This window comes from Lonchura striata, chromosome 1 (assembly GCF_046129695.1).
Source record: "Lonchura striata isolate bLonStr1 chromosome 1, bLonStr1.mat, whole genome shotgun sequence".
Lineage (NCBI taxonomy): Eukaryota > Metazoa > Chordata > Aves > Passeriformes > Estrildidae > Lonchura > Lonchura striata.
The window spans coordinates 65,562,184-66,138,899 of NC_134603.1; the positions used below are offsets into that span (position 1 = coordinate 65,562,184).

The 576,716-nt window shown below is 39.6% G+C and overlaps 3 protein-coding genes and 2 long non-coding RNA genes across 11 annotated transcripts; 3 read left to right on the plus strand and 2 right to left on the minus strand.

Moving 5' to 3' along the window:
- The first annotated feature begins 71,826 nt into the window (after nt 1-71,826).
- Nucleotides 71,827-279,324, plus strand: EPB41L4B (erythrocyte membrane protein band 4.1 like 4B). Of its 5 annotated transcripts, none has more exons than XM_077784982.1 (27): nt 71,827-71,917; nt 161,509-161,613; nt 172,300-172,342; nt 174,525-174,603; nt 177,980-178,024; nt 178,728-178,780; nt 182,750-182,870; nt 183,482-183,569; nt 184,120-184,208; nt 185,157-185,226; nt 185,399-185,568; nt 185,666-185,775; nt 187,815-187,845; nt 188,312-188,345; nt 189,320-189,387; nt 191,515-191,625; nt 192,380-192,445; nt 207,121-207,302; nt 212,505-212,620; nt 221,865-221,990; nt 232,918-232,985; nt 245,818-245,922; nt 248,809-248,947; nt 249,390-249,467; nt 268,773-268,841; nt 272,706-272,869; nt 274,464-279,324. In XM_077784982.1, exons 2-27 carry the CDS (start codon nt 161,593-161,595, stop codon nt 274,531-274,533), a joined length of 2,316 nt encoding a protein of 771 aa, XP_077641108.1. In that variant the 5' UTR covers nt 71,827-71,917; nt 161,509-161,592; the 3' UTR covers nt 274,534-279,324. The 5 variants fall into 5 exon arrangements, with proteins under 5 accessions (XP_077641108.1, XP_077641093.1, XP_077641096.1 ...); XM_077784967.1 differs by lacking the exon at nt 71,827-71,917 and adding an exon at nt 112,027-112,341; XM_077784970.1 differs by lacking the exon at nt 71,827-71,917 and adding an exon at nt 112,027-112,341 and having other exon boundaries at nt 221,865-221,978.
- LOC110469727 (uncharacterized) lies at nt 106,200-111,478 on the minus strand. Of its 2 annotated transcripts, XR_002465304.2 has the most exons (3): nt 111,294-111,478; nt 107,057-107,485; nt 106,200-106,828 (listed from the first exon to the last, which is right to left on the minus strand). It is a non-coding gene; the product is annotated as an uncharacterized LOC110469727 (long non-coding RNA). The 2 variants fall into 2 exon arrangements; XR_013340364.1 differs by lacking the exon at nt 107,057-107,485.
- On the minus strand, nt 266,027-301,061 carry LOC116183237 (uncharacterized). The gene is made up of 3 exons (XR_004147810.2): nt 300,610-301,061; nt 270,190-270,260; nt 266,027-266,105 (listed from the first exon to the last, which is right to left on the minus strand). It is a non-coding gene; the product is annotated as an uncharacterized LOC116183237 (long non-coding RNA).
- Nucleotides 301,062-301,285: 224 nt separating this feature from the next.
- On the plus strand, nt 301,286-319,283 carry FRRS1L (ferric chelate reductase 1 like). The gene is made up of 5 exons (XM_021528769.2): nt 301,286-301,496; nt 304,144-304,228; nt 304,668-304,806; nt 308,122-308,368; nt 308,849-319,283. Exons 1-5 carry the CDS (start codon nt 301,286-301,288, stop codon nt 309,019-309,021), a joined length of 855 nt encoding a protein of 284 aa, XP_021384444.1. The 3' UTR covers nt 309,022-319,283.
- Nucleotides 319,284-320,943: 1,660 nt separating this feature from the next.
- Nucleotides 320,944-398,766, plus strand: TMEM245 (transmembrane protein 245). 2 transcript variants are annotated; one of them, XM_021528770.2, is made up of 18 exons: nt 320,944-321,564; nt 331,730-331,847; nt 333,450-333,551; nt 334,457-334,564; nt 339,416-339,640; nt 343,489-343,658; nt 348,430-348,453; nt 353,818-353,922; nt 355,213-355,295; nt 357,376-357,466; nt 358,271-358,369; nt 360,204-360,335; nt 367,092-367,214; nt 371,023-371,168; nt 387,032-387,132; nt 388,426-388,600; nt 390,747-390,941; nt 391,965-398,766. In XM_021528770.2, the coding sequence occupies exons 1-18, from the start codon at nt 320,944-320,946 to the stop codon at nt 392,008-392,010; spliced, it is 2,664 nt and encodes an 887-aa protein (XP_021384445.2). In that variant the 3' UTR covers nt 392,011-398,766. The 2 variants fall into 2 exon arrangements, with proteins under 2 accessions (XP_021384445.2, XP_021384446.2); XM_021528771.2 differs by lacking the exon at nt 348,430-348,453.
- The last annotated feature ends 177,950 nt before the right edge of the window (nt 398,767-576,716 follow it).

Consider the following 576,716-nt stretch of genomic DNA (forward strand, 5'->3'; position numbering starts at 1 on the left):
GTTCAGAAGTGAAATATGAAAAGCTTTTCTTTCACAAGTCACAGAGTAATTGCAGAGGAAAGAAACATCCTGTCAGCCTTAAGCAGGTGGGAAGATGTTCAGGCCTTGGCTGCCATCCCCCTGCTACCACATCCAGCGAACAGCCCCATCTGGAATCCAGTCAGAGGGAAAGGGCCTGAAAGGGCTTGAAAATGTGTTTGTTTGGCAAAGAGACCCAGCTCCAGCAGTCACTGCAAGTGCTGCTCACCTGCAGGAATCACACCCCTTTTGCTTCCTCCTCTCATTACAAGGTCATGCCCAGAATATATCTCAACCAAAGTTTTGATTTTTTCAGGTAAAAATTAACAGGTTTTAATTTGTACTTTTATCTCTTCCCTTTTGGACTTTACCTGAAATGCTTTCACATGTTGCTTTTACAACACAGATATACAAAGATAAAACAGAATAGGAATAAAAAAATTAGCAGGTCAAAATCACCTTTGTGGAAGTAAATAACTAGATCAACAGTATTGCACACAGCAGTAAAAGATATTAGATGGTTGAATTTGATGGAAAATTGTTTTCATTCAGCCATTCAGCAGAGTGATTCCAATGTCAATAAAAACAGTAATTCAGAAAATAATTTCTCTCACTATATTTGGAAGCTGATATGCACACTCATATAAATGTGTGTGTGTGCTGACTCTATGTGTATGCCTCATACACCACTACTTGATTTTATTACTGCCTTTCAGCTGCATATTAGCTCTTTGCTTAATTTTCTAATTAATCAGCATCTATAAACATCATGAACATGTTATTAATCTTTTTTAATCACCCATGTAGATGTTAAATGGAACCTATCCTGAAGGGGGGTCCTCCCTGAAAGACTTTGCCATATCCCTGATGACCTAACGACTTTGACTTTACCAGGCAGATGGCTGAACCTTCCCTCTGGCCATTACCTTTGTGCGTGACAGATGACAAAGTAAATCCCTCTCTAAAAGCACATTTCCCACATCTCTTTTTGAGGCAGCATTGATGCTTTATATTTCTCTGAAATGTAGGGTGCATTTCATTGCTTTGCTGGGTGGGGGTGTAAAGTTGCAACTTTACATGCTGCAACTAGTCATGTAATCTGATTTATTTAAAAATCCTATGTTGTGTGCTGACAACCAGCACACTGAAGCAAGGCTATTCTTTTATATGGTCAGCACATAAAGCCACATGTCCTGGAGTAGTCTATTTAAAAAGGTGATTTATATAAGCCCAACCTCTTATGGAATTCACACACTTGTCATATGATACCTTCAACTTCTACCTTTGTTATATTGCTCAAAAAAATATAAACAGTATTTGAATGATTAGCTAGATACTAGCTCACTTGTCTGATGAGGTAGTTGAAAGCCTTTCTATCTTCTGTAACATTTTGTTTCCTTTTAGATTTTTTTTTGTTGTTTTGTTTTTGGTGTGGTTTTGGTTTTGTTTTGATTTTTGGGGTTCTTTTTGCCACTGGCAGTTTGTCCAGAGATTGGTACTAAATTCTTTATTAAAATATAGTGTTATCTCTTCTGAATTGATGTACTCAATTCAGTACCTAGTATAATTTGGAAGCATCTCAAACTGCATGCCTTTAATGTGACAATATTTTGTCTAGTTTTCCACCTTTCTCCAGTTTCCTGTGGAATGCACCCAAAAAAGCTCAGTGTCATCAGGAAATCTTGGAAATGGAGCTCAATTTCAAATAGTGGAGAAATGTTTATGGAGCTCGATGTGCTCCTGCCTGGTTTTATTTTAAGCACTCATGTAATGTTTAATTGAGACTAATACAGCTTCATTTTAAAGCCAGTGTTTAGGTACTAATGCCAAACTGAAGGCCACACACAGCTCTGTTATCCTCTGTATCATTGAACCCTGGTCCCACCCAAAAGACACGAGTATTTCTTGAGTGGACACCATCTCCTGTGCTGCTGGACAGGCTGCTGGCACTGCCTTGTTCCTGGAGCCTGGGCTTCCTGTTGCAGATTTCAAAACCAGTTTAAGAAATATTTCAGTTTTTTTCCTAATCCTTAAACCGGCATCCTGGAGCTTTGCTTAGATTGCAAATATCAAAGAGCTGATTGAAACGCTCTGGACTCTCCTGACCTCAGAAGGAAAGCTCTGTAATCCTTTTGTTATGCAGGCATTAGTTTCTCCTGAGCTAAGATGATTTATAGACAGGAGAGGACAGTTTTGTGTGTGAAAAGCAGTAGAGTTTCTTTTAGGAGGCAGAAGTTCCTTTGGGCCTTATCATGTGGGTGATGACTGGGTTTGTCTCTTGCAGCTCTGCAGCAGTGCAGCTCCTCATGGGCTGCAGTGGGTCTCACTGCTGTACATGCACCCAGCCTCCTGCAGTGATTGCAAGGTTCCTGACTGCTTCTCGAGGGGGCTGCACTTCCCAAATACACACGCACTAGGTGTGGGTGGTGCAGCCAGAAAAGCTGCTGTTTATGCACAGGTAAGTCCCCAGCCAGGTGCAAGACTCTGTGAAGTAACAAGGGTGGTGGTAGCCTCCGTTCACGCTCTGTTTTCAGGAACAGGCTGGAGCACAGCAGCTTTAGCCACTTGTCCCCTGGTTGGTCTGGACTGGGGCAGGGACAGAGCAGCATGTGCTCAGAAGTGATAGTCAGGAAGTGCCAACATTTTCATTGTCCTGCTGTCCCCTTCCATAGGCATCACGTGTTGCATGTTGAGCATCCCTAGCCTAACGTAGAAATATCCCCACATCAGCACATTGTGGTGATAGCAAAAAACAGCAACAACATCAACAACAACAACAACAACAACAACAACAAAGGAAAAAAGCAGTTGAGACCTGTGTGAAAATGCCAAGTAAATTAAGACCCCTTATCACAAACAAAGCAGTGTTGATTTAATTCAATTCAATTCACTTTCGATTAAACGAAACTTTTAATATCTATTTTGGCTATTGAGGGGAAAAATAAGGGGCTGATCAATAAAACAAACCCTGAAGGAAATGTCTTTCTTCCCCTTTCCCCATCCTGATCCAACAGTTCTCCTCCACCTTTCCTTGTCCCTACCTCCCTGCATGTTACTCTCAATCCCTCCCTGTCCCTTTGTGTGAGGTGACAGGTGACCCATGAGGTTGGGCTGGTGCATAGCAGAGTTTTTTTTCTGCTGGTCCATGGGCTGCAGTCCCTCCAGGGCCCTCCTCAGCAAAGAGATCCACCACACAGGTGTGTGTCTCCTGCCCTACCCCCTGCTGCTTGCCTCCCCTGTGTAATTTCCCCAAATTTTGGAAGTCACAGCAGTAAAGTGTTGTTGTCCCTCTGCTGTCCAAATTCATTCTCTTCTTGACACATGAAACCTTTTCTTCAAATAAGGTTTTGTCTCTTTTCATTGAGCCACTGCAGTTTGTCCACACTGGCTTGGAGGGCTTTTTTCCCACATTATTGGTGGTCTTCAAGTTTCTTTTAGTGTTTCTTTTTCCAGGTGGAAATGCTAAACTTGTAAGATTTAAGGTTTCACTTTGAAAATTCCTGGCTGAATAGTTCATATTTTGACACACATCAGAACCTCTCCTTTTCAAGTATTCAAAGTACATTTTAGGTGTATGACTCTTAAATATCTTCTCTCAGGTTTATGTGAGAAATTTGTAGTGCATGTGCTCAACTGAAGGAGCACTTCTCTGGAGTTTAATGTTGAATTGAAAAGGTGTGGATGTTCTTTGGAAAATACAAACTACTCAGCACGTAGAGCAATACCCCTGAGTCACTGTGATGCAAAAATAGCTGCTATCTCTTTTCTTCCGTTCCTCTTAATGGACTCAAGACACAGCAGTGTGTTTATATTGATTAATTAGTAACTGTGCAGCTTACTACAGTTTTTGAACTAGCTGTGAATGCTTAATCAAACATGGCAAAGGACTGTAGCAGAGATATCTGCAAGATAGTCATGTAATGCAAGGAATTATTTTTTTGGTAATGAGTTCACTGACAGAACCATGCTTTCTATCTACATTTAGAAATGGATAAGGAAAAATATTCTTGGCCATTTAATAATGTAGGGAAGATACTGGCAACATGTCTATACATTCAGGTCAAAATTCCCCAGCTCTGTTGTTTGTGTTTGTATACAGGTATAAAAATGCTCCTTTTTGGTGGGAGAAGAAGTCTTTGCAGATGGAAAACACTCCGGTCTATGACCTCCACTCCTCTGATCCAGAAATATACTTTTGTTATTCTTCGGATATTGTGTCTTTGAGAAGAGACATATCAGCTTTATCTCCATGTTCCCAGATCCCTTTCACTGCAGGTATGTTGGTCCTGTACAAGTTATTGTTACAAAGCTGTATGGTATAAAGCAAATACCCTTCCTGACTGAAGCCAAATGTACGTGCATGCTCAATGAATGCATGTTGTTCTGAACTAGTGGCCATCCTCACAATCGTTCTGCTGTGGCATGGAGGAGTGAGGAGCTTGACACAAGCTACCACTTTTACAGATGGGTTCTTCAGAGCTTGCTCCCACATGTTGGATAGCACTGCAGGCAAAGTCATCCTTGCTGCAGAATCATGTGTGAAATCCCTTTCCAAGCACACATAGTTGCTCACAGTTGGCCTGGTGGAAATTATCTGTGTCCCTTTCTGATCCTCAGAGGGCTCAAAACAGGCAGAAAACAGTGGGCAGTCTGCCCATTCTATGCCTTGAACATGAGGACCTGGGCACAGGGCACTTACACTGCAGATGCCCTGAAGAAACCCCCAACAAGTGCCCTCTGGATATTGCAGCTTCCCTGGGGTTTGGGGGATCACTGCAAGCTGCCTGCCAGAGGCTGGCAGGAGGAAGACATTGCTCACCCACCATCATTGCACCCCTAAAAGCCCCTGCTGTCCTCGGGCTGTTCAACAGGGCTGCTTAGGGGCAGCTCTGGCACCCACCAGTGCCAGCTGCCTCCTCGGCTGGTTTCTGTTGTGGTGTGGGCACAGCTGCACCATGGCTTCAGCAAGGGCTCAGCCCCTGAGTCTCTGATTTTTTCTTCTTCAGCTATCAAGAGCTGGGCATTTGCTTATCCAATCTGAGGCTTGTTTTCTGAAACTTACCTCTGTTGAAACATGGCTTTTCTCTGAAGTTCTTTGATCTGCATTGTGCTGCTTTGGGAAAGACTGGGTCAGTCCCCTGCTCCTCTGTGTTACTTCAGTGCAGTGCTGGTTGTTGTACTCCGATTTTTATGGATGGGCCAGGAAAAGATGGTGGCAGGTCTTATAAAGTCTAAATATTAAATATTATTTTGCTGCCCCTCATGAGGATTAAATCACAGGGAAAAAAAGTACTTGTAGCAGGAGCCCAACCAGTGTTATGTGTCTGCAAAGACACATTCACAAATCCTTTTCCAGCTAAATCCCAAGTATAAAGTAAGCTTAAGGAAAAAAACTAAACAACAGCAAAAAACCCAAAACCAATCCAAAACCCAAAATCCACAAAACCAAAAAAAACAAAACCAAAACCAAACAAAAAACCCAAAACAGAACCACCCACAAACAAACAAAAAAACCCAAAGAAACAACCAAAAAAAAAGCACAAAAGGAAAAGAAAACCCCAGCTTATCTCTGCTGTATATTAATATCTGAGCTGTTTTCTTACATGTGCAATTGCTTAGGACCTGACTGTTCTGCAGTCATTGAGCTTCATCTTACAGATGAAATGAAAGTTGTTTTCATGAAAATTTTCTCTGACCCATCTACAAGCAAAGTCACTTGGCTTTTTTATCTTGTCTTCACATCCTGCTGAGATAGCAGTGCTGAAGCCAGAAGCTGCTGAAATGAAAGATTTTGCTGTCTGTTTTGTCACAGTAAAGGGTTGTAGAAAGGAAACATTTGAGGGTGGTGACTCCAAGAAGTCATCCCAGCATTAGTTTCTGTTGCAGGAGTGCCAGACATGTCTTAAAATCAGTTTGAAGGTGATATTCATGGCAGACAGATCCAACTTCAACTTCTATGTGCTTTACTAGCAGTTAAGAGGCTTATTTCCTGAAAAGTTTTGTCTGTTTGGAATATGTTTGCAGGGAGAAAACAACTAGCAAACATTTAATATACAACAAATTGAGCTGGATGTAGCTATTTGCTGCTGGTTCTGTTCTTTCGGCTGCACTAGCTATGGGAATAAATCAAACCTGTTTCAAAGAGGAACGCACTCCTAGTCCTTAGATGTAGAAAAGCTTTTTAAATTCAAAGTGTACCTTGAGAATTACTGGAGAGCCTGTAGCAAAAATTTGTGCAGACCTGTGCAAAACATCTCATTCCTTGCACCCGAGGAAAGCAAGTGATGCAACCTTACTTAGCATTACAAGTGACAAGACACTGACAGCTGAAGATAAAATAAAATTTTCACCTACCAGCGGAATATCTGAGATCTTTGAACATGATGTATATTGACTTCTTAGGAGTCACCTCTATCTGTTGAACATTTTAAAGAATGGAGCTTCTTCATAAAGAAGTGGGAGGACATATCTATTCTTCCTCCCCTGCAGCTGTGTTGTGTCATCCATTACACATGAGAGGCCAGTTTTGCAAATAGTGCAAATGATTGTTAACTCTATATTGGTGAAAATAAAAAGATCATTCTGATTTATACCAGCAGACTTTTATTTCATCCATTTCTGCCATTAACAGATGAGTTTAAGGACCTTAACTTTTAGGGATTTTCATGGCACGAGCATGTCAGCAAGCTATACCCTCATGGGTACCCCACTGCTGTATTCCAGCCCTTGCCACACAAACTGCTTTGGGCCATGGAAATACCACAGCAGAACCAGCAGGGTCTTTGCCCAGGCACCAGTGATTTACCAGTTATTATCCCATGCCAAGAACAGGAGCCAGCTGAAGTGCTCTCCACTGTGGGAGGAGACTGAGCCAAGCCTGCTGCACAGTCAAGGATATGAAACTGGGGAGAAATTGGTACAAATTGGTCAAACTTTCCCCCCAAACCTGACGCCACTGAGGATGCGAAAGGCGGATTTCCTAAAATGTGAAAGGAATTACTTGTTCCACCATCATTAGTGGTTGAAGGCAAGCACTCATGATTGAATTAACAAAACTACTGCCTTTATAATGCCGTGGTTGAAGGTTCTCCAGGGAAGACACTGACTCATAGGACTACTCTTGCTCATCATTTTCAGCCTGAGCAGGGGAAGGATGTATGCAAAGGTGTGACACATTTGAATCTCAAGCAAGTGGGAGAGGCACCCTTCTTTCACATCCAAACTTCAATGTCAGGAATAAATTGATATGCTGGTCAATTCCAGGATTCTAAATATGAATGTTTGTGTTAGTAAATTAGGTAGCCTTATTTTGCATGAATTTTCAAGTTCTCTTCTTATTTCTCCCTTTGTTTTAAAAATAAAAGGTCAATAATAGAGCTGAGCAAGGAATTTGTGTGGGAAGGGGGATGAAATTGATATCTAAAAATTTGGAGGGAGAAATAATTCTCTTTCATTTTCTTTTTGTTTTGTCAGGGTTTTTTACTTTAAAATGAAGGAGGGAAAAAAGCTCACCAATTTGACTCCATAGAAGGCCTTTTGTATGAAACCTGCTCCGTGATGTTTGGAGATTATTTCATTACTTTTTGGATGCATTTTCACAATTTATGTTTAAAAATTTTATGCATAGGTGATAATATGAAAGGACTATTATATTCTTATTGAGAAAGCCAAAACAAACTGGCCCCCTAATGTCTTTGTTTTTTGGCAAAAGGCACTAATTTGATTTACTTTGTGTTTCTGGTCTCTTAATAGAGATTTGTGTTTCTGGTCAACTTTGTTATAAGTCTACATCAATGCAGGCAGTGTGTAGTAATAAAAAAAAAGAGAAAAATAAGGATCTATTTTCATAACTCTCAGAAGAATTTTATAAAAACTTGTCTTTCTGCTTTCTAGTTAATTGAAATTTTCTTCCCTTGATGCACTACTTTCAAGGACAAAACCAAAGGGCATTTTCTGAGCTCAGTTCCCAAGAAGAACTGTGCATGTTTGTCATTGCCCACTGCCTGCAAATGTATCTTCTGAAGATCTCTCCTGGCTTTTGTCAAATATGTTTGTTTTGTTTTGGTTTTTTTTAATCAGCTGTTTTCTCAGTTGTTTTACGTATGCAGTTTAACATGTACACAAAGAGCTGTATGTTAACTATAACTTGAAATTACCACATAGCCAAATCTCTCTTAATGCACTAAAGTAAGTGTATCCTTTCTTCTTCTCTTAAGCCTGCCCAAAAAATCCCAAAACCAAGAGAAAATCAAACAAAAACCCAAACCAAACCCAAAAAACCCAACATCAAAAAAACCCCCAAAAAAACCCACAAACCAAAAAAAAAAAAAAACCCCCAATGAAGTCTAATCAAAATTAAAAAAAAAAAAAAAAAAAGTTAGCTTAGTAATGTGCAATAAAAAATTGAAGCTCTTCTTGTTCTCTTCCACTAGAGGAAGACCTTGTTCCCCAAGGCAACCAGATCAGATAAAGGACCTTTGTTAAAAACCTACTTAGCATTATTGCTTGGAAATGTGCTGAAATTGCAGTAACATGTCCTGTGATAAATTTACAAGCAGTTGTGCCATTGCTTCTCACTGTGTATCTACACAGACTCTTGAGGTGTGAAAACAGATAAATCCTGGGTAAAGAAATCAAATTTTTTGCTGTCTTAACCCTAATAAATGGCTTAGAAAAAGATGAGGCATGCAAAAGTGTCTCTGTGTAGGGGAGATACTTATCTGCAGTTATGTTTTAATTACTGACACACATGGATTTGTTAGAAGAACTTTATGCCTCAGAGTGTGGGTGGAAAGCCCAATGACAAGAGTACTTGCATATTCTCCCAACTGATCTTCCATGTGATGGAATAAAGGCAAAATCTAGGTACATATACTCTGGAAACATACATACATCACAGAATTTGAAGGATTATAAGGAGAAAGGAAAGATCAGAGCAGATCAGAGTGTATTTTAGTGTCATGCCAGAATCCCATGTAGAACCCTTACAAACTTACTGACTAAATTACACCTGCTTTGAAACAAGGGTGTCAGTCAAGAACTCTGCTGTAGCATGCCCTTCTTAGTAATTTGTTGACATTTGAAATTTTTATCTTTTTATGTTTTTGTACATCCACATTCTCTGAACTAAAATGTATTAACTTAAAGTTCTGGAGTTCCATTTTTGACTCACCTTTGTGCTTGATTCTGGAAAAAGGTCCCTAGTTCAGTCAGGTCTACTATAAATCAGATACAATTTTTAAACTAACATAAAATGTTCTTATTCAGAGGAAAATACTTAGATTAAAATACAATGGATGTAACATCCCCCTCCCCTCTATTCCCCTCACATTTTCCATGGATGCCTCCCACTGAAGAGGAATGCACTATTATGTATGTTTCTTGCTGGGATTCTGTTTCTGGGGGACATTCTTTGGTTTAAATACTTCTTTGGTAATCCATATTTAGCTGTATTTTTACCATGAACCTGATACCAAGAAAATGCAAGTCCACAGCTATTGAAAGTCTCCTTTGGCCTCTGCTTTTGAGAGAAACCGAAGGAAGTACAAAACAAATAATACACTTTCTTTCCTGTTTAACGTAGACATTGTGCCATACTTCACATGGTTTTTCTTTGAACATTCCCTTAAAACTAAAAATAACTTCATAATCAGAGAGGACATTGCAATTTTTACTTCTGCGTACATCTCCCCACAGCCTAATGAGATGCTATCTATATCCATATAAAAACCCAGGGCATCCCTCGACCTAGGGCAATGCGGATGCGAGAACTTGCAATGGAAATGTCCCCATTGCCTGTGCTGCTGCACAAGGAATGTCCCTGCAGAGAGCTGAGAGGCAGCACTGGTGATGAGCTAATCTCACACGCTCTACTTGGTGAGGGGCTCTGCTTTGCTTTCTTTAACAATAATAAAAAAATACCAGGAAATATTTGCTTGGTGTTTCACTTTTTATTACAGCCTTTATAATACTTTGTGTTGCAAATTTGTGTTAAGAGCGTTCTGCAAATGAACATTGCCTTAATGTGAGCTCCTAAATTTTTCCCCAGGGGAAAGTAATGTGTTTTCTAAGATATGTTGTAGTCCTTTCCTCCATGTTTTTCTCTCATGGAATCCAATATAACCGTTCTTTATTTTCTGGATTGCCAATTCTCTTTGCTACTGCCCTCTTTGGAGAACAAAAAAAAACCTCAGGAAATAGATTGAGATATGGGTGAGGAGAAATAAAGTAGAAAGTCTCTCCCAGGCATAAGTTACACTTTTTGAAATTGATACATCTGGGAACATCCAAAAAGGAAATATTACAGTATGTGATTTCCCACATCCCTGCTTCTGACAGTCTCTAATAATGAGTATTCAAAAGCATTTTAAATTCAACCTATAGAGTATCAGAAAAAGATAATTATCATTCTGAGGTTTTAAATTGCTTGCCAGTAAGAGCCAAGGGGGAATTCCAGGTGGATTGTTCTTGTCTTTTCTCGGGTGAGTGAAGGACAACAACTGGATTTTGAATCTTGCTGTGTTCAGCTGGTTTTGAATTAGGATGTATTTTAAAAAACCTGAACTATAGCAGGAGTGGTGGGAAGATGTTTCTCTTCTGTGTGGTATGGGTCAAATGCAAATTTTGGCCCTGGATTGCTGCCATTTAGGAAGTTTAGAGACTTGAGCTTAGGTATCTCCTTTAGGCTTTCCTTTAAGAACTTTTCATCATGATGGCACATTGAATGTCAGCAGGTTTGGATGGTTCTTTAGATTATGGGGACAAGTTTTAAAGTTTTGCTAACTCCAACTGGATTTATTCAAGTGTGTGTATTAAATAGCTGCAAAAGGATTTTATTCACAAAGATCTTGTGTGGACTTAGAGACAGCAAGATAAGCAATGTGCATTTCTGTATTTTATATATCTTTGTGTGTGTGTATGTGTGTAAAATAAGGCATAGGAATACTGGCAATTCTCTGTGTTCACTCATAGATGGCACTAGAAATTCTTGTAATTCCTGTCTTTGGAAAGTAAGTAAAATAATTTTTACTTTTCTACCAATAGATGGAAGTAGTAGTGTCTTTGCTACTTATGGACTGACTCAAGGAGCATTGCTTTCCTCTTCCTACCTCCATTTAGTTAAAAAGTAAAATGCAAGCAAATAATCCCCCAAATCCAAATTTTTCCATCAAGACCTTTCAAAGAGCAACCCCCTCCCCTAAAACAACAGTAGTGAGTTTATTTCAATACACAGACAGAGCAGGCTAGCAGAAATAAAATAGTGTAATTTTGAAGGGAGGATACTGGCATTCACCTGTTCCCAAACAAGCTGGAGAGCCAGATAGCCTGGCCTCTGTCCCTCAGTTTTATAACTCTATCTTTCCAATATCTGAAATCAAACTTGTGTTGTAGCACAGTGACCATGCTGCCTGCCAGCTGCTCTCAGGTGTTCATTCTACCCTCATCAGTATTCTTGAGATAATGCAAAATGCATGAAAATTAGGGCAAATGGTCTAATTTCATCACATTTAAATTAGGTTACATTCACCTCTGATAGCTAAACTTAGAAATTGTCCTCCTTAGTCTCCCAGCATTTTTTCCTCCTATACAATGCAGATCTTACTATTTTAATTGAAAATTATCAAGTATGCAGGGCTGATGGCCTCCTAGATTGATGTTACTGGAAAGAAGCACTTCAGGAGAAGGTGAATGAGGCACTGTCCAAAATGAAAGGATGTACTGAGAGCCCCTGAAAGGGTGAATACATCTCTTATTAATGTACAGCAAGGGCACCAGGATGAATGGGGCTGTGTGTGTATCTCCTCGCTTTTTGATGAGCTGAATGAATTAGGCTGTCTCAAAGGTTTATCAGTTCCCTTTCTTGGCTGAGTGAGTTTTTCCTTTGACAGAATAAGGGAAGAGACCCAAAAGTTATCAGCTGTATTTTTCTCACCTCACGTTCCTTGGTTGCCTTTCAATGATGATATGTACATCTGTGTGTTCATGAGGAAAGAAGAGCCCAAAATCTGCACACATGGGAAAATAATTCCTGTTTGTAAGAACTAGCTGAGAAACTCAGCAAGCCAGCATTCTCTCAGATACTCTGTAGTACTGAAAACAACCTCTCCTCCAGCTCTGTTCCCACCATCCAACTTATCGCTGCTTAAACACTGCACACAGGAACCCTATGAACCAGAAAATTTGTGGATTGCACACCATTCCCTGCTGCATAATATTTTCTGTCTCCCAAGGGTCATGAATGGTACCAATAGCAAGGATTTGTTTTTGTATCTGTCTGCCTTGCTCTGTAGGTATTCCTCAGGTTACTCTCTGGTTAGGGAAACATTGCAAACCCCTAAATTTCTCACTTTTGTCCGTCTTGGCAAGCCCTTCTCCAGTATTTAATTTTCAGTAGGGCACCCATCATACAGATTTTCAAGAAGAAGAAAGTAAAAAAAACCAAAAAAAACAGTTTTCAATATAACTTTGTCAAAAAGAAAAGTTTTCATTTTATTTTTCAATACTCATCTTCCCTTTCCTAAGAACGATTTTTCTTGACAGGTCTTTTAAATTGTTCATACTCTGTATTACCTTGACTTTTAACACTATCCCTGTACCTGACGATGGCAATACTTATTTATCCATTTTTATTGCCTATAGTATAAAGAAGAAAATGAGTAAAAAGCAAATAATATTGAGAAATAACTAGGATTTTGCTTGTTTCCAAGGACAGTAAAGTAGGTTGGTCAAAACAGGTCAATATACCAAACAAAAGGATAAGCTCTCTGGTACTAAGGGTTATGGTTTGTTAACTTTTTTGGTAGCCCAGCATTTGTTTGACTGAGCTTTTTTTTGGTCATTTACTAAGCTTTTCTCTAGTCTGAGTAGCTCTGCAGAGCTGCTCCACAATTTTGCCTTTTTAATAGTTAGAAATCTTTAGTTTCCATAATGTTCATTTATGGCTACTTTACTATTATTATAACTACTTTTACCTGGCTCTCTCCTTTTGGAGTCTGTTTACTTTTCAGTGTGGAGCGCAGAGCTGTTGATGTCTATTTGCACTCTGAAGACACCTATGATTAAAAAGTGCCATATTGTCTTCCATATTACCTTTTAAAAGCTACTATTTTCAAACAGAGAGAAAAAATAAGAAGCTTGTTCAGAGACTGGTGAGAAGGTGCATCCTCGGGCAGCACATCTGCACATCCCAGCATGAGTTTGTTTGGTCTACTGGACACTCTAATATTTGTGCTCCTAGGCTGGTATATCAGTCTTGGGCTGTGTTGGTCACAGTCATATTAGCAATGGAGTATGTTTCCTTATCACCTGAAAAGCAGTTTTCTGATGTAGAGACTGGGCAAAAAAAGGCTACCTCATCCCATGATAAAAAGTTATATTAGTTTCAAGATATTTCCTGTTCTACCTGTCGAGAAACTTAAAAATCTAGCTCTAAAAAGTGAAAATATTTCTTAGCCATCTCCCCAGTGGTTAGAAAACTCATCAAAGAGGAAAATACCCAGCTTCAACTCTCTACTCTGTCCTGCTGCAGTGCCACACTTAGACCCAAGTTACTCATTTATTGTCAGTCAGTGAATAGCTTCTTAGTCGTTTAAGTAGCAGCCAGTGGGTGCACTACTTGTGTTCAGAAATCTCACCCAGAGCATGAATAACTTTGCTGTGAAATTTGTTTCCATTTGGGGGAATCATCATGAATAGCTGTGTTGTCAAAACAATCTCTGCTGGCACCTGACGAGCGACCAAGGAGCTCTCACACAAATGCTTGCAGGAGTGTGCGCGGTAGGGACAGCGTCAAGTGCTGGTAAACATATCCTCTTGGAAACCGTGCAGAAAGCTGATGAACTCCCTGAACCTACATGGAGTGCCCTCCGTTTCCTCCAAAGTCAAGGATAAATGGGAGATGCCTCTGCTGGGGGGACACCAGTCTGTGACTACTTATCTGTGCTCCTTGTAAATGCAAAAAAAGCTGTAGGACAGTAGCTGTGGGAAAGCCAGCTGAAGGTTAAGGAGTGCCTGTGGCCACACCGACCTTCAGCCAGATCCACATTCAGCCACAAGCTGAATCCACCTGAAACTATAAGAATGCTTCCTGAGCAATACTCAAGAGCAAGATCCTGTCCCAGCTACTCAGTATTATTGTCTCCACAGTGACAATTATTTTTCCCCATTGAAACAACATAGTCAACAGAAACACCAAGGAGAAAAAGCACTCCTGAATGCGGCAAGGGTAAATTACTGGACTTCAAAATTTCATTTCTTGTCCATTGAACTGGAATCCAAAAGCAAAAATCAATCTGGGGTGGAGAGCATTTGTATTGTTAGCTGTTGTGCAAAGTGGGTTTTGACATCCATTCATTAGTACTCACATGGAAATGTAAGTCTCTCCTTGCAATGCTTTAGAGGCACATGGCTTAAAATCACAGGTCTACTAGGTACTTTTTATTTGAAAAAAAATATTACTGCAAATAGTACATATCTTAAATATATCAAAAGGAAAACCCCACACTTTCACTTTCCCAGATTGAGCATTTAATTCTGTTTTGCATGAAATTTTTAATCTGCATCTCCCATCAATAGAGGAGAAAAAGGTGTTTTAGGAATGGCAACATGAAATTTTTAATCTGCATCTCCCATCAATAGAGGAGAAAAAGGTGTTTTAGGAATGGCAAAGCCCAACTGGACAAAGAGAAGTGACAGACACTTCCCAAACTTGTTTCTCAGATTTTAAGTTACTGTACCCTTAAGAGGAACAAAAATTCCTTGGTTCCTGCACTAATGCTGCTCAATAGCTACAATGCAACTAGAAAAGATATGTAAACCCATTTGCTGTCTTGTATGCTTAAAAGAAACCCTGAACTTAGAGAGTCCAAAGTCAAGCCAAGATATTGTCCTGAGTGTAGGTATTGCTGCCTTGGTAAACAGAAACTGAGTCTTTGATAGCCAGGAATATTACTAAAGTAATAAAAGTTCATGGAAGTTGCAACCAGAGAGAATTGAGATATAGAATAATTAACCATGAAATTATGATCTCAGCCAAAAAGAAAGTGCTAAGATTCATTCAACTAATTTCAGAGGCTTTTTTTCATGGTCATTATAAAGACAGATAAGAGAAAAATGATCTTATCCTTCATTTCTCCTCCCACTGTTCAAGAGAATGACTACCATTATTTTTAAGTTGATTTTTCTGAAATTACATTCACTGATAAAAAGATAAGACAGTTTAGGGTTTAAAAATGAAATAACAAGCCTAATTCGTGGATGTCAGCTGTTTGCAGCAATATCACAGGGATTTGTGCACAAATACCAAAGACTGGAAAGTCCCATCAGCTGTTGGCAGGGACACAGGTATAGCATGACATCCTTGTGACAGTGCTTATGTCATGGTCAAGCCTGACTCAACTTCTGGAAATTTTCAGGGCTCTGAATCGACCTTGATTTTTAAATTTTTGGGGGTTATTTTTCCATCTATGTTGTTCTGAAAATCACTGTGAAAAGGACTCTGTGATTAGACCTGTGGAAGTTGAACATGTGTGTGGGTGCTCCAAACTATTCACAGTGGCTGTGGGCTGGAATACAAGAGTGGGTGAAGTTTTTGCAGCAGAGGAAAAAGCATTTTAAAAATGGCAAATAACTTAAATAGAGACCATACCATCTTTGAATGTTTTTTTTGTTTCCTGAGAAATGCATTTCAGCTTTCTATTCTGTGAAATATCTATCTTATAGATTATACTCTAAAATTCTTTTTCATGGCTGAATCATATAAAGTTAGAATTAAATATGATAACAGAGAAATTTTAAAGGGGGGCCAGGTTGAAGATCTAGGGAGGTACCAAACCACTGTGCAGTTGCTAAGAGTTAGCTAAAAAAAAAGACCTGTTGACCCAAAATTGACATGTCCAAGTGCAAGAGCAGAGGCAAAGCCTGCTTTAGAAGAAAAAAAAAAGAAGGTAAAGTCAGAGTCTGAGCTATAGCTACTCCATGAAGAGGTTGTGGATAGTATTAGGATATGAAGCCTAAAATAAGGGTAGAAGCATTTAAGACAGAGAGCAACATGCAGTTATTTCTTGTGGAGGGCAGAAGATACAAGTATGGATAGACTTAAAATTTTTGCTGATATAGAACTTCGGGATTTTTACAAAAGCATGACAAATTATGCTTAATAAACTCTGTCTCATTTGCAGTTACATTCAGTCTCCAACTTGAAAGAAAATAGTGTGTCTTTCACAGAATCATCAAGGGTAGAAGAAACCTTCAAGATCATCTTGTCCAGCTGTCAACGCAACACCACCAGAATCGTGTCTAAACCGTATCTCCAAGTGCCACATCCAGACGCCTCCTCTGTTCCACAGACAGTAACTCCACCATCTCCCCAGTCAAGTTATTCCAATGCCTGACTGCTCTTTCAGTGAATATTTTTTTCTTAATATCTAATCTGAACCTTCCCTGACACAACTGAAGGCCATTTTCCCTCAACCTTCCACTTGAGACATGACAGAAGAGCCTGAGCCCCACCTCACTGCAGCCTCCTTTCAGGTGATTATAGAGGGCAATGCAGTTTCCCCTGAGCCTCCTTTTCTCTGGGATAAACAACCCCAGCTCCCTCAGAGGACTTGTGCTCCAGACACTTCACCAGCTTCATTGCCCTTCTTTGGACACACTCCAGCATCCCTATGTCTTTTTTGCAGTGAGGGGCCCAAAGAACACAAACTCAATGTGGGACTTCACCAGCTGTTAGTGAATTTCTAAACAGAAGAAGGAAGAAAACTGCCTGCAGCTTCTGAGTGCTGTGTACCTTCATGAAGCTCTGACACATTTTGCTTTCAATAAGTGACATGGAACACAAATAACAGAACATTTGAAAAGCATAGCTTTACTGTGACCAGAGCATTTTCCCACTGTTTATAATTCAAGGAAAAAGACAAAATTAAGCTGTTTTGAGGAAAAAAGTATTTACCATGTGGAATTAGTATAGGATTACACACAAGAAGCCTTGGTTCATCCGGCCCTGGATAACACACCTGACTGGCTGGAGGCCTGGTGTTGGGAAGAGCTTTTCTAATATGCAGCATGTGTTGGACAAGCTTTGAGCTTGGTGTTCAATGGACAAAGTCCTGTACAAGGCTGGGAAGCTCCAGGCTGAGCTCCTCTGGACACTCATTTTGTCATGCACTAGAGTGAAGATGGCTAGCCCAAAAACCTGTAAGATGCCTTGTGGGCTGGGAACTGTGCATTCCTCAGGGCAGGGAGCCAACAGCAAAGTGTGCCCACCAGGCAAGATGTCATCAGGACAAACCCACACGTCTTCTGCCACAGATTTACAAAATGGGTGTGGGGCCCTTCCCACAGCCCTCACAGCCAGCAGGAGCTCTGCCAACACATCACAGTGCTCCTGCAACCTGGAAGGGTCAGTGCCTGCAGGACACTGCTGTTGCAAGCAACACCTGAGTGCTACCTTCAGAAAAGAAAGGCCATGGGGAAAAAAAGGAATAAAATATTAAATTGTATTTGATCAATTTTTTAATATGATGAGACCAATGAGTTGAAGGCCAAATCTACTTTCATTAGAAAATGGAATTAGAGTATTTTGTAAAATGCAACAAAGCTGGGATTTTGAAGAGTAGGGATTTTTTTCTGAGCTCTACTCCAGCAGCAATACTGTGAGTCACTCATTTCAGTGAATAATAGCCCTGTGTTCCACTCCTTGGTGCTTTCACATAATTTACATTAATTTGTGAACGCAGGTCTCTTGTACTGGATAAGCTGCTTTTCAAGGTGACATACAGCCATTGTGGCTCCTCACAGAATCTGTGACAATTAGGAGATTTTCTATTTTATCCACTTTCATTCTGGGAACACTAAATATGGCAAATCAAGATAAAATATTGACCTGTCTGTGAAAAGAAATGTGATTCAGTTTGAAGAATAGGGTGTTTTTCACACATGAAGAACATTACATCCCCTTTTTTAAATAGTGTTTTGCAGGCCTAGGGTTAAATATGCAGTCTGAATTTGTCCCTGCTGGCAAAGCGTTTGTCAATGTACAATTTATTTTCCTTCAGATCCAGGAGAAATTAATATATTCTCCTTGAAAATGTAAGGCATATGTTGGAATAAGTAAGTGATGGTTTTAGGAAGAGAGAAGATAGTAAATGGGAAGGACTGATGCTCTAGCTGCAACTTTTTTATTATTATTGGGTTATTTCTACTTGATTAGCTAGAATCACACAAGTTGGACAAACAGATTAAATCAGAATTTATAATTTCTATTGCATGCCAGCTGCAAGACAGAGTCCTTATTTATCTCACTCTTATAAGTAATACTATTTAAAACATCTATGTTAAAAAAGAAAAAAGAACAAAACCAACAACAAAGCACCATGAAAACTTTTGCTTAGCTTAGACATCTGTATTCTAAAACCAGGCAAAAGGTTTTGATTATGCAGACGTTATAGAAAGCACCAAGGCACATACACAGACTTTCATATTGAGAAGAAAGAACAGAGACCAGTCTGAATTTTCCAACATACAATGTTTCTTTTTCCAAACACCAAAAGATAGTGTTTAGCTTTTTAACAAAATCAGTAGGAACCTTACCCTCTAAATATGCTTCAGTTTTCTTTAAATCTACAAAGCGTAAATGGGGCATCCAGAAATTAAGTTAGATGGGAGCTGCATGGTAGCAATGAAGGGACGTGGGTGCAAACCTTCACAAGTAGATTAGAGCAACAGGTCACGAAGTTTCCACAAGCCTGTGGCTGTCAGGCATGATTGCTCACTCTTTGTCTTATTCTGCACTAATGAACTTCCTACTTTATTTCATCTTTTAATTTCAACTAGAAATAATCATATGCAGAATTGTGTGTGCATATGCCTGATGTCTCAGAGTCTGCCAAGCAAGCTGCTGCTGATATATTCCCTGAAAATGGCAGGGGCCCTCCAGCTGCCTGCTCCATCCCCCTGTCCTCCCCTCCCTGCCCCTAAGGCTGCATGCCCTTGGCCAGTAGCTGCTGCTGAGCTAGGGCAGTGGCTGGAAAAGCTGGGCCACAGGTTTGGAATGTGGTTTTTTATAGCTTTTAAATCTTGTATAATTTTTTGATGTCAGTGGTAGTGGAGAGAGGGACATTCAAGACTACCACCAAAATACACTCAGGATTGTCTGTGGTTTGTGATTTTATGTTTTGTGCTTTCCCAAGCTGCTGGTCATTTGTGTTTCCCTTTGAGTGTTGCCTTTTGATGGGCTTCATTCAGGGTCTTGTGCTGGCTGTCTTGTTTATTCATTTATCACCAAAATGTTTGCTGCAGTGGAGACTTCTGGCTGCTGAGACTCCACTGACCCACTTCAGCTCTGAGCAGCTCTGAGCAGCACTACCTGTGGCACTTGGCATTTTTCTAAAGGTAATCTTTGATTCTACAGTTTTTCCAGCTAACTGGTGTACTTGGTAGTTTAAATGTACTGCTCATCCAAGAGGCATAGAGATCTTTGAAAATGGAAAATACACAGATTTTTTCTTAGACTACTGATTTATTTTGATTTCAATTGGAACTTTGGTTCTGAAGTAGCACTAACATTGAATTGGTAAATTCTCGCTGGCTTTAAACTTCCTTTCCCTGATGTTTTGAAGCTCTGCTGCAGCCAGCAGCAGGGTCAGACCTAAAATATGGAGGAGCTGCTGAGTGCATTTACAGACCCTCAGGGCTCTTGTCTGCTTAAGCCTCTAGGGTACCTATACCAAGCTGAGCACCCACCCAGTCACTTTACAGCAGGAGTTGAAAGTATTGCCAGTCCACTCTTGAGGACCTGAGCAGACTCAGCAACTGGCTCCTTATGCATCTGTTCTGGGCATTGTCCCTGCTCTTTTCCCCTCTTGGCCTTCTAGGCAGGGCTTGAAAGCTGCCTGAGAGCAAGACTTACCTTAATATTTCAGGACAGTATCTGTTCTTCCCTCACTACCCAGAGGATGAAATTACCTCTGTTCCCTCAGGGAAATTCCCTGCCACCAACAAGTCTGCATGTGTTGCCCTGTGCCTATGTGGGTAGGGGGACCTGACCCAGAGCACCCAAGAAAAGATTATGGCTCCCCATGCAGTTTGCTATCAGGATACTACAGATTTCCACTTGATATTTTTCAGAAATGTATGAATAAATTCCCTACATTTATTCCTTACCTTGATTTCTTTTCTCACTCAGGCAGTGTGTGGTTTAACTTTTATATCCCAGTTGGCAAATGTTTTGTTTGATGTTGTTGTTAATTTTGCTGGATTGGAAAGTGCTCCTGTGAAGGACGCTGTCTGAATGAGCAGTGCTGTTATTTATTAGTGCTCACATATTTGCACACCAATCATGAAGGACAAGATGATTTCTGTTGAAGTCAGGAAAAGACAGCATGGGTATCATTTGTTTAGGCAGAGACTAACCTTGAAAGTGCCAGCAGAAAATGGAGCTGCCTCACTAGATGGGGAATGGTAAGGAAATTTGCTGTATTGAGCAAGAGTGAGCAGGAATGAGTGAATTAATAGAGAGGGGAATAAATTTCTATCTTAAGGGCATGTTGTGGTTGTATAATATCTCTGCTTTCAAGGTTTTGTCCTCTCCTAGTAGGAGTCAGCATATATATTCTGCTTTTACATAAATACAGCCAGTATAACTTATGTAAAAATTTTGGTCTAGGACTTATTCAACAATTATAAATATGGGTATTCAGTATTTATAGTATTCTATATTTGTTACATACATATTATTGTAACTATGTATAGAATACATTATTGCAATTTTACAAAATATTTTTGCTATAAAACCACAATATAATCAGGATGTAGTAGTTTATATTTTAACAGGTAAATTCTCATTATTAGGAGTAGAATAAATCTCCTCCCATTAACTGTAAGGCAGTAGTTAAGCACAGCTGCAGAGGCAGGACATTTTGTTATTTTGCATCTCTTTGTAGTGTCAAAACTTTTATAAAAACACTTTTTTTTCCTCATTTCAAAAGGTGCTGATTCAGCTCAACTAAAACCCCTTGGTTAAATTGAAACATTTTGTTTTCATGCAGTTGATAGGGGTTTTATTTTGACCTCGTAGAAATATAGAGCGTTTGATTAAATTGGAATGGATTATGTCAACTTTATATTTCCTGTATAATGACACTATTATGTTAGTGTTAGGTTCCATCCTATTCATTTAATCAGATTTAAGTAGGGTTTTATTCTGTCTCATGGGAATACCTGTGTGTCTGGTTTTCTGTGCTGGTTCTAGCCAAGTAAACAGAACCTGGAAGTATCAAAATTTCCTAATGGTGCCAGAATTGATTTTCACTGACCTTAATTCTCTTATACTGAGGTTCAATTTTATGAAAAATGGATAATAATTCTCTTAATTTCTGTGGGGTTTGCATTCAGTATAGTGAGTGCCACACCCCCATCAATGTTCTTTGACATGAAATGAATGCAGAATGAGACTGGCTGAGCAAGGCAGTAGGAGATGTGAGCAACACTTCAGGGTACAAAAGATACTCTCAGAATCACAAATTAGTTTTTCTGTACTGGATCAAAATGCTACAATTGAGGAGTTTTTGCTCCTTCCTCTTTTCTCAGGCCTCAAGGCTGGGGAGAGGTATTTTGGCAGCCATCTGTACAGGTAGGGGAAAGAGAAGCAATAGCTAGCAGCTATTATAGCAGAGAGTCACTTGTAAAACAGAAATATAAAAGAGCTTGCCTGGATTTTTTCCTCCTCCTAATTAGGTGATTTGTGACTATATTCTTATCAGTGACCTTGTTAACGCATCTGTAACCATTCTCATTAGCTTCTGAGTTATCCTTGGGATTTGCCTAATGAGAGTATGCACTATCAGGACGTCAGATGCATTACATAGTGGTCCTCACTGGCAGTATAATTTCCAGAGAGAACAGTCTATGTGGGACTGACTAGGAGAGAAGAAATAGGCTATGTGAAATAGATGCATTAATTGTTCCCCATAACGTATTTTGCATTTTTCTAATTCATCAATAAAACTAAATGGTGACAAGGCAGGGTATTTTGGTACCCTTCATGCTGAAAAAAGGTGATCCTGGCAGTGCTGGGGGTAATCATGCAGACCAAGCAGGAGAGATGGCCTAGAGTTGGGAGATACTTGCCACACACTGCAAATGATATTATTACAGCAGTTACTTTAGGACTTATGTTTTGGTGTACCCACCATTTAAAGGTGTCAGGTTCAACAATTACAAAAAAACCCTATCCAAAACAAATCCCTATTTTCATTACAGCAAGTGGTTGGAAAATGAGCCACACAGTATCATGTGCCATGAAGTATTTATTTTTATTCCTTAAAATGGAACAGAAATTAGAATTCTAAAGGCTATTTGATGAGAATGAGAACAACCTGAGAAAAACTGGATCACATATGAGAAAGTGATTCTTCTTTGACTTGCTCTGATCTCTGCTGCAGTCCTGAGTACTCACACAAATGATGTGTAAAATCCTACCAGATCAGAAAGATCCATTTTATACGCATGGAAAAGATTACAGAATCATAGAATATACTTTGTTGGAAGGGACTCATCAGGATCATGAGTCCAGCTCCTGGCCTTGCAAAGGACCACTCCAAGAGTGACACCATATGCCTAGGAGCATTGTCCAACACTTTCTGAACTCTGTCAGGTTGGTGCTGTGACCACTTCCCCGTGTTGCCTGTTCCAGTGCCTGAACACCCTCTGAGTGAAGACCCTGTCCCTGATATCAAACCTAAACCTCCCCCGACACAACTTCAGGCCATTTCCTCAGGCCCTGTCACTGGTCACCACAGGGAAGAGATCAAAGTCTGCACCTCCTCTTCCCCTCATGAGGAATTTGTAACTGCGGTGAGGTCTCCCCTTCTTCTCCAGGCTACACAGACCAAATGATCCCAGCCGCTTGTCTTTCAGCTTCCGCTCAAAACTCTTCACCACCTTTGTAGTATCCCTTGGGTGCTCTCAAACAATATAATATCTTATATGGTGGCACCCAAAACTGTCCTCAGCACTCCAGGCAAGACCAGCCCAGCACAGAGCAGAGCAGGACAATCCCTTCCCTTGCCTGGCTGCTGTGCCTGATGGCCCCCAGGATGTGCTTGGCCCTCCTGGCTGCCAGGGCACTGCTGGCTCATACTCAACTTACCATCAACACATGGGGTAGGTGGACCTGTGGAGAATTATCCATTTGCATCAATTTACATGCTTGCAGCCCCAGCTGGAATTGAAATTTGCAATTTGATCTAATGTAGGTCTGAATAGTATCTTGTGGGCATAAGGGCCTATTACCACATACAAAGGCACTGCGCTGGGGTGAGCTCTTGCTGATGTCCTTACCGAGTACCACAGCAACACACCCTTGGCTGTGCCATGTGCTGTGCTTGGCTCTCAAGCTCATCTTGGAGGTGTCTCACCCAGGTGTGTTATCCTGGTCACCGACCGTCTTCTCCAAGCCTCCCTTGTGGTGTCATCTTGGGAAAATGGGGAGCAGCAATGCCAGCAACCAGGCAGTGACAATGACACTGTTGGAGACCAAACACACTGTCTTTTCCTGGGCACCATCCTCAAAATGCTAAACTGTTTGATTTGTCACACTGCTCACTCTGCAGACAGCATGATGACCTTTCCACTAATGACAGCTTTGTCTGTTTGCTTTAAAGTTGTCAAAGCTGCTGTTCTCCATGAGTTCTATATTGGCAGTGTTACTAATATACCTAGGCCATTTCCACTCCATTGTGCTTATTGAACATGGACTCTAGTTTTATGAATACTCCCTGGTGCCAAGGAGCAGGTCTTTGTGCCATGCAGGGTATGTGGGAAGGGGGAAATTATTCTGTGTCAGAGGACAAGGTTAGAATGATGGCAAGGCAGCTCAGTCATGAATTAATGCAAGTGAACTTGATTGTTTGATCTGTGGCCAAGTTACTCTCAGCCTGGAGCAAAAGTGAGGCCTGGAATGAGCACGTTACTGAAGGAAGTCCATTTGCAAGCTGAGGACTGTAAATGGGAAAAAAAAAAATATACCCCTGAATATATCTGTCTTTGAAATTGGCAACTTCCAATGGAAACAGTACACCACTTTTCAGCCAGAGCCCTGAAAGTGTATGACACACTACTGTACACTTAGCTGTTCCCCTTCTTACTATGCAAATTGCCTTCTTTCTTTTGCTTTGGGTAGTTTCATCTTCATTTTGTCCTAGGAGAGACAGCTAAGCCTTGTATTATGAATATATTAGCTGTAGCTTCTACCTCTTTGTGTCAGTTTTGTCTCTTCATCATCAGATTCCACAACTCCATTCCAGAATACTTTCACTTATTATTTAAAAAAATCTCATTCTGCAAGTGCTGAGGCTATTCTCCCTCCATATGTAGTTCCAGAAAAGATGTGCTCCAAGGGCTGGACTATTTTCAAAGTGATACATCCCCATTCTGGGACAGAGGGTTGCAGGAAGAAGCACTCCAACCTGCCTTGTAGGAATGGCTTGCCTTTAGACCTTGCATTCAGCCATCAGAAGGCAAGAAGAAAAACTCTTCTAGCTGCATTTCCCCTGGACTGGAGCACAGGGAGCAGAACCAAAAAGCAGATTACATCATATATGAACAAACAAGGGTCAGGATCACACCATGCATCCCAGAGGTACAGTCAGTTCCTTATATACAGTCTTCTTGTTCAGGGTTTGTGGCCAAGCCAAGGTGCAGCCAGCAAGTTTGGTGTTGGCAGCCTTGTATGGTACCTCCAGAGGGTAATCTGGGGCCCTAAATGTACTGCCAGGCTATTACAAATGCTAGTTATTAGAGTGTTAACTATGTGACCACAATTCATTCAGCTTCTCCTTTGTCTTGAGCAGGCAGTTTACCAGCTAAGCTACCCTTGATGCCACTGTGAATTGGTTGCTTGTTGAGACTTCACATGGAGACAAGGAAACAAACTCCAAAATGCTCCAGGACTTGTATTCTGTGTCATGCTTGTGTTGGATTTTGGTAGCTCTGTGCCTGTGCAGCCTGGATTAGAGGCATTTGCAGTTGTACATCTCTGCTACAGTCCTTGTGCTGTAGGGAGAGGAGAAGGAGGAGGGAAAGGATGAGCAGTGAAACTGAAGCAGCACTAAGGAGCACAGCAATGTCAGTGCCAGCAGGCAGAGAGGGGCTGACATGCAGAGAGACCAATTTAGCCATGCTGAGCCAAGGGCTCACTTCAGCTGAACAAAGCCAGACACAAACTTTGCTTCCCAATAAATGCCTTTGCCTTATGTTTTCATCCTGCTACATAATGGTACTCTGGCAGAACCATTAAAGCCAGGGAGGTTTATAACTTTCAGCAGGATCAAACACAGCTTTGACTCAAAATATATCCTTTGGCTATGATCTTAAAACCAATTGTATACACTATTCTGTCTTTTTTTTGAAAAAAAAAACCTGAAATTGATAAACAGAGGCACTCAGGCAGCTTTGGGGCTAAATCCCCTCGTAAGAAGTGGAACATGGTACTCAGATAAACGGCTTATACAAAGAACTGCCATTATCTTGCCCGTAAGGTGTTAATAAGGATTCTCTACATCATTTCAAACTGTAAGGGTTATGTATGGTGCCAGTAAAATACTGACTGTAGTCAAAAGAAGATGTGGCTATGAACACTGATTCAAAGTGAGCCAGTACTGCAGTAGACATGCTCTTTAAAATAGGACTGCACTTGCTTTAGCAGGTGCAGCAGTAATGGAGCCATGAGAGTTCTGCTTGCTTGATTTGTTCTACATGTTTTTCTATTGGAAAAGAGAGTCAGGACCTACAGTATTGTTGTGATTTATTGTTATTTGACAAAATAGCTCAGACATCATTCTGCTCACTGAGTCCTGTTCTTTTGGCAGAGTTTGTATATGGCAACCAACTGGAATTTCACATGAGCTATGTGTGCATGTCTTGTTTTTTCCATTGCCCTCATCAAACTATCTGTGTTTGACCAGTGGAAGCAATATTCCTCATGCAAGGCAAAGCCATATGCCAAAGCAATATACTCATGATATTGAGTCTGGGGATCCTTCCATCAAATATGTAACATTGCCATGAATTTGCAAAGACAATAGTCTTTACCAAAAATACAGAATTTCAACCCAATGCTTTCATGTCCTTTTAGGAATTCTGAGACAACAACATGCATTTGGGATTTCTTCTGTAATTGTTGTAATTTTATTTCTCAGAAAAAGGAATTATACTTTTTCTGGACATACTATATTTCTTATTTACGGGACAAAAGTATTTCATTTATTCACTCTTCTGTCTTCTAAAAAAACTTTATTAATACTTATCTCTCTGCATTTCCTCTGAAACAACTGGGTTATAGAATGTTTAATAAGTTTATCTTCTTTAGCTAATTCCCTGTGATTTAGATAATTCCCAGTCTGACAGTGCCTTGAACTTTTTTAAGCACTCCTTATTGGAGGATCTGAGTTCTTTAGCAGCAAGTCTAAATACAACTTTACATTATGTTGAGTAAAAAAAGAGAAAGTAGGAAAAATTTGCATGTGGGAGGAAACAAGTGACAAAAGCTGAGGAAAAGCTGAGGTACATTATGCCTTTTTTGCCTCCATCTCCAATAGTAAGGCCATTGTTCTCTGGATATGTAGCCTCCTGAGCTGGGAGATGAATGGAGAGCAGAACAAATCCAAGGAGAAATGATCAGTTACCTGTCATGAGACTTAGACACGCACAAGTCTATGGGGCCAGATGAGGTCCACCTGATGGTATGGAGGGAGCTGACAGATGTGCTCACTGAATCACTTTCCATCATTTACCAGCAGTCCTGGTTATTAGCTCCCTGTTGACAGGATGGGAGAAAATGTGACAGCCTTCCACAAAAAGCTTCAAAGCAGAATTCAGGGAACTCCAAGCCTATCATCTGGGGAAGGTCATGGAGCAGATAATCCTGGGTGCCACCGTGTGACACATGCAAGGCAGCCAGGGGATGAGGTCCAGCCCACAAGGATTTTTGAAAGGCAGGTCCTGCTTGACCAAGCTGGTCTCCTTCTATGATAAGGTGATCTACCTTGTGAATGATGGAAAGGTTATGGATGCTTTTTACCTGGACTTTATTAAACCCTTTGACACCCTTTCCCACTGTATTATGCGTTGGTGGTTTTTCATGAACAGAACGAGACTGCTGGGGTATGTTCCTTGAGCTTTTATTGCAGCATCAGCCTCATTACATGGCTGAGACAATAGGAAGATGTCAAAGCTCACACCCTGCCAGCAGCAGCCAAAGATTTCTTTGTTACAAAGCATTTAAAAAACTTTCTAGCCAATAGCATATTGCTAAAGTTTATCGATAATTGTTTTAGCCAATCACTAAAAGTACATATACATCTGCTTCACACAATGCTTGCTTGTCTTCTTTCTACTAACAGAACACAATGCTCCATTATTAAGCTTAAAACCTTCTACTATCTTGCTAAGCATATTTTCCTGCAGACTTAAGGTGTTAAGGCCCAGATGGCCAAGAAGGTCAATGGCATCCTGGCCTTTATCAAAAACAGTGTGGCAAGCAGGACCAGGGCACTTATGCCCCTGTACTCAGTAGTGTACTCAGAGGCTGCACTGGGAATCCTGTGATCAGTTTTGGGTTAGTGTCTCCAGAGAAGGGCAATGAAGCTGGAGAAGGGTCTGGAGCAGAAGTCCAATGAGGAGCACCTGAGGAGCTGGGATTGTTTAATCTGGAGAAAAGGAAGCTCAGGAGGGCTCTCTACAAATATGTGAAAGAAGGTTGTAGGGACGTGGGGTTTGGTCTCTTCTCCCAGGTTCCAAGTGACAGGAGGAGAGAAAATGGCCTTATATTGTGACAGGAGATGTTTAAATTGGATATTAGGGAAACATTTCTACACTGAAAGAGTTTTCAGGCTTTGGCACAGTCTGCCCAGGGAAGAGATTGAGTCAACATCCCTGGAGGTATGTAAAAGACATGTAGATATGGCACTGAGAGACACGGTTTAGAGTCATGTGCTTGAATTGTGGCTGAGCTCACTCATTTTAAATGTTGTTTCCAATCTAAGTGATCATATGATTCTATGAAAAATTGTATCTGTCCCAGATCAGGAAGCAAGGGGCTTGTTCAGTTCTGTTCTAAAGACTTCAGCCACTCAAATATACAAAGGGATGTTCTCTTCTCATGAGTACATTATCTTCTTTCTTTGCTTCCATTAATGGTATTTTTCAACCTATTCAGTCCATCTTTTGAGATAAAGCAGGCTTTAGAGAGCTTCTAACATGCACCTGCCTCTGCAGTTTAATTAAACAGGCTTTGAGATTTTGAGTGAGAAGTTATGCAGTGCAAGCTTCTGCTACATGGAGCTGGTAACCAAACTGTCCATCTCCTGCAATCTCTTGCAGAAAAGACTCACAGCAGTTTGGGGTTTTCTTCACAAAATTTGCTAGTTTGGTAGATTAGCTGGTTACATAGGGGGGTAAAACAGCAAATCTTAAGGAGATGTATTCACATGAATCTATCATAATAATTAGCCAAAAAGAGGAATCAGATCAGAAGCAGGTGTGGATTTTCTGTACCTATTAGTTAAAAACTCATTAACCAAAAATCTCTGAACACTGTGCTATATGTGCATCTCTGAGTCTCAGACCTGAGCCTAAGCCTCTCATCAGGTGTGATGGCCCTTCTGACCAGCACAGATCTTGAAACATTACTTAGGGACATGCAAGTTACAGGCTGTGGAAATTTCCATTTTCTGAAGTATGAGGCTCTGTAGGCCACCAGCAATTATGCTTGACTCTGCTGGACATTGAGACACATCCTCAACAGGAAGGGAAATGGGAAGTTTGGTGATGCCAGCTCACTGCAGCAGGGCAGTAGTGGTTCTTCTCCCAAGTTCACTGATAAAGCATTTGTAAATTAAATTGAAGTCTAAAGCACAAACATACTTTAAATTGAAACTGGCTTTTGAGTTGGAGACCAGTGCACTGGGATGCAACATGACACACAAGTTAAATCCAAGTCAAATTGCTTGTCCAGGGTTGCTGATGGCCCAATCTAGAGTCCAAGCAGTATAACTGGATAATAATCCCTGCTTCCCTGATTCCAAATCAAGCCATTATTGGAAAGAGTGAAACAAGAGCACATAGTAATATCCAGGAGTCCATATTTATTGGGCAAAACTAGGAACAAGCCTGAAGATGCCAAGATATTTGTGTTGGTGAGCCGAGGCAGTTCAGTATCAAAAAAGTTGTGAAAGCTGATTTACTTGTCAAGTAAAACTCTGTTGGATATTGGACTGTAGTCTCTGCCTAGTTTCATAGCTGTGCCCTCTTTAATTAGCAGTATGCAGTGAATTAACATTTTGGGAATTCACAGAGGAATAATTAATATGCTAATGTTGTTGGTAATAATCTACATAAAAGCTTTATAACAAGTTTGGTGGTTTAGGCAGGCCAGAAAAATTAAAATTACTCATGTAAACAGTCCCTTTTCTTCAGAAAAATATATTTCTAATATCAGTGCTATGGAAAATGAGTCTTTATAACCACCAGCTATAAAGCAAGGAAGGACATCAAATTAGTAAAGTTTCAGTTGAAGGGCAGCTATGGGTTTTTTAACAGCCATCTTCATTGGAGAGAATTGCAAGAAGAGGAGAGGTAGCACAGTGTGAATGATAGAAAGTGTACCTTTCTGAAGGCAGGAGATGGTCTTTCTGCAAGGACCATTGCCTGAAAGCTAGAGAATATCTGCAGTCAGGCCTGGAGGTGATGCTTTCTCTGCATTGCCTTCACAGGGTGGATTTAGCCTGAATCAGGAGTTGTCATCTCTGGAAGTGAGATCCTCTCTCCCATGTTGCAGTGTTCGATTACAACTCAGAGCTATAGCACCAGAAGGACAGAGGAAACTCACAGTGCATAGGGTACACAGACTTCTAAAGTCTACAAACCAGGAGAAGTTCTGAACATGGGCTGCGGAGAAGGATGTACCTGGAACGGAAAAAAACTGAAAACATATTTCACTAGCATTAAGTAACATTGTCCCAGGAGCTCACCCAAAAGTAAGAATATGTACATGTTATAAAGAAACAGAATATATTTCCCCACTCTAAATGCTCACCTTGCAACATCCAATGTAATGTATTTACCCCCTACGCAGAAAGGGGGATGTTAAAAGCAGTGACAAGCTGCTGTTCACTCCTCCAGAGACAGATGAATATTTCCAACCTAGTTTTGTAAGTCAAAATCATCCAGGCATAGTCCTAACTATATTTGCCCATGTGTCTCAATGGTAATCCAGCCAAGCCTCCAACCTCCTTCAGGTTTACATAGGGGAAGATCCCCAGCGATAACCTATAGGGACTGCAAATGAAACAGGCTTAAAATCCTTAGAGGGAAAGCTTAGCAACAATGCAAACCTATTCATAATGATAGGTGTTGCTTTCCTACTCAATACGTGTTTATTTAAAACATTTACATAGTCAGAGGCTGTAAATATAAATCACTGTTTCAGTACTCATTTAATAAAAAATAAACCAGTGCAGATATTCCACTGAGGATACTAGGGTATGTTTTTCAAGATCCCTAAAGCCAAGAAATTCTCATCTGCTTCATTTAAGAAGTAATAGTTATTTGTATTTGCTCTTGGAGGCAGAGGCACCAAATCAGAAGGGATTTAGGAGGGCTCCATCTTCTAGGACTCAGGGGGATTCTGCATATGTTGCACATAATAAACTCAAATTCAACACTTTGTACATGTTGTTTTGTGTTGTTTTCTGGCTTAATCCTGCCTTGACTGAGACACAGCTATCTTTGCAAATGGCACTTTGGTTTCTGTGCCAGGGAACAGTAATGGTAATGACAGGTCTCATTGCAAAAGCATGGTAAGGTTAATCAAAATGCAGATGACGAGTTCCTAAACTCTTTTTAAGCTGAATTGTGTGTATGAGGCCACTAAGTGGCTGTTTTGCATTATGGGTGTTAATGACAGTGAAGGTCAGCAAGGGAGAATAAACTGATATTCTCCATAAAGAGAGAATACTGTGTTAGAGCTATGCAATACAATGCTCTTCCTCTTTCCACTTAAGCTGGGTTTCAACAATTGGCAACAGTAAGTAAAACCAATGGCAGCATGTATTGGGTGTAGGTGGCAAGGCGTTAGCAGCACAGATAGACTTATAAACTGTTGAAAACCTTCTTGAAAACACAGTAAGGACCAGCCAGTGACTGCTCTGTGCTGGACACAGCCATGTCTGCACTGAGCACACACGCAGCTGATCCTGTCAGCCAGTGATGGGCTCATCATGGACAGCTTTGCACTGCTTGGGGTGGGCAATGTGGAAACAGGTATGAAGGAGGAAGCTGAGTCTAGGAAAAAAGCAGGGTGTGAGTAGGGAGAAAAGCTTGATTTAATTTTTTTTCTTAGTTTCTCACTACCCAAATCTACTTTAATTGGCAATAAATTAGCTTTATTATACCCAGGTTTCTTTGCCTGAGATGGCAGCTGGCAAGCAATCTCCTTGTCTTTACCTCAGCCTCCCATAATTTTCATCATGTTTTCTCCCCTGACCCTGCTGAGAAGGAGGAATAACAGAGTCTCTGGCTGGATACCTGGCTGCTGGCCAAGGTTAGTGTAAGTAAATATCCAGGTGGTTTATTTACTGGGTCCCTTCTCATTCCAGTCTTATACCTGACGCTGCTTGCCTCTCTAGTCCATTCTTCATGTTCTGCTCTTGTCTCACTGCCAGCTTTTCAGCACCGCTGCCTCGGAGCTAGGAGGAATCAGATTTCTCAGAACTGTGTGGGGAGGTGGAATAATCTGGTCTGCTAGTGGCAAGGGTGGGATTTAGGAAGGAGCTGAAGAAAGCTGACACATGAAACATAGTGGGGTGGGGAGAAAATGATAGAGTATACACATCAGCTAGGGGAGATGTTTTCTACGTGTCTGGCACAAAGGCTTCAGTTCCACATCCCTGTTTACTTGGTAGCATAGTGGATGTACAGTCAAGTCTTATTGGGACAGTGTCATATCTTGTGTGTAAATATTATTATAAGAGGGAAGATTTTATGTGTTTAAAAAGTACATGGGAAGGATGATAATTTTGACGCAGCTGCTTATCTGCTTGGTATTGCTATCAAATATAATTGGTATCACCAAAAATTGTTTTTAGAAATCACACAGAACACATTGCTTTAATACAGACTTATCCAGTTTTTATGCTTGGTATTTCTGGGTATGTTGTTGTATCGATTACACATTACAATGCATTTGCACATGGTACACAGATTCTTTTTTTTCCCTGAAAGGTCTCCATTATTAACAATAGCTTCCTGTAAAGCATCATGTTTCTGTGTGCTAGTTCTTCAAGTGCCTTTGGCCATACAGTATTTTTCAAGATGGCAAATCAAGACATACTCTGGGATAATTATATTAAGTAAATGGCAGATTCATTGTTTTGAGTGGACCTTTTTGGAAAGAGTTTACTGCTGGAAATTTAGAAAAAGGTATTAATGTATAAGCTGCTGTTGGCTGCTTTGCATCTCCTCCCATTTAGTTACTTTGACATACATCCTAGAATTCCTGCTGCAGAGAAAAGTGAGAACCAGATTCTGTGTCCAGGTGGAAGTTTGTAGTTGTGTAGATAGTCACTCCTTGAGTGCTAATTGCTTGCCAGAATCAGTTCCTAACCATCAGCATTTAAGTATGGAGTCTTTTTAAGAAGACTTACCTCAGAAATAAATTACTGCATAGGGTAAATCTATGACACAATAAGGGTAATATTAGGATGTACTTATCTAGGAAGTGAAGAGGAATAGGCCAAAGCTTTGGTAAATAATTACCCCAGGAAATTATTACTTTTATTATTAGTGAGGCGGGTTAGAGAAGGATTAGCATATTGAGTTTTTATCTACTAAATCCAAAAATGGCTGCGACACATCTATTGGTATTAGTATTAGTATTAGTATTAGTATTAGTATTAGCATTAGCATTAGTATTAGTAGGCACCAGGGTATTTTCTTCTCTTCCTTTACAGCCTAGCACAGAAGTTGTGTGATTATAAATCAGTGACATACAAATTACCAAGCTGACCAGATGGTTCAACTAGGAAAGTAACTAAGTGATTGAGCAATATTCAGTGTTGTATCCTGCTGAATTCGCTTGATAGGTACTATAAAAATGCTCTCTCTTACAAATAATCTGGCATTGTGAAGTGCTTCTGCCTTTGACTGAGTTGTGCAGGCTTACTTGTCTACCTATATCTGTGGAGCTACTGAGTGAATGGTGTTTCATCCGCCACAGAGTCTTTCCCACTCTTTTTGGGAATACTCTGTTTTACATTAGATCTCCCTGTCCATAGCTAGGGGTTTCTGCTGTGGAGCTAGAGTCTGCAGAAGTGTAGCACAAGTTATGTGCTGCCTTTTTGTACAGGTGATTTTTCACAGACAGATGAATGCCTCTTTGTTACATATGCTGTCTTTCCTCCTACTACCTACTGCAAATGCAAGCATCTGGATCACTAAAATTGAAAGCAGACTAATATGAAGAAAAAAAGAAGAGGGTTAGATAAAAATATAAATTACAATATACTTATTGGACTGACCCAAAGCCTTAATCACACTTATGGGCCAAAGTAATTTCTGTGGGTAATTCTTATACTGTACTGCATAGGTGTGAATTTTATCCATCGCATGGAATGGTATATATTTAGCAAATGACTTTTAGTATTTTATTTGAAAAATGGTGCATTATGAATTATCATGCCATCTTAATTCCTTGTTATTCTTATTTCAGCAATGATTATTTGGAATGTTTACTTGGGACATTTTTATTTACTGTCTTTCTCTGAGAAATACCTAGCAGACCAACAACTATCAGTGGTGCTTTATCATCTTTTGTCCTAGCTTAAAGATGGGCTGAAAAGCATTCTGAGACTCCTACAGGCATTGAAGATCTGTGTCAGGATCATAACTTGTGGCAGAAGAGTTCCTTGTAGGCCAGATCTATTCACAAGTGGAAAATCCAAATTCTTCAAGTGAAATGCGTAAACAATCAAGGGTAGCATAAGGCATCTCACCACACTGGAATGCCAGGCACCACTTTCAGAGCTGATGAGGACTCCAGCTGATTCCCACAGCTTCTCACAATATAGGGAGGCTGAGACTTTAAATATTCATCCAGATGGCACCTATATGTGAGCTGAGACACTTTGCCCAGCTGGATGTGCCCCCCCAGTCCTGCAACAAACAGATGCAACACTTATCAATTCGAATTTAACTGTGAACCTGAGCCCTGTGTCTCTTCTCAAAGTAACCCATGTTGTTCAGGATCTTCTCACAATTTCACCTTCTCTACTGGTAAATAAAAAAAAAAACATGGCAGCCTAAAGGTTGCCCAACACTCCATATATATTTGTCACCTTCTGATTGTCTGGAAAACCTTAAAATTCATAAGAAGCTTGCTATAATGACCATTTTAAATAAACAGCCATTATTGTTACTCACTAAAAGTAATTTGCACCTCAAGAAATAAAAAGTAAACTTTCAGTTTATGGAGGAGTTTTTTAATTTAAGCATTTCATATCATTCCAGGAATCCAAGATCCATTTTCTTTTCCTCATTCAAGGTCTAATCAACACTTGCAGAGACAGAATTACGTTATTTGTGTTTGTATAGATGTGAGTGCATCTTCCTTAACTAATGGACTGGAAGGTTTTATATTGTTGTATTTAAATTTGCTATTAGTGGCTATCATGAAGTCAGCAAGGCAAAGAACTCTGGACTTTCCCAAAGTATAAAGAGAGGGATTGATTGCCTTTGATGACTGAGACTTCTGTTGCCACTTGTGGAAACACCAGGATTCAGAATAAAAGTGCAGCACAGAAGGGTTTATTTGTAATATTTGTCTTATTCAAACTGGAAGATACGTCTAATTTAAATTTTTGAACTTCCTGAAATGAGAGTTTAGTCTAACCAAATTATCTCTCCTACAGTTGGTGGTAGTTTCAATTAATAATTCTTCCTTCTGGTCTCAAGCTGGATGGTGACTGTCTTTGTGGACCACAGTGAAGATATATGAACTATAAGGATCAGGACAGGTAACTTAGGGTCAGGTGCTGATATTTCAAATATCTGTAAGTCCAAGTGGGAAGCCCAAAATGACAGACAGGCTTCTGAAACAAAATTATGAGAAACATACTTTGGGTAACACAGAAAGCATTGCCTACTTCTTACATTGGAATAAACTTCTAGAAGGAGAGAAATAAGTAGCTGAGTACAGTGCAGACTACAAGGCTTGGCCCCATTCTCCACACAGATCCTGCATCATTTCAGGTATTAAAAACTACCTGGTCCTCAGCTGTTTCCCCAGGCATGTGGGGGTCTCCTGTGAAGCTTGAGTCATGTCCTGCTAGTACTTGACAGATGGATAGTCCCATCTCTATCCAGGATGATCTGTACCATCTAAAAAGGCAATAGAATCCCATGTTTAAGCAATAGAAATGCCTCTGCTGTATATTCGGTCAGCAAATACCCCTTTTCCAATAACTGCTGTTCTGGGAGTCTGCAGTGTAGAATAGGAGAAGATACACCAACTGTGTTTGAAACACAGACCCAGATGAGGCTTACAAATGACAGGCCATGAAGTATTTTGAAAGCTTCTATTATTCCAGCTCTTCAGGGAAGATGCAAACCCTTGCTTTTTTTGAAACACAGGGAGCTTCTCTATAGTTTCTGTGTCAACAGGAGATTTCTCCACAATAGTAATTGAAATCCCAGATATAGCTGCACTTTGTATTCATGTTTAGTAAGGAATTTAGGCTGTGAAGTGGAACTCTACTTAACAGTGTCTGTGCATCATCCAGAAAAAGCCAGATTGCAGCAGGATGCTAAAAATGTGATACAGTGAACAAAAAAAATATGGGAAACCACATACCTCCATAACCCTTTGTAACACTATCCTTCTTGATCAGTGATAGTCTGAAACCTGCAAAAGCATAAAAGAAGCGACAGGTGGTATCATCCTTTGAAGAAATTGAAAATAGACTCTGTTTTTCTCTCTTAAATGCAAGAAAAAAAAGTGGTGGTTTCTTTTTCCAGGTTGTGCCTTTTGTAGCTTGTCTTTTCTGAGACCAAACTTGCTTAGATTATTTTATAGGTAAGATCTGCCTATGAGCTTACCTATAAGGGTAAGCTCAGAGGGTCATGATCAGCAAAGCAGAATCCAGCTGGAGGTGTGTAGTCAGTGGTGTTTTCCAGGGATCAGTACTGGCTCCAGTCTTATTCAAGTGGTTTATCAACGACCTGGACAAAGCAATAGAATGTACCCTGAGCATGTTTGCTGATGGTACAAAACTGGGGGGAATGGCAGATACACATGAAGCCTGAGCTGCCATTCAGGACCTTGAGAGGCTGAAGAATTGGGTGAAGAAAAACCTGATGAGGTTCAAAAAGGGCCAGTGTAAAGTTCTGCACCTGGGGAGAAAAAACCCCACGTCCCAGCACAGGCTGGAGTGTGACCCACTGGAGAGCAGCTCTGCAGAGAAGGACCTGGGACCTTGCTGGATGACAAGTTGGCCATGAGCTAGCACAGCCCTTGTGGCCAGGAGGGCCAGTGGGATCCAGAGGTGCTTTGGGAAGAGTGTGGCCAGCAGGTCAAGAGAGGTGATCCTGTTCCTCTACTTGGCCCTCGTGAGGCACATCTGGAGTGCTGCGTCCAGTTCTGGGCTCAGCACAAGAAAGACAAGGACAAGGTAATGGGCCACAAAGATGATTTGGCATCTGAATTTGGGGTCAGTCTCTCCTCTCTGGAGGAGAGACTGGGGATGTTTAGTCTAGACAAGAAGATTGAGTGAGGATCTCATTAATATATATCAATATCTCAAAGGTGGGTATCAAGAGGATGGTACCAGACATTTTTGGTGGTTTCTAGTGACAGGATGAGGAGCAATGGCCATAAAATAAAACACAGTCTCAACATGAGGAAAAACTTCTGTATGTTGAGGGTGGCAGAGCACTGGAACAGGCTGCACAGGGAAGTCATATAGTCTCCCTCTTTGAAGACATTCAAAAGTCACCTGGACACATTCCTGTGTAACCTGCTCTGGGTGACCATGCCTTAACAGGGGTGTTGGATGGGATGATCTCCAGAGGTCACTTCAAACCCTACCAATTCTCTGATACTGTAATTTCAAAAAAGAAGAGAAGCTCACATTAAGTGACATGGGGAATTGAGAGAAGGATAAAAGGAAAACAAGAGTTATGAGACAGATGAAATTGGAGAAAGAAGTAGCTCTGGAAGTTCACACCTGAAGTTTACATGTACAGATACAGGTTCCTGGTCTGATGAGATGAGACGTCAGCAGCAGAGGCAAACAGAAAACTTCAGAGACTTTCTAGCAAAACCACAGGCATTGTAAAAAAAAAGAAAACAAAACCAGACCTGCTATTTATAACATTTATCAAAAAGTGCAAGGCCATACAGGCTTGTCTTATAAAGATTGCCCTAAAATTAAAAAAGTTTCTGAAATAGGAACAGCATACTAGGTGTCACTACTGGTCCATTGTCTATACCAGTAAGAACCACGTGGTTTTTCCTTATCCATCAGTTTTGCAAAGGCTTCTTCTCCAGGGTCTCCATCTGCCTTCTTCCTGCGTGTCATTCACAACCAACACCAATGGAGACGCGGAGATGACACTGCAGAGGTATCTGTGGCCTCCTGATTATGCACGGTAACTTATGTCACAGTGCCAATGAATGTCATGGCTGCCTGTGAGGAGCACACTGCAGATCTCCTGCCCTGCAGCTGAGGTGCTCTTTAGGGCTAAGCAGCAAGAGTCTGCAGTTCCTCATACCAGTCACGTGGGAGCACACGCACACATAAACACAAAAACGTGCTTAATCTGTTGGGTTGCTGGTGATTCCAGTGTGTATTAGCTGGATGCCTTCAACAGGGGAAGGAAGATGAATTTTGCATTTCTGAAAGGAGCAAACCAAACCAGAGATTCACTCAACCCACAGCTATAAAGGATTTGGGGTCTAGACACAGATTAGTGCTTAACAACTTGCCAATTTCTAACCACTCTCCAATATCTTCTCACTGTTTTGGTTTTTTTTTTCTTTTGTTTTCATTTAACCATGTGTCAAAGTACTGAAACAGCTTGTTGCTCTGCTATGATTGCCAGCTGCTCAAGAATATATGGCACAAAAGCAGTTTTGGTGCTTGGATAGGAAAATATTGTTGGCTGTATTGGATACCAGCAGATGGCAATTTCCCTCTTTCTGTCATCACATAACACATTTTCAGTGAGTTGTTTCAGCCAAAAAATGAAAATCAGTCATGTGCTTTAAGTAACCTGAGTTTGTTTTGAGTAAACTTGACTCTCTTTTCCTGTTCTCCTTAGCCATCCTTACATCATTTCAGTTCCCACAGAACTGGATGTGGCTTCAGTCCCACTAGTCCCACTAGGCACAGGTTATCTGGGGACAAAATTGACAGCCACCTGGCAAGACCATGGTCATGTGTAGGTTCCCTGCGAATTTGCACTGTTTTTCTGTGCTTGTTTCCATTTCTCTTTCAGTTTGGTGAAAAAAAACCTTACATTATTTATTCCTTCAGCAAGGCACATTGTCTGCACATCCTGTGCTGAGTCAGAAAACAGCAATATATAAGGTGACTGCACACGGCAAGCAGTGCTTAAGGGCCATGGTGCTCGCCAAGTAGAGAACTACAATGGTAGAAAGAGAGGGGCTGTCATCCCCCCGTGAACATAATAAAACCTTTTGTTGCATGACCACAGTTTTATTCCCAGGAAACTGTGTCTGGCGCACAAAGCAGATAGTGCCTAGTTTATGGGTAAACATAATTTTTTGTTGTTCTTTTATTGTTTCATGGGAAATTTATCAAGTGCTGTACGTGAAATGAGGTATTCTGTTTTGTGGGCTTTTATGTGGGACTTGACAAACACTTTCATTTGCCACACTCCTTCAATCAGAGAGGGACCATCCTGACGGATGCACTTTGGCAGCAGCAACTCCACAGCTCATGGCCATTAAAAAAGAGCTTGGCTTGTCTTCTTCAGCAGAGGTAGGGAGAGACACCAGCCCTTGAAAAGTTCATTCAGGAACTGTGGCCTTGAGATGTACTGAGACAGAGGGGACTGTTCTCCCTGCTGCATGGCTTGCTTTGCTGGTTTCTCACAAACAGTTTTTTATCACAAATTAAAAGTTGTATTTTAAAAGCAGCACAGATCTACAGACTGGTCCATCCTGGAACAGAGTTCTTTGAAAAACACACAAGATGCAATAGAGACAAATCAGCAATCTGGTATATAGAAGTCAGGTAAGTAAGTGGAATACTTTTAAATTTCCTTGGTGATTTCAGTATTAGCACAGGTAAATTTGGCTTTTGACTTTAAAAACTTTTTTTTTTTTAATGTATAGATTAGTTCTATCCTTTTATTTATTACCTAATTCTAGAAGGTTTATTATATCATGGCGTAGGTTTTCAAAATATGAATGAGAAAATGCGAAGCTGCTTCTCTTCCCCCTCACCACTGCTGAGGGATAAAACAAGGTCCTACTCACATACATGAGTCATTCAAATCCATGTGCCACAGCACTGGGCCTTAAACACAATGACTTTGGTCTAAGTTACTGAAGCCAAGGAAATGCCTCACTGGGAAGGTGTAGAGCCATTACAGCTTTTCAAGTAGGTCATTTTGGACTAGGTCAGCAATAGGGTAGGACACACAGCAGTGAGGCAGCAGCATGGAAGCACCTGATTCCCAGCTGGATACCTGTGAATTTCACTGCACAGGGCCTGCCCATGCTGGTCTCTGAAGTGAGTGAAATCCTACAGACTAGGAGCTGTGAGATCTGAGGAGTGGCCCCACTGATAAGTCACTCAAAAATTTCATTAAATGTTATTTTCCCTCATTTTCTTCATTCAAGTAATTTTCTTTTCTCTCTCATTTAAGGTTTTCTGGAATAAAGAAAATTATTCTGTAAACATTTTGTCATGTCAGACTTCAGCTTTTGCCCTAAATTTTAATTCTAGTTTTTTTCTTGCATGATTGGTCCAGTATTTTCTTCTGTAAAACTGATTTTTTTTCTTCAGAAAAAGTTTTGTCATTTTTCTTCTCTTTTATCCCTCTCTATGCACAGCGCTTTTCCAGTCACCCTGACAACGGCAAGGCTAAATACTGAGTATCAAAAGGCAGCCTTTTCATACTGCACTGTGAAAAGTCCTCTCATGTACCCAGAATGATTACTGTCAGGCTGATTATTGCCTGATGACCATATTGTTCTGTGTCTGAAAAAAATACAAGTGTTCTTCTATGGGCTTTCCCCTTTATGACTCCACTCAGGACACAGTTGTCATTGATGATGTTGTGTTAGCACTGAAGAGATCTGACTTGTCAAGATTTATACTTTGAAATGACTCGATTTTCCTGAGGTTTTAGCTAGATTAATATTTTTTCACTTTTTGGCATGTGGTACTTAATTATCCCTTTCTTTCCCTTTTTTCCATATGCTATGGATACATGTGGCAACTTAAGGCAAGAAAACTTCTGTTGACAATCCATGCTGTATTTCCCATAAGTAATAAATGTCAATCCAGACCTAGAAGAACTGAACCCATCTGTTTGATGCATGATCAGGTCATTTTTTTTAATCTATGACAGAACATCCACCCAAACATGAGTAAAATATAAATTAGGCAGTTGGATTTCTATAAATAGAACTATCTACAGTAATGGTAAATATTCAACATCACTGTATTGCTATTTTATGTCTGTATATGCTTAAAATAACATAGCTCTCAAAAATCTAGACATTATACAACACCAGCAACATACACAGAATTTTGGGAAGTTTCCTTGCTGCATGTGACAAGTAGCATGAGAAAAAGAGAGAAATAATTTCCTATTTAATTTCATTTATTTATTTAATTCATTTGTTTATGTCACAAAAAATAGATGTTATCAATGTACAGGAATGTGGCCAAACATGCATTTAATTGCCAAAGAAGAAATGATTGCCTGTTTCTAGGGGAACATTATAAATGTTTGCATGAGATAAAATAATGGGTTTTGAACATCTGTTTTACATTATATGTGTGCAAGCACACACCCTCCTCTATTGCTTTTCACAACCTTTCTAAAAGGTATGTGAGTATTCACCAGTATAATAAGGAGGTTTCTAGAGAAAGGCCACTTCTTTAGAAAACAGTCCCATTGGATTTCCAGAGATTTGGGTGCTCATCCCCCTGGTCTCTGAAGCATCATCCTGATTCTCCTGGGTAGCAGAGGTGCCACCTGTGAGTCATTTAAGGTGGTGGGCACAATGTGCTCTGCCCTGCTGGGGCGGAGGTGCACCCTGTCATGCCAGACAGCACAACACAAAGGTTTCACAGGACCCCAGATCCTGGGACACCAGCCTGTTCCTGGACAAAGAATGACACCTTCTTCACCCCTGATGGCACACCCAAATCTATGACCCTGTCCTGCCACCAGGACACCCTGTGGCGCAGGCAGGAGAAAGGATGGTGGCAATTAAGAACAAGCATGCCCTGTGAAGCTGTGGACTATCATCTCCTGGAGCCTCCTGAGGGCCTGGCCACCTCTCCACTGCAGCAGAACTCTGTATTCAGGGCCACAGTCTTTTTAATGCTGTTGTGTGGGGAGGGACAGACGTCTGCCCTGTCCCTCTCTGACTAACCCCAGGCTGCTGACGTGGGTTTGGCAATGGAGGAGCGGCGGCTGACTCACCGTGATGCTGGGAGCACTGGGGGAAACATGCCAGAGACAGCTCAGGGTGATGGATTTTGGACCCAGCAGCTTCTCCCTGTACCTCTGACAGTAAACCTCAGCAGCACGTCCCAGCCAGCCAGAGTGGTTTATTACTGGTACTTATATTTTTAGAGTTTGTTCCATGACAAAGCACCAAGGCCTAACAACCCCCACAAACAATGCATCCCAGGCAGGGCAGACTGCTATAAAATTACTACATTTTCAGCTTGAAGATCCCAATTTAGTGAGTGAAGTACCTGCCACTGAGATCTGTGGTATTCCCATCTGGACTGAGGCAGGATAACAGAATCACAGAGTATTTATTCTGAGTTGGAAGATAACCACAAGGATCATCAAATTCAATTTGTGAGTGAATGGCCTGTATGGGGATCAAACCCACAACACTGGCATTATTAGCACCATGCTCTAACCAACCAAGCTAAGCAGCAAAAAACTCCTGAGAGAGAAAATAAAAGTTGAGGAACTTTGATAAGAATTAATCAACTAAATGGAAAAACAACTGGAAAGCAGGTTTTTATGACGCAACACACTTGCACACCAGCTTTTTCCACTATTCTCTCAGGGTCCCGATGTAACTGCTGATACAGCTACACACAAAATTAAGCAAGACCAGAGTTTTGTACATATCCTAGAACAGAGATCTGATCAAGCATTAAGTTTCATTTTATTTAAAATACAACCCATTTCTTTAGCCCCCCACCCTTGGTATTTCAGTCTCTTAGACAAAACAGATAGCTGCTGTTTGATTTGTAAAACCCAGGCAGTTTCCTCTGTGTTTCTTGTAAAATTTGGCAGGAGTGCACGACCTTAGTACAGGCTGGGTTAGGGCAGAGGGTTATGTGTGTTTCCTTGGGGCTATGGAACACAAGTGTCTTATAGGGGACCAAAACAGATGTTCATATATCCTTTTAATATAAACATATTATGACGATTTTTGTAGCTGAGCAACAGAATGAGAAGTGTGGCTTCTCAAGGACCTAGAACTCTTCATGTTCCCTCAAAAAACTTAAGCTGAAACTTCACCTGGGAAAATGAGATTGAAGGTGAACTGAGTAAGATGACTTTCTGATTCCACAAAGAAAATCTTACATGTATTATACATTCCCCAAGCACCAAATGTGGATATTTGACAGTTTCCTGTTATAATTTTAGTTCAGTTCCTCCACTTTATATTATAATGGTGAGGGTACCTTCATTTATTTATTTAAATAATCACTGAAACGTGTACCAAGCAAAATATAAATGTCTATGTTCACATTCTGTTGTAGCAATTCTCTTTCTTGTCTGTGAAAACTGTAAACAAAAGCTGACACAGCATTAATAAGTTACTGTCAGTGTAATTAATATGAAGAAGAGACATGTTTCCCAAAGGAATGCCTAATCCTTCTAATTTTTATTTATCTAATTTCTATTTATCACAGCAGCTTATTAGTAAACAAACCTGTGTTTATTTTACTTCATGTAGCCTATTCACTGTTATTTCCAAAACAGGGCTTACTCCAGCAAAGTCTTGCTACCATAGCTACCAGGCTACCTATACTTGTCGCAAGGGCTGTGTCCACTTCTTGTTTGCTTCTGCAGGAGGGAGTTAATCTGTGTGAGCACAAAGGAGCAAAGCCTCTACATGACAGAAAGAATAAACATTTTTTTAATGTGGCAGATTTCTTAAAGAAATGAGAATACTATCAACATGTTTTATGATATTATTAGTAATAGCATATAAGTTTGAAACAGGAATGTCTAACCACAGCAGTGTGGTTATACCTGGACATCACCATCCTGGTGTAGGCCACAGATTTTTCTGCATTTAAATAACAACTGTGCTGTTGGGAAAAAGTTTTTCTACAACCTGAGGAGTTTCATGCTGTTGCAAGAATTCTGGAGTCAGTAACAGATGTCAGTCAAACCCAGCTTTTGCCCCAGTAGAGTAAGGAAGCTTAAGCAGCAAGGCTGGGAGGAGCCCTTCAGGCACCCATGGGTGCAAGGGTGGGTAATCAGTGCTTATGTGACTTGATACTCAGCTGCAGCCTCTGCTAGCAACCTCTGAATCAGATGTGCCTGACATTTCCCTCAATTCAAGGGGCTAAGGATGAGAAAATTTAATGGAAAATGAAGTGTGCTTATCTGGTCATGGAATAATGGTGTTAGTTATAAACACTGAAGCAGACACAGAAAGTTTAACAGCAATATATATAGAAAAACTTAAATGCAGACTGTTTAGACAGATTTTTTTTTAAATATAGAAAAGTGACTTTTATCAAAAAAATTGATCTGTCTGCCAGTTATTCTAGATATATTCAAAATGCAATTGTAAATATATTAGATTGAGATAGTGTCTGGTATTTCCAAAAAGCAATATGTGGCACAGAGCCAGTAAATAGCAGGGTTTTTATGAGGATGCAGTGCCTGTAACTAATGGATGGTCAAAGCTATTGAAGTGCTGTTCTACCCAGAGGAGAATCACTCTCAGCCTGACTGAGGCAGGCTGTTTCATCTCAAGTAATTTCATACCACAATCATCGTGGTTACAAACAGGTGATGGTCTTCATTCATGCCTTTCATTTAGATTCTGCTATGCTGACATTACTGATGTTAAAATTATACACATTAATTAGTAGTGCTCCATTATGTCCCATTCCAAAAGCCTGAAAGTAACAGTGATGTAATGGTTACTCATTGACTTGATTCTGCATCTGCTAAAACTCTCAAGAATCAGTAATGCCCTGGCAGTACTGGCAGTAGGCAGAGGAAACCAGTGCCTGTGGCAGGATGAGCAAGCACTGTGTGTCTTCATATCGCTGCCCACTGCAACCTCAACTCATCCCATGGCCATCAATCTACCAACAAAACAGACAGAAACTGGAATACTACAAAACAGCTTAGTTAGGTGACTATTTTTTTATCTTACCAACCTGACACACATTGTCCATGTTTATTTCTAATACTTGCTCTATCCACTGTCCCAAACATGATTCATTAAGGTTAAGGATTCTTCTGTCTTCATGCATCAGTCATTCTAAGCTGCATTAGTTCAACTCCATTGTATTTAAGGACTTATCATTAATTAAATACAGCTTGTACTAAGATTTGTAAATGTAAAGTACTATCTAAAGGCTAACTATTAATAATTATCAGATTCTTCTTAAAATTATACCAGTATATCCATATTTTGCCCCATCTGCCATCCTTGCTGGGAATACAATTTCTCTATCAAATTTCATCTGTAGAGAGATGGATGTGGGTCCTCCAGAGAAATTTGTTTCAGACACCTGTGTTCAGTTCAAGCTCTGTGTTGCACCACATAATCCCCTTCTCTTCCTGATGCCCCCTTTCTGTGTGCATCATCTCAGGAGCTAAGGTTTTGTCTTCAGCTTCCTGGAAACACACAGTTTCCTTTATCAAGGACTCAATGTTTTCTGTACTGTAATTGTGGCTTCAGATGTGATTTTGCCACATCTTGCAGGGTAACATCACATCTGAAGGGGCAATGTGAGGCAATTCTTCTGCTTCTTCTGCAGTCCATTTGCAAATACTCTGTCTGTCCAAATATCACATCTTGCTTAGAATGGACTTCATTTGCCTGCTAGTGAAAAAGAGGAAAGATAACTGTGCAACAGAGAACTCCCTCAGGGAAGAAGTAGTGGTGGAGAGGAGCCCAGACCAAAAGCTTATTTTCTAGATCATTTCCATACTTCAGCCACAAGATCTGCTCTTGAAGATTTACTGAGATGAGACACACACACCTTTGGCTTTAATGATATTTGTGGAGGAGCAATGCACTGTCTTTCAAAGCCTTTAAGAGCTCTGTAGAGCTCTTTTTTTTCAGCGAATATTGTTGCAAGTTGAAGGAGCCAGTGTAGGGCGAGTCAGAGCTGGAGAATTTCACATATGACTTTGACAGAAGGTAAGATTTCATTATTTCTTGTCAAAAAATGCAACACAGAAAAAATTCAGATCTTCAAGAAGAATGCTTCATCCAGAGAATACTTGATCTTGCTGTGGGCTGGCAGGGCATGCCTTATTTCCACTCCTTTTCCTGCTCAGATTGTCCACTCGAGTAGGTAACACTTTCAGCAGACTTATTCCAGGGCAGACACTTCCACATACAAGACCTTAATGGAAGATAAGTTTGCAAAGGACTAACCAGCACTAAAAACTAGGGAAAAAAAGATGTTTTCATGTTTCGTTTTTCTGTTCCAAATCTTATTCCACCACATGTTGATGATTTGTTCTGAGAGTTGATGACCAGATAAGAGTGGTAAAGTTTCCTTCTCACTTGAGGAGAGTTTGCTGGAACTTTGCTTATTCAGTATCAAAATCTCTCAAGTATCAGACTACTGATCTCTGTCAGCCAGTAAAGGTTGACCCAAATTATATCTACCAATCTGCAGTAGAATGGTAGACACCATTCCATCATCAACTAGTCTTGAAGTAAACCTCCAGTGTTGGATATCAGATAAAAATGTAATGAGTGATAAATTGATTCCATTTACAGGATAAAATCAGTTTGATCATAGGATTATTAAATATTAAACTGTGGTATTTACCACTCTTGCACATTTTAGGTATATGCACCTATTTCAATCAGGAATAGGCAGATTCACTTAAGTAGGAAAAAAAATTCTCCTTCTTTTCCTGTGTATGGCATAAACCATAAAATATATTTGATTCTATTTCCTGCACTGCTAGAACCTGAACAAGAACTTTTGATTTGTTGTTCAATTCAAGAATAAGTATCTTTTCTGTTTGTTTGTTTATAGACATCCTATTCTTTACTTAATTCGATAAAAGCTATAGACTTTCTGCAACTGTTAAAAAGAAGGTAAATAGTCATTTTGAGTAACTCATTTCAAATCCAATCTTAATGAGCCAATACTGTTAGCAGACTTATACCGATTTTTAGTTATTTGAATTTTATTCTCACACTGCTGAAATAATTCTCATACTGCTGAAATAGTACATATATTCAGTAGAACAAATAAACTTTTAATGAAATCTAAAGCCTCCATAGATCATGTGAAACAATATTCAAGCACATTTAGCTTTATATTGCCACAGTGAAAACTTATACCTGAATGGGAGCAGGTGATGAGACAACAGAAAAATACAATTGCTGCCACTGAGAAAATGTTTAAGCTACAAATACTGTAAGTGAAATAGTTTTGACAGATAAGAAAAATGAAATGTGGATCTACCATCAGGAAAGATAAAATATACAGTGAACAAAATTTTGAGAATACTGAAATGGAATAAGCAAGTTTTAATATGGTCTATTTGCACATTTTTCACCTTCTTTTTTTTTTTTTTTAAATTTTATTACAGACACAGTTATGACTTAGCTTCCCGGCTATTCCAGACAAACCACTTCACAGTATTTTATAATAAATATTCCTGGGAAAAGTCTTCTATGAACAAGTCAGTTTAAAAATATTCTTCAGTGTGTATATTTGTTTTGGTGGTTGTTACTCATCACTTCTTAAAGCACTGGGGAATTAATTAACACTTTTTTAGCTAGTACTTTTTATCTTTCAGCAGTTCATTTCTTTGTGACATAGGTACATGTGTTTGTGGGAGTGTGCAGAGGATAAATTCTATGCACCAAAATACCTTAAAAAGACAAAAAGAAAAGTTAATCAACCCAAACGTTAAATAGAAATGAAAAATTAATCCCACCCTTCCTGAAAATGTGCAAGGAAAACGAAATAAATTTGCATGTAGAGATATGTTTTTCTCGCTTTTCTTGCTTTACCACCAGCACTTTATAACACTTCTTCCTTCAGACCTATCTACAGAAATCTTTTTCAAGTCCCATTTTTTGTTTTTATCCACATATTTGCTCAGTGAACCTCATTCAATCTTCATCTGATCTCCATGCTCTACCCCACTCTTGTCTTGGTTCAGGACCATCAGTCCTCATCTCCTGTCTGTTTCCTATTGCTCCTGGTCAACAGTAAATATCTCTCCTATATCTGTCATTGTTTCTGTCCTAAGATTTTATCCCTCCAGATTATTTCTCATTATATCCTTCCTGCTTGTCAAAACATTATCCAGTGGCTCCTGATGCTCCTGCCCCATCCATTTCAGCTTCTTCTTCCACTTCTGTCACCAGGTGGCTCCTCAGTTGTAGTACTTTGACTTCTTCTGCAAGTCTATCACTTGTCCTGTCTTAACCTAAATCATTTTTTTTTCCACCAGAATTGTCCAGGATGCATGGAGAGCTTGGAGCTTGCCTGGAGCAGACATGTGGGACATAATAGAAAGAAAGATTTTACAGTTGGTCTTGTGGAACAGGACCAGGAAACGGGGCAAAATTTGTAACAGGAAATGGGGCAGAATTTTTATATTTATAAATTTAATTTTTATAAATATTTTACCATAAAGTTTTGATAACCAGTGTTTTTTGCTGCTTGGAATAACACCAAACAACTGTATGTGTGCTCACTGGTTAAAAAATAAGTGGATGTTTTTGAAGGGATTTGAAATGCAGGTTGAGCACATAGGTATGTACACACAAATATGGTCATGTGCTTAAGTTAATTCTGATTTATTATCTTAAAGAAGAATTCAGTGATTTAGTTGTAAGTTTTTATGATTCATTCACTGGCCCTTTTATTTATTGATGTAGTTTTATCCTTAAGCTATCATAGATATTTTATATGACAGTTCTTAATTGTGTTCATCCACCAGAAATGCTGATTGAAAATTAAAATGTTCCTGCTCATTTATTTCTGGGGATATGCACATTGAAGATTAATAGATTAATTTTCATTACGTACATGAAAGAAACAGGACTTGTTAAGATGGCGAAATCCTTAAACTGATAGTTTCATAACTAGAAAGCCTACCTGAAGCAGTTAGTTTGGGCATTAATAGGTGTTCCACTTTAGCCATGATCAGCTCATTAGCAGTCCTAGTACTTGAGCTTTATCTTCATTATCAGCTTAATAAACTGAAAAAAAGAGGAGCATATAAACCTTCCATGAAAGTATGCTGAAACTCATTACAAGTAAAGTAAATTCATTAAGCAAGGGGTAAACTGCCTTTCATGGCAGATGAGGTCCATTCCTGCATTTTCCTGGGAAAGGTAGAATGGACGAGCAATGAGGGATCTCACAACATAGTTCATTGGAAGAGTAGATGAAAGGTGTTTTCATTTCAGCACATCCCACTGCAATATGTTGGTGCCTATCGAGTGAACTGAACAGATGGCCAGGCTGTCCTTGGTCCTTTTTCTCCTGTCCTCAAGGCTGGCCTCAAGGAGTGGTGGGAGCAGTCTCTTTCTTATTGCCTATCCCCTGCATCTCCTCTTTGGAGAGGTGATGTTTACAGACCTTTCCTTGCAGAAGTGGGCCAGGGGGTTTGAGCCAGTGCTGAAGCCCCTCAAGAAGAAAAGTCCTTTCAGGGTATGAGTGCCCTACTCTTGACCTGAGCTACCTGATAGCAAGCACTTCCCCGCTGCTGTCATCCTTCCTGAGGTAAAAAAGGGAGGAGAAAAATTAGACTATGCCTGAGGTCCATAGACCTCCCTGGTTTTTCCTGGTTGAGGGAGATCACATCCCATTTTCAGTCTCAAAGAGAAAGATTCATCCACTTTTCTTTCTCTGCTGAAGCTCAAGGGGACGAGCTATGATTGGGAAGGAAGACTAGAGAGGTGCTGCCTATAAGGCAAGTATACCAGAGAAATATGATCTAAATTGACAACTTACTGAATATCTGGGGTCCTCCTGTGCACCTGGATGTGGCATTTCCATTTTGGGCTTTAACCCACCCTGTTCCTCATAGTCTTATAAGACTGTGTTGAGGGAAAGGAGAGAAGTATTTGGTATAGTTAAACACTTAGGCCCAAGGACAGCATGCCTTTGACTTTGAAAGACAACAGCAGATTTTTTGATTTTTGAAAGAGGCCTCTCCTAGATGGGAAATGAATGTTGGGTAGCTTCAGCTGTTAATGAATACATTTCTGCCTGAAATAAAATAAAAAGGAGGTAGTGACCAGTTTTTCTGGGCAGATGCCAGTCCAAAGTCTGGCTTCAGCATGTTGGGTGTGGAATAAATGCCTGTGAAGCACTCCAGAGATAAATTTGCTCCCAGACATCATGTGTTTCCAAGTATTTACTTCTTTGAATACCTCACATCCTGTGACATAGTCAGGTACCATCTTCTTGTGCCAAATCAGAAATATTGGTAGATAAATAGAAAGGATCATGTTTTTTTTGATTTATTTAGCCCAGTTGCATAATATTAGTCATTACAGTCTTACATTAAGAGATTTTTCAGAAATACACTCTTTGTACTTGAGATTAGGTTAATATGTATGAAATGTCTATTTTTGCTGCAATATCTTCTCCTTCTGGCCAAAGCAAAGAAAATTAGGAAGAGGAAATCCTCTTCTGACTTATAGGATTGAAATAGAGAAAAATGTGGAAAATTGAATATGTTTCTAGATTTTATGGTTTGCCGCCAGCTCCAGCACTGGGACTAGCAGACCTGCACAACAAAGAAGTGAAAGCAGGTAAAATATCCTGAGTACAAGATGGAAGTGGGTTTGGTGGTTTCATTTGGAATTGCACCCAACTACACAGAGTGAGCATGACACCTATGTGCAAATGTTAAATGGTTTGTAATTCAATGTATTTATCTTCTCTCTAAACACATGCATCACAGCCATGAAAAAGTGATGTTAGTCATAAGTTCAAGCCTTGTGCCAAACATTTCCCAACTGGTAAGTCTTTAAATACATTAGCATTCACATTTGCTTGCTCCCATGTTCCTAAAATGAAAATTAATTTTCATCATGTGAAAGTTCTGAATGTCACAGGATTTCTGTAGTCATCATTCACAATACGTGCCAGGAAGTAATAGTGAAAGCAATTCCAGCTGTTGGTATGGAAGTCTGGAGGTTGATGAGAACTAATTACACAATCATTTGAGAAGAAATATGTAGTGCTAACCCACTTCTTGATATGTATAACTTTGTTAATGCTTTGCTTAAATTTTGAAGTAGCAATGTGATTTCTACAAGCTGGAATGCATGCTTTGTTCCTAGTTAGTGTCTACAGGCAGTAGAATTTCTGGGGACATAGTAGTAAGTAGATAAGGTAAGTTGCTATAAATTGAAAAAATAATTGAAAGTTCTGAGTTATGAGTAAGAATTATGCTCTGTGCTATAATTTGGGTGGAGGGGCATTCATGATTTATATTAGCAATAAAGAAAAGGACTTCTAATAATATAGCTGTTTTATTAATGTAGTTATTAATTTATTCTTTATTATGCATGTGAAGAGAGACAAATTATCTCATAAACATCCTTTCCTAAAGACTCTGTACTAAATGAATGGTAAACAAGGCTGTGGTTGCAGCAGCAGGTAGGAATAGGAAAAATGTTGTTGTTCAGAGTAAGATAATGAATGCCTTGGATTGAGAACCAACATCAGAGATTCTGAATTGCTGTTATGGCTTTCAACCTTTTTATTGAATTGCAGCAGCTATCCTGATTCTCCTTGTTTCTGGTAGAAGATGTATTAGAGCAAAGCTTAGCAAGCTCCTGAATCTGAAGTGACAGCAGAAGAGCAAGACAGGTAACAGAAAGCTTAACAACTTCTACAACAGCTCCACATATTGATGCACAAAGAGCATCTGAGATGCTGATTTCAGGCTTCTCCCCTAGTGAAATCCTTCTGGAATATGAGTAAATGGTTTTTTTGGTTTTGTTTTGTTTTGTTTTGTTTTAATTTAAATTATTGTTGTTGGTTTTTGCCATTAAGGAAGTGTCTAAATTCTGTTGTGATGTCTTAAACACCCAATTTTCCCATGAGGAGAGGCCATGTTCTGCTAAGGCTTGGATGTGCTCTCAGCTGCTCCAAAGCAAGTCTTAGGGAGATAGAGACTGTCCCTGTGGTTTTATGAAATCTTAGGTAGCCCAGGCAGCCTTCACCCCACTGAACTACTCCATCCCATGAAACTCCTCTGCACTGGCTTTTGTCCTGAGCCGACAGGAAGGCAGCTCAGCTGCTAAATTACCTTGCCCAGATGTGCTCCATATGAAGAGAAAGGTGCTGGAGGCCATTCTTATGAGGGTGATTAGACATGTTAACTTGGACCCTTGTGAGGGGTATGTCATGGCCCCTGTGCTTGTTCTGAGTGAGTCTTTGCCAGGACTAAACTGCCTCTCACAAGTCCTTCATCCTGGGGGGTGGGTTCTGGGCAGAGATACAACACAAGGAAGTTGGAAAGCAGCACACTGAGGAATTGGAAAGACATAGCTCTGAAGTTGTGCAGTAGAAGGACAGAAATTGAATGTGCTTGTGGATCAGCACTTGGGAAGGTGATAGCTTAATTTCTTTTAAATACAATAATTTAACATCACATTTCCTAAGTGTAACTGGGAGTTTACCTATTGTTTTTCCCCACACTGAAAATTTCAAAGGCAAAACCACAACAAGATAGCTGATTTTGAGACATCAAGCTTAACCAAAAGTTGAAAGTTGAATTCAGTGCTAACGTGCTGCTGTTACACTTTTGTTGCTCTGCCATGACAACTTCTGTCTTTGCAGCAGACTCCCTCTAGACAAAGCAGGAATGCTCACTGCAGAAAGGAGATTTGTGCTACTCCTGCAGTGCTTCACCTACTTTGTGCTATTAGCAGTTAGAAAGATTTCAGTATGAATCTTCTCCGTGTATTTTACCAGACAGCAGGGGCTGTCCTTTCAGCTGGCAGCCTGGCTATTGCTCTGCACCAAGCAAGCCCCAGTCAGAAGGTGTCCATCCTCCTCCTCATGTTTTACTGCCCTTCTACTTGCATTACTACAAGTCAGGCAGAAGGGCCTGAAATCACAAGTTGGAAGAGGGAATGGGACATCAATTTCAGCAGCAATGCAGTCCTATATCAGATTGAACTGATATAGAAATGGCACTCTCCAGAGCTATACAAGGTTATTCCCAGACACTTAGCAGAATTGGTCCATTGAAGTCTGACCTTTTTTCAATTTTTTTATCTTCCCATTTGTGGAAACAAGCTCGTTTATGACTGATTCATCAACTATATTTCATCAAGTATGTTCTGCTCATGCCTAACCAAAGTACCCAGTATTTGACTGCTCCCACAGTACTGCAGTCCCTGTTACTCTCAGGTGCTGCTGAACAGGTTGATATGAATAGAGTCCCACCTGAAATTCAACAATTCCCATGCTCAGAGGGAGTGTTAGGCCTGTCCTGACCAGAGCTGGCTATCAAAGGCCTGCTGGACAAGATTACTCTGTTTTGGAAGCAATCCCAGCTGCTGGCTGAGGAGCACTCTGTGCTGCTTGCAAAGAGGAGGGCAGATATATATTTTCATAGGGCAAATATATATTTTGAGCATGTGGACAAAACAGAGGGGGAGATTATATGAGGGACATGACAAAATCATTTACTTGTTAATCAAGAAGTAAGTGATTACTTACAAGAAGAGCAATCAAACCATTTTAGGAGCATTTGTTTTCAAATTGCTTGTATCTGGCAATCAAGAATAATAGATCTGTGTGGGGGCATGACTGACAGACTGACTTGCATTACAGCTTGCTGGAATAGCATAAATGTTCAATCTAGGCTTAGTTTACCTATGTTAAAACTGTAAAATAGGTGCTGATTTTGTGGAATCAGTGGCAAGCACTACATACTGGTTGGACACAATCTCTCTGTACCTCAGGAGATGCACTGAGCCTGAAACCAAAACGGGTACCATTTTCCCCCATGGAAAGGCAACAGTATACTTGAGAGAGATCTGCCCAGGCTCTCTTACAGTTTCTCAGAAATGCACTTATCTCATCCCTGGAGAGTGTTTTACGGAAATATATTTACTTAAAATGTATGCAAAGGATTTCCAAAATGCAGATAAGTTATGAAATGCTCAGTAATACAAACTGCGAGATAAGGTTGCAGTATCTTTTGTATATTTTCTAAGACATTTGTGATTCAAATACATACCTGGTGAGGTCTGCAGAGGTGTCACAGTGAGCTGAAACCTGCAGAAATAAATTACAATCTATTTAGATATTTCAGTAAGCCCTCCTAAATGCAAAGTCATTTTATTTAGGAACCCAGTGCTTCCAGAAATCTTCTCCGCTTCTCATATCTGCAAATGCCTATACAATGCAGGACACAGCTCCAAGGGAAAGGAATTTACTGTAAACCAAGTCCTTCTCGTAAGTGATTTGGATGAGCAGAGTGAGATTTAGAATTTGAACCACTGCTGGTAAATAATTGAGCTCCAGACTTCAGGACAATGAAGTGCTTTTGAAATCTTCCAGCCCATCCCTGTTCCCAAGAACATTTAAAAAACATATTCTTGTATTAAAAAAAAAATTATCACTACATTTTTTCCTTTGCAAAAGGATCAATATTACAATAATTGCATAAATGAGACCTTAATGGTAAATGCAAATATAAAGCCATTTAAAGTGATTTTTGCTCCACTTGATTGTATTGGTTTGTTAAATTCATTACTGGTTTGCAATATTTTGGCTTCATTTCTCACTCTTCAGTTACTGTGGCATCAAAATGTTCCCCTCCCCTACCATTACACCATTAGCATTCTCCTAAAAATTCCAGTGTACAGTCTCTACCCCAAAATTAATGTCTAGTGACAGATAATAGCAAAGAGTAGTTAGTTACAATCCTTATAAGTGTGGCTTGGAACACTGACTGCTGAGCCACGCCATGTGGCCTGAAGCTACAGAGATACAGATTTCTTTGCCTCTAACAGCAGGTGAGCACTGAGCAAGACAACTACTGAAAGGATCTTCTTCTGAAAGATTTCTTGCTTGTTATGCTGTGAAGTTGTCAGAAAGGTCTGCAGAATCACAGAATGGTTTAGGTTGGAAGGACCTCAAAGATGTTCAGGTTCCAACCCTCTGCCATAAACGGGTATGCCACCCACTGGAGCAGGGTGCTCGAAGCCTCATTCCGCCTGGCCTTGAACGCTGCCAGGGATGGGACATCCAAAACTTCTCTGGGCAACCTGTTCCAGTGCCCCAGTGTCAAAGGCTTTGCACAACTCCAAGTGCATGTCATCTGGTTTAGTAGATTAACTAATTATAATAAGGAATAAAACCCTGGATTTCTCCTGATTTTGGTCTTTGCTGATGATCCAGGACGGCTCTGAAGTTGAAGGTGGCATTGGGCTGACTCTCTTAGTAAGTGTCAGATCTAGGAGGATCCTGCCTGCATGAGCTAATTTGGTGAGGCCCTTTCTGCTCAGCCACCAGCCAAAGTCAAAAATCCTTAAGGGAGATGAACAGCAGAGGCAGATGGTATATTGTCTGAGTTAAAGGGAGAACTTTAGATAGTGTGACTCTGACACTGGGACTGTGCTGCTCCTAACCTAAACTACAAATTAGCCGAAGCACAGCAGAAACTGGGAAAAAATGGGCTACAAGGCACTTCTACATTGCATGTTCACCCTAATTGGAGGAGAGACAAGTCTATAGGCCTTTCTTGCTTGTTAGACTTTTTGTCATCAAGGGCTCCTCCTACCAGTCAGGTCCTCACTCTGAAGACCTAAAATAATTCTACAAATAATTATTTTAGCCTTGTCTGACAGTAAATATAAGGATGAGATGTTTTTCATACTGCAGGGTTGCCTCAGACTAATATGTTTGTATTTAGTGGTTTGAAGAATTAGCTGACACAAATTGGCCATTTCTAAAAGCAAGACAGAAATTTTGGAAACTTTCTCTAAAAACCTCCATCATGTTAGTGCTTGTGGACTAGCTTAGTCCTGTTCACAGCATGTGAGGGGCTTCTTAATGCCTAACCTGCACAGGACCAGAGAAAAGCCTCATTTGATAGGATGCTGATGTGGAGGACCACACCACCTGGATGGGACATACTAGCAATGGTGTCACATAAGGCTTTCATCTAGAAGGTGACTTTGTGCTGCTCAGCATGACTTCACTTCTTGGCCAACTCTCCAGTTTTGCTTTGCTCTTTGATTAATACTAAGCCATAATGACTGGTGTCTGGCTTTTTCCTCTTACAGTCTCGCTTTTGCTGACCAAATTTCCAGAAGAAGAAGTTTCCTTCTTACTTCACCTTGCTACATTATACTTGGCCAGGTGTCCAGGTTTCAGCTGAGGTAGAATTAATTTTCTTACTAGCAGCTGGTACAGAGCTGTGTTTTGGATTTAGCATGAGAATAATGTTGGTAGCACACTGATGACTTGGTTGTTGCTCAGCAGTGTTTACCCCAAGTCAAGCACTTCCAGCATCCTGTGGTCTGCCAGTGAGGAGGTGCTGGGAGGAGGTAGCATGGCAGGGACAGCTGACCCAACCTGTCCAAGGGGATATTCCATAGCACAGGATGTCATGCCCAGTATATAAACTGGGGGGGTTACGGAGAGGGGCTGATCACTACTTAGGAACAGGGTCTGGCATCAGTCAGCATGTGGTGAGCAACTGTATCGTGTATCAATTGTGTTTCTTGGGTTTTATTCCTCTCTCGTTTTGTTACCTCCCTTTTCATTACCTGATGATGAGGAGGAGGAGGAGGAGGAGAATGATGGTTTTTTTCATATATTAAACTGGGTTCTTATCTCAACTCCCATTTTATCCTTTTTTTTTTTTTCAAATTCTCTGCCCCATCTGACCAGGTGAAGGGCGGTGGTGGTGAGTGAGATAGCAGCTCCCTGGTTTTTAGTTGTCAGCTGGGGCTAAACTATTTAAAGTCTGATATCAGCTCAATACCTTTCCTAGAAGCCACAGGAGTGCCACTCAAGAGAGAACTGGTGGGTAAGGGTCTACTGATACCCCATTCAAAAGTGTTGTAGACAGAGCATCTCATAGTGAGATGCCTTTGCAGTCTTTGTGCAATATGGGTAAGTTACTCCTCTGCCTGCCTAGGTAATAGCAGCTTTTAAGTAATACAGACCTCTCAAGGGAGGCAGAAGTTTGTTTCGCTTATTTTAGTACAAATATCCAATGTAAGTATGTTTTGTTCAGTGTAAAGTTTAACTTTCTTTTAAGAAAAGAGTCTGACACATCTTCACACCATTAAGACTATATCTGAATTTTGTGGTGCCGAGGCTTCATGGAACTGAAGTGTATTATCTGATTGCTGAAGATAAAAACCTGATGAAAAAGGCAGCCTGTACTGTAGGAAGGACAAGGAAATGGAGAGTAAGATTTGGAAAGTTACACAGTGAAGGACTTTAATTCCAAAATCTCACCTGACCTCATGGAGTGATACCATACTGTACTGCTTAAAAATAGTCTGCACAGAACAGAGGAGAAAATTTAATGCAAAATTCATTGTCACTAAAGGGTTACCCTCAAAACTGCATTTTAAACTTGATTTCTGAGATAATTGCAAAACTAAAAGTGTCTATTTTTAATATAATACCTCCTACCAAAGAAATCCCTAAAGAATGGGAATTAGTACCTGTTTATAGGCAAAATTGGTGCTTATTGCAGTTATGCTACTTGCAAAAACTGCTACATAAAACTTGTTCAAGTCTCACAATTTGATAGCTATTTGCAAAGCAGTGGCCTCTGAAGGTCTCCAAAGTGACACATAGCATTATAGCAGAATTTCCAAAGTGTCCTCAAATTTCTTGGTATGAGAGAGAGAAGAATATTAAATTATTCTCCACTATGTCTGACTTTTAACATATCAGACAATAGTGCATGATTTTTGTTATGAAGTGTTGATTGTGAACCAATCAAGCTGTATTATGCTGTACTGGGCCACTGGCATGCATAAGAAACTGCAGAAAATATTCAGGATAAAGGAATGCAAATAGACATGCAAAAGCAAAAGAGAAAGAGCAGTGGGGCACAGAGAAACAAGACATGAACAGCAGCAATTTCTAGGAATCTGCTGGTCTTACAGAGTTTGTTAGAGAACATCTTGCCACCTGTGTGGCCTGAGCCAGTGCATGTCTCTGGGTCACACAGAAAGCTGTGGGGTTAAAAAGCAGGCACTAGATGCTTCTGTTCTTTCCATTAAAATGTAATTTTGTCAATTGAAAAAACAAGCTGACGTGATTTTTCTGGTCACCTGCTGTTTTCATGGCCAGTGGTATCCTGGCCTGTATCAGAAGTAGCGTGGCCAGCAGGACCAGGGAAGTGACTCTTCCCCTGTACTCAGCACTCAAATCCTGTGTTCAGTTTTGGGCCCTTCCCTACAAGAAAGACACTATGGTGCTGGGGCATGTCCAGGGGAAGGCAGCAGGGATGCTGAAGAAGCACAAGTCTGCTGAGGGATGGCTGAGGGAGCTGGGGTTGTTCAGCCTGGAGAAGAGGAAGCTCAAGGAGACTTTATTGCTCTATAATTGCCTAAAAGAGGGTTGTGGTCAGGTGGAGGTTCAGTCTCTTCTTCCATATCTCAAGTGACAAGACGAGAGGAAGTGGCTCCAGGTCGTGGCAGAGGAGGTCTAGGTTAAATATTAGGGAAAAATTCTTCACAGAAGGGTTTGTAAAGCATTGGCACAGGCTGCCTAAGGAAGAGGTTGAGTCACCATCCCTGGAGGTGTTTAAAAGAGATGTAGATGTGGCACCAAGGAACATGGTTTAGTGACATGGACTTGGCAGAACTGGGTTAATGGTTGGACTTGATGACTTTAGAAATCTCTTCCAAACTCAACAATTCTATTATTCCACTGCACCAGGATTCATGTTGGAGGGAAATTTAAGATGAAATGATGCCCAGACACCTCCCAGAAGCTACTGCTACTAAGGTAGCAGAACAGTGAGCACCTCTGCTCCTCATCCACAGCAGTTTGTTGCTAAAAATACATTAACAAGCTGAAATCAGCAGTGGTGTGGGGTTTTGAGCTGCTGGAGTTCTGGAAAAGTGGCACTACCTCTGTCACTGGGACAGTAATGTCTGGTGGAAGTACTGGCATGGATACCAATGCAGCATTAAATCATAATGACCAGAAGGTAGAATCTTAATTCTCATGTGTTATACAACACAGGCACTGGCCTGAGACCCACAGAGATCATTAGGAGTGACCAAGTTGGGGGTCAGGGTATGAGAAAAACATCCCAAAGTATTTTAATTAGGTTGGAAGGCAAATACCCCAGGGCAGGAACACACTGGCATACACATATATTCTCCTTGCATGCTATGTGGATGTGCTGGCTTTGCCAATGAACTCTGGACAGCAATCCTATACCCAGGGAAAACAAGCAGAAATCAGATTATCTGGCTGAGTGGCAAGTGCTACGCTGCTCCTGAAAGTGTCCTGCAGTCCCCCAGCAACTTATGTTCATTTTATTAATTTATTTTGTATTATTGTATTAAAGCAGCGATTACCACACAGATAACCTCTGACTGAGGCTGGCATAGCAACAGAGCAGGATACTGCTACAGCTGCATCAGACTGGGGAGGCAGAAGAGAAGGAACCGTGCTGAAATCTTGGTTTCTTCACCATTAGGTGCTCTAGGCTGTCACAACACTCACAGCAAGTCTGGCTGTGCTGCTTGCCCTATATTTCTCCAAAACCACAAGCTGATTTTAAAGCCAGTGCTTGGGAAACAACTTGTGGTCATGTGAGATTAAAAGAAGCAGTAGTTTGTGCATTCATGAATACCAGCAGCAGAGGAAATGGTGTATGCATGCTCTGAACTGTTTCTTTTTCTTACAGTAGCACATATTAATAGCTCCCTACTTGGGAAAACAAAAGAGCAAACTCTCCCAAATTGCAAAGCATGGCAGTTCTATAAGAATAGTGTCTTCATAGATGGTCCTGGAACAATCCCTGGAGATGCACCTGAGAGAGGGAGTTCTTGCAGTATCTGAGGATGCCCCCTTGATCTTGATGTGCAAAGTCTCCTGAGGCTTCAGACCCTTCAGACCAGTGGGGTGCTCACAAATGCACAGGCTGCATACCTGTGGAGCTGTTCTGTCTCTTGGGCAGAAGCACTGAAATGCTGCTTCTGCATTCAGCTTCAAAGTGAGATTAGCAATCTGATATATATTGTAGCAAGGCGCTTTAGCACAGATTCCTTGTTTCTGTCTTCTGAAGAGAAGAGCTGAGTGGAGTTAGTTCATGGCATATTTTTCTGAGCCAAGGATTACCTTTAGTTTTGTAACTTTGACATTGAGTCCTTCTCTTGTGTAACACATTTTCCAGCAACAAACAGCCAAGTGCTCCCTATACATGAAGAAGGTACGACAATGTTCCTTCCAGCTACAAGTCCAAATGATTTTCATTTAATGATTCTAGGCAGACCTTCAACAAGGAAAATTTTAGATGCAAAAATCAGTGTACAACTGCTATTATGCAGACAGGCAAATCTCTAGCTAAATTATTTTCACCTCCACAGAACATAAAAATTTCTTGCAGCATCATACCTCCATTAAGGAAGAGGACGGAGGGCAGCTCAGCTTAACCAGGCTGTCTTTTCCCTGGAAGCAATAAAATGGTGATAGTTCATCTCCAGCTGTTGTGCTAGAAACAAAGAGTCCTTTCATAATCTGCAGAGTTTTGCACATGTATCTTCTGCATATGCCTGACTCTCCTTTAGAGACGGGTTTCTTTATATTGCTGCAAATTGCTTGCAGAGAACTTAAATTTCACTTTTCAGGTAGTACTGAGCTGCCAGAGAGTCCCCAGAGACTGGTAGCAACAGGACCAAAAGATATATGTAACCTTTGCAGCACCTAATTTATGAGAACTTCTCTGCCTCCAAGGAGACGCTTGCCCATTCTCCCTATCCTGTTGAGTTACCAGCACTAGTTATTAGCCTGACTGGGGAGCTGCAAGTCACCTGCAATCAGCCAAATTTGCATCCTGCTGCAGCAGTAGAGTCAGGCGATGCCTTAGGCACTTATCAAGGGCTACAGGGCAGAAGCTCCATCTGCCATCTAGAACATTATCATGGGGGAAGATGGCACCTTATATCCATGTCTTGTTAGGGAAAAAAAAAAAAAACAAAACCCAGAGCAGAGTAGGAGTTTCTTACTGGTAGGGTTTTGTTTGGTTTGGTACATTTGTTTATTTTTGCAGCTTCTGCATAAAATCCATTGGCAGTCTTGAGAGTCCTCATGAATCAAAGACTCAAATCTCAGCTGAATGCTCCTTTGACACTGCATTGACACAGGCATTTGCATCCTCCCTGTCTGATTAAACTCTTTTCCAGCAAGGTGGTACAGTTTCCACAGGGAGATGCAGCCTGCTGATTTCTTGTTGGAAACTGAATCCCTGAGAGCAGTTGTCCCACTGCTAAGAAAACAATGCACCTTGGAAGGGTCCAGGGACATGGAAACTGAGATTGCAACAGTTGCCATCACTGTTCTGAATGTCAACAGCTCGATTTTGTTCTGTGCCCCGTCCTTTCAGTCCAGAAGGCTCAGACAATGATTACTGGAGGCAGCTCACCCCTTTCCATGGAAGCATCCTCATCTCCTGAATTGTACTATTTTAGCAGAAACAAAGTGCACGATCATTTAGCCCAGCTGGGAGAGGAGCACCTTATGGCATGCGATGATGCCCAATGCATGTGCAGGTTTTCAGTCAGACACAGTGGACCTAGGAACCTTCAAGGCAGTGACAGTCAAGCTGTGAGAGATATCCTTTTGACTGTTACTGAATTTTTGCTGAAGCCTAAGTCCATTTTTATTTGTTGGATAAACTGCAAACCTATCCCTGTTCCATTTCGGATAAGCAGGTATTTGCTTCTCTATTTTACTTGCACTGTCTTGCAAGTAGTTGGAATTTTATGTGAAATGTCTTCACAAAGTATGAGTGAGTGGCAAGCTGCATGCCTTTGTACCAAAGCAGTGGAAGTGCCCTGTAGGCATAGCTTAAAAAGATCTACACCACCCCCTCCTCCTCAGTAATTGCTGAATGCACATAATCAGGTATTCTTCATTTTCTGTTACAAGATTTCCCTGGTTTAATTTTCTCCTTGTTGTTGAAACCTATTAAAAGAAAATGATGGAGCAAGCAACTAGAACTTATAGGTGTAATGTTCAGTTGTTTCCATAATCACAAGAAAATAAAGTCCAATGGATCATGTAGTAGAAAAATGAAGGAAATCTGAGCACCATCTCAAGCAGGTTTTGCTTAATGAATATAAGACAGCGTTGATAACAGTATTTCTTGTTGGTGGTACTTTATCATGTGATGGGGACTGCATTATGCAGCTCTAATTATGGTATGTGTTTTTTAATATACTTTTAATGAAGAAAAGTAGATGTCACAGCACTTAATGAGTGCACTTTTCACTCGTAGGTAGAAGGAAGGGGAATGAAATAGCTTTGGGAAAAAGGGAAAAAGAAACATCTTCTATCAGAATAGGAAGACAATAAGGGGCTCTTTCATGGAATGGTACATTTGGACCTTCTATGTATTTTGCCACCAGACACACAGATCTTTGTGTAACCAACCCAGTTTCACAAGATAATCGCTTCCAGTCTTGAAATCTAGTTTCAAATACTTATTAGCGAGAACACATTCAGGAACTGTTGCTTTTTAAAAGGCACTCTTACAGATATTTTTACAACTGTTTCATCTTTTGGTAATATTCCTGCAGACCTAGGGCTCTCATGTGAATGTAGATGCCCAAGGACATTTACATGCATAAGGTATGCATGTAAGCATAAGCTTCTAATTTATGCCTTTGGGCTGATATAAGTGAGAAACTGAAGCAAAAATCTTTGCTTGAATTTCCTAATAAGTTTCAGAGGGATTTTATTTATAAATGGTATTGTGAATACAAAACAAAAAAAACAAAAGTTGTTCTTTTTGAGTAGCTTCTTTGTCATTGGTATGAACTTTACCACAGGGGGTAGATACGCAGAAGTGGAAAATTCATAGTCCATTGCCCTCTCTGCTGGAACTATTGTTTTTCATTATATAAATAAGTGAAGTGAACTGTTGAAAGATTGGATGAGTAGAGAACGATATCTTTTTCTTTTAATGTAATCCTTTTTTCTTTAGTTCCTGTTACACGTCAAAACTATGTAGGTTAAAATACTTTCTGAATCTCTTCCCAGAAACATCAATGAGAATTTGCTTTTAAGTGCCTTGGCCACCCCAGCTGTGGAATAAAGCAGAAGTTTGCTGCAATTCATATGCTCTAACATCTTATGATAATTAATCCCAACCCCAAACAAAGCTAAGGGTAGAGAGAGGGGGAGAAGCAATGAGATAATAAAACTAATGCTTATGCAATTAGGAAAGAAGATTCCTCAGTGGCTAAGAGGGTGAACATACCGCTCATTTTTATCTCCTCTGTATGTCCCTTTTTGCTTCTCTAGTTTATCTATCTTCTTATTTCTTCCAATAATCCTAGATGGAGGAACAAAGCACAAGGCAAACCCTATGCTCCTATAGGAATACTTCATTATGCCATGGTATGGGATGATACACACCTAGCTCAGGCAGGAAACTCTTAGCTAGAAAGTTGTTTTGATACAAAAAAATATGTGAATGATCAAACCCCGCCATATCTGTGAGTCTTCCTTGAAAAGGAAAAATGAAATGCCTGTATTTACTGTTTTTTTTCACTTTTACAGACCCAAGTGACTCTGAAGGTGGAATTACAAAAGTTAATATTGTAGTAGACAGCACAAGCCTAGGAGATCAAATTAATGTTACCATACCTCAGGGAGACTCCTCAACACCCTGTCTTCATGGTAATCCCATCCTGATCTCCTTCCTTCCTCCACCCTTTATGTAGGGATTTAAGGGTGTTTAAGTAGCTTATGAACACTCAGGCAATAAAATATAACTGTAAAAGCTTTCTATACTAAGATTGTTACAGTTCTTTCTTATTGCAAACCTATCCAGGGCACCATATCTGCAGCCTTGTGTAATATATCTTGCCTGGTTAAAAAACATGGTGGTACCCTGTGTGAATGAAGGGCCACTTGTTTTAAGGATGGAGGAAATCTGGATACCAGAATTTTCAATAAATCATAGTAGAAGTATGCAACAATTTGAATTCTGAGTATTTCCTTTTGAATCAGACAATCTAAGAAAGAAATCCAGTCAGGCTTTCTTGGAACTGTGTAGCCAGGATACACTCTAATTGGAAAGTTCCTACCCTAAAAACCCTGATGCAGACCCAGTGTCCTTGGCCTGTGAGAGTGGTGTCTGGAGCATGGGGTCCTCACCACAGCTGCTGGAACTGCAGCTTAGCACTTAAAAACCACTTGGAGCAGGTCTCTTCTGCATAGCTCTGCTCAGTCCTTATGTGCCACCCCCATCACAGTGGATGGAAACAAGAACTAATGCTGAAATGAGGAAGCAAGTGGACAGAAGAGATTTTTGCTGTGGAATTTTTGGGAACACAGCACCTTATTTCGCCTATCTTGCAAGGAACAGACAAGACATTTTCAAATATAGTGGACTTCAAATGTAAGGTGCCATCAAGGGTGAGACTGTGAATGCAAATGAACTGTTTTGATAAGTGCAATCTAAATACCAAAATCAAATTACATCTTCCGTGTCATGGTAGTTCTGCCGTGTGAGGTGAAAGCAGCACAAAATCCTGGGATGTGAGCAGAGGATGTGCATTTGCTCACTGCACTTGGGCACAGGCACCCCTTGAGACCCGAGGGGGAAAAGGGGTGCCATTAGGTGTGGTTAACCAAGAAATGAGGGAAAGCTGTCATAAAAGTGCAGGGCAGATGAACTGGAAACAAACAAAAAACTAAGCAACTTCCTGATGTTTTCTTTAATTACTGCTTCTGTCTTCCATCTGAAGGATAGACAGGTGGTCCCAAATCCTACAAGAGGAGGTCTGCTACAGAAGCAAGCTATCTGATGCTTCACATCCCATCTATTCGCTGTCTGTTTCTTTTGGGTATCACTGAATTACTCAAGTTGTGATCTGAAGACCTGCCTTCTACTGATTTGAAATTACTAGGAGTTTATTTTAACTTGGAAATCTTTCATGAGAGCTGAGATGAAGATATTTGAATTACTCAACCACTCTGTGCAAATAATAACTAATTTTTGCAATGCCCTGGTGAGGTAGGTAATTATGTTATCCCTTCTGACAGGCAGAAACATTAAGTCTGAATTGGCCCTAGACCAGAGGAGATTTTTGAACTCAGTTTTCCTATGCTGAGGTGAAATTTTGAAAAAAGCTCTAGTTTGATCGGTTGCAGGTTTTCATTTTCCATTTTTGTCTCATCAAGAAACCAGGCTTGGAAGAATATCCCTTGGCTGAGTTGCCTGAATATGTTCATAAATGATTCACTTGAACCTTTTGCAGTCAAAAATGACACTGAGAGTACCATGGAAATAAATTTTTGAGGGTAGATGAGTCACCTGGGTTTCATTGCAAGTAATGACAAAAGCTGATACTGTTACTCACATGAGTTTTATCTTCATTCCCTAAAATGCTTTTGCTATATAGTGATCTGGCTGGGTTGCTCCACCTACCTTTCCAGTTTAGGGTCTTGTCATAGATGAGGGAGCGTGATTTGGCTGTGCTAAAACTATGTAAACCTGAAGTGAACAGCATCCATGTTAGGTGTAGGCCCTCAGTAGTCCAAAATTGGCTTGTGGTCTGAAGCAGGTTTTGTATCTCTTCCAGAATCTGCCACCTACAACAGCTCAATTATCTTACCAATGACTCACTGAGTTCTTGTGGCAGTGAGCTCCTGTCCTAATTAAGGGAACAAGCACCTGAGCTCTTTCCTTACACAGCTTTCCTGTTCCCCTTTTATCTTCTCTCTGCCATTCCATAGCATACTTCGCTGTGACCCGTCCCCACCTGTTTGTGCCCATGCCTACCTTCCCCACTCATCACATTTACATGCTCAACATCACTCTGAACCCCTGCTGCATAATTTTAGGTGACCAGAAGGGTTCACAGATCCCCAGGGGCGGCAACAACATGGGGGTTACAGGGCAGCAGCAGCACTAAGAAAAAAGAACCATTTCTTCTCCATAATTACAACTTGCTCAGCTGCTGATCTTTAGGTCACAGGTGGGCTCTCACTGAGATGTCAGACTGTACTGCTGGTGAAGGCCATCAGCCATGCTATTTGATCTCTGAGTACCCTGGGATAGCCACAGTGTTCATCCCTGAGCACATCCTCCTCTGACATTCAATTACCACCACCACCATCCTTTTTAGCTTCAAGGCAAAGCCATACGGAAATATGGAAATTTCTGTAACTTGTCCTGCACAGCACAATATCTGGGTCCTGTAAAGTACCCCTAGCCCTCTCCTCACAACAAATCCAGCCTTGAAATATTTCTGAAAAAAGTATTTATGTTTCTTGATGGAAATTACAGCTTTTGCATATTTTGAATGCACATTTTTTAAAAACCAGTATTTTATAATGAAGTGATGTACAGATTGACAGCAAATCTTTGCTTCACTCTATAAGAAATCTATCTATCCTGATATTTTGGCGAAGAATATGAGGCACAGCAGGATGAAGTTACTTGATGAAAATCACTCAAGTCTGCTATGATAAATGAGAACTTTAACAAGAACTGTGATATCCTGTTTTTCTGATATGCTGTTCATTAAATCACTCAGTAGTCATGCTATAGTTCTATTTACTTATTTTAAATACAGTGTTTTGAAATCAGAAGCTAACTTCTCTATTTATGCGTGTACAAGTAGACATGTATTTCCTTAGACTTTAGTTCCATGTTAGTGCATGTAGACAGCTTCCACCACCTGCTATCTAGCCAGGCATGGAAATTATTTTTGTTACAATACAGTTAATGTACAGTTAATACAGACAATGTACAGTTAGACATGCTCTTGCTTTAGCATCTTTCATCCTAGATCTTTAAAACAGAATATAGAGACTTCCACTACAGTGTAGCATGGTTTTTCCCCCTATTGTAAAAATGCAAACCCAAATACAGATTCAGATGATCGCCTTATAAAGCAGATCTAAGCCATTCTTTTTTTTGTTGTTTTCATTCCCATCACCAAGATGGGATCCAGGATCTCTCTGAGATGCAACTACTAACAAGTCAATGCAGTTAAATATTAATTTTCCAATTCAATAGTTCATGTGTGCCATTATAATAATCCAGGACTTTAGAGGCATATTGAAGAAAAGATCTTGAGAGAGGCACCACACAGGACAACAGAACTCATTTATCTGGTTTTGCTGCAACCACCTCAACACAAATGATGATTTAATGAACACTCATGGCTCCTGCTGGCTGGATTCAGTGCTCACCACAGGTGCTATTTACCTCTGAAATGCATGATGACTACCAATCAGGCTTAGGGAGAGGCACATTTTTCAATAATAGATCGGTGTCTGAACATGTCAGCAACTCATGCCATATCTAAGTCTGGTAAAGCTAACACTGAAAACAAAGGTCCAGTTCATAAGTTCAGAGGGCTTAGCTAAGACAAGCAGGAGCACATCAACCAAATGCATCACTGCCACATTAGACAAGGGATCATTAACTCCTGGAAGGTGTTTTTCCCCAGTACTGCAGGTTATTTCCATTAATGTGTTTACTCATTTTGTTTTCAAATTCATTCCCACACTGCTAACACCTGGGCATCCCTGTGACTGTGCACTTTCTACAAGAGCTCTCTCTGGACATAGGTCCCAGGGCCACATGTGATACTGGAAGCATCAGAGGTGGGAAAGGATTACAAAGCCCTGATTCTCATTGTCAGCAGCTTTCATCCTGGCCAGATGACAAATGGAAAACTGTAAACAAAATTGCTGTGAGTAATGAGAAGCAGCAAAAGGTGAGATAACTGAAGTATTATGGAAGAGACAGATATCCATTTCAAGCACATCTATAAAAGATAGTTACAATATTTAGGTTTGATAGGTCCAGGCTTATACAGGGGTACATCAGCAGAATGTGGTATTTGTGTGGCTTTAGCCATTTACACAGATCTAACATGGCTTGGGGCAGAAAACTGAGGAGGTTTGCTTTTTGTTTAAAAAATTGGGAGTCTGACATTTTCATTCTGAACAGTGTGAAGAAAACCACCTTGCTTAGAAAAGAGAACATAGACAAGAAAGTCCAAACAATAACCTGAAATTTCTCCGTGGACAGAAATTGGCTGAATGTGGTGGTCACAGGAGTAAGTCTGCCTGTGTTTACCATGATTCAAGCAGCTTCTTGGACAGACAGATTTATAAAGAAATAGCTTTACCTCCCAAATCAAGCAATCATGTTTTATATATTTAGCCAAATAATTACCAGCCTAAAATGAGAGGTAAGAATTTTGGTTTGTGCCTCATGCATCTCAGAAGAATGCTTTTATCATTTAGTACTGGTTGGTGTGACTCTGACATTTTCACCTACTAGAATCAATCCTGGGCTTAGTAAGCCTTCGGGATCAATATACCAAGTTAATTGAACCCAAGTTAATTGAAATTTTCATGGAAAAGTTCTGTTTCACCTTACTAACATTTTCTCTTAGGAAAGACAAAATAGCTCCATATCAGTATCACTTCAAATATTGTGTCTGAAAATGCCATCTACTTTAGCAGCCTATTATAGTAGAGATATTTGGGTAGAACACAGTATTTTTTTTTCCAATTGCTTTTTCTGATTTTTCATAGATGCTCTACACAAGGGGTGGCTGAGAAATTATTTTTGCTATAGTTCTCCTCTAGAGAGATTTGTTTTTTCCAACTCTGAGCTGCTGCTGAATTCAGATGAGCATCAAAGCCTAGAAAACACTGAAATTTTTCCCTAAAAGAGAAAGATCACCTACTAAAGAAACCCAGCCTGAAATATAACAAAATCTCTCAAAATAACTATGAAGTGTCCTGATGAGTGCATCTGACTTGGCATGGAATTGGAAAATGATAAGCAGGAACAGACAGTGTCATCACTGTCATAAGTGATCCTACTGTATTATGAGCTCTGTTTAGAGTGGTTTTGTTACATCAACCAAACACCACACTGGATGCTTTCTAACACACAAACAAAAGTAAGATCAACATAAATGTGATGGCTATCTTGAGGTGGTGTTCATCAATAATATGTAGGAAGCCCAAAAATATTACTTCCACATACCACCACAAATACAAAGTTTTCCCTTCTATTTATGATTTTAATTGTGGTCCCCAGGAGGCAGCTCCATGATCTAAAAGAGACTTGGGTATAATGGGAATAATAGCTGGTAGGTGCAGGTTATAAGAGACATGGGAAAGAAGAAAGGAAAGTAACTATGGAAAATAGTAGAACTTTTTGAGCAGTCAAAGTGCAAGTAGCCCTGGAAGAATAGCAAAGTATTTAATAAAGAACTGCAGAAATACAGAGATGTAGGCTTTGGAGTAAGCTCTAAAATCCTCTTTGTCTAAAGCAGATAAAGTGCTTGAAGACAGTATTTCACAATATCTTTGCAGCTCTTGGTCTCAGATCTCAGGACCAGAAGGAAGACATTTATTCACATATAAAATAGATTCAGCTGAAGGGAACATAGTAAATAAGGAGCAGCCACTCAGCCATGTGGAGGGACTGCTAGTCAGGCACCAAAAAAATAAAATAGACTGTTCACCACCTATGCAAAAATAGAAGTTAGGATTACTTTTTACATAGAAGTCAAGGCTCAGATATTTCAACTCTGCAGCTGTGGCAAATGATGCGGAATTAGAATGTGCTTGTAGAAAAACTATTAACAATTACCAACCACATCAAAGCTTTCTCTCTCCCCTTCTCTTTCATGAATTGTTCTTAATTAGACTACATTTCAAATGTGGTTACTATTTAATAAGAATCTTCAAAGGAAAACAGAGCTAAATTTACAAAGATTATAAAAAAGTGTCTAATTTCTTTGGGTTTAATCCTTTGTGCCAAATAAACTGATGTTTTCCAAACTCCATAACTTATTTTAGAAAAGTTAATTGTCTGAGAATGACTATCTACAGACAAACAAGAAGACAAAGTTAGGTATAAATGCACCCATGCCCAGTCAAGCTCTCATTCTCAGCCCCTCAGAGAGGGTACATTAGTGCAGGAAAATCAGCAAATCCTATGGTAGCCAGTCCATTACAGAGCTGTATTTATCACATGTCCCTTTATGCAGACTCTTCCAACAATGCAAGTGCAGAGCTACCTTCTAACCTTGCATTTGCCAGTCTATATTTCTATGGAAAAAAATTATCTTTAGCGTGCTCTTGCTGCTTATATATGAATTACTTAAATTTCTTCAAGCAGGTGAGGATTGGAGCTTTACTGATTAAAGTTCACAGAACAGTGAAGAGAAACCATTTCCCCTGGAGATACTTTAATCAAAGGAGGCCTATGACATATAATGCTGAGGGTCACAGAGAGGGACAGCTCCTGTCACAGGAATATACCCTAAGGCAAGTGGATTTACGAGAATCAGAAAAAGACAAGAAGGGGAAAAAGGCAAGGTACATGACAGGAGTTCATTTTAGCTGCCAATGTAAGGAGTGGCAGGGAAGAGCAGGACATCTGTGAAAAGTCAGGAAAGCCCAGAACAAACATAGTGAACTGGCAAGGTTAGAGAAGAAGACAAGCACAGAAAGTTAATGGGATGCTCTGAAGTTATACTGGATGTTAGATAGAGAAAGGGAAACTAGTTTGTGGGCCTAAAATTACCCAAAAGTGGAATGGAAAAATCAGTGATAAGAAAGGAAATAAATCCTTGATGCAGCTCAAATATCTAAGGGATAAAGAAGGGAATTCAGTAGAAAAGGCCGCAGGTTCCAAAAATGCATGTTCACCCATGTTTCTTTGGGTATACATTTTTTTTTTTTCTTCTTTCTAAAAAATCTGAATGGGGAAGGCTGTTACTCATTCACAGTTCATTTCTAGACTCCACCTGCTTGGCCAAAGGTGCCAGGATCCTCCAGATTCCTGACACTGCTGAGAGCCCCACTGGTGGCACCACACAAGAAGTTGATGTTTGCACCCTTGCTATCAAAACCTTGTCACATAAACCCACCAGTTGCTTGCTTGGCTACTGTGCACCAGTGCAGCTGATGCAACACTTCCAGAAAACCAGAACTGGAGTCCAGCAAGCAGCAGCTCCACAGAACATGTGCTGTATTAGGTCCTAAGAGTAGTCAAGGGGGGAAATAGGATTGCTTTGATCCCAAGTAAAGCAGAAGAAAAGGAGGAAGTAGGTACTGCCTCGTGTATTTGCAGCACAGGTATTGCCTCATCTGTATTTGCAGCATACCAACCAGTACTTGCTTATATAATAATTGGAGTAAAACCCAAAAACATCACAGAGTGCATGTGTCTCACTATCCGCCCCAAGTGGTGGGGAACAGTAATTAGGATTCTTTGAGGAACTCAAGATTTTGACTTGTTAACTTGGCTTGCAGGGGTAGGCAGTAGAGTATAAGAGAAATTATGATGGCAAAATACAGGAAGGGAAAAATATACATTAGTCATAAGGTAAGACAAATTATGTCTGTCAACTTGATACTTTTATTTCTTACATATATATATATGTATACACAGATATATAAGTAACCTCTGAAATGCTTAGTTATAATTCAGCAATTTATAAAAAAGTTTCTTCCCTGGTACTTTGAATGTTTTATTCCCAAGACAAGAGAAAAGAGGTGGAAACAAAACTGTTCTCAATACAAATCTGATCAGCCCCTTCAGTTTCTTTGTCATGATAATTGGTAATTACAGAGGGAAAAAAAAATCTTAATTTAACATGAAGATTGCTTCAAATGCCTTCCCTACACATGATCTATCACAGCCCACCTATGGATGACATCTGTACTGAAGGTTAGACCAGGTCACACGAATTCTCTGAGCAGCTACCAGCCACTGCTCTCTGCTCCCCCCCATTCCCCAGCACCTAGGGAAGCAGCTAGGGCAGTACCAAGATCTGGATGTTTGAAATGGGCTCCAACATGAGGCAGCTGTTTGAGATACTACATTTCCCTCCCTGTTTAGCCCAGTTACATGGTGCCAGTGAAGCCATCAGGAAAGCTTTGGGCCAGAATCAGAAGCTTAAAGAGGATTAACCCCATTCTGAGAAGAGTACTGGCTAGTCATCCTCTGATTGGGCCAGACAGATCCTTGCTCCCTGAGGATGACTGTGGCTACAGGCATCTGCTGCTGGGTCACTGCACTCCTACCCTCATGAACTGAACCTTTCCAGCAAAAACCTATCCAGCTTTGTGCCCATCTGCTGCACTACACCAGGATGCTTCCTGAGTGATGATAGGTGAGTCTATCCTTCAAAGTCAGCTTCTGTGCTTGTCACAGAATCACAGAATAGTCTGAGTTGGAAGGGACCCTCAAGGATAATAGATTGCAATGCTTAAGTGAATGGCCAGTACAGGGATCAAACCCATGAGCTTGGTGTTATTAGCACCCCTAAAAGGCACTCATTTTCCAAGGACCAGTTTTTGACCAGCATTAGGTTGTGGTGCTCACACCAACCACCAAATTCAGACTTGGATTTCATAACCGGTTTCTGTTTACATCCTGGCTTGAGCGCTTGGTCTGAGTTATGAGGTTCACTGTGGGCTTCCTGTCACAGGTCCTGACATTCCCCAGCCTGGAGGTGAGTTTTCCTGGCAGTATGTGGTAGATAAGCTTTGGTCCCAGCAATGTGGGGGAACTGCTCTGGCGAGTCCCCAGAGGCTCTGGTGGCAGTGGGGAGGGTGATGGGAAATGGCAAAGCTCTGACTAAGGACAGTCAGACCTATTTCCCCACTGCTTGATTATCCAGTTGCCTTCCTTGCCTACACACAAGCACACATGCAGACCTGCACACACACACACGCACAAGATAATCCTTTCCAAGTTCAGAGTTCTGCTATGTGCAGCTTGCATTTTTCTTCCCCCCCTGGAGTAAACATGTGACATCTGTGATGGGGATATTAGATTTGTATATATTAGATGCAGTAGCAGGCAATTTTCAGAGTGGAACTAAACATTTTTAACTGGTCCTGGAAAAGGGGAAAATATTCATATTTCAGAAGAGTATTTGCTAACACTGCTGAAAGGGGTTGCAGTTGGATTCAAGGGTAGCCTTGTCTCTTTGTTTGCTTCTGAATGCTTTTGGGAGCTTGCTTTCTAATCTTGACTAGATACATGTGCTTATGTATGCCCATTTCATACTGCTGCGCTCTTGTGGATTTTTCTGAAGTATGATAGAAAACAGGAAACAGAAAAACCCATTGATGTGAAAGAAATTTGCAGCTGAAACTAGGTTCTTGACAGTATGTACAGGTGTGCTAAAAAAAATACACAGCCTCTCAGAAAATCTAAAACAGGCATTCATGCACAGTCTGTGGTACACTGTAAACAAATCTGCCAACAGGTAATGAGTGAAAAATGTTGGTGACTACTGAACCTCAAACAAATATATTGCACTGTTACCTAGGGAATGTGTGAACTCAAATGTAGTCACAGATTGTACAATATAATTTTATGGGACATTGTCTTTATGAATAACACCTTTAAATGTAAAGGTAGAAGGAACTGACTGTGTACTCAGGGAAAAAAATACCTAGCAATCATGCCACACCAACAGGAGATACCATTGTTTGGAACAAAGCAAAATCAGCTTCAAACCTTGTTTCCATTAAGAAACTGAGCAGTATTGTATATAGATAATGTGAGAAAAGCTGACAAAATCTGTTGTTGTCTGGGCTTTCTGGCTTGCAGCAAGCACTTCTTTGTCATTTATTGGTAATTTCTCAGTGTAATGGAGTTAAACTGGAATTACATTGGTATTATCACTAACGATTTTCAATCTGGTTTGCTTTATGAGACTTTTAGAGAGTTGTTTTGGTGTTCCTATTACTTCTTTCCTTTATTGTAAAGCCAGTTGCAGGATTGCCCTCTCTCACTATAGATTTTGTATATGCTGTGTTTGTATAATATATTTCAGCAGAACAAAGTAATGACTTGTGGTAAAGGAACTCATATGGGAACTTCTTGAAATGTGCACTGCCCATGAAAATATACCCTCTACGTTAACAGTAGTGTTTATCCCACATAACCACAGCAGTTTTAAACTCTGAGTCACATGTTCCCCATTTTTTCTTGCTTTTGGCCATTTGAGCCGCAGATCAGAGAAACCCCCACCTGTAAACCCAAGAACTGACTCCCTTGGAACTGAACTGCCAAGGTTTTTGCTGGAGCCAAGGCATCCACTGTGAATGGGGAGCTCCCAAGAAGGACATCAGCATTTTTCACAGAAATAAACCTTAAATCTTTCAGCTGCAGTTAGGAAATCAGGAGGAGTGTGCAAGTAATCTCCAACCAGGAGCTTTCCTTGGGAACCTGATTTCCATGTGGGTGTCTCCTTCCTCTGTCCAGGGTTGTAGCTGATACCCTGTCATTCCTGTATTTTTCAGAAATACCAAGAGCTCAGCCCAGCCTGAAGGGTTCAGGCAGCTGCTGCTGCACCCTGCCTGCAGAGGTGCTGGGCAGGCACCCTCTGCCTGTGCCAACCAGCTCACAGGAATGCTGGCAGCAGCTCTGGGGCATTTCGAATGCAATGTGTGCCCTCATGCTTCCCCCAAGAATTCTCTGCTGGCCTTACAGCAGTCCCATTTCTGTGCCTTTGTTCCCTGGATTTGCATCAATCCCCGTGGGCTTGGCTGTGTTATCTGTGCAAAGGGTTATGATGTTTTTAAGGTATAAACAAATGTCATGCATTAAATCATTACTTTCATAGACTCATTTAGTGCAAAATCACACTCACACTTCATTTATCAGATCCCAAAGCTCCAGAGAAATCAGGATCGTTTGTTCCTAACCAGGCGGATATAACTGAGAACGGCAGTGGAGGACAGCTCCAAGGGGTTATCCAAGTGTATCTTAAAGCCAGTTTACAGGTCAATAAATACAGGTGTGTTCATTATAGCTGTATCCAGAGGCTGCACAGAGATGAGTTCATGACTGCAGATCATAAAGCTTTCTAATGTTATTCAAGAAGGATAACGCTGAAATCGATGCTTCTGCCTGCTGTGAAGATGTGGTGTAATGAATGACAGAAGAAAGCCACTGCCTTTGCTCAGAGACAACGCACACTTTCTATGTGGCTTCTGAACAGGTGAAGTAAACCAGCTCATGCCAATGAGAGCACAGTTAATACAGATAACAATATTCATTTAGCTCGGGAGACCAGAACTGGAGGTGAACAAAGCAACAGCAGAGTTTGCTGGGAACCTGAATGTCTTTTACAAGGACAATCCTGCTATTTTATGCAAGGGGAAAAAATTTTCCCCTTGGAAAAACTGGAACCAAGATATAAGAAAATTAAAATTTTTCATTACCCACAATTTCTGGGAAATGTTGACTTGATACTTAATATTTTATCACAAGTCCCATGTGAGCAATTTATTTCAACATGATAAAGACATTTCTCTTTACATTTGTGGTTAGTTTCACTTACAGCTATGCCATATGAAATGTAATGTAAATTCCCATAAATCATTCAGTGAGAATCTCTTCTGCCTTGACATTGTGACTTGTTGCAAACAGTGTCTACTTAAGAAATCATCACATTCCCAAAGGCTGTATAGCAAGAGTTACACTTGGGGCTTTCTCTGTAATTTATAGTCAGGAAGGAATCCTGCACTTGTTAGATTGCAGTTTGGAGGGTCAGATTATTTCTTTGTTGGAGCACACCTTGGAAGAGATAGGAAAGACTTATTGGAATACCCTCTGTCCTCTTCATTTTCATCAGCATTAATTTGCAGCTTCCTTGGTCCCTCTTGCTTCCATATTTCCTCTTCAATGAGCATGGGGAGAGCTGGTCTGATATGAAATACCAGTAAGCTACTGGTAAGTATATAAATATGGATAGGTTTAAGCAAGACAGCAAAAAAAGCTCAAGTTCTACTCCCACTCTTACCATACCTTAAAATCATAAGAAATTTGACAGCACTTTCACTGGAATTAAAAAGTAATTTTAACTAAAAGTTACTAAAAAGTTACTTTTTAGTAACTTCTGTGAGATGAAGTAGGCCAGGCTGGACATAGGGCTGGCATATTCCAATACATTAAAAATGGCCAAAAAGACCAAGAAAATCATTCCTGCCACACAGCTTACAAAATTTGTGTCTCTGCTGGAAGGGCAGCACTAGTGAGGTACACCAGAAAACATCTCAGCAGATGTGTTTGCTATGCAGAATTCACTGTATTTCCCATTCAATTGATTTAAAGTGTCTCACAAGGGATGATAGTACATTATAAAAATACATTTTATTTTTATTACTTTATACAAATATATTTTTGTGTCAGTGTTTATAGAAACTAAATTTAGAGTTTTGACAATAATTCACTGCATTTTTGCCTTTCGTCACTTTAATCTTAGATCCATGTATCTCTTGGGATTTCTCCGAGTTTACCTTGAGTTAGTTGCCTAACATGGGGCTGAGATGCTGTTTGAGATGTTCTGTGCTCTCCTGCCTGGCCTCCAGTGGCTTCCCCAGGGACCTGCCAGTGCCCTACAAATTCTTCTGCAACCTGAGGGTGCCCAAAATGGCACTGCACACCTAAAGACCTGAATCCTAGTTTGCAACCCTTTCACTAAGGGAAATAATAGAGGGAGAGAAGCCAGAGATGCTGACATGGAAATTCATGTTTCTAACTGCTGCTGCCTACATTTCTGCTCTTGCAGCCTGGCAGCTTCTTTTTAAGAGCTGCTGCAGGATGGATTCACTTTTTCCCTCTGGTTACACTGCTGTTAGAGCTGCCTGGCAGGAGCTGCAGCCCTTCTGTTTCCTTACTGAGCGTGTTTGTGTGGGGTTGGATTAAGTGAAGCTCCCTGTGGGAATGGCTTCTATGTGTTCTTGGTTCCTTTCCCAGCCTGGTTTCTCTCCGTGCTGCAGACACTGAGATCCAGGTGCTGAGGGGTGGAATTACATGCAGTGCATCCCTGCAATCTATGCAGAGCAGGATTTGGGATGTTAAATGGGGGCAAAGAGCCTCGTCTCTCCAGCTCACCAGCTGCAGTATTGCTTGGGTAGGAAATATTCTGGTTGCCCAGAGCCCACCACTCAGGATGACTCCCCAGTCTTAACCCATCTCCAACATCTTGCTTTTTTCACTTGTCTCTCTTCCCATTTGCTGCTCAGGAGGAAGTTGTATTTTGTTCAGCTAATTTGAGAAAGCCTAATGCTTTGGAAACATTTGTGTGCCAGAATGACGTGGCCTTTTCTGTTTACTTACATGAGGTAATTAGCACTGGCTCAGGCAGAAAGGACCTCCCAAACATTTTGGGGACAGAAGTGGAGGTGTATGAACCATAGGACTTGTCAAGCTGGTTATAACCTCTGCTCCCACTTCTGCCATTTCCTGAGTCCAGTGATGTGGCATCCCAGTGATGCCAGTGCTCCTTTCCAAACAAGAAAATGCATCTTAGCCTCCTCAGAAGGGGATTATTTTCTGCGCTGAAACATGAAACCTTAATTCCTCCTACAACCACGTTTCATTTCTGTGAACAGTTGAGCCTTCTTTGATATTTTTTGAACCTGGAAAAAAAGGAGAATTATTAGAAGTAAAATATGTTATTAAATGAGAGCTGACATGTGTCAGGCTTATTGATGGGAACTTGCATAAAATGTGATATTACTTCATTCCTACCTAATTGAAGATATTTTCAGCCTAAGTGATGTGTAACTGCTCAGTGATTTAGCTCTCTTTTATGAATAATTATATTACATGTATTCTCTCTGGGTGTTTCCATTGATACATAGGATAAGTGTCTCTCAGAATAGCCTGTAAAGGGGTCAGGCAGATCTCACTTCATTGAATCCCTTTGAAAATAGCATATTTTGCTTTCTTAACAGTTAAATTAATAAACACAATGAAAATCCTTTCAAATGAGGGGAATATTCCCTCTGCTTATGATCTAATTCCCTGGACACCCACTTACTAAAGATTTGACAGGAGTAACATAAAGCTACAGTATTCACTATGTGGTTCATTTTTTATCAAACAAGACAGAAAGAATGAAGCCTTGTCTGTGTTTGAAAGCTGTATCATGTTTCTGCCATTTCTTTAGGCATTCTTACAGAAACCTTTCAGTTCTCCCCTTCTCTTCTTCTGCAGGCTATTGTATTAACAACATCTTTTCAGTAATTAACAAAATAATGGTGATTTTTGCAGGAAGCATAGGAAGATCCTCATTCTTACCTGCGTACTCATGTAATAACCAATTTCAAACTGTGATGAAAACAGAAATAATTATAAACACTTCAGAAAATAAAGAAATCTTCAAGAGTAATATTTAATATTAAACACCACACAGAAAATTTCCCAGGCAACAGGCCAAGCTGAGATTAACTGCATCTTTTTTAACAGGTGTTTGTAATGTAAATTTAAAACCAAATAATAAAAAATACTTTGACAAACATTTACATCATCACCATAATCTGCACCTAGACCCAATGAAATAGTAGACAGGAAAGCTGCCAGCATCCAAGCCAGGAGTATGCAAATGCATATTCTGCAGCTCACTGATAGCAGCTGGAGAGCTGAATCTAACTGCACCACTTCAAAGCTTTCCTAGGAAGTAATTGAACACTTAATGATTTTAAAGTTCCAAGATAGTTCTAATGCCAAGTTGTTGTTTAAATTAATTTACCTAGCAAATTATCAACATATGTTTCTGGAAGATGCTTACCTCTGTGTGTGTTTGCAGCCCTGCTACTGTGATGAGTAGAACAAGAAATGCAGTGGAGCATGGATCTTGTCCCAGGACACTGGGTAAGCTGGATAGGTAGTTGGTTCAGGGTGAAGTGAAAAATCCATCTTTCAGACCAAGCATTCCTTTGATATAATTTATTTGCTGCCAATTTGGTATAGTAAACAGGTTTCTGACTGGTGGGAAGAATGATGTGCAGAACTCCAATGATTTCAGAAGGTGAATTAATTATTTTCTTATAATATATTATAACGATATTACACTAACAAGAACTATCACTAACTAGGAAAACTTGTGACTCTCTGTTTGAGAGTCCCGACACACACGTGCATCCAACTGGTCAATGAATCCAAACCACCATTGCCAGAATCCAATCAAGCAATCACCTTGGGTAAACAATCTCCATGCCACATTCCACATGGACACAAACACAGGAGCAGCGAACGAGATAAGAATTGTTTTTATTCTCTTTTCTATGCTTCTCTCATGGCTTCTCTCAGGAGAAGTCCTGAGAAAGTCCTAAGTCTCTCTCTGTTCAGAGGGTAGGTGAATACCACAACTGGGTCTTCTTCCAAGGCAGACTTTGGAGGACATCTTGCTTCAAATGCCACAGAAGACTCAGACTTGCCTGTGACAAAGAAGCAATGGCTTTTGTTAAAATGGCTTTTGTTTTGTGTGATGGTGTTTCAGTACCAGCTAAGCTGGCTTCTGTCAGCTTGAAGCAGAGAAGAGAGGGAGGTCAACTAGCAAAGCCATGACAGGACAAGTACAGGAACTTCCTTCTCTGTCCCATTTCTCAGAGTGCTCAGAGACACCCCTTGAAATGACGAGGCAGCCCACTTTAAACACAAAAAGCAATGCTGTTCCACACCACTTTAATTGAGATGTGGCCTTCATCACCATGGTATGTGCACCTGCATCACCTGAGGCCAAGGTTGTTATGCGCTCCCCTTGTTTCTGCTCCCTTGCCACATCCCAGGCAAGCTTCATTTGCACCACCTCTAGGTGTCTGCACTACATTTGGCAAGATTCTCCAACTTTGCTCTTCATCTCTTTTGGTCCCAAGACTTGCTCTAACCTTGTCTGCCCTTCTATGGGTCAAGCTCAAAGTATGCTGAAAGCTTACTGCAAAGCTGTTCATAGGGCCAAGGGCAAAATAGAACTTGCCTTGTGGATAAATAGGAATTTTCAGCCCTCAGGTTTCTGAATTAAAATATGTGGCCTCAAAAGACTGTAAGATAAGTTCGAGAAAAGTGCTGTGTGGAAAAATGTTTAAGAGCCTTACAGCATGAAAAGGGGAAAGAGAAACTCCAACCAGCCTGGTCTTGCAAAGGATTTTAATCCTTCTTTATAAATTAGCCTCTTTGTACAGATGAAACATGTTTGATCAGATTCCAAATCATGGTAGTGATTTGTGCCAGCTGGGAAGCTGAAGAGTAGAGGAATGTTGGATATTTAAATATTTTACCAGCCCTTCATCCGGGTTAATATTTTATTAGCAGCAAATATGCCTTTCTACTAAGGAATCTACAACTACTGCTCACCATGCTGAGGTGTGGGCACCTTTGCCTTGCACAAAGGCAGTATGAAAGACAAGAGTTGAGGGAACAATTAATGCCACTCATTTCTCATTCCTAAGGGTGCACCAAATGCATCCCTATTGACGAGTGTTTGCGTTCTCTGTGCCTTGATTTGCAATCCTGAGTCTTAGAGTTCAGTTTTTTTCCCACTCGCATTGTTTTCTGCAGTACATACACTGTGCAGCTGCATCATCCAAGCCATGCCAGATCTCTGGGTCTGTGTCTGACCAGGGTGGCAGCTAGGAGGTCAGTAGGACAGAGAGGATTGCAAGACTGTCTACAAAATCTGCTCAAACCTCTGATGAAGTGGTTGCCAGTGGGACAGGCCTGCCCATGGCCTGTCATCCTGTACTCACCAGCAAATGTTTCATGCTTGGGTTATTGGTCTCTCCTTCTGCAGTCAGCTGTGGCAAGAACACCACCAGATCTCTGACAAGGGCAGGGCTGGGTCTTGTCATGCCACCAGATGTAGGATCTCAGAAGATGGTTAGCTCAGTGCTCAGAGTGCAACAGCTGGAGCAGGAAGCAGGTGCAGAATCTGTTTCGTGCTGCCACCTGATCTGGCCATGAGCAGTCATGTTCAGTATGGAAATCTATGTAAATTATTATTAGAAAAAAAAAAGACAGATTTTCTGAGCAGCTGCCTATGGAAAGGGTATCAGTCAAGTGGCAGTATAGAGCTGAACTGGTAGTCTGGGAGCATGGGGAAGCTGCAGTGATAATTCAAACATCCAGATGAAAAACTGATATGTTAAAGTACTGATATATTAGAGTAAACTTTGTGGAAATTTACTGATTGTGTAATGCTACCAAGACTTGGAAACTTTTTTTTTTTTTTTTTTTTTTTTTTTTTTTTTTTTTGTATATCTAGCTAAAAAATCACACCCAGTCTTGCTGGTTGGCCAACTTATAGTAGACTATTTATTCTACCAAAAATATATTTTCTTCCAGTATTTTGGTTGAGTTATTGTACCGAGGGATACCTGGGATTCACATTAAATTTAGTATTTGTGGAGATGATTGTAGTGACTAGGACCACCCTGCTTTGTATTCTTCTTCCATTCTTTCATACTACATGTCCTACTAAATTAATTAAAAAATTGGGGAGCCCTCCAGTGGCTAAAATTTTAGAGCCTAAATTACCAGTGTATTGAAGAGGTATTGAAACATTTGATGGTGTCATCCAACTTTGCAAAAATCCATACAATTTTAATATAGAACTTTACAAAGTATTATCTTTCTATTGAAGACACAATTTTTGAAAGGTCAATCCACTTAATTAGCTGTGGAGATACTTGAGGAAAAAATTATTTTAATGTTTTTTTAGAAAATACCCGCAAATGCAACATATAAAATATCAACTTCAAGCTCTTAGAGTTTTCCTTTTAAAGGTAAAAGCCAGGAATTTAAGGATGTTCTGCATTTGGTAATACAATTGTTCTACTCTTCAGACTCTTACTTGGTATTCTACTTTTCATTAAAAAGAAACCCAAAACAAGCCAACCATCCTCTGTGTGTGTGGGAAATCACAACTCTTGACTCTTTGACAATCTCTATATTGATTCCCTAAAAGTCTGTATATTGCAGGTTTATCCAGAAAATGTGCCAATATGGTGTTCTGTTAAAAGAAGAGAGATAAGTAACCCAGATTTGCAGCCCAGCTGAGGTAAACAAAAAGTGCTGAGGGATTCTGCTCTGGATCTTCCTTGATTTCACTTCTAAAATACTCATTGATTCTCTTGAGAAGAGATTTGGACTAAAACTCTGTGGGGAGATGGGAAAGAAAATACAATTTCTTTGTCCTTAAGGCAGTAACTATCTCCTACTACATGCTTCAGATTTCTGTTAGATCATGGAACTAAGCACAGAGGGAACTTAAGACTTATAAATGAGAAAATTTGGGACAATTTCATATGTGTCTCGTTGCAACCAACTGGAAACCCAATGCAAAGCCCATTTTAGTCAATAGCTTTTGGCTTGGGCTTTTAGAGAAGGATAAATGGATCAAACTAAGAGATGTCCCTTTGAGCCAGGAGGCAATCTTTGCACGGGAAGTGACTGCCGAACTGGCTGCTGGCTTTGCCATTGAGTGGGGTGGTGACACCCAGCCCAAAGCCTCAGGTCCCAGTCATCTATGGCTTGTTGTCAGCTGCACGGCAGCCATGAAGCAGAGCCAGTCTGGTCACTAGCCCACAAAGAGACTCCTGCCCTCTAATTAGCTGTGAAATGACGTTGCTGACTTTGAAAGACTTCACAGTTTGGTTTTTTCCCCTTCCTCTCAAATATTACATCAGGTCTCTCTCACGTTGCATACTGCTCCACAGCCGACAGGTGATTGCAGCGCTTTGTAGGCAACGTGAGACAATAGCCCAGAGCCTGCACAGTGGGACGGGTGTCACAGGAGGACAGTTCCATCACACAGGTTTATCTCAGGGTACACTCACTGACCTTGGCAGTGTTGGGCTGCAGGGAATGTCAGCCACTGCGAGAAAGGCAGAGCATCAGCTTCAGCCTGAGGGAAACACCCTGCTTCCCAAGGATGAGGATGGCCACATTCTGCACTACACTGTGACCAGTGTCCTGGACGCATTGGCTGCTGCTGTTGGTGAAAGGCAATACCAAAGCCCCCTCCTGACTGCCACAGCACAAGTCCAAGAGAAGAAGGTGCAGAGCACATCCATCATCTGCAGAAGCATAAAAATAGCATGGGGTGCCTACAAATTGAAAACGGTCTGTGTCAAGAGCTGTCAAAAGCTGTGGTTGCCACAGGGATAATTGGTTTGTGCCAGCTGTAGTTGATGGGTACCAAGCTGATGAAAGGAGACAGGATAATATGCCTTCTGTTGTTTAATTAAGCATTTTCTAAATCTGTATAAACTGAAAGCTCTGGATGTTGAAAACCACCCAAATGCACCCCAATATTTGTAGCAATGGCAGAATGCTGGGGAAACAGGATTCCTCCTGGAAAGTGCATGCACTCAAAAAATGCAATCCCTGTGCAGGAACAGGCCATTTGGCAATGTTCTTGCCTTGTATTTCCCCCTGAACTGCTCCCTTCAGATTAATGCTTTTCAGAATCTTCCCTTATCACAGGGGCTGCAATCTTTACTTAATACCCTGAGGGAGGGACATCTTGGGTTATTTTGCACAGTGCAAGTGATTGAAATAAGACAGCAAACAGTTAACATCATCCCAAAACTGCTGGCTCCTGGCCCAGTATCTTTTCTACAGTCATTTCAAAGAAGGTGATTAATAGCATGTCAGAAAGCTGCTCTGTATACCAAACACTACTTGAAGGACTGTAAATAGATAAAACTGAACAATCAACTACTGTAAACTAAAATAAGGCCAGGTACCCAAAGGGTTCTGGGAATCTCAGTTGTGATGTCTACTTTTATTGTTGTTAATGGTACGTATCAAGAGGAGATGAATAGCTCTCAAATTAAATTTGCAGCTAATCTCATAGTAGGTGGCAAAAACTCTATCACAGAGGCAGCAGCCTTATCTGGAGGATAAAGTAATAAAATCCAACCTGAACAACACCAGCTAATACACCCAGAAGAAATGAAGAAACACATGTAGCTGTTTGATAGGGCTGGAGGTGCTTATAAAGTAGCAATGCTGGGTGAGATGATGTGCAGCAAAGCCATGAAACTGGCTGTAAGCTCTCAGCGTGGCACAGCAATTAGGCTGGGCAGCCTGTAAAAAAAAAAAAAGCTCATTGTTGTGAGTCTGGGCAACATGAAAAGGATGACATTCATTTCACAGGACTGGCGTGCTGGGGGGAAAAAGATTACTGTTTTGCCATCAAGTATTAAACTTGTGAGGAAAAGGCTGGTGGTCTCAGAAGTGTTTATCCTTCCAGAACCTCCCTCTCTGAATTCTCTCCGTGTCCCCAGCTTGGCCAGTTTTGCAGGGATCTGCTCCTGCAATCAAATCTGAACCAGGAAGAGCAGGGGTGGCACAACTGTCCCCTCCTGCCAAAATCACTGCTGGGGGCTGGTGAGTGCCCAATAGCCCAGCTGTGCTCTGGCTCTCAGCTGTGGAGCTGGTGGGCATCTTCAGAAGAGTGATTAGTATTGGATGGAAGACTGGTCTCAGCAACAGAGCTAGTGCTGGTACCTCACAAATGTGGTATTTCTCCATAAAGGGCACATATGTCCTCATCCCAAAAATAAGAGGATGGGAAAAGTTTCAGAGATTCAGAATATTCAGAAGTGTGGAATGGCTTTTACACCAGGAGCAGCCAGAACTCTGCAGCCCAGGAAAGGACATTACATGAAAGGACTGAAGTGTTCTAGGTCCAAGCATCCTGGAAGGATGGGTAGGGAGTGACTGTCAGCTGTCCTATGTGAGTTTGATGTCCCACCAGGATGCAGTGACACCAGAGAGTGGCTAGGGCAGAACTGGCAAAAGGAAACAATTTTTCATGGAGTCAGGGTAAAATATCCACACTGGACCAAAAACATCTGAGTAAATTCACAAACATCCACTACAGCTTCTAAATACCAGAATAACTCTTCTGAACGAGGAGCTGCAAATTTTCAAAGGCTGGGAGGTTATTCTGGGAAAACAGACCTAACCTGTTCTTGCACTCTTGCTTGCATATCCACTTGACTGTGGTCAGAGACTCAATACTGGGTCAAATTGGCAAATAATCTGACTCAGTATGGCCACTCTGATGTCTATGATGATGTGTACATGCCCTAGATTTCCTTGTGTATTTCCTCTTGCCACAGCACAAGAGCTGCACCAGGCCGACCATGATGTTTAACTTCTCTCTGCATTTATTGTGGCAGTGGATATATGATCAAGCTACACATCTCTGTGCCTTCAGTAACCATCTCTTTCAGTCACTATCTTCTCCAGGGCAGGACAGGTAATAACAGAGAGCAGCATCTAAACTGGAGAAGAGGGCTTTTCAAAATCTTCCTGAAAAGTGACTTTTAGGCTTCTACACTGAAGTCACTTTTACCACTTTCAGGTCTGGATGCTGGTACATTTGGCTGTAGTTCCCACAGTCCCAGGTTTTGCCAAGGCAAAGCAAGCTACAGCTGGATCAGTCTACAACTTCCAGATGATGAGTTGCTTCAGGTCCTAGACACTCATCCTTGTCTTAAAGAAATGTCTCTTGCAGCAGCTCATCTTGTACCAACCCCAAAAACACCCATCCCCAAAACAAGCATACACTGAATGCACACTGCTACCCTGATTAGGGTATCATGTTATGACCACTTGCATCTCCCAGGTCCACTGGACTTGGATCAACCCCCTGTTACCTTACAGGTAGAATTGGCAGCTCTCTGGAGTATGCACTGCACACTCAGCTTCTCCATTTCTACCCTGAAATACAATCTGGCTGCTTCTGAAGATTGTAAAAGAAATCAATAATAGGTTAAACGGCACATTTTCTCCAGGCACTGGATCTGCTTACATGTAATAAGTGTTTATGAACTGAGAAAAGCATCCCAAATTTACAGAAATTCTTTGGTAATCCTGAAGCTAGATTTTTTTTGTGGGGGGGCTTTTTTGGTGGGTTTTTTGTTGTTTTTTTTTGTGCCTGTATGCTCTATGATACCAATTTTATTATGCTTAGAGGATAATTTTTACTCACTAGCACAGGTTTGGATGGGTTTGCTTTTATCACATTTAAAAACAGGAGGCTAGTCCATCCCCCCCCTCCCCCCACTTCTTACACTATTATTTCTTAATGATGCACTTTTGTCAGTGAAGATGAGTTGGTAAAGACATGAGGATTACATTCAAATTCAGCTGTATTTGTAGTTCAAACATGCGGGAAATGAGATGAGGGGAGGAAGAGCTTATGTTAATCCAGACAAATGGAAGAGGTTGTTTTCACATGGTTTATTTGAAGTCACATTAAATTCTGTTTGTAACCAGATGCATCTGCAAAACTGGGGCTGCCAAAATTTATTTGCTTACCTGTTGTTATACAACTGCTCTAGGGCTTTTAATGAATTGCCATGGGGATGCTTAAATCATGCGCTGAATATGCAAAGCACAATATAATGTATTAGACAACTCATCAACAAAGCCCATTTTTTTAATTAATTCAGGTGGGCAAATAAAGGTAGAAAGACAGAAATGACCAGCTTATGGCCCCACAAAAAAGCTGCCCAGGGCTGGGACAACAGTATGGGAATCTGGCATTACCCTCTCAAGCCCTAACTCCTCCCAAGGCTGTGGTGAGCCTGTGACACCTTGGTGTCCCAAATGAGTGATTAAGCAGCATGAGCAGCTCCAAAGGAGAGACTGCTTAACAGAGGAAAGCAATGCTTCCTGGGCAGCTAATTAATCATGCCTCTCATCTTTGAAAGGCAGTGTTGGCCCTTCACACCACTGAAAATCTGCCCATGTGTCCCTTTAGCTGGGCTATTCCTGGGAGGTGGTGCTGGCTCCCTATGGCAACTGCTGCATCAGCCTTAGTCATAGTTCATAACAGGTGAATGGGATAGTTGGTCTTGGAGCCATCAAGGAGATGAAAGACACAGAGCCCCTCCACCCTGAGCCAAAGATTTGACTGTTCTAGTGGTGAGGCTGGCAAGAGCAGTTTTTCTGCAAGTGGAATCGACTGGTTTAAGCAAATTTCATCCCTCATGCACAAGGTAGGAGAAAACAGATAGAATAGAGGTACTAGAAGGAACTACCCTGCCAGGGTTTGGTGGGGTGTCACTCTTTAAAAGGTGAGCTGCTTTCAGTCAAACTCCACAGATGCTGCCCAGCTCTACAGAAAGAGGACACAGCCTGTATCAACCTTTCCAGTTGGTCTAACAAACATTTCTGTGAAGAATCAGAGGGCAGCTCACCAGATTGCTTATGGATAGTTTCCACTGCTCCTTCAAAAGTCACCCTAACACAAGACACCAGAATGATACTATGCATGTGTCCCTCACACATGCAGCCATTCAAACTGTGCCTGCCAAGTCCTTTTTGTGAACAGAAAGTGTATCACCCTCTCCATCAACATGTGTGTTAAACTCAGTGCTTCCCTAAGAAATAAAGACACATTTTGGATTTATGGGAACTTCTTATCCACTTTTGTTTCTATTCCTCCCCCTTACTCCTTTAAAGCAGGCCTCTTGGCCTACATTTGCTTTGCTGAAGAAGGTGTTACGATATTCCCAATGTTCAATATTTTTGTTGAAACCATGTTGAGAAAATAATTTTTAATTAAACACATTTACTATTTCTCATCTCTGTGTGATCTGTCTGATTTCCTAACTCCTCAAAATGACAAAAAGTATTTGTCTGTTCATAGATGCTGGCCCAAAGCCCATCACACCCACAGGCTGTAGTTTTATGATATGAAATGTTTGCCTAATTCTATGTACCGTGGAATTATAACCTTAGTTTAAGGAAGGAAAAAAAAAATCTGTTACATAAGCAATCCCACCAGTACATGGAATTAAAGGACAAATTCCAATCTAGTCAACTCAGAGGAGTGGACATGTATTTACTCTCTGAGATTACCTTTTAGCGTTTGCTAAGATACCACAGTGAGAGGTGCTGTTATAAAAAGAAAACACAGATTGCTGGAGCTAAAGCTCAACCTCTCCAGAGAATACCAGAAAATACCTCTGCCTCTGCTTTCTAGCACTTGCTCTTTAGCAGGTACCCTGCACAGCAAAGGGATCAAAAAAAAAAACCAAAAAAAAACAAAAAAAAAAAAAAAAAAGCCTCACAGTACCTTATTTTGCAAGATGCAAAATGTTTCATGTAGATGTTAAATGACCCCAGTCCTTGCTTTCAGTGAAAACTAAATGTGCTTTGCTAAGCCACCAGGCAAGGCAGGAGAAGGAGGAGGATGTGCTCAGTACTTTCATCAAGAAGCTCTACACATGCCAGCTTTCTTCTCCTACGGATGGGATGAGACACAGGCAGTATTTCTTGGTGAGTTGTGCATATTTCTGCAAATCACTTTCATCACGTTGCAGCAATTCCAACAGATAACATGACATTTTTCTCCCCTTTTGCATGACACCTTTCTCCCCTTTCTTTTATGAAGCTCTCATTTGTGCCTTGTAGGTTTAGGAATATAATCATCACCCAGTCACATGGCTCAGTACAACATTATGTTTCTTACATCTAATCTAATAATGTTCAAACACTTCTTGGTATCACTGCATCTACTTTGTATTTGCTGATATCACAAATTGCTCACAAACAATAGATGAATTGTTTCTGTAGCTTTCCTTTCCCCCAAAATTGACACAGCAACTTCATTTTGAATGCATCAGTATTTCCCGAACTTGCATTTTTTGGGGTTGTCACATTCTGCTTCTCAGCATGCCCTGACATGCTCCTGCCTTGATGATGCTGAGCAGCACAAGGCCAGTCCCTTATCACACATCTCCCTCCCCTGGGGAGTCACAGGCCAGGTGCTCCTCTGCCTGTCCCGCCAGCAGAGACTGATCCAAGGGCAATGCCACAAGAGCTGGATGTCTGCAGCTGCTGTTCTCCAGGAAGGCACAGGGTCCTATTTATGCTGTTCCCCTTTGCATGGGATAAATAAATGTTCACTGAGGGCGAGAAAGAGCAAAAGATTGAATTTGCCTCTGTACAGCCACGGTTACCGGTGGTGATCTTGCACACAGAGAGGCGGGATCTGAGATGTGTGCTCAAGAGGAAGGGCATGGAGCACATTTCCCTCTCCCCAGGAAAATGCTGAGACCAAAGTGGCCTTGGGCTACCTGTCATCTCTTCTGTCTTCCAGCTGGTGCTTAGCAATGCCATGGAAAGATGGACAACTCCTCCAAGGGAAGCATGAGTGCCCCACCTTCCATCTCTCCATGTGCTACAGCCTGTGGAGGTGGGAGACATTGGCCTAAGTTGTCTTGAGGTGGGAGCAGTCTTTTGTCACCTGTATGGTGAGCTGGCTACTGACATAAAATGCCAAAATACTTCAAAAATACCAACGGGAGGAAAACACAAGAATTTTAGGCATCAGTCTCCAGGTGACAGTAAAGACTTGCACATTTTTAGAGAGAAGTGGCTCCTGGTACTCTGCCCTGAGATGGACATGCTTAATGGACAGCCTACCCTCTGTTTTCTTTGGGCTGCCTGCAAGCTCCCATGTTGGCTTGAGGACTCCTCTGACACCCTGCAGCTCCACCACAGGTCACCAAATCAACCTGGCCACTACCCTGCCTGGAGCTTGGCCCTTTTTAAAATGTGAATGACCACAGCTGCCATTCAGAGAGGATCCTAAAGTACAGAAGAGCAGCTGACCACATAGTGACAAGCACTGGTCATGGATCCTGAGTCCATGGGGGTGGCAGCCAACACAGACAGGATGCTGCCTGGCTTTGGGCCACTTGTGCTGCCTGTTTTCCAGCCTGTGGTGAGCACAGCTGTGAGTGGGTGGCCCTGCCAGCAGCAGCAGCAAGGCATTACACAGAAAGAGCTCCTGAGCTCCAGTACTGCTGAAGGAGGAGACATCACTGTCCCAGGACTTTTCACCTTAGCCAGCCAGTCAGTGGTGGCTGCTTGGCCAGCAAGAAGCCAGGAAGGTGCTGCTTTCTGGGAGAAGGGGAAGGCCAGGCATGCAGCCAGCCTGGAGTGAAGACCTGCCCTTGGCAAAGGTGCGCAGGCTAATGAGAAGCAGATGCAATTTAGCAGGTCTAGTGTCTGCCACCGAGCGTGCACTGCAAGATCAGGCTCCTGTGTGCTGCCCACTGCAGCAGCTGACCCAAGGGCTCCTCTCTGCTGAGCTGCTGCTGGTGCTCCTCTTCGCTCGTGCGTGGCTTCCTTCACAAACCCTACCAAGAACATACACAGCTTATGCAGCTGGTAATAAAAACTAATTCCTGAGGACATGTGAATCAGCTTTTAGAAATGGCAGCAACATCTTTCACTTGTTTCATTTATCTGTTGGAGTAGCTGAAAAAAAAAATAGCTATGCTGCTGCCTTAAGTCACTGATTAACTTCAAGAGAGTCCATGTTTTTGTCATCTGAGGCTTGCAGGCAAAAGTAATATTGCTAGTTAGATCAACCAGTACAATTTGAAAAGTAGCCAAAGTTTGGGGCTTATGGTTTCTTTTTTAGGTCTGGAGTGGAAGGACCAGGACTAATGCATTTCTTTGAAATACAAGTGAATCAAAGCAGTTTCTTCTCTTGTTTTGACAAAACTTCATTATTTTTTGCACCTGATTTTCACACCAAATAAATATCAGAAAAAAAAACAACCCACAATGCTTTCAGTTTTCATTAGAAATGGAATAAACATAGTCAAAAGAAACATACGCAACTACAACTCATTTTGCAATGACGATTATGTACTTGTGACAGAAAAAGTTAATGTTTTAGACTGGAATCTATTAATGAAAAAATTCATTGTTCATTCCTTGTTCAAAGAACATGCACTCATACACTCATAACCATATTAAGGCCTATAGAACTATTAAAATCTATTGGACTATTGAAATCAGAAGTTATGAGTGAGTAAGATCCAAATGACCTTTGAATGTCTCCCTTTTAAAAACAAAAGAAAAACTGGGCCTGTCATGGTGAAGTTCCCCCTTTCCTAGCTTGATTAACAATAAAGATTGCAAACTCAACTTCTTTGCATACATTCTTCATTGGGTCTTGCAAGGAGCAAAGTAAAAAAGACCAAGAATACTAACCCTGCATCCCAAAAGTTCAGGAGATGTGTTACTGGGTACTCCAGGCTGAACTGTAAGGGCTCCAAGCAGCTCTGGAAGAGGGATCAGAAATGCAATTGATTCTCACCCACTGCTGTAAATTCATTGTTTCTCTTCTGTCAGTCACTGTCAGAGGTAGTGTAGGAGAATGACTGAGAAGCAGATGGCTCCATCTAATAAATTTTGCAGGCTCATTTTTAAACAAGTGAGGCAGTCAGCACTGACAGTGCTTCACAGAAACCCTTCTGCCTGTCCCAGTGTCAGCAGCAGCACTGAAAATGGGCTGCATGTCCCTGCTGGTTAGTAGGCTGGTCCTGCTGGGACTGGCAATAGCCTGTTTCTCAGCTCTCTCAGCGGTGGCACCAGCCTCTCTCTCACTAGCAGACATCTCCTGGGGGTGGGGAGCTGAGTAGAAACCTGGTGGATTGAAAGTAAGAATATATTCTTATATAAGGAGGACATTTTTTAAAATTATGGTGGTGAAACACTGGAACAGGTTGCCCAGAGAGGTGGTAGATAGCCCATCCCTGGAAACATTTCAGGCCAGGTTGTACCAGGCTCTGAGCAACCTAATTTGAAAGTGTCCTTGCTCATTGAAGGGGAATTGGACTAGGGGACTTTTGAAAGTCTGTTCCAACCCAAACTATTCCCTATTCTATGATGCTACAATTCTCTGGCTCTTCAAAGAATCAGCTTGCACTTTGATGTTCACTGATACAATGGTGTGTAGGATTGTCTTCAGTATGCATAAGCAAGGGGGACTAATTGGTAGATGTTGCTGCTGGTGGTTTTGCTATTCTCAGTGGGACTCTTTTTCACTTCCTCACATCTTCAGCAGCTATTCTCAGCACTAGGTCAGCTTGGTCCAAGCTAAACGCTGAATATGCCTCAAGTAGCTTTTCCAAGCAATGGTGCTTTAGCATGCGTGTGCACTCACATATGCATTATTTGTGTAGGCAAGAATATTAGGCAGACCCCTTTTTGCAGCTTCTGGTAGCTTTGTAGCCAAGCACCTTTTCTCTGAGGAGAGTGCAGCAAATCAATTTCTGTTGTCAGTAGAATCCAGGAGGAAAAAAAATCGGTTTTCATGGATTCCTGTAAGAGAAATATTTAACATATTCTAAGCCATAAGTTAGTTTTCTCACATTTCTCCCATTTTGTGAAGAAAGTAGTAGTGCATGCATATTCATGAGTATATGAAATTGATGGAGAATAATTATGCTATTCCGGGTAGTAGTAAAAATGGTTACATTTTAGTCAGTTTTAGCCTGAGAATCTCTGTGGAAATAGTTGCTCAAATAAAATCTATTTAGAAAATAGATTCCTAAAGAATAGAGGATTCCTGAAGTTTTTGTGTATCACAATAGTCTCCCATTTAAGGTCAGCAGAAAGTGGACTCAATTGTCTATTTATGTTTTATTTTATATAGAAACTATCATTTACTCTCAATATTATAGACAGTATGTTTAATTATATAAAACATCTTCCATACATATAATAGTTTGTATTTTCTGACAAAACGTGCAGTGAAGAAGGTAAATGGTTATTCCATTTGTTTTATCTCAGGTCAGAGAGGCCCAAGTAGTTCTGTGTTTTGGGCTACTGCAGATGTGTTGCAGTACACTTGCCAGAATAACAAGGCAGCTGTCTTGCAGGACTTCACAGTTATTCATGAGGAAAAGGAAACATTTCAAAGAACTGCTAACCAATAAAATTTCCGCAGAGAAAAATCTCTTCAAGATTTCTTCTTCAGTTCACATTGCAATTATATGAAAATTTTGATTGATATTTAAGCAATAGCTTCCTGACTAAATCTAAAATTTTCTTGGTTTGGTCTCTGTGTGTATTCTTGTATAAAAGCAAACCATTTGGCTGAACATTCTTAAAATGCTATTTTTGGTATGTATAACTAACCACAACTTGCAAATCTTACATATAAAAATGCACCTCAGCATTGCAAACATCATTTGAATACCATCAAACATATAATCACCTCCAGGTTGCAGAATGATCTCATGCAATGCTAAAGGCTTTAAACAGAGAAACTTTGCTGTGAAAAACATGGCTATTGGACACCTGATCAAAAAGCTCTCTGCTCAAAGACAGAAAGTCCAATCCACTGGCAGACAAAACAATACTTTTGATACAAATTTAGCATCTCTCATTTGCTTAGAGAAACCTAGGCTGGTGTCGGATGTAATAGCTATAGACATAAATAATGCAAATTATGCACTGCTCTTGGAAGACAGAGTTTCTAGACCATGTGTTCATTGCTGACCTCTGCTTCTTCATGCTGCACCTATTTGGGGTAATATTAAGTATCTGTTATAAACTTCCTTTATACCAGGTCATTTGTTGCTCAGTTTTCCTGTTAAAGATCAAAGGCAGATGATACCTGTCACCTTCAAACAGAGATGAAATAGATGGTAATTTTGGGACATGGAAAGGGAAGAGGCAGAAATTACCTTTCTCAGACTTCATCTTTTGGAACCTATTACAGTGGACTGGGCACTATTATAGTGTCACAGAGCTTGTTTTGTGGTAGATACTTCCACTGATAACTGACTCCCAATGCACTTTTTCCAACCTGAGGAAGATAATCTATAACTTCAATGACCAAAATGGCATCCTACATGCTCCAGAACTCAGGAGTTACAGGTATAAGCACTTTTTTACATAAGTCTTCTTTCCTAACTGAAAACATTTCACCACAGATATGAAAATAATGTATAACCAAAACAATAATTTTAATAAAATACCAGTGGGATTCAAACCATTCTGTGTTCTCCTATAACACTAAAAAATGCCTCCATTTTTGTGGAGAGACAATTAAGATATGCCACTGTATAATTTCAATATACATCTTATGGACTAAGAGTTCACTTCACTACTGGTTATGGAACAAGCCTCTGGGAACTGAAAGATTTCTAGCCTTACCCCAAGCAGAAGGTGCAGGGGTTTTCTGTTTCTTTTGAGTATTTTTCCTACCGCAGTATTTGGTCTGTGAAAATAGGGCAGGGCATGAAAGCAGGCATGTGGGCCTTCTTCCAGATTCAAGAAATTGTGAATATTCTTGTGATTTCAGCACATGCAGAATATTCAGTTATACTCACAAAAATGCAGGTACTCAGTCCTGGCTCCAGCAGAAATATGCTTCAAGGTCCTGAGTCAATTTATGGATGTGGGCAATTTTAAACTTGCAGGTGATTCTATTGAAATAAGGGAAAGTTCTCTGCTGATGCAGTTTCTAGCAGCTGGAGATGTGCTTTTCAGATTTGGGCCCTTGAATATTATTTGAAACATGTTGTGATGCACTGACTTGTGGTGGGTTACACATTACTCTGCGTGGACTCCTACTGCCTTCAAGGAGTCAGCTCACAGTGCAGGACCCACTCAGAAGTCAAAACCTGGCCTTAAGCACAACATATATTAACTCATCAAAAATTCATTTTTAGCTCTGTTTGGGTGCACCTCAGTGGATGACAGCCATCAGTGTGTTTGGTGCTGCTTTCTTGCTATCCTTGATTCAGGAAAGAGAAAATTCATCTACTCTTCCTCTAAGGCGACATGATCCACCGAGAGCTGTGGCACAGCATTTCTCACAAGTCACTATGTTTACTGCTCCCACCTCTCAGGGCTGCGGACTTTGGGGTTCCCATCAGTGTGTCACCCTGCCCTTTTATGAGCTTTAGTGAAGTAATTTCTGTGCTTTCAGTTCAGTTTGGGCTCCGGAACAAGATGCCAGGGACAGCAGGATGAACCTTCAAGCACAAATAAGATCCTCACAGCTAAATTTAGGGGAAACTCCACAATACTCTATTGATTTTTTTTCTTCTCAGTACTTAATAAAATTTCACTTCACTCTAGAAGTGTACCAAAGGATTTACCAGGATGTCATTCCTAAACATCAAAGGCCTGCTTTTAAAAGGACACAGGTTACCCTTGACCATTTTGTACAAAGAAGGTATATGCACAAAACCAGGTAAGAATTTCTGTATTGAATTTCAGTGAAATACTAGTGGTTATATGGCTGGTTCCCTGCAGAACTTTGAACACTAAGCAATGATGTTGTGTTTACAAATGCAGGAATTTCATCCTACTGAGTTATTTGTCAATTTCTGTCAAAGTATAGACAGGTATTTTTCACATCAGACACTTTCACAATGAAATCATGTGAGTGTTCAAAACAAGGATAGCAGAAACCAATCAAAATTTTTCTGTTGGTGAGGCAGGAGAGAAAAAAGAGCACGAGAATACGACACTCATTGCATCTTGCTCATCTTGGTGAGAAATAAGAGTGCAATCTCATGGCTAAGACTGAGTTATAAATAATTGTCGTTTTTGGCCTTGAGTAAAACAGACCATATGTCTACACTGCAGCCAACTCAGGTCGCATGAATAAACCTGAGTTAGGCTTGAGCTCTGTCCCAGGCCTGCCTTGGCAGCAGGGAGATCAGGGCACATTCACCTCTCTGATCAGCCAGCTCCTTTGGCAGCATCACTGAGGCCCCTGTGGTCCGAGCAGTGCCTAAGCCAGCTCACGGCTTTGACTCTCTGACCCCCAACAGGTGTAGAAACAGTGACAACAGGAAGAAAAAAGATCAGGGTAGGGGAAAGGAACAGTGAAATTACAAAAGTCAGTATTCTCCGGAACAGGTCATGACAGCTGCTCTGCATTAACCCTTGAGCCACAGGTGAGGAGTACGACTCCCTTTGCTTCTCAGGGATCTCAGTGGGATCAGCCTTCCCTGCTCCATGGCAGAGCTGGCTGCCGTGTGCTGCCCTCCTGCTCCTGCAGAGCGGCTGACACCTGAGAGGGAGAGGAAAGACAGCGACAGCATCAAGGAACTCATGGGGGAGGGCTGAGCAGAGCAAGCTCCTGCATGACTCACAGTGGGGTTTCAGTGCTCACCAGGAAATGTGGCCACTGATTGCCACACTTGCATCTGCAGTCTGAGGTGTAGGAGACATGGCCCTCAATATGCATGAGCAAATGGCACCGAGGGCTGAACCACTACAGCTTTAGCATAGTATCCCTCTGTATTTCATTCCATGGGAAGGATCCTTTCATTAACTTCCCACCAGAAGATACCAGTGGCAGAATAACTTGGCATCACTTTTGGCACACCTCCTTATCAGTTACATCTAACTCCTCACTCTCTTGTCCATCGATCTCGATCTCTGGGAGACTCCATGCTACATTTCTGTTGGTTGTCAGACCAAGGAGTACTCCATATCCATGGAGTAAGTCTGTCTGGGAGGTAGGTGCAGTAACTCCAGCCCACTGAACAAAGCAAACACATCAGAATATTTCACAGCTATGCCACACCCAGTTACAGGCACAACCAGATAAATGTTAGGCTTATTCCAACACAGGATTATGGTGGAGTTTGTCACAACAAAGCCCAATGAGATCAATATTGCCTCCCCCATTTGCATGGCACGCACAATTCCTGGCTTTGGTGTATGTATAATTATTGAGAAGTGATTCAGAGAGGTTTAGATCCTGAACTACACATTTTGCTCCCCCCTGCCCCCAAGTCAGGGAAGTAAATATAGAAATAACTTCACAAAAAAAATTGAGTATTATGTTTCTATAAAAGAATTTCAAAAAAGTAACAGGTGACTAATATTACTGATGTAACAAGAATATAATAGGCAAATTTCAGCAGTAAATCTCAATCATGTTACTTATGCCTTAGGACACTAAGACATGATGCAGACTTGAGAGCTTTAGAGACTTCTGATCTGTGTTCCATTACATGGACATGAAAGCACTGTCTCATATAAACAATTGGGGAAAATGAAATAACACTGGAGTTTTAAAAAAGTCGGTGTATTCTGTCAAATTAAAAAGAAAGACATATTCTTATTATATTTCTGATGTAATCATGAGCCTTCAGCTTGAGATCTTGACAGAGTGCTACTGTACTGAAATCCATACTGAAAAGTTTCCATGATCTCTTTTTCTTAATTTAATTTTATTTTTTTTAAGCAGAGCTTTAAACAAAGAAAAAAATTCTGGAAGTAGCCACAGGTGAAACAACACACTACTTTCTAGGACACCAGTCCAACTGGCTCCAACTGGATATAAGGAAAAACAAATCATCAGGAGAAAATTTAGGCATTAGAGCAGGTTGCCCAGGGTCATTGTGCAATCTCCATCCTTGGAATTTTTTAAGATATGACTGGATAAAACACTGAGTACCCTGGTCTGATTTCAGAACTGACCCTGCTTTGAGCAGGAAGTGGGACTAGAGACATCCTGACATGCCTTTTGACCCAAATGTTTTATGCTCAGCTGAGTAGCAGGTAATAATTCTAATTTGTAGTGAAGCAATTTTTAACATGTAGAATGGGGGCATTCCTTTCTTATAAGGAAAATAAACCCTTCTGAATATTTACATGAAAGTGGAAGGTGTAGGAGGGACAGCTGCACACATCTGAGCCTTCTGGCTAGGGTGGTGGCTCAAAAGATGGGAGACCCAGCTTCACATCTCTGCTGTGTGACTCAGAGTAGAAGTTTTCCCCTGCACCACTCCAGATGGTTGCCAATGTCACACCATTGGGATCCGTGTTTGTCTCAGCTTGCTCGTAGATGTCCTTGACATGTTTGTGGTCACCATTAGGTTTTTGGCTCAGCAAGGCAGCATGGCTTGGGGATTAAGTCCTGAGCCCTCTGGAATCCTGCAGCGGTCAAAGGTGGTACAGTGCCCGCTGTGGCTTGGCCCAGCCTCAGACTGCTCTAAATTGTTTGTGGCCTCACTTTGTTCACAGAGCAGCTCTCTGAGACTCCACAATAGCTCAAGAAAGGTCATGTTGCTGATTTTCTTTCTCCTTAGCACATGCCTGTCACAGCCTAGCTTTTCAAGATATGTATGGGATAACAAATGCCAGCACCCAGATCCCAGACCAGTCTCCTTTGTCACCTTATGGCCAGTACACAGAGATTCTAAAGGAGCCCTAGGGGGAACACAGTATTTTCAGCATCTCTGAGAGCCCATTCAGTGCTCTTGGAGGTTGGCTATGCTGCACAGAGCCAAAAGTTCCCAATGGCTAATCCTGCCCCTAAAACTACCTCCTTCTGTGCCCTCAAGCACAGCATTTCACCTCTCTGTTGCAATTTTTTCATCTGTAAAATTGGGATAATGACATTTTGCTAACTCACAGGACTGCTGTGAACTTTAATTAAGGTCGGTTTTGTAAAATGCTGTAATGAGGGAAAGCACTAAGAACAAGTAGGTTATTTAGTTAAGCTGGCTGGTGTGGTGCTGCCAAACTTGCCTGAATAACTCAGGATCTGTACGTACACACCGGAGATTGCTATTCTGTACACCTTCAAAGATAAGCATTCCAGGGCTTGAGTCCTGGGCAGGCAGGATTCATTTTAAGAGTGCCTCTTCCTAAGAAAACTGGTGTGCAGCACTTGCTGAGAGTGAAAGAATGGGTCAGGCTGAAGGGACCACAGTGGTCATCTGGTCCAACCTCCCTGCTCCAGCAGGGTCATCCCAGAGCACAAGGCACAGGAATGTTCAGATGGTTTTTCAAAATATTCCGTGACAGAGACTCTACAGCCTCTCTGGAGAATCTGTTCCAGTGCTTGGTCACCCACAAATGAAAGAGGTTCCTCATGTTCAGGTGGAACTTCCTCTGTTCCAGTTTTTGCCTGTTGCCTCTTCTCAGGACCATTGAGAAGAGCCTGGATCCATCCCTATTACACTCTTCATTCAAATAATCAGAGACGTTGATGAAATCCCCTCTTACATTCTCTTCCCACCTTCTTTTTCTTTATTCTGCAGATAGAAAACAACTTTGATTTACGAAGATCCATCTTAAAATTGAGTACAAATCCAGATGGTAGGATAGTCTGTGATACCAAGGACTGAATGCACAATATCCTTTCTAATCCCCTCTTTCTGTGTACAGGGAAAGCCACAGGTATATACAGATTAAAGGTAGGAAACCAAAGAATTTTTGTACTGCAGTGGAAGGACAGCATTGCATCCAAATGCCTTTTCCTTAGTGTGTGAACAGGAGTCTTGTGATGGAGTTGCTCTGTTTTGCTGCCACCACACAGCCACAGACCCTCCTCTGCCGTGGGCTATAACTTGCATAAGGTGGCTGAGGCAGAGTTTCTTGCAGGGAAGCAAGTGGTGTGTCCACAGTGTGCTGCAGGGGGATAGAAGGGATTGCCCTGCCTGCTGTATCCAACTCTTCAAATGCACTCGGACTTCATGTCACTATTTTCTCTATGCTGGATAGCGGGACAGCAAAGCTTTGGTCACCTGGCAGAGGGGTGATAATCATGTAAGTCCATGCAAACACAGTGTCTCACAGGTATGTGTCCATCTGGACACTGTCCTTCATTTTGCACCTTACAGCACGTAGCAGGTGATGACTGTCATCCTCACATCCTTCTTTCAGTTCTTTGCTACTTCATAGCCAGGAAAGAATCAACTGCTGTGAGCTACACTGAACAATTGAGCAAGTGAATGGAGAAAGGCAGCCCCAAGACAGGGAGGACTGGGACCCAGGCTGTGTCTCTGGTGCCTCAGAGAGCAGGAGTCAGGCAGTCAAAGGGACAATGCAGGGATATTGTGCCTCTCTGTGGGGATCTTTCACTGTCCTTCTTCTGCACCTGTAGAGGTGGGGGTCACCACAGCCTTGGCCAAGGAACTGGCCCTGCTCTGCTCCCTCCCTACTTACATGCTGCCTGGTTTCATCCCTTGCATGAGAAAAGGCTAGTCTCTCCAGTCAATTCATCTGGAACAGTGGTGAGGTCTGGAACTCCATACTCTTCTCTGAGGAAGACAATCTGTCTGGCTTTTAATACCACCCTGTTGCTTTTTGAGCAAAAATTATTTAAGCTATTATTGAAATATTGTGCTCAGACTTCTATTATGTCTGGTATTCACAGAAACAATGCTCCTCACTAGCTGAGCAAATAATGTTGAGCTGTTTGTTTTAGACAGAATTCCACATATTCACTTTATGTTAATTTCACACTGCTGGTCACGGACAATGACACTTGTCCGGGGCTACAAATAACTACTGGGAATCATATTTCAGCGACACTTCCAGCAAGCTTCTACAGTGAAAATTCATTTGCAGCATGTCCAGTTCCTAGACATTTCTTTAAGTATCTAAATGTCTATCAGATTTGCTTTGGGTTTTGTATTCTGATGAATGCTAGACTTCCTCACTGTGTTTCTGTTCTTTACATTTTAAACATGTTTGTAAAATGTCAAACATCTAAATCAGTTTGTCTTCTGTCAGATATGGAAAATTATTATCTGTAATGATCAGCAGCCACTAACCAGGCTCAATCCATGCTGTTTGTTTGCTAGTTCTACTATGGACACCTTGGCTCCCAGGTATTCTCAATCTTGAGCATTAGCACAGTATCTTTTTTATTGCAAGATTGTTTAGAGTAGCAAATACAGAGTCAGAGAAATGACTATGGACCAAGACAAAACGATGTTTGGTGCTGCTGATCAGTTTAGATATCTGACATGGCATATATGGACATATATTTTCAAAGCAGAGTTACTTAGCCCAACCTGAAAAGTCAAGCTGCTAATGTGAGCTATAGATCAGGCTTATGAAATTAAAGGATGCTATTGACAATCCTGAAACTTTGCAAAAAAAGTTCCTGTTAAGTTTGTTGTTGTTGTTGTTTTTGTTTCAATTTGGTTTGGGTTTTTTTTCAAGTGCTCCTGAGAACCACAGAATCATCATAGAATCAGAGGATGGTTTGGGTTGGAAGGGACCTTAAAGATCATCTAGAACAATCTCCCTGACATAGCAGGGACACCTTCCACTGCAGCAGGTGGTGGCTTAAAGCCCCATCCAAGCTGGCCTTGAACACTTTCAGAGATGGGACAACCTGCTCCTTTGTTTGTTTGTTCGTTTTTATTAAAGATTTCATTAAGTTGTTTCCAAGATATATTTTGGATCAATTAGTGCACTTCGACTACTGCCCTACTAAGCAGAGAGAATTTGCATTGTTGAGATTCATCATGCATTTGAAAACTGTTGTATAGCAAGTCTAATAATCCAAATTATTGTTTGCTAATCCAATTAGGTATTTTAATTAAACTGTGCAAAGTTCAGTGCTGCTGTGAGGTTTTATATCTGCCTCTTGGTTAATTTTATTTTATAATTTTTAGGTGTTATCAGATGACAGAGCTCTAGCTCAGAAAAACAAAGGTGAGGTGTCTGCATATTGGCATACTGAGTGGGTAGTTCTCAAACACTCCCATCACTCTTTCCTGAACAGTCAAGTCAGATAAAATTGCAGATTCTATCATTAGCAAGGGCATCCAGTCCACTCCTCTACCACTGGCTCACTCCTATCTGTATATTTACTTCTGTATATTTCTGTATATATATATATATATATATATATATATATATATATATATATATATATATATATATATATATGTGTGTGTGTGTGTGTGTGTATATATATATATATATACAGAAAAAAAATATATATACTGGCTGTATATTTCCTTGTGACTGTCACCCAGACTTCACATCTGCTCAGAATACTCTTATGGCATCTGGGCCCAAACTGATGTAAAAGATTTGTTACATAAACTAGCAAAGCCCAGAAATAGACTGAGGGAGTGCACATGAACTCTGTTAATTCCACCTAAAAAAGGCAAACTGAAGTACACCTGAGCTGCAGTTGCTTTGTTCTTGACAAAAGAGCCCTACTGTTTAAGCACACCCTTCACTCCACAACATGTCTTGTTACATCTACTCTCATTCTTCTGAAACAGAAGGAAGAGGAGAATCATAACTCATCTATGGGAACCCTTTCCCTTCATATGAGAAAGAGTGACCCACACAATACTCTCTTCTTCCTAAACAAAGCTGGTGGGAGGCAGAAAACCAGCCTTCCCAAGTGGAGAGGTCTGATGAGCTGTAACATCCCAGTGTGCTGCTTTCAGCATGAGCTTTAAGCCAGCAACCAGCACTACTCCGAGACTGCAACCTTTTCTTTCTCCTATGGACACATAGTGCTGATTCTGATCCAACAAAAAGTGACTGACCATCCTTTTAGACAAGCAAAACAACCACGGCTACTTCTCCTCTGCTTGCAGATGGGATATCAGATCTTGCCTCCACTGGGAGGATGGAAACAAAAGCAGTACAACCCACTAGCATAGCAGTAGCACAGGCACTCAACTTTCCTGACACTTCTCAGGAGAAACTAGCAGAGCTTTAACTCTGCTTCACGCTTCTTCAACAATTCCAGTTGGACAAGAAAAAGAATAGAAAATCAGCCCTATATTTTAAAATTTTATTATATGGAGCTTTACTCTTTTCTTTGCCAAGTTTATATTGTCGGAATAGTTTATTTTATTTTTAATTATTTTCAACATCAGTTCTTTTTTTTTGAGGTTTTTTTTTTTTCATTTTGAATGATCTTATACCTACAAAAGTCTCCTCCAAATCTATTTCAGGAAGACTAGAAAGGGCTGTTTTTCTGCTGCAATGTGGGATGTTAGGCAACCCTGCTGCTTGATCGGTGAAGAGCCAGGTGTCATGCTGGCAATGGGCTTCTCATCAATTGCTGATTAAGATTTGTAAAATTATATATTAGCTGATAGCCAAAATCTGTAGCTGTGCTATTAACTATGACTGCCAAAGGAGGCAGCAGGAAGAATCCAGCCAGCAGGCCACTCTTGTTAGCATGATCACTAGCTCTGCCCTGCATCAGCATTTAGGATGTGCTTTACCTGGGACTGGACTTCAAGGCCACTCCTTGCCACCAGCAGCCCAGCTGCACATCTGTCACGATGTATTCCTGCTGTGGAAAGCTTGGTGTTGTTGTAGCACAGGTTGCAGTGTCTGCTTAGTCAGTGACTTCACTTCATACTAAAGGCTGCTTAAGATCTGATGGCTATCTCCCTGCTGATCCTTTTACCCACCTCCAGCAGAAGCAGCCAGGGAGCTCTTCTCACTCTTTCTGATGCATCCTCTGTATCTCAGAACTGGAGGCACTGCCCCTGCACAGCTCCCAGCTCTTCCCGCTGGCTGGGCAGAACTCCAGTTTGGAATTCAGTTTGGGATTACAGCCAGGTTTATTTTACCTGCAGAGGTTTTTGCCTGAAACCAGGCCTGAAGGGTTTTCAGTCCTCAAAAATTAGAGGGATTTTTTTTGTCTGACTTTTTACCAGAGGAGGCTATACCCCTCTGGGTTTCATTCTTTCTAGGTAAACAACTCTCTAGTCTGTGTAGATGTGCCCCCAGGCAGGCATAGATACATTTTAGGAACTGAATAAATAACCTCAGCTATACATTTGATCTTGGCAAGCAGTGAGTTATTTCACTATGCAGGATGAAGATGGCCCTTGTAACATATGTAGATAAGACATAACTTTCCAAAGACACACCTCTGTTCTAATTTATTAATGGCAGTGTGTTCTTTCCTGGGCTATCTGAAGCCTCTAAAGTAATTTCTTTCTATCCAATGTGCTTTAAAGATTCAGTTTTCACCTTTACAATAAAACCAAAATTTTCATGATTGGGTCAGAGAAAGAATAAAATGCATGCTTAGTTTCTGACTTTGGGGGAAGGGTGATAAGTATGACAGTCAGAGAGAGCACATGGTGACACTAGGCATGGCTAGGTACAGCTGTTTCTTCTGTTGCGCTTGGAAAATAAAATGGGATTACCTTTCTCCCCATGCGTAAGTGGGTGTTTCACAGAAAATGTCTGACCAACTGAGGGGGCCAGCCACATTCACCCAAAAAAAAATTTTCTGAGAAGCTGGTCTTTGAAAGGACATGTGCATCAACAAGTAAACACTTTCTCCATCCTATTTTTTTTATTTTTTATTTTTTAACCTGAGAGGTGAGTCCTTCTCCCACAGTGAAAGAACCCTTGGTAAACTCCAGCTTGAGAGCTCAGCCACTCCTAACATTAGCTTGCACCATTATGCAAATGCAGCCCTGGTATTCCCACAGTCTGGAGAGGGACCCAATCCCAACTTCCCACAGCATCCAAGAGCTGCCTACAGCCTGGGCTCTGCCACCATTGAAAACTGCAGCATTTGTCTGCACTTAGTTCTGACCTGGGTTTTGCCAGCTCCTGTCACTGGATGTACTTGTTGCAGCTCTGTGCTTGAGAGTCTCCCTCTGCTCTAGTTTTCAAATATAATAAAACATTAATTGCTGAGAATACGCAACTTCAGCTGCTAACATTTAAGAAAGATGGTGAAAGCAAGATTTCAATCATAATGCTTTATCTCAATGCCTACATGTAAACCTAATCCAGTAACTTTCTGTTTACCTTTTCTGGATAACTGTATAAACCTGCTCAGCAATTTCAAAAGACACTGAAAAACCACAAAACCCTATGTTTGTTGTTTTCTTTTTTTTTTTTTTTAATTTTTAAATTTAATCTTGCAGCAAAGCCTGAGAAAACATTAGACCTCCTAACAAAAATAAGCAGTACATTTCTCTCACTCAAGAGCTATTCCAGTAGTGCACTGAAACTCCTCTTCACTCAGGTCAAACAAATTATATTGACTCAATTTCTCCCCTAAATAGGATCCTAGCATGGACACAATGGAACTCTACTGCTACAGGGTTCCAAGCTGATAGCTGCAAGTGTTTGGCTCAATGTTTCTGGGATAAGTTTTGGGCCATGGCAACATGTTGGTATGCCCCTGTGGAGAACCAGGTCCAGAAGAGTTGAAATCTCTTTTCTTCCCACCTCTCTTCAAAAGGCCCCCATACCTCCCTGGAGCACAGGATGGGAGCAGTCAGTACCCCTCACCCTATCACTAATCCTCTTGCATCATCATGCAAGGCAACCTCAATGAAGAACTGTTTACAGGCCAGTCTATTCTCCCATTTAATTTTGCTCATCTATGATAGTGAGACTACTTAAATATCCAAACAGAGAATACTTATGGTTGCCTGCCTGTTAGAACAATTTTTTTATGCCTGCCTCTAAAACTGTAAACATGGGAATCAAACATCTGTTGTGCTTTCAGGAGGAAAAGAGATTACAGTGAGGTACAACTACTAACATTCTTTATTTCTGCCTCAGATTTTTTTTTTTTTTTATTGCTAAGAGTTTTAATGATCTTATACACAATATAAAATAACTTACATTTAAATAGGCTTACAATTATTTTCACTACATCTTAATAATTTGAATGACACATGCCTTACTCTTTCATGAGCTGCCAGGGTAAAAAAATCCCATCCAGCCCAGCAAAATTCTCTCTGCATGGCTTCACACCAGTGAGCAGGAAAGGAACACTCCATAAATCTCCAGTCTTCACCTAAAGTTGCCCAGTGATTTTCAGGTCTGCAAATGCTCCTATTGTCAGGGCGTAAGACAGATATTTTCTGTGCTGCAAATGTTAGAATAGTTCATAAATTCAAACTTGTAAAGGAGTCAGGATCATGCTATTGCTTTTTGAAAGCAATACATCCAGTCAACTGAGTTCATGTGTGGCTGAAGGCACACCAACTATTTTGGAGAAAATAACATTTTTGTTCATATAAAAATGATGCTATGTAAATTTATTTGTTCATTTCAGGCAGAACTGTCTGTATAAGGTTTGTTTTTTTTTTTATAATGACTTGATTTTTAGACAGATTTCTACCGCACTGTAACTTGGACTACACTTAAGGGAACTTGAGCTAAACAAAGAAATAATTGTTTCCATCTCTTCAGCAATGTATTGTAATATTTCAAAAGTTATCAAACTTTCTTATAAAAATAGAAAATAATTAAGTCATAGGATGCATAAAAAGAAACTTATATTAATAATTTATATATGTTTAAACTTTTCTGGCTCAAGATGTAATAGCCAGCACTTTGCTGTGGCTTATTATGCAGCCCTGTCTTCTGAGCAGAAGTAGCCCTTCATGTTTGTATTTTAGAGGAAACATATCTTTATGTATCACTGACTTTAGAAAGATGAGAAAAATAAATTTATTTCTCTGCATGCTTGGGATTCACTGTGTTTGCTCCTGATAAATTCAAAGGATACAAATTTCCTCCCAGTGATATAAGGAGGATCTTTCTGATCTTTCTGCATACTCTAGCCAGTCTACATGACTTAATTTTGTTTTTGGGAAAGGGCTTCTGAAAACCTGCCAGAGGTTTTTCCCAGCGATTCCAACTGTTAAATTCCATGGGCATGGGAATATCTCAAGACAAAGCTTATATGATCCACCTTTTCTACCCTTTGGCAGCATCACAACCCTTTCTGTGGTCTGTCTCTCCACCTTATACTGCCATCATCTGACAGAGGATCCAGAGAGACTAAAAATATTGTAAAATAAAAACTCATTTATGTGAAAAGAGGAAGAAAATAGACTCAGAAGAATGTTAAGAGTGTTCTGATGTCACCACTGCAAGATGGCATAGGACAATGTGTGTACAGCACAATGTCTGGCAATAAAAAGAGGAAAATGCTGGGCAAGAAGGAGCCTCTGTTGACAGTACATGTACATTATTAATATTTGATGGAGGAAGGAAAGGAGAGGAGAAGTATTTAGAATAGATTTCCTTCAGCTGGTGCTGTACTTCTTATGAAATGAAAAGCCCACAAATTCAGTAGGAACATAGCATGTCAGGAAACTTTAATGATCAAGTAGATGTTAAGTCACAAAATCTCTCAAAGATTTTCCCCTCCAAGTCACATATTATGAAGAGATATTGCTTTTCAATCCTGTAATAGATTTTGGTTTTTTGGTTGTTGTTTTGGTTTTTTTTACTAGGATAAATTTGCATTTGTGACTGACAATCTGCTAGGAAGCTGAAGTCCATACACACACAAGAGAGTTCATTAGGAAGTAGATGGTTTTGTTTCATTCTATACTCAGGCTATCAGTCAGATATAGATAACATTTTAATGAACATTTATTTTACATCCTAATATGAGCTGTTTGCTGTTCAGGAAAATGCAGTTTCTATAAAACAAGGACTACAGAACATTTCTACTTTATGAAACAACTTCATTGTATGTCAACAACATAGTATGACCTCCTGCCTGGGGAGGTGGTGGAGTCACCTTCCCTGAATGTGTTTAAAAGAACACTGGATGTGGCACTTGGTGCCATGGTTTAGTTGAGGTGTTGGGGCATGGGTTGGACTCGATGATCTTGAAAGTCTCTTCCAACCTGGTGATTCTGTGCTTCTGTAATAAACTGGGTCCACATCCCTCAGGTTTCAGCAAAACCTGTGATAGATACTGTAATATTAGAAATGAAAATCAATTTTTTTAAAAAAAAATATTTTTAGTTAAACTACTGGCATTAATAGTTCAGTCTTTCAGTTTGGATTTTTCCTTCTGTTTTCCTGTGACTGGTAGGCACAGGACAAATAAACTGACTCAGCAGCCTTGTCAGTGGCATAATCTTTTTCCTTTTTGTTGCTTTTCCATTTTTGTTCCCTCAGAAATACTTACTTTTATTGACTCATCTCTTCATTTGTTGACTAGTTTGCCTCCAACAAGTTCCTCCTCTGGACGTACAGAGCCCTGGCTGCCTCCTGTCCCTTGTTCTCTCAAACAGTTCAACAGGAAAAGAGCTGAAGTGTCCAAATGAGGAAGGGATATCCTTTCTGCCACCAGCATTACATCCAGGCAGCGGAGTACCCAGAGTACTTAAACTTCTTTTAGTTAATCAAATCTGATGCTTGTTCATTAGAACTTTCACCTTTGTTTTATTGCTCAGTTGATTGTTTTATGCACACTGAAGGTTTCCAGCAGTTCTCATAAGCGGTTAGTTGCCCATCAGACAAGGTATCATTCAGCGTTGCAGTGTCAGTCAAAGGTATTGTTATTGCAAATTTTAGACCTTATTAATTCATGCACAGCACAGGAAGCCATGGATATCTATTTTCAGTGGAGATATAATTAAAAGATGCATAATTATGGTTAGAAAATATTCTTAGAAAACTTTATTCTTTCAGCATGTGATGATTGCTTATAGGCAACATTCTGAGCAGTTTTCTAGGCTCACCAAAGATTAACATCAAAAGAGTTCACCAGTGGAAAAATGCCTCAATTTTTCAGGTGAGCACCTGTTATCTTTGCAATTTAAAAAAGCATTGAAAACTTTTTTTATTAATACTTTAAACCTAATCATAAGTTTGAATATAAATAATATTCAATATTATTTCTATGCATTGAAGTCAATACAAAACTGATAAAATTCTCACTAAAGGAAAGAACATATGATTAAGTCATATTGTACCTGCTTATGAGATGGACAGGAGGTATTGTAAAGTGTTCACTCATCAAGAAACATTTTCTTTCTGTATATTTTCTAGTGGAAAGATTTTTGTTCTTACATGTTTATGAACAAACCTCTCTGGATATACAAAACCAACTCTTTAAGTGGACATATTTATTCTTAAGTAAGCTACTATTTTATTTATTCTGACAAAATAAAAGGATTTTTTTTCTGTCTATATGGATTAACATGAACAGCAATAGCTGCCACAATTCATGCCTACAGAAAACCTGATATTCTAAATGGAGAAGTATTTTTTTTTTTTTCTTAATGGAGGACTTTTGAAACACTTGGAGTAGAACATGATAAAGGAAAGTCCTCACTATGGTACCTTTTGCAGGAATTAATCAACATGGCCCTATGATTTGGGTAACTTTCTGCCTATTCAAACCCGTATTTCCATTACAATTGTATGAGAGAGACTCAGTATTTTTCCTTGCTGTTAAACAGCTGTTGCCTTTCAGTGTTGGTAATATAGTTCTACATATAATTTTCTTTTTTTGAAATTAAAGTGTTTTGGGATATCTCTAGATCAAAGATGGACTAGAAATGCAAATTATCCTTAGCCACATAACTCAGAATTACCTTTTTATTTTGTTCTAAATCTATATCTGAATATATAAAATCCTGAAAACCAGTGACGTTAGACCTGCTCATATAACTGACATGCTTTTGAGGAAAACAAACAGATAGAACTGCCAGCTGCTGCATGAATGTTGTAATGGAATGAGTGCTAATGCTGAAAAGTATCTCCTTTAATAAAATTTTTAATAAAAAACTTAATTTGATTTCTGTGTTTCGAGAAACAGCCTCAGAAAATTAATATCGAAAAGCTTGAGTGAATTTATGTCATAACTTCTCAAGTTTATTTTTCCCCTCAGTTTTATTAACATAGACATTTGGGTTTGCACCAATACTTGCTCCTTGAATCCGTGTATGTAAGTTTCCTCCAAGTAATGACTGTAACAAAACAAACCCTGGCAGAAACTTGCAAAAATATAAGCCTGTTTAAGTTACTCAGTAAAGATAACATTTCTCCAAAAATGCAGGAAAAGAAACTCTAGCTGCATGTAAATTAAATTTAGAACTCTCCTTTGCACACAGTGAAAGTCTGGCAGGCCAGGAAAAATCCATAAATGTGATTGCAGTGATAGAAAGTAAAATAGAAAGAGGTCTGTGATGTCCAGGCAGCACATGCATGTCCCCTGCAGGAGAAGTCTCTTCACAGAACTGTCAGTGGTTTTGCTCCCCCATCCCCATGACATGGCTGCCTCAATTTCCAAGTTTTCCAAATGCTTCCAGACAAGATTTGAACAAAACCAAAACAATGCATGAAAGAGCAAGAATAAAGTGCCTATCAAATTTTTATGCAGTTATTTAGCTACAAGCAGCATCAGGGGCTCCAATAGTTAGAGATTCCCCATCTTACTGCTGGGGAATGTCAGGAAGGATTTTGGTAAATGCTCTCCCATTTACACACTGCTCAGCACCATGGCAAAGCCATGGATAAGACTGGTTATTTGCAGGGATTCCTACCAGAACTTCAAGATGGGTTAGGAAAAATGGTTTGCCTAGGTCACCACCTTTCCTGAGGAAGTAATCAAATCGTGGCTTCCAGCGGAGACTGGAGTACTCCATGGGAGGTTGATGTTGCAGTGGAAGGCTATTTTGATAAAGATTTAAAGGCAATGCCCTTGACTACAGTAAAGATGAGGACCATAGCAGTTTCGGCTTGTGTCTCTCATTGGAAAGCAAGCAAGTAGCAGGCACTCTGAGGAGGGACTGCAGGACAGGGGCCAGCAAACCAAACCCCTTTCAGGGCCTGTCCATCCAAAAATGGAGAGAGGATATAGATGGGTGAAACATGTATGTAGAAATCTGAATATAAATGCTAGTTTAAATACTTCTCAAGGCATCCTCAGTACCACTGTTGCTCAAGGTTTTTGTTTCACGGCTAAAGATAGCTCTGCTGGTAACATGAGACAAAATAACAGTGGAATTGTTTTACTCCAAGAGAGGCTGGGTACTAAGGAACCAGCTTTATTTCCTCCCACCACCAGCTCTTTCTAAAAGATGCTTTACTGTGAGCATTATCTTGCATTTCTTAACATGAGCCTTAATGGAACTTCAGCATCCCTATGGCAGTTTCATAAATGCAGCACTGCCTCTGGGGTATGGCCATTGACCTGTATCAGGTGTGCTGCTAATGTAAGTAAAGCAAGCCTACGTTTACACATTTTAAAATACCAGACTCCTGTTTCCATGACAGAACTTGAAGAGACAAAGGGCTGAAGTCTCACAGCTTCAGAGTAAAAAGATTTTTAGCACAGCAAAAAATTTGCTCAGTTTTCCGCCAGTCCAGTCCCAAATGATGCAAGACCTCTCTTCCACCCCACTTTCCTTTGCACCAGAATTGCTGTAGCTCCCTCAAGAGACAAGAGTATTTCTGCTGAATTTCCAACTCCTAAGATAATTTGTGCTGCTTGTGGTATGCAAACGAGCTTTATGGGACTGGGATATCTTCACAGGGTTCAAAGCGGTGAAAGAACCCCAAGGTATGTTGCACCATTCAGGATCTGAAAGAAAATTTAAATTCTGCTCCTAATTCAAGGTAAAAAAAATGGAGCAAAACCCCATAATCTGTATAAGTGCCTACTTTGGATTGTGAACATTAGCAGGCAGAGATTAGCACCTTTCCACTCTGTTTCTATAAAAGCTCTTTTATGCAGCCATAAAGTGCAGAAGGGCTGCAGGTAGATCTCTGCCAAAGATCATGCAGTTTAGTGACGGTCTTGGCTGATGAGACACTTCAAGACCTGATCCAGGGCATTGAAGGAACATGGAAAAGGATGCAGAAGCAGCAGGCAGTTACCTAATACTATCAAGTCTCAATAAAAAATGACAAGCTGAGACATTTTGGCAGGCTTTCTGAATACCTAATAGGACAATGCTTGTGTAAATGGGCCTGGAAGTGAGGTGCAGAGAAATAAATTCACAGCAGAAAAAAAACCCCAAACCCACACTTTAAAAGCAGCAAATTATTTCACTTCAAAGCTCTTCAGATCACATCTGACCATAGGGTAACAGAATTAGCCTCACTGACTGTTTCTGCAAGACATGATTCACGTCCAGTACTTTATACGTAGCAATTCAGCAAAAAAGCTCCCACCCGAGCCAGAATACATAAATACTTAAATTTTTGGCAGAGCGACCGTGAGAGTATTTGTACCTATGGATTTGCTGTGACAGATAAACAAACCCGTACTCCTTACAGCAGCGAAAGGGAGTAAAACCCCGGGACGGTCGGGAGGGTCTGGTTTTTGCACGGGGCCAAGTTCTCACAGCGGTTTCCTTAATCCACCAGACCGCGCTGATCGCAAAGGCAAATGCGGGGGCATTCCCACGCACCGGGCAGACGTGTCTGTGCACGGGGGATGTAGGCGGCGGCGGGAGAGGCGGTGCGATGCCCTCCTCCTCCTCCAGGTGAGATCCGCCGCTTCGGCCACTTCCAACACAGGCGAGACCCGTCCTTCCGCCTGCGCTCAGTTCTCCATCCCCCCCTTGGCTTTTTTTATTTCCAAATAACTTCCCCCGTCCCCTCTCCCGCCCGCCCAAAGGGGCGGAAGCGGGAGACGGGCGCGGGAGGGACGCGGGGCGGGGGCAGCGCGGAGAGCTCGGCGCGCAGCAGGGGCCGCCCGGCGAGCCCGGCGGGGAAAGAGGCTCCGCGCCCCCGCCGCTTCTCTCCCCTCCCCGGCCCGGGGGCGGCGGCGAGGGGCTGCCGTGGCGCAGACAGCGCCCTAGCGCCCGAGGAGCCGGGGCTGTTTCTGCAGGAGAGGAGCGGCGCGGCTCTCGTCCCGCTGAGCCGCGGGGGCTCGCCCGGCCTCCCCCGCAGGTGGCCGCCGCCTCAGCGGCTCCCCCTGCCCGCCCGCCGGCCGCACGGCCCGGAGCGCGGCGGCGGGCGGGGCCGCGGCCCGCCCCGCCCCGCCGAGCCGCTGCCGGGCGGCGCTGCAGAGGGCGGAGCGGGCGGCGCGGCCGGCGCCCGGCGCGGGCTGGCTCCCGGCGGGCGGCGCTGCTGCGTTGCTCTGGGAGGCGCCGCGGGGCCGGGCGCGGAGCTGCGGGCTCGGGGGTGTGAGCGGCCGGGCAGGGCGCCCCCAGGATGCTGCGGTTCCTGCGCAGGACCTTTGGCCGGCGGTCGATGCAGCGCTACGGGCGAGGAGCCGGGCGCGGAGCCGGGCGAGGTGGGCTCGGCGGCGAGGGGGACGAGCGGGACGGGGGGCTGCGAGGAGCGGCCGCCGCCGCCGTCGGCTCGGGAGCCTTCCCCTCCTCGCCGCTCCCCGGAGGGGTCGTGCACTGCGCCGGAGCGCCCGTCCACATCCCGGCGGCCGGCGGCAGCAAGCCGGTGCTGCAGTGCCGCGTCCTTCTCCTGGACGGGACCGAAGTCAACGTGGAGCTGCCGGTGAGTAGTGCGCGCTTACCTCCGCCGCCCGCAAAACGGTGCCTGCAGCTACCCTCTCCCCTCCTCCGCATCGTTCCCCCCTTCCCGGCGACACGCACCTGCGAGTGCCCCCCCCCGGCCGCACAACAGGCGCCGTTCGCCGGGAAAGCCTGGCTAGTTTCGTCCTTCCCTCCGCGGGCGCCCTCGCCGCCGTCTCCGCCTGCATGCACCTGCTGCCAGGTGCGCGGCGCGCCTCCCCGCCATGACCGCCGCCCGCCCCCGTCCTGCCGGCGGCGGCCGTCTGCGCCCCGCTTCCCTCTCCCCGGGGCCGGCGGGGAGGTGGGCACCCGCTCTCCTCCTCCTCTGCGCAGCCGAAAGCAGCCCCTTGCAGCGCTGCCTTTGGCGGCGCCTCTCCCGCCGGGAGGGGCCGTCCCCGCGGTGCGGGCGCTACCTGTGCCTTTCCCCGGCTGGCGCGGGGGGCTGCCCGCCGAGCCCGCTCCACGGCACCGCCGGCTCGAGGGGGCATCCCGGTGTGCCGGGCGGGGGAGAATGGAGCCTCTGCGGGGCGGCGGTGCCTTTGGCCTCGCTGCCCTGCGGCTTGCAGCCCCCAGCCCCGCAGCACCTGTGGCGCCGCGGGGAGAGCCAGGCGCGGCCGCGGTGGGGTCTCCGGGGGGTCGCCGCCTCCTTCTTAATTCTTTTTCCCCGCCGTCCCCGTTGCCGGGGCCGGGTGAAGGGTTCTCCGGGATGCCCGAGGCGCTGTCCCCGTCCCGTGGCGCCCGGGTGCGGGGCCGTGGTCAGGGGTGAGCCCGGCCCGGCCCGCGGGTGCGTGGACGGTGCCGGCGCTGAACTTTCTCCCCTGCCGCTGCTGTGCAGGAGGAATGAGGAAGGGACGGTGCTGGCCTGCGGGGCCGTGCGTGTGTTGTTTGTGCCTGTTCGCTGAGGTTGGGCCGTGTTTGTAGGTGTTTCAGTGTCCCCAAAACCCGTTGTCTGTCCTCTTATCTCTCTCAAACGCAGCTGCACGGTGTGCATCGGAAATTTGCAGTTTTGGTTTTTGCATTTCTCACAGCTGCTAAGTACTCACCACCCATCCTTTTTTTGCTGACCTTTTCCCTAGCTCTTGAAACCCAAGTTTCCCATGAAATAGTATGGAAGTTTGTTTGAAAAACATTTAATGTTCTTTCAATTTCAGCCTAAATAGTCACTAGCAATTAAGCTTGGTCTCCCAAAACAGGTGGGAGAACTTAGTAATAGTGAGTGTAACAACCTGAGAAATTGTGCACTGCTTTAATCTCCAGCAATATAAAAGAAAGGGTTTTTTCTTGTTAGGTGCCTTTCATATTAGCTGTCATCTGTATATATTGGCATCATTTCACTAAAACATGGAATTTTGCAACCCTATTGTTTCTACTTGAAAGAAACAGAAGAGATTGAGTAAGAGTCTTACAAGTGAAGTATGTGAACGGAGCCACCTAGAGATACTTGCTGCAAGCATTATCAGGCCTCCCTTGCCTACAGACTACATCACACATTTCTAGATATTTGAAATGCTAATATATTTCCTCTCCTCACATCTCCTTCTCAACTTGCTGCACTCCTCCTAGCATCTCAGCACAAATTTCTATAAAGTAGAGTTGATGATTGTTATCAGCATGCTAAGGGTTTGCTTATAGAGGTCTATGTCAATAAGCTTGGTAAATATTTTGTTTAAGGTTATACTCTAATTTGTCAAAGGTCAGATTTTGCTGTAGAGCCCGTTTAATATGGTCTGAGGATTCATAGGATCAGAAAATGAGGTAATGACACTCACGGTCCTTGAGTGCTGAAAACATATGGACATATCTGCTTGGCCAGGTGTGAAGCTGTGGAGCATTCTTGCTTGAACTGACCTCCAAATGAAGCTTAGACTTGCCAGTGTTCTCAGAATGTGAGCTGCACATGTAGTGGTTGTAGCTCAGCTGTCCAAAGACAAGAGTAAGAAGCTGGCCTCTTTTTTTTTCACCCAAATCCCTAGACTGATGGAGGACTTTGGAGCATGTAATAGCTGTCAGTGTTTTGAGGATTAAAACCTGTTCTGTTGAATTACATATCTGTTCCTGTTTTTTCCTTTCTTTAACTGAAAGTGACACCCACACTGAGAGTTAGAAAAACTGAAAAAAGCATTGCACTGTTTATAGAATTTGATCAGTAAAGTTTCTCTGAGCTTTGCAGGTCTAGATTTTATAGGAGTAGGGCGTGAAACAGAACATGCTTTAATACTCAGAAGCTGAGGTATGGGACTGGTTAAGCTAAATTAATTGAATAGCATCTCTTAAAAAAAAGTGTATGGTGCTTTCTTTCATTTCAGCTCAAATTTTTTCAAAAGGAGGGGAGAAAGTGTGGGCTTCATCACCAATGAGCAGCGTACTCATAAAATCAAGTAGAGAGACGATTGCAGAGGATTTCACTGTGCTGCTGATTGTGTTTGCAAGCACTTACTTCAGGAGATACTGGCATCTATAAAATGTGCTCTTCATGCTGACATTGCACCCCTCTTGCCTTTCTCGTTGAAAAAGGAACTTGTTGATATTAGAGTACAATACTCATGCAACTACAACTTTTTAGGCTATCTCTAAAACTTTGTTTAGAAGTAATTGAAAGGTTTATTGGATTTCAGGGTTTATTTGCTTGTGTGGAGGAATGACAAAAAAGACACAGCTGGAGGAAAGTTAGCTATGTACGCAGAAAAAAATTCTTTTTTTTTTTTCATTTTCATTATTGCTGTTTCATTTTCATTATTGTATGAAACAGTTATTTTTTTCACTTTTAAATATTCCAATTAAACTGAAACCCTGAAACTTTTGTCCAAGGTAAAAGTATCATGTTCTGCTGCAGTATTTTCTTATAGGTGGGAGCTGTTGGAAAAATAAATCCTGCATCAGTAAATTGATAACTGTCTTTGTGGTTATAATTTGTGTGATACTCTCTGTATCAGAAAGTACATGTCTTGCAAACTTCTGTTTGTTCATGGTGGCAACAGAAGCAGAGATCTGCCCTGATCTCCAAGTTCTTCCTTGGCTTGTTTTTCTCTAGGCTGTATAGCAGTAGTGAACTGGAGTAATCTTCTTCCTTTATCAGTGCTCCCACACCCTCTTTCTACTGAAGCATTTGCACTTTATTCTTTTTACTGCATGTGCTCTGCCCTTGGACTACCCCATCTGCAAGCCTGCCCTTCTACGTGCTGTGTACTCTTCCATTTGTAGGTGTTCTCTGCCTTTCACAAACTTGTTTCGTACTCAGCTGCCCCCACACAAATGTCAACATAAGATTATTCTGAGCACTGCAGATACCCCTGGATAATGGATTCTATACTCAGCTTCTTGCATGAAATTTCAAGGATTGCTTAATGATGCTGGCTTTTTTCTTCACTCTTAAGGCAAGAATCATGTACTTCAAAAGTATTCTTTCTAAACAGAATAATGCACTGGATGGCTTTTTAAACCCACGAGCTCCTCAGGGCCCTGTATTGAATGCGAGATGCTATTAAGGTTGGATCTGTTATACAGGAATGAGTGGCAGTTGACCAGTTCTGTTGCTGTGGGGTGATTGCCTATGGGAAGGGGAACATAAATGGTGTCATTACTTCTTCTTGACCTGACACCATGTGCCTGCACATCTGAAATCCAGTGATGAGAACTGATGCAAGGAGAAAAAGGAAAACGCTTCCATTAGAAACCATCCCTCCTACCTCACACATAGCTGTCTGTGTATTTCTTTTTACCATTGGGAACCTGTTTAGTATCTTTTGTGTTCCACTCTCACTTAACCTGGAGGCTATTAGCTGGTCAGAGTTTGCAATTTGGTCATAGGTAGATGGAAGGCCACTTGCTCATTGTTGCCAAAACAATCCTGCCTCTGTTTTTCTGGAGGACTTGTGATTTGAATGAAAGAAAAACTGGTTGTAGGTGATGCTGTGTTCTTACAGAAAGAATTAAAGGAGAGAGCATTGGCATTTGGGCAGCAGTCATGGTGCCTGCTAGTTAATATATAGATGGCTCTCAGATAAAGCCAAAAAGCCAAATTTTTCTTACCTCTAAGGCACGATAGCTGACATTTCTAAAAACTGAGCCTTTGATTTTTAATTAGGTGCATCTTATGAAAGCTTAAAGGGCAGATATGAAAGATGGCTATTCAGAGGAACTGTCAAGAAAAGCAGGAGTTAATGTTGCTTAATGCTGTTGAAAACAGTATTTTCTGATAAATTGTGGGAGAGCAGGAGGAGAATGTGTAGAGTGTTCTTGGCTTTCTGTAGTCTTAAGTGGGATAAAAGAAGAAGCAAATGGTAAGCTTCCTCCACTAAGTAAATCCTCATCCTGCAAAGGAAATCTGAGATACCTTATATTTTCTGTGATGTGAATCCACAGCAGTCAACATGTTGTCTGTTATAAATACTTCTTTCTAAAAATCTTCTTGCTCTGATAAATTCCTCTGCTGCTGTGAAGATCACTACAAAGACTTGTGTGATGTATTAGAAAGTATGTAATGTTTAAGTATTAAATTAATCAACAGCTCAAATATAACTGTTCAAATCTGTGAATTATTTTCAGATGAATGGCTTTTATATTATTTCGTTGCCATCCTTTTGGTGTATCTGTTTTAATAATTGTTTTGGCTGCTATGGAAACACTTCAGGATAGGAATAGTAAGTGCTCTTCAATACTGTTTTCTAATCTCTGATCTGGATGTGTTGTATTCTTATTGGGATAACATGAACATAGCAAAAATTGCTGTCTGGCCTCTATGCTTACATCAGATATAAATGTTAAATTAACTCTTAAGCAGTTATCTCAGTTTTATTGATTAGTGTATTTGACTTGATGAAGTCATAAACATCAGGAGAGAAGTGCAACTAATTTTTCTTTCTTTCATATCACATATGACTTCCAAATAATGTTTCATTAATATTAGCTCTAGAAACATGCTCTGATATGCATGTAGATACTTGGGTTCAGGTCCTGCTCTGGAGTTTCCTAGCTGAGGAGTTACACACACATATGCCCCCCTCTGACAGATATATTACATCACATGGGTAATGGGATTTTTAAAATAAATTCTTTAAAGCTTTTATCAGTTATAAAATTTGTAATATGCCGTCTTCATGCAGAAATTACCTTTCAACAGCATAAAATTAGAGTACTTACTGGAAAATGTTAAAAGCATATTTGCAGCACTGGGAAGCAAAAGGCCTCTCCCGTTCATGAGCTCCTGTGAGCACCAGTACCAGTAATTTCCTTCATAAACTGATCAGACTCTGTTGATAGAAGAGCTTGGATATTTTTGCTTCTTCAGTTCACGTTGAAATGCCTTTTGAGTGCCTTACAGCTCTGATTAAGCAGCTGTATCTAGATAGAACTCGGTGTGTTGTCTGCTGGTAATAACCTTTAATTATGTTATCCCTGTTCCGTATGCCTTGATGCCTTGCTGCAGTGTGTACTGAAGCTGTGTGAAAGGCATTCATAGTAAATCCCAAACAGAATCAGGAACATGCACAGCCCCAGAGAAAAATGAGATAGGGTGTGTACACATGACTGCAGCCATGCTTCAGAAATGCATGAGAGAGAGGCTCTCTCATTAGGCTTTTGAGAGAGAAGAGGGAAGTTTTGGCCCTTGATGGGCCAATAAATCTATGGCATATAAAAGAAACATAGTAGAAAAGGGAGTACATAGTAGAAAAAGGAGACAAAAAGCAGTATTTTGTTTTGGCATATGTAAGAGAAATTCTGCTTGTGAATTCCATTAATTCTTAATGAAAACCAATACAATTTTTCAGTGTAATACAGATAGACAGGATGACAGGAGTGCTGCTGCAAAGAGTTGACAACCAGGAACGGGAGAAAGCCAGTGATGAGAGCAGTGTAATGCAAAAGCAAGAGCACCTGGTACTAATTCTCTGATGGAGAGCTTATGTGTTTGGAGAGATGGGGAGAAGATAAGGCTGTTGTATGCGTTTGTTCAGAAGCCTTTTTGCAGTGGACTAGAAGGCAGCTATGCTGAGGAGAGTAATCATGCAAAATGTCAGTGTGGCTTTCATTTATTAGCCCAAAAATGATTTTGTAGCAAATGTTTGCAATGAGCTTACCTATCTGATAGCGAGCATTGGAGAAACTTTGAAGACCACCCTGGATTTGAAGGGAGAGGGTCTATACGAAGGAAACTTACAGAACAGGTTAACAATACAGAACTTCTTTATCAACAGAGTACTAATATGTTCTAGTGATTCTTTTCTGTAGTGCTGGGTGGCAAGTCTGTAGCTTCAGGCTCTTTGTAGGAGTCCTGAAGAGGAAAAAGGACATCTGGGCATGTAAAAAGAACATATGGAATACGTAAAAAGTTCCTATGTGTTAAGAAATAGGAGCAAAGAGACATTGGAAGTTCCGTACATGTGTAAGAGCAGCTAGAGGACTAGTTTTGTTTGGATTGCAGTCGATGGTACCGGAAGAAAAAAGCTGAAGAGACTATATAAATAACAGTATAACTACATGTAAAGTATAGGATGTATTGTTCATCTGTTTTTGTCTTTTTTCTGAAACAAAAGGGATGGCTATCTCTACTACTGCTTCTCTGCACATGCTTTGTCTTCATGCACTTCCTTGTGCTCCTGTTTGTAGTGCCTCTGTAAATACCTTTCTTATGTAACTTTTTCTGAGAGGCCTTGTTTAGTGTCTCACCGTCTTCAAGCTAGGTCCATTTTGCAATTCAGGGCTTCTGTTATTAAATTCCCAACCATTTCAACTCTCCCTTTTCATTTGCAATCTTCTTGAGCAATTATCTATACTTTTTCTGTGTGGATATCATTGATACCTAATGAATTTTCTTCTTAATAAGAGCAGATTTCTTTTAGTTCTGTGGGTTTTCCTTTACTTGACTCTGTTTTCCCAGTCTGTAAAAGTGGTTTTATTTTCCTCCCAGGAGCAGCTAGCTACACAAGCTGTGAGGGATCTCTTCTGGAAGGCACTTTAAAGAGCATTAGAGGACTGCTTCCTTCTGGTTTGGGGCTTGAGTATAGCTCTCTGTCCTAGTTCTCCTGTTTCTAGTTTAGAAAATTTCTGTGTTTTCCTGCAGTTGTCAGAAATTTGAAACACTCCTCAGTCCTGTTCCTTCCCCAGGAAAATTCAATTTCCCTGCTGTGGCCATGAGTCTGTGGCTGGCTCTGCAGCTCATTCTGCCAGCTTGACTCACCTAAGTGCCGTGTCTGGCAGGGCACAAATGGTGCAGGTGGAGGACAGCTTGTTGTGAACATTTGTAGAGCTGACATTAGGGAAACACTGGTAGCTATCTGTGAAATTATTCATTTAAATATTAAACATCCATACTTTAAAAATGTATGGTTTCCCATGGGATAGCAAAAATGGATCTGAAAAGTTAAATAATGTGGACAGGAGGTGGAAAGAAGGGAGAACATACATATCATTGAGTTTATAGGCTCTTTGCAAAGTAAATGGAAGGATAAGAATAAGTACAAATAATTTATTTTTTTTTTTGCTAGAAGGATGAACTCAACAGCTGCTAGCATTATGTACAGTGTTTCTGGGTTAGTATTTTAAATACTTGAAAAACAGGGGGCTTTTAGTATTTGTTTTCCAATGTATACTGTAGTATATGTTCTTTTACTTTTTCTGCATTAGAAGTGAAAGGGTAATGAAGTGTTTAGAGTGACCATCTGCTCTTCATTTGAATTACTATTTCCATTTATTTCTATGCATCAATTTAAATGTGTCCTGGACCATTAGCTATATTGTGATGAGATTATTTTGAAATATTTGTTGAAGTTACAGACTCAGACTCCTGCTATGAAGCATGAAAAATATTAAGAGTTAATTTATGTTGGCTGTTTGGTTTTGATCTGTACAGATTCAGATTGTTTCCCTTCCTTGTTGTTATGGAACCGCAGATAGTTTATCCAAACAAATACCAAATGGTGTCTTTTTGTTTTCCCTTCCCTTCTTTTCTTTAAGTATGCTAACAAACACATTGAGTTTATTCTGTATTTCATTATTTTAATATTTGTGGTACAGTTTGTATGATAAGAGACTGGAAATCCTAATAGAAGAACCAGTTTAATGTTTGTGAAATATTACAAATAACTCTATATAAATACATAGAGAATGATGGTACTTTCTTTTGAAGAACTTCACTTTATATGAACATAGCAGTATCAAATATACAGCTAGAAAAGCAGTGTTACTGTTTATGAATTGTGACCTGTAATTAAATTGTTCTAGACTGTAGCATTACTTCGAAGGATAACTTATTTGAGGATTAATTCTTTTGTGTCTGAAAAGAATGCTTTCCTCAGTAGTTCTTTGTAGCACTAGTAATTGATTCTATGTATTATTTTCATTTGTATGTTATGTATACATCTAAAATAAATGTAGACTTCAGAGGATTTCTGTAATTTAGCAGTCTTGACTGAGAAAACACTTGTTTTCCTTTTTGTCCTCAGCTGAGACTGAACAAGGATACTGTTTCCCATTTTTAAGTTTAAAGTTTCCTATTGTGTGCCTTTCGCTATGTGAGGTCTTTCAGATTATGTATTGGCTGATAAACAATTTCAGTTGTCTTTGTTAAGCTTTAAAATTATCCCAAGTTCTGAACAAATTCTTACTTTAATTTTGATAAATAATATTAACGGGCTAACATCTCAATGGTATGAGGCCCAATTGTTACTTGCTTTAACTGTGTAAGTGAATATTTTCCAAGTTTTCTGAGAAAAGAAACAGTGCTATGAAATTTTTTCCTTCTTCTCCCTTGTTTCCATGCAGAATTGGTCAAGGCTGCTTTCTGTCATTTAAACAAATTTCTTTCATACCACAGATAGTGGTTCCTGGATCTGTGAAGATGGTATGGTTTTAAATTAAGAGCTTAAATTTATGTAAAAAGACCAAACTCAAGAACTTCCATTCTCATAAGCAGGTCTGAACACACCAGTGTTCAGTGCAATCATTGTGTTGCAATAAAGATCACTATTCAGTAGAGATGCTGATCCCCAGTGTGGAGGTTTTATATTCAAGCTACTTACTGAGTAGAAATTCTTCCCGAATAATGAACCTTCCATGAGTGCTTTGCTTTGAGAAATGATGAATGATGAGTCTGTTATCTCTTTGAATTAAGCAAATAAGTGAAGAGTGGTGGTATTCTTCAAAGTAGGTCGTATTGCTAGGAAGGGCAGCATTCTGCAAGTGCAAAGTCCAGCAAGCAGTATCCTTTTCTCTCATTTTTTGGTCTTTGGATGCCAATGGAAATTGATGTGAATTAAGACATCCTGCTGTAGCTCTGGGGAGGAAGGAGCTGGTTTAATAGTGTAACACTATAACTTTGGTGTGCAAAAGACTTAATTTCTTTTCCTCCCTCTTCCTGCTGTTTCATGTTACTGGGTTTGATTTAGTTTCTTTCCCTGCTGTTCAGCAATGAAGAGAGGGTGGCAGGAAATGTTCTTCTTTGTGGCTGGCACCCCCTTTCCCTGAGGAGGAGCATTTCCAACCCCGCTCCCACTGTCTGGAGTCGGCCCACGAGTCTCATCTGCCAAGGGCACGCCGTGAGCTGGGAACACGCAGCTGCAGGGCGGCTCCAGTGCGCCCAGCATCTCCCTGGCACTGCTAACTCTGCATGCAGCTCTCGGCAGCACGCTGCAGTGTTGTTCTTGACTTTCAGCTAATTGGATGATGGGTTTTCTTTTTAATGGGGGAACTTGCTTACTAAGACAGCAGAGACCCTTGATTCCTTTTACAGAGGCCAGTGAAGCCATTAAATGGTGGCTGTAGCACTTTTCCCTTTCTTCTTTAAGCCGATTGTTTAAGCTGTTACCAGCCTGGGTGTGTGCTCTGTCTCCCTTCATTCCCTTCTTTGCATTCAATGATATTTCACATTTGGCTTTTCTCTGTTCAATGAACTGTTTCAAAATTTATAAAATCAAACCCCCTGTTTTTAGGTGTGAAAGTTGGTGAGCCTTTGGGGCATCAAAACTCAAACTGTTGCATACAGTAGGCACTTGGAGGGGAATTTTTCTTTTAATTAAAGGAGTTTAGTTCATGAAGGGTGTATAATATATTTTGGGAGGTCAAAGTATAAAGAAATAATCTCAACAGCAAATGTTTTATACAGTATTCTTAAAGTTACAGTGGAAAACAAGATGAGGTTATTTACCCACTGCCTTCATGTTTTCCCTTGAATTCTCTGAGCCATCTCCTCCTTTGTTGTTATTACATATAATTGTTTTTTTCTTCCTGTGTAGCATGTTGATGCATTATATGCATTAAAATTTATCCTACAGTAAAACTTTTTTGATGTGTCATTTCTGGTTTTAGAAAATAAAGATGTTTACTTTAAAGATGGAAAAAATGAGGAAGGAGTTGGAGCATTTGTCTCTATATTAGCAAAAAAATAGGCCTAAGCTGATGACTGCATTTCTCAGAAGGGAGTGGGAATAGAAAAATTCAGTGCTGTGAAACAAAAACAAGTGGGTTTTGTTTGCTGCTATTGAAATTTGCCAGTGGATATTCTCATTTTACAGCTCATGTGCTTTGATTTTTGATGTATTCTCACATTAAACACAGAGCATATTTTGGTCTGTGATTTGATCATAAAATATATTTTGTAAAAAAAAAAGTTAATCTGTTTCAGCAAACGTGCTTTAACAACATTGTTATGCTCAGGAAAGTCGACCATGATTTCATCCTCCTACATGCTCTTGTATTAGCTACTGATAGAATGGTTTCTTCTTGAAGAATTTAATCTCACTTCGACAGAGCAAAACAGATCATCTGACAGCATTTCTAGTATGATCAGAATCTTGAAAAATTGTCAAAAAAAGCAGAAAGATATGTTATTTTTGTAAACAGAAAATACTGTTCATTCAAATTCTGTTTCAGAAAGCAGATTTTTCCATGTAAAAGCTGCCAGTTTCTCAGCATTTGTGTAATGCCAGGAGGGGAGAACTTCCCCAGCTGTCTCAGTAAGCTGCATGCTGGAAGCTTTCTAGGAAGAGAAAACAGTCCGAAGAACCTGTGTGTGACACCTCTGTGTGAGCTTGCTGTGGCTTTTGCATTCTGTAAGGCACCTTACTGTTTACTGAAATCAAAAATTCTTAATTTAAGGCAGATAGAGCTTTAACATAATACCAAAATCTTCAGTAAGGTGTTTGGAAAAGTTGTTTCTTGCAAACTACAGGGCAAACAACTGGTTAGGTTGTGAGAGAGATAGGGAAACATTTAAAGAATATGAATTCCTCTTCAATGCATATGCACTAACCTCATTAACAAGATAAGGCTGTCAAGACTGGGGCAGCATTAAATGACTTGTGGGAGCTAGCAAACACAGATCCTGTGAAAAGCCTCAGGCCTGAGGAGCTCTCCCTACAGACAGCAGCTCTCTGAGAAGCACTGCCTGCTTTTCTTGCACAAGTTTTGGATTAGACTCCAAGGCCCTGTATATGGGAAGGAAGCTTTTTCCCCAGTTTTCCTTTTGAGTCTTAGATAACTACATATATTTTTGTGTTGGTTTCTTGAATGGTGCAGTCGTCTGTCTGCATTGCAGAGCTGATACAGGTGAGGTGGAGGATGAAGTTCTTTTCTTTCTGTCTTGTGCATGATCTGAAAGTGCTTACTGGAAACAGCAGATAGTTGACTGACCTGTTGATCTAACTCCAGTTTGTGGTGCTGAAAAAATGTCTCTGAAAGCAAAACATGAATTCAGTGCAGTTCTGCAGGGACAAAATGTGACCGCTTCCTCTGCTTCCGAGTCTGTTGTCTGCTTGGCTTGGAAAATATCTTCTCTGAAATGCCAAACTTGGGGAATCTCTGCCTCTGCACAGATGGTAGTGGAAGTTCCCTGAGAGGCAGACTGGGGTGTGGGAGGCTGGGTGTAGGGCTGATGTTCTGGGAGATTCAGGGGGGACCTTACTGCTCTGCAGCTGCCTGAAAGGACGGTGTGGACAGGTGGGGGTCAGTCTCTTCTTCCAGGTGACAAGTGACAGGACAAGAGGAAATGGCCTCCAGTTGTGCCAGGAGATGTTTAGATGTTAGGGAAATTTTTTTCACTGAAAGGGTTGTCGAGCATTGTAATGGGTTGCCTGGGGAGGTGGTGGAATCACCATCCCAGGAAGTATTAAAAAAATGTGTACATGTCATGCTTAGATATGTGTTTTAGTGGTGGACCTGACAGTGTTAGGTTAGTGTTTGGACTTGATCTCAGAGGTCTTTTCCAGCCTTAATGACCCTGTGGTTCTACAATGAGAATATATGCTTTGGGGTATATGTCTCTTTCTGTTTTGTACATGGACATAATCCATAGTACTAATAAACTTGGGGTGATTTTACTGGTAAAGAATGGGTTATAAATACAGAAATGGCACCATAGACAAGCCTGCAGCTTTGGTTTCAGATCTAAATGAATTTATGGTGTTCCTTAAAGTGCCTTTTGTATCTCAAAAGCCATTGTGAGGCTGCTGGTTCCTGTAGCAGTAAGAAATTGAATTTGTTTGAGGTAGCTAGGATTTATGATGTACGTTTTCCTTTTGTGCTGGAATAGGGAGGGAGACAGTGTTCTTAAGAACTGACTAAATGAATACAAACTTACACATACTAACAGAACTTCTTGTTTTTACAAATAATTATTTTTCAAAGGGAATTATCAGAATGAAATATACGCAAAAAATCACTGATAATTCTTACCTGCCTTTATTTCTACCCCACTCACCCCAAATAACCTGTCTACTTCATCACCACTTCCAACCAAGCTACTGCATTTGCTAAAAAAATGTACTTTTTGTTAGTGGTTAGCAGGTGTTCCAGATGTCTCGGTTCCCATTTTTCCCTCCTTTGAACATCTTTTGTTGAGGTTGTTAGGATGATGTTAAATGGAAGTCAACTGACCATTCTCCTAGACATAATTTCTTCTATCACTCTATATTAGAGAGAGTCATATAGATGGTTTGTAAATAAATAGGATTTGAACTGTAGATTTGTTTCAGGTCAGAAAGGATCATTGTGAACACTTAAGCTGTTCCCCTTCACTGGTCAGTCTCTAGAACTTCTTCCAAGAATGTTTTAAGCCTGTCACTTTTTTTACCATCAGTGCTCTCCTTGGATCACATTAGTTTATCTGTCTTCAAGGTTCTTTAATGAGAAGTAGTTACTTATTCATGTTGCTTGTGGACTTTTCGCCATAATAATTGGTCTTCTATTGTATCTGATATTTTTATGGTCCCTGTTATCCTGTCTTGGTACTTGAGCAGGAGGCAACAAAAAGTCATGGAGCTACAGGAAAAAATATTCTCCACACGCAGGTATGTGTAATTCATACACACGCCACCTATTAGTCTTGTCTATGTCTAAGTAGATAAAACCAAAATTTATTTACAGATGCTTTTCAGGCTCAGAAATATTGTTTATAGCTTTTTTCTGACTTCGTGAATAATGTGCAGACATTTGAGCTGAGCACAGCAATGTTGTGTTATAATGGTTTGCTGAGTGTTACATGAAGTGGCATTGCTTCTTAGCTAACATTCCCTTGTTTGTTTTCTTGGCTGTAACGTTACACTAAGAGGTCACAGTCCATTGTTTTTCTGTTGTTACACCAAGGTTCTTGCAGTGCTGCTGAAAGTCAGGGTGCTGTCTTTGACCTAGTGAGTGCGAGGGAAATTCCCATTCCTCTCTGTGTGACTTTTGGTTTCACTGAATTCAGCTACAGTATGTTAATGCAGTTCTGCATCCCCAGGATTTGCAAATCACTATGTACAACCAACAAGATCCATCACCCCCTGTTACTATGCCAGTTTTGTTCAGCAGGAGTAATTTTATTAGTTCCCTCCCAGGAGAAACTGGTGACTGTGAGCAGAGCACTTTAGGATTGCACTGACAGTACTTCTTGCTGGCTGCTTTCCTCCTTTCCCTTAGTGATTAATTTTTTTAAAAAATCTGCCTCTTGGGAACTACACACATCTATTTTAGGAATGCTTCTGCTTGCTTGTGTCAAACTCAGCACCTGTGTTTTGAGAGTATGGGTGTTTTGTGGTCAGTTTAATTTGAAACAGCTATTGGCTTCTCATGCCACCATGGTGCTGTAGACAAACACCTGCCCTTTCAGCTGTTTGTGAAAAAAACAAAACAAAACAAAACATGTTTGCAGCATTGAATGTCAGAAATTTGTTAAAAGTATGGCATAAGGAAAGGGCTAAGCAATAGCCAGAGGGCACAGAAGCTCTTTAAAGTGAAAGTTCTGGAGCAGCCTGTGTTGTTGAGTTGGGCTGTGAGGCTCTAAGCACTTTAGGCATGGATTGATTCATGTACTTGGTGCTCTCATAGCTTCGTCATGTGAGTGCTTCTGGTCTGTCCCACCAAAGGAAGACAGGTTAGTGTGAAGCGGAGAAGAAATAAGTGCTTGGTTTCTGCAGTCATGTCATTCAGTGACAGAAATTGTGGCAAATATCTCAAGCTAGATCTGCAAGAACTCATCTGGTCTGAAGTCAAGCAATCATGCTGAAATTCATCTTAGGTTTCTTATTGCTGTAATCAAGTAACAGTGTAGTTTTATGGAGGAAGAAGTTAGACTTGTGAGATAATTTTCTTGAGACCATGATGAGTGGTATAATTTATGCTGCTGCTATCTAATCCATTGCTGACTGGACCCAGCTGTCTGTAGTTTTTATTTTCAGAATCTAGAATTAACTCTCAGCTAGAGTTGATAAGACTAACAAAGCTGATATTGAACTTAGAAAGACACTAGGAATTTTAGAGAAAGTCATCTTTTGTCTAGAGTTCACCAGTGGAGTTTCAAATGGAAGCAGAACTGAAAAGGTGGTCTTATGGTCATTACTTGATCTGGATATCCTGTGGTGAAGTGCATCCCTTATCCCTTAAAGACTGGTTGCAGGTGAGGTGGAAGGAAACTATGTTCAGGGAAAATGACTGCTGCATTGAGCAGAGCCTGGATTCCTAATCTATCAGGGGATCCATAAAATTCAAGTGGTCTGAGTTTAATTGTAGATCTCTTTGTAGATATTCCAGAAGTGGGTCTTGCTACTACAAATTCAGTAATTCTTGATTGTGAATAAATGTCAATTAAATTTTATCTTGCTATTTCTAATACCACAATTATTTTTAGTTTAGTCTCTATGAAAGTAGAAAGTAGACTATGGATGAATTTGACTTCATGTTACATTTTCCAAATTAACCTTTTAAGGTTTACTATTAAATTACTGCATTTATGGAAGGAAGCATTGTATAAGAGAATGATCTAAATCAATGGTTTTTAAGAAGCAGGTGGAAGATGATTTGTCTTGAAAGAACAAATGGATGACTCTGAATCATGCTCAAAGTGTTCCAGTGGAAAATATGCTTTTACTTCCAAGTACGCAAGTTACATTAGAATGACAGGTTTCTACTAGAATGACAACTATTTAAAACATTTGAATAAACATACCTTTTTTTTTTTTTTTGAGGGAAAAACCAGAAAAGAAGTTTTGCTTCAGGATTTTCTTTCTTATGACTAAGTAGTTGTGTTCTTTTGATGGCTTGTGGCATAAATCCTGTTTTCAAAATGCTAAAGAAAACAGAGTTCCCAGGCCATCTGGTGCTTCTTTGTGTACATGCATGCCTGCATCCATTTACAGTCAGGGCCCTTGTGCTGCAGCTTCAGGGTGAGGGAGATCAACTTGGATCTGGGAAACTTAAAGGATGATGCCAACCAGAGCTGGGAAGTGTTGGTTTTAATGTTCATGGGTAAAGATTTCCAATTTAATATCTGATTTTTTAAAAAATTATTAGGCATTTGCTACTTCTCTTGTGATTCTCCCAAAGCATCTTTGGAGGTATTACAATGTCTGGGTAGTGAGGTGACAATGTCTGTTATCCCCATCTGGACAGGAGGCTTGAGGCTCTGATAAAATGCTGCATAAAAGATTACCGGGGATTGCCTAAGACGCTATTGCCTTTAGCTGTCTCACTCTGTGGCTAAACTGACAGAAGGGTCTGCTGGATAAACCAGGTATGAGTTTAAACCATGAGAGACACTGAGCTGCAGTGGCTGAGATAAAGGTGTGTGCATGCTGTTGTGCAGGGAATGATGATCTCTAGCAGAGTCATGGGAGTATGTGGATTTGGTAGAGTACCAGTGAATTCAACAGCTTCAGTAAGGCTGCCCTGTCAGGCTTCTTGGTATGGGTCTGGATTGTTCTTTCTGCATCCACAGTATTCCTCTGTGGAGGTTTTTGTCTGGAAAGCCCCTGCAAACTATTGCCATTGTATTTTGGGAGTAAATGTTTGAGTTCTATACTGGCCAAAAGAGGATCTGAAACACTGCTGGAGGGAGAAATTAGATTGTTGAAGTCTGGATACTTAAGACATATTCTGCAGATGCAAAGCCCCTTGACTATGTGAGACTGAGAAAACAAGTTTAGCTGTAGTGCCTCTCTATCTGGACTTTGTTCTGGAAGTAGAATTTCACCTTACACAAATACTGGGAGCTGACTAAAGGTATTGCTGTGTTACAGTACAAAGTTCTTTTTGCATTGACATGTTTTATTGAATTGAGGTGACTGTCTTGTGATAATCTTGTAGGATAGAAGATATGAATTTTACTTGTGGAACACCCAATAAGCCTAAATTAAAAGCACCTCTTTTTGCATGAAACTGGCAGCGTAGAATTTCTTTATAAAGCATAGACAAAGCTGATAATTTGCTAAAATACAAATCTGCCTGTGCTACAGCTAATCTAGACAGATTACAGGTATTATAATTATTTATTAGGGACTTGTTACACACTTGAAATCACAGAAAAAACAAATATTTGTCATTAACTTCTCAAATTGCTGGATAAAGTTTGTTTTGAAGTTCCCCCAGCCCAAGTACTTTAGATTAACAGGGTGGAAGAGGGAGGTTGGGGAGGCAGTTTCAAATGTATTAAGACCTCTGATTTCTTTGAGACTTTTATTAAACATGTCTGCTGATTCTGAGAGTGAGAGAGAACCAATTTGCCTGTTAAAAATGCATCAGGATAGAACTTGAGACTTTGAACATGTTACCTGTTAGACTTCTTTTCTTTTCTGATATGAGTTTGACTTGTCTAAACACACAAATTGCTAGTTCACTGTCAGTGTAAAACAAATCAAAACCAGCTAAGTTTAAATACGATACTCTTATGTTGTGCATCATCTAAAATGCTCTAATACACTTTCTCTACAATTTTGCCAGTCACAGTGAAATATGTAAGTGCTTGTAAATTGGCAGACTTCTGTTAAATTAAGTGCTAGATTCATGTCTTTCTTAGTGTTGTCTCTAGTTTGTTTTTTTCCCCCACATGTTCCTGATCAGTACTTAAAAAATGTGGATGTTCTCTTTTGATATGTAAATACCTAAAAATCTCCCTGGGGATGATTGCAGATTTCATGATGCTTCATTCTCTAAACTTCATGCTGATGATACCAAATCTATTTTATTGTGATAATCCTTTCCTATCTGATTCAACTGCTTTGACCAATGTATCAAAAATAATACATTAATGTGTCTTATGCTGTAGATGAATTTTTGGGTTATTATGCCTTTAGTGGGAACAACCTGTCTCTCTCAATGATTGTCCTTCTCAGGCTGTTTCTGTGCACTTGTTTTAATTCTCTGAATCTGAAATATTCTGTTCTGGTGTGCCAGGCTCATAGCATATTTTTCACCAGCCTGGTGGACAGCACGTGTACATGCATAAGTGCTGTGGGTCATGAGTTAGTCAAGAGGTGGTTATCTTCTCACATCTCCAGGAGCCTATTCTTTTCTCTTGATGTTTTATCTCAAACTGTATCTTTTGTTAGAAATATTTCAAGGCTAGAACTTGTTTATTATAACATGAAGTGTTGTTTTGGTACTTGATGACAGTGTGTTGAGGTCTTTACTACTTGTGTCTTAATTTTATCAAGATTTTGAGGAATCTGTTTCCTTCAAAATATAAACCAGTGGTAGAAATCTCATTTTTAGTAAAGCATACCTGGTGGCTATCATCTGTAAAAGTGTCTCTTAAGAATAAGGCAGGAGAGTAATGCTCCCAATCTCAGACTGCTAATGTAATTTTAGACAATAAGCAAAGTAGGACTACTGTATTTGTTTTGATTAGGTGAGGAGTAATGTTGTAACTTGGCTTTTATGGAGACTTTGCAAGGGAAGTATTCCTCAGACAGACAAGTAGTAGGGACCTTTGTGATGCTCTGGAGTTTGCTCCTTCAGTGGGACGAATTTCTTTAACCTATGGGAAAGGATTTGACAAGTTGTTCTGCTTAGGCCTTGAATAAGACCTTGTCTTGTAGCCCAGTAAAAAATAACAGTCAAAAGATGGGTTAAACTGGTTTTTATAACCTTAGTGATATTTGTATTTAGTTAAATGGAATGTTAAGTATTAACACATGAAAAGATTAATGGCAAAACACTGAAGTTAGAAACTGAAGAGCTTATAGCAATCCATTCAAAGTGCATTTTTCTAAACAATGATGAAGTCTTATATTTTTGTGTTAAAGGAGAAATTGCATTAACTGTTGCAAGCCTGTCTAATTCATCATAATTTGTTTATGACAGGAAAAGAATGTAACAAACGGTGCAACTCAGCATAATCTTTCTTCTTTTTGACTTGCTGAATTTGCATGCTAACATAACAGTTTTGACAAAAATAATGTGTCTTCAGTTTGCTGCATGTTTTTAAGAAAAAAAAAAATCAACCTGAGACTGTCAAGCATGGGGTTTTCCCCACCTTTAAGAAATTGAAAGTGTTTGCAAACTTGCATAGAAATAGGTGCAACCGTGAGATGATGCGAGTTGAGAAGGGGCTGGGTTCTTTAAATACATGAACATGTGGTATATTTGAATAAAATCTACTGCATTCCTCAGTGATCTTATGCTCATAGAATGTAGTAACTTGGTGCTTTTGCTCTAATAATGCTAAAGTGCACCTGGTTGTTCAAGAAAACTTCATTGTGTATTCTTTGTGACTGTAATGATCTTTGTTTTGAGTAACTGTGACTCATCAAGGGATGGGCTGTGGTGACAAACCAAACTCATGACACTTAACGATTTTTGGATTTTGCTTCCTGAAGCTGTTGTGCTCTTCACATTAATTTTTGATTGTTGCCTGACTTCCTATCTTAGTTGTATGTTGGTTCACTCTGCACTTGCTTTGGGCAAAGGAAACTCAAAGTACAGCTCTGGGACCCAAAGATCTACCGAGTGATAAAATCTTATAAATCAGCAGGTAAATTTAACTGGCAACAGTACTTGGCACAGTGTTGGGAAAACTGCTATCTTGATGTGAAAGCAAAGCTGAACTTGGGAAGATAAATAATAAGTTTATCAAGAAAATAAAAAATTACCTGTTGCCTTTGTTTTTCCAGCATTGAGGAGGTACTTGTTTAGTCTGAGGAGCAAAGTGGAGAAAAAAGAAGATAGAGGTTTGTGGGTAAAGTCAGACTTGTATTCCTGAAGGAAATTATTGTTTGATAGAATAGGGGAAAACTTGTCTGTTGTCATTAGGATAATCTTCTATGTTTTAGTAGTAGTCAAATGATTTCTGGTTATTACAGTTTCTGTTGTAGAGAGCCAAAGCATCTTTTCTTTGTATAAATTAGGTTGAACTAGGTCAGGCTTACATTTTCCAGTGTTAGATTTATTTTTTTTCCTTAAAATTTTCATGCTTACATAGTTTTTTTTAAAAGCAGGGTTAATGTAGGGTTTCTGGAAAATAATGAGACTGAAGCCTCTGCTGTGGAAGGTGTGGTGTAAAGGTTGAGAACCTTGTGTTAATTTAAAAGATCACGTGAATAAAAGAGCAGTAGAACTGAGAGGAAGGGCAAAGGCAGTAAGAATGTGACTTTGTTGCTGGCTGCGTCATGTGCACACCTTGAGCTGCTCCAGATCACAAGCTCTCTTTGTTGGTAATCATCACCTCTACATGTCTGCCAGTGTCACAGAATGGAGAAGGACTCTTGCTTCCTGATTAAACACACAATGTGCATGCATTTTGCTAATAACAAATGTAGGTACATCTGTAACATACTCCAAACCTAATTCTTCTTGTGTCCTCCCTTCTGCACTTTGTTATTTATAGTAATAAATGTTTTACAAGCCCTTTGTGCAATTTCAATGCCTAGCAAAGATAAAGTGCAGATTATGATGCTATATTGTTGAGAAACTGAGATGACTGTGCCATCTTTCTTCTGAAATTAAGAATTCTGGCAGCCCGAAATGAGCAAGAAGTATTCAGTAGGGTGCAATATCTGAAGAAGTTCATTACTTAAAAAATACGGTTCTCGTAGAGTAATATGAAAAGCAGAGGAGCTTATCCAGCAAACACCAATCACTAAATGCTGTTATTTATGTTGTCCATTTAGCATGAGTGCCAATATTCAGATAAAGGAAGTTAAAGGGAACAGATTCAGGTCAACGGAGTTGGTATTATTCCTGATGTTTAAGGGATTATGTTCTTTTAGTTCATGTTATTAGAAGCTTTTTGCCAGGAAAATGCATGAAAGATTAAATGAATCAACAGTATGAACTCTAATCAGTAGGTAAAACATCCTTGGCCACAATATTTATGTATTAAAGTTGAATGCATGTCTACTTTGCACAGGTCTTCCAAAGTAATTAACATGTATATATTGCTACACAGTAATTTAAACAACAGTCATTTAAAAGGCTTCATTAAACCGAAAAAATGCCAGGCTTGAAGAAGCCATGTGTATGTGTGGTTGCTGGAGTGATTTGTCATTTGACTTGAGAATGAAGCCCCTATTGAAAGCAAATGAACTAGGAAAGAACTGATCCAGCTGTATTGTAAATGAGCCTTAGAAATGAGTATAAGGCCAGTGTTCATTCATAGTGAAAAATGTAAGCCTGTGACACTGGAAGGATGCTTAACTGTTGCAGCATGATTTTATTTTTCCTATGGGTGTGATGAAGATGATGGGTGGTGGGGGGCAGGGTGGAGGGAGCAGAGAGAAAAACACTGAAGGAAAAGTTGTAGTGTGTCCCCTTAATTAAGGGCTCTAAGCAAGCTGATATGGTGACATACTATCAGTCTTGGTACTAAAGGTGAACTTAGTACTTATTTAAATAGGGACTTGTGCTGAAAGTATGTCACTGTTCATGTCAGTGAATTGTATTAATTTGCAGCTGGGTGTTTTTACCTGCATGGATCAATTTTTTAATGATGTACACTTTGGGAATACTGAGAGTGTATCCTTTTTGTCCAGTAGCATCACACAGATAGCCTATATAGCCTTGTATTTCCCTCCTTGAGGCCATGTTTCAGGTCCTATTTCGTTCTAGATCTTTGCCCAGAGAGCCATTTGATGGCACAACACTGAACTCGAAACTCAGGCAGGCACAACTGCAGCTTTTTGGAAAGAACCAGAGTAAGATGAGTATTTCTCAGTTTATTGTAGTGCCAACAAGCTGGGACCTGCTTATTCCAGTGCTCCACCCTTGTCAGGAGACAAGTATGCAGTGCAAACAGTGCTATCTCAATAGGCCTTTCACCTGCCCAGAACAAACACTGCTCTGGTAGACTCTCTAGGCAGAAGATACGTAGCCAGCCATGAATTAATCTATCACAGTTCAGATTTGGTGTAGATCTGTTTTTCTGTACAGAAAATATCATACTTTGAAGCAGGTGTCAAGCTTCAGACTGCCTTTTTTCCTCTGTATTCTCTATCTTGCTCCTAAGTATGGTTTGCAGGATGGGGATTTGAGAAAGCAGAGGGTCAGTGCAAAACCAGAATTTAGATGCCACTCAGATTCGCTGTCTTCCATTTAAGAAACTGGTTTTTTAAAGAAAATAGGACTGGTCCATGATGCACCAGAAACCTTTTGCAAGACTGCAATATTGATAAAAGTAGGTGGTTTTCACCCGAGCGCATCTCTTACATTTCATTATTAAAAAAATTCTAGTGGTGTGTTCTATGTTAGCCCTAGCTCCTGTGTCTTCAGCAATTTTGCCTTTTAGTGTTACAGCCTATATCATAAGCCGTTTTTGAGCCCCGCTAATGTACTGTCTTCAGATGCTGATTCTTAAAGCTTACCCCCTGAACAATTCAGTCTCAATACCTAGCTAAGCCGAGCTCTGTCTGCTTTAGTGAACTTGAGCTAAGGTGCTGCTGTGGTCCTCCTACCTACTTTTCCTACTCAAGTTGCTTAGCATATTGGGGTATTTTCAGTTATGCCAGAATATTCTACTGGCTTTTTCCAGTCACTTTTACACCTGGAAGATGTTTAGGTCCATTAGTTTTGCTGGTGGGGAAAAAATGAGGACTTCGTTCCTGGTTTGCCCAAGGAGACCTCTAGCTAACAGAGATGCTCTTTTCCACTTCAAAAAGAAGTCCTGGCAGCTTCTGTCTCTGTGAAAAAGTGAATGTGTATTGGATGTCTGTAGGGCTGCTGCTTCATCCTGGGTATTCGTTTCCCTGAAATAGTTCAGCAGGAGCCCAGTTCTTTTGTTCTTATTTAGGTGGCTAAAGGTAGCTAAGACTCAGATTCTTATCTTGCAGACTTTGAGTATTTACTTTTTTTGTTGCCACAAATGGGATGAGAGCAGGCAGAATGTGCGGGAATGAGGGAGCAGATCTTACACAACCTGTGGTTGTTCGGACTCTGTTCGAGTCTTACTTGACTTGCATTCCTCCTCAGCTCCTGCAGCTGATGAGGAGATGAGGCATTACCAGGAAAGTGGGACAGCAGAGCCTAAGCTGACTTTCTGTAGAAACTGCTCACATCTGGGGTTGTTGGGAAGTTCTAGACACTATGCTCTGCACAGGTGAGCAGTCTACCTGCACTGTGCCAGTTGGATACACTCTGAAAAGTCTGAGATACTTGCCTGGGAGATCTGGAATCCACAGGGATATGTTTTCTCTATAGAGACACAGTTACTGAATCACAGAACCACTTAGGTTTGAAAAGAGCTTTAAAGAGAAGTAATGCTGCAGAGCTTTTTCCTTTGTGCAAACTGGGACCATATTCTGGCCTTCCCAAAAGTGAGAGAGGGCAGAGCAGGAACTTAGAACAGAAGAATGTTCCTGGGCACTGAAATGAAAACAAGGGTTTCATTCCCTTGTCTCCTGCCTGCCTTCTGATAAACATAGAAATTGCAGCTAAGTTTCTCTGGTATATGCCTTTTCCTGTCGTATTGTAATCTGCTATTGTATGATAATTAGCCATCCAGAAGATAATAGAAGCACATAATGATTTTTATGCTAATTCTCCTGTAGACTTAATTTTATTTTCTGGTTAATTTATAGTTGCAGTACCTGTATAACATCCCATGAATAATATCTCCTAGGAAGAGGAAATGAAGAAAATCAGCAGCACTATCCACACAAACTGATATGTTGATTGCAGATGTCTTTACAGCCCTGCCTGGTCATACAAAAGACCTTTGACAAGAACTTTTATAATTTGTCCAGTTACCATGCTTTCCTGTGATAGTGAGATAGGGTTTCAGAGCCTACATGTGCACTTCAGGGAAGATTCTGCTCTTTTTCAAGCTAAGGCACAGATTTCTAGTGGTGTTCTACTTCTATTGTACTCTGACAAAGCTCCTGTATGTTTGCTGTACAACCTTCTTAAAGGAGCTAATAGTACAAACACTTCTGTCTCTTTTTAATCTTTTGACATATAAAAAAAATTTTACTGAAAGCATCCAAAAATGTTTTTGTTTCCTTTGTGAGTGCATGCCTCAATCTTGTTGTGTATTACAGGTATGTATGTCTTGTTGTTCAGTTGCTGATTGAAAAGGTAGAAAAATTAACATTCACTTGGAGCGATAATCAGTTTTCTTGGAACAATTGCTTAAATAAATGAGAGATTGTGTCTTACCCCTTCTTCCCCTCAAAAAAAACCTTAATTAGCAGATGTTTTTGAAGAAGCCTTTAGGTATTCTGAAACTTAATTTAAACATGAATGAGGCTGGAATGTTGTTTGTTCTTGTGTATGTGTGTGCAATTTGAAAAAGATATTTATGCTACAGCTTTTACCAGTGACATCTATTTTGATTGTTCTCTTCTTCTAGTCTTAAATTACATACATGCCAAGAGGAATTGGTTATTGTTTTTACATAAGTTTGAAGAAAACTTAAATTTTATTAATTTCTTCTTGTGCTTCTCCTCCAAGATGTTAAGGAGTTACACCCTTAAAGGACCCTTTATCCTATTCCACAGAAACCTTTACATGTCAGTTGATTTTCTGACTATAGTAAATATTGTCCTGAAAGCTGATAACATTTTAAAAAAGTAAAATAAAACCCAGTTTTTTAATTTTTTTTCCTTTCATACATGAGAAAGGTTTAGTGAGACAATTAGAGCTGTAGGAACAATGAAATTAAATATGTTTTTTTCCAAAAAACAAACTGTGAAGGCACGGAACACTTTTCTGCCAGTAAAGATGTGAAAATCCCAGATAGCAGAGAATTACGTAGTTTCAGTAAAAGCATTTTGAGTATGCAGAAACCAGCCTAATTGCTTGCAATAAAGCCAGCAGTGCTTCAGGTGAAAGCTGAGCCTGCGTTCCTAGATTATCTGATGTGCATTATCAAGAATTGTTCCTCATATGTTGGAGGAAATATGAACTCAGTGCTATTAAATAGCCTGGAATAAAGCAAGCTCCTACCAGTCATAGCTTGCTTGTTTCAAAGTGTAATACAGAGGAGAAACTTATGTAGAAAGAATCATTAAAAACCATCTCTCCATCTGAGTTTTGGGTGTTGAAACAGCTAACTGGTAACTGAGAGTTTTCTTCTGTACTTGGAAGCAGAAAGAAATGCACAATGACCCCAAGTAAAGAATACTCTTGCCAACAATATTACTGGGAACAAATTCAGCTTTTTATAAACTATGTTTCCAGTGAAATTACTTGGACTTTGTGCAGGCTTAATTTAAAGCAATATCATCCTCTGTGCATTGTTTACATCTCAGAACTTCACAGACAGCTGTTTAATAAATTGAAAAAACAAGGGACTGAAGCAATAACAAAACCTAGGGAAGTCTGCCTCCCAGCGCTGAGTTATTTCTGTTGGTTACTGCCTTGATTGTTGTTGTTGTTTTTTTTTAATTTATTTGTTCTTTATTTGAACCTGAAGTATAGCTGAGGGTTATGTGCCTTGGAGGGTGGTGCTGTGTGCCTGAATTTCACTTCATTTTAGTTGGGTGCACACTCCTTTGGGCTGCTTTGTAAACACAAACCTCTGTGTATGTGTGTTTCTTCTTAATCTTGATGGCATTTGTTTTGTTCCGTCTGATCTTGGCATGCATATATATTAGCCCCTGGTAGAGATGAGTCACATCTGAGACATGGCACATGTGCAGTGTTGTTTATCACGCAGTAATTTCAGACTTGATTTAAATATATTTCGTTTAGCTTGAAGGTGTGTGCGCCTTGAAGAACAGGCTTGACAAGATCTTGAAGCGTAAGTAGTAGCAAGGCAAATGTGATCTGTAAGGCATTTATAGCTCTGAACAGTTGTTGAAATGTTGCAGGGAATAGAAGAAAGATTTGGTAGAAGATGGAAAAATATGGAAGAATATAAAGAATAGAGTGAGTGTAATATAAGACAGTTGGGAAACAGCTTGAATCAGTCTTGAAAGGAAGGATATAAAGTCTTGCTTTTCCATTCCTGTCCCTGAGCTAAGGCCAGTGCCAAGTGCTGCACCGAAGGAGGAGCAAACCCAGTCATCAGCAGACGCTGGGTTGGAGGCAAGCTGCTGGCAGCAGCTTTGCACAAACAGGCCCTGGGGGTCCTGGTGGACAGCAAGTGGAGCCTGAGCCAGCAGTGTGCCCTTGGCACAAAGGAGGCGAGCAGCATCCTGGACCACGCTGGATGGAATGTTGCAGAACGCTGAGGGTGCTGATCCTTCCCTGCTGCTCTGCACTGAGGATGCCTCACCTGGAGTGCTGGGCCCAGTTCTGAGCTCCTCAGTACAAGAGAGACGTGGAGAGAGCTCAGTGAAGGGCTGCTAAAGTGATCGAGTGACTGGAGCACTTCATAGGAGGAAAGGCTGAGAGAGCTGGGACTGTTTAGCCTGTGCAAGAGAAGCCTCATGGGCTGGGTGGGGAGACACACGGATGGCACACAGCTTACCAGTGTGTTTAAATACCTGAAAGGTGGGTGTAGAGATGGAGACAGGCTTTCTTCAGTGACACCCCCTGACAGGACCAGATGTGATGGGTGCACACTGAAACGCAGGAGGCTCCATCTGAACATCAGGAAAAGTGTTTTTACTGTAAGAATCACCCAGCACTGGAATAGGTTGTTCAGAAAGGTCATGGAGTCTCTATCCATGGATAGAGAAGCAGTTTGGACACAGTCCAGGACAGAGTTCTGTAGTTGGCCCTGTTTGAGCAGGGTAGCTGGACTAGACTTTCAGAGGTCACTTCCAACCTCGACCATTCTGATTTCCATTTCTAACATGGGCAGTTGTTAAGTTGTTATAAATTTACTCTGAAGATATCGTGGACCTAGCACTGCAAGTGATACTGTTCATTTGCCCAGGATACTGGTGTGGCATCAAGACTCCGGGGTATTTGTCAGTCTAGTTCTTGCAAATCGTCAAAGGCAAGCAATCTCAAAATATCCTTGGGTATCTCGCTCCTTTGTTTTAGTGTTCTAACTATTAAAACTTTTTCTAGTCCAAATAAGCTCAGCTGCAAGTTCAAACTTTCCTGTTCCATATAGAACGTAATTGATTGCTGTCCTCTTCATAAAGCACTGGGGTGTATTGAAGGAGTGAATATGGAGACTGTTGTGATTGGGCTGTGTTCTGAGATGGTAGCATTTTTGAGACAAACATCCAAGCAGCCTTGTTTTGTTTTGTTCTGTATAAGCCACGTTTGCTAAAACTATTGTTCTTGCAGTTCTGTCTTGGGTGCTTTCTCTTTTTCTGTCAGCAATTTTAAACTGAGTATGGGATTTGAGTGGTGATTTGTTATTAGCACCAAGGAATTGTAATTGCTTTCCAGAGACTTCACTGATAACCCTCCTAGGAGGGTAACATTCCTGCTGGAAATCAGACCTGCATCTTTGGGCAACAGTCTAGTATTGACTACATGGAATTTTTAATTCATTGTGAGCACCCCATTCTCTCTGCTCTACCTTCTTGATTTTATCATCTTTGTATGGTATCTTATGTCTAATGGCTTTTTTTTTTTCATGTTGAAACCTCTTTTGGTTGATGCTTTCTTTACTAGTGCTGCTTTGATTTTCTGGGTTTAATCTTTAAAAAATAAATCTTGGTAGAGATCTTGGACACTTTCACCTAAGTTATTTGACCTATGTCTTGATAACATCTATAAATTTTAAAAGCATACCTGTTCTGTCATTCAAGCCAACAATTACAACTGTTGGAAAGAATAACATCCAGGAAATAACATAAAATGTCCATCTCCTGGTTATTTAGCTGCTGTCTTGTAAGTACAGCTGAACAAAGATATAAGTCCCCACATAATTGTACTTTAGATTACATTTCTCTAACTTGGTTAGGAGTGTATTTAGGAAGACTTATGTTTTGAAAATGCATTAAAATAGGCTTATACTTCACCTGTAGTTTTCTTTTCAATCTCTGGGTTAATTGCTCTGCTGTAATAGAAGGGGGAAGGTTTGCCATTACATAATGTGTGTCTTAGTCCTCTCAGATACATCTTCTGTACTTTGACTTTTAAGTGAGAGACCTAGATCCCTATGGAAACCTTGAGAGTAATATGTCCTGTGAAAATACTTGAAATGTCCTTGTCAGAGGGAAAGGGAAAAAAACAACAAAAGTAGTGCAACATCTTATATGAACTTCTGGGAAGAGAAGCCAAATATTTCACATTGAAACCTGAAATACTGAGAATTTGCAAAAACAGTTTGTTCTGACTGTAGAAAGAGAGCAGTCCTTTCCTCTTCTGATAAAGACCACAAGCTGGATAAAGTAGCACAAGAGTACTTAGCTTTTTATTTAAGTAGTAGGATTGAAGAAATAGTATATAAATAGGGTCCTAGCTTGTAAATGCATTTGACTTCATAATATTTGCTATACCATTTTCTGAAGAAATCAACCACCCTCTAAGGTATACTGAGAAAAAATACATAAATTTTAAAAATATTTCTCCAGGACCTTTGTTGTAAGCGAATGTGGTACCTGATTTGTGTATCAGATGGATTTTTTAATTTGAATTTTTTAATGTGTATTTGCCTGCTAGTTATTAGTAGAGATAGAATCCAATACTGTGGAAGAGCTTACTTAAACTGCTTTCTTGGAGTGGACTGCTTTGTATTTTGGGAGTTTTTCCCTTTGTATTTATCTCACTGAGGCACCACTGTGTTATGAGGATTTATTTTGGATATTGCTCTTTTCCACTTCAGTGGTAACTTTTTTCATATAATGATTGGTTATGAAAGCAGCTTTGCTTTTCTGGTATTATATGTTGACAAAAGAAAATAAATAGATGACTTTTCCATTTTAAAAGTAAAAGTTTAGGAAAAATAAAAAAGGCACATGGAAAATTGGTTGGCATCAGCAGTGCAAATCTTCTTTCTGACTGCAGCCTGCTTGACAGTGGGGTTGTGCAAGTTCAGGTTCCAGACCGATCTGCAACTCTGCGAGGAGAAAGCCAGCTGGCATTTTTGAGGCTTGTGTTGCTGAGGTATAGTTATACCTACATATAGTGTGTAGATCCCTCCATTTGTAAGAGAGCAGAAAGATTCCTGCCCTGGCCCCTTCAGGACAAAAGTATAGATACAGTAAAACAGATGCTTCATGGCCTGTCTGCAAATCAAGATACCCCATGAGTTGTTCATTGTTATTTTGAAATCAGTTATTCCAGCCTTCTCAGAAAAGGCAGTTTCTTCTTTCCACCAGAAAATGCCATCTACCACAGAGATCTCTGTGCATTGTTCTATTTACTGCTGGCCAGTGCAGTATTTTTATCAGCCTTTCTACTCTTGTCAGAAAGGATCAGGAATTGAAAGAGTGCTCCCCCCTCTCTTAAGGGTGGAGAGATACTGTGGTCTGTGTTCTCATGTGTATTTTGTTGCAACATACTGACTTGCTCCTGTACTTTTCAATACAGAAATACTTTTAAAATGTTGGAAATACCTTCAGGTGCCTTCTTCTATCAGTGAATATAGGTATTAATTCTGATTTTTTCACAGAAAAACCTTGAAGTATCTTAATGTTGAGAGGTGTTTTCTTTCCCTCTTCGAATTCAGTTTATTTTCTTTGGTGTCATGTTGCATTTAGAGGCCATAATGAATTGTCATAAAGTGATACTTTGTAAGCTACTGAACTGTAAAAGCCTGAAGTTATAAAGCCAATTGGATTTCTCCAGTGGAAGAAAAGATGATGTGGTATATAAAGACAGAAAGTTGCTGTCTCAAGTTTGTGTCTTCATAGGAACTTGAACACAAAAATGCCTAGAACTAGAGGATATTCTTGTTGTTAGAGACCTTTCTAGATGCTTTCAGTTGGTAGTAATGTGGGTTGTTCCAAGCTCCTAGTCAAAGCAGAGTCAAAACTGAATTCAGACTGAGGGTATTGTCTCATCTTGAAAGCAGTGATGAACATGCTGCAACTTCTTTGGGCAACCCTAAGGGAAAAGGTTTTTAAGACATCTAATTGCGACCTTTTCTCTGTCAGTTTGTCTTGTTCTCCTACCATGCATCTCAGAGGAGACCCTGGCTCTGTTTTTGTAGTTATTTCTGCTTAGCTCTCAGATTGCTCTTCTGTTTTCCAAATCTTCTTTTCTCTGGGCCAAACAATCCCAGCTGCATCAGCCATAATTCATGGGGAAGATGCTGCCCTTTGCAGAGCCCCCTCCAGTTATTAATGTCTTTCTTGTAACTTGTCCTAAAACTGGCTGCCTTCTCCCAGTTGTGATCTAAGAAGCATCAAGCAAAGAGGAACAGTGAGTTCACCCTGTGCTCCTGTTGCTACAGTCCAGTGTGTTTGCTGCCATCCTTGTTGCCAGGGCATGCTCCTGGATTGCCTGAGTGTCAGACCCTTTCCAGCTGAGCTGCTCCTAGCTAATCAGACCCCAGCCTGTACCACTGCAGGGGGTTAGTCTGTCCCAAGAGCAGAACTTTGCATTTGCCCATGTTTGAATTTCATGAGACCTGTTCCTCTTGGCCCATTCTGCCAGCCTGTCTGGGTCACTTTGAGGGGCTGCCCTGCACTTCAGTGTGACTAGACCCCTCAGCTCACTGTGTGCCCAAATCTCAGTGAGGATGCATTCTGGTTGAGGAACTCTACTTGTAACTTGCCCTTTAGGTTTAGTATAGACTGATAACTACTGCCTTTTGAGCCATATGATCCAGTGTTTCATCCACCTAGAGTTAACTATCAATGCACCAACCTGGATTCAAGGGTGCTGTCAGATATGATGCTGAAAGTTCTTTAGTCAAAGTGAGCAACTTTGCTCCCTTCTTGTTCACAGATTTAGTCACTTCATCAAAGTGGTCAGTTGTGCTGATCAAACAGATTTATCCTTGGTAAATACATGCTACTGTTTTTCTCCATCATCTGATTTATGTACCCTATAATATTGTGGTTAATACTTTCTGAAAATAACTAGAGGTCTCCTGCCCGTTGTCATCACAGAGGCTTTCAGCTATCCAGACATCTGCTAAGAAGGCCTCAAAACTTGGGGCAGATGATGCTGAAGGTCCCTAGAAGTTGTAGCTAATGAATTCCTAGCTGATGGGTCTAATGCTCTGTTTGTCCTATTATAGAACAAAGATGAAAGAGTCTGGTTGATCTTCAGCGATCATGAGATGGCTGAGTTCAGGATTTGGAGAAAGCTGGAAAGCTGGGCAGTAAAATTAGGCCTGTGGACTGGACTGCTACTTGTGAGACTTTGTTAAATTAGAATCCCTGGGGGAGGTGTTTGATAAAGGATTTAGAAAAGGAAATTTGAAAATCTGAGCTGTTAGAGAGCTCAAGAAAACACCATCTCAGTTTCCAGATATGTCAGGACTTTGAACCAAAAAGCCCACTGGACTGAACAAGAGACTTATTTATGAACAAAACAAAAATCTTTATGAAAAAGAAGGTAAAAGAAGTGAAAACATGGACCAGCAACAAGAGTATGAAAGCATTACTCAGGTATTTAAGGATCAAAAATGAAAGGCCAAAGCCCAGCAGAGATAGGGCTAATGAAGATTAACAGGAAGGGTTTCTACATGTTTAGTTGTAGATAAGGGAAAAATTATGGGAAAAGGCTAATTGTATGCTTATCTGCAAAAAAACTAAGGCAAAACTCTGAAAGTAATAGGCTAGTCAGCCTTATTTCCATCCCTGGAAGGATCATTAATTGTTTCCACATTAAGTTTGTAAATACATGGTCAAGAATTTATTCCTTAATAGTGTGCATTTAACAAAAGTGTGCTTACTCAATTTCATTGCCTTCTGTGGCAGAATGGCTCTCTATGAATGACAGAAGTGTCACCTTCTGAGGTTACCAAGGTTTTGAATAATGCCACCAAGTGCATTCACATTTAGAGATCTAAGGAAATACGGGCTGGATTAATAAGCTGCTTAATGGGTTGAAAATCAGCTGGATTATTATCAGTTGCTCAGCATCCAGCTGGCAGCTGACTGAGTGCAGTATGCCAAGGGTTGACTCTGGGGTCCATATTTTCCAATATGTAGTGATTTGGAGGATGACATATATTTGCAAATTACACTAAATTGGTGGGAGTGGCTGACATGACATATGGCAAAACATAAATCCCAAGGGATCCTGAGAGACTTAATGCTTGGGCTATCAAAAGCTTCATGAAGTAGAACACAAAGTGCAAAGTGGTGCACCCGATGCTGAACAATACCATGAATCAGTACAGCTGGGAGTGGGCTAAGTGGCAGCTCTGCTCAAAAGAACTGGGAATTATGGTTGAAAGTAAGTTAAATATTAATCAGTAGCATGCCATCATTGTCAATATATCTGGTGCTGTTCTACATTAGGAGTATAGTCAGCAGATGATGGGAAATCACTGTTGCTTGGTCCTTGGCAGTGAGGATCCTCTACTAAGAACTTTTCTTTTTGGCCCACTAGAAAAGTAAATGTCAGGAAACTGCAGATGTTTCAGTGGATGGTTATCAGGGTGGTCTGCATGACCTGCGAGGGGAGGCTGAGGGGAGTGAGCATTGTCTGGTGTAAAGTAAGCTAATAACAATTTGCAGCTATTTGAAGAGCAGTTACAAAGATGATGGAGTCAAGCTTGTCTCAGTAGTGACAGCTGATGTAACAAGACCAAAGATGTGTTTTTCAGCTTGCGTGGTTTACAGTGAACATTATGGAAACTTTATCCTGTAGCACTAGTGCAGATTATCCAGAGAAGCCATGAGATCTCTCCCTGTAAAAGTTTTCAGGAGCTGGGTGGATGGATATCCATCCATCTATCCTTATTGTGTTTAAATATGCAAGGGAGGAATATGTTGAAGCCTCCTGCCCTTTGATAGTTTTACATTATCTAATTTTGTTTTTCTTTTCTTTTTCTTGGGAGTATGTATGTATAGATGTGAAATCTCTCTGAATTCAGTGGAGATGCTTTAACATGCCCTAGCAGCAAGTTTTGCAGTTAATGAACATTCCTACAGTGTGTAGGGAAAGAGATGGGAAAAGAAAGAACCACAGTTGTGTTACTTTAAACAAGAATGCTTCGTTCATCATTAGCAGCAGTAGTCTCTTGGGCTTTCCTCTAGGGAAACGTGGTAATACTTCAGACTTCAAGATTGTAGTCTGGCTTTTCTTCCTATTGAGGGAGTGGAAGTCTAGGCAGAGTTATACTAGGCAATCTTTGTTGGGTTTTATTTTTATCCTTTCCATAATGATGAAACATTTCCTCCTAGTAATGAAATTCTAATAGAGCTTTTGGGGAGCCCTTAGTATCCTTGTAGGCTTTGTGGTTTCCCATCAGCCTCTTGACTGAAATGGGGCTGAGAAAAGGATCTTAAGTGTGCCTGGGTATCTTTGTATGTGCACCCATGCACACATTTGACTGCTTTGCGGAGCCAGGAGTTTCTTGGAAGCAGTTTGCTCTTGAGCTCCTTGTACTTCACTAAATCAACATCTCTTTCACAAGGGCTTTCTCTGTCACTGATGGATGGCAATTCAAGTTCAGCATAGCAGGAAACAAGAAACTGGAAAGCAGTAGAGAGCTTGAGAATTCTTGGATATATTTAGCAATTCCTGTATGTGACTTCAAGAGTTAGTCAAGACTAGGTGTATTCACACCAAAAGGCTGAGTTTACTCTGTGAGAATATACATCAGCTTGCTGCAGCAATGTAGTCTAAGTCTGTGCTTAATATGTTTAATGTGAAATAATCCTCTATTCTCACTAGGACAACACTGATTATTCCCCTACCTTCATCATGGTTGCTGCTTAATTATTACCTTTCAGAACTAGGGTGCCATAGCTCTACACTTGATACTGTTGTCTGGAACTGACAGTAATTTAAAAATAATATTTAAGTCTAGCTCTTCTGTAGTGGGCAGATGTGGTGAACTGGAAGCATAATATCTGAGTGAGTTGCTCATGAGTTTGTGTTCGAAAGCTGTAGCATGGTAGTGGGTTGTGTGAGAGCTGTGTTTCTCCTAATTTGAGGCAGTGGCACTTCAGAGTGTGTTGCACAATTTCTGGAGCTGTTTGTCTGGGCAACGTGTTGCTTGGGCAATCCTAGGCTGTTAATGCAGGGCCTTCTGCCAACTAATTGCCCAACTCTTTTCCCTCCTGTACCTTGATTCTTGCATTGCAGTCAGTTCTCCAGTACAATTATTTACACATGCAATAATTTTGTTGGTTTTGGAAAAATTGTTTGTAAATATCTTTTCTGCTTAACTTCTCTAATGCCATCCACTTCCCCCCTCTGGGCCCTCCAGTTTCAATATTTACATTTGTTTTTGTAATTGAAGAAGTTCTTAAGTAGCTTGAACTTAAAAATAGCTGTGTTGTACAAAAAGTAAACAGAATGTCTCCTTACAAGTCTTGTAGCTGTGCAAGTCCTAAAGATGAGCATCTAGATCTTGTTAATGGTGCCCTACCAGGCATAATTAAGGCAGGGTTGTGCTGGGCATTGCAGGATCATGCATAGAAATAAATTTATGACCTTAAACTGTTCTTGTAAGGGTCAGTATGTATGTATACCATCTGAAAGAGAATGGTGTTTGTTGTTGTATTAATGATGGAAATCTCTATGGGTTCCAGGCTAGTAGATGATCACCAGCTGGTCTCTTGTCTTCTTCCACATTGCCTCTTCTCAAGGTTGAATTTTTCAATTGTACCTCATACATTTCAAAATTTACATCTGCTACTGTGGTTCTTGTTCCCTTCTTTTCTATTTTATTGCTGTCTTTTCTTGACCCTTCAGCTCTACACATAGTTGCAGCCTTCATTTTTTTCAGTCCAAGTCTTTCTCCTCTGCTCTGCTGCAATGACTTTGATTCTTTGGTTTCTGCATCAGTAGCCTACAAGATGTTAGATGTGCACTCCTGGTATTGCATGCTTTCTCTGTCAGCTAACTGATCTTACTACCATGTTCAATACAGAAAAAAACACTGCTTTTGTATTAATATTGTGATATAATATGAAGAAAATATTCCTTGACTTCACTAACCCCTACCCTGTCTGAAAACATCAAAATAAGATTTCATTTGTTTATAGAGATGCTGCAAAAAGAATACAGGATCTATAGCTGGGTTGCTATGAAGTACAAAAATACAGGTTCTATCTAAAGCTGTTGAGAAAAATTAAGATGTGATTTTAGTGCACGATAAAAGTATGGTATGTGATGTCTGTTCCATTATGTAGTGTTACATGTGCAGCAGCTTGTTCTGACATGTAAATAAAGCAGTTCTGGTTTCCTTGTGAAGCTCTGTAAATAGTGCAGCATACCTGCTGATATCTTCCAAAGGGAGGAAGATGTTTGCAATTTTTGTAAATCCTCATGTCCAAGGATGAAGAAAATAATGAGTGAAAAACACCGCTAAGTACATACTACTCTGAGTTCTTACTCATCTTGATGGAATATGTTCAGAACTACTTGTAGTTGTTTGGGTGTTTTTCTTTTTTTATTTCAAGCGATGTCTTTGGTTTGCCTTTTAAGCCCTTTTTAGTCCTTGCTGAGTCAGACTCACTCTGCAGTTGAAAATTATATGTGTTTAACCTAGTTTTTAGTATTAAGACTTAGCACCATAAGAAACTCAGCCATAGTAGTTCTAGCAGAGTTTTTCTGCTGTGGTTACCTTGCAGACATCTTATTCTGAAATGGGTGCTGAGCTTACTGAAGTGCAGAAGTTACTCCAGAACAAATTGCTTGTGGCACAACCTCTTCATGAGGGAAGTGGAGTGTCAAGTTACCTTACTGAGCACAAAAGCATCTGCCTGTTTGCAGATGGTAAACAAGCTGTAACTCATTTCTTCATCTGTGTATGCCTTCCAAGGTCTTGAAGACAACTGGTGACTCTCTGGAAGATGACGTTTTAAGCATTGACTGTGGTGGTTTAAAGCAAATGGGTTAGACATGTATATTTCTGAAAATTGTTGTTTGGTCTTGTGTCCTGGGAACCAGATGTATTATGCCAGTGGATTTTTTTAAAATTCTTGTTTTGAGTAGTTAGGTTTCCATTTTTCATGCAGTTATACTTAACTGAGTTCTTCAGAGGAGAATAACAAAGATAATTGAGTTTGCTGTCTATCCTTACCCTTGTGCTTCAAGCCAGTCTTACAATTTAATACTAACCCTAGATCATGGTTTATTCTGAAAATTCAAAACAACCATCAGATTTAACAGTGATGAAAACTAGAAGATAACTGGAACATAACTTGAGAAAATGCTTTGCTTCTAAATGCTGCATGTAAACAAAATGGCATTAATTCAGTACGAATTACACACCACGTCAGGAAAGGCTTGTTACCAACAAACTGTCAATCTTATGTCTGTGCATTTGCAGGAAGCTTAAATTGGGGGGGAAGTGGGAACATTTATGACTTACATGGATTTGGAGATAATAAATCTAAACCTGTGTTTACATTTAAAATAACATAAGGCTTTGAAAATGTTTCAAACTGTTAAATATTTGTCATATTGTAGTTTGTAAATTTTGTGTCTTCATGATTCACTGGGGAAAATGAATTCACTGGGAGTGAGAGAATAGCTCAGGCTGAAGGACGGTTTCCAACACATGAGATTTCACAGCCCCTGGATGTTGTGAAAATGAAGCTGGAAAGCATTTGGTGTTGCTTGTAGGCAGGTGTTCGCTCCTGGCTGACTCCCTGTGGCCCATAGAGTCTTGGCATGTCCCTTTGCATGGAATGTCTGAGCAGAAAGAGAGAGTGCTCTCACATCTAAATAAGCTGTATTTTGTTGGTCGACTGTGTTTGTATCAGCAAATATATTACTTCTGTTAAAAGGCGGGCTTTTAATTCAGTGTTATTAATTCAGAGTTATTAAATAACAAGTGTGGAATCATTTCTCCCTCTGAAAGTTAGGAGTGGGGAGGGAAGATGAGAGAGACAGACAAAGAAACCAGCCTCATTCTCAGAGACTGAAAGAGTTTTTATGCCTTGTTGAGGACCTGAGTTCAGTGATATTGTTAGTAGAGAGAGTATTGCCTTTCAGTAATGATGTGTATGGCAGATCTAAGATAACCTTGTCTTGAGTTAGTACAGCAAGCCTCTACCCTCACCCTGGAACCCTGGCTATTTTGAATTTCATACTGATGGCCCAGTAATCTGTATGTGATGTATGAGAAGTGTGAATACCAAGGTCAAGACAGTGAAGTCTGCAAAACGGTGTAAATATATGTGTTGGATTTGTGTAGCAGGGAGGCTGCAGAGATTGCTCCTGTGAGAAGATTCAGGAGCTAGTCTCATTGTCAGATGGAACCAGTTCCAGCAAGTTTCAAGATGAAGTTGCCACTCTCTAGATCCAAGTCCATCAGCAATGCTGGACCCCCTCTGTGATAACATATTTTAGAGGGTGAAAAAAGCCCTGCACAGCAGTTGTGAGAAAAGTGAGAGAACTGTAAAATAAACAGCACTGCAGACACCAAGGTCACTGGAGGAGGAGGGACAGGAGGTGCTTCAGGCACCAAAGCACAAATTCCCCTGCAGCCTGTGGTGAAGAGCAGGTTGAGGCAGGCCCATGGCCCTCTTGCAGCCCATGGAGGCCCACAGGGGAGCAAGGTCCTACCTTTATCCACAGAGCACCCAAAGCAGGAGCAGATGGATGTCCAAAGGAGACTGTGCCCCTATGGAGAAAGGAGCCCATGCTGGAGCAGGCTGTTCCTGAAAGACTCTGCTCTATGGAATGATCCCATGCTGGAGCCAGTCCTGAAGAGCTGTAGACTGTGAGAAAATTGCATTCTGGAGAAGTTGGTAAAGGACTCTATCCCATGGGATTGGATCTTATCCTGAAACAGAGGAAGGAAGGAGCAATGGAAGAGGAAGAAGCAGCAGTGAAGAGACACCCATTTTCCCGAGTGCCACTTAGTGAAGAGGTAGAAGAGTCTGGGGTGAAGCTGAGCCTGGGAAGAAAGTGGGGGGGGGAAAGTTTGTTTACTTCTGGTTTTATGTCTCACTATCTTGCTGTTATTAATTGGCAATGAGCCGAGTTAATCTTCTTCAAGCTGAATTTGTTTTTCATATCACAGTCGTGATCTTTCTGTGCTTCTGTCAACCCGATAGGATACTTGACCTGGCCTTGTAGCACTGTTGTAGCTCTCCCCTGATCTCTGGCTTGGCAGTGTCCCTGTCTACTGCCTTCACATGGGTCACCTGCACACCCCAGCTTGGTGTCTTCTGAAAAGTGATGTGTTCCATCTCTTCCTTCATATGCTAGACAGGATAGGTTCCAGGATAGATGCCTAAGGGAATTCCCATTACAACATGTCTCCAGGTAGTGTTGAAACCACTACCCACTTCCTTTTGAGACCAGCGCTCTAGACATCAATAATCAACCTATCTAGACTGTAGTGCCCCAGTGTGGATGTGGGGATGTTGTGAGAGACCTTGCTGAAAACCCAACAATCGAGATAAACAACTTTTGTTGGTTTCATCCAAGGTGATGAAAAGGCATAATTTAAGATCTTCAGTGTGTGTGATTGGTGAGTGAGCATTCAGCTTATCACTCTCTTCATCTAAATGGTTTGTTTTCCCCCAACATATGGTATTTTCAATACAGGGAGATGAAAGACTAGTCTCTCTTATTCTACAGACTCTCTGGCTGTATCAACAGTCATATGTTCTTTGTTGCTCAGCCTGAATAAACTTTGCGACATGCTGTCTCTTTCAGAATTAGCACAGCTGAACAAGTGAGTTGACACTTGTTCTTCCTGCATCATCAGTTTGGTGTTGTGTTTGGTTAAAGGCTCTGCTGGCTACATACATATGACTTTGAAATCATCTGAATTGCTGGTATCATCTAAAAGCTGTCAGGCAGCGAAGTTGTCCCTACAGCCAGAGTTTGGCTTGCAAAACTTTGGTCCAACAGAAAGAAGAACCTGAGTTTGGTCTTGACTCTGCCCAAGTCTGTAAGTCTGGTAATCAGAAACATTGTTCATATTAATAATGTCTCCAGGACAGTGATGGATTCCCCAACATCGGACACTTGTAAGATTGGCCTGGACAGGGTACTGGGCCATCTTGTCTAGAATGTGCTTTTGCCAAGGAAGGTTGGACCAGGTGACCCTTGAGGTCTCTTCCAACCTGGTAAGCTATGATTCTATGACTAGTGGCAGAAAACAAGATTAGGGCAGCAAAATACAATGCTCCAGTGACTTAGTGACTTTTCAGACCATCAGAATGTTTGGTATTAATGCTGATTAAGTTCTGTTGGATATTTAACTGAAGTACTGCAAGTTTGTGGGAGTTCTCTGCTCTTGCATTCACTTTCATTGTGAAATAAATTTCTTCTGAGACAAAGGGACTTACCAATTGTGTTTGCTTTATAAATGAAGGTTTTTGTTATTGTCTGCAAAGAACTGAGGGTACAGTCTTTGCTGGAGCCATCAAAGAGTGGCTTCATTTTTAAGTAGTTCATTATCCCTCCAACTAAAACCTGTTCTGTGAAGTGGCTTTGTGTTGCAGTGACTTTTGGATATGGACTTTGATGTATTCATACTATAAGGCCTTAGTGACATTTTTTCCCCTGAAATAAAAAAAAAAAAAATTAAAAGTTTCACTTAAAAATCAAATTGTTATTTTAAAGAACTGAGGTGGTAGCAGTTCAGCCATGTGTGACTGGCCAATTTGGAGTGGTTGTTAATAATGAGAGCTTTTATCTTTTCAGCCTCCTACCTAATACAATTGGATGATTATTGGTTGGCATGAAATATTAACAAATCATTTTTGGCTAAAACCCAGTGTTTCTGCTCCTCATATTAGCACTCAGAACTTCTAAGTTTATTCTGTTAAAAAACTCATATCTGAGTCCTTGTTCATCTTTTACAATGAAGATAAACAGAACGTTGTGCTGCCATGCCTATTTCAGTACAATAAGATGTTCACTTTTCCTTCAGGTCTGAATATTTATAAGAGAGCAAGAAGTTAAATACTATAGCATGATGAGAATTTATCTTGTCATGGAATTTCTTAGCAGCAGTGAGAATATTAGAGTGCAAGACTTTGATATAATAAACCCAGGTGTGCCATTGGTGTAAACTAAGCAGTAGCAGTAACTGAGTGAGAGGTGTTTTCTGTTAACTTGAACTGCTGTTTATTCTTTTATATAATTGTTCTAATGAAGTTTTTTGAATAAGAACCACATGGCTTTTCATCTTGCATATTCTGTCCTTCTTGAAAGTAAGTGTAATTTGTAGTGATTGTCTTTAATTGCAGGTACTTGTCTAATTATGTTTGTGTTTAAAAATAATTGTCTTTCTGGCTGTCCACTAAATGAAATATTTTTGCTGGCAAACTTCCCTGGTCTTCCTATGTTTTTAAATCTGCTGATTATAAACCTGCAATTTAATAGGTTTACTGATTTTTCTGAATCTCTGGATTTCTAGGTCTCTTCAGAGAGAAGCAAATAATTGGAGTTGATTCTTTGGAGAAGGATATGACTTAGTGTATGAAAGAACAAAGAGTGTAGAGTACTGAAGTCAGTTGGCTGTCTGAATAAACAATTTTTAAAAGGGTTTCTTTGCATTTTTAAATCCATAGAGCTTCTGAGGAAAAGACCACATTAGAGCTTCATCCTCTAGTTCCAAACTCTCTTTTTGGTCACTGCTTCTGTTTCACATCTTTGAACTTCTTTTACTGGCTGTAACTGTCAGGGTGATTAATAATAAATATGATTTATGTGGAAGGTTTAGCACATTATAGGGTAATTAATATAGGTAGTTAATTCTAATGTTAGCATGCATGTGGAATTAATTTTGTGCTATGAAAAGTTCCACAAATAGTATATGTTATTTATAAGTTTAAAAAAAAGACATAGAGATAATTGATAGTGAATTGTGTGAGCATTAACAGTGTGCAAGTTCATGCTGGAGGAGAGGAGTGGTTCTATGGAACTTTTTGTTTTATCCAGACATAAAAGTAAATTCATGCAGTGTACATGATGTGGTACTATGAAACAAATCTGCATCTTATTGCTTTTACAGGTCAGCAGGTGGTGGGGGGGATTCAGTTCTGTGCACCCAAAAGTGGCAATATCTAAGGCATTGTGTAAGATACCAGTTCCTAGAGTAGCTGTCCTAGGTTTTGCCTTCCAGCCTTCCACAGCTTTGTGGCCTCTCCCTTGCCTGGATACCAGTGTTGGGAAGCAGCTTTTGGCATACCCGGCCCACGCCGGGCTGTGTTGTGTAGTCGTTTGTGTGGGGAGGGGGTTTGAAAGCACTGACAGCTTGAATTAGTAGTGATGTTTAACTGGTGTAACTTGCCCCTGTAGCTAGTTCTTTACAAGGAATTCAGATGCCCTGAAAAACCTCTTGAGTAGGAGTCAGGAACAGAACCTGTGACTTGTCTGGCTGGGAAAGTGGGAGCCCTGCAGCCTTAATTTATGTCAAGTACAACTATTTGTGTTGCTTATGTGTCTGACTGGCCATTACTGCTGGTCTGAACTACATTTATGCTGAAGCAAGGTAGAGCTTTATAGCAAACTGCTTTATTGTAGAGGGTCATAAATGTGTCCTATTTAAAAACAAGTTAAAAGAATTAGAAGAAAGCAAAGATGTCATTTGAAACTTTGGTACTGCATTAGCAGAAGGAAGTGCAGAGTCTTTGCTAAACTCTCCTGGGAGTCTCTTCTGATAGCACTTGCCTATTTCTCCTTGTTCTTCTTAATGTCATCTCATGCCAGTTCCATTTGATTTCACAAATATGATTTAAATTCATGACCTAGAATTTTCTCTAGCTCTCCAGAAAAATGGCACCTCAATTCCATCATGGTTTGTGCAGGAGGGCAATGGGAAAGGGAAGCCTAAAGCATAATATTGTGTTGTGTTTGATGCTATTGCCTCAAAGAGTTGGCTTCGATTTCAATGACCATAGCTTAGCTTTATCCAGTAATATCTCTTCCTCTGAGAATGCAGAACTGTAAATTTTATTTTGAGTGAAATCATGTCAGTTAAGAAGTCTCAGCATATGATTTGTTCTCCTTATCCTAGCTACTTAGTGTTTCCTCTGCTTTGTGTTTTAGTGGCATGTAATATTTCAAGTGAGTCAGGAGAGGGAGCTGGCATTCTAGGGGTGAAAAAGAATCTTCTTTACATACAAGTAACCCTTTTCTTAATTGGATTAAGAATATAGATATCCTCTGAATATATAGTTGTGACGGGGTAACCTGTCTGTTCCTGAAATAACAGGAGTCCAGACTGATTTCCAGAACATAAAGTTGCAAGTAAGGATTTTTTTTTTTTTTACTGCTTTGTTCTGTGGCTTATGGTTGCTTTTATCTGTTGCCTGAGGTTCCCATTTAGAAGTGCTGACAATGCTTTTCTCTTGGGAGGAGGCCTGTGTTGCCAGGAGTACATGTAGGTGATAGGGACAATGAGCAGAACCTCACCCTCATCTGAGTCCAATAAAATAAAAATGTCACTGCTGGTCATAATGTTGACAATAGTAATTACATGTACACCATTGTAGTACCTACCTGCCCTTCATGTGACTTTTGGAGAGATTAAAGGCTTTTCAAAGGCAGCATGCCCTTTAGGTGAGTGATGGAAATGTGAAATTGCCCTGCATAAGGGTTTCCCCACTGCAGTGAGTTAGCCTCAGCCATCAGCCAGGCTCCTACCCAGCCCCTCATTCAGTCTGGAGGATGAGGGTAGAAAATACAGAGAAAAAATGGGAATTAAAAGCTCATGGGTCAAGATAAAGCTTACTCTTTCCCTAACTCAAATCCACTCCTTCACAAATCCACGCCTAACTTGTGTACCCCTCCCCACCAGTGGTCAGTGGGTCTGCTGTGGAGATGACTGACACCAGCTGTGTCCAGCCTAGGACAGCCCCATCTTCTCTGAAAAAAAACTCAGGAAATGGTGAAATTATCCCTTCTAGATAATATAGGTCTAGAGACATGGTAGTTTCTTGCTCCATTTTTCAGCAACAAAGCAGGCTTCTGAGCCTCTGGATATACTACTGTAATTAATTTTTTAACAGCTGTACTGTAAAATTCAGCTAGCAAAAGTGCCTATTTCAAAAGCAACTGTGCAAAAACAGCTTTCAGAAGAAGTTAGCATTGTTCAAATAATTTTATAAGTTTGGTTCACTTGTCCAATTGAGGAAGAGACAGAATGTGATTGAGAGGTGAGGAAGCAAGTGACTGGAAGCAGGGATGTGTGAAGTGGCAAAGGAAACCCTATACTCTCCTTTTAAATCTCACCTGACTTTCCTGGATCTGCTTTATGTTTGTGTTACTGTACATAGTAAGCTCTCTAGTGAGAAATTCCTGGCATGGCTTTGGACTCTTTAGAGACTGTTTGCATCTAAGGTAATTCCCTTTCTGCTCTGTTGTCTATATGTTCTCTATGATGCTGTCCTGCCAGTTCAATCTTTGAGTCATCTTAATGAGTTAGTGCTTTGTGAATAATGAAAAATAATTTATTTCCTTCTATTGCAGAGCTTGAAAATAACGTATTATCCTTCTCCACCCTTAGTTCTTAGTAGTCTGGGTTTCTTGGTTTTGTTTGCTGTATTTGTTTTTATAGTTACTTTTTTGTTCTTGGGCCATTTTTTATTTGTTTATTTTTTTTTTATTGACAAGTGACTGCCCTTAGTAACAGGTAGAAAGCATAAGCCAGTGCAAAAGACTTTTCCAATGCAGGAACCCAGCTCGCTTTCACTGTTGGCCAATCTGCCCACAGAGAGAATGTTATTAAGTGGTTGTGTGCTTATCTGAGGTTCCCTCTACCCCCTTGATGGGATGTGACTTGTGACAGTCCTAGCTTTTGAGACTTTTATCATAGGCTTAGATAGTAATTTGAAGGAAGCAGTTTGGTTTGTTGGTTTGGTTTATTATGTGTGGGAGTTTGGGGTTCTTTTTGCTTTGGTGTTTTGTCATTTTTCAAGGGGTTCTTTAACTTTGCTTCTAAGCCACTTCTGCTCAGGAAATAGCAATTTTTTTTAGTTTGGGGCCTTGACTGGGAAATGACTGGGAGCAAAATGTTTGTTCTTTCATGGTTATAATAAGTAAATATCATTAATGGAATGTTTTTGTATGCTGATGAAGAACTGAGGGCTTAGTGGTGTGTCTATGCATTTGGCGTTTTTTGTTGGTTTAAGTTTTTTCTGCAGTGGGAAGTTAAGGGATTTTGACTCTTATTTTCAGCTAATTTCTCAAAGAAACTAAAATGAATTTTGTTCTCCTGATGAAAGTTCACACATGTCATCACTTGCATTTTCTTCTGGGCACATTCAGCAAAGCTGCTTGTTTCTGTGGTCTGTACTACATTTAAACATCATTTGCATGCAGTAGCAGGCTCTGAAGCAGTACTGGTGTTATTGCCATGACAGGGTGAGAGGCTTAATGATTATTTGAACAGTGTCACATTTTCAAGTGAGCTTGTAGCCAGAATTGAAAATTTAAGTCAATGGTTGGCTGGTAATAAAATAACCTGACATCTTCATTGCAGCTTGAGCAAGTTCGCCAGCCTCATGGAAGTATGATGTGTTAGTAAATAATTTGCTTTTCTTCAGTTAGCACTGCTTTTATGAAAATAAAGTAGTATTTGCATGATTTCGAGCACAAAAAATGCAACTCTTCCCCCACTTTTCTGAATGTGCTCATTAGGCCACCAGAGGAGGATGGGACAGGCACCAAGGTCATGGCTGGTTTGCAGCGTGCCCTTTCCCAGAGTGTCCTCTCTGGATGGCAGCGTGCACACTGGAATTTGAAAACAAGCGACTGACTTTGACAATACTGCCTGCAGCAGCAGTACTGGGATGGATATCGTGATTTTCAATGCAGCTTTTGCAAGCCCAGCCATGGCCTCCAACATGTACTTGGAAGAAGCTGTTAAATACCCTGGATTTATAAGAATGTAGAACAGTTGCATTTCTCTGCTTAAAATTATGGAACTACTGCTGGCTTTCAGTACAGCTGAGTGGGTTTGTGCAACTGAGGGGTTGACTATCCAGAAGAAAGCAAGTTAAAGGACAGATGATAACTGAGCACCAGGAGTCAAGGCTAATTAGGAGCACAGATGGCTTTTATGCATGTTTAGCCTGTCTGAAACACTTGGAGACAGCACTGCCAATGACTGCTAAAAGGCAAAGCAAATTCTCACTGCTAAGCAGTATGGCCAGCAGATAAAGCCGTACGTTTGAAAATGAGCTTTAGGTTTGAAAATTGAGTTAATAACAGTTCAGGTGTAAGAGGACTGAGCAGAACATATTGAGCTACTCTTGTTTTCAGGAGGTGCCAGGGAGAGGCAATGCTGGTGCCATCAGAGCAGGGCACTATCAGGCCTGTGGAGGTGAGACTTGCTAGCTACAAAGGTTCTTAAAGAGAATTTACTAGAAGCTCAGACCTGGAGTGAGTGACCATCAGCCCATAGCAGCCAACTCTGCAAAAATATTGAATGCATTGCAGAATACACAATCTTGTGCTTTCTTTCAAAACAGAAACTAAGCCTGCCCTACCTACCCATTGCTGTTGCTACTCACTATTCAGTTTGAGGTGCATTGGCTTTGATGGGAAAGCTAATTGGCTTTGACTTTTCTCTTGACAATAACTTATTTTCCTTAATTTTGGTTGTCATTTTGTCAGCTAGCAGACTATTTCAGATACCCCTTGGCCTATTTGACAGGTTTTTTTTCCCAAGCAGTGCTTCAACTATTTCTGAAATCTGTTAATGGTTTGTTTGTAGCCCTGCAGTCTCTGAGCTCTATATAATATGACTCAAGAATTTCAGCCTCTCCACTTGGGTTTGGGGAAAACATGGGCAGAAGCTCTGTAACTTGGCTTGTATGTGCTCTGAGAGTGATCAATGGCATCCTTGCACTGTATCTGCACTAAAATTGGACTTTTCTGGGATGTATATCCACTTTTCATGCCCTTTGGCAAAAAATCTTTCAGAGAGCTCTGGAACAGCTAAATCAACACTAATCATCTTGTTGAGACAGGGCCAGTTGGTGTAAAATGTCCCTGGCTGATAAATTTTCTCTTTTGTTCATGTCTACCAGAAGCACATTAAAATCTCCTGTCTATTTCCATGTCAAGTCTGGAAGAGTTTCTAATTAGAGAAGTTAATCTTTGTTTTGTCATGTTTTAGCTGACAAGAATTTCGATAGATTCCCTGAGACTGGGGAACTCTCTGGCAGGCAAAACTGTAGCCTACTTGAAATGTGGGCCATGCAGCTGTCACTGTTGTTGTGCAAGGTGCTTTATCCCAATTGGAGTCCTTGTAGGATTTGCAGTGAGTCCTCATTTAACGTAAGAATTCTCTTTGAATGTGGTTCATGGTCCCAGGGAAGATGATAGGGGGGTTTATTTGAGAATGGCTTTAATGAAACAGTGGACAAAACTCGCATAATTGTTAGGTGGAACAGGGGCAACTGACATGAGAAACTTTTCCCCCCCTTTCTCTCAGTGATTGCTCATTATCAGGGAGGTTCCCAGTCTGCAAGTGTAATTCAGTCTTTGTGTTTCATCAAGTGCCTGCCTCATGCTAATTCAGTTTTGCCTTAGGTTGCCGCTATAGTTTTGTTTGTAAGCTGAACATTTCATGCCCACCCTCCCAGTGCTTGCCTGTGAGGTTTCATGGTGCTCACCAGATTTCTCCTGAGTTCCAAGGAACTCTCCACCAGAAACTGGCAATGCTTTAAGTGATGTTTCAAAACAAAACAAGAAACCCAAACAAAAACTCACAAACCAAAGAGAAAATTCTACCAAAATAGAAAGCAAAGACAAAAAAAAAAAAAAAAAAACCAAACAAACAAAAAAAAAACCAACAGGAACAAAAACCCAGCAGAAACAAACAAAAAAACCCAAGTCAACACAAGGTTTTGCAACATTCTTACATTATTTGTCCCAATTATAGTAACTTCCATACCAACAAAATAGTAATTCTATATAATACTATATGCATACTGTTTGTTGCCATGTACTTAATTTTGTGATATATAAGTTCTGCAAGCCATTTACATCTGATACTTCTGAACCTTCTGTCTAGCAAGGTATCACTGCAAAATATTTTTAGTTTATGGTTGGAGGTTTTTAGCTGTATTTTCAGAAAATAAGCACAAGTCAAAGGTCTGTAGAGAGAGTATGATTTATTAAATTCCAGATGATTAGATCTACTATGAAAATTTTACTGTACAAATAATTTTCTTATCTTTGTGGCACCAGATCTTGAAAGGAGAAACATTTTTTAGCTACTGTTTTACCTAGGAGGAGGAGAGAAGAGACAGTGAAAATCAAAATTTTATTGTAATACAGACATTTTTTGCTTTAGAGACCACCATCATGCATTTGTGATGCCCAAGGAAAAAGTCTTCTATTTTGACTATTCCACCCATTTCATTCAATGCACATTAATGTATCAGTCCACAATCTGACCTGCTGGATTGTCAGCCAGTGATGAGGCAGAATAAAGAACAGGTAATCCTTTACTGTTAGTAGAGGAAAGGAGTCAGTTGCTTTTATCTCCCCCTGTAGTGCAACATCTCAAAGAAAGTTTTGGGTCAGCAGTTTGCTGGCTTCAGCAGCTTTATCATATAAGGGGTACAGGTTGCTGGGAAAGCTCATTTAGTGACAAGTTAAATGTTACGATCTCCTGTAAGCTGTGTATGTAATACTGCATTTTATGGTCTAGCTGTGCAGTGCAGAGCTATTCTGCGTGTAACACATGTTAAACATTAACTACTGCTTGGGTACAGAAGGTGGAGTGTGCTCTCTGTGGTTTCTATTGGGTGTGTGGCAGTGGAAGATAAACATATACTGGCATTTAATGCCATAAAGCAAGCAACCATGAGCAGAGTAGGGCATCAAGTGCATTTTTCCTACAATTAGAATTTTTCATGTTCTACTGTTTCTTTTTATTGCTTTTGAGGATTTTCTCCTCCTTCACTTAAGCAAAATCTGTTTAAATTTTGTTGCGCTTTGATTTGGCTTCTTTTAACAAGTGCTGATTTTATTTCATATGAGAAAATATGTTCTGGATACTTTTTGTTCCGTTTATAACAATTACTCTACAAGTAAAGATGATGACTTCTTAGCAATGTACTGTTTTAAGAAGCCATTGTATTCTCATTTGCCTTTAATAGGATGTTGAACTTTGGTTAATAATGTCTATTATCCACCTCTTGCCCCCCTCAAAATAAAGAAACAATACCTTACAATGAGAGTTTAATGTTGGTATTAAGCTTTAATTTTGCTCTTGAAATTTGATACTATCCAATTTCTGTGCTTCTGTTTTGTTAGTTAAAACAATCCTAAAATATAAAACTTAAATAAAATTTGCTACCTATACCTGAGGTTGGTTGACTTTCTTGGAAAAACAGAGGTGTAACTCGTCATCTTGTCTGTTGCTGAAGAAAACTGACTTCAGAGAGCCTAGAATCCTGAACAGGAGTTCTGCATGTTGTGATTGATAGTGCCTTCATGCAGAAGATCAAACTAAAGGAACTGAATGCTTAACTATGAATTTTGCTACATTTTGGGGTAAAGGGGAAATGCCTAATAGGTTAGTTTTTAAAAATAAAAATTGGGGGGAAAAAAATCCTTAAAGTTTTAAGAGGGACAGCAGTCACAAAAGTGGATCCTGCTCAGTACTTCCCTGTATAAAGTACAGCTGTAGCTTTAGTCTCTTACTCAGATTTATGATCATCTCATGTATTTTTGGCCAAGGGGTGTTTTTGCTCAAGAGCTTGAAAATTTCTTCCTCAAGTTACTCAACAGGATTTGCATGAAAAAATGGTTTGTTATTTCCTTCTGCCCACCTGTAATCTTCAAGTTTTGGTTTTCTAGTGTTGAAGATTTAGTATCTAAATTCTTGCCTTAACCTCAAAACAAGTACTCAGTCCAATGCAGCCTAGCTTTAAGATCTGCTAAGTTTTCTACCCTTACCTGTAGGCCATAGTTGGGGTTTTAGCAGTTAACTTTTATTTCCATGCCTGCATGTTTCAGATGGCATGCCAAGTAAGATTTACAGCTTTTTTGGCCCTTGTTTGTTTCTTCATTTAAAGGCTGTAAATATGATGGCAGTTGGCAACATAAATGAAATCTTATCAAATCTCATTAATTTTCTTCACAGTGCTCTTTGAGTATTCAGGCTGTCCAGAATTTATTTTGCAGCTTCAGTGGTGGTGTGGCACTGCATGACTGCAGTTGCTGTTGATAGCCAGCAGATTTCAGGCAGTGTGTTAAGCAAGCTTTTCCTGGAGAACAAAATGGGGTACAAAATGATGGCTCTGTGACTTAGGACACTTGTAGGGCATAAGCCTTCCCTTTTTCTTGTACATTTTTAATTAGGATGAACTTTGAAAGCTTTCTTTGACAGTGAAATCTGATGCTGTTGGACTAGCTTCAGACAAGAATGGCATGTCACTCTCCTAATGAAAATACAAATAAGTGTCCATGCAATTCTCCAGAATAAATATAATTGCTCTTTTGATATTATTTTCTTTTGTGTATCTCTTCTCAGACGTTTGAATTTGAAAAGAAACACACCCAAACAACCCCACACTGACCAGTTTGAAAAAAAATGTTTTCTTTTCTGTTACAGAAAAATGCAAAGGGACAGGAGTTGTTTGACCAGATTGTGTATCATTTGGACCTTGTAGAAACGGATTACTTTGGCCTGCAATTCATGGATGCTTCCCAAATTACAGTGAGTATAACTTGAGTTGATTTTTATATTTTGCAGTAGTTTGTGTTGCCTATTAAAACTGCATTGCTGGTGCAGTCCCATGAAGAGATCTCAGCACTGGGGGCTGAAACAAGTGATGCCATGTTTGGTTCTTGCACATAAAGCTACATCCTCTGAATGAGTCCTGTGGCATCTTATTTGACACGCATGTGACTTGATTGCCCACAAGTTAAAACAACAATGAATTTTGGTAAAGAAAAGTGTGCTTTATGGTTAGCAGACTCAAGGTATTCAAAATGTTTTGCGAACAAGGATTTCTTGTACATTTTCTGTCTCTGCTGTTCTGTGGACACATTGTGTTGCTTTGTAGATTTAGGTTCATTTGCAAGAGCAAAACATTTTAGCTGAAAGTTCTCCTCTTCCTTATATAAGGACTTCCAGTATCTACAGGTGAAATCGAAAAAAAATATTTATAGATTTAAATAGATATGTTAATAGGATAGGATTAAAAGACTACAGCATCATGGTTACACTGTATTGACATATCTTGAATATTGTCCTTTGTCTGTTCACTCTGTGTGAACAGGAAATTTGACAAAAACCTACACCGTGGTAGAAAATGTGCATATTTGGAAAATAAGTGTTTCTTTTAGTGCTCTCTGGTCAGTTTGTAAATGTTTTTTCCATGAAGCAACATGTGAGCTCTTCTCTGGATAATATAATAAAATAATGGGAAAATGTAGCTGCAGTATTGACATCCTGTGAAGGATAGGTTCTAAGTTTATCATCCCAGAATTCTCAGCTTTATTCTCTAACAAGCTTAGGTCAAAGGATGGATCAGGATTTAAACAGCTGCATTATCACCTGTGTTTTACCAGTCACTCAGTCACTGCAAACAAGAAATAAGAAATCTATCCAGGTACTGTACTGACTTGATACTGGAAGAAGAGAATCTGTGGGTTTAGGGAGAAGCAGTATTAATATATTTAAACATTGTCCTGATGTCTAAATTAATTTAGGTTAATATCACTGAAAATTGATATTTTGAATTAAGTGTGTCCATAATGGGTTTGGGATTTTTAGGTGGTTTAGTGTGTGTGCTTCTAATAAAATTTCTAAATACATAAATTGTGTGAAATTTTATGATGGATCTGATTATAAGGACACAGCTAATAGAGCAGAGCCTGCTTATAATGGGAAAACCACATTATATTGTCACTGATTGTTAAATCATCCAACTGGGAATTTGATAGTTAGTAATAGTTATCTAGCAAGGAGTTCCATAATGTTTTGAAAGAAGGGAAGCAGAAAGGGAGAGTGAAATATCATTTCTCATCAAGAAGAGGGCAGATCAGCCAAAAGCCAGGCTGAGGAAGCTGGGAAGACTCATTTTCTTGTATGTTTGCAAAACTGAAGAGCTCTCTTGACTGCTAAGAAAGATGCAGATGTGAGTAGCTATGTCTTCTGTATGTAGCTCTCTCGCTGGAGTTGAGGGCAAAATGTGCCTATACATGGAGGTGTTTTAACTTTGTGTGCTATTTTTTGTTCTGTTAAGAAGGGAAGTACATGATGCATCTACAGTTGCAAGAGGGATGAGGGCTGTGAACAGCTGCTAGAGGGGTCTGAAAAAAGCCAACTCTAGTTGCAAGGCTTTGGTGGTAGGGCTGTAGTTTCTTGAATTAAGAGGAGTGTTGAGGGCAAAGTTCTTTACTTTCCCTGAAGTGCAAGGCCAAAAACTCTTACTTGGCTCTTGTGATTTTTTGTCTGGCTCAAGCTGGGCAGAGAGTAGATCTTAGAGAACTTCAAGGCACAGAAGTACCCTGTGCCTTTTATCTTGCCTAACACCCTGTGCCGAAAGGTTCCATGCTTTAACAGCCTTCCTTCTGTTTTGAACCTGTGACCTGCTCTTTTCATTTGCACAGCAATTAATGCATATCCTCGGTGGGCTTCTGCTTAGTGCCAGCCCAGACACACAATGGCAAGTGGGGGCCTGCGAGATTAAAATGGTGTAAACCTCTTTGTGGCTCTAAGCCTTTGTCTTTAGTATGTATTGTTAAGGGCTAAACATCTTTAAGCCACCATTACAATTAAGAAAGCACAAAATAGTCTTTGAATAGTGGAGATTGCTTCTGTGTGCTCCAAGGCCAGCAGCTTTGAGTGGACTGTTTCCTGCAGTCCTGTAACTTTGCCAAAGAGTTGGGAGAAGCAGTGTGTTGATAGCTGTGATTTAAAAAACAAAACTGTGATTATAGTTTATCTGCTTTGAAAGAGAAAAAAATTTAATTGTTTGAATAGCTTGTTTTTAATACAACCCCTCATAAAGCTGCAAAAAGCAAGATGTCAGCAGCAATGTAAAAAATACTGTAATGCTTATTCCGTGAACTCTGCATTAGTTTGTATCTTGTGCTCTATGAAGATATCCATCAGAAGGATAGAAGGATATAGATAATCATCTATTAGTTTATTCTAAAACAAATCTTAGTTTACTGTTGTATTTTGAGTTACTTGCTATTAACTCTAGAAGTAGAAATACTCTGATGCAAGAAAACAATTTCTTATTCTAGCTTTTACAGAACTTCAATGGAGATGTAGTGCTTGGGGTGATTGCAGGGTGTAGGAGGTCTCTGCAGTGGTTCAAAGAAAATGCAAAGCTTATTGGGTTTTTAGTTACTTTTACTACAGTGTGTGTTTTCTAGCGAAGCAAGAGGCCTTGAAAACTTTGGGTGAGTTTGGGAATAGCAGTAATAAAATCTTGGGAGACTGTACTATGGAAGCTCAGTTGCCATGAGGAAGTATTTCATTGATCTTTGTAGGAACTGGTTGCCTGCAATGTATTCAATGGTTGCTTTGAGGTTTTGATACTTATTTTTGTCTCTTGGTAGCTCATGCTTATTCATTTTCTGTCTAGGAGTGTCCTTTATTTCTCTTATTCTAAATCATCTTAATAAAAATAAAAATACTTTCTGTGGTTAACAGCTCCTTGTGAGCTCTATATTTTATAGGGTTTCTCAAGATTTAGATATCTCCATTTCTATAGTTGCATTCTTTGTTCCAATTTTCTGTCCTGTGATACCAAAATATGGATACCCTCCTAGCCCCTCCTGTGTTTTACAAGAATTTATAACTGAAGGATTGCCCATGTTTATTAGCTTGGAACTTGCTTGCTTCCATCATAATTTTGTTTCTGTTCACAAGAAAAATTGCTGAGTAATTAAAAGGGAAGGATTTTTAAGATAAATCTTTGAATTCTCTGGTTTTTTTTTTTTAGTTTGTGCAAATGAGTTGCTGTCATCCCTGGGAATGGATGGAAGCAAAAGAATTAAAAGGCCCCTTTTCTCACATGTGTCTCTTTCAGTGATTCTCTGTCATTTAAGTCCTTTATGTCTGATATATCACAAAGACCCCTTAGCCTAAAGAAGGTCCATATAGAACAGCCTTTCCCAGCTTTGCTCTGCAGCCAGTTGAACCCTTTTGAGGGTGTGTGGTTGCACCCAGTGTATCTGGCATGTTGGATTTACACCGTGTGTACAGCAAGACTGATGTGTGAGGACATCCTGTGCCTCCTGCAGATGCTGCCCATGGCTATGGTAGGGACCAGAGTTCCCTGGGAAGATGAGTGCCAGGACCAACCTGCAGTGAATTGTCCTGGTAAACCATGTTTGCATCTGAACTTCTCAGTATTAACCAATTTTTAAATTGGGTTTTGATGCAAAAGGTGAGAAGACAATGGAAGGAGGATAAGGAGAAGATTGTGTAGAAGTGAAATAGGCTTTCATGAAAGCAATTGCTCCAAGTTAAAAAAAAAAAAAAAAAAAAGGGAAAAAACATGGCCAGAACTGTGTTGCCCAGAGTGGGCCTGACCAGCAGCAGTGTGTCAGGATGCACTGAGATCCTTACCTCTATGAAAGGCAGCCTTCTGGGCAGGTTTTTCTGAGAGACTCAGGACCCTGTATGACTCACGACAAAGGATTTCAACAGTGCTGGGGGCAGGTAGGAAGCAAGCTGGACAACAAATAATGTAAGAACCTTTGTTTCCTCTACACATCAAGAACTAGATTCCTGGGTGTTTCAGCAGTTACTGGGTCAGGGGACTTGTAGGGCCTTGGTTCTTTATGCCTGCCTCTGCTGTATCTATCTGAGTTTTCTTTTAAGGGCTCATTGATCAGCTTTTTTCGGCTGCTGCTTTTGATATTACTGCCATGACTTCTTAAGATGTGAGGGATGGGGAAAAATGAGCAGTTCAAAACAGTCAATTAGCCTCATAGTGTGATATCTGGGAGCCTTTTTCTTTTGTACACCTTAATACTTTAACAAGTGTTCATGAAGCAGAAGAAAATAGGGACAAGCCTTATTTTCAATATACAGGATGTGGGAAAGAAGGGAGGCTGGTAAATATGTTGATGATGCTAAGTGTTTCATTTTCTGCTACTGTTAGAAACATACTGTTTTCCCCATGAATAAGCTGTGACATTCCTCTGTGACTCAGTTTCCCCTCCCTGAATCTCTCTCATTCCTTTGGATAATGAGCACTTTGGGACTGTGGTTGTTGCAGGATGCGTGGATTGTAGCCAAGGGCAAAAAATACCAGTCACAGATGGAGAGTCCCAAAAGCTGTAGAACATCCTGTAGCACTCTGTGCTTCAGTTTCTAATAGTGGCAGTGATAGGAATGCCAGTTCAGTAAGTGGACAAAGGCAGTATGGCTGACTCCACAGCAATGCAGAACATCTGATGAATCTGATGTGGAGCATTTCCAGCTGTGGCTGTCCAAGTCTCTGTTGTGGTTTGTGAACACTTGGTGGAAGACTCTAAAACACTAATAAATTCCAATCCTTAGTCTTCCAGTAGCATCTGCTGTTTTGGGAGGACATTTTTCTGACACAGACTTCAGAAGCAGGTGTACAGGGCAGGTGGCTGTTGTGCTGTCTGTCAGTGATGCTTCTGCACCTCTCTCCTGAGTGTAAAGAATTCTCTCTGGGACAACAAACAGTCTGTGCTGATTTGTTTTGTTTTTGTGTGTGGTTGGAGCATAAGCTGAAGTGATTTCTCAGTTTTCTTCCACTGATACAGTCAAGTTTGTTGCCTACTGGTTAAAAATCCCTTCAGTTTATTTTTGAGTATGTGGGCATAGGCATCAAAATAAAAACGAAATTGCTAGAATTGATCTGGAGTGGTATCTGCTTTCATTGTCTGTAAAATAAATCTAATGATAAAGATACTAGACCAGGCAAGTTTTTTATATAAATTTATATGTTCTATGTTTTACTTCTTTCAAGTCTGCAAAGCAAAGTATTATTTAGTTATCACATGGATATGAATATATATATCCATATTCATAATATATATTAATGGATCTGAATTAGGAAAGGCTAATGGCCTTGAAGGATGTCTTTACATCTCTCTTTTATTCTTGGTTAGTTCATCTGGTCTGCATCTGGTTCATCTGGTATGCAGTGTTCATAACCATCCACTTATGAGGATGCTTCTGAGATGGCCCTGTACTGACTCAGGCCAGGCTTCCATGAATGCCACACAATATGTGGAGGTCTCAGGGCTGGTAAAGCTCCATTAAGGCCAACCAGTGCCCTCATGGCTCTGGAGTTAGCATCTGTGGCCTTGTGCTTCCCGAGATCACAATCTGGAGCTGTATCACAGCTCCATGTGCCCCTCTGCTGCTGGACCCTGCATTGCCTGCAGTGTCTCACTGTGTCTGGTTGTGGAAGGTGGCAGCCCTTCATAGGGCAGGAGAGAGCTTGGCATGGGAGCTGCAGAATGGTGTCAGTAGGAGGGGCTGCTGGAGGCAACTGCTCTGCCTTGTTCAGACCAGGGACAATGAGAAAACTGAGAAAACTTTGCTCCTGGATCAGGCTGGTCTTCCAGCAGTGTTGATGTGTTTCTGTACCACTGTGCCGGGGCCCTGTTCAACAAACTGCTGACTGCAGTGTGCAAAGAGGGTCTAAATCAAAACTGGCCACCTGAGACTGAAACTTGTAAAATCCTGCCACTATTCCTTGAAAAGTTGGTCTCATCTGAGCCCAAATGAAAACTGTTCACCTCATTAATCCCATTAATTATAATGTGAATGCTACTTGAGTAGAATTCCCTTCTTTCTTTTCTTTCAAGTTGGGTCAGTGAGATTATAGAGCAGCATCCTGAAAAATGCCTGCAGGTCTTGTCTGTTGAAATGGGTGTCTCTATCCAAGCTCCTCATTGCAGCTTCAGTTGTATCTGGTTTCTTGGGGCTGCGTTCAGTCATGTTTGATGCCCTCAAGGACATTGGCTCCACGGGCCCTCTGGGCACCTGTGCTTTGTCTGAACAGCCTCATGGTGACAATCTTTCTGTCTAGCTGGGATTTCTCCTGATTCTGGTGCCACTCATCCTTCTGCCATGGAATACCTCTGAGAAGTGTCAATCATCTTCTCTACAGCCTTTCAGTAGGTAGTTGAAGGCACCAGTCTGGTGAGCCTTCCTTTTTAAGAGGAGCATAACTTCCTAGGAGGGATTTAGAGAAACATGAGAATAATACATAATTGTTTTATCCTGTTCCTAAGTATATGTTTGTGTACTCCCTGAGTTTCTACATGACCCCAGTTCTCACTTGGTTTTCTGTTACTATCATAATAATGTTGAAAAGGGACCTGCAAAAGAAGAGAGGGCTTTTGCTCCTTTGCTGCCTTTTAAATCTGTACATGTAGAGAAATCCCCAAACCATGGTTTGCTGGGTAGAATTTTTATTGGCTTGATTTTTCTGGTGTTTCCTTCCTCCATGTGATACATACATTTTTAACTTCTTTAGAAGATTGTTTGAGTAATGGCAGGCAGCCTGGTAGGATTCAGGTGCCTTGGAAACCAGAAAGCAAGAAGACAGTTGAAGGGATAATTGACTTCTGGTTTTAAAGGTGCCAGCTTTTGTTTAGCACACCTTCTTTTCTGAACTTGATCACTGAGAATGAGTCTTTCTCTTGTATCTCTAGGCATGACTTGAGAAAGCTTTCAACTGATATTTTTCATAGGACAAATAAAAATATCAGTAAAAATGGGCTTCCTCTTACTGATAGTTAAATATATAAATAAGTATAAGGGAGAACAGTCTATTCAAGATGTTCTTCATGCATTTTAAACTAGCAAAGAAAGCCAACCAAAAAGGGTTAAATGCAATTTTTTTCCTTTTCAGGTCACCTTTGAGGGCAGTATAAATCAAGACAAGTAATTTTAATTCTTTTAGGAAGCAAGTAGAGAGGTGGTGGAATTTGCAAAGCTCAGGTGTGTGATGAGATTGTGTCAGCCTGTGGAAATCCTCCTTTCAGTCCTCATTTGGCACTCATGGTCATCATAAGCTGGCTGCTTTAGCAGCTGTAGTTTCTCTGTTGTATCTTGACACAAATATATCCTTCCCATGCTGTATATCTATTTTGAGAAAATATTGGCTACAGCCATTAGGAAATGCTGAGCTACTTATTTTTTCCTCTTCACTTCGATAAAGTTGTAATCAACAGGAGACTATGCTGAGATAAATACATGCTTCCAGAATTTTAAGAAATTATTTTTTTTATATGGTGCTTCTTTCATGTGGAATTGATTGGTGCTTGTTGTCAACACATGAATCCCAGTCAATGGCTACTGTGTTGTCAGTTAATACCATAGGAAGCATAATTGATTTGGTAGAGCAAAGAAATTTTGCTGAGATTAAAGAGGACTAAATGGAAGTTAATCTAGCATTTGACCTTCCAGTTTACCTGACAAAATTAAAGGAGGGAGCACAGTGGTCTCTGCAGGTGATGATGGGAAGTGGAGAGGAAGGTGCTGAGCTCTCCTCCCTGGTATCCAGCAAAAGGATGCATGGGAATGGTTCAAAACTGGATCATGGGAGGTTCAGAGTGGACATTAGGAAGCATTTCTTTACCAGGAGGGTTGTCAAACACTGGAACAGACTTCTAGAGTAACTGATGTCCCAAGCCTGTCAGTCTTAAGAGATTTAAGTGAAGTGGTCAGACAGTGGCGCTCAATGGTCATTGTAGGTCCCTTCCAGCTGAACTACTTGTTCTGTTCTAGCATAATCATAGAATTCTGATTACCTGCAGTTTGATCAGGTTTGAGTTTTTCTTCCCTTAAAAGAAGAAAAACAGCTTAGACACTGTCTTCCTATCATAACACAGTCCTAAAGTAATTTATCTCTTTCCTTCTCCTTGTTCTGCACTGATATTTCCATGTCTGAACAGGATATGGGGATTATGATGGGTGTGATTGAAATTACTCAGGTCAGTCTTGGTCCTACACTGTGAGATCCATAGTTAAGTTTCTTTGGTGAGTGCAGATCCTGAAATTATGTATGATCATTTAGCCAGAGCACAGGATAGGCAAGATACCGTCTTAGACACTGAGAGCAAGGCTCCTCTGGTTTTATTCAGCTTCCTAGAGAGACTTCAGAATTCATGCTTTCACTTCCCTCTAATTGAGTCAGCAAGCAGTATGTAGCCAAGCCCAAACCTATTTTAGGCTTTAGCTAGAATGCTTTGATTATTTTTTCAGCTCAGAGGGACATTTGGAAGGCTGGTGCAGTACACAGTGTGAAGAAGCCTTCTGACATTATCTGAAGCAAAGGAGTGTTAAAATTCAGCCTGATTTTCACAGAAATTGCACAAAATATCTGATTCTGAAACTGGAGTTGGTTCATAAATCTGCGTGAAAACTTCCAGGCTTGGGAGATCTGAGCCAATAATACTGTCAGTCCATACCTTACCTTAGTCTTTGTGTTTATGATCAGTGTGGTGGCACATCACACACTTGATGTGTAGTGCAGGATGGGGGTAAAACAGCAGCTCACTGTTGCTTGTGAAGAGAGGTGACTTTAATGCTTGCTTTGCTTTATGTCCTGGAGCCGCCTGCTTCTGGCTGCTTAGGTACAGAGAGTGATGATAGTTCCTATATAAGCCATTATCTAAGTTAATGGTCTGCACAAGCAGTTCCTGGAGTCTTGTTAGGTATTTTTTAGCCATTATTTGAAGTATTTGCACTTGCAAATAATCAGTTTGAAAGTTACTCTTATTTGAGCTTTAATGTACCTTAAAGACCACATGCCATGAAAAGGGACTATCAACTGTTTTTTTAATTGGGAATTATTATAGTTCAGGTTGTGCAGTGCTTGTTCCAGAACATGGTACTAACAGGAGTTTTTGGCATGTATTATAGATGTTTTTTACATGAAGCTAAATTTTTCTTTTAATGCATTAATTATATTTGTCTTTAAGAGGCTTTTCTTTAGCCAAGATAAATATTGAATGGAAAGACATTTTCATAGCTAGGTCTTTGAAGAATAAAAAATTTATCTGCCCTGGAGCTGTGAAAGTGGCGGATTTATATAATTTCAGTAAAAAAAAAGGCAAAGTTTCAATGCTGATTTTTTTTTTTCTTATAAAAAATTTGAGATTTCACAAAACTGTAATTTTTTATAAGAGAGCAAAATGGAGACAAAGTAAATTCCTTGCAATTCTTAAGGAATGTATTTATATGAGCTGGTGTAATGTTTTATTTCCATTCTGGTAGAGATTTCTACCAGATTAGGGATTATAAGGATTGATTTCTTGGCAGCCTCACCTAAGGGAGTCTTGCAAGTCTCCTGCAAATAAAATCACCTTCAGAATCATTGTTCCATTTCTCTTTCTCCCTCTTGTGAGATTTATATACGTTAAGGGTCGTAAGCTGTCAGACTTTTGATCTGTACACATCTATACTTGTGATAAATTTTTGCCTTGGTTTTGAACATAGTAAATAAATACCAGTATTACTAGACAACAAATACTTTTGCACATTTATTCAGCCATAGTAGCGTGGTGGTGTAACAATAAGCAGTCATTGAGGGATTATCCTTTTTCTGAAAATATTGATGCTTCAATAGGAAAGAAGGAAGAGAATTTTTTCATAAGATTTTGTTTCATAGTAGCTAGTTTATAATTTTAATATATATCTAAAGATAGAAAAACACTTATTTCAAAGAAATCCAGAGCTCTCTCACCACTTCGTATGACAGAAGCATTTACATGGAGTTGCTTCAAATAAGATTGCAGCTTTCTGTAGGACATTGAGCAGAGACTGTTAAAGATTTAAACTAAATTTATACCAGATTGTGTTTATTGCTGCCTTTCTGTAGATGCAACTTACACTGACAAGAGAGTGTGTAAACTTTGCTGGGAATCATATGTTATTGTCATCATTGTTGCACTATTCCAGATCTCCTGCCTTAGTTTAAAAAGGAAGGGGTGAGTTATACATCAGTGCTTCCCAAATGCTTTTAATGGGGTTAAGCTTCCATCCTTACCTTGAAAAAACTTGGCTATGGAGCAGTGGAATGCAGGATAGTACAGGCTCTGGAGGGTCTCCATCAAACAGAGGTTTAAAGGAGGCTGAAACTCAGGGGTTTGGGGCAAAAGGGTGCCTTCTTTACTTTGTGGCCTTGAATTTTGAGTTTCTTCTCTGGAAGAGTGGCTTGCTTGGCAGTACTGATGAATTTAAAAATCAAGCTTTCCCACGTGGGAAGTTACTAAATGTGCCAATAAACATTTTCACCAATATGCAGAAGTTTAGAAAATAAATATGGCAATATTTCCTTATAAGAGATTTTTATCTGTTAAATTTTATTCTAATCACTTTATGGAGTCAACAAAATCTTGAAATGGAATTGCTTCTAAGTGTGGATTTTCTTTTTTATAGCACTGGTTGGACCATTCAAAATTCATTAAGAAGCAAATAAAAAGTAAGTACTATGTCTTTGCCTGTTTATTTTATTACTTCCTAAAGTATTTGAACTTAGTGTATTAGAACATGATAAAGAATGTTTAAATTTGGCCTTTAATAGAATAAATATTCCTTAGAAAATAGTTTTAATTTAATAGGTATTTGGCTGACTATGTTATGAATAAAGGTAGGAACCTTATTAAGCAGTATCCAGCCTTCAGAAGCCCTTGTTAAACCTGTGCTGTTTGTCTAAGTTAGAGAAGGTTGCCAGGTAATTTCAGTCAGATCTGTGAAACTAGGTTGCCTGGACACAGATTGCAGTTCCTGTCACTGCTTCTGATCCAGAACAGATATCCTGCAATTTCTTTCAGAGTGTGAATGGAAAAATACTTCATTGTGTAATGATTAATTTTTAATTTTTTTCCCAGATTATTATTTTAGAAGTTAAACTAGCAGAAATACCTGCTGTTTTGTCAAATGTAGTTTTGAAATAGCTGCTGTTTCATCAAAGGTAGTTTTGGATGGAGGGGTTGGTGAGACTGTGTTTTCTGTGAAAATTGTCTAAGGCAGGGAAGTAGCTCCTGGATTTTTGGTAATCTGGTTGCAGGCTTGGGTACAGTACAGCATTGGCATTAACATGTGTTATTACAGTACTGCAGTTGGCAACAGTCATGGGCCATGAAGGCATGGCTTCAGTGAGATTAAAATGCGTTTTTCAAGAAAATTGTTGACCAACTCGCAGGACCTGACAGAGATAGGTTGTGATTGCATCAGTGGTGCTCTCCCTTTCTTTCTGACAAGTCCCCAAGTATCTAGATGATTTTTGTAAAGAATGGAGTTCTTCAAAAACCTTTAGAATAGTTTGCTGTCACCCCATGGTGTGTGGGTGTCAGCCTGCTGCAATCCATGGTGAAGATAGCTGCTATGGGTAAGGTTTATCCTGTTTGGTTTTCTCTCCTCTTTTCATCACATCACAGACTGCTTTACCTTAAGTGACTAGCTGATTTGCAGCTGCACTTTCTCTAATAGCTTTGTCCTGGAAGATCAGTGATTCTGTAACACCTTCAGCCAGGTGTTTTTGTTATTTTTAATGTGTAAAGGGCCTGTTTTTAAAATAATTTGGCCAGTCCTGGCTCTGAGGAATGCTGAAGAGGGAAGCAGTTTGTTGGGTGTTGTAAAGGTCTGTTTCACAACAGGTTACTTTCCTTTACCTTGAATTCAGCAGATGCTTTGTGGAGAGTTCCTCTTTCATGATGGATGTTGCTGACTGCTGTCTTTGCCGAGTCCTTCTCTCACCTATGCAGACCTCACCAGTGGTGCCAAGCTATGAGCTCAGGGTCCTATAACCTGACTTATGGGAGCTGTAATGGAGACAGAATCAAAGCTCTAATTATTTGACTTCTGGCTGCATATAATTTAGTAGAAGGATTATTAATAGGCACATTTGCTTGTTGATGTGGTGTTACAGAAGACCTTAGAAAAGGGAGGAAAAGTAATTTTTCCATCAGTTAATACATCAGCAGGCAGTTGGTCGGATGATGAGGGTTAGGCAGATAAGGATGCATTGGTCACAGTTTCATGGTAGCTGGATAACTTCCTTCCTATTTTCTGTGTTACACGGGAAGTCATGTAGCATTCACCTTCTGACATTAGAAAACACAATTCTTGCAATCCCATGGAATTTTCTGTGTTCGTAGATGCCTTTCAGAGTCTTCCCCAGCACTTTTCAGTCTATTTATCTTACCTTTTCAAATTGATGTATTTCAATCAAAAGCTGATCTGTTGGGTAGGGTTTTTTTTTTTTTTTTGAGTAGTGTTTGTGCCTGGTAAGAAGGAGCACCACCCTCTCCTTCCCTCTTCCTTCCATTTTCCCCTGGGCCCAGCAACAGGGAATGTACTTGGAAAGTGCTGTCATTCACGATGTGCTGTGAGGCATCCCTCTTTGGACAAAAAATGTGTTTGCTAAATGGAAGATTACCTTGATAAATTTGCATTAATGAATATCAAAAAATATGGTAATCATATTTTTTTGCTTATTGCATGCATTTTTAAATTAAAAAAATATTTTCTTTGATGTATTTGAAAAATGTAATTAATTTTGGGTCTCTTGGGTTGTGGCATGGTGTGGGGACTGTTCTGCCTTAAGAGGACTGCAACGAGTATAAACCTTTTTTCCCCATTTAAAATCTCTGCATGTGCAGTTGGACCTCCATACACGTTGCATTTTCGAATTAAGTACTACTCGTCAGAACCAAACAACCTTCATGAAGAGTTTACAAGGTAGGAACTATGTCATGAAGAGTTTACAAGGTAGGAACTATGTGTGGCTCATGGGGGATTTAAGACATCTAAGGCACGTGCAAGCAGGTGATTTGAGCTTTCTTATTAAGAGTGCTCATTTTGTCTGCTTTCTTAGGTGTTTTCCTACTGTCAGAGAAACATCATGGTTTTTATTTGCTGCCAGAAAGCATTCATGGGCCTCTCCAATGCTGTGGAGATGCTGTGTTCTGGTGCTTGGAAGCTGGCAAAGAAAGACAGTGTTGGGTAGGGAAAGCTACAGACACCTGCTCTTGAAATCCTGCCATCCTCTGAGAGGGGTTTCCATTATGTCCTGCTAAAATGCCAGTGCCCTGCTTTGTTCCTCCTGGCCTGAGACTTGGGGGTGATTTAATAATGGCACCAAGGGTAAAGAATTGTGGGAATAGCCAGCTTGAGCTCTGGGTTGAGAGTTGATTGAATCACTTCTGCTTCCCCTGGTTCTCTGTAAAGCAAAAGGCTGCATTGCATAACGTCACTCTACAAATATCTGGAAGCTTTAGTTTCAATCTTCTGGGCTGTTTTTTGTAGATCCTTGCTAGATTTGTAGCACCTTGGTTCAGAGGATATTCTGAAAGCTGGGAAAGGAGCAGCTGTTGCAAAGGATGTACTTATCTGTATCTGCTTACTTTGTGTCTTCTCTGTGTAGTAGTATCTATCTTAATGTTACTTTATCTTTTCTTTTGTTCTGCTTCTCACCGTAGGGCTCTTTCTGTGTCTTCTAATTTGCTTGGCAATAACCAGTGTACTCCTAATCAGCCTAAGGTGTTTAAAGATGGTTGATTGTCGAAGTTCATGTGCATGTGATGTTTACATTAAACTTATGCCTGCAGGCAAATGATTACTGTCTCCCTTGCTGTCTCCTGTGCCGACCATGGGGTTTTTTCACTGCCTGAGACAAGATTAAAGGGCTAATTGTCACCACCTCATGATATAGACATAGAGTCTTCAATATTCATTATCAATTTAGTCCAGCAGTGATAATTCAATAAAAGGGCATATCCCTATAGATTGTATAATTAGCTTAAAGAAATCCCTGCCACTTATATAGCTGAGTATAAGATCTTAAGAGAATCCAAAAATCAGGATGATTTATGGACATCTCTAATGAGAAGATGCAGTTAAATTAGTAGAAATATTATGTGTTTTCTGGAAATTGATCTAAGTCTTCATACATCAGTGTGCATGTCTGAGAAGTATTACATTTCCCCTGTGGTCAAATTATGGCATTACTGTCTACCACAAGATTTCTTGCTTAGTGCTCTGAAGCATATGATCCTAGTGCCAGTGAGATTGGGTTTTGGAGCTATGTGATCATTGCTGTGATCAAGTAAGACATTTTGTCTGAAAGTATGAACCTCTGATGCCTTGTGATCTAATTATTGCTGAAATGTGACATTTTAGAAGACAATTTTAATTAGAAAAACACTTTAGTCAGCTAAATATTCAGTGTTGTGAACAATTTCCTGTAATTATAAGTTTGACAGAAGACCACTGTGAAACTGAAAGAAAAATTTGGGCTCCTTTTTTTTTTTTTTTTTGGGGGGGGAAGTAATTTTGAATTGAAGCATTATATAATTCTTAAATTTTTAATTATTTTAATTTGTGGAGGTTTAAGTCTTTATGCTAGTTGTATCATATTTTCCATGTAGCATGTTGAGTGAAAAGTGAAGATTAATAACTGTATACTCAAAATCATTCCAAGTGGAAGAAAAATCATCCTTAACAGTAACTGTGAACTTTCCAGGTAGAGGGTGTTTAGAATTCCTTCTGGAGGTCTGCTTTCTAGTAGACTTCAATTTCTAGTAAAGCTACAAAGATCATTTTCTCTTAATTAACACAGTATTGGGAAGCATCAAAACCCTTCACCTGTTCTATCATTTTTTCAGTATAAAAACACAGTTTAAATACAGTGCATTTTGGAAGACAGCTTCTGTCACTTGTGTGCAACCTGATTATTTAGTTTAGTTAGAAGGACAACAGAGGAACGAGTCTGTACTTGTGTGTTGTGGACAATTTTCTAGGGTATCTTGCTGATTTGGGGTAGCAACAATTGAGACGCCAGTGTGTGTCAGCCTGCACACAGAAAACATACCAACCAGAGCGGGGCTGCAGCACTGCACAAACCCCCTGAAACTCATAGGTACACTGCCCAGAGTCTTCTTGCAAATTTGGAAGAGTTCGTGAATCATCTGGACTATCAATAAGGGTGGGATGTATACTTGTTTACCTTTAATCTACACATGCAAATAGCCAGATTTGGTTGGCAGTCAGGTATTAGCCAAGTATGTGAATGTACCAAAGAGCTAACATGGATAAATCTGATTCTGCTCCAGTGTTATCATGAGAAATCTTAATCTTCCTTTTCATTTCTGTTTTCCCTGTCTGATTCCAACTATTTTTCCTTTGCCACATTCACTCCATAGTCTCTGTGATGAAAAAAAACCCTCTTTGTCTTTCCAGCATCCTTTGTAAAGACAGGAGAGGTTTGTGTTTACTGTGTTTGTGTTTACTTGTGTTTGTGTTTACTGTGCTCTCAGGAGTGCTTCATGCTTCCTTCTTGAGTCACTCATCTTTGCAAGCCTCACCCCACAGTGTCCAGAGCAATGCAGAGCCTCCCTCTGCCTTCCTGTCCTCCATACAGCCCTTGCATGACCAGGGCACTTGTGCATGCCTCAGAGCCCAGCTCTGAGTGGCATCAGTGAAGTGTGCCTAGAACTAAAGATTAGCAAAGCAACAACTTAAAATACTACGACAGTTTGAAGGCTGTAAATTCCTACTTGACATATTAAATAAATGTGTGAACTCTATGGAGATTTTATTTGGAACTTCTCTGCTATTTTTAAGTGACGTTCTGGTATGAACCTTTCCTTTTGCCCAATGTGGACTTTTTCCATGTTTTGTGTTTGAGAAGGCAGCCCTGAAGCCTACATGCCTTTATCTGTGTTTTGTTTCTAGATACTGTAGTTCGATTCCTGCCTGAATTAGGTAAGACCCAAGTTCAGGAGAACACTGGAGTGTTAGCAACATTTAGATTGCTGTGGTGTATGCTCAGACAGAGCACATCCTAAACAGCAAGACTTTGGACAATATCCTGAAACAACCAGTGTACAAAAAATATTCTTCTGTTTGATTCTAGTGAAAGCTGTGGGAGCTTTGAAGCTTGCAAGGTGTATCTGTGTGATCCCAAAGGCTTTTTTTTTTTTTTTTGTAAAGAACAAGTTACTCAAATTGCTGTTACTACTCAATGAATTGGGATAATCTTTCATTCTTTCAGCCAGTTGAACTAGAAGGATGCCACTGTAATTACTTTTGACTTTCTGAATTTTTTATTTCTCAGGTACCTGTTTGTATTACAGCTCCGGCAGGACATTCTTTCAGGGAAGTAAGTACCTTTTTACACTTGCAGCTGTAATTTAAAGAATTTATAATAGTTAATCTCCTAGTGAATTTTGGTTTTCTTTAGAATACAGACATATAGGCCTTTGTGAATATCATGCATATATTACTGACAAATAGAATGAGTAAAGATTTTGATGGATTGATAAGGTGATGGAAATGTTTAAAGAAAGTGAAAACAGTCCTGGGTTTTATGACTTGAAAATGTTAACATGGGCTTGCCACATTTTTTCAGTATGATGGGTGAAATAGAGGATGAGAAAGTTGAAGTACAACACTTTTTGTTCAGGTCAACTCTGAAAAAATACTTTGTGTTTTTATAGTCTTACCCAGACCGATATTCATTCACACCTGTACTATTTTTTTTTAATTACAGAAACAAAAAACTTCAAAGCCATATATTCTAAAATACAGTGTTAAAGTAAAAATGGTCCCCTAGTTGATTTAGTGTTTTCTCTGCTAGTTCTTGTTTTATGGTGAAGTGTATCATGTTTAATGCTAATCAGAATGTACCAACTTAGGAAATAATAATATACAAGTAACAATTGTAGATGTTTCATAGCATTAGTAGTTTGTGGAAGTTAATGTTTCCAATTTTCGTGTCAGGCTTCTTTTTAGCTTTATTGCAAGAGGAATTCACTGGCAAGAGACATGATTTTTATAGTTTCGTTTTTTGTTTTGTTTTTAAGACTGAAATGCCCATATGAAACTGCTGTTGAACTAGCAGCTCTGTGTCTTCAAGGTATGCAATCTTTTGAAAGTGGTTTGTCCTAATTTATTAAAAAACTCACCTACTGGTTTATTTTCTTTTGTTACTAATGCATTCTTACTGATCATATATAAATGCCATTCTTTTACCCAAGGAGAAGAATTTTAGGGAGATCCATTTCTTGACTTGCATTCGTAACTTCTGAACTATATTAGCCAATATCAGCACACCTGATATGGGGAGGGAGACTCAAAGCATGGCTAGACAAAAGTTTCCTGGAAACCCAGGGCTGATCAGGGAAGAAGGACCCAAAATAGCTCCCTACTGAGGGAGAAGCTGTGGTGTGTGCACAAGTACTACCACTTGAGGCTGAAGAGCCAGCTGGCCCTTCACACAGTTTGTGGGAGGTGGGTGCCTGTGAATTTGGGCTTCCTTCCTGCTGCCTGAACAGTGCCTTTGAGAGGCAGCCTCCACAGTGGGTGACTCAGGAGATGGTTGCAGGGCAGGAGGGAAGGAGTGGCAGGTACTAGAGAGGAGAAAATTATATGGGAGGGTAAGAACTAAGATCACTTCTGTGGCAGGAGCATGGATTTCACCATGTAAAAGCAACTCCAGTACACTGGATTTCATTACATTATTGTGCAACAGCGTGGGTTTTTTGTTGCTGCAAGCATGTTAATACAAATATTTGTTCCATTTTGAGAAATTTGCTTTGCAGATGGGGAGAAAAATTTTATAATGAAGCTCAAATCAAGTTCATTTTTCTCTAAAAGAAAGTGCAGTGAGCTGGACCATTCTAAGCAAATCAGCAGCAACATTAATTGAAATGGAAAAATTCTCTTCCTGTTTCATTGGTGGTTGGGCCATGGCACACAGAGCTTAGGCAGAGTTTCTTAGTTTAATCCAGCATTGGAAGTAACTCAGTGATTCTAGATGGGTTTGACAGGCAAAACTGGTGTAAATCTTAAGGCATTGCTTTACTGCACCAGTTGTCGCAACTGTGATTGTCAGGTATGCAAAGAACTGCTGCAGGCAGACTCCATTTGTCTTTTTGAGATGGAGGAAATGCAGAGCCCAGATTTAATTTGTTTCTTACATTTCCACAGAAAAAAACTGTGGTAGCCTCACATCTGGTCCAAGCAAGGAGGACCAAGCAAAGAATGATACGTTTATGCCTCAACATTTTGGGTAACAGCTGACACCTGTGATTACTGTGTAAATGCAAAACAATAGCTGTCCATCATGGTTATGATGTGTCCAGCTATCTACCAAAATTAATACTCTTTGATGCTGTCTGTGGGAACATGCTTTTATACTTTTTTGCTGTCTTTTTTTTTTCCTGTTTCAGTTTTCCACTGTTTTGACATCATTTCAATAAGCTTGTCCAGAATTATTTTATTATTGCAACTCATTCATTCTCTTTGCTGACATACATAATAATAAGCATTTTTGGTGTAAAGTTTGCTATGTTTTATTGACATTGGAAACATAATTAAGCAGCAAAGTATAAAGAAATTTCAATTTTTTCCTCCTCAGTGAGTTGCATTTTCTTTGTAAAATGCAGTCTTGCTCCTTAGTCTGGCTTTCCTAAGAGTGAGGAAAAAGCAATGAATTGCTATTTAGGCATCATTCTTTGAAAGAAAAGTCTTTTCACGGATAAGCTTTAATTTTCATACATGTGTTTTTATCAAGGGACTTTTCTGTTAAAATAATTCTTGGTTTCCAGTAGCAAGGTTGATTTTTTTGGGTTTTTTTGGTGAATCATCTTTCTAAGTGTTGATTTGCTGCCAGTGCCATGAAGGAAATGCTGTAGCAAGTAACATTGGTTTGTAGTATGGGGTAACATATGAAGCAGATAGGTAATATTAGGCTTCACTTAGGGGCTATCTGTGGAAAAATGTTATCATCAAATTTGAGTTCTCACTGTTACAGTTAGTTTTTAACTGCATCATTAGTGTTATATGGTCTTAGTGTTTAACCAGATATATTTTTGAAGCTGCTAATTATATTGAAAAGGAAAACATTTTCTCACATCTCCAGTTTTCAGTTCTAATCATAAGACATTTTCACAGAATATTGCAAACTTTTTTTCCCTCTGTATAAAAGAATGAGATATTTATTTTAAAATCTTTTTGGAGTTTTCAAAAACTTTCTAGGAAACCTCCTTTTGAAAATGTCCCCCAGGTTATTTTTGAAGAACACTGACAATGTATATACATGTGTTATGTAACACCTGCCCCAGCTTCCACCCTCCCCCCAAAAAAGTGTCAAAAAGGGGCATGCCAAAGCATGTCATGAAGGCAGAAATGAAGAGATGGGTGTTGTGCTGTGCCCTTGCATCTCAAAATATTAGTGCTGCTGAGCATCTCTGTGTGTCTTCTGTCCGACAAGCTCATTACTCTTCTCATCCCTATACCTCTTCTTTATAGCAGTCAGCCTATGTTGCCTGCTTTCTCTCTCAGTTAAGTAGTAGAGAAATCTCCCATGTTTTTCCTGGATGGTTGGCGACACATCAAACTTCAGATCCATACCTTTTTCTATCGCCTTGAATTCCTCCTTGCTAATGTGTTTGCTGTAGCTCCCTCTTATATACTGGAGACTGGACTGCCAGTAATTCTTAATATCTGGTTAAATAGGCTTCCAGCTTTGATGAAACAGCCACAGAGCTGAGATATCTGTATGTCCTTTTCTTCAACAGAGATAAGAATACTGTAACTCACTCTGTTGAGAGTAAAATGTGTGTGTGAGACAGTTATTAAAAATGAAGACAAATGAACACAATCTCTGTAATATCCTCAGGACTGCTAAATGTTTCAGCAAAGCTCAAGTTCTCAAAACCACCTAGTAGGTGTTATCAGCCAACAGATTGGATTTTGAATGTAACTTCCTATCTACTGATGGATCCTGTTAAATATTTTTGAAGTCTGGCTGTGACTGAAATTTTTGCAGCTGTTAAGTGTAAAAGCGCCCTGAAGGAATAAAACTGTTTTCTTCAAGGGATTTTGTTTCCCTCAATGCTTTTTCATTTTTATTTTTCTTTTGGTAGTAGTAGTAAAAATAGTAAACAGTTAAGAAACGCTGACTGACAAAGGCCTGGTTGGGAATCACATCATATGTCAGGTGACACATGGTATTTCTGAAGAGTGTATTTTCCACTGATGCTTTCCACACAGTCCTGCGGCAGTGACGCTGCAGCCTCTAAGGACAGCTGAGAGGCTCCAGGAGCAAAGCTGTCACAGACACAAGGCAGTCAGTGGTGTCAGTTGCCGAGATGCTCAGCACTTGCGGCTCCTGTTGAGCTCAGTGGAGTTGGAAAGTGCTCTGCTCCTAGAAAAGAAAACACCAGAGCCTAAGCATATAAGTAGAAAGTGACACCTTAATGGTGTTCATGTTTCAGCGATTTTCCTTAAAAATTATTAATCTGAATATTACACTACCACTGTGATTTTAAAAACCACACAGCTTTATCACTGGTTTAATGAGATTAGGTATTCCCTTCATGTTTTTACATGAACAGAAACATAACTCCTAAATTTGTCCTAAACCAGGAAAAATAACAACACATGCAATAGAATGGGAAGTGTTAGGGAGTGAAAAGTATGTAACGAGAGGAAGTTTCAAAGTAACCACTTCTAAAACAGCAGATGCATTGATGATTGTTTTTAATAGAAACTTTATTTCCTATAAGTGCTTTAAAATGCAGAGAATCAGATTTAGTTGAACTGGTTCAGTTATAACATTCTGGAAGGTCAGAATTCTGTACCACAACCTTACTCTGCTCCTGCAAATGGATTTATCTGACTTCTGCTGTAAAGTCTGGTTTGAATTTACTGGGGCCAGGAGTGAGGGACTGGGATGTTAACTTAAAGCATTGACACAAGTGCGTTCTGCAACATGCTTAGGAATTTGCAAACTATCCTTGTCTTTGTAGGGGTAATGGAATTAAATATTTCTGGTCATCCCAAGATCTTTGTTTTTAATTTCTCAATTGATTGATTTCAGCTGAGTTGGGAGAGTGTGAGCACCCTGAGCACACACCAGAGCTCGTGTCCGAATTCAGGTTTGCACCAAACCAGACTGAAGCAATGGAATTTGACATTTTTCAGAAATGGAAAGAGTGCAGGTAGAGTACCTGTGTGGGAGTGGGGTCTCTAGCAACAGGTTTTCTTCTCTTCTAAAGTCAAATCCTTTCAACAGGCATGAAATGGGAATTATGTTTGTCAGTGGAGAAGTATTGTAAAAAGGCTTTGAGCCCTCGCCTTCCCTAGAAATGGCAGGCAGTAATTTAGGGAAGGTTAGTGGGGTGAGTTTTAATTTTTTAATGGTTTTTCTTTAGATTATTTTGTAATAATTTAAGGAGGCGGGTTTTTTTCCTGTTTATGTTGGAATAAATCTCTTTCTCTCCCTTTCTACCCTTCTTTCATGCAAACATAAATTTTTTCAGGGTGTTAGCAAACTCATTTTCCTGTCTTTTGTTAATAAATATGTTATATTTTAGTGATGCTTTGTTACCTGAACTTACATCCTTACTGGCAATTATAGACCTTTTTGCATTTTCAGCCCTTTGTTTTATTTTCGTTTGGAAGGGAAGAGGGTAAAAACATAAGCCAAGCTTGAAATACCATTTAGTCATTAAGATTCGGGACACAAAGAAGAGGGTTAGGGGAATGAATCTGAAAGCATTTAAAGAGGACAAAAATTTTTGACCATAGAGTATGAATTTTATGTTCACAGGGGTAAGAGCCCAGCGCAGGCTGAATTGTGCTACTTGAACAAGGCTAAATGGCTAGAAATGTATGGTGTAGATATGCATGTAGTTAAGGTAAGATCCATGTGATGTTGTGTTTTATCAGTGTCAGGTCCCTGCCCTGGTGTGGGTCAGTCCCTGAGGAGTGTCCTTGTTATGGTCTGGGTTGTCCCATGGTCCCTCAGAAGTCATTCCCACCTGCAGTACTCCTCCTAAGGGTGCTGCTCTGTGCTCCCACAGCATCCCTTTCCACATGCCTTTTCCTGTGTCCCTCAGTTTCTTCCTGTTGTGTCTCCTTCCCCTGGCAGGAACTGCCTGCTCTTAAACAGGTGAGGTGAGGTATGGGCTGCCCTGGATACAGTGTTGGCGTGGGTCCATCTCCATGGGTCTCGGAGCCACTTTGAGCAGCACATGGCCTCCTCCCACAAAGGGCAACTTGCAGCCTCCTGTTGCCAAAATATGCCACTTTGCACTCAATACAGATACATATTCTTCTGCTCTGTAATGTTAAAAAAGTATGGCAACTTTATTGTTTAGTTTAAGACCTATGGATTTTGCAATACTACTGTATTAAGGTTTACACTGTTCATGGAAGATTGATTATTTATTCTGTACTTGCTTGCAGGGAAGAGATGGTTGTGAATATGCTCTTGGACTGACACCAACAGGCATATTGATCTTTGAAGGAGCCAACAAAATAGGCTTATTCTTTTGGTAATCTGCTTTTGTGTTATATTCCTTTTAGTTAAAATGTTGAAATCGTTCTCTTTGCATAATGGGATCTTGGCTTGTAATTTATCATTGAATCTACAAAGTTTAAAATCTGAAGGTTAAATCTGAAGGTAGATTAGCCTGGTTAGAAGTACCGCTCTTAAATGTGAAATAGTTGTAGAAATTGTGGGAACTCAAAATGTCTCTCATACATTTTTAGAGGTTCCAGGCCTTGGTCAGAAGCATTTTATATCACAGCAGGCAGCTGGAAACAGCTGTGATTTTGAGTTTGAGCCATGGAATGAATTACCAACTTTGAAGGTGGAACAAGCAGTCACAAAGGGTTAGATAGTATAGTAAAAGTAGCTACAAAGCAGAGGGGAATTTTTTTTCGTATTGTACAGGGGAGTTTTAGCACCTGTACAGGGGGGTTGTTATCTTGTACATGGGAGTCAGAAGTTCTAAGATGGAGGAAAGTGGGCTGATCCTGTTCTTCCTCCTTCTTCTTCCTTGCCTCCATGCTCTTGGTGATGTTGGCATTCACAGATTGGTTTAGAGTAGAAAAGCACCTTGTAATATAGGTAGTAGGTATTGGGGGAAAACTACAAACATGTTATACGTAATATATCATATAAAAGATAGCAGCAGCCCTGGGCGGGGGGAGAGGAGAAGAAGAAGACACCAGACAGAGAGGATGTCAGGGTGTGTGTGTGCCTCTACCCAGGCCGCTGACCAAAGGGCCGCAGCCCGCAAAGACAATCTTTTAGATAACCAACAATAAACTGCCTTGAGACCGAACATCAAAAGGCTGCGGAGTTTTTCTTTGGACACACAGGCTGGAGGAGAGACTTTACCACCACACGAGACCCCAAACTAAACCCAGGGTTCTCACAAGAAATAAAATTATTTTAATATTATTTTAATTCTCTTCTTTTTGACTCTTGTGTTTAGGCCTAAAATCACAAAAATGGACTTTAAAAAGAGCAAACTAACACTCGTGGTTGTAGAAGATGATGAACAGGTAACTTCTTTCTCTTACTTGGGCCTGATCCAACAAAGTGTGGTGTGTGCTCATGCTGGTAAGAACACAAGGGAGGCTCAGCACACTGTTGGCCCAGGCTGTGTTTCTCCTACCAAGGACAATAACTAATATCATGCATGCCAACTTCCAAAGCTTTTGTTTCTGCATTTAGGGCAGAGAGCAAGAGCACACATTTGTTTTCCGGTTAGACAGTGCCAAAACGTGCAAACATTTGTGGAAGTGTGCGGTGGAGCACCATGCTTTCTTCAGATTGCGAGCCCCAGCAAATAGTAAATCTAGTAGATCCGACTTCATAAGGCTGGGATCACGCTTCAGATTCAGGTATTTAGTGAAGTATCAGCAATATATTTATACAAAGGAGCAGGTACAGCTTCCAGCAGAAGGCAGCAGTTTACTTTGTTTATTTCTGTGTTTTAAGTGGGAGGACAGAATATCAAGCAACACACGGGACGAGATTACGCAGAACTAGTACATTTGAAAGGAGGCCCAGCAAGAGATACCCTTCTCGGAGGCATTCCACTTACAAGGGTAAGTGCAGGCATCTGTGCACTGAACTGGTCATGCAGGTGTCCCGTTAAATCCTAGAAATGTCGCATCACAATCATTACATCTGTACCACCGTATAAAAAGAGGAGTATGTCAGATCACCTAAAAAACCAGAATGTGCATGAAGCTTTTTTTGCCAGAGTTCGTCATTTCCCTCTTCTGTTTTTAATCTCTATGTACAATTAATTCTTCCACCCCCTTCTATGGAGGAAGTACCTATGTTTTCTTTTGTTGCTCTACTGAGGAGGAAAGAAAAGTTGCATAAAACCCACCAAGGCAAAACATGTAATGTTTTTTTGAAGAATTGCTTTTGAAGAATTGTGTCATGTGGGGTGGAGTAGTATCTAAAAGCCTTGCTGACTTTCTTATCTAGCCAGACAATTTCTTAGGGTTATTGGGCAGTCTCATTATGCAGTTGTGGCTTTCGTGACTGTAATGACATGTTATTCACCTGTTCAGGCTCTGACCTTAACTAGCTTGCCCTGGGAATTGAGATGTGGTGAATTGAAATGGAATGACAAGGAATTCATTTCCCTTTTGGTTTTGTAATTTGTCCTTAAAAACTTGAGCTTTTTGTTCCATGTAGAAAAAGCTTGAGCTTTTTGTTCTTCCTAGGAAGGAGCACTGCAGGATAACCCTCTCCAAATTCTGTATTACTTGAGCCTGCAGGTATGGCTGCCATATACAGTAGAGTGAGATGACATTCCCTTAGAATGTCTTTGCACTCATTTGCATTCCCAGAATACAACCCACAGTTCCATGAGCAGCCCTTGTGGTATTATGGGGACATTTTTGTCTCATTTACAGGTGGGGGGGGGAAAGGGTGACAAGCATGCATGCTTTTTAGAGGCTGTAACTCTTCCCCCTGCTTCCTTCTGTAGTACATGGAAGGAGTTTGTTTAACTGAAATGCAAATTTAATAAATATGTGAGATGCTGTTATGTGAGACAGGAGAGTCAACTATATAGTGTGGGTTATTTTGTAACTGGAAGAATGAATTCTTTAAATTTAATTCTTGCCATAACAGGATCTAGTAAAACTGCAGGTTTTGCCTTGAGTCTCAATGCTTCTGTACTTTTGTCTGTGAGATAGAGGCAGAAGAGAAAGTGTGTCTTATGCTTAATTATGTCCACTGCAGCCAGTCAAAGCTTCTTTCACACCCAAGTGATCGCCTTCTAGAGAGCTGAATAGCATGTTTTTAAGTTAATGCAAAAGCTCCCTGTAGGTTGTTGTCTTTCATGCATCTTTTGGCCATTAAGCCCTATACCTAAATGCAGCCCACGAGGGTTGGATTCTCTCCTAGTCCCTTTTGAGACTTCTACAGTCTGTCATTAACTTCCTGCATTCAGCAGTCAGTTGGATTTTCACTTTCTCTCTGAGAAGTTTTTCAGTTCTCCTGAAACACACACAGTCATGAAAAAGAGATGATACACCCCAGTTACTCAGCTGCCACCTTCACCATTCTTTCCAGCCTGTCCAAAGCAGAGGCCAAGACCTTATTCCTCAAGATTACTCTATGCCTCCCAGGATTCCCAACTGATGGGCTATTTTGGCTACCATTGTTCCCTGCAGTAAGACACAGGCTATTACCAGCTTTGTGAATACTCTGGTTTCTGAAAGATAGTGAAAATTTCTGCAAGGGGTAGTTTCTGATTTTCAATGGAGTTGATGATATTGGTATGGTACTACAGTAAGATGAGAAAAAAACCGTTCTGGTTGTGCAGAACGTACTCTGCCAAAAGTCCTGTTGTGGCATTTGCAAAGAATATGCTTTGCTGCTGTCATCTCTAAAGGGCTTTCACTCTTGCAGGACCAGAGGGAGATTTGTGTCTGCCTCATACTTTATGATGTTGCACAGAATTACTAGAATGCACAGGGCTGCACTTGAAATTCAGGCACTTCTGTGCAAATGTGTTTGTATGAGGATCCACTTTAGCCATAGTATAGCAGCTCAACAACAAGAGCTGCAAAATGGCTGATATTTCACTTATCTTAACATTTTGTGTTTGTTTCTTTTTAAGCAAACAATCCTGTGAAAGCAGCACAACTGTGGTAAGTGACTGCTCAGCTTCTCTCTACCTTTGAGTTGCTGTTCTCGGGCTAAAAGGATTTTGAAGACAATATCTGCTTTAGGATTTATAGAAACAGATTCTCTGGTGTGGGATGAATTGTTTTGGTATGTCTCATTATGCATCTTCAGATTCTTCTGCTTCAACTGTTTAATCTATTTCCTTTATTATTTTTATGTATGAAATCAGACTAAAGTAAAACGTACTTCCTTTTTGCTCACTGCTCTTATGCTAGTTTATCAAGCATAATTCGTTCATGTTTTTAAATCTAAAGCAAAGAAAAAAAAGCTTACACCCCTCTTTCACATGTTAACTGCTGTGGTGTATATTTTGAATAAAATAATGATGCCCTTAAGAATATGCATTTTCTCTGTAGTACTTCCCTGAACTAAAGAACATTGTGATGTAGATGTATTGATTACATAAGAGCATTTTTTTTTCTCTCTTAGTGCTAAAAGTACTCCTGAAGTCCATAACTACCAGGTAAGAGCATACCAGAGGAATATGTGGTAATTTCTATATTTTATGGTAAATATTTTTACTCTTTATAGTTTGTACAACTGTTTTACTCCCCTTTCCTTACTCTGGGGTAAGATTTTCTGATGGGTCAGAAATAAACAGCACCATTTTGGGGTTAAGGAGTTTTCTCTTTTTTCCCCTGTGTTCTTGGATGCTCTGCAAGCTGAGTACACTTCATTTGCCATCTTTTTTCCCTTCCGTTTCTTTCTGTGAATGTGGAAGTCTTTTGGACTGTGAATGTGATGGGCCCCAGGAGACTTCTGTAAGAGCAAGCTTTTGTCTAGAGGAGTCTCTCACAGTAGGTGATCGTGACAATTTCAAAGTTGCAATTACCTCCCTCATCACAACACTTAGAGAGTTCCCTGCTGGTCAAATGCTTGTTGGGATTTTTTTATACACTCCAGGGAAAACATTACCTGGTTTTCATCTGTGCTACTGACAGTCAGTGGGTACAGAGGAAAAACAAGCTTCCGAACTCTGTACGTACATGAGAACTTAGTCTTAACTCTTTTTATTAAAACTCTCAGCATTGACTTTGTTTTACTCTTTCTCCTTAAGATCTTATGGATATGAGAAGGAAGTCCTGTCACCAAAGACAGGAGACCTTCTGAAGCCTGCTCTTTATAACCTTTCTTACTCTCCACTTTTGATCAAAGGTGACATTTTTTTATGTGCTTTCTCTTAGAAGCACTAGATGTGCCAGGTTGTCTGTCAAACAGGAGAGCAATTTTCTTTGCATTGTCCCATGAGTGTGTCCTAATGAGCAGGGTCATCACCAAGAGGCTTCAAGTATGTGCTCAGTGACACGGGAGAAGGTTGGAAGCAGTAGGGTTTCTAAGGTTCACCAGGAACATATTCCTCATGACCCCAGGAAAATAAAAGTTAATAGGGAGCTTTAATATGATTTTATTAACCAGGTTCAATGTTTCCATTTGCAGCCCCAGTATCATCCTAATATACATCCTGCTCAGCCACACTGGCATCCACACACACCTGTGAATGTAAGGTAAGCAATCTTCCCTTTGTGAAGAAAAGATGATGACTTTATGTTACTCAGTATGAAGCTTTGGTGGCCCTGTTGGGCAGTTCTCTTCACATGAAAAGTTAACAAGTTAGAAGTATGGGATATAGAGAAAGTATTAAATAACTTCTAAGTTTTGCTTTGGAATATTAATTTTTTTTACTAGTTTATTTCTAATTCAAAATGGAATGTTAGTGATCTCCTGTAGGGAGTATGTTGGATAGGGAGCTGCTCTGTAGCTTATTTGCAAATTGATCAGTATTTGTTTGTATTTAATTTCCTAAGACAGAGAAGAAACTCATTTTAGTGTAAAGTTAAGTTTTATTAATAGTTATATTCTTGCAGTAGAGCACTGTTTTCATCTTTTGCAGAAATGTATATGAAAAAATGACAAGTACATGGAACAATTTATCAGGAACATTACAGATAATGAGTAAAATTATAGCACTGAGTTTTTGAGAACTGTTTCACAAAAGCATTCCTGCATGTGCTCTTGTGCTATCTTTTCGCATACCTTTTTGTTTGTAGTTAGTAATGAGAGACATTGAGTGAAAAGAAATTTTTGGAAGAAATTCAGTCCAATTAAAACCCACTTGGTGGAATGCATGGTGAAGGCATGCACCTGCTGGTGGATATGTGTCTATACATGTACACATGATAAAAACCAGCTACTATTTTTTCCTAATAAAAAGTAACCTTTCTAGATGACTCAGTTTTTTAGACAAATAATTACTGTCTTCAGTGAAAAATACCAATACCCTAATCTTTGTTTCTCCTTATCTAACATTTATATTATTACATCACAGTAGGCAGACTTTGGTTTTAGTGTGGGCAGGCTCTGGGGATGAGGCTAAGTTTAAAGTGGATGAAAAGACAATTTGGTATTAGTTTGGGTCTGAGAATGCAAAGGGAAAGGGCAAATACAGTATTAGAAATACTAGGCAGAGAAGCAGACAGGCATTGTCATCTCAAAATTCCCAGTGCACAGCAGTAAAGCAGATACTAAATATGTGTTAGAAACAGGAGGCTTGAAGATGTGTAATGAACTTTGCCTGTATTTCAGGCTCAGGAGTCTTCCTGGTTTTCGGGTTTCTTTATGCAGTTTATTATGAGCACTTTAAAATGTACAATTCCACATTATGAAAGAGTGGCTGCCAAGAGAGCCTAATGATTTTATAAATCATTTGAGGTTTTGCTGAAATTTTTCTAAAGATTTCATCACTTACAATACCAGTCCGTGACATTTTAAAGCCAAACAGTTCACCCTGGAGCAGAGTGATATTGAAATAAGCACAATAATGTATTGTAGTGTGTGTAGACAACCTCCCCCTTCAGCCCCTCCACTGCCTGGGCAAAGACTAAGGTCAGTGAAATATGAACAATGGCTTTTTTATACAGAGGCTTGTATGGCTGAAAAAACAAAACCCATACTTAAAAGCTCAGCATAGAAGCTTGGTAGAAAAGGTGCTCAGAATTTTTGTCCCATTCAGGTAGAAGCACTTAAATGTGTAGTTAAAGTGGAAGTTTCAAGTTATTCTAAGTTGGAGTCAAAGTGAAATAACTGGATATTTAAGATCTTGGACAGCTTGATTTGAAAAATCTTATTGCATTTGATTGCGAACTTGAGATCACAACTTACAGATGTATAAAATTCTTTCTGCTGTGCATGAAAGTCTGGAATAGGCATGGGCTGAAATGAAATGACCTGTGTAATACATGTTAAATATGGAGCTTTTGTTGAATAATTTGTGAAATAGTATGTGGAATTGTGTCTCCGTTTTCTTAGTAAAATTCTAAAATTCTTTCACTGAAATTGTTTGCAGATTCTTTCAGTGAAATTGTTTGCAGTTAGCTTAATATTTAACCTTCAGAAAAGAGAATTCCAATTAACAGCTGTCATTATATAACTTTAGAATATATCTAAAAAAGGTAAAATCTAAACCTTGCCTGTGTTTCTGCTACTATAAAAAAAATTATCAGAATCATAGAATGTCTTGGGTTGGAAGAGACCTTAAAGATCATCTGGTTCCAACCCCCTGCCTTGGCCAGGGACACCTTCCACTAGACCAGGTGGCCCAAAGCCCCATCCAACCTGGCTTTGAACACTTCCAGGAATGGAGCATCCACAGCTTCTCTGTGCAACCTGTTTCAGTGCCTCACCACCCTCACAGAAAAGAATTTCTTCCGTATATATAATAATTGCAGCTTCAATTTGGTAATAAGGTAATGTTAAATGTTGTGGTTTCCTACATAGTGTTCAAAATTGTTGTTTTATTTATTCCCCACTCCGCTGCAATGATTCAGGGACACTGTAGGAATGGTTGAAGTTAGTATCTCTAAACAGCAATAAGTAATGTACAAGTAAGGAAAAAGATATTTTCCTTGTAGTACTTTTGCAAGTCTCAGAGCATTACCTGTACTAACTGTAGACTGGGGGTGTTCTTAAGAAAATGCAACTCTGTAAATTACAGGTTGCTTTAGTGTTAATTAACTGCACCAGTGCCAAAGGAATGGCAGCAACTACAGAGGAGCAATTTTCATTCATAATAGGATTGCCTTTCTTAACCCTTTGCACTTTAAGGATGTACTTTCATGAGCTCAGCGTTTTGCATGATATGCTTTATTTTAACTGTTTGTTGTACAAATTTAGTTCTCCCGTAGACTCCTCCTCCTTCCCCACCTCCCCCCTCCCAGTTTGGAATTCCGTAGCATTGATGCACTATGCTTGTCTGTAACATTGCAATGAGAGAGGGTTTTCAATGATTGAGCTCTGGTTGAAAGCCTTTTGAAATCAGCTAGAAGATTCCCAGTTGCTTCAGCAGCTTCAGCATCAGACTGTTTGGTCTGTCCCCATTTCCTTGCCGTGCTGTAGCTCCATGTGCATGCTTAGCACTTGCAGGACGAGCTCGTGTTAGTGTGTAGCACTCCTAAGTTGACTTCCATTCCTCACTAACCAATAACTGTGCAAATGGTACAGGCCACCCTATCATGATGACAGGCCCTATTGGAAACCCCCCACAAGTGGAGAGGACAGCATTTTACGGTATATCCAGGAGCAGAACCAGAAGAATTTAGGAGGAGTCCAAAGCATGGTGTACCAAGATAAACTCATGACGACTCTCTGAAAAAGAGCCATCTTCATTTCACCTGCCATCTTAGACATCATTGCATTCCATGGTCCTTGTCTGTCTGCAGTATGTTCAAAGTGTATTGTGCATAAAGTGTGTGTCTTTGTATGTACATCCATCCTTGTTTAATGTTTGTGGACATTCTTGGGAAAAGTGTTTTCCATATCTTCGTTTAAAAAAAAATCTTTAAAAACCTTTTTTGAATTCTGATAAGAATTTTCAGTGTCCTGAGACCAGAAATATTTCTGGACGTTTTCAATCTACCCTAATTTCAAATCTGTGACCCTCTGCCTGCTGTTGAAGATCAGACATTTGTGCCTTAGTTATTTTTATTACCTTGTTTCTTTTGAGTCAAATTAATAGACTGAGAACTTTGGTTTTTAGTGGCATGCAAAGAGGAGCTTGGAGGGAGGAAAAAACAGAGTTCATACTGGCAATCAAATTGGCTTGTGGGCCACCAACAAAGGGAGCCTATTGAGGCAGTCATACATTTGGATGTCATTTGTTTCTAGTTTTGTGTTCTGCAGAAGAAAATAGAGGTGCTTACCTAACTTTGAAGACAAGTATAGGGAAAGAACACTGTAATAAATTTCACAGAGTATGTATATCTTTTTTACTTCTTATATTGATAGCATTCCCCAAAACCATACTTGCTGCTATAAAGGCAAGAATGTTAAAAATTAATCCTTGCTAAAAGGGTGCTGCTGTAATCTTATTTTTAATGTGATTATGGAAGTGAGCGTTATAATTACATGAAACTACCTACTGGTAACTTTTCTCTGAGTGGGCTCAAAAACACAACATATAATCAGTGCATTAAAAATGAGGACATTCCAGTGGAATAGCTCTATTTTTTTAAAGTTAGACATTTGTGAAGTTGAATGTATATTTTGCAGATCTAGGACTTTGAATTGGAATGGCTGGGATTTTGATCACTTGCAGACTTTTTTTGTTATCTTCAAACCAAAAATCACAGTGCCATCTTTACTCGTGTATTTGTTTTAGTTAGACCTTACATCTGTGGTCTCTCTGAACTTGTTGGAATGGATGAATCTTCATTTGGGATGTTTTCAAGATGAAGTAGTTTTTAACTTGATTTTGATAAATACACATTTATAAATGGCTATAGTGAATTTTTTCAGAGCAAATTTGATAGTTTGACTTTTTGTGAAATACATTTGTTTACAAATGCTATCTTTTATTATTTGCTTTGATCTTTCCTGTATGTGCTAAGTACAAATAAAAAATGTCAATCTTGTTGATCTGGTTATGATGCATTATTTATTTTTGAAAGATTTTGGGGGAGGGTGGGTAGATATGCTTGTACCTGATTTCCCCTGTAGTTACTAATGCTGTGGTGGATCAATGTTTCTAGTACAATCTGTAGAGAGGGGAAGACAATAAAGCAACTGTGCACTGAGATGTGAAAATGCCAGAGTAAGCCTAAAATGTGTAATCACAGAGGCTGGCTTTGGTTTCTCCAGACTAGTCTTCCTCTATTTCGGCAGCATTTTATTTAAGAAAGGAAAAAAGAGAAACTTTGTTGGATCCACTGAAACAAAAGTCTAGTTTAGCTGCTGTTCTGAAAGCATTCTGGAGGATGGTTCTTTGAATAGTCACATTGAAGTGTGGGGCAATGGCACTTTATTATTTACACACCTACATTCATAATACAGTATCATTCTTGTCATGCAATCTTGTCAGCTTCCATGTGCTTTGTTGCCAGTGTTCCACCTCATCCTGTGTCGCTATGTGTGGTTTGGTTTGTTGCTGAAGGTGCACGGAACAAGGGATCCATTCCCTGACAGACTGCAAGAAAAGACAGCTGGGGCCCAGCTGGTCCTGTAAGTGTTAAAAAGCCTCAGGCACATTGGTGAGGAACAACCTGTGGGCCTCGTGTACTCTGCACTTTGTGTGTGTTGCCTCAAGGGAAGCACTTGTCATTCTGCTCCTCTGGAGAAGGAGCCCACACATTCTGCACTCGCTTTTCACTTGTTCATCCCTCATCCTCCCTGCTGCCTGCAGAAATCCGAACCAGCCAAGTCACAGAGCAATCAGCTAGGTAAGAAGAAATCAGTGTCTCTATCCCTTTAGACATAGTTGGCTTCCTGTAGCAAATGGGCTGGGATGCAGTTGGAAAGAGGGAGCGTATCTGCCTGATTCCTCTCTGACCCCAGTACTGCTCTTACCTGTGCAGCTTACACCACCCAAACAAAGGTGGATATGGGTGGACAAGGTAGTATAAAATAGTTGCTTTAAATATTAATAAGCACATTGTTAACTTTTTCCTAAAATTAGCACAGTCGTAACTCACAACAGATTGTTTTTAACAAGTCATAGAGGTCTTGTGATGCTAAGATTACAATTTTTTGTTTGAAGCAACATGAAACACTGCAGCTGAAACCAGATTACATGTAGAGAAGGGAGAAAGAAGAAAAATGGAAAATGTTTGTTTAAGTCTGTTGTTAAATGCAGCAGCAATTTTTATTTGAAATATTGGGAAAGTTCTGTCAAAAAAATCAATACTGCATCTTAATTTTGTGCTGCTTCAGGAATCTTCTGGTAGTTTATAGGCACAAACTCAATATAGAAGCTTGATGGTCCTGGTATGTGAGTGTTTATACACTGAATGACTGAATTACTTTACCTAGGAGTTCCTCATGAGGAAATGCTTCACAGTTTTTGCCAAAAAGCATGCTACACAGTTATTCTAAGTCAATGCATTTTAAGTGTGTTCGAAATATACACAGGGAAGTTTGGGTGGCTTTTTTTTTTTAAAGTTTTGAAGATTGCTAAAAGGAGGTAACACCACTTAAATCCAAATGAAACGTGTTCTCAGGTGTACCTATTGAACTGCATGTGCAAACTTTCTCCACCCTATTTTGAAGTGTGTTTGCTATCTGAAACCTTCTTTTTACAAGTCCAGCATACACTTAGAAACTTCTGTAATTTGATTACAGGTGATAAACACTATCCTTGGATCAACTTGGGTTGCGGGGATGGAGGGAAGGTCTGAGTATAGCAATAGGTCTTGCAGAAATTACACTGATCTGAAATCCAACATGGAATTGCTTCTTCCATGTGCTGGAGAATCAATTGATACAACCTGGCTGAGGGTATCTTCTGATCATCTCTCTGCACACCTTCCTCCTGTGCTTAATAAAGCTGGAAACCAGGTCTTCCCTAGCAGAGCTTAGGCCTGGCTCTATGCTCTGTATATTTGGATTTGCAGAGGGATTATCTTGGCCTTGTAATAACCATAATCCTCTGTCTTCTCCCCCAGGAACTGCTGGGGGAATTGAAAAGCTGGTGACTCTGAGCCACCACATCTGTAACACAAGCTGAAATATAACGCTTTTCACCCTCAGCCAGGCCCTGGCATGCAAACTAATGACTAATATTGAATACTGAAATATGATACCTGAAATGCAATACTGAAACTGTTGTCACTTTGAATATATTGTTTTAGTGTGGGCTTTTTCATCAAACTTTCATTTTCAGCTATTTTTTTCTAGTTGATATGAGTCACAGGCATAGGGAACAAAGAGATCAGGTTTTATAATGCATTTCTAAAGCTGGCAGTCAGGGGCTTGTATACTTAAAGGAAAGAATTAAGTCTTTCTGGGCCCTTTTGTCATTGAACCCATGTACAAACTGACCAAGAGGAGGATTGATTTCTCACATTGTGAATGGCAACAAGACATACATTATGGCCCGGTGATGTAAAATGTGATTTTCTATTCTTCTGAATGAGCACTGCAGAAGATGTCTTTTCAGCTTGCAAGAGAAAGAGTGGCAGAGCTTGCAAGTAATTTTGAAAATGCAGCTTCAGGTGCAGGCAAGGAATGAGCTGGGGAACATCAAAGGCAGCAGGAGAAAAATTAAACCAATTCTGTCACCTGCTTCTCAGGCCTCAAAGTTGGCGAGATGGGGCTCTCTGAGAGGAGACAGTTCAGCACTGCAATCATCTCTTTAGAGAGGAGAAATCTTTTCAGTTTGTGTATCAAGCAGGCAGGCTTCTACCTACCTCAAAGGAGAGAAGTTTTGATGCACATCCATCTAATCTGACACTGCAGTTCTCTGTTGGCAATTGGAGGTTTTCCTATTACTCTGCAACAGGGAACCAAGGAAAACAGACTTGTAGAGCCAATGCTATCATTGCAGCATTGCTAATGGCAACTAGAGACTGCTAGTCCAGAGCTGCTACAGACCAGCATTAATGGACATAAATTAGAAAATGTAATTTTTTAAATTGACCTCAGACTGTGTATTGTGCTTTGAAGGGGATCCACTAGGACCCTGGCTTTTGTTAAGACATAAGTTTCATGTGAACCTTGAGAGGCAGCTTGAACTAACAGTCTACACCCTAACCAAACTTTTGCTCTTTTGTTACATTGTGAGGATGTAGATTTTGAACTGTTTCATAATAAATACCTTTTTCCTATGTTACAGTCAAACTGCACATGGTTTGAAAATCACAGTGCTCTTATGCTGCTCCCAAATTTTAGTGTTGAAGAGCCTGCAGGAAAATCAGTCCTCCTTCTCAGCAGGCACATAGAAGAATGCATATTTTGGGAAAAAAAACAATCCTAGTCAAATCAGATCAGAAAAAAGCATGTAAAGAGGTGGGCCATACTTTTCTGTCTACCTCCTGCAGTACATAGCAAAGCAGAGTGTGATAGTCATGAAAGCATTGTTCGACTTTCCTTGTTTTCTACCTCCTGTTGTACCTTGAAGTGGCTGGCTGAAGAGTTTCCCTTCCTCAGGACATGTGCTGTTGCCTTTGTTGCCACTGCATCACCAAAAGAAATCACAATAAACAAACAAACAAAAAAAAAAAAAAAAAAAAAAAAAAAACCAAAAAAACCCCAAAAGAAACCCAGATAATTCAGTTGGAGTTCTTCCATTGGTATGAATCATTTCCTGTAATAAAGCTCCAGAGTAAATGCTGTTCTCAAGCACTTACTAATGACTGTTTCATGACTGTGCTGTAAAGCAAAACAACTTACTTTCACAGAGCTGACTTCGTAAGTGTTAATCTGAATTTAATTGTAAAGTTCACGTGTCAGGCCTCCCTGTGTGCTGTCCCCTGCAGATATGAGTATCTTGCTATGGAAAGTACAAGCATGTCTGTAATAACTTGCATACTGAATTTAATTTATGCATGTAATATACTTTCAGTTTTGGACGGTAAGAAGAGATTTAAAAACCACCAGAAACCTTTCTCTTCCATCCAGTTTTTCTGAAGATGATTTTTTTCCCCTTCAGTTAGAATCTTGTCAGACTTGGCACACAGATTGGTGGAGATAAGAATTTCCACCAGCCGGACACAATGTTACTTCTTTGTTTTGTTGTTTTTGCATAATAGCTTCCTAATGGCTGTGGGATACTCCTTTGGGTTTGGTGGCTTATCTTCTATGATCTGTTGCCTGTATCTCTTCAGAAGCAATCCAGTTTGTCACTAGCAGAAGCAGTTCTGATGACTGCCTTAATCATCACGCCCTCTCAGAACTGAGGGATCTGCCAATTTAAAATTAAGATAAACGTTGAGCTGTGGCTATGGGAACCAGTGGAAATGCCCCTAGGGTTCTGTTTTCAGATTGCCACCACAATTATATTTCCACCATGAACGTACTATCTTTGTAATATGCTTGATTATTTTTCTTTTCCATTTTCATCTTGCTCTTTCTTTTCCTCTTCCCTTTCCTCTTAATTTTCCTTTCATAGCACTAGTAGTAAGACCTTTATCTTTAAAACTATCAAACAGCAAAATCTGCAGCTCATTACATGAAAGATGTTTTTTTGGATTACACAAGAACAAATGTTTCGTACAAGAATAGTTTGGAAAACCTCTAGTTCCTGGTTTACCAATGTCTTATGCTGATGAATTATAAAAATTGCTATTTCTTTTTTTTAACTGAGGCAATGAAAAACATCATCTACTTTCCAAGTCACAACAAAAATGAAAGAATTAGCCACACCTAATTAGAAGTAGGAAGTACTGATCTAATGCAATTAAACTCCGGATAAGAAGCTAATTATTTTTAAGTTACTTTTTCCTCCCTAAACCTATAACAATCTGTGCTGGAGTTATAATCACAGTAGCTTACCTGCCATTACCAATTTCTGCAATTTTGTCTTCCTTAGAGAAGTAGAAATACAAATCATTAATGAGTCTCCAGTGCTCTCTAAATTGTGTAATCGCACTGTAATGAACTCAGTAGCAAAACAGATGTCAGAGTGGCTGCTTCGTTTCATCTCCAGGGGCAAGGCCCTGAATATTGAGGCCTTGCTGGCAAGCAGCAGAGCCAACATCACGGTGCCTCCAAGCAGAGTCTTTCTCATGAATAGGAATATAGCAGTCAAACAGGAAGGAAGAGCTCAGGAAAAAAATGGGTCAGGCAAACAAAAAACTCATGTAAAGGGTTTAGGCGAAGCAGAATTTTACAGTGTTATGTGCAAAAGAAAGGAACTAGAAAATGAAAAGCAATGGATTCTCCTAGAAACTTAGAATGGAGAAGAGGAATGAAAGCAGCAAGGGAGCTTTGTGATTTCAGCATCTGTGTCTTGAGTACCTGGGGCTTTCTCAATCAGTAGCAATGCGGATTTGAAGCAAACTTCAAGGAACTTGAATGTAAAATTGGATGCTGCTTCTGTATCAAAATTTCGAGCCCAGGAGGCCTTTGTTTGTTATTACTCATTTTTAGTTTCAATTGCTGCATTTAATGTTTGTGTCTCATTCTCTATATCTGAATTAAAAAAAAAAAAAAAACAACTGTGAAAATGGCTTTAAAGATGAAATGAACAGTTTCCTGCTGTAAGTCAAAGTCAGATGAGTTGCCCAAGTATTGAAGTGAGAACCTGCCAGAGATAGGGCAGAGGTTGCAAGTATGTAATTAAGAGAGGTCTTGCTGTGCTGAGTGATTGATTTTGTACTTTTACCTGTTAATACTGTGTTTTAAAAAGGGCAAAATATACAACCTTAAAAGAAGTCATTTGTGTGGCAGTGGAGTTGGTTTTGGGCTGGACTTTAAAGTTATGGCAAATTACTGAAAATCCACAAGACAGCATATTTTTTGTAAAGCATTAGCAGAATTCAGAATCAGAATGATTTAGAAGCATGAAAATTACACAGTTTGGTTAATTTCTTTTAAAACAAGTTTTTTTCCGAAGGAATTTCAGCTTAGTGAGGATGGAGACAGAAAGGAGATTTTGTAAGATGGGAGCATATTGTTAAGGGAAGATAAATCCAGTGGATTGGCTTCAAGGCTAAGGGGATTACACCTTTATAATCTGCCAGATGCAAGGCTGCTGTAGTTCCTGGCTTCACAGCCCAGGATGAGATGCTGAGCATTCATTCCAGAGATGCAAATGTTCACTGAGCACCCACTCAGCCGCCTTGCCAGAGAGCAGAGGAGAAGGGCAATACCTTGAGCAGTACCTGCATACACAAACAGTGGCTGACAAATCTGGAGCTGCACAGAAAGCTCCATCCTTCTTGCAAACACCTCCACAGAAAATAGGACTACAGCTGAGAAGATGCCCTGGACTGTGGTGATCACAGCTTGACCTGCCAAGCTGACCAGCAGCTTGCTTACATGGGGCTGGTCACTTTTCTCACCTTTCTCATGTGCATCCTGAATTAAATTCATCCTGCACATGAATTCACCTCTTTCCTTTCTCTTGTCTCCTCACAGGTACCCCTGCTTTTTCCTTGCATTGCTTCAGGTTTTGCTAAGTCCATACTCAAAGGTCCCAAGGCTACCAGCATAGTTTGGACCTTACACAGAGTTACTGATATAGTTTCTTAGCCAGTGTTGGCCTTGCAGGGTTGTTCTCACCCAAGAGACCCTGATACTCCTCCTTCAGAGCTCTGTGATGTTTGGCCATTGCTCATGTATCCCTACCATAAGTACTTGTGAATTCCAGCAATCCTTCTGGGCATGCTCTATAGTATTTTTTAGCTGCTTTTGCCTTTATCTTTTATGTCCAGCAATTTCTATCACATCCTGTGATTTCTTGTGTTCTCCTCTCTTAGCTAAGCCTCAGGCCTGTGCCTGCTTCTCTGCATCCTTTGGCAGCAACCAGTGAGCACAGTGGAGATGAGACAGGGATGTGCTTAGCTGACAGGGCCTGAGTTATTTAATGAGTTAAGTGATGGGAAAAGCTGCACCATGGCTAGCAATCTGAGATTGGCTGCAGGCTACCTCAGAGACCACGGATCCTTGCTTGGCTTTGCTCCTGATTTAACCTGAGCTAACTTGCTTGGATTACCCACCTCAAGTTCTATTTCCTAAGGACAAGGACATTTCCCTTTGCCTCTCTGAAAGGGGAAGGCAGCAGACTTGTGGGAGAATCTTGTTTGTCTTAGAAATTTTTATGTCTACTTTTCAGAGTTTTCTCATCTACAAGGACATCTGGGACAATGATTTTTTTTTTTTGACAGGTGATTAAATATCATTAGCTATTGTTAGTGTTAATTAAAAGCATTTGTAAATTAAGAAAAGCATGCTTAGTTCCCCAGTGGGCATATTTTGCATGACAGTTTTGCAAGAAAGTATTTTTTTAATGATCTTTATGCAGATAAGGTGAAATCTATGAGGACAACATATTTATTGAGTCAAGATTTGTTCCTTGGTATTTTATACCATGTGCATGCTTTGCTGCAGGCTTTATTCTGGTGAAGAATTCCAGATTAGTTTTGCTTCAAAAGTTAGTTCAGCATCTTGTGTCCTACAGCAGGCTTCCATCACCATTTATTAATATATTTTTTTCCCTATTATAATTTTCACTTTAATTTCAAGGTGTTTGGGAGAAGATTGCTGGCTGCCTACTCTGCTTTCTGAGGTGTCCCTAGGATTGGATGGGAACTGCAGATCATCCCTGGCAGCAGGGAAAGAAATTTGCAACACAATTTTCCATGCCTTCCCCTGAAGGAAGCAAATGGGCTAGCTGTGATGTTCTGGTGTCAGAGCAAAACATGGATGTGTAACCACAATGTTAGCTTTAGTTACACTTCACACAGCCAGGAAGCCAATTCTGGCCAGCAAAGACATCTTGGTTACATGGTGCTGGAAGAAAACATGACATTGGTTTGGTTTTAGTGATCCCAGTTTTCCTTTACTTATGAATACTCATTGCTTCTATATGTCCCAGTCCTTGGCTGCAAAATGAAAGCTCACCCTCTCTCCTGTCATTGCAGTCATCCTGCTGTGGTCTGTGTTCTCTTCTTATGTAATGCTGGGTGAAGGCTTTTGCTTGAGTCCAATAGCCCTGGCCATTAAGTGATACTCATAAATACTGCCTTCTTCCTATCCCCTCAATTTTCTCTTCTTTCCTCTCCACGGGGATATTTTCAGAGAACAAAATTCCTCCTCTCTCTGTGCCGCTTGCTGTGCTTTAGGGAAACAAGTGCTATGTGAGATTCTAAATATGATTAAAGTTTAGGTAAAAGTTCATTGTGGTTTATTTGTTTGGGGTTTTTTTAACTGCTTTTGAAACATGGAGAGGGAATTAACCCAGAGTCTACCCTTCTTCCTCCTAAAAAAGGGAGATACTAAGCCCAAAAGAGTGTTTGGCTTAGCATAGCTGTTAAGTCTCCTCCCCCTGGCTGCCACACTCAAGTTTCACACGCGGTGGCTGCTTTCATTACATACACATTAATTCACATATATGTTAACAGGCACTGCAACACTTCCCCTGGCTGCCACTTGGGAGCACATCTAAAGCCCATTTTGATGTTGGAGAAGGTATTGTAATGATACAGCGATGGGTGATACATCTCCCAGAACTGTCAGTGCAACACTGACAGTGTGAATTTTTGCTGCCAAAACCTGTGCAACTCACCACCAGCCTTGCTCCGAGCTACAGATGGGGGAGGACTGAAAGCGGTTCTGAAGATGTTTGTGGAAAGTTTGAGGATTTTTAAATACTGGAATATTGCAGTGGTTTGGTGCAGGAGGAATGTTCCAAGCAAATAGAGGTGGGTACAGTAATTGTTGAAGGTTATTTATCACAACCAGACCTAGGAGCCTGGGATTTTTTTAAACCACTGTTCAGCTATGGTAGGGAAGGTCTAAACTCTTAGAGTCATCTAGGAGGCACAATAGTTTGAGCCTGCTTTTTGCAATTGTCCCTCCAGGCTCCCCATGGAGAGGAGAGAAGAAAGCCCCATCATTTGCTCCCCAAGTGTAACTTCAGACAGGTGGAAGATGGCTAGAGGAGGAGTGGAGAAAGAGGGGCATGGGCAGGGGGCAGGAGTAAGCCTGCTCTGGGACACAAGTGGAAGATGTTTCTGTGGGGCTACACAGCAATGTTCTACAGGAGACTGAAGCTGGTAGCTGGGAGGCATGGAAAAGCAATTATGTTTTAAAAAAAAAACCCTTGTCACTCACAGATTACACCAAAATGGGAGTCCTTGCATACAGGGCCTGTCATGGATGGAGGAAAGTATTGATCTTAGCACATCAGAAAAATTAGGGCACAGCTCAAGAGGAATGTTTGTGCTGTTAGGTAGGAGTGATGTGTCACAGCTGAGGTTGTGGGGCTGGAAACCTGGCCAGTTTAAGAAAGGATCTGATGTTCTTGAGCATCACATATTAAACATGAGTCAACAATCCCAGACTATCGTAAAAAATGGCTTCTTCTAGTGTATAAACAGGAGTAGATCCTCTGGGACTTAGAAACAACCCTTTCTCTTTAAAACATGTTTTCAAGGCCTCAGCTGGAATGGGGTGTCCAGTTCTTAGCATCACATGTTGGAAGAAGAGCAGGGGGAAGCTGGGTAGGCAGGGATGGCAAGATGTCTCAGAGCTGTATGGAATGTGCAACCTGTGAGGGGCAGCTGAGGAGTTCAGAGCTCTTCAGATCCTGATGGGAGGTGTAAAGGGCCATTTTCAAAAACACAGGCTTCTGTAGCAAGAAATAATTGAATTCTTAACACAGAATTCTTACTGTGTCTGTGATGGATGGGAGATAAAACAGTGGCTTAAATTGCACTAAAGGAGACAGAATAAACAAAGAAATAAGTGTACACATGGTGAGACACTGAAACTGATAGCGCAAGAGGGTCATGGAGTCTTTGCTAGTGAAGGTGTTGGAGGTTCAGTTTAGGTAACACAGGCCCACATCCTTTGGTTTTGAAAGCCTTCAAAAACTTTTCTGTTCCCTGTTTTCCTATATCCTCTTAAGACTGTTGTGTGTGTGGATTCTATACTAGAGACATAGTTTGGTAAAGCAGTAGGTGACTGGAGCACATGAAATCTAAAATGTCAGCTGAAAACAACTTTTTGAGTAAAGTGTGAGGAGTTAAAACTGAGACAGAGGGCTAATAATGTAAAATGAAAACTGTAAAAAGAAATTAGTAGATATGTGATATTTGCCTTGTTCCTCAATGGGATGCTTTCTTGGTCAGAAGGAAGTAATTAATGTGAATTTGAGGCTAAAGGCATCACTAACCTTCTTGTAAACATTGAGTGGCCTTTTTGAAGGTTCAGCCTGCAGAAACTGAATCCTCAGGAGTGCCTTTTCTTGAGTGAGGGACAAAGAAGAAAGAAATGTTTGCTTCCTTTGCACAGTTGCCTATAGGGCCCTGCCTCATTTTTCTTGAAGGACAGGAGCTGTCTGTATAGGAAACAGCTGGACCTTGTTGAGAAAGCACACAAGTAAATAACAGCAGAGAAAGAGGAAACCTGCAGGTCAGCCAATTGATGTTTAAAAAGTAAACCAAAGGTGTGATATTGGCATACTAGGATGGCCAGAAAGCAGGTGCAAGAGAAAGGATGAAAACTACTACCTGTCCATATAATGCACATAAGTCTGAGAGCATTACTTGATGTCTGGGGAGCAAGTATAAATTCCTAGAGGTCAGGATATGAACACTTTATAATATGGTCAAAAAGTTGGTTCACTGAAAGTAGTGATTTATTTACATCAATAGACTGAGAAGGATACATGAGCATGTTTTCTATTCAGGTAAGCCAGATAGAAGTAAGCAATAGAAAGCAAAATTAGCAAGAAAAGGATGCATTCAGTGGAAAAGTGTCAAGTGTATATTTAAGACAGTGGAAGAACAGAAAAGTGAAAAACATGTGATATGAGATAATAATAATGATGTCACCTTGTAGAAAACACCTTAAGATACCTAATATATCCCTAAAATATATATGAGAGTATATAGAAAAGGTACTTGGACTACTTATGATATTTTTGTTTGGGTACTGTCAGCATTTCTAGTTGGTAGGCTCTGGGGCTGCTGCAAAGCCTGTTGTTTCTGATTGTTCAGTAACTCCTTGGTAGTGAGGGTGTCTGTGCAAATGCCCAACCTCATATGCATCGAGCATGCAAGAGTTGGCTGACCCTGAGATAAGTTTGTCTCGACATCCGTCAGTTGCCGTCAGCCCTGGAGGAGTGCAGATGACCACAGACTTTTCCATAGCTGGCATTTGGAACATGGGATCTCACATCGGAGAGTGCTGCCTGGGTAGTGACACCCTGTCTGGAGCTTTGTGATCTGCTGTCCTCAAGGATTTCAGTGCACAGCTGAACATCAGCTTTGCTGGGCTAGTTCTTTACTTCTTTGATGTAAAGCTCTCCCTGCATTTTACATTTTACATGTTACTCTTCTCTGGAAAGTCAAGAAATACATCTAGAGAATTTGGTGCACATTTGCCCTCATGCCAGAGGTCAATTCAGTTGGCTTGTTCAGTTGCTCAGCTCCTTCTCATTTCAGCATGGAAGATACCTTGGGATCATAGCAGTGTGAGGAGTCAGTGTAAGGATTTGGTGTGATTCATTTTGAAAAGACCAATTGAAGATCTGCTAAACCAGCCTGCCAGTGGGTGAAATGAAACTCCCAACACATAGGGTTTTGTGTCTTGAAAAAAACTGAATCAGATAGAAAAAAAAAAAAAAATGTGCTGAGGCTCCAGCCCCAAACTCATTTCCCAGCAGGGTTTTAACCATGTGAACAAAACCACCTCTCCTCTCAGTCAAAAAATGTCATGCCAGTCCAAGGCCCTTGAAGGGAAAATGCAGGAGAGCTGCTACAATTAGTGTGCAATCTCATTAGCCTGTACCATTTCCCCCCTGTAGGCACTTGCTTCATTTGATTATAGCAGTAAAGATATAGTGCAGTTTGAAAAGACAGACCAGTCCTGGATTATTTGAGCTCACAAAACCTGTCCCCTGTGGATCAGACACCTATTTCTATTGTTTCCTTAAGGCAAAAAGCCATCAGAAGTGCCTTTATTGGCAGCAGTTGCTTCATGCCGGGAACCTGCCAAGATTAATATACACAACATTCCCCTCCCCACCTTCTGCTTTCAAAAAGTAACCAGCATAAAACTATTTTTCAATTAGTACCCAGTCAGAAACCTCATGTTGTCTGAAGTTGTTACTAAGAAGACAGTGGTTATTAAACTGCGTGTTTCAGTAGAACTTTGGAAATTATACAGATGTGTTTATTTTCAGATGACTGGTTAATTTTGGTTTGAATCACTAAGTAATCTGCAGAAAACATATGTAGCAAGTATCTTAGGTATAATTTATTCATTGTTCATTTAATTATTCGGTTTGCCTTCATTTCATGCTGTCAGGTTTTTGGCTGCTGTTATTAATAAGAGCAAACTGAAAACCCATGCAGCTGAAGATATAATTTCTTTAGCATATCTCAAATAGGCAGGGGATTAATCTTTTGTTGAAATGGATTGATTTACTGCAACTACTGTCTAATGCACTACTATAGAATAAGTTAAACCTTAGAAAAATTTTAAGCACTCCTCTGAGGAAAGCACATTCAAGTAGTTTGCAATATCTATGTAGAATTATCTCAATCTTCTTTGGTTGCTGGAATGAAGAGAAAATATCACTTCTATAAATTCATCGTCATTTCAAACAATAAACTGAAACAGTATCAGTTAAAGCTAATGAAGAAAAGCAGCACTGTAATTTGTCACCTCTCAGTTAGAGATGGTGAGTTAAAATGTCAGCGTATCCCCATTTGCCAGCTATTGCAGACTGACAATAGTTACACTCCTAACTAAACACATGCAAAAAGCCCTCACCAAGACCCATACTAGTTTTGCCAGCATTGGTACAATTCATTTTTGACAAAGTGCTATTTTGTATGTTTTTATCTATAAAATGTTTTATTTTCTAATATTTTCCCTAAGTCAGAATTTTTTTATATAGCTATTTTTGCATCATAAATTTAGAGACCTAAACATTCTCAGGAATGTAGTCTTACTCTGAGACTGTTCCTTGGTCTGGTCTTTGGACAATTTCACTTTAAAAAAGTTATTGTTTTCTGGTTGACAACTTTCCTATCCCAGGAAAGACTCTAGCAGAGATTATGTACTGTGTAAAATCAAAAATAGTTCTGGTCTTTAAAGTCATACAAACAAGCAGAGGCATCATTTTTTCTCATCACATAAATCTTGTGGAGATAGAAAACTGTAAAGATTTGGGATAAAAAAAAATTATTTACAAAAATGCTGCACATTTTTTCCCAAGAAAGTTTTCACTCTGTCTCTCCAAATGTACAGTTGGTGCTACTGTTTACTGCTCTAATTTGAACTGATTTATTTTGTAGCTATCCATTGAACAACAGCGATCTGCATCCGTTCAACATTGAGGAGAATGGTGGAACTCCATATACCACAAAAATGGCTGCAAGGCACCACCACCACCATCGCCATCACCACCACCACGCCAATTATGGTGCCCTTGCTCCAGAAAGCAAGGATATTGTTTCTGCAGTTCCAAATCCAACCAGTAAGTCCACTGCAGTGATTGTTATTTCAGTGATTGGGCTGCTTTCAGGTTTGTCTTGGGCAAGGAGGTAAAGGAAAGGAAAGGAAAACAGTGTGCCTTTTGGTTTTTCTCCTGGAAGAATGTGCTTCCTGTTATTATTTGCTAGCTTTGTAGCATGTGCAAATGAGACAAGATTTGCAATTTCCTTGGTTTGCTACAGGGTTTTGGTGTTAGGTGGGTGTTCTATAGCTGAACAAATTCCTCATTAGTCACAGATACTGACTCTAACCACTTGGCACAGTCTCCTTTTTCATTGTTACTATTTGTTTGTGTAGTTTCACAAACCTACCCTCATCTGCTATTGTCTTTTGCTGATCTGTCCAGCTGGCCCTGAGTCCTCCTTGTTTGGATCCTATTTTCGTGTCTGGGCACAGGCAGCAGAAATTTTGGAGCCCTGGACATACAGCATCTTGCTCTTAGTTTGGGTAATCGGAATAATTGCAAGCTTTAGCTACCAAAACTGGAATACTCCTGCTTCCTTAGTGGAGAAATTCTTGGCTTGTAGAAAGTAGCGAGGAGAGAAGCCTATCCATTTCTGATGCAGTCTTGGGAAGTTTGGGTGGAAGTCTCTGCTGCTGAACGTGTACAGGCATTTTTAAGGGTACGGAGCTCGGCCAAATATTTTACACAGGAAATGGAAGAGAAACAGCCCTGTCATTGAGCAGTCCTACTTCCTGCTCTCCAGATTTACAATCTCTGCACTGTGAAGTGTGTAAGAATATCAGATGATGAGCAAAACAAGATATGATCTATTATATTCCTTGTCTCTAGGAAATGAGTTCTTCCCTTGCCCAGTTTTTGCCTTCATAACTGTAAATGATGCTGAGATAACTATCCATTATGGAATCTTTCACCCTGGTCAGTTAATCTGATAATTTTCAAATTCCTGAAACCAGGGTCTTGGACTGTACTGGGTGACCCTGACTGTAAACTGTCCCACCTCAGCAGTATCGCACAGGCATCTACCTGGACAAGCACTTTAATCAGACCTTGTTTCAGAAGATCAGAAACATTTTCTTTCATTTTCTTTCCCCAGGAGAGTGTGATAGTTTTGAGGTATTTGCATCCTGGCCCGGCTGTGCAGTCCCTGGCCCCCGGCAGGGCAGTGCAGGCTGTGCTGGTGCGGGGCTGGGGCGGCTGCCCTGGCCCTGCCGCGGCCGGGCGGTCGCAGGTGCTGGGGGATGCTGGCAAGGCTCTGCTGGAAAACCTCTCCCGGCTATCAGCCTGGCACCGTGGGAGGCGGTGACCTTTCTGGGGGGTGTGCCAGCCCATATTTTCCTTTCCCAAATTAGAGCTGAAGCATGCCAGGAAATTCATTCCAAGCCAGCTATGCTGCTGCTGAGTGTCCCGGCCCATGAAGCGCTGCTGCCCGGGACTGCCACCCAGCCCACAGCTCCGTGCCCCGCTCCAGTCCCCGCTGCAGCTGCTGGTCTCCAGCTGCCCACCGCCCTGCCCTGGGCCCACCTGCGGGACAGGAGGCAATTGAAAAAAACAGCAAAAACCACACAGCACAGGGTGTTTACTCCAGCACTCTCAGGTCACACAGCTTTCCTGCTTCTCCTTATTGCAGAAATAACCTTAGGAAAAGCCTAGAAGAGCACAAGGGCAAACGTCAGGGTCAGTTTTTGTGCCCAGCGAGAGGAAACTGGGGCCCAGGAGGCTCCATGTCCTCCTCCCTCAGACATGGGGAGAGTGAGCTGCCTTCCCCAGACTGGCCCTGGTGGTGGGGAGCAGCCTCCCTGGCCTGTCTGCCATGCTCTGAAAGGGACTTCAGAAGCCATGGCATGTATGGGTGGCACCTGTTGCTGGAGACAATTTCACCTTTCTCTTCACTTTTTCTGCTCGCTACTAACTGATGCAGGAGAATCGGTGCTGGTTCCTGCCCAAAGCCATTAGCACCGAATGCCAATTCCCAGTTTCTCTAAGGGAGTGGAAAGGGATGGAGCACCTCCAAGGGGAGGCTGTGGTGCAGCCGTGCTGACTGCTCCCAGCTGAGCTGTTTAGGCAGCTGTGCATGCCGTGTCTCTTAATGCCGCCGTGCTGCCCCACTGCAACCCATTGCCGATCCTCTGCAGCACCTGTGCATCCGGCTGGAGGGGCAAAGCTGATTTCCCTTGAGAAGCCAGTTCATGGTTATATCTGGCATGTTTATGCTGTGAAAGCAGTGGCAGTCTGGGTAGGAGCACTTCCCTTAAAACAGAATCAGACTTACTCATTTGCAGCTTGGGGTGCTGGGTTTAAGTGCCTTTTCAAGGTTGGTGCTCAGAGGACTAGGGTTGGTTTGTTTTTAATGGTTTCATTAAAAATACTACTCAGGCTATTTCAGCTGAGAAAACTCTTGTTGACAGTGTGTGGCAAAGGTTCACAGTGCATGTACTGAAATGGTTAGGAGCATACTGGCCTTTGGCTGTTTATGGAGGACATGGCACAGTGTGTGGGGCAAGAAAAGTCAGGCAGAGAGGAAACACTATCAGCAGTCTGCCTGAGGAGCGTGAGGACATGGGGGACTGATGTCTGGCTCCAGGCTGTGTGGAAAGGCCAGTACCGGGAAAGTGTTTCTAGGAAGTAAGTGGTCACTAAACTGGGGATGCTCTCAGGAAAGAGGGTGCTTGTGACCAAAATATCTCAAGTGGAAATGCCTGAAGAGCAAAAAGATCTCATGGGGCAAATATGCTATCCTAGCAGAAACTTCCCCATAAGGCTGACAGAGGAGACACCAGCACTTAATCTACCTTGTGCTGTCCCATGGGATCACAGGTGTTTTGTGACTTGTTCCAGTTCCTATGGACTGGACTCATCACTGAGCTCTGAGATAGTTTTGAATTCATCTGAAGTGGAACAGGGAATGACCCACTGATATGTACCCACCATCAGGCTGAGCGGGAGAAAGGATCTGCCTTTCTTCCACTTACATCTATTCTGAGAAATACTAAAATTCCAGTGCAATTAGCGGGACATGGGCAGGAGAGAAGGAGACAGCAATGTGCCCAGCCAGGGTTCCTTTAAATACTAGTGCATGTTTCCCAGCAAACACAGAGCACAGGACTTTGTTACAGAAACAAACAGAAAACAAACCAGGGCCAGACCTGCCTGATTTTTCACATTCCAAGTAATTTGTCTGCTTCAGTTACTGGAGGAAGTGAAATCCAGTGAAACAAATCTGACGTGTGTGTTTATGAAGGTGTTCAGCTCAGCAGAAGATGTTGTTTTCCTGCATTCAGCCTGATTCTTGTACTCACAAAGCTACTCTTCACCTCAAAGCTATCGTACACAGATCACATCTTGTGGTGCAGCACATCTTCCCCCAGCATATCCCAGAACCCCAGTCCCACTCTATGCAACAGCAGTTGGCCTTACAGGGAAGAGAGGCTGAGCTGCTCGCTGAGCCTAATTGGCGTGGCAAGGTTGTGCATGGATTACCAGGTGCACGTGAGCAGATTCACCGGCAGCAGCTGGGGCTGTCCCTGGGAGCAGATGCCAACACGTATGCAGTGCAGCTCACAGAATTTTTATGGCAGAAAATGAGCAATGGGAAGAGGGGACCCAGGTTGCCTCTTGAACTCTGGGCTGAGCTTACAGGTTATCACTTCAAAAAAAGGCATCCTTTATTCCTGAGCAGCTCGCTACAAAAGACCTTGCATAACCCTGAGCAGAGAATGGTCTAACACAGACTGAGTTTCAAGCTGGAAACAGAGCTTTGAAAAACCACGGTGCTGCCAGATCCTTTCTTGGAATGAAAGCCTGGGTTTGCCAAGACTTAATTCTGACTCAGGAAATTTATGCCTTTTGTAGGAATTATTATTATTATTGTCTTTTCTTTTGTTTGTTTTTGATGTTGGGTAAAAAGGCTAAACTGGCCTGCTTGTCTTCCAGAGTTCTCCATTTAAACAACCAAAAAAAAACCACCCCAGCTTAAAAATCCCTTTTAAATAATAGCAAACTTGAATAATTTAAATAGGGCACTTCCCCCTCCCCCTTTATTTTCTTTCTTAGGAGGAAATTACATTCATGGTGTTTATTAAAAAAAAAAAAAACTGCCCATCATCATGTCTGATTTTATGGCTGCGGTAATTTATTCCCAGGATATCAGGCAGTTTCACAGTCTCATGCACAGAAGCAGCTGTGATGTGAGAAATTCTGAACTCTGGCAACACTAACTTGTGATGAAAGACCACCAAGAGGAGGTCAATGCTGATATTGTAACCCCTTCTAGGGCATTATTACCTCAGGGTCTGATAATGTTTCACTAACGGCGAAAACAGCTTTCTGCTTATATCTCTATAAGCTGGTTTTAGCAATTTGTCTCTAGTCAGCAAAGCCCTTAATGTATATTTAAACAGCTGTAGAATTAGATCTTGAGTGAGTAATATTTAATATTCTTAGGACAGCTTAACAACCTGATCCAAACCAAACTGCAGTCAGTGCAAGTTTTTATTGATTTCAGTAGGCTTTGAATCAGACTCCACAGAAATGGATTGTTCCCAGCTGTTATTATCTAGAATCCATGGCAAGAAGAAATACAGGAGGACACAGAGATTCATTAAATCATCATATGATGAAGTTTATTTTTCTCTGAGAACTTGCAAATACATATATATAAGCCACAGCATCCCCAAGATGATGACAGAGACCTTTTAGGGCTGTTTTAAAAAGTATTTTTTCCTTGTCTTTCTCTGTCAGTGGCTTGCTCAAAATCTCTGTTGACAAAGCACAGCAAATTCCTGACAACAGTCTTAAAGAGGCTGGTATATAAATAAAGATGTCTGAGAGAAGCCAAAAGCTATACTCTGATCTCTTTACACATCACATGTTTCGAGAGTGGCACCTTGGCTGCATAAATAATCCCTCTGGTGTCAACTAAGTTTTAGAATATAGAGGGGGTAGAGGCGGTGGGGAGGTAAGGAGAGAAATATCTAGCCCAAAGCTGGCAAAAGCTCTGCTGAAATGAAAGGATGGGTGAGAAGGAGGAGGGGGAGGAATTGTTTGCTAAATAGAAAAAGGCAAAATGACCCAACAGGAATAAACATTTTAGAGGGTCTTACAGAGAAGATGCTTTGCCAAATGCCGTCTCTTCAAATGCAGTTGAGTATCTTGCTCTGAAGTTCTCTGTAGCTTCCCTTCAGACTGTGTCTTTTTCTTTCTTTCTTTTGGGCATCATTTTAGAACTGAGCTCAGGACTTCCCCTTCTTTATGATGAAACTTCTCATCTGAAGAAAATAGAAACGGAGAGTATGAAGGTAGTTGGACCATGGCCAGCCCTGCACGTCAGCATGAACAAGGTATAGCATATACATATATACTTTTACATAGATATGCCAGAGCACCTTTGTCATTTCATATTTAAAAGATGCTGTTTTTTCACCTCAAATTCAAATCAACATTCATCTTCAACTGGCTTGCTTTTTAATCACCTCTCACCATCTTCTTATGGGACTGGGATTTGGTTTTTAGATTTAGCATTTCAATCAGCTTTGCCTTTTAAAATTTCAGAAGCTGCTTCAACAATGTTATGCTATAGTTTTAGTTTAGTTGTGAAGAGTTAGTCATCTAGGCAGCCTAGAGCTGTAAAAAAATAACAACACTTTAAGTGATAAAAAAAATCTTGTTTTTCTACATGAGGAGTCCGTGTTATGCCATAAACTCCCCCTGGCATCTGAAGTTAGTGGGTGTTTTATGAGACAGTTTTTGCAGAGGTGGCCAAACAGCCATGTCCTGCTGCTTCTGCCAGAGATCAGCAAATCATTGTCTCCTTGTATCCATGTGAGGCTAAATCCACTGTTCCTGAACTGGGAACCCTTGTTCTGAATCTGGACCAAGATCTTTGGTTTACAACCGCACAGGTCCTGAGCTGGACCCTGTGAATTCAATGAGAGCATTGCCACTGTCTTCAAAAGAGGTAGGTCCTGGCCCCCAGTGACTCTGTATAGACTTTTTAAAAGAAAAATGGTGTTTTGAGAGTTCTTTGTCAGCTCAAGAAAGAACTCAATTATTTTACCTTGGTTTTACAAACAGCCTTTTGTTGATATTATTTCAAGAAGCATTAGAGAAATTAAAATCCAAGGGAACACGACCAAATGTACCAAAAATACAAGCACAAAGGGACTATATATCTATAAAGCAGAATCTTTCTCTTCTCTGTATGAGAGATTCCAGGAGATGGAAGTCAAGGCTAAAAATCAGTGAGCCAGGTGTTTCTAATGCAAAAATTAAATATTGGAATTTTTTTCAACATTACAGTTAATTGAATTTATTCTATAATGCAAGGGATTTACTAGCATTAAGATTTCCTTGAACCATGTTCATTGTTTGTCATAGGATTTTGGTGTAGTTCAGATATGGACTGCAGTCCTTATGCCTTATTAATGTAGTCATGAAGTAATGGCCTGTGTCATGATTTTGGGGGATTTCTCAATGAACAGAGGATGGCAGAATATTTTAGACTTTCTCCCAAATCTATTTGGTTTTCACCTGTGATGAGTTCTAATTTTGTCTAGCTCAAGTGGGAATTAAAAAGATAAATCATAAAAGTCAACAAACTGAGGTGAAATGGGAAAGTAGTCACCTTTCATTCCTGTGTGCATTTCTCAAGTTCATCTTCTAGAAATATTCTCAACTGGTAATAAGTAAGGCTTTTTATAGGCAAAGCTTGCTAAGCACTGACATCATTTGCCAAAGGAAAATTCTCCATCTCAGACTCATCCAATGAATACCCAGGTGTTGTAAGAGGACTTGTGTAGTTCAGATGTGATTACTGATACTCTATCTGAACACCAGTGGAGAACATTTGCTCAGGTGCAATGTCCAAAACATGCTTTAAAGGACTGTCCTACACTATTGAGCTCACTGAGAGCTGAGTTTGGCATATTTAAAAGGCAAAAGTGAAGATGTGAAAGGTCTCCCTCCACACTGACCACAGCGCACAATTGGGCAAACCAATCTGACCTATGCTGCACAAAAGGTTTAAAGATGCGACCTTAATGGTACCCCTGTGATTTCAAAATTAGTAGATTTATGGTCTGTCTTCTTTCTTAAACTGAATGCTTGAAACACTTTGGTCCTGTATCCCACCATACTGTGCAAGTAATCCAAATATTGTACCTGCAACTTCTGCCTGATCTCTGATCCTCTTGCTCGTTCATATTAACTGCAAGTCTGTGAAGGGAGGACTCAGCTCTTTTATAATTAAAGGTTTTCTTTGGCTTGTCCTGACAGCTCTAGAATCTTGTCCACAGTCAGACGGATTATTCATTTAAGGACTAATTAGCAGAACCCAGTATCATAACAAGTCAGAGCTTCACAATAAATGCAGCTGCAAAGTAAATGCAGCCTGTGTCTGCTGTGATGAGTCTGCCATCAGTCAAAGTTTAGCTGATGAAAAAGTCTTGTAATGAGCACCAAGAGATGCTAAATGCTTCTGTTTCTGGCAGAAGCTCAGCAAAAGGCAAGGCTAGAGACATGGGCTGTCTAATGAAAACTCTTCCCTGGCAGTCATAGAGGATTTGGGTTTAAGAGCTGGGCAGCATTCCCATGAACAGCAGCTACTATGTGAATGGAAAAGAGGCCAGCTCTTAAAAAATTATTAAAATTACTATTTTTAGCAATCTGAAAATTGTACATACTCTTGAAACTGGCCCAGAGTCACCACTGGAAAGCATTTCAGTGATCCAGACCTTACATTACAGGCCATGGGTTGTGACCAACAAATCATTCTGAAATTCTTTTGGCCTTTCACTTGTGGTTTCTTCTTCAAGCACCATTGTCTGACCTAGATTCTGTGTACAGAGCTCACAAAGCTAAAACAAACAAACCACAAGTCTCTGATCTCTGAGCAGAGCCTGGAGTTGCCTCAGCAGATGACTTCTCCAGTGAAAGAGAGAGACTTGCTGCAAATATTGAGCTAACCTTGGGCTGAAATGCCATAGAGTACTGCCCAGCAGAAAGGTAACAAGGCAGGTTAGGCTGGATTGAACAACCCCAAACTGTGACAAGAATTTTTAACTGAGAGTGGGGCCTTTAAAGTTCTTTTGATTATGGTAGTTAACTAACTACTCAGTCCAGCAGCAAACAGATTTCAATGAGTGTTCAACGTTGTCTAGTTTCTGGCAAAAAAATGAAGACTTAACTCCTCTCCTGCACCACTCCATTGATTTCTGGTCTACTAAGGGCTTTTTATGGCCTGCTATTGCATCCTCCAAAATATTATGCTTAAATAAAACTAGTGAAGCTGTTACAAAGCTGTTTCATTTACTCTGTTTTTGATTAAAAAAAAAAATGAACCATTTCCACATCTGTTGTGGAATCCCAATTTTCACTCCCTCCTTTACAGTTGCTAATTGTTATTTTTTCAAGCAAAGTGCTTTCAGGCTGGAATTTGCCAGGCTTCATAATAGACCCATAGGAGAATTAGCAAGAAATTGGGTAAATTAGATTCTGCAGTTAATTAATTTGATTGTCTGCTACAGCAAACTTTGTCTCATGGGAATGATGAATGGATGTGTCCAACCTCTTTTCCAGAGCTGTTTGGTATGGTGTATGTGTCTGTCCACCTACTAAATGATGAAAGTCTGTTTCAACTTGTGTTTCATACCCTTTTGTGCTAGCAGAGTCCTTAATCTCCAAGACAGACAATCCTAAGTGTTGTAGTTGTGAATGTATTTCTGATTTTCTTCTTGGAAGCCTTTCATTAGAAAAATATGTTCTCCCATCCCCCGTTGCTTTGTGTGTGTGTGTGTGTGGTGTGTGTGTGTGTATGATATAAAGCCAAGAATGTATTGTTAGCATTTCTGAAATCTTGGGAGTCTAGTAATTATTAGCCCAGCTGTAATTATTGCATAAAAATAAAGAATAATAATGCATTTCAAATTGTTTCTACCTCTTTTCCTGATGTTATGGTCACCCTTTCCCTACAACTGTGGGTCCTAAGGTTGGTGATTTCATTTTGGTGGGGTGAAAGAATTATGATAGTCATAGAATCATGGAACTTCTTAGGTTGGAAAAGACCTTTCAGACCATCATGTCCAACTGTTAAGCCAGCAATGCCAAGTCCAACACTAAACCATGTCCCTCAGTGCTACATCTACACATCTAAATACCTCCAGGGATAGTGACTCAGCCACTTCTCTGGGCAGCCTGTTCCAATGTTCTCTCCGGCATGTCCATGTCTTCTTCTTTTTCCTCACTCTACAATATACTTTGAGCCCTTTTGCATGTTTTCAAACAAGCCTTTACATCTTGCTCTTTCTTCATTGGTCTACATATCTTCTCATTCCACCCAAATTTACTGTATGTGGTGGCTTTTACATATATATGCTATAAATTATGTCTTCACTCTCTTTATTGTCCCTAAACCCAAATTTGTCCAGGTTCAGGTCTGCACTTTAACTGGCCATTGATGATTTGTTTATAGCCATGGGTCTCCAGTGCCAGACTGTGGCCTTTGTGCTATCACTCCATATCAGTGCTCTTCTAGACCATGTTCTGTGTCTTCCCTTCTCAAAACTCCTGTTTTCATATAAGCCCTACATTGCTTTAAACTACATGTTTGTGTTAGAGTCATAAATGTCTTATTCTACAAAAAAATACTGGTGTTACTGCTTTCTGTATAAAATTATTGCTGCTACAGCTAATCTTAGTGGAGCAAACCTGCAGGCAGATTGAGAAAAGTCCAGATAGAGGCAGCTAGATGAGCCTTAACGTTTTTGTAAACTCTGCTCAGAACTTAAAGCCTTTTGCTACCAGGGCAAAACTGTATTATAGGACTGCCCTATTACATAGGTCATCTGCTTCCAAATGACACCACCTCCAAAAATCTGTGGAACTACCTGCTCCCTGCATAACAGCAATGCCCAGAGCCACCAGGGTTCAAAAAATAATTTATAGTTTAAGAAAACCCACAAAATTAACCTATCTTTTAGATGTACCTGAGACTCTTCTGTGTGATACACAGATTAGAGGGTATATCCCAGGGAACACAGCCTACCATGGTCCTCTAAGACTGTCATAAATCTCATAGTGACAGAGGTAGGATTTAATAATATTGAGCAATAGCATTTTATAAAATAAATTTGATACCAAAAATTAAAGAGGTTTACTACAGGGATATAAGCATAACAAGATTTATTGGGAGTTATATTTTTCATTAGACCAACTAATAGCTAACCTGAGGAAAGTATTCTATGTCTGACAGCTTAATGTAGGGTTTGTTTGTTTGTTTTTTCAATTGTACTTTTTTTTCTAATAAAGAAGATGTAGTTTCTGCTTGTAAACTTTACCTCAAATAAGAATAACACATAATTGTACAGGTCTTATTGCGGTACCTGTTCATAATTGGTGTTAGCTGCCACATGGTTAAAAGCAATAAATTTCCTGGTGAAAAAGGGACAAAAGAGTCTGTAGATTTCTATGCACATTTTCAGATGTAGTTGAGTCCCAGGAAACCTCACTTACCTAATGTGCTTTCAGAACCTATATATTTGTGTTGTCTTTGTTAAAATTTTGCCTCCTACTAGTAGTGATGACTAGCAACAAAAATAGACCTGCATTCCTAAAGAAAATATTCATTATATTCTTCAGTTCTCTCCATTAAAACACATGTTTTAAACATGATGTTTGTCTAAGAAGAGGCTATCAATAAATTCACAGAGGCACAAGATCATGAATCTTGCTCTTGGTACAAAGTTTGATGTAGAAAAAAGTATGAACCTTTTAAAGCAGAACTTGGAAATGTTATCTACAGGAGTGGTATTGCTGTGTTTCATGCAGCTATTTTTATATTCTGTATGTGTACTTAATATTCACTTAGCTTTGCAAACCAAAGTCAGTGTCATCGTTATCTAACACTGCAAATCTGCCTTCAGGTCTAGTATTAGCAAATGTAATTGAATTTAAAGTAAATTTTTGGGAGGAGAAACAGCAAATTTAAGACTTCAGTTACAAAAACAAAAAATGCCTCTAATTTTATATGTGTATATATCTGAGCTTGTTTGACTTTTTCCATTTAAATGCAATTCTCCATTGTTCTCCTTCCATGGAAAAATAAAATTCTGCATTGATGGTGAAAAAATGTAAACACATTGCTGTTATTGAGATCAGCAAAATTGGACATGGAAAACTGGAGTTTTATCAGGAAGCCTAATGGGTTTTTTCTTAATTTCTAAACCTTTTAGAATGAGTTTAGTTTGAAATGCTAAGCAAGAGTATCATCTCTTTCAAATGCAAGTTTGACTCTAGGACTTTCACTTGAAAGGGGTATCTAAGATTCTTTTGAATTGTGACTAAAAAGTTATAAAATAGGAAGTTTCATTAACATCCTGCCATGCTTAGCATTTTAATATTTTCCAAATAGAATACTTTGAGTGTATAAATTAAATCAAAATGTTAACAACTGCCAGCCTGTCTCAACAAATTAATACCTAGCTGTTCTCTTTCTGCTGAGAGCAGTGAAGATTCTGGAAATATAAAATTTCTTTATTATATAGAAAAATAAATAAGGATACAGCTTTCATTCTTGTAGCAATAGTATGTGGACATTCCTAATGCAGACAGGTTTTTGATCTTTGATTTTCTTACAAATTAGTGAAATGAACCACAGAAGATTCTGCATGTGCTTTTGTAGCCATGAAATATTTTTTTTTCTTTTGCATTCTTTATGTCAGTTATACTTTAACAATAAATAAAGTTAAATTGGGAGATGAATGAGCTTGTACGTAAAGATTAGTGGCATTAGGGAAAAATAGGAACTTATATAGATGCTTAAAAGTGATAATAGTCTGCAATAAAGAGGTTCTGCTTTGTTCTGTGATTAAAGTTTACTTTTCATCTGGATCGTCAGTGCCACTGACTCTGTGTAATAGTCTCAGCTATTCAGCTGTGGGAGAGCAGAATTCAGCAATGATTCAGGATGTGCTACTCTGTGGCTGAAAAGACTGCCAAGGCAGGCAGGCCAAGAAATCTTTGACGTGTTCAGAAGCTAAAGAAGGCCGGGTCAGGCCAAGCACTCCCACGCCCCGTGTTAAAGCAAGTTTTGCTTGCTTGAAGGTGAAACCCTTAAAGTGTGACCCAAACAAGGACTAAAGCAGAACTGAATACCCAGCACTGGCTTCTGAGAAGTGTGCACCTTCTAGCAGCAGCTTTCTCTTTCAGCCAGGTCAGCCACCCATCAGTATTTGGACCTCTCAAGAATCTCAGTGTGGGACTTGCACATCAGATCTCACACTGAGGATCTCTGTTAAATGGAGTCATCTGCACAATACTGAATAGAGCAGGAGATTTAGATATTTTTGAGGATTCCCATATATAGGGCAGCCCTGGGACTTTTTATTTTCCTCTTGGTCAATATGGGGAAATTAGGCAGTGGAAAAAGAGCAATAGGACTGAAAAATATCTATATCCATCTGAATAACAGAGGGATGTGACTTGGGAACGTTTCTTGTTATGAAATAAGCTTGTCTCCCAAACAAGCCCCAATTGTTTTGCTATAGAAAGTAAAATACAATTGTTTATTTTTGCTTGACTGAAATGTTATTAATTAGTATACAGTGTAAAAACAAAGGTGAGATTTTGCATGGCCTTTAAAAATGCCACTGCTTAATGTGTTGTTTTTTCTGCTGTTAGAAATCAATACACATGAATGTTGGCAGTAATAACAGTCTTTTTAAAATGGGTTCACTTTATCTACCAAGAATATCAGTGAAGTAAAAGCTGTGCTTTCTTTACAAATAATTTTGTCCATTTGATTATCTCCACTTCTCAACTTCACAAGTATCCCAGGAAAGACACCTATGGCAATCAAATATTTCATGTTTGGGTTTGGTGGTTTGTTTTCTTTTCATATACTTGCCAAACTATTGTTTTAATCAAGACTGAATAGATGACTACAGTTCCATAAGTTGCTCCAGCTAGACACTGTCACTTTTCATTTTATGTATTTTCTTTTTCCCTTAGGGGGAGACTGGGGAGAATGGGAAGTCCAAATATATTTTCCTCTAAACAAAGTAAATGTAGCTTGACAAATAAACATGTAAGAATTATTAGGAATTTGGCAGAGATAAAAAAAATCTCATGATGAGTAGTCTTTTAACAGACAGTTGTTCAAAATCATACCTGGCAGCTATGGAATTTTGGAGGCAGAAGGTTGCTAGACCAACTTTGCTTGCACATAAATATCTTGCAGTCTCAACAGAGTTCTGCTAAGGTCTGGCCCTTTCCCTCCCCAGAGTTTGCTGAGCAGTTTCCTTAAGCAGCACAATTGCTTTTGGAGTGACTTGCTCCACTTTCAGAAAGTGTTCCCTGAACCTTGATATTCCCATTTGTCTGTGCGTGCTCGAGGACCTGAGAGTCAGTAAGATTGTAGTTACCATCAGCCAGTGGCATGCCATGAGGGAGAGCAGAAGGAAGGATAAAGGAGATAGATTTTGAAGTGAAAGGGCTAATCATATGGTAATTTCAGTAAAAAAAATGATTGGTTCTGTCTTTAAATACCTGGCAGAGGTAAACCTCGAGGATCACTGGACCTGGTGTTCTGATGCATTGTACCTGTTTTGGCTGAAATCTGAATGACAGCATTGCATATCTGTTCTGTCTGGGTGTATACAACCACTCACCCTTCTCAGCCATGACAGCAGAAAATAAATGCACAATCTAGGCTCTTACTCATCTATAATTCAGGTGTCACTTCCAGGAAGAATAGGGAAGTTTACAATGGCTGTTATGCCATTGTCCAACTAGTCTCTAAAAATATGTGACATATTACAGTTTGATTGCATAAGAGTTAATGTTTACTATCCTGGTCTCATCATACTCTCTTTGTTGATACATTAGTCTTACATTGTCTTTCTTTTTGCTTTCCTTTTGTGCATGGGAAGTTTATTCATGTGGCATTTCTGACATTTCTGCTGGATATAGTTTGTTCAAGGCACAAAACCTTTAGGTCATGTTTGACCAGGGCACTACACTAGCTATCCTGAGGCCAAAATTTCTGATTCAGATCACTGTGTAGGTAAAGTATTATTATCAGGTGGAAACAGCATCATAAATATTTAAAGTTCTTTGATTTTTCTTTACTTTCTGATGGAGATTTCACTTGGCTTGCAATTAAGTGGAGATTCCTTCTCATTTCTCTGGTTAAACTTGCAAAGTTTTCATTTTAAGGGTGGTGTAAAAAGCCAGTGCTCACTATAGTTGTGCTGTTTGTTCTTCTGCCTTCTGTGGGATATTTTGAGACAATGTTTTGTTTCCTCAGTGTGATCACAGGTTTGAACAACCACTCCAGGGCCTGGCTGGGCTTTTTATTCCACATCATATTCTTGCTTCTATTACTCAGGCTTCCCTGGGGCTATTTTTGTCTTGAACATAGTATCAAGTCATTAAATATTTAGAAAACTTCTAAGATGTATCTATCAGGGTATGAATATGGAAGTTTTAGTCAGTATTGGTGAATCAAGTTATTACAAGTGAAATTTAACCTTTGATAATTTTATGAACTTATCTTTCTAATGTATGTCACTGCTTGTTTAATAAATACAGGCTGAAGAAAAGAAGGTAACAGAAAAGACTCTTCATGCCCCTGTGTCACCTTCATCTGTACCTGACCATTTGAAGTGCAATATCCTAAAAGCTCAAGTGGAAGCTGCTTTTAGAGTAGGTGCCCAGGTAATCTGTGTTTAATACTCTGCTTTTTTAGTTTTTGCATAACTTTCACCAGTTTTCCAAGATCCCATCATTCCTCCTGAGGAAGCACCTAATTTTTAGTCAAGTATGCACGTTGACTTAGCATTCTCTAGCTATTCTCTAGCTATTCTAGCATTCTCTTCAGGTAACTCAAAACAATTGATATGATGGAAGTTGGAAATTTATCCTAACTGACATGATTAATACAGCCTTAGGAGAGACTAAGAAAATAGGAAAGATGGCCTCAGGAAATCTCTGTTTTGTCACTGTAGCTTTTAGCTACTTTGTAGCTTAAAAAGAGTAACCTCTGGAGTTTTCTGAGGCTACCCACTACTCATGGAAACTGGGGTTAAGATTGTTCTAATGATAATATCTGTATATCCAAATTCAACCTTTATTTCAGGGGATGAGCTTTAGATGCTTGAGTGTGAAATATTAGCTAGTCTTTTGCTTTCCTACTTGTTTGTGTGCTTTTAACTAAATTTTAAGCTTCTATTTTCACAGCTTGGTTAATGTTTACATTAGATACATCCTGTTTCAAAAATACTCTTTTAATAATGCCATACAACTGAAAACTGGTGGTAAATAACATGACTGTAAAAAGTTATTTTCCCAGTCAGAACCTGGAATCTAAAATGTGTGGTTCTTCTTAAGTGAAATTTGTGGACAAAAGATAATGCCATTTGTGCCAAAAAATAAAGCCAAATACAAAGTTTTAGGAAGAAAAATAGATGTAGAAAGATTGTTATAATGCTATCCCAAGTTCCTGTGGTATCCTTGAGCACACTATTCTCTTTGAATACAAATTATGTTGGTATTTCCATTGTTTTGTTTCTTTTCACCAGGTCAACTTGCCCTGCAAAGAACTTTGTTAACAATTAGCTTTGTGTATTTCTTGTTCCCTGGCATATCTTTCATTTGAGAGCTACATTACATCTGGTCTAGCTAGATCTAAGGAAGCAGCAAAATTTGGTTATTCTGACTGCCTTAAATTTCAATAGCAGAAACCTGGCAGAATAACGAGAAAAGAATTGTTTGGGTGATTTTTTTTTCTTTCCATATTTGCTTAAAGCAGTTCTCTCACCTCTCTGAACTCTGTGTTGCATCAACTGTATTTTATGCAGCATATTTTTGCCCTTGGGTTACCTTCTGTTTTTCCTGTGTTTTTTCTACAGGATGTCACGGTATACTTCTCATATTTGTATTTTCTCTTGAATATGCTTAATGGTCATGTTTGACTGGATAGTTAAAGGCTGGAAGCAGTGTGTGCTGCTGCATTCAGAATACATTATTAAGGCAAGACAGGAAATGTGCTTAACATATGCATCTCTCAATTGACCTGCTCTGCCTTAATTTTTCAGTCCGAGGCTTTCCAAGAGAAAGCCTCCTAGGTTGCTTTTTCTGCCATAACCATATTCTTTAACTGTTGCTAGGTTGTAAATAACTTTTAGAGCAAATTGAGCATTCCTCTCTTCCTTCTTGCCTGTGTTGTTTTTCACAAAGCTTTGAAAATCAAATTGGGTTAAGTATATGTCTGTGGATTTGCCCTCGATGAGAAAAATCTTCCTATTTCAGGGGAAGGAAGGTAAATAAAACTGTTGCAGTATAGCATTTATTGTTGAAAAATAATGGCATAAGGTTCAGTTTGAAATCCCTGAAACTTTCACTGCTAACAAAGTGTGGCTTAAGATTTATAGCCGGTAAAATAGGAAGTCACCTTAATCTTTGAAATCCTCATTCAACTATCTGCTTAGCCACAAAATTGCCTGTGTAACTAGAGATGAGTTCTTCTGCACTTGAGCTCCCCTCCTGTCAATTATAAAAGATCAGATACGTTGCAAAAATAAGCAGGCAGAGACCAGGCAGTGATCAGCTGTTACAGTAAGAAGCTGTGGCTATGAAAGCATTGAAAAGGGTAGGAAAAATGGTGATGGTGAAGGAACCAGTGCAAACACAACATTGATCTTCTAGAATGTGTGAGAAGGGAAGGCAGCTACAGGAGGTCCTGATAAACCACTGTATTTGATACCATAAACCCACCCAGTTATCTTCTTTACCTGCCCCCAGCACCTCAGACAACTAGCTGTATACCAATAGATAAGCCATTTCCCAGTGGCAGTTCAGTCATCTTCTGAGAAAAGTGAGCTGGGTTGGAATTACACTGCTGAGACACAGCATTCTTTCAAGGGAGCAGATAAGGAATAATTTTGTTCATGGAAGACAACTATTTAACTTTATATGCTCCCCCAGGGCTGTGATCCTGCCCCTCTTTGACCCCATCTGATATATCTTGCTGCTCAGTGTATCTGGAGGACTAATGATGATCTTTGCCCAATTCTACCTTTTGATGCCAGTTCCATATTATATCCCTGAGAAGTCTTGCCTTCTGTCCTTATTCTTAACACTCCACTTTCTCATCTCTTCTTTTTTGTACTGTCATATTTCAATTTACTAGGCAGTCAGAGCAAGAGGTATATCTAGGGTCTGTAAGGCACAGCCTGTATTTCTCGAGTTGTAAAGCAAGGCAGCCTTGCTCTTCCTCATATAGAGCACAGTTATTCCCATATTTCATAATAGCTCAAAAAGATAAAAAAATAAGAAAGGGAAAAAAAGATAACTTGCTCGTCTAGTTTGTAAAAGGAAGAAGAAAGAAACATTCTGTCTTATGCACATTGATGTTTGAAAGGAAATGTTCTTCTAAGGGCCCCAAAAAAATCTATGGTCTAACTCGTTCTTTTTGAAACTTCATGGGGCATCTTCATTATATGGTTAGGTTTAAAAGCATGAGAAAAATATTGGTGCACTGTAGGATCACATCCAAAATTAACAAACTGTTGCTTGAAGTATTTGTAACAGCTCTTCCTTCAAGCAGTAGGAATATTTTCAATACCATATGCTACTAACATCAGGATGTGACAAGTTTATGAAAGCACCTCCTGCGTGTAGTAGAAGAAGCTGTTCTTGTTAATTCAGAGAATGGAGTAAATGTTTGCAAATGGAAAATATAAGTTGGGACAGAAATGTTTTGTAGTTTACTTTTTTTTTATTGCAACTAGGCACCAACACAAGAGAGAGCCTTAGAAATGAATGATTCCAGTGCTTACGATTTAAAAAATGAAACCAAGGGGAAATGTTGCTAGCCATTTGAAAATATATCCTGGAATATGATTTCTGTGCTTCTTCATTTCAGAATTGTGCTGAAGAGCTTACCGCATTCCTAGGGGACAATACATCTCCCACAGTTATAGCCCTGACTTAGAGGCAGAAAATTTGTAAGGTTATGGTGCTCTGCTTGTGGCTTAGGGTTATAGAGCATCAGAAAACTAACATGAGTGAGGTTTGTTTTTTTTAATTTGTTGAAGACAGGAATATTTATGTGCTACTCATCTAAATGCAGAATCAAACTGCAGTGTGCACAGAGATGCTGGAAGCTAGATCTAGGAGCTTACTGCCATGGACACAGCAGCTGGGGCATGCCATAGTTACCTGTAGGGCTAGAGCAAATGAGTAATGTTTCACAACACACCTCTCAAACTGTGCCACAGGGATCTGCCACCTTTTAGCTGACAGACTGCATGTCACAGTTGCCACATAATTAAGCTCCAGGGGAGCCTTAAACACTGTGAAGCAACTGACATATCTTTTTTTTTTTTTTTTAAGCATATATTCCAGACTCTTCATTTGAGAGGTACTCATATAATGAAGCAGTAAGGAGTTGTCAGAATACAAAAGACCAGCTCTCCCTAACATTTAAAACCCCTTTGCAGCTTTCATGAGTCAGTGCTGATATGCTGTGATTGAGCAGCCATGACTTGTTGGTATCACAGAGTCCCTTTTGCCAAAAAGTTCACGGCCTAAGTGATGAAGGAAAGAAACTTGAAGGTTTCAGTTGCTATTTCTATTCATTTTGGCTTTGGATAAATCCTAATTATCCTTAAAATTAAGCACAGGGTCCTGAGCAAATGTACAGCTATCTCAGCAGGGCTTTTTATTTTGGCAGGCATTTTTCTAGCAGTTTATCATCTACAAGTCGTGTCTGTATTCTGCACCTGTTACCTGGCTTTCCTAAATCCTTGGGTTGATATATGTCCAGCAAGTTAGCACAGGGAAGGATCCCTTTTCTCACAGATTTCTACTGCAGCTGATTTTTGCATCACTCACATCTTCCTCTTGTCTGCAGACAAGGGAAGGCCAAGCTCATTCTGCAGGTACATTTTTGCAGTGCAGTTTAAAGAAGATAAATGGAGGTGACATTACTACTGTGCTACATTATGGATTGTTTGCTGAGAAAAATTGAGAAGAGGTGGTTTGGGGCTGCAGGGTCCTTACAAAAGAGCATACAAAATCCCCTTTATTTCTCCCTTTTCAACCCCCATGGAAACTCTTGGCCAGGGAGAGATATCTTCAATCAGCCAGGTTATCAAGCCATTGAATCCCCTGCTTGGTTCTCAGTAAACAAAGGGACATTTAGGCTGAACAAAGGGAAGTTCAGTCCTCTAACTCCTTTCACACTCTAGCTTTCTTCACAAGCCTATACACATGTAAATTTTTTAGGCCAGGTCGATAGCCATCTCTCTCTTTTTTCTCCCTTTTCTAGAAACAAGTACAGGCCGAATATCATGTAGGTTTGTCTTAATTATTGCTAATATGTGAGTAAATGCAGGTTGTCTGTGCTGTTTAGAGTTGTCTTGAGGAAAGGACAGGTCCGTAGTACAGAAAATACCTCAGGTCATGCAGGATACCAGTGTCATCCTGTACTCTCTACACAGATGCAAGCCATGGCTGCAATGTAAATGAGACATCTATGCATTATTTATGGTAGAAAAGGTGCATAAGTGAGGTGATCCACAGTGCCAGTCTGTCATGACTACATTTCTGATGATTCTCTTTTAGTGTTCTGCCTCCTTTAAGGAAAGAGTCAAGTGTAAGGACTTGACATCTTCAAAGTCCAGATGCTTTTGCCATGCATTTCTAGAAAAAATTCCCTGTCTTTATGTAAGCTGGGTCTTTGGAGCTCTATTCACTTAAGGAGTTCTGGATTCAAACCCTAATCAGGTCATGAATGAAAATAGAGTAGTTGAGGGGAAGACACTTGAGGATTTATAATCATATGCGATCTTTCTTATAATAGGACTTAAACAAATCCTTCTGGGTACCCGGAGGAATTCTCAGCTTTCACTAGATGTTGACTTAAGTACCTTGAAAGGATCAGCTTTTCCAACATTTCAGGCTCCTTCCATAATGAATTAGTTGCTTTCCTCTCCTCCTTTCCTCCCTCTCCCCATCCGTCCTTATTCACAGCACCAAGCTAATGCACAATTTGACAGTCTTTGCACAGGGATCAGAACTGAAATTAAGTGAGCGTAACAGGTCACAGCTGAGGTGTTCAGGCTGTGGGGGAAGCTTCCACAGCTCCTTATGTACACTGTGCCTTCCTTGCTAAAGCTGTTGCTGTTAGTCACCCACTTGGATGAGCAATAACCTCACTGTCAAGTTTCAGGCTAGGTAAAAAGAAGCAACTGCTCTGGGACTCTCAACTGGAACAGCAGCAAGTGCAACATTGCATCAGTTATAATTTTTCATAACAATGGAATTTAAAAATGGCTCAGCTTCAAATTGTCTGTGTTCAGTTGCTATGTTGAAACAGGTTTGCTCAACTTAAAAAGTGAGCCTACAGGAATTTGATGGTTCCACAGGTATAAGAATACAAGATTTTGATTTTGTATGATGAATATATGATACATGGCAGCTCATTAGAAGTGTGTCAGCAATGATACCTCAATATGAGGGAAGGAACTGAGGAAGTGATGTGGCAGCCTTGCTGGAGGTACAGAAGGGGAGTGAAGATTTATATAAACAGAATATGGGAACTGATGAGGTCTTCAGTTTATTCCCTGGGATAGTGGAGGGAAATGTGGCAGTGGTGTCACAAGACTCCCAGAGCTCTGGATACGTGAGCTCTGTCTTCTCTCTAGCATGACGCTACGTGCCAGGACATGATGAGACAAGTACTGTTAATTGCCTTGATGTGTAAGAGCCCCGCCATAGCCCATGGTGCCAGGCCTTGTTCAGAGGGGAAAAAACTGAGTAGTCTGTTCTCGAGAGACATAAACATCATGTTTTTCTGCCTGAAAAGTTGCATTTGACATATTAAATCACTAAGGTAGGTTTACCTTGGCAGAACATTCTTCCTGATGACATGTTCCTTAGCCTGCATTATCTAATGAGATCAGCCAACATTTGGCGTGCCTGACAAAAGATTAAATTGTTGATAAAGAGCTGAAAAATCAAATGATTCAGGCCTCCTTACATTAATTACAGATTCAGAAAGAGCCAAGATAGAGAAGTATTTCCCAGCCACTGTGGTGAGAGTCATTCCTTCCTTACCTTTGAAGATCTCCAAACACGTGAAAGCTGTGCTGCTCTCCCTTTCTGCAACTGCGAACTTTGTGAAATTGCTAAATAAGAGCCATCATAGGTTTCCTATGAGCCTTCTAGACCCCTTTCTTTCTCAGATGAGAACCTGTTACTCTCCCTCGGCTGCAGTGATCTGATTCTTCATGCAGTTTTTTTGCTTATCCAAGGTGCTCCTATTTTAGATCAGTAGAGGTGAGAGCCTCAGCAATTCCCCTTGTGAAGGAGGAGAGACATGAATGACACTAGCTCCCCATTTGCTTGCTTGAGGCATGAAGAACACAGACTGCCTTGCACAGTGCCCCACTGGCAAAAATCATAGAAGGCTGCACCTAAAGTTCTGTCTTTACTGTATTTTCCCTCTTGGTACATGCTTGGTGCAACCAATTCCCATTTTAAGGTTCTGTCCTCCATTACCCTGGGGCTAACTCTTTCTTCAGAAGAAAATTGAAGGAGCTGCTGTTTGCTAGGCAAAATCCAGCCACCAGGGCTTATGAATTTATGCATGGGATTACTCTCATGGGCCAGAAAGTGTTCCCACCTCCTCTAGAAAGCTCAGCAGAGTCTGGTGTAGCATCCCTGGAGTATCCACCCCCTCTCTAAGGCTCCAAAGGACCTGGCTGCCAAGACAGCAGCAGGGATTAGCAGTACTCAGGAGTTGACTGAAAAGCAGTCTGAGAACTCCCAGCTGCACATAGATAGATGGCTCAGTGAACTGTAGGGAAAATTTGGTTACTTTTCTCCCTTTTTCATCCTTTGGTGAAACTATCTCTTAGTAATCATCTGTGAAGACAGCCTGTACAATGGCATTACTGCCCAGTCATGTTTCTTGTCCCTTAACAGTATAAAGTAATGCTTAAAATGATGAAGTAATTCTTTGTTTCTAATATCATCCAGAAAGTTAATGGCATATGAAAACAGAACATTAATGATTTTTCTTTTCCTCTGGACCTGATGCAGATTTAAAAAGAGAATGGCATTGTGTGGATGGATTATATGGATCAACTCTTAATTTGATTTGCAGTCTGGTAGCCAGAAAAGTAGCGTGTTTCTCTTTGGGTAATTATTTAATTAATCTCCTTCTGTATAAATTTGGCTTCCAGGTCTGCTGTGCCCTGAAATCTCTCCCTCAGAGCAGCAGCCTCTGTGGGAGGAGAGAATCTGCCACAGTTAAGATCTTAGCAGCTCCATGTTTGCTTCTGCCTCTGTCTTTTTTACACAGCTCAGTGCTGGGCTTTCAGTGGGTGAGAGCCTCTGCCCAGCTCTGTTTGTACATTCTCTACCAGGCACCTCTTGCTACCCTTGGCTAAACCCCCTTGCTCCATTACTGGAAGGCATCCTGCAATGGAAACCCAAATTCTGGCCCCAGCAGTTGCACTTGTTTTCAAATGAAGGCAAACCATCTGGGAATCATATTGCAAGGGCTGTCTACAAGCAGAACCCTTGTTCTACAGTCATGTCTTTTCAGTAAGGCTGAGAATGCCCTTCTGTGGTTAGTGAATGTGATTTGCAGTGTTAAGAAGAAAATAAAAGCAACAGGCTGCCTGTTGATGACTTACTGACCTTCTGAAACAAACAGCCCAAAAGCCAATAAGGTCCCAAGTGAAGCAAGGGTGGTACACTTTCCGACAGCTGAAGCCCTTTGCAGAAGGGTTTGCAAATACGACATTTTCCTATGTCTGGTCATCCACAGAAAGGGAGGAGAGGCATAAGGTGAGAAGAATGAGCCCGTCCTTGTTAATCTGTCCCTGCCAACGCACACCCATGGCACCCTGAGGGCAGACCTCATCATCTGAGGCTGTTCAGACTCCCCCATTTCTTTGCATGTTCCCTCTCTCCTTACAATTTAGAGTGGGATTACTTGCTCGCTGGTCTGCAGTGCTTCTTTGTGGGCACAGGAGTATTTTCTGGCTTCTAAAACATGAGTAAGAATGGAGAAAAATTAATACTAAGAGGAATTCCTCACTGATGTAGGATGCTGGTCATACTGCTTAGGAATATATGCCTTCCTGAAATGCAGGCTTAGCCTTTCAATTGAGGAAAGACAAAAGAGAGAAATAATGTAGTCACAGAGCTGAGAAGCAACCAAGGGTCTAACACAGTGAAGCCCTCTCCTCTGACTAATGAGATCCATGACTTATTACATTTAAGTAGGTGGAATTTAAATAATTTCATTGCTGGTCACAACCCCTGCATTGCATTCTTGATATCTGTAATCTCTCTTCTATTGTTGTGTTCAAATGCATCTTTAAATGCAGATCAATTACTTCGGTGAAAATTGGAATGAACTAAAATTTCTAGTTTTAAAAAATAACCAATTTGACACATAACAAGCAGCTAGCTTGACAGTCTTAACAATAAAATGTTGCTAAGACATCAGTGTGGAAGAAGAGACCTTATATTAGGTTTCTGACAGCTGGATTCACATTTACAGATTTCAGAAACTGAACAGCTTTATAAAAAGCATTGTAATTTCTGTAGAACAAAGAAATATCTCTTCCACTGCTCATCTATGCCAACAAAGATCTTCAATGCTTTCTCTCAAGTCCTTAATTTTTTCCCTTTCCTTTCAAGAAATCAATAGATTTTGAATAAACATTATGCTAGACACAGCTACTAGAAGACTAGTAAAAAAACGTTTTCTAAAGCTGAGCTGAATTTCTTAAAGCGACAAGTTTATTAAAATTTTAAAATTGCACTCCTGATCCCCAAATGGTTTATAATGTGACACTAATTCACTGAAAACCTTAGCAGCAAAACATTTGGTGGCTGAGTTACAATGATGATGGTGTTCTGATTATGTCCCACATTTATCTGATTCCTTAATTTCTGGAGTGTTTGTGTAGGACTGAGGAAACCTCTGCCTGAGGGAGATAAAAACCAGATATGTAAGGGCACTACATTGGAGTGGAGCTTCTCCAGTAGCTACTATTGATCCTGTTCTCCTCCAAGTACCCTCGCTGTAAACCAGTTTCCTCTGTGTAAACTAACCCCCTAGGAGAGGGATAAACCTGCTGATGAGGGTCAGAGGGTCCCCTCTCTGCAGATGAGGGTTTCAGTATCAACATACAAGGTTCAACAGTTCTAATAGGAAGAGATGAACTTCCTACTAAAGGACTTGTCCCAAAATGCCCTCTAACCCATCACTTCAGGTACTTGCCTGGGCTGGAGAAGACCCAGAACAGAGTTCACTTTCTGTCAGGTTCCCAGTGATTCCAGTTTAACTGCCCATACAGTTAATTGTGTGTACAAGCTGGAACAGATCCTTCCCACTATGGCTGATGATCTGGTAAATAGCAATCTAGGAAGTGGCATTGAGGGTTCTGTTCCTCCTAGCACAAAGGGAAAACAAACTCAACACTATCACAGCTTGGGTGATTTCCCCAAGCATTGAGTATCCCTTCTGATATTTTTATTTTAGTTCATCGCTAAGGTATAGAAGAAACTCAGCTTTGATTTTGTTTCCTTTTCTTATGAGTACCCACAAATGGAATATATCCATTTTTATTGAATGGAAGGTCTTATGTAACATTACAACATTTTTACATGTCTGTAAAATCCTTTGATTTGGATTTGATGGATTTGAAGAAATCTGTTTCATCCTTTTTTAAGAGGATTAGACTGACACATTTAATTTAATTTGATCTGAACCTACGGCCTCAAATTACTGTGGTTCAGATACAGAACACTGAAAAACTACTCTGTTGTGGGACTATTTCAGTACCTTTCTCTTCATGTAGTGGGTGCAAATGTCTGAGAAGTCCCTGACTGATTTGAAAGTACTCTTGTCTCTGTAGTCAGTATTTTCTGTAGTGTCCTCATATTGGCATTTACACATGGATTGGGAATTCTGCATCTCTGATGAAGAGTATATCAACACCAGCCCAGATTGGGCATTTCTTAGTTAATAAAGCAATATCCATGTAAGTTATTTCACAATACTAGTATTTTCAAATTGACAGATGAGAATGGCATATGAGAGACAGGACCCTGTAATTTAGCAGGGAGCAGTAGTGGGTGAGATTTTCTGTGAATTGTGCATACAGTGTGAATATATGAAGGGAATCACATTTTTAAGTTAGGTTTCCAAAAACTGAATGAAAAGTTGGCATCATTATTTCAGAATAAATATTTATTCTACTCCAGTTGAAAGCACAGCTCAATTACAGTGTGCTTGTCTGTGTAGATTTTTATATGATTTCTGCTCAAGTATTTTCTGGAGGAGCCATAAATGTCAGTGTTCCTTTCTTTTTCCTCAGTACCAATCTCTTCCTTACACTATTTCCCTGCACATTGTATATTGTTCCTCATCACAGTGAACCTTAGCTGTAGGAGATGAAAACCCAAAAAGGTCATGTCTTTTAAATCTGGACAGAGTAGGCATTTTGGGTACTGCAGTTTTCTGAGGTGCTTACAGGAATATTTTTTTAATAAACAGTTGTATTATCCTAAGTGCATGGACTTTGTACTAAACTTTGGCTCCTTCTTTTAACAGGCTGTGAAAGAAGAGACCACTTTTGTAAATCCCAGTAAGACCTCCAGTCTGCAGGACCCTAATGTAAGGTCTGTTGCTTCTTGTCTGTAGGGGAAGCAAAAAATTAATGTATGATGTAATGAGGCATTTCCCAAACATTATTTCAGCTTGTTGTTACAGTTCAATTTGCTTATCTCCAGGTTGCTGTGTGAAGTTCACCATGCAATGACCTGAGAAGGTGACTGTCAGAACAGTGTTTATTTTATACATACATATCAGATACATTTTAAGAATTGATAAAAGCTCAGCTTTAAAGATCAGACTGAGTGTATCTATTTGAATAAATGACAAAATCCCTGGGTAAGAAATCAGGTCTAGTGACAATCTTCGAAAAGCTTATATAAAAGTAAGTCAGTTTTCATAACTTTTCTATCCAAAACATGCTAGGTATCCAAACTGGAATATTCCTGTCTCTGCATTTTCCTGATTTGTGCAAGGTCTTTTCTTTCCAGAAGAAGAGGCATTTAGTATACAGTCTTCAGAAAAGTGGCTCATTTGCTGACATAGTGACTACTTTTGATTGTACTTTCTTCTGTTGATAGAGGATAACAGTCTTTCTTTATTGGAGTGGCTGTTTTGAAGAAGCATATTAATTGTAAACATTATTTGAGTGGCACAGTATGCTGTCTTCCAGCAGGTGATTAGAGAAGACGTTGCAGCAGGAGTATTTGGAAATTACCTGCCTCTATGTGTCTGGTAGTTCTATCACTTTGGACATCTTCAGTGTTGAAATCTGAGGGGAGAGTTTGAGGGGAAAATATTGTGGATTCACAGCACAGCTATTAATCAGATAATTACACTAGTGTATCTGTTTTTTATATGATCATGTATAATGAAATATGCATATGTGTTGGAGCACTAGTCATCTCATGATTTTATTTTATAACTTTTGGATGGTGATTCTTGCAACAGAAAACAGACATTTAATCACCGTATAGAAAAACTCAGTTGAGGGGAGTAATGAATTGTATTTGAAAAACTAAGTCTTTCTGAACTCAAAAATTATCAGTTATTGTTGGGAAAATTTGTCAACCTTTTTTTCAAATATGTATTTTCCCTGCAATGTAGGGATTCTGCACTAGCCTTCAAAAAACCACTTTGTTCAGAAATTCCTTTCTGACTAGATTGAGCTAGCAGAGTTGCTGTGTTTGTTTAATGAAAGCAGCTGCCTCGAGAAGAATGGTGGGGATGGTTGGTGGTGCTGAGGCAGGAGGAGACACGAGAGGCAATGCTATTGCCTCTCATGACAGTCCTGGCTTGCTTGCAGTGCAGCTGTGATTCCCAGTTTCCCAGTCTCTTATCTTGGGGTACCCTGAGGAGCTGAAATATCTCACCTGATAGGACATGATTTTCTCATTTGTTTGTCCAAGAGGCTGTAAAATCTGATATTTAGAATCACCCATTTTTTCCTCTATGCTCTTCTTAGACGTGCACAAAACTTTCTTGAGAAATTGCTTTCTTTCTTAAGAAAACTCATCAAATGCATTGCACAGTGACCTATTTCTTTGTTTAATTGAAATAGGTTTCATAGGTTTCTGCCACAGCACTTAGTTGGTTTGCTGTCACTTCCAGAAGCAATTCAGGAGGACCTAATTTGTATATCCCTGTGTGACTGGGAATGTGGCTACAGACTTGTTTTACTTAATCACTTCTGCAGAACTTCTGCATAACACCTGCAGAAAAGCCTTTTTACTCCACATTTTGGAATAAGTTCTCTCCTGTTGCATCATGTTGAACTGCAAATTGAGTGGTGTGCTTTGTAAAGTGCTTTTTAGTAAAGTACTATTCAGCATGAGGTCAGATTGGTAACCTGCCTGCAAAGAAAATTTTACTGTTTTCTTTCACACACATCTAAGCTTATAAAATTGTAAAAGTCACTTTGGAGTTCTTGGTATGCAGCATTCTGGTGTATATTTGTCTAATATTTATTTTTATCTGTGTTATGTCAGGCATCATTTCCTCTACAGTGAGTTGTACCAAATGAAATGGTATTTTTTTATTGCTGTGTCCCGAAGGTGCACATGTACAAGTAATCAATGCTCAGTGATAGACCAGTTTTAGGGATAGATCAATTTTAACAGCCTGCATTCAAAACTCTGAGAAAAATGCAAAATAAATCAAGTGTCTAATAATTTTCTTTCTCCTTCAAGCAGCTACCCTTTCTGCAGGGCTATATGCACCTTTGCAGCCAGCCAGCATGTGATCTATTTGCCAATAACATTCTCTATAACCTCTATCTTGTGGAAGTTGATGGACGTAAATGAGCCTTTGCTCTGGCAGGAATTGCATCTGAGTAGAGCCACGGGTTAGTTCATACTGGGAGACAAATTGTCTGGGAGCTTTTCTCTTCTCTTTAATGGAGGCAAGCAAAACAAGCCTTGGTAAAAAACCCTTCCATGTGGAATATATATTTTTTCCTTGCAAGTACTCATGGAGACATTTCTGTAAACAGCACCTCTGTAAATCTTTGAGGACTCTTTTTGCTGAAATATCTTGTCCATTGCAACAGTAGCTGTCACAGCTTTTTAACAATACTCCACTCTTTTCATGCAAGGGATTTATAAGCAGGGACAATGACTTTGTGTATTTTTCACACTGATAACTGTAAAAAACAAAACAAAATTCTTTGTTTTTTCCAAACCCAAGACATAGGGAAATTCGTACAGGCCTGCTGGTAAGCAAACATATGTAGTTTTGAGCTGTAACTGAAGCATAAATTGTTCAGATTAATAGAGAACTAGAGGGTGACAGAGGAGGGCAGTAGTGCTTGTTTCTTTAAAAAAATGTGCTCTCTTTACTACCATTTTGTCTGTTCTTCCATTGCCATTCTGAATATTACACTTTTAATGAATTAACTGCTTGGGTATGGCCTGTAATCTCCCATAGCAATTATTTTAGCATCTGCCACGACAGACTCAATTTGGCTAACAATTGCTATAGCTCTTTGTAGAATTAGTTCTCGTTCAACTAGTAATTACTCATATATCTGTGTGGTATAGCCACTTTTCCTACGAATCAGTCTCCAGTCATTTTCTTAGGCATAGCCCCAGGATAACGTTGTACTTATGCAAAGTTGTCATGTATCAGACAGTTTATGCACCTGTTTTCCATGTCTTCTGGCAAACTCCGAACACTTCTTTATGCAAGTAATTTTAAACATGAGGAAGGGGGAATCAGAGCTGAAGTTGAAATAGCACTAATTTTTCAGTTTTCAGGAGGGGAAACCTTGTTAAATTTGCTCTGTCATTTGGTGCACAAGCTGGAATTGCAAGGTCATCTGATCTTGCTGTCAATAGGTAACCCCTACACACCAGATAAAGCTGCAGGAGGATGTGGAATCAGTGCAGACTGCAGTCCTCTCTCACTCCCTGCTTTTGGAGAGCAGTCCTGCATGTTTCTACAAGTTTTTCTCTTCTGGATGGGATTTTTTTTTTCCTCCCAGACTGTTTCAAGTGCTGGTTCTAACATTAAATGATGAAAAAGCTGGTGGCTCAGTAATCTAATACATACTGCAGCATTCTAGCTTACATCCTCTTTAATCCCCAATTAAGACTGGTAGAGGACACTATGAATTGGAACATAGTCGTACATTCCCTTGGTGACCCTGCTGCTTTACTGATAACCTGTAACAGAGCTGCAGATCTGGACAGTGGCTACAGGGAAGTTGGATGGTTGCCTCAGCTGGATCTACCTGGGCTGCGTGTGACAAGAGTTCTCAGATGAACAAAGTCAAATGAGAGCAGCTAACAGGAAGGGAATTTATCTAGCAGGTTAAATAGGAGAGCCATGAGTTTCCTTGATAAAACACAGGAATCCTCTGAAGAAGAGTCAGATCTTTCTTTATAACAACTCTGTAGTAACAGATCTGAAAGCACGCACATTTTCTTCAACACCAAAGTAGTATGCACTTTATACCTATATACTAATAACTGTATAGCTGGGCTGTATACATTTTGAACAAAGCAGAAGAGAACATTGGTTTTTGGAAGAAGAAATACCTGGGGGGAAAAGTGTTATTTATGCATTTGCCATTTTTTTTACTTTTTTGTTTTGCTTTTTAATTTTTTTTTCTTTTTATACTGTCTTTGTTGAATCAAGAAGAGATACAGTTGGTTTGCAGTTACCCCTTCAAATGGTGAGGCATGTTTTATTAAGGCATGTGTTTGTGTCAACACTGAGTTAGTTTGGAATTTGTAATAGCATTTTGCCAGAATTTTTAATAATACTTCTTTTGGGATGTAGACCCCAAGTATACAAGGGAATAAGTGATCGTGTCAGCCCTTTTAAAGGCCAACAAGAATTTATCTTACAATAGAGCTAGAAAAGCCTTTCCAACACATCGGTTTCTTCTTCAGTATTGTAAAAGAACCTGTCATGGTGGCAAATGATCTAGAAGGGATTATGAGGAAGCAGCAGAAGTATTTTTCCATCTGTTAGAGAATTCTTTACACTTAGGTATCTCTCTTTGTGTACAGATGGAGGTGTTGAGGGAGAAGTGTTGTGGGAGAATTTGCTGATTAGATATCTAATTTAATTCATGTTTGAGATTACTGAATGTCCGTATTGTTTTCATAAGCCTCTCATCCCCTACCAACTAGGGTTTTTTGTATTTGATTCTTTTAGCCTTGAGAGATCAGGGTTCCAGCTGTCTGCCAGAAACAATGAAGGAAGTATGGTGAAGGAAGTAAAGTATTGTGCAAAATAGAAAAATGAAAAATGTAGTCAGAAGCTTTCCTCTCTGGTCATGCTTTCCTCTTTATCAGGGGTGTGTCCCGCCTTCTGATTGGGAAGTAGAGGTTTCTCTCTTGCAGCATATCAAAGGAATGTGAATTGAAAAATCACCTTCTGACCTTTTTATAAACCTCACCCATCTCTCTGTAAGGGGATGGATGCTAGAAAGATAAACTTGTGAACTTTATTTGAAGAAATTTATTGCCTAATTGCCAGCCTGCTTAATTTATTAAATATAAAGAATATATTGCTAACCACAGAACCCCATAAAGAGAATTTGTTTTCTTATTCAAAGCTTTCCCAGACAGAAGCACCAGGTGTACAATTTCCCTAGTGCCTATATATTAATTTCTTCTGAAAACTCTTTGAAGCATGTTTTCTTCCTGGTTATGACCACTTGGATAATCCTATAGCATGGATGCCTGTGTCCATGTGCATGCAGGTTCACACATACAGATTTGGACTGTATTTAAGATAAAGGTCTGTTCTTTTTAGTATTTTTTTTTTCTTCAAACATATCTGAATGCATGTCCAGGTATAATTCTGCTGTACTGGACTAAGGAATTCCAGAGTTAAGAATTACACCAAAATAGTTCATATGTTAAGAAATGGTACTACTTAGGACAAAGCAAAATACTGTCTTTGGGCATAGCCTGTTTGCCAAAGTAAATTTTGATTTTGGGAAAAATCCAACAGTAGAAATGTTGGCAAAAATGCCCAAAGTTGAACAAGTTGGGTAAGAAACTGAAGTAAAATATGTAAGACAGGAATTACCTAGCAACAGGATTTGCTGATAATATACACTTTTCTTCACGTTCACCTGCTACTCAGAAAAGCTCAGATATAATATGTTTGGTACATATAAACACTAATAATTCTTCATCTCCTAAATGTTAGTCTTCATGACTGACTTTATGAGGGTTCAAGGCAGGACAGTCACCAAATCTAAACCAAGTCAGCCATGGGCTTGTCTATCTGAATTTTGAAAACCTCCAAATACAGGATGTAAATTAGACAGCTTCTTACTCAAAATAGTGATCAAAAGTGTAAATATAAGTTCAGTTGTCAGGAGCCCTCTTCAGCTGAAGTCCTCAAGTTGGCTGGTCAGTTATTACTGTTCTTGTTGATGTTACCATTTGCTGTCATGCACCATGTGTTGCATTTATGCACTGCAATATTTATTTCCCTTAAAATATGCTTTTGGGTTACTGCCAGCTTTGGCAGGCTTTATATCCCACATGGTTCAGGATTCGTCTGTGGATTTCTTTCTGTTTAGACCAACTGCTGCATCACCCTTTGTTGATCCTTGTTATCCAAATTATCTCATCTTTCATAGGATTGCAAATAGCAATATTCTTCTTATGTGGGAGTAGGTATAAGCACCAGCTGGTGCTTTGTGCATTCATTTATTCTAATTTTCTTTGTAAATCTTCCCATCCAAAAGCAAATTACGCCATTACATTGAGACTAATTACATTAGGAGCTGCTCAACACGTAACGTAAAATTAAATGTTATCTCGTAGAGCTTGATGATACTGCACACCAGAATAGAAGGGTGGAAAACATTAAATGATATCAAGTTTTACAGGGTGCAGATGAATCAGGAGAAATAATCTCAAGCGCTCTTCTGAATGCCTACTGCAGAGTAAGCTTTGCTCATACAGATTGACAGAATGTGATTAACCTGCTGTGGCTTGTGACTCTGAGGTGCACTGGGCTTTGAGTCTGGCTGCCTTTCAATTTATGGGAAAATGTCTGACACCTTCCATGACTGAAGTGATGCTTCTAAAATATAACTTCTGTGTATCATCAAGGAAGAAGTGTCTCTCAAAGTAATGTCTGCACTCTTGTGCTTTTGCCTCTCCATTCTCACCTGCATAAACTATATTAATATTTAAATTGTCATATTTTTCTCTCTGAGCTAACATCCTGCTGACATACCTCAGTCTGAACCTGAACCATGTTTTTTCAGAGAACTCTGGCTCTCTGCAGGTGCTCTCAAAATATGACTGTATAAGTAAGGTGCAAAGTGTAGCGATGTGTGCCTAGTCTGTACACAATTCAATGTGAAACTTGCATCTCAGTATCTTCTTTTATACATATACTTCCAGTGAAGGTCAGAGTAGCTTTCATGTTACCTGATATGTCACCTCCATCATTATGGGCAGCTTGTTTCCCCAGGTTGAAGACTTCAGTTCCCTGGAAAACTAGATATATCCTAACTTCCAGAAAGTTCAGAACTGAAGCTGATCAAGACTTAAGTGCTTAGCCTTACCTGGCATGAACTTCAGTGAATTCAAGCAGGCTTGAATTTTCTTAAACTCAGAATGAAGTTAACTCTGTGAGGCAGGATCTGAAATATTACATTTAAATATCTTCTTGTAAATATATTGTGAAATATTCTAGGTAAACTAAAATCATCATCTATGCTGGCTTCTTCCTAAGAAATTTGAATTGCTTTTAAAAATCTTTTCTCATTCAGTCTTTACCTTACAAAAATGAAAATATATAATCACTCTCCAACTGAAAAAATTTCAACCAACATTTCCAAAACTAAAGTAAATATCTAAATACATATCATTCTGGCCTCAGTCCAGGGACAGGTTAATGGATCTGCTGCTCTAGCTTTTTGCCGGAACCTCACACAGTAATTTCTGCATCAAAGTCATAACTGAACTCTTGAATAGCCTTTGCATGCCAGTCTGCACTAAAGATTGCAGATAGCACACCTAGATATGTCCTTTGACTTTGTTCTGAGTCTTAAAGACCCCTTTGACCTGCTGCCTGAAGCCAAATGCTGATGAATTATTTGTAATTGTATTCTTAACCTCCAAACTACAGAGTAAGGAGCAGTACTCAGACCTTTCAGATGAGGTCAAGCTAATGAAATACCCCACTCGAGGTGCATTTCTTTGGCTCTGTCCTGTGTCCCCTAAATTGTGCCTAGGCTCCTTAGAAAGCACATAATCCACAATGACTATCCTGGTTGCTGTGAGGAGGGGTAGGATTTGTAGCTCAGTTTGACCTTCGATGCCAGGTATTGACCTCCTACTTTACCCCAAGCTGTGAGAGAAAAGCAATTTCTGTATCATCATTATCTGTCTGTTGGACCACAGGGGCACTGTACTTTTGTCTAGACTGCATATATTTTATTGTAAGGGCAATAGAGGGGGTGGAATTTTTTCCTTTACAAGAAACAGAACTCAATTTGTAAGAAAGGCACATAAGCTGTAGCAAGGATCTTGGTTATACATCTGCAATCTATAAGGAAGGGGGAATGGGAGGTAAGAAAAAAGAAAAAAACTTTATTCAGAAAATTTGATATGGACAGTAGCTTTAAAATGTCCAAGCAGTGTTTTGAAGAGGTAACCTGTCTTCTGAGAAAAGCTACCTTATCAAAGTGAAAAAGAACATAATGTTTCTTAACTTCAGATGACCTTTGGAAGAGAAATGTGTGAAATCCTTAGAGCACAGGCTTAGGAAAGATTTGAGTGTTTGTTTGCTTAGCTTGTTAGGCTATGTCTTTGATATACAAGAGAATGTATCTATCAAATATTCTTTCTTTTCCTTCCTTTCTTTCTTGCCTATCCTTCCCAAGTTTTCACTATCCTGTTCCCATTCAAAGGGAATTCTGCAGCCAAAATCAGCCTCTGGGGCTCTTTTTTTTTCCCTTTTCCATGAGTCAGCACCTGAAAGCAGGTCAGCTTTCATGCAGCTGGCTGTATCCTTGTAATCATAGGGATTTTATCCTCTATCTCTTGGCATCAGTTTTGGAAGACAGGGAGAGGGATTGTTCCAGATGACAAAACAGACACAAAGAGAAACAAAGAAGATAAAGCCTGTTAAAGACAAGTGTAAGGAAGTGTGTTCCCCTAGCAGACTTTGTTAGTTTTGAAATCCTGAACTGGATCCTCCAAGGTAAAATAAGTTAATTAATGCTGTTCAGTTGATGATGTGGACAATCATTTTATCCCACATAGCCCGACTGCCTCATTTCAAACAAGCACAGAGGTCTGCCCAGAGCCACCCAAGCAGGGGACAAGGAAGCCACAGCACACAAATGGGTGGTGCAGGAGCAGTGTAGCCTCAGCCCTGCAATCTGAGCCAAGGTGAGGTGGGACACCCTGAGTCCCTCAGCAAGGAAGGTTCAAGGTAAACCAGCATACATCTGTGGTCACTTGAAATGTTCCACAGGGTACGTTTTCTTGTGAGCAGTTTTGGTTTCAGTCACCTTCTTGGCTGCCAGTCTGAGAACAAAACAGATTCCTTGGGTTTGGTGGGGGCGATCTCCCTCTGGGTCCTATTTGTGTTGCTGTGCAGGCTTGTGGAACAGGCTGAAGCTAGTTCAGGAGAACTGTGCTGGCTGTGGCTCAGGAGGGTGCTGGGGCTCCCAGTGCACAGGCGGTTTCTGATGACCTGCCACTGCATGCTGACATTTCGTGGTTGTTATTGTCATTCTCACCAGGAAGCGACAGATTTTTATGTAAGGTGCCAGGTCATTAAGTAACTCTGTCTCGGTTCAGTACCTTCATTTGTATGCAGTAGTGGTTGGGTACTGTTACAGGAAAAAGGTTTCTTATGCATTAATGACATTGGAAAAGAGCCTTCTAAAAGAAGTGTAATACACTGTACATTTTCTTTTCCATTTTAATTCTGAGTCCCACTGATCCTTTAACACTTTTCCTCAAGCTGTATGCTTTGTACAGGACTACAGTAGTTTATATAGCTGTGTAATTTATATAGGACTACAAACTTGAAATGGTAATATCTGCACATAATCACTCTATTTGAATAATTTTACAGGGCTTCTCTTCGAAAATCCTATCTTTCCATATAAGAATTCTGGCTGTAGAAATCAAATGACAGTCACAGAAGTGATTCTGCTACTTTTTCTGGAATATCAATGAGATTTTTTTTTTTTAAGAGTTTCTGTGATATTAAAAGCCTGCTATTTTTAAAACACAAATCAGGTGCTGGGTGGATCAAGCTGAGCACTTCTTGCATCTAGCTGCTGTTGAGAGAGTAGCAACAGTTTTGAGCAAGTTCAGACTGAGGAAGAATGTTTGGAGATGAAAGAGAAGCTGTCGTGGAGTCTTTAGTCTGGTGTGGAAAGAGGTATCCTAGCAAGGTTTTAATGAGGGCAAAATTCCAGCTCTGCAGTTTGTAGGACTAGTCCAACATTTAATCTTGTGCTAATGACCTCTTTAGGTAGAGGTATTGCCACAGCTCCTTTTCATTTAGGGGTAACTTCAGTTTACATCCTAGCTAACCTGCAGCTTCTCAAAATGTGCAATAAATGGTGCTTGTCTCTCCCCCAGAGGCCTGATAAGTATCAGGGGAAAGGTAGTTGCTGCTGCCAGCCCCTAACAAAAATTATGGCAAAATTTTATCATAATGTGAAAGAAGATTTTGCTTTTAAAATGGTATTGATTTTGCAACATAAATGAGTGGAATACTTTACTGGTGTGATACAAAACATAAGTTTATCTGAGCAATTACAATGGCTGAAAAAGGAGTAGGTGTGTCTAATGTTTACTTGATTTTTTTTTTTACTTGAAAATCTGCAGCATTCAAAGGAAAATAAGTTTTTCATGTTTTTATTGGATTAGAGAGTTGGTACCGTTTGTATCTCAAAAATTTTATTTACAGTTGAGTGAATTTTTTCTTGTTAAACATTTTTTTCAGCATTAATTCAGACTTAGAATTTTAAAATTTTTAATATGTATAAGTGAGTTTTATAACTTGCTTTGAAATCATTGTAAACTGCTTTAGTTACAAAATTCCACTATATCTTTCCAACAAAAATTTGATTTTGACAGTTGAAATGACTGCTTCAAAAGCCCCACCTTTTCCTCTTTTGCTTTCTTTACATTACAAACCATGGTATTCCAAAGGAGATATGCAGGCTTTGTAAAATGAAACATAGTAAAAGAGCTGAAATTATCACTTCAAATCTTCCTTTGTGTGAAAGTATCTGGCTGGCTTACATCACAGGTTATAATGTTGTCCCAAGAAATTTGAAGCACCCATGAAATGGAAATAGATTTGTAACCAGGTTTCCTATTCTACACTTTGCTTTTTCTTGAACCCCTTCATAGCATTAATTCATCACTTGTTATAATTTTGAATAAATGTTATTCAACTCATGTAGTTTGTACCACTCTGTTTCCACTCTCACTGAGTTGGTGAAAAGGTGTAAAACTTGTAAGGCACCCTCTTACAAAATTATTGGAATGTTGTGAGGAGCATTCATACAGAGCAAGAATGTCAGCTAATATATTTGAGCTGAAAATAATTACATTCATTTACACCCCTTCAGAATTTGATTGTCCATTGTTTAATGTGTCTTGACATATTTATCCTGCTTATGTCAGACTTCAGATGGAAATCAATTTGGGTAAATTGAACAAGTAATTTTTTTCAGTAGCAAAAAGCTTCCTTTGCTTCAGCAAATGAAGAGCTAGTATTGTCTTCCAACCTGAAGTCTGGCTTGATCAAAACAATCTTGGGATCTTCCATGATGATGCTGATTCACAGATTTTCAGGTTGGATATATTGACCTAAAGACTAAAACAGATGATTTGGGCTTTTTTAATGTGTCTTTACTTATCTTCCCCTTATTTGCCAGCCTAACAAATTCAGCAAAAGATCTTCAGATCTGGCTGATTTGTTCTGCATTAATGTCATTGAGAAATCTGTGATAAAAATGACTGATATTGAAATTTGAACTGGGGAAAGGAAATATATCTGATATAGATATCTTGCTGCTATCTATACTACTTGAAATTAATGGGAACAAATAGCAGGTAAATAATTGACAAAAGTTGTTTTATGAGAAGTGAAACTAGTAATCAGGTTTATTATTTATTTATGCCCTTTGTACTTTAATGCTTTTCACTGTTCCATCTTATTCTCTGTGACCTATCCAAAAACTAAGAAACATTTAGGAAAACTGAATATATAACCTGAAGGCTGTACCATCTCAGTAGGTTCTGTTGTAGTTTGACATCAGGTTCAGAAGTCATCAAAGAGAATCAACAAAGCTCAAAACACACATGGGCATCAAAAGGATCTGCAATTATGAAAATTAAACATGCTTACCTTATTAAGGCTTTAGAAGGCTAATACAATGTAAGTAGACTAGAAAAACTTTTGTTATTTGTGAAATGTACCTCAGTGCATGTGCAGTCCCATCAGCAATTAGTAGGGCTGCTCAAGTTACTAATTTAGAATCTGACTTCAGATTAGATGGCTGAATACCATTTCACAAATTTTTAATCAGGACTTTCAAATTATATTTTTTTAATGTTTGGCATATTTATTATGTTTATAGTGCACATATAAGCAATATTTAAAGTAATATTTAAAATATTTGTCTTCATTCCCCTCAAACTCATGGTTGAAATGGTTTCCTCCCAAGGTCATAAGGATCTTTTGTTTAGTATTTATGAATTTTTTATTGAAGCCTCAGTTAATTCTACTGATAAATGGTTAAGGAGAAGATTCTTTCATGTGGACCTCCTCATTGCCATATCTTTGCTGGAGCTCTGCAGATGTATTTCACATTAATGAGTATCTGAAACATGTCTGAGTTTTGCATTTTTCTAGCAAGTTGGAAAAAATTTGATCATTTTTCTTGGACCACATCCCTTAGTTAATTTCCCTTGAACTGCTCTTTCAATTGCGGAAGGATAATATTTAATTTCAAATAAAAAATATTTTAAGCAGAGCAGGTTTCATAATTCATAAAATAGTTTTAGTTAAGTTTTAGTTAAACATATGTTTTGTAAAAATATTTCTGACAGGACTGAACTGCTGGTCTGTTATTAAATTGCAGTATTTTGGAAACAGTGACATTTCCACATGGTCTTTCACATAGGCTCTGTGTTTGCAACCAGTGGCTGCTTCTATAAATGGTATGCCCAGCACAGGAGGGTGAGTTCACACATCTTTTTCTGTACACACACACATACTAGCCTATGAACTATAAATGGAACAAAAGGATGAACTTCAATGGGCACTTGACACTTTGCAAGATAAATAAGTGTTGATGAGTTAGAACTCTGGTGATATGCCTGGAGTAGTTTAAATAGAGCCTGTATGACATATGTTTTTTCTTGCTATTTTTAGAAGTCCAGCTCCCGTGAGACCTGAAACTACACCAACAACTGTCCCTACAGAAAAGCAGGAGGTTAAAGCTCCCCGCGTGAGGAAGTTAACAAGGCAGTACAGTTTGTGAGTAACATACAGCATTCTCTTTGTGGTTTTGCCTACTACAGCTGAAAATGAAAGGGGATGCTAATTATTGCTCTAGCTGTGCCTTCTGAAAGGCATCAGTGCAATTACATGATAATGATCTTATACCGATACCATTCCTTTCATCACTGAGAATCTTCATGCTTTTAATACAAAATGAATTTGCCTTTCCTATCCAGTGGCTAACCCTTTGAATTGCAGGCCATCCACCTTTTCCCAAGCGTCTGGGTTAGGAATTAAAAACCTCTTTACCACATGAAATGTCAAAGACCTGGTGTGTGCTGGAGCAAGCCGCTCTGTTGGCTTCATTACAACCCCATTTGCAAAATGAGGAAAACATTCTTTAGTTGTTGGGGCATCAAGCTGTGCTGTGAGCCATTCCCTCTCAGAGAGCACACCCTCCCTCTCTGTGATTTGTCACATGAAGAAGTGGCTGAGCCTGCTACAGCTAAAGCCAGCAAAACAAATTCTCTTACTCCTGGAAAGTGGGATCTGTGCCTACAGGGATTTGGCATCCCATTTACACATAATTCATTCCACTTGAAACTCTCTAGAGATGTGAGGTACTGAGCAGAAGTGAAAGTCAGTGTTGATTTGTCCTCCCATGAAAAGACAGAAAAAGCCACCAGAAATCAGGGGGAAAAGCGATAATGTCAGCATAAACTTAGCCCCAGAAATTAGGGGAAAAAGCGATAATGTCAGCATAAACTTATCAGTACAAGAATACCAATGCCATAATAAAGGAAAAATATGTATGCTTTCTGTGTGGAATAGCAACTGTTAATCCATCCAGGATTCCAACATTCTAGTGTCAGTAAATATATTTTTTGTCTCTTCAAAAGGGTTCTAATAAATATCAGTATGTTGGGGTTTTTTTTGTTTCACTGTTAAAAACATTGTCTTTGTAATGATCTGCATTACCAAAACTGAAAAATTATTTAGTACAAGAACAGAAGAACTTTGACAAATTTAAGCTAGAAGGCAAATGAGCTATTAGCCAAATTGGTATTTGTCCAAGAGGCCAAGACTGGCATGTGGAAACACACAATCACTTTTTGATTGATGAGGTTTTGATGAACAGTTTTGAACATGTCCTGCTCCCATATGGATTTTCAGTTGTCCAGTATAAAGTGTGAGGAGCAGCAGATGTACATATCTAACCACAGGTGTCACCTATGCTGTGGCCATGTGTAGGGCCAAAGACTCCCTAGTGAAAAAAATGGGCTGTAATTTTGGTTTTTTTCTTTTTGTAAACTCAAATTGTGTTCAATTTAAATTATCTTGTATCTTTAATGCAAATATGGGAAATGTGAAGAAACACTAAAGGATCATTGTGAAAGTAATACAGTGAAGGCCATTTCTCAGTCTTACATCTAGTGTGTTGGTGGCTTGATGGCTGATAAATCAACCCTAACTCTTATTTTTCCACTTCCTAGTATACACGAGAGGAACTTTACTCAGAAAAGATGGGGAGGGTGCCAGTGAATTCCTGCTGAGAGTGGAGAGGAAGGACTGGGAAAATGTCATCTACATGCTTCTGAAAGAGAGATTAGCTAGGTCAACAGCCCAGCTCTGGGCTTATTACATTAATAAAATGTCTATTCAACAAGTCCAAAAGATTTCAGAATTTCTTTCTAGCATAAAACATGTGTACTGTGCATGCTATGGTGCTGAATTCTATCCTTAACCAGAAGGAATAAAAAATGAAGTTTGAAAAAATTATATTAAACACCAAAATTTTACATTATAATTAAAAAACACTGTTAGGCAACCCAGCATAAGGTTGTGTAACCGGTATATCATGTAGTTTTGAAGTTTTTTGTGTTGTCCAGGCATGCTGCCTTCAAGTGGCACTAAATCAAGCGTAGTTCTGTTCTGGAAGTATCTGTCAAGGCAGAATCATGCAGTCAAGCTGGCATGGCAGGCTTCTATGCACTGTGAGTACCTAACTGGTAGTTAAAATTAGTGCTGTTTTATGAGCAGCAGTAATTTTTCTCATTATTTTTGCTGTGCATTAAGCTGTCAATCTGTAGTCTTTCCTTTTGACACATCATTCCCAGTAATAAGTCTTCCATAGGCCAAATTATGACTCTGTTTGCCTCCATCCAATTGCAATTAACAACTGGAAGCATCCTGACTCAGGGCTGACTGATTGCAGCGATCTGTAGTCAATGGGGTTCTGTAAAAGTAAATGAAGGTGTACCATTCTTCACTGGCTTTCATTTACTAGTGACAGTAGGTGAGATGGAAAGAGTTCAGCTTGACGGCCTAAACCCCAGGGGAAGCGTGCAACCTCATCTTAAATAAAATGTTTTCTCTGTAAATACAATAGATGCGACAGGAAAAAGATCACAAGAATGTTTTTAAAGAGATCCTTTTTGGAGTCAATCAAATTCCTTTACATACAGTTTGAAAATGACAGCATAGACTAGCTCCATAATGGGTGTCAAATCTACCATTGTCTGAAGTCAATGAAGCAGTCAGATGCATGGATGGATGTCACTGTATCTGTTCTTATCAATACTGCCAGCCTCCATCGAAAAGAATAAACATTAAAGTGGAATAATATCTAGTCTGTTCATTCATGCATAATCCATAGAAATGCTACTTTTACCTAATAACCATAGGATTTCCATTTGCAGATGAGAAGTACCTAGCCAACCCATTTTTAAGGAATCTTTAAAGCTTAAAAAAAAAATTCTAGTTTACTTGAAAAGGTAGCTGCATTTCAGAGGGAAGAGTAAATGGAGCTTCAAAGCACTACAGCAGATATCTAGGTTACCAGTGCCTCCCTGGACACAAGTGCAGTCAAAAGTCCAATGGCATTTTCTAATGAGAAAATCTCTGTGTTTTTATCAATGGCAGTGATGAGGATGACCTTCCTCCAGCACTGGCAGCAGCAGCAGCAGCATCAACACCTGTGTCTTCAGCATCTCCCGGGTCGCAGAAAACGTGTACGCCACAAACATCGGAAGGACAAGCACAGGTTTCACCTGGTGGCAAGGTAACACACAAAGAGATGAGCTTTCGTCCCCTGGGAGAGGGCTCAGGAAGGGTAGGAGGGAGCTGTGAGTAAACGGTTTTCCCTAGATGGAATAATTCTACATTTAAGAGCAGTTTTTAATGCAGAGTTGTAGTGATATGTTTAACTTGTTGCGTGAGGAAGTATTTAGAGTCTGGTCCAAGACCCAGATAAAATCCATAGCAGTTTTTCCTCATCATTAGTGGGCAGTGGATCATGATTACTCACATGGATTTTAAAGGTCTGTAATTATGTTTTTTAACTTTCCTGAGTAGCCATACCTGAAAAACATGGTGTGAAATTTAAAATCCATTTGGCAATCTGTGCTTTAAGGAATTAAAAAAACCCCAACAAAAATAACCAACAAAATTACAGAAATTAAATGGTTCTTTCTTCCAATGCTGGGTTTCTTTTTTGCCTTTAGAGTTCCACAGATGCTGGGAGTACATTTGCTTTGGAGCCAGGTGACCTCCTGATGGATTTCACAGAGGCCACACCAATGGTAAATAATTTTAGTTTGTAACCAGGAAATGTAGAAGTTTTCAGTCATTTGTTTGCAGCTAAAATGAATGAGATCTATGCAGTGTGTTACAGAGTGCACAGGAGTAAAGTAAGTTTACTTGATATTCAGTGATCCTGAGCCTCTATCAAACTCAGCTCAGAATTTCTGAAGATCAGTCCACATCAACAAGTCTTATGGCTGATCTTCTGAATGCATTTGTTGTTGGATAACTACTTATTTCTCTCTCCTATCTTTACACATTGCTGCACTTTTTTCACAAGCTTCTTTGTCCCTTTAACACAGATTCCTAATGCAATCGTAACTTTGCTTTTGGGAGTTGTCTGAAAAGTCACTTCTTTTTGCCACAATTTTGTTCAGAGCTTACCTAACAGCCAGTCCCAAGACATGTACCTGCACTTTCATGTTTCATTAGCAGAGTTCTCTTCCTCACTTTAGACAAAATTGCCTAAAATGTGTTGATTATTAACTTTTTTTTTGGAGCTACATTATTTATATTTTTGCTTAAAAAACAGGTAGAGTTGCTGGTCTGAAATCTAAATACCACTTGACTTCGGTGATCTCAACTCTTTCATCTCAGATTCTCAGCAGATTTCTTGCATAATCATAACACGATCCTTAACTTCCTCCAAGTAATCCTGCATTTCAAAATACTCTAAAGCCAGATAGCTTCTCTACTGTCTAAAGGCATTTCTGCTGTCTTCTAGAAACCATGGTAAAGCATATAAAAAGTGTGACAAGGACAGCATTACATTTTGGGCATAAATGTTTTTGTATTAAGGTAATTCTGTCCTGGGCATTGCTTTCACTGCATGGTTAGTTTACGGTATTGGAAAGGTGCTGTGGGGCTGTGCCTTTTGTTTCTGAGATTGTATTGTAGCTGTCTGTAAATAACTGCTTGTGTCCTGTTACCACTGGATGAGAGCTTTGGGGATCCACAAGACACAGGCAGACTGAAACCAAAACTACCAGGAAGGAGGTTGTAGCAAGATAGGTATTGGTCTCTTCCCAAGTCAGAAGTGACAGGACAAGAAGAAACAGCCTTAAATTGCATATTAGTAACAGTTTGTTCACTGGAAGGTTTATAAAGCATTGGCATAGGCTGCCCAGGGAAGTGGCTGAATCAACAGCCCTGGAGGTATTTAAAAGACTTGTAGATGTTGTCCTGAGGGACATGGTTTAAGGGGGGGAATTGACACTACTAGGTGGTGGTTGGACTTGATCATCTGGAGGGCCTTTTCCAACACAAGTGATTCCATTATTCTATCTAGGTTAGATTGTCCTTTTCTATATTAGTAGCATATTCGTGGCTAAATTGTAATTATCTGTTGGAATTTAGAAATTGATTTCTTATTCTAAAAAACATACGATGTCTTACTGTGTTAATAAGAACTTTTAAAATTAGTCATAAAGACTTCAGCAACTGACCTGCTCTAGATAACATAGGTTTGTTTTTGGGGTTTTTTTTTCCATTTAACAGAAGTCAGCATTACACACTTTTTTCCTTTTCCAGCTGAGTATACAGGCTTTTTACCCTAAATATTTTACCAAATCATGCTTTCCCCTTCCCACCACCCACCAACTATAATTTATCACACTGTATGTCCATGAACTAACCTTTGATTGACTTTCTTGGTTTTAATATTTTGGAGAGAAGTACTGCCCAGCATCAATCAACCCTTTTTGTTTTGTTTAACATCTATAAAGGTCAGCTTGTTCTCTACAGAGCAGGTATTGTTTACAGACCTTTCTCTGCAGTTTCACTGACTACAGGCTGCTCTCAGTTGAGTTTAGAATAAAAGTTTACTCTTCAGGGAGAGAGCCTCCAAGCAAAGACAAGCTAAGGGCAAATGTGTAGCTTTGAGACAGTCTGATTATTTAATAGTTCTGTTGTGATAGAATGTGCTGTCTGTTATTTGAGGGTCAAGGTAATGTACAGCTTAGCATCGTGTTACTGTCAAGTCTGTGGTCATGTGCTGGTTTTGCATGCTGTGACCTGGCCCTTGGGAATTTTTTTGTTAATTGCACACATTTTTTTCACATTCAATGACAGGTACAGTATCTGAAGGGGTCATTCATGTTGTCTGATTTGGGGTATTTGCCTGAGGTGATAGAGGTGGAAGTTCAGATTCCTGTGTAGCCAAGGTTTTTATGCAGAGGGTTATTCAAACAGCTCTCTTGTCTGTTGTCTGGACTAGAAAGACATAGGCACCTAAATTGTTCATCCAAAATTAGGTTTTGTAATTTGTTTTCGTTATGATGTGTGCTGCCAAACTTTCTCAGTTCACTGGAGGGCTGTTCATTTGAAGCAGCTTTAGATATCCTCCCTTCTTTTCTGTAACATTATTGGTAAAGAGTGATTAATAGTCACTGAGTGAGCTGCATCATCTTCGTTGTTCAGTATCTAACCATTGATGCTTCCTAATGACCTTGTGTTTTATCCATGTTTTGCTGCTGTTGCCAGCAAAACAGTGGAAGATGCCAAACACAGTGGAATATATGCTTCTAAGTGGAATTATACTTAGAAGTGGATCTCAGAAAACCAAATTAACTTATAAAAATGTAAGGATTACTGAAAAGAGTGAATTAATAGAAATCATCAAGGCTGAAATGCAGGGATGAGAGTAATCAAATTTGTCTACTCAGTCAGCCTGGAGGAGGTATTGTGATATATACAAGAACCAGCTGAGCTCTAATGGTCACTTAGTCATCAATACTTAGACTGCCAGTAACAGCAGGGCAATTATGAGGCAGAGTGATTTCAGGAAATCATTTTGCAGGAAAAATAATGGATGTTTACTAATGCAGATTGCCTAGAGGGAAAGGTATCCTTTTGTGCTTTGCAGTCCTAAACCCCTGTGGTTTTTGCACACTTCTATTCATTTTTCAATTAGATCCTACAGTTAATTGACTACAACATATTACTTATTGTCCGTAAAACAATTATAACATCAGTCTTCATCTTTTTTTGCCACTCTAATGTGACTTTTAGCACTCTGTCCTTTTAGCGTGTATGTGAACAAGACTCAATGCCTCCTGCTTTTGTGTTTCAAAAAAAGCAAATGGATTTTTAAAAATGCAGCATCATGTATGAAGAATTATTTTAACACATTAGGAGCATCCTTAATGAGGTGTATTAGAATAAGTTTTGTCAGTGTAATAGGCTCTTTCTCCTCCTGTGCTCCCTCCTTGTGTTTCTAGCTTTTCTGGAACTGGAAATCACTGAGCTTTAAGCTATTCCATTGCAGCTTACAATCTGTGTGATTTCTGACATGTGTATGACTGCAGAGTTTTTCTTGTTTAGTTACAGAAAGCTCAGTCTCAAGACACTGAATAAATGTAACAGCTGCTGCACCACACTGACAGTACCTTCTTGACCAAGAGAGAAATCGGTGTGCACAAACTTCAATTTGACCTATTGGGGTGGGACAAAAGAAATAAGAGTAAAACATACAACATGGAGCTATTCCTAAAATTAGACTAGGGTTTGTAATGCAAGGTGGATGGGCTAGGACTAAGTCATGATCACATCTAAAGAGGTATCAGAGAGCAGTAATTTACAGTCAGCTGTGTACTTTCAAATTATATGTTATCTCATGCTGTATCAAGTGAATAATTTTCTAGAGCTTCACCTGCCATCTATTGGTGGAAAACAGAAAGTAGAAAATTATTTGCCTGTTTAAAGCTTGAGATATAACATTTAAAGGGTATAAATTACCAGTATGTTAGTTTAAAAATGAAAATTAAGTGCTTTCAGTGTAATACCAGGTATTTTTTATTTAGGATGTGTTGGAAACAAGTATGTCTATTTCAGTGATAGCATTGCTAGGGTATGCAGTCCTGTTCCTTCATCCTAAGGGAGCTCGCTTAGTCTGAAAGTGTATAGAGTTATATGCATTAGCATCTACTATTTTGGAAATAAAGTGAAGGTAACCAGGTCAAAAGTGAGTCAGCTCAGGGAGAAACTGGAAGTTTTTGTATCTTGATGGAAGTGATTAAACATCCCTGCAAACTCTCAGTGGATAGTAGATAGTGAGCCAGAGGTAGTGAGTAGATCAAAATAATAACGTATATTTTAATTCCACTCCCCTTTAGTGTTTGTTATATTAATAAAGAAGAGTTAATTTAATTTTTAGTTGCTAAATTTTTATGAAAATTTTGCAAGGTTGCAATAAAGCCAAATAACACAGTGACAGGCAAACATCAAACTCCAATACCGCCATAATCAGTCCTTTAGGCATTGAATTCTAAACAAGAGTGACTGTAATTTAATTCAAGACTGATATTTGATAAGAACATTAGCATGTATCTACTATCTAACTGACTGAAAGTATAGATCAAGTATCTCTGCATGCCCCCAAGATCTCTAAAACAGCTTAGTCAGAGAAAAATTTATAAATGCTTCACTTACGGTAAGCTACATACTGAAGAAAAAATAGGACTCTTGAAACTTGGGTGATATATTTCAGAATTAGGACCTTTCTTCTTTTACATCTTCATCACAACAACAACAACAACAAGTTTCTTAGTATAAGATAAATTGGATGTAATAAGTATATAATGGATTCAAAGGGGAATATTACAAATTATATTTCTCAAGCCAGCTTCTCAATTGCTCACTCAAACTTATATGCAATGGCCAATTATAAGCAAAAGAATTTGCAAAACAGTTTGTCTGTTACACATAGAAATAAGAAGGATAAATAGCAGCAAGCCGGATGTCAGATGCACATTTATTCCCAGTTTCAAGTTCATGCCCTTTAACTCCATATTAAACAAAGATAAAGCAAAGAACAGCAATTGCTAAGGCAAAAAACATCAATACAAAAAACATACAGCAACAGGCAATAAATCTAGTTCCATGTGAACTCAAGGAATACTCTAAATTAACTCATATTGCAAAGGACCATTCTTTTCTGCTGCAAGAAAAGGGCACCAGCTGGATGAGAACACATTGCAAAGGGGTGCACTGTAAGGCTCAGTCAAACTGAGCAAAACACATTTGACTGGGGATTTGCAGGAAATGTGCTTGGGGTCCATCCAGCACAAGGCTCCTGCGAGCACACAGCTTGAATTAAGCAGTTGCAGGTTACCTGTGCATCATTTAGGTTATATAAGGCACGTCAGTAACTAGGGATGGGACTTAGAACATTTTAGAACAATCATAGTCTTTGGGCAACCAGATAAATGGGTGAATACATAAAGAATTATAAATAGGACTTGTGACTAATATGTAGCTCTGCAAAGTACAGGGCTTTATTGGTGGATGCCAGTTTCATAAGCAGTCTGTTGAATTACTAACATGCAAGATAACTGAGTGTCAGGCTCAGAGACAGCCCCTTGAATCTTAGTTTAAAATTCACTAAATTACCTGAAACTCTTTTACTGCTATTTAGGGGTTTGCTATTTAGGGATTTTCTCCCATTCATCCATTATAGAAGCAGTCAGTGCATAAAAAAAAAAAGAGAATTCTAAAAGGTGAACTGTAAGCTTCTACATTTACTTTTTATTTTTCCTCTGTTTTAAGGAATTTAAATTCGTTGGCTCAATATATTTTCCCCCTGTTATCTGTATGCTGAGCAGAACAACTTGGTTCACTGTAGGTATATAACAGATGATGCAACACTTCTCTATTTCTTTAACTAATTTAAAGTGAATTCTCAAAAAAATAAAAAGATCCACAAAGTGAAATCCATTTCTGACTTTGCACCTGTGGACCCCATGACAAACTGGATATGATATGTATATGAGAAAGAAAAGCTTCCAAAAATAGGGAAAGGTGTCAAACAGAAAAAAGTACAGGCATGTAGCATATAATTCAGTTATTTTAAATAATCAATGGTCCACTGGCTAACATTTTAAAAAACTTGAGATGAAGGTAGGGTCAGAAGACAGTTTGGATCAAGAGGGCAGAATCTTTTCCCTGGAGAGATTATAGATTCTGCCACGTGCAATTACTTTTCGGTCACCTTTTGTGGTTTTTCATATGCTGTACTAACCATTCTCTGGCATTCCATGCCCCTGCTTTATGTTTATAGAAATTATAAAATGTGCAAATGCCTATCAGTAAATCTGGTTTCTGCCAGATCATGCAAGCAGAGCTGGTCCTGGAACTTAAGACTTTGGCTGGACTCCATAGCAGGGCTGAGCAGATGGGATCTCATTTGAGAAGATATTTACACCAGACAACTGGAGGATCCTGTACAACCTGTGTGCCTGCAGAGAGACAGAAACAGAAAATGCTGTGTAGCTAATGTGAGATGCTTGCACAGTGGTGGGATGTGTGCTGTGCCTGTACAATGAGTGGTTCAGTGGCCACTTCCAGACTTGCCTATGAAGCTGAAGGACTGAGGTTGTGGTGTCACAACTGCACATGTAGATGGGTGCTGGATGGTTTAATCTGTTCCAGCTTGGTGGGGCTGAACACTAACCCTAAAAACAAAATTACTTAGCTTTAAGTCAAATAATCTATGAAACCCCAGGGTTTCATAGATGGCTCTCCTGAGGACTGTAGGAGTGATAAAGTACATTTGCAAGCAGTGTAGTTTCTGGAGTAGTACTCCAAAAGGAAGCACTGTGGTTGTTGAAATTACTGTAAAGTTTGATCAATTTGTAGGAGATGTTATAAGATGTGCTTGACTGCAGTAATGGTGACCTGCGGCCGACTGACAGGTAAGGTCCAGGGAGTCTGCTCCCTGGTGATGGAGAGCATCTGCCAAACACCACAGACAGGGCAGTCCAAGATTATCTGTGTGCTTCTCTTTTTTGTACAATTAGTGCACTAATCATTTTTAGTCCAGAGCTTTTCTCAGTACCTCTGTAGTGATACAGATTGCCACAAGTTCCGCAGTGTTTAGGAAGTGCAGAAAATTGATGGTCATGAACATTATTGAAGCTTAAAAAAAGAAAAAAAAAAAAAAGAAAAAAAAAAAGAAAACTACCTGAAATCCCTTTCTCCTGCCTCCTCAGAAAAAAAAAAAAAAAAAAAAAGGATCATTCCAGTGGCAGCTTTCTCTTTTGCTTGAAATCAACATCAGAGTAAGTAAAAAGAATAAAGTAAATGCAAGCAAACAGATTTTAAACGAGCTGGCATCTACCTCCTACAGCAAGCAGAGAAGGCAAATCTTTAATAAAGCTTTTATAACCTGTGAATTGTTGTAAATCAGGTCTGATATGTTCAATCATACTTTTGCTCATCATCTTTTTTATTTAAGATTATTGCTTTACTTGTAAAGCAAATAGGTTCCATGTTCTGAGCAGCAGTAAGCAGGTGGACCATTTGCCTAAGAAGAATAAAAGTGAACAATACAGAGACAATGCTTTTCAGACATAAAGTATAAAGCATCATCTTTTTGTACTGGTTGAGTCTCCTCTTCCACTCTACAATAATCAATGTGATACAGGAATGCTCAGCTTCTGTGCAAAGACTGAAGCCAGATATATCTTTTTATATTTGCTCTCAATGAGAAAAGTACAGTGATGAAGCTATTATGTCACAAAGACTTTTGATAAAGGCATATTGATCACCTTTCTTTTGATCTGAGAAGTACATTATTCCTTTTGTCTCAGCAGCTGCAAAGTTCCCAGTTTCTCTTCCTCATTGTGATTAGTAACAATTGCATTTAGACTTCAGTGAGTAACTATTGTGTGTTTGTTTTCTTTCCAGACATCTAATGAATTGATATATGTGTAATTCTAATTCACATTTTTCCAGTGTGATAAAAAGTGTGATACTAACAGCTTAGCTGTTCTGTAAAATTTCAATTGAATGTCTTCAGGCCTCAGCAGAAAATGGGAGCATCTGCTTTCTGAACTGCTTTTTGACTGGCTGAGTGACTCAACTTGTAAAACCAGCAAAAAGATCAAGTAACTTTCTTTTTCATTTGCCACACAATTGAATAATCAGAACTGATAGGAAATACTTTTTTTCTTCTTTGATTAAAGTAAAATCTGGTTGTCTATATTTTCTTTTCAAAAGCCTATATTGGAAAATATCCTGAACTGAATGTCAAAGAGTAGTAAGATGGGTAGATAGAAAGATCAGGCCAATTTGAAATTAAATAGTGGTTCATTTTCAAGTAATGTTAGGTTATTAATTTCAATGAAATCACATTTCCAACCAAAATGTCATTTCTGAATTAGGCACTAATACTGCACTGACAAAGTGCTGATTGAAGCCTTTTAAAATTTATTTTTTAAATATAGAGAAAATTGAATTAGCACTACTTCTTTTGTAACACATTCAGTTTTTAAAAATAGGCATTTTCTGATGATAATTCCTAAGCAGTAACAGTCCTTTTTGATGAACCACAATTGCTACCTAAGTGACCAGAGATTTTCTCTTCTGGCCTACTCTGCTTTTTGCTGTTATTCACAACATGGTGTAAATTCTCTACTGAAGCATAGTATATGTTTTATTTTATGTAGTCTGTCTACTAGCAAGCAAAACCAAAACAGAAATACAATCATTGATTTGTGAGATTTACATCCAGACGGATCACTTGCTATGACTTTATACAAAGCCTAGTACAAATCTTATAACTCAGAGGAATGGCAATAGCAGAATAACCAGTAAGTCAAACTGATAAAATTGAAGTTTTTATAAACCTCAGCACATCTATGGTAATTCTATAGTTCTGTGCCTTGTCTCAGATATTGCAGAAAAAGAAAATTACCATAGAAGAAAATTGTGATTTAATTGTGGGAGAAAGAAAACAGGAGTTCCCTAATTCTAATTTATTACTTATCATGGTAACTGGATTGCAAACCAATGGACTCAGTAGGAAGGGCTCCCTTCTGTTCATATCCCTTATATGACCCTTTGAATAAATAAGCTAAACTGTTTTGACCTGAGGAAGAAAAATTCTACAGAGGTAGATATTCTATACAACCATCTTAAGCCTGATTAATAGAAAACAGTTCTTGAATACTTCTCAGAATTATTCCTTGGAACTTGTCCACAAAACCATCACTGTGGAAGAGCTATGGTATATGCTTTATGGTATAACATTCTTCTCATTTTCAGCAAACAAAGACCAAATGCCCCTACTCTCTAGGAGATACAGCCAGTGAGGTCAGGAAAGAAAATGTCTATAAAACTCATTTAGCAAGTTAATGTTATTTATTGATCCTTTGTCAAAAGGTTGACTAGAATCTTGCAAGTGCTCCAGTGCTGTGGAATGTCATCTGGCCTCTTCTGGCCAAGTACCAGATATTGCCAGGATGGATTGTGATGAAGGAGCTGGCCCTGCCACCTGCCATACACAGCCAGCCATGTGCACATGCTCTGCTGAGAGCCCTGTTGGCAGTGCTGGAGATAGGAAGTCATAGGAAGCCAAGCACAGTGGGCCTCCGACCACCTGAATTTGTGCACTATTTGGCACTCATTTCATGCTGCATCCAGGCTGAGCAAACTGTCAAAATTTATCACCACGAAGCTCCAGTGCTCACATGCAGGGAGAATCCATGTGTTTGCATCAGTGGCTGAGCTGCCCAGACTTCAAACAAAGCTTGTTCTCTTCAAAATATCTGTGGTCAGGAGAGCTCGCGTTTGTGTGTGCCTCTAAAGGAATTTTGCCCTTCAGATCTCTCCTGCCTTGCTGCTACTGGTTTGGAAAAAGGGTTGAAGAAACTGTGCTTTCTCTTTTCTTCCTTATCAAGAGCAGGGGTGGTGAAGCAGCATGGATAAAGATTTTTCTGTACATCTGCAGTGTGGCTCAGGTTGGGCATATTCCTGCACCAGGAACAGTTAGTTCCCAAGCTCATAGAAAGCACACTCAAAAAGTGCCAGACATAGGATTCCAAAAGAAACCCCAAAACCAAACCAAAAACCAAAACCCAACAATAAATCAGAATGGCACCCTGCTCTTAGCCTCCCCCAAGAAAAGAGAGTATCCTGGATCTTAGCCTGCAGCTATCCCTGAAGAAACTTAAAAGTAAGCACTGTAAGCTCCCTCATCATTCCCAAGTTATGAACCTGACTGGACCAATTTTTTGCTCCTTTTACATTTTAGAAGACTTCATGGTTTTTCTGAATTGAAGGAGTAAGCTATAATCTTCTCAGGGACCACAAGATCAGCAGAGGTTGCCAGACAACAGTGTTTTCACCTCATCCATCAGCACATGGTGCTGAGAAGGGGTATTCTCTTCCAGTGGTCTTCGAAACATGCCTCACAGGAAGTTTTCAGGCCCAGTTTGGCTTGCCTGTGAGCTCCTGTTGGGATGGGCAGGAAATTTGTGTCTAGGGACCAGGATCTGTTTGTAGCATTTTATTCATAGTGTATTTCTTCCCTTGAAGAGGTGCCACAAACAGATCTCTGGGGAACAGACTGTTATTTTTTGGCCTCTGTCTCATTTCCATTTTACTTTCCTGCTCCCTGCAACATTATAATGTTATTTGGCTGCCTTCACAGATATGTCTTTAATAATGGATCCTCTCAATCCTTTGCTCAAAAAACAAAATATGGAGAAGCAGAACTCTGCTCAAATGAGAACAGCCTTCTGGCATTGAAACTGCTGTCATTCCTGGGCCAAGCAGAAGAGTTCTGTACTTGTGCTCTTGGTCCAAAGGAGGTATTTATTTCCTAATTAAGGATGGGCAAGAGTGAGTTATGTGCTAATAGCCCTAATTGATTTGTTTTATCCCTTGGCTAGGACTAATCTCTTTAGCCATGGGACAGACCTGAGTGCAGTGTCTCAGACTGGGAGACTGGCTTTTAGGGTAATATCCCACAGACACAGAGACATCTGATGTATTTCATGGCGCTGAATTGGCACAGTATTACAATGCAGGTGTTTGAATCTGTATATGCCTAATGAGCTCTTGTGTTTGAACACAACTAGATTTTACTTGCAGTCAAGACAGAAACTTTGTGTTTATTTAATGCTTGATGGCTGGCAATATGAATGATTCATAGTCAAGGGAATGAGGTTATGAGTAAATAGGTTTTTATTTATAACATTTATCACAAAACATTTACTAGATATGGGATTTAATTTATTTATGCATGTATCTTAAACCAAGCAACACATTGGTTTCTACTGTACTTTCTGCTATGGACTTTCAGTTTCTACTCCAGCTGGTCTTGTTGGTAGGATCAAATAATTCTGCATCCACTACATTTAAAGAAGCAATACTCTGCTTCCTTGATGCATGTTGGAAAACGTGACCTATTATGATGGGAAATTATTATTGTCTTATAGAAGCTTAATTCAGAGTAGATGTTTAGAGTAGTGAGACAGCTGCAGCACAGCACAGCAGTCAGCACTCTTATGTGTACTTGAGATCATAACTTGTGAGAGGTCACCAGAATTTGTAGGCACATGCACAGATTAAGACTGCGGTAGTACCTGGGACTGGTCACATGCTGAAGTTGAAAATACACTCAAGTGTTCTTCTGTATAGATTTATAAATAGTGCATCAGTTTGTAATTTTAACTTTTTCTGCAGCTCCACTGACTTTAATCTACCTGTGCTATTCTTTTCCTTTATAATAATGAACTGTATAAACTCCTGGGGATTTATCAGAGCTCAATAGCCCAGAAAAATAGGACAGAAAATTGGTGCAAAGTATTTCTTACTATCTTGACATTCAAGGAGACTGTGATGGGTTGAGTTTCTATATGCTAAAGGACTTTCAGCCAGCTTTTGCTCTTACACAAGTAGTGATTGATTACAATCGAGAGACAAACTATTTGTTTGTGTTGGACTAAGGTCAAGCAGTACACTATTTGTGCCAATGTGTCATAACTTTTCAAGAGAGGAATGTGATCCTGAGGGCTCTAGAAAAGGGCAGGTGTGTTACATGGTTACTAATCAGCCTTTGTGGGAATGTTCCTGGATTCAAAGTGTCCATGTTAATAAGTCTTGACTAACTAAGTTATTGGGTGATGAGCCATCAGTGTCTATACTTAGAAATAATCGTGTGTGGTGAGGGGTGAGTTTTTCCATCTGGTACAAAATGCAGTCTGTTTGCTGGCAGTGAAATTGGGAAGTATATGTCTTACCTGGGGCACTCTCAACCAGAAGGAATCACAATACTCATTTCGTCCTCTTCATGTTATCCACCTTTAGTGACTTTCTTCTGTGAAAACAGCCTCCATCGGCAGAGATGCTACTTGATTTTGTTGGCTAAGCACATGGTATAGCACCTGCCACTGGATCACCGTTGATTTTATTGGTAAAAGCCAAGGGATAAAAAAGGTAACTTTGCATTAGCTGTACCAGAAATGCAACTAATGTAGAACTACTGGAGAGCAACCATATACCATGGGTAATTACTGCTTTCTAGTTTTGCTTCTTTTCTCTGTTTTAAACAAAGACCAAGCAAATCTTTAGTCTGCATTTTAGCCAACCCACCAAGACTGTGACATCATTTTGCCTTGCCACATTTTCCTCAGGGGATGGTGACTGGGCTGACAGCCCATTCTGTGGTTATGTTCTGCTTAAGCTTGCTCACCTTCACAGCACCAACGAAAGTGTACTGAAAATCCTGAAGACTGTGAGAGCATGGACACTGTCTTTTTTGTCGAATTTGAATTGTTCTTATTCTGTATTCTTTTGAAGAATATCTTCTCAAAAATATTCACAAGGCAAAGTTATGTCTTAAAAATTATCCAGGACATGCATTTTCTTCCAATGTGCTGTAGAGATGCTGGACTGATTTAATAACACTATTACTGTCATCCCTCATGCTCTCCCAATACCTTTGAAATCCTGTAATTACAGTCCTTATAGTGCAAATCTAGAGTACTTGATCCCTAAAGATAGCATAAGAAAAATACTAGCACCAACCAAATTTGTAGGGCTGTCCTTGTAAATTGTTACAGAAGATGACATGAAGATTCAGGATTATATCCAGAGCATCTTAACTACTGTGATTTAGGTAGACCAGCTTGAAAACAGTGTATAGTTTATATTGCAGCCACAAACTACTATGCAGAAAGTATCTGTGAAATGCTATAACTGCAGCAAATCCAAGCTTTAACAGAGACAGAACCTTCTACATCTTTACTCCCATGAACTCCCTTGACAACAATTTGGGAGACAGAAGTCACTGGAGCACAGTCAAGGACCCACGTAGCCACCTCCTGACAATGCCTCTGTGTTAGGAAGCATTGCACAGTGTCCCTCTAAGAGGAAGGAAGATACCTGATGGATAGGAAAGTACAAGCAGCTGGTGAGACATCAAGAAGCAGTATATGCTGCCAGGTCATGTTCCAGGACAGGTGGCCTCAGCCTGCAGCAAGGTCCAAAGAAGGGCTGGTGTACATCAGTGAGCAGAGGAATGGCAAGTCCACCATTTGAGGGGGCCCTAAGAGAACTTGTCTCATCAAAGATAATGTGGAATGAACATGGAACTGTCAAAGTAGAGCTTTTTTCAGTTCACCAGAAGGAATTGAGCAGTACCTCTCATGAAGGAGACTCTGTACTGCAGTACAGCAGTCCTGTGGAAACTCACACCAAATCAGATGAGTCAAAGACTTGGATTCACTTATGTGGTCCTTAGGAATCAATGAATATCCTTGTATTCCTTGAACTCCAGACTCCCCTAGTTTTTTGCAAGATGAGTAAGGGAGACCCAAATACCAGATGGAGCTATGACGGAGACTTTCCAGTGTTGTCTCCTCAGAGAAAATGACAGGGCAGGGATGTTCTGAACATGTAGCTTCTTCCTCCCTGGCTTAGTGGCTTGTGCAGAAACCCATCTTCTTAAGAAACATCTCATTTGGTGCCTCAGGGTGTTTTCAACAGGACATTTCTGCAAAAGTGCTCTCTTTAATGAGTGTGAACAAAATCTGTCTGCTGACACCAACACCTGGATATCAATTCAAAAACTAGAAAAAATCTTGCATCCCATGAAAAGAACGTGTACTGTGATGCAACACATGTGGGATTTTCACCAAGTATGGTTCACAGGGCATTAAGTTCACACTTTTTCCAAGACTAATTAGTCAATAGTATTGCTGATTTATGTTTCTGCCCTGTTGCAAGTTTGCTGCACTGTTTTGGTCTGATTTTCACCTTGTGCTGGCAGTGATTGTGCCTACCTGTCATGCTGGTTATGTTGCCACACGAGAAGGACATGAACTGGAGTTGACATAATCTGAGTGTTTGATCCTTTGAGCCTGAAACTGCTCCCACCCAAAAGAATTTGTTTGTCCCTGTAGATATCGCATGGTAAAAAATACCAGAAACTCTTTGGGTTTTTACATTTTCTGCCTCAGTATTCATTTCAGCCTCTGAAATGATAGCAGACAAGGAGCTTTACTGAAAAATTGTGGACCCTGGAATCTTCACTCTGGTTTTGGAAACCAGGCCTAATGGTTAACTGGTATTTTTTAAGTTATGTCACGTGACAGGACAGGGGCATGCTAGTGCGATATCCTCCAGACATCTCAGCTGATGTCCTTTTCTAATTTGATGAGTAGAAACAAGTTTCTGTGCTGTATAGATATGAAGGTATTCAACTTACATTATGTATTTTGAAATAAAGCATAACAGAATACTCCTCTGGTTCTATGTGTACCCTAAGGGCCTTATTTATGACACTGCTTCAGGTGTTAGCAGCTCTGCCTCTTCTTGATGCAATGCATGGGAAGTATTTGGACTAAAGTCTGTCTTCCATCTGGTCAGTATATAAAGTGACAGTGCAAACCCACTGAGATCACATGTCCTCACCATAGTGGCACAAATGCCTCTGGTCAGGGTGCAGGGGATGGCAGTGAAGCAGTGTCAACAGCAGAAAATATTACTGGACCTTTGTGGAAGGATAACTGTACCAGGGCAGTGATATTCCAAAGGCAAGGGAACATATCCAAATTAAGCTCACTCCTCCTAAAAGTAGCACTTTTTTTGGCAAAGCAAGGAATATTTGTAATATTCCCTTCTGATAGAAATACCAAAATAGCTGATTTTATATCAATTAACTCAACAAAAGTTCTCTTTCTTTATCTCCTTCTACTTCCATTTGTTTATATGAGAAAGTTACATTTTTTTTCCTTCTAACTCATCTAAAAAGTGTTTCAGGAACATGCAATTGTATTTACTGAGATTTGAAATTTCATCCAGAAGAACTCTTTGCACAAATGCAAAGAAAATGAGAAGATTCCTGTCCTTTTGTCCTTTTTCTTCTTTCACTGTTCTTCATTCTCCCTTGCTATATAAATATCAAGGAAAATCAGCGCTGTTAATTATTTCTGGCTGTGTCAAAGAGTCCTCCAAGATATTGGAGGAATCCACTCCAATGGACAGCAGTAATGCAATAAGAATCTTTGAGTACTAGCAGAAAATTATCCACAGAGGAACAAATTGCTTTTTGTTTCCCCACAAAAATCAATGGGACTTTTATCTGACTGGTTTTCAGACTTTTCACCTTAAAGATTACTCAACCATTGTACTTCCCTTGAGACTATGCCAATACTTTTTTTTTTTTTTTTTAATGAGAGTCAACTGTTCTTTTAAGCTTAGTAAATTCTCAACTTGCCAAGGTAAATATTCTAGGCAAGGAGCTACTTGTCAGAGTAGTCCTGCTATGATAATGCACCCTGACCTTTCAAGCAAGGGGCATTTCAGGTTATGAAACAAGCCCTGAGCATGTAAGATGCTGCTGGAATGCCAGCCTTCACTCTCTTTTCATGCCATGTCCCTGCAACCTGACAGTGTCTCATGGGGCCTGCCTTAAAGGTTGTTTTATGCTGTGACTTTGGCTGCAAGACTGTTGTCACTCCTACAGAGAGAGCAAGTGTGCTTGAAATCAAGTTGTGTACTTAAAAGCCTGTCTGTGCTGTTAAGGAGGGCACAGCTCTAACATCTTTTTGCTCATGCTATTTCTGTAGCCTCTGTGACACCAGCTAGTCCCTTTTGCTCTTGTGGAAGAGCCTGACTGTACCATAAAATGCCCATCTGAGTAATGTGGGTGACTGCTGCTCCATCTGCCACGACAGGAATTGTGCCCAACTGTGGACTTTAAAGATGTTGCTTGTTTTGTTTCATACCAAAGCAGACAGCAAACCTCACTGTTGTCTATAGGCAATCCATGCACTGACAGCTACTGTGTTTTACTTCTCTGAGCAGCTAGAGATCAGCTTCATGAGATCAACCTGTCCATGGAACTGCCCACTTCCTCTTCCCTCTTCTTTTTCCCTTTGTGTGGGCCATCCCAGGTAAAAGCTGGCAGCTGCTGAGAGCCTCCAGATGCTGGAGGAACTGCAGATGCTGAAGGAACTTTGAAGTAGGTGGTAGAGTTGGCTCTGCCCTTCTTCTGTTCTCAGTTCCCAGGTGGCATCTTTCAACTGATGCTGCCATGACAAGGAGAAGAAAGCACCTTGGGAAAGTTAAGAGTCTGCTTCTTCCATGTGAGTTAGGAGATCTTTAAAGGTATGCTATGTCTTCCTCCTAGGACAGGGAGAGAGGCTTTGTGGGGAAGGCATAGCATTTAGATTCTGGTCAGGGAGTTGTTTTGCTTTCTGAGATACTCTGAGATTTTTGACTTTACACAATAAACTCAACTCCAATGCAAGGGTAAGGAAGAGACTCACCCGTGATGCTGCTTTCCTTGTGTGGTGGGGTGGGAATCACAGGCTTTTCTTCCCCCTTCCAGGTCCTGGCAACTGCTACTGCTGGCCATGGTGAACATTCAGGAAAGTTAGGTCAAAGTAGGTGAAGTATATTCCTGGCTGAAGAGACCTTTCAAATGTCTAAATCAAGTTTCACATAAACCAATTTTTAAAGTGATGTGTTCCACACTACTGTCTCCTCATCCTGCATATCCTCTTTCTGAACAATATTCTTGAATATATTTTTTTCTGCTATTGTATGGATTAGGATGTTATACCAACTTCCTGCTCAGAAGAGCCAAGGCATTAATAGATAAGAACTTCTTGCCAATGCTAAAGAGGCAACAACAGTGTTGTCTCTGCCTTGCCTATGGAAACTGGCAACAATAATTTAATCAAGGCCTGATCCAAACCAATAAACTCTGTTGTACCTTTCAAGTAACAGCAGCCTGTTCTCAGAGGCAAAAAATATGGAGGGAAGAATAAATACTAAAAGCAAAGTGGGATGATTTGTTTGTCACTCTTAAATTGAACATTGAACACAGGTATGGGTTTTTTCCCCCTTTGCTCCCTAATTTCTCTTTCCACTTTGTTTAAAAGGACAGAATTTGAGGGGTTTATAATCCAGGGATCTTTTCATTTGTCAACATCGTCCTATTCTCAAGATTAAAACAGGACAACACACTCAGAGAGGGACTCACACTGATAACTAAACCAGATTAACCATTTCTTGCCCTGTTTTGATACATAGGTAGGCCTCATGCACATCCACAGATTGAAGTGCTGGTTTTGCAAGAGGGTATTCTGCATGGCTGTGGGTCACAGCATGTGATCAGGCTGACTCCTCTTATGTGCCTCTGCTCCCAAATCTCAGTGGACGCTCCAGTATTCTGCATAATTTTTCTTTCCTGTGTTCAGTAACTGCTTCATTTCCTTAATGAGACTAACCAGCAATATTGGAAAGATTTTAGCTGTGGGTTATCAAACTCATATGGCACATGAGCAACCAACTTCCCATCCCTGTTTGTCTTTGGCTCAAAGATTTTATTTGTAACTGAGTACACTTGTACTTTGTACTGTAACGTCATATTGTAAACCCTTCATAACCTGAGAATGTCAGCCTGGGATCATGGGTATTTGATATCTCTCAAAAGAGTGAGATATGCTACAGCTGTCCAGATTTGGCTCTGGGTATAATGTAAAAAACCAAATTTGTGAGGAGTTATTTTGTCAGTCTAATGAGTTAGGTTCGATCACCAATACAGCAGACACAGCTACACTTTGCTAGTAAACATGAATATAGGATTGTAAAAGGACTGTAAGACTTCTTTAATAAATTTGCATGGAAAATTGCGATTTGAAATAATTTCTCCTTTGCAGAGTTGTTAGCTAATTTATGCCTGTGTAATTGATTTACAAACACCTTTACTCTGTTAAAAAGGCATTTATATGCTTGGCAGTATCTTTGCTATCCATACTCCTCATGTGTAAGAAGCCTGACAATTAATGCTAAGCTTATTTCCATATGTTTGCAGAAGCAAGCCCACAGATAGTTGTTAATTTCCCTTGGTACCCTTACAAGCCAATATGTTTCTGCTATTTTATTTGCAAAATAAACACTGTACATTTACTTAATTACATTTGATGTCATAATTCCAGGTTTTTCTTTGGCCTACAGGGGCTCGGGGCCCTCAAGGCAGCTTTCCTCATTATTAGACAACAGTTGTATAGCTGTAGTTAGTAAATTGTGATTGAAGACATGCATAACAAAACAATTAACAGCAGTTCCTATAATAAATTGAAAAACACACCTTTACAGTGAAAAATATAATTTTCCAAAGGGAAAGCATGAAGTGCAGTTCAAAATTCAAATGTTTATTTGCTATTTTGTCCTCTGTGAATGAATGAATAATAATGTCTGCATTCTAAAAAGGAAAATGAGAAACAGCATTCACAATGAAGTGGGAGAGAGATTGTTGCTACTTTTAATGTCTTTTTAATTTCAGCTAATGTTTAAAACTACTTTAAGGGCAGAAGTGACTTCCAGCAGGGTCTAGTCACACCAGTGACTATATCCTCATGAACCAAGCTCTCTTGGCAGATGGATATGTTGGTCTCTCTCCTCTTTCTTTCCATGCACTTTTCAAAAAATCTCCAAGGGTCATCCTTTTTCCACAGCCCTCTACTCAACACAGGGCATCCTAGTTGCCTGAAACAAACAGTTGTCCCCATGGTTTTTTAATGTATGATTTTCTTTTGATCCCACCTTGTGTGATTGTTTTTCTTCTGTAGCAACTGTGTAAGTGAAAATTTGGAAGTCTAAAAATATTTAAAGCACAAGTTCCTTAGCTATAGTTCCTGTACAGCAAAATTTGCTACTGCACTTCATACTGCATATCTTAAAATGTAGTAGTGGCTGAAAAAAATCACATAATAATTCTGGTGACAGAATTGGAAGATATATTGTGTGCAACCAGCTTTGTATTTGCTCAACATATTTAATTACATGGTAAAATTAATTTATCAAGTTTTCATATTTATGCTTTGACTATTCATCATCAGGTTTCTGTGTGCATTTTTGGAAGGGTCTTTTTTGGGTCTGGTCCAAGCACTGCTGAACTGCTCTGATTTGTTGGATATGTCACTGTAGTTGCAATGCTTTGCTGCTTTTTTTTTCTTTTGCATTTTTATGCTCTGAAAGTAACATCTTTTTCTTTATCTTTTTTAAAGATAAAGACATTCCCTGCTGATACATCTAATCCTTTTTTCGATCCCTTTACAACAGTACCACAGTTTTCTGTAAGTAGAACATGCAAATAAAAAACTGTGTTTTTAACACAATTCCAACTGATTTTTTTAAGTGTCAGAAATCTATGCACTAAGCAGTCCTCAAAAAATTAAAAATATAAATTCTAAGTTGAAATTAAGAATATGAAGCAATTTAATATTCCTATTATACAAAATGTTGTCTGCATTCAGACATTGCTGCTTACTAGACAGAGGACTAAAAGTTAAAGGACAAGGTTCACCACTAATGAAGTCAGTCCCAAAATGTTGTTCATTTCAGGACTGTAGAGGACACTGGTGAAGCTCCATAACATATTTACAGGGAGCATTAAGGGAATGGGAAGATTTAGTCCTCTGTCCAGCAATTGCATGGCCTCCTGCCTGAAACCGCCTGCTGTGCCATCACAAAGCGGGCCCTGATTTTCATTGAATGTACAGCTGAACTTTAAAGAATTATAGTTAGTGTGTGAATGACTACAATGGTATCCTTGTACAAACTCTCATGTTTACCCAAGAACTTTAATCCAATATTGAACTTCATTGTTAAATTTTCACAGAAGACATGACTTAGGGATTTTGATGAGGTAAACTACGTGCAAACCGAAAACAATTATCTGACAATTTAAAAAGTAAGTATGATAGAAATCTTGCTTTGGTGGCAGAGGCATTATCTAATAAGTATGATTAAAAAAGTATGACAAAATTAATTACTCTTTAAGAAACACTCTGCTTATAAACTCCATGTAAAATTACTTGTAATTTTAAAGTTACATTTGCAAAATTAAGCATTTCAGGCTTTGACCTTAAATTTTACTGGTTGCAGCAATCTATATCTGGCATATAATCCAAGATAAGTAACTCAATTCACTGTTGGGTCATGTGAAGGTTCTGTCTGTATTTAATGATTTAAAGAAAGAGGCTTTTCTTTCACAATAAACCTGATCATGTGATTTTATGTAAATATGTTTTTTCTCCAAATAAGTACTTTAAAGCCAGAGTTAGTTAGCCTTCCCAAGTTGTGTAAGTGCCACAGTTGAGCTCTAATTAAATGCATTTGAAATTACACAGGAATGTCACATCAATGTTTCATTATGTCAGCCAAGTCCAGACCATAAGATTGTGATATAAACTCACCCAAAGTTACAGTGCTTCTGTTTTTCACAGTACTCCTTTATCTAAGCAAAATAATGCACCCCCAAAATTGCTTTCCCACTAATTAGTATTGCTTGTTAGACATTATTTTTTTGTCCCTGACAGTTAGGATGAAAGCAAAATTTAGGAGGGCTATATAACATATATTTTCATTATATGGGGTGTCAGAACTCTTAAATACAAACAGAAGGTATACCAATATACTTACCCACAGAAATTTCCATATTGCAGAAAATGGCTATTTCATGGCAAATTCAAATGTTGATTTTTTGTTGTGTTCTGTCCAGAGAAAATAAGTAGAGCAAAATTAAGACTAATTTTTCTGAAATCCCATCTTCTTCCTATAGATTTCCATTTCCCTGGACAAGGTGGAGAGAAAAACTGAGATCACAAATATTTAAAATACCATTGCAATAAAAACTGAATTATGTATGATCCACCATATGATCCTGTACATTCCTTTTAGTGAGTTATGTACAAATATCTGCAGTGAGCAAGCAGCTACCCATGGGACTGCACAAAGATGGGAAAACAATTAGGAGACTTAGGTAGCTTTGGTCTTGTGTTTCCCAGCCCTCTGTCCCAGCCCAAAGGGAGGCGTCTCCCCACAGCAGCATTTTAGATCATCCTGGTGCAGTGCTGAGGGCTTGAAGAGAGCCACAGGCAGGAGCTGTAAGGGAAGGGTAGCTAGGAGTTGCAGGCAGATCTAACTCTGAATGCTGTCCAGTCACATGCAGACCCAGATGGTATTGTTTGGTTTTGGTTTTTTTTTTTTTTCCTTTTTCCTTTTTTTAAATTATTTTTTATTATTTTCCTTTTTTTTTTATTTCCTTTTTCCTGTCCTTTCCTTCCCCTTACCCTTCACTTCCCCCTCCCTCCTCCCCAACTTGGAAGAAAACATTGGAATGTTATTAAGCAGGAAAAGGATTATGAATAGTGATGTTTAGAAGGCTTTACCTTTCATGTACAGTTTCAGATTTGGTGGTGTATATGCAGTTGTGTTGATTTGATCAGATGAGAAATTAGATGACTTGGTTACCTGTAATGTTTATATATAAGCTTCAACTCAGAAACTCTGAATTTCAGAGATTTCCATAATAAAATGGCAGACATGATGGTCATAGTCTCAGACATGTTAGCCACATAGATTTAAATTAATGAAATTATATCTGTTTAGACCAGTTAAATATTTGGCTTAAGTGTACTGTGCAATCAGACATATATCTAAAAAGATGCTTTGGATATCTACTGTAAAATAATCACCCAGAGCAAACACACTATGGGACTCAAGGCAATTCTTCAGCAAGTGTAGTTTGTCATCACTGCTGATTCCAGTGAGGCTGGGAGAATGTGCATCACTTCAGAGTGGTGTCTTTTTCTCATGCCACAGCGTAAGATCTGGCAGTCCTTGGAGCACAGGGACACCAAATTTCATACCCCTGCAGTTTGTAAGGTTGAGTTTTAAAATTTGAATTACAGATAATTTGAATAGGTCCTATTAGCCATTAATTACACAGAGGATAGTTTCTTTAGTTGATTTTATGTCTTTCCATTTTACTATTTTTGTGAAATTAATGGAATTCCTTTTGCTTCAGAGGTTATTTTGGATCATTAGAGAGGTGTTTAAACATGTTAAAAAGTGACAACAAGCAAGCAAACCTAACACAGCCTAGGAAAGCCTGGGATCAAATAGTTTTCCCACTGTTTAAACTAAGTTTGTGAATCACTTGCAGAGGGTTGCAGAATTTGAGAAATAATTAGACCAAAAAAAAAATATTTCTCTTGAAATAGCTGCTTTCTTATGATGGTCACTTTTCCTCCTCCCTGCCTTAGACTCTGAACCAGGTTCAGAAGAAATATTCACCAAGGAAGAAAGGTAGGATATAGATACCAGTAGGAGCATGTTTTAATGATCCTGACACACTGACAATTGCAGTTGCTCTGTATTCTTCCCAGGTCAGGGTCAGACATGCACCACAGGCACTAGCTGCTGTGGTTTGGCATAAAAAATAGCCCAAGCCAAAAAGCAAAACAGGGCTGTTTGATTTTCAGGGATCCTCCCCCTCTGGTTGTAAAAATAGCCCTGTCTTTGATATAATATTGTTGCGCTGAAATATCTCACCTAGAAGACAGGAGATGGTTGCTTGCTGTTTGTCTTAAATCTGCACTTCCAATATTGCTTTAACATTGCCTTTCACTGGATACTGAAAGAATATTTCTCTTGAGGCATGTTTCAGTTAGCAAAAATGGGAAAGAGATGGAGATTTTGAAACTAGGAATCCCAGATTCCTAGCTGTTAACAAAACAGAGTAGTTAGAGGACCTACTAGCAAATTGTATAAGATTCCTGAAGAACATTCCAGAAATCTCATGTTGTCAACATTCTGCATAATTTTTAGGGAAAATACAATAATGATAAGTGTCACTCTCTAAACTGATAATGTTTTTTACTTGAGTGCTGCCAGTCCCATACGTGTCCTCTCACTCAGCGCATGTTGCAATCAGGCTGGTCCCTCAGGCATCAAAAGAGGTGGCTGTGGAGCCTCTGCAGAGGCTGCACTGAGAGATTTTAGCCACAGCCTCCAATTTGTTCTCATTCTTAGTTGCTGTTACTGTGTGCTTGGCAATGAATTGGATAGTGAAGGATGGTGAGACCAGTAGAAGCTAATCTATAGTTTTTTCTTTCTCTGTGTGTGTATACATGTTTTTTTTGTTGTTGTTGTAGGCAGAATTTGGAGACAGCAAATTACAATGCTGTGGGGTGCAGTCATCTCCTAAGATTACGCTGGTGTCTCCATCACCTGTGCTGAGGTCTCTGGCAGAGACTATACCTACTCCAACAGTCCAGACAGTATATACGTCGCATAAGCCCATTTCGCTGGCAGACAGGTACTGTGCAGTTCTTTCACAGAAATACTATGATGTTTTCTGCATTAAAGGAATCAGCTTGATTTCCCTTTTTCTGTCATAATTGCCATAAAGTGTCATTTTCTCTTCTATTAAAAGATTTTTGCTTGACTACTTCAGAGTAGGTAGATTATGTAAAGAAATATCTGTAACTGATACTTTCATGCTCTGAGATAAAGAAAAGCCTGTCTTAATTAACTGCTGCAGCCAGCAGTGTACCATTTCTGTGACCAATGGCCTGGAGACAAAAAGGTTGTGCAGATTTTCCTCAAGCAAGTCATTTTGTCTGAACCACAGAAGTTTTGTTTTAATAACTGCTGTTGCAATTTTTTTTTGAGATTAGATGTTCATGGGTGAAACCTGAGTTTGAGAAATGTCTGTTACTTTAAATGAAAAACAGGCATTGGTTTTCTTTCTTGTTCCCCTTTCTCCTTTTCTTTCTCTTTTAGTTGTGTCAAACTACAGTGGTCTTGTAATTTCTCAGAGAATCAACAAGCTATACCACCTTTATACAGACAGATTCTTTTTGGTTTTCTATTCTTTCATCCTACTGGTTTTGCATGCTGGCTTCTTATTATATAATTTCATCAAAGCTGAAATTCCCAAGCTGATAATTTACTGAATCTAAATGTAACGATGAATATAGTCACTACTTCTGGAGCACAAATAGTTCAAGGCTTGTGAAGAAAAAAGTATTTCTTTGATATAATGATGAATGAATCTTTTATGCTTTTGGATTCACAGTCGATTCTCATTTTTGGTTGTTAATTATTTCTTGCAGCTGGTTAATTGCACCTGCACACTTATTCAACATTGCTTACTCATCTAAAAAAATTATCATTTCAGTGAAAAAGTAATTCTGAAGCTGTAGTGCTGAACTCAGCTTCTATAAGATGTCTCGTGCCCAAGTGGGTAATTCTACCCGTGTTTGTACATGAATGGTCTGTAACATTTCTGCAATGCCATTTAAATCTCCAATCTATGTTACAATAGTGTGAGATACATAACTTTCAGAACAGCATGGTAAACAGTATCAGAAATGGAGTCACTAAACCAGGGCATGTTCAGGGTTACAAATCCTCTGCGCTCCGAAGTGAATTGGTGAGAGCAAGGACCTCAGGCTCTCCTTATGGCATCCTGATATGTGCAGGACTGCGGTAAATTCAGCATACCTATGTATCTATGTATATAGATATCCCTCAATATCAGATCACACCAAGGAGCAGAAGGCTGTAACAGCAGTCTGTCATAATGGCATTTGCTGTAGCTGCTCCATTTTTAGAATCCTTGTCCAGCTTCCTTTGAAATCAGTAGCCTTTAATAGGGGTTAGATGAAATTATAAACTCTTTTGCCATATAGATCTTTTTATATGCTTCTTATTGCCTCTGTTTGCTCATCAGAAATATCAAGCGATACTTGTTTTTGAATCAGCCATCAGTTATCAGCTTTTTCAATGAATTGACTCTGACCCTTTTTTCCCCTCCTCTAGTATTTTGAAAATGTTAATTATTTTAAATTGAAATCTGAGACTTATTGTTGTTCCCATAATTGGCTGTTTGTGCATTAATTACACAGTGCTGAGACTCTGAGGCGTGAACTTGAGAGAGAGAAAATGATGAAAAGACTCTTGATGACAGAATTATGAAATTCGCACTTCCGTCAGATGGAGAATGGATTGGGGCCTTTCATGTGCCTTCTGTCTGTTTACATTCCTCTGCTTCTGTGTACTCAACATAATGCATCAGGAAAATGTGTGATATTCCTGGCTCGCCTGGATTCACCACGGTTGGTTAAAATTACGTCTTGGCTAGACTTTAACTTGAAGGAGTTCCTTTATTCATTTGCTGCTGGGAAATAAACCTTCAATCCTTTCTCTCTCCTGAGATTTTATACTATTAACACAATTAATTTCTGGTTTGGTTTTGGTAAATCTAGGGCAAAGAGGATCAGCAAGGAGCATACTGATTTCTATTGGGAAACACTGTTCTGTACATATGTTAATAAGTGCACAGAAATTAATGTTATGCAGAATATTTTGATAGTAACATAGAAAATATGTCATTTTGTACAACTGAAAATTGCAATGAGCTACTGCTATTTGTTAAGAGAACCATTTTTAAAGCAGAAGAATGATTATTACATCCTAACCCCAGGACTGTTAGTCTCCACAGATTAAATGGCTGTCTTATTATTAAATTCCTAACCTTAACCTTCCCTCACAGATATAAATAGCTGCAAGTGGAGGACACATCCCACCATACAGATATACACACCCAATACTCCCTATAGTTTATCACCTTGACCTAAACCTTCAACAAAATCTTACCGTATTTCCATTAATGGGTAAAAAAGATCCATTGTTTAAAGTAATTTGCTACTGACTTTCTAGCTTGATACTGACTTTTTTAAAGCAAGTAAGGAGCTTTACCTTCTCCAGTTTGCCTAGGCTTTAAGGCTAGCCCATGCTTAGACGTCTTCTGCCCCCACACTGAAGGTTGCAGAGCCTCAGTGGTGTGGACATAGCTCACATAAGGAGAATTTTTTCCTTCCTGGGTAAAAAACCACCTTCCTTACTGACATTAATTGACTGGTCCCCTCCAAGAACAAGAACAACGATCGTTTAAGGAGTAGCTGTTCCTATACCCATATTTTTAACTCTACTAACCAGCATATATGTCCCAGCAAACCTGTGGAGGGCTATACACTCCATTCACCTCCAACACCGAAGCAGCCTCTACATCCAGTGGAGCTATCTCAGGCATGAAGTGGGGTGGGTAGTCCAACACTAGCAGAGCCACAGCTGCAGGGAGGGAATTAATGGTATACAGGTAAAGCTACCAACTATCTCCTAGGGAAAAAAAAGGTCTCTTTCCCCGTGTTCAGTAGTGCAGGGTCATCTAGAAAACTAACAATATCTGACTGTCAGCTACAAGGTATTCTTTCAACAGGAAAGCTTTTGTGCATTTTGTATGGCTGAAGATGTATATTTTTCTGTTTCTCTGTACTCTATGTTCTCTTATTTGTATTAAGATAAAATATTGCCCTTCATTTGGCACTGATTATGATGGCTTTATCTCAGCTTAAGCAGTTTGTTCATGTGGAGGCTGGGAAGTGATTGCTGTGAGACTGGGTTTCCTTCAGAGTTAGCTTCTGCTGTTTTTCTAAAATGAGAGTTCTGGAGAACTTCGTAAGACTGTGGATTGCAGTGTGAAGGTATAAAATTACTTGTCTATTTTATATTTGCTGGGACAAAAAAAAAAAAAAAAAAAAAAAAAAAAAAGCATTAGGCTTCCCATTTAAATCTACCAAACACAACACTTTCTGATTGTCATAAACTGGGTCAAAATACATGGCACAACTGTTAGGTAGAAAATCACATTACAAAATTCAATCAAGTGGCTCAACATGAGCAGTGTGCACAAGGAGCCACAAAACCACATCTGCACTGTAGATGTAAGAGCATTCCATTGACTTTTCTGGGTAATCAGGTATGACTTGTATGCTGTCCACCTGCTAGTTGCAGTGCCAGGACACTTCTGTTCCTTTTGTTTTAATGCTCCACTCCATCAATCCAGGGTTCTTAAAAATTGATTAGAAAGATTAAATCCCTGTGAGGAAATTGGAAAGGAGGGGAAAATGCACAGACACAAAAGTTACAAAAGTAATTTCCTATTACTCTTTTCTCCCCACTTCCCAGAAGGTATTGATGAGGGAGAAGCAGCAGCACACTTTGCCTTTGTACAAGTGAGTGTGAGTGTTTTGAAGAACAAATAAAAGAAAAATTTAACTAGAAATGCTGGCTTGGGAGAGGAAAATGAAGTAAGGTTGAGAATAGCAAAGTGCTGACTAGCTCAATCTGGTTTTCTGCCTGTTATGTTGTGTTTGAACTGGCAACAGTTGTGTTTGAACTGGCAACAGTTTCACAAAGTTATTGTCAAGGAAAACCCAGGAAAAAAACCCCAACCAAACAAACAGAAAAAATCTGAATGCACCTTTCAGTCATACTGATTGCGAGGGAGCGGACTTTAGGAACCCCACAATATGCCTTCAGGTTTGGGGGAAAAACAGATCCATGTTAGGACTGTTTGGTCTCTTAAAGCAAAAGCCTTTAGCAAAACTGAATGCCTGAGTCAGACTAGCCTACAAGATGTTCTGGCTCATAAACAGTCTATTAGTTTATTGTTTTTAATGCATCATTTTTCTTCCATTGTATAAAATTTCTTCAGCTGAAATAGTCAGAACTGGAAAACCAGTAATGTGAACCAAGGTTACCTTACATGCCCAACGTTTTATAGCTGAGGCATGCTCTGGGATAGCTGAAGAAGGGCAGAGATTCCTCCTTCATTGGTTCCCACCAGAAGAAGAGGGAAAGGCTCATGTGGCTGCTCAGATTTTGTGGGACATTTTCTACAGAACAACTCCAAGTATGTTGCCTTGTCGTGTTTTAGTGTCTTATCCACTGGCTGCCACTGTTTCCTATTCTGCAGTCTAATGGAACTTTACTAAAACTGTTTTACTGATATCAAACTAAACTTATAACTGTGGAATGTCATCATCTTGTTCTTTCTTACTATGTACCTTCTTCAGCCATGCTTGAGCATCTCAGTTTTCACATCCTCTGAAGAAACACTTCTGCCTCACCTCTGGTTGGGAATTACAGTGTTAGGACACCTGTTACCCAAAACTGCTGTGAACAAGACAATGGCAACATGAACATATTGCAGAGGGGCAGATAGTGCAGATTTTCCCCTACAATTAAACTTTACAGGTGTTAAAGGATACTCTGCCTGAAGGTATGTCTATATATTAGTGCAGAAGTATCTGAGCTAGCTTTAAGCTTGCATATGTAGTTGTGGCAGCATGAAGCCCAGCACAGGCTATCATTATCATGTACATCGACATGTGTAAAGATAACGCATTTGAACAGCAGCCTTCTGAAGCATGGTCTCCAGAACTGGTGACAGTAAAGGGTGGCTGAAAGGATTTTGTCGCTTCAGCTCTCCTGAGAAAGGGTTCATCTCATCCAATATTAAAATGCCCAGCTCTCACCTGATGAGCGATCAAAGGAACTGTCTTCCGGAGGTGCCTCTGACCTAAGTGTCTACCTTTATAATGATTAAAGTTAAGTGAGATGAATCCTGCTTTCCATCCCTCTGGCTAGGTTTACATTGCAAACCCTTGCTGACTCATCATCCAGGGCTCAGCTTCGAGGTACAATTTGTGGTCAGCCAAGCTCTGCCAGTGAAAGCCTTGAGAATTAGGCGTAAATAAACTGCCAGATATATCCTTTTGTCAGAACAGCTTTTATCCCTTGTGGGGGAACAGAGAGCTGGGATAACAACTTACAGTGACATAAGTGCAGAGGCTTTGCTATAGTCCTGCTCCAACTGGGAGTACCTGGTTGATGAAATCTCCTGCTATAGCCACGCTGACAAAGCTAATCAGGGGTGGCCCCAGCTTTTCACAGTGCCCCCAGTGATGCTCTGGCCCCGTCAGCAGATCTCAGCTTTTCAGCCTGAAGTCTCTAAGCAGTGGAATGCAATGTTGTCATGTTTGGGTGATTCCAGCAAAATTTATTGGCCATTTAAATAGCTATGCAAGGAGTTAAATATTTTCTCATTTTGCAGTCTCTTACGGAAGCCAACAAATTGTGCTTTGTTTTTGTGTGGCTCAGCTGTTTCCACTATTTTGTTTTAAAAGTAATAACTGAGTTTTCTTTAGAAATGTTGGTTGAGATTCGACACCTCTCTCAGATCCAATTGTGTGGGTACACTTTTCATGTTTCATAGACCCTGGAAGTGCAAAATTTGAAAATTAACTCCTCCAAAGTTTCAGTTCATGGCTTCACTCTCTTGCAACAGGATGCCTTTGTGCCCATTTGAAACAGAGCTAGCAATGCAGTGACATGTTTAATTGGAGGCAGCATCATGTTTTGTTTGAACTGTTTACAAATAGCCTTTGCTTTTATTTATTTTTTTTTCTGAACACATTTCTGGTTCATTTGCTACAAAAAACTACTTGTAATTATGCAATGGAATTTTTTTTCCTTTTCTTTTTTTTTTTTTAATGTCCTAATGTTCAAGGAGTTTGCAATAAATATACTGAGACTGATCTGTAATTGCATGTAAGATTAGCCTCACAACTGTGTTTTGTAAAGTTAAGTGCCGTAAAAGAAGCTATAGATGATATGGAGAAGGAGGGAAGATATAGAGTAAGTGGAGGAGAAGGCTTCTTTGGCAGCTGCAGCATTGAGTGGTGGGTAGCAGCTTTAAAGCAAGACTGCTCACACCATTTTGTTTCACCTGAGTAGCAGCATGTATCATCAGACAGTGTATGATGGCATTTTGTTGAAAACATGCCTAAAGAGAAACTTTTACGGCTCCGCTGTTTACCTGTTCCTGTATTCATGCCTGCAATAAAAGAGATGAAAAATAAATTACAGAGTCTGAGCAATTTGTAGTCAAAGCAGTCAAACCCAGGAGGCAAGGGGCAACATGCCAATTAAAGGAAACATCTGCTTGCTAGGAAACTGTATCCACTATCATATAAAAAATTATAATGCAAAGAAAAAATTGAGATATAATTTCTTCATAAAGCCCAGAGGGTTTTCTCCAGCTTAAAATTATAGTCTACTGTTGTGGTGTGCCAATCGTCTGCAGGGTCATTAGGTGGGGCACACTTTGCTGAATACCAGAGCCAGAAAAACACTGGCAGGATTAAGGTAGACAAACACAAAGCTTGGCAGTTTTTTGGGCTTTCGTTTAGGGCTCAAAAGGCAGCAAAAAGTATTACTAGCATGGAAGGGGTGGGGAGGAATACTCTACACAGGGCTGAGAGACACCAGGTTGTTAAACTGCTCCATAGAGGAAAAATTTAAAACATACCCACCAAAAAACCCAGAACAAACTAAGCCTGTTCACTGTAATTTTTTTCAAACACAATTAAAACATTTCACTCAGATTTTTGCCCTTGATTTTGCCTTTCTTTCAATATCTAAATGAGAAGTTGCTTCAGAATAAAACATTTTCCTTTCCTTCTAAGATCTCTAAATCTCTGATTTAGAGGACATTTTGACATTAACTTTCCCAGTGCACTTGGGAAATGATATTGCAGCAATGTTCACCCCATTTTCTGAGGTTGCCAAAACTCTGTATTCAGAAGGAATCTGATCCCTACCATATTTCTCCATCTGGATCTTCTTCTATTTTTATTCTCTGTGTGGGGAAATCAGAGGAGCAACAGCTCAGCGTTCTTCCAACTCTGCTCAATTTATACCAAGAACATTGATTATCCAGACAGCAAACCTTGTTAATTAATTCTCCTTCATAAAGATCTTTGCTAAAGAACAGTGTTCTGAGGTGCAGTGGAATGAAAAGCTGTGCACTAAAAGGTCGGCAAATACTCTTGTGGAATTTGGCTGTAATGGAGAAGCGTGGGGACTTCAGATGTAAATCTGAACAATCTTTTGGTTAATTATCAAATGACTGATCTGTGAGACTGAGTGTGAAGTCATTGAGATTAATTCTCTATCTCTGGGGACATGCTTTCTCAAGCAGAAAACAGACTTTGCATACAGGCACTGTTGAGTTGGGGCAGGGGCACAGTGAGGCAATGGTTTCAGTCTGTGGTGCAAAAATCCTGTGGCAGCAAGGGGGTAGGAAGGCACCCATCAGGGTGCAGACACAGGCAAGGTGAGGGAACCCCAGGCCTCAAGAAAGACAAAGGCCATGTCTTTGCCAAGTACAGTGAAGCCTTTGGGCTGGTCAGTGCTGGGCCCCATGCCCAAGTACTACTTGACCTGAAGGGCAGCCCTGCAGCAAACCCTGAGTCATGTTTGTTGTGGCCAGATGTGCGGGAGGATACACCAGGGAATGAGGGAAATAAAAGACCAACTGTTGCCCTTTCCCAGCCATCCCAAGACAGGTTCATGGGAGCATCCCAGCTTCTGGTGTCAGATGAGGAGAGCAGGCTTGCCCTTTTTGCGAGAAGCTGGAAATAAGAGCAGTTTGGCTGTGGCATCAGATGTTTTTGACAACCCTGACCATTACAACTACATATTATGTGCTGCCAGGAGCATATTGGGCCTGTGAGATATCTCCTCACCAGTCTTTAGGGTCTGTGATGGTCAGGAGAATAGGGGGAAACAGCAACAAGAAGAAACAACAGCAAGAACAGCAAAAACCCACACTGTCACCTTTGGGCAGCCTGATGGCAAACTACTACCTAAAACATTATTTGCCTTTTTACTTTATTCTAAAATTACAAATATAAAATTGCCTCATTACATAAGCAATATGCAATTAATACTAATTATATTGGTTTTTAATGAGTATTTCTACAGTGTGTGTATTTGCTATATAATGCCAGGGAGTGCTCAGCTGTGTCATCAGAGTGGCATAAAAGCCACATGGATCTTTATTGTTTCATGCAGTGATTATTTAGTTATTCAATCAGGGAACAAGTTAACCCTCTTGCATTGTTTTTCCTCTGCCTTTTATTATCAAACTCATATGGAAATCCAAGAAAACCACAGCAAAAATTATTTTCATAAAAGATATTTGGTTAGTCAGCTTAGCATCCCAGGGACTCCATGATGTGAAGAACTCAAATGTGTTGTTTTTTTAATTATTTGCCTTGCCGCTCTCAAAAACAACAACAAAAAAACATGATTTCTGTGCTAATTGTCTCATGCTCTGCTGTGGCTGCTGGCCCCCTTCCAGCAATGCCAGGCTTAGCAAGGGCACAAGGTGGTTTGGCATGAGACAACAAAGATTGGGTGGAATTTTTTTGGAGGGAGGAGTGCTAATAGCACCCAGCACTTCTGTCCTTCTTGGGGTGCATTTCTTGCTGTGGCTGACTCAACCTTTTCATTCTCCAAGGTGGGATGTGCACTGCCTTGCTGGGAGCTGAGATATTTGCAGCTCCATGGCCACTCAGTGAGGGTTTGGGGCTACTGAGGCTGAGAGCTGGGGTGGTTGTGTATATAAGAGGCACCTGTAAGAGCTGAGGCTCTGAGGTTTTGGAGGCTGCTTTGTGAGGCCATTAGTAGATGCATGAGGCTCTGGGGAGAAAAGTCAGTGTGAGCTGCTCTCTACCTGAGTGTGCAAAATTAGACATTTAGTGGTAGAAGCATCATTGTGAGACTGATTACTCCTCCCGCCTGCAAACACATTTCAAACTTGTGCCCTCCAAAGCTGACTAAACCCCACAGGACCAATCTTTGCTCAAGGAACAGAGCAAGGTCTGCAGCAGAGCTGCACTACCCGTGCTTGCTCCGGATGAGAACAGCAGTGCCCCTGTCACACTGGCTCACAGCTCCTTTGTGGCAAGGCCAGGATGACAGCCCCTGGGAAGCACCTCCGTCAAGGCTACTGGTGTGTGAAGACAGGGATGGGAAGTGCTGGAGCTGGCTTATCTCCGCAGCCCGAGAGCACTCCCCTTTCTCCACTTCCAGCTCAACACCAGCCCAAGGCTCAGTGTGAGCTCCTGACAACTTGCCCTGGCTACTGCAAGCCACTGGGAACAGAAGGTTCCTCCTCTACTGACCTGCCTCACAGCCCCTTAGTGCCTTTCTGTGACACCCTGCCAATCCTCCTCCCTCCTCTGCTTGGCACTCACTCACAGACTGCTTCATGGGTGCCTGCTCCCTTTACCCTTTTGAGCACCCCTTCCACACTAAGCACCTCTGGCTTTGTTGACTTTCCAGCTGAAAATCTTTTGCCCTTTTGAAGGCCCTTGCCAACTCTTGCTTACCCTGACCCTCAGAAGGTGCTCCTCCATCTGCATTTTTCTACCTTTCCTCTGTCTCACTCATCTCTCACTCTCCTGCTGTCCTGGGTCCTGTGTCTAACAGGCGTTAAAGCACAACAGGTTTTCTTGCCAGCCAGGAAACCTCCATAAGATGGTCTCTCATTAGAGACCAGCTAGTGAGGGACTGCCATCATCCAGGGCTGCAGGAGCTCCCATCAAGTCCAGTAAATACCTGTGGGTACACTGCTCAGCCTCAGTGACTCTCCTGCTTGCTCCATGGCACCAGAGAAGGACACAGAGGAGCAGTATTAAAGAGAGGCTATTTTAATTTGCCCTACCCTTGAAGTGAGTGATTTTGCTTTTGTATTTTGGATGGTTAATATCCATTTTATCAGTGAGGCCTTAGTGAATGAAGGTATCCCCAAGCAGTGTGATAAAAGTCACCTTCCTTCCCTGGCTCCCTCCCTCTGTTTCTCCTTCCCTCCTTTTCCTTCCCTACTTCTCTTTCTCCTTCTCTTCCTCTCACGCTTCCTCCCTTCTTCTTTCCTTTCTTTCTCCTTGCTTCTTGCTTCAGTCAGGGTATTTTTGCAGCCTCTCTGTCCTCACCATAATCCTACATGGTAGCAATAACCACCCTTTTATCCCTTCCTACCACTGAGGTCTTTGGCTATGCTGCTCCGTATTGCTGTGCTAAACTTTAAAGCTCTGGAAAAAAATGGGGGATGTGGTAGAAGAGAGAGAGCCCTCTTTACTTCACCCTCATTCTACCCTTGTGGGATTTCTATCTCCCATTCTTCACCAGCAAGGTGATTTAGGTTCCCACTCTGGAAAAACTGGATTAGTGCAGTGACTTGAATCCCTGCACTGTCAATCCTGTGGCCCATCCTTGGTGTCTTGAAACATCTTCCCACACAAGAGTGGTGCCCAACACAGCTGTGCTGTGGCCTGCACAGCCCAGCAGACCCAGACACTGACCCTGCACTGCACCCACAGATCCCATTACAGACTGGGGGGAGCCGAGCAATGAGTTTGGCAGAGAAAAACGTGCCATGGTGGGTCTCAGCTGCCTGCTTGTCAGAGGTGACACATCTCCTAGTTGTGTGCATTACCTACAAATTCAATGGCAAAAGGGCCAGGCTCCACTTTCTGGGGACACCCTTGTCATGAACAAAATCTTTGTGCAGTGCTGCGGTGTCTCGGTGTCCAAGGGCCACCTCTGCCAATCCCAAACCACTGTTCCCAACAGCTTGCACACCCCGGCTGCACTGCTTGAAAAAAGCTCCTGCAGGACAGCTTTGCTTGCTTGAAAACCCTTCCAAGAACATTGTATCCAACCCCCAAGGAGGAGCAATAGGACATGCAGGACTTGTTCCCTGCAGCTGTGGGTCAGCTATCTCCCTCAGTGGCCCTTGGGCATCCCTGTTCTGGTGCTGCTCTCTCCAGTGGGGACAGCCTGGAACAGCTCCAGGTCTCCTTTGTCACATCTAGTCCTAAAGTTCATTTAGTGTTGTTTATGCTCATACTGTAACTGAAAGAAAAAAAAAAAATGATGCTTTAGTAGGTCAAAGAGTGTGAAGAGATACATGTAATTGCAATAAATGTAATTGCAGTAAATTCAATATATTGAAAGATGTTACCATTTAATTAAAAGTATATGAATTATGCATGTATCTCTTCCACAGCCTTACTGTGTGGGCTTGAGCAATAACTGAGTACATTCAGCTCTAGCTGCTGCATGAAACCCACGGCTGCTTAATTTCTCCCTCACACACCTAACACTGCCAGCTGAACTTTTGATAGGAGTAAACAATGATATACATGGGGGTTATTTGGAGTCACCTTTACCCTTCTGTACTCTTGGGCACCTGAGAAGGGACATAAATCTTATCCCAACAGTTTCCCCCTGAGAGGATGGAGATTGCCTTTTGGGCAATTTTTACAATATCAGGTTTAAAACCACAATTTTTAGGGGTGCAGCAACAGATTAGACTACCCATACCATGGGCCTGTGCAGGCAGTAGCATCCTGCAGTCTTGGGGCATAAAATGTGTGCCCATGGGCTGGCTGAGAACTCCAGCAGCCTGTCAAGAATGGGACAGGAGAACAGGGCTTCTTGGTCATGGAAAAATCACAGCACTTGCAGCTCCCCATGGCTGGCACTGCCACTCCCACCCTCAGGTGCTTAATGTCACCATCAGGTACCTGGTGCTCAGCTTAGCTAAACACCCACTTAATGCAAGCCATTTCATTAATTTGGAAGAGTGATTTTTTATAAATGCTGTGTTGTCTTTCTGGGAACAGAAAATCTTCCCCATCAGGGCAGACTTGCCCTTTGCAACACTGCCAAGTCCATCCTGGCAGACTGTGCTGAGGCTGCTGCCTTGTCATGTCTTTGATTATCAAAGGAGGTGGAATGAACTCTCATGAGGGAAAACAGATCCCATTAGTGTTTGTGGAAATTTCAAACTGGCTATTATGAAATTGAAACAGGAAACAAAGTGACTGGGGGAGGAGGGAGACACCTCTCCCTAATTTCTTAATAGAGGCCCATACATCTCCTCAGAGCTTGCAATAAATCAAGGCTTATTTTAACCAGATGTGCACATTAATGAAATCTGAATCCAAATGTTCATCTCTAGCTAATTTACTGTTGATTTTTTCATCACTTCCATGCCTTATGGAAATGAGAGTAAAGATTTTTTTGTTATTGTTAATTTTCATGCTTATACAAGCTCTGACTTTTTTCTTGTAGGGAAATTTTGGCCTTGGTTCAGCAAGACACTCACATATGACCAACTTCAGGGTGAGACTTGTCCCTGTGGTCTCCCTCCAAAATAGCCAGGAAAATTCAAACAGTTGCAGCAGAAGCACTTGCCTGTGCTGTGTGCTGTGCCAAGGCTTTAAACCACAAGATATTCTTACCAGGCACATTTGATAAGCTAGGCTTGGCTGTTTTCCTACGTGCTTTTCGGCTGATGACAAGAGTAATACATAACGAAGGCACGAAGCTGCAGCCTGCTCCGAAAAAGATAGCAGAGTTATTTTCTTCTCTGTGCCTGGCATGTCAGGGTGTGACAGATCCTCAGGGCTGAGCTTTGCCCATTTGGCTTGCAGTGACTCAGGAAGTGCACAGATCTCATCCGCTGTGCCAGGGTGGAGACAGGATGTGGGGCAGAAGTCCTGGGGAAGATGTTTGGCAAGGGAAGGACAGTTCAGCTAGAAGACAAAAGGAGTGCCTAGGGATGGAGGGATGGCTGTGAGAGTTAGGTGTATTCAGGGTCCAGGCTCCAGGAGAAGGAAGAGCCAAAAGCAGCTAAAGCCCAGAAAAGATTGTTTTCACTTTGACATTTTGCTTGGATGTGTTATGGGGTGTGTTATGGGGTGTGTGCCCTGTTCCCTGCACTCTGAAGGCAGACAAAGCTGCAGAAAGGCAAAGAATGACAGGAAGCTGTGATGGAGCTGTTGATTTTATTTGGTGGTGTCCCTCTGCTGGCTATATCTGTGTCTCATGTGCCAGTACCAGCCTGGGTCCACTGTGAATTCTGGGTCTTCTAAGTTTGAGGGTTCCTGCAGGTTGCATCTGGATCTGGATACATGTCAAGAGGCTTATAAGAATAGTCTGGGATATCGTTTTTAACATTAAAAAGATAATCAATATCAAGGTTGGATCATCCTCAAGTGAAGAAGAGGAGACATGGAGAGAAATCTGAGTATGTATTTCACAAACTGAGTCTGTGGGTTCTTCCCATGCAGACATGAGCCACATGAAAATGTGTCTGTGGCTCCTGGCCTGTGGAGACTGGGGTGATCCAGCTGTTTTCTTCCCTTTCCTCCTTGGAGCAAGAGCTATAGCATAGCAGCTGTGTCTGCTTTCCAGCAAGGGAACAGTGGAGAATGGTTGAGTGGGGAGTGGTTGAGAGTGTGTCTTGAGGAGACTTGAGCCAGTAAAACTGAGCATTTCTGAGTGGCAATAAGAGTTAAAATGAAACCCTCATCAGCGGCCAAGCAAAGCCCCACAGGGCAGCCCTTCTGAATGGGCTTTCCTTGCCTTTGGGCTCTTGAGAGGCAGGGAGAGGGCTCACCACTGAAAAATACTCTAAACTAAACAGCTGTTGGTAGCATGGGTAATTGCATAGGAACCTACCATCTCTAGGGGGCTGAGCTATCTCAGCTGAAAGCTTCCAGGGCCATGGACACTGATGTGAATCCCTCTGCGGTGGGCACAAGATACATCAAACTTGTTCAGGGTCTGAGAGCAATAAATTATTGCCTCCTCTCTGAAGAAACCTCACCACTCAAAACTGACAGAGTCCTCAATTCTCCTTAGAAAAAAAGACCTGAGGGCTGGCAAATCTTGAATAATGAGGGACACCCCACAGCCCCTCTGGACAACCTCTTCCAGTGCATGGTCATCTGCACAGTAAAGAAGTTCTTCCTCATATTCAGGTGGAACTTCCTGTGCATCAGTTTCTGATCATTTCCTCTTGTCCTATTGCTTTGCACCACCAGGAAGAACCTGGATCCATCCCCTTTGTGCCCTCCTGTTAGATACTCACATACATTAATGAGGTTCTCTGTCATTTATCTTTTCTCCAGGTTAAACAACAGGGTTCATAACAGAGTTAGTGAGAAGGCAGTAAAGCCTTGCTATAGCTTGAGTAGTTTCCTTACTCTGTGAAGGTTGAAGTGACGGTAGTGATGGGAATTTTTGTGGAGTTGCGTTATGTATATGTTTTATTATCCCTGTATTATGTATTGGTTTATTCCTTTGTACCCCCGTGTGCAACTTGGTTTATCCCCAGTTTTCCCGCCTTGTCCTCCCTTCCCGCCTTCCCAGTATCTATCCATCACCCTGAAAGAGGCATTTTACCCACCCCGGGTGCCTTGTCTATCACTCGGTGCCCCTTCCCATCCATCCAGAAGCTTCTACTCAGGGCACCGGGTGATTGGGCGAGGACCTGGGGCTCCCCCCATATCCTTCCCCCATTGGACCCCACCATATCCCCCCATCCCGGAGCCACCCCCTATCCCTATCCCCATTGGTCGTTGGATACCCCTCCCTTACAGTTTATAAGCCAGTGCAAGCACCTTGTGCTGGTTCCTGTTGGCTGGCACCGTTCTAGGATATTTGGCCCCGTTGGGCTACAATAAACTCGGACTTAGCCCCCAACAGGATCCGCTCTTCATTCACCACCGCGAGGCTTGCTAGCGCTGCCCGGAACCCACAAAGGCACTCTCCAAACCCCAGCTGGGAGCGGCGGAGGGTGCCTCCATCGCCCACTCTCGCCCCACAAGAGCTAGCCGGGGCTGAGAGAAAAGGGATTTGGGGCGGGAGCGCGGCAAATTTTGATATTAAAATCCATTTGAATTCAACAGTGGTGTTTAAGAAAATGTGGTTTTTAATGACACCAAGGCCTCTTGCTTTAGCACTGGTTTATGTGCCAGCCAGGCCATAGGTTATTGGAGAAAGAATGTTGGCTGATGCTCATTACTGTAGTGCTACAGCTCATTACTTGCCACCTTCTATAACAAAGAAATGCAAAAATCCCTTAATCTGCTTTTCCAAACTGTCAAAAAAGCTATTAAATCCTGTTTTGTTTGGCTTTGTTTTTTTTTGTGAAAGCCCAGAAGTATTTATTGCTTCTAAAACATATACTTAGAGAAAGGGAAGAAATGTGCTGGTGGAATGTCTGTCCTGCTGTGATCTGTGACAGTTTCAGGCAACCTGGAGGAAGGGTGAAACATGACAAGGGCATCCCCCAGGCTGTCCTGGGCAACAAAGAGAGAAACCCAGGCTGCTGCTACATGCTGGATGACAACTGTCTTGCTCTGTGTGGTTTAACTCAAGCAGTTCAGAAATATGGGCCATGGTAAGCTTAAAGGCACAAGGCTGAAGGACAGAGCTACAGCTGGACAGTAGACACAGTCCCCAGAAGGTGAACAAGAAGAATGGGCATCTTGAACACTCAGACAGGACAAGTCTTTTCACCAGGCAAGGATTTTTTCATGTTGTCTTCTCAATGGACTTGAAAAGGACTGTAATGAAATAAAAATGGGACAAGGAAAGATAGGTGGAAGAAAAGATATTAATTTAGGAGAAATAATATTTTTTTAGGGCATTTAGATGATTCTGAGTACCAACTGGCTGAGCCCAAATGATTTAATCCTATTTTTTCTCAGCATCATCTGATAAGGTCATATGCAGAATTTCATTTGGCACTGCTGGAAAAAAAAAAATACAGGTTCTAGCAAGGTCATATTTTGTTCTGAAAATCAGCACCACAAACAGCTCTCAGTTTCTAGTTCTGCTCCTATTGAGTCCATTATAACCATGATAAATGGTGCACAGCCATTTGTATGAACCTTGACAGGGGAGTGGGTGACTCACAGCAATTTTATGCCACAATGCCATACATATCACAGCAACAGAATCAGATGAGTAATCTCAGATCTTGCCTTCAGGCAGCTAACTGGTTTATCTCACAGACCTCACTGCAACAAAATGTCAATGTTTTAATACCTTTGACATTTCTTTAGGTTCAAGAGACAATAATGAATCTTTCTTGGTTACTTAGTAAGAGGAGATTATATCAGCAAAAGCAGCTAATTCTTCTTATCCGAGGAGACAATATTGGAAATAATCTCTCTTTTTTCACTAAATGTAAGAGTAACCAGCATTAAATAAGAGCCTTTTTATTAAATAAAGTCATCAAGCAGCCCTCAAATAGATTCAGTTTCAAGTAGTGACTAAATAGATTCAATGCCTAGGAACCATCCAAGCACCTCAGGTGGATCCTGCCTTTTCTCTTCCTCCAGACATGTACCCCCAAGGAAAGGCTGCCTGTAATGCACAGGGCAGAACATGGCAGTGCTCAAGGCTTGGTAAACAAGTCTTACCACAGCTGATGCCTGCTGCCATAAACTGGCACAGCTCTGTTCAGCTTGTGGCCTGCACAGACACCTTCTAAGGAACAGGAACAGATAGAGCCTGGTGGAAATTAGCATATTTCATCAAGTTTCTGAAGGGTGAAGGTAGAGGACTAAGCTGCCAAGGAAAGCAAGATGATGTCTGTGATTTAGACCTGCTTGGAAAAGCTGATATGAAGTTTATATTATAAATAGCTATGGTGATGCAGGTGCTCCTCACTTGTAAAATGGTAGATGCTGCTCTGAACCCATACAGATCTGTAGGACAAAATACACATATCTAATATTTTTAGTGGAGGGTAATCTTGATCTTCGAAGAGCCCTGTCAGGCAGCAATCTCACATGGTATTTTCCATTCATCATATGTTCTCTGGCTCAGACAGGCACTTACACTAGGGCTGTACAGATGGGTGCTTGCATGGGGATGTCTCACCTTATCAAGCAGATGCTTGATTATGCAACTGCTTCAGCATTTCAATTCAGGTAAGGAGATGTTTGATCACTTTCAACACCATGAGAGGGTAAGATGCACCTATAAAGTGCATTGCTCAAGGCTTCATTCAGAACACTGGAATTTTCAAATTTATTTTCAGGTTTTGCAGTCCAACAAAAGGCTTTTTTTCAGAAGCTGGCCAGTCAAGTTCCAGGACAAAACAACGGAGCTGGGTTAGCACATGGCTGTGCTATAAACCAGAGGTAGCACTGAGATGGTGTATATGATATATTGTGATTTATGCTCCTTCTGGATCTTCCAGTTCAGTCAGTTCCAGTTTGAAATGAATAAGGATTCAAAGCAAAAACATTTTCTAAAAATCTGAGGAGTGCAAAACAATAAGAGCATGACAAGCAAAGGACTCTGAAACCTCTTTGGGTCTAGTAAGATCAACAGGATACATCCTCAGATTCACCACAGCTGTACCATTGAACAGCTTATCAGCTTGTGAGAAATGCTGCTTCACACTGGCAAAGCTGTGTCAGATGGTGATATTTTCCCTGCCCAGGATTAGGTTCTTAGCTAGCTGGCTTAGCACTGCGTGGGAGGCTCAGCAAGGTTTCACGCATGTCCCATATGCTGCTCTTCCTCTGTAACCACCCAGGTCTGCAAATCTGCCTGAAAACAAAGTGAACAGCAACCCTTGTCCTGCTAAGGACTGCCTATTTCCATTCAGATGCCATGTTTCTGCACGAAGCATCCCTGCTGTGGGTGCTTTGAGAAAGTTTCTCTGGTCCTATTAACTTTTCTTCTATTCTTCATCACTGTGAGCTGAATAGTCAACAACTATCTTAGAGGGAAGAGGGGATTCCTGCAGCTGACAGGACTAAGAGCTCCTGGATTAGGAAAAGAGAGAGGTGCATTGGTAGTGCTCTGTATCTCCTGAAGTGTCATCTTCCCAATCTGGTACTCACAAGCTTAGCTGAATACAAGTTCATGATGCTATTTTGTCTGCTTTGCCTTCTGTGGAGTAGGTAGGCTTCTTTTAATGTGGTTTACTTCCAAATGCATGAACCCCCCCCCCAAAAAAAAAACAACAAAAAAGAAAGTATGCTTTCTGCATGAGCTGACATGATACTGTTTCTTACAGCATCTTCTGAGATATCAGGAAATATGTGAGAAGAAAAATTTTCCTTTTAACTTATCTCACCATTGCATTTGGTCAGAAAATGGAACACTTGGGAAGTAAAAATGTAGGCTTTCTACCTTTTTTTTTTTTTGAAATACAAGTGCAGCAGTTCACTACAAGCTAAAATATGAGCATGAATGAATCTTCTCTCAAAGATAATTTTAATGACAATGTGATTGCCTGCAAGGAAAAAAAATGGTTTTTATGTTCTTTTATAAGGGATTCAAATAGAAAATAAATTACATTTTGTATCACTTTCCCTTTAAGGTGATTGAATAAGGGGATGTTTTTAATTATGACAAAAATCTCCATGTTAATAGTCTTGATTAAAGGGGCTTTTAAATAGCTTATCTGCCTGGCTACATTCCATCCTAGAGCTCTGCAGAGGAAGATGTCTTTCATGTTGAATTTAAATGCTTATTATCCCTTTGAACTCTGCCAGTCCACTCATTTGAAATATTATTCTTCCCTTCCAGCCTGTGGAGTCAGCTCACCAAGAGATCTTGGTAATGTCATTCTCTGGGGAACTGTGCTGGTTAAATTGAACCTTGAGGTAGCAGCTGGGGCTGGTATTTCAAAGCTTGCTGTGACCTGCTGCCTCATTTCAGGGCCAGGCCTACAGCAGGAACCTGCAACATCTTTATGGATCCATCACCTGGAAAAATGAATCCTTGATCTCATCTGTGAGCCTCCTATGACAGTAACCACTGATAGCTAATGAGCAGAGTCTCAGATAAAGACTGCTTTACCCCTGTGGTACCTACTGAGCAGAAATCTGTGGGAGGGGAAAGGGAGGCAAGATGGGCAGGTCCCTGAAAAACCACGCTTAGATGTGAACGTGAATAATATCTGGAGAAGAGATTTTCTATAAAGCCTCCCACTCTTTTTCCCACTGATCACTGTAAATGTTGTCTTTACTTTCTGCTTTCTCTTACCACACGCTGAAAGCACAGCAGTGTGCAGTGCAGCTGGAGTCACTGGACACGGCCACATCCAGAAGCATTTTCCTTTTACTCACCTGCAACACAGTGCAGGCATCTGACAAGGTCAGGTTAGGTGAGCAGCTTCCCTGAAGGATACACAACTGTACAAATAGGGACTGCAGGTGCTTGCATGTGTTAGGAAAAGCCAGAGAAAAGCAATGCCAGGGAAAGCAATGACTCTGGTAATGGATAAAGAATGATACAGTCCCCTGTGGCCAATTGCTCCACTACTGCCCAGCCATGGAGGTTTGAGCAACTAATCTGTGAAAAGGGACTGATGTAAGTAGACGGGAGCCACAGTTGTAAAGCACACAAAGCCAAAGGTTTGATCCCCTGCACAGCCCCTGAATGGCCATCCTATTTGCTCCTCCTGCTAAGTGGAGAAGTGAAAGCACTTGACAAATGGATGTAAATACTCATGCTTTTGCCTGTGCAAGCATCATGCCTAGCAAAGGTTTCACTGCAGGTTTCTTATAGTGGAAAGGCATGCATTTTGCTATTTCTGCTGGCCAAGCATGCCCGATGAGCTGGAGCTGGCAGGCACGTGTGCTGCTGCCTGTCATGGCTGTGCACACACAGAAGAAGTTCTGCCTGCAAACATTCAATGGAAGTGGGTGGGTTTCCAGGGGAAGAATAGCCAGGACCGAGGAGGAAAGTTTGGGGTATGAGAAGGGGCTGAGGTTTTGCATCTCTTCAGTCTCTCTACCAGCTCCTTCTTGGTCAGGCTCCTGTCAAACCTTCCCAGTATGGGAACAGATAGAAGGAAAACAGCACAAGGAAATGAGCCTCCTTATGATAGAGAATAACCACAAAATGAAAGGGAAAGTGATGTGACAATCAATCAATCGTTTCAAAAGGATCAAGGAAGCACAAGAAATGTTTATTTTTGCAGTTGTGCCTACATGCTTGTTAAGCTAGTGCTTGTTGACACAGCTTGCATTGTCTGTGTGAGCATTCCTCAGTCCCATGGCCAGCTGTCTTGCTGAACATTTTATATGCAATACCTGTAATATCATTTTTGTGTGGAATGGGGCAGGATGACTCTCTCTATTAAAACTACAGTGCTGTGGAAGAGCCGGAAGAGCTCCCTTTTCCCCCCAAAGATGAAATGTTCCCTTATGAGAAATGCAAAATGCTGCTGGCTCTCTTCTTTAATCAGAAAAATAAAGTAAAATAGTCTTCCACTTGGAAATTGTGACTTTACTTAGCTGTAACTCTGAAGGTCAATTTTATAAGCTCAGGGATGTAACTGGAAGGATGCATGCAAGTCTTTAAAAGAGAGTGGTTAAACATGCTTTTGACAGTTGTCCCCAAAGCAGAGCTCAGATAGAAAAGAGAAGATAAAAATAAACATTGCTCAACCCTTTCATTCATTACAGGCTGTCAAATGGGACAGGTGCTGTGGAAAAACCCATGTGTGACTGTGTCATTAGAAGTTGAGTCATCATGCGAGGGCAGGGAGAGGGGTGGAGGGGCTTGGGTGACTGCAGCAACCTTAACTTAACACAGACTGATCTTTAGAGAACAGCTGGTCAGAAGCAGGAGTTTCATGTGCTCTGAGAACTTTCTTCAAACTGAGAACCAAAACTAAAACTTTCCCATGGATAAACACTAAGCAAAGTATCCAAATTCCTTTTTCTGATGCTCTTAAACACTTTTTGGCACACAAAATAAATATTAATACAATAAGCAACAGTATGATGTCACGAGTTTGAACACAATGGTAGAAACAAAGAAGAACTATGATTCCCAAAAAAGATTAGAAAACCAAAGCCTTGTTCTTGACTTTTACTTTGGATAAAAGTATAATAATACTTCACTACAAATGAGAGTTCCAATGAGTTTGAGGTTTTTTCTTTGTGCTGTTTTAGCAAACATAAATGCTTCTAAATATATTTCAACTAAATGCTGAGACATTTCATGAGAAGAAGCATGCTTTACTATGGATGGAAAAAGCTGTGCTGTTTTGCAATCCCTAGTGCCACATGCCATTAACTCTATCCTTGAGGGATGCCCAGAGATGGGACTACAGCAGCATCTGGTCCTGCCTGACAGTTAGCATTTTGCCTGGAGCCTGCACAATTAAATCACATCACCTCCTCAGCCAATTGCACACTCTGTCCACCTGCAATGTCTTCCTTCAGCAGGCCACGGCACAAAAGGCCTAAGGGAGTGTAAAAACTAATTTCTCATGGTCGAAAAGGATGCTCAGAGGGCAGATTTAAACTGTCTAAATCACCCAGTAAATACCGTTTAACTGCTCTTTCTATGTTTGAGTTCAGGGTTTGTGCTCATCAACTCTTAGGGAGAAAAATGTTACTGTCCCAGTGTGGCCTGAGCTTGGTAAAGATGTTGGGCATCAACTCAGCAACACTGTGACTGCCTCTGTACAATGCTCTTTTGCTCTTCGCTACATTTTTGGGTGGTTGACATATGTGAATATTTCACAATGGCAGGGAGAGGGCTCTGTGTACATGTGGGAGAACCAGCTGCCAGAACAGGGGAGCTTGTGTTTCTCTTCAAGTACCAGATCGATGTCTGGATTTTTTCCCTGTTTTCTTTTTTTTTCCAGTTGATGAGCAATGTTTTCAGTAAATGCTTAGAGACTGTTTTCCTGTCTCAAATTGGCATAGCAACAGCATCAGAACAAAACTCATAAGCATCAGCTTAATGGCATACTGAAATGGCTTCAGAATTCATAACATGCTCTCATTTTTTTGAAGTGTAAGGGAAGGGGCTACTGCACAGCATAGGCTGTTGGAAACCTTTCCTCCAGGCCCATATTGAATGCCAAATGAAGATAAGCCAGTTAAATACTTATTTTTAATTAGTTTTGTCCTTGTAAACATCTGTATGAAAACCACTGAATTAAACCTAGGATATATTGCACACTTGCACAGTAGAAACAAGAAAATGAGTTCAGTATTCTTTACAGCTTGGGTCACATGAAGATCTTAACTAGGAAATCCCAACCATTTATCAGTGCTCCATTTTTTTCAGTTAATAGAAAAAAAAGTTGTAAGAGTAGCTAGAGATCCCCAGCTTCACCTTAAACAACCATTAAATATGATGGTTTTATCCCCACACTAAATGGTATAAGCATTTCTTAATTTTGTCTATTGCAAAATGTTTTGCTATGTTCAATAACAATGCTTCATTAGCATTCCTGTATTCTAGAATGCCTGGATAAATAAGCCTGAACTCTCAGTTCATTGCCTTTGAGAGGAGTAAAGCTGACTTTGCTAATTTAAATATTAGTAGCATCTTACATAAATGACAATATTAAAAATGTCTCTCTTTTTAACAGAGTTTACAAGCAATTCAAAACCAACATATCCAGACTCTCCAAAATTGTTTGTTGTTATACCACTGGCAGATGTATGGGATCTTTCCTACATCAGAGTAACTTGCTCTGTGTTTAGTTTGTCCCTGCATCCATGGTTCAAAGAGTCCTATGCGCCTTGAGGATGTTACCAAAGCATGCAGTGAGGTTTTTGAGGGGTATAACTCTGCTCCATTAACGTGGACTTCTTGGGTATCCAAAGCCCTCGGCATAGTTCATTTTCCCTAGTTTTTATGTGAACAAAAGAATAGATTTTTTTTAAGTCAGTGAAGCCACTTGTGCACCAGACTGGCTTCGCCATCTACAGGCATGCTTGGTACATAGTGACATGCAAGGAGGGAAGCTTGAGACAAAAGCTGGAATTTGGGCTGGAATTTCCCTTCCTCGCTGTGTAACTCACCCTGCCGCTCCAGAAACTTGTCCTTGCTATTGCTTAAGAACTGAGAAGTCTCACTTGCAGACCCACAAGTTTTCCAGTCATTTGCTTGTGATCAGCAGGAACGACTCCGGCTGCCTCACGCTCCTCGGACAGGCTCTAAGGGGTTCCCCGGGCAGCGTCGCCCCCACCCCCCTCCTGCTGGCAGAGAGGGAAAAGCCCAGTTTCCCGTGTTGCCGCCTTGATGGGGTATGTTTTTGGGGACCTGGCCGTGCCTCGGTGCCTTGGTGCCGCTCGGCGGCGGGCGGGTGCATTGCCAGCCCCGGTTCCCCCGGGAGCCGGCGGCGGCGCAGCTCGGGGAGCGCGGCTCCCGGGAGATGCTCGGCACAGCGGGCAGCTGCCACCGTCCCTGCCCGCCGCACCAGCGAAAACCGGCTGTCTCCTGCGGACACGCACATCTGTCTCCTCGATTCCTTCTCTCTCGTCTGCCCCTCCTTCCCCCTTTCCTCAAAAACTCCCCGAAGCTGCACTTGCGGCTGTAACGCAATGCGTTATTGCACTTGCGGAGGAGAGAAAGCACCTGTCCTGCAGCCCAAGCCCAAAAATTAGCGTAGACAGCATGGATGTATTTGGGCACGGGGCCAGCAGCACCAGGAGCAGCAGGGGTGAGCCGGATGCTCCATCCCTAAGCCAGATTTGGAGCATGTTTCTGGAGCCTGGGGGCTGCTCTTCACCTGCACTCCAACGACTTCAGGAGACAGAGAAAACCACAATTTATTCATGGGTTGTTTGAAACAAAGCATGCCCTCCAGGAGCCTGTGCTCAGGAGGGGGCAAGGCCCTGTCCCTCAGATTAGATTCCCTGGCTGAAGATGCCTCAGACAGGACTTACAGAAAACACTTTCACTGCAGAGGAGTAAGCCAAAAGGAGCTCCTCTGCTGCTTTCTCTCACCCACTTACATTCACCTAGAAGATAAGGGTATTATTATTATTATTATTATTATTATTATTATTATTATTATTATTATCATCATCATCATCATCATCATCATCATTATTATTGTTATTATTGTTGTTGTTATTAACTCCAAATTTTCTGTATTTGAACTGTGGAAAGGCTGTTTTAAATGGATATTTTCAAACAGGCAAACTTACAGGACTTTTAATAAAACTCTTCAGAGGAAGCTCATGAGGGAACAGTTTCTCTTTTTGGTTTTTTTTTTTTTTTCCTCATTTCTGAGTTCTTAAATAGTTACGATAAAATGACATTGTCACATGTGGAATTAATTGAATGAATGCTGCTTAAGCTCTTTAAAACCTTCCTAGTTAAGTGAACTCTCTGCTAATACCCAGGCCAACTTTTGCACAGTTAGTGGTATTTACAGGGAGGCCTCAGTGTAATGCCCTTTATTGCGAGTTCTAATAAAAGGCTGCTCTGTTTTGGCTTCTTATTAGAACAACACTATAAATAACCTCTTTGTAATGAGGGCTTGTTAAAAAAAAAAAAAAAAAAAAAAAGTGAAACACTTTGCTCTAGAACCTCCTGGTGGAGATTGTGCCACCATCTGGTAGCTCTGGCTTTCAGAGTAGGTATACATCCCAGAACTGCATTCCAGCTGGGGTAGCAAAGAGTGCCAGAAGGTAAAAAAACGCAGTCTTGGGAGAAAAGTTATAAACTACCTGATGTAAACCAACATGCACACACATAAACACCCAAACAAACAAACAAATAAAGCTGCAGTTTTCATATACCTTGGGAAGGGTCCATAGTGCTTCCTGAAGCAAAACTCGTGCTGATTTATTTCTGGACTTAGTCTTTAGATTGGTGTATATTATGCTTGTGGAAAAGAGCTTGGAGACATCATTTTTTCCTACATTAGATTAATTTTACAGAAAGAGTACTGTTGTGGGCAGTAACGGCACAATCATTCTTGAAGCAAGACCACATACATAACTCAGTGACAGCAGAAAATGAAAAATTCACCAGAGCTGAGCAAAAGATGATCTAAGGATCTAATACAGGTTTTATTTGGATGATAGCATATTTAGAGTTTATATTTTCTTGCCTTTCTTCAGAAGATCTGAAGCAATACCATGCTTCCAAAAAGCTCACTCATCCCTTTTGTGAGCTGCTTTCAGAAATAGCACACATCTGTTTCCTTTGTAATGCTTTGGTTTTTCAAAGGCAGTCACTTAGTTTTCACTTTTTTCATAGATGTACTTCATCTATTGGCATTTGACATGTTTCCCATCATCATTCTGTTTTGTAGACTGTGAAAAAGCTCTGCTTGCAAGAAATTCCTACTACTTTTTCTCCCATGTCTTAGTCTGAGTAACTAACACCACAAGCATGCCTCTGTAGAGTCCCAGGTGGTTAACTAGAGCATGGGATAAATGACTGCTAATGAAAACTTATGATTCAACAATTTCTCACTTTATTGTTGCTTAATAAAGAAAAGCCCAAGATAAATGATTTGTAGAGTAGATATATTCCCCACATTGAACACAAGTGTTGTAAGAGTTTGAGTAAACTGCATATGAATTATAAACTCTGGTTCAGGTTACTACAGATTTACTGTAAAAAAACTGCTGTCTCAGGAGTTATTTTCTCAGTCAGCACTGATGGATACATACTAATTTTTCAGTACATGTTGATTGGATGGAAATGACAGGAGAACTAAGATTTTTTTCTGAATGTCTGTTATATAAACTATGACTTACACCTGAAACTTTAATTTCTAGTCCAAAGGCCCCAAAAAGCATGAGCCTCCAGGGGAAAGGTGTACTGTGAATAACAAAAACAGCCAAGAAAGAAGGCACAGTGGGCCTCAAGGATAGGCTGGGGATAAATCTGGTCTCCAGTCGTGGGAAGACACCCACAGGCTGAGTGCTAGCACCATAGAATTGCCCAAGCTAGAGTAATTAACCATCCAAAGAATTTGACTGCTAGATTCCCCTGAGGCAGGAGGCAAGGGTGCAAGAAGTAGTGGAAATGCTCACATCTCTAATTGAGCAAAAGCAAGAAGACTCCTGCTGCCAGAGGATCTCAAACTTGTGGTTCTTACACTGCTGGTTTGCGTGTCTTCTGAGAAAGGCATTACAAGCAAGTGCAAGCTGAGAAATATGGCATTCAGAGAGTTCAGGCATTTGAGGGTTAAGGCTGCTCATACAATTGCAGTTTGGGCTCTTTCTGCTAATGCTTTTTTTTGATGACAACTTCAATTACCTAATCAGATAAGGAACTTTCCTGCAGTACTGCTGGCAGTGCTGGTAGTTGCAGTGTAGACCTTTCTGTCTGGGGAAGACTGAAGGTAGCCATTAGAGCTCCACCTGTCTCAATGTGATGTTGCTTCCTGTGAGCAACCCATTTTTGAGATAGGGATGACCTTCAGACAACCACGTAAGGTTCTACTAAGCAACAAAAAATTCAGCGGTATTTTAGTTTTAATTTTTAAGGATTTACTAGGAGGAAGGTCATTCTCTTAGCCATATCTTCACTTTAGACAATCAGTGCAGCTCCACTGTAATCACAGACAGATATCTCAGCTGCCAGATTTAAAATGATAGGTGTCATGTAGGCACAAACAATACATGACAAATATCCTAAGTGTTTACCATAACTGTGAAGCATTGCCCATATCACAGTGTGCTAAAGCCTGTTCCTAGGGAGGAGAAATCAGCATGCAGCTGACAGCTGCTCCCTTGCTGAGCAAATGCTTCTTCACAGGCACCACAACCCTCGGCTACATATTTCAAAAAGGGAGATGGGGGGCCGTCATCAGAGTTAATTATTGCCAGAAAGAATAAGTTGCTGCCTTACTTTCCTGTTAGCCTGATTTATAAGGGCTTTTCTGTTGCCATTTGTTTGCTTGTTTTCCACTAGCCTGCTAAATTTTGCCCAGCTCAGTATGGCAGAAAGAAGGGACTCAACATTTTGCAGTGGAGCTTGCTGTTGCTTTCCTATAGCTTTTTCCATATGCTGTGGAAAATGTGGAACATGCAACTGGTATTATTTTTTGCAACTTATTTTTTCCTTCTGTGTGGCTATTCCCCTATTTGCAGTAAGAAATAGCATGCTACTCCACCAGACTAAACCATGGAGATGTGAATTAACATCCTCCATATGATGCAGATGAACACACTCTGGTATGACAAGCCACCGGCTCAGCCCACGGGAATGAACTTATCCCTAATGCAGCCTAGGTCTTGGGCAGTCTCAGTGCCCCACCAAAAAGTAACTCAGTACAGTCACTGATACTAAAAAAAGAAAATATTTAAATGGAGGGTTACTTTAATTTCCAGAATATTACTGACTGCTGTGTGTTTTTCTTTCTCCCTCCCTCCTCCATGATGTTTTCCAGAATTTTATTCCAGACTCTCAGAGGAGGAAGTGTGACTATGCATAATAATATAAAAATGAAACTATAGTTATAACCAAAAGACAGCAATCCAAACCCAAGTAATGCAAGGCATGAAAGGCCATGGTTCCTCCATCAACTCATGGATCCCAAAGCACAGCAAGAATGCAGTTGTATGCTTAATTCCTAGTTGCAAGTCCAGCATCAGATACCAGAGCCCAAGACAACTTTGAAGGCAACCTGGGATTTCCTTCAGTCCTGCCAGGTTTGGAGTATATTGGTATTTCTGCACTTACATTGTATAAAATACAAAGCAAGAACATGCAATCAGATAGCAAACGCTCACTACCATGGGGTTTTACCTGAAAACAATGTTAAGTCGCGCTGTGTCTCCAGTCCCATCCCAGAAGCCATTAAAAAGAATAGTAATAATAAAATAAATTTTAAAAAACATTAAAACAGCTAAGTTTGCCCGGCAATTACTGAGCGAGATTTATCACGTCCTCTTGAAGCACATGCCAAGAGGCTTTAGTGAAACGAGGCCACGGGTGCAGCCAGGGATGGCTCGGTACAGCCTCTCGACGGCTGTGCCCGGCTGTGAGAGACGTGTCCGCGGCGGGGCTTCTGCTGGGTGGGGCGCGCTGTGGGATGCGGGAAATCAGTGATCCAGGGAAGGCCAGCGCGCAACCCGTCGGCAGCGGTCTCTGCGGGGACGGCTCGGTGCTGTGCCTGTGACCGCCCGCGCATCCCTCTCCGGGCGAATCCCTCTCCGGCCGCATCCCGTTCCCAACGCATCCCGCTCCCGGCGCATCCCGCTCCCGACGCAACCCGTTCCCAAGGCATCCCGCTCCCGCGCATACGCCGCCCCGACCCCTTTCCCCCCAACACCCTCCCACGCCGTCTCTTGGCCCTCCGGCACCGCCCGTTCCCGGGGCTGGATCCGCCCGTTCCCGGGGCTGGATGCCCCCGGCCGCCGCCCCCGCTCCCCCGCGGCGCCGCGCTCGGGCGCCGCCGCCTCCCCGCCCCGCCGCCGCCGCCATGGCGGAGCGGAGCCGCGGCGCTCGGCGGCGGCTGCCGCTGCTGCTGCTGCTGCTCCTGGCCGGCTCCGCCGCCAGCCCGGCGGAGGAGGGCGGCGGGCGGCGGGAGGCGGGCGGCGGGGAGCACGGCGAGGAGGCGGCGCGGCACCACGACTCCTCGTACGGCACCTTCGCCAGCGAGTTCTACGACCTGCGCTACCTCTCCGAGGAGGGTGCGGCGGCGGCTGCGGGGGCGCGGCGGGCGAGGGGCCCGGCGCGGCCGGGGCCGGGAGGGAGCGGCGGGCCGGGCCGGGCCGGGCCGGGCCGGGCGGGCGCGGGGCGGCGGGCGGGAGGCGGTGGCAGCGCGGTTCAGCACGAAGGCCAGCGCCCGCCGCCATCTTCCGCCGGCCCGGCCGCCTCAGCCGGCGCTGCCGCTCGGGGCCGGGGCCGCAGGGGGACCGGGTGCCCTGCCCGCTCTCCGCAGAGCCGCGCTCCAAGGGCAGCCCCGCACACGGGCAGCCCCGCACACGGGCAGCCCTGGGCACGGGCAGCCCCGCACACGGGCAGCCCCGCACACGGGCAGCCCCGCGCACGGGCAGCCCCGGGCACGGGCAGCCCCGCACACGGGCAGCCCCGGACACGGGCAGCCCCGCACACGGGTAGCCCCGCACACGGGCAGCCCCGGGCACGGGCAGCCCCGCACACGGGCAGCCCCGGGCACGGGCAGCCCCGCACACGGGCAGCCCCGCGCACGGGCAGCCCCGCACACGGGCAGCCCCGCGCTCGGGCAGCCCCGGACACGGGCAGCCCCGCACACGGGCAGCCCCGCACACGGGCAGCCCCGCACACGGACAGCCCCGCACACGGGCAGTCCCGGACACGGGCAGCTCCGGACACGGGCAGCCCCGCACACGGGCAGCTCCTGACACGGGCAGCTCCTGACACGGGCAGCCCCGCACACGGGCAGCTCCTGACACGGGCAGCCCCGCACACGGGCAGCTCCGGACACGGGCAGCCCCGCACACGGGCAGCCCCGCACACGGGCAGCTCCTGACACGGGCAGCCCCGCACACGGGCAGCTCCGGACACGGGCAGCCCTGGGCACGGGCAGCTCCTAAGACGGGCAGCCCCGCACACGGGCAGCCCCGCACACGGGCAGCTCTGGACACGGGCAGCTCCTGACACGGGCAGCCCCGCACACGGGCAACTCCTGACACGGGCAGCCCCGCACACGGGCAACTCCTGACACGGGCAGCCCCGCACACGGGCAGCCCCGCACACGGGCAGCTCCTGACACGGGCAGCCCCGCACATGGGCAGCCCTGGGCACGGGCAGCTCCTAACACGGGCAGCCCCGCACACGGGCAGCTCCGGACACGGGCAGCCCCGCACACGGGCAGCTCTGGACACGGGCAGCTCCGGACACGGGCAGCCCCGCACACGGGCAGCTCTGGACACGGGCAGCTCCTGACACGGGCAGCCCCGCACACGGGCAGCCCCGCACACGGGCAGCCCCTGGGCCGGAGCTCGGGTTGGGGGCGATCACCTTCCCACAGAGCGAGGCCAGCCGGCCACCCCTCACCTTCCCCTCTTGCACTCTCCCCCTTTTTACGGGCTGGTACCATAAAAAGGAGTCCTGGGGTGTGTGGGCTTCGAAAGGATGTTTGAGGCCCTAAAGTGTCAAGAAGCAGCGTGGTCGTGGGTTTTGGGGTGGGTTTTTTTTTTTGAATTTACAAATGGAGGAATGTTAACCACTTTTGCGCCTAAGCTGCATGGAAAACCATTTGTTCAATGGATTTGAAAATAAGTAAGGAGTGAGAAAATTGCATGTCCTGTGACCTGTGCTTCAGTAATGCACCACTACATGCTGCTGTGAAATTCTGCAGACTTATTTATGCAGGGTAATTTACCTGCCCTTGATAGAGTTAGTGTAACTGTGATTTGCAGCATGCTTTCTCCATTGTCTGAGATCTAGGAAAGTAAATCAGGGCTCCCAAATGCCCAAAGCTGTGTAGGTCAAAAGTTTGTGTGCTGGTGCTGTAACTAACTACAGTGTTCATTTCCTACTCAATGAAGCACTTTTCCTACTCAATGAAGCATGTTCAGAAGAGTTTCTAGTCCCACTTTGGTTTTTATCTGGATAAGTAAAAGAACATCCTATTAAAATATCTGTGCTTATGCAACAGACACCGGCTCCCACAAGCCAAGACTGAATAGGTCTGCTAGTAAACTTTCTCACTTTTTCTTTGGTGCTATAGTCCAGCAGACATGATAGCTTGGAATCATAACTCTCACTGCCCGGCTCTTCTATGTCTGCCTTCACAATTGATTGAAGGCCGTAACTGCAGGCCATTCCCTGCCCTGATGCTCTCTTACCTTTTACTGCAATGTGTGTTTTATTTTACTTCATAAAGGAGGATGTATTATAATATCTTTTCAGTATCAATTCCTATAGCTCTGCATCTGGTACCCTGCCTGCATTTATACCTAATGCTGTCTTTTATGGCTAAGGACTCAGTTCCCTTATGGATTTCCTGAGGGGACTATGAGTGCACAAGGAGAGCTGAGCAGAGATCCCTAATTGTTAGTTGCAATAGTCTATGGTCCTGCTGCCTTACATTTAACTTTTGCCTTCCAGCATTCTTCTCCTTCCTTGATGAATGTAGGAAACCTTAGAAAAGTTTTGTTTTCAGTTAGTCATGTTACTTTGTTACCTGGATCCAGAATTATCTGAGCAGTGGTTTTTGTACATAACAAAGTAGTCACTCATCTGAACAGTTCAGTTATCAGCAAAGTAAATGCTACTGGAAGATTTTCTCTTTAGTATTATTGATTTTAGTCCTTGTATTTTATTTGGTAATGGTTTATTCTGATCATACAGGTTACCCTTTCCCTACTGCTCCTCCTGTGGACCCATTTGCAAAAATCAGAGTGGATGACTGTGGAAAAACCAAGGGATGCTTCAGGTCAGTCTGAGATAAGAGTACAAATACCTTTATGTTTACAGATGCTGACTGATGATATTGGAGACTTTGGTTAGTTGTTCATAGTAATTTTAATAAATTTTTGTTATTTAAAAACATACAGCTATATTATTTGAGGACTCTATTTAAGAATACATGTCATAGTTATAGACCTACAGTTATTTCTTGTATTTTCATGAAGCCCTTAAAACACAGCACAAGGAAGGTCAATAAAGTAATATTTTGTGTACTGTTTGAATACTATACAGTAAAAGAGTAATAATTTCAAACAATTAATGCAACTATATGTCCAGCAGAATATATGCTTTATTGCCATTATACCAAAATACATTCTTTTATTTTTTTTCTTGCAAAATCTGAATTAATTTTCGTAGCAAGAGATTTCAAGGAAAAAGTTATGTATATTTCCAATTCCATTTAGGTATGGTAAACCTGGATGCAATGCAGAGACTTGTGACTACTTTCTAAGTTACCGTAGAATAGGTGCTGATGTTGAATTTGAGTTGAGTGCCGACACAGATGGCTGGGTGGCAGTGGGATTTTCCTCAGACAAGAAAATGGTAAGATATGTACAGTTTTTCATGTTGGCAATATACACACTTCCACATGCTAGGATATAAATGGTTTATGTACATTTATATATTTGATCGGTGAGAAACAGAACATATAAGGTGAAACTGGCTTGCTGAAAACAAAGCACCATTCAGTAGCACCCCTGGGAGCACTGCCTCACAGAAAACTGCTTTATCCTTCCTAGCATCTCCTTTCCCTTCTTCTCTGAGAACTACAACAGTATTTCAGTTCTGCTCTGAATGTTGGAATGTCACTAGCTTTTTGCCTTTTTATTAGAAAAGCCCTCAGGGATAAGCCAATTCACATGGAAATGTCCTGTTGCGCTTTATGTCAGTGTAATTTGGGCAAAAAACACATCATAAACTGAATAGCAAATAATTTTATTATTGAGAGAATCAGCTGACTTTCAGCAGTATAAATTTTTATTTCACTGCTTAACTTGGGATTTTTTTTGTTTCTTTCTTATACCTATGTGTTGTTCCAGGGAAGCCACAAATGTATGAGAAAATGACTCCTGCTAACTTAAAACATTCATACTCAAGAAGGCAGTCTTTTTAAAATTTCTTCTCTCTCCTTTGGATTGTTATTGGGTTCTGTTTTGTGCTTATTCCTGTACTTTTTAATTCAAAAGCTCCACTTTTCATTTTCAACGAGCAAAATAAAACATATAATGTGTGGACTTCAAAAAACGTGGGCAATAGATGACTTATGTTTTGCCTGTTATCTGTGGTAAAATTTCCAGGATAAAAATGCAATTTATGATGTAGGTGTTCATGCACAGAAACTCTCCTGAGTATATAGAGCAATACTGAACATATGTCCTAAATCCCAAGTCAAAGAAAGGACTGTTTTTGGTAGTGTTGAAAGTAGGAGTCTGAAAAAATACAGGAATTAGATGTCTTGGAATAGGACCCACAAAAAATTAATTGGAAGACTTACACTGACTTAGCAGCATTTTTATGAAATACCATCCTCCCAGATTGCTCTCCTCAATTCGCTGTTGTTTACACCTTTTGGGCCCAAAGCTGCAACGGTGTCCTTGGTTCTCAGCTGGAAAAAGATTGTTTTGTCTAACTAAGCTGTGAAGAGAACTTGCTAACACTTTATATGTAGTTCAGTTTTATATTCTAATGCAGTACAGAAGCTGTAAAATATGAAAGCTAAAACTTAAGGCATCATTTGACCCAAAATGAGAAATAGGAAGAAAATGTGTGGACAAGTGCTTCTCAGTCATTACTACATATGTTTTAATATGACACTGTAAATAAACACAATGATGTTAGAAGGTTTTTGTGTCATAAAGTTCACATCACAAGAAATAGTTTGTGGTTTTTATGTAAAGAACAATTTGGCTTTATAGCCAAATTTTGGGAAGAGTTTAGAAGCTTGCCCATCAATGCAGGTACTTGGCAGGGTTTTCAAAGCAGCTCAGCACCTTTAAGTATTTTTCCCCAAGATATCAGATTGTGTTACCAGTTTGTACCTCTGAGGTACCTGCAGTGGACCCCAGGATCCCACTGCCCTCCTCTCATCAGCCACTTGTAAAGCAGGCACAGCAAGCAGCAGGTTAAGTTTTGGTTTCCGGTAAAAAGAATAAAGGAAGTGTAATGTAAAAGTCAGCTGTGGAAGGAAGTGTGGCAAGGAAGTGTAAAGTAAAAGCCCATAAGTCAGCTGGGCTAAACCAGCTAGCATCTCTCTTCCTCTCTGGCTCTCCTGCTGACTTCATCTTTTTGTTAACTTTCAGGATATTTTGGTGTCCTGGGATGCCCAGGCTTAGATGATAAAATGGCTCTGGGTCAAAACAACTTAGCTCTGAGAAATGGGCTGTGCTTTAGAGGTCCTAATGAAAATGGTGTGACCTGGATAGCTTCAGAAATTAAGGAAAAAAAATCTACTTTGTGTCCTCAATAGATTTTTTTAAAGTCCTATGACCTATTTTTTTGTCTCAAATAACATTATGCTTTTCCACTTTCAGGCTTTTGTGCCTTGGCAGGATTTTGAAATGTCATTCCATTAACTGAGATTCAAAATGCTTTTTTCTTTCCTTTTTAGTTTTTTTCCCTTTGGTATAAAAACACCTTTATTTTTGCCTCTTTGTACTTAAGAATGAGGGATTTTTGCTTAGATATATAAAAGGTAAACTTGGGAAATAAGTTATGGAGAGCAATGATAATCTCACAACAGAGGCTGGAAAGGTCTGCAGCAGCACCAAGGTACAAAAACTGTTCAAGCATGTGTTTTACCTAATTGTCCCCTCTTTCCACTCACTTTCAGCACATCTTTTACAAATGCACATTGCAATATTCCCATAGTGCTGAAATATGCTCTTTTCCTCTCTTTTCCCTGTACTAAAGAACTGAGGGATGATCACACTAGAAAGCATCATGTCTTTCATCAGTACGACATATCAGAAAGATATGGGAGGAGTAGGGCCTATGTTTAATGTAGCACTGATAGCTGTGGCACTCATCCAGCTTGGATAGTGTTCTAATGGCTCTTGGTGCTAAGGCTTCTATGAGATAGTACTCCTGAAGTTCATGCTCATCCCTGTGCTCTACCACTCTGTCAGTCACCTTGAGTGCTTTAGTATTTCAATGAATGACCTTTACAAATAAGTGGCTCCTTCTTTCTTCTTTCTCTTGGTTCTTTGGTGGCTGTTTATGCTAACTGAAGAGGCACATATTGATTACTTTTTTTCTTTGTATCTTGTGATATACTGTATTCTGTTATTACTACATTTCTAATAAGAAATAAGAGATTTGAGAAATTATGTTCTCTGAGAAATTATGAGAAGACATTAGAAATTACTTACTGTAATCAATGCTATTATTTTCCCGTATGTAGTAGGTTTGTTTCCTCTGTCTCACTAAAGTATATTGGTTTTCTGTCCATGATTTGATGCAGTGGATTTTGTACACATCAGGGACTCAAGACTGCACCATTTTATGAAGCAGTATGCCAGAACTTCACAAATAACTAAAGAAAACAGCATTCCACAGATCAATCAATTATGTGATGTCAGAGTGATACCATATCCTACAAATATATGTTAGGTAAAATAACTCTTAAGAAAATCCAAAAGAGAATTCAAAGATAGGAAGGGTATGTAACTTGCTATGCACTTAACCTGCTTTTTAATCTTACTGAAGACATCTGGTTATTTGTGCATATATAACTTGGAAAGAAGGAAAGCTATTCAAGAGGTCTTGATCAGCTTTGAATAATTAAAATTATATACATAAATGAGGAAGTGTTTTATGACCCTTTTGTTTTCCATCTTCAAATTTTTTTTAACCTTGTAGGGAGGAGATGATGTTATGGCTTGTGTTCATGATGATAACGGAAGAGTTCGAATACAGCACTTCTATAATGTTGGGCAGTGGGCTAAAGAAATCCAGAGAAATCCTGCTAGAGATGAGGAAGGGGTTTTTGAAAACAATCGTGTAACGTGTCGATTCAAGCGTCCAGTCTATGTTCCCCGAGAAGAAACCATCGTAGATTTGCACTTGAGTTGGTACTACCTGTTTGCTTGGGGTCCAGCAATCCAGGGTAAGTTGATCTCACCAGCTGAGTTGATGTGCCAAAATTGATAAATGTCTTTCAATTACATTATTCTTACTAGACACACCCTCTCTCCCCACCCCCCGCCTTTTTTTTTTTTTTGTTATGAACTAAAATTTTGGCAGCATGAGGCTTAGCAATGGATAAAAAAAAAAGACAGGAATCCAATGTGTCTTGTTTTCTTGGCTATATCTCTACTATCCTCACTTCCTAAATCTGAATTTAGAAGAACTTCATAACTAAAAGTTCTTAATTTGTTTGAAGGATGTTTGTTGTTTAATTGAATTTAATTTGTTTTATTCAGAAATTTCATTTCAGAAAGCAAAAGAAATGAGCCTACTCCCTGACAGTGTAACATGGCATGCCTCCATAGGTTTGAAAATTGCGTGTCTTCCTACCTGTTCCTTCGGTAGAGTTATAGAAGAAATTGCATCTGACGTTATTTCTTTCTGTCCTTACCTGTTAAAGGTTCTATAACTCGTCATGATATCGACTCTCCACCTGTGTCAGAGCGTGTTGTCAGTATTTACAAGTATGAAGATATTTTCATGCCATCAGCTGCCTATCAGACCTTCTCTTCTCCATTCTGCTTGCTCCTCATTGTTGCACTGACCTTCTATTTATTGATGGGAACCCCATGACCAATGGAAAATAGCAAGAATTTGGCAGTGGAAGTTTCTCAGGATGGACGGCAATATGGATAGACAATGCATTTTTCTTTTGGAATTTATATCACATCACCATCCTCATCTAGCTGCTTTTGAACATAGCTTCTCAGACGAGTGAAATAACCATCTTCCTTGAGTGGCAGAGTGGTGACAAATCATTTAAGAAAATCAGTGAACACATAGGAGAATATTTTCAGTGTTGTGATTACTTGCTTGAGAAAAAATGAGACTTTTGTAAAATCTATGTCTGTCTGTGTGTGCGTGTGTGTGTGCGTGTGTGTGTGTGTTTGGGAGGGATGCCTGTATGTGTGTTTAGGTGAATTTAGTGATGGACATCTTATCAAATAACAAACTTGCCCTCCATATTGCTACAAAAAAGCAAATTTGGGAAAACACTGCAAAGCTGTTTGGTACTTCTAGAGTGGAGGGCACATCTCCAAGTGCAGTTTCTAATCTTAAGATCTGGAAACCAGCAGAGCAGGATAAAACCTGTCCTTCAGTAGTGGATAGTTCTCCCAATTTCTTTTTTTTTTTTTTTTAATATTTATCAAAGTGTACTTGCTCTAGTACTTTCCAAAACTAAATTTGCATATTCAAGCATTAGCATGATTTTTTTTTTCAACAGAAGGAGGTGATGAATATCTTTATTATGTTTCAATAGCCTTTTTGAAAGAAATACCTACCTCTTTAAAGAGTGAGGTATAAAGTTATTTAAACAAGGGGAAGGGAGAATACAGCAATATAAATTCTCCATACATAGGAAAACCGTGTGTAAAACATGCAGAACATTAAAGTTCCCAATAAGCCATAGGATGTCCTCCTAAGAGATTAAATCAATTTTTCTCTTTTTAAGGAAAAAAAATTGCTGTCATGTAAATATATTTTTACGTAATTGTGCAGTAGTATGAAGTAATCTCTTCTTCTGTGTTGTATGCCACTAAATCCTGTTCATGTTAAGGGTGACTATGGGCAGCTGGTGTTATCTTACAAAGACATATAAATGAGATTACTTGTAAGGAAAGACAGGGATTAATAAGAACAGCAGTATCTTCAGTATCTTTTGTTCATCAAATCACTGCTAAAATATAGGTATTGTAAAAAAAGATGAACTAAAAAATAAATACATTTGCTGTTTTTATCACCAATAAATAGTACAAGAAGAATGCTAAATATTACAGAGATGAAAAGTCAAAATGCATTTCTGAGCCAGAGACTATAATAAAAACTTGGAGTGAAGAATTTCTGTTCTTCACATAACAGGAAGTGTATGACGTGTTTACATGTAGCAGTCAAATGTATTTAGGTAAGGTTACTCATTCACTTTCCAACTTATACTAAAATTCTACTTAAGTAGAATTAAAATATAAGGAGTGCCAAAGTTTTATCTAATGTGATACACTTGAGGACTTCCTAGCATAGAATCTGGTAAAGTATATGTAATGTAACTTCTTTCTATTCTCATTGCTGCATGGAGTATAAAATGATTAATTAGCCTGGTTGGGTTTGCATCATTATTCACAGATTGATGTCTGTAGACTTAAGTTTTTTTAGACTTAGAATTCTTCAAACTTATGCTTAAGGTATATTAATTAGATTGAAGATGAACTTATCTTCATACAAACACTTTATCCCTATTTCAAAAAAATTGATTAATATTTTATATTTTCACTGATGTCTTTAAGGATTTGTTCACTTAAAATTACTGGACTAGAGTTCAGGAAAGGGAAGAGAAATTCATAAGTGAACTTCTAAAGTGCATACAGAAGCTTTATTTAGTGTAAATTACTTCTCTCAGGTTGGTTAACTTACTCATCATCTGATCAAGTAGAGACCACCTAATAAGGTCTGCTTTGGCCCACAACAGCTGTGTAATTTAGCCTTAAGTTTGGCTGGAGCAGATAAGAAGAAGCCTGGATAATGAGCTTTACATTCAGCAAACAGGTGAAGTGAAGAAATCATTAGGGTAAATTCTTTCAGGCAGCTGAGATATTGCAGTTCTTTCTCAAAGCCTGAGGGTTGCTTTAGTTTATGGCTTGGTTTTTACTGTTTCAGCCATTTACTTATTACCCACTAAAGGGCTAATATAATTATTTAAAGGTACTGAACTTGCCAGTTTGGCTTCTCTTTTCTTCTTTAATAGAGCTCTGGATTTAGGATAGGCTGGTTGGACCTGAGCATGCAGGTATGTTATAGATGACAATAATAATATCAAGGTAAAATTGTGTGACAACTGTCAATCTGCTTTCAATGTATAAGGAGTCAGATGTGGTTAAAGTTCAGGATTTGAAGCAAGAGCAAAGTATTTTACATTATTTTTTATTACTTTGTCAGATTACTTGTCAGTGTGCTGTGTTTTTGTTGTATTTTTCTCTTGTTGAAGTACTAGCAGAAATGTGCACTTCTAAAAAATCTTTCAACTAAGCTTCACAGTACTTAATTAGCCTAATAAAGTGTTTCTAATCAAAGGGATGACATAAAAGGCCACAAGAAGCAGCAAAACAACCTATTATCTGGCATCGAAATGGATGGTTGAGTTTAGCTCTGAGTTTATCTAAGAGTTCCTCTTCACAGTGGGAAAGTCAGGACTGTGGAATTCAAGTTGACAAACAATGAAGGTATGAGTATCTAGAAGTTGGTATTTGGGATGAAATCTGAGGAGAGAAAGGTTACAAGGGAAACATGGTATGTAAGTTTGTACAATACTTGGTAAGTCTTAATATTTGAGTGGGCATAGTAACTTCTCATGGAGACTATTTTTGTTTTCACATGTTGTCTTCTTGTTTTTCTTTTTAATACTGAAAAGCAAGATTTATCCCTGTTACACAAAGTTACTATAAAGTAACAGACTTCAAAGTAATTTTTGATTATGGCATTTCAAATATTTTTTGTTTATTATTTTTTCTAACTGACTGGTACTAACACAAACTAGAAGAAAAGGTGTGCTTTGGAAAAGGAGGCAGATATTTCCCTCTCCAAGTAATTTTTTGTTTCTGTAGTGTGATTACTACCAAACAACTATTAAGGAACACATTTCCTAAGTGCTTTAATTTTAAGAATTTCTTTCTGTACAATGACTTCATAGAGAGGCATTGAGTTTAAAGAGGGCATATTTAGAATATTGTGTATGGAAATTTGACTGTGGTTACTAATTAGAAAGGATTTTTTTTTTTTAATTTTTTTTTTCCTATTACTGGTATCAAATAACTGGGTTATTTTAGGTAGAGGTGAGATGCTAATTTGTTTCCCCCCTCAAAAAAAACCCAAAACCACCTGATTTGGTTATGTCATTGGATAACTGGTGATAATGCCTTCTATTATTACAAGTGAAGTATTCTGTTTTTGAAAGAGAACATATTGTTGAGAAAAGTTTGAACTCCCTCTGTGGCCTTCTTTGTCTTGATGGGTTTTGCACTACTTGGATAGTAAGAAAATAACACTTGTGGACTCCCTAATTTGAAGAAACCCCCAGTTTGGCTTAAATGATGTTAAAGCTGTGTTTGGCACTGACTTTCCCAATCTTCAGTACAGGGATTGAAGAATGACTGGGGTGTGGCGTACATCAGCATGGCATCCAGGCAGTGGTCTTGAAGCTCACTTGGGGCACCATATCCTGGGTCTGAACCAACAAAAGAGCCCTGTAACTGCCTCTGTGTACTAAACAGCTGCACAGTTATTTCTTAGTTACTGCTATAACTAATACAACTGCTATAAGTTTAAGGGAAGACACAGGTCTTCCTTTTCTTTTTTTTTTTCCTTCTCCTTTCTCATCCCTCCAATGCATGAGACATTTGTAAAAAAGAAAATTATTCCTGTTTTAAAGGGTAGCTCCTCTGTCTGGTCTTTCAGGTATTTTCTGTGTCTGTTGGAAATTCGCACTCTTCAGTACTCCAGAGGCAGAATTAAAGTTTATATGCAAGTTATATAACTTTAATAGCATTTAAATGGCATTTTGTGACTCTGTGGTTTCATTGATTTGGCACACTTGGTGTAGCAGGTGTACTTCTCCCCACCCTCCTTTTGTTTTAGCAGCTCCAAATAATTTCCCCAATGTAAAGTATTTGATAATAGACATAACAAGAAGGAAATATGTATTTCAGAGAATTACAAAAGGCCTAATACCAGTTATTTTCATAAGTAACTATTCTGTTAGTGCTTTATACAAATGATGACTTTGCATAGAGCCTTAGATTTATGATAGGATAAGAAATACTTTTAAATATTACAGTGTTTCAGTGCTTCATGGAGCTATGGACGTGCATAGCTTACATGAATTGATGTGATCCTTTTCAACCCCATGTAATGAAACTGGCAAAGCAGTTTGCTTGGATGCTACACAGTGAGCTGTTGGTGACTCCAAACAGTTTGGAACAGAGGAATGGAGAGACCAGTAGTAAGGACAAATAACAGGGAAAGGGAACGGAATGGTTTTGGCATACTTCCTATTTTTGTATAAATTTACATGTGGCAGTGCCTGTCTGGCACTCTTTATCCAAGCAAATATTACTTGATATAGGGTTAGGAAGGAATAGAGACTGACTTCAAAGATATTTTTGCCTTTAGGCAGGTCCCAGCTGTTTAAGGGCAGATGTGGGCATCAGGTAAGACCATGGCACAAGATGTCCTCTGCTGTCAAGCCCCAAGTTAAGAGTTGGAGGCTTGATCTGGCCTTCAGAGGTACAAAAACCCAGCAAGACCCCAGAGGCAATACTGCAGCAGGGAGTACCTGCTCAGTTGGTAGAATCGTCAGTGAGCAGGTACTCCCTGCTGGCTGCAGTCTCAGAATCAAAAGCTGTGGGCTCTAAATCTTAACAGCTTTGTACATTAGGTCCTCCAATTAAAATTTAATTCTCAGTATTTCTGTAGCAGTCTCTTTGGGCAGCTTTTCCTCAACCTGCCCAGGACAGAGATGGATCTTAACAGGAAGATTTATAAAGAAAATGTCAAGTCCTTGTGCACAAAAATTAATAAATAATTTTTTAACCATATTCCAGCTTTTTACATTTTTTTCTTTATCTGGTTATTTATATGCAGTTTTTATGTTGAGGTATCTGATTTTTGCAAATACTTAGTTAGATTTAGGTAAGCTTCCTTTTCTAAACAATTTTTATTAATGTGAAGAAATCACTTTGGTAACTTTTTTCAATTTTCACAGTAGGTTTGATAAAATTATATATGCTTAAACATGGTTACTTAACTTGCCTAATTTGGGCTCAGATAGTGAGGCAAAAGCAGTGCAATTTTGAAATGTCAGAGAGGATGTGTGCAGCTTATGGATTTGATAGGTGTGAAAATGCAGACTTAAAAGATATTACTTGCTTTGAAAGTCAATGTTATAACTTGGCAGTAGCAATGAATATGCTGTAAAGAAAGGGACAGATTTTTTTTCCCTTGGATTACTGTGATAGTCTATGAATTCTAGACTATCTCAAGTTGGAAGAAATCCATATGGATCTTAGAGCCCAAAACCCACCGTGCTCCTCACAGGACTGCCTAAAACTAACCCACATGACTCAGAGCATCATCCAGATGCTCCTTGAACTTCCCTGTTCCAGTGACTGGGCACCCTCTTAGAGAAGAATCTTTTCCTAAGGTCCATCTGAACTTCCCCTGACATGGTTCCATAGTAATTCACAACTGTTGCTTTTGACCTTTCTCTGTGTTTCTTAGCTAAGTAGCAATGTTCTTCCAAACCAATCTGAGGTTGGAATAAGTGCAGGACTTCACATCCTGTATCTTAGAACAGCTGCTGCACCACATAGGCTCGTTCTGATCTGCAATTAAAGGCTAATTAGGAATGTCCTTACAATATGAACTTTCATGTGCATTCTTAAGACGTTTTCTATAAAGGTGTTTTACTCTTTATAGACTAGAGCATTATAAAATTACCAGTACTTTTCTGAGCTATTTCTAAATGATTCTTAAATTAATATTTGCATTTTTGAAGAAGTAATTGGATTTTTCAGAAGTGCTGAGCAGCTGCAAATCTATTATGGCTCCAATGCTTACTCAGGGATGTGAACATTTTATGGTAACTTGTGATTTAGCTTCATATCTCTCTTAGTTTTGACATTGAGTTTCATTTGCTATGGTGGTATTGTTAGAAGTAAATAAATGAAAAATTCTATTAGGTTTTGTGCAAAGGAATAAAAATATTCCTGCTGTTTTTTCACAACAGTGATCTGTAAGGTTTAGATAATGAAATGCATTATTCACAGAATTAATGTTTAGGCAATGTGATTTAGCTGAAGGTATTTGTGCATGCATGTAAAGTCTGAGAATTATACAAGATAGGCTAAATTCTGCTCTGGAGACAAGACAAAACACAGAACCTTACACCTCCCTGACTCCTAGCTGATTTTGGGGAGACAGAATGATTGAGGAAGAAAATATATAAACCTGAGATATTACATGTGTGGGGATATTACATGTTTGCAATTGTTATATACATACCTTCTTTCTTCAATACAAAAATTAGCCTCACAGTCTTAGATGTATTACAGTCTTTTTTTCACTTTTTTTCATACAAGCTGTAACAAGAATAAGTTCAATAAGTCAAAAGAATGCTGTCATATAGAGTATTAGGGTAATAGGAAAGGAAGAACAGATGTCACAGTTAAACCTAGGAGGAAGAAAAATCTTATTTAACTCCAGAATATGGTATCTGCTTCTGAAATAGTTGACTCCTCACATAGAAAGCAATGGGTTCTTTTTCAATTTTTTACCTTTGGTGATATGAAACAAATGACAAATATGGAAATATAAAAAACTACCACAATAGAATTTTTAAAGCTGGAATTATGATTTAAGTCTTGACAAAGAGATTCAAAGATGAAATTTCAAACCTATTAACTCATTATAAAAATGCAATAGTGGGACCTTGACATTTGTATGTGATGTTCCCAGCTTTTATTTAGGCAGATATATTTTTTAGCATGTTGAGTTCCATTTAGGTTATAACTGATGCCTGATGTGTCTTGGTATTTCTGATGTATATATCCTGAGATCTGGTTTGCTTTAACCTCTTTGCAAATAAGTAGTCTGTCATAATTGTGTGAACTCTTGCCACTTGTTTCTTATTACATGAAGTATAACGGTTGAACCCAAAATGCCATCTCTACCTTTTTACTTTATTCAGTTCTTTGTCAAGACTAATATACAGATAAAACATACAAATAAGAGACTTCTAACTATGGTGTTAAGTAGTGTTCTGCATTCTCTATGCCAGGCTTCATTCTGTATGCCAATACCCAGCAGCCATGTCAAGTCAATGAGCATTTGGTTGGATAGGAGTGCAGAATGGAGGTTTTGTAGTCCAGAAGAATTTGCCAAACTTCTTTGTGTTCTAGTCTTTTGAGCAAAAATAACACTGAATGAATAGATAATGAAATTACAGTGACCTATGGGACTACTTTACAATCAGTGCATGCCCTAAAGTGTTGCTTTGTAATATCTGTTTTATACTAAATGTTGGTGTTCAAGTGAGCCTTGTTAACTATCTGACAGTGACAGACAATGATATTTATAAAACTGTTGCAATAAATGCCTTTTTAGTCTAAGAAAATGTGTTGCATGGCATTTATAAAGGGGGGAAAAAAGTTTCCATGAGGTTAAAGAAGTCTCTATGCTGCCTATGTTAATAATTCCTTCCTGTGCCATGGTCTTGAATTTATTAGCCTGACTAATTCCATTTAAGTCAATGAGGCTGGTCATTAGCGAATTAACAGATGTTAGAAGACTGCCTTTTTTTCTTTTTTCCACTATGTGAATCACAATGAAGCTGTAAGTAAATGTGATCATTTCTATTTTAGCAAAGTATTAACCACATTGTCAATTGCTGTAAGTATGTGAAATTTAGAGGTTCCTCTGGTGACATCTGTGCTGTGTTCATGTAACTATTTGATACAAATATGATCAAGTTGCAATATTATAAATTTGGTGTTCTTTATCTGCTGTCATCACTGCCCTGTTCCTTGGCCAGAATGGCTTCTGAAGCACCCAGGACAGGCTTTTGCAGAAAAGAAGAAAATTAAACTATCTTAGAAATTGGCAACAGAGGGGAGGAAGTGCCATGATACTCAGTAAGCAAAAGCAGCTGTAGAAGTCTCTCAAACAGGGATGCTTCAATTTCTAAGATCTCTCAGGTTTGAGCAGGTATTTTAGCTCCTTACTCCTCCTTACTGTTGCACTGGGAAGAAAAGTTGGCTCAGGGCAACAAGAAATGTATTGCTTTTACACCGTTTGTTGTGTTTGTAGTATTATTGCAATCCTGTAGCTACAGGCTGCAAAAAGGATGGATCTTGCGTGTGTCAGCTACTTGTGCACTGTCCAAGCCATCATGATCAGTAGAGGCATTATATATATCAAATAGTTTTAAATTATATTCTGTTTGTCTTGCATTATGTGACTGCTGACAGACTGGTGAGGAATTTGTCACAAACACGATGAATTGCAAACATTATTCTGTTATTCAGACCTCTGTATATCCAGCTGTTGTTCTGTGCACACAGCTATCACGTGGGATAACCATGAAAGATAGTGCTCTGGATTTTGTCCATCCACTGGTGCTGTTTTGCATGCTTTTTCCAGTGATTGAACATTTTTGTGTCAGTGCTATTGACTACTCTGCCTTACAGCCATGCATTTCATTTCCCTTGTTAACTGAACAAGATTCACAGTCTTCTGTGTGAATCATTCAAGAGTCACTCTGCTGATAATTTTGTACACTTTAGCTGAGATGTTGAACAAAGTTGTTTCTGCAATAAAGTTAGGCTGTAATTACTGGGTGCAATCAGACATGGTGTTCCCAAGGATCGGTTTTCATTTTATTTTCACCAATATTTTGTAAATTACATTTAATTTGGAGCTTTCTCATCTTAGCAGTTGATCTGGATAAAAGAATAATTTTTTCATTAGCCCAAAATGCAAAGGTATATGCAGATGACCAAAAGATGCAAAGTTTGTATCTTAAAATCATTGACTTCAACTTTTTTTTCTTTGCCTCTGGTTCTAGTGAAACTATAATAATTTGCATTAAGTATTTTTCATTGATCTGAAGATGGTATTACTTTGTCATCAAACTGGGGTGCATTTATGAAATGAGGTTAACCTCAACTGAATGTTCACAAATGTTCGGTAACAGGTTCAAACAAATAAACTCTTTCATGCAGGGAGAGTTATTTTCTATACACAGGCCAGTACTGACACCTTGTGGCTTTGTTCCTGACTTATTTCATAGCTTTGGCTGTAAATAATGATTAACTTGCAGTTGTTGGCATTGTCTATCTCCTTTGCTTTGTGGCCACCTCATTTTGGTATCATGTGTAAGATAGCTTGGAACTTTGGTCTGTGTTGACTTGCACATCGAGTGAATAAAGAGCTAGAGGTGTCTCTGACCTCTTGAACAGGACTTGAAAGGTGTCAGTTCAGAGCACAAAATCATGGGTGCTAGTACAGAAACAGAAGTTACAAGTTTCTTGTTTACTAATTAATACCTGATTTTTATACTTCCCTCTACATAGGAGAGCACCAAAGACTGTCAGTACTCATCACATGTGCTTTTAGGTGCATACGTATTTTCTCCACTGAAGTGAAAGCATTCTTTTGCTGCCCTTTTCACCCTTGAATTCCAAACAGGAAAAATACAATAAAAGAAATCGTTGTAGAATTTCTGGCAGTGTAGGAGCCTGTTAAGTTGCTATTTGAAATCTGTTGTGGAGTTAAGCTTTAGGTGCTGGGGTGTGTCTTGTGAAGATCACACATCCTCCCCTCAGTTGTCAAAGATTCAGAGATTGTTTTCTGATGCTTATGGGTCATGTCCCTGTTCTTAAGTGATCCTGTTGTGGTGATATATAAATTAGAAATCTTTATTTTATTGCATTATTGGGTTTCCCCCCCCCCTTTCTAATATGTTTAGTTGTTTATAATGGAGGGTGAAAAAGATAATTGGAAAGGAAAGGTCTTAAACAGTAGGGACCAGATCCTTGGCTTATGTAAAACAATATTTATAGCTTCACTCAAGTCAAGGAGGTGGCATTAATTTCTGTTCCTGCAGAACATGGCTGACTGAGACTCTTACGAAAAATCAAAGGAATAAGGATGTGCCTAACAAGATTTGATTTGCTGGTATCTCTGTTTAGCTAGCAGAAGGATTAGAACTCTCCGCTCTTCCCCTGTGTAAATCTTAATTGACACTTGCTAATTGAACTTTAATGCAATAAAGGTATTGTAATAAGCAATTAGAGTTTGGCTTCTGAACTAAAGAGAAAAGTTCAGGTAATGATGCATTCTTGCTACCTATTTCAGCACCCTGCCAGGAGGCAGATCTATCTGATTAAAGAGGTGTGAGTGACAGTATCAGTTTAAGGTTCAATAAAAGCTTCTTGTATGGACAGCTGCTTATAATGCCTGATCAGGATCAAACAAAATGCCTGTAGGTTTGTAAGAGCTTTTATGGCATAAAATTAAAGTACTTTGTTGAACCTACACATGATCTATTCAGCAAAGGGAAAAACGAGGAGCTGCAGGAGCTCAGAAGAACCCTTACAAGTGTGAACTTCTGTGTGACTGGCAGCAAAGGCTTTGCAGGGACAAGCCAAGACTGCAGTGCCAAACCTCAAAAACTGGCTTGGGCCCAGCCCCATCTATGGTTTCAGGAGGCAACACAGTCACAGGAAGCACTGCTGTGGGAAAACCTCTACCTTTTACCTTGATATTATGATAGGAATAGGTCACATCTAGCCATTGTCTTGGTATTGCTCTACGTTTAAAAGCTAGGTATGACTAGGCATAGAATTCCCACTTTACAAGTTAAAGACAATTGTGCTCAGGATAATTTCAGCTTTTTTACATCTGTCATGCAAGAAATGCTCCACTAAAGTCCTCATGGACTCCAATCTACACATGAAGTTATATAAACTTGCATGTACATGCTAAAAAATACAGGGTTTTTTTTTCCTCTTTATTTTATATCTGTGCACTTTTTATATGTTCATGGCAGCATTACAGATAGCTTTAGTACCTTCTGAAGGCTTGTCTTCAGCCATGGAAGGAAAACCGAGTAGCACAGTGCCAGCACTGAGGCTAATTCAAATGCCATGGATTTTGGCCTTTGAAAAACTTGCTCAGACCATGTGTATTTATTACAGATGTATTTAGATCACCTGCAAAATGTTAGCAGTTGCCTTCATGCTTGCACTCGGGCATTTGGTGTATGCCAGCTGCAGGAATTAGCTCCTCTCTAGATTATTTGCAAATAGCATTTGATGGTACAGTGTCATAAATGGCAGGTCTAAAAACCCACACAGCACAACTGCTTCTTCAGTGGGCCTGACTGCCAGTAAAAGAGCAGATGCTTCCTTGTTAAACAACTTGTTGCCAGAACATGTTCAGACGACACAAAATTCTCCAGCTGGTCTAACCAGTCTTGCTCTCCACCATGCAATGACACTGCAGATCTCCGAATTTGCTCCGCTCCCCGAGACTAGAGCAGCAGCAGGGAGAGGAGAGGGTTGAGCGAAGGAGGACGGGGCTGCACGTCTGGGATGGGGATGAGGCTGGGCTCCTCCACGCCCAGCCTTTGGCCGCGTTCTGCAGCGGACGCCACGAAGGCGCAGTGCAGGCGCGGCGGGGCCCGGGGAGGCTCAGGGCCCCCCCACAGCCCCGCCGGTCCTGCCGGGCAGCGGGAGCGCGGCCGCCGCCCTCCCGGAGCAGAACTACATTTCCCAGCTCGCTTCCCGGCCGGCGCCGCCCCTTTCCCGCCCGGCTGGGCGCACGCCCGGAGCCGCGAGGCGGCGGCGGCACTACAGCCCGGGGCCCCTGCGCGCCCTCGGGCACGACCGCCCGGCCGCTCCCGGCCGCGCTCCGCGCCCGCCGGCGGCCGCCGTGCCCGTGCCCGCCATGGCTGACAGCGCAGAGCCCGCCGCCGCTCCCGCCGCGGACGCGGGTCCCGCCGCGGCCCCTCCGGGCTCGCCGGTGCGGGAGCGGCGGGCGGGCGGCTCCCCCGGCGCGGGCGCGGCCATGCCGCGGCTGCCGCTGGGCGGCCAGGGCGGGGCGGCGGGAATGTCGCTGCCGCGGCTGGAGAAGCCGATCAAGCAGGCCTTCTACAACACCGGCGCGCTGCTGTTCGCGGGGCTGTGTTGCGGCGCCGCCGTTCTCGTGTACTTCATCCTGGAGGCGTTCCTGCGGCCGCTGCTCTGGGCCGTGCTCTGCGGAACCTTCCTGCACCCCTTCAAGACCTCGCTGACGGCGCTGGGGCGGCGCTGGCTGGGCCGCCTGCACCGCTCCCGCACCCCGGTGCTGCTGGCCGCCCTCCTGCTGCCCATCTGCTTCGCCAACTACGGCGTGGAGGCGCTGGGCGAGCAGGTGCTGCGGCGGCGGCGGCTCCTGCTGCTGCTGGGCGCCGGGGGGCCGCTGCTCTACGGGCTCTACTGCCTGGGCAGCTCCCTGGGCGTGCAGGTGCTGCTGGCACAGGCCGCCCGCATCATCTGCCAGGGGCTCGACTACTTCAGCAGCCAGTGGGTGAGTGTGTGAGTGACGGTGTTCCGTGCTCTAGGCATGTCCCGCTTCTGGAGATGCTGTTGAGTCAGAGGTGATTCGGGCGAGTTCTTGGGTAAACATCGAGGCTTATTGAAGTTTAAGGTGTTGCGAAAAGTGTTGCAAAATAGCAGCGCAGCTCCAAAGTGACCCGGGATGGGGGAAGGCATCTTAAGGTTTATTTCTCAGTGTACGGTGTAGGATTTTCTTTTTCTTCTTAGCGTATCAAACAATGCAAACGCAATTTGAAGGTTATAAAGTAAAGCCGTTTAACTTACAAATGTTACTGATGGTAACAAATCCTGTGGGACTGCTTTTCCCTGTCTTCTGTTGAATACGTAGGATAGTTAGAACTTTTGGCAGAGCCCTTTTACACTTTGTTAGTTATAACTGAAAATACAAAGAGTGCTACATATCAGAAGCCAATGGATGTGTGAAAGATCAGATCAGTAAGTTGTACTTTTGTTAATACTGGTGTACAACTGGCATGCTCAGATTTCTTAGTGTCAAAGACTTTTCAAAGCGGCTCTAGTTTTTAAACAAACAAAGTATGCCCTTTCCCTACGTAACAGTGCTTCTGAATGGGCTAACAGGGGATATTTTGACAGACTACCTCTAGTATGAATAGAAAGGACAGGAGAATGTGTTTAGCCTCCTGAAAGTAAGCGCTGGAGGAAAAGATTTTCTTGACTTTATTTGGTCCTGGAAATTGTCAGAGGACATCTGTTTCTAGTCTGTTTTGTCCTCAGCAGTATAATTAGGACTAAGTAGGCAGAGATACATTCTCTGTTTATAAAGAGGCACGATACTACCATGTTTACTTTCAGCTGAGTAGTAACAGAACTAAAGCATGCCCTGGTACTAGAGGGAAGCTTTGACTTGTTGCTACACAATTTGCTTGGTAAGCTTAAGATTTTTTTAAGAACTTTGCACTGACCTCTTTATTTTTAACAAATCTATATTGCTACACTAACTGATTTAGCTAAGTCCAGGCTTTTATTAAAAGTTTCTTAATTAAGCCATACTTAATGCTGTGTAAACATAATGGTACTGAAGGGAGCTGCACTTACTGAAGCTTATAACTATGGCTGTAATGCACTGCTGGATGTCTGTTCCTCCTCAGTGCAATCTTGTTTAGCCGTCTCTGATCCTTCTGGTTGGGACTGGTGTTTCTGATTTAACACTAGTGTTCATTGAACAGTGGTAGGATATTAACTGCACAAAACATAGTAAGCTCCCAGAACTCTTCAGACCTGAGTTTCTTGGGAAAATTTTGGGTTTGTGTTCAAGGTAACTCATCACAGAGTTCCTTAAGCAAACCAGTTGCTTTCTAAGCAAGCTGATTGTGTCTCTTTTTGGGGCCGTATAGGAAAAAAAAATTATGGGTTTTCCTTTGTAAATAACTGAAACTTGGTCTGGCATCATCTGTACCCTTTGCAGTGTTTTCTTAGTCCAGTTTTTTTTTTTTTTTTAATTTTGCAGAGCTTGATGTATATTATCTTAGAGTTGTAGCAGGATAATTTAATTTTATCCATGCTGCTGAGGAGCCCTGAGCTGGATCAGTTAATAATGTCAGTTTTAACTTCAGTTAAGCACTTTAAAAACCCTTTAATTGCTGTGTTACATTGCAGGACTCTATTTGCATGCATATGTTCCGCTTGTTAGCTGCACAGGAATTTGGGATATTATGAGTGTTCTTCTCTTGGCTCTGAATCCTCCGTGGTTCCTTCTGTATGCACCATTGCCTTCTTCCTTTCTGAGTCCCTCTCCTGGGCTAGAGAAGTGAGTGGATGCCTATCATTAGAATTATGGGGATTTGGAATACTGATTTGTTATTCTCTAACTAAAGTAATTTCTATGGTATCTACTAGGCCATGATACTGAGACTGAAATTCCCCTCTTAAGATCTAGAAAAAAAGAAGGTTCTTCAAATGCAGTAATTGCATGTGACAGTGGCATGGTAAGGTGTATCTTGGCACCAGTATGTTAAAGAGCTTTTTTTCCTGTCCTGCTGCCCTCAGATCTGGCAAAGCCATTCATGGCATTGATGAGTCAAGATTCAGAAGTGCCTGTGTTCCTGTTTATGGTTCTTAAGTCACACCTGCAGTTCAGGAATTAGAGTACCTCCATGACTGGATTGTTTGATAGCCAATTGCAAAACACTGCATTTGGAGAACAAGTTCAAGATCTTAGGCTAGTCTACAAGCATTGTGTTCCTACAGTCTCCTTTTCTTTCCCTGCAGGCTTTATAATCTTCAAAGAAGCTTGCTCAAAAAATGTAGTTGGCTTCTGGGCCTTAAATTAGAGTCTGGTTAAAAATTTCAGAAGAGTTCCTTGTTCTGACTCCAGTCTTCTCTTGGTTATGTGCAGAATTCTTATGCAGAGGGCCCTGTACAAACAGCAGTTTCATATAATAGGGAAGGGGAATGTTGCACTACAACACAAAATAATTCACGCACTCACACTAAGATCAAAAGAGCAAAAGGAAGTAACTTTTATTTCTGACCTCGCAATATATAGAATTCCAAAAGTGACAGTGGATTGGAGGGTAAAATTGCCACTTTTCCAACCACACTGGTCAAACCAACAGTCCATCAATTCTCTCCTCCCACAAAGAAGAATGCAAAACAATCATTATTTACATGAACAGTGCATGAGAACTCAGTAGAAACATGTAAACATCAGAAGGCATAGAAAACTTTTAAACTTTTTAAATTTTAAAAACTTTTTAAACTTTAAAACTTTCAAAAGAACAGGGTGACAGGGGAATGTTTTTCTCTGTATTTTATTTCTTGGAAAGGATGGGAGTTTTTCCCACAGTGGACTGAATATAGTCCTACATGCTTTTGGGCTGCAGCAATTTCACTAGTTTTGCAGGAGCTATGCCTGTGTCCAGCACTGTATCTAAAAACCAAAATATTTTGCTTTGTTGCAGGAGTTCAAACTATTTTAGGCTGATGTTTTACGCTTAATATATATACCCAAGTCCAGCTATTCTTTATATTTTCTTTTTTTTTTAGAAGAAGAATTTACATGCTTGTATTTATTTGGGGAACAGGTAGTTTGTATATCCCAGCAGATGTAAAGAATTATACAGCTGTCTGTGTTGGCTCTGAGATTCATCTTCGTAAATTAAATTCGATGTAGTCATAATGAGCAGAATTCTCTGCAGTGAACTTGATTACAGGGTTGTCAAAATCTTTCTCTTTGGCTGGTCTTTCTTCCTTGCTTTGTCACAGATTATTGCAGGCTCACAACAGTGTAGTCACATGTGTGTGTCAGTGTATTTTTATATCTCTGACTGTGTGAGGTACAACTTGTGTTGTTCTGGGGGTTTCCATGCAGTTAGAGCACTTAATCAGTCTTACCCTCACCAGGGTGCTGGGCGGATCTGGAAACGCCATTGCCATGACTGCTGTATTGGAATATTGTCAGAGTACATGCTACCTGTTTTGGCTGGTACTGTCTGCTCCCCATCAGGGATTCTGTGAGACATCCACCAGGGAAACCTCTGTTTGTGTTGCACTAAATGTCACTCCCCCAGCAGCTTGAAATGCTCCAAGCATTCTTCCATGCTCTGAGGTGTTTGGCTTCCACAGTCCTATTGAGTATCACCTGTAGGGGCAAAAAAGCATCAATGTTTTGTTGAGTTCACCTGATGGGGCAACTTCTAATAAAGGAATAGGCACACTTCTGATTTTTAATGCATATACAATTTCTATTTCTTTGAGGGTTTAGCTTAGGTGGGCTTTTTTTTCCCTCCCTTTCTACTTAGAGCAGGCTTGCAGGTTTCTAAAACTTGCCCACCACAAAGAAAAAAAACCCAAACCAAAACAAACACCTGAACAAGCTATTAAGTATTCTTTCTGCTGTTTATTATGGTATCCTGGCTTATCCTTTATTATTATGGTGTCCTGGCTTATAAATGATACAGCCAAATACTGACTGTAAACACACCTTGCCAGAACCACAGATTTTGGTATGTTTTCACAACTTTTCTTGGTAGAGATAAACTGTGTATAGACCACGTGTGGCCTGTTTAAAAACAAGATGGGTAGAGGCAGGGAAAGTCTGGGATGTTGATAATGTTTTCTACTGTTGTTCTTCCCTTCCACACCCACCTTCAGTTTTGGAAGAGCCTGCAGTGAGGTACCTTTCTTGGAGAAGCTGAGGCGCTTGTTCCTATTTATATGCAGGAACTACAGCCTCAAAGCTGTCAGTAGCCTAAATCTTAATGATATATGCTACATAATATTAGCTATTTACTGGTATTTATATGTATTGGTTGAACACAATGATGTTTCTTATTCCGACACCTCTGAAAGGAATGATCATTATGGAACTGTTCAGCAAAATTTTAACTGTGCTCTATATAATAAAAGAAGAAGATGAAGAAATTGTGTATGTTGAGGAGCCATCTCTTGCAAAAGTGTTACCATGAATTATGTCAGGGGAGTGGTGCTCTGTCTGTGGGTAAAGAATTTGATATGCTCTGGAAACCTCTTTTTGCAAGAGAATAATTAATGCATTTGATTTCTGAATGGCATATTTATTACTAGTTCCTCATAAGTAGCTTTTATATTAAGACAGGAAAAGTGAACTAAAGGAGAAGTATTTTCAACATCCATTGCTTCAGTCTTCTGGATATCTTAGATGTTATGATTTTTTTTTCTTAAATTCAGTGTAGAAAATGTTGCAGGAAACATTGAAAATAATTTTCAGCCCATGTGTGGTGGTGTTGATTTTGATAGTCAGTTTCCTCCTGCCCCTGGGCTCTAGTTAAAAGTTCATATTTTCATTCCTTCACAAAGGGGTGATCTCACTGAACACCATGTTTCTGTTTCAGGTGGTTTAGTAGTCTGTGTTTTTTAATGCCAGAAATACCAATATGGATATATGCCATGTTTGGGGGTTTTAGAAGAAACAGAGTGGGCACTCAGTTCTCTACTCCTTTGGACTTGAGACAAGGAATAACTTACTTGTGTCCACTTAGAACCTGCTTTAGGTAAATGAAGGCTTCCTAAGTGAAGGGAGGAGGTGCTTGTCTTTGCTCTGAGGTGAAAAATAGTCTCACATGTGTGATTAATTGGAGTTTGGGTATTTGCTTATATGTTTCATAAGGGCTGTCTCTGTGCTAAAGGACAGGTACACTTAGTCTGCACGTTATGGGATGTTTTGTGTACTAATGAAAATGCACAAAGCTACCATAAATTAATTTTGGTTCTGGAAACTGGAGTCAAAATGACATCTTTATAATATATCACCTGCCTCCTTATTATCTTTTGTGTTCTTTAGAAAGCCATTTTCAAATGAACAGGCAGATAAAGAAAACATACTTTTTTTTTTCTTGAAGGCAAACACAGTTTGTCTTTTGGCAGTGCATTTAATGCATTGTGTTGCTTCATTTTTCAAGTCCAACACTCTTCTGCTCAGCTTTTTTGGTAGGTTCATTTTCCTTTGTCAGCCTGCATCACCACTGAGGAGGGAGATGTAGAAATAGTCAACTGGTGTCATAAGATCACCTCATTAAATCATCGTCACTCTACAGTGCTGTTTTAAAAGTTTGCAAAAGTGCTGTGTTAATACTTGGTCAATGTTTTTAATGATTTTTTTTATTTTAAGAGAAACTAGTTAAAAACTCTATTTCAAAATGAAAATTTGGTTTTAAAATACTAAAGGGAACTGATGAGGTAGTTTGGCCTTTTTTTTTTTCTCAAAGCATGGAGACTGGAAAAATAGAAAACAATTTAAATTAGATCTGTAGATCCATCAAACACTTTTAAATTTAAAGCTCAGTTAAAATCCCCTAAACAAACCAAAACATGAACGAAACTCTGAAAAACCTTGCTCTATGATTTCCAAGTTGACAGAGCGACCAGGAAAAAGCATCATTTTAAAATGGCCAGGGGAGAGGGTAGAGTTACAATTAGAAAAGTAAGGAGTTCAGACTCAGTTTTGTAGGTGCTGACTTGTTAAAAACTGAAAAATTTTGGCAGGTTGGCAGGGTATACATCAAAAGAAGTAAGTGTTGATTCATCTTCTCAGTCTTCACTGTTGGATTTACTTGTGGGATTGTTCATAGAATCATGGAATATCCTGAGTTGGAAGGGACCCAGAAGGATCACTGAAGTCCCGCTCCTGGCCCTGCACAGGACCACCCCAAGAATCATAGCATGTGCCTGTCATTGAGTCAGGGACGGATGGATGAGTAACACGTAGACTCTAGGTCTCCCGAAGGCTAATAATAATTTTATTAGGAAACCTGTTCCTTTTATACACAGTTCTGATACAGGTGGACCTGATTGGTCATGTAATTAAAACAGTCACCATTGGCTAATTAAGAAACCACCCTTTGGTAAACATCTAATAAGAAGCAACTGTTCAAAACACCAGCTGCAGAGCCTTAAGATAAGAATTGTTTTAATTATTTTCTTTGAGCTTCTCACAACTTTCCCAGGAATTGTTCTGGGAAAAGTTTATCTGGTTTTCTCTCTCTGACCAGGCTGTCACAACCACATGTGCCTGAGAAGGCAAATGAAGCAGGTGTGAAATGTGTTTGCTGCTGGATGTTGAGATGTTGGGGCAGTGTTCCAAGAAAGACTGAATCATTCCAACAGCTTTGCAGTGGGAAGCTCTTACTTATTGCACTTCTGACATATGCTTCTGTTGCCCTGTTGTTGGTGCCTGCCATGCTTCTATGAGCTTATTTTGCTATAACTGAATTACAGGTAGTTTTTTATGAGCTTAGGGATCTTGAGCTGGCTGGATGAATGTTGAAGTTGTTGTGCAGAAGAGGTGGGACTGTCTAGCTGGCAGTAGGAGATAATGAATTGCCACTTAAAGTAACAGTTATTGAATGCACTCACCTGCAAAACCTTCCCCATAGAAGTTAACTTGTTGATAGGAAAAAGGGGAGGGAGCTGTGTAAATAAAGAGTTTTACTCTCTAACATAAATCAGTATAAACATTGTCAAAAGTTGAGTAGTAAGAGTTTGTTCATGAAAAATGAGGTCAAAGACAGAAGAGTGGCTCCGATTTTCAAATCCTTCAACTTCAATTTCTTCACCAGGAAGGAGAAAGAAACTTTCAGTAATGTTGGTGATAGTTCATGCTGATAAATCCTCGACTTTCCAGCACAGAAATTTCAAAGAAAAATCAGAAGCAGATGCTTGAGTTTAATGTAAAAGCTGCATCTTTCTATGGTGTAATTTTGTCTCTAGTTGGCAATTTAAAGAGAACTAAAGCCCTTCATAGTTGCCTTAGACGTCTCTAAATCTGCCTCTTAAATTTACCACTTTAACACTGAAATGGATGCTAAAATCCAAGAAGTTACTCTGCAGTCTTGGCACTATTTATTCAGAAAAGTTGACAGTTTTACATGTCTAAATGCAAAGCAACACTTAGTTCAGTTTGTGAGAGGTGCTACAAAATGCAGAGGAGATATGAAAAATGAGGTCTTGGCTGTCTATTAAGGTAGGTCAGGGAATGAGGAAAGGCATGAATGAAGATCTGCTTGTCTGCTCAATTCAGTACAGCTAAGATTTCCTCTCCACCAATTAGATATGTGGCAGTAGTCACACAAACCTGCTTGCAGGATTAAATTATCCCTAAGTTTCGATATATGGAAGCTGAGCATGTCTGTAAATAATTGTGATTGAGGAGTGATTTAAAATTGCAGAGTACGTGGTGAAAGGCATCTGCAACTATTTCAGCTTGCTAAATAGTTGATGAGAGTTAATGCATTCTGCAAAATCTGACATGTATGTATTAGTTACCTGGTTAACTTATAAATTAAACTATTTATTTATAAATTAAATTTATAGGCATTTTGTCTTAGCATGGAATCTTATCAATTACAGTTTCAATGCAATAATTAAGTAGCTTAATTTTAGTGAAAGTAGGCAGTCTTTCATTCTTTGTTTCAATTATGTCAGTTCTTGAGAATGACATACAATAGCAAAGAGGCTATTAATATTCTCCGTGCTTTTCAAGCCAAAATATTTGGAGACCATCCAGAAAAACAGTGGGAAGGATTATGTAACATGCTTTTAAAGGGTTAAGGAAAAAAAAAAGTATGCTGTTGTCAAGTCAGTATGGTATGAAATCCTAGTCCATGTCAATTTAAGTTAATTTGCCTTGTTAGTTGCTTTCAGGTATGAGCTGTTGGAAGTAGGCTACCCTAGTTCCTGTGCACTTGATTCTTGCAGGGTAGGGATTTGCTTGGCCATAGGATTAACCAATAAAGAGCTGATTAATCCATGGTGTCACTGAAATTAAACTTCTTGCCCCAGACAGTTGACTACACAGTTCTTTTTACAGAGCTTCAGGAAGGTTATTGTTTGATCTCTGAAACAGTGACTGCTTAGTTTAAAAGTAAACAATTTCTCTCTATTCAATATAAGTGAAGACTTCTACTTGGATCATTTGCTAAGCTTTTAGAAATGATAACTGATAAATTATTTTAACTTCAAACACAAAGTTATTAAATACCTAAACCCTATAATATTCAGCTACATGCATGGATAAAAGCAGTGCAGTGTGTTTTGCTTTGTTGGCTGTTAAACATAGGCTTATACCCTATTAGCTGTCTACTTGTTTTTAAACAGAAATTTTAAATTACTGAACATACTGAGTCTTCTGTTTGTAATTTAAGATTATTAAATTAAAATTTAAAATAATTAAATTGAAAAGCTAAAACCAGCTTGGAACTGGAACATTCATCGTACAAAGATGCTGTATGGCTGATGTTGGGGAGTAAGATAGTATTTTTGTGATGAGTTACTATTGCAATTAGAGCTGTACTGTGAAGTGCCTTATGAGTGAATTTATGTTTAAACCTACTAAAGGAGTGCTACTGTGCATCTCTGGTAAGAATTTTTTCTTTGTGACTTTAGTCTTGATGTCTATGGGTTATGTTAGTTTTAGACATTTATTTTGAGTCTGCAGTTGGCCATAAGCATTATGGAACTCTGTTGTTGCAAAACTAGAAATAAGTGAAAAGTTGGAGTGATCTGCTTAGATGAGAATCATTAGTATGCAAAGGGCAGGTATACCTTTGTTCACATATCTTAAGTTATTTTAAATTACCTTGCATATGTGATCATTCCCTCTGAAGTTATCAGGGACATCACTCCCTGCTTGTCTGCTCAATTCAGTACAGCTAAGATTTCCTCCCCGTCAATTAGATATGTGGCAGTAGTCACACAAACCTGCTTTTCACAAGGACTGTTGTGTTTTCAGCATGAGTTGTCAGTGGAGAGTAGAGGTGAAAACTCCTCTGGTGTGTTCTTCCTAATTACTTGTTCTGTGTCTCTGCCTGTGCATTCTTCCTTCTTACAGTGATGTCTGATTCAGCAAATGCTCTTAATAGAAATTCTGTTCGAACTTCATTGGAATTTATGGATTTATAAGTGTAAATTTGAAGGTGTATTTAAAACTGGTAAGGGATAGGGAACGTTCATTGAATGTGAGCCAGAAATATGTTTAGTTATTTATTTTAAGTATGAAACACTGTGTTTTAATTTTTACAGGTTTTTTACAGGTTTTACTTCACATCCTCTCCCGAGTAGTAGCTTTTCACCTCCTGTTACTCTTCCTGCTTCCTTCTTTCTTTTCAGCTCAAATTCATCATTTCAGGATTCTTAACTCCAAATCTGTATTGCTGTTTATCTGATGTGTAGCGTAGTAGAAGGCAGTTAGAAACAGCAAACCCAAGTTGTCACTGATGTCTTCTTGTTCTTGTTTTTTTAAGTTAAAAAAATGAAAAAATTACATGTTCTCTAAAGGCATCTGTTTTGTGAACTGGCATCACTGAGGAACAGCAGTTTCTGTTGTGCTTCCTAATGGCTTCTTTGGCTTAAGCTCCCTTTTGTCTCTTTGGACTGAAACACAGGAGCTGGCAAATTGCTCCATGCTGTAATGAGTGCAGCATGCTGTGCTGGCCAGCTCTGTCTCCCTGTGGCCACATAGGTGCTGCTGATGATCTCATGCAATTAATTGAAATGTGGGCTTCTTAAAGACTTACAAGCTGACTTCATTTCTCTGTGTATGACAGTTATGGGTGTGTGCATGACTGTACACACATACATGAGTACAGTAGAGGTCTCTTTTGATGTATATATACATACCTATGTGTATCTTTTTCTTAAAGATATGGACATTGGTAGTTGGTTACCTGCTGATGGTTTCATTCAAGTGGAATATAAGCACTGAACGTTACTTAAAAGCAATCTCTGTTCCTGTCTGGATTATGCTGCTCTTTCACTTAGGTGAGTAACAAGAAGTTACTATTCTGATATCTGAGAGTTCTGTAAACAAAGCTCCTCACTTGCTCTTCTACTAAATCTGTGAAATAGAGTCTTAGCTGAGATTCAAACTGTTTAGTCTGCTCAGTAATTCTGGCTGCTTGTGTCCAGAAGGGAGCTTTAGAGTAGGGAATGGGAAGGCATCAAGATGCTGAGCAATGTCTTCCACTCCTCATGCCTTTGTATTTCCTGTGGTTTCCCCTTATTTGGTTCACAGCCAATGTGAACTTCTTGACAATGAGGAAAGGCTGGGGTCATGTGAGCCTGGCTTTAGACATTCATTTGTGATATTTTATTGAAAGCCTGCCATTAACCAAGGCTGAAGCTGCAAAATGTGTTTAATAATGGTAACAGAAGCAAAAAAAAAAATTATTCATAGTCAACAAGCATATCAGAATGATATCAGCAGTATAAAATACACTTGCCAGTAATTTATATAATCTATTCATACAAATGTAAGATTATAGTAATCTTTTAGACTTATGTTACACATTTAATATAATAGATTATCACTTTATGTTCTCATATCAGAGTTCATGGTGGAAGAATTGTGCAGTTAATAGAAGACTACCATGATAGAAGGTTTCACATTGTACCTCATGATTACTTTAGCAGCAGGTTTCAAAGGTTGTTCTGACCATGTGAGGATGTGTTGTGTTGTGTTTTGCTTTGAATCCATGTTTACCCCCAGTTTTCCTCCCTAAACCCCTCCCTTTCCCAGTTGCCAATTTTCCCAAGCCCTTCCCTAACCTCCTCCTTTCCTAGTTGTCAATTCCTACCCCTTCCTCCAGAGAGTTCTGTGTCTGTCTTGTTGCCCTCGACACCCCATTTGTTACTTTTTATTATGATACCCCTCATTTTCCCTGATAGGCTCATAAGCTATTTGCCCCACCTTATACTCCTCTCTTACCATATCCTCATTGCGTCACTTTCCTACACCTCTCCTCCTGAGTTGGTGTATAAAAACTTCTGTTCACCACACCCCCAAAGTCTTGTCTGGGAGCCCAGGGATAAATCCATGTTGTTCCACCCCAAGACCCATGCTATCGCTGTCTGTCCCTGCGCCGGACCTGCCGATACTGGGAATTGCAGAGCTCGCAGGGGGACGGCTGCAACAAGGCTGCTTCCCTGAGATTTAAGCTATATGTACTGACTTTGCATTTGCTTAGATTTTGACAGTCTTGTATTTACTGTAAGTACAGGCTGAATAGGAGAAAAATCTAATTCTGTGGAGATCTAGCATAAATACACATTTTTTGGGGGAACATGGCTTTTCTCTGATATCGAAAATGTTTTGATTTTGTGTGTATTTTCATGTGATTTTGAATGCTGTTTTCAAAATTGTTCTCTATGTTAACATAATATCACTGAAGTTAGGAACAGTAACAACTTGGTTTGTTCATGTTTTTTTTCTGTTCTTCTTTTTCTTTAATGCAGAAAGCCTGTTTGTTTTATGACTTCTTTCGTTTTTCATTGATGTGCTGCCTTTCTTGATTTTGGTCAATGTAGGGTTTACTAATGGTGTAATTTTTCTTGTAAAAAACATCCCAACACTATATCTTTCAGCTTCTGTGGCAGGTTCCTGGAGAATTCCTGTATTTCTGGTTATAGTTGTTCTGATGACAGTAGGCATGTTGCATGAACAGCAGAATGGAAAGGAGTCTTCTGGTAAGGAAAAGTCACTCTTTCTTTTTACTGTTGGAGGCAAAAATTCACTTAAGTCAAATGAAATAATATGGACTGTATCCCCATAAATTCAATACCATATGGATTGCAAGAATTTAGTATAGGATGTTTAGTGTGTTTCAAAGTGGTTTACTCATGCTGAAGTGAATCTTGGATTCTTTACAGAAAAATTATTGTCACGGACTGATGTTTCTTTTCCATGGTAAAGTAGCAACTCATTATTAAGCCAAATTCCTTGAGTTCATGGATTTCCGTATGCAATTTCAGGCATGAAGGTAGACCAGGATGTTTGAAATCAGAGGCTAATTTTGAAAGAAATGAGCAATATGGGTTTAGTAGCTCTTAAAATACTGAGTATGTGAGAAACCAAGACAGCTCCATCCAGCAAGTTTCCAATATCCAATCATTTGTTTTTAAAATAGTTTCGTAAAAATATGTTTTGTGTTTAGATTTTGAGAATAATAGTTTTTTCCTGTTGCAAGTCAATTTAGAAAAAAGTAAAGGCATCATAAATTCCTGATGAAGGAAACCTTTTTCCTGTCTGGCTGTTTTAGTTGGTTAGTAAAGTTGATTACTGGTATAAATTCTTTCTTAATAATTGTACTGGCAGCAGCTGTGAATGTCTTGGTTGATAGCAGCTCATTATCAAGAAAAGCAGTAAGCAAATAACTGGTTTTGAGTTTTGGCTGCAGATGTGTTGTAATACTAAAATTAATAGCACTCATTCTTGTTTGATCATGTTGACTACATATAATACATGCTAAACATTAACAGCATCTATCCATATAATTTCTGCTGCCTGACAGCTCCAGTGGATATCTAACACAAAACAAAAAAATTTAAGGCTTAATCTTTTTGTTACTTACATGCATGTATATATTTTACAGGGGCGGAGCTTCCTGGTCAGGTGATTTCCATTGCTGCTTCAACAATTGCCATGGCAATTTCAATGACAGAAGATGAGTCCAATAATGAACATTCCTCCCAACCCTCAGGTGACTGAATACTCTGTAAGAAACATTTGAATTTGCTCTAAAGGCATGAAAATTGACGGAATTCAGATAAAATTTCAAAATAGTTCATAACCTCTTAATTTTGTCCAAAATAGTGTCCAAATTGTGAATCAGGTTTATCTGTTTTTAGAAAATGTCAAGAAGATTCTAGTATAAAAGCTGTCTAGCAACGGATAGTTTATGTGGCTGTTGAAGACCTGACTAGAAGGTTTTATTATTATTTTGTGGGTGTTTTTTTTAATGAAGATATATTTTTTTTTGCTGTTTTTCATTGTTAATTATCTTAATTTTTCTATCCTTTTGATTTGTTGTCAGTTACATGTTATATAGCTGTATTTCTGCACCAGGTACAGACAGACTGGAGGAATTTTTGTGTACATTGCAGTGAGAAAAAAACACACCACTTAAAATATGGCATGCTCAAAGTCCTTCGTATAGTTAGTTTACTTGACTTTGTGGCTTGAGTCACATGATACTTCCACTTACTGTAAAACAATTGGTTTAAGAGTTCAGACAAAGTATTTAGATATCCAGTGCTAATTTGGAACTTTACCACCTTTTTTTTTGGGTAGGTCTTCGATGAAATGTGATAGTTGAAAATTAAACTGAGATTTCTGGAAATTGAAAAGTTTCATCCATTTCCTGCAAACCAAACCAGAAAGATAATTCAACTTGACAGAATGTGAACTTCCAAAGCTTAATTTTTAAATCTAAAACCAGCAGCTTTAGACAACTTAATCTTAGCTTTTTCTTTTTTACATTTTATATTACTATCATCAATATAAACATAAAAGCCTGTGAAATTATGTCCTGAAATTTGAAATCAGAGCATTATGGTAACAGTTCTCCTATATTTCTGTGTTCAATCTTTAATTTTGGAAATGAGAAAATTTTTTTAAGCTGAATTATGAAATCTGGAAAAGTAACAAATGCCCACAAATGGGCTATGGAAGTGATTGTGTTCTTTCATTGCTATTTTTTTAGTTAACCAGTTCTTATTTTTTCACTTCTTTAAGACAGTTGTCTTTCTGTTTTCAAGAAGAGATAACTACAACAGTTTTTCAAAGGTGTCTTTTATATTTTTTTGACTTCTCTTGAAACAGCGAACCAGTTAAGTGTTTTTTGTCTTGTGAATTCTGTTGTTTTCCTTCACAGGACAAAAAAAAAAAAAACCCATGGAGTTTTCTTTTAACTCCTGACAACAGTTAAAATAATATTCCAACAATCTGGTAAAAATTAGTATTCTGTTCTGTGATATATTAATCATAATTTTGCCTATCTTTGGTTTGGATCTTTTGAATGATGATGAAATATTATTCTTATACAGCAAAAAGTTTTACCTACAGGCTTAAGAACTCACAGCTTTTTTGGTTTTCCTGACACTAATAAATCCATTACAGAACAATCAGGCTTAAAATCGTGTATTAAAAGACCATGAGGGAGTATAAGCTTTGCTGATTTTTTTCTGAACACCCATGTTTTTCCATGCTTTATTGTTGAATACTGGTATTTAGTACTGGGGGCGAGGAGTTTAATGGTACCAGTTTGTGTGGTCTAAATGGTCCTTCCTGGTATTCCAAGAGTTTCCAGTGTATACAGCAAAGAAGAAGTCTGCAATTGCTGAAGCAGATAGTACTGAAGTACTTTGTAGACAAGATTCTATTGTCTTGTTGGTTTCAAATATGATAGATACTAAAATAGTTAAATGAAGTCATGACTCTCAGGTTCCCTTTTGCCCTCACTTCTTTGTTTTCTTAGAAAAAAAGCATAAGAAGTATTTTTCTTGTGAAATTACAGAAAGATGTGGTCCCTAATGGAGTACCTTAATTCTGATGTTCTACGGACTTCTTCATTAATAGTAGTAAAATTATTGTTTTCCTGTCTTATGCCCTGCATAGAGATACAGAAACCTGTCTTTATGTTACTGTTCCTTTATCTTCTTCCTGGGGAGGAGAATAATTCAAAATTCTGTGACAGTGAGAAATTGATGTGACAGAGAACATATCATGTAATGAAAAGAACAGGTCTTAATAAGACAACCTATGAAATTTGTTATTCAAAGAAGTACCATTCATTCTGATTTGCTAGAATTTTTTCCTAGGTATTTTGCTAGCTGTTTAGACTGTCATACTTCCATTAGCTGGAAGATAGAAAGGTGCTTTTCAGGTTTCATCTCTCAAAATATCATGAAGCACACTAAATGGGGTTTTACAAAACCAGAAGTTACTCAAAATCACTGTACTGACAGCTCTGTTTCTCTGCTTGTATTGACAAGGCACTCACACCTTGGTTTGCAGAGCATATCTTGCCAGCAGAAGGTAACTGTTTTCATTTGCAATTTTGGTTCTTCTTTGGGTAGATGTGCTTTGTGAACTGGTTTATGAGAGTCATCTAAATGGCAGTTCTGATGCAGGCCTGTGTTTGTCATGAGGAGAATACTGGGTCATTGGGAGTGACTATTTAATTTTGCTAAAAGTGCTGGAGAACTCCATTCTGTAAAAGCTATCTTGCTTTGGGATCACCTAGAACTTTTTCTTTTCCTCTTTCTTTCTTTTCCTTTTTTACTCCCTCATCTCTTGCCCCTGTGTTTTGTATACAGACTGCTTACAGGGAAACTGTAAAAATAAGACTGTTAAATTGTTACTGCTTTTAACATTACTGCTGCTGTTATTTAATTAAATCATTATTCATTACAAAAATATGTCAATCAAATTTTTATTACTAAAAGAAGGAAGGTTATTTTTTCCTAAATGTGACTCTACTAAGGAGTTTTTGGGCAAAAATTATTGTATAACTGTAATCTTAGGCATAGACTTCAGCTAATTTCTGTTTTTGCTTTTAGTGCTTCCTTTTGTTTGATAAATATTTTGAGTTTCTGCTTTTTGTTTTACTTCTTATGTTGATTATATTAATTTTGGAGCAGAACAGTAAGAAGTGCTGAATAAATTGAAGGGGAAGATTTTTTATTATGGGTATACTGCTTTCAAATTTCTGTTCCTTTAGTGCATCCATTTGTTTCTGTTAGTACTCTTCTGCTTTATTACATATAGACTGAGAAGTACAGGGGAGTCATAGGCCCTCTTCTATATGACAAAAATACTTAGTCTTTTTATGAAAATTTCTGTTTACAGGTGACTTTTTCTCTCCCCTTACGTAAAGTTGTTTAGGGCTGGCCATAGTGCCATGGAGATAGATAATGCACTGATCTGCCAAGAACCTTTCCATCTGTGCTTATCTGCTTGCAGAATTCCTTCTTTCAGGTTGCATGCCATAGTTCCTTCATGAATATTCTGAAGTTGCACCAAATACATAACCAGCAACCATCTGATGTTTCTGTCATTATCTCGGTGTCAGTCCCAGCTGGATGAATCAGTTGATTTGCATTGTTGTTTTGGTGTGGTGGGGATGGTCTTCATAAGCTGTAAAAGTAGTTCCACTTACCTAGAATACCCGTGCAGATTTCTGCAATAAAAGAGAAGTGTTCATCTGCTGTGTGAGGATGCAGTTTGTTACTTACTCTTACTATATGACAAATGAGTCTTGCCTTTTTGAACATTTTTAGCTGTCATGCTTTAGGCTAGAAATGGCTGTAGTGCTAAAGCACTTAAAAACATGTGTGCGGAACGTGAGTAGTTGGACTGCTGAACATGTAGTATGTTGTAGTACAGTTTTTACGCAGTTTTTCTTCATGGGAGAAGATGTGTCTGTGACACAAATCCAGTGAAAGAGTTGTGTTCATCGTTTACCAGCTGTGTGGTATGTACCAGCATATTAAATAGCCTTTTGTGCTTCAGCATGGAGTAACTTTTCAGATTTTTCTGTGTGTGCATTCCTGCACTATGGCTGCAGGCTTTCCTCGAGTAGTGATGTGTGGGAAATGTGGGCATTTGGACAACAGCACAGAGCCTCAGTAAAAGTTAATACTTTCGTGTTCTCAGGGAGAGATTTCATGTAGAGTGGCTGCATATGGATTTGGTGACATCCAGCAACTGAAAGATTAAATAAATAGCCATGTTCTGCATCCAAGGATTTTAATTTCAACATAATATTTTTGCATGAAAAGACTGTTGTTTATATATAGGATCTTTAACACATCTGTTTTCCTTTTTGAATTTAAGTTCTTGTTTGCTAACTTATTAGTGAGAGACTGACAAAATTTGTTATCCACTAACTTGTGCTTGATATTACTAATATTTGTTACACAGAGCAAGAAATTTAGGATGACAGTGTGAGTGCTGCTGTGTTCATGTTGCAAGTGCTCTGGAAAAGTAGTAGTGAGACAGTTGTAAGTTACAGGTTTTCAACGTATACTCTGTATTTTTTGTTCTGTTTAAATGAGTTTTGAGCAAATGTAAGATTCCTTTTTGAGTACTTGAAGTAAAGGGAAGGTAAAGATTTATTTTAAGACTTCAGATTTCTTCTAGAAGTTAACTGTATTTTATGGTTTTCATGGTTTTATGATTCTTTGATAAAACATATTTGGCTTGTAATCTACCTGCAATGACAGGAGTCCTCTTAGAGGCTGTAACAACTTTTCATCTCTCCTCCTCTCAGCACTGCTTGGCATGGTGATGCAGGATGTGGAGAGTTTATACAGCCTTGATCTAGCTCTTCAGGATGCAGGTCAATGCCAAGGCTCTCTCAGTCTTTTAGAGAAATTAAAAGAAAAAAAACAATCCCAAAACAAACAACAAAACCACAGCCTTCTGCTGTCCCTTCCTTCACCCCCACCTTCCAAAAAATAGGTAATTTGGGAATAGGGAACATATTCTATTTTATGGTGAATATTAATGTGATAATTTCCACTTCTTTGTTTGCATGTGTTTGTTTTAGGATCAACAACAGAAAATGATCAGCCTCCACCTCCACAAGCTTCATCATCTTTCAACACCTCCTCTTCATCATCTTCTGGGAACAGACAAAGAACTGAGATTGGATCTTTTCTTAGAAAAAAGAAAACTAGTGATATTTACTTTGTTACTCTTGTGTGGGCCATTGTCATTGTTCAGATCTGGCTAAATTTCTGGATTGTGCAGCTATTGCCAGTGCCATTTGCAGGTAATAATCCAGTTACTAGAAATGTTTGGCATCGTGTTCAATAAAACAGGAGGAAAGGCTTGTAGTTTTAAATAAAAACCTTTTCATGACTTGTTATGACAAGATGAACTTCAAAAAAGAGGACTGATGTGCTCTGTCTATTACTATGTAGTGGACAACTCTGTTAAATTGCTTAATTGCTCTGTTGACTATTGTAGTTACCTGAAATAATGTTGTGCCCTACCTTACATAGTAAGAATACTTCTGTTTTATATCAGTTTTTCTTCCCCCTGATGTCAATTCTTTCATATTTTTTGCACCTATAAATGAAGAATATTTTAGCTGTTATTCAGTAATGAAGTAGAGCTCATGTTAACTTTTAATTTCTGTAAAAATGGGTTGCTAGGCACTGTGGACGAGTCACAAGATAAATTTAGTTCCAATTTTAGGTCTGAGGTTAATTAGATTTGTTGCTTCACATCTATATGCATCTGTTCTCCTATATATCAGGCAAGAATCGGAGTAGTTATGATAGCTATCAAAAGATACTATTTTAAAACTGGATCCCACTTTTTCCTGTACTCTTTTGGGGGAGTGCAAAAGGAAAATGGGAATTCTAGTATGTATCAGCTACTATGAATTGGAAGGCATTTCTTCCCACCCCCCTACTGTAAACAAAGTGAGTTTCCTAGTTTGCTTGGATTTTCTCTAAACTTCAGTTAAAATGCTAGTTTTTAGCATTTCAGAATGCATTTAACACTTGAATGTACCTATTTGCTTTTTTACTAAGTGTTGTGGGTTGATCCCGGCTAGTGGCCAAATAACTTCAAAACCAATCATTCTTCCAGTGTTTTAATGTGGGCTTATCTGTGAGCTGAATTCCCTTTTCATTACCTCTCTTCATCCCTCTGTTCCTTTTTCCTCTCTAGTACTTTTTCTGTGTTCCTTCCTCTTCTCCCTGCCCAGGGGTTTCTGCCTTTCCTTTGATACATTTCCACTGAAGCACCACAGCCATGCCTGATGGGCTCAGCTTTGCCCAGTGATGGATCTGTTGTGAAGCCACCTGGAGCTGTGGCTGGGACAAGGCACCCCCTGGTCTTTTCCCTTGATGGCCACTCCAGAGGCCACACTGCTACCAGAGCCTTGAGGTCTGTGCACAGTGCAAAAAGCTACTGTAAACCATCAGGAAATTGTGACTTGGGGTCACACTTAGCTATTTGAAGGGCTGTGAACTCTGAGGCATGGAGAAAGGAACAGCTGCACCTTTGGCTGTGGCACTGTAGCAGCAGCAAAGGGTAATGTGATGGCAAGACATATAAATAGCTGAATGCAGGGTAAGAGCAGAGAGGGGTTTGACCTTTATTTCATTCCAGTATAGTTACTTCGGAAGGAACTTCCCAGTTTTGGTGTCTGGATGTCATGGGAGATGGCAATCATGAGTCAAAAAGCAATTAGAAAATAAATTTTAGACTTACTAGAAGCAGAGGTTATGTGATTAGTTTACTGAAAAGTCAAGGAGTAACTTAACCACTGTTCAAAAACATTTACATGTGAGGAAGAAGGGAAGCAGCAGTTCTGCAGTTAGAAGTGAATGGTTTAAGCTTGAGCCACACAAGTCTAGATTAAAGTACACGTCTAAATGAGACAGATGAATACTGCTTCTGACAGTCACTAGGTCTAAAATAACTACCCAAGCAATAAACTCAAGCCAAAAGAGAAATTACTTTTGGGAATATTTGTGACTTGTTGCCTTAGCAGTGACACTGGGCATGATGTCCTTTTTCGTGGCATAGAACTGTATCATCAGAAAAATATTACACATAGGCAGTATAATGATGAACAGAGCTAAACTTAGAGGATTACTTTAAGTGTCAGGAGGTGAGTGATGATAATCTGCATTGCTAAAAGAGAGGTAATAGTAAAAATACTAGGAAAATAGGAAGGCTAGTAAAGCAAGTTTCCTTGTAATGGTTCAAGTTTAGAGAGACTAGTAATAACTTGAGACGCTTCTGAGACCTTAAACAGGATGCTTCTAGTATGTAAAAAAAACCCCAAAAACCACCTCAAAACCTTAAACAGAAAGGTATTAATTTTACCAGAGTTCCTTATATTAGTAAAATGGACTCATACAATGTAGCATTTCAATTATTAGAAACATCTTGGTACAATTTACATTTTTCCTTGAATGTATTTATACTTCGATTGGAATGAAATGGTCTTTTAAAATTGCTTAGTGTAGAGGGTGGGAAAATGATACCATAATTATACCATAAAATGAAAAGGTGAAAGAACTGCTATGAATTGGAAAGCTATGCAATGAACCACGTTGTGGGACACTTGCAGCATCTTATTGAGTGATACCAGAAATCCTGGTATTGTCTCTTTAAGATCTTTCATTTGCTTCCTTGCTTGTTCTGTTGTATCCTTTTTTTTTTTTTTTAATAGTTTTCAGGTAATTTTCTGCTTCCTGCAGATTTTTATTACTTGTTATTAGGCAGACTTTTTCTTGTTTTGCTCACTGCTTTTTAATAAGTCGTTTAGACTTTCCTCTCTTGCCTCTTTTTAAATTAATATGATTACAGCCGTTTGATTGACTGTAGCACCTCCTTTGCAATGAGTGTACAGTCATTTATTTTAGAAGATACTGTGTAAACACTTGTCTTAAATAACAGTGGAAGATTAGAATGCCGTTTGAGGATCTTGTTCACCTTGTGAAGTGCAAGCCTGCCTGGCTTTGCTGAGCAGCAGTTTGTGACCATGAGCTGCATTTCATCATACAGAACTTCAGCCTTTAAGTTCAGTGCTGGCACTTGCACTGTGTTTTCTCCTTGTTTGTGTCTTTGCCACTCATTTTATTAGAGAAATTGTTGGATTATTCTGTTTCTTCAAGAGAATAAATCCCATATTTGCCACATGGTGGTGCCAAAGGGTAAGTAAACTAAACCTCAGCAAATTTTTGCACTGGCTCTCCAAAACAAGAACAAGAACATAAACGAATACACGTGTGGCTTGCAGAGAATAAGCTCTTGTGGCTCTTGGATAAATGCCCTGTAGGCAGTAAAAGTTAACTTTTTTGGTTATGTATGCATTTTACACGTCTCCAAGTAGAAACATGATGTGAATTTTTGATGGTGTGGTGATGTACTGCCAACTGTTGCGGAGCTCATGTATGGCAGTAAGTAATTAATCTGGTTTAGATAATAGTCACAATAAAAAAATTATTAAAAGTAAAGTTACATAATAGTGATAGAAATTTCAGTGTCCTGTGTTGCCAAGATAAAATGCTAATCACAAATAGCTTTTTTTTAAGGTTTTAAGAAAAAATCAGTAATATTTCAAAAGAAGATTTAAATGGATGCTTCTTTACTGTGAAATTTGGCATGACGTGGTGTCATTTCTTGAAGGAAAGATACAGTTTAACAACTTACAAGGCCTAAAGCTTAAGAATTTAGGCTGAAAATTTTCTTTTATGTGTAAAGTGTTGTTAAGTTCTGATTGTGGTACTTTATGTGGAGCCATTTGGCATGGGGTGTGTGTGTGTGGATAAGGAAGAAATCCACTGTACTAGAATCATGGAGTGGCACCTTCTTATCCTAGGCCTTGATCAAGTCTGAGCTGCATTATTGGGTAGTGTGCAGTCACTTTTCTTGTGCTGTCATCTATGTTCCATGTGGATAAGCACAGCTGCACAGCTGCAAAGCCAGTGAGGAGATTAGGACTAAAAACACTGGCAAACTCCAGAAGTTTTTAATGGGAAATAAAACTCAAGGGTCTTTTCTTTTTCATCGGTCTTCCAGAATAGAATAGAGTCTAGTCTTGTAGTGCTCCTCTGAAATCTCTGATACTAAATTTCCTTCTTGTGGTTACAGTTTGGGCACTTAAAAAATTCGTGGTTCATTTTGGAGTTTTGAACTTCATGGCAAACCACTGCAAAAGTTGGTGGCAACTGGTTGAAAATTTTGTGAAGGAACGTCAGGAAGCTCTTGCTCCACGGCCCATTAGAGGACTTGGAAGCGTTATGCTAAAGCTTGACAGTAAGGTATTTCTACTTACTTCCTTAAGCAACTTGAAAGTTTATTTTAGTCTCTGTTCATCATATTCTGAGATGCTTTAATTCTAAAAGAAATGTCTGTCACTAATGGTTATGTCTTTCGTGTAAAACTGTATCTGTTTTATGGTGCATTTTAAATTATGTCTCTCCTATCACTATTCACACTTAAGTGCACATTTAAATTTGTTAAATGGTTGTATGCAGACCTTCAGAGAAGTCACTTTTAAAATTGTGAATCAGCTTTATAAGGTTCCTTATCTGAGTAAGGCAAAATACTCTTAATCCTACCTGCTTACAAAGATTTTGAATTTAAACCTAATGAGCTTTAGTCTAAGGGATAAGATGTTGCTACTTCTTATGTGAAAATTAATTAAAAAGCAGACCATTTTGTTTGGTAAGTAGGGCCCAAATTAGTTCAGGTATATTTGTCTGTAGCAAGTTGTTGCCCACAGTAGTATGGTGGTACAGGAATGAGTCTTCCCTCTGTAAGTGAGGAAATATGTTGGATAAAGCATTTGGGAAATGCCCATAGAATTAAGGCTTCTGTGTACTCCTCCCTTCTTCCCCATGCAAAATATATCTACATTTGCATTGCAAATTGCATAGTTGGAAAGCTCCAGAAAATTTATAGTTTCTTTCATGAAGAATTTTAAGTTTTCATGTAAATGAATAGATGGATTATTTTGTTTGTAATAGTTATGGCACAGTGTAAGAATATATTTTCTGTAACTATGTTGTTGATGTATTCTCTACCCTGGAAAAAGCCTTTATCTTAGGACTTCCATAACTGAAGAACTGAGCCCTGTAAGTACATTTGTCAGAGCATCTGTACCTTGGCAGATTGGTCTTGCAGTTTATAGCTCTGAATTCCTACAGGAGAGGGAGGAGCTTAAGCCTGGATCTAATGGGTGAATGGATGACAAAAGTTCAACAAGAGTGTTAAATAGCTGTAGTAAAAATGTGATGATTTCACAGGATTCATTGAGGAAAAATTTGAAAAAGGAAAAGCCTTTCAAAATACAGCTATAAACACAGTAAAGTAGTTTTCCAAAGGTAGTGAAAATTACTAACGTGGGGATAAAAGCTTACATTATACAAAGTTTTTCATAAAAAAGATTTTGTTCGGTAAGTAAGAAGCCATGCTAGACACAATGTTGAATGTATTGCTGTTTCATGAGTTGTCAAGTTTGGTATCCTTGCATTGTATAACTGTATGATACAGTAGCCTTCCTAATTCCAGCAAGTCTTTTTTTTCTTAAAGAAGGTAGGGCTTTAATGTGCAGCAGAACCTCTTGCTCTTCAGCTTAAATGTACTTAAGGTCAGTTTATTTACATGTTGTTTTTGTCTAAGCAGGAGAACAGTGTTGACCAACTTACTTCCCCATTTCCCTTCACCCCTCCATTTTTTAGATGACTGCTGTATTCCTCCTGAGTGTGTGCTCTGTGTATTAAAGAGTTCACCTTTCCCAGACATTACAAGAAGGGCACTTGATAATCTGCATGATTCTGTTGTCCTCATTTGTGCCTATTCTAATTCTGTTTCAGCCAGCATTTATCATGGCTGGCTGGGATTATTTGTAGTCTTCCAATGCTTATCACACTAATACTTCCCCATATCTTTTAAGTTCTACTGGCTATACTTATTCTGTATATTGTAGGATGATGGATGCATGGTATCTTAGAATTTGGGAAGCAGTGCCACAGGCTATTGGCAGTTACATTTTTTGTAGGGACAGGGAAACAAGAGGAATGAAAATTACAGCCTTGCAAGATGTTTTGATTACCAAATGTTATAGCTTCAGTAGGCACTATTGAAGAGGAAATAAAAAATAGGCAAACACAAAATAGAAATTTGAGGAGTAAATATTACATCTTCACTTTTATTGGGTGTGTGTGTGAGAAACCAAGACTGCGGCGTCATTTCCTTTTCAACTAGAAGTTTAATTTTTAATATTTCATTTTTAGCTTATTTTCATGGGAGCTGGATCTGCTTAGGGTTTTTGTTTGGTTTGGTGTTTTGTTGGTTTGCTAAGTTAGTTGGAAACTGAATCTTAGCATCAGGATGTATTGAGATTCTTAGCTAAGTACAGCCACCATTGGCAAGGTTTTTTTCCCATAGTTAGAGGTAGTACTTGGGCTGGCAAACGTGTATGCCAGTTAGGATATAGTTCTGGATTTGAGTGAAGTGTAGTGAGAATGAGGAATATATCTTGGAGTGGCATGTTTTTTTCCCAAACAAATTTTGGGAGGCTAGTGTAGATAGTCTGGAAAATAACCCATTGTGAGAAATGGGTGAGTACTGCTCATGCATGCAAATCTGACCTTTACTGATTATATCTGTTTTTTAAACAAAACCATCAAAGAGCTGCTTCTCTTCTTTCACAATTCTCATTTACCCCTGGTTCTCCTCGAAATGCAGAGAAATTTGAAATTAAGAGAAACTCTGCTCATGAGAATGGAAATGGCATTGCATTTTATTGTTTCCATAACCAGTAGGTCAGTCTCTGCATGAATGTGTCTCCTTTAAATATGGACTATGAAAATAGGATGTTGTTACTGTATTCTTTACTACATGGCTATGCATTTGCCTTGTGGAGAGTCAGCAGACAGCAGTTCAGATATGAGAAACTTTCTTGAAGAGAGAGTAGGGAGGTTTCTCTTGTCAGCCACCGAACCATCCTAAATTTAATAGGTGGGGTATTGTGTGTTCTTGTCAACAGTAGAGAATTAATAATTTTCTTTACTGATTTTTATTTTTTTATTTTAAAGAAGACTTGTCTTACAATATGATGACTGCAGTTTGATTATAGAATTTGTGAGGGAGTTTAGCAGTATTGGCAGTGGCTCAGCTGCATGCACTTGACTTCTACTCATTATAATGCACGAATATTTTACATGCACGCTTTCTGATGTACTTGAGTGAATGATGTAGTTGTTATATGCTTTTTTTTGTAGAGTGCGCTAGAATTTTATATATGGATTATTTAGATTGTTTGGATTTTAGATAAAGTCAATTTCTATTTCTTCTTTTACCAAGTTCAGCACATTGTTTAACCAAGCACAGAAAACAAGCAGAATCTCTGCCAGTATTTTTATTATAGAAAATACTTTCATAGACATGTAAGAACTTAGATTATAGTTTTCCAATAAAATACTGTAAAAGTTGCTATAGACTTAATAATTTTGTATGACTTGAAGATTAGAATTAAGCTGTAGCCTATTTTTAAATATAGGTTGATTACATTTGTAGAACCACTTAAACATGTTGATAAATAATATTGTTATTTTGGACATACAATGTTATTTCCTAGTTACTGTATTTATCATCCAGTTCCTGGAGGTTGAAATTGTAGAAAAATACCAAAGACTTCCTTTCACATTCTGCTAAAATCTTAGGACTTTTTTGTTGTATTTTGTATGGAATTGCAAAGTGGAGCAATACAGCCATGAGATCTATGTGTTTTCCAAAATGAACCTCAGGAACAGATAGTAGGTTTTAAAGTGCAGAAGTAAAGTTAAAAGTATGTCATTTAATCAGAAAACAACTTTCCCTTTTTTCACTGATAAATTATTGCATAGGTAAAGAGGTAAAGTAGAAACAAATTCTGCAGTGTCAGTTTCAGGCTTTTGAAGCCTTGTAGTTGATTTTTCTGACTGTGACTCCTTCCATAAGTAGCAAATGCTAGTAGATGTGGGTGCTTTGTGATATATTTTATTTCCATATTTCCTAATGTTTATGTTTCTTTGTAAATCTGCTTCTAATTTAATCAACATTATGAGGATTTTATAAACTTGAAATATTCATACCTTTTGTTTCCATTGGGAGCTAATGTAATTTCTGGCAACTGGCAAACATGTTCGATTTACTGAGAATTCAATCGTCTTGTTTTCAGGGAGAAACAAACTTCACTTAATGTGATCTTAATCTCTAACAGAGATGAATAACAACATTAAAGCTCTTCTCTGTTTTGATTATGCTACTAATAATTAGCAATGGTTAGAATAGGAATATAGTTCTACATAAACTAGGTCTTGAAATGGGTATTCTTGAGCATGTGGATGAGCATCAGTAAAGAAAAATAACTTTAATGCAAAAGGAGAAATTGACTTTCAAGAAGTGCAAGGAGAATTACATGAAATCTGTAAATTTATATGATCTACATTTTTCTGCTGTATGTATATTGGATTTAATTATGTATTTGATGTTGTGTCATTGAATATGAATGCTTTAATATGAATGTTGTACCAAAAAAAATATCTGAAATATGTCCAAGAGTAATTGACTTAATAGGAGTGTTTTGAAATGCATAGAATGGGAATATTTTAATGCCTGAATGGGAGTATTAATGCCGTAAATGAGTACCTCATGTTAAGATTTGGTGTTTGGCTGAAATGCCTTTCTCAGTGTACAAGTCCTGCTCTGAAATGTGGTGGTAGCTCTCAGTATAATTAAACTGAAATTGTCCAGATTATGCTGATAGCTCTGTTAATAGCATTAAAGCTGTTCATATTTGTTATATCCCTCTTTGTTTCAAAAGTGCAGGTTAGTAGTAAAACCAAGGTTCTTGCATTAGAATTTGTTATGATCTTTTCTTCCTATTGCAATTTACCTTTGTGTCTAGAACAATTTCATTTTCATTCTGTGGATGACTTTGCCTGCCTCTCATTGCTTTTTTTCCTTATTACTGCATTTTTCAATAATTTTCCACTGTGTTGTGTTTTTTTCCCTTTTCTTCCATCTCCGCCTGCCACTGACAAGCTGTGGCACTGGCTTAATAAGAAGGTAAATAAACAGAAAAATTATGATTCCAGTTAATGGATTCTGTGGTTTTGGGGAGTTTGATTTTTTTTTTTTTAAATATTTTTATTATTTTGCAGCATGAACACTCCTTAACATGCCTTGCTTCATATATAGATTTCTCTCTCAAATGCCTCTTTTCCACTCTTGGTATAAGCTACTGAAGGTCATATAATTCTGTCTGATCTCTTCTCCTCCAGTGAATGCACATTGTTAAATGTTTTGCACAGCAGAGGATTGCATTAGCCTTTCAGGGGCTAGACTGATTATGGGGTACTTCTGTTTAAGAACAGTTGATCTCCTCCTGGTCCCCACTTGTACACCCAACAAATCCAGTTCTCTTCCAGTCTGGAGAGCTGTTCTCTGCTCAGGGAAAACATCAGTTAACCATATTACCACAGGAGTGGTGAGGGTGTGAAGCACAGTTGTAAAGCTGTAAGTGCTTGCAAATAGTTCAGGGACTGGGTTCACTGAGTGCTGTCAGTCTTTTACTTTTGAAGTGCCAAACTTGCCTGTGTACATAGGCATAGTATGTAGTGTACGAGGACCGAATGCATACAAAATGAGACTTTGCTTGGCCTCAGAACTGCTGAATCTTAACAAGTCTGAAGGGAAGAAAAAGGCTAATTAAAAAAAAAATTGGTAGTTGGTATAGCTAAAATATTTTTTTCCTATTGTGTGGCTTTTAAAACTGTGTGATATGTTTTCATGATTGAGTTATTGTCCATGAAGAGGGGCATTTTAAATGTTCTTTTGCCCTTGACTGTATTTCTCCTGTTTTAAAATTACAGTTTTATTTCCCAACTATGAAATGTTTATCTTATGTGAGTGAATTCTGGTTAGTAAATATGTGCAACCGTAACCTGTCATAATTTTTTTTTTAAATTAGATACTGGTTTGTTAGCAGAGTTCAGGTAAAGAGCTGAGTTTGGTGACCCACAAGAGAAAGTGTAGTCTTAACTGCTTTTTTACTGTCATTTGCCATTTTAGTCGAAAATTCATATGAGTAGATACAGGCTTTTTTCCTTAATGTTTGTAGGTTGCAAAACCAATTTACCTGTAATAGCTTTAAATGTTAAAATGTCTGGATTTTATTTTTAGTTTAGAAATTTGCATTATTTGGCAAAACCGTGTGGATATAATTTCTTAAGAGTGTGTTTTTTTAGTTCCTTGGAGTTATCTTTGAAAACTGTTGGTTTACTTTACAGTTTCATACATAGAAATCCTGAAAGTCCTATAGTATTACATACAATGTTGACTGCTGTGCATGAACATAGAGTAATAAAGTTATAATCAAGATTTTTTAAAAAGTGAAAAAATGTGCAACCAGTGGATTCATTTTGTTGTGTGTAGTGTCTTGGTGATTTTTTAAAAAATTAAAAAAAAAATTACCACCAGAGGCAGAAAAAGGAGGGGATTTGTACTACAGAACACTGGCTGCTGGTAAAAGGTGATTCCTTTTGTGCCTTTCTCAGTTTTTTCCTGTCGTTGAAGGGACATACTTCAGAGACCACAGACATAAATTTCTGATGATCCAGCAGGAAATTTAAAATCAGATGGATATGGCAGAGTTTGAAATTATGCTTGATTATAACTGCTAGTGATAAACCTTGGCTTTTTGATTCCTGTTCATGGTATATATAGCCCAAAATATAGAATAGATTCAGTCAGTCTGGCATAATTTGTTCTTAATAACATTGTCTGTGTCAGGGGTCTTTAGAAGGAATTGCTAAATTCTTCTGCTGCTTTTGGAGGAATACTGATGTAGGTAGACTTGAGACCTCACACAGACTGTTTTCTACATTTTCTAGCTTAACTACTCAGCTGACTCATTTCACCATAACCTTGGGATGTGCTCTGGTTACAGACTTCCCCTTATTCTCTGCAGATGATATTAATGAGATGGTATCTTCAAATATTAACTAAGTAAAGGGAAATGAGATGTCTAAGAAATGTCTTGGGAAAAAATCTTCATAAATAGCAGAGCTGTTTACAGGAAAAAAAAAAAAGTCCATGTTGATATTTTTATGTAGTTTTAAAAAAAATGTAGATGCCTAGGTGTGCTTCACTGTCTGGGTAATGTAGTAAATTAAACATACTAGAAAACCTACTGCTCTGAATGCTATGCAGTATGAAGACTGCAAATATTAATTTGTAGATGATGTATCATACTGCATAACATGGAGAACCTGTCTAGATAGTACAATTTCTGATTTTTAAGTATGGACTGCAGTTCTCTTACAGCTTAGTATAATATGGTTTGTGTCATCATTCGAAAGTTGAAAGAGGGAGTACTTGCAAATTATTGAGGAGCTTTCTAATAGAATGTAACTCAATGATAAAAAACTTTTTTACAGTGAGCTAAATTAAAATAAAAACCTTTATAACTTTTCCTTTCAAAACTATGACAGTCTATCACAAATCAGTAATATTTCAGTTTGGTTTCACAAGTTGACCTTCTGTAGCTTACGAGCCTGGCTTTCCTTTACCTTTGCGTAATCTCAGGTGCTGTGGCAGCCTCAGCTTTCCGCTGGTAACTAACTTTTGGATTAGAAGCTTGGAACCAAATGTAAAACTTCATGACCTGGCTAATGATTGTGTTTAGCCAGTACATGTTTGTCTCTGTGTGCATGCCTATGGTTTACAGAAAAGGTGTAAAAGGAGGTCTGACAGGGGTGGGGGAAGAGTGAAGTCTGGACCTGATTTGGTGATAAGTGCAACCACAGAGGCATTTAACAGTGCAGCTTCCCTGCAGTGAGTAGCTTACCTGCACCTATGTATTTTTTAACATGAGTGTGAAAAGGTAAGGGATTCCTAAGTAAGTCTTGTGGGTTAATGTATGGGGGAAAAGTGTGTTGTAATAGAAGGAAAAAAAAAGAGTAAATATAGCCTTAAGTGAATGTTGTCCATCTGCTTTTACTTGTACAATATTCAGTCCAATTCAGTCTTCTGCTGTGATGTATCTGTACCACTTACATAACTTGGATCCCCTTAGGTCTATGTTGAGAGATGTAATTGCAGTACCTGTAGGCTTGCCAAAGCTGGTTTTCATCAGGCTTCCTTGGGCTACCTGCCTGAGTAAATAGAGACAAAGTGGGCTTGCATGGCTGAGGCTGCTGCTGGTACCAGTACATCATCAGTGCTGCTATGACTTTACTAACTAGATTAAAGGTAATTCAGGGTTTACATGTGCTGCAGCTGCACCTTCATAGCAGTCCAGGCATACTTTAACTATCACTCTGAGTGTCCAGGAAAGATACCTTGTGCCATCTCAGAGAGTCCTCATCCTGGTCTTTTGGAGCTTGACCTTCCAGTAGTTGCTACATGGCAAAACAGCTAAAGCATTCAGCCTCACCTCCACTGAGATTTCAGCTACCTGAATCACACAATCATTGAGCCTAGCATCTGTTGAAATTTCTGACAGTACTTCCAATGACATGGATTCAGTGAATCTGATTAAGGTGCGATATGTAAGACTACTGGGTTTCTTTAAACTCTGATGTAGAAAGTAAATAGTAGTTTGAACTTTGAAATGATGAGGGCAGCTTTAATTTTAGCTTCATTTTGAAGTCTGCTATAAAATTTTCTTCCCCTGCCTAATTCAGTGGTGTTTTCTTGGTGATATTTGTTATTTCTGTCCTTTGAAACAAGGACCTTCATTTCTTGCTTCTCTTGCATACTCACTAGATGTACATGAGGCTTGGAAGGACACAACAAATCTAATTTCAGTCTTATTTCCAAAGAGGTAACCCCTATATATGTGTCCTATGTATGGGCTGCTCAAAGTTTTTCAGAAAGCTTCAGTACTACTGCAAGCAGGTCACTTCTCTCCAGCACTGGCAATGCCTTTCTGATAGCTGAAATATGTTAGCAATGTTGAAAACCAAACTTAGGTTAAAAATACCTAAGAGAAAAGATTTTTCATACTCCCTTTCGTTTTCTGAGTTCCTTTCTGCAGGTTTTGATGTTGTACAGTCTTTGTTACAAGAACTTGTGTTAATTTAGATCAAACAAGGAGCTGGGTATAGAAACTTGAAGTTTAAAAATAGTTACCTGAGGTATATAAACTGCTCTGTTACATTTTGTACATTTAAAACAACAAACACACAAAAAAATCCTTATTTTTGTCAAATAGGAGATCTGACTTCAGTGTTGACCAATTTAATCATCACACATCAGTCTGAGAAGTTAATTGTTTCATGATCAATTTCATGTGTAGGGATAGGGTAAATAATTAAGAAAGAATTAATGTAAACCATTAGCATGCATATTTGTAGTTTTATAAGATCTCTAACTAAAAGTTTACCAACTTAATCATTGAATATATAACTTGGACTCAAAAGTACTTTCACTTACTACACATTAGCTTTGACCTCAGTTCTCGTGAATCACAAATTTTACAATTGTGCTGTTGCTTTTTCCTATAATAATACTAATTGGAATAGAAATAGACCTGGTATTTTTACCACAGGAGTTAGGAAAATGTATTTGGTCATGCTTGCATGTGCTTTCACAGCTTTTTATGTAAACAGACAATTTGTGTATGAGATGAAGCTCAGCTTGCTGTGTTCCAGAGCGCTCTGAAAAGTCGTGTGACTGAGCAGTTTCATTGTTTTGAATGACATTATCAGAATTTCTCTACTCAAATGTGGTATCACCATTTGCTTGTGGACATGTATAGAATGGGCCTTTTTTTAAGCTGACAGAACAAGAAATGTGCCTGTTTGCTCTATCAGTCAGTTTAGCCGATGCTGAGCTTCCTCCTGAGACTGGAAGTGGATAGAAATATTTAGTGCTGAATTGGCCTGATATTCAATAATGTAGAACCCCACCTGTCCCATTTCAGTTCAGAAGGTGATGAGGCAGCTTTAAAACTTCTATTACTTGCAAAAATGCCTCATTGGTCATTTAGATTACTCTTAGCTATTCAAACCTGAAAGTTATGGTTGTGCTTTGAAGTCCTGTGCAGTTTCTGTAAGTTTCCAGGTTGCTGAAGGACAAGAAACAAAGACAAATTTCTGGGTTCTAGTTGACATGAATGTCTTTAGGTACTTCTCTAGGTCTAGTAAGTAATTGTTGATTTATTGCTTGCTTTGCAGAGAGCTTGCTCTGTTGTGTGGTATTGTGTACATGTTTTTTGCAAAATCACATGTCATACCATGACCTTAATCATGCTAACATTGCTTGTTAATTGTTCATTTCCAAGCTTGGGCATAAATGCTGTTTGATTAGAGCCTGATTTGTACTGTGATTGTAAATAAAAATAACAATACTGTTGCATAACATACAGCATTGCTTTCATTAAAGAGTGATTTATGTGCTATAATTTGTTCTTTTTTTTCTGCGCAGATTATTGTGTGGTTGGAGAAAATGCTAGATAAAATAATCAGCATTTTCATAATATTTTTGCTGGTGATAGGAACCCTTCTGCTAGCTCTTCTCCTTACTGCAAAGGTACAGTGTGCTAATGAATATAATCATAAAGCTCATTTTTGTTGCTGATGAAGATTACTGATACTTATATGAGATTGTATCACTTAAAGAATTTTTCTAAATGTTTAGGAACTCCTTGCTCTGTAATTGAACTTGTCCCCATTCCAAGACTATAAAATATACAAAAAGATATCAAAATCTTAATGTTTCTATTTCTTTGTATTTCTGTGATTTTTACCCATGTGACAAAGCTCATATATAGACATTTGTAAGTACAGAATTCATTCTAGTAGAAGAATTACTAGTTATATATTACAGGAACAAAATTGTTTCACATCCTGTTGACTTTCCTTGTCAACAGAAGAACCACTTAGATTTTTTTTCTCTTTAATTTACCTCACATCAGAAACATATGCAAAATCATTAACATGTGTTTGTCAATTTGTTTATGTAATTGCCTGTAACAACCTCATGGTATCTTTTTCTGAGTTAAAAGTACTGAGATTCATGATCAGGTATACTCTGAAATTGATGTTTGGTTTACGGTTGAGTTTAGGTGGGGTTCATTTTTTGCTCACCAGAAGAGGTCACTCGTGTACTTTTTTTTCCCTTTTTCCTTAATGGAGCTGTGTTCATACTTGAAATAGTCAATAGAGATTGAATGTTTGACTTGAAAACAGTTACAGAACAATCTCCTTTTTCCAAAATATAGGCATATGTAATGTTGAGTACTTGAAAACTTTTGAAGTTGTGCAAACATTCCTACCTAAAGCTCCCTTACATTCATATAAGGAGTATTAAGATATTTATAAAAGGTGTATTTTGTCATTCTTGCTGAAGAATTTATTTGGTTAGGCACTTTATAGCAGGGTTGGACATGTTAGAGCTAAGTGTTCATTAATTTTTACACTTCTTTGATCCATGGCTTAAAAAGCTGTATCTGAAACTTTACTTTGTATTTTAGTGCTTCTCTTGACAGCACTGCTGTTATTGGTGAATTTTTTTCCACTGATGGGATAAGATTTAAATTTCCATTTGCTATTACTAGTGACCAGAATTTATTATTGTATTGACTAGCTGTTTCTTGGGTTAATGGAACTTCTTTCTTCATAGTGGATTGTTTGCACTGGAAGAATTATTTTTTAAACATACAAACTGGTCACTGCATCCCTTGTCACCTTCCCCCTTCCTCCCCACCCTCTTCCTTCCAATACCACTCCCCCTCCCCCCAAAAAATAATTATTTCTGATGTAGGAAGAGTTGTAGTTTGCATTGCATAACATTTCTTTCTCCTCTCTCTCTTTAATTTAGGTACATCAAGAGAGTGTTCACATGATTCAAGTCACAAGCAGCTTGATCAATGAGACAGTAGCCAGTCACCCAGAATGGGCAAAGTAAGAATGCTGAAGTTAAGCGAATAGTATAGGGTGGATGAACAAGCTTCCAGGTGCTCTTATGCATAGATTTTCATTTAAAAAAATCTCCTAGGTGAACAGAAATGTGGGTGTCTCTCACAGGCAGATGTAAAAGCTCGACTATCAGACAGGAGAGATGTGTATATATCAGTCCAGAGGACTGTCAGTGTGGTATCTCATTTGAGGACTGGTTGGGTTTTGGTGGTGAAGGACAACTTTGTGAAATTTCTAGCTAGAATTGTGGAGAACAAACTTGTATAGTGCAGAGAATGAAGAGATCTGTATTTTGTCCCTTTTTCCTATGAAAGAAAAATGCTGGCAAAGAATGCTCTAGAAAGTTTCAAGATAGATTATTTTTTAAATGTAGAGAGATGGATGTGGAGTGCATTTGAAGGAATAGGAGTTGAAGACGTTGTTCCTGGAGTGAACTGAAGAAGAGTTCAAGGGTGGGTGGGGGGAGTTTTGTGTGAATCTGTTGGGCAGGGCTATCCCTGTTAAGAGTCGATGTGTGTAGTGTGCAGTGGGGAGTTTGTAAGGTTTGGTCTGTGTAATCACCAAGGTAAACACCAGGACAAGTAGTAAGGGAGAGAGATGTTGAGAGAAATGCATCTAGAGGAAAACATGGGCACACTGGTGAGCAAAGGAGGGGGAATAGGTGAGACTGAAAAGTGTGATATTAAGGGGAGCATGTTCCAGGTGACTTTCATTCTGATTCAGCTAAAGAGACATTGGGCAAATTGAGATACCAGTTAAATGACAGCAAAAAAAAGATCGCTTCAGAGTAAGAATGGCTGACTCTTTCTAGGGCACATTCTGAATAAAAGTGATGGTCATTTAAGAAGATTGAAAGAAAGCAGATGCTGTATTAGAAGAGCAAAGCAATTTTTCAAAAAGAGAACTAACAGGATATAGTTAATAACCACTGTAGTTATACATACTTTAGCACTACTAAAGCAATCACAATCATGAGAACAGAAAGCATGTAAAGCACTAGGTTTTATTCCTTCGTGGCATCTCTTATGTTGTTTGGCCTTTCTGTTTTGCTGTTAGATGGAAATAAGTGGGACTAATGGAGATGGAAATTTGACATAATGAAACTACTGGAGTACTAGTTAAACAATTTTCAGAATTCTAGTATAATTTCTTACTTAAAGTGTTTGCATTCAAATTTGAAGTATCCACAACACTATATTTTAGTTCATTAAGAGTAAGAATACCTCTTGCCATATCCATGAAGCATTACCAGCTTTCAGAGCTCGATGCTTGTATTATATTTAGAGATGAGTGATTGAAATATCTTGGAATTCCAATCTAGAACATTTCTGAAGCATTAGAGAGAGGAGCTTCCATGTTGATCTTCAGTCAGGTGAACAAATACAGCAGTACTGTTTCCTGAATGCTTTCATTTTGTTTTGGAAGGGCTCTAACAAGTGCTATTGAATCAAGATGTAAAAAGAAAGTCAAAGCAGAGATTGTGTGCCCTGTATTCACAAGTGGTAAAATGCTGACAACTCAGTAGGGTACATTGCTTGAAAGTGGTGTGAGTCCCTGAAGGAATTCACAAGCAGGTGGTTTGATGAGGATTTAGAAATAACTAATGTTCAAACCTTTTGTCAGCTGGTTGCTTTTTTATGGAAACTGTTAACAATTTACATTCAGCTTGTAATTTCAAAATATGGTATTTACAGCTAGATGAGACTGCTTCATATGATATTTTCAGGAAACTCTGGGAAAATATTGTATGAACAGCACACATAGATTGAAGAGCAGATCTCTTCTGAAAAAGTTAAGATGTCAAATTAATTGAGGTTTCAGAAACCTTGGAGGATTTTAAATGCAATGACAGTAGATTTAATTCTGCTTTGCTTATGCAAAAATCTATTCCTTGATGTGTAGAAGGAAACATTTGAGTTGTAGTAAGTTTATGTGTATTTAACCATAATGATTTGTTGTTTCAGAACGTTAATTTGTAATGTGTTTTGGGTGTAATGAAGTGGGTATGATATATAACAGTTAACTTTGTTTTCCCTCTTTAAAATCCACCCCTGCCCCACCCCAGCTGGCTCCCAGAAGCCCAGGTCATTCAGAAGGCGCTCAATTCTGCAGCTAACAACGTATACCAGTATGGCCGAGAATGGATCACACACAAGGTAAGAGCTGTCAAAAAGCTCAAATTCTTTGGTTTTTGTTCTCATTTCTTTTATTTCATAAAAATAAAAAGAAACAAAAATACGTTTGTCAGGAGTTCTTTTCCATGTATTTAACCATTTTGTTGACAAATCTATTCTTTCCACTCTGGTTTGGGACATTTGAAGGAAGAGTGGGAGTGATTTCCGTAGTCTTTTCTGTTCTGGTGATAGTTTCTTTTTAAGTATTGAAGAATCTGTCTTCATTCTTGTAATTCCCAGTGAAAATGCATCAAATAAAATTGACTAATTTTTTTAAACTGACTTTGGCTGTCGTATTATAGACAATGTAAACTTCTGTTGTGACCACTGCCCCTCCCTGTCCCCTAATTTTTGTGTGGGCTGGGTGTGATACACTGGACATTTTTTAAATCATAATTTTTATTGTTAAGCTATATTCTTCTTCAGAAGAATTTTCCAAGGTTCTTACTCATATATTTGATATGTAGCACACATCTTGAATTATTTGAAATATTTACTCTAAAGATAGGATCAAGGATTTTGGATTAAGCATTTTAGAGACAGCATTTTTTTTTTTTCAGTGCAGAAAGAAGTTCTTAGTGCAGCAGAATGTTCTTTAACAAATTCTTTGACTTGTGAACCATTTTGTCTGAAGTGTGTATTTCATACTGATACTAATTTTTCTAATAACTTGGGTTGGAAATGTGCCTTTACAGACAATCGTATGTTATTCATCAAGCATGAAGTTCATCAGTGGATGCCTGCTTTGTTCTGTCCTGTATAATAAAAGATTTTTATGTGTTTTAGCTCCATAAGATTTTAGGAGAAAAAGTAAATAACACTGCTGTGATTGAGAAACAAGTGCTGGAGCTCTGGGACAGGCTTTATCACTCTTGGTTTGTGAAGGTGGGTAACTTATTTAAATGGTATTCATGTAGAGTGTCGCTTAGTACTCTGACAAAATTATGCTAAATATGCATTTCTGAGGGAGAGATAAGCAGACAGTTAAAAGGTTGAGTAAAGCCAGGTAAAATTTTCAAGTGTGTAAGACACATCATTCTAGCGTCACAGTTTTAGTATAGCCAGAGCTGTGTCCTACACTTAAGTAGTTAAGTGTGTTTTTGTACCATTTTAGAGTTTTCTCACTTTTTATAATTAGTATTTCATAGTTTAGCACTTTCTGCTGAATATTCCGGTTGTTAAAGTCTTAGGAAAAGGTAATTGGTCTTCTACATGATTTGTGTAGCTTTTATTAATTTGAAAATATGAGAAAGTAATTGTCCTCTTATTAAGTTTCTTACAATGCATTTTTACGGCCATGTTATAATGGCTTCTGTACACTGAATCATGAAAAATTTGTAAGAGTTAAATTGTTGTTATGCTGCCAATGCTGTTTGCAGTGTAAAGGAAAGAGCAATTCATTAGCCATTGTGCAATGGAAATACCAAATTCAGAAGTCATATTCCTGAAATCCTTGTGTATATTTAAATGACTGTAGTTATATTAACACTTTTCTTTATGCAGTTATTCTTCAAATACCTCTAAAGTTTGAAGAAGATTTCTGCATTAAAGAAATAACAGTTCTGGTATAGAACTAGATGAACACGTGATAGGTCTCCATACAGTTTACAAATACAGGAGGCTTGTTTGAGGGAGTTTTTTGACTACTCGTATGTTTCTACTCTAAATACATTGCTAGCTCAGAAGAAAGATCTCTGTGTTGGCAGTGGATTGTTATAGAAGGTTGCTAATAGTACATCACAAAGTGTAACAGTGCATCTAGAGAGATTTGGTAATGAGCAGAAAATGTAATGCTCTTAGATAATCAGTGTAGGGACTGCACTTGGAATGTTATTTGCTATGCGTGACAAAGATATTGCCATTTTGAATGCAGGCTGCTAAGTCTAAAAGTGTGCAGAAAATTTTAACAAGTAGTGGAATGCTTATTATAAAAATCAGACTTAAGAACTTGAGAAGTCTCCTTCTATTAAAGACTAGGATGTTTTAGTTGGTGGGTTTGCTTAAGTTTGCATACAGAGAATTTTGACATCCTTCTCTGAAACACTTGTCACAGTCCCAGCCTGTGGCATTCAAGATGGTAGTCAGATATTATTCACTTGTCAATAGGCAACTTCATAATTAGGGAGGAGCCACTTAAGGAATTAGCTGTTGTTTTTTATGGCCATGTCCTGTTGTCTTGTTGTGTTGCAGTTACAAAATTGTGTAGTCAGAATCCAGACCTTGCATCCAGATAAGCTTTTAGGTTTTGTGTGATTGAACATTTACTGTGAATAGGTAGAAACTGACCATGAGAAAACTAGTTGTTTGGACTTATGCTTGCATTTTTCTTTATGGGCTGTGCTGGGAAAACTTGTATGTTTCAAACAGTAAATTATGTAGGTAATAATTGGCAAGAATTCTTGTGTTCTTTCATTAAGGGCAAAATAAATACCATTGTATCAGTCAAGCAGTAAGGTTAACTTTTAACTGAGGTGCATCAATACAATATACACATGTGTAATTAAATGGGATAATTAACTACAGTTTTCTGTCAGATTTTAATTTTTCCAGTGTAGAGAGTACTTCAGGTAATTTTTGGGATGCCAGTTAAAGTGGCTCTAAGTATTTAGTTGCATGTTGGATCTACTCTTCATTCAGAAAACACCAGTCTAAAGCATTAGCTTTTGTCTTTCTTGTATCTCTACATTTTATTAGAATGTCTATTTTCTTTGTTTTTAAGAATGTAACGCATTCTGGAAGACACAAAGGACACAAGTGGCACATAAACCGTCAAAACAGCTGGCTTGGAGATATTCTGGACTGGCAAGATGTTGCATCATTTGTTCACGATAACATCGAAACATTTCTCTCAGTATGTATTCTTTGCACTTACTATGAAATGGGTCTAATTTTTAACTGATAGCAATTTCTCCTTGGAGTACTACTAAGGTTATGGATTCAAGTAAATGGAAAATTATGGAAACATTGTTAGTGTTATTTACAATTACTGAAGCAATTGTTGCAAGCCTATTTAAGAGATAACTGTAAAACAAACAGAAATGTTTATGATAAAGGAGCTCTTGTGGTTTCAGCGTATTCATGGATCTCAGCTTCTCAGATGTCTTCCAGAGGCATATTGTTATCTGTGTCACCTGCAAGCTGATTTTCAGTGCATTATTTTATTTAGTCTTTTCTCTTTAAAGGAAAAAACAATTGGTTTAGGTTATAACTGAAGAAGCTATTGACTAAGAGGTTTTGAAAACAAAACCAAGCAATAAAAGTGGGGGGCTGACCTTTGTGGGGTTTTTTTTTTGCCTTAAATTACTATTGTTTGTTGGGTTGAAAGCAGCTTATTTTTCTCTTCATTTATGAAAGTTATATGGAGAATGAAATTAATATTTTACACAGTGTGAATTCCTGAATAAAAACATTTCACCTTATGAGGAGAAAAAGAGGAAGTCTTGAAAGCAATCCAAATTGAAGTGTTTCACCAAAAAATCATGTTAAATCCTAAATGCTTAATACATAGAGACAATCCCCAATATAGTTCATCTTTGACTTGAGCTGTTGTCATTACATTGTCCTCTATTTTGGAAGACTATTATTTATACCTAACTGCCACTATAGCAGATCTATGGATGCAGTTAAAGCTAATATTTGCCTCCAAGCAGTTCTTGGCCTAGACTGATAGGCATTTGTGTTTTTTCTGTCCTCCCCCAATTGCTGTTTAAATTGTTACAGCTTCTACCATAGAAGAAGATGTGAGACAAGAAAGAGTTGTGAGAAACTTTATTGCAGTAAACCTTTTTTCAGTTAATTATGAAATTTGCGTGATACTTTCTCAAAGTTGGCCATGCATGCTTGAGGCAAAGGGTTTAAAAATGCACAGCACATCCTGATTTAAAATCAGTGTGAAGTTTCCTTCTAGGCAAGAGGCACAGAAGGAGGAGAAACTACCTGATAAGAGTGTGTCATTTGCAGCAATGCTGCACAGTGCTCAGAAACCATGATGTAAAGTGTGCTTCAGTAATCTAAGCAAGCTAGAGAGAGGCAAAGAGAAGTGTAAAGACAATAAATATTTAAGAATGAAAAATATTAATATTAATATTTTCATCTAGCTAACATGCTTGCTTTACTTCTAAAAACTGGTTTAAAAGTTCAAGAAAAAAGTGCCAGCAATTGACTTGCTTTCCTGTTTATTTCCAGGAACTCATTACTCATCAGCTGTGGGGAAACACCTGTCTTTTTTCTCAATATACTCACGTCCTTAATAGCAGACTGTAGCCAGTCAGCTTAGTATAAAGCTCTAAATTCTGATTTTACATTCTTACTGGGCAGCATTTTCTTTCCTGACTTGCTTATCTACAGTGCATTGCATAAATAGTACTCATGCTAATGATTTTAATTAAAATTGATGAAAATACAGTCTCTGTTCTTGTTTAGGTCATTAAAACTTGGAGATTATTAAAATAAGAATAGCTTTTGCTTATGTCTGGTATGTTTAATCAAGTTTCTTACCTAGCCTAAGATACAAAGCAACCTTACTGTATTCAGGTTTTATGTTATTATCAGAGCATGAAGACTTTTGTCCTCATATTTTGAAGTGGAACAATGGGTTATTAGAATGGCATACTGAATTGGGAAGGGCAAATATATGAAATATTGTTAGTGGTTTTGGGAGTGTATGTTCTGAGGATTTAATTTTTCTATTGCTTAGATTCTTTAGTTTGGCTTTTTGTTTGTTTGCTTTTTTCATATTTTATAGAACTTTGGGTGGGATTTAGACAAGATTAGATGGGGCTTTGAGCAACATGGTCTAAGCAAAGGTGACCCTGCCTATGGCAGGGGGATTGGGACCAGATGATCTTTAAGGTCCCTTCCAACCCAAACTGTTCTGTTTATTTTTTGGTTGAGTGTATTGTTTGTGGAGAGAGTGAAGTTGAACACTTGAAATCAATTTTGTCTTACATTTCTTAAGAATATAGCAAGACACAGGACAGTCCCAAAGCTGTGTTGACAGGGTTTTTTTTAACATACAGACAATTTAAAGACAATGAGATGGCTGTAAATAAGTGGATACACAGTTCTAGTGAGATTTCCTCCACTTTTGGAAAAGAATAAATGTGTATGATTACACTACTTGCATGTAACAAATATTTATGCATAGATTGAGTTTACCAAAAAATAACTGTCTTGCTAGCCCCTTGGCTTTCTGAAGTATTTCAGAATAGAACAGATGACAGTTTTCTTTGAAAATACAGCTATTTGACAATGTCATATTAAAGGCACAAGCAGATAAGCTTTTCTCCATTGATGGAAGTCAAAGGAAGTGCTCTTCCTCCTTCATAGAAGAAGGAATGTTTATTATAAGAAAAATGTTAAGACAGATGCTAGTGTTTCACTTCAGGCTTTTCCCTTAATGAAAGAAATTTTCATTTTAGAGTTGAAAGCATGTAATTAAATTACTGATGTAGGTGTGCTGGGGAATTGCTGGTGTTCATTTAATTTGTAAAAACATGCATCGGTTCAACTTTGCAACTTTGAGTATCAGGTAAAACTTGGAAGACTTCTGTACTCCCCTCAAATGTGTTGTTCATTATAGCAGTTATGCTTAGCTGTAGTTTGATGTAGACAGACCTTAATTATTTTAAATTAACTTACTATATAAACATGTAAATTGCCTGAAGATTTACTATGAAGATAAGCTTTTCCAAGTCATCAGTTTGCTTTTTTTTTTCCCCTAAAAGTTTTGGTGCTAGCAGCACTGCTGCCTTTTTTTAGTTTTAGAAGCAGTAATGTTAAAATCCAGCATAATATAATAATCATCTGAAGTGGGATTTATTTCATCTCCTACTTGGCAGAGAGAGCAAGAGTGGAGCCTCACTTTATACTTTGCATTTTGCACCCCATACTCCACTCCAAGATAGTTTGTCAGATGGATGAAATAGGTAACATGTAGCTGGACTATTAAGATTTAATTTCTGAAAAATAATAAAGACTCATTCTGTCCTTACTCATCTGCTTTTCCATTCATAACCCTTTTCCTCCATTTTTCATATGCTTGTAGCATTGAGAAAGTGAATTGCTGCTGGCTAAATATGTGAATGATGACTCAGAGCTTCCTTGATGTTACATGAGACATTGTTAATGTCTTCTTAATTTGATCTTTTGCCTCCTTGCATGAGAATACTCATAATTCCACCACCAGGTGGTATCTCATTCAGAGATCTCCCAGACAGAAAGATGGAAGACCTTCCACAGAGATACACACAGCAAGCTTCAGCTTCATTAGGTTTCCCTTTCCATGCTTTTAGCATGACTGATCTGTGCATTTTAAATCAAGTCAGCTTCTCAAATATTTCACTGAGTTACTACACATCCTAATACTTTTCTCTGGCTCCAGTAATTTCTTCAAGTAATCTCATAAGTTTATAGTTAATTCAGTCAATTTTTCAGTAATATATCAACTAGCATGTTGAGTTGGTTTTTTTGCATCTTTATATCCAGTTATATTCCCTTTATACAAAATTGAGTTAGGTACATAGTTTTATCTGGCTTCTAGAAATTTGCTAACTTGAAGTTCTCAGCAAATTACTGTTTTGGTCAGGTGCCTTTTAACCCTAATTTTCAGGTGTTGTCCAGTTTAAAAGTGGCCAAGAGCACACCCTAGATGCTTGAGAACATTGTGTGCTATTTTTCTTTCTTGCCTGTTACAGGTTGGAAAGGCACAGTAACTGACTCTGAAGGTGGCACAGTGTGATGTGTAAGAGAGTCCTGAATTCTGTACAGCTTTGTAGCTCTCCTAAACACGGATCCCTTACGGCTGCTTACGGAGCAGTGGCTTGGGGAAAGAGGTGTGGTTTTCTATTTTTAATAGGAAAAAAGTAACTAAAAGTAATGTAACATTGTTACATAAAGATTCACACTTGTTGAGTTTTGGAGAACTCGGCTGGCAAGGTGTTCACTATTCTTTATGTGTGGTAGGTGACCTCATCAACTCGGCTGCAGTAGGCTCTGGGAATCAAGCAGCATGATGAGCTCCTAGGTGCAGCTGCATGTAATGTGATTTTGTGAGTGGTAGGGAAGCATTTGATCACGTTCTGACACTGTATTCAGTGATCATTAGTGTCTGCTATGCCTGTCTTCTCACCTTAGCTATGAAAAGCTTGTATCTTGAAATTTTAATGATACATATGCATAACAAGGAATTACTCTGTAACTGGAGACAAGTCCTAAAAGATGCAGTTGCTTTCATAAGACATACCAAAACTGTAGAAAGGTATTATCTACACTTACTCTAAAGCAGATGCTGGTGATAACTGGTTCAACAGTTCAAATCAATGACTCCACCAAACAAGGATGTTCACATAGGAGAACCATTCCTGATGTTAATGGAACAACCTGATACCTACATTCAAACTGCCTGTGGTTGTATACTTCCGGTTATCAGCCCTCAGGCTTAAGCTTCTAGGGAAAGTGTTCAATAAATCCTGTCTATAGTGGAGAAACATCCTATTTTGAAAACTTTCACAGTCCTACCAATTTTGTGCTCTCCTCTGGCAGATGAACAATCTCCCTCCTTGTAAACTCGCTGGTACCAGCTCAGCTTACGTGTTGCAAGTGAGAGTTTTAACAATTCCTGTGATTACTAGTTAGAAGGCTGCTATATCAGAGTAGTTTTACTCTTTAGAGCAAAACTTTACTAGACCAGTTTTCATTAACAGCACGGTTCATGCCCATGGTTTGCTTTGCAGTCTCCTAATCATTATCATTATGTATTGAAAGTGGTCATTCCTTAACAGTCATGTCCTACATGAGCTGTGTGGCTAAAAAACCATCATGATGGTGCTGTGTAGTTGGCCCCAGTAGAGGCTGTGCTTAATGGTCTGAGTCACAGGAGTGTAAATGGCTGAAGAGCTTTTAAGTACGCAAAGCTGCAACCTAATGGATGTAGTCTTCTTTCAGATAAGGAGCTTCTCCTTTCATAAAGTGTTCTTATTCTGGACAGCTCCCACCCCGTGACATCTGCCCTGGACTGTGTGCTGTGATACTTGGGAAAAGTATTACTTTTCCAGGTCATGACGGGTGCCTTGTTCTGTTGTTAGCCTGTTGTGTTTTTTCCCCCCTTTCTAAGTTCCTACTTCATTTTCTTGAAGAAAAAGTAATATTCTAGCTTGTAAAGTTGTCATCTTCAATGCCTTCTTACTCAAAACACTGCTCATGTTTCAGGGGCTTTAGTTTTCAAGCTGTGTCCCTATTTGCAAGGCCTTTGCTGCTCTTTTGTGATTAAACTCCACATTATAACAGAAGTCCTGTGGCACAGAAGCTCCTGTTCACACACCAAGTTCTAGTAACAAGCTAACATATCTGGGAGGGGAGCCTTGCATACAACTTGAGGCCTGCTATTAGCAACCATAGCACAATCCTTCTTGAATACCAACTGGAAGGCCTCTGTTTTAGCTACAAACCATTCCCTCAGAATTCACTCATAATATAATGTCCTCATAATATAATGTGCACATGGTAAAGTTACCTAGGGGCTGCATGAATTTGTACCACTGTTGCACCCCCAGAATGAATTCGTAGTCCTAGAAGAAGCAAAGGAACAGGTACCAGTGGAAGAACATTTTTCAGGAGTGTCCTCTTCACTTCTAACCTCCCTTGAATTCTCAAGAGACTCTAATAAAATCTGTACAAAAGATGAGCTTTAACATTCATAATTCCCATTAAATAGTAGGAAGCATGAACTAAGTAAGTCTTTCTGTGTTGTAATTCCCTGTAATTTCCCCCAGCATTTACTCCCTCTCAAGTTCATGCTTAATAAATTATGTTTAATATGATTCATTCATTTTTAAAGGAGAGGTGATCACATGGCTTACACTCCTTTGTCTGCTCTACTGAGGAAGGGTTTTTTTGGTTTTAGGGGGTGTTGGTTGATTTGTTTTGTTTTTATTTGGTCTAATTGCTATTTGTAAAACCGAGACTAATATTTGCTAGTTTTTAATAATTACTTGATTAACTGATGGAGCCTTACTCAAAATCACAACTTTTGCATTTCTCTGCAAATATTACCAAAAATATGTATTTTATTGCAGTGAAACATTTTAACAACAAATTTATTGAGGTAGTAATTTTATTATTTGGTTGGGAGGGTAAGATTTATTTCCACCTTGTGATGTGCTCCTTGTTCTTTGTGTTTTAACATTTCTGCTTTTGAAACGGTGAATATTTTCTCCCCAGACAAGATCTGCTTGGCAGGAATGTTAATCACAGTAAACAAGTATCACCACATCTAGGTTTTTTTGCAGTTTTACATAATGAAATAATTTTTAATACTAAGAGAAAAATTCCAAAACCTTATAATTAGCTACTTAGAAACACAACTGATTAGTTACATAGAAACTAATTAGCTATATAGAAACTTGGATAGAACTTATCTTTGGTGAAGTGGACATTTTCACTTGATAGAACCTGCTATAGTGTAGGAGTGAGGGAAGATGATTTTTTTTTTTTTAATCATCATTGTTTAGCTTTATGGAGATGGATTCATCACTCAGCTAGTAATTCTCAGTCCATGCTAACAGTATCCAATGTCTAAATCTGTCTTCTCGTCTTGCTCCTTTTTCAGATCCTGGAGTCTCTGTGGATAGTGATGAGTCGCAATGTGAGCCTCTTGTTTACTACGGTTACAGCATTAGTGACAATCCTCTTCCACAGTGGGACAGCTGTTCTCAATTTTGTGCTTTCAGTGGTAAGTACCGTGTCATTGATTTACATGGTCCATTTTACTGGAGTAACCTAATTGCACATATTGCAACAATGAAAACTCAAACCTAAAGCATTGAAAACATCTTCTAAACTTATCTAATACCAAAATTCTGTAAGATTTTGCGAATTTGCTATCTGTTTTGGGGGCATTCTAGATGGAGGGCAAGATTAGGAGGTAGTAATTCTTCCTGTCATTCTGTTAGTGAAAAATTCTTGTTTCGGGCCTTGAAGGTACTAAGCTGTAGCTTGTAATATCCTGCATAACTACTGAAACCTTATGGCATGTCTACATAAGCATATCCCTACACAAGCCGTTGCTTTCAGGAGATGGAGACATTTTTTGCAGGGAAATCACCAACTTCGTTCTCTAGTTGTCTTCTGTAAAAAAAGATTGCATGAAACCATTTTATTTCTTCTTTAGTCTACAACTTCACCCAAAATGGCACATTTGAAATTGTGTATAGAAAGCTAGCATACAAAAATTGTAATCTTGGGAACTAATTGCCAGTGATTTCAAGGTACTCAAGCTCAGATAAAATATTTATCTTTAGATGCCTAATGACTTATATCAAGCTCATTGCATGCTGCTTCTGTGAGGTGTGATCCTGACAGCAGAATCCTGCCTCTTGCTGGGACACTTGTACAGTCAGCTGGTTTAGCAGAGGTAGTTGGGATCTTGCAGTGTTGGAATTCTTCTAAAGAATAGATACTTGAACTGCGCTTTGATTTTTTCATTTTTTATTTTTTCTAGTTGTTACAGAAAAGTTTTTACTAGTTTGGGGTGGCACAAGCTAACTTAAATTTCCCAACGAGATAATGCTCAAAGTGGTTGGCTTTTCTACTGATTACGTTTCAGTCCAGTTTTAGTCATCCTGAATAAAAATTAAAATACTGAATTTTATTTTAGCTTTAAAAAATTTTTCTTTAAAGCATGGAAATAATGGACACTTTGTTCAAAAGCTCCGTTTTGAAAAATACATCTTCCATCCAAAAATTAAGTAGGAATGTCAATCTGTGTAGCACATCATCTATGATCCAGTAAGACTGTGTTCAGATCTTAAACTAACTTTTGAAAACTGATCATTAGTTACAGAAGTGTCACTTTTATTTCATTTCTGAATACAAGTTCCTGTCTGCACACATGGATGGATGTATGTGCCTTTGTGTGAATGTATAGCTGTGCACATGTGTATACTCACATGTGCACTCTCTCACTCTGCTCATATTCTGTTACAAAGATTGGAAGAGATAAAGCTCCATTTGGCTGATGGGTATCTACAGTCCTGCAAGGCATGTGTAGGTTGGATGCTGTTGAACACACAACTAAACAAACAACCAGAAAAGCCAAAACAAGGAAAAAAACTCCCAACAAGCAAAAACCCTGAAGCTTTTCAGCAGAAAATGGAGTATGAAAAGCAGATACAAAAATATTTACTGAATCAATGGACCTGATGCACAAGCAATTAGGTTGTGTGTTTCTTGATACCTGTCATTTTGGTTGAGAGTGTTTACCCAGAATTTTCTCCTTGAATTCAGTCTATCCCTCCTTAACTTTGAGTATTTAATGTTTTCAGGTAGAGGACAAATTCTACAGCATGAAGTAGTAATCCCTCAATTGTTTAACTATGGAAAGGATACACTGTTTTGTCTTTGGTAAATTCTTTCTCATAGTCATTGGCAGGATCTTGAATTGTTGCTTAAGAAACAGTTTAGGTATCTCAGATATCCTGTAAAAGAGGTCTGAAAGCTTTTGGCCTCCAGCTACTCTAAGACAGTACATATTTTGTTGCTGAATGTAGCATTGAGGTTACTGTACTTGTTGGAAGAGTCCACAAGCCATTTGATAATATATTATTATATTCTGTGACTACAGGTTTCTTTTGCATTTCTACACCTATTTTGCTAAAGGAAATACATTAATTTCCTAAAAGACAGATACTCCAAAATTCCAAAGTTAATGTTGTGTGATGCTGTGGTCACATCCATCTTCTTTTAGCAGAAATTGAGTAGGATTTGTAAGTTTTCCTGTCTTGTAGTTCAGCTTAATGCTGTTTTATTCCACTGCTGTTCATTCACAGCCATTGCTTTGGCTTTCACCCTTAAAGTGGATATGTCTCTCTTGTGTCTCCTTGAGAAAGCAAGTTTGTTCTGTAAACACTGGGGAAGAACAGTGGATAAGCAGATATACTTACTGTGCTTAGAGCAAGATGCTGCTGTGTTGAAAACTGCATGTGCAGAAAGATCTGCTCAGTGGAAGGAAGACAAAACATCATCTGAGTACCTGCTTCAGTATAGAATTTTCTACTGATAGCAGGAAATATAGTAGCTTAGAAATGGCAGAGCCCATCAAGGAAGAAAAATTCTAGCCATAATCTCAGAATTACAAAGGATGTTAAAATGTGATTTAAGATTCTCTTACTTGAAGTTGTAGGAAAACCTACCTGATGCTGATACTGCTGCTGGCACTAGACTATCTCTCATTAAAGCAAGGCTTTTAATTATTATTATTTTTTTAAGCTCAAAAATAATGTTAACAGCATGCTATTAAAATATGCTGACATAACAACTTGTTTTATTAGCTGGATTAGTTTATCTCCCAAGGCAGAAGATACACACCTGGGGAGATGGAATATAGCCTAAACCAATATATGGCAATTTGGATGGGATCATTAGAGGTTAATATTTGAATGTGACTTTCAAGTTTAAGTCTGGGAGGGCAGACTAGGAGGAAAATGGTAGTAATATTTTACTGAGTATAAAGAATTTAGTAGCAGAGACAGATGTCATTTTGAGATTGGTAACGAAATATCGCAATGCAGTTTGCATTTGGTTTTCTGAGCATCTTCAGAGGGAGTGGAGGAAAAGAGCATGAGGTGTCTGCAAACTGGATGAAATGCTTGAAAGTAAGAGACTTATGGAAATCAGGCTGTTTGGCTCATAAAAAAAAGATGTGGCTTATTCTAGAATACAAGTACATTGGAAACAAAGTGAAAGAATTCTTTCTAATCTTGGGAGGAAACTAAAAAATATCTGAGTCGTGTACATAATGCAGATATAAGCTATAGTTTATGTTTGGAGCATACAGAATGGATTTTTCTTGTTTGAGGTATTCTTTTTCAAGATGGATGCAGTTCTGTGATTTGTTCTTACCCAAGAAGTTGCTGACCCACTAACAGGAATATAAGAGAAAGTTAACTGCAACATAGAGGAAGCTAATCCAATCTGATTATCATTTTTTTGTCTTTTAACTGAAACAGTGGAACTGCCATCACTTCCGCTGAGACTCATCATCAAAGTCACAGGAGGAATATTCACTTAGAATTGCCAGATTAACATAAAATTTATGGTTGTGAATTTTTGGGTAATTCATTTCTGATACCCAGCTGCATAATGACTCTTGAGACAGCCCAAATTTATTTGGCAGTTTTGTTTGCTTGTTTTGAGAATAGATGTAACTATTCAGCAATTTTTTTATCTGTTAAACATGCTGAAAAAGAACCAAAGAGCCCCACAACTATAATGTTTATCAGCAATCTAGTTCTTTGGTCTAGATGTGACTTTGGAAAGAAGCTGAACAGAGGCAGAAGTTTTATAATGTCCAACTGTAAATGTTAAGTCCTTTTTGGACAGGAGAGAAAATAATTCTTTCAGCTATGTTTTTCTAAATCCAGGCTTGTGGAAGAGCATCTTGTTCCTTTTCAGTAAAAGTCAATATCTGAAGAATAGCTGCATACTCTAATTCTGGGAAGTATTTATTACTTTGTAATTTAAAACTTCAATTTGTTTTGCAGGTGATTTTTCTGACCACGCTGTTCTACCTGTTAAGCTCCAGTGATGAGTATTACAAGCCAGTAAAATGGGTGATAAGCCTGACACCTTTGTCTCAGCCAGGTCCCTCCTCAAATATAGTTGGCCAATCTGTGGAGGAAGCAATCAGGTATATTTCTGATTTCTTGCCATCTGTTTAAATTTCTTCTTTAAATTTGATGTTCAACTGCAAATAATTAACAATTGCAACAGCTTGAGTTTCAAAGATTAATTGCAAAAGTGATTTTAAGAACCTAGCACTGATGATTTTTTCTCCTTTGATTGTTAATTTGATTTGACTTGGTAAAAAATTTCAGAGATCTGTGCTGTCACGAATAGTAGTGTTTTGTAAAACTGCTACACCCATGACATACCTAACTCATCAGGAAGCAGTGTTTGCAGTTGTATTGGCAGTAACAGCTGGTACAGCTCAGTAGGAGCAGATGCATACAGCAAAAGTTGAAATGGAGGACCTGACATCAGTGCTGTACATATTTCAGAATTATTCAGTTTGAAGTATTTTGTCTACTATTGGAGAATAAGTATTCATTTGTACCTGGAATGTATTAGATATGCTTCTGGAGAATATTTTCCAGTTTAGTTTCACCTGAAAGTTCATGATCTCCATAAACCAAATTACATCAAAGGGAACACCAGGGGAGCACTCCCCTTATCACACTTGGAACACTACTGTGCTGCACCTACAGAGTGCATCCACAGTGTTTCATACTTAGTCACCATTTTTGTGTGTTGGCTATAAACTATTGCAGTAATTAAAGGAGGATTTTTTAATGTTTTTCAATATGGTTCACAAAGATTCCACAGGAAAGCTATTTTTGGGGTTGTGCAATAAAGTTAATCGCAGATGAATTAAATCATCAGCTTTCACCTGTAAACAGCTTGAAATATTTAACATGCTGGTAATGTAATAAACTGGATTTTAAATAATGTGTTTAAGTCATGGTGTACTTTTTAAAAAGGTTGATCATCTGGGCAAAGTGAACAGACTTCTTGCTGAATTCTGTACAGCCATTGCCTTTTACACTACTGCTTTCTGTGTCATCTTGTGCATACATACAGTACATGAGTAGGCTTTAAACTGAAGAGATATTAAAGTCGTTTTCCAAACTCATTACTGAATGCTTAGCATTTTAACAATGGCAAGTTTATATTATGTTGTGTAGGATCTTGAACAATAATGCTAACTGCTGTAGTGATTTGAAATGAAGGGGCAATTCAGGTAAAAAGCAACAGATTTGGAATTCTGCCAAAAAGTTAATAGCCTTTATCTTGAGTGACTGCTATTGAGTTTTCATTGATCGCATGGTTAGTATCTCAGTTCTATCTTTTCTGAATAGTGTGAGTGGATTTAGAAACTGATACTAGTCTCAAAAATTGTTCTCTTTAGCCCAGGGTAGAGTGGAACAGTGTGGCAAAGTAGGATATGGTTTATCTGGGCATGGATGCTATGTGAGGAGGATTGTATTAAATGCAATTTTAAGTGTACAGATATGTGACACAGATGACCCAAAGTATTTTTCGGAACTGGAATAGAAGAAAGAAAGAAAATAATTTTAGAGAAGCCACAGGAAAATTAGTAGGAAAGAGCCAGCATGCATCAGTAACTGCAAGTATGATGAGAAAAATCAGTGTCTGGAGAATCTGGAAGCAGCTTGTCATACACAAAGAATCTTGGTCTGTGTATTCACTAAGGTAGCCTGAATCAGTCACTCACATTTGATTGGAGTAGCCTGTACTTGATGCCTCATTTGAATTGTTTGGATTGATTTTCTGAGATTTTCAGAAGTTTCTCACTTCTCAGTTGTACGTAGGGATTTATCCTAATGATTCTCCGCTTGCATTCCACTCAAAACTTATTGTGATCTTCAGTATGTAAATATGGCAAGTGTATTAACAATTTCTCATGAATTTATGCATGCCCAGTCTTTTGCCATATGAAAAACAATTGCTACTTCAAACCCTTTCTTTTGTACCAAAGTAGCAACTATTCTTTCTTTTTGGAGATGAGTTGCTGCTGCAGAGCTAGGAACATTAAAACGGCTTCTTCATCTCATCTGCAAATGGCATGCAAAATGGATATTAGTGCTTGGTGGCAGGATGGAAGAGGCTTCATTTGTGTTATGAATTATCAAATCATGAAACATCTGTAGTTGATTTCATCATTAGACTATGGCAGCAATACATAATATGAATTCACCCTCAAAATATCTGTGCTTGCAAGTTGACCAAAAAAATTTATTAACCAAATCTCAAAAGTCACCAATGGTGTTCTAGCTCCTACTGCTCTTCACCAGGACATATCACATGCACAAAGCTAAGACAGCATCAGTCCTGTCAAGAGGGCAGAGATCCTTCTGGCAAGAGATAGACCTAATCTCTCTGTTGCTCATAAACCAAATGACATAAAAATAATCATCCGCCATGTTGTCAGTCCCTTCTGTGCTCTTTTATTTCAAATGTATTTGTGAAAAGCACTAGGAAACTTGGATATGATCAAGGAAGTCTGTTCCCTTGTGTGCTTTACCATTTATTTCAGAGGAAAAGAGTAAAGGAAGCAGAAGAGGAGGGAAATTGGCAACTTGTTTCTGTAGCTCAAGAAATCTCTTAATTTAAATACATTACCCAGCAAGCTCTTAAACAAAGACCTTTTCCCATTTCAGTTTATCTCATTGAAACTGTGCTGTGTTTTTTATTTTATGGACTATAAATAGCTATAAATTGTATAAATACTTTTCTAATTCCTCTTGATGGGGAGTTTGCAAATACAGTGACAGCTCTCTGTTCACACAAACAGATTTATGAGCTGTATAGGGGTAAGAGCAGCTTTCCAGGCTGATTTGAGCCAAGTGTTGAATCTCACTGTTTCTGTCAAAATACCACAGATTATAAATCTGAATTTGAGTAGTGGGAAAAAATAGATGCAGCTGTGGTGACACTGTAGGAGTTTTGAAGAAGCTGAGTGTAATCCAAGAACTGCCTGCTTTAAACCATGGGATGAATTGCCCTTCTGGCCTTTGATAGGAAATTTATTCATCCAGGATGCCAGAGAGGCAAAATGCCAGCAGCATGTATCAGGTGGTGGGATCAAGCAGGGATTTCACAAGAGCATGACGATATGCCTGCTCCAAGAGCTTTTTTGGCAAACCTAGTGGTACAAAGGCAGAGCCATGAAATAGAGAAGATCACTTGGAGGCACCAGCCAGCATGGCTCCACCAAGGACAAGTTGTGCTGGAGAAAGCACGAATCTTGCTTTGAGGAGGTGACTGTCCTCAAAGGAGGACCAGGGGCCTCCCACAGTAACCATCTGGGTGAGCATGGGCAGGAGAAAGGAATGGCTGTAGGAGCTCTGCTGTGTGCTCAGCAGGCCAAATTCCAACTCTGGAGATGCTGCTGGTGGCAGTGTGACTCAGAGCAGTGATGGGTGCTGCTGATGATAGTCTGGAGTGAGGGCTTGGGTGATGGTCGGAGATCACCTTCTGCGCGGTTGTGGGTGTCCCTTCCCATCTGTAGAAGGCAGAACAGCTGATGGGAATGTCCCTTGCCATGTGGGGAAGGCAGCATTTTGATGGAAGGCCCTCCTCTCCCCAGTCCGTCAGGCCTCAGTGATGAAGAGAAGGCACCTTTTCATGGGGGGCAGTGGGAAGGAAGGGGTCGTGCAACCCTTGGCAGTCGACAGAAGAACTCTTCTCTACGTCTCCCATGGGACTGGAAGGCAAAAGGCAATCTAAGGAATGCTCTGCTACTAGTTTTGTCTTTTCCTGTGCCTTTACTCCAGATATATGCCTTTGAGTTCTTTCAATTCTCACTGGCAGTGCTGCCTGCCTCCCAAGCAGTCCTCCAGATGGGAATTGGCAGTGTTTGGACTATGGAACAAACACAGATTTGCAAATTGGTCACTAACCAGTTTTCCCAATTTTGAGTAACTTTCATCATGAAAATGCTCCTCTGATTTTAGACTAAACACTTGTGTATGCTTTGTTGTCATATATTGCATTTGTGTCTCCTCATTGTTTGCATCTGTGGAAAGGCAGCATTTAATCTACAGGGAAGAGGAAAGGTCAGTAACTGTGTGATGACTTCCTAAAACACAGTAAAAAATCTGGGATTAAGATTACTACCGATGCCATGTGTGACCACAGGGATTTCTGACTGATGTATGAAGTACTGGTTCTCTTTCAAATCAACCAACTAATTCAAAATTCCATGCTGGAGCTTCATGTGCCATTGCCTGTAAATGAGGTGGGAAATAAAAATTTAGGAAAGTTATTATCATCCCAAATACTGCTAGTGCAGTATTTTACAGCAGTAAAAGAGTTTCTGTTCTCTAGTAGTTTTAGTCCTTCAAGCCCAAGTGGTGTATCGGTTTTCCTTTTTCTTTGGTTTGCAATCTCAGGTCTTTCTCAGTTTGATTCTAACTTTCTTGGTGTGGTTACATTTCATTACTCTTTTTTAATTCTTTATATATTCTTCATTTGTCCTTGGCATTTAATCCCTCCACAGTTCTGTTTTTTTTTTTTTCTTCCTTTTTTTTTTTTTTTTTTTTTTTTTTTTTTTTTTTTCCTGTTTTCCATATTGCATAAGTGGGTATCAGGACAAAAATGTGACTAATTACAGCAGTAATGTTTCATCATGTGTGAGAGTCTGCCTTGATTGACAGTGGTGGTTAGTGAATATAGCAAATACATGATTTACTTACACTGATACCACTTAAAGTCAGCTATAGGGATGAAGAAAGGAAAACAGGGAGGGGCCTGATGGCTGTGGCAGAAGGATTATGCCAGAGTAGGTTGAGTTGCAAGCAATCTTTTGGCACCAATCTGTTAGGTTTAGGAATATGACTTGGTTTAGAAACATGAGGAACACTTGGAAGAGTTTTGTGTATTTAGATAATTTTAACTCTGAATATTAGTTAGTGAATTTTTTCATTGTAACTATAATAATTAATGTAGTATTTTGACGGTTCAGTGGAATCTCATGTAACAGTGTGAGATTTGCTTTGTTCAGAAGGGTTCTGTAAAATAAAGTTGGTTCATGAGTCCCCTACTTTACTGGTTAGGTAGGAAAATTAAATTCTTTACTGCTGAAATAGGGAGGGGGTGCTCTTGTCTGGATTGTTATTTTTATTTTGTTTTTGTCCTGAATGGATGAAGCAGTAATTCTCCAAATCACAGGTTTCCAAGTAGTAGCATGCACACCTTTGCCTGAACCATTTTCCTTTCCCTGAGCAGCATGTCGTTCTCTTCCTGAATGCACCATACCCTTCTTCCCTGAAGCTCCCATTCTGCTTGCTCTGGTGGAGATATTGCACATTACTAAGTTGCACGTTCTCACGGCCTCAGTGCAATTTAGTGTGTGCGATACTTTCACATGAGTGCATGCACACGGGTATGGCTGTGGCTTAAAGTTACTGCAGCTTTCAGTTTTGGTGGGGCCTGATTACATTGTGAAATGGTCTTAAACCCAGATCAGTGTTTTGAGTGATGCCTTGAAACATGTGTTAGTGGAAGTTTGTACAGTAGTGCCAGGAAGATGAGTACTGTTTGTTTTCAATTTGAGAAGGGTTATCATTATTTGCTTCATTTTCTTCATTTGCCATGCACGACTCAAATTTGATCAGATCTTTGTTGGTTATAAAAAAGTTACTTGAAATATTACATATTTCTAAAGAGGAAATTGCTAATCCTTAGCTGAAATTGGTTGTAAAGTCAAAAGAAAGATTTGATATGAAAAAACCTATAGTGTCTTGATGGATCAAATTGGTTCTTAATGAAATTTCAGCTTTTATTTATTAACATCTAAAGAGGTCTGTAAAGAGCTAGCATGCAAACAAACAAACAAACAAAATTCTCAGCTGTTTAAGCATCTAATTGGTTTGCTGTTGCATCCTGGCAGTCATTATGGAGAAAATGAGACAATGATACAATTCCCACAGAAAACAATAATCTTCCAGCATGTTAAGCTAATGCTTAGAAAAAGCAAAATGTGTGATCTTGTTTATTTTATTGCAACATTAATAATTTCTTTCAGATAAATTTTTCAAAGAAAACTATTAACTGATGTTGTTTCAACAGAATTCTTGCATGCAGTGAATGTTCTTTAGTAGCAGGAGTTACTTCTTGCTGAAATCTTATGTCACAGGAATGCATTTAGCAGGACTTACTGAAATTTTTCAAGCTTTGCTTAAGGTGTATGTTATGAGATGGGAATAGAATTGAACAATTGTCTTAGTGATTCTGTCTTAATCATGAAGCCAATGGCATCCTGTCTTGTATCAGCATCAGTGTGGCCAGTGAGAGCAGGGTACCTGTACTCAGCACTGGTGAGATCACACCTTGAGTGCTGTGTCCACTTCTGGGCCCCTCAATATAAGAAGGACACTGAGGTGCTGGAGCAAGTCCAGAGAAGGGCAGTGAAGCTGGTGAAGGGTCTGAACAAGAGTCCTGTGAGGGACAGCTGAGTGAACTGGGGGTGTTCAGGCTGGAGAAAAGGGGTCTTGGTGGGACCTTATCACTCCCTACAGCTCCTGAATGGAGGGTGTAGCCAGTTGGGAGTTGGCCTCTTCTCCCAGGTATGAGAAGAAACTGCCTCAAGCAGCACGAGGGAAGATTCAAGTTGGACATTAGAAGAATTTCTTCACAGAAAGGGTTGTCAAGCTTTGGAGTGGACTGTCCAGGGAGGTGGTGAAATCACCATTCCTAGAAGTATTTAAGAAACAGCCAGATGTGCCATTTAGTGGCATGGTTTAGTTTACAGGGTGGTGATGAGTCAAAGGTTGGACTTGATGATGTTGGAGGTCTTTTCCAACCTAAATGATTGCATGATTATCTAATGAAATAATTGCCTAGTCTAAAACTGGGAATGACAGCCACTTATATTTTGTTTTTAATTATATTGAAGAAAGAAAAGCTTCAGTTGAGTTATTGGAAAAAGAGAAGACTGTAGTCTGTAAATATTTTAAGAGATGCCACATTATTTCACTACATATGCTGAACCAAATTGAAAATAACCATAGCCTAATTATTTTAGTGGGATAGATATTTTTAAGCTGCCTATTTTAGTAGCAGTAAACACGTGACTTGCTCACACATCTTTAGTCTTAAATATTCTCATATTTGCAAAAAGAACCATCCTAGGATTTGTCTTTACCTGTATTTCCTTTTATATAGAAAATACTTCTTAAACACAAAAGCTGTGTATTGCTTTATGTACACACGATCTCAATCAGTTATTCAAAGAGTATTTCAAAGAAAAATGGATTTTCAAAGAAAATTTCAGAAAATAATTTATGTGCTCCAAAATTTACCTGAAACTATGAAAAAAATGTTCATTATTATTTTGGTGAAGCATGTCACAGTCTCTAAATTGAATCTGAATTTTACAGTTTACTACCTCTAATTCATAAGATTGTCTAAGTGCATAACCTGATGCTGAAGCGGACAGTTCTGTTCTCTCTGCCCTGTAGGCTGGTATCAAACACATTGAGAGGCTACTGAGGACTCCTTGCTTTATGAGGGACAGTGCCAATATTTTGCCATTGGCTTCTTTCATATTGCAGATAGCATGTTCTGTATGTTCTAACAGCAATTTGTCTTAGTGCATATTTCTAGTGTGAAATCTCTGGCTGTCCAGTGTTTTTTAAGACTGAAACACCTGTAAACATGCAGAGGATGTGTGTTAGTGCATGTGCAAGTGGGAGCACATTTAAACACATAAGCAGATTTCCCTGCAATCTTTAATGTAACTACACTGCATCTTGGGTACAAGTCCCTTAGTTACGTGTTGCACTTAGGCTTATATGTACACACTACTTTTCTTCACTACAGCAACTTTTTAAAGGTTACTTATATGTTAAAACCCAATATTTGAATGAATGATTAATTGGTAATGACATAAACTGTACCATTAAAGAGAGTGATGCCTAAGACACATCTGGAATTTAGATCAGGCAGTTAGTTTTTCTCTTTGCTTCTAAGGCAGGCTAACTGGGAGGGATGGAAAGAAAAAGGTTGCTGAAAGACTTAATTAAATATATAAGAAAAAGATATTCCATTAGGTAATTCTAAGAATAGAAGTATAGTATTAGAATTATTTCTAGTATAGAGTTGCAGGGTTCTATGTTTGCATATATGATAATTATTTATGTGTGATTTAATGTTGCAGTATATGTTATTACAGTCTTGGTTAGATTTCTGCTATCTAAAATACGGATTTACTGAAGTGTAAGAAGACAGCATGAAGTCTTATATGAAACTTCAGGATTTCCTGATATTTCAAAGATTTAACATCACAGCTTTAGCTTTTCACTCTTTCAAGTTATAAGGTCAATCATTGTTTATTGTCTCCACCGACAGAAGCAATGTAAATACGCCCTTCTTTATGCTTATGTTTCATAATTTTATAATAGGAATAATCTGAACAGCCTAGGAGTTCCTAAATATAAGACTGCAATGGATCTCAAGCAGTACTGACTGAAGCCAGCTGTTGCTCTCATTAGTGAATTTTTCATGCTAAAACGGGAATCCTAAAGAATTTACATCCTTACAAGTGGAGTGGAGAACAATAAACATTAATGCCAGTGGATGCTAATAACTGAGTAAGGCTGCAGGGAACAGCAAAATATTAAAGGCCATGAAAATAAGAAACTGTCCTCTTAAAAGCTAAAGTTTTCACTATGAAATGAAAGGATCATAAACTTCAGCAGATAGAATTAGGTATAAAGCACCTAGAAGTAGGTACTGAGTTGGATTCATTTACTCAAAGCTCCACAAAATGCTGTTAAGCAAACGTGTAATTTTCACATGCGACAGGAGCAACAAGCAGTCAGAGGGCTGAGGGGATAACAAGGGGTACTCAGCAACCACAAGGCTCAGGTTGTTGCAGGGGGGATGAAAATTCATGCTGTTTCACTTATTTCTGTGAAGTAGAGGGAGTCACATTGTAAAACCTTTCTTATGGATGAGCTAAAGCAGACTCTCTCAGAAATTACAGTGACTGTAGAAGAGCTTCTAGAACAAAACAGATAAAATGAGCAATAGCAAATTGTTGGGAGTGACTGATGATAAGTCACTATAGAAATCTCAGGGACAAAATAAAAAAAAAAATGTTTCCAGGAAACCCAGAAAGTACAAACTTGTAAGCTGGATAGATATTGGTACTGTAAGGCTTAGTAGGAAGTTAAGGGCATACCAGCACCTGGTGAATATGGTTTAGTTGCAAAGAATCAGTGGAGTTCTCACAGAAGGGAAGTTCTGCCTCATTCCTCATGTTTTTTGAAGTGTGGGCAAGACAGACCTGTAATAAGTTCATCTGTGTGCTATGTTCTACCAAAATTTATTAAAGGCTTTTTACAGTATCACTTTCCTGAGTCTTTGGAAGATAAGGGATATTGCCTTTTTACAGGCAGAGGGTAGGTTTAAATTAGATATAAGGAAGAAATTCTTTACTGTGAGAGTGGTGAGACACTGGAACAGGTTTCCCAGAGAAGTCGTGGATGCAGCAGGACTGTGAAAAACTCAGTAAGAAGACAGCAGTGTCTGGGAAATAAAATGACTGATGAAATGTAGTATAGATGAAAGTGATGCATATGGGGGAGAACCAGTCCTAACTTCACACATAAACTGATTACTGCTGTGCTGACTCTTTATCACTTGGGAGCTGTATTTTCTGGTACACAGGCTAGCTCAGTGCTTAAAAAACATGTGCCAGGCATATCAAACATTAAGATTTGTAACCACAGACCTAGACAACACAGAATAGTACTCTCATTGTATGAAGCTATGATTTTCCTATACCCTGAGTTACTGTGTGCTGCATCTCAAAAAGCTAGGAGTGCAACAAGCCTGGTTAGAGAAAGGAAGGCATGCATCAGTTTCCCTGTGAGGAATGACTGAGCTCCTTAGGACTCTTCAGCCTTGAAAAAAGGATGTTACGCAATTGAGGTTTGTAAAATCAGAGTCAGTGTAAAAAGGATGACTGAGTTGGACTGTCTATGGTCCCTTCTAAGATAAAATCTTAACATCACCAAAAAGCGACCAGGCACTCCCAAAAAATGCACTGGTTCATGAAGCAGGTAGAAGGGCATGGGTAAGGTCTTGCAAAAAAACCTTGTTGCAGCAACTTGCAGGATTGAACAGGAGGACTAAGAAGATACATTAATTGAAGATTAATTAATAGAAAGCCTGCATGAGGTTCATAACATCCCCTGAGGTGGAAGTAGAGGTTGGAAGAATGCTGTGAGGGGATTGTTGAAGAGGTTTGTCTATTTCTTGTGTTTTCTTAGCATCTGCTTCTGGACTCTACTGGAGATGGGATGCTGGCTAGACAGATCTTTTGTCTGAATAAGTTTGCCTTTTTATAGCTTATGTTCCAAGATCAATTTTAAGACCAGTGCTTATGTTCCAAGATCAATTTTAAGTATTTCACTTAGTAAACATTGTCTACTCATGATAAAAATCTGGAAGTGTTAGAAATGGATGATTCAGAAATAACTGGTCCTTTCAAATGTGCTTCTCGGAAGCATAATTGTAAGCTTACAATATGCCAAAGTAGTAATTAATAAAATAATACAAATACAAAGGCATTTTAAATAGTCAGATAATTTCTCACAAGTTAATTGTTATATTTCACAGCATATAGACATTTCTCTGTTAGGGAAAAAAGTCTGTGTGCCACTGTGTACTTCAGGCTGGTTGCCACACTTTAATGGTGTTTTGATAAAGTCATTGGAGCCTTGTCCTGCCTTGGGAGGTGCATGCAATATTTGCATCAGTTATACCATCTGGAGGAACCATGCTTTGATAGAAGACTGTATCACTTTTTCTGATTAGTGTCATTACTAGCCTGCATATGTTGGAGCTGTTTTGTTTGGTTGTATCATTCATGAGGAGGAATTAATTTCAGCAGCAAAACTGTTGAAATCTTGTCATGGAGTCATCTCTGAAATTAATTTGCATATTTATATTGCTCCTGAGATGATCTTACTCTGTCAAGAAACACTTCCTGCCACTTCAGCTTTATTCGTAGCTGGAATCTATCTTAGTGCACTTAGCTTACTTTCATGTTAAATTTGAAACTGAAATATAAAGAGGGTCGTTTTTTATTCCTAAAAGAACAGAACCCTTAAAGTGATTCAAAGAATAGCTAAGAGGTTTTTTTCAGAAGGACTTCTTGAAGTAATTTCATTCTTCAGTGTGTTCACCTGGTGATCACTTGAAGTTTGGGGGATCATTGTAGAAGAATACATTTGTCTTTTCAAAGATAATAGCTGTCACTGGCAATTTCACACACCTCCAAGAGTTCTTTGGTTTGGAACTTAGGGTGACAGTGAGTGTTAATTTCAGCTGGGGTAAGACAGCACTGATATGTTCTTGTTCTCCAGCCATGAGTGTAGTGGCTCCTGGTGGGAATGCAACTATTTAGGTCACTGCTTATGAGTTGGTTGGAGAGTAGAGACCTGAGCTATTTTTTTAAAAGTAACCCCTCGTGTAACCATTGTCATGAATTCACTGTAAAAATGAAAAAGCTGAATTCAGTGTAGAAAGTATCATGGCACATAACGAAGACTGTGCTGGCAGGTAGACAGAGGAAGGGTCATCTGGGACAGAACTGAATCTTTGGAACGGGGGGATGGAAGGGCTCCTTCCCTGGGACACATCTGAGGTAACCTGATCTGAAGATAAATTGTGAAACCATGCTGTGAAGTTTTGAATGCATTTCACTTACACTTTGAACTCTCTTTTAAAATGTGATGGTTTTATTCTCAAGAGAAACTGAATAGCTGAGTGAGGTCTCTTAAAGCATCATTTTGAATTAGTCAGTTTTCTGTACAGAAAGGTTTACAACAAAGATGTAGTACAATCCTTTTAGTGTCTGCTCAGAGAAGATGGGAAAATACTAATCATCAGTAGTGTGAGGAAGATGACAAAATAGTGAAATTGTCCAATTCTAACAGTATGTTTGGCTGAGGGTGTTCCCATTACCAAGCTTGCATTTTAATTGGATTGCAAACTGTTGTATGGATTGTAAAGGGTTTTGTAAGGAATTTAGAGAAACGCTATTTCTTGCAAACTTTTCCAAAGATGAATACTAGTTTTTTCTAGTTTTTACTCTCATGCCCATTCACAAGCCAGGGTTCATATGCCTGTTCATATAAATTTAGTGTAATAACCAGAAAATCCCTCTTCTGAACTTACGCTTACTCAAATCTTTCTGGTAACTCAAATTCTCATTATTTCAGCCCATATGTTCTTCTTTCCTCCAGTGCTCTGGGAGCAGAGAGATCTAGAAAATCAAATTAACTCCAAGGTCAAAAATCCATGATCTGAGCTGAAGGGCTCTTTTCATCTGGGGATGCTGCAGCATTAAGTTGAAACTTTTGAAATCTCATTGTGTCAATAACAGCGAGCAGACTTTACCTGCAGGCTCTGTGAAGTGCACCTGAATTCAGGTGGACATACATCTGATATAAACTACAATAGTAATAAAAGGGAAGCTCTAGACTTTTTATGGCAAATCTGTAAAAGAGAAAAAAAAAAAACACGAAACCCTGAAAAGGTGGCCCTTTCCCTTGTGGAATCTACAAGCAAATTCCCTACCTTAGGGACAGAACTTAGTAGAAGAAACTTTTACACAAAAAAAAAAAAAAAAAAAAAAAAAAAAAATGGCCAGCTGTGAAGAAGCATTTCACAGAAGTTTCTTCATTTTTAGTCTGAATAATATGAAGCATGACCCATGTACTCTGATTTTTTTTAATTTTACGTGCTTTTCAAAGCTCAGTAAAATGGAATATGTATGTCTGAGTATGCCTTGTGCCAAATTGGCATGAAGTGCTCATAAATTACACATTTGCAGATGACAGCTCCTGCAGGTAAAGTGGTTCATCCAGATAACAGTGCCAAAGTGAGACGTGAGCAGCAATTGGATTTTCTGATTTCTGAATCATACAATTACACTTGTATATCAAAGGAAGCTGTATGTGTGCCAGTAATGTATTAAGAGATGAAACTTACTTACTGTCATAATTACACCAGGAAGGTCTGCATTTTACAGATGGTAATAAATTCATGCAGCACTGGCAGTGGCACACTCACATCATCTTTTAAGGTCTGATATCTCAGGTGCAGAATAGCTGAAACAAAGTGTGGATAAGATTGTAGTTATTGTTTTCAGAATTACTTTTTTGCTGCCTTAACCATAAAGCAAAATATATAGGAATTTCCAGACTTTGATACAATTTTTATTTTTTGTGACAGGTACCAGAAAGTAACAAATATGAGTTTTCAGAGATATTAAGGTTCTCATGGCCCACACTTGCCACAAAATAGTATCCCCTGTGCCTTTATTATGAGCTCTTATGACTTCAATTGAGACAGACACAAACCAGGGGGAGGGAGAGGAGAAGAATGAGACTAGGTGCAGCCTTCTCTCTCTTCCTGCTTCACCCCTGGCACTTCCCAACTCTGTAAGGTGCTTTCTCCTCTCAGTGTATTAGCTGTGAGTGTTAGAAGCACAGAGGCAGAGAGATGCTGTACTGTTCTACAGTCTCTTAGAGGTATGTACTGTTTGGCCATTGAAATATGTTATGTGTCAACTTGCAGAATGATATCAGACAAGGACTACCTGTGAGTCCTGGACTAGTTTTTTTCTTGTTCTACCAGTGCATCTGACTGCCAGCTCCTTGAGCTGAGACTAAGAAAGCAACTCGTTTTCTAGACACCTTCAACATTTTTTCCACTGGGTTGCTCTCTCTGTTTTTGTTACCGTAATAGCACTGTCTTCTCTTCATCTGTAATCTCTCTGGGAAAATCTAAAATGAGTGCTTGTAGATGGTTATTTTAATTTCAGCTGAAGTTGCTACTTCACATACTTTTTTGTCTCATCTCTTGTACACTGAAATGTAGTTTTCGTGCATACATATAAAAATTGTTAAGACCTTGTTAAATTTACTACAGTACAGAAAACATCTTTTTGAAAAAAATAAGGAGATACTCAAGGACTCTTATAAAATATTTTTGACAACTGTGATGTGTTTGTGCCACAGTTCCTGTTGGATAAGAAAAAGATTTGCTTGAAGATTACTGCACAGGTCCTTCCTAGAAAGATATTATGCTCCTGTGATATCCTCAGAAAGAGTAGACGTGAGTTAAATGTCACAAAAAATGCAGAAAATTAAGACTTTTAAGTAGCTAAAATATGAAAGTATCTTGAATTTTTAATGCAAACTCACATTTAGCATTGTTATTGTGGCCATGGGTCTTGGGATTTTCTTGCCTCCTTGCCAAATATTTTATTTTATATATGAAACATCTTTTAAGTCAAATACAAGTGAGTATGTCACTCATCAAAATTTGTAGATTTTATGTATTTTGGTCTCACTTTCCATTTTAATATAATAAAAGTTCATCTAAACTGAGAAGTATTGAGGCTTTTTTTTTTACTGGGGCCACCACATATTTGTAAACGTTCTCTGCCTTTCTTTTTGCGCCATGTAACTCTTGTCTGTCAAAGATTAGACTTGTTATTTCAGGTCATTCTTTAAAGCTTGCTTTCTTTTTTTCTTTATTTTCCTTCTTTTGAAGGGGAAGGGGCTTTATTTTCCCTATTTTGAAGGGGAAAATGGCTGACAACAGTTGTTTCTGGTTAGTCTTTTATAAGAATCTCACATTTTGAACAGTAGTGTTGATGTGTGAAGTGTATTATGCACTCATAGCTTCCAGAGAATTCATTTTAAATAAGACAATTTTGATTCTGAAATCATGTAGAAATCTAAAAGTGAGCTCTTAGGTAGGAAACAATGGCAAAAATATGCACACTGCATACGGAAATAATAATGAGGATAGTGGGCAAAGAAGCAAAACCTGGGAGTCTTGGAATTCATTTTGGTAGCTCAGAAAAAATTCTACCTAGTAGTTTAATATAACAGTATCACAGGTTTCTTTGTTACGAGTTTTTATGGACACAATGGAGGAAGGAAACTCTGCTGTTACAGGCTTTAGATCCAGAAAGGGCAGTTTATCTATGCCCTCCAAAGATTGCTGTTGTATGTCTTCCTGTCCTCTTTGCCCTGGTGCCAGGGTTCCCAAAACTGCCAAGACACAATCACTATGAGTTATGAATGGGAAATTAACATCAGGAAACTTCACGTTTATCTTTGCTAAGAGGGTGCATGTGCCACCACTTGTGCAGTGATGGAACTGTGAGAACTGTTCTGAGTTGTGAAGCTGAAATAGTGATCTCAGGAAACTTCACTTCTCAATTATGGGTGAAAAACTAACATAATACAATAATGAGATTGGGCAGTTTGAGATTATGGTTTTAGGGACTGTAGATGTAAGGCATGGGTTTCTAGTTCAGTTATGGGATATTCCACATGTGTACCTGCCCTAGTGCTGTAATAATGTCGCAGCACTTAGCTCCTGTTTGCTGTTTCATGAAGCAGTAGTCACACTTAATTGAGGAGAAATTTGGATTCAGTCCCGTTTCAGCAGGATTGAATTAGGTTACTAGGTTTTACTATTTAGTTTTTAGTAGTGTAGCCTAGTAAACAACCTAAAAGCTGGGGAATCCAGTGAAAAAGAGCAGGTATAGTAAAGTGAGCAGATGAAGAAAATGAATGAACACCTAAAAGTGGAAAAGAGGAAAGAAAAAGTAGTTTGTATGAAGAATGGTACTGCATCTCATAAAAAAAAGGTTATTTTTAATAGAGAATGTAGTCTGATACTTGAGCAGTTTCTTTCAAGGAATTTATCCCTGTAACCCATTATTTTTTGTGTCTAAATGCTTTTAATAACATATGTAGTAAGTATACTTACTTACTTAGGGAACAGATATATAAAGGGCTCTGTGTTACATTTTGCGATGTCTTATTTGTGGCACTGATGGCTTTTCAGTTATTGAAAGCAACCCATGTCTGTATCTTCATTATTCTTGGAATCCTCTTGCTAATAATAATAGAGTTTCTTTGATCGTTTTAGAGGTGTGTTTGATGCTTCCCTCAAAATGGCTGGGTTCTATGGACTCTACACTTGGCTGACTCACACTATATTTGGGATTAACATAGTCTTCATACCATCTGGTAAGCATTTGAGCAATTATATTAATAAATAATATTTTGTAATTATTTATTGTACAAAATCAGAAATACTAAGTTTTGCTGACAAGCTGAGGTCTGATCTCGGAGAGTATGACTGTGGGAAGGGTGGAGAGAAGGCCCTGATTGCTGTCTTACCCTGAGCCTTGCCTTTCTGCTTTCACAGCACATTGCCTGCAGTTATTTTACCTCTTCTTTCTGTTTCATTTGCTAGATCCAATTCCTTCTCCCTTGTATTCAGTCCAAGTGTTTTCAGGTTTTTTTCTTGGCTTCTGTTTCTTTCAGAGTTGACAGGTGCTGATTTTTCAAGATGCCTAAATGCAGGAAGATGTGGTATCATGAAAATGCATGATAGAGGAATGCTTCTTATTCTCAGTGTCATTCTCTGACTGTATTACCAGCCTTTGGTTTTCTTTTATTATTTAGTTTTGGAAATGGCTGGACAGTTTCTCATAGAAAAACCTCCCCTGTTCCTCTTTGCCCTTCTTTCTCTAAAAAGAATGGTAGTAATTGTAAAATATTTGTGTACAAGGAAGCATTAAGGGGAAGCTATGAAGCAACAAACCCCAATTTAATGGAAAATGGCTGTATTGCAAACTGCAACTGTCTTAAAGGCATTGATTGTCACTACAACTACTTAGAAAGTAATCAATCTTATTTTTTTCAACTACATGCAAAATCTTAAAAGTTGTTGCTTTCTGGTTAATGAGACCAAAAAAAAATACCCCACTTAATTGTGCTTTGTATTATGTTTATAATACAGGAGGTGGATGAAATTATAGTGGCAGCAGATCTGCATTGCTTTAGATTACAACAGGTTTTTGTTGTAAGCAGAAGGGTGTGCAGCTGTGTGAACACGTTTGCATACAGAAATATATGTCAAAAATCTCATGTTTGCCTGCTTTCTCACTGTTACAGGTGACTGCAGGAGATGCAGTAAGTCAGAGTGAGATTTGGGTTTATTTGCTTTCTTACACAGTAAGAAATGTACATGATTGGTGTAACTTCAAGTTTTTCTAAACTGATGCCTCTTGACTCCTTCTGACTGTCAGTTGCTGAAGCTCTTCTGTGTGGGGAATGGTGTAATTTGCTTTTTTCCTAAACCACAGCTATAAAACACCAAGAGCCTCATGTGGCACTTCTTCAATGCTTTATTTATAACAGTTGATGGAAGTGGGGCTTAGTGGTGTGGCAAAAGTGTCAGAATGTAACTGTAAATATATTTGTGAAATATGTTTCTGTGATCTTTTTTTTCACTTCTGCTTCTGTGTGTTCTAGCATTAGCAGCAATCCTTGGAGCAGTGCCATTTCTGGGGACATACTGGGCAGCAGTCCCTGCAGTCCTAGATTTGTGGCTTGTGCAAGGACAGGGATGCAAAGCCCTTCTGCTCTTGGTTTTTCACCTCTTGCCAACCTATTTTGTAGATACAGCAATTTATTCAGATATATCAGGGTAAGTACATTGAACACTTTTTAAAATTAGCATTGCAAAAATGATTGACAATCACTGATGCCTTTAATTAAACTCATTTTTCTGAAGCATGCCAAACAGTATCATCAAGCTCAGGAATAACCTCATAGTAAGCAGTTTTACTGGCCTAAGTGCCTTCATTTTCCCAGGCTGCTTTTCTGTGAGCTTTAACACTTCAGAGGTCTTGAACCCAACATCAGCAAAATGAACTGGTTCAGTTGGGATTGTTAGAATTAGTTTATGTTTTCTATTTATCTAATTATTGAGTAGAGGTGTGTAGCATTTCCTATTTATCTCCTAATGCCAGATAATGCTTCAGAGCAGATAAAACCATGAGCTATTTAGGGACCAAAAAGAAATAGAGTTAATGTAGAATAAGGACATGAAGTGGTTCAGTTAGAAATTAGTATTTTTCTTAGTTAGTCGTTAGAAATTAGTATTTTTATTTATTAAATATAATTACACTGAAGAGAGAGTACCTAATGATAATATACCTGATATTAATACTAATTTTCATAGACTGTGGCTCTAGTTATTTTGCATTAATTAAACCTAACAGGTGAAGTATAATCAAATTACTTTTTTCCCAACAATAAATCATGGATAAATGTAAGGCTAGTAACTATTTAGGTAAATAATTCTTCTGCTTCCTAGAATACATTTTTTTGGACTGTAGAGGATACAAACTCTGTTTACTGTGCAGAAAATAGATGGGAGAGGAATAGATTTTCTACAGTGGAGGAAAATTGTATTCTTCCCAATAAATTGAACAGTAAGCATCATGATGTCTTGTGGATTAGATTAAACCTATTTGGAGTATCTATAATTAGGTTACCCAGGGTTTTCTGAATGGATTACCTTTGTACTGGAGTCCTGTATTTCATCATTTTAATTTACAAAACTAGTCAAAAGAATGTTTAAACTGATGCAAATGCTGGGGAAAAAAATGAAGTTTTTGAAGGTTTAGAAATTAATAATGTCTTGTTGGAGAAACACAAAATTTTAGGCCACATTTGTCTCCTGAGGAAAGCAATCTGGTCCTGCCAGTAGGTTAAGTTTAATCTGGGTGAGACATGATTGAGGTATGTCAGATTTAATAGGTCATGTTTCATGGCCTCCTTTTGCACACAGTTATGTTGAAGGCAAAGACTTAAAATTTGGGAGTTGAGTAGAAATCAGGACCATGGTAGAAACCTCAGGAACTGCTGGAGCTCTGAATTAACTAGCTGGTATTTTCTGTGTATTACCCTCAGAATTTAAAGGAACTTGCTGAGAATTTTGTGCCAGGTTTCAACTGTAGTTTTTCTTCTGCAATTCCATATTGCTGTCATTATTTTAGGCATAAAGAATGAAGAATGACAAGCAGGTTTTGTGTAAATGCTGTTGGTAAGATTCACATTTTGCAGCTGAACACAGCTGCAAAAAGTGAATCTGAGATACAGAAAATAAAAATGGCATGGTTTACTCGCTGCCAAAGAGCTGTTATCAAAACACTCTTCTGGCCCCAACTTTCCAGTAAATATTAATATCTTCATTAAAATCCAGTTTTATTTTTAATCTGAAAACATTAAAAGCTATTGATAACAAACACTCAATCTGAGAAGCTTTTTTGTAAGAAAATGAGAAGACGTGGCTATTTTTTAAAGACTGTATGCTAACTGTTCTTTAAAAGATGTACTGCAAGTTGCTATCATCAGCTAACTGAATGGCTTTGCTCAGGGGTCCTCAATTAACTGATAATAATTGTGTTAAACTTCAACAGTTCTTGACCATAAAGTGTGAGCAGTCTGTGTAACCAACCATGTTTCCACTCTCAAAATGGAAGTGTGTTTGCCATTATGTCCTTCTGACATTGTTCAGCAGATGTCTGTAAAGTAACTACTCCACTGTGGATCTTACCAGCGTTCCAGGCTACAATAGTGTTTGATCTGTCCTGTGAATACAGTGCAGAATACATCTTGGAACCTTTGTGCAGTCATTCAGACAGCAGTGTATAGTGTAAATATGGGTAGCTATAGCTAGCTGGGTCATTTCCTAAGCTTAATAAAACTTCAGGATTAATAAACATTTCTTAATTGATAATGCTGTGTTTGTTGTTCTTAATTTAATTTTATTGTTCTTGTGGCAGAGGGGGTCACCCTTACCTGACAGGCCTTGCAGTAGCTGGTGGAGCATATTACCTGGGACTGGAAGGAGCCATTATAGGACCAATTCTACTTTGTATACTTGTGGTTGCTTCCAATATATATAGTGCCATGTTGGTGAGCCCAACAAATTCTGTGCCCACTCCATCACAAGCGGCGTGGCCATTACAGATTTACCGGTGAGCTGTAAATGTCTTGTTTGTATGAATTATGTTTTCAAACACATCTGTGTACATAGTCACAGTTGTAGGGAATGCGTGCCTGGATTTTATATAATAATGTGCACTCACATCTGCATAAGTATTGTAGTATTTGAAGAGGATTCAGCTGCCTCATATTCTAGAAATAAAAAGTATGGCTAAGTAAAAGACTCACTGGAACATGTATATGGGAAATGTTTGTTTAATGTCACTCAGCCCCTTATAGAAGACTCGTTTAGAAAATTTGGTGATAATACCTTTGTGTCCTGTAATTTATATGTTGCTGTTGTGCTAGGAGATGATTGAACATCATTTTTAAACTCTTATTCTAAAAGTCATTTGCCCTTAAAAAGGGGCCTGCCCCAAAATACTTCATTTTTATGTCCTAATGTACAATACTGCAAAATATAAACATACCTAGATTTTAGAAAATGTGATATCATTATATGCCATTTTTCCATTAAAAGTATGGTCCTTAGTAATATGTCATTATTGAATGTACAAAATTATGGAATACAGAAATGTATCTTTAAACTGTACAGTTAAGAATGAGATAATAATAATAATGATACAGTTAGGAATAAACTCATAGTTGAATAACTACTTAGAATTGTAAATCACATTGTGACAATATTAACAGTAGCTACTGTTAATGTTTCTACTGTCTTGTTAAACTATATAGGTTAGCTCATTATACATATATCTTGAAGAGGATTCTCTGCTTGTCAGAAATAATTCTTTGCCTTATTCACCTGAATAGTGCTGCCTTCTTTTATCTGGGTACTTAAGAAGAAAAACTGCTAATTGGACCTATCTGTAGTCTCTGGCCTTTAAAAGTTACATTCCAGTTGCCCTGTATGACAGATAGAGCTTTTGAGTACACAGAAAAACATCTTCATGTGTGTTTGGCTCTCCTTTATTTTATAGGAAACAACTGTTTGGAATCACTGGGTAGATTTGTGTCTTACGTTTCACTTCTCTTTTCCTCCTCCCACCTCCCAGGTCACCTAGAGAGAGTCCTGAGGAGATGAAAACATCTGCAGAGTGATGGAAGTGCTGGGCTGCACCTCTGTAGCATGAGGGAATCGCTGTCTTCTGTCTTGGGTTCACAACAGCCATGGCCTTCTGTCCCTTCCCAGCCTTGCCTGGGGGCAGCACACAGGGAAGCATAGACTGGGTTTTAGGAGAAAGCACTAGAACATCTGCTGGCCTTACATTATTGTGCACTTTGCCTCTTCGAGAGAGAATGTCTACTTCCCATGGCTTTGCATACCAACACACAGTCAGCTGCCTTGTTGAAGACTTTGAAGACCTTTTGTCTTATCAAAAGTATAGTTAAGAGGACAGGTACATCCACTGGAGTCATTATCTGCTGAAATTACTAACTTGGCTTTTATTTATTGGGTTATTTGTCTTACTAAACTGTAGTAGCTTTAAAGAAAGCTGTAATTCCAAAATATTTATTTTTAGGCAATCTGGTGGCAAAAGAAGGCAAACCACTCATTATGAAATGAAAGCGTAATATAATAGTTTGCTCCTACTCAAGGTGTTTCTTTATAAGCTTCAACCATCATCTGTAACTGATAACACTTAAATATTATTCACTGACATGTGCTGAAATTTAATGTTGTTGGAGACTGGTATTTTTAATACCTTCCTGATATTTATAGAAATGCAAACTTTTAAATGTAGGTTTTCCTCTTACTGACATAGGAGGACTTGTTTAATTAGTTTAAGTCTTGCCCCCACTTGCAGCAAAATCTCATAATATTTTGCTGTTTATCCACCCTCCCAGTGGAGTCATCTTGTCAACTAAATTTAATCAAAGGCCTTAAGTGTCTTCAGACAGTAGTAATGTAGGATGGTCACATCTCCTTCCAGTAATTGGAAGAAATTTAATGGGGATTGTTTACTGTTGGTTTTCAAATTCTGTGGCTGAGTTCCATTCACCTTTTAAACAAGTTTTACTACCAGAAAGAAAGGGGAGAGAGCATGGATTTTCGTTTAGTTTATTTGGGGCTTTTTAACCCTGTAAGCATACAGCCATGTATCTTACTGAGATGTAGGATATATCTTAATATATTAAGGTATATCTTATTAATAAACAAAGATCCTGAATATGTAATTTTGCTTAAAATGCAGCTTTGGTGACATTTAAGGCCTTTTGTATTGATTGTCAAAACATTTTGACACCGTGGATCTTTATAAATGTATCCTTTTTAAATGCGAAGCAGAGTTTTTTGGTAAATACTTCATACTTGCACAGCTTTTCCACAAATCCAGTGAGGCCCTAGGTACAAAGTAGCAGATGTGTTTGCTTAACCAAAGAACCACCATTCAGTTTCCAGTAACTCAAATTGATTTCAGAGTTTGTTAATGAGTTGTACAAAATGTAGGCATGCCTTGTATTTATTGTTGACAGTTATTCAATGCTTGAAACAAAGGAATGTTATCCAGGGACAAGGATATCTAAGATTTGTGCACAAAAAGCTTGCAGATGTTTGTTCTACTTGAGTTCCAGGAGTGCTGACAGATTTGGAAGGTTCTTTCGATGATATTGTAAGTATTTTTACATTGTTTTAAAAAATACATTGCCATGGAAAGTCATTGGAAAGTATTCTGATACTGAGGAAGGAAGGAAGTCCTGCTATAGGTTTGCAATAAACAAGCTGCCTAACAAGACAGAAATACTCTGCTTCTCAGATTCTCAAAATAAGCTGCTGCAATTTTACTGATAAAATTGTATGTTTTAAATGAGAAGGGTTAAGTATGCTGTTTGTGCACACTTGCAGGTATGTGCTTGAGGGACAGACTTGGGCTTAATTTAGTAGGCTGACTCAGGTTTATCAAAATATGGAAACATACCATTTAATATTTTAAAATCTGTAAGATCCTAACTGAAACATCACTAACTGAATAAGAAGAATATGTTGCTTGAATCAAATATCTGTTTCATGTCCTTGGTTTTTTGGCTTACGAAAAAGCTAAGTGAAATGCATTTTCATAATTGTTGGTGGCTAGGATGGAGGATGTAGGGAAAGCTCAGGCTTTACTAAAATACTCCTGCAACTTTCTAACCAGCTGGAATGAGACCACCATGATATTTAGGCAACTTCTTTATTGTATTACTTTTTTTTAGTTCACAGTTTTGCACTGAATCGTTGTGTTCTTGTTGTAGCTACTTGTAGACAGGATTTAAAGCACCTCTTTGCTCACTGGTCAAGACCTATTTATTGTCCACATTTGCTATCCCATTTCCTGAGACAATCTTTCATACTCCTGTGGTACTCGACTTAGTAATTTTAAAGTCATTAAAATACATTATTTTGTTTGGTTTTAAGTTTTCTTCTTCCCCTTCAACTGATTGCCTTAGATCAAAGAAGGGTCTCTGCTGTGAAGATTAAAACCCTGATTGAGACACTGTTAACTTCAGTAATGCAAATGAGTAAAATCACCTGAGAAGACACACTGCTGTTTTGAAATGTTCCTTTTCCATTGTGAAATCCTTACATAGAGAGAATTCACATCTGATGGAATGTTGTTTAGTTTGTCCTCCTTTGAAATGGGGCTTTATTTTGGTGCTTTCTGTTCCAAATTCAGCTCAAACTTGCCATGAAGTACCATCCATAGCACATCCTTAGTAATCTTCAGCAGCTCATGTGTATGCTGTACCTGATTGAGGAACCAACTGTATGGGTCAATAATGGTGCAGTAACATATACTGCCAAAAAGAAAAGAAAAATAAGGAGCAAAACTTCCAATAACACCTTCTTGGAATAGGAAATATTCACTGATATTCACTATGTTTAGAAAAAAAACACACAAAAAAGCCCAAAACCACAAAATACCACCTTACGAAAGAACATACTTGGATTATTTGGGTTTTGTGTTTAGCAAGTGTCTAATTACCAGCAGAAATAGAAGACTTTGTCATTGAGTATTTAGCAATCTGTATTATTTTCTGAGCAGTCTCAGCCTTTGTAAGAATGGTTTAGTATAGATCAGTCTCACATTAATGTGAAAATAATCAAACTGGTAATTTTGACTTCGGGTCTTTGAAAAGTGCCAGTTCATGGTTATACTGCCTCATCTGCAAAAACAACCAGCAGTTTGGTGGGATAAGTTTTTAGTACATGGATTGTAGCTTTCAAAAAAAACCAGCTCAACCCACTCCCTGCTCCAAAATCCCACAACACCACCAACCACCCAACCAACAAAAAAAGCCCCACCACTGCCTGCATTGTGCTTTTCTTAGGAGAGACCATCTTTTCTATAATGTTTCTAGGCAAGAAGTTGATGGCCTTTAGCTTTACTGTAAAGAGTCATTCCAGGAGCAGGTACTTATTAAGTGTATTTAGTACATTTAGTGTTCAATAATTTAGAGTTCAGAAGGGAACGCTTGTAGTAATAAAAGACAATGTGGTCTTATGGTATTGTGAAATTCAGCTGTGGTGTTTTTGATCATTCTCCTTGGGGAGTTGCAATTAAGTGTAGTGCCAAAGGGCTGGTGCTGTTTCTGGCACTCGAGTCTGAGTTAGCCTTTCCTTCCTGTACCTTGGCTGAGCACTGCTGTAGCAGAGCTGGCAGAGGTGACTGTGCCAACTCACAGCCCAGCATGTTAGCTTCAGGTCACTGTGTGTGCTGACTTAATTGCATCCCTCAAGGAACAAACTGCAATGGGCAAGAACCTGGCACACATTCACTCTGCCAGCCTTACTGCAATATGGTGGCTTTCAGCACAGGTGCATCATGACCAGGTGGGAGCAGAAATGATTTATATTGAAAGGCTGCTTAAAAAACAGTTTAACATTATAATAATACATATGATGCACATTTTTCAGAAGTTAAGTTGATACCCATGTGATCTTTCTATGCACAGTGATGTGTGTGTGTGCAGGTACACTTAGGCTTGTCTGATTTCAAGCTCTGTGGTCCTCTTAAGGACACAGGGGAGGAGGATATACTGGATGTGTATTTTGTCAGAGATTATTGGAATAGGAAATCCATAATCTGTTTAATTAAAATAAGAAAAAAACATTGTTGAGGGAAAATTGGATGCTGTCTTCAGTATTATCCATTGTTGGTATAAGCATAACTTTTGAAATAGGTGTATGGCTGCAGTTCAACACTGTGTTTTAGAAAAGCTGAAAAAGGTGAAATTGTTCTCCAGTAAAAGCAGCAGCTGAAGTGCTATGCTGCTGATCCCTAGTACCAGGAATACTGCAATGTAGTCTTTCCTATGGACCTGATACACTGAGGATGGAAAAATACCATTATTCTACTGAGATTCCGTAGCTTTGCATTGTTGGTGGTGGGTGTTTCCACAGCTGCCTTTATTTAAACATTGTCTTTATATTATATTGACCTTAATTTGTCACTGTAGGTAGTGCCATCTTAATGGATGCTGCCTCTGGAAACGGCTACGATTTCCTTTGAAGGTACTTATGGGTGTTGGGATTGGAGGTAGCATTCATTAGGTTTAATAGCAGAGGTAGCATTCTTCTAGAGATGCAATTGCTTACCTTGGAGTTTGCAATTCTACAAGATAAAATTGATTTGTCAGATAATCTTTATTGAGTGCCAGCTGACATCTCTTAAATCCATGGATGCATAATCTTTATAAACTTTGTATTGACTTCTATTTCAAAGGGTTTCTTCTTCGTTTCTGCACTTATTTCCTACACTTTTTGCTGAAGCCAGCTTTGACAATTTCCTTATTATTCCTATTTGTACAAAAGTAGAATCTCTTAAAACTCTTAACAAACATTAGGGAGACTTGATCTTTGACCTGGTACTGTCTATTTGTCAGTTTTACTAAGGTACCTTAATGCTTTATCGTAAAATTTTCCAAAATTGCTTTTAAGTGATAAAATTGGAAATAAGGAAAAAAACCTTTTTTTTGGTGATTTGAAGCAAGAAACAATTCCAAAAGTCATAAATACATTCAGGGATTCTACACTGGGCTTGCAAATTTATATAGTGATACACAGTGTTATATAAATATTGGGAGTCTCTGTCCTATTCAGACGTTAACTGAAATTTTGTCCTATTTTTTTAAGTTACCTGAGAACAAAATAGTGCCTGTATATAATGAATACAAGCAACATTTTCTACAATCCATGTTTACTTGATACAGACTGAGGAAGAACCAAGCAAATCCTGGTAGTGTGACTAGCGCTGTTTTATTGTAGCTCATACAAAGTAGGAAAAGCTGCTAGTAATGCATTGCTGAGAGGTTGCTGTTCCTGGAAGTATTTGCACACATTCTCTAAAAAGCTGCCAAAATTAATAGGTCATGAAATGCATCTTCAGTTCCCCAGACTGTTAAACTCGTCCACACCTCCTCTGGTAATTTGTTTGGAATATGGTTTAGTACATGAGAGTATTGCTTCCATCCCCTTTTGGGAATTGATTCCAGGACCTAAAGGCATGCCTTCAGTGTCCATACTGAAATAGTATGTCCAATTCAGGAAGGAAGTGCTAATTTGAAATAAATGCATCCTTGATCTGTTCTGCATAGGGATGGACTTGAACTAATATAATTCATGTTGCATTGAATTGAAGGTTAATTTTTTAATATAAATACTATGTGGTGACACTAAAGCCAAGTTTGAGTGAGATGAAGGGCAGAGTTGCTTGCAGCAGGGTAAATCTGCAAGTTAATAAAGCAGAGTGAGTGCTCTAGCATCTATATATATATATATGAAGAATTTTTAGAGTGATGTTTTTAAGGCAAAAAGTTGATTTCTTCTAGCTTCACTTTTTTACCCACTACAGTGTCATATACAGTCATCCTATGAGGACCTGAAGTCAAAGAAATGTTTCATGGTATTCGTGTAGATTAAAAGTAAGAAACATCACAAAGCCAAAAGTAGCCATGCTACAAAAGTTCATTAGGCTTAAGAACTGGCATCTAGGCCATAAGGTTGGAAAAACAAAATCCCACTATTCACTACTCTTCTTGCCAGTCTCAGCCTAAACCTGAGTCTTTCTCAAGTATCAATAAAAACTACTTTTGTGTTGTTCATAACCTACTGTCCGTGTAGATCAGTGTTTTCAGCTTGTCGTCTGTCAGCAGGAGTATATTTGGCAAGTATTCAATTTGTTCAGATTGTTGCCTTTAAAAACAGATATTCTATGCTTTAGTGATGGTTGGATACCAACTTCTTATACTTACATATATATATGTCTGTGTGAGTATATGCTAGGTAGCATTTGATGTTTTGGGCAAAAGATGTGAGAGGGTTGGAGTTTTTTTCACCTTGGGAAATGTCACCAAACCAAATCCAAAGAAACTTTCAATGTCCTATCCTGAGACTGGCTACACCCTACTCAAACCTAACAGCAGATGTTTTGCATTACAGAGCACAGGTTGTTCTAAAGTGTGTGTTCCTACCAGGCCCCATGGGGATTTGGAGCAATAACTTCTATTGTCTGTTGACACAAATTTTGTTTGTATGTGTGATATATCTTCAGAATGGAACTGTGTTCAAAACTGATGTTAACAATAATTGGGTTTGATACAGTACCTGGTTTTGCATGTGTAGTATTGACAATATAACCCCTATGTCCATCTGTGGCCCAATAAAATGTGTAAGTTAAGGTTGAAAATTACTTGTGTAGACTGCAGAGATATTTAAGCTAAATAATTTTGATTGTATGCACCAGTCCTCATCCTACTAAAAATGGGTTTTGTAGCAGGTTTAAGAAGCTTTTAACTTGGTATTGTATTCACACTGCAGTCCTTTGTAAACACAGAATGGTTAATATATTTTGAAATAAAATGCCATTAACATAAAGAGAACCGAGTTTGATTTGAATGATGGGCTCTTTGGAATCAGCCACAAAGGCAGCAGTTAATCTGGTGAAATAACAGGTGTGCTGGAGGCAAAGCTGGATCTGCAGTCCCTGTGTGTAACTGATGTCACTGAGAGGAGCCATACTTCACTTTTCCTTACATTTTCCATGGGAAAGGGAAGGACACAGTGCAGCAGTCACACGTCCAGACCCTACAGAAGCTCCATTCAGCACCTGTAGGTAATTCAAATTACTTCCATTACAGCCTGCTCTCTGAACTGGAAATGGTTCTTTAGTGCCTAAGTGGAGTTGTAAATCATTCTAAAATCCTGCATGATCCTCCCTGCATGACTGCTCATATTTTAAAATGTTCTGGGAGCCTTGAAGTATTTCCTACAGGAGAGTCAGTTTTAGCTGGTACCTCCTTAGTTCTCTGAAGGGATCAAACCTGTTTAGTGCATATACAGTGGTGGGGGGGGAGGAACAATTGACTCTAGTAACATAATTATGATTTAATTTTTTTTTTTTTAATTGAGGAAAATTTTCCAAGATTCTCAGAATTCTTTTCAAGTTTGAACCAAACCAAATGCATCGGTAGTCAGGCAAGCCAAAGCACATCTACTTCTGTGAAAACTCCTTAGCTTTTTTTTTTTTTTGGTCATTGTATTGTGCACATAATGGTGGTTTTTATTAAAGAAAATAAGGAGTTCTGTTCAACACTCATCTCGGATAAATATATAGTAATGTAGCACCAACCTATTCACTCAGTCTCAACCCTTTCTTCAAAATAGTTCAGGAGTTACATGTTCAATATAGTTCATTAACATTCTGGGAGTGGGAGGACAAAGGATATGGAGGAGTTATCAGGCAGATAACAAGCAAAAAATGTGCTTTTGAGTTTGACCAGAGATACAATTTAAAAGATTGCAGTCTTTTGGCTTTGCCACATAGAAAATAGCAATTGGCATTTTGAGAAAATACATCTAGTTGACATCCAAACACATGGTGAATGATAACAAAGAAGGCTGAAAGCTGTTCAAAAAGGCACTGAGATGATATTTCATGCTGCATATAAAATTTCGTGCTGCCTGAATTATAATGTATAATCATATCAAATGCAAGAATTCAGCTTCCATATTTTTGACTGAAGGATGTTTCTATCAGTTGGTATAGCTTTATATCAAACAATTAATAGCTTTCTCTACTTTCCCAAACCAGAAATTACTGTAGGCAAACTATTTTTCTCAAGGAAGTTCATATTACACATCATTGCAAGTAGTTCCTTCTTTTTGTTTTGTTATATGAGATAATCTTTGAAATTAGAGTATTAGTGCTGCCATTACCTCTGCTGTGATAGGCCCCTGACAACTTCTTTGACGATCTGGTTCCCTGAAGTCCTGAGTGTTCCCCCTTGCAAGTGTTTTGGCAAAGCTGGCAGATGCAGGGTAGTTTAAGGAAGAGGCAGGTTAGGCACGCCAGTCTCCTCCACTGCTGCTATACAATTTGTGGTGTTGTAATAATAACTATAAAAATCTCCACCTGCTCCTTCAGTGTAACTTGGTTTTAAACACTGAGGGTACTTGAAGTACATGCAGGCAAAAGCAGGGCTCAAAAGTATGCGCTGACAACTCTGTGGGGTAGTTTGTTGGGTTTTCTTTCTTTTTTTCTCCTTGTAGACTTACAGCTGTGCAGACACTTTCATTCTTGATTCACAGATGGAATCAAATCCTTATACAACTAGGTTCTTTGCTTTAATTTTGCCTTTCTTACCAGAATCTTATTTTTTTTATTAATAAAAAATAAAACCAAGATTAGCTTTGGCAAACACCTGCTTTTCTTTACTTTAGAAGACAAACAGCAGAGAGACCATTGTGATAAAACTTTGAGAACTTTTCTCGCTTTAATAATTTGTTGATAAGTATCTTTCAGCTGGAAGTTATCTGACAAGTTTTAGGGAAAATCACACATAATCTTGACTGGCCTGACTTAAGCCCTCCTTTTGTTTTATGGGAGAGAAAAATGTTTAGTTTAGAAGCTTTACATGACTTAGCACATCCTTTTTAAAGCACTGCTGACTCCACACTTGGATTGCTCAGAGATTGCTTCTTGGAGAGAAGTCAGGCTGAAAGCTTTGCACCTCATGTTTCACAGTTTTCTAAAGAAAAAAAAATTCATTCTTGGGGTCGGGAATGTAATTGGCCTTGTTTATAAAAGGCATACTTTGGTAAATTTTGGCTTGCTTGAACTTACCATAGGATTATATAATATGCTGAGTTTAAAGGGACCCATCAGGATCATTGAGTCCCAACTCCTCCCCCTGCACAGGACACCCCAATAGTCACACCATCTGCCTGAGAGCAGTGTCCAAACACTTCTTCAGCTCTGTCAGGCTGATGCTGTGGCCACTTCCTTGGGAAGCCTGTTCCAGTGCCCAGCCACCCTCTGGGTGAAGAAACTTTTCCTAATACCCAACCTAAACCTCCCCTGACACAACTTCAGGCCATTCCCTGGGGTTCTGTCACTGGTCACCAGAGAAGAGATCAGTGTCTGCTCCTACTCTTCCCCTCACAAGGAAGTTGTAGACTGCATTGAGGTCTCCCCTCAGTCTCCTCCAGGCTGAGCAGACCAAGTGTCCTCAGCTGCTCCTCATTCAGCTTCCCGTCCAGACCCTTCACCAATCCTGCAGTTTCTTGGGACATTCACCCTTTGCTGGTAAGTTAAACTTGCTGCCACCAGTCTGGGTTTATGGATGGAAAGGCTGGGAGCATTTGATGTGAAGAGTTAGAAATTAATCATTGACCAGTGGTACAAACAGGTTAATGATCACCAGATTACAATATGGCAAAGAAGCATTTCCATGTAATTCTCTTCTACCTCAATTTTACCAACAGAAGTAACAGGTTTGTCACAGTTTAAATAATTAATCTTTTCTAAGATGGTGTGGTCAATGACTTGTAATGATTAATATGTTTATAATTACTCTTCAAAGGAGTATATCGAGGTAGGTTTATCAAACTAGAGGTACTTTCAAGACCTACTCTCATTAGCTTTAGAACATAAATTAATGATGACAAACTTGGGAAACAGCAGTCCCATCAGCCAGTGTGATGCCAGGGTTTTTGGCTCTGGACTGGTGATTTGGAGGGTTTACATGGTAAATGTCAAGATGACACATGCTCAGTAAATGTCCACATACAGGTTATAAGCCCAAATAATAGAACAAAATGATTGAAAAATATTGATTGACAGTTAAAGGATACTTCATTATTTTATGTTTGCTGGTTGAAAGGAGCTGCAGGGTTTTTTTGACAATGGGGATATCAGTCTTGGAGTGAGAGCAATGTGAGGCTCCAATAGGACTTTGTGGTGTAAACTTTTGATGAAAGATTTTGCTTAAATGTGATGCATTTCCAAAAAAACCCAAAAAACCAGTCTGTGCATTTCAGAAAGGGAATCTAGATCTTATTTTTATCAAAGCAAATGGTTGATTAGATGCCTGTCAGAGAAAGGTCCTAAAAAGGTCATCTTTCCCTGAGACATGCCAGAACTTTTTCTTGGTGAAGACAGTTCAATTCTACTCATTCCAATTCAACTTGGTAAAAGTCACAGCATCCTGTTCAGATGTCTGATGGAAAGCCTAAAACCAGATTATATCCCCTTCAGGAGGCAGCAATGTCAGGTATTCTTTAGTTTTGTTGTGTTTGTTTTTTTTTTTTTTTTTCTAAGTTAATCTTCTAGGGAGTTTTTCAAACAAATTCTGTTCTGTGTAGAGCAAAGGCTACTGGCTTTTGTCAAATGCTGGTTTAGCTGAAGGCTTTCAAGAAGTGAGCCAGTGACAGGGCAATTTAGCAGTTTACACACTGGGAATGCCAAACCTTTTCTTGTGCTTCTTGGTGGTCTGGAACTGACATGTAATAAGTTATTTCTTTGCATTATGAAACACAGTTAGTAGGTAGGTGTAGCCAGACTGTCATTGCTGCACTATTGCAATGGTGTTTTTTCTGCTCCCATTTTTTGGTATGTCCTGACAAACATAAGCTGCCTGTACACTGTAAAGCCAATTTCTTTGTGAAGATTTAAACTGATTTCCTTTTTTTGCCTCCAAGAGGAAATAAATTTGATTTTCCCTTTGAAGTGTTGCCAGTTACTGTGAATTGATAGAATCCAATATGTTTTCCTAGCCATATTTATCTGGGAAAGTGTCAGCTAGTTTGAACTCTCTGCTTACCATCACCACTGGTTTCAAAGCATTTAAAAGCTTGTCTTCAATGCACTTCTGTCTTTTATGAGAGCAAATGAATGCCCTGTGGTGACAAAATCCTCCAATGTATTTAATTTTCTAGCCAGAATGAACTACCTTGCAGTGGTAGCTACTAAGTAGCTAAACAGAATTTTCTCATTACTTGTTTTAAGAACATCTGATTTGCCTGTGCATTTTCAAATGTTTCTGTTCTCTTTATTGTTCAGGAATAAATATTTGAAAAAAATGAGTTTTAGTTCCCCCAGCTGTAAGCAATTCACCATGTCCATAAAGTAAAGATGCCAGCCTCTTCCCTAGATACAATACCTGGTTTTATACACCTAAGTCCTATCTTTGAAAGTGGAAGTGCTCTGAATGTTCATACAAACTAAACAAAATTTGAAAAACAATTATTTGGCTAAATTTCAGTGATAAGGGGGTTTCCTGTCTTCTGGGCAGTCATTCGCATGGCCAAGGGAATACTTCCATTTGGATTGATTGTGAAGAATTTTGTTGACCTCATGGACTCCTGTGAGACCTGACAAACACCATGCCAAAAGAAGATCAAAATTAAAAAATTGGTAACACATGTGAAAACTTAATTAAAACATAATAAGAGAGTGTAGAAATAATAAATAGGAATACTTCTAGAAAGCACTGTGATGTAGGAGGAAACATTGTAACTACTTGAAGATTAAGTGTGATAACTCAGGATTTGCAATGAGAGGTAAAAATTCTGAGAAATCTTGATTACTTGTCAAATCTCATTAATAGAGCCAGATGCAAGGTGATGCGTTCAGAATTACACATTTTTAATAAGGATTTTATTTTGGAAGCTAATCTCCCTTAAAGCATTCAGGGTTCAGTTTAGATATCTTACAGGGTGAAAATTAGTGGTGTTGGATGATGATTCAAACAAGTCATTCTATAGGTGGCTGGCTGATGTTTCACCATCTCCAGCCCTTGTTCTTGTGGGAGACTTTAACCTGCTGGATGTCTCCTGTAAGCTCAACACGGCAGCAAGGAGGCAGCCTAGGAGGTCCCTGGAGCGTGTGCCAGAGAACTTTCTCACACAGCTGGTATAAAATGAGCCTGCAGGGATGATGCCCCACTAGACTGTGTTTACAGACAGAGAAATGTTGGTGGGAGATGTGGTAGTCAGAGGCTGCCTTGGGCACAGCGACCATAAAATCATGGAATTTTCAATAATTAAAGAAGCAAGGGGCAGGTTTGCTAAACAAAAACCTCTGGACTTCCAGAGGGTGACTTTGGCCTATTGAGGACACTGATTAGGAAAATCCCTTGGGAAGCAGTCCTTAAAAACAAAGGGGCTCAGGAAGGCTGGATGTACTTCAAGACAGAAATCTTGAAGGTGCAGGAGCAGGCTGTCCCTATGTGCTGGAAGATGAGCTGGCAGGAAAGAAGACCAGCCTGGCTGAGTAGGGAGATTTGCAGGAACTCAGGATAAAAAAGAGGGTGTACCACGTTAGGAAAAGGTGCAGGCAGCTCAGGAAGTGTTTAAGGATGTCATGCAGAAAGAAAATTACGGAGGCAAAAGCTCATTTAGAACTTGACCACTTTTGTAAAGGATAATAAAAAGTTATTTTATAAATACATTAAAAACAAAAGAGCCAAAGGAAACCTCCATTCTTTATTGGGTGTCAGGAGGGAATACAGTCACCAGAGGTAAGGAGAAGGCTGGGGTACATAACACCCTCTTTGCCTCAGTCCTCAGCAGTAGGAGCTGTTGTCCTCAGGACCACCGGCCTCCTGAGCTGGTGGGCAGGGACAGGAAGCAGAAAGGACCCCCTGTAATCCAGGAGGGAGCAGTAAGTGACCTGCTGAGCCACTCAGATACCGAGTCCATGGGAGCAGATGGAATCCATCCCAGGGTGATGGGGGAGTGGTGGAAGGACTCTCCAAGCTGCTCTCTGTCATTTGACATCAGCGCTGGCTCACTGAAGAGTCGCAGATGACTGGAGGTTGGCCAGTGTGACACCCATCCATAAGAAGGGCTGAAGGAGGATCCAGGGAGCTACAGGCCTTCAGCCTGACCTTGGTGCCCAGCAAAGTTATGGAACAGATCACCTCAGGTGTGATCACGCAGCCTGTGCAGGACAACCAAGGCTGAGATCCAGCCAGCACAGGTTCAGGAATGCCTTTTATGATCTCCTTTTATGACCAGATGACCCACCTGGTGGATGAGGGACAGGCTGTGCACGGGTTTACCTGGACTTTTGTAAAGCCTTTGACACCATCTCCCACAGCACCCTCCTGGAAAAGCTGGCAGCCCATGGCTTGGACAGGTGGGACCTTTGCTAGGTTAGGCCGGGCCCAGAGCAGCTGAAGGAGCTGGGGTTGTTCAGCCTGGAGGAGAATTTATCACTCTCTACAACCACCTGAAAGGAGGAGTAGCCAGGTGGGTGTCAGCCTCTTCTCCCTGGTAAGAAAGAACAGGACAAGAGGACACAGTCTTAAGCTGCGCCAGGGGAGGTTTATGTTGAATATTAGGAAAAATTGCTTCACAGAAGGGTTGATTAGATATTGGAATGAACTGCCTAGGGAGGTGGTGGAGTCACCATCCCTGCAGGTGTTTGAGGAAAGGCTGGGTGTGGCACTCAGTGCAATGATCTAGTGGATATGGTGACGGTGGATGATAGATTGGAGTCGATTATCTCAGAGGTCTTGTCCAACCTAACTGATTCTGTGATTCTGTGATTCTGTGAAAGATGATCCTTGGATGTGTAAAATGATACCACCATGTATGTCTACGGCAATAATGAAACTGAGAAAATATTCAGGCTAGTCCTGAGGCCCATGCACTGGAAAGGGTGTTGGATTGTAAAAAAGGTTATGAGATCAGAAAAAGGCGATTCTGTCCTGACAATTTTTTCTTCTAATATGAGATTAAAAAAAGGTCATTTTGGTGTTTAGCCAAGAAAGAGGTCATTGATGTTGAATTGATCAAAGTCTAGGGAAAAGCAAATTGAAAAATCAAAGGGGCCTCCTTTCAAGTAGGGAAAAATGTCAATATCAGGTAGCTAGAAGTTGATTCCAAACAAATTTGGACTCAAGTTAAGGCACACTTTTAACACTAATTAACTAGTGGAAAAATCTCACTGATGAAGGTATTTATCATCCTTGAGGACTTAAAATCATTCATTGCATTGTCTAGGACAACTGAGTTTCTGAATTAACAAAGTCCTATGGCCTCGGTTTTGTAGGCTGGAAAATAAGGCCTCGAAGCATCACTTTATCTCAAAATTCAGTGAATACTTAGCATAGGGAATTTTTCATTCAGTTAAATTCCCTCTTGTATTAAAATTATTCATAGGTGTCTGAAGAGATAAGCAAGGCCTGCTGTCTTGGTAGCTGTGAGATCAGCATCTGAAATTTCAAGACATCTCCTTGCATGCTACTGAACCCTGTCCTTTAATGTATCTTTTTATTACAACACAAAAATGGTGGCTGCACAAGGGTATTTTTGCTGGGGATTTAGGAATGGAAATAGTTTCATGAGTCATGCTGAAGCCAGATAAATTTTTCAGCTCTGTATGTTTTTACTTTGATGTTAGCTTGTTGACTTTCATGTTTTCCAAATAAATACCTGTGATGTCGAATGAAAAAAACATTCTGCATTTTCTGTCAGTTTCAAAAAAATGATTCCTTGCCTTGATCTCTCTTAACAGCAACATTTGCTGCTTGAGGTGCTGGAAAATGCTGTCAAGTTTTCTGGTTTGCTTAGGTGCTGCTTCATTTTCCTCAGAGCCAGTATTTTTCCTGGAATGACCTATCATCCAAGTATTAATTGCTCCTTAGTGAAGGAGCAATCTAATCCATTGTGCTCTAGGGTACACAGGAATGACCTTGCAGATTTGCTGAGTTGGAAAAGTATAGGAAAGTCCCACTGAACTGACTGTTTTTTCCATTGGCTTTGTTTTTTAATCCTTATGAAATCCAGTTCAGAAGATGAACTGGGTAAACTGTTGCTCATGGCAGCCTCTTTATCACAGTTAAGTGATACTGAGGCAGTGGTGCAATTTTTGTAGAGAGACAGACCCTTTTCATGTACTGTTTGCTCATGACTAAGTTTTATCTTTAAAACCATTTTCCCCCTCATAATCAAAAATACCCCCAAAGCAAAAATCTAGTGGAAAATTTTTGCTGATGCATGGAGTCCTTTGTGGAAAAAGATGGATATTCCTACTGCTGGACAGTTATATTTTCTTTAGCTCTTTCCAGATTAGGGTATTTGGGTAACTTGTTAACAGCAGATCTCAGCCTACTGAGAAGCAGGAGGCTGCTGTTAAGTGTTTATTATTCACAGATAAAATGAGGTAGTGGGAAATTCTTGGTGGGATAAATAGCATTGATGCCACTGCTTTCATTACAAACAGCAGGAGTTAAATCAGATACTTCAGCGGCACCAGAGTTAAACCCATGTACTAAGTGATTTTGAAAAATCCCACTCTGCAGAGCTCACTTTGAAGATGGAGAAAGCCAGTGGCACATCAGTAGAAAAGATCAGGATTTTGTGTTCATGTGTCCTTGTCTGTGTACAGACTACATCAGGTGTCTGCTACCACCAAAGTTGCTTTACCTGACAAAGGTTTTGGGATCTTATCTCACCAGGAGCCAAAATGAATTTTTGTAAAGGTGAAGGGGGTAGATGGATTACCAGGGGGAAAGAACTAGTTACACCCTTTAGGTGTAACTAGAAGAGGCAGTGCCTCAGGTGGGGTCCAAAGGAAGGGAAATCCTGGAGGGGTGAGGCTGCCTGTGGGGTGAGTCCATGTGGCTGCCTGTTTTCTGGTGGCATTCTGCTCTTTGAAGCAGGAGCAACCTGTGGGAAGTGGACACCCCACTCCTGGATCTGGTCTGAAGCTCTTTTGACTCAGTGGGCACCCCTATAACTTCTGAGGGATTGTTTAAAGTTCACACCAGGTGTAAACTGTTGAATCTCCTTGTTGCCCACTGGAGATTGGGTTTACTGCTGATGATTTACAGCTGCCTTTTCCCCACTGAAGGGCTAAAAAGCAATCATGGCTCTGCTGATGGTTCTGGAAGTGTTCCTGTAGCAGGGTTTCCTCAGGCTCTGTCGCAGTTCAAGTCTTGGACTCTCATTCTGACCGCAGAGAGTGTTAACTATCTTTTGGGTTTCATTCCTCTTTTTTCTCTCCAGGCAACCCATTTCTTTTTTGTGCCAACTAGTATAAAATATAGACAAGCAAGGGAAGCTGTTATTTGAGTGTCGCTCTACATCCACTGAGAGACGCAAAGTGGGGGAAAGGGAATTGGGATTTGTATGCCCAATTGCTATGATGAATTACTGAGTTCATTTTAATCCTCGTGGAAACTGAATTTTGTGGGATTACTGTTTATATTATTCTGTTCCCCAAAAGCTGTTTTCAGATGAATCTTGGCAGAGCTAAAAGCTGCTTTTAGATTAATCTTGGCAGAGCTAAACAGTTCAGAAAGAGACACACACCTGAGCTCTCCCAAACCTGTAACTAGGCGTGGTTCCTCTGCTTCTGGTAGCTGCACATATTCTCAGCTCACTTACTTTGCATATTTGAATTTGGGCTCTTGGCACAACAGAGAAGTGACTGATACTGTATTGTAAAGCAGGGCCAACATAAGCATTATATATGGGATTTTTTAAGTTAGCTTGGTGGTTTAAACACTAATTGGGGATGCAAGATCACTTTACTCTTCTTCCTGAAAGCAGCCTTTGTAAAATGGGATGGTAATTCCTTGCTGCTGCTACAGTAACAACTTCGTGTGAAGTAGGTGAATTTATTTTTATATGTAGAGGCTGGAGGCTGCTGCTCACTCCATTTTAATAGGTTTTTAAATATTCAATGGGCAACAGAACAGCTTTAACTGAGCAAAGAAAACATCTTCCCAGCTCAAGATGGGGAAAGCAGTTAGGAAGAAAGAGTAATGTCTTGATGTTTTAAGCAAAAAAAGAGTATTGAACCCTCTCAGGCAGGTTTTTAAACTCATGGCAGTTGGGTGAAAAACAGGCTGGATGCAACCCTCTTTGTTTTTGCTGCTTGTTAAGAAAAGAATTATATCCTACTCTTGTTCACCAGAAACCTGCTTTTAGGAGGAGCTTTTCCAAGCTTTTAGGCCTAAGCCAAAAAGTGTTGCCCCAATAGTGCCAACAAAGGCACCAGTGAAGATGATTGTAAAACATCTTTGCCATGAATGTCGAGTAAGAGAGCTCAGAGTATGGCTATGTTGGAGGAGAATGGAAGGAAAAAAACCCAAGAGTATGATTCTGAATTTTATAGGACTTGTCCATTTAACTTGCCTTTTCCACAACATCTGCTTATTAGGTTCCTGATTGGGTTAGAACTCCATGAAATGCAGACACTGCTCTTCAGAGGAAAAGCATTCTGTCAAAAAGTGAAGACATCATGGCTGTGTGCTATACCCGTTTTCATGGAGAAGTAAACTAGATTGGGGTGAGACTGCACAGTTAAATATTAACTACTTGGCAGCTTATATTATAGAAACTTCTCAAGATCTTTATGTTTAGCAGGTTTTGATATTGCTGTTTCCAGCTGTGCTGATGGCCATGTTCTTTCTAGGAACTGCAATTATTATTTTGTAAAGAATTTTGATGTTTTAGAATGAAATTGTGATTAAAACAGGAAGTAAATCCATAGGAAAATAGCACAAAATACAAATGCAAGCCTTCCCCACCTGAAATGGCAAATTTAAAATGTGGTTTTCCTGAAAACTGTATTTAGAGTTTCTTTCATCTGTCATTGACCATGTTTCAAATTACTGTTCCCAAGGTGAATACTGGGCAATATTTGCATTGAATCCATAAATTTCATTGGAATATTTCTCACCAATTATCTGAAATATTTGCTAGGAATTGTCATGTTCCTGTAAGGGAAAAAAAATCCACTAACAAGCTTCTAAGAGGCAAATTACTTATGGAAAATTTTCAGTTGTCCCAGGGTCAGATGATATGGGAGAATAGCCAAAGAAGTCCAGCAGAGAAGAATTTACTGCTGGCATGTTGTGGGGCACACCAGATTCAAATGCAAATTTCATCTTGTCTTCAGCAACAGCCAAAATATATGGAAGAATGTTTCTCAGTATGCTTCTTGTTTCACATTTTATGAAGTAAGAAATCAAATGTCTCATTTATTCCGCTCTAGAAAAGTCCTTTCTGGTAAGGAACACGCTAGGGATTATGCTAGCTCTGTTGATCTTCAGGTACTTTGTGTGTTCTTACAATGAATCCATTAGTGGAGTGCTCCCGAAAACCTAATTCCAGCCCAGGGTTTTAGTGCACATTGCTGCAGTGGTTGGTGACCATGCGAGAGAGCAGATGCTCTGCAGGCACATTCATACTTAAGGACAGTCTAAAGCAGACTCTGGAGAAAGACACAAGTTTCAAGTCTCTGTGCTTCCTTTACTCCATCTTGATATACTTGATTTGAACTATATGGTCAAGTTAAGAAAGAGTTAAAATATTCTGGTCTGGAACCTGGTAAGGAGTAGGAAGTAACACCTACCTATTGTAAAACCACAAATTCATTCATGACTGCCTTCCTTTTCAGACCAGCCTGGAATAGTAGCTTAAATAGACATTTAGGCAAACAGAAACAATAATTAGAAGTTAGATATGAATAGTTCCATGTGTTACTTTTAAGTAAATTTGTAGGCATGGCAGGTGATGAGTGCGATGGTTGATAGGAAAGAGTGTAATATGTTTGGTTATAGAAATGCATATTTGAGAAATAGGCACAGACTTCAGTAAATAAAAACAGATACAAGTGATGTCATAAGAATTCTCTTCAGGCTTGTGTTTAACATACACAGTCATTACTGCCAGTCAATATTATCCCTTTCTTGACAAACAGTTCCTGGGTTTACAGCTGTGGCATGTTTTTCTTCTTAAAAAAACAATGCTGCTGGGGAAACCAGCATCCTTGGAAGAGAAAAGATACTAGATCAGCAAAGCAACAAATAGGCTTTAAACTTTGTAAATAGGAGTGTTTTGGTTTTTTGGGGGGGTTTTTTGCATAAAGACATTGGTACTGGTCCTATCCTTAGCTTAAAAATAGATTATGTGGAAGATAAAATGGATTAGAATGTAGTAGTAGTTTACCAAGCCAGAAATCTCAACGTCTACTATATACTCAATGTACTTCTATAATCCAAATCTTTTAGTAAAACAGGCACTCAGCAGTGACCTTAGAAAATAAAGGTAGTTCCTTTGGTTCAGGAGAAGTGGGGTTTGCAAACTTGGTCTAACTACATTGTTAAAACAGTGACTCCCAGGGAAGAGATCCTGATTTGCAGGGAACTTATCTAATTACTTGCTGTGGTGTGATAAACTGTATTATCTTTCTAATATGTACTGTAAATACCTTGGGAGAGATCTGTGGTATTTGCATATATTACAGTTTTATCTCATTGACACTTGATAAATAATAATAATAATCTCATGATCATGAGAGTCAGCAAATAGTTTCATCCTAGGAACAGCTTAGTATCAGGTGCAATTAATGGCTAACTCTTAAGCCAACAGTTCTGGAGAAACTGCTACTTCCAGTGGATTATTTCAGAATTTTGTATGCAGTGTTGTCAAGAGACTCTCACTGTTGTACAGTAAGGCTCTTTTATCTTGGGGAAAGTATATCTTGATTGGCTTTGTCTTAGCAGGAACTTGGAAGGCTCTGTTGTCTGATGCATAATTAACATCTGAAAGCAAAGGTCACTGAAAAGCTTTAGCATTTAACAGATAATGCTGGCATGCATTTGAATAATTTTTTCATTTCTTGTCTTGAAATATTTTTTAAATCTCAACTACGGCTTTTATGTACATAATAGAGCTGGCAGCTATTTAGGCAACTCTTATACAACTTTTCATAAATATTCCCTTGACAGCTGAATATTTCTCCCTCAAGTATACATTTTTCATAGGAAATGACACTGCTGCCAGTTTCATTCTGAAGTCTGTCAAGGAAAGGGTACTTTGCTGTTGACATTCTCACTGTATTTTCAGGTGTTGCTGTAACATTTTACTCCTTTGTTTTATACCATCTGTCTTGTCTTTGGCCAAAAGAAAGGAGAGCAGGAACACACTGATTGTAGGTATTTTTGAAATGGTACAGGAAAGTCTCATTTTGGTCTGGTTACCTTTGGAGAGCTTAGCTGCATGCTGAGCAAGAAAAGTGAGGAATCCAGAGACTGCAAATAAGTCGGAGCATGATTGTAACATCTAAATGTGACTCAGTTGGATTTATGAAATGGAAATATAAACAACAACACTGACTGCATGTTTATATGTATCCCTGAAGAAAGATCCCCTTGAGACCACAGTGTTCTTCAGCCATGGCTTTTCCCAGCCCAGAGCAGAGCCCTGGCCTGAGCTTTGAAGCAGGGGGGAAGTTTTGCAGGTAGTGAGGGGTAGTGAGGCCCTTTGCTGCAGGCACAGGCTACAGACTTCTGCTTTTGTCACTAACAATTACTTTAAGCTGCAGAGAAATGCTCTAGTTGCAGTTGATGATGAGGTTTTTGGTGGAGGGTGCAGGGACAGAGATATTTGCCATTCTCCTCAGTCTCTCACTCCAGTTAACGTGGAGCTCTCTTATAGTTGAATTGTCAAGGCCAACATTCAGATTCAGAACTGAGTCACAACAGTTCTGCCTGTCTCTGTTTGTGCTCTTAGCCCAGGGAAAATGCAAGATTGATTTAATAAAGTGTGTTTCAGCAGAGTTGCCTTACCCTTGTCTTTTCCCTGGTATTAGAGCACGTCCATCAGCTATTTTAGTGCTCATAGGGTCCAGGGTGCAGGTTCAAGCCCTAAGGTGTCACCTCTGGAAAAGATAGGGGGAAAAACAATTTTTTTCATGCATAGTAAAGCACAGAAGTATACATGTTTTATGCTAAAAACATGATATTTTAATGTCTGTTTTAACAGAAAAAGTTAAGAAACCACTGGATTTACTTTCTAATAGTTAAATTTTAAAACTGTAAAAGTTTCAAAAGTCTGGCTTATTTAAATACTGTTTTCAGTGTAGCCCATGAGGGCTAGATGTTGTTATCTAGAAACTGTGTGGTACATCCTGTGAGATCTGCCTTGGAGCTGATAGCATGCATCCTCTGTGTATGATAATCCTGATGCCTCAACAGTGCTTCAGAAAAGATGGAATTCAGCCTGTCCTTCTGCAAGGGGGTGTTCTGAGGTGCAGGAGATAGGGGGCACAATTGAACTACATGCTAATTTGTCTTTCTTCCTTCTTGCCTCTCCTACTGCAAGAGATCTAAGTATAACAATTATCAGATTATTTTTTTGCATTCTTTTCAGTTAAATAAATACAAAAACAATTTATAAATATTAATTATGTTTGTCCAAAATAATTATGGAAGTAATTTTTGTGTTGGATGAGCAGGCAGCTGGAGGGCTGTGCCCAAAAAAAATCATAGTTGTTGTGTATTTGCGCCTGCATTGCAGAGACAGCAAAGAATTTTTTTAGCTTTAGCTGAAAAATCTGAAGTGATAATTACATCTGTGTGTTTATCAAACATCTGCACATTTTTCTATTTCGGTGAACACAGCTAGTGCCTCCCACTGGTTATTTGTAACCATCCCTCTGAATCAGTGTTATGAAGAGCTGAGATTTTTAGAGCATAAGAATGCACTTTGCTATTGTGGAAATAACAGAGTCACATGCTGCCTGATGAAATGTCAACCAGAAAGTTCTTCAGTCTGAAAAATTGTGCAAAAGCAGTAATGTAGTAGAAAAAAAAAAACAAAAAACAAAACCCAAAACTAAACCAAACAAATAACAACAACGACAACAAAAAGTATCTAAAAACATTCCATGTCACAATTTGTGAATAGGTTTAAACATAATTTTTACAAGTTGGTGTGGAAGAAAAATTACTGTTAAGTATGACTTTCATGAAGAGTTAAGCTTTCTTCAGATGTTGCTTTTTATGCAGGTGCAAAGTATAGTTAAGACTACATAAATACACTAGATTTTCTTTTTTAAAGATTTTTTTTTCTCTTAGTGTAAAAGAAGTTGGTGCATTTTCCCTAATTAAATACAGTGTGATTACTATTTCATATTTGATTTTAAAGTATTCAGTAAAATTTAAAGAAGGAAACATTAAACACAAGTTTGAGAGATTTAGGTAATGTAAGTAATAATGCAAAAAATATTTAAACCTCTCCTCCCCCGCAAAAAAAAGCCATAACCTGCCCTGCTATAAAACATAAGGATGTGAAACTCTTTTAACCAAGTTAGAACTCTGTTGCATCAGCACCTGTGACACACAGTGAACACATTCCACATCTGGAATGTTTCATGTAGGATATAATATCAGATTCCTTAATTTTGAAACTTTAATTTCTTCCATACATGTACTTGTCAGACAGAAATTTGTATAAAGATTGAAGTAAATAATTCATCTACAAGTTAAGAACAACTTAGCAAGTTTTAAAAGATTAAAACCAGATAGAGGGTCCATCAATTTAAATGTGTTCAGCTTGGCAATCCACTTACATTTTCAGAATAAATAGGTGAAGTGAGGTTAATTACTGTCTTCCAGCCTTGATTTCCTATACATTGTAAAGGAAGAGTTATATATGAAGGTAGAAATAAGATTTGATTTTGATAATATTTTCCATGGAATCAATTCAAGCTGACAGCTTTAAGGTCTCAGTTCTGGGAAATGCTGAGCACCTGCAACTGTGAGCAATCAGTAGCAGCCAGAAGTGTTTTCCTTTCAGGAGGTCAGGCCCTCTGTGACAAGGCTTTCTCAGCATGAATGGGTTGAAAGAGTATGCACATGATGCAAAACCATTTAAGAGATAGGTATGAGTCATGTTGGGTATTATTATATAAGTATGCATGGTTGTTTACTTTTTGAGACAATGCAGGCACAAAATCAGTTTATTAGGTGAACAGAAGCTTCCCAAGAAAATATCTGCATGTTTTCATAAAACTATGATGTTTCTTCATTTGAAATGTGAAGAAATGTGATATTTACCTTATGTAAAGCATTTGTGACTTTCTTTTCTATTCTGAGTGCTTCATGATCATCCAATAGGCAGTGGGCATGATTTACTCATGGCAATATCTCACAAGTAGATAGGAGTCTCAGGGTGATAATATAGGATAGGATAGGAGGAATAAACCTACTGTTTTCAGGAAAATATTTTAGTTTCTAATAAAACAATCACTGCCACAAGCAGTGACAACCCAGCGATGCCTTCTAGAAGCTGGTACAGAGTATTCTGGTGAAAAAACAATTCACTGCCTGTGGCATATAGACTCTAGCAAATGAATCACCACTGAAAGCCTGTGTTTAGCAGAGTAGCTATCTAAGTTGATGTTAATAACAGGCAGCCAGGCCTTTAAGGTTTTTAAATCCACTTCAGTGGATATTGATTAGGATAATAAGAAATATTTCCTTAGGGAAACACTTGATAAAAGAGCTTAAAGCAAGAGGAAGTGATTTTGCACAGCAGTGAATGTGAAGAAAGAGAATATTTAGCCAAACAGCAATCTCTGTGATCAGCTGTGTTTCTGACTTTTTGTGCTGACACATCTGAAGAGTTTGGGTACCTCCCCTGGAGCCTGGAAGCCCTGCTGCTCTCAGGCTGATTCTGCCCTTGACAGGAGAGAATTTGCTGCCGTTTGTGTGCAAGCTCCCTGAGCTCCCCTGGGTGAGCAAGCAGGCTGTGTTAGCCAGTGGATAAACCCAGGGCTGCAAAGGCTGCTTTCCAGAAGGGCTCTGCCCTTCCCTGTGCGTGGGGGCTGCAAGGGTGCTGCTCTGCAGGGGACTAACGTGCCCAGGGGCAGCAGCTCTGTGCCAGCTTCTTCCAGCAGCTCCAGACCTTCAAGTCTGAAGGTCCAGTATGCCACTGCGCTGATGACGTGTGGCAAAAATTAGGAATCATTATGGACATACCTTGCTTCAAGTTTAGACTCACTCAGCAGCCCAGATTCTGTCACATCAAGCATCGGGATCAGGTTCATTGCGTGCTGCATTTATGCCAGGATTCTGGGATAGCAAGCATGTTTGAAATCTGTGCTGAGAGGTATTAGCAAAGGGAGAGGAAGTGATTGGTGATTGACTGACAATTACCAAGTGGTGGGTGACAGACTTTTCTTATGAAAAAGAGTGACTTCTCAAGTTATCATGCATGTTTACTTGGACCCGTGTTTTAGTTTAGTCTTATGATACTTCAATTAGAGCTAAATAAAAATACATCTTTTTTCTGTCCCATCTCACCTTCTACTGCAGTCCAGACCTGCTTGTCATTTTTCAGTGCTGCCCCTGAGGCCTGTGCAGTCTTCCCTGTGCTGCTGGAACAAGGTGATGATCCATTTGGGGAGGGCGAGGACGGTGTCACTGAAAGCAGAGATGGAGCTGCACTGGATGAATTCCTTTAGTTCACCTCCTTTCAGTACTCATTTGCTGAAACTCAGTTCCCTGAACATGGGTTCTTTTGTTTAATGCAATACCCCTCCCCCTTGCTTTGCATTCCAAACCTACTGATGTACCAGGTGCTGTGAGAGACCCTATTCAGATCAAGATGACTTAAAAGAGCCTGAGTGATTAGGATCTGAGGAAACTGGAGCTTGGTGGCAGCAATGCCCAATGGTGCAGCTGGAATGACCCCAGGGAATTGTGACTGAAATGGGTAAGTAAAATGTGAATGCAGTGGAGTGTAAAAAGATTTCTAAAAGATGGGTCTTGATCCACTGCTGGTGTAACTGGAGAGCTTTGAATGAGTAGTTAAGGCCCAGCATATTGTAAAGGTACTCTGATAATGGAGTTAAGGGATTAAGTGATATGGCAGCATGAAGGAGACAATTTGTGATTATTTTCAGCATGTCAGCCAGATGAGAGAGAAATGGAACAGGTGTGGAGGCTGGAAAGGAGAAAACTGATACAGGGCAAGACACAAATAAATAATTTAGAAGTGGAAAAATGAAAAAGAGGTGGATTTTGTAATGCCAGACAATTTTTGAGTTACCTTTAGAAATTAAGAACAGAGGCAAAGTTTGTGGGATAGTCTATGTCCTTCAGGATAGAATGTTTCATTTTTAAAGATATATAAGTGACATGCAGATATTTTTTGAGTAAAGTGATTTTGTATACACCGGGATTCAGTATGGTGAATCTCTCAACTTCCAAGTTCCTGATTATTTCAGGAGGAAGGTAGAGAAAAGAGGAAGACTGATCACGTGTTTCAAATCAGTTGCCTTTGACATGTTTTGAAGAAGGAGGGAAGAATAAATGTCAACCTTCAAACAGTAATTAAGCATGAATAGTCTGGGTAGAGGTATATGCCAGTCTTATTAGGAAGGCAGCTGTCTCATATCATTGTCAACGACATAACTGACCACTACTAGAAAGTATCTTGATAAAAAGAACTTGCTTTTTGCAATTCTTCTATTTAAGTGCACTTCAGTAAGCACAGAAGACTGGATGCAGCTATGTTGATGCTGGGAAAAAGAGGGGAGAGAAGGTACTGTGGATTCATTAGCAAGCACTCAATCCAGTTTGGAATATACAAAAGATGCTGACAGGAGAGGGAGAAGAAAAGGTCGTGTGAGTTTGGGTTAGTCTTTGCCTGCAGGATTGTATCCACAATTGCAAGTGGTCAGTGCCTCAATTTTTCATTTTTACACAGGACTTGGATGCCTTGAGGAATGCTTTGAGATGACATTTTATACACCTTTTCAAAGGCAGCAGTTGGTTGGAATGAGTGAAACCTTTGTGGGTTTGTGAATCTGTTCTTTGAGGTCACACAAATAGATTGATTTTGTGACCTTATAATAAAAAATATCTGTTATGTACAAAAGCCCTGTAATAGAGTTGACAGAAATAGAGATAGTCATGGAAGTAGAATGTAACAGATAGAAGGTAAAAGTAAAAAGTCAATAAAGGAAAATACAGCTCAAGCAATTACACTTCTTCCATTCCTATGGAAGGCATTGCTACCCATTCTTGTGATTGTTATGTCACAGTGGTTATTTTTTTTTTAACATCAACTGACAACAAAAGAAAAGAAAGTCTTGAAAGTATGCTTGGAAGTGATAAAAATAAGAATTTATGACCAACATTGAAATTAATAAAGTCAGGTATTATAGGGAGCAGTTCTTAAATTAATTGTCATAGTACAGACAGTCTGTACATGCCTTGTATGCTTTTTCATTAAACGTTTACGCTTTCCTTTCTCCTCTTTGATAACAAAGTCAAAAGATAAATCTGCTGCCTTTTTTTTTTTTTTTTTGAGACCTTTTAGAGTCTTAGGATGCTCTATTTTCCATCTTGGGTTATCACCTGATTCTCTAGACATCTCTGTTTTGATTACAACTTTAGAGGGTACTTTGTTGTCTGGGTGCTTTTTGGGTTGGGTTGGTTTGTTTGTTTTTTTTTAATAACTGCTGTTTCCTCTGCAAGTAATACATAATATAATTTATAATTTACCTGACTTTGTGACAGCTCTTGAGATTCCAGATTATAGTAAGTGACTTGCTTTTCTCTTGCTTGTTTGTTTTGTCTTGAATGTTTGTAGAGCCCTAATGTGTTTCTGGCAACACATTCTTATTTCCTGTTGAACACAACACCAGCAGCTCCCAATGCAAGCATCATTCCTGAAGCTCAGACCTTACAGTGCTCAGTTAGAGGCTTCATTTTCTTCTGAAATACTTCCTCAGACTGTTCATTGCCCCTGCCCTGTGCGTACCATGTAGGTATGGACCTGTTCTAATTCAGTGAGCCTGTAAATGTTGAAAACAGCACTTATTCACCTTTGCCATTTACACCCATGTTTTACTTCATTCTCCTAGTGAGGTTTAGCTCAGTATGACAAACCTTCCAAACAAATTTTGCGACAGTCCTTTCCTTGCTCACATTGCTGTTCCTGATACTGAGTTTATCCAATCCAAGCATCCCAGTGGCTTTCAGGCTGAGCTTGTGCTCAGCTGCTGCAAATTTTTCCCATAGTTCTTGCTGAAATGTTCTTCTTGACTTTCCACTGCTATCTCAGTCAACTCTTGAATATTGCCATATGATTCCAACTGTATATACTAACACATGTGAGAAGAGTGCATGCTCTTTGTTAGTGCTCTATTTACTATAAATGTATGAAAAAACAAGTTTTTCTGCCATTTTGGGGCTCAGTTCTTTAATTTAACATGGGTGATTTTTTCCCCTGAAACTTCTTTCACTGTTTAACAACTGGAACACATTCATGCCACCAAAAAAAAAAAAAAAAAAAAAAAAAAAAGTATTTTGATGTTGTTTGTGAGTCACTAGTAAGTAAACCACCCTGTTGTGTTTGGCTATGACTTGGCTCAAGACCAGTTTTACTTCTTTGGTTTCTGCTAGTCTCCCTCTTTTTTGCCATAGTGTGAGCTAATGACAGGAGGTTTGACTGACTGAGTTTTCCAAATAAAGCTGTGGGGTTCATTATCAAAAGGTTTCAGGAACAGTAAATAAATTAGTCCAAATTTCACCTTCACAGACATGACTTGTATATCTTCTTACATGGTGGATAACTCAAAAGCTGTTTATTTATTTCTTCACACTTTATTTAGATTACAGTGCTATTTTATTTAGACAAGAAACTTGGGAGGATCAGGGAAGACTTTGTTTCAACTTTCTCTGAGAAATTTGGCTTAAATTTTCTGATTTTTTTTCTTAGAAAAAAGGAAAAGACAAAAATACTTCCTCCACAAGAAAGTTGCTTACACTCATTTATGAAAGGTTTAATTGCCCTAAAACTAATGCTTTGTGATACTACTGGCTTCCTCCCAAGGTCGGAATGAGGGACACAGATTACTGATTTATACATATTTTAAGATGTGTGAAAAAGTATATATTTCTGAGGCTGGGCAAACTTGACAGGTGAGGCATCAATGTTTGGAAATGCTCTTTGTGGGTATCTTCTACTGTTTCTAAAATTATTTGTGACACTTCTGGGGAGGATTGAGGAGTTGATGAGATAATGTGGCTGTTAAAAATTGCATGCATGAGTGCTGTAACTAGAGGTGATGGAAATATCTGTATTGCATGACTACCTTTTTCTATAATAAGGGGTTGACAGTCTTATTTTCCCACTATCATGACAGAATCATGATGGTAAAGTCATGTTTCAAGGGTAATTACATGAAATTGATTTAGCTAGAACATTTCAGGTCTTGCTTCTCTCTGGCCTTTGATGGAAAGAAGATACTGAGTTGCAACCAATGTTGTTTATTTTCTCAATTATCATGTGTAGATTCAAGTCCAAGCTTTTGCAATTCAGCTGCAACCACCCTTAGATGACCACTCACCAGTCACCCATGAAGATACACTACTTTTCCCCACATACTTGCTTTTGGTTAAAGGGAAATTGTAGAATGAACTCAATCTCTAAATTATGTCTACCTGAGAGTACTTATGAATGTACTGGAAATGTTGTGACATGTTTAAGCAATTTGTACTTGTAAGTTGAAACGTAACTTCTCAGTTTTCACAGCCACCTTGCAGCTTAATTGATTGACTTAAAGCTAAATCAAAACCACCACCATATATTCAAGTCTTCCAGGAATATTTCAGGTTAAGTAAAGATCATTGGCCAATAGTCTAACTTATGGTTAAGGACCATAGAAATAAATTAGGTTAAAATGTGGCAGCTCTTAGAAATTTTCTTTGTAATCTACAGTTTGGGTTTTGGTTGTGGTTTTTTTGTTTTGTTTTGTTTTTGGTTTTTTTGGTTTTTTGTTTGCTTGTTTGTTTGTTTGGTTTTTGTGTTGTTTTTTTATTTTCCTATTAAATCTAACTTTCTGGAAAGAAAGATGAATGTATGTGCAATGCTGTGACCTGTCTTTTATTGATTTTATGGAGGAAACAGCACTTGACAGAGGTTGGGTGGCTCTGTGATTTTTTAAAAAAATGTGGTGATTTTGCAGGTAAGGTGAATCTGCAACACCAGCATATATCTTTACTAGGTGATGTATCTTCTTGCTGTTTTCCAACACTGTGCCTTGAACAGTAGCTTCACTTTCTGGCAAGGTGCAGAGAGGTGGCTGGAGCGGTGCTTACACACAGACTTGCAGCATATATAGGTCTGTAGGTGTGGCCTGGCTGTTCTGAAAGTAACGTGGCAAAAGTCTTTAGATTGGAGTCTCATTTCAGTCTCCAGTATGCCTGAAGTGTCTTTGAGCAACATGTCATTTCTCTGAGTTGGAAAATGTGATACCAGTGCAGAGGGAGATGCAAGCCCCACTGTGCCACTGCTGTAAGTGCCATGAGCAGAGGTGCCCAGAGGCCTTTAAACAGGTCTGTAGTGGACACTGGGCAGCAATAAATGGCATCCTCCCCAGACTGGAGGCAGTTATTTGGGGAAATAATTTCAGACATTTCTGAAAAATGTTGTTTTCGTCCATTAAGCATTATTACTGAACCCTGTAAACAAGTACTGATGAGGGTACAATACCCAGGGTGAGCTCTTAAATGGGTATTCTTTCAACTGAAAGTGGAGCACTTCAGCACATCATTATTGTAGAGACATTATCTTTTACACTAGACACCTTTTTCTTCCCAGAGCTGAACAGCATGTTGCATCGACACTTTCTTTGTGCTTTATTTCCTTCTCTGAAACCCTGTAAAAATATATTTATTACATATCCTTTGGCAGAAGGTTGATTTCCTGTGGCTTGTCCTGCCTTACAAAGATGTGTATCATTGTCCTGGAGCACTGGTCCTGTCACTGGTTTTTAAGTAGTGAGGTCTCAAGATTATTTGTTATGGCCCTGTGACTTCTAAAAGGAAGTGGAAGCTAACAATTTTCTAAATGTCTTTTACTCCACAATTTAGATCCAGTTCCACAAAACAAACCCTAGAGCCCATTCCATAAACTTTTTTGACTTGTACAGTTCAACCATGTTGTGTGTGTGTGCCGGAGAAATGTGGGAGTTGGGGAGAAAAGGGTAGAGTAGAGATCTTGGGAAGATAAGATTTATTCTCATTTTGGAACAGCAATTACTCTAGCCATGAGTAAAGAATCTGACAGGGTGGGCTAAAACAAAATTGAATATCAGTTCTCCATGGAGCTGGATGGTTGTTAAACTGTAGGAGCAATTTCTGGACTACAACCACAACTACCAATGTAGCCTGCGAGTGCCTGTAATAGAAAGGTAGTGAGAATATGATATATATCCTTGTTTCATTTTTTATGGAATGACAACTTGGCCAAGCCTTGGTTTTCTTTTAAAAACTAACCAGACGCTGAACAAACCCTCAGTATTAGGACTGTTCTTCTTGAGGAATTAATAGATTATAACTGGCACACACATACATAAGTGCCAACTAATTTCTGTTCTGTGTGAGCATTTGACAGCTGGAGAGCAGCAGTGCTGTGGGTGGATGCTGGCTATTCCTGCTACACGGCACTCCTGCCATTGTCCAGATCTCTGTGCAGGTGCTGGATGCTGTCCCTCAGCTGTGGGAGAGCTTCCTCTAGCAGCTCTTCAATCTCCTGCAGAATCCATCCAGTCTGAATAGAAAAAGAATGTACATGTGCTCAGGTCTTGGATGGTCACATGCAGGCAGAAAACAGGGTTACAAGCACTTGTCTATATATGTGCAGTTTCCTTGAAACCTTAACCTTAATTAGACACAACCAAGTTGAATCTAATGACAGTCTGTTAGTCATTTTATGACTCTTTCACTTCTATCTACAACGTATAATTAGTTAGGCTGGAGTTTTCCTTCATAATTTCATCCTTCCAATTGGTATTTTTCTGATATTTGAATTTTAAGAAGTTCTGTTTGTTTGTTTGTTTTTTTATTTGATTAGAAAAATTTCCTCTATACTCAGTGTAAGTCTTGACAAGGGTGAAATTTGAGTAACTGCCATTTAAATCTCTTTCAAAGTGACCTGTTCTTACTATATTTTGAGATTGTATCCTGATGAGATAAACTGGAACTGGTGAGGTCTAGGCATGAAGATGAATGGGACAGGTAGGTGTGTCTTGGGCTGCTTTGGGGAGCATGAAGGTGGGGGTGCTGAGGATCTCAGTAGTGCACACAAAGCAGAAGGCTGAGGCTGGCACTCGCTGGAGGCTGGAATGAATTCCTGTTACGAACCACCTGTCTTGACTGCTCCTGAGCTCCAGCCCTTTGTACCTAGTCTCTCACTTTTCTGCTGGGCAACTTAGCAAGGAACAGAGAAAGTAACTCACTTTACAGTTTTGTGATTTCTCTCCTAGTGTCCATAATGCAGACCATGAAACCATAGAGTATTGTGGGTCCTGAGTTAGAAAGGACCCACAAAGATTAAGTGCAACTCTCAGACCTGCACGTAACCATCCCTCAAGAATCACCCTCTGGGTGAAAAACCTTTTCCTGATATCCAACCCAAACCTCCTTTACCTCAGCTTCATGCCATTTCCTGGAGTCCTGTCCCTGGTCACAAGAGTGAAGAGATTAGTTCCTGCCCCTCCACTCCCCATTATGAGGATGTTGAAGATCACAATGAGGTCTCCCCTCAATCTGCTCTTCTCCAGGCTAAACACAGAAAATTACCTTAGTCACTCCTCGTAAGGCTTCCCATTTTGACCCTTCATCATCCTTGTGGCCCTCCTTTGGATGCTTTGTAATGATTTAATATCTTTTTTATATCATGGTACCCAAAACTGCCCCCAGCACTCGAGGTGAGGCTGCCCCAGTGCAGAGCAGAGTGGGACAATCCCCTCCTTTTCCTGGCTGCTGATGCTGTGCCTGATGCCCCAGGATATGTTTGGTCCTCCTGGCTGCCAGGGCACTGCTGACTCATGGTCAACTTCCCACTGACCAGGACTTCCAGTTCCCTTAGTGTGGTGCTTCTCTCCAACATCTAGTTCCCCAGAATCTGACACTGGCCCTTTTTAGAAGTACTGGAAAGAGTCGCTGTAGCACATTACCTAGGAGCTGCTGTAGTAGAGGAAAGAGTTTATACATAAGGCATGAGAATCAGGTCTGTGATCAAATTATTCTTCTATTTTTATCATGATTCTAATACTTGCTCTTCAAAGAGCTGAGTCAATAGTTTTCACTGCCTCGGTTTTGTTAATTTTAAAATAGGTGGGAGTTTATTGACTTGTGGAGGATTATAATGGCTTCATACTTGGAAGATTGTTATGTCATGCTTGGATCTCCTGCATACACTTTGAGAATGACATTGAAAAAGTGGAGATAGGGTTGCAAAGCATGACTGGGAAACTGTAAGATACATCTTCTAGTGAAGGACTTACAGAACTCCATTTGTTTAGCTTCATTGCACAGAAAGGTGACTTGATGAGTGAATTTTGCAAGTACATTTATGAGAAGAAAATGCTGGGTCCTTAAAAAGACCTTTTATCTTGCAGAAAGAAATATAACAAGAAGCAATATCTGGGAGTTAAAGCCAGACAAAATCTATTTGAAAGTGAAATAGTTGAGTTTGGGGGACAATGGATGTAATTTTAACAGGAAGAATAGTTAACTGTTGGGATAAACCAACAAGTCCTTAAAATTTTCAACAAAGAACGTGATGCCTTGTTGCAAGATATACTGTAGCAAAATATAAATGTCTGGGTTGTAGAAAGCTTTACAGGCTGTTATTATATTGAAGTAAATTATCTAGTAGTCATTTCTGATTTTAAGCCACAGAATTCTGTGCATATAGCACATCTCTTCATCCATATGCATGCATGCAGTAATTTTAAAATAATAAATATTGAACTATATGTGCAGATTATACCTCTACAATATTTAACATCTTTTCCAAAATACATACAGTACTGAGCAGACACATGCAATTTTTATTCATTTAATTTACATATGTAATAAAAAAAAAATTTGGGTATAAAGGTAATTGTCAAAATGTAAAAGTGATATTACTCAAAAATACCTGTGTTTCCAGTACCTGAAGTTACTTTAATTTATATTTTTGCTGTAATTTTTCTTTATCATAAATTAGGCTTCTCATGATAAAATAAAAAACAAAGCCAAGCAAAAAATTAGGCACAAGTCAAAATATGTATTTGAGTTTGGAGAAAGGGCATTTTTCCAGGGTCTCAACATGAACTCTGAAGGGCAGAGAGTGTATTCATTTTGGATTAAGTGTGCTTTTTTTCTTCCGATACCAAAACACAATCTGAAAGTGTAATAAACAAAAGAATTAGTCAAATAAGCCCTGTAGTTTTATGACTTTGAGGATAATCTTCCTCTGGTTCACTTCTGCTTTTAATTAGTGTGACAGTTACTTTATTTTGTTTTCTTAAAAAAACCAAAACAAAACAACAAAGTAAAGGCTCAAGATGGAGCACCCAGAGTTCATTTGCAGACATTTGGTTTAAGCTAAGAAACTAGTAATATTAGGGTTGCAATAACCTGGTTCTGCTTTTGTTTTTAACACTATATACTGACCAGAGTGCTGTTACCTCTTGCCCAAAGGTTTCTCATCAGGCCTGTTCTGCAGACATTTGCCACTGTTCTGGCAGCAGGCAGTGGGCTCCCCGGTGTCATGAATGCAATATAACTACCCCAACCACTGGAAATGTACTCTCCAGACCTGCCCTGCTCTTCATCCTGTCTGCATTTTAGGGCACACCCAAGCAGTGCGTTTTTGGAGGTCCCAAAGAATGAAGACTGCACGTGTGGAGCAGGTTTTTCCAACCTTTTTCACTAAAGCAAGCAAGGTGTTTCTGTGGTGGTTGCTTTGGAAATTTAGCATTTGAGTGGAGGTCTTTGCATTATAATACAAAATTTGACAGGAGCCTTGTACTTTCCATGTCAGTTTTATTGCCTTCGTTATAACAGAAAAGTAGTAAAGAGATCTCTCCATTAACAGCAGCTGACATGGGCATTTCAAGTTAAGACATAAATAAATAAAGGAGGGGGAGGGAGAATTGACTAAGAATAAATAGGAATCCAAGAACAGATGATTGTGGGTGCATTTGTGGATACACATTCGTGGGCGTGCACAAGCACAGAGGTCAGTACAGTTGATGTCTTCAGCAAAATAACCTTTTGTAATTGAAAAAGCAAAGACTGCTGGCACATGGGGAAAAAACAGAGGTAAAAACAGAACATTATTTAAATTGTTAATCAGACTGTTTTGAAGAATAAAGAGCAGCAGCGAAAGGTTTTGGCTTTGCAAGCAGACACAGAAATGTCTGTCAGCTCATAATGAACCTTCCTTAGTTTTCGCCTGAGTTGTCAGTGTCTGTGTTTCCCTTCTTCCTTCCTTGCTGAACTTCTTCCTTGATCAAAGCTCCTATTTTATTTTTAAACTTTTCATTCCTGTAAATGACTGGAAGCTGTCCAGTTGAGCTTGGCTAAAGCCAGAGGGGACTGGAAGCAAAGAGCAAGGACAGATGTGAGGACAAATTACAGACACTTGAGGGACACTCCTTTAAATTGGCAAGAAGCAGCTCTCCTTCCTCTCCTTGCATTTTAGCTCTTTCCAGTTTTTTCTAAGGAGCAGAGAATTTCGTTTTACATCCCAATGCAGGAAGAGATGTCAAGGAGACAGGGAAAGACCTTGGCAGTGCAAATAGCTTAGATGTTTTTAAAGGATGTGAATACTTATTTTTGGAAAGTTAAAATAATTCATTCATTATGATGTAGGCAGCTGCACGTAAGATTCAGACTAAAATGACAGGTTTGAATGCAAAAACATTAGGACACAGCCAAAGGGCTCTGTCACCTGAAAAATTTATGCCCAAATAACCAAGGATAGCATCTCAATATCTACCTGGCAAGAAGTAACAGGCAGTAGTAGTTTTTTTGCTGTGCATGACTGGCTACAAAGAAAGGAAATTTGCCCTGTAACCAATTCAGGCCCCTCTTTGCTCTTACCTGAGGCATGGAGTGTACCAGGCAGATGGAGAACAGAGTGGATAGACAAGGTACTTGGGCTGTTTATGTTGCTGGTGCTGGCCTTGCATGACCTATCTGTCCATGATTCTCCCTCTGGGAGAGATCCATGGATGAAGGCTGAATGCAATAGTTCCTAGTGATGATGCCAAAAAACTAAGAGAGTCTGTTAACATTAAAGCAACAAAAAAGGTGTTCCCTATTCTTCAGGCACATTCAAGCAGTATCTTTGTAATTTGGTGTGCCTAATCAGTCATATTTTCACTTGCCCTTAAGCCACTTTTTAATTTACTCTTTCAAAATTGTTTTCCTGTGTACAGCTGAACTATCTCCATTTAAAGAATGATACTTTACTAATATTTCTGCAGTGTACTGGCAAGAGAGAAGGAGACAGTTGTACAGATGCTAGGTGGAAAGCAGCTCTTTTTCATCATACTAGCCTTTCAAAGTGTGGTCCAGCTTTGGGTCACTCTCCATTCTTGTACCAGCTTTATAAAGGGACCTGATAGCTTTCTTTCAAAGACTGTCAAAGTCAAGCTAGGCCCGGTGTGAAGGAGAAGTTCATATATTTATAGGAATGTTGAAATTTATTAGACTGTAGAATTAACTAGTCTTAACTTAAGGAGACATTGTCAGCTTAAATCTCACCCATCGTTAACATCTTGTATAAATAAGCTGTAAAAATACTATGCCTGATAGGGGGAAAAAAATCTTCTCTTTTTAAAATAAACAAATGCAGCATTTCCCTGAACTGTGTGAAAACCCAACAGATAAAGGACTGACCCTATGTTGACAGTAAGTGTCAAATAGAAGTGAAATGAATTTTTTGTCTGTGCTGAAAGAAATGCAGTTAGTTTACAAAAATAGAGTACCTCCTTTTGGTGAATAACAGGCCTTGAACATCACTGTTATTCTGCAGTAGCTTCACAGTCCTGCCTCTCTGTATGGGTGTCAGAGAATATCAGATACAGCAGTTTATTAAAAAAATCTGTTTCCTGAACTGTCCTATCAGTGGCGCAGTCCTCTCCCATACCTTGTAGTTTGGATAAGCCAGGTGCTGTGCACAAGCATCGGCATCCCACAGTCAGCCCTGGTCTTGTTTTCTGCTTGATGCAAGGTCAACAGCAGTGCTGTAGATCAGCCCTGTGCTAGTTGCTCTTAGATCTGTGCTCTGATGAGCAGCTGTGCCTGGTCATGGGATGAGAAATGGACCACAGGGCAGTTCCTGGATTAGGTATCTGCACCACAAGATCCAGGGCCAAGGAGATCCTTTGAAGATACAGTGGATCCCTTAGTCACCACTTAGTAAGGTGACCCTACAACTATCCTGTGTTCTCATATGTACTCGAGGGTCTGTTTTCCTAGCAAGTTGTCCCATTTCTTTTAGGTGAATGAAGCTTTGAAATACATCAAGGCTGTAGTTTTTTGATCTAAAGAGCTGAGAGATTTGGTAATGGTACTAGATCTATATTGTTACTATGAGGGATGACTACTCTTGATATCCTAGTGTTGTGACTCTTTTTTCAACTTTTTTTCCATTTCATCCATTTCTGCCTTCACCTCCAAATGACACTCAAAAGAAAACTCTCTTATTTGACTGCAGAGGGTACTAGCCTTGTAACTTTTCTGTCAACTTTGTTATTTTTCCTTGGCATTTCATACATAGGAAAGGACCAGAGGCTTTCCTACCAAGAAAGGCACTCACATGTTCCTGCCCAAATATACATGTAACTCCTAGCTTCAACCAAGATGTTTGCAGGATATATGAGCTATGCTGTTTGGTCTGTGAATTGTTTTCCAGCAGTGCTGCTGTTATTTGAACATGCTTAGTGTCTTCAGAGCGAGAGCAGCGAGTGTATCACAGTGTGAAGGGAAGAGTTTGGAGTTACCAAAGGTCCTCTGCTGCTAAAGTGCCTAAGACTCCTGTCACCCTGGCAGTTGTAGAGAGGATGTGATTTGTTCTGGCCTGGAACAGAATCTTAATGTGATTAATGGCATAGATTGGTCTATCAAAATTACATCAGTGAAATACTTGTTCTTCACTAAGAGTTAGAAAAATGAATGTTCTGGGTTTTTTCTCAACAGGACAAAGATATTTTTATTTGCAGAGTTCAGTTCTCAACCCTGTCACAGACTGGGCAGACACTTAGCTTCCCTGTAAAATACAAAGAATGCTCCTGTCAGTTGTTCAGAAGAACTGTGAGGCTAAAGCAACTGCAACTATTCAACAACAAAGAAACATATATATATATGATATAAAAATATGTGTAATATATATATATATATATATATATATATATATATATATATATATACATAGCATGTATATATCCTATATATTGACAGAGAGACAGAGAGAGAGCACAACAGAGGTATTCAACTATTGCAGTAGAGGTTTCAATTCATTGCATCCATGATCTTTCTGAAAGAAGCAGCCATCCTTCCAAGGGGAAATGATCCATTCTCATACCTGAAAACTGCATGAAAATATCCCTGGTGAAGTAGCTCATCCCTTTGGTTAGCCTTAGATCACTGGTATTGAAAACTAGTGACAGATAGGAATACACTGATAATATCTTAGAAAGAGCTTCCTAGTCCTTTCACAAATTACAGCTCTGCCCTCTCAGCAAACATATGCAACAGGAGGATGTACAAGGACTGCCCTTTTAGTTCTGATTTTCACATCAGATAAGCAGTTTCCTCAAAAGCCTTGTGGCAGATCACATTTTAAAATTCAATTTTCTTCTTCTCTTCCCAAAATGAGAAGCCCCTGTGGCACATAGGCTGGGCAGAGAGCTGATGGCCTTTTGTGCAATACTTAGCAAGTTTAGGGTCAAATTCCAATGGTCTTGCAGGAAGCTTCCAACTGTTAGACTTGGCTGTATGGCCTTCAGAGGTATTTGCCAGCAGTCATCTGAGTTCCCTACAGAGAACAAGAAGGTTAAAAAGAGCCTGACTGGTTTGCCTTCTTAATAATCTCCCAAGTATTTCTTCAAGATATGTTGTTCATTTGGCTTCACCATTTTATGCCAAGAGCTGTGTGCAAACTCATTTTTCTCCATTTGAATGCAACATTGTGTATTCCCAGAAAACAACTTATCATACACTGAAATGGATCAGAAATGCCCAATTTCACAGTAAAATATAATCTATAAATGGGCCCTTTTCCTTACGGATAAGCTCTCATTGGATAGATGTGTGGTTCTGTTCCTTAGATATCCAGTGCTGTATGTCTTGGTTTCTTAAGTAGGTGAGTTAGACAGAAGGGAGTCTGCTGTTTTTTCCAGGTTTTCCTTAGGTGTAGAAAGACTAAAGGTTGAAATCTAATGCCAGAATACTTTTGCTGTCATGTAAATACTTGCTCAGAGTGACTATTCTAGGAGCCATTTTTTTTTCCTGTGACTGCAAAATCTTTGAACATCTAATTTTTATACTGTTTTCCTTAAGGGAAATGCATGAAAGCAAAATGACTGCATGCTGGTATTTTCCATATAGTCACATTTGGTAATGATTACTTGTGGTTATCGCATTCTCTCCTCTTCAGATTTGCTGTTTAAATCATACTATTGCATTACATCCCCCTCTCAGCCTCCTTCTGCTAATGAAGGAGAAGAGAAGCCGTCAGGTTTTTCCAGAGAGGATGAGCACGAATTCTAATTTAATTCTAGCATAGCTGGCTTCCTACATTTTTATCATTACAATGTGACTTCTCCCCTCTGAATACAAGGAATAGAGAATTCAGAAGAATTTTGCCACCCAGGCTCAGACTTTTCATTCCTTGGTCTGCAGCAAAATGGAAAAAAGAAGCCAAAACCAGAATTTACAACCACAAAAGTCAAATGAATATTTCAAATTATGTGTTTTAATAGAAGTACCCTAGATCTTAATATGATAAAGGTTTATCTCTGCAGGCATGACTGATTTCAGAGTGTCACTAATGTGGAAAGCACAAAACCTTGCTGGGAGGCAAAACTGGAATCATTCTGAACAAGTTTTTGTCTGTGCTGTGATTTCTTAAAGTCACTAGGGAAACTGAGCTCAGGCTGTACTTCTTCCCCTCTCCCAGCCAAACCTCTATCCCTCATTCAGGAGTGCTTTAAAGCCATTTTGCTCTGCTGTTCTATATAACACCTTTTGGGTCAAAAAGCACAAATGAGCAAAATCTGTATAGCAAAAGATTACAAATGCATAGTAAACACTGTTGCATGCTGCAGCCTGAAGTAGTGGGGAACAGGCCCACTCAGTGTCTGGCTGTTGTACTTTAAGGTAGAAATTACTAAATTATCTGCAACATGGGTAATAGTTTCATAGAAACATTTATGATCTCAAATTACTTCTTCAACAAGTGCCAGAGCCTTGAAATTCTTTTTTATTTTTTCTCTTACAATTTAGTGATGTAGCTGTCTTACCATACATGTACACAAACCCCTGGAAAAGTCATACAGCATTTAAATAGGTTTGGTTTGGGTAATTTTTTTGGGTTTTATCTTTTTATTGTCTGTTTGGGTGGGTTTTTTTTGGTTTTGTGGTTTTGGATTGTTTCTCTTGTGCAGGTTTTGTTTTGTTTTGTGTTTGTTTGTTTTTAATGAAGTCGATCACACCATTATCACCTCAGCAATGTGGAGATTTGGAGTTTATTTTGTCGCAGATTCTTTTTGCTTTCATCATATCCATAAGTTCCTATGCTTATGAACTGCTTCTGCCATAGCACATATATCTGCTAGTGTAGGGCTAAAATCACAGATCTTCAGGAAATCCTTTCTTGCTGTAGCCTAATTGTCTAATTCCTCCTTCAGTGCTGAGTTCATCTCCTCGGTGTAAACTCTTTGTGGGCTCATGTGAGCCTACATAATCCAGAGCTGTAGTGAGGACTGGCAATGCTTATGGCATACACTTGTACTTTCTCAGTATCTCTTACACCTTCAGTGCTCCCCACTGTGGCCCCACAGCCCTTCTGGCAATACATTGGATTTTTTGGACTTAGCATAGGTAACCGTGTTGTACCCTCTAACCCTTAACCTTTCAATGCCTTAAATAACACTTTAACAAGTAGTGTGATTAAAATGCAGAAGCGAGGTAAGCTAGGTAATTTCCTTGTACTGTGGGAAAGCTGGTGTCAGGCAATTTCTTGTGGCCTTAATGATAATTGTTCTCCTTCAGTTTCTGTCAAGGCTGATATTTTAACATCTTCTAGCAAGGTAGATTGTCTTACTTCCTGTGGTTTTCCTGATCGCCTGCAGCCTTCTTGGTATCATGCCCTGGACATTTTGCATGTATCCTGTTGTTGAGGAGTGATTTTCCCACTGTTTGTTATATTTGGCGGGACGCCCTGGTGGTACTTTATTTTAGCTAAGATTTTTTTCCACCTTCCTCATGAAACCTCAGAAGCATAGCACAGCCTTGATGTTTTTTCTGTCTCAGGCATTTAATGAATTTTCCCTTACCCCCATATTAAATTTTTGTGACTCGGTCAGTCCTCTAATTACCAACATATTGAAAAGATTTTTTTCTTATTTGTATTGAACCTTTCTGCTTTTTTTTTTTTTTTGGATAGTAATATTTATAGCTACTAAAGATAGCTGGGCATTTATAAAATATGTAGTTAGTCATGGGAGAAAGTTCTCTCTTTCCAATTTTGTGGGCTTTTATTCTCCCTAATGATACCATTGAGAACTGTTGCCAGAAGCCCTGTAGGTGTACAGTTCTGCATTCCAATTTCTTGCCAGGGTATAATCAAGTGAAAGTCAACTGTCTGGATGATAAGCCAGTAAGGGTGTCTGTGTGCTACATCTTCTGAGGGTCCTGGTTACAAAATAGAAACAATTTGTGAGATGGGGTCCATCTGTTTGAATTTTGGTTATCTGTTTCTGTCCCCTGTATTCTTAAGCATAGCTGGAATCCATGCTGTGACTCATGTGCTAGGACGGGGATTATTGAGGAATTCATTTGTGCTGATTTAGAAGAGCCACTATGGTGAAAAGTGAGAAATTAACTCTCATTTGTCCCATAGCACTAATCAATGTGAAGTCCCCTTCCCCACATCATTGTCATTTCTTATGTCTAGATCTGCTGCTTCTGTAGGAGATATTCTTCTAGATAAATGATCAGACATCTTGCTTTTTATTTCCCCTTCTCTTGTTTCATTTTTGTGTGGATTTTTTGTGTGTGTTTTTTTTTTCATTTTGTTTTGGTTGGTTTGGTTTTGTTTGTTTGTGGGAATTTTTGTGGGGAGAGGCGTGGGTGTTTGCTGATGAATAGGTGACAGCCAGAACAGCATTGATTGAATACAGTTCGAGCCCATGAACGCAGAACTGAAGATAGTCTAGCTGAAGTAGCCGTGGACTTTAACTAAATCATTAAACTTTCATTTTTGTTTTTCAGTCATGTCTTCCTAGTTGAATATTCTGCTTGGAATCCTTTTTGAAGTGGTTTGAACAAAGGATTGAGACGTGCCAGATAGTAGATTAGAGTCATTATATTTGGAATGACTGAAAAACACATATGATAGAAAGAGAAATTCACCTCTAGTAGGAAAAAGCCCTTGTTAAATGAATGCAATGAGAAAGCTCTTCCATAAAAGATATAAAATAGAAATAGAGAAATAATATGGGCAAACAGTATCTTGTCCCACTTAGCACAAAACAAAGTCAGCTCAACAATTAAGTGCTTTAATTAAGATCCAAACCAGTGGTATTTGACAACAGCTGAAAGGGAAAAAAATTACTCTAATGTTCCAAGAAGTGAAGCAGGAGGAAAAGGCACCCCATGCTGAGAATCATCAAGAGCCAAAAGTAATTCATCACAGGCACAACTAACCTTATTACAGGAGAGTTGCATTGTCTTCATAGTGCAGGGATTGAATCCATGCTAGCAAATGAACATAAAGGCGCCTTTAGTAGTAAAAGCAAAAATATTAAATTGCTCCTGAAGATTGTAGATGTGCTGTTTACTCCATTAAGAAAGGATAATGAGACTGTTGAGGGAAGTCCAGCTAGCCAGCTTAAGGAATGTATTTTGTTAAATACTAATTAAAAACTAATTTCTGCTGAACACTGTCCAAGCAGTGAACTATTTATTGAAAAGAGGAAGCCCTCTTCTCTTGGGAAAAAAAAAAAAAGCAAATTTTTTCAGCTGTCAGACAAAATTTTTGTGAGTTACTGTCCAGGTTAACTGTTTATTTACCACAATTATTTGCCTAGTAGCATAAAAGAGAGCTCATCTTTCTTCCTGCTGGGCTGTCTTGTGTCTGTTAGCCATGGGCTTCCTTCACTGCCATTCATAGACTAATGGATCTTGCTAGAATGTAGAGAAGCTAAGCAGCCTGGGACAGAGACAGCCCTTTGTCTTGTGGAGTTAGTCCAGGTCTAAGAGGGTCAATGCCCAGCTCAAACTGGCTTGAGCACAAGGTGGCTTTGTACAGCCACTGTAAGTGTCCATGCCATGTTTTTATTGGTGTTTCACATTACCCAGGCTCTCCAGGTATTTTTGCTGTCTTGAAGTGAGGTAAAACTGGAAACATCATCATTTACCCCAGCTCTGATCATTAATTAGCAGTTTAGTTCACAAGTAACTTGGCCTTAGTTTGCTGGACCATGGACACGTATGAACCTACTAGGTAGTTTAAAATAAATTCTTATGCAGAGAACAACAGTTGTTCCAAGTGATATCATGACAAATACATTGACAAAAAGAGACTCAGCATACATTGACTTGGCTGTGATGTTTCTTCAAAATATAAGTAGAAAAAATGATGGGGAACTCAGCACTGAGATGTGATGGTGAGTATGGAGAAGAATAAATGGGATTTCCAGATGAAACTAGGTGAAGGAGCAGCTTGTGGAGCAGTGGGAGCGGGCCAGGCATCCCTTAGGATTCTTGTAGTTCAAAATATTTGGAGCACTCTTGTTAAAACTTTGATTTAGGATGTGAAGTTTGTAGAAGTCAGGGATTTGATTGCTAGCCTAAGAAGAGAGCTCTCTGTTCTTCCACAGGCCAAAGTGGCAGTATGAAGTTGCTTTGAAAGTCAGTAGACATGTCAGATATACTGTTCTGGACTGTCTGCTACTGTCCAAGTATTGTTGGACACAGATCCCCAGACATCCTTCATGGGATCAGGGGAGAGATCTTGGAGTATACATGGCACATCCTTTGCTTATGCCACCGAGGTCTTTTAAGGGATGGTGGGGAGTGGGAGGAAAGGATGTGCATCCTGATCTCATCCTGGTGTGCTATGTGGGTATGGGCAGAGAACGCTGCTTTGAAAGTCAAAACATGCTGGAAATACCTAAGGAACGCTCCTTTCATACAATTTTGAGACAATCATTTAAAGTCCCTAGTAATTTTGCATGCCTAAAATCCTGGATCCCTAAAAAAAAAGATATTTCAGTGGTTGATAAGCTGAAGTGAGAGGACTTTAATTGAAGGAGGGTGACATGAAGAGACTGGTGTTGCTGTGAAGTCCTTGGTCCTGGTGCATCATCCTGCTGCATCCAGCAGACAAGGGTCTTGTTCAGAGTCAGAGCTGTGATTGCTTCTGTGGGATTGGTAGTAGAATACTTTAAAAGTTTGGGCTTCTTCAGGGTCAAAGGACAGGCCCACATGCAATTTGACTCTTTCAAGCCTGATCAGTGGGATAGAATTAGGAGAGAAGTCTTTTAAATAACTGTTCCTTCTGACCTTAGCAGCAACTTTCAGATTTTGAAGGAAAGGCTGGGGCCTGGCCTGCCAGGGAAGTATCTGATTCATTATTTGTCCCTTCCAAATTTCTGCTGCTCAGTCTTTCCTTTGCATAAAAGAGCTGCTCATTTAACCCTGGTATTTTTTGCATGCAGGTGTGCATACTGCTTATCATCAATGCTCCTGTGTAATTTAATTTCAGGATGAGAACTATGCATTTTTTAAAATAACTTTGTAAGTCAAGCTGCCTGGCAGAAAGGTTAGTCCATGACAGAAAAGTGATTAGCAATCACTATACTTGGATAAAATGGCAAGCAAATTGGTTGATAAACTAGGCAAGGAGGTGAGGCTGTGCTTTTTTCAGCTTGAAAACTGAGCAGGATCATCCAGTTCAGTGCTGGAGAAGCACAGATCATAAGGGAAAATTCCTTTCAGAAATACAGCCCATCAGATCTAGACGTTTAAGCATCTTTCCCTACACATAGCTCCCTATTGATGTGGCAGTTTTGGGGACAAAGATTTGGTTTTGAACTTTGCTCTCCCCAGGTTAGTTCTCTTAGCACCAAAGTCTCCTCACTCTGATAAAGGTTCAGAAAGGAGGCAGTCACTCTTTCATCTTTCAGGAGTTTAATCAGATCAAATAGATTTCAGTTAATGCTTGCTTCCAGAGAATCTTTCATGAGAAACAGATCCTTTCCAAAGCTGCAAAAGTGATGTGATGGTCCAGCTACGCATCTTTTGTATTACAGCCTAATTGGCTAGAACACATGCTGAGACAATGTGTGACCAGGATAAATTCCTTTCTCAGCTTGAAGTAGTTTTATCTTTTGCTACTCACCTCCAAGAGCAGAAGTGCTGAGTGGCAACTGTTTTCCTAGCCTGAACCAGGCTGACTTCCAGTAAACAGGGCTAGTATAAAAATTGAACATTTCTTTGATCAAAGAGAGAGAGCACAAGGAAAGGCATTGTGATTAAGGCCTTCTCTGTGGTTTGGGTTATGCTTTTGTTTGCTTCAGTGACTTTACAGAAGGAGGAAGCAGAACTCATGACCACCAGCAAGACTTAAGGGACTGATTATCACCCTCTCCTCTGCACTCTGGCCCAGAATACCCAGAAAGGTTCCCCCATTTAGCCAAGAGTGTAAGGTGGGTCTTGAGGAGGCAGAAAATACAAATTTGAATCCCGTCAGGCTCAATTAAGCATTGACCTCAGGTCTCCTATTTGCTGGCTTACTGTTCTAATAAGGAAATCATTAAAGGTAGCCCACTGTGACACCTTTCTCTCACTTCTCCAAGGAAGATCCTTGCTCAATGTTATTTTCTTTTTTTCTCAACATGTAGCTATATTTCATTTGCAGGAGAGAATTTGGAACTTTATATTGAGGAGACCTTGTTCACAACTCTTAATCCTGTTGCCTAATTTCATTCTGATTAATGATTAGACATTTTAGATGTTATTAGACACTTTAGATCTAAGCACTTTAGATGTTATTACATAATTATTTCAATTAATTGACATGTATTTTACTTAGTTTTCCATTTCCCAAGGGAGACATCATTTTGGTCATCATTTTGTGTAAGCTAGCTCCTTTCAGCTCTTTGCACAAACTGTAGTATGTAGGGAAGAGGTCTGGTAAATTTAGAAAGCATTAGGAGATAAGGAGGCAGTTGAATTTTCTTGTTATGGTGAGCTAGCATTGGCTGGCAGCCAAATGTCCTTCCATCTGTTCTCTCACTGCCCCATCCTCAGCAGGCTGGGGGAAAAAATAGGATGAGAAAGTTAATGGGTCAAGATAAAGACAGGGAGACTGCTTACCAATTACAGTTGGAGGCAAAATAGACTCAAGTTGGGAAAATTACTTTAATTAATTCCCATTAAAACAGATTTGAGTAGTGATAAACAACAATGAAAAAAATGAAACAACACCTTCTCCCTTTTTTTCCCACAGGCTCAATTTCAACAATGCATTTCTGACTCCTCTCCCCTCAACCCTGAACAGTGCAGGGGGCATGAGAGGTAGGGGGTTGTGCTCAATACATAACACTTTGTCTGATGCTCCCTCCTCATACTGGTCCCTGGCTCCAACACTGGTCTTTCCATGGGCTGCAATTTTTCAGGAGAAATGGCCAATGCTTGTGTGTGATGCTGCTGACCAGGCCTAGGTGCTGCTCTCCAGTTTTAAACCCCTATGTTCATTATTTATGTCATCTGTCTGCTTGAAAACCACTTCTGATTAGTTTATTTTATTGGAGTATGTCAGTAAATAATATTGTGCAGTTCATCCTTCAGGCAAGTTTTTGGACATTAAACAGTAAAAATATGAATGTACATACATTTTGCTGACATACTTATTTTTCAGGAGGGATCTCTTTATAGTTTCTGACCCCACTAAAAAAATAAATATGTTGGAAGCTACATCAGCGGATTTAAATTTGATTTGTGAACTCTCTAACTCTAGATTTTTTTGTATCTGTGCAAAAAATATCTGCTTGTGGGGTTCAGAGAAAGAGTGATTCTGTGGATATTCTTCATATATACGAATTAGTTGTGGAAGCAAGTAACCTCAGCACTGCTGGTACACAAAAGGTCTGGGGAACAGCAATGGTATGAGAACAGAACCAACAGAGAAATGCATTAAAGGAAAGGAGGGAATGAGGCCTGGAGAAATTTGACATAAAATGTTGTACTGGAAAGTACAACTGGATAATATATAAAACCTCTCCAGAGTGTGACAGCTCCAATCTTAATCCACAAACTAGAAAGTGATTTCTAAATGAATCTCCTTTCACTAAAGCCCATTAACAAAAATTTTTCCCATTTTTTGCTCAGTAGAATTTTCTTAGGAGTTAAATTATGTGTTTTTGAGAGATGGTGTTTTATTGATCACAATTTGTGTGTTTCTGTTTGGGAGCATGTATATACAGGTCAGCCATCAGATTCCTTTATGTCTTCAGTTTTCTTTTGAGATGCTACTTTTCTTTCCAAACATTGGCTGCATATATCATATATATAAAGACAAGAATAGATCCCTTTATAAATACATGATTTTTTAAAAAATAAAACAACCAAAAAACCCAAAAAAATCCAAAAGAAAAAAGACAAGGACAAAAAAAGAAAAAATATAAATACAAATATTTATAAATATTATAAAATTAATCCAAGCTTTAGCTATTTCCGGAAAATAAGTAATTTTGTAAAACCTGGACATCTCCTTGAAATAGAAAAAAATCCAGAGGAGTGGAAATATTATTGTAGATCATAAAACCATAGAAGAGTTTGGGTTGGTAGGGACTTTAAAGATCATCTAATTCTGAGATCCCTTCCATGGGCAGGGACACCTTTCACTAGACCAGGTTGTTCAGCGCTCCACCCAAACTAGCCTTTCTTCCCACATCTCCAAGAGCGCTCGGAGATTTAGGTCCACATCCCTTGGGACAGCTCTCTGGGACAGGCCTTTGTCAATATTGTGTTTCCAGTCCTCCTCCTTGCCAACGTCCCTGGCTCACTGGGACAGGGGCTTCAAACCACTCCAGTGTGGTCTGTGCTCTTGGGATGGCCTCCAGCCCCTCCAGGCCTGCCAGCTCTGCCTGCCCGAGGCTGAGAAATGAGTTCACCTGGCAGATCAGAAAAGAGAGAGGGGGGGTTTCTGCAGGAGTTCTTCTTCAGGTCTTGAGGAAGAACTTCTTTACACTGCGGGCTCTGGATGGGACTGCCCCAGGAGGTTGTAAAGTCTCCCTCTCTGCAGGCATTCCAAATCCATCTGGATGCTTTCCTGTGTAACCTGTTCTGTCCCATGCCATGCCATCCTGTCCCTGGCACTCAGCCAGGGTTGGTCACTGAGCCACCAAGACCATGTCAGGGAGGAAAGCTGCTTCTCTGCCTCTTGCTCCTGCTGCTGGAGCTCCTTCCCCTCCAGGCTGTCCAGCTGCTCTGGCAGAGTAGATTTGCTCTGTGGAGCCCTGCACTGGGGTGTGCCTGGCCACTCTTCCCCAGCCCCTGTGGATCCTTCATCTTGCTGGACATGATGGTTTGGTGATTCCCAGCATCCTGGGAGCTCTGTGGGCAGGGGAGTGGTGGCCTGTGCCATGGGGTGCTGAAGCCTGGCCCTGGCTGTCCTGAGGAGCTGCCCACATACAGGAAAGGAAAAAGAGTAGTAGTAGGAGGAGGCATGGGATGGAGGAAGGAGGTTCTGCTCTTGCCTTGAGGGGTACCAGTCTGTGCTTCATCTTCTGCCTTTGGCTGTACCCCTGGACAGACCTCACACATGGTTTGCCCTCTCACCATATCTGGAGCTGCCAGTGGAGCCTGTTCAACATCTGGATCTGCCTGCTGCACTCAGGTTGTACAGGACTGTGGCCCTGGCTGGTGATGATGCTTCCTGTGCTGGAGTCACCCTTGGCTTCGAGAGTGGTCAAGTTTTCTGCTTCCTGACCTTCTGTCCTGATAGGTTTTTGTTTTCTTCTTTCTGTCTGTGCAATTAGTGATAATGATTGCCTTCCTGCTTTGTTTGGAAATCCAGCGAGATGGTGGTGGGAATTAATTTTTGTGTGACTGCAATTACAGATTCACTAATTATTTTGTGAGACTGGGTAGGATGTGTAGAATTGTGATTTTAGATTGCTGTAAAGTCCCATGGTCAGACTGCATCCTGCTCTCATGCCCCCTTTGGGAGCCAGGCACTAGAAGTTGCCGATTGCAGCCTCTAATCCACTCTCACCCAAATCCTTTATCAGATCCAGCCTGATTATGGATGTGTATAGCTGTTCTGTCTAAGTTTCCAAAATGTTTTTCTCCTTGTCAGCATCTTCTGTCCTCAGCCAGCTCTCTGATTGAGAATCTAATTATGGCTAGTCAAGGGTAAATTTGATCAGAGATGTTACTCTGCCTCTGAGCTCCAAAGGCACGCCTTGTTGCTCCAACATTATCAATGCTGCAGTGTTCCTCTGGCTGTCAGGATTCCCTTCATCTTCCAGTGGTTCTGTGTCTTTGCTAAACAATGCAACTCTACAGACTCACAATAAATATATTACTCTTATTTCCAGTCATCAGCAATTTGGTTTTGTGGAGATTTTCCAGGTTCTAGGAGGAGATTCTGTGATTTATTTTGTTATTTTCTGCAGCCTCACACTTACTCAGCTTCAGTTCTCTGGGGTTTTTCTTTCTTTTGCCATGTCAGAAGAACACATTAAAAAAAGTCCCTACAGTTTGCTTTGGTATACTTGGAGAGGGTACATTGATTGAAAACTCTCTGATATTAGGTTAATTCAGGTCCTGCAGCAATTCCTTAAGCACATCTCACAAAAACCTGCCTACTCTACAGAAATAGTAGGCTGGGTTTTGTATTGTCTTTATTATACCAAATAATCTTTGGCTTGTGCTTCTCCTGTCTCTAGCTAAAGCTGCTCCATCATATTCAGTCCATGAGAGCATGCAAATGTCTCAAGAACCTGTGTCTGCTTCAAAAGTGCTCTTGAAAATTTCACTGATAATTTCCAGTTATTTAACTGCCTGGCTTGTGTTTGAGCTGTGTGAATCTACTATTCCGTTCAACACAGTTTGTTTTTATCTGACCTTGCTCAGTCATAATCTGGCTAACAAGTCAAATTTTGTTTGATTTTACTTTCTATAGCTAGGGGGAGTATTTTTGCTGCAAATATTTATTATTTTAGCATTAATATGTCCCCTAAATTATTAAATATTTAATCTACATTCATCCCTTTAAAAAATTCCCACCAAATGCCTACATCACAATTTGCATTTGTGGACTTTCCTTCCCAGCCTCTAAAGAGAGCACTTTTGATTCCTATATATCAGAACCAAGTAACTTTGATCTTTTATTTTTGGGTATTTTTTTTCATTATGACAAACTTTGTTTTAAGCAACATGTTGTTGCTTGAATAAATTTTGAGTTTTTTCTTCTTAGTAAAGACTGGAGGAGCTGGAGGGTGCGCACCTTAAACTTGCATTATCTGACTTTAACTGTTCAGATGTTTAACTTCTGCCCAATGTGGGCAACTAGAAAAAATAAGGATGGATAGATAGATCCAACCTGATAGTATTTGAAATGTAACTGGGAAGCAGAACAAAGCAGAATTCTGTATGAAAAGAGACATACCATTCCACTCTCTGTTCATTTGCCAAACTAGAGAAAGCACATTTTCAAAGTTAAACAAGTACCTTTGAGGTGCTCATTCTCATCTTTTTATAACAAAGTGAAGTAAAAGGCAATTTCCAGAGTAAAATTAATCTCAGACAAAGATACGTGCCCATTCCCAACCTTCTCCTTAGCAGCCATGAAGTTATGACAGCTATGGGTGACACCTTATGTGGTTCTTCTGGAATCCAGTGGAGTTTCATGTCTGGCTGTCAATGAAACTCAGCTGGCAGTAATACTGCCTGCAAAAGAGAATAGATGTTGTTGAAAAATTAGGCCTACCAAAAACGCCAAACCAAAGAAAAAATTAAAATTTTAATTTTCAGTCAGATTAACTTCTGAGCAGAGACCCTGAAAACTGAAGTCCTGGCATTAGTTTGTTAGGGGCATGTTCCTCAGTCTGGGATAGAACAGGGCTGGTCCTTCTGGGGCTGCTGTAGTCTTGGGTCAGTTTGGCTGTTTAGAGTTTATGTGGGTTCAGTCATGGTCTTTAAAGAGGCTTGCCTCAATATGGATTGATTTAAAAGTAAAAATATTCCTGATGGTTTAGGAGGAACTATATTCTGAGTGACTTTTTTATCAACTTGATACCTCTGACATCTACAGTCCAATATGCTGCATAATTCCTGGAGATCCATTCTTACTATGTTCAGTAGCATGTACCCTTAGCAACCTTATCTGACACCAGTAATTGCATTGAGGAAGAATTTTGATGTGCTGAGAGCACTGTCTCCATTTCTCTCAGTTACTTTTTTGGAAAAGGCGGTTTGGTTATTGTTTTTATTTGCCTTGTTCAGTTGATCACTTCAGAAACCTTTCAATGAAGGAATAGTACAAGATTTAACTTCATTTCTCAGTCCCTAACCCCTGGCTTTTTGCTGTTTATGAAAGGGGGACTGATGTTGGCTGGTTTCAGCAGCCATTTTGACAGTGCAATTATTGTCAAAATTGTTACAACAAATAGCCATTTTAAACTTTAAAACATGCATGTAGTAGGTTTGAGTTCCAGGGTTTTTGCATTGGTTAAGTATTTCAGAAAGCTTGCTGCGTCACAGAGAGATCAGCAGAACCTGCCAAGTTAGCTGTAAAAGAAACAAGCTCTAAATGTGACCTATGGGACTTGAGTATTCTAAAGAGTCTACCCTGAGGTTCTATTATACAATTGCATTGGAATACCAGGACCTAATGAAGTGCCCTATTCTGCCAACCAGCAGCAATAATCCCTTCTGGAAGGGAAGGGTTAATTCCTGCTCTCTTACACATGAATTGCTCTTTTGTTATGGCAGAAAGGACTTTGAGATTTTTATACAGTCTTTGTAAAATTGCACCATGAATGGTTGGTTTATCCTACATAAAAACATATAGGCTGCCATCTCTCATGGATGTATTCTGTGGCCTGTCCTTTCACTTTACTAAAAAAATGCAATTTCTGAGATTAAATAGATATCAAGAAACATAATTTTCTTTGTTTACTGATCAGGGGGTCAAGACATGCAAGATTCTACTTAAGAGCACATGTAACCAGTGGCAAATAAACATTCAGCTGACTGCTTACAGCTCAGAAGGACATGTCTTATGCATGCTCAAACCCTGGTCTTCTCTTTAAATCTTGATATCTCTTTCCAGCCCTCTTACATGTTCATTTTGCCCCTCAAAAGGTAATGACCATTGGAGAAATTTTTTATAGGCAATGCTTGCTGGTCACTGTAGGAATGAAAGTAAAAGGAAGATTTGGGACTCTGAAGCTCTGTTTCACATTTCTGTGTTTAGCTATTTAAACATAGGACAAAATGCTTTTGCATCACTGTAGAAATGCATAGTAGATATTAAGTGGTTGAATATCTTATGCCTATTGGTTTGGGATTGTTAAAGTTGTTTTTTAAAAGGCCTTTTGCAGACAGTGGAAAAGAAAACAAGGATGAAAAGGGAATTTTTGAAGAAATACAGTCAGTCAGTTCTCATGGATTCTTGTGGGAAGCATTTGCTATTGGTGGAACTGCTTAGCAACATTATGCCTAATTTGCTTTAGATTTTTCAATATTTTTTTCTTGCCTGGGTATAGCCATTATAATTGTGGTATCCTAATGTATGCTCTTTGAAGTGGCAATTATAATTTGATCTAGCTGCCTGTGAGGAGATCTATTGTGGGTCCTCTTAATTTTGTTGTGAAACTACTTCAGTGTGTGGTGTGGCACCAGGAAAGGCAGTGTCACAATTTTTCAACAGAGCTTGTTGTGATGGAAAGATCCAGGGCTACCATCATTTTTTCAAAGTTTTCTTCCTAAAACACATCCAATGTAGAGTCTTCTCTTTCTGTTGATCCTTTGTCAGGGATTTCAACCTCTTGCTACTATTTAAATTGAGTTCCCTATCTTGGAGCAGTTTGCCTTTTAGAGCACTGGTAAGATGCCTTTGGGACTTTGCACAGATTTTTGATGTGATTTTAGACTCACTTTATTTTTTGCTGCAAGCCTATCAAAAAATCTAACTAGTTTCTTGAGGATTATGAAAAAAAAATTATATTCACAAACATGTACAAGCTTTAAACCCACATTTTCCAGGCCTCTGCAGCACTGAAGTGAAATACGATTCTCAGGTAATAGCCACAGTACTGAAGCTAATAGGGAGGATGATTTAAAAATACTCAAAACCCATCATGAGTGCTGGAAATGCTATTTAATCAGCCTTGTTACTTAATTTGTTTCACTGAAGAACGGGAGTAGTACAGGTAGAAGACAAAATTTTCTAGGTAGAGAAAATGAAGTAGACATTGTCAGGGGTCTGCTTAATCTCATTAAAACATTGTGGTAAAACAAGAAATGGTTTGATCTCAAGATTCCCTATTAGCATTAGATGCCCTGCTTTGTTTCTCTGAAATTGAACTTGTTTGGTTTTGGCTCTGTTTTAAGTCTCATGTGGTTGCAGTTGGCAGAGGAAGGACAGTGTACAGTTAAGCAGATCAAGTGATATGAACTTGAGTAACTCATGAATGTGGTGTGGAGGACCAACAGGAAAATAAACATTTCAAAGGAATTATATACAATACTGATGTCCCACATTCCTCATGTCTGTTACTGGTTTTGAAGTACATTGAAACTCATTAGAGGACATTATACATAAAGAGAAATAATCTTTATAGCAAAGTGCAATTTAAGGATTTTATTTCCTTACAAATCTTCCCTTTGAGACTAAGGCATACTCAGACTTGTGCTCTAATGAAAAAGAAAAAATATTCTAGTGATAGGGTTAAAGAGAGAGTGTTCCTAACTGTTGAAATTTCTATTTTAAAGCACTAGATGTTGCTTGAATGTTTTCAGCTGAGTATTCTTATTTTTCCTCCTTCACCTGGACTCTGAAGCACTTTATGTGAAAACAATTTAAAAGAAACAGCCTTACAAAAACTGACTTTCATCATGATAAGATCAATGTAATTTGCTTTGAGCAACTGGCTGCTATCATCATAGTGGAGACCTTGAAGCAGAGTTGGAAAAAAATAGCTGGAAGATGGAAATCTTTTGGAATAAAATGGAAACCTTTTGATGGAAACCTTTTGAGGGAAATCTTTTGAGATGCTGTGAAGTAGTAGCACAGGAAAAATACTTCTGTTCAGGGTCTTTGTTTCTGTGTGGTGCCATCACTGTCTGATCTTTACAAAGTAACATGGTTCAGTGGTTGTTCTCAGAACTTTTATGCCTTTCTTTCAGACACTTACTCCTCATGTCTTCTGCCTTTAGATAGCTGGAAACTACATGGCAACCAAGCCACTAGCTATCCTAGCCTGCATTTGCTGTCACTGAGAAAAACTGGCAGCCCCAGAGATGTGGTCCTCTACCCTGCTTTAGAAAGCAGTTTCAGGATGAAATTACCTTCCTTCTCTAGATGCCTTTTTATCTACTCTGGCTTTAGGGTGTGGCTTGGAAAGAGCTCACGCTTACGTGTCTTTTAGCTGCCTGTGTTAGATGGACTGAGTCTCTCTGCCTCAGAAGAAGCTGAATGCGGTTACTTCTTGTTTCTGAAGAAACTTACCACTGCCTTCCAGTAGGGATGGGTTAGAGAAAAGGCTTAACAGAGCGAAGTGCTGTGCTTGTAAGACTCGCACAGCTATGACCAAGAACGGAGATAATTTCTGGTTTGGAACAGCCTGGCTCCTAGATCATAAATTGGGCTGATTTATGTCACAGTGCTGTCTCCAAGTAATGTCATTCTCCATTGCTTAAAAAACATTAAAAGCTTGTTTCTAACCCCCACAAAACACCACAAATGAAAAATAGTTGCACTGGAATTACTCTGCTCTGGCAGCAGAGAGCAAACCCAACCCATCCCCTCAAAAAGACCCACATTAAAAGTGAGGGCAATCTACAGCCAGGGGAGAAAATGATCTTTGGTTTACCAATACAACACAGTCCTCAAAGCACCACGTTATTTCTTTTGTGTTGTGTTGAAAACCCTACTGCTAATGTACAATCTGAGTTTTGCTCTCAAGAAAAAAAAAAAAGAAGTAAGACTGTACTAATCCATTGGGTTATTTACTTGCCTTTCAGGGGTTTTGGAGATACTTTCTATACAGACATTCCTTTCTATGTTTGCTATGTGTGATGGTTACCTAAGAAATAAGTTCTGTTTCACTTTTAAATTGCACGTGTGAGTTGGGTAATAATTCAGCAGTTAGCACCCAAACAAGCTGTGAGCCTGAGCAGGGATGTACAAGATCCTCTGAAATATGAGGAGCTGCAACAAAATCATACAGTGGTAGCAAGACACACTTAAGTGAGTCTGTTATCAACATTGTGGACAGTTTAGGGATTATTCCTGACATGCTATTCTAGATGAATTTAATTTATACCTAAATTTATTTGGCTGAGGTTTTTTAAAAATATGTTGAACATTTCAACTTTATTGACTAATGACATTAGAACTAATAAAAGGACATGAATTGATTTGCTTGTAAATCAAAGTCTTTGACCAGCCAAGCAGTGATTGCATAGATGAAGCTCCATTTCTAGATGGCAGCAAATCATCAGAACTACACATGGGCTGCATGTAGGGTTTGCAAATAAATGGGGAGCAATGTAGATTTTGCTCCTGCAATTGTATTCCGTAAATTTTTTTCCATCCTTTTGCATCTTTTGCTCCAAAACACTGTTTTGATTAAGGCATAAAAGAGTCTACCATTAGTTTCATTTTTTTTTTTCAGTTTTTCCTTTTGTGAGTGAATTGTTTCACACACAAAAGCAATGCAGATTGTATTGAAGCTGGGTACTGCCACTCTTTACTCTGGATTCCTTATTTATTTTTATCAACTTTTGTTTTGCTTTTTGCTTCACTCATTTTGATGACCTCTAATAAAATCCATTAGTTTAAGGACATGACTTTCCTGGTGACTCAGACACCATCTCTTATTTTACTTTCAGTTTATTATAGCTTTTATTTATAATTTAGTAAGTTATGCAAGTATCTGCTGCTTTATTTAGAATGGAATGTGTATTACCTTTCAATCATGTCAAACTGGTGCTGTTTAATATACTAAAATACCTTGATTTTTGTCATGTAATGGTGCATGATTAAGACTAGATGTTGTTACAGTCCCTCTCCGTCTTCAAAATCTCTGAATCTGTCTGGTTTTTGTGTTTCAATTACCTTATAATGCTGCTGATCATGGATACAACATTTCAGATTGTAGCACTCACACACTGGTTTGTAGTAATGCGATATGAAGTACAGAAAACTTAAAATTTTGGAAGTCCTATTGAACAGCCTGGCTTTTAAATATATTCTAATTGTGGATAAAGCACTTCATAGCCTGGATGTGACTGGGAAGAGATCTGATTAATGCTTTCTCTAACATTCTCAAAAGTTAATGTGTATTAAATGTACAATATTTTATTATCTCATACCTCGTACAGGAAGAAACAGTTTGTACATTTTAATTTACTTTTTCCCTAGTTCTATTGCCATGATGTACAGTAGAAATAATTTTTGCCAGGAAAACTTGTTGTGAGATTAATTTTGAAGTGGCTTTTCATTTTCCTGTTTTGTTTGAGGTTGAATCCCAAAATCACAATATGTTTTCAAGAAGTGTTCCTCCTGCCTCCTTTCAGTTGTGTAACATATCTAGTGACTGAGAGGGTTTGGCTTATGCTAACATGAATTATTTAGCTGTTTACCCTGCTGACTTATAAAGGTATTATGCTTAGGGCATAATTAGCAAAAGCCTTTGGTCTGTAAGATAGGAGGTGTTTAGAGGTGCAAGGTATATATACAATTTTGTTTAAATTTATTTTCAGATGTCACTGACCTCAAGTATTTTTGAATCATTCTAGTAAAGAAACATGAAGTTTTCCTTCTTGGCTCTCTGGTGGGTTTGTTTGAATGCATTAGGGCACACCAGTTCAGATCTTGAAGGGATAATTATCCCAAGCAGCAAATCCTACTGAAATAAAATTTGATAATTTTGTTTTCTGAACTGACCTGCCTAATTACTTTTTTTCTTACAAGTCAAACTAATTCCTCTCTGCTTGTGACACAGTGAAGGTTCTGAGATCAAGCCAACCAACCAGCTAGAAAGGCCCACTTCTTGCAGCAGACAAGAACTGAGTGCTCTTTCTGACTGGAACACAAGAAAAAAAAAAAAAAAAAAAAAGAGAGTTTATAATTCTTCAACGAAGGGACAGGCAACTCAGGAGGAATACAAAGATGTTGTGAAGTAATGCAGGGATAAAATTAAGGTCTAAAGCCCTACTAGAACAAGAATCTGGCTACTGCTGTAAAAGACAATAAAGATGTTTCTGTAAACACATCAACAACAAAATGAGGTCTAAAGAGAATCTCTATCCTTTAATGGATGTGGTGGGAAACATAGTGACAAAAGCTGGGGAATTTAATGCTTCTTTGCATTAATAGTAAGCCTTTAATAATAAGGCCAATTGTTCTCTGGGTACCCAGCCCTCTTGAGATGGAAGACGGAGACAGGGAGCACAATGGAATCCTCACAATCCCAAGGGAAATGCCAGAATGTACCCAGGTGGCCAAGAAGGCCAGTGGCATCCTGGCCTGGACCAGACATAGTGTGGCCAGCAGGAGCAGGGCACGTGTCATGGGCCTGTACTCAGTAGTGATCAGGCTGCACCCAGAATCCTGTGTTCAGTTTTGGGTCCCTCAATACAAGAAAGACATTGAGGTGCTGCAGTGAAGGGCAACCATCTGGTGAAGGGTGTGGAGCACAGATCTGCTGAGGAGTGGCTGATGGAGCTGGGATTGTTTGCTCTGGAGAGAATTTTGTTTTGGAGAGAAGGAGGCCCAGGGGGACCTTATCACTCCCTACAACTCCCTGAAAGGAGGCTGTAGCCAGGTGGGGGTCCCTCTCTTCTCCAAAATAAAAAGTGATAGGACAAGATAACATAGCCTCAAAAGTTGTGCCACAGAGAGTTTAGCTAGGATATTAGGAACAATTTCTTCATGGAAGGCGTTACCAAGCTTTGGCACAGGTTGCCCAGGGAAGTGTAGATGGGGCACTTGGTGACATGGTTTAGAAGTGAACTTGCCAGTGCTGGGTTAACAATTGGACTCAAGGTTCCTAAAGACCATCTCCAGCCTAAACAATTCTATGACTCTGTGTTCACTGTTAGCACTTGCTGTGTTTGACAAATCAGATGAAATGAACACACAAGTGTTTGGCAAGCCAAGCCTGGATCAAATGTTGCAGACAGATTTGGATCTTAGGCTATGCATTCTGAGGCTGGTACCTTCCATAGGCTGTGTCCTTGTGCTACAAAGGTGGCCACAGCTATCTTTTGGCTTTTATGTAAGTTCATTGCTCTTTCAGGCAGGTTGCCAGTGTAGGTCATTCTGTTGAAGTAGATTGCCAATAACAGCACCCTTGTTAAAATATGCAGTGAATTGGTTTATTCTAGTCAGTTAGCTGCATAATCAGGGTGGAAATGAGAGTAATAAATATACTTAAGTGTTTGGAAATGGCTTTCTTCCTGATGATTTTTCAGTGGGTGAAAATTAGGATTAATTCTAAAGGAGGAGAACTGACCTTAAAAACTCTATTACAATTGACCTTAGAGCTAACAATCTTTCAGTTACTGAAAAACATTTGCTAAAACTTAATTGAAAAGATCACTGAAACCTGACCCATGTTATAACAATACTGATATTTTTTTGCTCATGGTTTCTCTTCATTTATACAGGTGTGTTAAAACCAGAACAATGTCTATCACTTCCATAAGGGAAATGATGAGAATCCAAGAGGCAAAATTTTTGTGTTAGTATTTACCATTTCTTTTCTTCATGTTTTTTTTCCTTACTTCACTTGTCTAAAATACTCAGAGTCGCATGTTGATTTAGAGGTACAAAACACACATAATGAACCTCTTTTCTATTATGTCAAATCTGCAGGAAGCCCTGCTTATGCAGTTTAGAATTTTTAAGTGTTTTACTACATATTTTCTTTTTTTTTAATCAGACAAAAACACATCAAATTAGGCTCTGAGTGGTTCAAAATCTTGAAAGCTTATTCATCATAAAACAATTCAAATTAAGCATAATCTCCTCTTGATGTTTGTAATCTTTTATTGTTTGAATTCCCACTGAACTATATTTTAGGTATCATTTTTTTCTTGAACAAGTCCTGAAAACCTCTTATCTTGAAAGGTTTCTCATGTAAAAAGTTTCCCTGCAGTGAGGGATTTATGGAGCAGGGTTAAACTTAAAACATAATTTAAAATTTAAATCCATATCCACTTTAGCTTCATTAAAGCTCAGTCTGGCTGTGTATTTTGGTGCTTTTAGGTGCCTACAGTGTAGGTAAATGTTATTTTAAACAAAGTCAACTTGTCTTCTCCCATGGCAAAATAAAGGCCAGTGCATGCTGTTGCCATACAAGTAAACTAAGAATAGCTGAAAACTAGAAGATAAATTTTCAAACCTTATATCTAAAGATTAGAAGTGTACTGGGAGAGCCAGTGAGGTTTGTGTTGTCCTGTTCTGCTTGCATTAAATGCTTTCTCGATGTGGGCTTCTCTCTATGTCTGAGTAAGCCTTTTCATCATTTTGTCCCCTGAGCAGTAAACAGTAGATTATTCTAGGTCTGTAACATTTTAGGGAGCAGCAGTTGCAGGAACAAGAGTTGCTTCTGTGCAAGTGCTTTAAGCTTGTTGACTGCAGGGAAAAATTGCAAGCCAGGCTTCCTGCCACGTCTCCCAAACTCCACCCTGTAGGGGTTTTTCTCTGCAGTCATTTCACTGAAAACACACAGAAATCAGGAAGCTTTGTTAAAACTGATGTGGTGCCCTTTGCTTGGCATATGATGTAGGAGTCATGGACTAAGTGGCATGACAACAGTTCGTACACATTTTGTGGCCTGTTAACAGAGACTTGTAAATCCCTTGTTACCAGAAATAGTTAAGGTCCTATATTCCTTTTGTTTATAGCAGTATCAGCTCTGTGTTTCTTAGATACTTCTTTCCTTAATAAATTTTTCTAGCTTATTCCCATTTACATTTTTGTGACATATACATTTGTGTATGTTTATCTGCCTATGTAGAAATGCACACATGCAAATATGCATGTGTCTTTATAGAGGGCACACATAGGTACCCCAAAATCCAGCAGCATTTATTCACAAGAATTCATGTCTTGGTTAACGAATGTTCCTTTGGAGGAAAGTAATACATAGTAGTATGTAATATATAAAGGTATTCCACTGATAGCACAGACACTCTGTTGCTTCCAGAGTAAATCATAACTGCTATTTTATAGTGAACAACAACAGTTAAGGACAGGAAATTTAAAAGAAGGCAAAAGATACTTTAAAATATTGGGAAGATATCTGTGAAGAGGTTGCTAGTTGCGAATTATACTGGAGTCTGGACAGGCCAGCTAGTTGAACTCCCATGTCTGGGGACACGGCAGTGAACTCTTCTGTTTCTGCAGTACTTAAGGTTACAAAAAAGTACTTCAAATGTAATTTTTTCTTTTGAGTCCCTTATTAAATTATTCATATGCTTTCCCTTTTGCTTAATGGATCTGTGGAAGTGCAGTATTTCTACACTTAAGTATTCTGCTATGCTTTGAGACGGACAAGAAAGTTGGTTTGGGGCTCACATATATAGGAATAAACACGAGCTCTCGAGTGCAATATATGGCATACAAATTAATCTAAGTCTTCATGCAGACTCTTCTTGAGTGTGGACAAACATTCCCAAACTAGGCCTAGGTCTACTAAGTTTCAGGATTTGTAGAAACCTGGAGTGGTCAGTAAGTCAGAGTCTGAGAATGTTAACTCTCCAATTGTAGCTGAGAGGGCTCTGCGGTGCCTGGCCTGAGGCTCATCACTGCCTCTGGAGCCACCAAGGGTTCAGCTGCAGGAAGCAGGTGCTTCTTGTCAGCAGGCCTGAGAAAAGATGAGGGGGTTGCTGACCTAGCCTGCCTGGGGTAGAGACAGGATACTACTTGGATTGATGATCCTGATGCTTCCCTTCCAACTCAGAATGTTTTATGATTCTGCTGTGTGAAGGCTGAAAGCATAACTGGAAGGAAAGGCATGGTGGAAGCCCTTCTGCCTGGCTGAGGGAAGGCACTGCAAGTGGAGGTGTTACAGTTCTGTAAACTGTAGGTATTACTCCTTATCTGCAAGATATTCCTTCTCATTACCTCTAAGGCCTTAGCTTTAGATGATGTGGTTTTGGGCACTGCTGCTGTACAATGCTGTGGATCAGGAGGTAGAGAACAGGCAAAACATTCTGTAGACTCTTTGTTTGCCCTAACAAAAAACCTTGATGATCTGTGTTCCAAAAGTGATAAATGGTCTCCCTCTGTTGTAACTTAAGGTGCCTATTCCACTTGTCACTTCACTGCTGCCAGCAATTGTCAGCAAGATGGGAGAAGCTAAAAAACTGGGAACTCTTTATATCAAGGCACTTCACTGATTTTGACCATGCTTGAGAAGAGATGGTCATGCTGGGACTTGGCACCGGGCTTTCACAGCTAGGCTGCTTTGTTTTTAGAAGTAGCAATAGAAGCATAAGCAATGTTCTTGGTTGGTATAGCAAGGGAAGAGGCTGAAATGTAAAGTTAAGGTGGTCAGTCAGCTGTCTCCTTGCAGCTGTCAAAGAACAAGAAGATAGTGTAATAACTTTCTGTTTGTTTAAGCTCTGCTTTTTCAGTCTCTGAACTTTGGTTGTATAACATAGAACTTATACTCTAACCTGCTTTTATTCCCTCAGATTTCCCATGGGCAAGATCAGACTTTTTTTTTTTTTTTTTTTTTTTTTTTAAGTGTGTATTTTCATGACAGCTGCCAAACCATGATGTTCTCACTGGCAAGCAGAATCAGAGATAGAAAGGATATATGTAAGGCATGAATAACCCTAACAGCATTGTTACACTTTCTGTTTAGTGTGATATTGTGTTTGGGACTCTGAGTCCAAAGAAAAACGTGGAGAATCCAGAGCACAGTCAGCAAGGGAGACCTGGGAGATCTTGCTCTCAAGACCAAATTTAATCAGAAGACTGGCATATGAAAATTACAATGAGAGGAAATAACTGTTTTTTCTCTATGTCTGTACTGGGCACTTCAAGAAATAATGGGACCACATTGTAGCACAAGAGATTTTTCTAGGCTTAGGTGAGAAAAGTAACGACAAAGAGAGCTCAGTGGTAGATTAGGTTGCCCAGGAAAGGTATGACTGAGTCATTGGAGGCTTATAAGAGGAGATGAGGCAAAACTGTCATGAATGGTTTGTGTCTAGTGGTCTTCCCTGAGGCAGGGGTTTAGGCTTGAGTAAGCTCACAGATATTTTTTTTTATTTTTTGTGGTTCTCTGAATATTCAAGAAGTCCTATGTTGTTCTAATGCCTAGAGGAAGCAAGGCAGCAGACAAGCTGCCAGACCAGTAAAAGCACTGTAGGTTAGAGGCCTGATGCATTCCTAGCCTGTGGGGAGAGATGGGAGCAGGGAGCTCTGATGTTGCTGCTGCAGAACGCTGCCTGCACACCCTTTGTTTATGAGACATATTGAACCACACTGCTGCTGCATCTGGGGCTGTAGCTCAGCAGCCTTTCATCAGAGAGAGGGGAGGATATGAAGGGCAATGAGAAGAAGCAAATGAGCCGTCCCTTATCCTTTGCTGTTTCCTCTGTACCCACAGGAAAAAAGACACCACAAGTAATCAAATAAATGCAAAGTTAATTGTTACAATATTTACCAACTCTGTGTCTCATGTCCCCAGTTGGTATGGTAGCCTCTCAGGAATATACTGAAAGATTTAAAAATCCCCAACCAAATAAACAAGCAACTGATTCCAGTGATTTCTTTAGTGAAAGCTTCTGTAATTTATATTGCTCAGATTAACTTCTGTTAAGTTCCTCCATAAACTGGAGGTTTTCAGACTTTTCAAAATTTCATAATGTGTATGCTTTTTCCACTCTTCTATTCTGCTTGATATTGAGCCCATCTGAAAGAAAAAGTGTGCAGAAATGCATGGCAGAGTTTAATGGGTGAAGGTGTCTTGTGTGTGACGTGGATTAAGGTGTGTTTAAGAAACGCTGAATGTACTAGCAGACTTCCCCCAAACTCTTTGGCAAGTCTGTGGTAAGGAGAAAATACTCCTAATTATGTGAAGTGAGGCTTTGCTACAAAGAGGCTTGTTCATGAGAGCAGAGTAGCACAATATAGATGGGATTGTAGTGGTTCCCTAAATAGATGGATGTGTGAAGGCATAATTCATCAGGACTTTTTTGCCTAATGTAAGCAGTCCTTGGTGCCCTACCATGACTAAGGCTCTGGACTTTCCTGGGATGTGGCTAATTCTGGGGAAGCAGTGCCAGATGGATGCCCCTGAGGTAGTGAATTGAGTACTCGAATAGCTGTTGTGCATGAACAGCAGCATAGGTGAGCCACTCTAATCCCTCCCTCCCTTTTGAGATGGTCTTGGAGGATTGTTTTGAGCTTTAGGCCCATGGCTCACCTCAAGCTTTCTCAGATAAGCCATGCAGTACTACTGGCATGATATGATTGTCAGTGTATCTAAGAAAATAAGAAAATATCCATCTGTCATGCAAACTGTCTTTTTTTTTTTTTTTTTTGAGATAAAAATGGGTTTACTACTCTGGAGATTCCTGTGGGGAGATTAGTTTTACCCATTTCTGGGGATCTTTGAATATCAGAAGTTTGTTGTAAAGTTTTGTCTTTGGAAAAAATAAAAATTTAATGACAATTATAATGGAAACTTCTGTCAACATAGTGTCGGTAGCTATGAGTATTTGAAAGCCTTGAGCTCAACACACTGGGCTGAAATCAGAGGATTTTAATAACATCAGATTATTCTTATTTGCCTCTTTGTTCCTTCTTTTGAATCACGAAATGTATCTCTGTTGTGGCTTTGAACATTTATTAATCAGTATAAAGTTTGGTGCTGTTTATATAATTATTTCAAATGGAAGGAAATAAAAGCTTCTTGTTAATGTGTGAATCTTGATATCTTAATTTTGAGCAAATTGAACCTAGTGTCACTGAGAAGTTGCTGGCTGGTGCCATGCACATGCATTTCAAAGTGCTTGAGAGGAGTGGGCTGAGTGCTGTTGCATGTGCAGGTAATGTTTCCATCTTAACATTCCTGCAAATTCCCAAGAGCAATATGGATCAGGCTTTTCCCCTTTCTGTGTGATGGCTAGACATAATTAAGATCAAGAAATGCTAATTACATGTTTGTTTATTAAAGAATGGCTTAAAACTTCTGTAGATGAGACCATACATGTTTCTGTCCTCCTCATTTATCTGTCTGCTCTCTCAAGTCTCCAAGGCAGCATTATGAATTCTTTCAAGATTTCCTAAGCTCGTGTGCAGTGAGTGTGAGGCCCAGAAAGTTGGGAAGTTGCTCTCCTACAAATGTGGATAGTGCCAGGTGAGGGATTTGCCTTACCCCTTGGCTCTTGGAGCTGAGCAGAAGCAGACATACTGTGAAGTTCATCCTGTAGCAACAGAAGTGCAGCTCCAGTGGGTGAGGCTGGGTGGGGAGTTCTCCATGCCCGTGGACTCAGCAGTTATACTTTCATCTTGCTGGTTGGCTCAGTGTCTATAACCTCACTTTAGGAGCCGAGTATCTTGCCATACCTTTGACTGCTTGCCAGGTTGCGAGGTGTTTCTCAAAGTCTGGAGGAGGGTATTACCATCCGTAGCTGTCGTGCCATTTCCTGGAATAACTGTTATATTTTGTATCTTTATTGATTTTCCAAGGGAATGATTTGTGTTCAAGCCTTCTACTACTGGCATCAGGAGGCTGGTTTACTTTGTCTATTAGTCTTAGAAGATCTTACATTCTGTTAGAAGTCAAATAATGTGTTGGCTTAGCTCTCAGATCATGTGAACCCTTCATTGTGTGATCAGCTCTCAAAAGGATGAAAACAAATGGTTCTAAAAAATTCATAAGGATATTTACCCCTTCACCCCCTCAAACGGAGATAACGTTTGTCAATATATTTATAGTTTCTCATTTTGTTACTCTCTGAATATTGTCAAGAAAATTCACCCAGTTTTTAGTTCTATTGACTGTTCAGAAAAATCTCTATTCCTACTCTACCAAATTTAAGGATGTTTGCTTTATAGAGTGAATTGCAGATTTTACTTCTTTCTACTTTCTTCTTATCCCTTGACAAGTGAGCCACTGGCACATGTACAACACCGATTTTTTAGAATCAGTTGTTAAAGTAACATTAGTATCCACTTCCATGCTAGTACTTTGGAATTTGGAACATCCTAGCCTAAATGTGGGATTCAGTAAATTGGTAATCCATGTGTCTACTGCTAACAGTGAGGCTCAGTGAAAAATAGCAGCACTCTTGAAATTTTTCCTGGAGTTTTTCAGTAAACTCTGAACTGTTTTTTACTCAGGAAAAATATCTAAAACAGTCTTGTCTTTTGAAGAGAATTAAGTGAAAATGAAAGTAGCTAGGCCAAAAAATTTTTTTTCTGTTGGAATTGCTGTAATGATGCTTTCTTATTAGCCAGGTTTGCTTATGCTTGTATTAGCCATTGACTTGGCTTCCTAATGAGGCTGATACATCCCATGGTGTACCACAGTCCTGCAGCTTGCTTTTTTCTTTATTAGCTTAACTCATGGCATGAGTGGATGTGGCAACATCCTCTGCAATTACTTCTCAAGGTTTTGTGTACAACTTGCATTCAAAGAGCCTCAAAAAAACCCAGTACAGAAAATTACTGTACTTACACAGGTGTTCCCTGAGTAGGAGATGGATAGGGTTTTTTTGTCTGGTATTGCAGGAATGTAATTTTCAATTCAAGATTTTTGTGTATGCAAACTCTTTTTGTTTTTAACATGATCTTGTGTATGTTTAATCTACAGAGGTTATGCTGACAGGCTGTTTAGGAAATCTCTCACTAGTTTGTACACTAGGATACTGGCAATGGGAGAAAAACTTTGTAACGTCCAGGAGGAGAGATTTTAATCACCATCAGTAGTCTTCCGCTCTCTTAAGAAGATTTGAAAAGTCCTAAGGTGTTCTTCAGAAAACAAGCAATGGCTTTCAGTCCAGACAGATATTTCCAGCAGATGTAATTGCAAGGCTGAGTGTTGAAAACATGGTCATTCCAGCATATGAGGCTGACAGATGTTGTGGAATGGGTTGTTAAGGTTATTCTTTGGAGAGAAACTGAAGATGTGTTAGAGCTTGGATAAGATATTCAACCAGATTCTCGGGACAGAAGGTAATAATGCAATATAAATGCAGGCAAAGCCCTCTGCAGCAGACTAGAATTGTGGCAGCTGTCCTATGTCTGCAGTAGCACAAATCATGTATTGTATGCCTCGTTTCTACATCTGATATTTTTGAACTAGTACAGATGTGTAACAAAAATTTTTGAAGGCAAGAGGCTATGAATTACAGTTTAAATATTGACGTGGCAAATAGCAGCATTTTGTTAAATCAGAGAATAATTGGAGTAGTAGCAAAAATGCTTTCAGGGTTCTTGCATGGAAGAAGTGTTCCATTTTTATTTTCTTGACTTTAAGATCCTTGACTTTAATCAGAGGGAAAATTATTCCTGCTTGATGCTTTGGGTCAGGTGTGATGCATTTCAAAACATGAAGGTGTCTGATTTTCCTTCCTGATTTACATATATTTTAAAGAAAGCTGCAGAAATGCACTAAGATGTAGGGCTCCTTTGTTCTTAGGTTTTATTTCCAAGGTTAAATGTTCCACCTTCAGAAGGAGGAGGATGTCTGAAGCTCAAAAGAATGTCACAGGGCAGCTGATGGTTGAGGAAAAGAAGCAAGAGGAGTGGTTTGACAAGATGGTCACAGGTATAGGAGCAGTAAACAAGATTTATTTATTTATTTATTTAACCCTCTGAGCCACCTAACACTTTTTTCATCTAAATCTGGGCTATAAAAAGGTACTCAATGCAGTAATTCAAAAACTGTTTTGTGAGCCACATATGGCATTTAATCATGTATGGCTTACTAAAGCTCAAGAAATGCTTGTAACTCTTCTCTGCTGACTTCACAAGTAGTGCCATGCTCCTGTGGGTAGAATGCAGTATGAGGCATCAAGGAAATGTTCTTTAGTTACAATTCTTATTCAAAAATAGTTTTAAAAAAAATTAAAAGGATATAATCTGGTATGTGTTGTTCCTTTTTAAGTATGTAAAATATATTTATTGAAGTAAGGATTGGCAACTAGCTGACAAGAAAACCCTTGACTCCTTGTTTTTTCTGTCTCTTAAAATCTGCTCTTGCAGACATTTTGAATTCTATTTGCTGCTGTTGTGTGCAAAGTCTCATATGCAATGCATTCATTCTGTGCTATTCAGTAAGCTACAGTAAATCAATAAAAGGCCTTGTCATTAATAGAGTCTAGCATTCACAGTTACAAGAAATACATCAAGTCTCAGGTCACCTTTGAATGCCACTGATTGGTAGAAATCATGGATCAGAGAAGGAAAAAATCAGACATTTCTCTTAACTTTTAGAGGACAGAAAAACCTGCAAACTCTTTAAAAATGTGCAAACATTAGCTATATATCAGGTTTGAATATTTAGCAATCTTAATCTGTGCCTATTGGGTTGCATGTGTATATATGCATATAATGAGTTTGCTGCCAGAAAAATAAAACTTAAAAAAATAGAGATTTTTTTTTCTGTGGAGACTCTCTGCAGGTGGCTCCTTGCCATTTCATTAGTGTGAAGCCAACTCCATTTTTTTGTCTTGTTGTCAGCCTCTTTGCATTCTTGGTGTGTGGTTACTTTGAAGATAGCTATAATTGTGAGTATCCTCTGAGGTCAGCCTAAATCTTGTAGCATTGTGCTTCCCCAGTAGATTTATATTCATGCATTTCATCAGTTCTCTGCAGATGTAACATGTGAAGTCTTAGAAGGAATTTGGTGTTGTAAGTACAGCATTACTTTGAGCTAATAAACTTTGCCTCTCAACAAAGCTAATTGCCTTAGATAAAGCAGTTAACTGATAAGATTTCCTGGTGTCTGGTGCCTGAGCAAGCCTAGTCCCTGTTAATGCCAGCAGCTGAGCTTGCAGTGTAGTACAGTTAATACAGGAATAGCATCTTTGAGGGCCACAGTATTTAGCATTCCCTGGTTCTCAGCTGAATAAATTCACTTGACTGCTGAAATTAAAAGCTTGGCTCTTATGTCAAGGAGTTGTATTTTTCTTGCCCACCAGCATTCTTGAATAAGCCCTGTTTTTGTGCTCCAAAATGCAAGATGAGAAATGTCAGACTGAACCTACTGAATAAACAGAAGTGCTTTATGAACTAAAGGATATTTATCTATATCTATAGATATGTTTAAATGTGGGGGAGTGCTTTGGAGGACAAAATTATTCCAGAGTCGCCAATTTGTTTAGTAACTGAAGGTAATGTACCTAGTGTGCTAGGGTTCACCATAAAAAAGGTTAATTTATTTGCACTCTTAGAAGCAAATTTGGTCACGTACTACTTCTTGTTGTCATGCAACAACAGGAAAATTACAATGTTTTTGGTTTTTTAAGTGTTTTTAGATGGATGTACTAGGACTATTTGTTGCTGTCTCACTTTGCACTTCTTATCTGCTCTGACACCTAAAGGTCTTTACTGGTACCTAGTTTGTAGTTACACTTAGGAGAACTTAAAGGCTCCCATACCTACTACAGGTTGTGTAGGGTGCTCTGCTGTCAGCTCCTCATGTATCTTGTGCTGCTCTCTGAGGATGTGTGATTCCAGTCATTGTAACCCTCTGTTCGAAATGTCTGACTCGCTGCCTTCAGTGATTGCCATTTCTGTGCCTTCTTCATAATGATGAGAATGACTGAGGAATCTTTTGATTTTATTTATCCTTTTTTTTTCTATGGGATGAGTGAATAGAGTCCCCTTTTCCAAAACATTCACAAATAAGTTCTCAAGTAAATTTCACAATTCTTTTATTTGGCAAAGATTAAAATCCCAGTCTTTGTCAATGGGTAACATTATAAGTCACTCAGTTATCTAAATTGACTATCATACCTCAGGCATAACAAACTATGGTGGGGATAACCATGTTCATGTTATACCATCTTCAAATACCCTACCGTTTCTAGTTTTTTGGGGTTTTTTGCCAGCTGCAATGGCCAAGGGTAAACTCAATTCGTCTTTCGTCACCAAATGTCATCTAGTTCTCCTTTATTCACTATTTTATTGGTAAACTTATAGAGCTATTTTAGACCGATCAAGCACAGTTGTCCTAGTTAGAGGCTGACCTTGGTTGCATCCCATCTTACTGTAACCTGAGGTATGGTAGTGCTAAAGTTGCAGAAGGCATTGGTATGAGAGACATAAACTGATGTTTTGGAACAAGATGTTTTTATTCTAGGAAAGTCACTCTGAGAGGAAGATGGTTAGGCTGAAAAACTCAGAGGTTGTTTTTCAAAAAAACCTGTTTTCAGGAAATTTTATGTGACTTATTTTTCGACTTTTAATTACAAGTATTTAATTCTCAAACTTCAGACATTTTTTAACTCAGTTTCTTCTCTCTTGGTTCCTTACTGAACAGAGTTTAAATACAAGGTTTTAATAAGCAGGCTTGAATTATCTAATGGAGAAAAAAATAATATGTTTCTTGAATTTGTTCAATGCTGATTTGTCCTCATGATCCATTATAAAGGATGCAGAAAGATATTAACAGTGGAAGAGTTATAGTCACTACTTGCTGTGATATTCAAATTATTTTGACTTAGACAGTAGGGCAAAATTAAATTCCTTTCTCTGGCATTTGTAGTTTCACAAGAATGAAATGTTCATGAATCTTTATGGATTGTTTTTTTTTTTTCCTCTCTGTAATAGTGGGTTTTAAAAGCCATATATATGTGTTAGTATTTATGTCTTTCCAATAGAGTTATGATTTGCAGCAGCCTCTGTTAGTGGTAAAGTTTGCTTATAAAAGTAAGGAGAGTAGGAAGTCTTACTTTCCAGTCAATTATTACATTTATGTAAAACAATTCACTATCAATTGCATGACAAAAACCTGTGAGTCAGCATCTCTAACACTGACTTTGAAATATTCTTAAACTAAACTGGAGGATTGCATGCAGATAGTATGCTTAAAAATTAGATTTCAATATCAATTCTGTCCTATTGTTGTGTTCTGAGTACTTTAAGAATATCAAAGTTGTAATTTCTTTGGGTGATACCTTTCAAAGAAAAGCATTTGAGACCCCAGCATACTACTGAAGCATGCATTGTGAGGAGAGAGCAACCAATAACTTCTGGAGCTCTCTGTGCAGAGCTGTGATCCTCATTGTGAAGAGAACCTGAAGAGTCCCAGATAAATTTTCATTTTCTTTCCTCTCCACCTTGCTGCTAGTCACTTAGCAGATCAGCAGGATCTTTAACCTCACCTCTGCATTTTTCCTTGCTGCTTGTTTATCTTTGCAGGACTGGGCTGAGCTTTTCCCTTCTCCCTAGAATGCCAAGCATTCCTCCACTGCTTCTCTCTGGTGATGGTTTGAATTTCACCTCCTTCTGTCTTCTGTGTAGATGGTAAATAGCTTTGTGCACTGTTACTTCCCAGGCATTTTTGTAGGCCTTCATACATTTTTGTGGACATTTGTAGAAACAGCTTGCACACGAGGCAAAGTAGCTGTCCCTGAGCAGCTGGGTATTTATGACCCATTAACATGTGCTGAGTTTTGAGACTTTGTCAAATGATGATACAGAGCTGGAGTACTGATCATGAGGGAGGTATTTGCTGCCTCAGTGCTTAGCACTTCAATGCAATTTTTTATTGCTTTGATGTTATATTTAGTGGTGTGTTGGGAAGTGTTTTGTGCTTACAGAATCAGGCTCTTTGTGCTGCTATTTTATGCAGTATGTCTGGCTGGAAATTCTCTTCTTCTCTGTGTTAGCTGATTCTCCATCAAAGAAAACTGTTGTTTTGGGTTTTTTTTTATGTTTCAGAAAACAAGCTGGTCACAGCTGTGCAGCTGTGTTACTTAGGGTAACTGTCTGTAACCAGAGCCTTGGACAGCTTGAAGTTCTAGTCTGCACTGCTACCAAATAGGGAGGGAGGAAAAAGAGTACAGCATCTGCAGATGAAGGAACTGAAGGGGTAGGGTCACTCACATGACTTTTCCAAGGGTAGAAAGCTGATCAAGGAAGAGATGACCTAATGCCAACATAGACATTACCTTTTATGTAAATTGGTCAAGTCAAAATATTTACTTTTTTGATGCTTTTCTAAACTATTTAGCTATAAATGGCAATTACTCTTCACGTAATGAACTCATCTGAAAAGTCACCCTGTGTATTTTCTGATGACCTCTGTAGTTTTTTCTTAAGCAAGTATTTTAAAATTATGTTTGGGGTTGAGGAGGTGAACAGTGGAAGAAATAAAAATGTGTTCATCAAACATACTACTAATTTTGAAAAAGTAGAATTGCATTTATTTTAAATAACAGATGTGTAAGATTTTGCTTCTCTCTGCTGCCTGTCAAATTTGGGTGACTTGTCATTTATCCAGGGTGCAACTTTTCGCAGAGAAAACAGTAATTGGGAGTTCTTTAGAGTTGGATCTGAGAAAGGCAGACAGGTGTTGGGGAGAATTTAGGTCAGACAGATACATTAATAAAACAGAGATGCTTTTTAGCCTAGTAAGGAAGAGGAGGAACAGATGGAGATCCTGGAGATAAAATGTCAGAGCACAAAGGTAAAATGAGTGTGTCAGACTAGAATCTAAAAGAAAATGACTGTCATTGTCTGTACACCTATGTGAGAATCTAGAAAGTGAGAAGAGATTAACTCCTTTGTCCATTGTTACTGAGGCATGGCAGAATGACAGGAATTGATGGACATCTGTGGTTCCTTACTGCTGAGTGCACATAAGATTAATTGGACCTGAGTGGGAGCTGTTCAATTATTCTACAGAACCAAGAAAGGAGATGTGTGTCTGGCTCATTGCTCTTTGTTTAAATGCACTCTCATGTGGTCATTCTTGCCTTGTGATGTGTGCATCCAGAGAAGCAGGGTTGAGTTTTCAGCCTTGGTTTTGCACCTTTTGAATTTTGCAGTGCTGGCTTCATGTTCAGTTAATACAGATTTGCTGGTTTTCAGTGGGTTTGTAATGAATGTGCTGTGCAGATGGCTATGTGGGAAAGCCTAAGAAAAAGTACAGGAATGCAAGATTTTCTGCTCTTTTGTGGGTAATCTGTTCTGTTATGTAACAGGTTGTTGACAGTTTGCTTAATCAGTATTTCATTTTTACAGGGAGGCACTCTACCTCTGCCCAGGAGTTTAATAAAGATGTTTGTGTTGTGAGACTTTTGTCATCCTAGCAGGACAGAGTTTTCCTTTTACTGTATGAATTTGGGAAAAGTAGTTATGGTAGAAGATACTCCAGGGCAGGAGATGATAATTAAGGGGAGATGCTGTCTTGTACTTTTTTTTTCAGAAGCATCACATACTTTATTGCTTCATAATAGAGACATACAAAAATAATTTATTTATATCCCTGTTGAATGGGGCATTCTGTAAAACTGTTTGTATCTTTTATAGCAGGTCAAAAAAACTTTACCATAAGAAATAAAGCAAAAAAGGAAAATAATCTGATGCCTCCAGATGCATGAGAAAACCATATTGTGCTGTTTTCCCTTGATACATGAGGCTGGTGATTTCTTAGGGCTAATTAATATTCATGTCTTCAGTTCTTAAAAACAAATGAAAAAAAGGTCCCCAAATAATGCTTGGCTGGAACTATAGATAAGTGTGTCTATCACTATCTGAAACAGTCCACTATCCTTTCAGACATTTGAATAGTCTCCAAACACTGTCACTGCACATGGGAGAAAGGTCCTGCTGAGTACTATCACTCCTTGTTTATCTCTCCAGTTGGAAATAATTAATGTGTGGTTTGTACCTAACCTAGCAGCATGTTTCTGGCAGAGTGGGGAGGGAGCCTGATATTATATAATTGAAAAACTGTGAAACAGGCATGGTACTTTTCAGATAGCTGTTCTCTCTTGCTTTCCTAATACTGAGGGGTAAAAATGGGAGTCATGGAATCCAAGTCACTAAAGTAGCAGATCACTGGAGCATCTTGTAGACCCACAACTTCCTCAGAGTGTGTGACAGGGAAGGACGAGTAATTCTTTTGGCAATCAGAAGAATTGTAAATAAAAGTACAGTTTATTTGGAGGCTGCAGGAAATGTGTTAGAGTAGAGTATCATCACTCTCCATGGATTCCTCAGTGAAACAAATTGAAATACAGCACTGGAAACGGTGGATGGGAAGGAAGAGGAAAAAGAAACCAGGTTGAAGCTATTGTCTGTCCCATGATCATCCATGCCATCTGAGAATAAGTATTCTTGGAATTATAAGCTAATAGCAACTAGTATTGGCTTGTGCAAGGCAGCTTGTGATGAGAACCCAGAGCACCTTCCAAGCCTTGTATGTTGAGAGAGTGGGTCCTGCAGAGAAATTTCATGGGCAGCTTGGCACAGCAAAGGCAGTGTGCAGCCATTTTCCTAAACACTGAGTAATAAGATGTAATCCATGTAGAAAAAATGTCAGTATTGATGCTTGTGTGATACTTGAGATGATGCTGGTAACTGACATGAGTTCTGGACTCTGCTGTAAGGTGATCTTCATGTGTCTGTATGAAAATGGGGCAGCTACACAATGCATAGCAGTATATAGCAGGGTGGATTCTTTCTTAATCTCTGAAATTCAAAGAAGGTGGAGGCTTGATGGCAAAAAGAAAAATAAGAAAAACTTTATTATTGCATTATTAATATACACATTCAGCTGTAAAGAGTGATTTGCTGAGCACTAACTCAGTTTCTGGGTACTGTGTGAGTAAGACAACAGCCACTGGCAAATAGGTTGATGCCTCCAGGTAGCTATTAAAATATGAAATATTACCTTAAAGGTTTGGGGGTTTTTTATTGTAATTGAAGCATGATTTCCAGACAGCTTTTAATTTGGACATCAACAAGAATGTTTGAAATTAAGTGGGATCTCTTTGTATATTAAACAGTCTTGATAGCAGTATTAATGCTAAATAATATTTAAAAAGCTCATCTGTTTTAATGTGTCCATAAGAAAATGAAAGCACTAATAATTTCTAATTACAGTTTTAACTTACTGATGATGATTGTAAAACTTATGTGGCTCTAAACAAAACACGTTAGCTACTAATGCAGTTTTCCTCTCTTCAAATCCCTGAGAAATCCTTTGCATCAAATGAGGGTATTTTTATTCATATACTAGTGCATGACTTGACATGAATTTTAAGAAAAGTAAAATATTTTTGCAGGTCTGTACTGTATACTGGGTAGTAAGCTCCTGGCAGACACAAGGAATGAAATACGAACAGGACCTTTAGCAAGAACTAGCCTGTCTTCTGGAGTTGAATTATTTTTGCCATTCAGTAGGAAATAAGCCTACTTCTGTGTCTACCTGAGAAAAACTTGTGCACAGTGCATGGCCATTGACTCCTTCAGAAAAGCAGGTTTTGGTTATCTGTGTGTGAAACAAAAAAGAATGGCTTTGCAACATGTGTAAAGGATACTGAATGGGTCCTCCAGAGAAGGCAATAGCCCGCATTTATCCAAAAACAAGAGCAAGAGGCAGTGTATACACTATGGAAAAGAGAGATGTAGCATTTCAGAAGCAGAGCTTGTATGTTGATAGGACCCTGTCAAGATGGCAGCCTCAGATGTCCTGAGGAAAAGAAAGGGAAAAGTCATCAGTTTTTATGTACAGATCATTGCAGCAGGATCACTCTACTTAAATGAAAGGCTTTAAAAGTGTTTCATGCTCTTTCCTTTAATATTATTCGTTTTTTGTGCATGTAAATGTGTGATATCAGATAATGTAATTCAATGTCTGCTTTAGTGTACCAGTTATTTTTCAGAAGAGAGTTATTCTTTTGAGAATGTTAGAGAATCTCCCAGAAGGGAGGTTTTATTGTCCCTTAAACAGATATCTTTTGATTGGCGTGATTTTTTTTTAGTTGTGCAGGCAACCCATGCTAGAAAGGAGGGCTGGTAGCAATGTTCCTTCTAAAGGCCAGTGTAGGTTAGAAAAGGCTGAGGAGGGAGGTCACTGACTTCCTGTTTCAGTGAACCAGAGGTTTGTGACCACCTCTGAGTGCACTCTGTTTGGACCAGTGGTGGTGACCAAAAGGTTGCAATTACAATTAGGATGAAATTCTTGTCCTGTTTCCTATGCTCTGCCATGACATGTTCTCTGCAACTTCTAATCTAACACAAGAGGAGAGGAGAAGGAGGAAGGGTGTGAGCAATGCTGATAAGTGCCTGCAATTACTTTTTCAGTTTAAATCCCATCTGGAACTTGATTAATATGCCCCTTCTAGTGTAGTGTGAAGTGCAGCTTGTTCACAGTGTTATCTTTTCACACAGTTTTTCATTAACATGTTGTGTCTGACTCTTAACAACCAGGATGTTTTAATGAAAGGTTCCTGGATGCATATGCAGAGAGAGGCTATTTCGAATAGTGTGTAGCAACCATGAAATTAATTTTAATAGTTTGTAGTTTTAGGTAAGTATAACCTAACCAAATAAAAGAACTGAAGTACCCTAGTATTTTGATTCAGAGAAGCCCGATAATGTATCCTATGTTGAAGAAATTGATTGACGGGATTCCACAGAAGGGCATGGTATCAGGATTGGATTGATTGCCAAAAAAATTGGCAACTGAAGTTTTGTCTTGACTTCGTGATTAAAGGGAAAAGTCAATACTAGATTTGGTTACACTTAGGAGAGGAAAATGGAGGTAAGTCCACAATTTTTTAGGGTGTTAAAATGTGGTTTTAGTAAGTACTTGAGACTTGAGATGTTTGTTTGTTTAACTGTGCATCTCTTAATTTAATACTGACTATCAATAGCTTGTCATCTGATGCTTAGAAATACATCACTGCAAATACAACACAAGTGAGTCTTCTCATTTTCAGTGCAGATGAAATTTTCATTCCATGAAATTGCATACCAGTGTCTAGAATGCACAAAACATGGGTTCAGTCTTTCCTATAACAGGATGGGAAGAGGGAGGTTTTTTTGTTGAAAATCCTAATTTAAAGACAAGTTTAAGAGCTGGTATCATCAGAGGTACTCTGAAGATTTTTTCCTTTACTTTGATTCTTTACTTAGTTTCAACTACATTCAACACACTTTATTTAGACTGGTTTGTTGCAAGTTTGTACTATATGTCCCTTAAGTGTAAGAGCATTTTCTTCCTATCTATTTGGAGCGTGTGTTTCCACAATTGTGAAATGTTTTATTTGTGGGCAATGAAGACTTTTGCAACCAGCTCTAGAAGCATGATAAGTACAGTGCTGCAGTTGCACTGTAGCACTGGAGAGGTCCATCCTCAGACATTGAGTCATTCAGATCTGCCACACATCACTGGATCCTTGTGAGGAGTCTGTATACAAGTCCTTCAAGGCTATGCAGCATTTAGGTTAAGATGGTTCTAATTAATATTTTTAAACATAGAGGTAATAGCTTTTTCTGGAGAATGCAGTTGGTTCCTCTTAGGATTTTTAAAAAATGTCTGGGGGCTTCATCATGCCTCATAGCTGGGTGGCTGGTTGTGGGAAGGCAGCTGTCATGTCAGTGCAGTTTGGAGCTGCCTGTGTGCATTTGAGCAGCATCACTAATGGGCTTCTGCTGTTTCCACAAGCAGAGAATGAGGCACTTCATGAACAAACTTCTGAGCTCTGGGAGAAGTTTCTTCCTCTGCAGTAGTAAGTCTGGTTGAGTACAGACTTTATTTTTCAGAGGTTGTTTTCTGAGGGCTGAACTAGTGAATTAGCACATTGCCCTTCTTGGACTCTAGCTGCTGATTGTTACTTTGTCCAGATGCTTTGGGATTGATATGTCTAGGATTGCTAATGTGGTCAGTCTAAATGCACTTTTATTTTAATTTTTCATTAAGTGGACATTTTAATTCTCAGTTTCAGATTTGATACCTCAGCTTTCTGAAGGATTCACATGGTTTTATTTTAATCAATAACTACATATTCCATAAAGGTGCTACCTGTGAATCATTTGCCATTCTGGGTGTGAGGTACAGGGAGCACATGATGTTGATCCCTGTGCAGAGGGGCCAGCAAATGAAATTTCTGTTTAAATTTATAACAAAAACTTAATCTCTAAATCATGCATCTTTATTCCTGATGAGCATACTTCAAAAGTGCCAGCAAACAATGGCTCCTAAATTCCCCAATGGCTTCTGAGACTCCTTGCAAGGTCAGCTGCAATGGTCTTGGGTAAGTGCCTTTCTAGCCTAAGATCCTTCTGATGGGTGTTTCTGCTGGCAACATTTCAGATCTCCTTCTTGCTTTCTCTCTTATATAGCTCTGTTTCTTTAAAATCTGACAGAAGAATCTTCCCCCTTCCAGGCTCAGTCTTTAAGTAGTCCCTTGGCTCAGGCTGGCCCAAAGCAGCTGGGAGCTACACCTGTAAGGAAACAGAACTGCTCGATCTGCAGGCACACGTGGGATGCAGATGGGACTATTATGGTGCTTGTAACTCCTAACAAACTGTAGTGGAAATGCTTTTTTTCTCCACCTGTCAATTTGACCTCATCTGAGGTTATGTTTGGGTAGCTGGGATCACAGCCATAAATGCAGACCATCCTTGCTGAATCTCAGGATCTCTTCTTGAGAGCATCAGAGTGCTGGATCTTCTAGCAAACTGTATTCTTGGGTTTTTTTCCTTAATAGAAATAATAAATAAATAATAATAAAACATACTGTATCCTGGCCTGTGTTCACAAGAAGTGACTTGTTTTGGCTAAAATTTCCATTAAATAAAATAAAAATGTTGAACTCTGGCATGGAAAATTTCAACTTGAACAGCTTGTCAAAGCTGCAAGTAATGAAAACAGGGAGTTCTCATGGAAATGCCTGGCAATTTTAATAGTTGGCAGCACTGTCAGTCACACCTATTGTAACAGCAATATTGTCAAGTGTTTCCTGATTTATTATGTGCCATTGGGATGGTGACCTGTTTGGCCAAATAGTTTAATAAATAACTCTTGGGCAATTGACATAGGTGACCAATACTGGGACATATTTGAACACTTCTGAATAACAGATTTATAGCGAAACAGGCCTGGTGATTATGTGGGTAATAGAAAAGAAAAAGTACATATTGATGGATTGTGTTCAAACTGTGTTTTAGAGAGTGCCCTTGGGCTCAGCACTCCAAGTTATTTTATTTGCTTTGACCTTTGCGTAGATGTTAGAACTGTTGACTAACCTCCTTGTGCTGACAATGTCATTAGGTATTTTGAGGAGGCTTCTGCAAATGCAGACATATTCTTACATTATTCAAAATGCCTTGAAAGCTACAGACTTTCGTGGAATATCAACATGACGACCTTTGCTTCTAATAGCAAAGGAAATCTCATTACAGAGTGCAGTATAACTTTGGTTTGACTCAATGTTGTGTTTGACTCAATGTTGTGTTTCTTTCTAAAAAAAGAACCAAAAAGCAACCCGCTCAAAATGCCATTCAGTCCATAAGGCTAAGGTATTTTTTCCTATGGTTTTATGATAGTTTTCTTATTGCTGTGAGAAGTGTGTTTCGGAGAATGTAGAAAGCATTTGTAACAGAGGACTAAAAATGCTTCCAGTTCTGTAGGCGTCCCTTGTGTTCCCTGTGTGTTTGGTAATTGCTAACCTAACATAGATTAGCATGGATATATTGCTAGGTGTTGCTAACCTGGCATAGAAAAGCTGGCCTAAAGCCAGAAAGCATAATTAGTCACCTCCACTGCCTATGAAGCCCTTTCTCAGGGCTTGCTCTGATGTTATGCCCTGGGCCACAGATGTGCCAACTGTTTAGGAGCCCGTCTGTGTTTGTAAGATCATTGATAGACTGAAACATTATGTTTACTCCTGTCTGGATATTTGACCAGCTCTGTAATTTTTTAAAATTATCAGCACCCCCCAAAACATCTAAGGTTTTAGAGTCTCAGGATATTTTAGAGTATAATAAAGGATGTTTGATTGTGGAGTTGAGGACACTGAGGGTCAGCCTATGAGCAGCACCACAGTTTTAGAAGCCCTTATTTTCAGCCACTGACAGGTCTGTACTGTTAATGAGGAAGTAGCCTTTGGATTATCTTGCTTGTAGCCCCAGAAAGTGTAGTTGAACTTGTTGCCTCAGTTACTGGTGCTTGCATCACAGGCCACATTTGATAAGGCACTATGGGATAAAAATCACAAGAGTCCCTTTATTTTCCCTATGTCTGTTTGACTTTTTGTGCTGTTGGGAGCAAAAACCGGTATCAATGCTGAAGAACCAAAAGTACAGGTTGCCTTTTCCAGCTTCCAAAACTTTTTTCATTGAGCAGCTATGTAGAGTGCATTTATCCTGTACCCACCACTGCAAGGCTTCTTCTCTTACTATCTTTTGAAACCTGCTGGGGTGGTTCAGATACTCTGAAATAACAAATACAACTGTAGCACCAATAGACTATTATTTTGATAACATTTTATCCCTTCCCAGTAATTATTTCATAGTTCACTGTGCCAGCCAAAAGAGAACCTGCTTCTTGACATAAATACATGTTTATCAATGTGCATCTCTCTCATAATGACAAGAGTGGTCTCTCTGATATGCTGGGAAGGAAGAAACAGACTAACTTGAAAGGGATATAGATTTTAGAATTAAATGGCCTTTTTAGCTAAGAGTTCCTTGAAAGGATTTGATGCATGTGACAAAAAATCCAAAGCAATAATAACAAAACCACCAACAACAAAAATCCAAACAAACAAAAAACCCCAAACCCCAAAAAAATCCTGGAATCCTCTAACATTTTGAAAGGATATTTAGGCATTTGATATTATTCACTTCTTTGTGTTTCTCTTTATATCATGTGTATTTCTAGAAAGAACAGCTTGGAATCGGTCACAGCCCATGGATGTGTCTGGGAGCCAGGTGAAACAGTCTTACAGGTTGACCAATTATCCCTCTTTGTGAGACACTTCTGGCTTCCCCTGGTTCCCTAGGGTTAAATTTAATTCTGAAATAAATGGATGCAATTTGAATAGGTTGTAAACTGCATTCTGTTTTCCTTGCTTCTCTATGGCAGTCAAGCAGAGATGATAGTTTCCTGATAGCTTCTGTTGGGAGAGCCACAGGGATTTTCAGCTCTGAAACAGATTGTATTTTTCCTGATGATATTCCCAATTGCAGGGAGGAATACCTCATAGCCCCCCAGTATGAGGCAGTCTGGAGGAGGAATATTTTGATTTTTTTCTAATTAATTTTTGCCTTTATGTTGGCAAAGCAAACTCTATGAATACCTGAAAGCTTATTTAGGTGTATTCATGCCCTTAAGATCTGCTTAAATGGGACTAAAATGAAATGCTTTAATTTAGTAGCTACCAGTAAGAGGAATATCTTTTGAAGATGCTTGAAAGTGTATTGAAAAATTAGTTCCTAAAATGTTTTCCCTCTAACATTTACACAAGCACTGATCAACTGTTGATGGGACTAGACTGAAACTCATTTCTTTTGCCTTGTCTCTTCTCTCTCAGAAAAGACCTGACAGAAGAGGCAGATCTCAAACTCTTATAAACATGTCAGGGATTCTTGGCCTTTGGGTGAATTGGCTAAGAAAAAAAACCCAAAACAATCTGGGACCAGAGGGAAGGGGAAGTGCTGTGTTGCAGGAAGCAGCTGTGACAATCACTGTTTCTGGCTCACATGGAATGTCCCAGCCACTGTAAAGTCATATCTCGGGATCTTTTGTGAGGTCAGTATCTTACAAGATGCTGTTGATTTTTTTAACCTGCAAAGAAGATGGGGGAGTGACACACTTTTGCTGGCAGGACTGGCAGTGCTTGGACAATTTGTTCTCCTGTCTGGGAAGCCCAATGGCTGCCAACATTCACTGTGATGCTGCTTAGTTGCTCCGCACTAAGGGCTATAGGAAGACTTTTATCCTCTTCTTCCTCATTCTTCTCATCATAGTATTTTTAGTACCCTCACATAGTTACAGATTGATCTTTATCTCTCTCTCACCCTCACTGCTGCACTTCTGTGCAGCCCTGTTCTACAAAGGTCTTCTCAAAGAGGAAAAATGGCCCATTTTTTCTCTTCATGTTCAGTTCTTAGTCTCTGTGAACAGAGAACCAAACGAAAATTAATGTTACTTTCTTGTTGCAAAAACACTGATCTTGAAGACAGTTAGCACAATATTTATGCTGGATTGGCTTAAAGGTAAGTGACATTGTATGAGAGAACTATGTTGGACACAGGCATTTATGTAGCAGCCAGTGAGGGTCCTGGGCTGTTGCTACTGCTTGAGTTTTGAGCCCATGATTGGGCTTTAATGGAACTAACCTCATGCTGTGAAATAGTGTTTTAAGGGTGTTGAAATACTTTAGATCTGAGTACGGAGATTGTAATTGTGTAGCTGTATTTTGGATCAAGATGAAAGAGAAAAGTAGTTTTTTACTGTCACCTGTTACTGGATGTTGGCTCTCCGAGGTGCTGCTTGACTGAGCTCTTGTGCAAAGTCAGGGTTTATGCATGAGTGTGGGTAAAAGTCAAAAAGTATTGTCAGAAAATATTGTTGACACCCTGGGGACTCTGGATGCGCACAATTTTAAATGGGGCAGATATGTGTGAAGATGTTAATCTGAAATAATTCTATTATGCTGCTTGGCTGATGAGTTCATTCACAAAGAGGCACGAAACCAGAGACAGTGGTGGGGAGCACTGAACTTTATTAATTTTCTCCGAGGGAAAAAAACTGAACAGAACTGGGGCAATTATGTTTTGCCCTCTGTTTTCAATGAGAGTAATGTAGGAAGAAATGCATCCTTCCCAAGGAGAACAAAAGATTAGAGGTAATAAGCATACAAAAATAACAGAGAGAGAGAGAATAAAAAGGTTGACCTTGCCTGGAAAGTCCAGGGCAGGCCAACAGGAAGACACAAGCAAGATGACAGAGCAGCACGGCCGCTTTGCTTTACCCTCTGACCTGGTGGGTCTGAACATGAGTGAGGTGGGAAGCCTTCAGCAGAAAAATTATAATCTGCTCAGAGAATCCTGGGCTACCATCAGAAAGGAACTGACACAAGCCCAAAGTGACAAGTGGCCCAAAAATGGAGTGTATTTTCTTTCTTCTTGACCTGTATTTCTCATGTTAACTAAAAAGCAGCCTTAGTTATGGAACTAATGAGTAGAGTCAACTTGAGTAAATACTTAAAACACAATTCCAGGCTTGAAATGCTGTGCAGAGCACCTAGATAATAGAGAATAATAACTTCTAGATTGGAGAGGCAGCACCTGCCCTGCAAGGTCAAGGCTGTTGGGTAAAAGCCTTCATGAAAAACTGTGTGCCTGTCAAAATGAAGGGAGTAAAATACAAGTTCTCCAAGCCAACTCTATATTTTCAAGCTCAGTCAAGTAATTCTACATTTTCTGTGTTCAAAATGTCTGTTTACTGGATTGGGCTGAATCTCTTTGAATTGTTTCAGATAAATGGTAATTTGATAAGTATTGTCATAAACTGGCAGCATAGCATATTTGACAGTGGAGCTATTTTATGCTGAAAGCAGATTGGTTTGAAAAATGCAAGTTCATTTAAGCTTACTGTCAGCAGTTAAGAGGTTTTTGCAAAGGAGCTTTGTCAGGAAAGTTTCTTCATTCCTAAGGCAAATACCTTGTCAAAAAAAAAAAAAAAAAAAAAAAAAAGTTCTCTGAAAGAGGAAAGGCTTTTCAGAAAGAAAAAATCTTCAGTTATAATATTGGAGTAGGAATCTGAAAGACGGGTTATATTTCCAGTTCTGCAACTGACTTTGTGTGGTCTTGTGCAGATCACAAGTACTTGCTTGTTCAGAACTATCAATAAAATCTGAACAGTTTTATTTTTGGTTAATTGTCTAAGAGGAATAGACCTGTGCAATTCAGTGCTTTAAAACTGGGTGATTTACTCTGGCTGTCATATGTGAAGTACTTAGGAGAAAAGTTCATGAATACTTAAAGGAAATGTGTATATGTATATATATATATATATATATATATATATATATGCCTAGATTTCTGCTTGTTTTCCTGATATGAAATGCAAACTAGTGCTGATTTGTAGCTAGAGTTAGCTACAACCAACTTTTTGTGTGAAATTCCAGGAGCAGAAAACAGAGGCTGAAGCTGATGATTAAGTACAAACTTCTACAAAATTTGAGTTGTAGAAGCTCGTATATGTTTCATTTTAATCTCTAACACTCTTATATTTTACTAGAAAACACTGTGCCATTAGAAAGACTATATGGGTCCAGCCCAAGTATTCTGCCATTTTGTTCATGCTCTGATGACAGTTCTTAGGATCTTTTATTATGTGATAATATGTGGAGGCAAATCCAAGAATTCACTTACCAGGAAGCTTCTCAGTTTCAAAAGAACTGAGGGTTAGAAGAGCACAGAACTGGCTTGTAGTCCCTCAATTTTTCTTGCATGTGGGAAAAGCATAGACTGCTGCAGCCGTTCCGAAGGGAGATATATGACTGAAGTATCAAATGAACTTGATGTTATTAATGACCTCCATGGAAAAGCTTTATGAATTACCATCTGTTAGCCCCTTGCTGCCAAAATGGTACAATACTGGTGTGGCTGAATGTAAGGAGGCAGCACATCCAGAATTTTGTTACAGCATGCAAAGGCTGATAGCACTGACTTTGGGAGTGACCCAGCTGGGGTTTATTACTTTGTAGACTTGTATAGCTTTAATACTGAAGTGCTACAAATATCAATATCAGGCTGGCCTAAATAAGAAGTAGTAAGATTTACAGGAATTACGGAAGTGTCCCAGTTCTAGAGGTATTTACACCTTTAGTTATGCAACTGGTTAAGTAAGTAGAAAAGTTAATGTTAATCCAGAGAATTTAACAAACATAGTTCAGTATCTTTTTTCAGCACTGAAAATGAAGGAGCAGAAAATTTACTAGATTCACAATGCTAGTGCTAACAAGTTTTTAATTAAATAAAATTCATAGCTATATAATGTAACTATGATTTTTCTTTCCCCAGTTGGCCAAAAACTTTCTTTCCTGTTTTTTTTTTTTTAATGAGTTTCTGTTAACTTAGCTCTTCATTGTTTTTTAAAGAGAATGATAGTTCAGACCAGAAACTAGTTTAGGTAGCCTGTCACTGCTTCTATGGGAGAAACTTTTTGTGTGTGGATAGGATAAGTTGTGGTGAAATTCTGCCCCTGGCATGCCAGAAGTTACTCCAGTGGGTTACTGTCAAAGACACAAAATATTTTACTTATTTTTTTCAGTATGGAACTAGTGGAGAAAGTGGGCAGTTGGAGTAATATCTTTTCTTTGACAAGCGGGGAACAACAAAATTTGCTGTCATCTTGAGTCATCATTGTTCCATGGTTCATAGGTGACATGTGAATTGACACTAGTGCTATAGAAGCATATCCGTAGATGATGTTTTGGTCTTTTCGCTAGCTAGAGATGGTAACAGCAGTTTTTCATTAAGGTCATTCATCATGTTCATGACATTAAACCTCAGGGAAGCTACTCCCCATTCACCTTCTACCCTCTCAGCCTGTAGTGACTCTGTAAAGCCCTCATTGATAGTTTAATCGCCGAGAGGCAACAGGTATAAATTAATACAGATGATATTCCATCTGATGCAAGAAAACAATTTTCTTGCCCTGAGGATGGTGAAAATTGGAACAGGTTGCCCAGAGATTTTGCAGTGTCTCCATCTGTGGAGACATTTAAAACCCAGCCAGACATGATCTTGGACAACCTTCTCTAGCTGAGCCTACTTGAGCAGTGGAGCTGTACTTGATGACACAGAGGTTTCTTCCGATGCTCCTGTCATTCTGTTTCCCACTCAGCTGCATCCTTGAGATGAGAACTGCATGCAGTACACAAGAAGTGAGCATATAGGAATGTTGCACTATGGAAGAATATCTTCTTATGTCTTGTTTTCACTGCAGTTTTCTCTCCTGTCAGGTTTTTTGTCTGCTCAGTTGACTTCCTGAACTCCTTTTGAAGTTCCTTTCCTTCAACATAGCATTCAACTGCTTGCAAGTATCTAGTAGCACTCTCAATATGAGGTTTAGCTGTTCATTTGCCTCTCCAGGTCACTGGTGAAGATATGGAATAGAAAAGGTCTCAACTCTGATGCCCCAAAGACTCCACTGCTTGCTCTTCCTCCTGAAAAGTGATTGTCAGGCTCAAAGGCTCATGGAATAATTTATTAATGAGCCTTTATTATCCAGTCATGATCTTTCTGGAAATTGCTCTTCAATTGTCCCCACTATGCTCTTTAGAGCACTTTTGGACTCATTTGACAGTCCTGTAGAAAAGCAGCTTTTTGTGTTTATCATCTACACACTTTAGCCAGAAGTTCCACTGTTCTACAGTTGAGTTCCCCCAGAGCTGTCAAGTGACTGTCATCCACTTCTGGTGATGCAATGACCTCCAGTTTGTCTGTTTGGTCTAATACTGCCTGTGTCCTTGCTTTAAACTGGTACAGCATCTCTGAGCTGTCTGCTGAGATTACTGCATAAAGTGTGGGATCTCTCCAATACCTTCAGTAGCAGCAACTGATTGAAAGAGTGCACTGAGCTTCTTGGCTGTGGTTTCATCCTTCCTGAGTGCCTGTATCATAACATAGTCATCAAGAAGTCCTTTCAGCTTCCTTAATGGACTTGTTGGGTAGCTAAGATATATAGTAGTGGCTAGTATGGAGGATATGGAAGGCACACCCCAAATTCTTTTTCAGTCCCTCTGTTTTCTATGGTATTTCATTAACTCTTCTGATCTAGCTTGGATAGACTTTGTATCATTTTACACTGTAACTTCCTTTGAAATTATGTCCTAAAAAATCTCATTTATTGTTACAGTCATGGACAATAAGGCTTGTTGTAATCCTGGACCACTCAGAATCAGGCGAGACCCTTTTTGGCATCTCCCCAACACATACTTCTGTTATTATTGCCTTTGATTTGGATAGCTAAAGTGTCAGTGCTCAGTGTGCCACTTGGGTGCAGCACGTCTGTGCTGGCTCTGGAATGAACAGCTGTTACTGTTGTGACTGGTTACAAAATGAGCTTGTCATAATGAAATGGCTCACTGCAGTTATGTTCACAGCATACAATAAGAGATGAATCCCTGGGAGCTGGGAAGCAGAGGAAATCTGAGAACAGAGGATTGAAAAGTATTTCTGTAATTAAGTAGTTTTGTGTAAGTCCTGGACATCAAGTTAATACTTCACACCTGTCTCTCACCCTCTTCAGTTTCATGGGCCCAAGTGGGTTAAGAACACCACCTGATAAAACTGGAGTCTTTTGGGCTTCAACAGGTCAACAGTAATGGCTCTGTAATAAAACTTAGGGTCAGCATGTATAAAGAATCATGAACTATTCAAATTCTGATTTTTTAATGGGGCCTTCTAGATTTTCTCTGCAGTGATGAACCCTGACTTCCCTACTGTCACAACTGAGAATGTATGAAGCAAAGTTGAAACCCTTGATATTCTCTGGTAAAAGAAATGTAAATTACTTGGATTGAGATCTGTGTGAGAAGAGAGTTGTGATAGAATCAAAGCTGGTTTTTAAACAGAATAGCTGTTGACGAAATTGAGGCATCAAGTTAGCCTTTAGTTGTTTTACTTTCCAACTGAGTTTTTTTCTCTGTGCTGTGTTAATTAAAAACTTACATATCTACCATTTAGTGCATATATGTAAAAGAATGCTATTTTAAACAGAAATATTGAGAGTAAAAAAATATATATTGGCTCCAGAGGCAGAATAAGTCAGTCTTTCTGGAGAAAGTAATTAAGCTGGTGCAAGTAGGCTGAATCCTTCTTCCACAAGATATATCAGTACCTGACCTTGTTAGGGGAAACAAAGACCGTGGGATGCTTTTCTTGAATGCTCACCATCTCCAGGTGTTCTTGAGGAAGTCAAGCATGAAACTAAAGAGGAGTTTGGGTCTGGGATTAGTCCTAACTTTGTGTGGTGACTGGCAAACTTGTCCAAGTTTTGTGGGCCACTGTTGCTATTTGGTAGGATTTTATAAACCTCCTCAGTTTCAACAAATAGTTTTTAAAGAAACCTTGTCTGGTGATATTTGTTGTAGCCCATTCAGATATTCTTCAGTGTTTGAAGTGTCTGTGTGTGCCAAGAGTGGCTTAGTTTGGAGTAGTGCTCAAAGAAACAACTTTGAGTACTGATTGATTAGGCACAAGCCGTCTGGGTCCACCTGAGCTAAATTTCTTCCTATGTTACTTTCATGAAGAGCTAATGATTGGATGGATTCTTCTGGCCTCCTTTCCAGAAAAAAAAAAAGACACTTTCAGCCCCTCTTCTAGGATCATGTAGCCTGTGAAAGATGGGGAGTGGGCTGGAGAGGCTTAAAAACCTGTTCAGAATTTGAAACCCAGTGTGGGCCAGGGGCAGAGGGTTAATTGTGGTCTTTTTTTAATATGCTGTATGTGCATACATTTCAAAATAAAGCCTGCATTTTTCTTGGATGTGAAGCTGGGGAAGCAGCTTTTTATCAACCCTTACATCTGTTGGTGCCCCAGGATATACAGACAGTAACTATTGCCAGGAAACCCAGAATGTGACAAAATACTGGCAAACTGTGTTTGATCCGATTTCTTTGTTTGACACTGTGGTAGGAGTATCAATTAGCAGAATGACTGTATTCTAGCCAAATGAAGGAAAAATTATGGTAAACCAATGTTTGCAACTCTCTTTGCTTGTTTGAATGTGTCTGCCCTTCAGTAAGGTGATATGTCTGTTTGGTACATAACATTTTAGATCCTTATGTTTCCTCCTTACTCCTTACAGCATGAGGAAGTCACGTTTCTCCCAAAATAGTGGATGGGAAAAATCCTTGGGACTGTTGGTGCATAACTGACAAGCATTGCGTGGCTCCTGGCTGTTTCTGAAGAACTTGGAAACAGTGACAAAGATGCTTCACAAAAAGGTGAAACCCTTCACTGCAAATGGGTTGCCCCTAGAGTCTTTTCCTGCAAATCCTCTGCTTCATTACCCTGCATGGGTGGTGTGAGGGGTGGGGACAGACCTTTCCCCTGGGAATGCCAATTACAGTGTGCTTGTTTGCCCTGCAGGCAGATGTGAGGGTGGCTGTCAGCATTGCAGCAATACGGTCAATGAGTCAAGGACCCAGGATAGTCTGGGTGTCGGTGTGGTAGTTTCCAGAACTCATTTTATAGACATTGGTGTGCATAATTGAAAAAGTAGCAAGGGATTGATTTCTCTTTTTTTATCAAATACTTGGAACTGTCTGCTTGAGAAACAAAAGCATTGTTGAGGATGTGGAAATACTACTTATGATTCAATTGAAAGAGCACAGATAGAATCAGATTGCAGGATGTGCATTGAGGCAGATAAAGGAGTGGGTACTGGGCTTAAAACATCTTATTCTGCTACAATAGAATAAAATTGCCTCCCAAATCCCATTAGTTATCCTGTATTTACAGCAGGTGGGGAATGTATGGAATGAAAATATAATCTTGATTTTTTTTCATGACAAAATACCTCATAAACTTCTTCTATGTTTGTTACTCAAACACCATTTTTTAATAAAATGTTCTTGCTTTTTTGCCTGACAGATTCCACTATCTGCAGTAATCCCCCAAGATTCCCCTATCTGCACTTCCTGGAATGAAGAGAAGATTTTCTTGTACTTGTTGAATAGTGTATTGGGTTTGAAAGACCCTAGAAAGAGCTTTGAAAAATGAGTGTTAATTTTCCCACACCTTTCCCCCTTTTCCCACTAGGGACAAATACAATCACCATTACTGCAAATCCTGCAGTCGGGTTTCTTGCATTTGGTGAAAGTCTAAAGGAAATGAGCTGAGCATAGGTATCCATATGTGTATCTATTACCTGTCACAATGCAGGGTTAGAAAATTTTAACTATGGACTCAGATTGTCTTTCTGTCTCTGAGGCACATAGCGTTTTCCTTCCAAGCAGTAGAGTCATGGCCAAGTCTCTTAGCAGAACTAGTTTCCTCAGTCTTAAAATATAGAAGCAACCATATTTTAAAATTATTATAATGGTAGTGATGTGCAAGAAGAAAGAACTAGCCAACAGTTACACCCCTGTAAAATAACATGGATGTCATTTTGCAAAGAATGGTCTTGCAGTAATTAGGGTCAGCCCATTGCTCTAGGGTTACTCATCCTCTGTCAGGACTATTTGTTTATTCCTGGTTTACTACTGGTTTACTCCTCATGGTTTATTCCTGGCTACCAGTGTTTTCAAAGGTACAGTTTTACCAAAAGTGTAATTTTCAGCTCATAAAAGGCCCTTCAGGAGGAAGTCTGTCCTTCTGCACATGTACAGACTAACAGTGTGTATATTGTGAGGTTTGTGATGGGAACAGAGCAGTGTGGTCTGCCAAACTAGAAACTTTGGATGCTGACCCTTGGAAGAGTTTACCATTCTCGCAGCATGAGAAGCAGTAAGCTCTGGAGAGTGTGTTTCCAGAAGGAGATGGAAGTTCACAGTGTTTTTATTTAGGAGTTGCAGGATGTATTAGCTGCAATGGAGTAGAGGCTCATGGCTGAATACTTAAAAATCAAACATGAAGGTATAGTGTATATCTTCAGACTTTTCCTGTTAAGTGATAGTGAGTAAGAAGATATCACCAACTTGCCAGCAGTTTTTAAGTAACACATATTGCTGGTAATACATCCTTCTCTGAGTATCCTCTCTGTGTTTCTTGAAAATCTGGATAGCCTTAGGAAGAACCAGGCATTCAGGGGTTTCACAGCATTTCACAACATTCATTTTAGGATGTGGTAATGTAAAACCAGATAAAAATCAATGACTTGTGTAGGAAGGGAAACAGAGCAAAGAAAGACCTTTAGAAAAATCAGCACTAGTTATCTTTAAAAATGTGTCTGTATACCTATGGTTTCTGTCTCAGTTTCTTGGGGGTCCCTTTCACTATGATAACTTTTCTCACATGAATGGAAAAAGCTGGAATTAATGACCATTTAAACATAACATTAAACTAGATTTCTTAGTCTCAAAGAAAAATCTAATCTGGCATCTGTCATTTGAAGATGGTAAACAAAGTATTACATTACTGGAAGAGAGTAAATCTTGGTTATTTAGATTCTCTTACAGAATTTTGTATTGATTTATCCTTTCTTGATAGAGATTAAATGGTAGTACTCTTTCTTATGTCAAAATTGGTGGGTATTTAATCAAATGAATTCTCTAGATAGTTTGCAGGCATGAATATGCATGCACCATGCTCCTTTACATAACAGGTATTTTAATCCTATTTTGTCAAAACATAACTTAGATCAAAGCCCATTGAAATATTGTGGTCAGATATGAAGCTTTTGCCTAATGCCAGAAAAAAAAAAAAAAAAAAAAAAAGAAGAGGAAAGGATGAGATGGGAAAAGATTAAATTTGCTCAGAGCCAAAGCAATCACTCAGTATACAAGTTTTGCTTCCCCAGTGGCTGCTCTAATTTACTTTTGCAAGAATCATATTTTCCTGTTTTATCTTGGAGGAAAAAAAGCAACATGGAAATTCAGTTTAGATAGCTGTTCAGAGGTTGAAAAAGCTGTTCAGTCTAGATCAGTCTGGAGAGCTATGACCTGCTGTTGACAGGTTCAGCTATAGTAGGAGTGTCATTTATATCACAGGCAGGCTCATTCTATTTTCTTGGAACCAGTTATTCTGTAACTGATGTCAGTGAGAGACGTGATGGACATGAGTTCTGTGTCCTGTGGGAGGGAGAATCAGCCCAGGAAATGACTCCAGATGTCAGCATAGGGGGTCCAGATATGAGGTTCACAGTCCTGACTGGGCTGGGGTCTCACCTGATGGTACTTAGGTATTCCTGCAGGTCTCTTTTGGTTCCCTCCTGTAATGACTGCAGGTCCCCTCCCTCCTAGGGTCAGACAGTGAATAGCCAGTCCTGAGTCAGGCTCCTGGGGCACACAGCCATTTGCTGTTTCCATCTCTTTTTCTCCCACTCTGCTGCTCTGAAAGACTCTAGCTCTGTCAGCAAGGGACAGGCTTATAGTCTTACTCCCCTAGGTCTCTTCTTTCCTGACTGCCACAGGTTCAATTTCCTTTCATGTTGTCTCAAAACTGGCCTGTAGTTTTGTGATTTACTGGGCTGAAGGCAGGAATGATGACAGCCAGCCAGGCTTGCATGGTCACAAGGAAAGCAAGAGTTCTGTTAAGTGTCATTCTTGCCATATGTTGTGTGTTTTCAAATGTAAATTTGTTTGAACAATAGGCTCCTTCACAGAAAGAGCATGAAAACTGCAGATTGAGAGACAGCTGCTCTTCAGGCACGGCATTTCCTCAAGATCAGTAAATAGAGATAATGATGATTGCTCTGTATGGACAAAACAACACCCTAAGCAAAACTGAAATTTCTTAACAGACCTTCAAGTTCTCCTAATTTTCTCATGATAGTTTATACTAAAATTTTACAATTGTATGTGAAGGAACAATCCCAATCAGTGCTGGCTCATTGAAATTCATCCCCAGGTTCCTACCGGTGACTCCTTTATTATGATAGTATTGTTCTCCTGCTTCTGCTGGGAGTGAAGGTGTAATGGCAGAGTTTTCTCCAAGTTTTCTCATTGGCAAACCATCACATCATGTGAGTTTCTGGCTCAAAACCTCTATCTGGTCCACTCTCGTGTTGGCAGTTATTTTGGCTGCAGGTTTGTGATGGCTAAAAGTGGGTGGATGGGTTTCTCAGACTACAAGTCCACCCTATTGTGCTGGCTGAGCTTCTAAACTTCTGTGCCCAAAGCAGGTATGCCCTGGCTGCTGCAGGGAAATTTTACTGAAGATGGCAACACTTTCTTGTGTTCTCCCATTGGTACTGCTCTTTTACTATTTTTCTAAGTATAAAAACCAAAAGACGTTTCTGAGCAAAAGTACAGTTTTCCTTACAGTGGTGGAGCACATGTGCAGGCATCTGAGTAATTCTGTTGTTTCCCTTGAAAGAAAAGGTGTTGCCCAAGGTCTCGTTTAAAGTACTATTCTGGGAAACTTGCACCAGAAATCATCTAGTGTCTCCTCCAGCTATATTTCAAAATCCTGTAACTTGAGCTCCCATAGGAGAAAAGAAATTACTGATTCTCTCTCTTTTGTATGGCTTTCTCTGAACCTGTATTGAGTGTGGGAAAGGTTGAGATCTTGCTTTGAAATTTGCAAGTGAACTTGTGATGGGAGTTGTTTTGAAAGAGAATATTCTGCAGTGTGATTTTTATTTTTTTAATCTGAAGCAAAATTGTTGTGATGCTAAATGCTTTGTTGTTTTATTAGTATTATAATTCTAGTTTTCTGAATATGGTCTACAAAACATCTAGTGTGTTTTTCAGTCTATGGCTAAATCTCACAGTCATTCTTTTGATATAGTTAGATAATTCCTCATTTTTTTCACATATGTGAGAAGAGAAAGCTGAACATCAAATATTTGCTAGAAGTCTTGCAGGTAGAGAACATTTGTCTCTTGGGGTTTTTGTTGGGTATTTTGGAGTGGGGCGGAGTTTGTTGTTGCAATGTGTGTTTTGTTTGTTTGTTTTCATTTTTGGGGGTATTTAGGCCATTTCTTGGCAAACAGCCTCTGCAAGATGCTGCTGTTTTTCTCTGTTGCTTTAATCCAGGATAGTCCTACTTTTTTGAGACATAACAAAACCTTTTACAATATGAAAAATTACAGAATATGAAAAAAACTTCCATTTGACATCTGAATGATTTCTCTGTTGTTGCATGCTCAGTATAAGGTACCTGTAACAAATCTGTTGCATCTTTGGCATGTGCAGTAAGGACTGACGTTTATCCCACTTGTGGTTCTATCACAGGTAGTGGTCTGTATTTGATTGCCACTGGTTTTATGAGCCAGTGTTGCAGCAGGCAGATGGAATACACTTAATCTTTCCAATTGCAGAAGGAATAGAAAGTCAATCAGTGAATACCTGGATAAGCTTTTTGTGCAATTGAAAATCAAATAAATTTTGGAGCTCTAGCTTTTGACCGTTTTTGCAGTTGTAAGCATTCATGATTCTTATATGGAAGGTGCAGGCAGATGTTTGGGCTTTGTCTTAATGCTGGATGAGCAGATCTAGAGTTGGAGATCTAATGTCCTATTCAGTTCTGTTTGCCTCAGTCTTCTCAGTGGACTGAAGGGTGAGACAGATGAGTCATGGCTGGTGAGTTACTTGCTCAAAGCTCACTTGGCTTCTGAAAATTAAGTTTTGGGCTAGTATGTATTCAAGTTTTTCCAGCTACCTCTCAAATTTCCTGCCAACACATTTTGCTCAATTGTTGTGGACTGTAGATATTTCACCAGTGCAGATGAAGCCTGGCCAGAGCACCAGCTTTCATGCTGTTGTTGTTGCCTACTCTCCTTTGCTATATTCTTTGTGGTCAGTGACAGAACCTGAGGGAATGGCCTGAAGTTGTGTCAGGGGAGGTTTAGGTTGGATATTAGTAAAGTGTTCTTCAACCAGAGGGTGGCTGGGCACTGGAACAGGCTCCAGAGGGGAGTGGTCACAGCATCAAGCTGTGTTCAAGAAGTGTTTGGACACTGCTCTCAGGCACATTGTGTGACTCTTGGGGTCAGTCCCTTGAAGGGCCAGGAATTGGACTCATCAACCTTTTTGGGTCCTTTCCAACTCAGGATATTCTGTGAAAACAGATGCATTTCAGTCCAGGAAATCTAAAGGTAGTCTCACAGTCTAAAGATCTGTCTAGTGCTTTGCTATCTTTACTCATCCAAAACGTTGTTGTCAAATCTAAATTTGCAATTTAATCTAGTTATTCAGGCTATGGATCTAACCAGGTGGATATGGGGAACAGAGGATTTCTTTGCTCTTTGAAGCAATCATTGATAAATATAAAAAGTATTGCTATGTCATCCCGCAAAAAAAATTGCCTTTTGCTCCTGAATAGTAAGTGATTGTTTTTACAACCACTCTCACTTCCACACTTGTCTTTCTTACAGAACTAAGGCATATATATATCTCTTGCAATTGAAAAATTTAAAAAGGCTTAAGAGAGATTTCTTTCACTGAAAAAAAAAAAGAGTTAATACATTAATTGCATGAGCTATATTTTAGATGAAGTACACAAGATTCCAGTATAAGTTGAATGTTGCAAGCTTATATCATTAAATGTATATGGAAAACCATGCATACTTTTCAAAGATTTGAGATGTTTTTTAAGAAGCAAAACATCTCCCACCATTTTCAGCTCCAGTGCAATTCAGTTGCTTTTGCTCCCTTTTCTTCTGGGTTGTGAGTCTGAATGGGTTTGTGAGTGTTATGACAGTGTCCATATGTGCAGACAAGTGGCCTGGTGGACAAATGTATGTCCAAAACTACTGGTAATCCAACTGCTCTTCTGAACCTGGTGCTTCTAGTGCTGGCAGAATTAAGATCTATTGGAAAGGGCTTTGCAGCGCTGGGTGAGATTCAGTTGATAAAGGCTTTATAGCTGGTTTTATGTGTTTCCTGTGTTAAAACTTTACAAGCTAAAACTAAAACCAGACATAAAGAAAACTGAAACAAAGAAAATAAATCATTCCCTTTCCTATACCTGAAGAGGTGGGGTTCTTGTTTGTTTTACTGTATCAGTGTTATTAGTCAGTTTTCTATCCTGAATATTAAAGAAACTGACTAAGAACACATTTGTTTCTGTTTGTTTATGTGTTCTACAATCTGACTGACATCACTGCAAATGTATACATATCTGAGAATGAATCAGACATAGGAAATGAAATCATCCTAATACACTACTTATTCAGATGTATTCTCTCTGTGTAGAAAAACCACATATTCAATTTATCTTTGACAGACCTGAAAATCCTACCAAATATCTCTATATAAATCCCAGCAATCTATTTTCATTATATTTATTTTTAAAAATGGGAGAAAGTGTTTCATCTTATAAATGGGGTGTATGGGTTAAGTTCTGGAAGCAATGAATATTCCAGAGAAAGAGATGCGACAAATAGATTTCATCTTTGTCCACACACACCATCTTAATTGGACAGAAGCAACTCTTTGAGGATTGAGAAATGACTGTGAGCCACAGTGAATTCTAGAAGAACTTGTGGAAACCCTAGCACTAGTAATATTTGTATCAACTGGTTCAAAAGCAGGTGGTTGAAAGAGCAGTGAGAACTTGGATCAAAAGTGAAAATTTGCCAAGGAAACAATATTAAAGGACTAGTACTGTAAAACACATGTGGACTTAGAGAAGACAAATATCATTTGTACTTCATTGTGAATGACAGCTGCCCCAGTATCCAGAAGGATGTTTGATAGTGACTGATAGAAGACAATTCCCTGTATGGAGTCATCAGCTCACAGCTGAGTCACCTTGTTTTCTCAGAGGCCTCTGAGACACACCCTCCCCAGCTTGTGATATTTTGGCAAAAATTCAGAAGGGACTGTGTAGCATTTTGAAAGGTGTGGATGTTTCTCTTGTTAGTGACTTAGCTGCTTTTGTGTCCCAAAGGACACTGGCTCTGATCTTAGATCAAAGGTTTCACACACCAAAGAACAATCCTGCCCCACTGAATTATCTTATGTTCAGCAGGCTCTTCTAGCACTCAGGATCTTTATCCATAAAGATGCTCCTTGTTTTCAGTTTCTTTCTTTGCATTCTTTCTCCTCTTTGCCGAGTTCCTCTGTTGCCTATTTTCTACCTCCTGCTGCTTCTCACAGTTACTTACTTGTCTCACCAGTATTTTACACTGCATTACCATCATCTGTCCTAATGCTTCCAGATACTTTTTTAATTTCCTTTGTGTATCAGGGCTTCTCACCCTTGTTAGATAAGTCACTTATCTAACCATTCCCACATGAACTACCAAACCATGACAAGAAAAGGAAAGAAAACTTCCTCTCTGTAGTATGAAATCTCAGTCCTGGCGTTATTTGTTTTCTGCTGGGGGCAGAAGATTGTTAGGGTTTGCATTCTTTTTATTTACTATTTATTGTTTAATGAGAAGGGGAAAGAAATCTTTTCAGAGGAAGTGCAAAGCAGTGAATAACATGCTCTAGCTGTTCCTGAACTGCACAGAAATTTTGAGACTGTGTCATATGCATTCTCCTTTTCATCCTTGTCTCTCTTCCAGAATACAGCATTGAATTCAGATTTACATCATGTCTGGCCAAAAAATAATACTGGGCAACTCCTCTTACTACTGTTCTATTTTCTCCTTGTTGAACTAAGGAATTTGAATTAAGTCTGAGGGAGAATAAAAAAAATCCTGCTGCCTTCCTTGTACTGGCTATATGTCATCAGATTAAGTCCATAGATGATATAAACCAGCACACTGCTCATGTTGCCTCTGTGTGTGTTGCTTGCACTGAGTTTGCTTGGCAGGTTGTCACTGGGCATTTATGACTTGGTAGCACAAGCTGACCAGCAAAATCAAACAAATTGGTATGGAGTTTTGTTGCCAAAATGTCATAGTTTGACACTGGCACAATGCCAGTGCCCCCATGAAAATGTAATCTCTCCATTGCATTTTCAAGTCAGCAAAACCACCTGTAGATTTTGGTGAGACTTGCAAACAGTCTCATCTCCAGGAAAAATGACAAGAATAGTGAGGAAATGAGTTGGTGGAGTCTCTGTCCCTGGAGATATTCAAGGGGGGTTGGCCAAGATGATCTCTAGAGGTTTACAGAATATCCTGACTTGGAAGGGACTTGCAAGGATCACTGAGCCCAACTCCTGCCCTTTCACAGGGCTATCCCTATGAGTTACACCATGTGCCTGAGAGTGTTGTCCCAACACTTCTTGAACTATGGCCTTTCAACACAAACCACTCCGTGATTCTGAGAGTTTTCTAAATTATATTTTTTTATTGGGAGCTCTAGTAAACATAATTAAAATAACAGAAAAAAACAATCTTAAAGGAAATAAAATGTCATATTTCAACCAAAACGAAAATATTTTTAATTTTTTAGGCACACTCTCTTGCATTTCAACAACTGAAAATATAAATCAATTTGTTTTGTAGGTCAAGTGTTGAATATCCTGGAATTCACTTGCTTTCCTTAATTCAAGGACTAAGCCTTTTAAAACACACTTCTGAAAAATCATTGAGTGTTGTTTTATTAAGCATCGTTTGTGAAAGAACTTTAGATTATAATACTACACTGGCTGACTAAAATCTTCCTGTTGACATAGAAAATAAATGGAAACTGCTTTTAATTTCTTTTTTTAACATCACCAGGTTCAATTCATATATATAGAAAGTGCTGTAGGCTTGGCTGGCTATCTGTTTTTATAAATTGCTATATGCTTTTGAGACTATTGAATTATGTTCTGGAAGTCCAGTAAGTCAGCTCTACAGCTGGCTTAGGGTGCTAAGAGGGGCAGTGCTGTGTCTACCCCTAAAACACTACAGACTTTGTCATATATCTGGTGGATCACAGGTCACCCCACACAGTAAAACTCCCGACTGTATTGTTTGGGAGTGAAGGACTCCGGAGTGGTTTGTGTTGCTGATCTTAATTGCAGCAACATCTTCCTAGATAAGAATTGAATCAATGCAGCTTCACAGTCTTTAAGTGCGTGTTTCTGTGAAACCGAGCATCTTCTTTCTGCTGTTGTAATTGATTCTGAAGAGATCATGACTCCTAGCAAGATGAAAAATAAAATCCCTAGGAGTTTGCTTGTTGGGCACTTGTTTAATAATAGAGGGGGGAGCAGAAGAGACAGACATATATTTTTGCCTTTTTAAAACCATTTGCCTGTTTTGAGTGTGTGTCAGGAGTCCAGCTGACAAAACTCTGTCTACTAGTGAAATCAAGAGTGACAGAATGAGGACATGAGGATATTACTTTCTTAGGAATATGAGACTGAAGTCATACAAGGTGTCAAATTAAGAGGTAGCTTGTATAGGTTTGGTCTGAATCTTGCTGATATGGTATCTAGAGACAGAAGTGAGAGCTGACATGTTTTAAGTTCTCACTCTGGTTTCATCCTTAAATGCTGATGCTTCAAGTTGTAGCCTTTTCTGCTTAAGCTCTTTGTTAAATAAAGTGAGTATTCACTTTACTCTGAAAACTCTAATGAGCAAATGAATCTGCTGCTATTAAACTTCTTTGATGATCCTCGGGAAGAATCTTTGCTTTAAAGGATTTGTTTTGCTGACCTGAGGGTTGAATTTGGAATCTATTTTACCTTGAAAATTCTCTAATGTGTAAAGATGAAAAGTGGTGACATCTGTAATCTCTGCAGCAACTGTCCCTTTTGCTGGCACAGTGATCCCAGCTGGCACCAGGCATCTTGCTGAGAAATGCAGGCACCTCCTTGGGCTGGTTCAGGCCTGTACTGTCAGTGACTGTGTATTTCTGCTTTTCTATCTGCTTGGAGCCCATCGATCCCATGATTTCGCAAGGTTTCATTTTCTGAATGAAAACCACTGTGTGACAAATCTTTGCCAGGAGAAGCAATTTCATAGAATGGGTTTATTTTTTTTTTCCATTTTCATAGCAAAGGTCACAGCACAGAACAAAACCTTAGGGATTCTGAGCTTGCTATTTTCACAAGTGGTGTGGTACACAGATCAATGGTAATTTTCTTATGTTGAAAAGCATTAATATTGACTATGAGAATAAAAAATAAATTTGAAGCTAATAAAAAAACTGAAATACTGAATTTGCATCTAGCAAAGGGAAGTTAGGCAAGCTAAGAAGGGTAGCAGGGCAAACAAGAAGGAAGATTTGAGAAAAAAAATGGCAAAGAGAAGGTCTGAAGCTTCAGCTGTTCTCAAACATAATCCCACATTTCTTCATACTCATGTTTTCAGGTTTGTTGTAAAATATAATCCTTTCCTGAGAAGAAACATCAGAGCAGCTGTGTCATTATGGCTGCTTTTGATAATGCTATGGGGCCACAGTTAATGGGGGAGATGATGTGTATCTCATAGTTCATGCAGCTGAAGGTGTGTATCTTGATGAACAAATGATTGCTAAAGATCCAATCAACCTTATCCTTGTGCCAGCTGCTTTTCCAGTATGTCTACCTGAGGATATTCCTACCACATGTTCCACAGTTTCTTTTAACTTTACTTTGTCATCAGAAGGTGTTTCTGGAGGGTTTGCTATGTATGATACTTTCAAAATAGAAAAAAGTATTGCATTTACAATAGGTGTCCAATAGAAGTATCTTGGGTTGCAAGGTAGCATTGAACATACCTATCGTAAAGCTGGGAAACCACTCTCAATTACGCTATCCTGCATCTTAATATCTTCAAGATGCAGCAAAAAATTTCCTTATTTAGAAGGAATATGTGTGGCAGGATGGATTGTAGGAGAATAGAGATAGTGCTGAAGGCAATCTTACCCCTGAGGAGTTGCAGCTGTATAGGAACAGGTCTGCCCTTAATAGGTCACAGCTATGTCCAGTAAGGATGGGTGTTATAAAAGAGTGGATTAGCTGGTTGAGAGGAGACTTGGAGTCAGTTGTCTGCGCTGCTGTGAGGAGCAAGGGTCAGGCAGTTGTACTAGGGACGGAAAGGGTCAGGTGTTCATGATAGGGACAGGTAGGAGTCAGCCAGCCATGTGAAAGAGAAAGAAGAGGAGTCAGTGCTGCGAGAAGCTGCCCATGAGAACTCACAGAGAGAAGGTACGAAAGCCTTACAGTAAGGCAATAAACCAACAGTGACAATCAGTACCCATCCACTGTCTATTGGTGCCAAGCACCAATGCCAGCCATTGGTGGCCTGTATGGGGATGAGTTTTGACAAATATGTTGTTGATATTAGTGAGAAGAGCAGGTGGAATATTGCTGCTGTATTCTATGGTTCAGTGTGTGAAATATTGATATTGGCACATTCTGATGTTTGTTTTTTTTTCTTTGTTCCTCTGCAATTAGGATTTCTACATCTGTAAAGGATGGCTTTTATACTTTGGTGTGCTTGGCTTTTGAACACTTATGGTGGAATGTGTATATAATTAGAGTCCTTCCAACTAGTTTATATATTCTTCTTCAGAGTTCTGGTGAACATTTGGCTAGATGTGTGAAGTTTGCATACAATTTTAGAGATTAAATTAATTTACCTTTTCTTGTTCTTGTTGGATATTGTACAATTTTCATACGGCGTAAATTTCATGTTCTGGGCTGATTCCCATGAGGAGATTAAAAGGGTAAAAATTATGCTAATGAGACCCAGAAGCTTAATTATGGTTCTGACATCCCATAAAGTAATCCCTTTTCATTCTATAATGCAGAGCAATATACAGTGGTATGGAGAACAACCACAAAACTGTTTCCCCTGTTTCTGGAGTCCTGTGAAGGAACTTGATGTAAACACCACAGAAAGATGTTGCGAAACCTACATAAATTGCTTTTGTGAATTTGGTACTGTCATGATATAAGGCTGTTTGTGTGAGGGGTCGGACACCCTGGGGCTTTTATCTCTCTGTGGTAACAATGAAAATGAATGTGACTGCCACATGGTTTCCTCTGAACTGAGAAAATATTGTTTGGACCAGTTAAAGTAGCTTCAGGGCACCTTTCCTCTAAAAATGCTTTTTCTGCACTTGCCATGCTTTGTTGTCTCAACATATAAAGTCAAACTGGGAAAGATCTTCTAGAGCATTGGGGGCAGTGGTGATCCACTGAGAGTCTTGCACATTCAGCATCTTCCTTCTTCTAAGTAATTGACATGGGATTGGGCTCTGCAAATAGGTCCTGCTGTTAGATGAAATCCCAGTTCAAACAAGCTTGAGATCTGCTGTTCTAGGTATATTTACTGGTCTTTCCTATGAAGTGATTTTTTTCTCTTAAGTTTCATATTAGGTTCTGAGTTGTTAGCAGTCTCCTTTCTTAGCTTGTTCAATGTCTGCAGTTTTTTTTCTCTCTCCTGCTTTTCAGCTATCTCTGCTTTTTGTTACTTTTTATTGCATTTGTATATTATCTCCTTCAATTTTCTTCTATCTTTTTGAAGCATGCTGAATTTTAATGGGTATGTAAATTAACATTATCCTTCCCTGTGTAGGAAGCTGGCCTGCTGCAGTTCCCTTCATGCCCTCTTGACATTTTAAGCTTTACATCCAGATGGTGCTGGCTAGAAAAAGGAATATCTCTCCAACGCAATTTTCATAGGGAGAAAAATATTCTTCCTAGCTTGTGGGGTGGGAAAGGTTAGAACAAGGAATTATTTTGGTACCAAATTGGATCAAATGCTTAAAAAAACCTAGTTTTTTTAACATAGTTTAAATATTTGTGAGGAGAAACCCAATGAACCAGTCAACAACAAGAAAGAAAGATTATTTTGTTTAAAGCCATTCCCCAGGCAGTGAGAAGAAGCCCAATGAACCAGTCAACAAGAAGAAAGATTCTTTGTTTAAAGCCATTCCTAGGCCATCAGGGTGTTCAAGGTTATGGCACTGCAGGAACCAGGGTTCCAGCTTGGTAGGTAACTGGCAGAATGCAGGCTCTCCCAGAGTTTTCAGTCAGCTTTATTTACAGTAAATTCATAGCATAGTAAAATTTTTGCCTCCTTAAAGTAAGTAGTTGCTTTAGAGCTCAATACACTAAATTGCCCATAGATTGGTGTAAGGAATGCATAAAGATTTTGTCTGAACACCTATTTTTCTGGTAAGATGATACAAACCCTTAAAATTCCTAGCAACCATTTTTTCCCTGCACTGTTCATACCTTAGGTATGGACTTAATTTTGCCCTGTCTTAGAACAGAAAGTTTTGTCCTGCAACAAGCCATCCACTACCATCAGAATTACAAAGCATCCGTACTTGTGTCCTGTGAACAGACTTACAAAAAAGCTGTAACAGCAAGAGTTGATAATTTCATATTTATGAAAGGAAAATGAAGCAGGGCCATGAAATTTTCAAATTAAGTAGACCATGTTTTATTGGAAGGTCAAAGACTCTTCAAACTTCCTGAGAGATATTGGGCATCCCTATGTGCCACCAAAGAAGATCCTGCCCTTTTCCTTGAGGTTTAGCATGCAGTAATATTTTCAAAACTGCTTCATGCCCAGCAAAACAGAAGGTTGGCTTTGAAGTGGCTCTTAGTGTTGCTGCTGGCAGAGTAACTGCAGCAGTACACTGCTCAGTTTGCAGAACAGCAAATCATTTGTCTATGTGTAATGAACATCACTGAAGGTAACTAAGGGCTGTGAACCACTCTGTGTATGCTAAACTTCCACAGAGTGCATCCTCTTTGAAGATGCTCTAATTACGATGAATTCCCTTTACATCCTTCATTGACCTTGATTAGCCTATGGAAGTCTGTGTTGACAGTAATAAACATTCCAAAGGGGTAGCAAGGGCATGCTAACTGACTAACTATTGCAGCACTTGCCAGAATATGAAAAATCTGTGTTAGATTTTTTGGGTTTGTTTTTTCCAGGGATCTATCCATCCTTTTGAACTCTCCATAAGGAGCCTTGGCATAACTTCAATTAGTTTTCTTGATCGCCTTGTTCATGTTCTTTCCATTTTGAAGTAGATTGTGCCTTCACAGCACTCACCATCAGAGCATGAAAAGTCCTTCTCAGCAGCTGAATTTAGATGTCAGTGTCCAAATAATCTTACTACATCAAGTTTTGTCAATTTATTTTAAAAATATAGACACCCTGAGAGCAGCACAGTCCTTGAAATTCTTAGCTTTCTTTCTTAAGAGTACATGTTATTTTATCTTTGTATATTACCGTTTTGTAATAATTCTCTAACTTTGAACTAGCTTCTGATTCTATTCAAGATGTAAGTAAACTTTATTGAGTTTTTATTTTGCTGCACCTGACTTCGATATTATTTCAGAAAACAAGGTGAGGATGACTGTATTTTGTTGGTAAGCTTTCACATGTTGCAAGGGTAGGGTTAGCAGTGAGGATGAACTCATGCAGAAGTTCATTTCCTGCAACAATCCTTTCTTCACCTTATTTGCATTTACCTGTTATAAAAGTGTTCCTCATTTTAGAACTTAAGCAAATGTGTGAGGGGGAGAGAATATACCCTATCATATCTAATTCAACATAACATTCAAAGGAGAGCTGCTCTGTCTGGCAAATAGGAGTGTATTTGCTCCATCTAATAATACTTCTAACTTTGCAAAGAATAGGGTTTTGTAAAAAATATTGCTCTTGCCATGTTTGCTCTATTTAACAGCAGAGGCACAGTGTAGAGGTTGTCTTTACAAAGAAAGCAGGTAAAGCCCACCTGGAAAAGATGTGTTTATGGCAGGCTCCGTGTAAGTGTCTGATTTCTCAAGGGACAGTACAGAGCTTTCCATGCAGAACCAAAGCTTACTCTGTTCTTGCCAGCATCTCATCAAAGGTATTGAAATAGGTGTATGAACTGAGGTTTATTGTCACCTGCCCTGTGACTGGTGACCAACCTAGAAGTCTGACCCCACCAGTCAGGTTGCGATCTTCTCATGTGTCCTCTGGTGAAAAGTAGAGCTTTAATTACTTAGGTGCTGCCTTTCACATTCAACTGGCTTCATCTGCCCTACTAAACTCCACACCATGCTTGCAAGTGATGTGTTCATCCCCTCTTTGCAAAGCAGAATCATGGCAGAATGATGGCAGGTTTGTTGATGCTGAAGCTCAGTAAGCACAAATTCAGACTTGGTTCTGTCTCTGTGTGTGCAGCACTGAGCATATTTCTGTGTTGTAGCTGTATTGCAACAACACATTCACACCTGAAGTTTGATTTATTTGTTTGATATTTATAAGTTCTATATTTTGCAATTTATTGTAATAATGAGCCCTCCCATTAAATACATCAAAGCTATGTAGAGAAATATTTTGTGATACCAATGAGATACAGAAACTATTTTTATATTAAGCATATAAATAAGCAGTGTGTTTGTGTGTGTGCTTTCAAACCGTTGTTTACCTGAGTGTGTGATATCAATAGGGTTATGTAAATCCCTTGTGTGCATCAGAAAATAATCTTTGAATGTTATTCTCACCATATAACCAGGCTAACTGATAGCACAGACTGTTGTTGTCAATGAATAAATTAAGTGATAAGTATGTGAAATTCATGACTGGTGGCAGTAGAGTATAGGATATTGTGGATTATGTAGTCACGATTTCGAAGTGTACTTTGATTTGTAACCTGATTGGATACTGAACTAGGTAATGGAGCAAAAAAAAAAAAAAAAAATTATACTCAAAACATATCCTTCATCCACAGGAAAAGGCAGGTGAGGCATTAACAGTGGCACCCTGAGCATCAGAAGCTAAAGAATTGACAGCAACTGCCTGGTGGCCTGACATCACCTGGAAGTGAGCAACAAAATGCTGGAATGATTGGCCTGACTGAGAAATGCAGAATAAAAGTGTCAGTGTTTATAAAGACCTCCAATTCCCACTGTCAAATGCAACTTTTGGTGAATTTTAAAATGGATAGTGCTTCTAAATTATGAGTCTTGTGACTTTATCAATTTCTGAAATCTCCTCATTGCTTTTGTGATGTATCAGTCTTTCAATAATTAAAGTAGTAGTCAGCTTCTCTTTATGAATTATTTTTCCTTTCTTTTCCCTTGATATAGTGTGTTCAGAAATGGTTCTGCCAGCTTCAGCTGTAAATCTCAAGTCCATGACAATGGAAATGATTTTGTGAAATAAATGGCAGTGTGAAAGATAGGATGTTGACCATAAAAATGCCCACGTTGTGGTTAGAGTTCAGATGTCACAAATCTTAGTGAATGTGGAAAGAGGAAGTGAACAAAGTCATGAGATATCATTATGGGGTTTTTTTTGGTCTTATGGGAATGTGTAAAAATAGCAGTAGGTCTGTGGCAAATATGAGAAGCTGTTGTATCTTTCAGATAAAAAAGCTTGTCAATACCAAAAGACCTGAATATTTGAAATTTTGTTGTTCTTCTCTGATAGATGGGTTTAATTGTATCTTTGGCTGGGTAGATGTTGGAATCCTAAGGTGCCTCATGAAGAAGCTTCAGTCACAAGGGAGGCTGTCCATCATAAACAACAAGAGGGTTGTTATGGTCATAAAGCTAGCAATGCCTAGTGACTTTTCTAGTGTTTGTCGTCTATGTCATCCTTATTTACCCATTAAATTCTAATAGAAGTGTTTCTCTTTAGTCTCTTTGCTGTTATGCGTGGTCTCATTCCTTGAAATTTCCTGGAAAAGAACCATAGTTCAATTCCTATTTGGTAATGAGATCCTGTTGTTCTCTGGAACAGAGCTTACTCTGACTGTGTTAAGGAGTTCTGGCCTAGGCAGAAGGAAAGAAATTGGAAGAGGTTCCAGCACTCTGTAGGAGGTTACAGTAAAGTCCCTTGTGCCACTGATTGTTTTGGGGAGTCTGTGGGGAGATTGGGCAGCATCCAACTGATAAGTGGGATCAAACTAATATACAAGCGGTTCTTGAAATTTTACTTCCCTGGAAGAACCAGGTGTAGCAGACAGAGAATGCCCACATCCAGCTTCATGGGTGAGATAATGTCCCCAGACTGTAAATTTGCAAGAAATGGTGTATTCTTCAGTGGCAAGAGCACAGACCTTTTGAAAATATTGGCATTCTCCCAGTCTGAACAATGCTGTTTGTCTTAACACCTCTGAGAAGTGTACTGAATTTACGGCTGTGGACAAAGAATTTAGAAATGTTTACTTGTCGGCTTCAATTGAAATATTGTTTTGTGTTGTCCAATTTCCTGCTGTCTTCTTCCTTATAAGATTCCTATTGAAGTTCTGCTTTGTTTACATTCATCTGTTGGATTCTCTGTCTGTAGGGAGATAAATGTCACTAGTAAGTCCTAACCCCGTCTCCATGTCTAGGCTGTCAATTTTCTAGACCAGGGGAAGCTTGAGACCATGCTTGTCAGTTGAAACAACTAGAAAATGCATTTTTGTCACAAAAATGTATATAATTTACTGATCATGTTTCTTTGCAGTCCTTGCTGGAAGATGGGTTAAGCTAAGTGGTAAAAATAAGAAGTTGTGCAGAATCTAATTAGAGCATTTCTATATTGTCCAGAGTTTGTGTATTGTAAAGGCTTTCTGTAATTCAACTTTCCTTTTGATTAATGTATTTGACATTCTTTTAAAATAGTAATTTAAAAGTTATTTTCCATTTATAATAATGATATCTGGGTTCACTCTGACTGTTACTTATGGCTCCATTTTAGTCTGGAGATAGATGAGTATGGACAAATTTTTGCTGGATCATTGAAGTTGTCTAGGTATTCAGAGATTGTAATAAGATCAGTTTTCTCATAACTATAGCCAAAGGGAAAATCAATGAGTGACCATGGCACATTTTCCTTGGGTATGAAAAATCAATGAAATATGCAAATAAGTATTTCACTAATATGACCTGGAACCATGTGTGCAGGAATGTGAGCCTAGAGGACATGCTGAGAAAGTGAAGGGTGAATTGTGGGGCCATATATATTGACAGTCATCTGTATTGCAGCAGATACAATACCAAGGGCATCAGCAATATGATAATTAAAAATAAAATCAATGAGCAGAGAAATTCAGTTAGAGCAAAGGTTAAATTTTAAGTATGACTATAGTTCATCCAGTTTTTGAGCAGAAATAATGAGACATTACATTAAAAATGTAGTCATTAAACAATGTCTGTGTAGATACATGAAGGAGTGAGGTAGACAGAAAGAAAAGGTTCTTAGCAGCGGAATACTTTTAGTTCCTTTTTAATGCCAGGGATTCTGGCTTTGCCTATGAAATAACAGATAATGGTAGATTATGTATCACTAGCAGAAAAAATGTTTTTCTGGGAGGAAGGAAGGACAAACATAAAACAAAACCATGGTAACACATTGTTAGCACAAAGAAGCTTAGAAAATCTTAGGACTCTAGAGAACACTTAAAGTTTGACTGGAAGGAACTTTTACCTAAGTCCTTCTGTGTGTCTTGGGCCTGGGGAATTGTGTGCACTCCTGAGAAAATATTGGTGAATACAATAAAATTCAAACGAGCCTCTTGAATTCATGTATATTAGAAGTTTTGTAAAAGATTTGAATTAATAGCAAGATGCTCCTGGTAAGCTCCTATCACTGTACCTCTTGGCTCTGAACATGCCTGTTTCTATATCACAGAATCGCAGACTAAACTGAATTGGAAGTTTCATTAAGTCAAATTCAGCCCTGCACAGCACCATTCCCAGGAGTCACACCATGTGCTCAAGAGCATTATTTTAACACTTCTTGAACTCTGTCAGGCTTGTGCTGTGACCACTTCCTGGGGAGCCTGTTCCAGTGCCCAGCCACCCTCTCTGGCTGAACAAACCTTTCCTGGTATCGAGCCTAAACCTCCCCTGACACCACTTTGTGCTGTTTTCCCAGGTCTACATAGGTATTTTTCTTGATGGAGGCAGATTTTTGCTCTCAAGTGTGACTGTATGCTTAATTAGCAAAGACATATTACATAATGTTGTTTGGGATGTGTACATACTGGTAGTTTTATTCCTTTCTCTGCTGCTCTTTATCAAAAAATTTCTAGACAGTTATGAAGATTCCCACAAAGAGCTACGTCACAAAGAGCTATGCCTAAATTGCTCCAGATTCTTTTTTTGCTAGGTATATAGCATTACCAGTCTCAAGGTTATGAATTTAAATATAGTCATTTAGTGAGAAGTAGTTTATTTAATTTGAGGTTTTGTGAGTGTGTTTTTTCTTCTGTGAGGTGATTTCCTATCATTTGAGGGAGACATGTCACACTTCTATCTCCCATTGCAGGGCAAATCAGATTGTGTTCTTGTTTAGAAATTGAGATTTTTTTTTGAGTGCGGTTCATTCATATATGGATTTTGGATTATTATTATTCTGTATTTCTAAAAATTACTTCATTTGGTATAGCTATATTTTCATTCTTGTCAGTGTCTGCACAGTGGTTAGGAAGCATTGGAGTTATTCTGTTATCCAAAAAAAAAAAAAAAAAAAGGGACAAGTCCTGCTACAGTCTCTTGTTTAGGCAGTGCAGTAGACTCTTATCCCTTGCAGTGGTGAGTCTAGGTCAGGCACAGGCTTACCCTGACACCAGCCCAGGGAAAGATCTCTTAACTGCAGTGAAATTGCAGTGACTTCATGTTGCAAGCTGTAAAAAGAACATGTCTTCCAGATTTTCTAGCACAGTAAAGCCCCTCCTGAAATGTTTTATTGTTTGTTTATGCAAACCTGCTTGCTGCATGACTAGTTAATCCTTTCTATGTCTAAGGTGGTACATGCTCCTAGACACTGTGATGTGGAGGTCAGTTTCTGAAGCAGCACAGCATTGCTGGCAGTGGAAATCAGACTTTCTGGGCATGTTCTTCTTGTATCTATGGATCATCATAATGTTTTTTTCAGACAGGGCCTTCACTCATCAGACAGCTCTTGCAAAGCAAGCAGAATCACTGTCATCTATCATAGGGAGAATCTGCTCAGAAATATTATTTTTATAAATAGTTTTGAAAATATGACTTGGTTTAAAATGAGCAGTACAAAAACCTGGGACACTTGCAAGTCATTTGAAAGCTGAACTTTTAAGGAAAGCTGATATAAAGTTTTTGTTTCTTATCTCTGTATCTGTGACTCCTATTCATCATAGAGTCTAACTACCAGAGAGTGGACTTGAAACTCTACTTTGGTGAGGCAAAGATGAGTACAGCAGGGAAGCATCAAAACAAGAAGGCAAAAGATTGGAAGAGCTGTTTTTAGGAAAAGCTTTATGCAAGAGGCAAGGCTGGCAGGTAGCAAGACTAGCCTTATGGAGGGGCTTTTTTGAGATAAGAAGTATTGTGGAATGTCTGCTAATGAAGGTGAGTCAGTGCAAAGACAGCTACAAGACAATAATGTAGGAGGAATTGTGGAATGCTTTTTCACATATATAGCATTAGACTGTTGACAGGACAACTCAAATTTTGAATAAAAGATGACTATTCCCTGAAGCATTAAACGGGGAAGGATAGTGTCCCTATTTGTGAAGGGCTTTAAGTAGAGTGTAAACAGCAATGCTCTGACCTGTTGAAATAGGAGTTTTCCCTCAAAAACTCTGTTTCTATTCAGCAAATAACATTGTCTCCGAAAAACCTAGCAAAATATCTTTTCATCATGACAGGATGAGAAATGAAAAATTTATGTGTTTTTTTAACTTTCTGTAAGGGTAAATAAGGCAGGGATAGAGGTTACCACACTGTACGTTTTTTTCCTAGGCTGCAGAAAGAGCACAGCTGGAATGGGTGCCAGAACAGATTATTTGATATAGTTTCCTTACACAGTGCAAAGTGGAGAATGATGATTTTATGTTATTTTATTCATAGCAAGCATTTCCTTCCCTCATGCAGGGCTGTCTTTATCCATTAAAAAAAAAAAAGTCTGAATGTGGGTAAATGGGTTCAAGCAAAAGAGACCGACTATGTGTTGATACCTGTCTAAACCTCAAATTATCTTAGTGGTGGAAGTGTGCAATTGTTAAAGAGGAAGTAACAAAATGCTTTCCTGCATGGAGGATTTTCATGCAAATGAAGAAACTTGTACATATTGTAAACGTTTAGGAGTCTAAGTGTTCATCACTTCATGATGATTATGTCGAGATTGCTCTCGTTTTAACTCTAAGGGCTCCTAATATCTGAGTAACAGGTCTAGTTTTGGGGATTCAGCTGTTATTCTGGAATGCCTGTTGGGAGCTACCAAAGAGCCATAGTCAATCCTTATCTGAACATGATGTTTTGTTTCATTAAAAAAATATTTATCATAATCATAGAATTGTAGCATACCATAGTGCTAGGAAGCTCAAACAGCATTTGAAACAAACTTTCTTGGCAAAAGCATAGTCTAGAAAACGTGTCCCTTCACCATGTCAATGTGAATCTTAAAAGTGTCTAATGATGGCAAATTCACCACTTCCCTGAGGAGATTCTTCCAATGGAAACTGTTCTTGTTATGAAAAATTTTCCTCTTGCATCCAATCAGAATCTCATGAGTAACTTGTGTCCATTACCCCTCATTTTTCGCACATAATGTTTTGTAAAAAGGGAGCCTCCATCTTCTTTGCTGACACTCTTTGATGAGGTTTCCCATAAATCTTCTTTTCTCAAGTCTGAACAAGCCAAATTCCCTACGACTTTTCTCATATGACAGTTGTCCTACCCCTCTGATCAGCTCTGTGGCCCTTTTTGGGACTCTTTTCAGCCTGTCCTGATCTTAATTTAGAATTGAATACCTAGGGATAGTCAGAACAGAGTTTGCTTGAGAAGGAGAGGTTTAAACCAAAACAACAGAATGCGGCCATAGCAGGAATTTCCAGAACTGAATGTGGTCTTTGTGCTACTGCTGGTGTGATGTGTCCATGGAGCAGAGGACTGTTGCAGGACAGTGGATAACCTCCATGAGGCAAGTGAGATGGGAAGAAGCTTGTAACTGAAAACTTATGCAAAACTTGTAACTTGTTTTGCATGAGAAGATGGACCATTTGCAGACTGTCAGCAACATCTGCCAAGAGGTGAATTTGAAATGGTATAGTGGGTAACACTGGGTAGAAAAATGAGATGGGAGAGGAAAGCAAGCATATTCTCCCTCAAGTATCTAATTTTAAAAGACAACAGCATGGTCTTACATTGCAATTGGAATAAAAGTATAGTGTTAGAGCAGTTCAGTTTTCTCAATATGATGTGTCTCAATAGATTATTTGGTATAGCCCTCATATCTGGAGCACTTGGGATTGTACTTCCACAATATGTTGTTTTGGATGGGAGACTGGCATAAATATTCCCTTCCCTAAAGGCAAATAATCTTACCCTTCTGTCTTAAATACTTTATGTTTAGAGTATGGCCGTGTTGTGAGCCTGCCCTGGAAACGGATCACTCTCAAAGGTAATCTGTCAAAAGTACAGAGATGTTTTAAAGCCAGATCAGCTCACAACAAAAGTACACAAATGTCACCCAAACACAGCTATCTTAACTGGAGTGGTAGATAGGAGAAAAGATTCTGACAATGCCTGAAGACAGGATTTTTGTGAGAAGATTTGTAATTGAATGTTGCAATTCTTGTTATGGGCAAAAAAAGCATTATTTTGCAGCTGGGAACTGAAATAATGTGAGGATAAGGACTCCTCTATAGCAGATTTTGTATTTCTTTTTTTCCGTTAATAGAACCATGTGAACACAATTTTGTGTCAACAGACTTAAAGTCAATCTGCATTCTGGAGCGGATGTAAACTGTGCTACAACCACAGGCTCCAGGATAATTGTATCCATGCTTGCACACTCATCCAGGTACCTGGGAAGCCTCCCTGGCAACTCACGCCCCAAGCAGCACTGTTTCAAAAATGTCACCCTCAAAGGAAGAGCCAAAGCAATAGGCTGAAGAAAGCGCTGACTTCACTTGTTGGATCAGAAAGCAAACACTAACCACTGAACTATTTTCCTTATCTGCCAGGCAAGTAATTTCCAAAAATGGTAACGGACAGATTTTTAAAAGCAAACCCATTGATCACAAGCCCAAGTCCACTCAAAGGCTGGCAGAGTTAGGGTAGAGGCCAAATTTGAAGTGCAGTGCCAGATTTCAAACAACTCCTTATGCAGGAGAGACTTCTGGTTTTTGTGCCTTTGAAAACTCTCCTTCAAAACTCAAGTGTTTAAGAAGATAAACGAGCAAGGAAATTGTATAAAATTTTCATCATCAACATAAATACAGTTAACTTCTCTATGATCATAACTTTTTGATTCAAAATATCTAATCTAGATAAATTACGGCTCTAAAAATTATGAAGCCACAAAAGGTTAAGATAGGATTATGGCTAAATTAGGCCCAAGTGAAAAATATACCCCTTGACAAGGAGTAGTCACAGCAATCTCAACTTCTGAACAGTCTCTGACTGCAAGAAACTGCCAGTTTTGAAGAAACATCTGTTTATTATTAAAGCATATAAAATATAAACAGGAAATAACTTTTCTGATTGAGCGGTTATATAAACAGAACTAAATTAGTGTAGGCACTCCCTGTGTGAGAGACTCAGTCTGTTAATGGTAAGTGATATCATTGGCTCAACAAGGTAGTTGCCAGAAAACCTGGGGATAGAGGGGTATTTTAGCACCTTTGCTCCACGGCAGACCTGAGGCAGGTTGTGTGATGCCTGGGGGCAGGGTGTCAAAATGCAGGGTGCCTGTCCTTGGGCATCCTGCTGGAGGGCTCTGCTGGTTAGCTCTCCCCCACAACGTGCTTGATCTCTCCACAGCCTCACAAGCCCCAGGAGTCCTTACCTGCTCACATACTCTTACCATGCTCTTCTCTGGAAAAGTACTGTGTACAGATCTCTTGCCCAGGCTAAAAAATGCCTTTTAAAAATAGCAGTGACAATCAGCTTCCAGTAAAATGGAGCATCTTTACTTTGAGATGGATACTCCTTAGCATTTGGACTACGTGGAGGAGGAGGCAAAGTAAAATGAGATGCTTACCAAGCTAACTGCTCTGGACCTTGCCTTTCAGCTTCCCTGTCTTTCATGTGAAAGGCTGAGAACTCAGGATCTGAATCATGAGGAGCTGCTAAAAAGAAGGTTATTTTTCTGAAGAGCTCTGTAGTTCATGTCATTAAGGCAAGAGTGTCTGAGGCTAATTAACATATGCTTTAAAGGCTACAATAATATTTTTCATACGTTATTTTCATTAAAATAGATCTAGTGCAGAAATGAGGGACATACAGTTGCAACTTTAATTTGGTCTAAGAATTCATGTAAAATGAACATGCAATAGAGGGAAAAATATTTTGAACAGTTTTGGACAGATGTCTCAACAGGAAATACCTTCAGTGTAGGTCTCAGTAAAAAAAACTTTCATGGCCTTTTCCTTAAATGGTGGATCTTGTGTGCCATGGTCCCAGTTGGCAATGGCTGAATGAAAGTCAGCAAGAAAGAGGACATAAGGAGAGTCAAGTCCTTCACCATTAAGGGATCTAACAAGCTTGTAGAACAGCATAAGAGCAGACAATGTAATCAGTCACTGGCTGTTTCAGCCACTGAGCAGGAATGCTGCTGAGCACTGCACTGGCTGCAAGGCCGAGAGGTCTGCTGAGCCTTCTGGCCAAACAGAATAACATGAAATTAAAAGAGAAGCTACTGGGATCCACTTTGAAAACAACTCATTCTATAATGCCTCTATCATAAGAGTATTTAAAAACCTTTTGCTACATCAAAGCACTACAACAGTTCCAATATTGTTTGGATGCTGTTGGTGGTCAATAATTTACATTTTTAAGGAATCTGGTTTTTTTCTTTAAGTCAGCATAGAAAATAGAGACAGAACGTGTTGCTGAAAATTGATGTTCTAGTAGATTGCTGTATGTACACCTGTAACAAGAAAGGCATGATTTAAATAGTGCCAGAAGAAATAGTTTAGCTTGGTTTGATATAATTTCTCTAAAAGTGCTGCATATTCTATAGGGAGCTTACCTTGAGTGCAGTGACCATGGCATCTGTAACATCCCACAGGAGCTCAGCAGCAGTCTGGAAAATGTATGGTATCATCAGATAAAACATTAAATAGAGGATTGTACTGGAATAGAGATAAAGCTAATGTGTAAAAGGGCAGTTTCTCTTACTCTTTTCACTGATAAGAAGTGCCATTTCCCTTATGCTTCTCTGAATCTCAATTAGCTGTCTCAACTACTTAAAAGAAGTTGAAGTCCATTTGGAATCATATTGAGTCTGACTGCCAGCATAGCAACATGTAGGTACATCTCTTTCACTTGTTTTGCATCTAGAAGATTTTCTTTTAAGTAAGAGGTAGAAGGGTGCTATATAATTTTAACTGTATCAGATATTGTTGTCTAGCTATGCAAAAGAAGAGTAGCTGTTTGAACTTCATGGAGAACTCACAACGTGCTCTTTAAACACTACAACAAAAGAAGAAATATTTCATATTGGTGATCAAAATTTTGCTCAGAACATGAGCCCGAGGACTTTCCTGAAGTCTGGCAATTCATCTAGGCTACAGAAATTTTAAAGGGAACCTTTTTTTTTTCTTTTTTCTGTAGGCTCATATTTTAAAACCTTTTTCCTTTTATAAATTTGTTTTAAGAAAGAACAATAATTTGCAAGATGCCATGGGATGTTTTTCTCCACTGCCAAGTGCTTAGGGAAAAAAAAAGTTCTTATTAGACAGCTAGGTTAGAATACTGAGCTGATCCTGTAATTCTCCTTCAATGGCACATGGTTTTTGTTCCAGCATAAAATTAACCCTGCTGCTTTTTCGTGAGAGGGGAGGAATAATTACTGTGCTTTGCTTTTTCTCATCAATATGTTGGCCTGCTTCCCTGTCTTTTTAGTACCTGGTTTACAGGCAACAGTAGCTTGGTTTTGTTTCCTGCTACCTCGTCCTTCAGCCACCAGTGTTTGCATGGTCATTTCACCTTGTGTGCTAATGGCCCTGCTTTCTAAACCCCAGCTATCTTACTCCACTGTGCTGTTGTGTGCTGATACTATACCATTAATCATTTTCACTTCTTCCACTGCTTGGGTATTCATCAGATGTCCTGAAGTTTGCTTTATGTTGCTCTTTTCTCTGTGCTGTTTTCCCTCTGATTCCTCAAGGATCTTTATACAAGTATTAACAGATTGCTATCAAACAAGTTGTAGTTAAATGGTGAGCTTATGCTTTGACCAAGGGAAGTACAAATGTATTATTTTCCCTTGTAGGACAACTTAAAACTCTTTTTTGTTTGTTTGCTTGTTTCTGTTTGTTTTTTATCAAGTGAAATGTTCTCACCCCTGTGCAGCATTTAATGGGGTTAAGGTGCAGTGGTAGTTACTTTCTGTAGGTAGCTATCTTTCCTAAATGCCAAGGCATAAGATTTGACTGATGCAGTGCAATATTGTGTTGAGATATTTCACTAAAGAGAACAGGCCGTACATTTGACCTCACACAAAATAGCTGCATAGTCTACATTAGTCTAGACCTGGCAGGTTCATACTGGTGCAATCACTACACACTGTTTTTAAGAAGGATTTTGGGGTTCAGTGTGTTGCTCGTACTTAGTGTAAGCTGAAAGATGCCAGACTTCTAAAAATTGCTTTATGAGAAATGAGTTGACAGCCTTTCTTATACATCTGTCATCTGGCTGGAAAGTAAGCATCAGGATCTTTTCAACTGTCAGCCAGCCAGAGACCCCCTTTCCCTGCATAGGAGAGATAGGAAACAGACATTGGCACCTCTTACTAGGATTTCAGCATTAGTGTTCCAGAGAAAGCTCGGTGGGTGTGAAGTTGATCTCTACTATTCTGGCAAGGCTGTGCTGCCCTGGCACAGATGATCAGAAAAGTTTCTTTTTAGCTCATAATGAGGACTGCAAAACACTTTTGCTTGGGGAAACTGCTGCTTGTGGTGACCCTGCCCAGACTGAGTTACTTCTGGTTGTAAAATGATGATTTATTGTTTGAGCTTGGTGCTTTTGGGGAAGGATTGAAAATTGCAGTAGGATGTGAGGTGTAAAACCACAGTGCAGCCCACAGCAAAATAGTGGAGACAGCACCTCAATGCTGACTTCCAGAATGCACAGTTCCCATTTGTCTCAAAGTAGCCTGAACAAGTCCAGCTGTTCTGATGCAAGGATTCTGGCAGGCCATGATGTCTGGTGCTAGCCCAGAGCTCCTCATTGTGTTGTCATGCTTCAGGCTGAAACATGTTCCTTCTCCTGGTCCCTCCAGCCTTCCCAAAACATCCAGAATACCAATGCATTTAAAATATTGCAAGCACATAAATATTTTAACAGATTACTAGGAGGTACTGGTCTGGCATGCTACACTGTAAGAATGCCAAAGCAAATGTTGAGAGAGACTTTTTTCTTTTAACAAGGTCTGAGAATGCTGTCTGTCTTCACCTTGGGTCTTTTAGTTGGGTTGTTTTTTGGGTTTTTTTGCATGTTTTGAGTAAGCTTTCACCGCAAGAATTCTGATGGAGTTCTTCTGACTTATGGTGTACTGCAAAAGTACATCAAATGGCTCTGTTCCAGGGAGAAAATATACCCAATGCAAATCATGATAGACTTGTTTTATGTCTGTAGGCTCTTGATGAAGCATAGACCTGATTCAGACCTCTATTCAGCACTGCATCTTTCAATGCCCCTTTCCCAAGGTTTAGTTAAACCCCATTCCCTCACACAAGATGCTGTTACAAGTCAGGTGGTGATCATGATCTATCACACAGTTGACTGTGGCACCCAAAATAGAAATTCTGTGGTGACCTATCACCTGAAGATGCCATATTTCTTCTTAATGTGTTGTCCTCTGCTGAGATGTCTGTCCACAGTCTGGCTCTTAAAATTCATGACCAGCACCATCAACCTGTACCATTCATACTCTCACAGTGACTAATTCTGTCTGCCTGTGATAACTTTATCCTATACAGGCCAAGGGGAGGAGTTGTGTATTTTGGCTCACCAAGTCAATGGAGAACCCTGACAATGATCTGCATCATTATAATTTATGAATATCAGTCACTGCTGTTTCCTGAGCTGAACCAGCAGTTTCCTTGTCTGTGTCTGGTTCTCCCCATAGTGTGAACACCTCTGTTTATAAGTTTGTACTTCCTCAGTTTGCACATTCCTTTCTGCTTTGGAGCCTCTCTGCCTCGGCCTTGTTTGTTCAGGGAAGTAGCTGATTAAAAAGCAGAAACTCTTTTTTTTTTTTCTTTTCATGTATTTTGCTTCAGAATGCGATTTGTGGCCTGAAGTTCAACAGGTGGGATCTTGCTGTTACATTTGTTGCTGAGCAGAGGGAAAGACTCAGAGCAGCTTTGTGGCTCCAGTGAGAAAAAAGAGATGGAGGAAAGTTAATACACCCTGGCTGCTCTGAATGTGTGCAGGGGACAGGAACTGTATGTCAGACTGGCCCACCTGGTTCAGACACAGTCATGCTGTCAAGGCTGTAGGTGTGTGTTCCTCCTTGTTGAGCAAGCAGTGCTGTCCTGTGTGTGCACAGAGTAAGCCACTGAAAAACAGAACACAACACACTCATAATACCAGAACCAAGAGCTTTTGGTTTTCAGTGGCTATAAACTATAGCCAGCATGGACAAGAACTCCTTCCTCTGTGGGTTTTCTGATATCTTAAACAGTACAAGTTTTCATTGCACTGATTCCTTTACTTGTGGGGCTTACAGGATATTTCTCCACTATTAGGGTGATTTTTTTATGACAGAACCTCAGAGAAGTCTACAGTGCTGAAATTATCGTTTTAGGTTCTAATGTTAGTGATGGTAGAAGAGAGTAAGAAAAAGAGCAAGAAGCTTAGAAGAAAAGATACACATAGGCAAATATTACCTCAACCTAATTTCCATATCAAGACAGGTTAAGCAAAGGAAAAAATAGCAGCTATTGCTTTTTTCCCCCCACTGGGTCTCTAGAACTGTTTGAAAGGGCTGTTTAAGTGTTCATGCACCTGTTTTTGCACCTTGGAGACTCAGTACTGAGCCTCTGTGGCTTTGAGGAGGTTGGCAGGCAATGCATCCATTGCTTGCACTGAAGCTCTGGAAGGCTGTGATTGAATTAAGAGGTGGCCTCCAGTGAGGGACTCCTTTTCTACTTATCAGCAAATAAAAGCATGTGCACTGCAGGTGAGAGAGCTTTAAGTAGCACCTTCAGAGCCATTCATCTCTTCACGCCCAGAGCTGAACCTGAACAGCAAACTGCAACTGTGACAGCTGAGAATGAAGGCTCGTGCCAGCTCTGAAACATTGGTTCTATAGTCACTCACAGCTGTGACAAAAAGGCTGAACTTAGATGCATTGCCAAGAAATCCTGGGGATGGGAATACCTTACCTAGAAAATATAGTTGATTTGTCACTTTCCTAAGTTATTTTGTTTCCCACTGAGTCATTTCTCCTCCACCCAAAATACATTTTTGCTTTATTCCCTTGAAATTGAAGGATTATTGGAAGTAAAGACTCTTAATGAAAGTAGTTAAGTCTCTCCAGATGTCTGCATGGAACTCAAACCATGATTGCTCAAATAATAAGAGGAACCCCTAGATAACTGAAATTGTCCCCTCATGCTGCTGACAGAACTTGACTAAAAGATTTTTTTAAATTATTATTCTTTATAAATTCAGCATACCAAAGAATTTGGGAATAAGTATTTTAAATGTCAGTTTAGGAATACTAAGAGTCAGATAGATTCCACTCAGCTTTTTCTTTTAGAACTTTCTTTTTAAAGAAGCTCATAAATTAGAATCCCAGCTTTGTTTCTGCATGGTGAAGTTCTATGGTGGATGCCTTGCTGCGACTTAGTAGCAGCTGCTCTCCAGTCTTTTCCATGGCATGCTTTCTTAATGCTTAGAGGAAATTTTAGGAAAGGAGAAATGGCTTTTAGAGAAACTGTGAGGGGGGTTGATTAACTTGTTTTCAACAAAACATGACAACAGTGACAGAATTACTATACCTACTCCTTTTGAAGGAACAGAGGAACATTGCCCTGTTGCTTCCTCTATGGCTCTGCTGTGCCTCGATAAAGGCTGGAGCAGACCAGGAGAGCAGAACATGGTGATTCCAAATGGGAAGTGCATTTTGGGTTGCAAGATACAGAGGGGAATCTGTTGCCTGAAATGGTTTTCAGTGACTTCAGTAGATGTACTTGGAGCTGAGGTTTGCTGCCAATCCATCAGTAGTTTATTTGCAGTTCTGCCTGTGTGCAATGGCATTGGTCTTGCTTACATAAGGTTTCTTCTTGAAGCATTTCTCTGTTGCAGTGCAGCAGTCAAGCATTTTCCTGACAAGCAAAGAGATTTTGTTGTAGCAAAATCTTTGGAGACAAGATTATATGGGGTATTCATCATCTTGTATTGTTCTGTGACACACAAAGTACCAACAGGTGCCATTAGAGATGCTGCTCTGACAATGCTTTTTTAATAGTTGTGGAATGATCCCTGCTGCCCCCACAATGCCAAGCCAGCTGTCTGTGTGTATCCTAGGGCTATGGCTTCACCAGCAACTTTTAATTTAAAATCCAAATATTGGCATAAGTTCACTGAAGGGTAAAGCAATGAGTGTAGAAACTGCTATAAAGGAGCAAGGTTTTTCCAGAGAGATCCAGAAGACCTGTTGTTCCTTGGCCAATTTGTTGTTGCAGCCTGAGGACGAGCATCCTGCTATTCTCACAGAGGGATAGAAGAGCAGACTAGAGAGAGATTAGCATTGTGTGTCAAATATTTCTGTTCATGGTCTGCAATCTGGGATTTTTAATTAGTTGTATGCCAGTTATTGTATAGATGAACATGTTAGGAAAAGTGGAGACAAATGTTTACTCTAATGTGGTGTCCAGATTTAATAAATCCTGACAGACAGTCAAGCTACAGGAAGCTCTGAAATGGCCTACCAAAAGATCTATGATTACTGAATTACTTCAGAGAATTTTTTCAATATGAATCCATCCTCAATGCACCTTCTTCAGTGTCCCCACAGAGACAAACTGAAAGGCAAGCAACACTTAGAAGGCTTTTTAGTTGAGAACTGCATTTATGAGACACATTTTTCTGTGGAAGACCTACAGCATTTCAATGAAGTAAAATGCCAAGTTAATGAAAGTGTGAAGAAAATAAATCTGTTATGGTTTAAAAAATGGGTTATATTTTCTTTAAATGCACTACAATCCAGAAGATTAGTTCTGCTTTGGAATACATCTTCCTGGCCATAATGAAATTTGTGAAGGGCTTTTAAGATGTTCAGTTTCCTTTTCCTTAGCTTTTCAGATGCCTCTTCTTGTACAAAACCTGCTGCAACTAACATCCTGGTAGAGCTACATGGTTTTCTTCAGCCAAAATTGCTACACCCACAGCCTATTATGGAAGTGGGTTACAGGTCCCTCCAACAAATTCTTTGTTTCTCATGGTATAAAAAGTCTTTGGAGAGGGAGGGGTGAGTGGCCTGTTCTGTTCACACCAAAGGTTATTCTACTTCATTTGATCCAGCTGTGAATAGCCCCAGAACTGTCAGGATGATGTGTTTTTCTGGCAGAACTTGCACCAACTGAGAGCAATCAGCCTTCTGGTTGTATATTTGTACTCCATGAATTGACACCATGTTTTTTTACTTGTGTTGTGAAAAGGTAGAGATTTTGTCTCACAGGGAGTTATCTGTCTTAATTGGGCACTAACTCTGATTGCTAATTTTTCTTTGAAATGCTTATTTTAGTACACTGTGTTGTAGGTTTGGAGGACTCTGAGTTTTGACACAGTGTAAAAGTAGAGGACTTTTTTTGTTTTTTGTTGTTTTGATGAGATTGGTCTTCCTGCTGTCACTGCACTTACCTCTCTATAGTAGTAATTAAATGTTTGTATGGTTGGAACAGGGGATGATGTTTCTATGCTGTAGAACCTTGTGCAGGCTGACCTGAGTAACTGGCACTGAAGTCAACAGCAAGCTGTTGTGGGACAGTGCCTAAGCAGTTGATATTCCACCTGATAACATGCCCAGTTTGGAGAGTTTTATTTAGAGTTGTGTCACGTGGACGTATCTTTTGACCTCGGAAATTCTTCTAGAAGCTTCACGAGAGGAACAGCAAGATGTAGGATACCCTATGCTTTGGAGGTATGATGAGATGGGCAAACTTAGGTTAATTAAAATAACTATTTAAGGAACCTAAAAGGTCAGATCTCTGAATACCACATCCTGATTGCTGGGAATGAAGAGACCAATTGGCTCGGTCCTTGTTAGCATTGCTTTCCCAGTGGCTGTGCTACAATGTGTTTTAGGTTATGGGTTGCCTCTATGTGTTTCACATGTGACAGTGAGAAACATTTACTGCTAAACATTTACTGCTTCCCAGCACGAGATACACTCTATAATCCACATTATCCAGATGCTTATTGGAAAAGTCACTGAAATTAAATGTTTCTATTGCCTGTCAGAACTGTAAGCGTGAAATCCTCAAGGAAGGTTCTTCATGGCGCAGCTGTTGGCAGTCATGGAGTTGGTAGCCTGCAGGTGGGGATGCTCACCCTGGTGCTCCTCGTGTTTCAGTGCTGTGGGTTCACTACGAGTCCTGGAACAATAGCCCTGACCTGTGCTGCAGGTAGAGGGCTGAAGTTCATCTCTTGTTGAGGTGTGCTCCCCACTGATTCCTGAGATTCATGTCTGGGTTTAAGCACCTGTATCTCACTGACAATTACTTGATAAATATTTGTAAAAAAACTGAAATCTTTGAACTGCATTATAGCCCTTCACTTTTGCCGCTTAAAATACTGGCTTTATAACAAAGCAATTTAATGACATTTTGAGGAAATTACAAGTTCAGAAATTGAACTGCTAGAGGTGAATTTTTTACTTTACTGTTAAATACATTTACTGGGGTTATATCCTGGTCTCTGCTGAATAGCTTTGCTGTTCAGCCATTTCCCAGAGGAACATATTCCAACTGAAATTCCCAAGGGTGCAGGGGCCAGGCAAGTCCTGGTGGGCATCAGCACACCAGATGAGGATGTTTGGCACTTCAAGCTTGGAGAAACCCTACCATTCTCTTTTCCCAGGTTTCCTGGCTTGCTGCTTAAGCGCAGTGCCCTCTGTCCACTGTCTGTATGTGCCAATCAGTTCATGATACAGCTACCTTGGTGCCGCCCCACCACAGTGCAGACAGCAGTGTATCCCACAGCTCCAGAATTCACTACAACATGGAAAAGGAGACAAAAAGAAGTTTAATGAAAATTCCAAACCATGTAGCTTTCCCAAGATACTACAAGAACTGTGCAGTTGTGCATAAAGCAATTAAAATAATTCTGCCCCAGCCTCCCTTTTCCTGGGGAACAGTAACTGACTCTAGGCACAAATTTTACAGGATTCAGATTCCCTTTTGTGGCTTCTTGTCTGCATTGCACGTTTGAATGTCTGCTGACAGTTTTTTCTTACCTAGTGGTGCAGGCAAAGAGTCACCTCTCATTTTTTTCCCATGGTGCTCAACTTTTCCATCATTTGCTCAAGTATTGGCCTCCCCCATTCCCCCTGCCTTCAACCACTGCTCTTTTAAGCTCTGTGGTCTCCAAGCCTAACACCTGAGCCTTTGTTCTGCTTCTGTGGAAATATAATTCTTTCAGCTTCCTCCAGATAAGTTAGGGAAAAGCAGCTTTATCAAGGATATTGCTCCTCTTCATTCTCCCGAGGCAGCATTGGTTCAGGTAGTGATAATCTTTAATAATCAGCCTGTTTTGAGACAAATCTTCCTACACACTTCCTCCCTTCTCCAAAATATGTTGAGTAGCACACAGAATACAGTGAATGGTTTAAGAAAAGAGACTGTTTATAAAATCGAATTGAAATTCATGTATTGTACAAAGACAGATTCCCCAAACTGTTTTTCACCCACACTAATTATGGGGAAAAAGGGGCATATTTATACACAGAGTGTCTCTTAATAAGTAAAATGTTTCCATCATAATAAGCTGTTAATTAAAGTTTGTTAGACTACCAGGTATTATTATTCTGATAAAGTTAATATTAAAAATAATAAATTGTCATTTACATTTGACTAATCTTGAGACAGATTTCAATGGATTCTTTTAATTTCATGTAATCATCACACTGAGTTATTCCCTAGAGCTGTAAAATTATGTCTGTGAAAAAATATATAGTCTTATTGTCAATAGTTAGAAAAATTAAAATCCTGTATGCTTATTATGTCTTTTAGCTCAATACTAAATCTTACAGAAATAAAACCCCAGGAGAGCTGAATTCATAATTTGGAATGTTATGCAAATGGAACAACCATAGTTAGAAGTTGAAGAAGCACTTGATACTCAAACAATGAAAACACATTATAAATATGACCAATTGTATTTCAAGTCGAAGTTGTAGAAAAAGAAGCAGGAGTAATGAATCAAAGCAATGCTAAGAGTAATTAATAGCACTAACTAGGAAGATATTTTGGTAAGAAGTGCTTTCAAAGGTTCAAGGTTCTGAGAAAGGCTCTAGCAGTCTTTCAGATCACTCAAACACAGCTTATGATTGCAATATGCAAATAGCTTTGTGGCGTTAGCAGAAGTTAAACTACTGACAGAATGAGGGATATATTTCATGTACCTCCTCCAGGTGAGCTCTCACAGAGCAGAAAGGGCAGCTGGCTGAAGAGATGCCCTCTAATGTCTCTGTTAGATTCAATTCATTATATTCTGCATGTAATCCAAAATGCAGTTGTGAGGGAGATTAATATCCTGAGTCAGGTATTTTTCTATGCAAGGAAGACTTCATTTCATTAGAGGAGGAACAGGGCAGAATGGGAAAGCCTACTCTTGCAGTTGTTCAAAATATGCAGGTACTAATGTGAGATTTATGCGCAATTCACAGGACTGCAGTCAAAAGTGCATGGCATTGCTAGCAGTGGGATCTACTGAATAAATAAAAGAAGTCATAGAAATATTATCTCTGAATGCATTCTAGAGCTGGAGTCAGACTAAAAACTGATGACAATAATACAGGGAGCATACAGTCATGACTGTGGAGGGAAGACCAAGGGAGAAAATTGGACCAGACGATTTGGTCTTCATTTTTTTCTAGAATCTGTAGTTTTTTTGATAAATAAAGAGACTTTGTAAAAATGGCCACCGAGATTTATAGATCAATGGAAAATTAATTCCTGAGGGAGTAGAAAAGATCAGTAATACAGGTTTTTCTGCTTGAAGTACTGGTTATAATGGCAACCTGTTCAATTAGTATGTTGCCATCGTATCTTTCTGATACTAGTCCAAAACTAGCATGTGCTATGCGTTTTCAAGGATTTGCTGACTAAGGCTGAAATTGGAACTATCTGGGACAAATACATTATTAAGGAATGCAATGGAAATTGGAAGAGTATATTTGAAATTGTGCACATCCCTGTGTCACTGAATACAAGCATTGCTCTTTCTCCAGTTTTGCTCTCTGCCTCTTCTCAGCACCCTTAGGCTCACCCTTCATGTCATACCCTTCAGCTTTTTCACCACTCTGGACCTGGGGAGCTTTCCTGGCTGTTCCCTGGAGCCTGGCCCGTGCTCCTTCCTTCTGTTAGCTAGAATGGCTGCCCTGGGGGAACCCATGGGAATAATTCCTCTCCATTGTGCTGCCTCGAAATCTCCTGTAGCACTTCTGGCCCCTTAAGCTTGAGAAATGTTAGGATGGTAAGGATGAAGTCTTGTTGGTTTTTTTTTGTTGTGTTGTTTTTTGTTGTTGTTTTTTGTGTTTTTTTAATACAGTTCTTCAAAATGCTAATAGCAGGTCATATTTTTCATGGCAACTTAGTCTTCATAAATTTCAGCCAAAAATGTTTAAATTCTAAAGTGTTGTTGACTGTGGGGACATAGTGAAGAAGTAAATTCCTAGTAGGTTTGGTATGTGCAATTATGGGGTTAGACCTTGCAGATGGAGTAGATTATTCTTCCATCACTTTTTGGTTACTTTAAAATAGGCAGTGTGAAAAAACTCTTAGCTGGTGTTTTTCTTGCTTCTGAAGAAGTTTACTCTTACTTTCTTTTGGGGTTTGGCTTGGACTTTGCATACAAACTGAGGTGACTTAGCACAGCAGACTTCATTCATCACAACACATCATCATTGAGAAGCTATGTATTTTTTTAAAAAGATATGTTACAAGTGCCCTATATGTTACCAAAAATAATTTTGGTCAGTTTTTGAACTTGTTTGCTTGTTTTTTTATCATAAGTACCTACATAGACATCTGTGTATCTACATCATGCTTAAATTAGTATAAGGTAGAGAATAAGCAGACATTTACAAAAAGCTACAGTGAATACTGGCCTTTTCTTTGACAGAACTTCATGGGACATATTGTGCCCGTTTTGTATTATTTTAAGAAGGCAGTGAGTACTAAAATATTGGTTTTGTAAATAGGATTGACGCTCAAAGCTGGGCGCTTCAGTGGCCTCCTGAGGCCATCTAGGCTGGCTGCCTCTGAGCATGAGTTCCCTGACCAGCTCAAAATAATGCCAGCTGCAGATCTTCAGGACTGGTCAGTGTCTGATCTTGTCACTTATTCATCTGTGTTTTGTTCCATGGCTTTGAAGTTCCTTATTGGGAAGGAACTGGCATTATTGCTGTGGTTTAGTTAGTGTATGGGGATCTCTTTGCCTATGGCAACAAAATAGGTGAAATCTCACTCCTCTCTTCCCTTTTCTTTCCTCACTAGTTATTCTGTCTTTAAAGAACAAGTCTAGGATTTGCTGGCGTACGTGCATATCCTACTCTGAGTAAAGATCTGGCACTGAGTAAGTCAATAAGTTAAAGTTTGAGGGAAAAAAGAAAAGTAGGGAAACCAGTGTCTCTGAGCATGGCAAGCCATTCCTGTTCTCTGAAAATTAAGCAATGAGATTAAACCAGCTTCAGTCATCATGTTTTCTTTCCAAATTCTTTGTTTCACATGAGGCTGTTTGTGCAATGCAGAAGTGATGAAATATCAGGGGTTAGACTGGAAGCACCTTCCCAACCTTAACTTGGTGCCAGTGCTGCACAATGGGATGTCAGGCTGCTTCAGACTTTAGTGCTCCCCTTCTTTGAAATGAGGGATTGTTGTGGTTTCACCCTAGGCAGCAGCCAAGCCCCACATAGCTGCTCACTCACTACCCAACCAGCAGGATTTTGGAGAGAATTGGAAGGGTAAAAACAAAAGAACTCCTGGGTAGAGATAGTGACAGTTTAATAGAGAAAAAGCTGAGCATTACAAGCAAAGTGAAAAAAGGAATTGATTCACTGTTCCCCTTGGGCAGGCAGGTGTTCTGCCAGCTCCAGGAGAGCAGGGATCCATCACATGTAATTGTGACTTGGGAAGACAGACACCATCTCTCCGAATGTCCCTTCCCCCCACTTTATATACTGAGCATGATGTCGTGGTCTGGAATATCCTGTTGGTTAGTTGGGGTCACTGTCCTGGCTGTGTCTCCTCCCAGGCTCCCAAGCACCCCCACCCCATTGCTGGCATTGCAGTATGAGAAGCAGCAAAAGCCTTGGCTCTGTATGAGCCCTGCTCAGCAATAACAAAATCATTTCTATATTGCCAACCCTGTGTTCTGCACAAATCCAAAACACAGCCCCATACGAGCTACTCTGATGAAAACTAACACTATCCAAGCAAAAACCAGCATGTGGAAGTTGTTACCTTCAGGAGCCACACCATAATAGACTTAGTCTGAGTCTATTCTCCTCCAAAATAGTATTTTGTAATAGCAGTGTGAGCAAATGTATTTGTAAGGCATATATTATTTGGCAAGTTTTCTGATTGGAAGGGACTCTGATCTCATTAGTATGTGATTCCAGAGGAAAATTGGATAAAGAAAGTGATTCTTTCTTGAAGGAACTCGGGTAAACTCGTGCAGCTCTAAGACTTAGCAGAGGACTGTTTGTTTCTAAATATTATTTTTTATGTAATAGTTGATTTAGGGAAAACTACATTAGCCACTTTTGAGTAGCACTGACTGCATGCAACTTCCAAAGCCAAAAATAGGCAGTCAAATCTACTTTAGTATTTTTCTTTTTGTCACCTCCAGCAGACATCTGGTCTTCAAAACTGTCTTCTTCACCGGTGTCTACAGACCCTCATCTCAAAGCACAGACACAAATGGTCCTGGTGGTACTTGACTCTGTACATGCATGTGACACCCACATGCCATTTGTGCTCAGAATTTTATGCACACAGATACACAGGACAGGGCACTTAGAAGTCTAGACTCACAGATTCCACTTTGCACACTGTTCAGATGGATATCTGCTTTTGAAAACTTAGTTCTTAAGCTTTGGGAATTTACAGGAAAATGAAGCAATGATTAATGACAATCCTATTTTTGGGTGTCCAGTTTATTTCTTAAATTACTTTAACACGTGTCACTTTTGCAAAATGCAGGTTTTTTTCTTTTTTTTTTTAATATAATTTAATAAGTTTTCTTTTTTTCATTCTTGGTAACAAAAAAGTACCAGTGATTTTCTAACTTCTCTGTAGTTATCCTTTGTTTTACTTTTTCTTCTGTGGCTGGTTTACTGTTTTTTCCTACTGGGAATGCAAAGTTATTTAGCCTTTGTTGCCTCAGCAATTAAAAAGTGTTAGGTCATGCTCCAGTCTTAGTCCCCTTGGATCTCCTCTTCAGTGCTACTGAGTTGTTTCCAAATATAATGGAAAATCGTCCTGTGTTAAGAGAGATGGATTCATTGTGACAGCTCTGTGCTTACTTCTTCATAATGAGTGGATTTTAAATAATTTATAGGCAAAAATGTGCTCCCTTGAAATTTCTGACTGTACCTGTCTCCTTGACATCTTAATGAAGTTTTGATTAGTTGAGTATCTGTTAAATGTGAGCCAGGAAATGTCAGAACCAAAAATCAGGAGGGAGAAAGAGAATATTGCATCACTGACTAAGACTTTCAATTGCTTTAGTTCTCCCCAAGTTTATAGGAAGCCAAGCTAGTGTCCACTCTGAACAAACTGTTATTTGGGATGTGCATGGGCAAGACAACACTTTCCTGCATGTTTTGCACCAAATCCCTATCCTGTGCACCTACCTGTGGTGGCAGAATCAAGTTTTGTGTGTTGCTTTGCTGCATCTGACAGTCATGGGTCTAAATTCTTGTTGTTCCTGCCTGAAAATTCAGGTTTACACATATACAGATTTTTTTTTTTAACTTCTAAAAATCTCTCTAGGGTGAATTTTCCCTGGCATATAAAATTCCTCCAGCAGTAAATTAAATTAAAATTTGCTTTGCAATCTCTCTGTTGTGAAAAAGTCCCAGGACTGCCTTTATCAGCTCTGTATGATTATACAAGACTAAAAATATCATTACTTTAAGACATCCACCATACTTCTGTTGATTGCCTGACAACCTCTGAGGTTTTCTGTGAGTTAGATTACTGGTTGCCTTTTGTGTTGATCAGTTTGACTTTTTACTATACCTTCTTGGAAAAAGAGAATCTTATCTGATCATGGAGAATGTTCTAATGGGACCTGCTGGTGAAATTAAGAAATGGTAGAATATTTTTTTTATTCCTAGACCTGACATCAATGAGCAATGAAAGTTATGTACAGTATAAATTACTTGTCTTGACAGTGTGCAAAGAAAATGGTCACAAACCTAAATGCAAATACCCAGCTCTGTCCAAAAATGAGAGATCATCCATAAATTAAAGAAAAATACCCCTCTCAGTAAATTTGATGTTTATTTTCAGACACCATCAAGTAGAGATATGATGAACTAGCCTGTTCCTGCCAATTTTCAAGGCTTCAGCATGTTGTTAAAGAAATAGGATTTTGACATTTCAGAACTTGTGGGGTTTTTTTGCTCTGAGTCAATCCAAATTGATTACTTTCCATAAATTGATGTTTCAAAACTTTTATTTTGGAAAAACCAGAAAATCAGCACTTGTCTGATGGTACTGGTGTACCTGAGAAGCCAGTTGCCAGTAAGAAGCTGCTTCCTTTTTCAGATCTTTGTGAGTAAAGTGACCAAAGAGCTCTGTGGCCATTGCAGGATTTCTGAACTGTGCAGGAGGCAGGCTAACAGGACTGACTGGTTTGTGCCACAACCTTGGGGATTTCTTGGTTCTGACTTTGGTGTCAGGACTGATGGAGCTGAAAACTGGACTGGATAGTGAAGGTATTGAACCTTCACTAGATCCACAAAGTTTGCTATATCCCAGGAATAACCTAAACAAAGGAAAATGAGTTGTTAATGTAATCAAAAGTATTTTAGAATGCTGGTTTCTCTTCAGGGCCTTTTATGATCCATTGGATTTTTCTTTATGAATTACCCTTAGGACTAAAATTATATTTTCATTTTAAAAAGCCCAACTTTGTCAATTAAAATGGTTTTTTTTTTATTCCTGTGGGAAACTTGCCATCGCTCAAAACATTACAGAAATTTTAATTTTGCTGTCCAGATTTGGTCAGTCAAGAATTCTTGCACTGAGCATGTGCCTTGCAGGGAGACAGAGCAGTTGGGAGACAGGAACTTTACCATTTGCCTCTAGATCTTCTCGAGTTCCTCATGGAGACCCAGGTAGTTTTAAGCTGCCTCCATAGCTGACCAAGTCACTTGAAGGTTCTGCTCCATTATTCTAGTGGCATTGCTGAACCACATCAGTGAACCATGCCATAGGCCCTGCTGCCCTGTACACGCCATGCAGAACTCTGATTTCCCCTCCCTGCCACATTAGTCCAGTGGCAGCCAAGTGTGCTGGTGCTTTCATAAATGTTTGTTGTCACTTGTGACCTCCACAAGCTGGTTTCTTAAATGAGAGGTTTGATATTCTTAGAGAAGAGAGGAATTAGCTGGCTTTTCTTTTGTTCACATTCATGTGAAATATTTGTAGTGAAATGCCCATATCTTGCTCATTCAAATGGAGAGATACTAACTTAATGTTTATTAAGCAAATAAGCTAAGAGTAAGAACCAATATGAGTATTTTTTTCTTGTTTAAATGTTAGCAAGCTCAGCTTAAAGGTCACTTCTTCCATCCATTTTTGCTGAACAAGTTGTTAGAGATACACACAGTTTTTTGAAATGGGAAGTAATGACTCGTTCCTCATTATGCAGTTCTAATCTATACTGCCCTCAGAGATCTCAGGCTTGCTTTATCTTGACTTCTAGCTGTGAAGTGCAGTACAGCAGTAGAAAGGTGTATGGAGAAGTTCCTCACACTTAAGTAAGGAGTATTTGGGCATTAAACCTGTGGAGCTTTTAGGAGAACCAAAAACACTGGGTGCCCTCCCTCAGGATGTCTTTTGGTAGTGTTATAATTACTTCAAAATGCATTGCACCTTAAAGCCATGCTGCACACCAGAGAAGTTAGGCTGTGGTGAGGAGGATGACAGAGATCAATATCTTTCCTCCCACTTCTCTCTGGTGCTCTTCTGCTAACTTCCCACATTCAGGCTGCTGTCTCCAGGGATTATGTTTGTGAGAGTCTGCCACAACCTACAGCCAGCTGCAGATGTTCCCTTTATACATGTAGATCCAAAAGTTTGTGCCAGAAGTGGGAGAGCTTATTTTTCTACTTTGGAGTAGCTTTGCTGTTTAGTGTGGGAATGCAACAGTTCTCAAAAATACCTTGCTTAGATTTCTTTCCAGAAACAATGTGATTTCAAATTGTCTGTATTTGCTTATGCAAGGATCATTGTTTTACTGCTGATTAAGCTTCTCTTGACCTCAAATGCAAGGTGAAGTAGCCTATGGACTACACATAGGCTGAAGCTGACTCAAGACAATGGGTGAAGAGTGTGTCTTGCCACATTTTAAAAGTAATATGGATCAGTCCCAGTCAGCTAATTTGGATTCCAATGAATATATCTGGTCAATTAATAAGAATAGGGAGACTTGAGGGATTTCTGTAAGGCAAGGTACTGTATGTCTGACTGTGTCAGCTATTTCTGCTGGTGAGCTGCAGTAGATTTCTCTGAAAAAGCTACTTCACTGTTCTTTTTGCAGACTTCTACCTAGCCATTGTGTTTGAGAAAAAGGGCTGCACTGCATCTTTAGATACAGTTTTTTTCTCAGGACAAGGAAAGGTTGAACCCTTATCGCAAGAATATAAAACCTAAGGGATACTGTCTTTAATTGCAACAGTGCATGTTCTTATTCACTTTGTAGGAGCAAGGGAATGGGGTGGGTGGTGGAGCATCCCAAACTATTATGATCTTAGAGCTTTGATAAGAAACGTATGTCTTTATGTTTTGTAAATATCTGTCACATAGACTTTCACAGCAAGTAACTATCTTACTAATGGAGAAACCAAAAATAACAGACTGGTTTCTCTTTCAAACAGCATCCTTAAACCAACATTTTTTTCTTCAAAGGCAGCAGTATAACATAGAGAGGCAAGAAGATCCTTTTGACATTTTGTGAATGTTACAGGAGTGTAGTAGCAAGGTGAGGTTTGCAACATTTCAAAGCCTTATTTGTTCTTCAGTATTTATTTGTCTCATGTCTTTGTGCAAAGAGGCAATGTCAAGGGAAAAAGTAAGTCTTTAAGTATTTTAAAGTGTTCATTTAGGATTAATTTCTGTGAGAACAGAATCCTAAATGTCAGACAGTGTTTGATTGTTCCCTGTGAAATCATCATTAAGAATTAGCCTTATTTGATATTTTAAGCACTTACACCTATTCAGAGAAAGTCAAGAGAAGAATTACCTAGATTAATTTTTTTTTAACTTTATCTGTAAAAAATGCCATTTTTGAACGCTCTTATGCAGACTGCATTGAATATTAGTTTATCCAAAGCATATCCCAGGCTTCACTTTGACTTCTCCTTTTATAAATGTTTTAGGAAACCTCCTAAAATATTATTATAAGACATCACAAAAACTCTGCTACTGGTTTCATTAGTAACCAATAAGCCTAAACAAGTTTCTGATGTCTTAAACTGTGCTGTCTAGCAGTGTTTGGAACCACAGTCAGACTGCATCTGTGTCTTGCTACAAGACATAGAGCAGAGAACCACTTAGATAAATTTTCTGCCTCTCATGGGTTCATGCTCATAGCTGGCTTTTACAGAAGTGCGGTTTGGAAAGTCGTCTCCAGCTGTGCCTGTGTGTACAGCTGTGAGGCTCAGTTCCTCCTCACAGCACTGTCCTTGCAGGTGTCTGTAGCCAGACACAGAGAATTTAAACAGGAACCTCCAGAGATTAAAACAGAACAACTGCTGAAACTCCCTCCAAAACCTTAATCCAACCACCCCTGCCAACTTTCTGCAAATAAAAGGTCTACATTTAGTGTGAGATGTTTCCTGTCCCCTGGGAACAGTGTAAAGAAGTGCATCAGTAATATTCTCCTATGGAGAGACTCTGGGCTGTGTTCATAAGCTCTGCAGACAATGGACATAGCACAAAAAAATCAGCAAAGGCAGTGGCTTAGTCCAGTTATATGCTCAAAAAACTGTGAAAAAAAGGTTTTATCTCTACTTTTCTTTTTTCCCCCTCATTTTGAAAACACTGCAGTTGTGAAGGCTGTTTTATTATATTACTGGAATTATTTTATTAATTATATTCTATGCAGAAGAATCATAGAAGAACTTAATTTGGTATAAGGATTTAATTCCAGAATTTTTTAATTATTTGTGTTACAGTAGATTTGAGTACATGCTGAGGCAAGATAACCACTTGGTGGTATTATTGCTTGGCATAACTCTTTCTATGAGAGGTCACAGATGAGGAGTGTTTTGGTTTGACATGCTTTCTGGTTTGGTTTTTTTGGTTGGTTTGGAGTTTTCTTTGTTTTTTTTTTTTTTGTTGGTTAGCAGCATTTTTTAGTTGTGAAATGGCTTCAAGATTCCCATTTCTTACTGAAGTAATTAAGAGAAGTAAAAGGATTTGGCAAGCTCTCATCGTCCTCTTCTCTAACTGTAGTTCTGTTATTTGAAGGAAGTGATTTGCAAATAATATCAAGTGTAAATTGAGCAGAGAAGGTCCCTTGATTGCAGCTCAGTCTGATTTTTCTAAATCTTCCACACGAAAAGCTTGTGCTGCTCTGACTGACAGGGCAATTTCAGCGAGTAATGAGTAAAGATGGATGTCCCTGTGCAGTTAATCAAATTTTTTTTGGCAACACACTCTGTCAATATTTGAGGCTGTCATTTTAATTGTTTTGGATTCCAGGTGAAGGAGGATCATAGCCATGGACTCCCCTTGTGCTAGATGATATAAAACTTGGTGATAGTAATAGATACCCAAAGAAGTGGACTTCTGAAGTACATTCTCTTAATGGGAATCGGCGTGCCTCCAGCTTCATCAGGATGTTTGCAAATGGCTTCTGCTCTTGCAGAGTTGGCTGTAGACCTGGTACAATTTCTTGCTGCAACTGAAAAAAATGCAAGATAAAGATAACCACAAGCTAAAATTCTTACTAGTTGTCTTCTTCGTTTCAGAACATCTTTGTTCTGAAATGCCTTCTCAGATCTTCTGTCTTTACACTTTGTATTCCTCCTTATATAAGCAATAGTCCTGCTGTCCCACTGCCACGAATGAAGGAGGGCTAGCTCAAACCTCTGCCTGGCTCTGAATTTGTTTGGATCTTTTCATTCTTTCAAAGTGGACAGCTGATCTTGGAGGGAGTCACAGAGATCTGAAGAAGCAGTGCAGTAGATCAGTCAGTAAGGTCAGCAGCTTTCTACATTGCAAAACCTGACAAATCTTACTGCCAGCATTCAGAATTATTCTTTGGAAGATCTTATCTGGCAACAGTGCATGAGATGCATAGCCTTTGCTTTGCTTCAAGGCAGAGCTGCAAGCAGGTAATTGGTGCTCCTACACAGACACGTTTTCCTATGTGCTGTAAATACCTTGCTGTTTAATCCTATATACACATGAATATGTATCCATATGCTCACAAAAGAATCACAGAATGAAGAAATCTCCAGGAGATGAAGTGAAGAGCATGACACACTGAGAATGCCGGATATAATCTTTGTTACGTGCTCATTTAAAACACAGTTTATCCTGTACAGCTTTATATACTTCTTGTGTTTATGCCTGCTTGTTTGTGGGCATGCATACAGATATTTTATCTGTAGATGTGGGTTCCCTTACTACAACTTGACATGTGACGTTGCAAAAGGTATGGCTGAAAATGGCAGAGGAAACGGAATCATCAAGAGGAGGAAGATAACAGATATAAAAGCTCCAGGAAACTCTTGTGAGACATGGGAAGATACAAAGATCATTCTGTCACTACTCAGCACCTGATCAGGCCAAGCAGACCAATGCCTATCTCTCTGTTAGCAGTAATCTATAAATCTGTCTGAAACACTGAGGGTTCATGCATTTTTGCTCAGCTATACCCCACAGTCCAGTTAAAATCAACTTGAAGACAGAAGTTATCCCTACGAAAGATATGGCAAGAGACAAATCTGGCTTGGTAGTTTGTTGGGGCATAAAGCATGGTTATACATTTAAACTTTCATTGCTGGCATTCAGAACCATTGGGGCAGGCATAGAATTTCATGAATGCAGTTAAGGTGCTGTTTAAAAGTGGATTTTACCCCACATGTTCTGAGTGCCTGTAATGAATTATGTTAATTACATTGTGTTGGGACTGCATCTGAAGGGAGAATGGGGTATGTTTAAGGTCAGTATATTTTATGATTAGTTTTTGTTGTCTCCAAATGAATAAATGCTCTCACAAACCATGCAAGAACTCATTTTTAAGGTTTTCATCTTCTCAAAAATGAGAATTTCAGTGTATGAACAGAAAAGCAAAGCCCAAAATTCACTCTTTTCCAAGATATAAACCTTAACATCCCTTTTTTCTTGCAGACAGAATGTTTTTCTGCTGTCATGCTTCTTTGGTTCTTTCTTGCTCTTTACATCTAGCAGCTGAGCCTTCAGACTAAGGTTGTGGTATCACAGTAAAAATATTTAACTTCATACATTGAAAGCTTTTTTGCACTTTATGGCCAACCAAAGCCAGTAGAATAAGTCAGAGTGTCAATTGAGCAGCTCCTAGCAGGATCAGAGAGTATACCAGATTTTTTATCAGACATTTAATCACCTAAGTCTGATTTACTCATGAAGGATTCTAGATGAAAACCTCATTTCTTTTACTGAGCCTTTCTCTCCTGACGCCAACTTGGCAGTCCCTGCTCTTTGGTGTGGGATGATCATTTTACTAATATCCATGCAGGAAGGGTGAGCAAGGGAAAAAACTTTAAGATAACTTGCAGCTTGGAAATAAGTGTTTTAGCTGGCCCACTTTGAACCTGATGCTGTGCTAAGAGATATGTTTCTTATCAGTTTGGTATGGTAACATCTCACTGGCCCTGGACCAAAATTTGACATAACTGCAAATAAGCTGAGATACTGAGCAGGGAGCAAAAGCCACAATGGCACAAGTGGGTGTGATGAGAGAAGTGAATCTCTAGCTAGTGCTCACAGGTGCATACGAGTGATCAGCATTTTGTCTAAATTCTCAAGACTTGACAGATGGTGAAGTGCTTGTGCAATGAAGACTCATCCCTGGAACATTTGTTCAGTGAAGGGGAATAAATATTTTTCAGCTGAACATCCCTTTGAAATGCAAACCATTATCTTCACAGGCTTCAGTTATATCCTTTATGAGCCTGTCTCTATAACAATTCTTCTCAAGGACTGTGCCAAAAACAGTGGATGAGTTCTAGATCTAAAAGGCAAGCCACAATCCTTTAAAACAAACACCCTAACCAACCTAAGGGAAAAACCAACAATGAGCAGCAATATGACTGAAATTAATAAAATATCAAGAAATGGAAGCAATCTCCTGAAAGTTGAGAGCTGAATAGATGTGTGTAGTAAAAGAGCTATAATTGAGATATATACATTGCTGCAGTTAAAAGACTAAAAATATTTCATAGGTTTCACAGACAAAATATTTTTCAGTCAATGGCTCTAAAGGCAAGGAAGAAGTCTCCAAAGTTTGAGAGAAAAATATTTCCCCCAGTTTGGAATGTGGTTGAAAAGGAATGAACCTTATCATGAAAGGATAAGGAGCAAGTTAAAAAACACCTTCAATCCTTGCCTGCTGCAGATGACCCTGATTGACTTTGAGACACTAACAAAAGCTTAATCTTGTTTGCAGTGTATTGAGAGATGGCTGGGACAGATTGATTGTGAAAGGGTAGTCTCTGAGCAGAGCTCAGAATGAAGCATGAAAGGTAAATTGTTTTAAAAGTTCCAAAAACCATTACATTTTCCCTTGTAGCTTTGCTTAAACCTTTTAAATTCTTGTCTGCAGCACGAAGCAAATGCAATCGCTTTTGTACCCCAAGGAAAATTTCAGGAGTTCTATTGGGTAGATAGATGTAGATGGGGAAGGATTGAAGAATTCAGCCAGTGAGAGCAACAATTCTATTACTGACACAGCAAAAATATTATTAAAAACTAGAAATATCTGCAGACAACAAGTATTTACTGTCATTAACAAGATGGATCTTAATTGGTAACTAGTCCAGCACCCAAGGTCATTCAAGGTCGTTACTAAAGACACATTGCTACAGGGAAAAAAAAAAAAAAAGAGATATTTCAACAAATTTTGTCAGCCCCAGGACAGCACAGAATGAGTTTTCCTTACAGAAGCTCTTGGAAGCTGCTGTCAGCTTTCCTTCTGTGAGGGAAAGAGAAAAGTTAGCTGTGGTGGCTTAGCACTGTTACTGCTCAGGGTGGGTTTCATGTTCTCCTAAGTAACTAAAACATGTGCTAAATGAAAAAATAAGAAAGTGATTAGTCTTTCTTTATTGGCATGGAATTGCAGCCTTGCAGCTAGGAAGAAAGAGCATGGAGTTAAACAAGCTGCCTCAAATCTGACTTGTACTGGTGTTTACCACTGCCTCTGGTAAAATACTGCTCTTAGCCAAGCTTTGTATCTGTTTTTATGGCAGCACTGTGGAGTTTGAGGTCTCGACCAGCTAAGTGAAGACAGACTTTCATGTGTGGAGAGGTGAGTGGAGAAGGAGTTGGGCAGTGAATGCCCAGTAGAGTCATTCCTCTGTCTGTTCTGGGACATTGAGTATATGGCAGATTTACAGGGAGCTTAACAACCTTCACACGGTGCTATACAGTGCAGGGAAATTTCCTTTTCTACCTTAGGATGTTTTCACCTCCACTCAGTGTATTTTGTACCTTTATAACTCAAATACCACATGCCTCTTTGGAGGGAGGAAGATCTAACCATGCTAATCAAGGTCTGCTTTTAGAGGTCCTATTTAGCATACCTTGCATTAAGGAGTAATTATTTTCCTTTAAGTTTTCTTGACATTTCCCTCTCTTTTCTCTCTTCAGAGGTGTTTTATTTATGAGAGCATGAATTTATACATCTGAAATCAGAGTGCTTCATGCTTTGCTTCAACATAGATCCTTAGTAATAAGAAACTATAAGAAAGGCAAATATAATTTAATTCTTGCCCTGACAGTCTACTGGCTTTGTGGTTTTCCCTTTGATTCAGAGGTCATGTATTTTATCTATTCCTTTCAAGGTTTTTTTATTTTTCTCTCAGAATTTGTTACTTGTCTTGAAAAGGCAATACCCTTACCTGATGTTGCTTTCCCCCAAAAACATACCTACTTTCTTTTATTTTTCCTATCCTGGTATCAGTTTAAGGCAGGAGTGTTTTAAGTCTTTCTAGCTAAATAGCCAAAATTCAGTTTTGTCTAGCAACAGAATAGTTTTCCCAAGCACTTTCCCTCAGCACTTCAAGCACTAAGCCCAAGGCAGGTCTCTCATTCCTGTAGCAGGCAATGCTGTTCCCATTGTGTTCATTTATCCCTGCTCTGTGCTCCCCTCTGCCCTTGCCCCCCAGCAGCACTGGGGGCTGGGATGTCATGACAAAGTAGAAGGTGAGGAATGGCATGACCTCATTTCCTTCCCTTTCATCAGGGAGGAAGAGGAAGGGAAAGGCTAAAGTTGGAGGCAAAGATGTAGCTGAACAAGCTGGGGTCACCAATTGTCTGAGCACCTTGGGAGCTCCTGTGAGATTTAGAAAGTGTATGAGTTTGCACACACCCGTGTCTCTCTTTTTCACACATACACATGTAGAAATGTATGCAGACAACCACTGTCAATCTTGCTGTAATTTTTCTGTCACAAACCCAGACTGGAGCCCTCTGAAGTCATGAAAAGAAGTGATGTCCACTAACACTACTCAGATACTTCATCACTGTAGCTCACACAAATACCCTGATCTGTTTTTACTCTGGGTTGAAGAACAGCCATGCTGTCACTCCGGGTCACCCATTACATCCATCCTCTGGATAATATTTCAGCATTATTTGTACTTGCATAACATTGCAACTCCTACTTCTTTTAAAAGCAGAGAGAGAACAGAATTAATAACACCATAATAACACCAGTTTTTTGTAGTAAACCCCAGAGAAACTCTGTCAATGTTTTATACTGCTTTCCATTTTAAAGTTGTATTTTTAAGTGAATGCAGGAGTATTTTTTGGTGTTGATTTAGACACAGTAAGGAATGTATCTGCTGTTTCTTTCATTTAATGCCTATTACAGAACAAGTTTTTTTCTATACATTTCTTATCTGATCTGGTTTCCTGCTGTGATCATCTGATACCTTCACTTCTTCATAAACAGTGACACCCACCAGGAATTACATATTCTGATTTTGGAGAGTGGCTAATAAGTATGGCTAGACTGAAAATACCTAAGAAAGGCAGTGAGGGCTTCCAGAGAGCTGATTTATCAGGTATTTTTCCTCTCTTTGAAGAGTTTTCCTTCCTTTGATCTTTAGGATGAAAATCATGATTGTATTAATACAGCCCATGGGAAGTTGAAGTATATAAATTGCATAACCTGCGAGTATGATCAGGGGAACATTTTATTTCAGATAACAAATTTCTTTCTTTCTTTTCTACTCTGTTAAGAGTTGTTATACAGAAAATATATTTTATCTACATCTATAAAATATATAAAGTTTACTTAAAATTACTCCTTATTTTCTTTCCTGTTTTGTGATGATCCTGCTCCTTCCAGGCTCCTGTAGGCACTATGTGTACAGTCTCTGTGGCTTCCATGTCTTCCAGAAAGGACTGGTGCCTTTGGACAGCTGGATGGATTTTTGCTTCAACAAATTCTTCCTTCATATCCAAACACATGCATGCACATACCTTGTGTTTTGGGCATGTTGCCACCACCATGCACACACACACCTCATTCTGGGGAGTGCTACTTGCCTGAGAAATACTGGAGTAGCATGACGGGGAGCACAGAGTGGTACAGGTTTAGTGAGGACGGAAAAGGTGTCCTAGGCTGAAAGTGGCCTCAGCTCACTATTTCTTTTTTCAGAACATGAAATTCATGGATTGTTAAGGCATTCTATTAGTAAGGCTAATTTTAAATCTTTGACGTTCTGGTGGTTTTTAAAATTGCACTTCTAGAAGACATTGTGTCTCTGACTTTTCAGTGTGATGCCCAAACTCCAATCTTAAATATATTTTTGAGTAATCTAAAATTTTGTGCAGTCATTCTGTACAATAACACCTTGTTGTTGTAAGAATACATGATATAGAAAGGTCTTATATATTAACTAGAAATAAATTTTTCTTTCTTTCTTTTTTTTTTTTTTTGTTACAATATCACCTACAAATTTAGATTACCAAAGGTGAAAGAAAAATTTAAATTTCTGAAGGAGAAAAGAAATTACTAGGCCATCATGTTAGTGGAATCTATAATTTTTATTTCTTTTTTTAGCTAGAAGGCTTAAATTTTTTAGGTGTTTGCTAATGCAAGATTGTCCATCAAAGGACCAGCATCTCAGTAATAAACTGTTAAACCTAAATTGAATGGCATGTACTTTCCATTTCATATTCAGCTAAGTTTGAGATCATCAGAAACTTTTCTAGAAAACCCTCCAGGCAGCTGACTAAATTAAAGAGGGGAATTACTCACAGGCTTAGAAGACAAGTGGGGACATCAGCAATGAAGGATAAGTGTAAAGCTGTCTCTCTCTGCATAATAATTTTATTGCCTGGTTTGATGTATCATAATGTTTGAGATATATTACCCAAAGTAATACAGTGCACCATTAAATACATTATGTTGTAAATAATTAAGATGTGCAACATTAAAACTTTTGGGTAGAATGTAATTACTGTATTCCATGAAAAATCAATGGCTACTCCAGCAGTATAAGTAAACAGAAACAGTGTTTCACAGACACACATATTTGGCAATTGCTTTATGAAGATATCTTAGAGGCTGTTTTTTTGCTTTTTTCTGATGAGATGGAGTAGTTCACATGCAGAAATTAATTGTCAAAAGTTTTCTACCTTGAAGATTTGCTCTTTGTTTGAGTAAAAAAGGATGCTTCCTATGTCAGTCAGCAGCAGCAGAATGCAGAGATCTATGTCTGAGTCAAATGTACAGTGCTTGACAGGACTGAGTGCCTTTGGGAGTGCGACAGGACTGAGCATCCTTCACCCTGCTGCATCCCACAGCTTTCTTGCTAGTTTAAAACATAAGGCAGGCTAACTCCTGCACTTAAAAGGCAACCATATCATGCACTCACACTGGTGGTAAGGTGTGAGCAGAGGTGAGGAATGAATCCCTTATGATTTTTATTCTGCTCTGAAGAACTGGGAGCTCAAGAAATTAAATCTGCAGAAAGCTGTCAAGATCATTCAGTTGAACCAAACAAGGTGTTAGGATTGAAATAAGAATTTAACATCTAGTTCTACCCAAATCTTCAGGCAGAATTATGCTAGAAATTTGTATGACTGCATTACATATTAGGCCCTGTCCAGAAGCATTTGTAAAAGGCACCTCACATGTGTGTATAAAACAACAAATATGTCAAAGATGAAATTCTGGCCTTCCAATTAGTTTTCACAAGAGAACTATTTCAATTGTAGTTTATGCAGTGAATCTGTTATCTTTGTCTTTCAAAGACTTTTAAAACAGAAAAGGCAAGGAAAGGCAACATGCTGATCTGCATATCAACTTAGCATTTTGCTTCCAAGCACTTGTTGAGGCCCAGGAAAGTTGTCAGAGGAAGATGATGATGTTGCAGGAAGCTCATCCATGGAGACTGTGATGTTTCCTTTTTGAAGGAAGTTGTGGGGACACAACTCACAAGCTTCTGGCTAAGGCTGAAGAATTCCTTTTGGAGTACCATAATCTTGGAATATCCCGCCAATACTGAGTAGGTGAAGAATTCTACATGCAATGTTCCATGGTATTCAAGAGAGTTTCTCTAGATCCCATGCAAATGTGAAATCAGAACCAGTCCCTTTATGTGTCATGCTGCAGCATATCTTCTTTTCAAGGCTTCCTACTTAGAAAATTGCATTACCTGGGCAGCACATCAGTGCTTGGGCAACAGAGGTCTTAGACACACTGGAAGCCTCTTCTTATCTGCTGGTTATCTAATTCAGTTGCTTTGCTTTGTTTTTAATTGTGGGGCTTTTTTTTCCCCTGAGAATTGCTGTTTGGAGTTTTATACTACTGTCTCTAATAAATAGCCATGGTAACAGGTGTTGTACAGATTAATCAGATAAAAGATACGTTTAGTGATCATTCTTATATGCAGTTCCATTAATATGGATAACTCTAATAAGCACCTGGCAGGCATCTTTCAGCATTTGGATAATATGCCAGAAGTACAGAGTTCTGGTGGAGAATAATTTATTTTAGCCCAGGTGATGAATTATTTTTTTTTCACTCTGTGAAAGAAATAACTGTTGCTCTGCTATTTATCATTTAGAAGTCTCTGTAACAGAGGTTTTAAATGCAGTTTTACATAAGTTCTTCTGCAGCCTTTACCCAGTAATTTGAATACCTTGCAGTTGTCCATTAAAAGGATGCATCTCAGCTGCCATGGGAGATTCAAGCACTCCTGCATCCCTTTAATTTCAGGAGAAGGAAGAAGGAAATGCATAGTGAGGATTTTGCCTGGGTTTAGATAAGTGATTGGTTTCTTATTGGAAGGTATTTTCACAAAAATGTGCATTTGTGTTGCCAAGACACCACTGAAGTTTTTTGCCCTCTGATTTTTAAGGGCTATGTTTATGGTCAGGTTGTTGCATCAGATGACTTCTCTGGATGGTCTCATTGACAGTCCTGATTTGCAAGCACATGTGAATGTTTTTTACTTTTTGAGGCTTCAGTATTAAATCTTCTATTTTTTCTTCTGTCTGAGAATAGGTGATTAGCATAGAGCTCTGAAATATTTTATACCTGTTGCCAACATTGCCATAATGAAAAATATTTTTGTAGCCTCTCTTTTGTTTTTTTATGCATGAGTAGTTTTCTTCTTCTCCAGTTGTTACTAATTTTATTTCAAGTGGCTAAAGGAATGAGGATTGACATTAATGTTTCTTCATATAATTATTCTGTGATTACTGAGACTGAAGGAGGGATGGAGGCTCATGTCAATGTACTTTATAGCTTTCTTTCACAGTATGAAATACTGTAACCTTGATGATCATAATCTGCTTCTGCTTTGTAGCCTTCAACCTTTCAAGTTGCTCACAACAGAATTACTTTGATTTCATTTAATAAAGACAAACATATCTTTCATTTAGCCTTTGAAATACATGAGTTTGTGGATTGTATTTCTTAAATAATTTGATTTTTTTACTTGTCCTTTTATTATTCCTTTTTAAATTTTATTGGTACAAAATTTGAGTATATTAAGTTGCATCTTGTGAGCCCTACACTTACTCTAGAGGAAGAAAAAAACAGGTTTTCAAATATTAGACATTCTGAGGTCATTTGGGAGACATTTGATTCTGAATGTGTAGATGCATGCATGAACAACCATTTTAAACTCAGTTATTAACTGAGATCATCAGCTGATCTTGAATTTAGAAATGGGCTTTCTACAACATTCATATCTTGCTCTAGTGAAGCATTTTGTTTGGGCACAGAAAAGGTGTATGTTTTATGCTAGTAATCTGATGTTCTGAACCTAAATTCCTTAAGAAAGAAAAAGAAAAACATGACCAGATTTAGAAAGAAAAACAAAAGGTGCCTCTGTTATATTTCTCAGGGATATGAATCTTTTCATGGCAATAACCTTTTGGTGCAATTAACATTAAGTAGATGGCTTATATAGGTATTTTTCATAATGCCATGCATGTTACAGAACTTAACTAGACTTCTGCTTTCACCCTGAGCCCTGAAGTGCAGCAGGTTGGATGAAAGTCTCCTCCTTTGCTCCCCTCTGAGGGAATAATGGGCTATATGGTCTCTGGGGAGACAAAGGCTATGTTTATTTGTTAAAAAACTCTCCTAAATGTGTATGTTCATGCCTTGCCTCCTCTTGCCTTCTTTCCCTGTTAGGATGAGGACTCTGAGAATGAATTTTCTGCCTGTCACATGCATGGGTGCCACCGTGCACAACCAGGGTCCTTTCCTCGTAGCTCCCAGGCACAGTTTGGGGATCTTAATGTACCAATTTTGTTCTTGTTTTTTAAAGTGTTTGATGAAAATGGGAAGATATCAAGAGAGACTGGGTGATTCAGTGCTCACATCAGACCAGTGTCTGAAACCATTAAATAAAGAAAAATGTTTTATTTTTCAAATGCTCAAGTTGTTCTAGGACGTGGTTAAGGAATAATTTTTTAGATGGGGATGGTAACTAAACATTGGAACAAATTGTCATGGGAAATAAAGTTATTTAAGTCAAGATGATATCTGAGTAGAAGATATTTTCATTTTAAGGCATTAGTTAGGATGCTGGCTCAGACAGTTTGGAAGAATGTGTTGTGGACTGAAGAAATGGCAAGTCACAGATGGGCACTCAGAGTTCCCAGAGCACAAACTGATAAAGCTGGTGGTTGTTTGTAGAAGTGGCATACTTGAGTTTTCCACAGCTTGCACTTCCCATCACACTTTGGTCAAAAATTCCAAACTGTCCAGTTAGCTCAGAAGTCTCAGGAGGCTTGTGACAGCCATTTAATAAAACAATAAATTTCTTAGTTCTGTTTGTGCAAGTGCAGCCTGTAATGCAGTATTTTGTTATGAGCAACTCTCAGTGAAGTGCTCCTTTCTGTAACAGCGTGTGAATTTGGGATGCAATTGCAATTGGTTTTGTTTTGGTTGGTTCTTACAGCTGGCAAGGGAGAAGACGGCTTCTGTAGGTCTTTGAAGTCAAGAATGTTATGCAAAATACAATTGATCATATTCACATTTAGAGAATCTGTCTGTAGGAGGCCACTGAATATATAAAGCTTTGGTTTTCAGGCCAATTTATCAACTTCACCTTTAATACACATAGACAAAGACCTACAAATAAACTTGAGAGGGAGCTGCATGTTTCTGTTAGTTCAGATGTTTTTATTCATGAAAGCTGTGTGACTTTCAATATGTTTCAGTTGCGTAACAGGAAATGTTTTCAACTAGGAATGCTGTTGGAGTGATCAGCTAATGAGGCAAAACCAAATTCAGACCAAATTTTTGTGTATTCATTTATTTTCTGCTTATAGCTTAGTGCTCTATATCTATTCCTTATGGTTTATAAAATCTACCCATTTCTAAAGTAGCTCAATGATAAGTAAAGTGCTGTAGAAGCCCAGGCTATGAAACTGATAGTATAAATTGGCAGTGGATATATCATGTCATGACATAGCTGTTATAGGATACAGGGCTTGACTTAATTCACATTAAAGTCATAAATATCCATGGTTTTGCTGAAGGCTAGGATTAGGGACTGCAATGTGCCTTAGATCTGTAGGGATCTGAGAGCTTTTTGGGTAGTGTTAATAAACAGTGTCTCTTGAGGGGGAATGTTGAATGCAGTGGAACACTTTCCTTAAAAGTGGTGATTCTGAGGCTTACAAGATGTGAAAAGCCTCATGTCTCTTAAGTAAAATGAAAAAGTCAAAACTTGCCTTATTGCTTAGCATAATGTATTGTTAAAATAGAAATCTGCATGTGGATTAGGCAGCTGATTGGTACAATGCTATGAATCCATTGGAGAATTTAGAGAGGATTTCATGCTGTTTGCAGAACGTGTGGAGTGTTTGATGGCGTTTGGCTCTGATTTCCATAGTCTGACCAGTTATCTGTACATTAAGTGCAATGCTCTTTCTGTACTGAAATATCATCTGGTTTTTAACTGTTTGATTGCATATACTTGCATCTTTTACATATAATTTCCTTTCTGTTCTTGCTTAGCAAAACTAATTTAATTGAACTAGAACAAACATACTGCAGATTCTTCTTCTAGTATATGATTCATGCTATGTTAAAGACAAGAAAAATTTTCCTCACACCCTTAGAAAAATATATCAAAATAAAATTTGTAAAAAGGGATAGAAAACATCTCCCAGCCAAACCAGTGACAAACATTGATTCATTCAGCTGCACGCAGTCTCTGAGAGTTATATGGGTACTATTGATGCCACTTCCAAACTGTAGCAGAAGTTAGCTTCGTAACCTGTCTTCCTACAATAGGTTTTGCAAAAAAAAAAAAAATTAAAACCTTTCTTGCTACTAGATCATGTTTAGGCTGACCTTGAGACCAGGCTTTCCACCTGGATATGGCCATGTCCTATACTTTTGGTGGCATACACTTTATGGTAGATGTTTGTCAGCACTGAATAAGTCAATAGGATGTAGAACCCTAATCTGAGGCAGTGAGTATGCCTCTGGGAAACCAGAATTAATTGAAACTTGGGAATTCAAAATAAGTGTATTTCAGGAAGAACTGAAAATTAATTCACAGTAAGAAACAAGGATTATAGCAAAGCCCTGGTCAGAGGCATACTGCTGGCTCAAGTGAGTTTTAAACCTCAAAAATATGCACATTTTCAAATGGCAGTTCCCTTCCCCCACAAATATTAGAAGTCTGGGAGGTAAGAAGATAAAGAAGCTGATTTGCATTTATTTTTCGGTCAAAACTTGCTAGAAGTCTTCCCTCTGTTCTTAAAGATCAGGAAAGATTTAGGAGGAGTGTTGATATGAAAACTGCGAGTGTTACCTTCCAGCCCTGCAGCAAATATCTATATCCTCATTGCAGTTATTTTATTTGCAACTGTTTTTGCTGCTTCCATAATGCTTCAGTCACTCAATTTTAGATGCAGTAACTAATTAAAAGCTGTAACTACGAATTCGCAGTGTCTGGTGTGCTACTTTCAAGGATTTTACAGTGAAACAACCTTGTAGTTACAGCTAAATTGATTTGATCAGAATGGACTTATTGGCAATAGAATTGCAAAAACTTTCTGAGTCACCCTATGGTCCCCTTAAAGAGGAGAAGTGGAAAGCATGCTCTAAAGGCCAATAAAAATTGCAGTGTGAACATTCAAGCACAGAATGAATGACTTCATAAACAGGTTTATAGTGTAGCTGGAATTTCTGGACCATATAATCAATACTTGGCAAATCTTTTTAGAACTTGTAAGATGTGTTTCAGTGTGCAAACACCTTGGGTAGAGTTCTGTGATATAAAATTATATTTTCTTCTGAAGCTGTTCATCCTACAAATCATGTTAGTACCAAAATGAGCAGTCTCCATCAATCCTACTGTTCTTGTTCACAGCATAGTTTATTTTCACTGCTCATTTTCATTTGTGTGTCACCAGAGTTCTTCTGTCCTGCCTGGTGCTAATGAGAGGTACCATGAGGAAAAAGGTAGAAGTGAATGTGTGACCATAGAATTTAAGTAAATTGTACTGTACAGGGTGATAAAATGTAGATAGTTTGGTGCTATGATTGCCTTGGTGGTGTGGCCTAACCTGTTGAATCATCTTGGCAGCCACAATGTCAGTAGTAGAACATGGGGGGAATATAAACGTTTTGGCAGAGCTTAAGTCCTGTCTCCCTATTTGATGGAATTGACTAGAGACAAAGAAAAAGTGGTCAATTTGTAATTCTGTTATTTTGAGCAGTTTATAATTGCTACATCAGTGAAGGTGTTTGTAGTGGAACAGAAGATGTGAAGAAGAATATAATTAGCAACATTTTGATAACCAGCACTATTAGAGATGTGGCAAGATATTGGTGGTCATTTGAGAGCTAGGTTACAGAAGTCAAAGAATGGGATTTCTTAAAATCATGCATCAAGAAATAGTAAGAGCTGGAGCATGAGCTGGGAACTTGATGAAGCAGAGCCATGGAGTGTGAAGAAAAGGATGACTTGTTGGCACCACTGGTAAATAGAGATGGTGGAAAGTTGTTTTTTGAGCCTGAGCTGGTCTGAGAGATTGGGGGTTGTGTAGACAGGAGGAAAAAGATGGAATGTGAAGCTGTGGGCTGAAGGCTTTACAGGGAGGTGCAAAATTCACAAGTAAAGCAAAGAACAAATGGTTTGGGAGAAAGATGACAATGACTGGAAAAGGGCATGGAGGAGTAGTAGCTGAAGGAAATTATGTACTTGTGTTTCTCCTGGTTTTGAGAGAATTTAGCTTGGGAATAGTAAAACTCTGCCAACTACTTTTCAGTTCTTACTCTCTATAGGAAGTACAATGTAAATTTAGTGACAGACCTGTATATTTTCTATCATTATTTGAAAATTAATAACCTTAAAAACAAATAAAACCATTAAAAACAACAAACAAAAACCCACACCAAGACCCAAGCTTTTCAGTAAAAAATGTGGGTTTTTAAGACAAATAAGTAAATCCTGGTATTGGTCTTTTGGGAGAAAAATACCTCTTATAAACAAAGGGAAAATAATCTGTCATGAAGAGAACCGAGTTTTTATGACTGAGGGGTTTAGAACTTGTTGACCCATAAATGGTCAGGTCTGAGCATCTAGTTCATGGAATGACAAGAAAAAAATTCATTCACTGGGTGCCCTGTTACAAACTTATCCAACATCTTTAATCCCTTTTCTTTATCAGAGATTCATTGCTTCCTGCTTTCCACAAATATGAGTAAGGCCATTCAGGGAAGGAATACCTACTATCTACTAAACAAATTTATTCATATCTCTGGGACACTTGAAATACTTTGGTTAGGTAACTGTCACAGAATTTTCTCTGATTCATCTGTCTTTTATGGTCTTCCAAGTTATTAATGACAATTATTTAAATATCTTGTTTCTAATGCAGTCACATCACCCTGATGGAGAAATGCTCTACTTGTGCAAGAACAGAATGTTTTATTTGTTGCTAGTTTTTTTAGAGTTACAGTGCATAATCACAGATAATCATAGAACTGTCAAGGTTGGAAGAGATCTTTAAGATCCTTGAAGTCTAACCGCCACCCAGCACTGTCATTGTAACCCTTAAACCACTAAACCCCATCACCCAGTGCCAAATCCACTTGCTTTTTAAACACCTCTAGGGATGGTAATCCTACAACATATTCCAATTCCTAACCACTCAAATAGAGAAAACATTTTTCTAATACCTAATCTGAATTTCCCCTGTCTCAGTTTAAGGCAATTTCTCTTGTCCTCTCACTGCAGTCATGGCAGAAGAGACAGGCCCCACCTCACCACAACCTCCTCTCAGGGAGTTGTAGAGGGAGATGAGGTCCCCCCTGAGCCTCCTGCTCTGAGGCTGAATAAACCCAGGTCCCTCAGCTGTTCCCCATGAAACATCCTCTAGTCCCTTCATGAGCCTTGTGGCCCTTTGCTGGACATGCTCCAGCTCCTCAGTGTCCTTTATAAAGAGAGAGCCCCAGAGCTGATTGCAGCACTCAACGTGCAGCCTCACCAGTGCCACGAGCAGGGGGATGGACACTTCCCTGGTCCTGCTGGCCACACTATTGCTGATACAGGCCAGGATACCACTGGTCTTCTTGGCCAGCTGGTCACCCACTGGCTTGTGCCCAGACGGCTGTTGACAAACACCCCCAAGTCCTTTTCTGCTGAGCAGCTCTCGGGCCAGTCCTCCCCCAGCCTGCAGCACTGCATGGGTTTGTTGTAATGCAAGTGCAGGACCCAGGAGTTTGCCTTACTGAACCTCATGGAGTTGTCCTCAGCCCAATGATTTAATCTGTCCAGGTCTCTAGGCACAGCCTTCCAATCCTGGAGCAGATCAAGACTCTCACCCAACTTAGTGTTGTCTGCAAATTTACTGAGGCTGAAATCAATCCCCATTTGCAGATAATCAACAAAGATGTCAAATAGGACCAGCACAAAAACTGAAACACTGGAAAACTGTTCCCAAGAAACACAGCTGGAGATCGTCTGCCAACTGGATGTAGGTCAATTCATTGCAACACTTTGGGCCTGGCCCATCCAGTCAGGTTTTTACCTGGCATCAAAGAAAGCACTCATCCAGCTTGCAAGCAGCCAGATTTTCTAGGAGGATGCTGTGGGAGACATGATCAAATGCTTTACTGAAGTCCAGGCAGACTACTGCCCTCACCTCATCTACTAAGTGGGTCAGCTTATCATATAAAGGAGATCTGGTCAGTCAAGCAGGACCTGCCTTTCATAAATCCATGGTGGCTGAGCTTGATGCTCTGCTTGTCCTGCATGTGCCTTATAATGGCACTCAGGATGATGTCTTCCATAACTTATCTGAGAACCAAGGCTGACAGGCTTGTTGTTCCCTGGATCATCCTTCTGAGCCTTCTTCCAAATAAGGCATTATATTTGCCAATTTCCAGGCTGCTGGAACTTCACCAGTTAACCAGGACTGCTGGTAGAATGCTGGGAGTGGTTTGGCAAGTTCTTTCACCAGTTCCAACAGTAGTCTATGTTGTGAGGTTGTTTTCATAACTTTCCTTCTCACATTCCTGGTTTCATGACAATAAAAATGCTTGTAGTATGTAACAATGAATTATTAGATTCAGCTAGCCATGTTATAATTTCCAGTGTATCATAGTAATGTTGCTGTGTATTACGTCTATCACATAATTGCTTGAGTAATTCCTAGTCACAAGATCAGATGCTTTAGTTACCAGTAGCAGTGTCTAATCAGTTATTTGACTTCAGTTGAGAGAGATGAGTGATTTCTAAATCTTGGTGATTTGAAAAATACTTGAGTGGTTGACTGAAGATTCAGTTACTATTTGGGGCTCTTCTTTTCATCTGCTGAATTTCTTTCCAAACTCAGTTTAAGGCACTAGACATTTGACAATTTTAAAATTAAATTTAAAAGTTTTTTAGCAAAGATACATTTACCAAATAAGGTTCTCTAATTGTTTTAAATATCTTGTTTCTAAATCCCTAATTATGATAGGAATATGATTAGGTAAAGCAAATTCAAACATCACTGAAAATGTTTGGTTAATATCTTGTGCATGAATCAATGAAATAAGCTCATAATTGTTACATTTCCTATATCTGTTCCTGGCTCCCAAATGAGGAGCTCTAATAGCATTCCTAAGTGGTCCTGGCAAGTTATCATTCATGGAGACAGTACTGTGTAGTGTAGTGCATAGAATATTTAAGTCAAAATATTTTTGCTTTAACCTGAGATAGTGCCAGTCACTGTAGCTTAAGTTGAAACAATTAAATTTTAGCAGGCTAATTAAAAAATGACAGTGTTCTACCAAGTTTAGCATATGTTGCTGCTAGGGTTTCTACTATATCAACTGAGCTTTCAAAAATTCTCTTTCATGTAGTGTTTGGGAAAAGCCTCTAGTAGTAATACTGTCCACCAGGATATTGGTAGGAAGATTAATTACTGCACAGTTGTGTTAAGTGCAGTTATTATTTATTAATACAGAAAATGATGTTTCTTTTTAAAACTTAGACATCTCAACTTCCTGTATTTTGAGGGTTTATTTTAATATCATGATGAATGCCCCCATCTCCATGTGATAAATAAGCATGAGGTGAATACTCTGCTTCTGCTTTTAGAGTAAAGTTTTTTTTGCAGACATATAACAGGCACTGCTGTGAAGATTTATTTAAAAAACCCTCGAGAGGTAAAGATACACTCACATAGGTTTCAATAAAACTCATCCTAAGTCTGTATCTGCAAATCAATTATCAAATGTCAAAGTTCCTTTGACTTTAATACTCAACCAGGGACTTCTGAAGACTCTTTACCTCAGAGAAAAAAAATATTCTTTTGTTTCTTGTTTTCTTAATAAATACTTTCTTTTTCCTGCCAGAATACAGAAGAGATCAATTGCAGGCAGTTTGCAAGACCCATAGAACTTACATGTCTACAGTGAGTGTCTCAATTTTGTCTGAACATCATGATGGCTCTTCATGTGTTCCTAGCAACTTGATTTTGAACAAACATGCAAGCTGTAAAAAACCTTTGCATCTTGCAAATAGGTTCCTTATTTCTCACCTGGATCTACAGCATGGTAGACTGGGGAACAAGATGCTGGAGAGCAACACAGGAAAAAGACCTGGGGGCTCTGAAATGACAAGTTGACCATGAGTCAGCAGTGCCTTGACAGCCAGGGGGGGTCAACCTTGTCCTGGGGGCATCAGGCACAGCATCAGCAGCCAGGCAAGGGAGGGGATTGTCCCAGTCTCCACTGGGGCAGCCTCACCACCAGAGTGTTGGGGGCTGTTTTGGGTGCCACAATATTAGAAAGGCATTAAACAATTAGAGAGTGTTCAAAGGAGGGCAACAAGGATGGTGAAGGGTCTGGAGGGGAAGAGTGTATGAGGAGTGGCTGAAATCTCTTGGTCTGTTTAGCCTTGAGGAGACTGAGGGGAGACCTCATTGCAGTCTACTTTGTGAGGGGAAGAGGAGGGGCAGGCACTAATTTATTCTCTGTGGTGACCAGTGAACAAGACCAAGGGAGTAGCCTGAAGCTGTACCAGGGGAAGTTTAGGTTGTATATTATAAAAAGGTTTTTCTTTCAGAGGGTGGCTGGACACTGGAACAGGCTCCCCAGGGGAGTAGTCACAGAACCAAGCCTGCCTGAGTTCCAGAAGCATTTGGACAATGCCCTCAGGCACATAGTGTGGTCCTTTGCAAGGCCAGGAGTTGAACTTTGAGGATCCTTATGAATGTCTTCCAACACAGGATATTCTATGATTCTGTGTTATGGAGTGAGAATAATAGCCTTCTTTTCTCAAAGTCATCCAAATGTATGCAAATTTTAGCATTTTTTTTTTACTATTGCTTACTATAATTTCTAATTGGTCACTAGGACTGCCTTTTAAAAATTTGTGGAGAGAAATTCCTGTTTCTTTCCACTGACTGCAAAGAGAGGTGATATAGTTATGCTGGTAGCTGCCTACCATGAAGAATCCTAAAAGCAGTTGTTACAAACCTCAGTCCTACAAAACCTTCAAAGATCTGTGGTATCTTTGACTTAGAGTCGCTAGGTGGCAGGCATTGCCACCTTCCAATGTAATAATGAGCACTAAAATTGCCCTGTTCTAGCCTTTCCTCACTGCTTCTCAGTAGTGATTTGAGATTTTAGCAGCATCTCTTTCCCCTAGATCTTTCTGCCTCTAGCAGTGGTCTACCTTCACACTGGCCATCTTCAGTCCTTGTTGATACTGGGTTCTAGGAGTGTCTGTATGCTTCTGTCTGCTTGTCTCTCAGTCTCTAGTAACCTAGTAATTCTTTTGTCTTTCTGTAGTTCATTGAGATACCAGGAGAAGGACAGGTTGGTGTCACTCAGACCTGGTCACGGGCAGCTGGGATGTCAGTCATGTAATCCCACCAATGGTAATCACACTCCACTAGTTGCACTTCTTTTCCTTCTCTGATTAGTAGCTCATGAAGGACTGAACCAACACTGTCACCTCCTTGTCTCTTCACTGTTTTCAACATTTTGGCCACTTCTCCAATATGTGTAGATTCATATGCATTACAAGCATTTCCTCTGACACAGATGCCAGCTGCTAAGGTAAAGTTAAGATGTGCAGATCTGGTTCATGTCTCTTGATGTCTGGTGTTCAGTGTGGGAACAAAGCCTTCTTTCTATTATTTTCACCTGTGACTACCACCCAGTCTTGTAGCTGTCTTCACACTGCTGCACCTCTTCTGTCTCCTAACATTTGGGCTCTTTTTCATATTCACTACATCCTTCCGTTCTGTTTTATCATTTCAGCACAGTACTCATTAGATAAGTTTTCTAGCAAATCCATCTAATATCATACTGTTTCAGCAGGTTTTCATCTTTGCATCTTGCTGACTCACTGTGGTGTTTGACAGGGTTAGCTACTGAAAATGTCATTCATCACAAGCCACTGGACTGGAGCTGATGCAAGGCAGGGTGCCTTTATTTTCAAGGTCTGGGCCTTTTCTGGTGATTGAAATACTGCCACAGCAAACATTTTGTCTTGTAGACAATACTGATGATCTCAGAGATTTTTATATCATTTCAGCAACATTTCTGAAAGAGAAGTGTTCAATACATATATATTTTCTTACCCAACCTCTTCCTGTAATGCTTTACCATGCACCACTTCTGAGAAAGGTAGTAACTTCATGTTGCCAGCAGCCAAGTGCTATGATTGGACTTTTAGTATATAAACAGAGCATATGCTTGGAGGACTTTTTTTTTGTTTGGCATGCAAGTGAGCAAAGTGCATGGAGTTGCAGTTTTATTCCAGTCTGGGCAGGGATCACACATTAACTGTGGAATCTAATGTACAAATTTTCTTTGACAGTCTTTCTACATTAGTATTTCCTAATCTTTGGTCCATATAAGAAAAATGCTATAGCAACAAAAATTGCAGCCATAACACACTCTGAGGTAACCTCAAAGCACTTTTTAAAAGGCCCGTTTCATTATTAATTGCATTTTGATAAGAATTTTATATCTCTGTTTACTTGTGCTGGCCGCCAGAAAAGGCCCTAAAGCCTAAACACTGGCTTTGTTGGGGTTTTTTTTTTGTTGTCTTTTGAGGAGGGAGTGTGATGAACATCACTGGAAGGGATTGGATAGGAGTATGCTGCTTAGTATTTTAGCTCATTTTGGGTAGACACTCTGCAAAGAGGAAGTTTAAGGTTATTACTATACCAAGCAGGTGGCTGAATGCATCTTCTCTGGAAGACTGAACAATTGCACTGTCTGATCTAGTGGGGATTTTTTTGTTCCTGGGGCAAGAGGAGAAGAAATTGGAGGTGTCCTATACTTTGCAGATACCATTGCTGCCATTTCCTCATATCTTACGAGTGAAAGGGATACCAACAATGCTGTTTTGTTGCCAATAATGTGACTGATGCACCCTGTACTTTTTGTCACTTCCCTAATCTGAAACCTGGAATGACTAAGCAAAAGGTAGCTTGCTTTTTTTTCCCTTTTCTTTCATGAGTACTGTAATTTCAGGAGGCCTAATGCATTTTTGTGTCAGAGTGGTGGAGGGTCTCAGATCTCGGTAGGAATATTATTTCATGGGTCATTTGGTCTGCAAAACAGCTGCCAATAAAAAGTCTTATTGTTTGTATGTCACCTGCACATACATGAGACTTTCACACAGCATATTTAGCCCAAACAGACAAAGGATAGGATAAGAAAGAGGCACAAAATGTATTATGTGTTCAGAATGTCCCAGAAGAGACAGGCCATCTAGGTTCCAGATTATTAACCTGTCTGTGAAATGTTTCTTCAGTTGCAGAAAAATGCCTAGGGAAAATAAAGAAAAAAAAAATCTGTGTGAGACACAATCACAGCTTGCTTGGCAATTGCAGCTCTTGTTCTGCTATGGAAAAGATAAGATGGCTTGAGTTCAGAAAGGGGATTGTTGGCAATGCCCTTTGTGGATTAGCCTTAGATGGATGTGCTGTTGCTGTTACAAGTCAGGGTTCTGTGCATTAAAAGGTGATGTCTGTTTTGTATATTGCTTTTTAAAGCAGTTTGTGACATTACAAAGGGAAAAGAGAAAAGTGATAGACATGGTAAGGTGCCACCAGTTAAATATAATGCTTCTGTAGCACAACAAAAAAGTAAAGGAAAGGTGTTAAAATGAGGTGGAATCTCCTGAGGTTACTTCATCCTTATCTTTCACTATATCATTTCCCTAATTGGTTCTTTTGGCAGAAGACATAGCCTCTGTGTATTCTAGTTCAAAGAGACTTTTCTGTCCTCAATATGGGTCTATGTTTTATTACTTCAGCTGAACAGCTACTGCTAAAGGAAAACAAAATTGCACATATTCTTTTGCTATCAGCACTCTGCTATTGGCAAAATGAAGGAATGGCATGTTCCAGCAACATTTTGTTTGGCTGAAGTCTGGAAAGGTGAGTAGCATTTCTATAGCAGAAACAAATATTCTCTGTGCCTTATGTTGTGTATTTATGCCAGGAGTAACTGCTGAGTCTGCAAGCATCAAATCTTCTTTACCAAACATAACATATACACCAAAGTGAACAAGAATTAATTTCATGAATGCATTTCAGCAAATGATTTTGCAATTTATTTTTTGCCTTATCAAGGAATTGCTGCCTTTCAAAAATTTAGCACAGTTTTCTGCATTTAGGATTCCTTCCAGACTAGGAAGCTACTGTCTTTGAGAAGACAACATTCTTAAGATCAGTAACTAATTAATTCCCAGTTACTGACCTAAAGGAGGCAAATGTTTTCTCATGAATTTAGCAGTTGACACCAAATTTGGGAAGAGCTGGGATGATTGATCACAGATCTGCCATTCAGAAGAACCTAGGCAAGCTGGAGTGGTGTGGTCCTTAAAAATTCAATTAAAACAAACACAATGTCCTGCTCATGGAAAGGAAGAGTCTTCTGCAACAGCATGGGCTGGAAGTTCTGGTGTGAAGGATCTGGAGTTGCAGGTAGACAGCATAAATATGAGTCAGTGGAGTGCCCTGGCAGCTAGAAGGCCAACAAATCTGGGGCTGTACTAAGAGGATGTTGAGGATTAGTGATTTAAGGTCACTTAAAGAATCACCTGCAAATGTATGGGCAAAACCAGGCTTAATATAAAAGCAAGAGAAAGTTCATTGGCAAAGTTGACTATATTACTTGCTAGATGGTTAAAGCACACCAAGAAAAAACAAACAAAAATCTAAAATCAATCAATCTAAACTGAAATAAATCCCAAGCTGTCTATGTGGAGGCTGGAGGAAGAGAAAAGTATAGGAAAGGATAAGGCTAAAAAGGAATACAGAAGAACCTCCAGTTGAGACACAAGGCTCAGAGTAGACTCCCATCTACTAAACTAAGCCCAGACTTGATCAGTTTACACCGAACAGCAATCAATTTAATTTAAATTTAGCTTAAACTTAATCCATACCAAGTTAAGCAAGTTAGCAATGGATTCATATAGAAATTACTATACCACAACACTAATTTACAAATCTAAAGTACTTCAAAATCTGGGGAACAACATTCCTAGTACATGTGCTATAGCATATGCACACTTGCCTACACAGAGATATGAAGAATCTATGCGAGCTACCTGTGAAAAACTCTTAAATTCAGTGACTCATTTTGGATGCCTATGTATCTTCTCAGTGTGTGAAGGATTGAGTCTCAAGGAATGAGTATCAGACCAGGATCCATCACCACTATTTGGCAATCTTCCAAGTATAGCAAACTTGAGAGTTTGCTGGCTCAATGAGGCGCCCAAGCTCAGAGGGAGGTTGCTGGTTGCAGTCTGTGGAGGTCCAGGGCATTTCAAAGAATCTCATTTTGAACCAGTGTTTATAAGGTTGCAAAAGAGGAGGCTCTAGTCATAGTAATTTTCCATCCAGGCTGCAATTTCTTTACAAGTTCAGTAACAAAAAAATGTTCCACTTGGGTTGTTATTCAGGCAAGCAAAATAAGATATCAAAGCTGGTTTTTAACAAATATGAGCTTGTTAAACAGCACCGGTTCCCTGGGAACAGACAGTGTTTCTGAGAGGCTCAATAAGAGCTCAGCTCGAGCACAGTTCTTCAAGACTGAGGTCTAATAAGCATTTCTCAGATCATAGAGCAGCCTGGAGGGGGAGGTAAAGGAATTAGGGAAGGTGCCCCACCACAGAGGAGCACAGCCAGAAAACTGAAGGAATAGTTTATTCCCTCTTTACTGAGCTCTTGTCAGTCCACATCTACATCACCAGTATTCAGTTCCTGGACCATTTAGCACAAGCAAAACACAAAGTGGAGTAGGCTTAGCAGAGGATCATCAGATAGTCAGGGGGCTGGAGAATATGCCCTTGAGGAAAGGCTCAGTGAACTGGGGATTTAAGGCTGAAGAAGAAGGCTTTGGAGAAATCTAATAGTACCCTTCCTCAATACCTTTGAGGAGATGATTGAGAAGATGGATCATGTCTCTTCATAGCTGTGCATCAACAGAAATTGAGAGGTGAGATAAATTACTTGAAATTTGAGAGAGTACAACTGGATAGAAGGAACTGTTCTTTCATCATGATGATGATTAAGAGTGGACCAGAGTATCCAGTGAGTTTGTGTTGTCTCTACCCTGTGAATTTGTCAAGACCTGAGCAGAGAGAGCTCTAAGCAGCCTTGCCTGATCTCATAGCTGGCCCTTCTTTGAGCAACAGGTTGAACTGAATGACCTCCTTAGCTCCCTTCCAACCTAAATTATTTTGTGATTTCACGATATAGTTCAGCATTGACCTTATTGGAAAAAAAACTTGCCATGTACTTGAAACAATCTCAACAGGAAATGGAGTCAAGGTTTCTAGCACTGATGAATGGGATATTACTTGGAAAAAAAGGAGTATGCAGTAACTTCTGTGATTGGTTTTCTGAATGTGAACTAGCTTGGTGTAAGCTTTTCACCCTAACCTGATCCAAAAGGGTGAAATATTGCTTGCTCTTTTTCCTTTCAAGGCCTGCCAGGTTTTGAAAACCTAGTTGAGAAAAAAACAAACCCAATACTAAATTATTAGATCATCATCTCCAAATTTAAGAAATTAAAAGCTTTTGAGAGAGTGAATACAAGATCTGCAGAAATGATTGCTAAAAAAATTTCCACTTGTCATAAAAATAGATGGGTAATGATAGAAGAACTTCATCAAGGCTGGGAGATAATAGAGTGTAACAGAAGTTCTAAGCTGATTATTTTAGATGATAAGACTTGATCTGGAGCTGTATGCTGACACCAGCAGGCATGACTAGAGCCCATGACAAACTCACATGCAGCTGCAAAGGGAAAATAATAAAAGCAACCCATACATTAAGTGTTGCTCCTACCAAATGGACCTTTAATTTCAAGATGTGCAAATGTTTCATCCATTATGGAAAGTTTTTTCCTAAGATTTACATTGCACAGTTGATGTTGAGGAAAGACATATGTACAGAGTCTAAATCTGGTCATAAGAACTGTGAGGATTTCATAGGTTGGACAGAAAGCAGGTTGAGTGAACAGAGAGGCACGTACAACCCTATAAAAGATGCAACACCTTATCTAATTTCCTCAATGTAATATTTGTGAATTTTGTATCTTCAAGATGTACTGTCTTAATTTAAGAAGGTATAAAGCAATGACCTCCTTCCAAGATAAATGAGAATATTTTGATAAATGTTAGCATGGATTACATTTCTGTACAGCCTTAGATTTTTCTTATCAGTGGGTTCTCACTCTTATCTGTGAGAAAAATAGGAGGATGTGCCAAAGCTTTTATGTGGAAAATTTGAAATTTTCCTCTAAAGCCTGTTGAAGGCAATGATTGACTTTGTGGTAATGTAAATGTCTGTATATCAGACCAATATTTTTACTTCTCAGAAGAAGTTGTTATAATCTAAGATAGGTTCATGAAATGGAGATGTTCATTGTGTTGAGAAGTTTAATCAATATTTTACTCTCACAGCTAAGAACAGAGCTAATTGCAAAGGCAGAAGTTTTCTCTGCAAGACAATTTGAATCCAAACCCTGATTTTTAGGTTTCCCATGGAAAACATTGCAATGATTCTGGATAGAAAGCATTAATGTCACTAAAACTATGTATTCAAAATTGAGGAGAAAAATTAAAAGAAAAAAAGAAACATGGAAGTGAAATAAAAGTGTTACTGTAACAGGAACTATGTTTTCAGATAGGAAAAACTGTTTTTGCAGAAGTACACAGACAGGTCTTAGCTGACTGGCAAACATATGCAATTCTGACTTGCCATATTTTGTTACTTGAGAACTAATTAACTAATAAAAGAAAATATTGATGGTTTAACGTATTTTGTGTTGGCCTGTATGTCTGAAGTATGGGGCTGCTATTCCAAATAGAGCATTCCTTAACAGTCTGAATTCCAGCAGAGGTGTGCCATGGGCTGAGACTTGGAGCAGAGAAAGAAACTGAGAGATTTCCCTGTCTCTAACAGGGTGTGAGCACAGTATTTTGTCTGTGCTCCTGTTCTGTCATTCCAGTGTGACTGCTGGTGGAACTGAATGCAGAGGACAAGTATACTGTCATTTTCAACTCCTATTCATCTGCTTCTAATCAGGGTAATTCCAGGATTTATTATCTTACAGCAGCAGTAGTTTGCAGGGAAAATCTGTTGTGTTGTGTTATAGTTGTGCCGATGCCATTCAGTGTTGACTTTTATTCAATTCCACTTCCTTTTCTCTCTCTAGCAGTAATGAATTCAATGGTGGCATAGATCCCTCTAGTAGCTTCTTTAACATTTATAACTTACAGAGGAAAATTAAGAAGGAACAAAATGAGGCTTCCATAACTGATTATCATCCTGTGGCTTCCCTGTTTATTCCTTTTATTATATTGTGGCCTTTCTTTAAGGGTTTTTTGTTTGTTTGTGTTTTAACAATTAGTTGCTTAATCTGATCAAGTTAAATTATCTTTATGTTTAATTTGGAATAATTTAAAGTTATTGCCATATTTTTTCCTAAAATCTATCAGTAATTTAGGAATCCTATCTTGTGGTCACTGATAGAGTTTTCTAACTTACAAGTAATTCTTTGGATGCAAGGAATTTTTCTGACCTGCTTCTGCAAGTGAGAAATCACCTTGAAAATACAAGTAGCATAAAAAACTAAGAGATGTGGTTGGAAAAAATGTTGAAAGCCTGTTATAAATATTTATGGGTACTGAAAATTTAACTACAAATCTAACTTCTGAGGAAAACAGCGAGGGTGGATTTTTTACAGGGTCACCATAATGAATTCCTGTTTGTTTACTTGTCCAGTGTTAGAGTCTATCAGAATAAATAGCTAGTAACTCCAAATAAACTGAAAGAGTGGAGAAAATTCCAGCTACACCAATGTAGTTTGGAACAGAATTAGGGGTTTCAGGGTATCATTTGAAGTGGTACAGAGCTGGCTGTATGGAGAATTTGTTTGCATAGGTCTAGACAGCCTGAAGCTCCTGTGTGACCATTTGAAGCTGTGGAGAAGAAAATTCCTGCTATACTTCTTCCTTCTAAATAATCAGCTTTGTCTTCATGTTGACTGCATTCTGGGTTTCAAGGTTCTGTGAAGTGCAAAGTGGAATGCTTCTGAGGATATGCTTATAGAAATTTGATTTACACCCTCAAAGAGTTTGAGCATTGGTGCATGTATCAGAAAGAGGCTGAGAATTCAGCTAATTGGTAACTCTGCTTCCCTGTCTGATGGTGGGCAGCTCACATGCGGCAGTAAGTACAAATGAAGTGGTTTGGAATTTTTGCCTTGGATAGCAGAGTTGGTTAGTTGGTTATTTCTTCAGCTGCAGCTTTAGGAAGAGCCAGATCTTCACCTGGCTAAATACAAAGGGATTCACAGCCTGGACTTCAAACCACAGACAAAAATTTCTGAAAACTCTCTCAAATTCCTTTTTACTTCCCAGTTCTCAATGTGATCCCAGGAATATAAGTTGTCTGATGGAGAGAACAGTAAGTAGGCTGCACTGTTAGATGATTTTAGCATATAAACATTCCAGGCATGGTACAAAAAGGAAAGATGAACACTGCACAGGACTATAGTGCTCTATATGTGATTCCTTCTCCAGGAAACCTCTCTTTCTGTGCCAATTTTCCTCCATAAACCTGGATTAGATGGATGTAGAACAGCACAGCTTCATTCTGGTCATCTTAAGGTGTATGAATTCTGGGTTGGAAAAAAGGGACCACAGTTCTTAATCATGCTGAATGTTGCTTGGCTCGTTTGTTTCTGTCTCAGGTGGGAGTGAAATCCCCTCACTTTCCACTGGAGATGAATAAATAACAGCAGTAAGTGGAGGTGGAATCCTCTGTGGAGTGAAGTAGGAGACCACCCGAGGGTGAGCAGAGGAGGGGTGGATATGCCATCTCCCATAGAAACTGCAAAGGTTTCTGCAGAACTAATTCTGAAGAGTGTGGGATGGAGAATATTTAATGTAATATCTGTCAGCTACCCAGTGTTGTGACCTAAGCTCAAAAGCAGCACGCATACCCTAAGAGCTCAGGAATTGCTTGATGTCTGTTTCAGAGAGGGTACCGGTCACACTTGGTATGTTTAAACCAGGATCACTTCCTGAATGCAGCTGCTAGCCCTGAACATTCATGACGGCTGAGACAAGAGCTGTGCACACATTTTCTGATGTGCCTCATACTTTTTTTTTTAGGGTTTTTGATATGGACATCAAGGGGATCAAAACTCTGAGACATTTTGCAAGACCCCAGTCATTTAGGTATGGCTGCAGTAGCTGTCTGTGCCTCTGCAAGAAAGGGTAGTGTCTTCCCATTTCAGAGCAGCAACAAAAAAATAAACACATAATAGATTTCTAAGATTCAATACTCCTTGATCATAGGAACAGTGAGTTCTTTGTCCAGTTATACACAATTGCTTGGTCTCCTGTAATGTAGGTAACTAATCATATCTCTAGAGTTACAGCATAGTCCTTCACAAAAAGGATGGGAAAGCAGTTTCCATAGAAGAATGAGACAGGAAAAGAGAAAAATTCTGTCTTTAAGTGAAAGAGTATAGGTATGGGGAGGAATAAAGACTGTTTGTAAAGAACAAGAATAGAATCTGAGATTCTTGTCACAGAAAGGCTGGGAATGTGTCAATCACCATGTAAGATGCAGAGAATCTCCAGCTGTGATGCGTACTTCAGTGGGATGCTATCCAAGAGATATTTTCTTAGGTTATTTAATAAAATTTGAGAAATGTTAATAAATTAGATGAGATGAGACATCTGTCCCTGCTCTGACAGGGAGATAATGCTGGCAGTCTTAGCAACACTTTCTAAACTGAGTCATTCTTAAATGCCTGAAGTAGGAGTTTTAGCCATCCCACAAGTTAAACTGGAGAGGTCTGTGTAGTTCAGTGAAGCCCTCTTTGCTGATAGTCTATTTTCCTGTAAATGGATTGTGATTGACAGCACTGCCTCTGCTACATTCTACACCTTCTGGATGTTCCTCTTTATTCCTCACAAAGACCCTTTTAGGTCCTAGACATCACTGGAGCACCCAGCAAGTTAAGACCAAAATGCATGGGGAGCTGAAGAACTGAAAATGGATCAGCTGATTGGGGTGGTAAAAGCAGAGGCAGAAGAACAGTGCTCTGAAGGAAGGTGGTGTAACTGGGACAGGAAGTCAGAGGTGTAATGTGGAATAAAGTAGGTGTTGGAATGTTATTTCTCTGAGGATTTAAGCTTTGCACTGCTGAAAAATTCTTCACCCAGTTTCTTTTCTTATTGGTTTGTCAGTTGTGATTACATGCCAGAACAACCAGGCCTGTTCTGAAACAGGTTTCCTTGGCCAAAAAGTCTAGATTTATCATTGAACCACCTAAGTTAGATGTGTGAACATAACACAGCATGATTTTCCCCTGTAGACAGCGGTAACTGTTTAAAGTGTATAAAGGTGTAAATAGCAACACTTGTAAGTTATATTAGTTGTCTTAACACTCCACCCCTTCCATTTTCCCCACTTGGAGAGCTTTGGCTGATCACTTCCACATGGCAGGTGAGTATTACAGAAATCCAGCAAAGCTGTTTCCTGTGACTTTGTTGGTGCAAATTGTTGTCTCCTAGGTGTGTCCTAGCCTTGAAATCCAATGTTCCTCAGTTAGCTTTGGGAATGTCAGTGTCTCTGGTAGGCAGACACAGAAAGCCGACAGTGGGCCACATCACAGCCCTTGTGGCATGAATTTCTCTTAATGAAAATTGTGAATGACCTAGGCCAGGGTGCACATGCAAGGGGAAAACAGGAAAACAGCCAACTCTCCCATGCATCTCAGCTCTTTCACGGCCTTACGTGCACGTCATTTGTTGCCTGCAAGGGCTAGATATAGAAGTGAAACCACAAGCCTGCAACATCTGTTCTGTCATTCTAATGATTATTATTCATCACCACCCTATCAGCACCTCTCATTGCTGCAAGGCCACTGGTATCACTTCCTTTTCTCTTGCTCTCAGATATGTTGCATGGTACTGACAACCAACAGGAACACATTCATTTTGGGCTGTTTACAATTTCTGGCAGTTAGGTCAGTTTACTTCTGCAGTGGTACCTACCTTACTGTATCATCAAGAGATAAACTTCCAAGTTTTGTGGGAGGTTGGGTTTTGTTTTTTACTGCTGAGCAATTTCAGCAAATTCAGATTATGTAGCCTAAAATTTGTACTATTATCTTTCACATGGGTAGGATTTTTATCCATTTACTTGAAAAACAGGTTTATTTCCATCAAACTCCCTTACAAAACAATAATTGGCATATGGAAAATATATGGCATTTTACCAGGTCACAGCTGTGCAGGAGAGTTAAATTTACTCTTGAAAAATGTCTCTTTCTAGTGTTTAAAATATAAAATCTGTGGAACTGTGTCTAGGAGAAACTCTTGATGTTTAGGTGTTCTTATTCATAAGGCTAACTTAAACATGCAGGATGTTTGCAAAGCAAGCAAGGCATCCTTTTCATAGATGAGTATGTTGAGTTTTGCCAAGGTGAAAAATTGTATGTTTTGAACTATTGTGCAGCAACTGAATTGCTGATTACATCAGTATTCAGCAGTCTCTGATCTGAGTTCCTGGCTCTGATCACTAAATGACTTAATTAACGGATTTGTTAGTGTGACAGATTTGTAGTTGCAGAGCGTAATTTATAAATACCATGTGCTGAACAAGTTTTTGTTTGCTGCACATAATATTAATTAGCTAATAATTTTGCCGGAAAATACATTCCGGATAGCATTTATTCATCCTGACATTCACGTCTTCTGACAAACAGCAATGCCAGATTCAGTCATCAATGGACTGAGAATGGCAAATATTCCCCAGGATAGCTTGGCTGTTCTGTCTGTAACTGAGGGAAGCTAAGACATCTTGGAGAGTTTCAAAGACCTAGCACTCTTCAGAAAATGTTTCATAGAGGGGCAGACCCTCTGAGAGAGAAGTTTCCAGTGGCTCCAGAGAATGGGAGAGAGTATGAGGAAGGCTGAGCCCAACGGGTAATACAGATAAAAGCAGCACTTCTGTGGATTCAAGTCTTCTCATGCTCTGTTCTTGTTTCAACAATACATTGTATTTTATGCAGAACGATTCGCCTCAAGAGATAGGATACCATGCTAAAAGGGGCTAGGCTGGCCTACAAGCACTTAGTCACTAAAAGAGACAGACGTGCTCTTCCCAACTCTTGGTGGCATGCCTGCCTGCCATTTGGCAGAAAGACCTTTTTCCATGTAGAACAAGGCTGGTGGGGAGATACGACTGATCCTTTCCATACTAGCAGGCCATCAGCTCCAATCAACCATCCCCTGAAACCTACTCTGATTCCAAGGGCCTTTCACTGGATGAAAGTGTTCAAGGCTGGGATCAGGCATTCATTCACAGGCTCGGCACGTGGGGGTTTTTGCCTGTGTGAGATTGGCCTCTTGTTGAGTAACTCAGACCATTCTGGCTGAACTGGGTTCTGCAAGGCTGTGCCTGCCTGCTTGAGAAAGAAATAAAGTTTACCAGGGAGGAAGAGAAAGCAGGCTGGGCTGGCTGGTGAGCAGCATCTGGTTACCATCTGGGTTTGCTGATGTTATAATCTGAGCTGCAACATGAGGCTCACGCTTGAGCACAGTCAGCATCAAGCTGGCTGGTTTTACTTATAGATGAGGACAAATCAGTCTCGTGAGGCCTTCCCTTGGCTAAGCAGTCATGGTAGGAATCTGTTGCAGAGGACAGTAGGCAGCTGAAAAGGATAGATAGAATGTGTTCTCAGTCATCAGAGCTCACTCTGATTTCACTAGTGGTACAGGCTTTTAACTTAAGGATGGTTTTTAAAATTTTATTGTGAAAGAATGAAAATCACAGAATGGGCCAAGTTGGAAGGGACCACAGTGGATTATCTGCTCCAGCCTCCCTGCTCAAGCAGGGCCATCTTAAAACACATTGCACAGAACTGCATCCAGACAATTCTTGAGTGTTTCCAGGGAGAGACACTCCACAACCTCTCTGGGCAACCTGTTTCAGTGTGTGGTCACTTACAGAGGAAAAAAAAATCCTTTTTTAGCATTGCATAGTGTTTCTGTGGAAGAGCAACAAAAAATTAATATCGCAATATTAAGCACTAAATGGGTGTCTATTCATGGAGCCATTTATTTGTGTTGTTATAATAATTATATTGGTCTTCATTGATTTTTCAGCCAAACCTTTTACTATCTGTGGCATTGATGGAATACCATTTGCTTTATGGAGTTTGTAGTTGGCACAGTTTTTCATCTTACACTAGAAATACATGAATGAATGACTACTTCCAATTCAGTTGGTATTTTTTATTATGTTGGCTGCTATCTGCTGGTTCCTTGCTCACTTTTACTCTAGCATGTATATTTCCTGTCCTTTCTAATGAGAGATGTGAAAACAAATTCAGATGGTCTTCTCATGACAAGGAAATAGGAAAGTACCTCAGCCCGTGTTTGTTGCTGAATATCCCACCAAAGTTCCTGAGTAGATGTTAATGTCATGGCTGCCCCTGGAACTAGAGGGGCCAGGAAAGGTGAAATGCAGAGATAAGAATTCCATGGCCCTGCTAATGTCCCTAGTATCTAACTCTTACTTTGGCTTGAGAAGAAGTCACTCTGGTTTTCCTTCTTTCAGTTTAATTTCTGCTATGGAGAGAATACCTTTATGGAGGCAAGACTTAATTTCTGTGTGCAACATCAAGACTGATCAGCAATGTTTCCACAGGGTATTGAAGAGTACAACTGAATTTCTTTTTGACTGAAAGTGTGTTGCCTTGGTTTTTTTTAAAGTTTCAAAATTTTTATAAAAGTTTTTTATGCTTTCTGATGTTTACACATTTCTACTGGAGTTTTCATGCATGTTCATGTAAATAATTATTGATTTGTATTCTTCTTTGTGGGTGGAGAGAATTGGTGCACTGTTGGTTTAACCAGGGTGATTGGAGAGGTAGCAATTTCATCCTCTAATCTATTGTTACTTTTGGAATTCTATAGGTTGAGGAGTCAGAAATAAAACTCTCTTTTGTTACTCTACTTCTTCCCTCTTTTGCATCTAATGTACGTGTGTTAGTTATTTCGTGTCCTAGTGCAACATGAGTGTTTTGTCTTTAGCAAGAATTGGCAGGCAGATATGAGAAGCAGAGGCTTCTCAGAAGATTAGGAAAGAAAAACTGTAGGAAAGAGTCTGGATTTTCAGTGGATCCATACCTTAGGCAGACAGCTTGACTGCACCCCATGCCACTGCTGACACTGACTGGTTGTGAATCTAGAATGGTGCTAGTCAATAATAAATTAATATTGTTTATTTCGTGTTACCATCTACAATCTTTGTGAACAACAATTATTCATGTAGTTTTGGTATATAGTCAAGATATATTAAGGAGTTTGGGATTTCCCTCCTCTTCTACTAGATGTGGCCAAAATCTCTGCAAATTAAGTTATAAAAAAGCATTGATTTATTTCTGAATGAAAGGTACCCTTCCCACTTGACTCTGCTTTCTAGAATATGGGATTTAACCCAAACTTCTCAGGATCTGAGACAAATGGCATTAGATAAACAATGCAGTGTTGCAGAATCTGAAGGTTTTTTGCTGAGTGAAGGAGACAGGAGGCATTTTCCTGACCTACAAGAACAAACTCTTTTACTCTAAAAATCAGATTCACCTGTTAATATACAGGTGAATCTGATTTTTGGTGCTTTTACACTGGTGTATGCTAGATAAAGTTTTAGAATAGGAAAAATCTACTGTATCTATGGAGAAAATGGAATAAGAGAGCAAATTTAAAGCAGTTAAAAAAAAAAAAAAGGAAAATGACAAAACTTCATGTGGGACTTCTAAAAATCAGTGACAACTTTCTAAATTCTTGATTGATACAGACACTGCTCAAAGAAGGCAAGAGATACTTGGATAGAGGCTTACTATGTGACTCAGTTCAGCTACGGCCTTTCTTTAAGGATGAGACTAAAGTTTTAATAATGGGATTTATTTGTTCCTTTTTATGTTTTCCCCTTCAGAATGAACTGAATGCTTTGTGTGAAAAATTTGAAAGTCTCTTTATTCTCCTTTGGTACAGAAATCTAAATGCCTTTCCAGGAGGAAAGAACTTGAACTTGGTTCTTTAAAGCTTGTTCTCAGACAAATGCCTGCCCAAAAAGGGGACACCATTTTATCTTCTTCCATTGGGCAGCTATTGCAGCTGTTTTGTAGTGCAGGGTTGCCTGGGCATTTAGGGAAGCTGAGTTTATCCCCTTTTAACTCTCTTCTCTCAGCTTTTCAAATCCCTGTTTTGCTGGTGCTGCTCCAGTGGTCTTTCCAAACACAGAAAAAGGAGCCTGCTGGGATTGTTGAGAGAAAGAAAGAGGCAAAGTATCATTTAGCTTGAAAAAGATCCCTTTGTTCATCAAGTTCAACTCATAGCACTGAGTTCAGTGCTACCAAGTCCAGCACTAAACCATATCCCTCAGTGCCACACCTACACATCTTTTAATTTTTTCCAGGTATGGTGACTCAACCACTTTACTGGGAAATCTGTTCCAGTGCTTGACAACTCTATCAATGAAGGAACTGATAATATCCAACCTAAACCTTCCCTGGTGCAAGTTGAGGTTGTTTCCTCTCATCCTGTCCCTTGTTGCTCTGGAGAAGAGACCTACTCCCACCTAGAGAGATATAAGGTGCCCCCTGCACCTCCTTTTCTCCAGGAGAAACATGCCCAGCTCCTGCAGCCACTTCTCAGATAACTTTTTCTCCAGACCTTTCATCAGTTTGGGTTTTTTTCCATATCAATGATAATTATAGTAAAACCTAAGAGACAAGAAACTGAAGCAACAGCAAACACTCAAATAATGCAAAACTTTTTGTAAGGATGTACCTAACTATGAATTCACATGCTTTCATTTGAGAACTTGTGATAAATTGTTCTGGTCTTTCTCCACTGTAATCAATGCCACAGAAAGAGTAAAGGAATACCCACAGCTAGTCCCATTTGTTGAAATTACTGTGATCCATGATATTTAGTCAGAAAAGCCTCCTCCTTAAATGTGGGCCCATTTTAAAAACATCCATTTTAAAAAGGGGCTGTTTTGGAGGTAAGTGATGTATGTATCTCTGGATTTTATCATCAGTCTGAATGCAAAAGCTTTGGATTCCAAGTAGAAGGGTGACTGAAATGAGAGAAACTTAAAAGTTTTTACTTAAGCTGCATCAGGCTGTCTCCTTTATAGAGGTTTGTGTATGTGACATATGGAAGAACTGCAAGAAGCAAAGTGACATATGTGCTTTGCTTGGGCCAAAGTCCTAGAAATAAATTGGATATGGGTTAGTTTATGTGGTACATGGGAGGCTAGGAATAGAAACTGCCACCTTTACTGTTAGTGTTATTTTCCAGCTAACATTTTTGCAAGCTTCAAAGTGAAAGTAAAGTATCTTAAAATGAATTCCCTCTTCTTTTTTTTTTTTTTTTTTTTTTTTTTTTTTGTGCAGACATTGGCACTGTGGGGAGGGAGGGAACCTTAGTGTTCCTTAAAGACTGCCATCTGGAAATTACTGAAGTAGCCTCATAAATATCTAGTATAGAGGTTCAATTAGTTTCATTCATTATGGTCAAAACTCATCTGTTTTTTGGAAGAAAGAGGATATAAACACTTCAAAGGGACTAGCATTTAAATTACACCCCACATTTAGGAGAGCTTACAGTTGTGCTGCTATAGTGATATATTTTATATGTTCTTTACTATTTTAGATTGTATAGGGAGTTTCAAATTTTCATTAGAAGACTGAACAACAAAAATATATTAATGGGTGTTGTACTGAGTTAGATTAATACTGTAACAAAAGCTCTATTTTACTTTTACATACTCCAAAAACTTGAATTGGCTTAAATTGTTTTGTAATATCTTTCTATTGGAAATGCTAAATAGTATTCCTTCCACACTTAAATTTCAGGGAGATCAAGCTACCATTTTTAAATCTGTTCTATTACGAAAAATTATTTTTAGGCTTTCCTTGAGGAATAGTTACTTGTGGAAAAAAAATGAGGGAGGACTTGAACATCTGAATTCTATTTCCAAAGGAAGAGCTCTTTTTTTGATGGCAGCGTTTCATGCCTTTACCTCTTCTGTGAACTCACTCTCAAAAAAAAGCTGTAATCTTGTGGGACAGGGGCGTTGTTGAGAAATACCCAGTGAGCTCTGAAGTTTATGACAAGAGCAAGCTCTCAAGGATTAAGGCAAAAGAACGTGTCATTTCTCATTTGTGTCGACACATGAACAATAGTCCAAGGTAATCTATTTGACTTTTTTTTTTATACTTTTGTGGATGTGCAGAAATAACTCTCATGCATCTAAATATTGTCAAGACTTGCAGAATTCTTACATATCTAGAGTCTTGAGTGTCAACTGAGCAAGGGATTTTGGAATTTTCTTTACAGCCTGAGGTCTGTGAGTAGAACAGGCAGCAGTGCCCAGTGTTGCAGCAGATTTCTGTGCTGTTCCTTTCACATAAGAGTCCCCTCTACAACACTATGCATGTGTAAATTACCATCCACACAAGCAGGGAAAAATCCCTCACCAGTCCAATTTTATGTTGTTTTCTCAACAATTTTCACCAAGGACAGAAAGAAAAAAATCTATTTTTGGGCCATACATGTTCCTACTTGCTACTTTTTTTTAAGATAACGTCTCTAAAGCGACATTATTGTTAACCTAGTGGAAAACCTCCATAGGCTAGGTGAGTCAAATATAAAGATGAAACAGATTCTTTGAACATTATAGTGAGTGTTCTTCTTTTTTCTTTCTTTTGTTAACCATTGAATATTTGAAGATAAAATCAGATCTTAAATCTAATCTGAGGATATATAGGGCTTTTCAGTAATGGTTTCTAAATTGTTGTTTGTTTATTTTCATTTTTCGCCTCAAAGGTGAGAATGTTTTCTTGAAGGTCTGAGGTAAGTAAATGGGTTGATCAATGTTGGAAAGTGTATCTTTGGACACAGAACCTTTTCTGTGCATTTTAATTCAGAGTAGAAGCTTCTAGAAAGCAAACTATAAGCTATCCAACATGTACCATAAGCCTAAAATAATCTTTTTGTACCTGCTTGTGTTGGACTCATAAAGATTAGTAATTTCAAGTTTTGGAGGGTTTTTTTTGGTTTTTTTTTTTTCTTGAGGGGGGGGTCTTTGATTTTATTGTTGTTGTTGATTTTTTTAACACTCTTTTCTTCTTGTTGTGTGGAAACACATGTTATTCAGAGGAAAACTTTGAAATCTGTTCCCAAAACTAAGGTAGATATTTAACCAACTTTAGAAGAGCTGTGCCCCTCAAAATACTGAGGCCGTACCGTTGAACAATTCCAGAAGGGAATTGCAGTGTTTGTGACTATTGCAGTGTGTGTGACTAGGGAATAAATAATTCCATCACACCTGTCTTTCAGCATGGAAAGGCAAAAAGGGAGGCAAAGCAACTGATGTGGAATTAATTTGTTTTTTCTAAAAAACATAAAGCTTGAAATTTTTCTAGTTGCAAGAACCTTCCAGTATCTTACTAAAAGTCTGATTCATTTGAGCCTAAAATAATACTTTTCCTGTTGTTAATTCCATCTTGATCTGTCCATATTCTGTTATTTACATGTACATAAATGTGAAGATGAAAAACTGTTGTGCACATGATGCCTGTCTTGTTTCAAAGAAAGAGGAGTGCAGCTAAAAAGCAGTCCAGGTTTGAAATTTTCCTGATTATTAATATTCAGGAAGTAGAGATGATAATGGTTTATATCACACCAAAGATATTAGGGATGCAAGGTAGAGGGAAATCAAGCTCTATTTGTTCTTGACGCAATGCATTTCTTGTTTTGAACACCAAAAGTAGTAACAGTCAAGTGCATGTGGGAGTTAAAAAGGATGATTTTCTACACAGTACTGGCTGAAAAACAGTTTCAATGTCTAGAGGTTTGATATAGAAATAGTTATTTAAGATAGTAGTTCTGTAGGATATGTCTTATTCTGTTTGCCATCTGGTCAGAAATAATGAAGGACTTGGAATTAAATTTCTATATTGTACTTTTAGAAAAACATATTTTTGTAATGAAAGGGACACAGAATTTCATGGCAAATGGGTAAGACTGTTGTGGGAGAGCTAGGGGTACTGGTGGTAAAAAAAATTCTGCAAATATCCTGAAGTGGGAGAAAGTAAGATGTAACTGTTCACATACCCCCGCAGTTTCAAAGAAGTTGAAGGGAAGCAAAGAGTTATGTGCTGTAGCCCAGGAGATTAAACGCTGTCTACTCCTTTGAAAGGAAATGTATTTGACCGAGTCAGAAGAGGTGGTGAGAATCATCAGGAAGAAGAAACCAGATCAACAAATTGCAGAATTATGCTTTCCCTCAGTTCCCAGGAGTAAGGGGTGTCCTCAAGCCTCCCAGCTGCCAAGCCTGCTAGCAGTGTGATATGAAACATTGCCCACAGTCAGGGAGTGGCTAAACCAAATGGGCATCCACAAACCCAGCTGATGAAAGGGAGCTGGATTCCAGGCTGCTGACAGAGTTGGTGGAAGTCACTCTGAGGGCTGCTGGCTGTCACCTTACAGGTCATGACAATGAAGGGAAGTTCACAAACACTTGAAAAAGGCAGGCATTGGGGCCATCTTCAAGACAGTCAAATAAAAGAATCCCAGAAGCAACCAGTTGATCACCCCTTCATTCTCTGGGAAGAATAGAGACAACATGTGCCAGAAGATGGTTTGGAGGCAGGTGAAGGATATGGTGACAGTGATCAGGCAGTATAACTTCACTAAGGTCTAGCTGTGCAGGGAAAAACATGAGCATGGCTTGGAGGAGATGATTGTCCTAGTGAGACCAGGCGACAGCAGTGATTGCCACTTCCTCTGACTTCAGCAAGGCTTGTGACAGCCTCCAGGAACCAGCTAGGTAAGCAGGAGCAGGAGAAGGGAATCGCTGTAGGAGCTCTGTTGTGTGCTCAGCAGAACAAATTCCAACTCTGAGATGCTGCTGTTACTGGTATGACTCAGAGCAGTGATGGGGCTGTAGCTGATGATGGTTTGAAGTCAAGGCTTGGGTGGTGGTTGGACAGGTCACCTTCTGCATGGCTATGGATGTCCCTTCCCATCTGGGGAAGGCAGGACAGCTGATGAGAATGTCCCTTGCCACACGGGGAATGCATCAGTTTGACAGAAGTCAGGCCCTCTTCACCCCAGTTCTTCAGGCTTCAGTGCTGAAGAGATGGAACCTCTTCATGAGAAGGGGTGGCAAAGAAGAGGCCACACGACCCTTGGCAGTCAACAAAAGAACTGTTGGTTTTTGGAAGATATTGCAGGTGAGCCAGCAAGAAGTCTACAGAATTTGCCTTCTCCCAGCTAATGCAGGTGCCGAGGCTGAGCTGCTGGTAAGGAGCCAGCCAGTTGCTTCTGTGATGCCACTGATGCAACCTCAGAAATGGAACCAGGGTGCACTGGTATAGTGCCAAGTCATCCCCTGTGGCAGATGTACCCACTTCCATTGGCTCTTTATTGACTTGAGGTACCAAACCTTGCCACTGGAAAGCCATCCACTCTTTCAGGGCTTATTACTTCTACACATACTTGAGTTTTCTTTCCAAAGTATAGCTATGAATTTTCCCTCGCTGTTTGGTTGCAGATCACCTCTTAGTATGTCACAGGCTGCTTATGGTCTGCATACATTTCTTCTCTAGGCAAGTACTTAAGACAGTGTTTATCTCTGTCAGGGGTTCTCCAGGGCAGTGCTTAAGGTGAAGGGATGCAGATGTCTGAATGCTTCTGCCCTGGTGGCTAATTCCCATGTACTTCATGCAAAATAAAAGCCATTCAGAGCTCAACATCAGCTGAACAGTAAAAAGAGGAGTTTGTCTTGCTCCTGTGGTGATTGAATCACAATCTGCTAGAGAAAAAAAAAAAAAAAAAAAGTCTTGCTGGGTTCTGTTGAGACAAGGGAGACCAAAGCTGCTGAGGTGTGAGTGTTACGCCTGCATTACCATGGTGATGGCAGATCCCTTGGCACCCCTTTATCCTGTGCAGCTCCACTCCTTGCTCTCACAAATCATGCTGAAACGTAAGGTAATACCCATTGATAAGCTGTCTGCTGGACTAATGAGGAAATGTGTCATCTCTCAGCTATTTAAGAGTTTCTTTTCTCCCCTTGGCTTGTGCTTTTTTATCACAGTTGCTCTGCAGACCACATCCTTAGAGAGCTGGTTGTCATTTCTTTGGGTTATAGTCTGACTAGCTTTTAGGTGATGGAGAGAGAAGTGGTGCAGGTTGGGAGGAGGTGCTGACAAGCCTTGTCATTTTCATGTCATGAAAAGAATTCTGGATGATGGAAATCTCAGAAAATCTTTTCCATATTCATACTGTACCTCTTGTTGTGATACCATGCAATCTACATAAAACACGAATCTGCAATAAAACACGAGCTAAGTTCAGCTAGCAAGGGTCAGAGGGCAGATTGTCTCTAGAAAATTTCATTGGCATGGCTTGACAGGCAGGTTATCTTTCTGTGAAGATATTCTCCTATGATTATGTTTGTGAGTACATACCCTGCTCCAGCTGTGAGTCTTTGGAGAGATTAACTCAAAAGTGTGTGGTAGGACTGTCAGCACACTCATTACAGATCTTAAATGTGATTCCCCCACTGACAGGAGGATGTTCTGTACAAAACTAAGAGGTGCTGTATGGTTTGTGTCTGGTATTTTCAGAGTGAGCAGTTAGAGAGACCGTGTACTACCTTTTGTTTAACAGAATGGTTAAAATTATAGAAAAAACAAGTTATTTAGGTTTGCTCAGAGTTGTGTTGCGGGGTTGTGGGGGGGAAAATAAAATATTTATTTAAGTGCTTTCTTATTGAAACAAAGGTCAAGTATGGTGTTTCTGCTTTGGCTAGCAAGGCTTTTATGACTGATTTAATTCATCTTTTTGTGCTATTAGAAGACCTGACTGCAATTCAAAGACAAAATAAAAAGAGAACAAAAAAGATCCAGTACCAGAAGGGAGAAATCTTCAGTGTGTGAGAAAGTAGTCAACCCTCGATTTTGTTGCCTATTACAGGAAAGTCATTTTACTGCTGGAGAGACAAGGATTTGTCATGTCCCTCCTTGCAAAAATGAGAAGAGAAAAGGACAACTGCTGGAACTGTGGGTCTGATGTGTTCAATATATCTTATGCAGATGGGTAGGCATCTAGGATTGTTGTGCTAGATACCACGCCTTATAACCAGATAGTGGAATTACAAAGTTTGAGGACAGAAGTTTTTAAAAAAGCCTTGCTGTTTGCTTTTAGAGCTCATCAGAGAGAGGTAGCCATTTGACAGCACTGTGCTAGTTTCAAAAGAGCATAGAAAGATTACAGACACCAGCTGTACAGACACAAGCTGTGACAGAAAGTTAGTTATGGACACAGCTGTAGCTATAAAAATATGTTTCCAGGAAAATGATTTGCCAAGTGCCAGGTAGATCAACAACACAGCTAGAGAGATTTGTGGCATGAAGACCAGAAAATGCAAAGTTACAGAAAGGGATCTTTAATTTACAGCATGAGCAATCCTGTGGTTAATCTAAGCAGAACAATCCATTCCAGGGTGATCTAGCACCAGAGGAAAAGAAAACACTGCAGAGGGCAGGCAGTCCCGAGTTCTGGCAGCAGCAAATGCTAGAGGATTCATTAGCCTCTGAATTATGGCAGGATGTGGGTTTGCCAGTTTGCTTGGACTAGGCAGGACTTAACACATTCTTGGCTCAAAGGTGCTGTCAAGTGTGCTAGTCCTGGGAGGGAGAACACACTGGAGGCTGAGATGCTCTTTTGCCAATTTTTCTTCATCTTTATAATCTCTGCTGTTTCCCTGACACCCTTCCTCTCATGCCAGCAGGGCTGCTCCGTGGGCTGGCTGAGCTGAGGGACAGGGTGACCCCATCATCGCAGCCATGCCCTTAGGGATGGGTGCTGTCCCCTGGTGCGTGAGGCAGGTGGCAGACTTCAGTGCCAATTCTGCCACAGCCAGTGTCCAGCTGGGAGCAGCAGGAGACAGGTCTGGAGTTGAACCCTCCAGCACTGAGCCCAAGGCTGGTTGAGGTGAAAGGCCCCAAGGGCAGGCTGGAAACAGGCTGCCCACTGTGGGAATGTGCCACAGGGCAGGGCTGGGCACACACCCTGACCTGAGCTGCAGCCGCTGGGCCCATGGTAAGGGGTGGGTGGGAGTCTCCATCCAGGTTGCCCCAGGGCCATGAAGTCTCTGCAGGCCTTGACTAGAATGTGGAGGCTGGGGATATTTGAGCAGGGCACTCACAGAAATGCTGGCCTCCCACAATGTAGCTGCACAGCCTGTGAAAGAGATGAAGTATTGACTGAAAATTCCCTACCCCAAAGGAAAAGGAAACTGATGCCTCCTGCTAACAGGGAGAATAGAGAGGAGGCAGTAAAAGATTGGAGTAACAGGAGGCAGCTGGAAGACCCAGTTCTGAGGTCCCTAGTCTTCACTGATGATTGATTCTGGAGCTGCACTGCTGTGGGAGTGCTATGTGTGTGGTTAACTTGCTGATAGGCACTGCAGTTACTTCTGTATATCCAGATGTAGTTCTGAGCATGCCTGCTCCTCCTTCTCTTGCTGCACAGCAAAAAGGGGGACATGGGAAGAGAGTCCATTGGACCACTGGACATATTTTATATTTGTGCATAAGTGGTTTCGTGTGTTACATGGTAAGGTTAGTTAACTGACATTTCTTGCAGGTTTAACTATTTGGAATAATTTTTCATTTACTAAGTTATTGTAAGTCCACACTCAATTGTGTTACATTCATAGAGGTGCCGGAGAGCAGCAGGGAGCAAAATATTTGGAAAGACTAGTTGGTTCAGTTATATGACTAAAGGTGTGGAAACTATATTGGAAAGGAAATGTCAAAAGCGTCCCATTTCTGAGACAAAGTAGCACCTGGATTATGTGATACTGTGGAAAAAAAAAAGTTTTTACAGATGAAGCAGGAGATGGGTTGTGTTGTGAAAACAAAAAGGGTCATCAGTATGAGCCAGAGTGGCATGTGCACTGCTTTCATATACTCACGGCTTATGTCAAAGGTGTAGGCAAAAAGTCATGATAAATATTGCACTCTTATTGTTGGGTAGCAATAAAAAAATGCCATTAGCTCCAAGAAAGAGGTTAATAAGTTTTCAAGAACTGCAGCAGGCACAGCAGAATAATAATGGAATAATGGAAAAATAATGAATATGGCTGGGATGGAAGAAGTATTGTTAATGCTTCTACCAGAAAAGTGACATTAACAGCTGCAGAGGGAAACTGTTAAATGCATCTTGCATATCAGAAGAAACTCAATTTCCTTTTTTTGTTATGTAGTGGTCCAGGTGTATTTGGTAAAGTTTATGCTTTCATTTAGTTACAAGGACTTGGAGCTGATGTCTCATTTGGGTGAAGTCACATTTAATCAATGACTTTTCTCTCTCTGCCCCCAACAGAGAGACTGCTTTTAAAGATCATGGAATTGCTAAGATAGGAAAAAACCTCTAAGATCATTGAGTCCAGCCATTAAAGATCTTGGATTCTTACCTCTGGTTTCAGACTTTACTGGATGTTAGTGGCCTTGGGAGGTTACTTTACCTTTCCTTTCTTGGTTTCCTTCTGTGGAGACTCTGACAGTACCAAAGATATGTTGAAGATTTAGAATATGTGTGCATCTTTGGTCTCTGTTTTCCTGTAAAGAAAGTAGGAGTATAATGACAGGATGGTTCAGGATGGTTCTGGCTGATTGTTAATCTTTACAGTGATCTTTCAAGAGCCTGGCTATACTTGCCTAACTTGCTACTTGCCTAACAGTGTCGAGGGGCTGATAGTTCCCTGGCTAGATGATAGATCCAGCCCTAAGAACAGTTGTGGCTTTGTAGGGAGGGGTTTTTATGAAGCCGTGACATCGTTCTGATAGAAGAGGGAGTATGTGTAGCCAGGAGACATAGTTTTAACAGAATAGTAGTGTAACTGCACTGAGGGATGGGATTTAGATATCAGATTGCGAATGTAGAACACATGTTCAATCAAAAACTCCAGAAAGTGAGAGGGGAAGGGGAAAAGGTGAGTGGAATATTGAATCTTTCTGAAGATATGCACAGAGAACTAGAGCTGAAATGGAACACAGGCTGTGCTTTCAGCTGCAGATCCATCACAGTGTTGGCACTTTTATCTTTATGGAACAACCATTGTCTCATAACAAGATGAAAATTGTACAGTCCTCATCTTTGCAACACTGGAAGGGTTATGACTATTAAAGTCATATAGTCTAAGAAAAGTAACATAGCTTTAGTCAGACTGAAGATATATTTCATACTATAGAATGTAGAACTCCAGATCACTTGCATTTTCTTTGAGCCTAGCTCCGGGAGATGGGCAGATTGTTCAGAGGTGCTCTGTATTTATTTATCAAGAAATGGTTCTGTGAAAATGAGAAAATTTAGGAAGGAATGTTGATGAAAGATGCTGGCATCCCAGCAGACAAACAAGGGGTCTTTTTAAATAATTTTTTTTTTAATTTTTAGAGCACGTGAGTTATTCTGTGTCCCCTGATGATTTCTGGTATGTTAGAAACCCACTGTATAAAGGTCATGAAGGTGGATTTCCAGTAAACAGTCCTTTTTTTCTTTTTTATTTCTTTTTCATTTTTTACGTACTTTCACTGAGCACTCAGAAAGAAACTTCTGTTTTCTGTTTTGCTGAGAACTATATGTGCCCTTGATACATGTATCACTAAATGTGTATCACTAAACCTGGAATGCTGTATTCATCAAGTCAGCCTTGTAAGGGAAGCAACAGCAGTGCCAGTCTGATGTTTGCTATTGTATATGTTGAAATGGAGTAATGCTGAGAAAAATGTACCTGGAGTTCTCCCCTCTCTCTGGGAATCTGATCCTTTCAGTAAATGAACTGTATGAGAATGAACTGGGAAAGGCACAATGGGTCTCCCACAGAGGGAGAAGAAAAGATTTTTTAGGATCCTTCATTGCAACGGAACAGAAGACAGGAAACAGGAATTTGCAGTTTAATTGTATTTTTCAGTACAACTTTTAAGCTGTGTATATTTTAAACAATAGATCAGCATACTATTCAAATCCCAGTCTAAACTAGAACTTGTAGAGGATTTGAGGCAAAATCCATAGCTGTGGAAACAAAGAGTGAGGGAGGAGCTTTTACCCATTCTGTGTCTCTGAACTATGAATTACTGCTGTCCTGATATATGAGAGAGTCATCACACATACAGACCTATTTAGAGTTAATATAACAATCTATTGCATTGTACTGTAATAATGCAGCATGTACTGGTGTGGTTGCCAAGCAGATAAAGTTAGAAGTGATTAGTTCCACCCTCTGAAAAGTCACATGAAAATGAGCACATAAAGTCTCTGCTCAGCAGAAACAAGATGAGGCACAAATTGACTTGTCAAATTCAGAGAAGTAACCATGCTAACACAAAGCAGAGAGTGATGGCAGGTCCACTATTTTATCACACTTTCATCTTCCTGACTCTTCAGGAGTCAGTGAATGACAGGTACAGATGATTGTGGGTTGGGGGATTGCAGCAGAAAGGAGAAGGGGAAAATGTCAAAAAGTTCTACCTCTTCCTCTTATTTTCTTTAGCTTCATAAATAATCTATTTTATACATTTTAAAAATTGCCTGGTCGTTTATCTCCATGGTGTATTTAGGGTACCTTACGCTGTTTGCAAGTGGCCCTGGTGCTGTTATCTAGGCTATCACACAATGCTTGTAAATGGTATTATCTACCAACATGTTTGATGCTAAGCTGTGCACACTCTGATGTGTCAGCCTAGTTCTTTACATGGCTTTAATGCCCAACAGACAGAAGTGCCACCTTCTGTGCTAAAAGGAGAGAGCTGAATGTATTAACTGGCAGACAACTTATTTAAGTCACCTAGATAATTATTTAAATTAATAATTTCTCCAAGTTTTTAATTATTTTTTAAAATGCATTTACAACCTCAACATGGAATTAGAGAACAACCACCTAAGAACTCTTGCAATACTATACAAAAAAAAAAAAAAATTGTCATTAAGTATGATAAGCACCTGACTTCTTAGTTGTTAATGCCACTTGATAACATTGAAGACTTAAACTCTTAGAGAACTTTCTGGAATTGTTCGGCCTTTCTCTGAAAACAGTGTGTTTATGCTGTAGGAAGTAAGACAAATAGTTATCCTCCCATGTGCATTCCAGCTTATTTTGGCATCATCTCAGCTGATTACAGGTGATTAAGGCAGATATCTAGTAGAAGAGGAATGAGAACTGAAGAAAAAGGACAAGAAAAAGGAAATTGAACTTTCATTGCTACTGGGGCCTGTGGAAAGTTCAGGTCTTCATCTCTTTCAAGTTGTATTCTGCTTTTCACTTGCAAGGAAACTTGCCATGGTTCTGAGTGTTTTCCCAGCTGTTGTCTCACTGTATGCACTGCCCTAAAGATGGTGTGTGTGGATGTGGATGGTGCTGGAAATGTACTGTGCTTTCCTCCCATCCACTGCAGCATACAGTTTACTTGCTTGATTTGCTTGTGTGATTAAGGTAAGAACTCCAAATGTGAGCAGCCTAGAACTATTACATGTCTGAAAGTTGCTCTTCCCTCTCTTCTCTTCTAGGCTTGTGACATATGGCCTTTCCCTTGCTAGAATTCTGCAATTCTTCATGGCCTTAGCTCTAAGAAGCCATTTGTTTGACATTGTTGGATGCTATTATGAAAATTAAGGCCCTGGTGAAACAGTTTAGTCACAGTCTGGTTTAGCCCACAAAGAATTTTAAAACAGTTAAGGCTAAAGTAGAAGGGTTTTTATGGTTCCTTGCCATATTTTATCTTCAATATGTACCTCTTAAATTGCCTGTACCTTTAGTCAGTCCCACTGGACCACCATTTTTTCTCTTCTGGAGCTTTATTTCCAATACCTTGGATTTGATCTGGTCTCTCATTCTGCCACAAATTGACCAGCTGACAGCACTATGTAAGAAAATAGCTCTCTGGTTTAGCTTGCATTCATGTGGGTGTCTTGTCCTTGTGGTCCAGTTTAAACCTGAGATTTTCCAATACCTTATTCTCTCAAAGCACAGTGAAATTTCTTTTTCATGTAATTTCTTGGGGGAGATTATGGAGTGTGGATAAGTGAGAGTGAGAAATAAGGACAGGAATGGAAGAGAGACTTTTTTTTCCTCTAGTTTCCTATGTAGATTTTAAAGCAGCAAGGCTAGTTCAGGGTAGTTGGCAAATTTTTGAATATTTTGGGTGGAAATAAAGAGAAGGAAGAGGTTGAGATTTCCCTCTCTTGGTTTTCTCTAACTCCACCTATGGTTTTGGTTGCAAAAAGGTATAGGTATGTGACTGTTCAAACAAATAATATTTGGGCATACTACCTGCCTCTGGAGAGGCTTGGAATAGGAAAGTAGGTAGAGCCCCCCTTCCCATTTGTATAGTGGCCAAGATGGGTCCTGCTTGACCTCTAAAGTGCTTGAGACTGAAAGAGGTAGTGGTACATGTGTCAGGCACTCTGTACTTTATTTATTGTAGCAATTGTTGATATAGCTCAATATCAAGTTTCTTGCTTACTGGCATGTAAATTATGAAATCCTGTTTCTGGTCCAATCTCACTTCTGTCCTCTGTGAGGGTTGCCCACAGCTGTTGGGCAGGTGAACCTCTTGTGCTGACCAGAAATTTTTTTTTCCCCTGATCCCTAGAATGGAGGATCTGTTCAGAAAATCTGGTATTGAGGCTTTCCTCTGAATTTATTACTTGAGTGAACTCCTGCTCCACAATCATTCAACAGCATGAACTGGAAAACAGACCTGGATATCTCAGTTCACCTGGTCAGCAATACAAAGGAAGTTCAGAGATCTAACGGTCAGGAAAAGATAAGAGGCTAGCCAAAGACAGCAGAGAATGCTGGATATATTAACTCTTCCTAGACACAGTGACTCCTGAAGCTGTGATCTGTTATCTATTTTACAACAGAAGGTTGATAAGAAGTTGATGTACTAAAGTACTTTTATTACTGTACATGGAAAGAGGAAATTAGCTGCAATGTCTAACAGGCTTCAGAGAGAAATAAATAAAAAGGCAGAGAGTATGCTGGAAATTTTGTGGGCTTTTCACTGGAAACATTGAAAAATATGTCTTTAATTGTTAAATGTTCTTTTGGATTTGTCATGGTTTAACCCCCACCAGGCACCAAGCCCTATGCAGCCACTTGCTCACTCCCCCAGCAGCAGGATGGTGGAAAGAATTGAAATGATAAAAGCTAAAAAACTCATGGATTGAGATAATGACTTTTAATAAGGAATGAAAAAGCTGCACAAGGAAGCAAAGCAAAACAAGGAATTAATTCACTGTTTCCCATGGGCAAGCGGGTGTTCAGCCACTTCCAGGAGAGCAGGAACCCATCATGCATAACAGCTTGCGGGAAGACAAGCGCCATCACTCCAAATGTCCCCTCCTTCCTCCTTCTTTCCTCACCTTATATACTGAGCATAATGTCAGATGGTCTGGAATATTTCCTTGGTCAGTTAGGGTCACTGGCTGTGTCTCCTGGCTGTGTCCTGGTTGTGTCTTCTCCCATGCATCCCCAGCCCTCTCATCAGTGTCGCAGCACAAAAAGCAGCAAAGGCCTTGGCTCTGTGTGAGCCCTGCTCAGCAACAACAGAAACATCTCTGTATCAACCTTGTGTCCAGCACTAATCCAAAACACAGCCCCATACCAGCCACTTTGAAGAAAATTAACTCTATCCCAGCCAAAACCAGCAGAGAATCACAGGAGCTTTTGACTAAAGTAATTTCTTTGACAGGTTCAGTGCTGTTTTCTCTAAATCTCAGAGGTAACATAGGACTGATACAGCTGTGATGGCAGCATTGAGACTCAGAATTATCCTGAGTTCACACAGATGGATTTTTCTTTGGAAAAAAAACCCACCACCTTCTGTATTTACAAAGGAAATTACTATTCTGGTGATCTTTCAGAGAACTGTTTCTGGTTCTGAGAGTTTTTTGTATTTGCCTCTTCACATTCTTCGGTGACAATTTGATCTTTATTTTCATTTAAGACTATTACAGGATGGACATTTGGTTTATGAAAGCTTTGCTTTCCCTGAAGGAATATGTGACTGGACTCTTTTATGTGAGTAGTGAAGTGCAAACAACCATGTTCAGGAGAGGCCTTGCAAACCATTCTGGGAAATGTAGCTGCATCTCAAGACTCCTCTGAGGGAGCAGAAGTGGTGAGAGTACTGTATTTACAGGCACAATTTGTTGTTGTGCAATGAGAAGTGTCTTTACTTGATAAATACTCCAGTGAGGACAGCTGGTACTGTTTGGTTTAATTTCCAGACTGGTCTGCCTTGTGGTGGTGCAGTGGCCAGAGAATTGAGGAGTATAAGCCTAGCATTCCTGAATAACTTTTTAGGAAGCTGACAAATATTATGTACAGCAAGGTAACAGACTATTACAATGTAGTTTTAAGAGAAAGAGCTATATGGGTGGCAGTTTAGAAAATGTGAATGATAATTTTAGAGAGCATATGGCCTGTGACTGAGGCAACTTTATATTAGGGATAATTTAAAATTATTTTTTATATATCTTGTTTCTTTGATACTTTACTTGTATTTTTTTCAGTTGTCCCCACCTGTGGATATTCAAAACTTTTCTTCAGTTTTAAACTAAAAGCTTAAACTAACAGTCTCAAACTGAAGAACTTGAAATCTAAATTTACGAAGACTTTTCCGCTAATACTCTTCAAATAAATGTATTTGTTTAAAAATAGAAATCCATTTTCTGCAACATTTTCCCCATCACCTGAAAATCACAAATTTGTGCATTCAATGTTCATATAATAATACATTATTCTCTTGCTTTTTAAATTTTTTTTTATTTGCATTGTTTTACTCATTGTATTGTACTATGTTGTATGTTAAAATTTTAATTAACATTCTCTTTCCTCTAAAGTGAGAAGCTTTTCTCCTGCTTGAACCTGGTGGGGAGAAGAAATGATCCATAATTAACCCATGACTAGATTTATGCTTTTCTGCTCAGAATAATTGCACAGAACTTGCTCTTTACTTGGCAATCTTCTACTCATCTTGTGACAGGGTATATCCTTCCAGATGAAACTACTTATTATGTAGAAGGGTTAGGAAGAGAAATGTATGGTCTTACCATGCAGTAGGTTCCTGGCAAGCATACTTTTTTATCATAAGGGTTTATTTTGCCAATCTAGTAAAGTGTCAGAAGTTTGATGGTAAAGCAGTTTTTTACACAGTGACCCCAGAAGTATTGTATCAGGTGTATTGCATTACTTAACAGGATGAGAGTGTCTTTCAGACCACACTTTGCTCCTTCGTTATATCCTCAGGTGAAGAGAACTGTGCCTGCATGGCTGCTTGTTCCCTGGTTAGACTAGTGGAAATAACCAGGTAGGGCCAGCTGGACATCCTCACTGATGGGCCTGTGCCTAAGGACTCCTCCTGTGCTGGGTCGGGCTGTGTAATTCCACAGCAGACCCCTCCATGCATCTGCAGCTGCCTGCTGTTCCATCTGCCATTGGTGCAGCCTTTTGTTTCTGGTTACTTAGGCAACAAGTGCTGCACTCCAGCAGGAAAGTGTTCTGTCCACCACTCACAGTAGGCACTCCATGCATGCTACTGCACTCCGAAATACCCATGTGCTGAAATCCCTTCCTTTTCCCCAGGTGCTTGCTGAGATGATGTTGTGTGGGCAGCTCTGCATGTCTCTACATTTTGCTTGCCCCAGAGCCCAACAACCCTCTCACCTTGAAGACTGCAGCTTTCTGTGGCTCTCTTGCAAAGTGAATACCCTTCATCATGCCCCTTTAGTCGTGGCCATCCTCTGCTCATACTACAGGATGAGATCTAGGTACCCATCACTCCCTTGCATGCCCATATCTGTTTTTGAAGCAAAAGAGAGCAGGAGGGAGTAGCCACAGCACACACAGCCTCTGTCCTTACTGGCAGATTGTCAAAGCAAACCTTCAAGGTGCATCCCAAAGCTTAGCCACTTTCAGAGTGAACATGTCCCTCTCTTGGACTTCCTTTGTGCACTGTGAGAGAATGCCACCCTTGCCAGCTGCTTTTCCTGGGACCTGCATGGGAATGATGTTGCAGGAGACATGAAGCATAATATACAAAAGGAAGCTTAGGGAAAATGTGGGGTCACTATGAATCAGATGGATGTCCTGGTGGCAGAAGACAGAGAGAAGGAGGAATTGCTGAATGCCTTCTTTGCCTCATTTTCCACTGCTGAGATCAGTCCTCAGGGAAAACCCTACCTAGGCCAAGCTATCCATACATCTGGCTCACTGCTGAAGAATTATTTATTCTGAGCAGGCACCTTGTCCTGTTGCTGCCTGTTGGGCTGAGTTCAGTTTGTCACATTGTAGATCACATTGGTTACAGTCAGTGAGAGACAGTTTTAAAGTTACTGTACTACAGGGATGCCATCTGAGGGCCCAAATGAGAGGTTTGAGTGCCATAACCTGAGATAACTGTTGTACTTATTGCCTTCAGCTGCCTTTACTACGCTGGAGAAGTTCCCGCTTGCATAGGATGGCTTCTGTAGTTGTATATAATCCCTGGTCCTCTGTAGTTCAGGGTTCTTTGAAAATGAACTGAAACCCAAGAAAAGTTATCTAAATATGCCCAGCTGTAAATTGCCGCTTAGTGACAACACAAATAACTTGGGATGCTCCTTAATGGAAATAGAAAACTAAGAGAGAGGAGAAATAGGAAGAGGACAAGGTCTCTTGCAGCTAAGCAGTTGTGATTCCAACTCTGAACTTCCCTCTTGCTCATTTCAATCTGATTTGTGAGTGTGGGAATATATTTTCCCTCACTACTTGTTTTTCAAGGTAGTTGCAGCCCCTAGGAGGGGATTCTGGCAATTCTGAGCTTAGCTGTAGTAGTACCTATATAAACTACCTTCCCTGGAATCTGTGGCAGTCAGTTCTCCCTGATGGTGGAGGGGATATCCAGTGGTATACCACTCCTTAAATGTTTTAAGGCAATGAGGCCTATTTCAGATGTGAATTACAGGCATAACTTGCTGTATCCCCAGAAAGTCTTTGACAGCTGTGTGCAGACACTGGAAACTTGCTACAGCACAGTCAGCTCTCAGTGGACACTGATTTCTGGGACCTGTCTCGCCCTAATCCCACAGAGGTCTTTTTCTCTGGCAGATTTCCTGCAGACAAGGGAGCTGCTGCTTTGTCCTAGCTAAATAAAAGTCATTGCCAGCTCCATTGTATCAACCTAAGCAAGTTCATGGTAATGAGTGAGAATTTGCTTACAAAGCAAGCATTTCTGTCTTAGTATTACTGACAGCTGGTTTTACTGAGGCTAAGGCTGTAAGTTCTTATTACCATTGTTAAATTGTTACTTCAAAATGAAATTGGTCCCATTGCACAGATAAATAATATACTTGAGCAGAGGCACATTGAGGAAAAATGTTGGTCATCTTGCCAATTCATCCTGTTACAGTCTGTCACTTTATTTTCACTGGCTAAAGGAGATGTGTGGTGGTGGATAATTTGTTACTTAGTTTTCAGTTTTGCAAATTCCCTATGTAACTGATGTCAGTGTCAATCCTTATTATGGGCTCACTAAAAAAAACCCATAAGTTTCCTGGCATACTTAGCTTTTAAGAATATTTTACTTGCTTTTGCATGTCTATAGTGAATAAATTCCATAACTTATGAGTAACTAGTTCCTTTATTCACCTACAATAAACTGTGTGCTTAAATAAAGATAAGTGTAAAAAAATTTTTGCAAGTGCACTTTTGAAACTAATAGCAAATCCTGTCATCAGTGTGAACAGAGAATGTCTTGGCAGAAGTTCCTTGCTAGGAGGCATTTTTGAGTTGTATGTCCTCATATAAAC

What these genes read in the sequence shown, in the direction of transcription:
- TMEM245 (XM_021528770.2), top strand. Translation starts at nt 320,944, where the DNA reads ATGGCTGACAGCGCAGAGCCCGCCGCCGCTCCCGCCGCGGACGCGGGT. An exon ending in GGCACTGGCTTAATAAGAAG is followed by an intron (nt 348,454 to 353,817) that starts GTAAATAAACAG and finishes TTTTCTGCGCAG; the next exon opens with ATTATTGTGTGGTTGGAGAA. An exon ending in ATTTATTCAGATATATCAGG is followed by an intron (nt 388,601 to 390,746) that starts GTAAGTACATTG and finishes TTCTTGTGGCAG; the next exon opens with AGGGGGTCACCCTTACCTGA.
- EPB41L4B (XM_077784967.1), top strand. Translation starts at nt 112,042, where the DNA reads ATGCTGCGGTTCCTGCGCAGGACCTTTGGCCGGCGGTCGATGCAGCGC. An exon ending in CAGGACATTCTTTCAGGGAA is followed by an intron (nt 178,025 to 178,727) that starts GTAAGTACCTTT and finishes TTTGTTTTTAAG; the next exon opens with ACTGAAATGCCCATATGAAA. An exon ending in GAGGCATTCCACTTACAAGG is followed by an intron (nt 185,776 to 187,814) that starts GTAAGTGCAGGC and finishes TTTCTTTTTAAG; the next exon opens with CAAACAATCCTGTGAAAGCA.
- FRRS1L (XM_021528769.2), top strand. Translation starts at nt 301,286, where the DNA reads ATGGCGGAGCGGAGCCGCGGCGCTCGGCGGCGGCTGCCGCTGCTGCTG. An exon ending in GCGCTACCTCTCCGAGGAGG is followed by an intron (nt 301,497 to 304,143) that starts GTGCGGCGGCGG and finishes CTGATCATACAG; the next exon opens with GTTACCCTTTCCCTACTGCT. An exon ending in TTGGGGTCCAGCAATCCAGG is followed by an intron (nt 308,369 to 308,848) that starts GTAAGTTGATCT and finishes TACCTGTTAAAG; the next exon opens with GTTCTATAACTCGTCATGAT.